At 40.1% G+C, this 411078-nt stretch overlaps 29 protein-coding genes, 1 long non-coding RNA gene and 8 other non-coding genes across 73 annotated transcripts; 17 read left to right on the top strand and 21 right to left on the bottom strand.

The window, feature by feature from the left end:
- Positions 1-213: 213 nt before the first annotated feature.
- Positions 214-168642, bottom strand: LOC6632064 (non-canonical poly(A) RNA polymerase protein Trf4-1). Of its 10 annotated transcripts, XM_032439642.2 has the most exons (11): positions 168365-168642; positions 141254-141360; positions 19574-19787; positions 18865-18959; positions 18677-18762; positions 18043-18612; positions 16104-17303; positions 15803-15997; positions 15575-15735; positions 10430-14981; positions 7683-7764 (listed from the first exon to the last, which is right to left on the bottom strand). In XM_032439642.2, the coding sequence occupies exons 2-10, from the start codon at positions 141338-141340 to the stop codon at positions 14635-14637; spliced, it is 2955 nt and encodes a 984-aa protein (XP_032295533.1). In that variant the 5' UTR covers positions 141341-141360; positions 168365-168642; the 3' UTR covers positions 7683-7764; positions 10430-14634. The 10 variants fall into 10 exon arrangements, with proteins under 10 accessions (XP_032296165.1, XP_032296164.1, XP_070065921.1 ...); XM_032439643.2 differs by lacking the exons at positions 141254-141360; positions 168365-168642 and adding an exon at positions 59375-59613; XM_002055583.4 differs by lacking the exons at positions 141254-141360; positions 168365-168642 and adding an exon at positions 35508-36983.
- LOC116652005 (uncharacterized) lies at positions 60058-172349 on the top strand. Of its 7 annotated transcripts, XR_004305013.2 has the most exons (10): positions 60058-60439; positions 71956-72030; positions 120556-120633; positions 135897-135940; positions 149279-149434; positions 149494-149660; positions 149879-149962; positions 161930-161988; positions 170348-170457; positions 172163-172349. It is a non-coding gene; the product is annotated as an uncharacterized lncRNA (long non-coding RNA). The 7 variants fall into 7 exon arrangements; XR_011416885.1 differs by having other exon boundaries at positions 71916-72030; positions 149279-149660; positions 172163-172347; XR_004305011.2 differs by having other exon boundaries at positions 149291-149660; positions 172163-172346.
- LOC116652004 (uncharacterized) lies at positions 102245-103520 on the top strand. Its single transcript, XM_032439644.2, has one exon. It carries the CDS (start codon positions 102322-102324, stop codon positions 103474-103476), a length of 1155 nt encoding a protein of 384 aa, XP_032295535.1. The 5' UTR covers positions 102245-102321; the 3' UTR covers positions 103477-103520.
- A 1183-nt stretch (positions 172350-173532) lies between the features above and the next one.
- wcy (WW domain-containing adapter protein with coiled-coil wacky) lies at positions 173533-184346 on the bottom strand. 5 transcript variants are annotated; one of them, XM_032439510.2, is made up of 14 exons: positions 183956-184346; positions 181113-181149; positions 178309-178657; positions 178017-178244; positions 177832-177906; positions 177693-177768; positions 176890-176975; positions 176724-176819; positions 176246-176661; positions 175889-176175; positions 175300-175823; positions 175065-175231; positions 174468-174595; positions 173533-174388 (listed from the first exon to the last, which is right to left on the bottom strand). In XM_032439510.2, exons 1-14 carry the CDS (start codon positions 183976-183978, stop codon positions 174310-174312), a joined length of 2571 nt encoding a protein of 856 aa, XP_032295401.1. In that variant the 5' UTR covers positions 183979-184346; the 3' UTR covers positions 173533-174309. The 5 variants fall into 5 exon arrangements, with proteins under 5 accessions (XP_032295401.1, XP_032295400.1, XP_002055623.3 ...); XM_032439509.2 differs by having other exon boundaries at positions 183182-184343; XM_002055587.4 differs by having other exon boundaries at positions 178315-178657; positions 183182-184339.
- Positions 184347-184605: 259 nt separating this feature from the next.
- Positions 184606-185731, top strand: LOC6632069 (uncharacterized). Its single transcript, XM_002055588.4, has 3 exons — positions 184606-184749; positions 184831-184890; positions 184945-185731. Exons 1-3 carry the CDS (start codon positions 184714-184716, stop codon positions 185455-185457), a joined length of 609 nt encoding a protein of 202 aa, XP_002055624.2. The 5' UTR covers positions 184606-184713; the 3' UTR covers positions 185458-185731.
- LOC6632103 (uncharacterized) lies at positions 185717-195850 on the bottom strand. Its single transcript, XM_032439511.2, has 6 exons — positions 193094-195850; positions 191674-192079; positions 191092-191618; positions 186517-186878; positions 186255-186444; positions 185717-186188 (listed from the first exon to the last, which is right to left on the bottom strand). Exons 1-6 carry the CDS (start codon positions 195510-195512, stop codon positions 186025-186027), a joined length of 4068 nt encoding a protein of 1355 aa, XP_032295402.1. The 5' UTR covers positions 195513-195850; the 3' UTR covers positions 185717-186024.
- LOC6632104 (uncharacterized) lies at positions 187748-190701 on the top strand. Its single transcript, XM_002055591.4, has 2 exons — positions 187748-189542; positions 190039-190701. Exons 1-2 carry the CDS (start codon positions 187831-187833, stop codon positions 190595-190597), a joined length of 2271 nt encoding a protein of 756 aa, XP_002055627.2. The 5' UTR covers positions 187748-187830; the 3' UTR covers positions 190598-190701.
- Positions 195851-202835: 6985 nt separating the features above from the next.
- On the top strand, positions 202836-209928 carry LOC6632105 (proton-coupled amino acid transporter 1). Its single transcript, XM_002055592.4, has 6 exons — positions 202836-202966; positions 206864-207039; positions 208146-208506; positions 208607-209058; positions 209355-209527; positions 209591-209928. Exons 1-6 carry the CDS (start codon positions 202955-202957, stop codon positions 209845-209847), a joined length of 1431 nt encoding a protein of 476 aa, XP_002055628.2. The 5' UTR covers positions 202836-202954; the 3' UTR covers positions 209848-209928.
- On the top strand, positions 202841-218308 carry LOC6632106 (proton-coupled amino acid transporter-like protein pathetic). Of its 4 annotated transcripts, none has more exons than XM_015171219.3 (5): positions 202841-202966; positions 215775-216302; positions 216957-217414; positions 217494-217669; positions 217745-218308. In XM_015171219.3, exons 1-5 carry the CDS (start codon positions 202955-202957, stop codon positions 217984-217986), a joined length of 1416 nt encoding a protein of 471 aa, XP_015026705.1. In that variant the 5' UTR covers positions 202841-202954; the 3' UTR covers positions 217987-218308. The 4 variants fall into 4 exon arrangements, with proteins under 4 accessions (XP_015026705.1, XP_015026707.1, XP_015026706.1 ...); XM_015171221.3 differs by lacking the exon at positions 202841-202966 and adding an exon at positions 214178-214322; XM_015171220.3 differs by lacking the exon at positions 202841-202966 and adding an exon at positions 214179-214376.
- Positions 218253-219307, bottom strand: Arpc3B (Actin-related protein 2/3 complex, subunit 3B). Its single transcript, XM_002055594.4, has 3 exons — positions 219154-219307; positions 218830-219003; positions 218253-218775 (listed from the first exon to the last, which is right to left on the bottom strand). Exons 1-3 carry the CDS (start codon positions 219157-219159, stop codon positions 218431-218433), a joined length of 525 nt encoding a protein of 174 aa, XP_002055630.1. The 5' UTR covers positions 219160-219307; the 3' UTR covers positions 218253-218430.
- Positions 219308-219420: 113 nt separating this feature from the next.
- LOC6632108 (uncharacterized) lies at positions 219421-220357 on the top strand. The gene is made up of 2 exons (XM_002055595.4): positions 219421-219811; positions 219880-220357. Exons 1-2 carry the CDS (start codon positions 219472-219474, stop codon positions 220257-220259), a joined length of 720 nt encoding a protein of 239 aa, XP_002055631.2. The 5' UTR covers positions 219421-219471; the 3' UTR covers positions 220260-220357.
- Positions 220358-220691: 334 nt separating this feature from the next.
- LOC6632109 (pleckstrin homology-like domain family B member 2) lies at positions 220692-249308 on the top strand. 3 transcript variants are annotated; one of them, XM_002055596.4, is made up of 10 exons: positions 220692-221211; positions 232403-232517; positions 233944-235727; positions 235785-235990; positions 237043-237755; positions 237818-237971; positions 240124-240283; positions 247639-248078; positions 248153-248285; positions 248356-249308. In XM_002055596.4, exons 2-10 carry the CDS (start codon positions 232403-232405, stop codon positions 248530-248532), a joined length of 3882 nt encoding a protein of 1293 aa, XP_002055632.2. In that variant the 5' UTR covers positions 220692-221211; the 3' UTR covers positions 248533-249308. The 3 variants fall into 3 exon arrangements, with proteins under 3 accessions (XP_002055632.2, XP_032295452.1, XP_032295453.1); XM_032439561.2 differs by lacking the exons at positions 220692-221211; positions 232403-232517; positions 233944-235727; ... (1 more) ...; positions 237043-237755; positions 237818-237971 and adding an exon at positions 239778-240034; XM_032439562.2 differs by lacking the exons at positions 220692-221211; positions 232403-232517; positions 233944-235727; ... (2 more) ...; positions 237818-237971; positions 240124-240283 and adding an exon at positions 246490-246772.
- Positions 249309-250207: 899 nt separating this feature from the next.
- On the bottom strand, positions 250208-256551 carry LOC26531301 (uncharacterized). 3 transcript variants are annotated; one of them, XM_002055597.4, is made up of 7 exons: positions 254769-254870; positions 254556-254711; positions 254278-254493; positions 253161-254208; positions 251954-253101; positions 251660-251892; positions 250208-251584 (listed from the first exon to the last, which is right to left on the bottom strand). In XM_002055597.4, the coding sequence occupies exons 3-7, from the start codon at positions 254400-254402 to the stop codon at positions 251274-251276; spliced, it is 2865 nt and encodes a 954-aa protein (XP_002055633.2). In that variant the 5' UTR covers positions 254403-254493; positions 254556-254711; positions 254769-254870; the 3' UTR covers positions 250208-251273. The 3 variants fall into 3 exon arrangements, 2 of the variants coding, with proteins under 2 accessions (XP_002055633.2, XP_015026794.1); XR_011416133.1 differs by lacking the exons at positions 250208-251584; positions 251660-251892; positions 251954-253101; positions 254769-254870 and adding exons at positions 255003-255070; positions 255702-256154; positions 256229-256493 and having other exon boundaries at positions 254067-254208; XM_015171308.3 differs by lacking the exons at positions 250208-251584; positions 251660-251892; positions 251954-253101; positions 253161-254208; positions 254769-254870 and adding exons at positions 255003-255070; positions 255702-256154; positions 256229-256551 and having other exon boundaries at positions 254320-254493; positions 254569-254711.
- Positions 256552-256687: 136 nt separating this feature from the next.
- On the bottom strand, positions 256688-260573 carry RpS5a (ribosomal protein S5a). The gene is made up of 5 exons (XM_002055598.4): positions 260427-260573; positions 259536-259935; positions 258042-258158; positions 257706-257804; positions 256688-256969 (listed from the first exon to the last, which is right to left on the bottom strand). The coding sequence occupies exons 2-5, from the start codon at positions 259932-259934 to the stop codon at positions 256901-256903; spliced, it is 684 nt and encodes a 227-aa protein (XP_002055634.1). The 5' UTR covers position 259935; positions 260427-260573; the 3' UTR covers positions 256688-256900.
- Positions 257049-257192, bottom strand: LOC6632074 (small nucleolar RNA psi28S-1192). Its single transcript, XR_049174.2, has one exon. It is a non-coding gene; the product is annotated as a small nucleolar RNA psi28S-1192 (small nucleolar RNA).
- LOC6632075 (small nucleolar RNA psi28S-1192) lies at positions 257223-257366 on the bottom strand. The gene has a single exon (XR_049175.2). It is a non-coding gene; the product is annotated as a small nucleolar RNA psi28S-1192 (small nucleolar RNA).
- Positions 257397-257540, bottom strand: LOC6632076 (small nucleolar RNA psi28S-1192). Its single transcript, XR_049176.2, has one exon. It is a non-coding gene; the product is annotated as a small nucleolar RNA psi28S-1192 (small nucleolar RNA).
- LOC6632078 (small nucleolar RNA psi28S-2876) lies at positions 257866-258006 on the bottom strand. The gene has a single exon (XR_049178.2). It is a non-coding gene; the product is annotated as a small nucleolar RNA psi28S-2876 (small nucleolar RNA).
- On the bottom strand, positions 258417-258571 carry LOC6632080 (small nucleolar RNA psi18S-1854). Its single transcript, XR_049180.2, has one exon. It is a non-coding gene; the product is annotated as a small nucleolar RNA psi18S-1854 (small nucleolar RNA).
- Positions 258764-258919, bottom strand: LOC6632082 (small nucleolar RNA psi18S-1854). The gene has a single exon (XR_049182.2). It is a non-coding gene; the product is annotated as a small nucleolar RNA psi18S-1854 (small nucleolar RNA).
- Positions 259997-260152, bottom strand: LOC6632086 (small nucleolar RNA psi18S-1854). Its single transcript, XR_049186.2, has one exon. It is a non-coding gene; the product is annotated as a small nucleolar RNA psi18S-1854 (small nucleolar RNA).
- A 426-nt stretch (positions 260574-260999) lies between the features above and the next one.
- On the top strand, positions 261000-263651 carry Gga (ADP-ribosylation factor-binding protein Gga). Its single transcript, XM_002055599.4, has 5 exons — positions 261000-261171; positions 261251-261411; positions 261519-262113; positions 262173-263158; positions 263226-263651. The coding sequence occupies exons 1-5, from the start codon at positions 261135-261137 to the stop codon at positions 263436-263438; spliced, it is 1992 nt and encodes a 663-aa protein (XP_002055635.1). The 5' UTR covers positions 261000-261134; the 3' UTR covers positions 263439-263651.
- A 194-nt stretch (positions 263652-263845) lies between these two features.
- On the bottom strand, positions 263846-265208 carry Lst8 (MTOR associated protein, LST8). Its single transcript, XM_002055600.4, has 2 exons — positions 264971-265208; positions 263846-264907 (listed from the first exon to the last, which is right to left on the bottom strand). Exons 1-2 carry the CDS (start codon positions 265085-265087, stop codon positions 264077-264079), a joined length of 948 nt encoding a protein of 315 aa, XP_002055636.1. The 5' UTR covers positions 265088-265208; the 3' UTR covers positions 263846-264076.
- A 1655-nt stretch (positions 265209-266863) lies between these two features.
- On the bottom strand, positions 266864-278447 carry spdi (split discs). Of its 2 annotated transcripts, none has more exons than XM_032439563.2 (10): positions 278421-278447; positions 271450-272266; positions 271242-271382; positions 270055-270231; positions 268706-269984; positions 268491-268636; positions 268314-268433; positions 267900-268242; positions 267542-267816; positions 266864-267460 (listed from the first exon to the last, which is right to left on the bottom strand). In XM_032439563.2, the coding sequence occupies exons 2-10, from the start codon at positions 271816-271818 to the stop codon at positions 267371-267373; spliced, it is 2940 nt and encodes a 979-aa protein (XP_032295454.1). In that variant the 5' UTR covers positions 271819-272266; positions 278421-278447; the 3' UTR covers positions 266864-267370. The 2 variants fall into 2 exon arrangements, with proteins under 2 accessions (XP_032295454.1, XP_002055638.3); XM_002055602.4 differs by lacking the exon at positions 278421-278447 and adding an exon at positions 274546-274728 and having other exon boundaries at positions 271450-272535.
- On the top strand, positions 275004-275801 carry LOC6632184 (uncharacterized). The gene is made up of 2 exons (XM_002055603.4): positions 275004-275389; positions 275456-275801. Exons 1-2 carry the CDS (start codon positions 275167-275169, stop codon positions 275539-275541), a joined length of 309 nt encoding a protein of 102 aa, XP_002055639.2. The 5' UTR covers positions 275004-275166; the 3' UTR covers positions 275542-275801.
- Positions 278448-279529: 1082 nt separating the features above from the next.
- On the bottom strand, positions 279530-280077 carry LOC6632185 (uncharacterized). Its single transcript, XM_002055604.4, has one exon. The coding sequence runs from the start codon at positions 279956-279958 to the stop codon at positions 279614-279616; it is 345 nt and encodes a 114-aa protein (XP_002055640.1). The 5' UTR covers positions 279959-280077; the 3' UTR covers positions 279530-279613.
- A 437-nt stretch (positions 280078-280514) lies between these two features.
- Positions 280515-281904, top strand: Vsp37A (Vacuolar protein sorting 37A). Of its 3 annotated transcripts, none has more exons than XM_015171222.3 (4): positions 280515-280670; positions 280755-281048; positions 281104-281255; positions 281319-281904. In XM_015171222.3, exons 2-4 carry the CDS (start codon positions 280799-280801, stop codon positions 281511-281513), a joined length of 597 nt encoding a protein of 198 aa, XP_015026708.1. In that variant the 5' UTR covers positions 280515-280670; positions 280755-280798; the 3' UTR covers positions 281514-281904. The 3 variants fall into 3 exon arrangements, with proteins under 3 accessions (XP_015026708.1, XP_032295455.1, XP_002055641.3); XM_032439564.2 differs by having other exon boundaries at positions 280535-280670; positions 280760-281048; XM_002055605.4 differs by having other exon boundaries at positions 280540-280670; positions 280777-281048.
- Positions 281905-282049: 145 nt separating this feature from the next.
- Phf7 (PHD finger protein 7) lies at positions 282050-284780 on the top strand. Its single transcript, XM_002055606.4, has 4 exons — positions 282050-282495; positions 282560-282661; positions 282951-283345; positions 283417-284780. The coding sequence occupies exons 1-4, from the start codon at positions 282397-282399 to the stop codon at positions 284360-284362; spliced, it is 1542 nt and encodes a 513-aa protein (XP_002055642.2). The 5' UTR covers positions 282050-282396; the 3' UTR covers positions 284363-284780.
- Positions 284781-285218: 438 nt separating this feature from the next.
- Rab35 (RAS oncogene family member Rab35) lies at positions 285219-288827 on the top strand. The gene is made up of 3 exons (XM_002055607.4): positions 285219-286244; positions 287295-287594; positions 287666-288827. The coding sequence occupies exons 1-3, from the start codon at positions 286193-286195 to the stop codon at positions 287917-287919; spliced, it is 606 nt and encodes a 201-aa protein (XP_002055643.1). The 5' UTR covers positions 285219-286192; the 3' UTR covers positions 287920-288827.
- Positions 288828-289823: 996 nt separating this feature from the next.
- aspr (asperous) lies at positions 289824-299087 on the bottom strand. Of its 4 annotated transcripts, none has more exons than XM_070207109.1 (6): positions 298958-299087; positions 295968-296037; positions 294757-294992; positions 294606-294687; positions 290320-290933; positions 289824-290252 (listed from the first exon to the last, which is right to left on the bottom strand). In XM_070207109.1, the coding sequence occupies exons 1-6, from the start codon at positions 298958-298960 to the stop codon at positions 290043-290045; spliced, it is 1215 nt and encodes a 404-aa protein (XP_070063210.1). In that variant the 5' UTR covers positions 298961-299087; the 3' UTR covers positions 289824-290042. The 4 variants fall into 4 exon arrangements, with proteins under 4 accessions (XP_070063210.1, XP_002055644.2, XP_032295778.1 ...); XM_002055608.4 differs by having other exon boundaries at positions 295857-296037; positions 298958-299058; XM_032439887.2 differs by lacking the exon at positions 298958-299087 and adding an exon at positions 298433-298468 and having other exon boundaries at positions 295857-296037.
- A 6228-nt stretch (positions 299088-305315) lies between these two features.
- Or19a (Odorant receptor 19a) lies at positions 305316-307654 on the top strand. The gene is made up of 3 exons (XM_002055609.2): positions 305316-306056; positions 306117-306477; positions 307390-307654. Exons 1-3 carry the CDS (start codon positions 305320-305322, stop codon positions 307441-307443), a joined length of 1152 nt encoding a protein of 383 aa, XP_002055645.1. The 5' UTR covers positions 305316-305319; the 3' UTR covers positions 307444-307654.
- Positions 307655-310167: 2513 nt separating this feature from the next.
- Positions 310168-316506, bottom strand: LOC6632191 (mediator of RNA polymerase II transcription subunit 15). The gene is made up of 5 exons (XM_070211051.1): positions 316185-316506; positions 314213-314405; positions 313291-313433; positions 312301-313234; positions 310168-311511 (listed from the first exon to the last, which is right to left on the bottom strand). The coding sequence occupies exons 1-5, from the start codon at positions 316197-316199 to the stop codon at positions 310709-310711; spliced, it is 2088 nt and encodes a 695-aa protein (XP_070067152.1). The 5' UTR covers positions 316200-316506; the 3' UTR covers positions 310168-310708.
- A 13459-nt stretch (positions 316507-329965) lies between these two features.
- LOC6632192 (eukaryotic translation initiation factor 4E1) lies at positions 329966-331921 on the top strand. The gene is made up of 3 exons (XM_002055611.4): positions 329966-330109; positions 330166-330998; positions 331059-331921. Exons 2-3 carry the CDS (start codon positions 330279-330281, stop codon positions 331308-331310), a joined length of 972 nt encoding a protein of 323 aa, XP_002055647.3. The 5' UTR covers positions 329966-330109; positions 330166-330278; the 3' UTR covers positions 331311-331921.
- Positions 331922-335205: 3284 nt separating this feature from the next.
- On the bottom strand, positions 335206-336027 carry LOC6631374 (uncharacterized). Its single transcript, XM_002055612.4, has one exon. It carries the CDS (start codon positions 335974-335976, stop codon positions 335590-335592), a length of 387 nt encoding a protein of 128 aa, XP_002055648.1. The 5' UTR covers positions 335977-336027; the 3' UTR covers positions 335206-335589.
- A 4098-nt stretch (positions 336028-340125) lies between these two features.
- LOC138911244 (uncharacterized) lies at positions 340126-345523 on the top strand. Of its 4 annotated transcripts, XM_070209159.1 has the most exons (3): positions 340126-341034; positions 341101-341654; positions 341732-345523. In XM_070209159.1, the coding sequence occupies exons 1-3, from the start codon at positions 340402-340404 to the stop codon at positions 341835-341837; spliced, it is 1293 nt and encodes a 430-aa protein (XP_070065260.1). In that variant the 5' UTR covers positions 340126-340401; the 3' UTR covers positions 341838-345523. The 4 variants fall into 4 exon arrangements, with proteins under 4 accessions (XP_070065260.1, XP_070065256.1, XP_070065257.1 ...); XM_070209155.1 differs by having other exon boundaries at positions 340126-341654; XM_070209156.1 differs by having other exon boundaries at positions 340126-341676; positions 341744-345523.
- A 5891-nt stretch (positions 345524-351414) lies between these two features.
- Positions 351415-352893, top strand: LOC138911145 (uncharacterized). The gene is made up of 2 exons (XM_070208603.1): positions 351415-351856; positions 352742-352893. Exons 1-2 carry the CDS (start codon positions 351415-351417, stop codon positions 352891-352893), a joined length of 594 nt encoding a protein of 197 aa, XP_070064704.1.
- A 4820-nt stretch (positions 352894-357713) lies between these two features.
- Positions 357714-357786, bottom strand: TRNAR-UCG (transfer RNA arginine (anticodon UCG)). The gene has a single exon. It is a non-coding gene; the product is annotated as a tRNA-Arg (tRNA).
- A 27128-nt stretch (positions 357787-384914) lies between these two features.
- LOC6631377 (fatty acid CoA ligase Acsl3-like) lies at positions 384915-388010 on the bottom strand. The gene is made up of 2 exons (XM_032440042.2): positions 387161-388010; positions 384915-386539 (listed from the first exon to the last, which is right to left on the bottom strand). Exons 1-2 carry the CDS (start codon positions 387945-387947, stop codon positions 385197-385199), a joined length of 2130 nt encoding a protein of 709 aa, XP_032295933.1. The 5' UTR covers positions 387948-388010; the 3' UTR covers positions 384915-385196.
- Between the last annotated feature and the right edge of the window lie 23068 nt (positions 388011-411078).

Here is a 411078-nt window from a genome sequence, read left to right as displayed (position 1 = left end):
ATGGGAGGGGCGCATAGAAGTTCTGGCCCATGGCGCAAGTTCAATGGGGTTTAGTGGTAAAGTTTTCGGGACTGCCGAAAAGAAACTAACCAAAAAAAAAAAATATACGTAAATTTATATAAATATACATGTATATATGTACACTAATAAATGGCAGGAATTGCATATGCATATAGTAAGTTTATGATAATGAATAATCGTACACCGTTGTGGTTTTAGTTTTTCTTGGTTTGTCGGTTTTTTTTTTTTTTTTGTTTTTTGTTTATCTTGTTTTGTCGTTTACTTTTTTTGTTTTGCTTTAAAACACATTACATTTGTTTATGCATTTCAAGTGCAATGTGTTTGTACAATTTTTGTGGATTTTTTTTCTCCCTTTTTGTTGAGGCGCAGAATTTTAAATATATTAATCATAATAGTACAGAAATCGTATTGGGATATTCAATAATAATAATAATGATAATAATAATAATAAAAACATTTGAGGCATTAATAAAAGAAAGCAGCTTATCGTTAGATCAAGAGCTTATCATGGAAATTACACAATGCTTAATGTTAAATTCAAACACGATTTGTTATTCCCTTCTTTTTTTTTTTTTGCATTAGTTTTTTGTTTTTTTTTTTTTTGTTTGTTGTTGTTTTGTTTCTTGTTTGCCGCGCAATTTCACTTAATAATATTAGCGTGATATTTGCGCGTGCATTCTGATGCTTTTACACTTCCTTTTTAAGAGTCGCTCGAATATATACACACAATATGCAGCGCTTAAGCTATAAGCATCATACTAAACTTACTTAATAAGATAATAGGTATCCATTGTTAAAAAAAAAAAAAAAAAAATAGAAGTATTAATTATAATAATTATAATGAAATAAAAACAAGAAAACCTAGTTGCCTTATAGCTATACAATTTTATACAAACTCTAGTATTCTTATTCAAATAATATTTCATATATGTACTTAATTTCGTACTTCACATTTCGCTTTACATAACTTAAATGACTAACTTTGTTTTTGCCTTAAACGCTGTTTATTTTGTTAATCAATTATTAACTATATATATTTATATAATTTTTTAAATTAGTTTTTTTTTTTCAGTTTTCTTTCATATTTATTTTAAAAACAAAATGAAATACCAACTAGCGCACAAGTAGGGCAAAGTGTAAGGTCTACTACTATATATTAGTATATATATATATATAAATATGTGTGTGTGTGTGTGTATTTAGGAAAGTTCATGTTTGTGTGGTAGTGTTGGAAGGCGCAAGCGAGACAGCATTACACGGATTATGCATCTATTGTGAATGGTTCAATGCATTTTTTTAATTATATGGTTTATCTTTTATATATATTTAGAGAGAGTACATACAAGTTATAGATACAGTTAATTTTGTGTGTGAGTGTGTGTGTGTGTGTATGCTTCTATATGCAAGATGGCAATTTTTTCTCTTATTTGTTATTTAAGGGATTTTTTTATTTTAATTTTTTTTTTTTTTTTTTGGTTTTTTTTTTGTTTTTGTTGGAGGGGGGAGAGGTTGTTGAGTATATAATTTGTTGTATTCATAAACGTTGAAATGCAAAATTGCTAATAAAAAAATATATATAAATATATACAAATACATACACGCCTACATTGCATATATGTATGTCAATACGCGGTCACATACGCACATGTGCATACATAAACAAATATTATGTACACATTACATCATGTGTATATGCATAAATGATTGAATGTGATCTTAAAATGTGGTACACAAAACTATCAGAAACACACAAGAAAAAAAAAAAAAAAAATTCTAAACGCACGCAGCTAATATAGATAATGCACATGACTATTGCCATCTCTTTCGCTATCTATCTTCTATCTCTTTCGCTCACAAAAACGCTGCTCTCTCTCTCTCTCTCTCTTTCTCTCTCTCACTGCATCTCATCATCACACGTTTCTCTCTCATATGGCTCACTGTTGCGCGCTCATTGAATTGATTTCTTGTTCTTCTTCTGCTCGCTCGCACGCTCTCTGTCCCGTTCACTTAACTGTTGGGTGGGTCAGTGGCCGCCATAGCGTCTCTGGTATTGGAATTGGGCCTGGATATCCTCAGCGATCTTCTGCAGTGGCCAGCTGGCCGGAAGCCGAGTCCGGGGATTCACCACCAGAGCCGCAGCGCGGTGAACGGGGGGACGAACTGCTTGAGCTGCCAACTGAGGATTCAGACGATATGGAAATGATTGAGGAGGATGAGTTGACGAGACGAGTGTCGCGCATTTGCTGCAAACGGCTGTTGCTGCTGCTGCTATGGCTGCTGCTGCTGTTGCCGCTATGCGCGCTCGTTGTTGCCGCTGCTGATGTGCAGGATGATGATACTGTGGGCGAACCTACCGCTTTTGATGCGCTCGACTGGAAGTGCCGCCGATGCTGTTGCTGCTGTTGCGGGTGTTGCTGATGATGGTGATGCGGCTGCGGCTGCTGTTGCTGCTGATGGTGATGGTGGTGATGATGATGATGCTGCTGCTGTTGTTGTTGCTGATGGTGATGATGATGATGCTGCTGGTAACCGCCACCAGCACTGTTTGTCCCACTATTGCTATTGCTGGTGGCCAAACGCAAATGCTGCGGCCGCTGCTGCTGTTGTTGTTGTTGTTGCTGCTGTTGCTGCTGGGCGTGATGGCCATTGTAGCTGCTCGGCTGGGTATTGGAAATGGTCTTGGTCAATTGCTGCTGCTGCTGTTGTTGCTGTTGCTGCTGCTGCAAGGGTGGTGGCACATAGAGCGGCTGACGGTAATACGAATTCGAGTGACTGCGCTGCCCCGCCTGCTGTTGGCCGTAGCTTCGCGTCGCTGTATTCCCGACGACGCCGCCGCCGCCGCCGCCGCCGCTGCTGCTACTGCTGCTGGCTTGGACGTGGCCGGTGGTTGTGTTGTAGATATGGCTGTTCAAGACTTGATCATCCAGTCCGTCCGCCGGGGCATCGCTGAGTTGCTCCATGTCTGGCTGTTGTAGTTGTGAAGAAGATATACATGTATGTTGGCTTGGCTGGGCCTGTGGCTTGGCTGGCATGCTGGCCGCAGTTGCTGCACCGGCGACGCCGCCGTTGGTGCGCAACAGTTGCGCACGCGGCGTGGCATTTGGTTTGGGAGCAATTGCGGCCAGCATGGCACAGCCGGCGGCCTGCTGCTGCTGCTGCTGGTGCTGCGGCTGCATGAGGCCGGCAGCCATTCATCATGTATCTATGCGTGTGGGTGTGTGCATTACCGACGAGCCCGACAACGAGCTGTTGCTGATGGCCACCATTATCGGCTTGGGTACAGTCACGGGCATCGCTGCCACATCCAGTCCATTTGGCGGCGATGAGGTGATGTCAATAACCTCGACAACCGGCTGGCCAACAGATGTTATAGACTCCCGTTCCCGGTCGCCAACCTCGCAGTCTTTACTGTCCTCAGAATCATCCGCCGATGAGGTGCTGCCCCGCCGATGACGCAGCGCCGTCAGATTCAGATTGCTAGCCAGCTGCGCCTGTGGCGGCAGCTGATGTTGCTGTTGCTGCTGTTGTTGTTGTGCAGCCGCTGCCGCCGCCGCTGCTGCTGCTGCTGCCGTATGATACGGCTGCGCCAGCGCGTGCGGCTGCAGCACCGTATGCGGATGATAAATCTGATGCACTACGGCACCGGAGGGCATGATCACATACTTGGCGGCCCCATTCGTGTAGGCGGGCAGTGGCGAGATTGGATCCACGGCGGTCAGATACTCAAAGTTCTCCCGTATCCATTCGCGGTAGTCAATAACGTCATCCGTTATGTGTATTATGCGCCCTATATATATTTATATACAGATAATCAAGAACAAAAATTGATATTAGAATCGTCCAGTTGCTTTATAAAAGCACATTTCAATCGTCAAACAAATAATGGTATGCAAATCTCTCTCTTCTTATGTTAAAAATCAATTTCAACTCAAAATGTAGTCGTCTAACTGGTTCATTTGGAACTGGACTGAGTAAACGACATGTCTATTGTCTGGATCGTGGAAGTAAATGAATACAGTTGCGATTCATCAGACTCAAATTGTAAGTATTGATGCTTTTAATTTAGATTTGTAATATTTCTTTATATTATTTCAGGTTTTCAATAACAACTTTTAAATAAAACTGACAATTAAAAATCGAAAGAATCAAAATATGTCTACTCCTCATCTTTTGATATTTCCATCAAAAACAAAAAAAAAACCGAATGCAAGTTCAAAGTTTATCTAATTCATTTCAAATGCCGATTCAAAGTTCTGGACAATTCTAATTTCTGTTAGCACTGCATTTACATTCAAAAATATGCAGTTCATTTTGAAATTTGCCTATGCTCAAACTTAACATAAAAGGCGAATCTAAATTATATATTAAATATATTAAAAGCTTATCTCTTCTAGAGTTCATATACATAAAGATTGAGATTAGCTGATCTCTAGATATATGTTGGATAAACAGGCGGGGTCAAGGTGGTAAAGTGCTTAGCTCTATTTGAATATACACTCACCTAATATGGATGTGACACGTGCATCGGTGCCCCAAAGATTGAGCGGACTGACCGCCTGGGTGAGCACGCGATAGGCGCATTGGAAGGCCTGCTTAACATGGAGGGCACCGTAGCTGCTGCGTCCGATATCGTTGCCGGGCGTTAGGGGATCCTCAATGCAGAGTAAGGATGGCCTGTGGCCATCGACCATGTCGCGCTGCAGCTCATCCTTGGGCATATAGCGGCCGCCATTCTTAATGGAAATGCCAATCTTCATATAGTTAAAACGACGACCGTACAGCTCAAAGAACTCGAGCAAGAGCACGCCCAGATTCGTCTTGTCGTGACAGATGCCGCGCGGATGCAGTTGCAGGAAACTGATGCACATGAGTATCAGTGAATACGATGAGATGCCGCCCGTGAACACCTCGTTGAGATCGCGCAGCAGTAGAAACTGCTTTAGCACCAGCACCAGCTTGCCCAGCACAGGATAATCGCGCTTAAACTGTTTGATCAGCTCCGCGGACTGTACGCCCGACTGCATGTTGAACGATATGTCGACCTTCACCTGCGTCTCGCGATCTGTCAGCTTGATGATCGGCACAGATGCCTTGTCCAGCACTCGGACCGTGCAGGCCTCCGCGATGTTTCGCGAAACAAGCTCAAATTCAAGGGTGCGCAACGGCAGCTTCTCCCACAGACCTGCAAAATGTTACAAAAAAAAGGGGGGAGCGAGAGAAGGGAAAAAGAGAACAAGCTTCATAAAATAGCTGCTGAAAATGTGTTCGACCATTCCAAGCGATAAAAACGAAAAGAACTTAATATTCAATAAACAATAAAAACCTTTTAAAAAAAAACTTTGAATTAATGTACGGACGGGCAAATCCAGTTTAAAAGCAGACTGTGATTTTCTATAAAATTAATATTGATAGTATAAACATAAGAGTTCGATTTAAGATCAATGAAAAACTTTGCTATACAATTGATTGTTCCTTGAGAATCTTTACAATGATACAATGATACAATAGAATCTGACTTGATGGTTGAGAAAACATTTGGAAACAACTTAGAAAGATGCGAATTTGACAAGCATTCAATTACAAATCAATATTTACTTTTGTAGCACAAAAATTTTGCTCTCTAATACTTTTGATTGCAACTAATATATACAAAGGTATAATTATATATGTTGAGAGTATCGTATGGCAATATCTTCTCGTGTTAATCTCGATTTGGAACGGTTTATATTCAAGCTTCAAACTTGATTGAATACAAAGCTAAACATTTATATTGCTTAGATTAGTGTATATATGTTGGGATTAATTGCAATACTCTGCCGGATAGCTCACCTAGTACCACTAGATCAATATCCGAGGTGGGTAAAAAGAGGCCGGTGCGAAAGGAACCAAATATCTCGACCACCGCCTGCGGCCATATGGAATGGACAACGGCCTCGATGCGCTTGACCACCTCGTTTCGAATGGCATGCTCGCAGGGCGTGGGCAGCACATACTGATAGAAGTGATCGATCTCCTCGTGCAAACCAATTATACCGTCACCGTACTGATAATCGCGCACTCGCCACGGACAGCCCTTATATTTGGCTATCATTTCGGCGTGCTTGTTCAGATTTAATGTGCTCGACTTGTTGTCCACGACGCGTTTCCTGCGCGATGGATTATAATAGGTGTTGGCGCGCTCGTGCAGCGGCACCTTGGACGCGGGATTGGCTACAAAAGTGGTGCTGTTGCTGTTGCTGCTGCTGTTGTTGCTGCTGCTGCTGCTGTTCGTGGTACTGCTACTCGTACTGGTACTGGTACTGGTACTGGTGGTACTGCTGGTGGTACCGGTGGTTGTGCTTGTGGTTGTTGTGGTAGTGCTTGTGGTGGTGTTCGTGGCGGTGGTGTTGGTGCTATCACCACCTGTCGGCGTCGTTGTGCTGTTTGAAGCAGCCACTGTTGCTGCTGTTGTTGCTGTTGTTGTTGGTGTTGTTGTTGTTGGTGTTGTTGTTGGTGTTGTAGTTGTTGTTGGTGTTGGCGCTGCTGCTGTTGCTGTTGTCGGTGTACCGTTAACTGAATTGTTAGTATTGGCGCTGGCGCTGGCGCTGATACTGCTACTGCTGCTGCTGCTTGCTGGCGAATTATTGTCGTTGTTCGATGTGGAATCGATAGACGTGTTGCTTGAGCTTTTGCCTCCGTTAATGTTGCTGCTGTTCCCGTGACGATCTGGCGTTTCGTTCAACTGCTGAAGAAGAATTTGTAATGAGTCGGGATCACGCAGGCTGATCGTAGGACCGTTGCTTATTATCCTAGATAAATTGTTTGTGGCCACCGCGTTGTTGTTATTGTTGCTGCTGTTGCCGGTGCTGCTGTTGCTGTTGCCGTTTCCGGTGCTACTGATGTTATTTCCGTTACTGTTGATGCTGCTGCCGCTGCTGCTGCTGTTGTTGTTGTTGTTGTTGTTATTATTATTATTGTTGTTTTGCTGTAGCTGTTGCTCAAGAAGTGCACCCATCTCCTGGGCATTCGTTTCCCAAATCTTTAACCATGTACGCAACGCTGGTCCCTCCTGTTCCTCCTGAAACCAGCCAACACACGGATCCATTCAAATGGGCGTTTTGTGTGCTGGGCAGCGAATACGCCTCCTGCTTTCTGCCTTCACTTCTCTGTCTCTGTCTCACTCCCTCTCACTCTCTCTCTCTCTCTCTCTCTGTCTATTATAGCGTGAAATGTAAGGACCTCTTACGTTTCTCACCCTCACTGTAATGTCACAGTCGTTGTATGCGGTCTATATGTATGTGTATGTATGTGTGTGTTTGTGTCTGTGTCTGTGTATGTATTTGTCTAGATGTGAGTGTTGATCAACCGACGCCGCCGCTGTTCCTGTTCCTGCCGTTGCTGCTGCTGGCGTTGTTGCTGTCGAGCGGCTGTGTTGAGCGGCGCGTAGTTAGTGCATATGCAACTGCAACTGCATTTGCCTGTGGCTCTGGCTCTGGCTCCAGCTCTTGCTCTGGCGCAGCATCGGCGTTTGTTGACAGCGGGGGGGTGCAATGCGGTGTTTTAGTTGTAGTTGTAGCTGTTGTTGTAGTTGTAGCAGTTGTGTTGCCTGTGGGCAGCTAAGCAAAGCTAGTCCGTCTAATCTCTGACGGTTTTCATAACAGTCCCAAATGTGCAACTACTCACTTTTTAGATACGCAACGCGGCAAACTTGTTTGCTTGGCAAGGCAAGGCTAGGCCGTGATATTCCGTCTCAAGCGGCTGCAACTGCAATAAAAAACGCACAATGATTAAAATAAAAACGCTCTTTGCAAACCACTTGCTTTCCTAAATTTGCAAAACATTTTTTGACCCGAGCTCAAGATTTTGCATTAATAAACAAGCTGACACGGCGTTGCCACTGCTTCCCAAAATTTATTCAACAATGACAATTGACGCATGTATGGCAACTCAAACGCTCTCTGGCTCTCTTTATGCGCATCAACGAACGAAACAGAAAAGAAAAAAATTAAATAAAATAAAAGAGAAGAGATCATGCATACGTCGTCTCGTGACGTCAGGAATGCGCGATCTCATTGTACCATGACAAACCACATATATATATATACACGCCCAATGATCGCATGTGTTATCAAAAGTGGATTTTACTAAATAGAAAGCGCAAACAATTGCATTGCAAATTATGCGCTATTTTTCTACAAATAGAAATTCATTGGCGCCGCCCTCGCAACTGCAGTCGCAGCTGCAAGATATGTACGTCGACGCCAAATGCAGCTGAAGCGTAGAGAGCAATACCGGCGGCGCCTTAGCTGTGCAAATATTCGTACATTTTTTTCAGAGCACAAATGTGCTTAGCAATAGCCGAAATCGGTAAGAAGCAGAGCCAAATGGGCCAAAGAAGACAATAAAATACAAATATACATACATATGCATATATGTATAATACATACATATGCATATACATATATATATGTATATGTTTTCGTTATCGCACTGGCAAGTGAGCAGTGCTCACGAGACTACCGCAAATCACTTCGTTTAATTTTGTGTGTGTGTGTGTGTGTGTGTGAGCGCGCAAGGGCGTACAGGTGGCTTATGGCGTGGGTGCCGGGAGCGCGGGCAATGCAAATAGCGCGCACATGTACATATATTGGAAAGAAAAAGAAACGGCAACGATGTCGATTATGCAAAAACTGTTAATTATGCGTATTTTAACCAATTTATTCACGCGCGCACACAAACACGCACTCACATGCAGTTGCATTATCAAGTTCAAACCTAGACGTGAAATTATAGCACACACGCACACACACACAGAATTATAAAAACGCACGCGACACTGTTATATTTACCAGACAAGATATCTTAGCTGCAGCAGCATTGATGTTTAATTAGACAAACACAAACATATGTATGTATTTACATACATACACATACATATATACGTATATATACATATATATATATATATATATATATATATATATATACAGAATTTGGCAAATTAACACTTTCGGCTTTTTGTGGTACGAGAGACAGAGAACACGATTTTCATTTCACAAGTATGTATTGTAAATGAAAAAAAAAAAAAGAAGAACGACAAAGTGTGCTCAGGCTGCTGCACTGTTAGCACAAATATTATACAATATTAATGTTTCGATTTGTTTAACTGCTCTCCGCTACAGACAATATTCACAGTTAAGAGCTACTGCTTTGCTCCAGCGTTGCCGCATGCAGGGATGTGTCTATCGTAAATATCGATAAGCATCATCATATGACATCGATTGTTGGTGAATTTCCAGCTGCAAATATAAGTTTGATTGAACTCGAAGCAGTGAACCACCTATCAACTATGAGAAATCACTTGGCAAAACTTTCATAAGTCTAATTCTGGCACAAATTATTACATAATATACACGGCCGATAGATCGGCTAGCGTTATGAAGATATAACTGATCACTGAATTCATTTCATTTGTAACAGAGTGAGTTTTTTTTTTGAAATGTAGACCCGGCAATTGCTCTCAGAAACTGAGAAAACGGCGCTGTTGTCAAATGTAGGTCGGCGTTGCCACCTGATTTTAAATCGTTATGCAGTACTGCGCAAAGGCGACAACGGACAAGCATGTAAACATTTAATTTATGCAACTGCTTGCAGTGTGATTAAAAAAAAAAGTTTTTTTCTAGAAATTACAATCGTCAGATTCACACTTCTCACAAAAATAGGGGTTTTTTTTCTCTTGGTTGTTGTATTAAGTTGTACGTTTATACCCCAAATCCCAATCAACAGACACCCACTAGCCCCCGCCCAAGAGTACAACTACTACTGCTACAACTACAGGCGCAAAATGTATCTTGCACGTACACACACACACAATGAGAGCGATACGCAATCGACGTCACACACACACACAAACATACATACATACATGCAGAGAGAATCTGATTTAGCTTCTTTCCTGCCTCCGATTTGCTTCTCGCGTAATTCCGTTGGAATTTTTCACACATTTTTTCTTTACCTTGACGAGTCTGTTCTCGTTGCGTTTGCGTTGTATTTCAAGTTTAGCAAATACACACACACGCCACTAATACACGCATACACATGCACATGTTCACTAAAACGAAGTTTCAATGCGATTATACTATTTTTTTTTTTTTGTCTTCTATTAAGTAAATGTTTGACTAAATTTGGTTAAAAACAAAAAAATAACCCGCCCCAAGATTCATTTGTCATCGTTAACGAGCGGTTCGGGTGATTGCTTATGCGCCGCTTGCAGCATTTGTGGCAATCCTTATAAGCACAATTAAGTGCTTTCATGCTTTGGGAACGACCGCTTGTCTGGTTGCTATGCCTTTTATGCACATATACAGACACGCACACAAATATGGACACATACACGCACGAATTTGTTCTTTCGAGAATAGCTTATTACCGTTTGCAAGTTGAATTGCTGATTTGTTTGCAAGTTGATTACAATCAATACGCTGTTGGCCCAGCGTCAATTGGAATTGGTTTATTTGCGTTTTTTTAAAGATAATTAAAAAAAAAAACGCTAGCGAAATTGCAATTTATCTACGAACACGCGACGGCTACGCAGTATTAGAGATGAACAAAATTCAATGGTATTACAGCCCTGTGCATATCGATGCCTACTATAATAGTAAGAACTATCGATACTATTAAAGAGATGATGGGTCGCAATGGTCGATAAGTAACGGACTATAATTTTCAAAATTTTGTACTAAATGTAGTCTCTATTTTTTGTTCATGTAGTCTATATTTTCATGTTGCGTTGATTCAAAAATGACACAAGCTTGTAATATCAAAGCCCCAAGTTAAAACTCCGTTTTTGTTTTGTTTATTTTGCATACACACAAAAATTTCATGTTTATTTATTGTTTCGATTTTCTTAATTTGTTAGCTGCTTGTTACTTTCGAGTTCTTCAATTGTTGGTACACTTAGCGTTTTCCAAAATACAATACGTAAGTACATACGGACATGCTACGATTTCAAAATTTTATTGTTACTTTAAATTGTTGTCTTGAAACCAAAGAACTTCGTTTGGTGTGTCATTGGAAATGACAACTTAAAATGTTTCTAGTTTGTTGTGTATTTTTTGGTCATTTATTTGGGATAGTTTTTTGTTGATGTTGTTGTTCTTGTTGTTGTTGTTTATTTTTTCGTTTTTTTACGCGGCAACTAATTTGCAGTAGTTTGTACCTTACGGAAATTAGTTGTTTTGTTTTTTATGTCTTTTTATATATTTTTTATTAGCTTCATTTTTGTTCCAGTTAACGTACATAAATAAGTAATACGGGCGCAATTACACACCCTTAATTAATTCATTATGTACTTAGACTTGTATGTATAAATAATTTGTGTATGAATGTTCGCATTTGACGTCGTTAGTTTTAGTTTTAGTTTAGTTTATGTACGCTTGTATATGTATACATACATAAATAGCTTTTTGTCTTAAACATTTATAAATATGTATTTCGGTTTTCTAAATTTTTGTTGTTGTTTTTTTTTCATTTTTTTTTTTTTTTTTTGGGGGGGGGGGGATTACGTTAAACATTCATTTAGAGCTGCGTACACTCAACAAATATTACATACATAGTTGTTTGGGCTTATAAGTTCCTATTTGTTATGCATTTAGCTTGGGTTTCAATAAATGTACTCTTCGAATCCGTCTGTTTTGTGTACAACATTTAAAGCTTGACTATTTCGTTTGTTTTTGTTTTTTTATGATAAATATTGGTAATAGTTTTTGAACCAGCCGCACAGTTACTCTACAATAAAATTTCGCCACTTTTAGGGGCGTATTGACGCAACATTTAACACCTATGTATGTATGTATGTATGTTCTTTTGTTTTGTTTTGTTTTTTTTTTAATTATATATATTTTTTTCATTTTTTTTTTATGGAATTCAATTTGTTGCCGCATTTACACATACACATATCGTAGTTAATTCAAGTTTATGGTAAAAAAATCTAAAAAAAAACGTTTCCCTCTCTGTGGGCATTTTTCTCTATACCGATCTCATATTTGGCTTAGGCCACAACAACATTTTCATTTAGTATAATATATATATTTTTTTTTTGAATAGAGGACATTAGATTGCATAGCTTATGTCCCGGCTGCGCTTAAAAGTGGTTCTGTTTGGCTGTATTCTAGTTTTTTTTTTTAAAACGCAATCTCTTGATTAAGCTACAACTCGTAATGCCCTGTACCAATAATTTGCCCAAATGGAATATTATCTATACTAACAAAAAAAAAACTGCTTATATTGATTATAGTCCATGACATGTACGGAAATTGTTATATTTTATGCATATTATAATTTCAAGTTTGGCTTAGCATAGGGCATCATATAGTCGTTCATATGCGACTATCACATTTATTCATGATCTTGGTTTGGTTTTTAATTTCTTTCGCTTTTCGATAGTTTTTCTTTTTATGTCTTTTAGGCGCATTTTAACATTTAGTAAGAAAGCATTTAAATTTTTGTATGGTTTCGCTTGGCTTGAACTACATTCAAATTGTTTCTAGCACACTTTTTAAAACATTTATATATATATATATCTTTTTCTGTCTTAAATACACTTGTAGAAGGTCTATTAACTTTGTCGGAAAATGGTTACTCCATGGAAAATAAATTTGTATTTAAAAAAAAAAAAAGTAAGAAGTTCTAGTCGGGAGCTCCCGACTAGGGGATACCCTGAACCCTCTTCTCCCAACATCAAGTGCATATATATATATATATATATTCTATTTTAGAAGCAACATATCATGTTTTGTGACTCTAGCTCTTATTATTTACCAAAATTGCCCAAAAAACAGGATATCGATATCGATTTTTATCGATTGCTTGGAAACGGAGTGAGTTATCGATTATCGGAAACAAACTCGATCTGCGCGGGAACTAGGAGCACCTACATCTCAAATTTCTGAGATCCTTGCGTTCATACATATGGACAGACGGACGGACGGACAGGCGGACAGACAGACAGACGGACATGGCTAGGTCGTCTCGGCTATTGATGCTGATCAAGAATATATATACTCTATGGGGTCGGAGATGCTTCCTTCTGCCTGTTACATACATTTGGTTTACCCATTTTTAATGGGTTCAGGGTATAAAAGTAGGGTTATTGTATCAACAACATTTTTGGTTTTTAATTCCAGCCTTTCAAGCCCAGCATATATCTTTTTCACTGTGCTTCATATTTGATCCACATCGGACTTTTATATTATATTATTTAGACAGAATGTATTGAAGAATTAGTATTTTCAAGATATTTCAACTCTGCAATTACAAGCTTCATTTTGCTCCTTGCACATCTGCAAAAGCTGTACGCCATAATTCTACAAGGGTATTCAATATTCGGCGTGCCGAAGTTAATTTTTCGTACTTGTTTTTGTTTTGTGTGTTTAAGTTGGACATAAATTAGGTGTGTTGTTTAAAATATTCATTATTAATATATACAAAAAATAACGTTCAGTCAAATATATATATATACACACATACACACATATCCATATATATATATATATATATATATATGTGTACCATCTTCGTCTATATTTTAGCATTGCTATTGATTTAAACCAATCTATAACACAGAACACATACATACATACACATACACATACACATACACATATAAATCAACAATTATGAGACATAAAACCATAAAACGGTATAATAGACACACAAACATATATATTGTATGTATTATGTACTAGCATGACTATCATTGTTTTTTTTTTTTGTTCATTTGTTTTTGTTTTTTACTGCTAGCTTGAAAATTTGGAATGCTTATCTATTCGGCATTTTTGTAATATTTCCCCTACGATATCCCAATATATATTCGCTACAGCCCCATGACAAGCAATGGCATCAAATTGTTTAAACAATTTCTAATCCGTTTTGGTTTGTTATCATGTAATACACAATAATGTGTTTATAATCAGTCGCATAAATGAATCACCTTGCTTTTGTTTTGCGTTATAAACTGGCCTATAAGAACGCTTCGCTATCGCAACATCTCAAGAAATTTCAACACACGCACACCCCAAAAACGTTGTCACACGCAAAAAAACTAAAAGGAAAATGCTAAAAGATACTGCAATAATACTAAAAATACGGACAAAATTACTAAACGTACTGACAAAAATACCAGAAAATAATTTAAAAAAAAAATACTAGCAAAACTTCGAACAAAATACAACAAAGAGCCAACTTTGTTCATATTGAGTTAAAAATAATCACGCATACATTTACAATCATACACGCGCACACACACACATACACACATACACAGACATACACACACATACACATACATGCACTCACTCACACATGCTAATGCTGAAGGATGCGAATCTTCTTGGCCAGCGTCGTTTCGGTCTGTTGGAGCTTTCGTTTGCTACTATAGTTGCAGAGCTTGCTGGAGACTTTGCTAAGTGTCATTGCCGATGAGGTCATGAGGTCAAGCGCCTGGAGGCTATTGTCCAGCTCATCCAGGGCTGAGAGCGCCGTTGTCTGGTTGTTGCGCTCGCCGGGATCCAGTTCGATGTCGATTAGCTGATTGGCTAGCGGATCCTCGTCATAAGGATCGTAGGGGGGTCTTAATTATTGCTTGAACACAAACAGACCCGTTGGGTCCCACTCGTTGTCGTCGACGGGGCCGAAGCATTCATCGAAATACCATTCCATTGTCTTGTACACATGACTGAGCGATCTGGCAATGGCATGATCCTCATCGGGATATACCTGATGACGGAATTTCACCTGCTGATCGACAAGTGCTCGCACCAGCATTAGTGTATGCTCCTGATGCACCAGCGTATCCGCCGTGCCATGCATCAACATCAGATTCCGTCCCTTTATATTGCCCGCCTTCATGGTGAGATCGGCCTCCTGCAAGGCGCGCAGATAGTCACCCTTTAATGGTATATAGCGCTCCGTGAAGAAGGAATCTGTCATGCAAATATATTAAATATTAGATACAGTGAATTTCATTTAATCGTATATAAAAAGATCTGTTCGAATACAACAAAACTGAAGTGACCTTTCGTAACGTAACAGAATTCCACCCGGAATGGTGAAAAATGCGCGAAAGTGTTTGCCTTCACATTAAAATGGATGCTAACTAACTTTTGAAATGTATAGAATGAATCATTGATGACGCCAATTTAAGGAAAATCCAAGTTTTATTTTTTCTTTTTTTAATTAGTTCTCAAAGTTGTAGAAACTATCAGGTATTATCCATTTGCAACTTGTGGAAGGAACTATGTCAACCACATTCTGCCATTAGAAATTTAATTATGCAGAGCTTCCTGAAGAGAGTGTGAGCCGTAAACTATATTTAACATCCGCTCATATAAGGCAGAAGGCGTGAAAGTGTGAAACTTTTAGGAGAATCTTTGAATCAGGGCTGAGCACCTAGATTGATCGGTTAGTCAAGCAGTCAGTCAGGACAAACAACTTGTATATTGCTCCAATTGAGATTTGATTAGCCTAGAATTGTACTTCCTTTTGTTCTATATATACTTTTACAGTGAACACTCACAGTGATAGCCAAAGCTGACAATGGGATTGATGGCGACGGCGCACTGGAGCACCTGTTGCGAGTCATCGATGAGCATCATGGCCGAGGCGTAGCCGCCGTAGCCCCAGCCAAAGGCGCAGATGCGCAGCGGATCTATGAACTTGAGGTTGTCGCGCAAATAGCTGAAATTGTGGGCAATACATTGGGATTGTGGCAATATAAAAAGTGCGGCAATTAGGCTTGACTTACGTGAGCACACCGAGCTGATCCTCGATCTCAACGGTGCCCAGCTTGCCATGTACCTGGGTGCGTAGCAGCTCGCCCTGGTAGCCGCTGCCGCGTCCATCGATTTGGGCAACAATAAAGCTGCGCTGACTGCACAGATACCAGTTCCAGTCGACATGGAATCGCTCCGTGACCAGCTGAGAGCCCGGCGAGGCGTCGCTGTGAAAATATATGTATATAAGGGTATACAAAGAGATTAAACCAGGGCGCCCGAGCATAATAAACCGGTAGCGGGTGCGAGCAGATTTTCTTTGGCGTTACTTACACATGGAGCACCAATGGAAAGGCAACCTCCTCCTCCTCGCGCATGCCGGGTGGCAAATAGAGCCGCACCTGGGCATGAAAGCCATGTCGTATCTCGACGCTGAAGGTGCGCGTCTGCGGTATGGCCAGCTGGGATAGACGATGGCGCAGCACATCGCCGGCATTGAGCACAAATATCTTCTCATTGCTGGACGTCTCCACCAGGTAAACGCTGGGCGCCTCCGGGCCCAAGCACTCCTGCACATAGTAGCTATAGTCGCGGCTGAACTGGACGCGATTGTATAAACAGTTCTTGGGTATGTCATAGATGCAGTCGTCCGGCTCCAGGCGGGCGACAATCTCCTCCCAGCGCTCACCACGCTGCCATTCGGCGGCATTGATGTTGCGAGCACGATGCAACCGATAGGTGGACTCGGTGTTGTCGCAGGTAAGGCATGTGGGCTGTGTCGATGTGATGTAGGTGCGATTCGTTTCGGTGACGTTTAGTTTAAGGCTGATCTTGTATAGGTGGCGTTCGCCGGGCCGCCTTTCAGGAGCAGCCATAAAGTAAACGATCTCGTGCCGCTCGTCCCAGCCGACAATTTCGGTCACCTCGAACCGACCCATTGTCAGTGGCACGGGCCGGCGGTCCAGCGACGAAATGAACACCACATGACGATAGTGGCCATGTTCGCCATCGCGTACAGGCAATCGCTTCAGCAGATAGCCGCCATTGGAGATCTCATAGGTGGTCTGTCCGTTGGTGACACTCGCCTGGCTCTCATTGCCACTGAACGCAGCCTCGCCCGCTGCCATCTCCTGCAGTTGCAGCTGCCGCAGCTGGCTGCCACGCAGCTGGGCAGCTAAGCGTGCCGAGAAGATCGGACGCTCCGCGGGCAATACCCAGCCATCGTTGATGGTCACCTCGGTGTGCACCACCTGGCAGTGGAAGTGCGGTGCACGGCATATAACTGTGGTCGCCTTCGTCTGGTCGCGACTGGTTACCGTTACGGACAGATCGATGGGCGATGCCCATGTTAGGCCGCCCACATAACTGTCATTGCCCAGCTCCACGGGCAGCTTGATCTGCGTGGGAAATATGTACTTGATCACCGACAGATTGACCACATTCACCGTCACGTTCGGATTGCGAGAGCCCGCCTTGGGATAACGTTGGCTCAGCACCGCCGGGTACTTAATATTGTCGCCCATCCATGTGTATCTGTCGCATAGAAGTGGTTATTACATGTCATATATGTAGATAGTTCTGGACTGAGAGCATGCAATATGATTTATGTAAAACATATATTTTATGCGAACAATAAGTTAAGGAGAATAAAGAGAAAATGTGTAATATACTTTCAAGGAATTAATTGACCGAGTGAGTGAATCCCTGAGCCGTATGTTCTATACGATAATTACATGCCACGTTTTGTGTGTTTAGCTCTTTTAATCTTTGATCTGTGCTAAAAATTATTTGATCGATATGGAAGTGGGAGCAAATCGAACGAAATGATAAGCATGATCTATGTTAGGTGTGAGTAAGGAATTTATATTGGAAATTTTGGAAAGACAGACATGGCTAGATCGACTCAGCTCATTTCCCTGATGAATAATATATATCATTTCTGGGCTCGAAATTTGCTTCTCTTTGTATCTTTTCGTATATTTTCAATAGTTTGGTTTTGCTTTCTTAACTTCCACAACGAGCATTCGACGTTAGCTCAGGATAAAGAACTTTTCTATTTGAGGTGCCACTTTTTCACATTGGCAGACACGAAAGCGATAGAAAAGCGATATTGCTAGTTATAGACATTAGAAGCTGAAAATTGTATCTAATATCTTGCGCCATCTATAATATTCCTTACCACTCTTGCAATTGTTAAATGATTTTCATGAACACTCACTTGTACTCAAAGCACTATTCACTTGTACTCACTACCATTCATGGCACTACTCACTTGTACTCATTGACTTCGCTGTCGTTGAAGCTGAGGAATGCGAGAAAGAGGCCGTCCGGCGAGAAGGAAATGCTACTCCGTAGGCTCTCCAGTTCCGGTACATTCTCGTACGTCCAATCGGGCACTCCATTATAGAAAACGCCCGCAGCGCCCGTTTGTGTGATGCGGCAGACAAGTTCACCCTGCACCTTGGGCTTGTAATAGATGTCATTGTGGTGGACAAAGGCGATGGCCTGGTTGAGTGAATATGGCGCCTTGGTGCCGCCATTCCCATTGCTCGGACCGCTCCCATTGGCAGAGCCATTGGCGTTGGTTGTAGGCGTCGGCTTGCCTGCACCGCCTGCTGCAGCTCCTGCCAGACTGTTCAGAATAATGCTGCCGTTGGGCAGCGGCGACATGGTGGATGTGGCTGGCGTTGCTGCTGTTGCTGCTGGAGGAGGCGGCGGTGGTGGTGGTGGTGGTGGATTAATGGGCGCCCAAACCACGTGCTGCAGACGCGGTGCTTCCGCAATATTCTCCGTTGGTCCCAGTGGAAATGTGTTGGCCGTTTGCACCTCGTAAACGTGGTGCCTGGCGAAAGAGAGTCGGATTTCATGAGCTGCCTCCACGAGCTGATGGCTTATGCAGTACGTACCTGGAGCCTTCGACATTACTATCCGATTGCAGCAATACGTACTTCTGATCCGGCGCTACCAGAAACGATTCGGCGTTCAGTTGGCGCTGTAAAGGGAAAGAGACAGAGAGAGAGAGAGATAGAGAGAAAGAGGGAGAGATAGTGACTGTTGAGACAGGTGCGCAGCTATAGATATATGAGGTACTCACAAACGTGGAGTTGGTCATAAGAATCCGCGTGGTATAATCCGTCATGTTAAGTATGGACAGACCGCCCGACGGATCGCGATAAACTAATTCGTGATCTGTAAGAACAAGAAACGGATTAACATATATGTACATCTGAATTATATATCGAGGAGCTGCAATTCGAATCAAAAGTGCAAAGGAATCCCTGAGAATATAGTCCACAAATAGTTCGCAGTCCAGTCAGGAATATCCGACTCGTTACCGACTCGTGCCGTTACGTTCTTTGAATATCTCATGCTTATTTCCTTATAATAACAACATTTTAAGGGTATAGTCATGTGTGTATATACCCAAAGTGCAACGCAGGGCTTAAGGTATCTGATCAGCAAAATATTCGGAATCTGTAATATTATACGGGAGTATAATATAATAATAATTTCTATTATTTATTATCTCCTGGTCATGTTAAAAAACTGTTTTTGAAGTATCGATAATTATCGATTTATTGAAATACGGAAGAGATTTCGATGAGAATAAAAAGTCTCTAGTGACAGACGGACATGGCTAGATCGATGTCAGTTCGACGTCTTGACTAAATAATAATAATAAATATATATATATATATATGTATACTCAGTAAGGTAGAAAATGCCTGCTTTTGAGTTTGATATGGAATGGATATGAATATTGCACATCTTTAATACTCTCTCGGTCTGCTTTAGAAACCCACCATTGCTCCAGGTGCCGTTGAATGGCTTCCATTGAAGGCTCTTGCTTAGTATGTCGCTGGGCAGCATTCGGCGTCCGCGAATTCGCAGTCCCTCATCCTCGGGCGATAGCAGAAATATAGAAAAGATGATCAAGCTGAAGACGGCGGCGATAACCAGCAGGGCTATAAAGATGCCACGCCAATTGCGACGCTCAGGCGATATGGCCACCAATTCCTGTAAAACCGATGAAAGATTTTATAAGTATGGTTTTATTTCTTGCAACTGTGAATACCCTATACTAATAATATCATTATTATCAGTATAGCATATAGTTGCAAGCTATCAACTCTACCATCATGTTTAGCACAAGCAACTAAGGCCTTTGGCTAAGACAAAACAACGCCTGGAATTCAAAAATAATTTTAGTCAAATTTATTTATTTTTTTCATTTTGGTTGCAATTTTTAACCTTTTCAAATTGTACCTTAATAGACATCATTATGATGAATACAGAACGTGTCTTTAAGTTTGACAAAAATATTCTGAACAAGGGAAATGCTCCTTTAGTTTTTTATTATATTTCTCATAATTCTATTGCTCGTCAATAAATCAACTAATTAACAAATTCAATATACTATACGATTAACTAAGACGCCTTTGAGTGCTATTTGAGCTGCGTGCTAATGGGTTATTGATGGAAAGTGGGCGTGGCTGTGGGTCTCAGTGGGTGTGTTCCGGCTGACATTTGCTGCGCCTTGTTCTAAGAAGTTCTTATGCAGAAATGTTTGTTTCTAATTATAACTTTGTTATTGGAATTCTATAATTAAGCAAATTGGAATATTGTTGTAGCAAAGTGTGTCGACTGGATGATATTCTATACCACATATTGAAGTATCGACAGTTTTTATACAAAACTCAAGAGGGATGGAGAGAGAAAAAAAGAATGCAGCCAAACGACTTTAAGGTCTTTTTATAGCTTTATATCCAACTTGTTTCTACGATTGCTCCAACAGAAGTCCTATGGAGTATCTAGTATCTAGTTTAGTCACGTCTAGAAAAACAAAAACAAAATGGTGCCATATCTACAAGAAAATTATTAACTTAACAACATAGTGATCCGATGTTAATAGGATCACGAAAAACAAAAACTGTTCGTTCCTATGTGGAAAGAAAGACGGAACTATGCAAAGTTTCGTGAGAATAACCTTAACTTTGACTAAGAGACTAGTTTGCGTCGAAACAGACGCGCGGATAGGTCAATATAGATTCGGCTGTTGAAACAGATCTATATATACATACTTATGTACACTTTATGGGGTCGGACATGCATATGCTTTAAACATTTCGTGAACCAATTGTAATACCCTCGAAAGGCATATGAAAATCGCATAGAAAGGCGATACATGTATAGGAATATGTTGAAACAAACATTATTGAGGCGTTTTTAATTGTGGGAATGATCTACCTAGCGGACAGATTATTGACACTCTAGTTCTAGACGTTGTTCGTGTCGTAAAGGAGCCTGAGTACTGTTTAAAGAGTATCTAATAGTCAAGAGCTGTAATGTTATTTGGAACTAGTAAATATTATTTCTCTGTCTCGAACTTCCTGTCACTTCCTGTTTGTCGTTGAAAATACTTTTGTAAGCGTCCTGTTGTTTGACTTTCATTTTTGATTGATTGCCGCGAGGCGGAATGTGGAAAATATTGATGATAAAGCTGCTTTGCCTTGTAGTTTTTATTTAACTTATTTGTATTTTTGTGTATTTTCTTTTTTCATTTTGATAACTGAAAATGGCTTGTTATGCTATTCGCTGGTTTAATGAATTTTACTCAGGATAAACTCTATTGATTTTCGCAACAACTAAGAGAACTGGGCAAACTGGCCAAAGGCAAAAATCATATAAAATTGCCAAACTGATTTTAAAAGGCGGGTCGGATGTACAAATCGCCGAAAAAAATATATAAACGGCTAAAGGCAGGCAATGACTGACAACGGCGGCAGCTTTTAGAGTGCGACTACAAAATGCAATTGGTTGTGTGTGATGGTGTGGGGAAGGGGTTTGCGGGGCGTGCCAAAGAAAAGTGGTTTGCGATGTGCAATTCCAGGGCAAAAGTCCTTGATGTGTTCTTAATTGACAGGCGAATGCCAACGAAATTAAGGTTAAAATTTGCACACATTCACACGCCCAGCAGCTGCAGCAGCAACAACAACGACACATAGGAGGACTCTAGAAGGGAGTGCCCGGGCAGCGGATACCCCGAACATAGCGCCAAGCTGTTGTAACAAATATTCGAAGTTCTTCTACCCTTAGCACTGTTCTATGTAAAGTGCAATCTTGAATGGCTTGGGTGCTAAGTATCCTGTCTTTACGAAATTTTAGGCTTAAATGTCGCACACAAATGTGCGAATATACAATGCTCTACATTGATTTGTCGGCTTTGGATTTCTACCTACTAAAATTGGATATATATATCCAGATCTTATAATCCTGGTGCTATGCCCAATAATTCACATTTTAATTCCGATAATTATCGATTTTTTGGAAATAATCAAGCTTTGTCCATTCAAACCTATTTCAATACCGATATTTATCGATTTTATGGAGATAGGAAAGCTTTGTCCTATAAAACCTTTTTCAATATCGATATGTATCGATTTCAAGAAAATCTTCAAGCTCGATAATTATCGATTTTGTGGTTAATCTTCGAGCACGATAATTATCGATTTTAAGAAATCATCGAATTATGCCCCATAAGCCTGATTTCAATATCGATAACTATCGGTTGCATGGAAATCTTCAAGTATTGCCCCAATAAAGCTTATTTTAATATCTAAAGTTATCGATTTTATGGCAACGTGAACAAATATCGGAAGAAAAATAACAAACTACTTCAAATTTGAAAACCCTAGCATTTGATCGAGTACATGTGACATACGTTAGCACTGAACCATGATACCCTTTTCAACCATTTGGAGTAAGCGGTATAAAAGCTACAACAACAACAACATAATTTCAATAAAACTATTTCAGAGCGCATTGCATGCGGTACAGAGGGAATGGCTTGTGTTTTTGAAAAGTTGCTCAACTCTGGCTTCAGCTCGGGGCCGGACAATTTACATGCATATTTAGAGCCCTTCCTGCCACTTGGACATTTTGCGACAGCCGGCGGTTGTGCCACGACCAAAAAGTTCACAACAATTTTTTTTTTTATTTGGCTCCGATGCCAAAATAACTGGTTGAAGAACATTTTCAACAACACTTTCTTTTTTTTTTTTTTGCTTATTTCCACTTGTTCATGTTTTGTTCTAAAATTGAATTAAAAATTTATATGCACTTGCATGTCCAACCTGTTTGAGTGGTTGGAGAGAGGGCAGTTGGGTCGAGGTGCGGGCTATGTGGGCGCCCCGGGATAATAGGATTTGTTTAGTGTACTGAAGTGTAGAGCGCCTAATTGAAATTATTTACTATAGTGTCTATCGCAGGGCTATTTGGCTTGCAGGGAATTCAATTCACAAATTGATGCCAAACAATTGTGAAAGCTTCAGGCTAGCAGATACCCTGTTTTAGTTAGTCGAGTCACAGTCCTGAGAGTGGGGCGATCAAGTTCAAAACCAGGTCCACTTGGTAAATCTCTTCCTTTTCTGCCAGACCTTCCCTCTTATCTATATTGCAAACGAATCGTCTTTCAATCCATCTGAAGTTTGCCAGTTAGTTCCTTTCAGACGATAACACAACTTTGATTTCATATTTTTTGGCTGAGTCATACGGCATAAATAGTATATCAGACTATAATACTTTGTGCTGCATGGCTACAACTCAGAATGGTGCACATTCTGCTTAAATATTCTGCTCTTCAAGTAGTTCTTCAGTATACAGTAAAGTTATATTTTTACTGCTGCCTTTACTCGTTGTTAAGCTTCAGTTTGACGCACACGAGCTGCTTGCCCCAAATAGGGTAGTAAATTTTGCGATTTCGTACTAAAAAAAATGTTTTTTAACACGTAAATACTTAAATTTTTTTAGTACTCACACAATCCTTAAAGCTTTTTACAAGCATGTTTTCCTTTGCCAGAACAAGTTTCATTTTTATTTACCCATTTCTGCTTTATATTGAATTTAGTTTAGTCCGAAGCGTCAGAGTGCCAACAAAATTGTGTTTAACAATTCATTAAAGGCCAAAAATAACAGTTTTATGAGAGAAATGTGTTTGAAAGAGCTGCAAATGCATGTCCTAGAGGCAGATACTGTATATTTTTATACACTTAGCCCATTGAAAATGGGTTAGAAGGGTATCATGGTTTTGTGCACATGTATGTGGCAGGCAGAAGGAACATATACTCCTGATCAGCATTAATAGTCGCGTCGAACTAGCCATGTTCATCTGTCCGTCCGTTCGTATATATCGATCTTTGAACCTGTAGGATAACTTGCCTGTAATCGATAACTTGGCCCGTTTTCAAGCAATCGATAAAAATGGTCATTTTGCTTTTTTGAAATAATATAAACAAATCAAGTATTTTCTATTTTACAGCTACCATTCCCCACACCTCACAACCATAGGGCGAGCTTCATTGGTATCTTGATAGAAGAAGTTTCAGGGTATTCCCTATTCGGGCTCGCCCGCCTAGAGCACTCGTACTTGCTGTTATTAATTTTATTAGTAGGGGTTGTACTAGTAGAAAACTGTTGACCTGCCTAATAAGCACTGTGTGCTATTTTGCTGCACTCACAGAATTCTATTTCCATATACTAGCCTGGTTTTTAAAACTAAAGCAGTGTTAAATGGGAAGATCAGTTCCGTCACAGGTATAAGAAAACTTCCTGGCTTAAAAAACAAATGTAATTTTTTCTACATACTTTTTATGCGTTCAGTTCAGATATTTTCTAGCAGCGTTATCATATTATTGAAGGATTCAGGTATCAGATAATACAGTAAATGCTTTTTAATTAAAACCGTCGACTCAGATACAATTCTTTAGCATTGCTTTAATTTTGACTGTAAAGTTGTCATTTTGTCAAGTCGTCCAGTATATTTGTCCGGTAATTTATTGCCATGAACATAAGCTAACCTGTAGTTGATGGCAAAAATTGTTCACAATGGCCTCTCTGTCAATGGTGAACCCAAGTATGGCTATCTAACCACGCGACTATCTCAACCAAGGTGCTTGGCACCTGGATAAATAACGTTAACAAAGCTCATGGAGCACTCGTTTGCCTTTGGATAAATATCGTATATCATGGTTACACGGAATTTTGCTGAATACGGAATTGCTCCTTGTGCCACTCAACCAGCTGTGGCCCTCATGCATCAAGCATGCATGTGTTTCTCTGAATTTGTAACGAGGACAGGTAAGCGGTCACAAAGGATTCTTATGCGTTACCCAGGCAGGCAACCGCACCGCACAGGAGCCGTGATTGCATTTTATGACTGTCTGTGGCTTTGCATGGTGCTGACCGCTTCTGGTCCATATATGGTATTTGACTTCATACCTTGTGGCTACACTGAGCGAAAGCCTGACATCAAATTCAAAATAAGAAACGAAAAATAGACAAACAGAATCGTAAATATAAAAAAAGAACTTTAAGCGTGAAGCTTTGCGAAATGCGATCACTATAAATACAATCAGATATTAAAAAAGAACATCGAGATATGAAAAAAGTTAAATGCAGCATCATAACATATTGAAAAAGTTAAAAGAAACTGTAGCAGGCACATGGTAAATTAACTGCAGGATAAATTGCCTAAAGACAATAAATGAATCACAATTTAAACCAATCTAAATATACCAGGTATATGGTTTTTTAGCTGTAAGTATAATGTTTTCTGTTAAGAGAATTAAGAATTAAGAGAAGGAAATTTAATAAAAATTGTAACACACATTCAGGCACATAGCAAATAATTCGTAAGCGAAATGATGGCTGTAAATATAGATGCAAATTTGATTATATATTAATAATAATAATAATAATGTGTATGAAGTACATCGTCAATTGGCAGCAGAGTGTATGTTGGCTGTTCAAAGATATAAAAAGAAGAAGTAAAATGCATATATAAATTGAGTAGGTAAATGGTTAAGAAAGTAGCTAGTATTCTGTTAAAAGATAAAAATCATTAGTTATCAATAGGTACAGGGTAAATTAAGCTTGCGGCAAATGATGGCTGTTAATAGATACAAAAAATATATAAATATTAAATATATATAATATTTAAGAAGTATACGGTAAATAATCTAGACGCTAAATTTTGGCGCTTAAATATAAATTACAAGAATTAGATGTTTATCAGGTAAATGGTAAATTATATGTTTGTTTAATTTTGTTTTGCTTAAGCTGTAAATCATTATCAGGTACAAGGCAAATTAACTTCGAGATAAATTATGGCTGTTGGTAGATAAAAAATTAATTAAATATTTAAAATTGTAATCCAGTGTAATAATATGTAAGACTTTGGCTGTTCAGAAATGAAAAATGCATTAAGAATTGTTCATATTTTTCAGGTACATGGTAAATTAACTCTAAGATAAATATTAGATAAAAAATGTATTTAAAATTGTAAATCTCTATCAAGTATATGGTAAATAAAATTTGGCACTAATTTCGACTATGAAAATGTAATCAACATATAAATATTGGCAGATCTCAGTATCTAAATAATGTTAGTCAACTTTCAGTGCATAAAGAAAGTGTATTTAAGGAGCATGTATATATATTTTCGCTGAACCGACAAAACATTTAATTTTTTGCTTCTTGTAAACTGCATTTCGCATTGAGTCTGTAAACTGCCAGCAAGCACTTACGGGTATTTTCTGTTTTAGTTTTATTTCAAAAGGGTTGGCCGAGGGGGGGGGGGGCGGTGTGGTGGATGGGCGTCTTGTGTCCTGAAGTGGACATTGTGTGCAGTGTTGGAAAGTGCACTCAACAATGTTGAGAGCTGAGCCCGCTGGCAAATATGTAATTATTGCAAATAGTTGAATACCAGGAATGCACACGAAGCAACGACTTTCAGCATCACCAGCGTCAGCTCAAAAATTGGTACATTAAGTGCAGGCTCTGGCCGACGGTTGTGTGTAGACAATGTTGCTGTTTTTATGGCAATTTTTTCTTATTTTTTTAATGTGCCATAATGCCAGACATACACACACACGCACACACACACACACACACACACACAGCGAGACACACGTACACAACAAAATCACATTTGATAGCAATTGAGAAACTTGCGCGCACAAATGTTGCATTTGTTCTTTAATTCTAAAGTCGTCGAGGGTTGAGCATTTAATTGGATTTTCCCTCCTTTCAGCGGGAACAATGCCTCTGACTGTGGCCGTGGCTGTGGCTGCTGCTAACTGTTGACTGCGAGTGTGCGATAAGTTTTTCCACAATTCAATTGTCCACACACGAGCTTATATTGTGCCCTGCCAGTTACAAAGGATGCTTCAGCTTAATTTAACCACAACTCGATTTCCCGTTGCCACAAAAATTCGCATAAAAAATAACAAATAAACAAATGCTCATTCGAGCAACTTAGTTTTTAAACCAATCCAATCAATTTCCGTTTGCGGAACGGATTTATTGTTATAAATTTGAAGTGAATGCTTTTCATTGACTTTCAACTTTCATAATTTTGCGGTAGCTAAAACGATTTCCAAGAAAATTGTCATGCCTGCCGTAGAGCTCAGGGGCTTATGTCGCATTAATGTATTGATTTTCTTTTCTTATTTCTCTGACGCCGAATAACCACATAATTCAATAAAAATGTATTCTCAATCAGGCGCAAAAATTGAGTTGTCAGTGCGTCTGTTTGTCTACATAAAGTAGATATTTGCACGGACCCTTTGCCTGGCTCATGGGCCATATGGACACAGCGAGCTTAGGCCCAAGCGCAAAACTAAAGACAAGACGAAGACCGAAGGTGCCATTTTTGGAAAGCCCCCATTTCTTATATTCTTTCAATATCATTGACAGATAAAAATATATATCTTAGTTCTTAAAGCTTATTTTAAGCCTAAAAGATTGAAATTTACTTCTGCGTTTTTGAACGCGAAACGCCCTTCTATGCGATTTTCATGATATTAAGTACTTTTATAGGATTTTCAAAATAATTTTACTATTAATAATTATAACATAGAGAACTGTTTTTCGTTTTAAGATGTTTCTCTCCCTTTTAAATCTTCAAAAATGTTTCCATGGAATCCCCGTATCCATGTATAAAAAACGATATAAATTGAAATCGAAATCGATATATTTTTTTGTTAACCATACAATTGATAAAGACAATTTGCCGCTGGGTGCGCAGCATCTCCTAGTCGGACACGCCCGATCTAACATGATGCTTAAATGTTTTTGCCTGCCATTTACAACATTTAATTAATTGATTGTCGATTTTGCGGAATGACCAGTTGAGAAAAACGAATCGTTAAATACAAATGACCAACGGGCTGTAGTTGCAGTTGAATTGTGAACATGCTGGAATGCTTTTACCATGCAATCGATGTAATAAAATGTAAAAGGAACTTCTTGCTTTCCAGCTCAATGGCAAATGCAAATGCCAGTGTGGTGGCAATCGATTTACAGCAACAAGCGTAACAAGAAGAAAAAGAGCACTGGCAATGCCATTAGTAAGGAGTTCAGAAAGAGCAGCAGTAGCACTAGCAGTAGCACTAGCTGCAGTGCCAGCAGCAGCGGCTGTGACAGTGGCAGCAACGACTGTTAGACGTGCATTTAATGAGCTGTAAACGCATTCACAAAGCTCTGCGCTTGGCACCTGGCCCAAAGCCTTGCCAACCAACAACAGCAGCTGCAGCAGTAAAAGCAATAACAACAGCAACAACATTAAGCTGCGCCAACTTCAACCGCAAATTGCCTTCATTACGTATATAAATTACGCTCTCTTTTAATACCCTAGCAGAGGCTGTTATGCCTTAGTTCATCTTATATGTAACGCACCTTCAACCTCATGGAGTATATATTTTATTGATCTGTAGCAACAGCCAATTCGATAGATCCATGTTTATCATTTGGTTTGCTCAGTTTGAAATCTATCGCCACGAAAAGCCCAGCTAAATTCTTCTTACAGGTCTGCAGAATTGTTTAAGCTGTTTCGACTTTATCCTATCGCTGCTGCAGCCAGAAACAGTTGGAATCGACATGTCTTTAAGGGTATTTAATCTTCGGCGTGCTGCAGATGGGCGTTCTTTATTGCTTCTTTTTTTTACTTTTTGGCCATGGCAATTGTCACACCTTTTTATGGCCCGAGTCGCATTAATGGCTAATGAAGGCAGCGGCGGCAGCAACTGTAGGAGCAGGAGCAGTCACAATGGTCATAATAAGTGGACAGCAACAACAATGCCAAACAATTCACAATTGCTGTCACTAAGCGCTGGCTCTTCAGTGTGTGCGTATATGTGAAAATTTATGATGTGTCCGCAGCAGCAAAAGTTTTTGGCCATGTTCTGCGTGTCTGCAACTCACAATTTTGTGTGCCTCGCCCCACCTGCCCGTGCTGCGATGGCCAAGCTATCCGTACAAATACAGATTCAGTTCAAGATACACACACACACGCACACACACACACACAGAAAGAGGCACACACACAGGGACAAGGACAGGCTCAGTCATAGCAATTAATTTCGTTTTATTTTCGGGGCCATAATTTCTGAGAATGGGCCAAGCCTCAGTCAATTGCCGCATTGCCATGCTACCTATCTATATAAATATATATATGTATGTATGTCTGTTGGTCTGTATGCATGTCTGCACACATATTTAATTGGAATTGCCGTCAAGTTTAATGAAATATTGTCAATTTGCTGGCAAAAACCATGTAACATCAAGCCCGTTGGCATCTCACAATTCAATGCACAGCACTTTGTACAATTTAATACAATTTGCAAAAGACAACCAAAAAAAAAAAAAAATAATAAATAAATAAAAACAATGAAAATATTTCTCATTATTGTTATGCATGTAAATATTTGAAAATATTTCATTTCGTCTAATTGATATCTCTGAATTATTTTTAGTCAGCCGTATTTATTTTGTTTATTGATTTACCAGAATTTGCTGCTTTCGTTTTACCCAAATTTCTATGTAATGTTTATTTTCACTAGCAAATTCATTTATTTGTGTATTTTTATCACACATTTGTTCAATATTTTTGTTATTTGCATTTCGACTAGGAAAGTGAATATTAGCCTCACCAAGTTACGCATCGATAATTGAATTATTTGTGTGTTCTTCATGTGAACATTTTAATCAAAAATCAAATTTCAGCAGAGCTTTACTAATTGCATTCATGTTAGAAGGCAAATATCTTGAAACCACGTAAATTTAACTCCAGGAATCTTACGGAATTTCTGACAATCGAATGGGAACTATAATTGTTGTATACCCTGAACCACTGAAGACGGGTATCATGGTTCTGTTCATATGTAAGTATCGGGCAGAAGGAAGCATCTTTGACCCCATAAAGTATATGTATTCTGGTCAGCATTAACATCCAAATTCATTTAGCCAATTCCGACTGTCCGTCCGTCCATTTGTCCGACGGTATATACTTTCTTTCATTTTATAGCTACCATTCAATGCAGGGTATCTTCTAGTTAGGCTCTCCTGTCGTGTCTTCAGCCCAACTTTTGATGCCAACTTTTTACCCAATATTGCTCGATTTGTGAAAAAGTGTGAAAAAAAGATCTTTGCAATGAAGTTTCAAGTCGAACAAGTCGGATGAGAAACAAAAATGTTGCATAACACACTTTTCCACCAATTTCCCACAGGTGCACGTGGAATTTTGGTCTTGGCGAGCAAAACATCAAGATAATAATAGGAATAGTAGTTCTGAACCCAATCAATAGAATCAGTCAGTAAGTTAATCAGTCAATCAGGACAGACAGTATGTACATACTACTACTCGATAAGATTAGCTTATTTGAAATCCTTTTTATACAATTCAATGGAATAATTTATATAACACAAATTCATCTTGAATACTTTCTCGAAAGGATTGGTTTTTTTTTTTTTTTTTTTTATTATTATTTGGCATGGGACTGAAAATGAATTGGATTGTGAACAAAATGCTTACAAGGGTTTCAATCCAAACTGTTTCAATATCGAAATCGAATATGGTCAGTTGGCGAGAACAAGCAAAAGGCTGGACGAGCCATAGAGCAAACAGATGACAAGGGTCAACCGCAAATGGCCCTCGAGCGGCTTTTGCAGGCAAATCATTTGCAATATTGATGAGCGGCCGGACGAATGGTACATAGATAGCGAGAGAGCGAGCAAGTGAGAGTGGCATTGAAATAGAGCTTGTGGTGCACGCACACAACTTATGTCATTATGATGAACTCAGCTGGCAAATCATTTATAACGCTGCGTTTGCCGCATCTGTGCACGACCTGCCCCAAGTGCTTGCCCCATGTGCGTGCCACGGCGTGGCAATTATTAATGAACGGCTGAAACTCAGCGATGTCGCCAACTCGCACCTCAACGCAACTGCCATTTGGCCCAGAGCATGGCCCCAATTAACGGCCAACAGCGCGAGAAAGTCAACTATCGCAGTTTGCAGTTTGGCCCTGTGTTTTTTTTTTTTATCGCCATCGCGTTTCATTTGCATTAGCAAATTTATCGCCCACACTTTATTTATTGAGCCACCGTTTTAGTCAACTGCCAAGCAAGTAAGCACCGTTTGCGCAATACTCTATTCGCCAAATAATTGGCATTTAAAAAGGTCGTATAGAGAGCTTTCGTTTCTCATCAATAACTTTTAAACGGTGAGCTAGGCAAATATCAATTTTTGCTAATTCCATTCGTCTGTAGTCTCAAATCTTAAACTTTAAACAGTGTAGTTTGTTTCCAATTATCGATAACTTGTCGCGTTTCTAAGCAATCGATAGAACGCGAATTCGCAATCCTGTTTTTTTTTTACATATAGCTTCTACAATATTCTAGACAGATCGATTTTATTACATTTTATATCATTTGGCATTGGTAGAAAAATGTGCAGGGTATCTCCTATTCTGGCACTCCCAACAAGAGCACGCTTACGTAATAAATAGGGTTACTTCTGTGTACTTTAAAGCAAACTCTTAAGATCCTTAAACATATATAATAGTATATTCTTTATCTAATCACTTTTAAAATATATATAATAGCTAATATCGAATAATTTTGACCGAAAACAATAAGAACATTTTTAAAGAAAGTGTATTCATGTACCAGGAACAACTTCTAAGAGATTAATATATTGTTTTTCATTTACAAATTGTCAAAATGTAGATGTCTTTTTATTGAATATGAAATCCAATAATAATAATTAACGTTTTTTACCATGCCTAAAAGTAATTGGAATAATGTTTCGCAGATCGAATACCATCTTTTTATTCGGATAAAATATTTTGAGAATTACTTTTTAACCGATTCACAGCTATTAAATGGTTTAAAGCCCTGCGTCAGTTGGGCAAAGCCACACAGAATGCATGCTCAATTTATTTGATTTTATTTTTTTTTTTTTAGAAATATGTTATCTCCGGTATTGTGGGCAGGCCGGATAAGGAAGGCGTGGCCATACCCCCATTTGCCATTAGCATTGAAAGTGCTCAAGGTCGATGTGATGGGCATCGTGCGGGGACTGTAACGTGGCTGACACAAATTGCGATTCAACGCATAATTATGATAATTAAAAGGAAATCAGTGCAGTGCTGGAAGTGTCCTGGGCTGCGCTTCCTGCGCTCAACAACTTTTCACAAAGTTTAATTTCAGCAAGTCAAAAATGAGTTTCCAACTGTTTTTCTTGTTTACCCTGGCACAGGGGGCATTACAATTTTGTCACGCAACATCTCCGACCCAAAGAAGTGTATTTATTCTTGATCCGTAGCAACAGTCGAGTTGAGGCATCCTCTCCTCTGTCTGTTTCGGCCGAATCGGACCACCATATCATGTATGGAATATATGATCATAAACCGACCTATATCATACCGCACTTATATTACATGGGACCCATTTCAAATGGGACTTATAGCACATGAGATCTATAACATATGGGACTTATAATAAGTGAGACCTTTATGAACTGTGAGACCCATATCATATGGTACCCCATAACAGGGTACCTATATCCTATGGGACCTATATTATATGGGAGCTATATCTCACGGGACCTATAGCACATGGAACCTATATCAAGTGGGAGTTATTTCACATGAAACCCATATTATAGAGGACCTTTAGCACACGGGATCTATTTTGATATAAGTTAATGTTCCGCAATACACTGTACTCAAGAGCATTTAAGTTTCGGATTGCCGTGGCTAGCGCTTCTTTCTGAATTTTTTTCCTTAAAATTTTGTTTCTGTGACAGATGATGACAGGCAGGCATGGGAGAGAGGATGGACGATTTTGTTGGTGGGTGGCCGAGCGAGGGAAGGGGGCGATTACAACGATGAGCGAAGGAAGCTGAAGCATTTCGCAATTACCTTTGCCTGACAAATTAAATTTAATTTTGAACATAAAAAAAGAATTATGAGACTCGTAAAACATTTTGGCAGGACTGCTCAATTATTTGCCGCTTGCTGAGTTGGCTCTATAAATTTTATTTGTATTTGTATTTGTATTTTATTTATTTATTTCTGCGTGCTTCAGCCAAACAACTTTTCAAAGGTAATAAAATGCGGGCGCTGCGAGTGGCTAGAGCTGAGGGGTATGCGAAGGGGTCTTATTTATGGCCCAAAGATTTGCAGCGAACTTTTGCGACCGTCTTCGCCATCGCCTCCGCCTTCGTCTCCGTCTTTGTCTCCCCCTCTCTTCAACTCTGGCAACGTGTCGAGGCGGACAGCCTGCTCTTGATAGCACGGCCCTGGGCTTCGGGCTGTCAGGGTATTCAAGCGTTTGGGCAATCGATATGGCAAATGTAGTTTATTTATGGCACGCTTATAATGAAATGCCAATCGAAAGTTGTTACGCCTTCAGCCAGTTTATAATTTGCATTTATAAACTTAAAATCTGTCCGCAATCTGTGCGCGCTAACCTAAGTTATACCCTTGACCAAACACAACACCAAAGGGTATGCCCCATGCAAGAATTAAGCGCGGACAACATTAAATGTTATAGTCCGATGATCTGATCTAACTAAAATTGTTTCGAGAAATGAAGTAGGTAACTTTTAATAAGAACTTTTTTTCATTAAGGTGCGTTTATTTATTGTCAAGTTCTGCGTAAAAACTGAGAAAAATATTTAAGTGGAAAAAAGCCAACGATAAATTATACAAAAATTGCACAAAGGCAAAGCCTTAATGTGCCCCTTTGTGATTTCGCAATCGATCTGGCGTTAACTTCACCGAATTTTATAGAAATTCTGGGTACAAAACCTACCCAAGATATTTAAGCTCGGACGACAACCTCGCGCGTTTCCGTTCAACATGAACTTCTGTGGCTTCTTAGGTGGCCAATTCAACTAATTGACTCCAAGTTGGTAATCATCTTGGCTTTGGCAGTTAATGCTATTTTCAACAATTCTCCAGAGATTCTTTTGCGTCAACTCAACAAAGGCACATGTTAAGTGTTGTATACCCGATTGGCGCAATCTGCGCTGCGTTTATTTATGAATTTTGCAAATGAGCTGCGACAACATAAAATGAGAAGCAACAAAACCCAAAGACAAAGGCAAAGGCAAACACATAATATATATATATATATATATATTTTCCTATTTGTAATTTTATGCGTAGCCATAGTCGAGTTATGGGGGCGGAGCAAGTGGCAAGTGGAAGGTAAGGGTTTCGAGCTCAAAGCTGGGCGAAAGTATGTTTCCTGTTTGGCAGATATTTTGGGGGCACTTGTTTATCTACGGCGCATAAAAGCAATTAAATGAGCCTAGAAAAAGGACTTCACTTAATCCTTTTGTGCGAGCCCCTAGTCAAGGCGTCGGCAACAAAGGATACGCCCAAAAGACACAAACATTTGCATACTTAATTAACTCGCCTTTAAAATTGTGGCATTTGCAGCCAAGCAACGCCGCCCAATATGCATTTCAGATACTCGAAAGGCCCTGATTGAGGTGTTTAAGGCTAGAAACCAGCGGAAATTATGTCTGGATAGGAGTACATATATTTGATATATATAAATATATCAATTCGTAGCTTAGTTGCTGCTCTGACACATTCAATAAATTGTAATAATAAAATTAATTCCAGTTTTTTTTAAATTAACATGCACTTAAACATTGCATTAATGGACTTTTAATTGGATTAGTTAAACTAATCGCATTTATCATTTCAAAGAGAGTTTTTTAAGACGAAAAACAAATAACAATGAACGGGTATCTGCGGCATGTCGAAGTTTAGATACGCTTTGCCTATACAAGCTTTATTTTCGAGCTATTGTTTCTATAGAAGAGGAATACTGAAGCCAAGCTTGTTGTGCATATATTGAAGTACATATTCGTTTTCGTTGTCGAAGAAGAATATTGTTGAATGCTCGTTTCTATGACAGCTTTATGTTATAGTCTTTCGATCCAGTTGCCTTCAGCATATGTACTGCCTGCAATAGAAAAATAGATCTATGCAAGGTTTTCTGACGAGAGACTAGACAGACGGACATGTCCAGGCAACCTCGACTGTTACTAATACTGTTCTATGATATTTCAGTCTAAAGAAGATCTGCGATGTTTTTTTTCAATGTCTTACACAGTTTACGACAAAGCGATAATAGCCTTTGCAAGGGTATTACAAAGAAAATCAAGTTTTGGCCAGCAAAATTTATGCAAATTGTGTGAAATGGCCAAATAAAAAAAAACACACACAACAGAAAAAGAACAAAGCGCACATTATGCAGCGCGTAATTATGTAATTACTACAAACAACAAAGTGCCACAAGCACAATGCCTTTGCCCCGTTCCCGTTCCCGTTCTCGTACCCGTCCCAGCCCACACTCATCCGCTCATCCTGGACTCACCTCATCCTTGGGCACCAGCGTCACCTTTTTAATGGTGGGTGCACTATTGTTAACCACAACTGTTTCGCGTTTTAGCGATGGCCGCTTAAGAGCCGAATGCGGCTTTTGTATTTCCACCATGATTGTTGCTGTTCTTGTTAATTATGTTGTTAATAAATGATGATGATGATGATGTTGCTGTTGTTGTTGTTGTTGTTGATAATGCCTGATTAGTTTGTAGCCGAAGTTGTTGCTGTCGCGGTTAGTTGCCAAGTCAAACGGCTCATTAATCACAAAATGGCGCATTACACACGCATTACGAACTGAAGAGAATGTGGGCAATTGGCTAGCTGGGCATGGCCTTGTGACCGGGCGTGTTGAGACGTGGCCCTAACTGAATTAGACGGGCCTTCTTTGGGCATTTAATGAGCTATTTATGCCGCGCATACGACGTGCATGCTTTCGCAATAAATTTTCCAATGAAATTTACATAATCGCACGCCGAAAAAACCGTCAAAAGCCAAACTCATGGGACTTGGACTCATGAATATGACAGCGACAATGACAGCGTAGAACATAATGATGCTGCTGCTAATGATGTTGCTGATGATGATGATGATGATGTTGGCTTTTGACTGGTTACTGATTCAATTTTGGCTGGCAACTTTGGTACTGTGTTTGCCGCAGATAAACGACTTAGTCAAAATGCCAAAAATTGAATTAGGCAGCGTATGTGGCAAGCTGCAAGGTATTAGCATAAACAGAGTAAAGAACCGGAGAGCCCACAGTTGGCAGCTGGTAAAACTTTTGCTGGCTCACACACACCCACACACAAGCACACACAGACACAGACACAGAGTTCAGTTTAAGCCCGACAAGCCATATGCAGCAGAAACTTGACGTATTACAATTTGCATATTGTTCGAGCCAAAGTTTTCTTCAATGGTGGGGCAGCTTGGGGGCAGGTTGAAGCATTTGCCAGTCGGTCAAGTTGTGCGGGATGGCACCGCTGTCGGTTGCTCACATTGGCGTGCATGCCACGGTCCCAACTCGCCGCCCACACATGGCCTATGCAAATGTTTGCCTCGCACAACAGTGCGTATGATTGATGTGCTCAAAGGGCTGTGCTGAAGTAGTTCTTGCGGCTGCTTGTTTGCATAGGTCGAATTCAATAGCAAGTAAACGAAAGAAAAAAAACCTGGTTCTGTTCAAATTGCTCAAGATCTAAGCAAGTGGCAGATTTCTAGTAGATGCCATGATGCTTTTGCCAATCATATTGAGGAGCTTAGCAGACATGCCTGAGAGCTGGCCAAAAAGAAAAAAAGGCACAAATTCTGGTGTGTTTATGGAAAGCCATTTGATTAATGGCAGCCATATACACATGTATATGTTATAAATTATTTGCCTCTGGGCATATTCCTCCATCTTCTTTTTTCTTTCTTGCTATTCATCTTATCTGCGATTTCATCAGCTTTTATGTAGCATACTTTTTTGGGCCATTGCTCAATTTGGTAAATAATCGAGTTTTTATTTGTTTCTTTGGTGTGTAAATTATTATTATTATTATTATTATTGTCAGCATGGCATGTAGTTACAGGCTATCAAACTAATTTTATCTTGCTTTGTTTTGCAGGTAATTCAACGTCAGATTCACAATTTGTACGTGCGGGAAACTGACGTTTAAAATTTGAAGCAACAAAACGTACAAAGACGGCTAATACCAGCTATTATAGCTAATAACTTACTGCTTTGACTTTTATATGTAACATTGCAAAAAATGTTTCTTCAATTACGAACAGAATTAACCAGCTTAATTTCCCTCCTAATTTGTATGTCCCTGCAGTGGGGAGTATTATGTATATGGATTGCCAAGGAATAAGCCTTCATTATATCAAATTTCAGCAATGACTTAAGCCATTTGAAATAATCCACTTTTATCGACTAAATTAGCTATTTATAAATGAGAATTTCAGTTGCTAAATCTTTGGTTTTGGCTAAGTTTTGGAAATTTGCAGCTATTTTGGGCATAAATTTATTTGAAAAGGACAGTTAGGATATTGCCAAAAAAAGAAACGTGGATGGAATATAAAATAAAAACGATTTTTATGCATAATTCAAATAGAACGTACAAGCTATCACTACATATTTGGACAAGACACAGGATACTGGGGAAATGAGAGCAAAATGATAGCATTTTCGTATATGACAAGACTGGATAAAGGGCCATAAAAAAAATGCAGCTGGCTGCAGTGCACTCTACTCTAATAATATGTATAATATATAAACAAAGGAAAAGGTAATCTACGAGGGTCGCTTGATAAGTTTGTGACTCAAACACAAGACAAATGACCCTGCTTGCAGTCTATAAACAGATTTTTCTGATATGTAAAACAGTTGCCTGAAAAATATGATTCTGCTGTGAAAGCCTATGGCATACATGGCTTTGGTATTCAGGGTATCTGTGTTAAATTTATACACGTGTGTGTGTGTGTAATACCTCAGCACATGTGTGCCTCAGCGCGAACAGTTTGCGATCGATGAGAACGCCAATGTGCATCTTGCAACTGCAACTAAGCAAGGGCTACACAAACGCATATCAATGCCTTGCCACATTGAATATGTATATATATATATATATATATATACACAGATACTTGCAAGAGCGGCAGCTGGCTGAGCAACAACAACAACAACAACAGCAAAGCACACATACATAAGTATATGCATGTGCATGGACAATGGCAGCTTGGCAGCCTGAAGCTGTGTGTAAACAAAAGCAGCGGCAAGTCCTTTGGCAGGATAAAAACAATTGCTTGAGCAGCTCTCGACAGTTGAGTTCGGGGCGCTGGCCATGGTAGCTGTTAGCTGGCTTCTCTGGGGCCAGCAGACAAGTAAAACAGTTGTCTTTTTGTGGCAAGGCTGGCGTTGTTTAGGTAGGATGCGTCTTATACACACACACACACACACACATATATATATATACACATGTATATTGGCAGGCAGCATCTAGAGCTGCATATCAAACAGCTGCTGCTGTTGACGTCGCACATTTGACACATTTTGTCGTTTGCTTGCTTGAAATTAAAAATGTTTTTATAGATTTATGCGAGCAAGTGCGCGCGTACACACACACACACACACACACACACACACAAACATACGCACACGCACACTCATGTGCCGCTGTTGTTATTAATTTGTTGCCTCTGGGCAACGCTTTTTGTTAAGTTCATTGTTTTTGTTTGAAAAGAAGGCGGCATAAATGGCGTAACTTTTAACACACACACACGCTAGCACACACAACCACAGACACACGCACACACACACACGCACACGCACACATGCAATAATAATAATAATAATAACAGTAACAGCAACAACAGCTGTTCAGCAACAACAACAACAACAACATCAACAACAACAACTTGACAGCAGCTTGCGACAGGAAAATGAGCATTTTCCTCAGTTTATTTTATATATTTTGTTTTTATTTCATTTAATTTTTTGTTAACATTTTGCCACCTTTCGTATTTCTGTGTTATTTTGTTTGTTTGTTTGTTTTTTATTTTGCTTGTGGGCTTGCGTTTTTTAATTCCCAAATGACTTTTTCGTAGAGTTTCGAGTTTTTCTTATGATGAAAGCATTTAAGGGAAATTTCTTGGCTAACTTTAACATTTTATATTTTTATTATTTTAATTTGTAATATTTGTTTATATTTTGTTGTTGTTCTTGTTTCGTTAAAAACTTTTGTGCGCTGCACATCCAAAATAACAACAGAAACAAAAAGGAATATAAAGAGAGAGAGAGTTGAGAGAGGAAAACGCAACGAACGCTTCCGTGCGGAAGTCAGGCGACGACTGAAAGTGAAACTGAATGAAACACACCGTTAACTGGAAATCTGCGTCTGCGTGTGTGTGAATTGGCTACTATGAGTATGTGTGTATATGTGTGCCTGTCCATGTGTGTGTGTGTGTGTGTGTGTGTGTATTTGTGTGTGTATGTGGGTCGTCACGCCGGGCGGACAGGCGGCTACGTCGGTTGCTGGCAAAGTAACTAGGGACGCTTTTTGGTTGGCGTCGTTGTTGTTATTGTTTACCTTTTGACACACATAAGCACACACAAGCACACACGCACACACAGATATACACACACGCTCACAGTCAAACCTTCAAATTTCGGCGCTCAGGCAATGCTGTAGTTGAGTGCAAAAGAGATAGCAACATATTCAAATGCAATCAGCTGATTAAAGTAAGCTCTCGAGCTTTGGCATAGCTTTTTGCTTAGCGCTTTAACGCTTGAGCTTACGTTGGGGAGGATTATGTTAAAAACTAAATGTTGTTTACGGTGAATCCCCATTTTAGTTTCTTTGATAATATCGCAATTAATTAATTTCATAATTCTATATTAAAGTATTTTCTGCTCAATTTAGCGCCCTTTTTATAGCAAAGTATATTCAAGCAAATGCTGCAAACAACAAAAAGTCTCGACTTAAGATTGGGTTCGTGAACCTGGTTATTCACATGTGAGAATTTGGATTCGAGCAATTTCTTTCAGTTCTTAATAGAACTATTTAATCTGCACAAAATACAACTCACTCATTTCCTGCTCAATTTAGCCACCTTCTTCTTTAATAATGCTGCAAGTCCAACTTATTTTTTCGGTGTTTCGGTTCAAAGAGAGAAGTTCTGAGAACTTTTGATTCTCTCTATTCGGCCAATTTCTTTCAGTTTTCAATAGAACTATTAAATCTGCACTCACACTTGCCTATTTTGTGTTCAATAAAGCCAATTTCAAAATATGTTTTAGGAGCAACATAAAGCCTCATCGTTTTATATACTTAATTTGTTATAGCAAAGCAGAGTTTTGAAAGTATCGTTAGCTTGATATTATAGGTTAAAGGTATTGCAAAGATATTTATGAAAGGAAAATAATCTTGAACTATATATTTGAAAAATTTTCGACTTTTCTTTATGCAGCTTATCCTTATATATTTCTGTTCGGCTTGTGGTTAGTAAAAATATTAGATTCTAAATTAAAAGCGTTTGTTGTTAATTTAGTGTTAAATTTTGTCATACCCTTTTCTTTTAACCTCAAGAACTTTATTTAGGTTTCATTTATTTTTGGTCTTAATTAATTTCTGCTCTGAGTTTCACTTGCAAAACAATTCGACAAAAAAAAAAACTTTTTTAAATATATATAATGCTGGCTTTCCATTTTTCAATATTTAAATATTTAGCTGCCTCGACTTGCGGGGTTTAATTAATTATAGCCTAAATTGAAAACAATTTTGCTTTAATATATTTCTCTAGCGATATATTTCAGTTGTAGCTCGACAAACATCTTCGAAAAGATTATATGAAAAAACCTTGAACCATATTTTAGATTACTTCAGAAGAAAAGTCTAATGGATTTTCTTGATATTAATTGGACTATTAGTCAAGGCTATTAAGCTGAAAGCGTTTGACTTTATATAAGACCATAAAAAGTGAACTAAATGAATCAAGTCGAACTGAATTTGAATTTGTAAGAAAAGTAAAGCTAACAAAGCGATTTCGCAAGCTTTTGCAAAATGGTTTCCTACTCGAATTACCCACTCGAAAAGCCCAACTGGGTTTAGGCTTTAGGCAAAGCTGAGAACACACTTAACTAAGAAAAGGTGACACTCGTTAAGCTTAAAGCTTTCGGGTCCAGCTGGGGTTTTGAAACAAACAACAAAAGCTTTTGGGGCGCCATTCTCTAAGGCGTTCAATGTGCGTTTTTAAGCGCTGGCATGTGCCACATGCAGCAACCGCAACTAGAAGGCGCAGGAATGTGGGACAGGAATTCGCAACCACACGAGCACCGCACATGACAGGCGAAACGCGTTGCGGCAGCCAAACGTGGCAAGTGCCAAGTTCCAAGTGGCGCCCAACCCATTTTCTCGCCCTCAATCGACTGTCAATTACAAATAAATTATGCTAGCCGCCCGATAACGACAGAAACAAGTAAGAGGTTCTAGTCGGGAGCTCCCGACTAGGGGATAAATAAATTATAAATTATGCTAGCCGCCCGATAACGACAGAAACAAGTAAGAGGTTCTAGTCGGGAGCTCCCGACTAGGGGATACCCTGAACCCTCTTCTCCCAACATCAAATGCATATATATATATATTCTATTTTAGAAGCTATATGTCAAGTTTGGTGACTCTAGCTCTTATTATTTACCAAAATTGCCCAAAAAACAGGATATCGGAAATAAACTCGATCTGCGCAGGCACTAGGAGTACCTACATCTAAAATTTTAGGTTCTGAGATCCTTGCGTTCATACATACGGACAGACGGACGGACACACAGACGGACATGGTTAGATCGACGCAGCTATTGATGCTGATCAGGAATATATATACTTTATGGGGTCGGAGATGCTTCCTTCTGCCTGTTACATACATTATACCTTATACCCATTTTTAATGGGTTCAGGGTATAAAAAGGAAGCGTATTTACATTTTGGCAGCAGGATTTCACTGGCTGCTGCCCTCAGCACTTACTCGTTTTCTGTTTTTCGCTCTTCAGGTAGGGTTGCTGCTGTTGTAGCTGTCATTGTCGCATCGGCGTTGAAATGTTTCAAAATGAATGCGAATTCAACACCTAGGCAACCAGCTGGGACAACAACACAATCTTCTTGGCCAACATTTCGTTTCATTTTCATTTTTTGTTTGTTTATATTCTACTCTAGCAAAGGGTATTCAAAATTTGTCACGCACTATATAATGCCGAGCGAAACATATTTTTTGATCCTCTAATGTATATATCTATATATTTTCTTGATTAGTGTCAACAGCCGAGACAGTTTAAGGATACCATAAGGCAACGTTTCACGGGTTAGTTCGAAGAATTTGTTTTCTTTATGGAAAATATTTTAGCTTATCTTGACAAAATTAAGCATTTGAGAGATTCACGATTCTCTTCACGAACATCGATCTACTATATTTACTATATAAACAGTCAGGTATTAATATTTGGTATACAAAACCTTTTAAGCCAAATGTCTGCAAGGGTATTCAAACTTCGGCGTGCCGAAGATGACGATTCTATTGCCGTTTTAGGTGCTTTTGGTTACGGCTCGCAGCGTGCGGTTGATTTACTATAATTGTAATCGACAGACGAAATAACAGAAGCCACAATACAAGTTGGGAAAAGGTACGGAATGAGAAATACCATCTGTAATTGTTGTAGCTGCTGCTGTTGGACACGTTCCAAATACGGGGTGCCTTTTTTTTATTGAAAGATATCTTTGAGCAGGTGGCAGGTGATATACAGTACTCAAGTTCTTCCGAATTGGTTAAAGTCAAAGGCGAACTCTAATGATTAGATAGATGTGAGAGTAGAGAGATAGCGAGGGAGAGAGAGAGAGAGAGAGAGAAAGAGAGAGAGAGAGAGAGAGAGAGAGAGAGAGAGAGAGAGAGAGAGAGAGAGAATCGAGAGAGAGAAAGAGGGAGATAGAGAGGGAGAGAGAAAAAAAATAAAAGCGGAGAGAGAGAGAGAGAGAGAGACGCGAGAAAGAGAGAAGAAGACAGGGGATGAGAGATATAGGGAGAAATCGCTGCAGCAGAGATCTCTAGAGGCGGGCGCGAGTCCTAGTCTCGACTAGCGCGCTCACGCATCTCGCTCCGCCTTTCGATCTTCGCTTCCTCGCGACTCTCGGCTCTCTCTCTATCGGGCCCTCTTCTTTCTATAGAAAAAGGAAAAACATATAGCTAGTGGTAACGTGAAGTTATCTTATGGATACATTCTATAAGACAAATGAATTGGACTTTGAGTCTCCATCAGCTTAAGACTGTCTTGTCTTTGTCAGAAGCCAAGGTCTGCAGCTAATTTCCTGATAATAAATATATAAATATAAATATAAACTTTATGGGCAGCAAGACGGTTTTTTTTTAAATTTCACTTTACAATTTTCTCTTATGAAGCAAAACTTAATCCAAATGAGTTTTCTAGGAAGACAATTAACCGAACCTTATCTTAATTTTTCTCAAAACGTGTTTGGTTGAAAACACTTAATGTAAGTCCAGAAGCAAAGCATAAATTGCTTAGGATATACCCCTGAACTGTATATGACAATATGAATATCCAGTATTACAAAAAGTATATCAATTAATAATATTAATTATTTGTTTAACAGAAGTAAAGATAAAGATATGACAGAGCAAAGGCAGGAATCATGGCTGTGAAAAGCTGTTTCACGAATCGTACCTAAAGTTAGCTAGTTCGAATCGAGCTAACGTATACACTTTTGCTGTGCAATAAGTACTATTACTTAAGACTTTCAAACGCAATCTCGATCAAACTTTTTAACATATCTAGCCGACCTATGTTCTGTTTGCAGACTGCGACTTAGTGCACCCTGTATAATAAATAGCCTTTGGCAGCTGGCAGGTGTCTCTGGGTGTTTATGGGGCTCAGCATCTAGATACATACACATACAGAGAAGATGACCCACTCGGAGCATGCTTATGCCTTAAATTCGTCTATCGATGCGAGTTTGTTTGTGTGTGTGTGTGCGTGAGTGTGTGTGTGTGTGTGTGTGTGTTGGTGTGTGTGTTCGCATCTGTTAGCTTCGGCATTGCATTGGATAGCGCTGACTGCTCAGTTTATTAAAAATGTATGCTATAAAAATTGCGTTTTCATATGCGAGAGATGTTCCTGCATATTTTCACGCTACGCAGCTTAAAGCGTTTCTCAGTGTGTTTGCGTGTGTTTATTTGTATTCGTGTGTGTGTGTGTGTGTGTGTGTGTGTGCATGTCCGTAAAGAGGAAAGGATATCAGCATGCAAGCGCACGCAGCAACAATATCAACAACAACAACGTCTAACGGCAAGCATATTATTCTTTTTGATACCCTGTTAACAACAACGACCGGGTATAATTAGCCCATTTAATGCATAAATGCAGGGCCATTTTTATAAACAACAAGATATATATCTAGTTCCAGCCGCAGAACAGTTACCACGCCCATTATTATGTATCTGGACTGGGCAAGAAAATGTTGATGAAAATCCTAACAAAAGAAAATTGTCGCTGATTCGACTCACGCTTTGAAGTCGCCCAGCGTACAGGGTATTTATGTGTCGTTCATTGCCAGCGTCATTCATTTTAATATGGCCTTTGTTGGTATTTTATTTTATTTGTGAGCCTTTATTTTAACCGGCTACATTTTTAAAACGGCCGCAGTCCGGTTTTGGGGCAACAATTTTAAGCACTGCTTAACATGCCACATAACACATGTAACTAACTAATGAGTGGGAACAAGGCTGCCACAAAAGCAAGCCAGGGAGCGGGAGAGAGAGAGGGAGGGTAAAAGAGTGAGAGCGCATCAATTTTTATGCATATTTGATGACCAATCGCGTGCCTACTGTTGTGCATATGTGTGTGTGTTTGTTGGAATGCGTGTGTATCTGTGTTTAAGTATCCCAGATTATATTATATACAGATACCGTGCCTTGCCTTGCCCGTGGCCCGGATAACATAAATTTTCTCAATCAAATTTACGGATGTTACGGATTGGACTTCCCAAATCGCTGAAACAGGTATTCCTTAAGTTCCTATATAGAGCTTTCAAAATAAGTTTGAAGCAAATCGGACAAAACTAAAAACTTAGCCCTACAAATTTTTTGAATCGCATTTCTCCGAGAATGCTTTAATTTTGCCAAAAATGTGAAACACGTCTTAAATGATTTTTTTTCATATAGATCCTTGAAAGTGAATTTGAGGGCAAAACGTCACCCACCAAATCTTTGACCCTCCATTCGCACCAAGGAGGAATACATTTTTGGAAAAGTGAGAAACAATTGAATGAAAACTGAATTTTAACAAATTTCTTTGAAAATGAGTTTGACGCCGATCGTATGGTAAGAAAAAAAGTTTCATACAAGCTTTCTTCGCGATTACGGGCTGGAATTTCTCGAAGCCCCATCTTTACGCACCACCTTCTTCACATAAGGTAACTAGAGTGAAAATGTTAGCTTCCGAGCTCTTACGGCTTGGGCTGTGCGTTGGTCACCAATCAGTCACTCAATAAGTCAGTCAGGACAAACAGTTTATAAGAGATAAATTTTTATATATTATAACTATATATAATATATTTTTTATCTAGAAGACGCGGGTCATTATGCAATGCCGTTCGATGCATTTGATAAATCTAATGGCACACACAGGTTTACCAAAGCTTTTACTTTCGTGCCAATAAAATTTAATTCCAGTTCCCGAAATGTATTTTGTAAAAAAAATGGCATTAAATACAAAAAAATGTTTCTTATTGTAAGCGCTCATAAAAGTTGCTGCCTCCTGCAGTTATCAGAGCTTGCTCAAAAAAAAAAAAACATAAATAAGACATAATATATTTTATGGGCAAGATCTTAGGAAATTTGAGTGCTCTGAAAAGGCACATCACCTAAAGGACACATCATGTGTGTGTGTGTGTGTGTGTGTGTGTGTGTGTGTGTGTGTGTGTGTATTTGCTCATATGCATACTTATACATTGTACAGTTGCAATAAGCGAATGCCACATTGAAAAATGCAAGTGGTCGGGTGAGGAGGACCCGCTAGCAGATACCCTGTACTTAACTACGGGCTGCTATAATCTGCATTCGCACTCGCTGCTTCTCTATTTAAGCTGCATCTGTGTTTCTTCTTCTCGTTAGCCCCACACTTTCCTCTAGATATCAACAAAAGGGAAGGGAAATACACATTCAAATCGTGTGTTTCTGACAGAGGTATATGCTCAACAAACTTGTTTTCAAAATCGATATTTATCGATATTCGCGAAATGTGGGTTAAGTCGATATAAACAAGACAAGTTCATGATGACACTCATACGTTTCTTATTCCTTCGACATATTGATTCCAAGTCTCGACAATCTATTCGTTCGATCATTGTCTTTAGAATTACAACATCAATAGAGCTCGCTTTTTTATGTATCAATGCATGAATCGCTTATTTCTATATCGCTTTGATCTACTATTAAGTATTTTTTACCATTTTAACAAAATAAATATGTTACATTTTATGCCGGTAGCTTTGGGAGTTACCAAGATCCACGTGCTTCACGTGAATCAATTTAGGGCTACGTCCCGATAAGGACTACAATTACATCGAAACAATAAAGCCTTTCAACCTCTGTTCACGGGGTACAGGGTATATAAAAACAAATTCTATGCAACAAAGTTAATTTATGTGTCAAGTCGACGTTTCTGCTCAACTTTAAGATGAGTGTTTTCTAAAAATGTGTAACATGAAAATACATGTGTCAATACATTTACACATACATCAACAAACATGTGTGTGTGTGTGTGTGTGTGTGTGTGTGTTAGTGCCTTGGCCGCTTTTCAGTTAAGCAAAAAGTTTTACCACCTGCGTTTTTCATTTACATGAGTAAGTTTCCACATTAAACGAAACAAAAATGAAAACGAAAATGAAAAGCAAAATTATGCCTTTGCCTTCCACAGTGGGCCTCACGTGCTAAATACATGTGCCTGTGCGCTGGAGGGTGGGGCATTATATGCACACTGGGTGTTAAAGTTTTTCTTGAAAAGAAAACGCCCTCAACTTTTGTAAGTATTTTTGCAAAATTGTGGAAATTTTCCCTTAGCATATTTCCATGCTGCCCGCTTCAATGATGTGCACGTGAAATATTATTTCAAAGTTCATTCGGTCAATCGGAATTTATGCACAACATTTAAATATTCATGAGCTAATAAAAAAAATATATATGCTGATATCTGCATATATATTGGTAAAATCAATTGCTTGAATATTTATATTGTAAATGACATTTTGGTTGCATTCACAACCCACAATAATCTGCGCCCGACGGCGATATACTCTGTTAAATCAATTCTAAAGATATTTTCTGATCTTCAGTGACTCTAAAAATATCTTCCTGCCAAATCTTAGGAGTTAGGCCTAGCCTTAATCCATGAAGACTCCCTTTGCTTAATATGCACATCTATTTCTTGTAGTAGCTTCAATTGCAGGCCACATGCACTATAAACCCCAAAACACTCGATTGCACATTGTGAATAGAGTATAAAAATGGTTTAAATTCAAATTGAATTTTAGTTTTTTTAATTTTAGTTTTGTATGGGAAAATTTAATTGAACACATCAATTTAATACACAATTAAATCATAAAACTCGGGACTAGCATGTAAAACATTACAAATTAACCTTTGCACTTGTTATTAGTTTATATTTATTTAGCGTATGCATATTGGCGACTAGAAGAAATAACCTCGCGTTGCCCGGTTCCAATTAAAATTAAAATTAAGTTGGTGTTTCTTTTAAACTTACAATATAAAAGTAATTAATATTATAATCAAATGCCCGATAATTTAAACTGTCACGGCTCACAATTTAAGACTCACGCGCCCATCACTGCACGGCTTAGCTTGAGTTAAAGACATCTTTTCTGCTCGCTTGGCAAATGCGATACCCAAAGTTAAATACATAAGCGGCAGTTGATTAGGCAAACCCCAAGCTGGCAGCTGGCTCATGGGCAACAACTGGCTGTTTATACAGCTAAGCATGCGTGTAGAGCCCGCGGCGGCCCGGGCATCACATCACAACGCAGTACCACAGGAGTGCCTCCACCCAAAGCCTTTCCGATTAACTTAACAGGTTTCCTTGGAACGAGCTTTGGCTTTGCTTTTTGACGATGTGGCACCTGGAGCGCAGATGGCGGCGCACTTGAATAATAAACGTCTATTATCAAGTGCCAGGTTGCGTAACGAGCCTAGACAGATTTATATATACGTATAGATTTTATATGTATTATATACATAATGTACGCATGTAAACGTGCATATATATGATTGACAGCGTCCGTTTTTTTTCGTCTTAGTTGCAACCTATTTGATTTACTTTTTTGCCCTTTGCTGTTTAATGTGAAATAATATTTTATGCCTTTTATAAGATTTTTTTATTAAATATTTTATTAATATAAGCAGTAGAATTATCATTAGCATTCGTATAAGCATTAGCGGACCATGAGCTTTTGCATTAGTATAAGCCTACAATTACTCTGTAGCAATATTAGTTACCATTAACATGAGCATTGGTATTAGCATTAGCTTCAGCATTAGTTTAATTTTTAGCATTAGCAGTAGCTGAAGTATTATTATGTTAACAGTTGATTTACAAAGGAATCAGCATTATCATTCGTACTAACATTACTATTTGCATAGGCACTAGCATTGGTATTAGCATTAGCCTTAGTATTGGCGTTAGCTTAAGCTTGACTTTTATCATTATCATCAGCATTATCTAAGCATAACCATTAGCATTATCATTAGCGTTGGCATTACCATTGGCATTTGCAATGTCATTAGCATTATCATTATCATTGGCATTATCGCTAGCATTAGTATGAGCACTAGCATAAGAATAAGCTTAATCATAGGCTACTGCTTAGCGTTAGCTTGATCATTAGCATTAGCATCGACATACATTTATTTTAAATTTTAATTTTTTTGATTCAACTGCATTAATAGAGGGACAAGTGAGACCAATAACCTCGTTTTTTTGTATAATAAGGATGCAATAAAATTGCACACAATACCAAAATGTTGAATAACATAATTTCATTTAAATATTAATTTATAAATGTAAAAGGTGCAGCATTAGCATTGGCATAATCTTTGGCATAAAAATAGGCACAGCCAGTAGCATTAGCCTTAGCCTTTGATATAACGCTGGCGTTTACATTAGCATAAGCTTTAGCCTTGCAATTGGATTAACATAAGCATAATCTTATGCATTAGCTTCAATATTAGCATTAGCATTAGAAATAGCAGAAGGAATTTTATTGGCTTTCTTCTTAAGCATCTCTGATGTCTTTTCCTTTCATACATTTGCAGTGAAACACGTGAACATTTTAAATGCCATTAGAAGTCTTATTGGTAGTACGCGAGGCGTGTTTAATAATGTATGTTATCATTAAAAGGGAATTTGAAATGTCGTGCGAATTGCCCACCAATCAACTATCTTTGTGTGCGTGCTTAAATGCGTGTGTATACGTTTAAGTGCTATTTGTTGGTAGCATTATCCAGCAACCTAATATGCTGGACAGTTTAATTAAGTTTTTGTAGCTTACATTTTCCCCCTTACTTTTACTATCTGCGCCTGGCGCTCTGCAACACATTTTTGACTGCGCTCTGTGCAAAACACATTTAAATTATTTAAAATGTACTTTTGTGTTCTCTGTCCAAAATTATTGTACATAGTTGGATTACAAAGATCAAAATGTTGCCTTTATTTCTTAGGCTGCCTTTTAAAAACAATAAGCCAACATTTTAGGAAGGAATTTCACATGAAATTTCTCACAAAATATGTGAAAACAGTTTTTGAATCAGTTTTCCGACGACAACTTGCGAAGCTTGTTCTGTAATTGATTTCATTTTGCTTTCAATAAACAGATTTGGGGAGGGGTATTACAAAAAATAATTCTAAAAATAGTTAGAAACATAAACGTATGGGATTACTATGAATTCAGTGTAATTCGCGCATAATACAGGCTATATTTTTGGGCCTTGTTTAAAAATACGAACTGTTTATATTTTGTATACTTTATTTGGCATAAAGTTTTTTTTGGTACTAAACTTTGTCCAAGTTAATGCTGGGTATTACAATATTTGTTTATTTATCCTTTTGAAGGGTATTGCTTGATTTTCAAACTTTTCGCCTGCTGTAGACTTTTTTCCAGGCATTTCAATTGAAATGCGATTGAAAGTTTTGCTCACCACACACTGCCACACACGCGTACAAACGTACACACACAATGGTTCTCAAGCACACGCATATTAATACTTGAGCTATACACACACATACCAACACATACAAATTCATAGACAAACATATATGCACATGAAATTCAATTAGAGTTTTCTGTTCTTTCACCAGCTCCTTTGCTTTTGCCGCATGTCGCTTGCCCCTGACTCCCTACATTTTTATTGCCACCATACTCCGCCCTCCCATATCTATCATACTCATCCTTGTTCTAGTGCCCATCCCTATGCTCACTTTGGACGTGGCTATTTGCTTTCGTTTGCCTCCTAAATGGATACTTTGTCCTTACAAATACTACACAAATGCTTTGGGGTGCGCGCACAGCGTGAAATTGTGCTAGGCAGCTAGAGACAGTCGCATGGAGTGCTTACCTGCACAGATACAGATACATATACAGATACAGATACAGATACATATATAGATACAGATACAGATACAAATACAGATACAGATACAAATACAGATACAGATACAGATACCGATACAGATACAGATACCGATACAGATACAGATACAGATACAGATACAGATACAGATACAGATACAGATACATATACAGATACAGATACAGATACAGATACAGATACAGATACAGATACATATACAGATACAAATACAGATACAGATACAGATACCGATACAGATACAGATACAGATACAGATACAGATAAAGATACAGATACAGATACAGATACAGATACAGATACAGATACAGATACAGATACAGATACAGATACAGATACAGATACAGATACAGATACAGATACAGATACAGATACAGATATAGATACAGATACAGATACAGATACAGATACAGATACAGATACAGATACAGATACAGATACAGATACAGATACAGATACAGATACAGATACAGATACAGATACAGATACAGATACAGATACAGATACAGATACAGATACAGATACAGATACAGATACAGATACAGATACAGATACAGATACAGATACAGATACAGATACAGATACAGATACAGATACAGATACAGATACAGATACAGATACAGATACAGATACAGATACAGATACAGATACAGATACAGATACAGATACAGATACAGATACAGATACAGATACAGATACAGATACAGATACAGATACAGATACAGATACAGATACAGATACAGATACAGATACAGATACAGACAGACAGTGGCTAATTAATCATGACTGGGCGTCATAAAAGTGAGCAACGTACTTCATTTTTTTGCTGACTAATCAATTCCAATTCCGCAAAACAAATGCCCTTTCATTTCGCCGAACAATTTACTGACAATGGGGAATCGAAAGATCTTTATTAAAATTGATTTGAGACGGAAAACCACATTTCCAACAAATCCACTTTCTTGGGTGGAAAATGGGGGACTAAGGTTGTATGGCTGTAAGTTTCGATTTCGTCCGATTGATTTCAAACTTATTTTCTTAGCTTTACATAGAAATTGTAAAATCGGTTAAGTGCATTTGCCACTATTTAACTATGTTAAAATGCCTATTAATCATTTCACATGGGCTGGAAATGGGTGGAAATGATGTTGGCGTTTAAATGAGCGAAGTTACTGAAAACAGCACTAGTCGGGCTTTACGGAAAAAGAATGCCTGACTCATAGATAGAGTGAATTTTAATTCGAAATGCATATTCACTGGCTATGTAATGCCAGGACCTGCGTGCTTTTAATCCAATAGATTAACAAGCTGAGTAGAAGCCTTGCGGTCGTAATGGCTGCAACTCTGTCCCAAGCTGCGAATACACCAAGCAGAGCGGCTCAACTTGGGTACTTGGACCCCATGACGGGCGTTGACAGGCACTCCAGGCACTCGACTGGAAGATGGCGCTGAGACATAGCAAGATGTGGCCTTGCATTGGTCATGGCCCAGCTATGAAATGGAGCGGGCATGGAAAGTGGGAATGTGGGCATGTGGACATGCACGACTGGGCCTCACGCTATGCTGTGTGTCCTTGCTGACAGTTGCACTAATTGCAAAACGCTGTTTGTTCGTCTGGCTTTGTGTCTCTGTCTCTGTCTCTGGCATACATTTCGGGCAATTTGCATATTTCGTTAAGCAGCCGCAGCCGACGAGACGGCAGGGTAAACTTTTGACATCAGCTCCGGCTGTTGTTTGTGTTGGTCCTGTGCTGTTTATTTATTGCGTCAAGTTGCATTTTTCTTCATTTGCAATTTAATTGTATTTAATTTTCATGCGGCATTAACATGCTCTTTCTTGGCATTTTCGACTGTTTTGTCCCACGTCCAAATAATATGTTAATGATTTGCCGTCATTTATTTATTCAGTATAGCATAGTTAATTAAGGGCGTTGTCCTGATTTCATTCAACTAATTGACAGTTTGATTAATTGATGCAGCAGGGCGTATACGCAACGTTTATTTGATTTGGCTTTGCCTCAGATCACGCGCTGACCTCTTATTTAAATATTCGCAATTAATTCGCATAATCAGGCGCAATTGTTTGCATTTATTCTGCTGAACAATTGATATTGCTGTTTAATGCGACTAATTAAATATGAGACTTTAAATTGTGTTATAATGAGTTTAAGATATTAACTACAGTTTATTCAGCTCAATAAACCACATAAATCGAATTAAAATGAATGCAAAATGTATTTATTTTTATATAATATTATTTATATGCAATAATTATTAATTATTTATCATTTATATGTCAAAGCTTAACAGCTCAATAAACCACATAAATCGAATTAAAATGAATGCAAAATGAATTTATTTTTATTTTAAATAATTCACATGTCAAAACTTACTACAACAACTATTTGAAGTGGCATTTTAATTTGTATAATTAATTGCAATTATTATTATGCAATTAAGCCATTCCAAAATTCCGCACGATAAATATGCATAATATGCTTTAATTATGGATAAAGTGTAAAATGTTTATTGCTTTTCCTTTTATGAGGCTACAATTCGCTGCGAACACAAAGAATTTCTTTGCTCGTTCTGCTTATTTTTGCAGATGTTGTTGCTCTTGACACAACATTTCGTCAACCAGTTTCACCTTAAATTTATTTACTATAAATACTCATAAGAATCCGCTTTGGTACATAGGAAACTTTAAGCTTTTAATAGGATTTGTTGTGTGTGTTAAAAACATTTGCGCAGCTTTTCAAAATTCAATCAACAAATTCCTCAAAGGAAACCATTCTGCGGACTTAAAACGCATTGCATTCGCAGTTGAGTTATTTTCACATCATGAATCGGAACCGAAGTATCAATTAATGAATCTGCCATAAAACTGAAGTTGGAATGCAGTTCTTCATATTCACATATCACGCATGCACTCAAATAGTATATTCAAACGAATACTCGATTTTATGAACGAGTGCATTTTTTCGCTCGGAACTGAAGTGAATTCTCTGTGGATTTGACTGAATTTTGCTTTGAGCTATGAATAACTGATTGAGTGCATGACTGTGTGTGTGCGTGTGTGTGTGTGTCTGTGTGTGTGTGTGTCTGTGTGTGTGCCATATATCAGTTAGCACTCGTTATGCCGTTAATCCTTTGAATTGATTTGTTGCGAAAAGCTTTCAGGCTGTCAGCTCTTCTGCTTTAATTGACAGCCAAATGGTATAAAACTAACGCATGTGCTGTGTGTATGTGTGTGTGTGTGTGCGTGCGAGCCTGTGTGTGTGCGTGTTTATGTGTTTAATTAATTTTTAATGACATGGCATTTAGGCATACTTAGTTTTCGTGCAAGGCTTATTGAATTGTCTCTCTGGATGTTAATTAGTTTCAACATTCGCGACACAGAGAAAGACCGCAAGTATGAAATGCAATTAATTTGCGACAGCTGCACAAAACAACAACAAAAACAGCAGCAGCAGAAACATTAACAATAACATGATTATCGTCAACAGCCGCAACAGTATCATAATTATTATGTTAGCTGGCGATTTGCCCTCTGCCCTATTGCGACCCATTTGCCAACCCCTTTGGAAAGCCAAACTCGTTGCGGTTTTTGTTAACACGCGGTTGAACTTAATTGCTGTACACAGGCTCACAAACACACACACACACACACACACACACACACACACACACACACACACAGAGGCGCACGCCCCAAACAGCATGCAATAAAATTTAATGAGCGAGAAAATTTTTATTGAAACGCTTTCTGCATTGCATAAATGAATAATAGAATTTAGCGAACGGAAACATAATGAAAGAATGGGCTAAAATGTGATGCCAGCCACGCCCTCTCCATCCAACCTCAACTAGGTCATTTTGTCATCATCATCATCATCATCATCATCATCATCATCATCATCATCATCACCATCACCCTCATCATTGGCACCACCATTGTACATCATATGACGCAGTTACCCACGAGATTTGCGATTCAACAAATGTGGCCCGTTGCGAAGTTTGTTTGCATAAACATTTCTGTGCTTTAACTGATTTAGTGGCCACTAAAAGCAGCTCTGACATCAGCCAAGGACACACGGCCCTGTCAAATGCTTGAATGGATACACGTGTGCGTCCCTAGCCACAGTGGAGCAAAATAACATACGAGCAAATGAAAAAACAATGTCAATTATATGTAAGAAATGTTTTTTTCTTTATGAAAAACTTAAATTAAAGTTATAAAAAAAATAAGTGCTAGAAAACCTTATTCTAAGTCTAACATAGAAAGTAAACATAAGTAGATTGGATACATAACTCGACTCGAGAATTGCAAACGCCTTGCTTTTCCGAAATTTTTAATATTAATATAAATATTATTAATATCATTATTATATTTGTATTTATATCATTATCTTTATCATTATCATTATCATTACTTTTATTATGTGCATTTTGTGACACTGTGCGGCGCCGTCAGTGTGACAAAAACAAGAACTCAGAACTGGCATCTCATGCCGCCGGTAATTGCATTTGGCCAGAGAAGTGTCAACATTGCGCATACGCCACATGGTTGCAGTAAGTTCAGCGTGATTTATTGCCACTGTAGATGTTGTTGTTGTTGTTGTTGTTGCTCTTCCTGTTGATGTTGTTTTTATTGCGATCAGATTGAAATAGTGCCTAGTGCTATTTTGTGTGAGAGCTTCTGCTTATTAGCTGTTTGTTTGACTCATTAGGCGATTCCTTTCATGAAAATAACCAAAAGTAGTCAAACAAAGCTCGAGGCGTTGCTTTCGATTCTCATGATGTCAGCAGGAACTGCTTAAGCCGTGCCTTCGCTCTGGCTGTGCGTGTGCCCAAAAACTATGCAAACTCAGTCCGGCACGTGATGCAAACACCTGCGCACACCTGTGTCTATGTACCTATATATAGCCACGTTAAGCCTTGACTTAAGTGTTGTCCTAGAAGGTGTGTCGCGTTCAGCGCATGGCAACATTTTAAGCGCGTAGCAAAGGTTTCCTTTGACTATAAACTATAGAAATAACTGAGTTTGCTTCAAGCATAAACTCTATTTGGGAAGGATATTTCCTGGATATGCAGGTCACTTGAGAATTGCGTTAATCGATGGACTTAACTCTTAAATTGAAAACGCGAAGAAGTTATAAAAAATTAAGCATTCTTGCTTTTGATTGGAAAGCTTTTATATCTTGTTAACATTAAGCCATGTTCTTTAATCAACTACATATAACTAAATATAAGTTTATTTCTTTTTATAAGCAGAAAATTCAAATTTCAACTTAATAACAATAAAAAGAGATTCTAAAATTCTAAAATTCGAAAAATTCTTTACCAGTTTAACAGCACAAATCGTATTTGCTTAACCAAAGATTTTATGCCGTTTCTAAGCCGTTTATGAGCCTGGCTTAAATTTGGATTCAGTTCGTGCCACACAAACTCATCGGAAGCCCATCTGAACCGGAACTAAACCGTTTTGTAGCTTGTTAAGCCTACGTTAAAACAGTTGGAATCATTTTAGGATTTTTTTTTTTTTTTATAATTTACTGGTGCATGAATAAGTATATTATGTGTGTATTTGGGCACGAGCTGCTATGATTTGCGTGCTGGGAATTATTTTGTCTTGTGTTAAATTTATCAAATGCCAGCTGAAGGATTCGACTGACCTCACTCGGAAGTGCGGAGCATGCTTGACCGTTGCGTGGCATGCGAGGAGTTGCATGTCCTGTGCCTGTGTTTCTATTTCGGTTTTTGGCTATTGAACTGTTGGCTTTGGCATGCCCAACCTGCCACACGCCTGCAACAACAATTTGCTGCACAATTTTTGTGAAGCAGCCTTTATGATCATTTTTATGACAGCTTAAAAAACTGGTTAAAGCTCAAAAAAATCTTAGCAGTACCTGCTGCAAATTGCTTGCCGCAGCCGTTTCTGCGAAATATTAAGGCGTTGTCACGTTTCAACATGTTTCACAACCTCTCTACCAGCACGTGTAATGCTCGCTCTATCCCTCTCTCTCTCTCTCTCTCTCTCTCTCTCTCTCTCCCTCTCTTGATGCCAGCTCTCCACTTGCCTCCCTCCCTCTCTTTTACTTTGATTGCTCAGATATTGTTTTTTTTTTTTTTAACTTTGGAAGGGTATTTTAATTATGTCGTAAGATGCGTAACGCATCGATAACGACTACTACGATCCCCATTATATATATGTATATATATATCTGTACTATATACTGTGTCCATTGGATATAAATGTCATAAATTAATAATAAATTAAGTGCTTTTATGAGCCAAATTTGGCATTTTATTCCTCACATATCAGGCAACATCTTATCAATATCGGACTGCTATATTTAAGAATCGGTGGAAAAGTAAGTAGTGACACCCTTTTTTTGGTTTCAGAGAACATTCGGACGAAACTTATAAAAAAAGAAGTTTTATTAATTACATTGCTGGTAATTCGTTTTAAATCGGCCGATAATAAACCATATATAATAAAACTTATAAGCTATATGTATGTCGGCAAGAGTATTTAATATTCTGGGCACCGACAATAGCCCTTTTTCAGTTTTTTCTTTCAGTGTGGACGCACTCAATGCTTGCCACAACAACAACAGCTGCGTTCTGGGGTAAGCGGCAAGTTTGCCAATTGTACGCAACACTCCGCTTCCCGCAATTGCCGGGGCATAAATTGGCCTCGTCCGTAGCGGAAACTGGCACGTTTTGAAAATATGCGAGCAGAGAAAGCCTCCAGTTATGCACCGAAGCCGGAATTTGTGCTACAAAGGACATTTTCGCTGCATTTTGCAAAGCGCAGGAACTTCTATAGAATATGCGAAAGCGTAGCGAACTTGAACCAAGGTGCGGGGCAACCGGTGTTGCACAGTGGAGAGCAAGTATGGACAAATGGCATGTGAAATGAGCAGCATAGTCCGCCCGGGCAAGGTGGGCCGATGTTGACTGGGGAGCAGGGGAGTTCTCAAGCCAGATATCCCCCAAAGTATGCCATAAAGTATGCCACTTTATGAGACCGGTCCAGGCCATACAAACGAGTGCATGGAAATAAAATTAAAGCTAGGCGCACAAACGAATAGAACAGAAAATGCTCGAATTAAGGCAGTTACTACGTCACAAAATGAAAGCAACAAACTTTTAGAGAATGCGAGCGAGGCAACGCAACAGTAAAGGAAACTTCATAAATGTGCCATCAGGCGAAACAATAAATTAGGGCGAATGTGGACAGTCGAGAAGTGCTTGGCCTATGCAAAAGAATAGAACGCTTAAAGCAAAAACAAAACGAAAATATACACAAAATGCGCAGACAAAGGGCAAAACAGATTAAAAACCAAAGGAAAACATAGCAAAGCGGAATATACACACAATATATTTAAGAGAGAAATTCTGCAAGTAAAAAGAAAGCAATGCAAAAAGACCTGGCATATAAATAATAGAAAAAGTAATGAATAAATTAAGAAAAAAATAGTATAGGTAATAGTGCCCGACTAAGAAATACCCAGCGTACATAAAAATAATACACAAGCACAAGCATGTGGCTGCACTGAATGCAGGCTGCTTCTTTTCTGCTACAAAACAAACTCACATTTTCATCATTTTTAATGGGTACAGAGTATAACAAAAACTGTTAGCTAAATTGCAGACCGAGAGAGAGAATGCACTCTCTCAGCTACATATCTCCAGATGTACATATATATTTTACAGTTAAATATGTTCTCGTTAGCCTGTTATACACATGCACATAAGCATACATACACGTACATTTGCTTAGGGAAAAAAGATTGACATTGAGCATATACATATATGTACATACATACATACGTACATATTTTATAATGCACGAAGCATCTCATTATTTGTGGGCGTAAGGGCAGCTAAATTTGCACACTCACACGCACAGAGCCACATTTACATATGTATACACACACATATATATTACTTATAGAGTCGTCTGGCACTGATTTTATGCGCGCCGCATGGATGCCGATTATGATTTTTATGATCAAGTGTCTCGCTGGGGGGTGTGTCACTCATTAATCGAAGCCCTCACATATGCCTGACGCCTCACTGTCGCTCGATGACCCTGCCGGAATATAGGCCATGCTAACTTTGTGATTTGGGCCGTCTACGTGGCATCATCATTTGCACATTCAGTTTATTATAATAAATTTATGCGACTCTTACACAAAATGGCCATGCAAATTGACTGCTCTTTCAGGGCGATCTATATTTACATAAACATCTACATATATTATATTTTACGATATGTACACAACTGCATTTGAGTTGAGTGCGTGCTAATGGCAATCGTCAATCCCTAATGGGAGGTTCGTTAACTGAATACGAAATGCGCTTGTAAATGTGAATCAATAGGGATTCTAAGCCGCAAAGTTTATATTTTTACGACCAAACTTCATATTATGAATAACAATACGTATACATATGAAAAAAATGTTAAGAAGTATATATAACTATTTAACTATTTTAATAATTGACCAGAAATATATGTATACATATTTGTATAAATTGAAGTTTCCTTCATTGTGTGTTTCATCTTTCGCATGAAATTTATAATACCCTATGCAAGTCTTTGCAATAGTAGACAAATATCAAACTGTTAAAATACAGTTATCATATTACTCACTCTCTATTTGTAAAGTGGCGCCAAAAAGAAATAGCAAAAATTAAACTGCTATGCACTTTGCCGGTTGGTAAATAAATCTTCAGCAAGGGAGATCGGTTCGCAGACTAATTTATTTGGCACTTTGCAAGCACTAATCGATTTGAACCAATAACATAATTAAATTAATTTTGTTTGAAAGCAATTTAATGCACACGCGCACAAAAGCCCGCCGATCAAGGAAACTGCCAGAAAAGACTAAACAGCCTCATTACGCGCACAGCTGCGCTAAGCTGGCATTTGCACTAATACATATGCACAAGCATGAAACTTTTGCGCTCACACCATTTGCTCTCTTTCGGCTCTCTGGTGAGGCTGCAAATTGCAGTTCAAGGCAACAACGATAGTGATGTGTCAACAGTGGACGAATTAATTACCTTTTATGCACACAACACCCATAATGTCCACTTTTTGGCTGTTGACACATCACTAGCGTTGACGCGCTGCTGCTGTCGCCTGCAGGCTGCAGCTAGACCAGAGAGCGATGGTTATTCGTACATGTACATACATACATATGTCTATTTGATCTTGCTACTTTGTTGCAGATGGTGTGAGCGCACCAGTTGTAGTTGTGTATGTATGTGTATGAGTGCAAATGCCGGCTGAGCGTCGATGCCAGCATAATGAGTTTAGTCTGTGCTCGCCAGTTTCCTTGATCGGTTGTGTTTTTTTCGCGCGTGTGCATTAAATTGAATTTAAGGAAAATGTTATTAATTATTGTTATATTTTATATTGTTATTGTGTAAATCGTGCCAAGTACGTGTGCCACCTGATATCCGCCCTTAAGGATTTGTTTAACAATCTTTTAACTACCTAAGCGCTTAGTTTTTGGCGCAAAGCTTTTATTTTTTGGCGCACATATGAAGAAAGAAAAGAAGAGGGAGAAAAATAGTGAGAAATAGAAAACAGTTAGATTTGTTGCCTCCCCTTTGAATTTAATTGTTATAATTATGTGATGAAATGTGTAACTTGAAATAGTAGATTTGATCTGGACGACGCGTTTCGACCTAACCACCATAGGAATAATCGGTAGAGTATATTTGATTTATTTTTTTAGAAATATAAGAAAGCGATCTACTTATTTTCCCAAGAGTGTTTCATCTCTAGCGTGCCATTTATGTTATACCCTTGCAGAGGGTATTATAATTTTGTCGCGAAACGTGTAACTCATAGAAGGAGACATCTTCGACCCCATAAAGTATATATATTCTTGATCAGCATCAACAGCCGAATCGATATAGCCATGTCCGTCTGTCCGTCTGTCTGTTTCTATGCGAACAAGTCTCTCAGTTTTAAATTTATTTTTATACAAATTTGCAGAAGTTCCTCTTTCTGCTGCAAAAACCAGCTGTCAAAACCAGCTGGATCGAACCACTATATCATATGGTTGCCATAAGAGCGATCGGTCGAAAAGTAGATTCTTGTATGAAAACATTTTGTTTTTCAAGATATCTTGACCGATCTCGACATTTATTAGTTTTGCTATGCTCCTCATTAATATGCAAACTCCTCTTAAGATCGGACCACTATATAGCTGCCATAGGAACGAGCGGTCGAAACAACTCGGCTGTCACTATTTTCTTAGATACGGGCAAGGCACTTTGAGCATTATGAAAAGGTTGGGTCTGCAAGGGTATTAGATCTTCGGCCTGCTGAAGGTTTCGGTTTCGCCAATTTGGGCTACTTAATTGCTTCAATGTTTGGTTCATGGTAAAATACAAATTCGAATTCCGGTATTTAACAGGCTTCCAGGACTTATTGTCAGGGATGTTAGATTCATATTATGTTGTCACAATAAAAATGATGTACGCCTGGTTAGCAGCTAGTCATATGCCTAAATAAAGACGGCGACTGGTATTCGCAGACGGGCAGATAAACGGTCAGACAGAGAAGTAAGCTTGAAGATGGATTATCTCACATTTTGACATGTGGACAGCTTAATCAATTCGGCTGCCAACAAAGTGATAACGGGACGGAATACGCCCTCGATATGGTCACGCACGCGACACGCGACCGCCATAGGAAAGCAATCAACAGCAGCAGGCCACAGGAGAGCGGACGCTGGACACACCAGCTGTCCGGACGTGAAGCAGTCAAAGTGCCAACGAGCTGGACGGGATACATGAAAAGCTTAAGTCTGGTGTCCAAGATGCTGTTGATGAAGTGTGTTCAGGGGGAGTCTGTGGCGTGGGGAATCTGTGCTGTGGGGAATCTGTCAAATTTTTATGGAAATGTCCATAATAAATTGCTTTGTCGGTTTGTTCCGCAAACGTGTGGCGAATTTGTATACAAATATTTGTCCGCACATGCAAATACTTCTATATATGTATGCTTACATATATGCATACATATATATATACATATATATATATATATATGTATATGTATGTATGTTTGTATTTTTGTTGTGGCACGTGCTGCCCATTTAGCAGTGGGAGGAGGAGGTGGAGCTGTGGTTAGCGTCAATTGGTTGTATTAAGCGGACGAGTAATTGAAAAATGCAGCCATGCATAATACAAATAATTAGCAGTGCTCGAGACGCAAGTGCTCGACTATCGGATACCGTGTATGCAGCAGAAATCGTTATTTTCTCTGTACATGCATGCAGGTATAGGTATCAACAAATATTAATAAATGAGCTAGTTTTGCATATGATATAGGGGATTATACATTTCAGTTTTCGAGATTATCAAATACTTTAAAGAAATGGAAAGTTTCCTTCTGCATGTTACATGTATTTGCACAACTCCAACATGCCCCTTTCCAGCTCATTTTATATTATTACAGGGTATAAATATAAGTGGTTGCAATTAAATATGGTCGAATACTCCACCGTAAAATGTATCCCGAATGTTCTTGCCTCTCACATGCTCTTCAAAAACTGACAAACTTTGCTTATACAAAACATATTAAAGTTAGTTAAGCTTTGGCTACTTTAAAGGCGATTGTTAGTCAAAGTTGTTTTTGTTAGTTGGACTCATCAAGAGAGGACTGCTTAAATGCTAACATCAATCGAAAAGTTCCATAGGAATTGGATAGAATATGAGGTAGCAGGGTTGGAAGTAGCAGAAACTGTGGTCAAACTTAGTCAAAAAGCCGGCCTACTAAGTTGTTTACTAAATTCAATTGCTGGATTGGCAATTGTGAGATTAAATGCTAACTTAAGGCTTGCCGAATATGATTACTTTCAACTGAAATGGAAGTGTATTCAAGTTCGATTTACAAGGGATTATGCGAGTAAATGCAGGACTTGGCGAAATTGCAGTGAAAGTGACCAGTTTGTTTGGTTGGGCTTTTGTGGGTCGGTCTGTGGCCTGAACTGAACGATGCGAATGAATGTGGCAAATTCACGCTTGTGTGATTTTTAAAGTGCAATTAAATGTGAGAACGTAGCGTTCGAATCAGCTGGCTCAGCCGCCACCACGCCCACGCCGTTGCCAGTCACGGGCATCTACTTTGCCAAACAAAATCAATCACTCTTCCAGCAGCAGCAGCAGCAGCAGCAGCAGCTGCCAAATACAAAATGCTTTGTCATTTATACCGCTAACCGTTTGTTAGCCATGGCAATGCCAACCAATGGGAACGCACCCAACGTCTGTCTCACCGCGCCTGATGGCCATTGGATCAATCAAATGCCGGCACGCTCGAGCGATTGTTGAAAAATTGTCGGACATGTTCAATAATGTTTATCAAATGCCATCTCCTTATGCGAGGCGTGACGTTGGCCCAGCCTTTGTTTGCCCCCTGCTGCTGTTGACTCTGCCCCTGCCGCTTGTTATACTCACAGCATATTTTGTAGCATACATTTGGGCGCGGATGCTGTGCGATTGCGGTGTGCCGTGATTTGGCATTGATTTGGGGCAGAGCCAAACGAAAGATAACAAGCGAATACACAACAACACCAACAAATGATTGATCCAGTCGCCTCAACTAGGAGATACCCTGTAGCCAGGTGCCGGCTGTACCCATTCCGCCAGCAACAGACCAAAGAAAGTGCATTTGGTGCTTGCAGTAAAATCTGAAAACCTAAAACTTTTGAGGCCTTAATAAGGCAGCCAGATATGTGCTCATACCAAACATATGACTATAGCTTTAAAAACGAGTGTTTTTCAATTCTAATAAGTATTTGGATACGTAACAAAAACCCCTCTGTTCCTTATCTTTATATACTTTAAGAAGATATGCATATCAAATGTGTTGAATATATTTCTCATATAATCCGTGAGTCATGCTTAAAAACATATTTTAAGATTTTTATCGGTATTACGAAAATGTGGATGAGATTTTTAAATATATAGTATAAATTTATGCTGCGTATTAGATGTAAGAATAAAATATCTTAAAGTTTACGTCTTCAGGTCTTATAGTTTCCGACTTGATTAACTCCATTTGAGTTCTCATAAAGACTTTATAACCTTTTCAAGAGTGGAAGGCGCCTCTTTTGGACTGCCAAACACATTTTCCCAGAGAAGCCATTGTGAAGGGTATAAAAATTGACAGAAGCATAAGCTGCCACACCGTGTGGCATGCAGCAGATGTAGAGGCAGAAGCCAAATCAAGCGCCAAAGTGCATTTGTAATGGCTTTGACTCAAGAACAAAAAAAAAGAAGAGAAGACGAAGATAAAAGCAACCGAGAAAACTGAAAGTGTTTTGATTTATGTTAACGATTTATTTTTATTCGGCTTAAAATTGCTGACGTTGGCGAAAAGTTTTAGCTTTCTTTGCTGAAAAGCAGCAAAGTTTTAAGTCAGCTGTTTGGATAAATTGTTAATGGCTTGGTAAATTGCTAAATTGTATAAAAAGTGTCTGTCATTGGCATTTGTGTAAAAGCCACTCTTCTCTACTTGCTCATCTTATGTCTCTCAATGGGGCTTGCTCACAGGCTTTCAGGTAACAAAACGAACAAAATCAGTTTATTTAGTATACTAATAATGGAGGGCTCCATGGTCAGTTGATTACCCCAGACGACAGACGACGAAACTAAAAGTTGACGCTGTTTAAGTATTAATAAAAATGTCCTTTGCATAGTTAGTTGGTGGAAAACGGAACGTAAATGGGAAATAGAAATTTATTAAATATATAATCATGCTTATTATTATTAGCATCCGCTGTCCCAGTCCGCTGCAAGTTTTGTTCAGTTTCCGATCGCTTACGGTTTGGGCTGTAAGTGAATCAGTGAATCAATCAGTCGGTCAATCGGTCTGTCGGTCTGTCAGTTGCCCTGTCAGTCAGTCAATCAATAGATCCGCCAGTTAGTCAGTTAGTTAGTCAGTCGGATTCATTAAGATTTGAGTGAAAACAAAGTCTCATTTTATTCCACTAATTTTCCACAGTTGCGGGTGAAAATTTTCTGTCTAAGCGTGTAAAAAAACTAAAGAATTCAGTTTTATATTTCTTTCGGTTTGGGCAGTTCGTTAATTATCAATCAGTTAATCAGGCAGTTTTCTATATGGAAATCTTTAAACAATATGTCTATAAGACTTGTCAAATGTGTCTTCTCTGAAAGGCTCATAGTTAATTGCGATATCGAATGATATAATTGAGGCACACGCAAGGAAATAGTGTGTTAAGTGCAAATCGAATTCAAATAAATTAAATGGATTACAGCTATGATGTGCAATTGAAATTGAGTATGTAATTAAAACAAGTTACATGTGAGTGGCAATAGTCAATGCTCAATTATCTCTGCGCATGTGATTCTCGTGAATCCAGCACAAATGATATGGAAGTTCGCTTCAATTGTGTCGCTTGGGCAATTTCTAATATATGGCAATAATTGAATGAAAATATTGTGAATAAAACGCATGAAATGCCTCGCCTGGAATCTGAGCAACGTTCTGAATTTGATTCGATTTAAACCAACTCGTGGCTGGGCTGGCTAACTGACGCCTGGTTGGCGCCACTTGGGTCAACTGCCACTTGACTTTGGCGCCCGTCCGAATGCCGCTCTAGGGGCCAGTTGGGGTCGGTTGGGCTGGGTGGTCTGCCGGGCAACGATGGTTGGCAGGTGGCTGAGTTTCTTACGACATAAGCTCCCTCCGTGGCCCACCATTCGATTCGAGCGACGTCTCTGTTTGCATTTGTGCTGTGAAGCGCACTTCATTGCGTTTGCTTTCTTGATAAGAGCGGTTGAAGTGTTTGCCAAAGGCACGTCTTCAAATGCAATGAGATGGGCTCCCCTACACCAGCTCAGTCAACGGCTTAGCTCAAATATTGACTTGCATTGCAATTGACTTACCAACCGACTGACTGACTGGCTGACTGACTGACTGATAGAGAGACAGACTCACTGACTGGAATTGACATTAAAACCAATTTCTCATATCGATGCGCTACATTAAATATGCATGCAACGCTTTTTGCTCTGCCACAAAAATACTTGCCACCAATTCGAGTGCCGACTCATTTTGCGCCACGATTGCTATTCAGTTGGCAACGCTTTCAATTAACTTGGCTTCAATTATTTCAATTGCACAGCATTAGTTGATGAGTGTGTGTAAAGTGTAAACCGACATTTAATAGCGCCCGCGTTCACATTTGGCTCTCAAATTAGGTTTTAATCGTCACAAAGTGGTTGAAAATTACATTCCCATTTACAAATCAAGACACATCATGTATAATAACGGATTATCGCATTAAAACGCGACACTCGCTGACACTCAATTAAACGAGGGATCAGTGTTGCGTTTGCTATGAAACTACATTTTAATTAATAACATGTTAAATTAAAAAAATTCTGAAGTTTTCAAGTTATAGTTATGTTCGACTAAATCGAATAAAAATGTTCTTAAAGTTAAACTGTCTTGCTGGTTCAATGTGCAGCTAAAACTTGCTTACAGCAAAAAGCCTCAGTTAAGTGCTTCCATTTCAGGTGCTCAGCGCATCAAGTGGAATAAGGCTTTCACTAACCAACACACAAACACGTACACACGCACGAACACACACACGTGCACGCACACGTACACACACACGTTTGCAACCAGAATGCCACAGCACACACAAGCATGTGGCGTATGCGTGTTAATGTTTGCTTCTGGTTGCACCTGTTATGCATGAAATTTCTCTAAACTTGCTTAACTCAACTGAAATTAATGGGCTTGCCAAGTTGCTAATAAGTTCAACTTTTTAGGAGCTTGTCGCAGGTAGCTGTGAACAGTGCTCTTCAAAAATGTACGAGATTATTTATACTATTTGTATGGGATATATGACTACCCAACTACCCTGCTTAAACTTTCAGCTATGCTGAAAGCAGCATGCAAATTGTGGAAAACTGTTTGACCCTATTTCAGATGAACTAACACGAGTTTAATAAAGTATAGTTTAAAGGTTTTTGCAATGCTCGCTAACTTTTCAGATCTGAAAAATAAGAACAAACACCTTGAATCAGCTCAGGGATACATTCCACAATCACGTGCCCATGAAGCAAAGTGAATAAATTGAATAAATTGCAAGGATTGCTGAAGCGAGCCAAAGGTCGCAAGTTCCAGCAGTTGCCATGGAATAGCACGGGGGGCTGTAATTAGATTCAGCATTATCTACCCATAAAGGGAGGCAGAGCCAATGGATAAAGTGTTGGAAATGTTAAAACGAAAGCACAAAAATGAACTAGCTGCAGATGACAAGTGGGTACGATGAAATGGGAATAAAATATATAAATTGGAATAAAAAGAGTGTTCATTCACTAGACTATGGAAATGAACTAGCTGCCGATGACAAGTGGGAATGAAATGAGTAATAAAATGGACTGCACAAATTAACTAGCTTTAGTTGATCGATATTCATAGCTAGAAAGTGAAAGACTGCCCGACTGGATGATACACTGTATCTCAATTCCGGAGGACACAAGGATAGTGTCATAAACTTGATTTATGCAAAGTATATACAAAAAACTGCATATCATTTTTGTTGTATCTAGTTCGGATAGTCAGAATATGCCTTAAAAAAAAGAAAGTCAAGAGTCCCCAATTGGAAGATCTACTGTATCTCAATGCCAGAGGAAACGCGGGAATCTATCCACGAAGTATAATTATCCTGATCTATGTAGAGTATACAAGAGCCTACATTATATATTTGCTTATATCAATATATCTTGACGAAACTAAGCCCAAATCTGCTTCTTATATGTATGCAAAATCTTATCAACATCGGGTCACAATATCATATAGCTGCTATAGGAACGATTGGTCAAAAAGTAGTTTCTTACTTGACAGAAAATTCAGTTTTCAAAGATATTTTCATCAAACTCAGCTCTTACGAGCTTCACTATCACTCACATATCTGCAAAAGGGAAATGTACCTAAGGGTATTAGATCTTTAACTGCTAAAAAGATCTACATATATCGAATTGCTCTCAGTAAAAATGTAAATCAATTGCAATTGGTTAATCGTAATTGTTAGCCTTAGTCAGATCATTTTTAAAGTCTCGAAAATCTTCTCAATATATTTGTTAAAGGCTTTTCTCTTACAAAAAACTTTCAAAGCAAATTGCATGAAGAAAACTATCAATTACTTTATACACAAGGGCACAATTCCTCCCGATGCCCCAATGCGAATTTGTCGTTTGGTTGAAAAGACAAAATTGCACTCAACTAACATGCATGTTAAATGAATTGCAATTGTTGTCAATTTCAATTAGACGGCAACTTCACACTGATTCAATAAATTTTACGAACTTGGCTGGCATGCCACATGCAACAAACTGTTGTGTACAAAATGCCAAACTAGCATGTACATATATCAATCATCCCATATGTAAGCCTCTTTGTGTGTGTGATTGGGGGTGTGTGTGTGTGTGTGTGTCTTTGGGTGTGTGTTTTTATGTGTGACTTGCAAGCTGCTAGCTATCTCAAGATTACAGTGTGAAACGAGAAGCTGTCAGCCTAACGAAGCATCACATGACAGAACATGCAGACGCACTCACACACACACACACACACACACACACATACTTACGCCCACACATACTTACACACACACACATACTTACACACACACACATACTTACACACACACATACTTACACACACACATACTTACACACACACATGCTTACACACACACACATACTTACACACACACACAAACACACACAGACACACACACACACTCAGTCAAACATACACACATGCACATACAGTAAGTTGCAGGTTGAACAATTTGAGAGCTCAGAAAATCTGTGAAAATCTGTTGGCACTTTAACGCATTTTACTCTTTGGCCTGCATTTGGCAATTTGCTCGTTGCCCACGTGCGGAACGTGAGCACGTGAGCACAAGAGCGACAGCAACGGCAACAGCGATGGCAGTTTGCTGTTAGCACATAAATCATGCATCAATCATTCATCATCAATCACGGGACAGACAGCAAAGTCGGCAATAGTACTTGCCATCGGATAGCATAGAACCTACTTGGTAGCCAGTTGCAAAGCTCGTTACTAGATATTTACGAGTAATTTGAATGCCTGCATGTCACGGGCTGAGGGCAGATCCTAATCCTACGGCATCAGCATGGGCTTATGTGCGTATATGTAACACGAGGCCGAGTCATGTGCCTGTATGCTATTCCAGGCGAAAGTGTTGCAGAGCTCTTGATGAGCCACAGCCTGATGCCATAAATTATGCAGACACGCCACGCTGACATCATATGGCTACCAGAATTGAGGCGCTTCTTCCTGCGTCGTGGCATTCTGACATGTTCTCCTGCCACCCAAGGACGCCGAATTTCAAACTCCATTCTATGCGCTCTTACATCAGCAGCAGCATTCCCCAATATTGTGCAGGCGAAAAAATGCGTTGTGCAACTGCTAAGTGCATAATAAAATTTTATTATTTTTCAGCTTAAAGCGGAAATGAATGTCGTGCATTAAATGTGCAACACACTCGCACACACACACACACACGCTCACAGCTGGAGCTTACACACTTGGCTGCAATGGCGAATTTGTGCAGCAGCATAAGAGTCATACACGTAAACGCAATAGAGATGGCACTAACTGCGATAACCGAAAACCCTTTGTTATGTTGATATTAGTGGATTTTTTTTTTTTTCATTTTTGAAGTACTTTCACACTAATATCCTGTTCAGATTAAGGTTAGGGTATCGATAAATAATAGTCATAAAGGTATTTGGTTGGGTGCTCGATTAATGATAATTATAAAACTTAAATATTATTGTAATTTCAAACTTAAACCGGTTCGGCATTGGTCAAATAAACTAATAATAAACAACCATAATTAAATATTTTCTAGTAGTTCCCTAGAGCCCGAGACCCTTTAGAGTATGTACATACAAATGTGTATATATTCTTGAATAGTATCGACAGCATGTCTGTCTGTCCGAATGTCTTTTCTTGCCGGTGCATAAAGAACAAAAATTTTGTTATCCAGAATAGTTTCATCAAGCTTGGCATTTACGATTTTCAGCATGAATTTAATATAAGTATAAGCTAAATCCTATCAACAGACTACTTTTTATAGGAAGAATTGATCAAATAATGACTTGTAGTATGAATAACTTTTCTGTTATTCAATATAACTTCATGTAATCCATCTCCAACGAGTTTCAATGTTATCCTAAAATATCTGCAAAACTGTATCAAAGTGGGCTTCTTTGTCATGGGACAGAAGTAAAGCTTTAATACAAATCACTTCTCATAAGTATTTATTCTTCGATTTTTTCTTTTTATACCCTGAACCCATTCAAAATAGGTAACAAGGGTATTATGTATTTGTGCAAATGTTTGTAAGTGGCAGAAGGAAGGATCTCCAAAACCATAATGTATATATATTCTTGATCAGCATCAATTGCCGAGAACCTATAAGAGCTAAAGGCATCCAGTGCCTGCGCAGATCGAGTTTGTTTCCGATATTCGATACCTTTCCCCATTTCTTAGTAATCGATACAAATCGATATCGACATCCTGTTTTTTGAGCAAATTGGGTAAATATTAAGAGCTAGACTCACCAAACATGATATCTTGCTTCTAAAATATTATATATATATCAAGTATCTCTTTTTTTTTTTTTGAGAATACTCAAATATTTCATAGTACAATAAGATATACTGTCGCGATGCTTCGAATTCAATCAACAATTACAATTGCGATTGTTTTTGTGATGCTATTTTAATTCGTTTTTATTTATTTTTTTTCAATAAGACTTAATTATCGCGCGTTGCGCGAACTGCATTTGGTGTTGGAATAACAGACCTCAAGGTATTTCCTAGTTGGTTATTTATCTTTATTCTTTTATTCGTGACACGATCAAACGCTCATCTCTGAAACAAGAGATCACGCGTGCACACGTGTAAACACACACTCAAACAGACACACACATCCACACACTCAAACATATATGAGTTGAGCTGCTGTTGCTCTTGCTGTTTTTTCAACAATTCTGCAGTTTGCCCCAAGTAAATGGCAGCAAATTGCATTTTAATCACATTGTTGTCATGGTGTGCGGCATTCGGGACATGCAGCCATCAGGCAAGACCGTTAGATGTTATAGTTATCAAGACATCCATTTAGCTCGTGACGCAACCCATACTTAAGGGTCGCTTCAATTGCAGCTGAGAATTGCTTGATGCTCTTACTGAAGGGTTTCGGATAACAGAGTCTTGTTTTGTGGCTTCATCAGCCATCGGTTGTCCTCTTCAAATGTCATCATTGTCGACCAACAATTGAGCCTTGAGTGGACTATCTGAGGAGCAGTAGTGCTAGATGATTATGTGTGGATTGACACACAAAACAATTGAATTAATCTCTCCCACAATTTGTCTATGCAAGTTACGCACACTTCCTGACTTGCAGTATGTTTGAGTATTTAAGTGCTTTAGTTTCTTAAGTGTTTAACAAAGTAAAGTGTGCAAGATTCCTTTGAGTCTGCAGCAAGCTTGAAACACATTTGCTGACTGGTATTATTTATATACTGGATATGTAATTGATTTCTTGGCTTTTGTACAGGCTCAAACTGATTTTGAGTTTTTATTTTAATGTCCAAATGATAAACGTCCTTCCATGTGATTCTGATCGATTTTAGTTATCAATTGGCTTTTTTCTTTATCACTTGCTCTTTCCTTGAGTCAATAGCGTTTCCCCTTCCAGCAAAATCAGCAAGGAATACTTATTTGCGTGAAAATCGCATAGAAAGGCGATAACCGATAAAAGATATAAAGGACTTGCGTCCTTCCCTTAAGGTTAGTTTTTATGAAGGCCATATGAAGGATAGTCGATATGTATGTACTTATGCATGTATGCACGTGCGTATGTACATATGTTTGTATGTATGTATGGATGAATGTGCACATGTGTATTTATGATTGTGTATATAATATTGCATGAATGTGTGCAAGCGTAGATTCTCGTATACCAAATGCAAATCATTTTTAATAACACCCTTCTACTCGATTCTCATGAATTCAAGGAAGGCTTGCATATTTTGTTTTTATTTTCTTTCTTCAGTCTGCTGCACTTTTATCTCACTTCTTGTTATTACTTTCTCGTTATACAGCTTTTAAACTAAACGCTGTTTATTTCTCTTGTTCTTTAAGCGTTGGAAATAAATAAGACTGTCATTACCTACTCCTTGTTATGGATCCCAATAAAATAATCAAGCGGATTTTTGGGTAAGTACCAATTAACATGTATATTGAGAATTGACATATATATATACGGCTAATTCACATCTGATCTGAGATTATCTGCTTGCACACATATTAACTGCATTTATGTATGTTTGAACGTCTGTGTGTATCTCATAGCTATATCATTTTCTATTGGCTGTATATACATAAGTGGGTTTTCGAACTGTTTTAGCGCGGGCAGATTTGTTCGCTGTCGGGATTAAAAAAGACAGAAATCCAGATACGTGCACACACACACGCAACCACACACAGACAATACACAAACACACACAGACAATACACACACACAGTCTCACCAGCCCACAATGCATGACAGGGAAAATGCAGATTAGTTTCTGCTTCTTGCATAGCCCATGCAATGGAGCACGTTGCGCATACGAGGCGTTATACGCAGCTCGCTTTGACATTTTAATTAATAACCGAGGCATGTGCAAACATGTGTGAGCATTTCGGTGTTTTTTTGTGTTCTCTTTGTGTGTGTGTGTGTGGGTGTATCTGTGTGTAAGGTTAGCTGAATATGCAAAATTTTGAAAGGCCGTCGAGGGGCTGCTGCTGCACTGAAAAATTACAATAAATATGTTGCAGTGGACTACAGTCATGGCCAGTTCGTGAATAACAAGCACTCACAGCTGCCCGCCATCCCCTTCTCCTCGTAAGACACCGTCAGCTGCTTTCCGAATGCTGTTTCTTGTATTATTTTTGAAAAAAAAAGGGAAAATGTGTAACCAGAAAGTTGGCCGCAGCTTTTTTTTATGTACCCTTACAGAGGGTACTATAATTTTGACAATAATTGTGTAACGAACGGGAGACGAAATCCTCGAAGCTATTATGTATATACATATATTCTTGATCAATATATCACTATAGGAAGAATCGACAGCAAATTGATATCTTGGTCAATCTCAGCACACACATATTCGACTCTTATTCCATATGGTACCCAGTGGAATAATCGTTCGGAAATAGAACTTTTTAAAATTGTTTATAAGCCATATGCTTGCAAGGGTATTCAATCTTCGGCTAGCTGTTTTTGCTCTCTATTTCCTTTTTTTTTTTTGACTTTTATATATTTTTTGTATTTTTTGTATAGTTGCTGGATCTTGGCGTTTTGACTGGCCTTTCGGGCCCGGAGGTAGGAGCTGCACGCTGCTAAAGCGGATTTTATTTTGGCGCTGGCTTTTATATAAGCCACCAGGCCATGTCCCTGTTGGCCCAACGGCTGCTGGCCATGCATTTGGCGTTAAAGCTGCGGCTCGTGGAACAGGGGCTTGGGGTCTGCTTGCTGGTTACGTGTGCGGGGCCAGAGATTAGCTAAGCAGAATTGACGGCCATAGAGTGTGCCTCCATGTGTGTGTGTGACTCCCCGCCTCCCTCTCTCTCTCTCTCTCTCTCTCTCTCTCTCTCGCTGTGTTTGGCGGATTGACAGTTGTGTTAAGGGCCGGCCAGGACAGACCACTAAGTGTGGGAGATCGCTTTGCCGGCTGCTGTACATGGAATTAGCCTCGTTAATAAAACGCCGGCCAAAGTGGCATTTGGGGACTTTTATGGTCGCGCTGTCTTGGCCAACACCAAAAAGTTTGGCTCGTTAAAATAAATTTCGCTCTGTTGTTAGTGTCCCATCCCCCTTGGCCCCGTTGGTTCTGTTCAGGTCCTGCCGCCCGCCCCGTTTTCACTTTCGTTTCGCATTTCGCGCTTTTTGAGTTGCGCGAAATTTACGCGCTTTTCCGCTTTTATAGCGCTTTTGGGAGCGCCCCCATTGTTTCTCGGCTTTTCCGTTTGACTTCCGTTTCCTAGCACGCTATCCTTGTGCTCTATTGTAGTCCTTGATATACTCTTCTGAAGGGTACCATAGTTAGTCACATAACTCTGCGGCTTTTATATAGGGTATTGATCAGCATGATAAAACCTTAATTAAGTTTGAGTTTGACGGTCACTGAAGGGAAACAGGACACGCAGGATCCAACTATAGATTCAAAATTGTCTTTTTTTTAAGTGTGATTTAAGTAATCTTTCCATCTTTTTGCTCTCGCTTAATTATATTTTATGGGTCTATAGGAAGAATTGACTGAAGACATCTTGTCTGTGTCTGCAAGAGTATTTGAGTTTCGGTCTGCTAAATGCTTTATTTTTCCAGTTGCAGCTGAATTACTGCCACTGAGTTACCGTAAGTTACCGAGCTGTTGACCAAGTGGGCCGCTGCTCGCAATTAAATGCCAGCCAAGTCCTCTCGGGCGAAACAATGCAGCTGATTGAGTTGCACTTGCGTTCAAAGTTTTAGCAATATTTTCGATCTGGCATCTTCGTGCAACATGACAACAGCAACTTTCACGGGCTGCCAAGCCAATCAGCAGCTACACAGCGCCAGCTGCTGCAGCAGCACGCTCTCCTGGGGGCCATGCTTTAGTCCGTTTCAGTAGTTTTCCCACACGCAACGCCCGGAGACAGTGGGGGCTGTTTGGAGGGTGGACTGACTTGCAAAACTTATAAATTGTTTTTATTATCAGGCGGCATTCCTTAGCTGCTCTTCTCGCTTGCTGGGAGCATAGTTTGTTCGGCATCTGTTAGCAGTCGCGCCATGTTTTACGATATTTTTTTTTTTTTTTTTGTCGATTTTACGTGCATATAAATGGTGGGCGGGAATTCCTTTACTTAACACATTGGCACGCCCATTAAAAATAGCTGCATGCCAGATTGCGTAAGTCGAAGGGGTATGTGTTTTGCACGCAAATTAGGTAAAAAATATAAACGAAATTTGTTTAATACTTAAATGCGAAATTCATACCTTAAATTTTATAAGATAACAAATAAAATATTTAAACATTTCCTCTGAGATTTCCATCTACAACATGCCAAACAATCAGTCAATGGATTACTCGAAACTTTTATACTCTCTCTCTTTCTCTCTCTCTCTCTCTGGAGCTTGGCAAAGCCATTGTTATGCTACGACGGCATCTGATATGAAGCTTTCCTTTCAGTTGCTCGGACTGCTGGCAACTGCTGACATTATTTAAAAAAAAAAATCCTTTTTTTTTCCTCAGCTGAACACAAAAACCGCATTTACTTTACATTTGCTCTATAAATATGTGACAGTTATTTAATGGCAATGTAATCCATCTTAATTTAAGTTGGTATACCGTTATGGATAATACGCCGAGCGGCTCGTGCTCAATGTGGTTTATTATTATTTTGTATGTGCATATATTAAACAAAAAAAACAAGGTATAAACACTGACGAGATATTAGATAGCATATTATCAATATCAATATCCGTCTTTCAAAGCTTTAGCTTGTTGAGAATTAATAATAGGTTAGATTTTATACAATTTTTATGATATTCATATTCCGAAAATTCGGAAAAATTAAAAGAAGTTTTCTCTTCCAACTTTTCCATACCACATGGCATATGTGATATTATTCCTCGACTTTATGTGAATGCTTATGCGATTTCATGCTAAAATGGACCAAATAATTTAATTATAGAAATATTTGTTTATCCAAAAAGAAACACAATTTTGCATTAATTTGTATTCACCGCAATATTTCGGCTGCGCATCGCCAACCGTCTACAGGGTATTAGAACCAAGAGACAAATAAATATTAATATTATAACAAATTAAATGAAACAATTAATTAGATATTAAAGATGCAACATTTTACATATCTGCGCTTCTTCACACGGAGATTGAAACTTAGCTATTTAACAAATGTCAGTTCCAAGAGCGCAATTTTCTGTGTCTGTTTTGTAGTTAAGTCGTTTTTTGTTTGGTGTGCTTATTATGTTATTTGTTGCATTTCCCATGTCGGTTGTTCCGGTCCCGGTTGTTGTAGTATTGTCCTTCCTGTACTATTGTTGTTGCTTCAAAGTTCGGTGTGTGGTTGCTCTTCATACAGTTGCTTAATAGTGCCGTTCTTTTGTATATTATTTAGATGTCCTTATTTGAAGTCTGATTTGTGTTAGGTTATTCTCGATTTAAGATTTGATTTTATTGTGCTGATGTACACGGTATTGCAAATATTGTTGTTGTCCCCATTATATAGAATTGTTGAAGAATTTTTGTAAAGTATTCGTAGGTTTGTGTGCTAATTTTATTTCCTGTTTGTTAGACCAGTCATAGCTCGTGAGGCATTTCGCAAATCGTGGTACATATGTTGAAGATTTGTATATTTTCATTGGTTCTGTAGACTTTTGTGTTGAGATTTGTTGTATTATTAGTAATGTATTAATTACATTCTGATCCAGAGTTTTTAATTTCGTGGCCAACTCTCTTGTAGTATACTTCTCGGGTGATAAGAGTTCAAATAAGGTATTCGTACAGAAGCTACGATAATAGTAGTTCTGATAATTGTGGCAAATATTTTGAAGATTTGAATATTTTTGTTGGTTCTGTAGGCTTTTGTGTGCGGATCTGTCGTTTTCGTTCTGCGTATCCAATTCTTTTGTAGTATATTGTGGTTCGATACGTTGTGCTGTATTTATTATCGTACTTCTGTGATGATTAGAGTTAAAGTCAGTTATTCGTCCAGAGGTTTCTTATCCCACTTAATTTTGAGTGAATCCTCAAGTCCTTAAATACTGGGCTGTCCGGTGATCCCATTGGCATTCCTGTGAATTGTCTTCGTATTACCTGCAAAGAATTGTTTCGATAGCACACCAAACGACTAAACTACAAAACAGACACTGAAAATCGCGCTCACTTGTACAGACATTTATTGAATGGCCAGCAAGTTTCAATCTCCACGTCAAGAAGCGAAGACGTGTAAGTATTGTATCTTAAATATTTAATTAATTGCTTGATTTAATTTATTTTAAGGTTAATTATTTTTTGTCTCTTTGTGTAAGTGCCCTGAGGCAAGTTGCCGACGCGCAGCTGAAACATATCTGTGAAATACAAATTAAAGCAATTGTGTTCTTTTTGGTTTGAATAAGACCCCAGACCTCGAGCCAGCTTAACAAATATTTATAACATGGAAAGGTCGCCAAAACCAGCACTTAATGTAATTTAATTTTATGGCTGTTCTAGAAACAAACGTAAAAATAATAAGATGCGAGAAAAGTGCCAAAAATGGCCAAGTTTCTGCTAAAGTTTTATGCAATCCGTGCACTACACAGACGTCAGGTACTACTCGAATATAACGACTTCTTGGCATTATAATCGTCTTGTTTGCTAAGGATGTGTTAGGCCTTTAAGCATTGCTTTGGGCAGCTTAAGCATGGCCTAATACTTGTGGCTGCCACAGGGGCGCCTAAATGTAAGCAGCGTATATTTGTATGCCCTGAAGTGCTTGACATACTCATGTATATGTCAGTGCCAGTTGCCACATGACATGAATAAGTGTAAAACACACAAACACACAGACAGGCTGGCAGGCAGGCAGGCAGGCAAAGAGCGAAGGTCAATTGTAGACCAGTTTATTTTGCCGAGGCATTCGCTTAGTTTTTGTTTCAAATTTTGAGCTGCTACAGGCGAATAAATTCAAATTAAAATGATATAAATTACAAAAATGCGCTTTGCATACGCGCGGGAGCTGCGGTAGGCCATGAGGAGGATTCATGGCAGCTAAGCAAGGGGGAATGGATGTCGGAGGGAATGTCAAAAGCCAACGTTAGTCACGTACAACAATCGTGGGCATTTCTGCATCTTTTGTTTCAAACATAAATCGTGAGCCAGTCCAGGCGACAACAATGTTTGTTCAACCACATTGCCACCCGCCCAGTCCCCACAATGTCAACCCACCTGCCACGCCCACTGCTAGCACTGAGTGCCACAATTGCCGCACTGTGTCTTAAGCTGTGTGTTTGTGTCTTGACTGCGGTATCGCGTGTTTTACAATAAATTCAACGGCCCGCCAGCATTTTACATTAATTTTGCATTTCGGTTGCCTTTTCTCTTGCCACGCTGATAAGCGGCAGTGCGACAGCCAAATCAGCGAGAAAGTGACATAGAGATATCGAGGGAGAATGTGACAGAGAGTGAGAGAGAGAGTGAGAGAGACAAAAACTGATGACAGATGGCGAAAACTGCGCGAATGACAAACAGACGGACTGTCAACTGGGCTGACAGCCTAGTTCCATTTGCATCAACTCGCCAGGGAGCTGTGCTCAGCTCGTGCCTAGAAAAAAATATGAGGGAAAATGGAATTCAAGCGACAGGCGGTAAGAAAAATTATGATTCGTTTCCACTGGCCACATTTCAATACCCATTTTTATTTTTTTGGTATTATTGTTAACAATATTAAGCTCGTTGCAAGTTCGTTCGAATTGAAACCTCGAATATAAACTCTCTTCTGCTACACCTAAAAATATCTTCCACAGAGCTAAGAGCTAAACCAACCAAATTTGGCGAGTATACAGCTAATTACCTTCCCGAAAAATCAAGCCAAATTATACTCTATTTTCGAATTTCAAGAAACTTAAACTGCGAACAGAGTATTGCGCAGCCGCTTAGACCCGACTACAACATTCCTAGTTGCTATTATTATTGCGGCTATTTTTTTTTTTTTTGGCATTTTCCTCCTTTACAAATTGTGCACAATCAAAGGCCCGGTACTTGAATTGAATGTTAATGTAATACGATTGAAAAGAAGAGGGAACCCAGGCTGGCAGGGGCTGGTTTCAACTTCTTTAAGTGGCAGAAGTTTGGAGTGCAGCAAATTGGAAATGCTGCCCGGTTAACACTGAAGTATTAATAATTGAAATTGGCCTAGAATTGAATTGGATTTGTTTTTAAAACCTACGACAAACCAAGCGGAATCGAACAGTGAATCCTAAATAAAGACAACGACTGGAAGAAAAATAACCGAATAGAGCTGTAAATGGATATGCAAATATTGATAAAGTACCATCAGAATAAGGACAAAAAGATTCAATAGCGAAAGAGATAGAGAGAGAGAGAGGAAGACAAAGGGCGGGTGAGTGAGAGATAAATAAATGCAAAGAAATATAAATTAAATATTTGAAAGAACGCATTAGAGAAATTTAGAGGAACACAAAATTGATTAAAATTAATATATATAGATAATTCTTCACGGGAGCTAGAACCCCAAATGTTTTTTCAATTTGCCGGCGATATGCTTTTTCATATTAACATGAACATTGACATGATATGTCTCGAATACAATAATTTTATTAAAATTTTATAGCAATCAAATATGAAAGAAAAATAATAAGAGTTTAAGTTGGGTTAGGTTAAGCATAGGATGTGTAAAAGTTAGGTTAGGTTAACTTTAGGATGCATTAAAGTAAGATTAGGTTAATCTCAGGCCCTAAGATCCATAAAAGTGAGGTTAGGCTAAGTTTGGGATGCATAGAGTAATTTAAACTCATATTTGCTGCAATCGCTATTTGAATTTCTTAATCTAATGGCAAGGCTATTTACCCTACCAATTTCTTTTCAGAAATTTGAGCTTCGCTCAAAGTTTTTTGAACAAATTCCTGTAAATAGTTGCATATATTCAATTCGTAAGCCCAGCCTTAACTGCTTATGAAAATCTTTTGCTATTCAACCGACAAAATTGCAAATTTAATTCAATTAGTTCTCTTCCATTTTTTCCCATTTTTCGTTAGGACCCAGAAAAAAAGACATTTATGAGGTTGGCAAATATTTAGTGGCACATTGTAAGTATCTGCCCCAAAGGCCGTTTCGTGGCTTTAACAGAAAAAAAAACATGGCAGGGAAGCACAAAAACAGAGACAGAGAGCACGTAAAGGGAAATTTAACATGTGTTTGGTGTGCGGGCCGCTGGGTGCGCAGGGCCAGCTGGAAGGTGGGGTGAGAGAAACTTGGACGTATCTTGACGAGCTCATCTCGTGCCTTTTAAGTGCTCACTGGCCTGCTGGAGATGGTCGACGAGCCCGTGCCGAAGTGTCTTACCACATCCGCCCACATTCTCCTTCTTCCATCCATATGAGCGTTTGGCATTTCTTGTATAATGTCCTGTTCCGTTTGCTTTCTTTTCTCTTATTCTTTACATTATGTACTTTTTGCTCGTTGTACATTTTCGGTGATTTAACAAAATTGATGGCTCGGTTTTGGCATGACTCGGCGCCTCGGACCCGTGACATGGCAAAGCAGCGAGCCAAGCCGTACGACAAGGTTGGCGACAAAATAGAACCCCAAGCAGACAGCTCTATTCAGAATTCACATCGATGCTCAGATTTGTGACCTGAATGCAAGGAAAGGATTACGCCCAAAAAAGCCATGAAATATATGCACGCGCCATTTGGAAACATCAAGATCTATGTATTTGCCGGACAAACAGAGAGACAGACAGAGCGAGACAAGTACCATAAATAATAGCCAGATTTTGTCGAGTGAAAGCTGCCATCTTTTATGGTACGTGCCGAAATAACATTTATTGCTCATGCACATTGGGCATAGGTAAATCTATCAATCCGAATGAATTTGATATACGGCACCTATTGCCTCTGTGCACCTTAACCATATTTCGCTGAATTAATCAAAAGACATCGATTTTCTTACACAAGTCGAGCAGAAGCGAATTAGCGAGTAAACGACTAAACAAGCGAAAGAAACAAACGAGTAACAACACGGTTAATTTATACGTTACAACGTAGCAGACTGAAGAGACGAGCACGGCAATATTAACGAAAAAGGAAAACAACGACAACGTGTTTTGAGTTCGTGCTAGTTCAAAGTATAGAGCTGGGTTCTTCAAATAATAATGAAAATTTAATGTTTTAACAAGTATGTAACGTAGCGTGAAAAAAGAAAAGACCACAAAAACCACGTTTCAAGGAGTAACTTTCTGGACAAGATAAATAGACGAACATGAAAATATCAAATGTGGTTGTAGTATAGTATAGAGTATAGAGTATAGAGTATAGAGTATAGAGTATAGAGTATAGAGTAGAGTATAGAGTATAGAGTATAGCGTATAGAGTATAGAGTATAGAGTATAGAGTATAGAGTCTAGGTATAGAGTATCGAGTATAGAGTATCGAGGTAGTAGAGTATAGAGTATAGCGTCTCTCGAGTCGCTAGAGTCTCGCGTCTCGAGTCTAAGCGTATCGACGTCTAGCGTCTCGAGTATAGACGTACTCGCGTCCTCGCGTCTCGCGTCTCGCGTTCTCGCGTCTAGCGTCTCGCGTCTCGCGTCTCGCGTCTCGCGTCTCGCGTCTAGCGTCTCGCGTCTCGCGTCTCGCGTCTCGCGTCTCGCGTCTAGCGTCTCGCGTCTAGCGAGTCTGCGTCCGAGTCGCGTCTCGCGTCTCGCGTATAGCGTCTCGCGTCTCGCGTCTCGCGTCTAGCGTCGCGCGTCTCGCGTCTCGCGTCGAGCGTCTCAGCGTCTCGCGCTCCGTCCGCGTCTCGCGTCTCGCGTCTCGCGTCTCGCGTCTCGCGTCTCGCGTCTCGCGTCTCGCGTCCGCGTCTCGCGTCTCGCGTCTCGCGTCTCGCGTCTCGCGTCTCGCGTCGCGTCTCGCGTCTCGCGTCGCGTCTCGCGTCGCGCGTCTCGCGTCTCGCGTCCTCGCGTCTCGCGGCTCGCGTCTCGCGTCTCGCGTCTCGCGTCTCGCGTCTCGCGTCGCGTCTCGCGTCGCGTCTCGCGTCTCGCGTCTCCCGTCGCGTCTCGCGTCTCGCGTCTCGCGTCTCGCGTCTCGCGTACGCGTCTCGCGCGTCTCGCGTCTCGCGTCTCGCGTCTCGCGTCTCGCGGTCGCGCGTCGCGTCATCGCGTCTCGTCTCGCGCGTCTCGCGTCCGTCTCGCGTCTCGCGTCTCGCGTCTCGCGTCTCGCGTCTCGCGTCTCGCGTCTCGCGCTCGCGTCTCGCGTCTCGCGTCCGTCGCGCTCGCGCGTCTCGCGTCTCGCGTCTCGCGTCCGCGTCGCGCGTCTCGCGTCTCGCGTCTCGCGTCTCGCGTCGCGCTCTCGCGTCCGCGTCTCGCGTCTCGCGTCATCGCGCTCGCGTCTCGCGTCTCGCGTCGCGCTCTCGCGTCTCGCGTCTCGCGTCTCGTCTCGCGTCTCGCGTCTCGCGTCTCGCGTCTCGCGTCTCGCGTCTCGCGTCTCGCGTCTCGCGTCTCGCGTCTCGCGTCTCGCTCTCGCGTCTCGCGTCTCGCGTCTCGCGTCCGCGTCTCGCGTCCGCGTCTCGCGTCTCGCGTCTCGCGTCTCGCGTCTCGCGTCTCGCGTCTCGCGTCTCGCGTCTCGCGTCTCGCGTCCTCGCGTCTCGCGTCTCGCGTCTCGCGTCTCGCGTCTCGTCGCGTCTCGCGTCTCGCGTCTCGCGTCTCGCGTCTCGCGTCTCGCGTACTCGCGTCTCGCGTCTCGCGTCTCGCGCGCGTCTCGCGTCTCGCGTCTCGCGTCGCGCGTCTCGCGTCGCGTCTCGCGTCTCGCGTCTCGCGTCTCGCGTCTCGCGTCTCGCGTCGCGTCTCGCGTCTCCGTCTCGCGTCTCGCGTCTCGCGTCTGCGTCTCGCGTCTCGCGTCTCGCGTCTCGCGTCTCGCGTCTCGCGTCTCGCGTCTCGTGTCTCGCGTCTCGCGTCTCGCGTCTCGCGTCTCGCGTCGCGTCTCGCGTCTCGCGTCTCGCGTCTCGCGTCTGCGTCTCGCGTCTCGCGTCCGCGTCTCGCGTCTCGTCTCGCGTCTCGCGTCTCGCGTCTCGCGTCTCGCGTCTCGCGTCTCGCGTCTCGCGTCTCGCGTCTCGCGTCTCGCGTCTCGCGTCTCGCGTCTCGCGTCTCGCGTCTCGCGTCTCGCGTCTCGCGTCTCGCGTCTCGCGTCGCGTCTCGCTCTCGCGCGTCTCGCGTCTCGCGTCTCGCGTCTCGCGTCCTCGCGTCTCGCGTCTCGCGTCTCGCGTCTCGCGTCTCGCGTCTCGCGTCTCGCGTCTCGCGTCTCGCGTCTCGCGTCTCGCGTCTCGCGTCTCGCGTCTCGCGTCCGCGTCTCGCTCGCGTCTCGCGTCTCGCGTCTCGCGTCTCGCGTCTCGCGTCTCGCGTCTCGCGTCTCGCGTCTACGCGTCTCAGCGTCTCGCGTCTCGCGTCTCGCGTCTCGCGTCGCGTCTCGCGTCTCGCGTCTCGCGTCTCGCGTCTCGCGTCTCGCTCGCGCGTCTCGCGTCTCGCGTCTCGCGTCTCGCGTCTCGCGTCTCGCGTCTCGCGTCTCGCGTCTCGCGTCTCGCGTCTCGCGTCTCGCGTCTCGCGTCTCGCGTCTCGCGTCGCGTCTCGCGTCTCGCGTCTCGCGTCCTCGCGTCTCGCTCTCGCGTCTCGCGTCTCGCGTCTCGCGTCTCGCTCGCGTCTAGCGTCTCGCGTCTCGCTCTCGCGTCTCGCGTCTCGCGTCTCGCGTCTCGCGTCTCGCGTCTCTCGCGTCGCGCTCGCGTCTCGCGTCTCGCGTCTCGCGTCTCGCGTCTCGCGTCTCGCGTCTCGCGTCCGCGTCTCGCGTCTCGCGTCTCCGTCCTCGCGTCCCGCGTCTCGCGCCTCCGGGTCTCTGGTCTCTGGTCTCTGCCTCCCGCCCCCGGCCTCCTTCCCCTCCTCTGCCCTTTCGCCCCTGGTCCTGTGGCGCGTCCCCCCCCGCCTCGCGTCCCCGCCCCCGGCGCCCTGCCTTTTGATTTTGTGCGAGCTCATAGTATTGACAAGGGACTTTAGCTGGGACTAATAAGGAAAATTAAAATGTTGTAACTACTTAGAAACGTAGCGAGCAATATTATGAGACGAGTAACAACACGGAAATATTACCGAAACAGTTCAACGGGAACAAAATCAGTAAGTTTTTAATATTCCTGGACAGGAACTTTAAATGCAACTCTGATCCTGATACCTTCAACTGTCATCGGTTAAAAGGCTACAGTAAAATTTTGAGCAAGCTCCTGCGAATGAAACAAGTTGTAAATATACTGTTGATCTGAACTACGAGATTATTCGATTGAGCTACGCCCGTTTCTTCGTATATTAGTTCGTCTAGATGTACGTATCTGGATGGTATAAAAGGAAGTTTGCACTCGATTACAATAGTTTCTTGCTATTCTCTTCTCGAAATCTAGATGTTCTTGATGTTGTAAATATCAAGTAGTCTTCAATAGAAATTTATGTAGATTGCCAACGCGGAGAGAGTACTGAGAAGTTGTTAGTGCACAAGAATCTTGACTCAGCTACAGTTTTCATTATTTTGCTGCCGTCTTTTGGTTTTCCGTCGAATTTTTCCACTCGTGAAGTTTTCTTGAGATGCAGCCTGCTTGTGTATATGCTCCATTTACCAATCAATACCATGCTAGTATCACAGTTTATGTCCCTCTTCGTGCGCAAGCAGCTGAGCCCTATAGAGTACCTAAAATGTTGAAAGCCTTCGAAATGCCAACTTAAAGTATCTTTAACTTTTGTCTGCTACTTATCCAACCACTAAGCTCTCTGGCATGCACTGCAAATAAAAATGTGATTGCGCATAAGCAATTCAGAGGAAGAGACAAGGACGTATCCAAAGTGAGCAGCTAAACTCGAGTGGTAATTAAAACCCGCCAACATTGCGGTTGCCAACCAATTGCAATTGAAATGAGCAACAGGACAACGCCCGGGCTTAGGATCAGGACGAGGCTCCAGGTCAGGCGCTACGCTTTTAGCCGCTTTCATTGCACGCAGAATGATGGGCGCAAAAGCCGGTCTGAGCTTACATTGCATAATTAATGTCAACTGCTAGCCAACGAAATCCTTTCACTCTTCCACGGCTTCCCATCAGCCGTTCTTGACCTAACTCAAGGTGTATGCCATATGTTACTGCCAATTAATGCTGGAGTTTTGACTGCCCTTCAATCCTAACCTATTGCGAGCGATTCAAAGAAATGCTGTACGTTCGTTCCTGAGATTCAATTGGCTTTGGCATTTGACTTTTGCTGCCGTTGCCCTGGCTGCTAGCGGCAACGGGTATATACGCTATAAAATTTGAAGAGGATTTTGAAATAAATTTTTATTATTAATGCTGTTTTTGGCGACCTTTACATTTTTATTAAATATTTAGTGTGCTTTCATGTTTATTTCACCGAAATATTTCGGCTGCGCGAGAGACAACAAAAAAATAACATTAGAACAAATTAAATGAAACAATTAATTAGATATTCAAGATGCAACATTTTACATATCTGCGCTTCTTCACACGGAGATTGAAACTTAGCTATTCAACAAATGTCAGTTCCAAGAGCGCAATTTTCTGTGTCTGTTTTGTAGTTAAGTCGTTTTTTGTTTGGTGTGCTTATTATGTTATTTGTTGCATTTCCCATGTCGGTTGTCCCGGTCCCGGTTGTTGTAGTTCTTCCTGTAGTATTATTGTTGCTTCAAAGTTCGGTGTGTGGTTGCTCTTCATACAGTTGCTTATTAGTGCTGTTCTTTTGTATATTATTTAGATGTCCTTATTTGAAGTCCGATTTGTGTTGGGTTATTCTCGATTTTAGATTTGATTTTATTGTGCTGATGTACACGGTATTGCAAATATTGTTGTTGTCCCAAATATATGGAATTGTTGAAGAATTTTTGTAAAGTATTCGTAGGTTTGTGTGCTAATTTTATTTCCTGTTTGTTAGAGCAGTCTCAGTGCGTGAGGCATTTCGCAAATCGTGGAACATATTTTGAAGATTTGTATATTTTCATTGGTTCTGTAGACTTTTGTGTTGAGATTTGTTGTATTATTAGTAATGTATTAATTACATTCTGATCCATAGTTTTTAATTTCGTGGTCAACTCTCTTGTAGTATACTTCTCGGGTGATAAGAGTTCAAATAAGGTATTCGTACAGAAGCTACGATTTGTTGTTTTTTAAATAATGTTTTAATTTCGTTCTGCGTATCCAATTCTTTTGTAGTATATTGTGGTTCGATACGTTGTGCTGTATTTATTATCGTACTTCTCTGATGATTACAGTTAAAGTCAGTTATTCGTCCAGAGGTTTCTTATCCACTTAATTTTAAGTGAATCCTCAAGTCCTTGAATACTGGGCTGTCCGGTGATTCCATTGGCATTCCTGTGAATTGTCTTCGTATTACCTGCAAAGAATTGTTTCGATAGCACACCAAACGACTAAACTACAAAACAGACACTGAAAATCGCGCTCACTTGTACAGACATTTATTGAATGGCCAGCAAGTTTCAATCTCCACGTCAAGAAGCGAAGACGTGTAAGTATTGTATCTTAAATATTTAATTAATTGCTTAATTTAATTTATTTTAAGGTTAATTATTTGTTGTATTTTGGCATTTGTGCCCCGAAGTTGGTTGCTGAGGTGCAGCCGAATTATATCGGAAGAAATATATTAAAACACAATTGTTTTACTTCTTGGCATTGTGATTTAAATAATACTCAAGGAAAATTTAAATCAAGTAGATGCACAAGACAAACTGCTGTAAATATTATTAATTCAGATTGTCACACGAATTCTTTTAGTCCAACATCTTTCGTTGCTTGAACTTCTTTTTATTACTCGCGCATACATTAAATTTCAAAGCAAACATTATAGAAAAACATTTAATTAAAAGGCCTAAGCGAGGGTTACGCTTTGGACACGCAGATTTATAGGCCAAATCCAACGTCAATGAGTGAGAGAGAGAGAGAGACATAGTGAGAGAGAGAGAGAGAAAGAGAGAGAGATAGAGAGAGAGAAAGAGAGAGAGAGAGTTGGGAATGGGTTGTCACAGTTTTGGGCCACGCACTACGTGGCGTATGATCAACGTGAAAGTAAAAATCGGTGTCATGTTAATGACCGATTAGCACTGCGTGTGTATCCGCCCGAGGAAAGTGTGCTTAAGAGCCAGTTACCTGTGGCGTGGACTGATGACCTGTCAGCCACGTATTTAAATCGCCGCACGTTTGCATTTCTATAAAAAATGGTGTCGACGAAACTACGAAAACTAAGTCGTTTAATAGAGTTGGGCTATGAAAACCCTTCAAAACTTCTGGTAGCATTTTGAAGGCTGCAAAACTGAATTGTATGCGGAATTTTAATTTTTCACTTCTAATAAATCGAAACGAAAATTATGATTATGTCGATAAAGAACAGTTGAATCAAACATTTAAAAATTATTATTTTTTAAGAGATTAAAATTATGTCGTTAGAAACTTAAGTTTCGTTACTTTAACTAGACAACATTTTGACTGGTTCCCTGAGCTTTGAAAAAAAAATCTCACAATAACAATTGGAACCGGAACCAAAGTATGTACTGAACCACTTCATTTTCTGTTTCTACATAAAATATAATGTCGGGTAGCTAAAACAGATACATTTTTAAATCAGAACAGGAAACAACAACTGAAGTAGCCAACTATTTTATTTTTAGTTGGTGCTATTTAGCTGGAGCACTCCCCACTATTGCATGCTGGTCATTTGTACTGGGCCAGAAACAGAAATATAACCGGAAACACGCCCCACCATTTCGTGCTTGTCATTCCTTCGCTATATGTATGCTTTATACCATATATGGTTAAATAGGTTTTTGTTTCTGTTTGGAGCGTAAAACAAATTAAATTTCGGCACGCAAAATTTTGCTGAAATGCGTCAATGCCAGCCGAGCTGGACGTTGGCCGATTCAACAAGGGGCGTGGTAGCGATTAAGTCAATGCCACTTCGTATCACAAATGAAATTTCACGTTTGCCAGCAGCGACCCCATTGCGCGCGCCTATTTGTGTGCGCATGTGTGTGTGCGCATACCTGGAAATTGGATTTCGCTTTATGCAAATTTATGCGCACAGATTGAGTGACATTAATGGATGATGAAGTCGACAGCAACACCGTCAACGTCGCTGCCGGCGCCGTCAGCCAATATCAAATGTTGAGGAATCGTCATAGCCCCCAACCACCAGTCAGCGGGAGGGGGGAGGACACGACCACAAACCTCACATAAAACTCATGCATTCAAGCAACTTGGCTGCATTGAAAAATTAAACAAATTGCACACAAAGGACACAAAGCCAGCGACGTAATTGGAAGTCGTAGAAAGGATGTGGGGTTGGGGCTCATTTGGGCCTTGGTCTGAAGGTGGGCTGCGGGTGTGAGATTGGAAGCCCAGCATCGGCATTGAGTCGTTTTGTTGACAAGCTCACTAACTTTTGCTTTTGCCACTTGCCGCAAGCCCCTTGCCCAGCGCCTGTTCATTAGGGCCCGCTTGTGTTTTTTTTTTTCATTTTTTTTTATAGCCATTTAAAACATTTATGGCCAACCATTTGAATGGCAGGTGAGACGGCCACGACCTTGCTCATTAAGTTGTTGTGCTCCTTTGCTCCGACTGCCAGGTGGGCACACCTTGCTGAGTATGTGTGCGTGAGTATGTTTGAGTTTGTTGCCATTTTTAAAGCCTCTTTGAGGGTATAATAAGTTTGTCACGAAACATGTAACATGGAAAGAGAGATATCTCCGAATACTATTAAGTATATATATAAGTTCTTAATCAGCATCGATAGATATTGTTTTATAGTCATGTTTCGCTGTTCGTTTGTCTGCCTGTCTGTCTCTTTGTTGCAAGCTGCACATATGTCAGACTTGGCCGTAGCGGGCCATTATATAAACAGGTATATAAACAATTTTTTCGTTCTTCAACATATCTAGGCCAAACTTGGCATTTACAAGTCTTATCAAGGCTCTTAAATAGGCTCTCAGGGGTATTCAGCAAGGGTATTTCACATTCGGTGCTTTATCGTTTATTCTTCATAATTGTCTGTCGCCTTTTGCCTGTTGGCTGCGGGCTGCTTTTGGGCAATTTAATGCGCGCTTTTACAATTTTTTACAATAACAATTTTCGGCAATTGTTGTTGTTGTTGTTTTTGAACAAATTCTTGCATTTATTTACTTTAAGTTTGGTTTTTTATTTGCTTTGTTGTTGTTGTTGCTGTTGCTGTTTGAAATTTAATTAATACACGCATTTGTTGTTGCTCGTTGGGCGCAAACTCTCATTAGGCCCTTTGCCTTGGGCAATGAATTTTTCATGGCCCCTCGTTGAATTGTTTGAAAAGTGCTCAAAAACACAATTTGCCTAAAAGAAGGCAGCATCACTTTTTTTCCAGTTTAGTTTTAATTTTTGTTGTCAAGTAGTTTAATATGCCTAACTTGTTTAATCAATTTTGTCTTCCGGCTTATCCCCACTAATGCCTCAGAGCAATTATATAATATAATTTAAATTTCTCTGAAGCGCTCTGGATAAAAGCGTGGAATAAATTTAAGTTGGAAACAGTTTGGCATAAAACAATTTTTAAGAAGTGCATGAATAGACCTTAAGTTTCCATTTCTTGGTAAACATAGAGCCGATGACAAAGACGAGCACACTGTATTCAATTTTTGAGTAAATATAAGACAAAGAAATGGAATCTTCTTTGGGACTCACACTTTACTAGATTGCCCACGAGCATTTCGACTGGCAGCGAGAAAACCACATTTGGACTTATTGAATTGCTTCTCCCTTTGATTTTCACTTTTAAATTTCTCGACTCATTTAATGCCCTGCTTACGCTCTTTTCCCACAGCTTATCGCTTGTTAACGCATTTAGTGCTTTAATTTTTCTTCTATTTTGACAAAATTAATTTTGAAAATCGCTTTAGCTGCTCCTGCTCCTCGCATGTCTTTTAAATTAGTTCTTGCTCAACTTCTCACATTACTTCTAGGTTCTTGCTTTATATTTGCTTAAGCACCTCTAATATCACAAGACATTGCACTTCCTTTATAAATACTTAAGGAATCGCTTCTCACTTATTGCTCTGTTTCAAGGGCTTTTTCTCGCTTTGCTTCTCGTTTCGCTTGCTTATCGCTGTGCTTCCCCTTGGCTTAAGTTTGTTTCCCCTTGGCTTAAGTTTGTTAATTCCTTTAACTTCTTGGCTTATACACGTCTATGCATTGCTTATCGCTCTGCTTCTCCCTACGAATTCCGCTTTAGTTTCTCGCCTTGCTTACTCATTGCTTTGCTTCTCCCTTCGGGTTTTCGGCTTTTTTGGCTTTCCCCTGAACCCATTTAAGATGGCTAAAGGGGTAATAATGTTTTTATGCAAATGTATGTAACAAGCGGAAGGAAGCATCTCCAACCCCATAAAGTATATATATTCTTGATCAGCATCACTAGACGAGTCGATTTAGCCATGTCCGTCTGTCTGTCTGTCTGTATGGGGTTAGTGGACCGATATTGAAGGGCATGTTGCGTATTTCGTAAATCATTAGTCAAGTCGACTGGAAGGCACAATGTGCCTCACAGATAATTATTAAGTGGCTTGCTCGTGGTGACCCTGGTTGATTGTCCGAGGCTGATTCGAACAATCAACTAATTTGAATGCCGAAAAATATTAAGACGACCCATTCTTAGGCCGGTGGAGGCTAAACTGGGTAGTATACATCTACGGCAGTCGACCAAAACTGTAAGTAAATTTGGTACCACGGGTAGCCAGGAGCCCACGGAACTTGTTCCGTCCTGACTTTTTGGTTGCGGCACTTTGGGGAGTATCGCGGTGCCTGTAGCTTATACCCAAATCGCGGGTAGAGCTTTGTTCGTCGTGGAGTTGCGTTTTAACCAAAACATAGCTTTTAGACCGGCCTCACCTCCCACCAATGAGGGAATGTATTGCTTCCGCCTGGCATTCATTCAATTGGTACCGAAGGGACACTGTTCGAGCAGGGACAGTGTCCTGGAGGGGCGATAGTCCGACGCATTGTTTCGGCTCGTTGTATTTTGAATACCGTGGGATTAAGCCAACCTGGCAGATGCTCACGTAAAACACACTGACTTCTGTCTATCCGTATCTATGAACTCATATCAGAATCTAAAAGAGCTAGAGACTGTGCAGATCGAGTTTGTTTCTGATAATCGATAAATTACTCCGTTTCCACGCAATCGATAAAAATCGATATCGACATCCCGTTTTTTGAGCAAATTGGGTAAATATGAGCAGTAAGAGCTATGTTGCTTCTAGAATATTATATGCATATATCAAGTATCTTTCATTTTATACCTATCGCCACCTCCTCGCTACCACCCCAGAGCTATACATCAAGTTAATAACCCAACTTTTATTGCCCACCAATTTAAGCCACAGTTTTAGTGTAATTGACTTTTTGAGAATACACAAATATTTTGCGGTACAATAAGATATATTGTAGAAAATTTCATTAAGATCGGTTAAGACAAAACTAAAGTTATATATAATAGTGCAATTGGATGGGGCAGCTAGCGAAAACTTAAAGAATTTTTGTGTATGTGTACACACACAAATTCATGCGCGTCTGCTTTGAATTTTATGAACAGCATTGCAATTGCGATTGTTTCCTATGCTGCTATTTTAATTAAATTTTTCTCAATAATACTTAGTTGTTTGTGTGGCTGTTGAATAGAGGCATAGGAAGTGGTGCGGTGTGTCGCGAGTTCGAGCTGGTGCGGCTGTTGAGTAGACTCGTCAGCAAGTAATGCGGTCACTTGTGTGTTCGAACCCTGCCAAGGATTACTTTTTTATATTTTCTTTATTAATTCAAACAAGCGTGTTGCGCGAACTGCGTTTGGTATTGGAATAAGAGGGTTCTGGGTATTCCCTAGTCGGGAGCTTTCGAATAGAACCTTTTACTTGTTTTATTTTTCGTAGTGTTTATCGATCTGATTTAGGGGCTTCTTCACTCGCTGCTGCTCGTTTCGCTTACTTATCGCTGTTCTTCTCCCTTTGCCTTGAGTTTTTATTTCCTTAACCTGCTCTGTTGCTGGCTTCCTTTTTCGCTTATCCCCTTGCTACTCAGTTTATTTTCGTCATGGATTCTCGCTCTGCTTTACGCGCTGCTTCTCGCATTGCTGCTCGCTTCGCTTATTTAACGCTGAGCTTCTCCCTTTGGATTAAGTTCCTTACTTCCTTTCACCACTCTGTTCAGCTTCACGATTTTCACTGGAATCCTGCTAAGATTGTGTGGTCGTGTCGTACTATTTTTTTGTTACTTAGCAACTAATCAAATTGGTTCATTTTAATTTGTGTCCGTCATTTAGTAGCCCCTGCACGTTCCATCTGCCAACAAATTCAATTACAAATAGCGACACTCTCTGGCTGTGTCTTAGCTCCCGACTGTGCCACAGTTCACCCTCCCCCGGCCGGTCCCCACAATAAAAGGCCCATAAAAATGTTCAGTTGGAAAAAAGCATGTAACTGGACGCTCCTCTTCAAAGTTATTCAGCGGGAATAAAGAATAAAACACATATACATTGAAAATTTTGGAAGCGTGCTCTTAAAATTTAATATAATTACCTCCATTTGGGAGCCCTTCTTGCCCATGGAACCGCCACCCGTGTGGCCGCCGCTCTGTGCGGCATTCATCGTTGTATTTTGCGCTTAATCTGTTGCTCTTTGCCGCCTCGGCCGCCTCGGAAGCGGGATGGGAGTGTGGTAGAATGGGTCTCGGCCTCGCCCTCGGCGCCTGCCCTTATTAACAGCTCTACACAGACTCGACTATTGCCAATTATTGCTGTTGTTCTTGTTATTTGTTGTTGTTGGTTGTTGTTGGTTGTTGTTGTTGCAACAGCGGCTGAGTCACAAATTATGGCCAACACGCGGACCGGCCAATAAATCCTAGCGGTCTTCGTGTGGCTGCTGCTGCTGCTCCATTTGCCGTTGCGCAGTCTGTGCTGGCCTTCTATTGAAATTTATGTGCTGTTCAATGATAACCGGAGTCTTTGTGTTGTTTTTGTTTTTATAACTTTATGCTTTTATTTATTTTTGTTGTATTTGTTGTAGTCAAGGCTATGCCGAACCAGCTTAAAGCCAAAATACCAATTTTTTATTTACCATCAAGCGAACCTTAAACTGAAAAAGTTGCATTAAGCTAAGCCGAACCTAAACCAGAACCGAACCAGTTTTTATTTCCAAAAAGCTGTGCACTGAACACTTATTTTTTGTTTTCGTAACTCTCAAAACAACTTATTAAATAATAAAAAAAATATACAAATATTCTATATATAAATAATTAAATTTTTCTATAGAATAGTGAAAATATATAGTCAGGCAGTTTTCCGAGTTAGGTTTGCAGATTTGGTTGACGTTTTATTTATTATCAAGTTAGTTGTATAGTGTATTATATTATATGTATATACACATGCCTTTTTTTGCTGGTTTGAATAGTTGTAGGCAGGACGGCGGACTAGGCAGGGCGAGGGACATTAACCTTTATGTTGTCACTTTGACACGCGCCTGAATTCAATTTGCAATGGCGGACTCGATGCTTTAATATGATACTATCGCCAAGCTGGGGACTTGGAGCTGTCCAGAGCATTGACACTTGAGCATGATCTGGCCAAACAATGGGTAACGGCCATGGGAATGGGTGAGTTTCAGCTTCAGTGACAGATGACAAGTTGGATGACAGGCGGGAAGCGAGCACAAACTGACAGCGACAGAAACTGAAGTTAAAACTTAAATAAGCCAACAAAAACAACAACAACAACAACACCAACAGCTGCAACAACAATAAGAAGTAGAAGAAGAGGAACAATAACATTCTCTGTTACAAATAATGTAACCATACACGAGCACTTGAAGCGCTGCTGGCCCCTCCCCCCACCCCCCGCTGCCACCCCAGGAGTGGGGGGTATCAAAGATGAAAGATGGCAACGCAAAGTCGCGTAGGGCAGTGGTTGGGTTCGGTTGAGTTGGACGGGGATGGGTTGGGTTGGGTTTTTGTGTGGCAATTCTTCATCGTGGCAGCTTAGTGGTTTAATTGTTATCCTGCTCAGTTGTTCTACAAAAGTCTTTTGTCTTTTATTTGTTGGCGATGAAACTTTAAAGGAAACAGCTATGCCCAAGTTTTTTAATCGCTATAAAGCTACGGTACGTTTTAAAGTGTATGAAAGAGGAACATTAGAAACATTAAAAACCTCGGTTCACAGCTAACGGAAACCTGACCTTAAGATGAACTGCGAACGAATAAAAAAAAGCATTTGCCTGGCTTTGAATCATTTACTAGCGTTTGGTTAGAATAAAGGCAGTAAATATAAATTGCATCTCAATTATACGTATGTTGTCTGGTAGTCAGGTAAATCAAGCCAAAAGTGTTTTATGGCAAAAGAAAACAACACAGACTGATCTTAATGCGAGTGCTAGACTAAGACATGCCCTGTACTGTACTGTACATACCAGTACGTTGCAGTTGAGTGCAAGCGATACTCTATGGGCAATACTCCATTCAGAGATTGTTAGGCGAAAAGTCTTCTTAATTTATATATTCTTTTACACCTTCTACACAGAGCATAAAAAAACAGACATGTAGGGATTTACGAAGCGCTTTCAAACCGAGAAAATATAAAATGCAACTATTTTTAATGGTCATAGGGTATTAAAACCTACCGGCATGTCTGGGAAATCATTTTATAAACTGCGCTGGTAAAATGTAATTAAATAAAGATGTCAACTGTGCAGTTGAAAGGACTCAAGCTGCGCATAAGCAAATGTAAACTGCTCTAATTTAATTCTCTGAAAATGCTGCGAGCTGGAAGCCGTAAGAATTATCCGGTGTCGCCCGTGTTAAATAAATAATGTGCAAAATGCAATTGTTAGCGAAATTGTTTGTGCAATTCGCGCCAGCTTTAGACATTTTGTTCATGCTTTAATTTAGCATTATGGCCTGTTTCTTTGTGAATAATAAGTAGCATATGAAATAATGCTGCATTTGAATCGGCGACTTCCCACTTGTTAGTTAAGCCACACAGCACAAGACTCTCGCAAATCTGATTCATATGGCTACGTCTTTGTCTTCTTACAAGCTTTGTCCCCAGTTGTCCACAGAAGATGCCAAAAACTCGCCTTAGGTCTCACTTTCGAGCGAAAAGAGAGTTTCTATATTTAAGTTTGCCTTGATCACCACCTGTCAGTCTGACAGGACAAATTCTTTGAAGGTAATAAAGAATCAAAAATGCGACAGGATTAATTTTGCATTTGCTATTTCACCTCGGTTTGGGCTAATTTAAGATTTCTGTGCTAATGTCATGTGAGAGGACCTCAAATATTAATAAATCCTACTTGTGGGCTGTATCTGGGTGTAAAGCTGTGTGTACGTGAGTTTGTGTGCTAGTGTGTGCGAGTCTATGGCAGTGTCTTGCATAGAAATATGTGCTTAGCACAATAAAAGGATAAACGCATTTGCACGTATTTCAAGTTGTTTTGAAATTGAGTTTTTAATAAGGATAAGCAGGAAAAGGCGAGCAAGACGGAAACACAGATGGAAACTGAGATAGAGAGATATAGATATAGAAAGGAAAAGAGAGAGTGAGAGAGAAAGAAATAGAGGGAGATGGAGAGAGAGAGAGAGAGCGAGCGAGATAGAGGAGGAAACAGAGTGTGAGTGCATTGGGGACATTGGGGCCCAGGCAAAACGAAATATGATGAAGGCAATTTATTGGGGCTGATTCAAGCCTTTGATAAGCACAACAACAACTACAACAACAACAACATAAAAAACAACAAGGACTAAAACTCCTAGCAGGACACGCAGGCACATGTGAGTGCCAACGGCTGGCTGTGGGTCCGGTTGCGGGTCAGAGACTGACCATCTCAAAGAGCCTAATATACGCTCTGATTTAAGTTGTGTTAATGCCCTCGTCGAGGGTATTATCACTTTGTAATGAATTGTGTAATGCATAGAAAGAGATATCTACGGCTCCAGTATATATAATCTTGGTCAATTGAAATTGTGAACTCGATCAGAAATTAGATTCTTATGTGAAGTACATTTTTGTTTATTGAGATATCTTAACCAAACTTGACATTTATCAATTGCACTAAGCTTCTCATATACAGGCCATATCTTAAGGACATCTAGCTATCAATCGAAGTTTTTGTAAGGACAAATACCATACTTAACAATCAAATCTCATTTAACTGAAAAACCGTAAGCTTATGCTAGGATATTTAGTCTTCGAGCATACCCTTTCTACTCATTGCTGCTCAAGTTGCTTTTGTTAGCTGCCAATTTGACTAAAAGTTTGCACAGAGATTTAATACGCTTTTGGTCAAGGTACAGATACAGAGATAGAGATAGAGAAAACTGGAAATGGGTTGGCTCTTAAGCATATTGGGACTGGGAATCGAATGGAACTGCGAACGTTTTGTTTTTATGCGTTTGCTACGTGATTTAATTAGTTTGCCTCGTTGGCAATTAGAGGCGCCTGCCAAAGGCATTTGTCTATGGCTAATTACCAGACATTATTAACATATTGCAGCCTCGGGCATTGGACCAAAGCTTTACCAAATACGTGGAGACTCGCCAACGCCGAACACACGTACACACACCCCTTAAAACCAAAACCAAGAAGAAGCAAAAAAAAAAAAAGAAACCGAGACGATAAGCGCAACATCAACGCTGTCTGCTATTTACTGTGATAATATGCCAGGACAAAGACAGGGACAAAGACAAAACCAAGACCCAAGAGACAAGCTCCTAAATCGACTGGCAGCTACCCAATGTAAGGCTAAAACAGTCTGATTAACTTTTAAAGGAAGAGGTTTCGAAGCGAACCGGTTCAAATTTAGAATTTGAAATTAATTTTTTGTCACAAATTGAATCTTCAACCAAACAAGTTGTCCAAAACACAAACGAAGACAGCTCGAATTGCACAAAAACCTGCTTTCAATACTATAAAAACGAGGAACGAGGCAGAATTTTGGTTCGAACCGTGAACCCAAGCAGTGACTTTTTATAAAATATTTTTAAGTTACGCTCTGTTTAATTTGTTTGAGAAGGGAAAAGTCTCTGATAAGTTGGATGAATCATTTTGGGATTATTATGGGCGAATTCTTTGGTCTTAGCTGGACTGGGATATACCCGCTTGCAGCTCAGCTGCTGGGCATACGAAATGCCGCAGCACGCAAAACAAAGAGAATTTTCTACAAACAAAAAATAAGTCACAGATTTGAAACTCTGGTAAGACAATCCCAAATAAATAAGGTAAGAAATCAGCATGCAGACAGCGAACTGCGTGCTTTTTTTGGTGAGGGCTGTTGAGTGAGTGCGGGGCAATTGTTGCGGATGGGGTAGGTTTCGTTTTAGTGGCAGGCAGCAAATAAAAAAACTTGAGAAAAGCATGCAGCTTGTTGGGGGAACCAGCAGCAGCAGCTGCTAGATTCGGGAATCTGGATGTGCCCAGGGGCGGATTTGTTGGCGCTGGCAATCAGCAGACCAAGCCAAAAAACCAAATGCAAAGATTTGCCTGGATTTGCTGCAGGAAACAAAACAAAAAAAAAAAGCAACAACAACAACAACAACAACAAAAGAATCAAGAAAAGCCACTAGCAAGAGCAATTTGCAACATTTATTTAAACAATCTAAGGCAACGGGCAACAAAGGAAACCAATTTTGATTGAGGCATTCTACGGGCACAAATGGATCAGATGGCGATTCAATTTTGATTGCACAGCAGATATCAGACTCCATCTGAACTTAGCTTGATTGGGCTAAGTTCCTGAGCTGAGTAAAGCCTGTTTTAACCATTTACCAAAGTTTATTGGTCTTTGCGGCAACGGCTCGTATACTTAATACAATTTGTTGTGCATCGAAAAAAAACAAAAAAATACATTGCCAGCTCTTGTTTGCAGCGTGTATATACATATATTAAGTTGAATTTTATATAAAGAAACTTTTGGGACAACTGAAACAAATGAAAATGGGTTTAATTATGTTTTCTGATTGGATTTTATATGTTTCAAATCTTTTATATATTTTTTAATTTTGTTTTTATATATATACGCCATAAAAGCGTGTATTGAAAGTGATTTTTATTTTATATTATAGTATTATAAAATTTAAATGTATTTTTATTTATTAAATTTTTAGAAATGTTTTTTTTTTATTCATATCAAATAAGAATCACTTTGAACGTAATTCTTATTTGATATAAAGTTATAATATTCAAATTAATTTTTATTTTTGTATTTTTTTAATTTATTTTTCTGTATTTATTCACATTGATTTTTATTTTATACCAAAGAAGAAAATAATTCAAATAAATACTTTTTTTTGTATATTTTATATTTATTATTTTTATATATTGTATATTTTATATATTTTTTATCATTATCATTTACGAAAAAAAAACCAATTATTTAAGAATTTCAAAAAAGAAAATGTAGCCTATTTACAATGTAAATATAACGATTTGCCTGCCTATGCATGGCATTTATTTATTACTTTGGGTATAATTTTAACCACTTCGATGTTTGTTTAATTTTAATTAAATTTTGTTTTATTGTGTGATTCTAGCAATTGTGATTCAAGCATTTATTTTTATTTACTTATTGACTTTTGTTAAGCCAACAATTCATTTAAGTATGCACTCGTGTTTGTATATTGCTGCTGTCACTTGTATATTGCACAAAAATTAAGCCAAAAAAAAAAAAAAAAAAAACAAACAATTACGCGCTTAAAGTAAACACACGCACCCATCCACTCAATAAGAGGGCGCATTGAATTAATTGCAATTTGCATAGCCCGCAAAATTCAAACGGCCAGCGATCTGCTGCTGTTGCTGCTACTGCCCGATTCGCGTGGCATGTTGAGTCGCGCGCGTGTATCTGAGAAAGCCGCGTGTTTATCTGTGCGTCTGTGCTGCGAGACTGCGAGACTGCGACTGCAGCTGTTGGCGTTGTCAGCAGAACTGAGAGACCGCCTAGCCGGACGAACGCACATGTGGACGAGGCTGATGGCACGGCCAACGTCTGGTTATCACACAGCATGCGGCAGGCTCTTGTGACAGCTTTCGCAACATCTGCATGGCAGCTTTTTGGTGTGTTGCTTATTGGATTGTGGCATGCAAGCTCTGTGTGCCGCGTCACGTGGCATGCCGCGCGGAAGGCGACGAGCAAAACAAAACGGCTCAAAACTCAAACAAAGACGCAGTAGTCGAACTTTATTTTTGGCCCTTTTACGTATGTGTCACGTGGCAAGCCGTAAGCGGCATGTGACTCGCGGCACGCGGCTATGTACGTGCCACACGCCACACGTCACACGCCACATGTCACATGTTGGGCGGGATCTTGAGTTCACGTTGCGACGCATTAGCCTTGGGTTAAATGCGCTGTTGATCAAGCACTCGCATTGCGCATACGCCGCGTTTGCCGCTGGCACTGATTGGCTGGCATTTGTTGCTTGGCCAACAGAGCCACGCCCCGTACCCTGTTGAAACGGAAAATTGTATGCAAAGTGGCGAAACCTTTTATGCCAAAAACCCTTTGAAGCCAACGTACACAGCAACAGCAATCATGAATGCAAATATACCAGCGTATAAATATGAATGCGCGGCCACAGGGCTAGCCAGGCCTAAGGGCTGTGTCTGTGTGTGTGCGTGTGTGTGTGGGTGTGTGCCACTCAACATTTTCAGTCATGCTTGATAAGCAGTTTTTCCAGTAGCTTGTCGCTGCGTTAACACTTTTCCAAGTCAATTGAAAACAATTTTAGCAAAAAGTACAGCTTAAAAGTTTTTCGCAACTTTGTCAGCGACAAAGTTTTAACGAAGTACAAAACTGACAATTGGCAACAGCAACAGGCAGCGATAAAAATAATTTGTTGTCCAGTTTGAATAAAATTCAAATGGCTTGGCGTTTTTTGAGAGAATACTGAGGAAGGGTAGGTGGCGTGTGTGTCGCGAACTGTCGCAGTTGGGCTGGTCTGCAGTGCAACAGGGCGTATGCTTAATGCGACGCACTTAACAAAACTTATGATTTATGTGGTCCAAAGGATGCAAAGCCAATAATATTCTTGTTGCTGTTGCTGTTGTTAGTTGTATTTTATTTTATTGCGACAAAAGCCGTTAAAAGCTGTTTTGTGGATTGCATTTGTAAGCTCGCAAGCTTAAGCCAGCATTTGGTGTGATACTTTGAGTACCCTGAGCTTGCAAGGACCAAAGCTTGCGGCTTGAAGAGCTTAAAGCTGTTTGGGTTGTGGGGCATAATAAGTTGCCGTCAAAGCTGGCGATTGTTTGCCGTTAGAAAATCAAAGAGCAAACTTTTGCCGATCGCCAAACTGTGCTATCAAAAACAGTTAATAGGTAATTAGATAAACTCAATTGTTAATTATTTAAATATCAAGATAATTTTAAGATATATAAACCTATATCTTATTGTGTTACCAAATCGAATAGGGCGAGTCGGCCTCACCCAGCCATGGGCCCTTTGTGGTGTCTACTGGTGTATGAGGCGACAGAGAAGGAATGGAGGAGGGTGTCTACTGTACGAGAGATTGCCTGTCCCCAAGTCAAAAATGATTGAAAAACTACTGTCTACAATTTGAAGAAAAAACATATGCCACAGGCAAAGCCTGCTAACAAATTATGCTTTAACATAAGCAGTCTATATTAAAGGTCCTGATGTTGGCTTTGAATGGCTGCAGGGGCTGCACAAGTGATGCTGATTGAGAATATTTTATGTTAAATATGCGGACCAGGTATACAAAGAAAACATGACATTGGCTTACAGAGGTTTTTGTTGTTATCCTTTTTTTTTTTTTTAATTTATTGTTGATGCTGTGGTCTGGCATCCGCTTGCATTTTTACGGAGGCACTTTGTTGCTGGTCTGGCGGCTGCTTCATTTGGCGGCCCCTCGCTGCTCGATTCTGCAGTCGACGTCAAGCAAAAAGATGTTAAAAATTTCAGTTATTACGATATATTTACATTTTTCTATTTTTTTTTTTTTACCAGCCTGCACAATTCCCTAAAGGTGCAACAGGGAAATGAATTCAAGCGTAAGCCAAGGCGTGGGCGTCATTGCGTTTGAGGGCCGTGTGGTTATGCTATGGCTTTTGCGTCTGTGTGTGGACTGAGTGCGGTTCGTGGTTATCTGGGGCACGGGGGATTGTTGGCTGTTGCCGTTCTGCGTCTAACGAATTCATCAACAGCACAAAAGATGAAGAAAAATGGCAAACTAAGGCCAAGATGCCCAAGTTACAGCAATAGCAAACGCAACACCAACACCAGCACTCACACACGCCCACACACAGACACACACACTCAAATAAGCAGAGGGAAGTTGCTCGTTGCGGGCGTCCACAAGCGGATGCGGATGCGGATGCTGTGGGCGGGTCGGATGTGTTGACAGCCACACGGCGATGCCATCTCCTCCGTTGGACTTATGGCAAATGCATTTGTTGTGTGCAACAAGCTGTCATTTGTGCTGTGGCTGTCACACAACCCCACTCCCACCCCCAACCCCACCCCAGCCACCCGCCTGCCAACACCAACCGCAGATCTCCGTTGCTAGGCAACATATCTGCCCTTAACTCTTTACCCTGCGCTTCGTCTACTTCAAGTTTCATTCAACGGTCTCGAGTCGGATAATTTGATGAAATATCATTTGGTAATTGCTTGGCCACGAGTCCCATTGCAATTTACAATTTGTATCCAGCTGGGAAATTAAAATGATTACAATGGATAATGCCTGCGTTTCGAGCAACAATTTTTTTTTTTTGAGAAATCTTATAAAGTTACTAACTAAAATGCAAACAACTCTATTATAAAATGCTGAAATATTTAAAGAATGTGCTTAAAGCAATGCGTCAAGTGCACATTTCGGATTAGGGAACCCTCCCATCTGCTGGGCTTAATATGTGGGAACCTAAATGTGTTGAGGCTAAGGAGTTTTCGTAAGGCGTTAGTTTGAAATATCTTGAATGTCTTAGATATTTTGTTGCTAGTTTTAGGAAGACCTCTAATCTTTAAGGTTTAAGAAATACTTGTAAATTGCGTGGACAAGGGAATGCCACTTCCATGTTAAGCTCTGAGGCGTAACCCCTGGATTATAAGACAACAAATGTTGTCTGTGATTTCTTGTATACCATACTATATACATATATATTAACGCGAAGCTGGGCACTTGGTAGTTCAAATCGTTCGGATAACATTCCAAGAAGTTGTCATCAACAGTTTTTCTCTCATTTCCCGCCTTTATCCATTACTTTTACTCTATGAAAATGATCAACGATTAACGAATGACGAGATAAATTTGGAAAGTTAAATAGTTTCCGGCTCAATTTTTGCATCTACGTTGGATTTCTTCTTTGATGTAATCAGTTTATGACCGTTTGCATGAAAATTGAGTTATCTACCATATGTATGTATTTCACATATGCAAAGCGTATTCTTTTGTAATTGAGAATATTTCTCACTTTTATTATCATTTATATTAAAGTCCAAAACTGAGCTGTGCACAGTTAATGAATACGCTTTGTTTTTGGTGCCCTTTTACACGAGGATAGCTTTTATTAGGGAAATGTGCATCTAGTAGTCTACCCAACAGGCTTCAATAACAGCACAACTGTGTGTGCTGTGCATAATAATTGTGTATTAGAGCTGAACGCATCTGAGGAGGCAGTCGAAAAAGTAAAATAAAAGAATTCCATGAAAATGCAATCGCTGACTGCGTTGCTAAGCATTTGCCTTTGGCTAACATTTAGCTCGGGACTGGGCGAGGACAATGCGCTGGCTCAGGAACCCAATTATGTGCCCAACTCCTGTATGGTGCCAGATATGGGGCTAAGCGCCTTTAGATATCCAGGCCCCCAGAAGCAGCTCGAACTCAAATTGGAATTCCAGCCCCAAAACCCGCAACTGTTGCAAAGCAGCCTCGGAAATACTGAACGCTTGTCTGAATATGGGAGCAATCCGTCCCTTTGCTCGGCAGAGACTGACAGGCATGTGAGCTACCAGAAGTCAACGCCGACTGACGCAACGGTCAACGAGGATGATTATGATGATAATGATGATGCGTCCGATGAAGACATTATTAACAATGATGTTGACGATAATGGTGGAAAGAAGTTTACAGCGCGTGTTAAATGCCTTCTGCGCACGCTTTACGAGAATACCAGATTATTGTCAGATGATCTCAAGGCTCTGGAATCGGGCCTCTTGGCAGGCAAGTCATCTGCATCATCCAAGAATCTTTACCAAGGCAAAAAAAAATGTTTGAAATCGAGCGGCATAAAAGAACGTACGATAAAACTAGACAATGCAAAGGCCCAAGAGGATAACTACTTGAACGTGGTCGATACCGATGAGGATGGCATTGATAGAGATAAGTCCAAATCAAAGGGTATGCCGAACTTAAGCGACAGTTCCAGCGAGCAAAAGGCGAAGTTAAAAGGCGAAGCTGAAACCAAAAAAGAGTTAAGCTTATTGCAGCAACAGCCGGACCTGAACGAGGCGCCTTTCAGCTATGTGCAACTGCCATTTGTGTTGCCTTCGACTCGCATTATTGTGCCTCCGCTGCTGCAGTTGCTTAGCCGCCGCTCCGTTTTACCCTGGTCAATCAGGGGACCCAATTTGATTCAGAGTCGTCGCTATCTGCACGCCCTAAACGAGCTGCGTCTGGCCCGGGCGGTACAGGCAGCCACTGCGGCTCGTTTCCGGCAACAGCAAAATAACGTTGAGCTACAGCAACACGTTGAGGAATTCAAGGAAAATCTCAGACGTCTAGTCTCAAATCGAGCTGCCATAGAACGGCGTGTATCGGGCTTACTCTCGGGGATAACTCATGACGTAGTCGCAGCATGAAATTGTGTTTCAGTTTTAAATATAACATAATATAGTGAAATTAATTCGAGAATTCAGGTTTGATTTATGAGTTTCACATGAACGTGCGATTGGCTTTAAGCGCGTTGGAATCTTTGCAAGGCACTTTATCCGCCTTGTAACTTTTTATATTAATATTTTAATAACATAGAAATCAATAAACACTTAACATTTAACTTGAACATTTCTCAGCAATTAATAATGTCGCGTGAGGTTAATTTTAAGCGATGTGCTAAAGCACACTTAAACTTATCCTTATGGGATATGCCCAGTCGGGTACTAGCTTAGTAAAACCTATTGATTAGTATTCTGAAGAAGACTGAACCGAGCCGGCTTAAGCCCCAAATAGCAAGCTTTTATTTACCGTGCAGCTAGTCTTAATCCAAATGAGTTGGATGAATTTCTATCTCATAGATGTGGCAAGCCTTTCTAAAGACCAAGTTGGGCAGCTATTTGGAACCTTGAAACGAACCAACTAAAATTTTTGTTAGATTTGCCGCCTTGATGCCAACTAAGCATCTCATTAGAATTTTAAAGAATTTGAGACGACTTTTTCGCATAATATTTCACTTAAATGTGCCTAACCTGAAATGCCACCTACTGCTATTTAATTTGTAATTCACAGTAGGCTTCATGTTCCAGGCAACTGTTAAGACAGTTGCTTCACTTGGATTTCAGTTCAGTCTTGAGAGCTACACAAAGTAACATCGGCATCATGAATAATAAGAATGTTTTCCTGGCATTTATGTTCTTTGCGCTATTTGGTAGCAGTTTGGCCAAGAGCTATGCCTTGGATACGGAGGCCAAACATGCTTTCGACACTTCGGCGGTGGGAAAACGCGGCTTCTACAATTACGATGAAGATGAAAGCCAGCACACCGTGGAGAGGCAGAGCCAGTCGGATTATCTTGACCAAGACAAGGAAATAAGGAACGATAAGGAGAAGAGAACCGGCTGGCTGGACTTTGCCGCTGCCGATGATGCTCTATTGGCTGCCAATGATATGCAGCGACAACGCAAACATCAGAAACCAATGGCACACATAACCGCCCTCAAGCTGGACAAGGATGAACAGGACGAAGAGGTTGGCGATGGTGATGCTTACGCGGATGCTGATGCCGATGCTGCTGCTGGCAAAGCAGATGCCGACGCCGACAGCGATGCCAATGATTATCCGCAGGTTGAGCACTCGCACAGTCCGCTGCACAAGAAGCTGAAGATGCGCGGATTTGTTAAGCTTAAGAACCGGCAACGGCGTAAGCAGCGGCGGCACCAAAACAACAAGGACGAACTGAAGGACCAAGACTTTGGCATGGAACAGAGCGGCGAGGATGATGATCAGCCGCAGTAGGGCCATGAAAATTTCACTCCATTTCATTTGAAATTCACGAAACTTAGTTCCCATCACATCGATTCTTATATTTTATGTTAGACCACGCAACTCAATAAACAACATTTTACAACGCTGCTGGTCAATACAAAGCTTACCATTTGTACATTTTCGATGCATCTTTATCGACGGTAAACCTTGTAAAAGCTAAGCAACTAACTGCCTAACGATTCGCTTTGTATGTCTGGTTTTTCAAGTGCTAGCATTCTGGCTTGTCCTTGCTGTGGCTATAATATGAAAGATACTTGATCTGCTTATACTATTCTAGAAACTACATGTAAAATTGGGTGACTCTCAAAACTAAAGGGATAGCTCAAAAATATTGGTGTCATCATTCAAATAATTGAATTCCGTTGCAATGTGGAGTTGATTCGCGGCTGATTCGCCCAAGAATATAATCCTTCCATATTAACATAAAAAACCTTTGATATTATATAATATATATATATCTGAAAGTATCATCCTCTGCGACTAAATTGTTTGTAGTGCTCTCCCACTTATTTCCCTATTATCATATTATAAAACTATTTAATGTTTACATTGGTATAAAAGCGTGCTGGATTCTTGCAATGCGACACGATCCGAAAACACGAAAAGAGCATCTGCGATATTCCTTAATACATTTTACATGAGTATATTCTTATGTTGTGTACTTATTAAAATTCAATTACTCAGTTTGTGCCTTCTGCTAAACACGAACACGCACGAAATTAATATCGTAAGCACACACACGCACATGTTAAGTACTGGGAACTCGTGTCGTCACAAAATGCAACACGCGCTCTGGCTCAAAATTTTCAACACACTCACACACACATCTTATATTGAAATACTGTGCACGCAAATAGTCCATGGGGCCATGGGCAAATGCATTTACTGGAGGAATCTTTCAATCTCCTGAACTGTCGGTTAGTCAATCAGCTGGACGCATTTATTCCGACAGTCGCGACAAATTGGCAAACGTGAATGTTGTCAGGCGTTGCTGACAAATGGTTGCGGCGACTGCAGGAAAACTATTCTATTTCAATTGCCAACTCGTGAGTGCATTTCGGCGTGTGTGTGTGTGTGTCTGTGTGTGTGCAAGAGAACAATGGGAAAGGATTGAAGGCGGCGGCGATTGCGAATTTTGAAGCCTTTCCATTGTCACAAATGCGCATGTGTGTGGGTGCGAGTATGTGGTTAGCTGTGTGGTTGTGCGTGTGTGTGTGGATGTGTGTGTGTGTGTGTGTGGGCGGCCATGTTTGCCAGCATGCCGTTTGAGCTCTTTGGAAATCGCTCAAAGCCATTTTCAAATTGTTTTCGCAATCACAACAAAATCGATTTGTAAATATTCGCTATTAACTTAAGCTCGACATCACACCCATACACATGCACACATACGATGGCCACGCCCACTTAACACAAGCAGACACACATATGACATACAAGAGTGTACTTATCGCTCTTTTGTCTACTCTGAGATCCTTAGCCAGCCTTGCCCCGCCCAGTTTTGTCATGCCCTGCACTTTATGAGCTCTGCTCGCATCTTGGGCGAGGCGATTACAAACGAATTTCATGGCCTACTTCAAGGCGAGAGAACATGTCGACATTTTGTCTGGCTTACGCTTGGGATATAGGGATTTATATATAAATATATATATATATATATATATAAATGTATACATATATGTATATATATATATATTTGCTGATAAGCGCAATTTGAAAATCGATTTGTAAACGCAAATGTTTCTCTTACAGCCTCGCTAAGCCATCATCGCCCTTTTGCCCCCGCCCAGCTTGCAATTCGATTTCCAGTTCCAGCTCAGGCACTTATTGTTTTTATGTCGCAGGATTTCCGTTTAGCCGCGACAATTGTTTACTGTTGTCCTTTTGCTTGGCACGCATTCTCGGCGAAATACTAAGCATGACTAAACACAAGTCCCAAAATCAGCAATCGTTTCTGCATATTTGTTTCGCACACACGAATCTGCAGACATATTTTAATGATGGCACAGCAAATGTCTGTGAGTTTCCATCATTATGTAGCAAATACACAAAATAAATAAATTGGCTCTCGAGTTTTTAGTAATATAATATAAAAATATCATGTACTCTTCCCTTACTCTCGAACAATATTAAAAATATCACGTACCATCCCCTACTCCTTTAAATACACTTTCTTTTCTTTTTTGTTTCTGAAAATGTTGTATACTATAATTTTTATTATTATTGTGCAGCTTTTTTAAAGCTATCATGCCCATTAGAAAACTTGCTTATCGTATTGGCTTGTTCTATGTGAATATATATATACATATATATATATATATATATATATATAGCTTTCTAACGGACCTACTGGAAGAATCGTGTCTTTGTCTGGTGATAAAAAAAGGTTTTGCGGGTCAATACATAATAACTTATGTTCCTATGAATCATGTAAATGAAGCAATCAATTTATAAATGTATCAATTAATCAGTCAATCAAGCTATCAATCAATCAATCAATCAAAAAATATTTCCATATTATATCACTCGTATATATACTTATACAAATATATACTTATTATTTAGAAAAAGCATTGCTGACCTGAATCTGAGAACTATAAGGAATTTGCACTTGATTTTTTCCAGGGCTGCAAACCGAAAATAATTAGTCGCTGGTTCAGTTTACAGTTCGAACCAAGCAATCAAAGCCAAGGCCTTTTGGTTCAGTTCGTGAACCTGATTTTGCGCAATGCAGAAGCCACCTTTTGATTCCAAGCTAAAACATAACTAAAGAATAAAGAATGAATCGGGTTTCGAGCAGGCTTTTTGTTACGCAGCAGATGCTCGGGTCATTCTAAAGAAATGCTTGGAAATTACGGATTTTAAGTTGGTACGGTTCAACATTATTTGCAGGCTTGTTTTATTTTAATATAAATATCAAGTCTGAGCAACACTTCAAAAGACGCCTATATTTGTTTATATAATTATGCGCAGTTTCTTTCTTATATTTTTTTTGTTGGCACTGTAAATTAAATACGAAAGAAAATCAGCCATCATGACGGCTTTATTAAAATTGAAAACATGCGGTACGTGCGGCTGTTTGATAATGAAAAATATTTTGCATAGCTCTGCGCAACATGACGTATACTTGATGTTCGGCCGCTGTGCCACTGATGTGCTCTTTAGTTCTGGTTTTGCCAGCTTATGGGGCAGCATAAATATCTTTAAAGTGCGCCGCGCTACCTGAGTTATGAGTAGAAAATATAATGGACCTTAACTAACCTTGCCAGTTTTGCAGTTTGCACTTGAGCTGCGGTCCCCAGTCGCGTTTCTTTGGGTCTACAGTTGTGTGTGTTTGTGTTTGTGTTTGTGTATGGATATTTTTGTCAGTTTACTAGCAAGGTCGAGCCTGGTGCGCTGTGAACTTGAACTTTTGTCAGGCCAAGACTAAAGGCGGCAGCAGCTGCTGCGGCTTTAATTATGGCAGACAGCACCTGACGCCAACCTTTTGGGCCAAAGAGCTGCTGCTGCACCCACGCGCAATTAGAGGCAAAGCGAAGCGGCAAGCGACAAGTGGCAAGAGGCAGAGCAGCAAAAATTCTTTACACGCTAGGCGCATAAATTGTCATGCAAAGAAATTTGTGCATACTTTGAGGCGGCTGGCACGCATAATTCTATTCCATTTTGTGCTATTTACTTAAGAGGCGTAAAAGTTTTTATATGAATTATGCGCCTGGGCCGCCGCGTCATACCCACCGACAATAACATAACGCCACGTCGCCGCAGCACTTGGCCCACACCCCCATTCCCATTCATATAGTCGCAGACATAATCATATTCATGACAAAATAATGGCATCGTTAGATGCGACAGTTCAGCTCTGACGCTAGCTTTGGCCCAGTGGCTGGTCCAGGTCCTGGCCAAGACGCAGGTAACCATGAGAGACGTCACTTTTGCCGCCGGCCGTCCATTAGCGATGCCAGCACAACAGACTTTTGTCTTACATCCAGCCACTTGGCCTCATCTATCCAGTGCCTATCATTTGCGCTTTGAACTTCATACACTCACTGAGCTGCGCAACGGGGGCAACCGCATTAATCATAACAGCTGGGATGAGATTTTGCCCGTTTGCCTGTGCGTTGTCCTCCAGTCAAACACTGGCAATATGCAGTAGCTGATGAGCTCAGATTGGCTAAGTTAGATTGAACGCATATACCAGATACATATCTATTTCAATATATGTTTATGACTGACAAGACTGCAAAGTCAAGCCGTCTTTTCGACTGTTCAAGCCAGACCAAAGTAGGTTCGGCTCGCGAATCTAGTTTTCCACATCTGTGAAGTTAGGTTCTTGATGAAACTCTTATCAATTTGCTTTAGATTTATTTACTTTTATATTATTATATTTGTCTTTTGTGTTTAAATTTGTCTTCTGTTTTTTAAGCTTTTTAAAATCTTAAAGTATTGCAATTATTTTTCGAGTGCACACGCGGACAGGTATGAAATTATTTTTGATCCGAAAAGCTTGTTAATTATTGTTTAATTTTAATAATTCGACGTGTTGCCACACCCAATACGAGAACTAAAACGTAAAACAATCAAATGTCACTTACCGAATGCTGCAGCATATTAAGTATTTGTGTACAGTTAGTATTTATATTATTTTAGATATTGTGTTTTTTTGTTTTTTATAGACACAGATACACACAAGTACATAAAGTATATTATATGGAATTGGTTGAATGTATATTGAATGCATGAGTTGTTGTTGTTTGTCGTTCATATCGTGTGTGAGTGTGTGTGTGTGTGTGTATGTATGTGTGTGTGTTGGTGTGTGTGTGACAGTGTGGGGGGAGTAGAAGAGAAAAAGAATAATTTATTTTAAAATGATTGCATATTCAACTTTTGATTGCTGCGCAGCAGCGCTTCAATCACAATAAACATATGTATGAATATTATTTATATGTGTGTGTGTTTGTATGCGAGTGTGTGTGTGTGTGTGTGTGTTAGCAAGCCAAGCATGAGAAAGTGAAGCAGATAGAAAAATACATTAATAAATATATATACACAACTAGGCCTTATCGTAGCTACATATAGACAAACATTTACCACTTACCTGAGCCACAAAAAAAGGCGTAGCGTTAAGAAACGAGCAAAAAATCCAATAAAGCCCAAAGCAACTGACAGACACAGCGATGGTTGGATGGCGGCCACGGGTGGGGGGGCTAGAGCGCCAGCAGGCATTGGCAACACTGGCAAACTGTTAAACGCTGACATCTATTGATTTTGACAATAAATATATATGCGAGAGCCGCAATCGCTAGCCAAAAAAGGGTTCGAAAAAAACGCAAAACTTTATTTGATTGTTTGGCACCCGCAACCCTTCTAAAAGAAATAGCAGAAAACAACTAAAAGCGCTACGGTCGGGAGTGTCCGACTATCCAGATGCCCTAGCAACAGCGCTGAGCTGACATTGCAATTCTTCCCTTTGCCGCACACTATGTGTGGGAAATACGTGCTTGGTTAACTAAGGTATTTACAGATCATGTTTACAAAATGTTTAGGATTTATGGCTGGTATTGGAGGAAGGTATCATCAAACAGGATCTTACTTAATCTGGGTACACTATTCGAAAACATCTACATAACATGTTTACAGTCTTTAGCTCTAATAATTTTCGAGTTGTTTTTTTTTTAATTTTATGATTAATCGATTCGTGCATCGATTTTCTTTTTAAATATTATAAAAATTACAAACGAGAGAGAAAAAATTATAATCTTTTTTTTGCATAAGGTAAAGGAATAGTCTACAATCTTCGAACTTGAAGGCTCTAGTTTTTGTACTTTGTACCAAGAACGAAGTCTTTACCTTTTGCAGTTCTTCAAATCGAAGCATACAAATCTCTTTAAAGTTTCCCCAATCGAAGGACAGGCAGACGGACATACAGCTGGATCGGCACAGCACATCGTCCCGATTAAGAATACATATGCTTTATGAAGTCGAAGCTGCTTGCTTCTGCCTGTTACATACATTTACACAAAAATATGATTCCCTTTTTATTCATTCTCAATGGGTTCAGGGTATAAAATAATATATATGACTCTTGGGTAGCTGTGTAACTGGGCTGCCATTGTCGCAATCAGCTTTAACTGCTCTGCCATATTGTTAGATATTTTACATGCTAGTCAATGAGTGTGCGTGTTTGTGTGTTAGTTTGTTAGTGTGCTAGAGGCCTGCGGCTGCCTGTTGCCACAACCAAATGTCACGTTTCGTTTTTATTTCAATTTGCAATGTGAGAGCGCACAACAAATCTGATTTTGAACTCAATCAAGCTTTGCCGCTTTTGGCAAACGGTTACGCCATATTGTGCAGGTTCATCATGTATGTCCGTCTGTTTGTCAGTGTGTATGTGGGTGTATATGTGTGTGTGTGTGTGTGTGTGTGTGTGTGTGTGTGTGTGTGTGTGGGTGTGTGTGTGTGTGTGTGTGTACAGTGACTATGGCAACAACGTGGCCAGCATTTAATTCGATTAACGTGAACAACACTCCAGTCGACTGTTGGCCAACCTCTCCCCCTCTATCTGGGTCCCTCACAACATCCTGGCCATAGACATTCGCATCCACATTCGCATCGTCAACGTTCTGGTCAGCTCATCATTTATGCGGCAGTTGTTGCAAGTGTGCCAATTGTTGTCCGGCTTGGCTCTGGGCTTCGTTTTCAGCTTACAGCTATCGCATGGCAGATCTGTGCATTGGCTGCTAAGGCAATCAATTTGCCAAATTGCATAAGTCAACCAATCTGTAACACCCGTTTGCCACGCCCATATGCAGCAAAGCAAAGCAGCCGGGCACTCTTATAACAGATTTTAAATAGCTTCACAAAATTTCTGCGATACACAAATGGGCTTAGCGTGAAGAACTTGTCGATGCGCAAGATTATAAAATTTCGATTACCTTTATGGCATGCACTAAAGAAAAAACGCACACATTCCTCAGCTCACACGCACGCAAACCGGCACACACATTCATAAGAAAAATTTTCCATATGAGACGAAAATCATAGAAGCAGAAGAGAAACTTTCAACACATACGGCATACATACTCTTCCATGCAAGGGCGACTTTCCGAGACGAGCATTAAAAAGATGTAGTATGCAATGTGAATTTATCAATAGTAAAATGCACGAAATATGATTTATATTACGTAATAAATTATGTAATTAATGCATTAAAAATTTGTATAAAGAAAATATTTGTGAGGAATTTCACATTACAAATGATACATATATATTTATATACATATTTTATTATTTTTTTCTTTGATTTGATAAATATACAATACAGGCAAATCGGAAGCTGAAGCTTGAACTGCGCAGTTACCTTGCCGGATGTTGTGGAATGTAGCTTCCGACAGAAAAAAAGCCTTTTCAAGCATAGAATGTAGGAGAAGAAAAAAATAACACACATTCTTTTTACTGTGTTCGAAGGCCAAAACATCAGCAGGACATGCAACTGTCCGGGCTTGTGTAAAAAACAATTACGAAACACTAGACAAAAATACCTTTTTATATGCCAACTGTGACTGTTCTGTCATTCCATACTTGCAACTATTTCAATGTGAAAGGGAATGCAACAAATGCCGCTTTAAAAACTATTTATGTTTTATATAACATTTATTTACTTTCTTTTTTAAATTATGAACATAACTTTACCAGCCATGGTCAAATTTTAAATTTATTTTTATTAACTTGAAGCTGACGTCTTAAATGTTATTTTTACATGAAGCTTTTGAGAATGAAATGAACGATGAATAGCAAAAGGTTGCAATTAAACATTTTCTGGCTATATTTAAACTGCTTTAAAAAGCTTAAACATGTATTTATTATATTTAATATTGGGCAGTGAAATTTAGCTAAGAGCCGATAAGCCCAAGGAGGATTTTTGCAAAACAAAAATAAGTCTCAAATTCCAGGAAACTGTAAAAATGGGTTGGAAACTGACTGACGGTGAAACAAAAAGTAGTGTTTCAAATTTTCCACTCCTTCTGGTGGAATTGCCAAAGATATCTCTTAAAAATGTACGTATTTAACGGTGCGTTTATCATTAATCTGGCAGTCAGTCAGTCAGTCAATCAGTCAGTCAATCAAGCAATTTCTAAGCTCGTCTTTAAAATATGTTTGATTCAATTGATTAAAAAAAATGTTTGTAGTTAATATATTTTTAATATTAGTTATCGTAATTGTCTTGATAAAATATGAAGCATAAATGTAAAAAAAACCACAAGCTCTTTCAACTACATATTTAAAGCATGTGTGTTATTTTCGAGCATATTTATATTAATTTTATGCATTGTGATACAAAAGTTATGCTAACAGATTTCATGCAGCTTAATTATAATACTTATCTGTTGAGCGAATTTGCATATATATTCAATATTATATCGAAAGCAAACCAGCTGATGACGGTGTATAGATCTCCATGTTAAAAATAAAAGAAAAAAAAACAAGTAAGAGTGCTCTAGTCGGGAGTCCCAGACTTGAGGATTCCCGGAATCTGAATCAATCAACACCAAATGGAGCTCCTGCTTGCAAGGAGGAAGGTGAAAGGTACTTAATCTGTATATACTATTCCAAAAGCTAAATGTCAATTGGTGTCTCTGGGTCATAAAACCTAAGACACTTGCACTAAGAACAGGAATTAGATATCGATTTATATCGATTGCTTAGAAACGGGACATGTTGTCGATTATCGTAAACAGACTCGTTTTCTGCACTAGATTGATCTACATTTACGTCTCCATGTCTCTAGGCTAGCCTATAAGTTTATATATACGAATGGACGGACGGACGGACGGACAGAGAGACGGACTTGGCTCGATCGATGTATATACTTTTTAGAGTGGAAGATGCTTTCTTCTGCCAGACACATATAATTGCACAAAACCAATATACCCTTTTAACTCATTTTCAATGGGTGCAGGGTATTATAAAAATGAAGAAAAAACTATGAAATAAAATCCGTGAGTGTTGCCCTGACTTGGCGAAGGAACCCAGCTGGTATAAAACCGCTTAGCGGGCGAGAGGAAGACTTGATGTGGCGGCATTTGAGTGGAACATGGTCTGAAAGGCTGCAGAGGCAGCTGTTGCAAGTGCAGCGACTTTGTCGAAATTCTATTTTCATTTTTATGGTGCATAATCAAATGGTTGCACTTGGCACATTAATGAGCTTGTTTCACATGTTCTCCCGCTATCCCTCCCTCTCTCTATCCCTGTCTGTTATCGACGCCATTTAGATGGTCCTTGGGAGAGAAATAAAAATAAAAAATGAATATAACAACGTAATAAAAATATAAAATGAATAATTTGCATAAAAATAACAAAAACTATAGAAATATAAAAAAAAAAGTGGCTGTGCGCATGTGACCCCTAAAGTACTTTCAATGGTTTTTCTTATGTTGCTTGGCTTACATTTATTTCATATAGTTATATACAAATATATTTTTGTTGTGGAATTTAATTAAAATTCGAGCACCTTATTATTAGCCGGCACTTACCTGCACACGTTTTAATACTGCAATTTACTGTGCTGTAATTTATCGCATTTTGTGGCTGGCAGTCACAGAAACTAGTTTAACGAGAAACTCGGTTACAGCAGAAAGTTGCGCAATTGTTGTTGCCTCTACTTACTGTGCAGGGCAGGGCGGTGCAGGGCAATGCAGGGCATGACGAATGCCTTTTCTAATTAACACGGCTAGGCGCCAGATTAATATATCCAGCTACCATGTGAATGAATGTCTGAAGCGACCATACAAGCAATATAGTGTATAGCCAAACAAGTGAAGTACGAAGTACTCTTATGCAACAAGAAATCTTAAAATACTCAGTAAATCTTGCCATCTATAAGCATGAGAAGTATTTATGCTGCTTTAAATTAAGGTTGCCAGACCTGGGGATATACTGTGCAGAAGTAATACTTATTTGTCTTGAAACTTACGTCAGTTGCGGCCCTTGAAAATTAATTCCCAACCAAATGCATTTTGGCCCTATGTCTTATCTAATATAATAATATACTGAAAGTCGAGGCACTGGAGTAGACAGTCATAAAGTGGAAAACTTCTAATCTATTTGTCTATTGTTCGATCTTCTACAAACCATATTTGGTATCTAAGGAACTTTAACTAATAACTCTTTAAAAGAAAAACCCTATGAACAAGACCATCATAAAGTGAACTATATCTGGTCCGTGCCTAATGTCAAATTTGGTATCTCTATACTGAACGTCGGGTCCTACCTCTAAAGAACCCCTTATCAAGCCACTGGAGAAGACAACCTTAAAGTGAACTACTTCTGATCTGTTTGTCTTCTGTACGCGCAAATCTCTAGATGTTATAATATACTGAATATACTGAATATCCGTAAAGTGAAATACTTCCCATTTATCTGTCTACTGTAGATAAAAATTGGGAATCAAATTGGGAATCATTAGCTCTTACAATCTTTGAGATATGCCAACAAAAAATGCCTGAACTGCAATATGTTTTTATGGATTTCATCAAAGAGAACGATAAACACGTTCTGTTAAATCATTTCCAATTCAAATACTGCTTTCAATTAAAATTTGCGCACAAGAAAAAGCTATTGCCATCGAAACGCTGAACAGCAAATCACTTCAAGCACATATTTTATAAATTTCTTTAGTTATTTTCTGGCAAATATAAATTGAAATAAACGTTAATAACAGTAAGGAATATAAGCCAGCGAAAAACAAGGCTGCAAAACGCATGTGAACCGAACCAATTGAATTTTTTTTTCATATGATGATAGTTAAGGCGTGCTTTTGGTAGGGCGAACAATTATAAATTAAAAACCGAATTGTTTCATTTAAATGTCATAAGCTAATGAATCAGCCTTGCTTCATGTATGAACCAGGCTAACAAAACATAGCCTATGGCAGTAAGCTGGTTCAAACTGTGAACTGTGGTAAAAACTAAAAACTTATTCACAAAACAAATGCTAAAAGCCATGTGCTGGCTTAAAGTGTGAACTTATCAAACGAGTTTTATTTGCAGCCCTGGTAAAAACTAAAAACATATTCACAGACTAAAAGGATTAAAGCAATGAGCTATATCAAAGCATGAACGTAACCAGCGAATATTTAGTTTGCAGCCCTGGTAAAAATTTGAATTTATTTATAGAAAAATCATTAGTTTTTGAGCAATTGTGCCTATATGATATAATGGTCTGACCCGGCGAAAAGTTAAGTTTCCATAGACACACACACACACTGCTTATACATACACATATGCTTCAATGTATGAAATATGTAAGTCTACATCAATGTTAAAACCAAAGAAATAATATACTTTTCATGCCATAGAAATTGCTGCTTGGTGGTCCACATTAATGAGCTGATTAAAAGGCCACCTTCAATAAATGTGCGTTAAGTTGATGCTGTAATCCTTATGTGGAAATCTTGTTAGTTGTACTTAAACGTACTCGTTACCTTTTGCTCATTGACGTCATCTACGTAGTTGTGAAGGCTCAAGACCATTTTACGTTTTGAATGCAATTAGCGAGATTTTCAGCTAAGTAGATATAATTATGATTCAAGAAATTTTCACTTTGAAGCAATAAGAACAAAAAAAGAAATAGAAAACTTGTTTTATGAATTGTCGCAAAGGCGACGAGAACGAAACGCAAGCGAGGTTTGAAGGCAACTAAATTGAAGTACGATGATTGATTAATATATATATATAATATATATATACCTTACATTCAGTAGTGAGCGTGTCTCCCTGTGCGGATATTGAAGGGTTGAATACGTAAATAGCTGACAATTCATTAGTGACTACGATACTTACGCTGAGCGAAGATGTTGTGAGGGCAACGCGAAAGGCAATTGAATAAAAGTAGAATCATATAAACATATATCATATAGCATAAGTATATGTATATATGTATACATAATCCAGCTAGTCAAGAGCTAACTATAAATAGTATGCCTGCTGCGGTAAGCGTTGAAGTACAAGTTGCAACTACTTGCTGTTAATGCTAAGAACGACTAAAATTTTGACAGAACGAAAATAGTGGAAGTTGAAAATTGTATGGAAATGGCAAATAACAAATGCCGAGCAGCTACTGCAGCTGGTATTTGCCAGAGAAAAATACTAGACTAAAGTGTGAAATGGATGAGAAAATGCGACAGAGTACAACTGAAGGAAGTTGAACAAGTTGGTGGAGGAGGATAAACGAAAGCCAAGTCAAATATTTGTATAGCTAATATGCACGCCAAAGAAAGTTGTGCGCATTTTTTTTTTCTATATTAGAAATAAATATATGTATAAAGTAGATATGTACTTATGCAACAAATGTATATAAGTAATATATATATATATATATATTTTGATCTAGACGTCACGCACTTTGCTACTTAGTTAAGTTTAGTTGTGAAATATAAAAATAATGTATTTGTATTTGTTATTGTTATTATTGCTATGTGTATATGCATGTGTGTGTGTATGTGTGTGTTTGTTTATTTCAATTTAGCCGGTTGTTTTTCTCGTACTCACCCCGATACGTCCTAGCAGCAGGGCGTCCATTTCGCCGCCATTTTGCGCCACCGGCACAGTGGTTATCACGGATATGGTCGGCTCCTGTTGGGCGCTCAAATCGACCGACATTTTGATAAAGCCGCTTTATGTGTATATTTTTTCAAATATATATGTATATATATATATATTTTTTTTTATAACTGGAACTCCTTATTATTGTTGTGAAACGCACGTATTATTATTGTACTCGTTGTATTGGCAATAGTTACTATTATTATTATTATTAATAATATTACATTTTTATGTAGTTTAGTTTAAGTTTTATTTCATTTGGCGCTCAGTCGCAAAACTTGGTTACTGAAAAGCTGCAAATACAATTGAAATTCCGCAAATGCCATGCAAATTCCGTCATTGATACACATTCAGTTTGACCCGAACTCCCCTTACGACTGCCCAGTTTCGCTTATAGATTCGTGAGCTGGCAAGAATTTTAATTGATTTACTAATTGATGTCAAACAAAGCAACAGCCACTAGTTATACTCCTTAATTGGCCCAAGTGCTCGTCCTCCACAGCGTTGGCAATAAAACAAATCAAGTTAGCAGCAGGTTGCAAGACGCAGACAGGCTATCATATTACTCGACCGTGAGACACACTTTCAACACTTTAAACATGTTTTGCTTATATGAACATATAAATTAAACAATTTCATGTTTAATATCTAATTGCCTTTATTCTGATAAACAGTATATATATATATATATAGTGTGAGTGAGACATCTACACTCAAATACAATTTGATAGTTGGACAGACGTCTTTAGACGTCTTTAGTTTGAGGCAAACCATTCTTAAAAGATGAATGTTCAGTACGTGTTTTAGTTCGGTTTCATGTTATGCATCTGGCTTGGTTCAAGCTTTGAGTCGTAGTTAAAAGTAAATTAAAATCAAAATCCATTTACAGCCTTGTCTCTAAATAGCGGATTTAGTTAAAAACTAAAAGCCTAACTATAATAAATAGCACAGGCTACTATGATATTCAGCATAAGCTAAGATAATTGTTAGTGTATATATCTAAAAGCCTGAATCTAGATTCTGGAATCTCCTTTGTATATATCCATTGTTGTAAGTGCTCTCTATGAAATGCATATCAATCTTCGAATATTAGGTTTTCCATGGTTAGGTTAAGAGGCTTCAAGTTCAGACGTCATTTGCTTCGGAAAGGAACCAGAGTTGTCTGTTCTGTCCTTTTCCAATGTATATATATCATCTAACAAATACTCTAATTGTGCATATACAATAATGCTTAAATATTCAAATTTTAGACATTAAGTACTGAACGCCTTTTGCTGAAGCTCAAATACATTTATCCCTTTTGCGGCCAGATATAGTCTAAAGCTGCCGTCGGGCCTTAAATGCTGTTGGCATTCCGATAAGCCGCACGCTAATTAAAGTTGCCATCTGGATAAGTTATGCATATGTATTGCCCTCGGAGAGCAACTGTCTGCCACGCTTGTCAATAAACACCGGAAGACATATGACAGCTGACAGAGCGCTGAGGGTTGAATGTGTTTCAGGCTGTTGTTGTTGCTGTTGCTGTTGTTGCTGTTGCTGTGACGTTCAACGTTCAACGTGCTGGGAGGTGCGGCCATACGCGTGGCTCAAACACGCGGGCGCTGTCGCTGACATATTGAAATTTTCATTTCCTAAGCAAAAACTTGTGACGCTTGTTGCTATTGTTGGCGGTACGAGGACATGGCATGCCATGCCCTGCCCGACGTTGTCTTGCCATGCCACACGCGTCGTATGCGCAATTTGTAAGCGCTGAAATTGGCATTAACGGCATTACATGCGCTTTACGAGCAGCCAGACTAATGGGGGTCGGGGTATGGACCAACATGCCACAAAAACGTGGCACGCTCCTCGCCAGGTGACTGCGAGAAACCAGCCAAATTGTCTTTACGCAATCATATGTTATATATATAACATGTCTGTTGAAGCAGAAATATTTCCAAGGGTCACATGCAATTCCGCGTGCCATCCAAGCTGACAGCGTCATAAAACCCACATAATATATAAATATCTCTTTTTTTATCATTATATAAAGCCTTATGGAACTGACATTTGAAGAAAAACTGCAGGGTGCCAAAATGCATGAATTGCTGCCAAATGGACCATGTGCTTAGCCAGAGAAAATTGTTAAAAATAATTTGCTATTTGTTCACGCTTATTGAGTTTGACTTAGTCAACAGTTGAATACTTGTTCGCAAAGTGAAAGAAGTATCTTATTTTGGCCCCGCTTCACGCCCGTCTGTCTATATAAAGTATATAGTGTATATATCCGATACATCGCGTAAAGTCTAAAGTTTATATGGGCATCGGATGTAGCAAATCGATGAAATCTATAAATTTATTAATTTCTGCTCAATCGAAGTTAGAAACTTTCTTTTTGCTGGTATATTTGAAAAATTTATTTTATTTTACATTTTACAGCTCAAATTTGCAATTAATTTCTTCTTATTTCTTTAATCAAAATACTTGCAATTTGGGTTATTTACTCATTTTCTGATCAAATATTTTAAGCCGTTTAACTCATAAAATAATCTATAAATTTTATTTAACTGGCTTTCAATTTTGACAGCTACAAAATTCAATTTGAGCGAAATAACAATATGAAATTTTAAATTTCAAATTCTTTCCCAAACGTAAATGTAGCTCAAAACTAAGATGGAGATTCAAATTAATTTTCCTAGATCTGACAATTTATTTGATACGTGTTTCGCACTTTTTACAAAATCCATCCGAACCTTGCTAGAAAAAGCGATTTATTTAAACATCACCCACCACCACGAAAATCAGCAAAACAATTTGATCGATTTTGGCTCTTAATTTGATGTGCTTCAAACTCATTTTCAAATATTCAAATGAAAAAGAACTTGAGACGTGGAATTCAAGAAATTACGCCTTGAATTGATATGATTTGGAGGGCTGAATATGGGTGAAAAATGTTCGACTAAGAAGCAAGAAGGTCGGCTAATGCCAGCTAGTATATATATATATATATATATATTTTATATATGCATAAATGTTTTTTTTTTGCTATCAAATTGGAATTCATTCAAAATGAATTTTAAGCTCTAATCAAATAATCTTTTTCAGTCACATGTTCTGCAAAATTGTCTATTGAAATGGAAATATTTTCACGTCGGTCAATTGAAATGAATATTTGTTGTCAAGGTAAGATTTATATGATAAATTAATACGCTTTTGATTGAGTACATATTAATACATTAATAATACATTAAATATTAATGTATTTGCAATTTGCAGTCTTGATTTTCTTTTAATTGACTATTCAATGCGAAAATTGTTTTTATATTAAGCGCGTAAGCAAGCATGCGCTGAAGATTAAATACCCTTGTCGACATTTCCATTTTTGCTGATAGGAATCGTATAGGAATCGAGTAGGAATAGTGCAGCCCAAAAATGCTGAGTCTGCTGACAATCGTCCAATTGCAGCTATATGATATAGTGTCCCGATGTTGATTAGATTTTACATATACATGAGGATCATAATGAAACTAATAAGACCCGAGCTTTTCCGAGTTTACCTTAATATAAAAAATGGTTTTGATATCAGAGCCAACATTTCGACCGATCGTTCCAATGGCAGCTATATTATATACTGGTCTGATATTAATAACATATTAGATGCATTTAGGGGGTATGGTTACCGAGTTTGGTCAAGATATCCTGATAAAGAAACAGCTCTTCGAACAATCGTTCCTATGGCAGATATATATGTACTGCCTCCATAAGAAAGACGAACTTTTAAAACTGAGTGACCCGTTCGCATAGAAATCGACAGACGGACATGGCTCTATCAACTCGGCTGTTGATGCGAATCTAGAATATATATACTCTATGGCATTGCAGATGTCTCCATCCATATTCGCTACATATTTCATGACAAGATATAACAATGTATAATATAAAATAATATTATATAGTAAAATTAATCGTTAACGGAAATTTGTTTCAATTCAGTTAAATCGGGTTAAACGAATCAAACCTTTTGCAATAATGTCATGACAAATTCTGGCCGCAGATAATCATGTGCATGTGTGTGCGTGAGTGTGTGTGCGTGCTTTGAAGACCCAATAAATATAAAAGTTTGGCCATCAAACTGAACTAACCGAAGTTTACGAGCTGCCAAATAAATGAAGATGAAAGTCATTCGTTTCTGGTGTCGTAAAGTGCATAAAATTCAGTAAAAGTTGACTAAAAGCAAAAAAAAAAACACACAAAAATATTGCCGTGACTTTCAATGAGGTTGTTGCTGATGTTGACAAGCCCAGCCCCCACCCTAACCCCGAGGGGGTGCTCAGTTCGCTCGCTGTGAAAACTGTTAGTACGAATATATTTTATTTAAAGTCAGGTGTTGTTGCTGCTGCTGTTGTCAGATGATTGACATAATTGCCAGCGGCTGTCTGCAGCGAATTGTCCACCAAACAGAAATAGAAATTGAATGATTGCGGTCAAGTGCTGCGCTGCGCTGTGCTGCTGGCATCCTTAGCGTGGTCGCACTGTGGCAGCAGCGATGTCGTCAGCACTCAGGGGGGAGGCGTGCCTAAGCGCCCTTCGACGACATCGGCGCTAATGCAAGGCGACACATGTCAACTTTAGACACATATGCAACTATATAGATATATATATATCGCCCACGCCCACGCCCACGCCCATGCCCATGCCCACTTTAAGGGCGTGCTAATTTGTCTTAAATTTGCATTTTAATACGCAATATTCATATCGCTTGCCATGTATGTGTGTGTGTGTTATGTGTGTTTTGTGTGTTATGTGTGTTATGTGTATTATGCATAATACCCGTTTCAGCATAAATATGCAAATCAGCGGCCGCAAAACGCCAACAATGCGTTGCATAATTATGCAACTCGTATAAGTTGGCCTCCGTTTTACACATGTTGCGACCTTCCTTCCAGTTGCAACTCCAGCTACACGCTTGCCTCTGCCATTTGCAGCATTTCAGTTGCCCAGTAAAATGAATGTGTGCAGGGCATATTCGGGTTGAGAAATTAACGCATATAAGCTTTGAGTCGATTAAACATTTTAACATTTAATAGCTTATCAGATGTGTATTAAATGTATCCTTATGATTTAGGAGCTAACAATGAATTTTTCAAATCAATTTGAACCCATTTTTCCACTTTTCGTTATAAAAATCTGAATATCAAGATTCGTTTTTATAAAAGGCAACTTATATGGTTCCTGCTTGTTGATTTGTCTATTGGCTTTTAATTGGTGCAAAGCTATTCGGTTGAGATTTAAAAAAGTTATTGCATATTTAGTTAGCCAAGCTACAAAATATGACAGAGATATAATTTTAGGAATTACAAAAAAAAATGGCCAAGGAAAATTTTAAATACTGTTTAAATACTGTAGCATAGTGTGAACAATATTCGAATATTAAAAGGGCTATTATAATTTGAGGAAATATATATTTTTTGGGAGCTATGTACTATGTGTAAATTTGCTTTAAGATTCTCAAAAAACCATATGTTTCCTCAAATATACAGACAACTTTTGACATATATTAAGTAAGTGATATTTATATTTAGGAAATGATATTTTGTAATATATACGTAGGTATATTGAGTATTTTATCGTCCTTTAGGATTTTGCAAAACTTCAACAATTACAAAAAACGAATATTATTTATAGTTAGCCTAGGGCTTTTTATAGGCCACTGCTGAGCTATGGGGAAAGTAATATCTTATGATATATAAGTTTGTATGGCATGCTATAATGCCATAAGATTACCCAAAACTCTTACAAAATCAAAAGACAGCTACTTTATAATGATAGCCTAGGGTTTTTCATAGTCACCCGCTGAGCTGTGGCCGTTTAATATTCAACTGTTTTCTCGATTTTTTTTTTTCTGTTACCAGCTGCTGGGCAAAAAGTTTTGTGGCATGCTAAAATGGCAGCCAAATGGCTGTGCAGCCAGAGTCAGCACGGAAATTATGCATGAGCGCCCCGCTGCCCAGTTTACAAGTGCTACGACACACCTACATGTCCAAGCATACGACGCCACCCCCCCGCCGCCACACTCCTTTTGCCAATTTACCGCGCTGCACCTCTTGCAGTTGACATTAAACCGCTAGCCTGCAATCGAAGCACTTTTAACTGTCAGAATGACAGGCATGGCGTACATCTGGCAGCGCTGCCGTCGCAACAATCGGCGTTGCCACATCAAAAAGTAACCAAAATGCAAATAGTTGACATGGACTTGAGGTTCCCGGCCGGGCAGATACAAAAGGAAGCAAAAAAAAACATTAGCTACCAGTTGTTGGACAGGCAGCCGCAGCTGTAACGAGTACGGCCGGTTGTTGTCATTGTTGTTGTTGTTGCTGGCCTTTGTTGCCCACCGGCTTTGTCTCTAAAATGGCCGTACATCATTTCCGCTTTGCGCTGCTTTCCTTTGCTTCAAATTTTACGGCCTCGCATTTGAACATTTGGACACACGCACACAAAATCAACGCTGCGCGAAGCCAACGGCAAATCATGGCACGCTCCGTTAGTTCCTAACGCACCCTCTGTACTCTCCTCCGACTGCACCAACCCCACGCCAATCCGTTGATGAAGAGGCCCCTTTTGCGAGCGAAAATCAAGGCCAATGGGCACGCCCACATTAAGTCGCTGCGCTAAAGCGACATTTTTCACTTTGTTTTTCTAATTAAATTGCAATGAGCAACAATAGTGACAACAACAAATACGACAACATCAACAACAACAACAATAAAAATAGCGACAACTGAAAGAGCGAGAAGCTTTCTAAGTGCCAAAGTTGTCGAATATTCTCCGAGTCTTTGGCCACAGCTCATAATTACGAGCACTTTTCCAATTTTGGGACACATTCATACGCCCCGTAAGCACACAATAGACTGGTGGGGTGGGGCGGTTAAGTGGGGCGTGGCCATGCATTGATTGAAATTTAATATGGCTGTACTTTTGTGCTGCGCGCAGCGCGGTATACAAATTAACAACTTTTTTATTGACAATATTCCATGGCCGTCAAAATTGTTGCAAAGTATTCGGCCATATTTAACACTGCCTGCAAAAAGTTTGCGCACAAGGCAAATTAAATTCAAGAAAATCTAAGAAACTAGAATAATTGTCGAAATGTGCTTAACATTTGATAAGTAAATAGAACAGACTGTTAATTAATATGCATTTCAAGAGTTGGATATTGTCTTATAGAGCCGGATTGCAGCCATAAATTATGAGTATAAGTAGGACCTTTTTTATTAGAACATTGTCACGAATAACGCTAAGCATACTGGAAGACATCTCGTAATCCACATATGTATTCTTGATCAGTAACAGCAAACGGCTCGATATAGCCTCGTACATTTTCCTATGTGCCTTACAAATGCACAAACATTTGCAATACCTGACCAATTTATCATAAAGCTCTTTGGAAAGAAGGGAACATGAATTTTTGTTTAGATAACTCTTCTGTTTTCGATATATCTTCACTCAACAATTGGCAGTTAAAAGCTTTACTTTCTTCCTTACAAATTTGCAATATCTAACTAATCTCTGCATATAAATCTGTTTGTCCTGACTGAGTGACTGACTGATTGATTACCCCTTGGTGGAAATGAAAAATCATTTGAGAAGTGTTTCACATTTTTCGCAGAAACAAAGCATCCTTGGTAAAAAGTGCTTTTCTACGATTATTTTGGTACGGTTGTAAGTTTTGTTTGATTTGCTTCGAACTTATGTTCGGAGCTCTCCACAAGAACTTAATAAATATGTGTTTCGGCGATTTGGAAATGGGTATTTAGCCAAAAATGTTAGTATGCATTTTTTTTTGTTTTCCATCCGATCGTTCTCAAACTCATTTTCAAAAAAATTTGTTCAAATTCATATTGGGCGTGCTTCGCATTTTTTTTTTTTTTTTGAAAATCCATTCCTCCTCGATATTTATCAGCTTGCACACGACTCATTCATAGATGCGCATACTGTTAGCTACGAGTGTTGTTAAATACACACAAATTGCTCTTGAATTAAGTTTAGACGCAGATTTTAAACTGGCTGAATGTCAGAGCGAGCGCAATTTGGGATTTATTGTAATGCACCTGAATGGGAAAGTGAACAGTCAGCACGAGTTGCTGCTGTAGGGAAGGTCGGGCTGAAGTCTGTAACAAGGGCGAACATTTGTTTTCAGTTAATTAAAATGCACTTTTGAGTTATTCATATTTATTTGCGTCCGGCTGCCATATGAGTGTGTGTGTGTGTGTGTGTGTTTGTGCAACATTAATTGCCGCGCTGACCTTCATGACAGCCAGGCATACTCACCCCACAGCCATATGCTCATCCCGCCCATCCCAGCAAAAAGGATACAGTAACTTACAGGCGACCTTCTCCAAAGAAGCTGGCAACAAAGCCAAGTCCTTGCTGCCAGAGTGGCTGCGACTGCTACTATTGCAGCTGGAAAGTTGCCCTTGTCATTGCCCTTGCCCGACCGGCTGGCTGGCTGGCTGGCTGGCTGGCCTGGTTACCTGCAGCTGCAGGCCATTGGGATTTATGCGGTACAACAAAAGTGCTGCAATTTGTTGATGAGCCTGGGGCCAGTCAAACAAAACGGCAACTGGCCACAAATACATCTCCACTCATTTCCGACAGCCAACTCGCCACCTAGCCCAGCTGCTGCTCATGCTCAAGCTCAAGGCAAGACTCAGTCTCTGATTTTGAATCAGATTCGAATCTCGGGCTCAGTTCGGCAATTGTTTGAACATCTCGTGCAAATTTGTTGAGCCAACAAAACCCAAAAAATGTTCACATTTTGATCAAAGACAGCAGCTGTTGAGACCACCACCCCCCCCCCCCCCCCCCCACACACACACACACACAAACACAGCCCCGAGCTAAAAAACAAAAGTAAGCGGAATCGTTATGCTCCGACTTAGCTATACGGCGTCGTTTGGGGCCATCTCCAGTCGGAAACATTTTCGGAACTAAATTTAATGCACTCGTTGCCTTATGCTTCAAATTGGATTTTGGATTTTGTAGACTTGTGTGCTTGCTTGAGGCAATTGTAGAACAAGAATTTTACTTAGCCTGTCCTTTCCAGTTCATAAGGTACATTATAGAGTATTACAATTTTTGTTTGTCACAAAATTCTGCTATTTCTAAAGAAAAGGTTGAGAAAGAATATGAAGCATTTAAATGTAAAAAAAATGCTTATGCAACAAAAGTGAATTTTATCGAAATAAATTAAATGAAATCGGATATTAAAGATTATGCTTTGATATAGCAATGAAGCATAAATAAATAAAGCTTGGGAAATGAAATATACAGCAAAGCCCTTAAATGATGGTGTGGGTTTCTTGTTATTAAAGTTAGCACACATTCATTACTCGATTTTAATAAACAAATATTACGAATGTGATTCGAGCTGCAGTTGAATGTGTGTGGGAGTCAGATGAACTTCAAACGGCTTTGCCTCGAGGGGGTCATCGGACCGAGTTGAAAGACACAGAGAGCTGCACACCCAGTCACATATAGATACGTATATATATGTATATATTGAGATATATATGTGTATTTTTTTTTTTTTTTGTGAAACAAAATTGATGAGTGACTGTGCCGCTAGCATCGTCATCGTCATCATCTATCTCTGTGCAAACGCCTCTCTCACTCTCTTTCTTTCTCTCTCAGTCTCTGTCTCTTTCTCTCTGTCAGTCTCTTTTATTGTGTCTCTATCGGGCAAATCACTTAAGCGCACTTAATTATTTGCACAAGTTTCGTCCCCGTTCGCTGAGGCTTCGCCTCGTCCATACCAACTCGCTGGCTCAGCACGTTTCACTTGCGTTACATTTCAATCGAAGCGAAGCCGAACGGCGCATAACGGAGCGTATGAGTGATATGACACGTAATCAATAAATAACGCCAAGCGGCAACTGGCAACTGGCAACTGGCAACTGGCAGCTGGTAAGAGGTAGCTAACCCGCTGAGCATAGTGAGGCAGCCAGTACTTAGTACCCATTAGGCCGTCTACGTGCTCCAATTCGAGTTTCAGTTTCAACTCGAAGGACCTATCTGCCAGCCCCTGCCTCAACTTTGGATATTTTATGCATAATTACTTTTTCAGCCATCACAGCCCCGGGGACTGTTTGCCTACTTGAAGGAGAATGCCTCAAATGTCGTTGATTCGTGTCGGCTTTCAGCTACAGCTTTAGATGCTGCTTTGATTTGGGTTGCCACGGGGCGTATGATTAATATGCGTGAATTAAGTCAAATCGAATCAATCAAGGCAAATGTCGCTGACAGACAGACAGACAGATAGACAGACAGACATTGGACAAGCAAATACGTTTAATCGTTGCGTCCTCGCCGCGTACAGTGAGGCCTGACTGTGCACAAACTTAGCCCAACTCCTAATAGAAATTGGCCAAAGAACATTGGGTCATAATCTGCATGGCAAATGGCTAAATATTGCCTTGCTCTAAAGCCTTTCAAATTGTCCAAAGACGCAATGCTGTAAAGTGTCAACTTCCGGTCTAGGCTAATGCATGTGAAGGGTCAATGGACAACGACAACAACAACAACAAATACAGCAATGACAACATAAACAACAAGCATCAGCATCAGGATATAGCACACAATGTGTCACATACTAAACTTTTATTACACTCGCACACTCGCGCACTCACACACACAAACACACGCACATACGCACTAATGCAATGACATTTTTATTACTGGCCAAAACGCAGGCGAGGCCTTTTTACTGCCCCAGCCGTAGCAGTTGCCATTCCCAGTAGCCCACTACACAATACACAATACACGCACACACGCCCACGCACACACACACACACATACATATTGCGTATGTCCAAGTAGTCGCCGCGTCCAGCAAATGGTGTCAATTTTTATCATGTGCTCTGACCGTGAACCTAGACATGCCGCCAAAACGTACCACCCATTTACACCGAAGCCCCCACACACGCCCACTTGCCAGTCAGTCCACTGCGAATATCAAATGACAATGCACAACGGGGCATATCAATGCACTCATCCCGTTTGTACGTGTGTACACAATTGAAATAAGTTAAGAGTTTTTATATTTAATTCTTAATTTTGTGCTATCCAAATGCAAATATATCGCAAACAATTTGGATTATTATTTTAAAAAAAATTAGGCGACTGACTAATTGACAGACTGATTGGCTGACTGAATGACTGTGTGACTGATTGAATGACTGATCAACTGATTGATTGACAAACTAATTAACTGATTAATGAAATGATTTATTGACTGACTGAATAACTTACTGATTGAGAGACTGCTTGACCATCCGCATAGAAAAATTGTTGCAGGTGGATTAATGATATACAAAATTGCTTAAAAGTTATTTAAACAAATAAATAATAAATAAAATATATTAAATGCGTATGAGCGCTAAGCTCCAACTCCTTAAATACCTGCATAATATCAAAATGTAAAAAATATATTACCTAGTTTACTGCAGTATTTGTTGAAAAAGAGTATAAACTGTTCGCTGTGATACTGTTTTTTTTTGTGCTTGATATATATATTTTTTTTACTTATTCGGCTTAGTTGGCGTTTATTTGATTTATGACCGGGGTCACTAAGATTTTAGCGCAAGCCCCGATCCTGTATTACCAATCTCAGTAGCTCTCGCAGTGGTTTGAGGACTTATTGGCTGAGGGACGGTTGAGGCTGGAAAGGGGAACGTGGAACGGAGAGCGGGAGGGGTGTTGTGTGTTGATGAAGCCGCTTAATTAAAATCGACGCTAAAGCCGCCGACTAAGCTTGGCCAATTTGCTGACAATAAAATGGAACAAAAAAATGGAGCTGGTCTTGGGCGACTCGGGCAAGGCTCGCCTTGGATCAATAAGGCTCTTACACGAATTTGTTCGGGTCCAAATTGAAATATTCAACGCGAAAATACTAATAATTGCACTTATTTGCTCAAAAAACCGGCGTAACAACAATCTATGAATTTCAAATTTTAACATTGGCGGATGCTGGTAACCGAAAGGGGGGGGGAGGGGGGCGGTGGCAATGGAGGACCATGCTTTACACTTGTACACCATTTAGGCAGACACGGATGCAAGTATACCAGAAATTTGGTTGCCACGCCGACTACGGCCCCGTACGCCCGAACCACGTTCAGTTGCCTGGGCTTGGCTGACGCTCATTCTTAATTTGAATATTTTAATATTAATGAAAAATGTTTGGGGCAAAGTTTCTTTGGCTGTTGCTACCAATTTGCGGCTTTTGCTAATGAAAATTAAATGAAATTGCTTAAAGAGCGGGCCGTGCGTTTAGCATAAATTATTGGGTGACACCGCCCACACACACACACACGTTCCCCATTCCCCCCCCCTCTCTCTCTCCCCACACACCCACCCAATCATCTCTACAAGAAATAAAAACCAAAAAAAGGAAGAAGCTCTGCACACATAATTAAGCAACTTATGACAAAGGGGTAAAGTTGAAAACATATAGAAAGCTTCGCTCAAGACATTGAAAGCCAAGGTAGCTGCCACAGGGGTTGAGGGGGGGTGCGGGACGCAGGCCTTCGGTCTCAATTCCCAAGTTTTTGCGGCCGCTTCTGATGACCAGTTGAAATTGAGCTGGGCCTGGGTTAAGACCTGAATGCGATATGCGTTGCATAAATCAGTTCCAGCTGCTCACCTGACAGCTGTCTGCCGCACATACCCATACACACACATACACACAGACACATATCACAAACACCTACCCGCTGGCGATTTGTCGATTTGCATTTCTTGGCTCCTTAGCTCCTCTTGGTATCGACCCGCATAATTGCTTGTTATTCATGAATTGGCCAAATGATTCATGATAAGCTTGTCAAAGCGAAATGTGCATATTTCAAAACTGTAGCCCCATACAAAATTACATACATATTGTTCATGTTCATATACACAAGCTATCCAGCTTAACAAAGCCAACCGTAAACACACACGCACACATACACAAGCATATCCCAGAGCTCTGTCCAAAGCATAAAAGATTTATCAGTTAATTTAAATAGCCTTTTTTTTAAAAAGTACTAGTGAATACCCTGATGATAAAAGCTATTAAATTAAGCTGAAGAGTAAAAGTATAATTCAGTTTTTATACCTTTGTTAATACAAAGGTTAATACAAATTATAATTAATTATTTCGTGAAATGTGTGACGCATAGAAGGACACATCTCAAACCCCATTAAGTATATATATTCTTGATCAATATCAACAGCCAAGTCAATATATCCGCCATGTCCGTCTGTATGTTTCTATGCGAACTAGTCTCTCGGTTTTAAAGCTATATGTATGAAACTTTGCGGAAGTGCTTCTTTCTGTTGCACACAGTGCATATGTTGGAGCCAGCTGGATCTGACCACTATATCATATAGCTGCCATAGGAACGATCGGTCGAAATCTAAGGTGTTGTATGGAAAACTATTTTATTTTTCAAAATATCTTGACCAAACTCGGCATTTATTAGTTTTGCTATTCTCCCCATATACATACATGCAATTTCTTTTAAAATCGGACCACTATATCATATAGCTGCCATAGGAACGATCGGTCGAGATCTAAGGTGTTGTATGGAAAACTTTTTTTTTTTTTCAAGATATATTAACCATACTCAGCATTAACTATTTTCCCTGTGATTCTAAGATACGATGAGCATTATGAAAAGATTGGGTCTGCAAGGGTATAAGATCTTCGTCCTGCCGGAATATAAGAAAATAAGGAAAATAAGGACTTGCTCATGAAAATTGCATAGAAAGGCGATATTGATGATTATGTTAGAAACAGTAGAGTACGAATACGATCAAGAATATGAGATCGGGACCGAATGTAATATGAAATGAGAGAAAGATCATATCATAAATATCAAATTATATATTTAGCCCAAGTTCTTAGTTTTTGAGATATGCGCGTTTATTTGACGGACGCACAGACATGGCTTTAAGCACCTGCTTAACCACCTTCTTAAATTTCATTTGCAAATTGACAACCCTTTTTACCATTTAATAGGCAGACATTATAAGCAAGAAACCATTCAAGCGTAATAAGCCAATTCCTCGAATTTTAACTTTTTTATAGTTGTTCAGTCAGCTTTTGGTTTAAGGAAACATTTTCCAATTAGTTGCATATTATCGAGGAAAGAGCCACCATTTAAAACTGCTGTCCAGATGGGGCAGCGTGTGGGCCCATAAGTTATTCATGAAGCTGTTGGCTCTGATGTCAGCCAATTTGATGACAAACGCATCCTGAAAAGCCCTTCAGGCCATCAGCATACGTACATATCGATAACGTGTCCGTATACACTTGCTATATATAGAGCTATAATGTTGTTATTGCGCTTAATGCTGTTGTTCTCATACCCTGTTTTGTGGGTAAAAATGAGTTTTTTGTATTTAACACACAGAAGAAAGCAGCGACGATCCCATAAAGTTTGAATGCTCGGACAATATCGATAAATATCGGTCAAGGAAAGATAATTTTTGATGAATATTTCGGAAATAGGATAAGCTAGATATATCATACTGGGTATGTTGGCTCTGATATAGTTTATATAGTATAAAGTATATAGGGTACATATTGTATAGTATACATATAGTATAAGGTTTATATATAAATAGTATAAAGTATTTAGATAAAGAACATAGTTATTATAAGTGTAGAAAGTGAAGAGGCGGCTGCGCTGCACGCTGTGGCGTGCTTGATTGTGTGTGTGATTTTGCTTATGTATAGAAGCATGTGCGAATGCTGTTCAATAGAGGGTATCTTCTGGTTCGGCAGTCGCACCTGGAGCAGTTCTGTTGCTGCCATCGCGTTAATCATACGCAACGTTGCGCAGAATCTGACAACCGTTGCAATTAATTGAGAAACGTAACCAGAACCGGGCACGGCTCAAGTCTGCCCTGTGTGCCGCAGACGTAGACGTAGAAGCCACTTCATCAGTCACTGGCTGAGCGTTAATTCGATTACTTTGCCGACAAGAACCTGGCTTAAATATCAAACAAAGGCGTCAAGTGGAAAATCAATGCAGGAGATTAACAATTACAATTCGGTCAACAAGTGCGGCACAGCTAGCAAGGGGGCGACGCCGATGGGAACGACGGAGGGGTGGCAAAGAGAGAGTGAGAGCAAAGCACTCTACAAAGACGACACAAAGGCGTTGTCCATAACGTTTTAATGTGTTGGCCTAAACAATGTGTGTTTGCGGCATGTGTGTACATGGGTGTGTGTGTGTGTGTGGTGTTGCTTAGATTTATTTCAAGTGGATTTCTGCCACTCAATTGCAAAGCAGTCAAAGCAGCAAAGAAATTGTGCAATACAAGGACAAGATGGGCCCGAATGTTATCGATAGTCATTGTTTGCGGCACACACACTCACACAAACGCACTTACCCACACACACGCACGCTTGCTTAGCACATCAACACCATCATATCGTTGGGGGGCCCCAAAAGTTTTGTGCGCTACTTTTTATTGATGGCGAATATTACGCCAACTAAGCAAATTAAATTGTTTACATTGGCTAAGGGCAACGTCGCAGGGCAGCTGCTGAGCGGCCACAATCGTCCATCCAAGGTGGTCCGACAGTTCGTTTGGTCCGCACTGGCCAGACAACAATGGACCGGAGCAGACAATGTGTTTCGTACTGCTTTGCCACACTGGAGACAAATAGATGACCACAACTTTTCATATGCACTGAATGTGGCCAGCTCAGCGGTCGGTTCGGTGTGCTTGAAGATGACAATACCAACAGGGGTTCGAACTTAAATGAAAAAGTACAGTGAGCACTGTCTAAGGTGTAATGCTTACGTTCAAATATTGAAAGTTGCATATAAACGAAATGTTTATATAGCTGCAAGCTCAACAAACATATCCTGTGACAAGGTTAGTTACAGTTAGAAGCAAAGCCGCTGCTTGAGAAGCTGATTTTAAGCACAAAAAAAACACATCATTCATACAAAATCTAACAATTTTAAATATATCAATTATATTAAATATTTAAATATTATAAGAAAAGAAAACTTTTTAATTACAGCCATTAAATATTGCAATAATATTTTCAAGCATTAAACAAAATATATGAAAATATTTATTTTTCAACTAATCAGGCTGAGGTTCTGTTCGATAAAGCAAATATTGCATTGTCGGCCCTAAGCCGATATATATATATATATATAGCAATATATAAAATTACATATTCGTTATATTCAAACTAACTTTCCTTTTAGCAAAAGTACTAATATATATTATTTTTTTAAATTTAATCTGAAACAAAAAAAGTCTGAATCTCTGTGAAGCATGAACATGATCATATTTTGCACTGCGAATAATCTGAACCAATCAGTTTTGAGAGAGAGAGAGAGAGTTTTTTAGGTTCCAAGGCTCAAACCTCCTTCGTGGATCAAACATAACTGACTGAATGATATGTAATGGAATAATGTAATCTTTAACGTTTAACTAAGTTTTTGAACATTATTTAAAAAAAGGCCTTTTACAATTTTCTTCCATTAAAAATCTGCTAATTGGCAAAAAATGCAGATTATTTATTTTCCATAAAAAAAGGTACTAAAAAGATATTAAATTGTACCCTTATTTCTTTCTAGCGTAAACTTCCATATCTCAGTTTCAGTTGATCTGAAATTTCAATACAGTTGTTCAATTTTTTATGGCTACTCACTTGATATTGCTCGAATTTCAGGCTGAGCTGGCAAACAGCCAAGTTAACCAAATCTGTGTGTGTGTGTGTGTGCTAGAAGTGTTGCATGCAGTTAATTGAAATTGTGCGAATCCTGCTGCGCACACGGCTAGATGGTTGTATCAAAGTGTTAACATGCAGTACTGTACTTTGGGTCCCTCAGCCGAAAAGTATGCTACAAAATGCTGCTGCAAATGTTTTATTGCCTGTGAAAAGTTGTGAGCGAGCTGCTTGTGTGCTTGTGTGTGCCTGTGTGTGGCTGTGTGTGTATTGGGCGTTGGCCTGCTCTAGCATATGGCGACGCGCTTCACATGAGTGTGGGTTTGGGTGTGTGTATTTGGCTGCGTGTATTCTTTGTGTTATGTTTTGTTATTAAGTATGACATTGTTCTCTTTTGGCTGCTGTCAACTGCTCGAAGCATTTAAATTAACATGAATATTCCTAGGGCTAGTGACAAGTCTTAACTGCATTAAAACTGAGCTGCCATAAGTGGCTTACATAATTACATAAACACACACAGAAGGACAGGCACACACAACACACACACTCTCATCATGTTGGGCGTTCGTCGTTGACCGTTTATTTTTAGGCGAGAAAACAACAACAACAACAAGAACAACAACACAAACAGGGGCCAACGAGTGGACTATCTTTTAGTTAGGCAAACACTATAATGCACTGGTGTGTGTGTGTGTGTATCTGTGTGGGTGTGCGTGTGTGTAACTTGGGCTAGCCCAATTTGCAACTTTAACTCGATATGCGGTTGTGCGCAACCAGGCAGAAGCCTTAGGTGAATCGTCTACATTTCATATTTTTTGGGCTACTTACAACATACCAGCGACTATGTGTGTGCGTTTATGTGAGCATGTGTGTGTTTGTGTTTTCTGTTTATTTGAACATGCCTGTGTATGTGTGTGCTTGTCAACTCAAAGGCAAACAAATCAACAAAAGTTTCATAGAATCCTGCAAATTGGCTAACGCTTCGGCTTTTAATAAACAGGCTTAAACTGCTTTTGCAAATTTCCTAGTGGAATATCAAAGTTTGGTGTGATCAGAAGCGAAACTCATAAAAAGCCAAATGTAATATGATAATCAGGCTGAGTGCCCGAAAATAGCGACAATAGCAACACCCGCCATACAAACTCACACACACACACACTCCAGTCAGTGACCCGCAACAACAACAGCCCAGCTGCCCTACCTAACCTAATGTGCGGCAGGGTGCCCATTGGGGCAGTCGGGTTGCAACCATTTAAAACAATTTCTTTTGATTCTTGTTCTTTGTATTTTTGCGGCGCTCGAGCTATTTGCTTAAGTACTTATGTCCAATTTAACTTGGTCGAATTGTTAAAAGGGCAATAGTTAGGGCGAGGCGCAATCATGCTGCCAACGGCAACAGGATGACTCTATTAACTTGCCCTCGCACTCGCAGCTCCAATACAACCATAACGCGTATTTAGTGAAAGTCGATTACACACTTTTGAGATACTCTCTACCTAATGCCTTACTATGCGATTCTCAAGAATTTAGGTAAGGCATAGATGTTTTCGTAGCTCGCTTACGAATGGTGTGTTAAGAAAATGTGCTGGCAAGATAGCAAACTTTATCTCTACTTTGAGAATCTTTTTCCTTAACACTGTCGCCCTCTTTCTGATTTCTATCCTTCGCCTGATCTAACCCGCTCTCTTTTTCTTTTCTTTTCTTCTTTTAGTGATGATGGAACGGAAATAGAAGTGAATGTGCATGTGAAGTAAGGTAAGTCCTATTTATACGAATTACCTTATAAATATATATTTACTTCTGTTAAGGCAATGCAGATCTAGGCACGGGTTAACACACCTAGCAAATGTTCCATTTAAAGGTTGCAACTCACCACGCTTGGTTTGTTGAAATGGTTGCGAATTGGCATTAAACAGAAATTGAAATTCCATTTTGTTGACTATGAATCGTTCCTTGAAGGAAACTCAAACTAATCTCGGCTAAGAAATCCAATTTTTTTTTATTTTTCTGAAGCAATTTCCCAAAAAGGCTCATTCATTGTCAAATAGATTTACATTTAGTGCTCAAATAACAAAAATAAATACGTGTTGAGAAACTCTGCAAGACTTAACGCTGCTTCCAGTGTTGGCGGCGTTAAGTGTTGAAAGGTATTTAAAAACAAACAAATGCAGCCCTAGATTGAATACTTTCTTTTTGCGTCTAACAAATAAAAAAAATAACTATTACGAAATATATTAATCGAGAAAATGCAGACTAGAGTATAAACTTTTAATCCATTTAATTTGTTGTTTAATGTTGTCCTAACGCTAATCTTGGCGGTAAGCGGAGACCCTTCCCTTCACACTTACAAGTCAGTGCGATAGTGTGTCGAACCGGCATCAGATTGACGGCGAGCACGCAATTTTTTAGTTTTTATTGCTGCGCACTCTGCTCAGCCTGGGAATGACGATCTGGGCGTTGTTTGGCTTTGTAATGCTTATTTTCGAAAGCGCTTCTGGTGTGACGTGCGTAAGTGTTGGATAATATTACAATTTGTATCCTTGAAGAGGATGCTATTATCAGGATACAGCCACCTCTGTCCGTCTGCTTGTCCGACATGTTTCAAAGATCTCTCTTTCTTTTGCTGGCAATACATGTGCCAGAGTCGGTCAAATCGGATGAGTATATCATATAGCTGCCTTAGAAAGGATCAGTCGAATTGTAAGTTTCTTAACAAAAAGATGTTTTGTTTTTAAAAATATCTTGACGAAAGTTGGCATATTGGACTTACACTCTACTCCTGACAAGGGACTACGCAAGTATAGGGCCGACGAGGAGCACTTTATTCTAGACATGGCGTATTTTAAGAAAACTTAAAGCAATGGGCGATTATTTAAAATAATTAGGAGTACACCTAGAGCAACACACAAGTCGAAGAAAAAGCTATTAAGCTATCCTGAATGCAGCAGAGGCTCAAAGAAGTCAAATGCAGACTTGGCCAATCCCATTTCTATGGTCAATTCAATTGGGTTTTAGGTCCAGTTGCTATACCCACTTGTCGCCTACTCGAGTCGCTGCGGCAGCACAAGAGGCACGCTGGCTTCCATTTGCCACCCAAGGCGAGGCAGCGGTCAACTAAACAACTTGGCCGCATTCAAAGCCGCTGCTGCTGCAAATTGGCAGTTGGTCTGTTTCGCATTCATGAGATAGACACACACCCCAACCACGGCGCTGCCCCTGTTCGCATACCTCCTTCCACGCAGCGCGGCATTTTAGTTGCCTTCGGGGCAAAGTCTTGATTGCCTTTGGTTTGCTTCGACGCATCTTCATTTCTATCTCTATATTTGTGGTTGCATGCAACAAGCTGCAAATGCTTGACCTTAACGGTTCATGGTCAATGTCAATGCGCAGTTTGCGGCGCTGCTCTTTGGACATGCTTAATAATCAATTTTATTAAGTCAACAATATGAACAAGCAGACACTTATAACATTTTAATATTGTTTATTTATAAATACTCAACTAAAAGTCCTGCACCGATCAACACTTATTTATGTTTTAACTGGTTTCTATTTTTATATCTTAAATTTGAGGAAAGTTAACGAAAGAAAGAGAACTACAAGAAGTAATTCGGCTGCCGTTAAATAAACTAATTGCAAACTTAACAAAACTAGCAAATAAAATGCTTTAAATCAATTGTGTCGACCCCCAAGCGCATTCAACTTTAATTGCAGTTCGCGTGCAGCGCCGAAATGTATGCAACATATTTTTTGTAATATGTTTGCAACTTTCACTTCAATGTATTATTTGCATCATTTAAAAACACATCATAATACTTGCAATTGTTTTAAGATGACAGCAATTTGACAGCTGGCATCAACGGAATTACTAGAAGTTCTTATAATAATATATATATATATGTGTGTGTATGAAACTGTCATATTTTTAAGATGAGCATTTTTATGTCATATGTATTTATGTGTGGATGTGTGTGCGTGTGCGTGTGCGTGGGTGCCTGCTTGTCACTGACAAATGAGAAATTAAAAACGCTTCTTGGCTAGAAATTGTACGCATTAAAAATGTCATTACATGGATTTCCGTTTCCGGTCACAGATTTTAACGGCTCGTCATTGTCGCCCCATTGTTGCCCGTTGCCCGTTGCCCAATGCCGCGACAATGTAAACAATAAATGATAATCACACTAGCACAGCAGCACACAGACGCACACGCACGCACACACTAGCTGGCACATTTTGATATTTATGTATTCCGTTTATATGCAGAAAAGTGGCATTGTGTGCTTCTTATTGTTTTTGTGCCTGTGCCTTGATCCGTGCATGTGTGCGTGCGTGTGTTTGTCTGTGTGTTGGGCGATGCAATACAAAACAGCAACGTATTTATTGTGTGTTGAGCAAATGATTTAGTGGCCTGCGCACCTGATAAGCAGCTTGCAACACTCCGCTGATAACAGATACCGTTTTACGCGCCAAACAAAATGCCGGCATACTCACATACATACACACATGCAAACACAGACGCACACTCACACGCACACTGACACTTGAGCGAACAAAGGAAATGACCGTCGATTTTAACGAAATTTTTTATAAGTAGCCCACATTAAAAAAAAAGAAGAAAAAACAAATAAAATATGAAAGCGCAAATCTTTTAAATAAATTTGCATTTCGCTTGCCTGCTTTGAGCGCTCGACTGGCAGCTGGCTGTATAACAATATTAACAACAATAGAAAACAACAAAAAAAAGAACTAGTAGAAAAAATGTAGATCCGTTGCAACTGTTGTTTTACTGTTACAATTTGATTTGAAGCGTATAACGTATAACAAGCGAATAACACAGCAAGAACTTAAAGCGTTTAACGGTAAAAGCGTCGTGCGTCGCGTTAACCGAATATCTTTTGCATGTCAACACGCGCCAAAATGTTGCCAGCGACTGACGACGACGACGACGTTGGCCACTGATGAACACCGTAACAGAATGCGCACCCACGTCCTGCCATGGACCAGGGCGGCACTAGCGGTCGAGGGGTGTGTCAATTCATTGAGAAAAGCAGAAAAGCTGGCGAGCAGAGCGCCGAGGGACGAACACAACAAAAATCAGATGGTTCTCATTGGCATTATTCGCCTCAAGTTCTCGCAGCGCAGCTGACTGATGCTGTGCCCCGCCATATTGCAGCGCCAGCTTTTAAAAGCTTTCGGTTAGCTTTAAAGCTCACGCCGCACGCCAACAACTGCGCCTGTGCACCGTCTGCAGAGCGGCGCCAACAGCGGCAAAGTTTAAAAACACCTGTTGCATGCGTGCATGTTTTTGCTAGGGTATCACAAGTAAGGTATCACAAGTATGAGTTTTAATTAAGACATTTTAAATATACAGAGTACTCGTTTCACCTACCTGTGCACATGACAAGTACCGATACCTGACTCCATTTCCGTTAATCGACAAAGTGTTGCCTGCTTTCATGACTCTCAGCTGGCTGTTGTCTGCACAAAAGCTCAATTTGTTGCAGAGCTTTCTGTTGATAACCCAGCGAGCATTATTTTGCATTCAACAAAGTGTGCTTTTGATTCAAGTGCAGATTAATTTCGCAGCCAAGCTGAGCTCATTTTTATTAATATATATAAGAATTACTTTAATCATATTGGAGCACAAAATTATAGTATTTTTCTATAAGAGACAGCGACGGCACACGTATTTGTCTTTATTCCCTGAACCCATTAAAAGTGGGTATGAGGATATATTGTATTTTTGCAAAATCCAAATGTATGTAACAGGCAGAAGGAAGCATCTCCGACCCCATAAAGTATATATATTCTTGATCAGCACCAATAGCCGAGTCGATCTAGCCATGTCCGTCCGTCTGTCTGTCCGTCTGTCCGTATGTATGAACGCAAGGACCTGAGAACCTATAAGAGCTAGAGACTTGAAATTTTAGATGTAGGTGCTCCTAGTGCCCGCGTAGATCGAGTTTATTTCCGATAATCGATAACTTACCCCGTTTCCAAGCAATCGATAAAAATCGATATCGATATCCTGTTTTTTGGGCAATTTTGGTAAATAATAAGAGCTAGAGTCACCAAACTTGACATATAGCTTCTAAAATAGAATAGATATATGCATTTGATGTTGGAAGAAGAGGGTTCAGGGTATCTCCTAGTCGGGAGCTCCCGACTAGAACCTCTGACTTGTTTTATATAAGATTTCTTGGGACTCTTCCAAAACTATTTCGACATAATGTCTCACTAGATAAGTTGCTTCAACATATGTTAATAGAGCATTTCCTAACTATGCTCTTGCCAAATAATATTCGCATTTTAGTTCAAAATGAAAATATATCCTCCAGTTAGCAACATATTTTTAACTTCATGCCCTTGTTAAATAATATTCGTGATATATGACAAGTTCCCATATTCGAAAAATCAACAAATTCTTCATGACACTCTTAGCACATGAGACCGTTACGAAACAAAGTCTCGGTGGATGCGATCTTTCAGATTATATAAATATATATCCTCCAGTTAGCAGCATATTTCTAACTTGATGCTCTTATCAAAAATTTGTAATTTCTTTTGTGGTTTGCGTACGCAGCTGCCAGTTGTGTGGACGTGTGTACGTGTGTGTGTGTGAGTGTTTTACTTGCAAATTTTAATTAATCATACGTCGTGTGTGCCGTCAAATATATATTTAAAGATGCTGCAGTATATTACTTTGCTTGTCCAACAAAGCTTTCAATTAATTAACTCAGCTGACATATTTTAGCTGCAGCCTCTCCCGCAGTCGTTACTCATACGACCCCCTCCCCCCTCCCCCTCTCCCTGTCCCGCAACCCGTTTAGTCGGCTGCTTCAACTGCTACAAAAGACTACGATCAACATTCAATTTGTAAGCAAAACATTGTAAAGGAAGCAAAACTTGCAAGTTTAATTAATCTGCTGGAACTAACTAAAGTTTGTTATTGTTAGTTGTTGAATTTGTGTTGTAAGCAATTGTTGCTACTATTGGGCGCATATTTGTAGGTAGGGGCATAGAAATTGTTGCTGCCACATGTGGCACAAGTCGATTGTTTATGGCACTTACCTCAATGGTTATGTGATGGCTGCGTGAGCGAAAGTTGTCATCGTTGCTGCGTAGGTTCTTTGAATCAATTTGCACATTGGTCTGCATTGTGAGGGATTCGTCTTGGCCTGTAGGATAAGATCAAGCAATATGAGCCTATTAGACAAGTGTGTCACAATTAAATGCGTGCACACCGAGACAAAGAAAGAGAGGGAGGGAATGATAGCGTGAGCGTATTGAACGAAAATTATTTTTATGAGAATTTGTGAAATGCCAAGCGGCATAAGCGAAATATTCTCATACGACTGTCATCACATCGTGCACATCAAGTGCAGCTGAACGTTGATTGGGGCATAACGCTCAATGGTGCGTGTCCTTGATAACTAAACATGACCGGAGCCAAGCACCTAACCCCGTACAGTCCGTACAACCCCAAATGCTGTCATAAATCTAAGCGGCAGCAGAGTGGAGCCTGCCGCACCAAGCAATAGAACGCATATGGAAGTTGGCATTTGCCACCGCAAGGCTTACAACCCATCGACTTCTGCTGCCTTTTAATTTAAAGCCAAGTCAAGCAAAGCCAAATGGCAGCCCCAAGTCAAAGTGTCAGGCCAACTGGCCAAGTAAATGATGCTTAAATAACAACAACAAAAGGCAAGCTAAAGCGCTTCATTTGCCAATGCATGACTGGCAGATACCCTTTTTTCTGTATTTTAATAAAACAAAATTATAAGACTACTTGTTATAGTATATAATATGAAAATCGCATAGAAATGCGTATTTAAGGGAGAGAGTGAGAGAGAGAGAAAGAAGAGAGAGAAAACTGTTACTTAAAAGAGGAACAACGCTCGTTTTCGCATACAATTTGTAGAAAAGGATGGAGGGTGTGAAGAAGCGAGGGAAGATAAGGAGTCAAAACAAATGAGAGAGTAAGCTTTTTGATCTACTAAAAAATGTATAAAATGAAAAAAAAAAAATATTATAAAGCTTTATCTGGAGAACATGAAAATCGCATAGCAAGGCGCTTTCGAACCTATTTCATTTGAGCATCAGGGATAAGGTTACAATTGACCTAATCTCTAATCAACTCACAAATTCCGTATTAACATAAACTCTGAAAAAATCAAACTATAAGGCTTAAGCCGGCGATATGAAAATCGCATAGAAAGGCGCTTTAAAAACTATTTAATTTGAGCAGCAGCAAACAAGTTACAATTACCCTATTAGCAAAACAACCCACCGATTCTCTACTTTTTTTTATTTTGTAATTAACTTTTTAATTTCCTTGCAAATACGAATTTCATTGCTTGAATATTTAAATATATTTGCTGTTAACTATTTTGTATTCCGCTTTTGTTATATGGTTTATATTACGTCATATACTGCTGCCTGTTTAAAGAGCTGCTCGTAATACCCTGCAAAAAAAAAAATAAAGAACAAAAATATGAAGACAACAAAATATAAAAAGGAAACGCCAAATTATGTGAGAAATTTACTGCTGGTGCTGTTGTAGCCGCTGCTGCTGCTGCTTCTGGGAGCATAAAAAATAAAATAAAATTAAATATATATATGCCTGTTATGTATATGAATATATATGTTCATAACTGTGTGCGTATGTGTGTGTGTGTGCTTGTGTATTGTCGCTGCTGCCTGCTGGCTGCCTTGAAGCTTTTGCACATCTTGAAAAAAAGAATGTACTGCTAATAATGTATGGCAAAAACCTATACAAAAATATAAAGAGATAAACAGAGGGAAAGAGTAAGAGAGAGAGAGAGAGAGATACTTCCATTAATTTGGTCATACTGTGATTGGCAATAAAGCAGTTAACATGGCAAATGCCTTGTGACTATTTGTATCGCGTATACGAATCGTGGGCCGCGCTCAAGCAACTGCCAGCTATAATTTACAGTCACATTTCGTTTACCACTGCAGCATGCCCTATGCGGCGCCTCGGCAACAATTTCAAATTTAATTTGCGCCTCTTTATTTATTCACAAGCAACAAAGTACAGCTAAGAAAGTGGGCCCCAGCCAGCGTTGCAACAAGGCAGCCTCGACTATGCAGCCACAGCTGCTCGCGGCACTGCGAGCTGTTGGTCCTGGCTGCCTGAATGCCTGAATGCCTGCCTGGCTGCCTGGTTGCACTTTGTCCAAACGGCGCATGCATCCTATTGCAAATACCGCGCGGCATCCGTCATTCCACTTCAGCGGCAAGTGACAGGCGTTGTTGTCGCCAGTGTCCTTTGCCAGGCTGCAGGGCGCTCCAACTTGGTGGCGGCTCAATTTAACTCGAGTCCCCGGCGCACTCTAGTACTCTTCGGTTGCTGGATCGTCAGCGGTTTAGGAGTTGGTTCCGGAACCACTCTGGGCAGCCCGCAGCTGGTTGTCAAACTGCATGTGGCAGACAACTGCTGACGAGCTGCTCGGGATTGAAAAGAACACTACCAAGATGAAAGCACGTAAAGGCACTCGAATATTGTGTGCTCGACTAGAATATACCCTACTTTCTTCAGCTCTGCAATATACACCATATTAAAATATCAGAATCTATATGAACCTACATTCACATAGATTCACATATATTCAATTCGAATAGTTACTCGGCTTTATCGATTACCCTATCCATAATATCGAATGTGTATACAACAATTATTATCATCGATATCTATATACTACTTATATACATATTTTATAGTAGGATTTTAATATATTATTGAATTCATTATTCAAAGCAATAGTTTAGATTTTATTATACTTAGTTCTAGCTATACTTAGTATCGATTTCGCCATTTTTCGGCAATCGCAAAAAATGTAATAACCCAAGGATCAAAGCCTTCAACTGCCATTCGTGTAAATGTCGAATGTTCTCTTCTTGCAACTAACTTAAAGTTAAAAGATTCTACATATTATCGCTGTGTGTTAGTGCCGTGAATAGCTGACGACTAGTGGATCATTGCGCACATTTATTAGACATTAATAATAACAAATTTCTTGAATTAGTTTAACAAATGTATGAATTTTGACTGGCTGACTAACTTATGTGCATTCGAATGGCATTCGACTCGGCTTTCATATATGCATGTGAAACATTCATTGCACGCAGTTGACCTGCTCCCGGAATCGTGCATCGTGCTGCATGCTCCATTCATTTTTTTGCCATTTATGTCGTTCATCCATCAATAGGCAATTGTTTGCCCTGCCGACAAACAGAGAAAAAAAACCTCAAGCCGATTGCATATTTCTGGGCTTGTCCTGCGGCCGCTCGTTTGTGGCCAGTTTCCTCTGCGTGGCAACGTTTGCATAAGTAATTAGTTAATTTGAATGTCGAATGCAAAACGGCTTCGATGGCCCCAAATGCGTGCAGGGTATGCACAATTTGTGCCCTTACTCTTTCATTTATTTTTATACCCTGAAGCCATTTAAAATGAGTATAAGGGTATATTGTATTTGTGCAAAATCCAAATGTATGTAACAGGCAGAAGGAAGTATGTCCGACCCCATAGAGTATATATACTCTTGATCAGCATCAATAGCCGAGTCGATCTAGCCATGTCCGTCTGTCTGTCCGTCCGTCCGTCCGTCCGTATGTATGAACGCAAGGATCTCAGAACCTATAAGAGCTAGAGAAATTTTAGATGTAGGGGCTCCTAGTGGCAGCGCAGATCGAGTTTGTTTCCGATAATCGATAACTTACCCCGTTTCCAAGCAATCGATTAAAATCAATATCGATATCGATATCGTGTTTTTTGGGCAGTTTTGGTAAATAATAAGAGCTAGAGTCACCAAACTTGACATATAGCTTCTAAAATAGAATAGATATATGCATTTGATGTTTGAAGAACAGGGTTCAGGGTATCCCCTAGTCAGGGGCTCCCGACTAGAACCGCTTACTTGTTTTCAGTTGGTTTTTTTTTTCTTTACCTATTTTTGGTTATGTTTTTCGTATTTCGCCTTAAGTTCTGCCATTTTCCTGACAATATCCCCCTGTGTATATGTGGTGGGCGTGGCAGAAGGCACTTCACTAAACTAAACTCGTCTGGTTGCGGCTTTGCCTTTGATTTTCCATCGAGCCACAACTGAAATGCCGGTTGTCCATGACGGAGCCTAAGGACCTACGCAATTCCTGTTGTCATTTAAGCCAAGTGTCTATCATCCCCAGCATTTGCATGGGTGCGTGTGTGTGTGCCGAGCATGTGTATATGAATACAGGGAGAAAGAGAGAGAAGGACTCGAGCCCAGGGAGATGAACAACAATTGCTAACCAGTGCCTGGCTGTGTCTTTAGTTACCGTAGCTGGCGACAAGAGATTCCAAATAATTATTTCAAATGAGTTTAAAGCATTTGGGTTTGCCTATAATTTAGGATTACAACAAAAATTAAATTGTATTTCTGTATATTTCGCATTCAGTGACTGACATTAGGAAAACATTGCATAAAAATTGAGCACATGTAAGTTTTAGTTCGCTCAAGATACTACCACAAATCTTGTTAATTGTCTAACAGTGTGCACCCTTGAAAATGGGCAACAAGGGCATGATAAGAGTGCGCAAATTTATGTAACAGACAAAAGGATATATATTTATTTTAGCTATGCACATCTACTTTCGTTTAAACTAACATGATTTCGATTTTGATTTGGGTTTAAGCCAAGCCTTGAGCAAGATTATTTGGATCGAGTATAGCCATAGTTTAAAACTACCTTGTTCAAAAATAAATCTAACCTTTAGGCATTGGTTTGAGCAGTAGACCAAGCCACCAAGCATATATGTTGGAATCACAGCAAAAGTATTTTACTGTAGTGACTATAGAGACTGAATATCTTTCAGTCTTGCTCACTTTTCCCCTCAATACTCCCCGTTATCAAAGCTTTTTTTTTGTTCCTCTTTCACCCGCTAAACTAAATCACTTGAATTTGTGAAAATCGCATAGAAAGGCGATAAGTGAAAGCAACTCAATATGCAATATGCGGCCTAGCCTTGCTTAGAGAGCAATTCCCAGTCGCGTAATCTTTGAGATTTCCAACGAATTCCCCTAAAGACTCACAAGTCAGATTTTCGTTGACATCTGTCAATGATGGAGCCACATTTCGCACCACGAATCGGTCTGCTTTCTATTGCTGACTATTGTGACTGATTTGGTTACAGTTTTCCACTTTCCTTTGAGTGTCGTTGAGTGTTTTTGCTTACATTGTGTAGTTAATAAGCAGAAGCAGTAGCAGTTGATGCTTATAAGCATACACATCTCAGCTGTCATGCCCCCCATACACATACACACTTACACACGCACACGTGCACACTCACAGGCACACACATGCGCGCTTGCACGCACACAGCGACAGAGTTATCATTGTCAGCGAGAAATGACTTTGTATTTCATTATTTATATTTATTTGTTATTATTGTTGCTGCTGTTGCTGTTAGTACAATAAAGCAGCGCAACGCCAGCGCAACGGAAATCTTAGCATACTTAAGTGGGCGCCAGCCAAGGATACGCACTTCTGGAACCACGATAGAGCCAGAGGGTGTGATAGGGGCCGGGCAGCGAAGGGCAGCGAGGGGCTGCGAGGGACTGGTGCTGGGCTAGTGTGCATCATGTGCGGCCGCTGCACTGAGACAAACGGAACGCTGCCAAGTTTTGCTGCTGCTGCTGCTGCGCTCGACTAGCTGGCAACTTGGCATAGACAATGGGATTTGTGCTCAAGTGCTGCTTTAGTAACAACAGCAACAACAACTGCAACAGCAACAACAACCACAAGTTAAGTTTCCGGCTTGGCAGCCACACCCGCGATAGTAGAAATAAATGAAATGAAATAAATACGCGTTAAAGCGCAAAGGGGAAAGCAAATTGTAAGGGCTGAAGCAGGGGACTTCTGCACTTTTGCTCGGCATTGGCGCACGTTCTTAAGGATTCAAGAGTCAACCCGACTGCTTGTTGTTATTGCCGCTGTTGATTGACAAATGAAGCGAACGCCTGAAGGTGGCACACGATTTACAATGAATGGAACAAAACTTCAGCATTCAATACTCAACACTCAGCTCGAATAAATGTGTTAATCAGTTTTAATAGTCAGGCTCGAGGCGTCTGCAGCTAACGCTGACAAATCGAATATGTTGAGATCAAGCTGCATTTAAACAAAAGAAAATAGTTGGCTTTGAGCAAAAAAAAAAAAGGAAAAAGTTGGCTTATAAACATAAACCTTTAAGTCCAAGGAACTTTGGCGCCATTTATCTACCCATCAATAGCTTCTAAATATTTGAAAATATATGCGACGTATATCTACCAAAAGCATGAGAGTAAAAATTTACAGAACCAGGCTCACAAACTGAACCTAAAGCCAGAGAGTTGCTTGTGCCGTGAACAGAACCCCAAACATTTTCTTTGAATCAAATGCTTTATGGAAAAGCATTTGTTAACAAGCCAGAAGCTCAGCTCAAAGTTTGAGTCGAGGGTATGTGCCAGTCGTTTCGAACTTATAATATGTGTTTTTTTTTTCTTCGTCACTTTCAATTTGCGTGCGTTGCGAGCAAAGTCAACAATGTAGGAAAAATAATTGAAATCGCAGTGGCAGTAACACCAGCAGTAGCTGCCACCAACAGGTATAAGCAGTCGGCAGCACCCAACTGCCATAAATTGGGACCCACATGTGCAGCCGCAAAGGGCCACAAGTACATCATAATTTTTATAATAATAATAATAATAAAATAATATCGTAAGCCAAATACACTTAAAGATTGAACAATGCCCTATAACACATGAATACCCGCAACGAGTATTCTAAAGAGCTCGTCAACACAATGGGCCAAGCACCTGTTTGATTGCCATGCCAAAGTCGATGCCGTTGGCATGCCAAGATTTTCAGCTGGGTCGCGCAGCTGAAATGAGGAAAACCAACTGCCTCGCCTTGATATTGTTTTTAGTTTTTGTGTTGTTACATTTTATATACATATAAATATGTTGTTTTTTTTTAATTTTTGTATTTTTCTTGCTGCCTTTTTTAAGCCCTTCTCTGAAGTTGCAGCTTCCACTTTGCGACCTTTGCTCACTTGGTGTCGCCTTTTTTTTACTCGTGCTTCATTATGTATTTACACTTTGGCCTTTAGCCACGCCCACTGCTGCTGTTGTTGCTGCGCATCTCATTAACATTTGGCATTAGCATTGGGCAACCTTTTGGGTCCACAGTTTGCATATTTATTTAATTTTTTTTTTTGACCCAGCAATTGCACAGCTGCGGTTTTCATTTTTCAGCTGGAAACATGGGACAATCCCAAGGATTAAACTAAAAACACGCAGTTTTTTAAATGTTTTCAATTTGAGGGGCGTGATTTTTTCGAGTTTCAAAATTAATAATTAACTGGGAAGCAATATTTTATGAGGATTCTAAGCGCATAGGGTTCAATCGAATGCCTCGCCTGAGAGTTCGATTTCTTAACCTGCTATTATTTGTTCAAATTTATTTTAATTTCTACATCAATTTATTATAAATATTGGCTGAGTATTCAAATTAAGTAAAAAAATCAGGAAAAAAATGACAAATATTCATGATTTATTTATATGCTTGATTGTATGTATTTGTGTGCATATGAACATATGTAAGCATGTATGTTTGAATGTATGTATGAAGGTATGTATATATGCATGTATGCATGCATGTATGTATGTATGAACACTTGTATGTATGTGTAAACGTATGTGTTTATATGTATATATGTATGTATTGATATCTGCATATATTAATATTAATATTAGTTGTGCCAATGCATAGATATGTTTGTATATATGTTAATGCATATACATATATACGTGCATGTGTATATGTAGTTTTGATAAATATTTATGTATGTTCGTATAAATGTATGTAGGTATATAAAAATGTATGTATGTTCGCATGTATGCATGTGTATATGCATGTAAATATGTATATATTATGTAAATATGTTTATATATGTAAATATATGTATACATATATTTTGTTTACTTAAATGCAAAATTAAAAAAAAATGACATATTCCTAACTAATCCCCTTCTACTCGATTCTCATAAATGCAAGTAAACCCCATAGATTCACTTCAAGGCTTCAGCTAAGAAGGCGTCGGCGCCTTTAACTAAAGAGGAGACGGTGGCTTGAACAGTGGAGGCGACGGCTTCAACTATGGAGGAGATGGCAGCTTGAGCGAAGGAGGTGGCATCGGTCTTAACATTGAAGGTAACTGCGGCTTGCGCAAAGAAGCAGGCGGCCTAATGGACACGGAGTCTTTAAATTAGTGGCAGATTGGACATTGGAGGAATTGGTGGCTTCAACTAAAGAGGAGACGGCAAATTGTCAGTCTTAAACGATGAAGAGGAGGTGTATTCAACTATTGAGGAAGCAGTGGCCATGGCCTTAGTGAAGGCAGTGGCATGAATTTCAAATGTGGCAATTAAAAAAATTGGTACGTATTAAAAGCATAACATAATATATATCGTATATGTATGCATGTTGGCTTGTATGTTTTTCAATTAATGCATATATTTAAACATCAGTGTATGTTGAGCCAAGCCCAAAATGAACAAAAACCATATTTATAAATATTGCTCTGATACACAATACTCACTTACTCAAGGCTTAGATGCATTTCTAAACTATTAAACCTTATATCTACTTTTATAGTTTTTCAGGAATGTGTTTATATTAAAGTTCGTTTCCTGCCTACTGATAGATTCAGATTAGATAATCGTGCGCGTGAATTAACAGGTAAGTAAGTTATTACAAATATATATTTATATATCAATAGAAACATCAATCAATGAATATTTTACATATATGAACAGGTCGAACAAAGATGTTGAAATTATTTATAGCTTTGTATTTTTAAAACCTAAGATAAAGGTGCATATTCTAAATACAATCTAACTCAAATATCGCACCCCCAAAGTTCAAACAGCTACATTATATAACTTATTAAAAATATGTCCCCTTTGATGCAGAAATAGTGACCTATCCGACAGCTGATGGGTCAATCCATTAAAAAATAAAAATAAATAAAAGAAAGGGGAAGGGACTCTAAGGAAAGGTGCTTTGCATTTGTATAACTTCTACCAACTTATAGATACCCGTCAACCTGCATATTAGCACATTCTTGCTTGCGTGTATATAAATGCACGCACACACGTCCATTCAGAAATGTGTGTGTAGCGAAAATCACGTAACAAACTTTTGTTCAAAGGTTATTCAAAAATTTGTCGCTCATGAAATTGTTTGACATTCGACACACGCAGAAACCCAAACAAAAAGTTTGTAATGGAATGCGCACGACAACGACAGAGGAAAGTGGGGGTAAAGTGGTTGGCAAAAGGTTGCAAAAGGTTGCAAAAGGACCGTGCACTTGGACGTAGGTGGAAATGACTGCAAATAGAGTAACTAATTTTGGCAACGATCTGCGTTAGCTGACTCTGCAGACGAAGCTATTGCCAGTGAAGGGTCAGAGCCATGTAATGGCATCCGCAGAACTATATTGTAAGCCAACCCGCCATTCACCCGCAAGCGCTCGTCAAGCTTGCACATAACATTGCATACAAACCATGTTAATTTAATTGCCTGCACTTGCAATCTTCATATTTTGCATATTTCGGGAACGCGACTTGACATGCCAAAATAGTGTCCCAACTTTATGCTGCTTTGTCTGTGTGTGTGTGTGTGTCTCTTTGCTGTGTCAGTTGTTTGACATGCCATTAAAGTAAATATAGACGAGCCCACAAGTTGTAGCTACGGCCGCATTGCATCAACATACGCATCAGTATGGCCTTCCCACGCACCACGGCCCACGGTCCATGGCGCACAAGTCCAAAGCACTCAGCTTAATTCCATTTGGCGGCAGCCAAAAGTCGCAACTGTCTCAACTGTTGCACTTGACATTTGGACCTCGATGCCGGCAAATCACAATTCCAAACTCAAAACTTTCAACTTGCAACTCGCATCTCGCTGATTATTGAAGCCAATCTACAAAATATGCAAATGTTAGCACAGTTTCGATTTGCCACAGCGAAAATCAAAAGCCAAAATGCAAAGTGCAAATTGTAAACAACGTCAGGCAACCGCCATTGCAATCGCAATCACAATGTGCCCCACTATGGCGCCCGGCTGCCATCAACCAAGCATTGGCTAATTTTTGGCATTGTGCTGCCCGCACTTGCAGCTACCATATACAATCTAGTATATTGGCATTAGCCGTTTTGAAATCTGTAAAGCAGTCATTATTTTTTGTTAGCTGACATGAGGATAAATTTACCAAGAGGACACAATTTAAGTGGAGGTTCGATGACAAATATAACGCACAATTCTACAAGGCAGTCAGTATTTATTTTTAATCTCGTAGCATTACCAAGAGATTCAACTTTTGTTGAAAGGTTCGATGACAAATATAATGCACAAATCTGTAAAGCAATTGTTGTCAAGTACATGGCAGCTGACATGGGGATAAGTTTACCAAGAGGATAAATCTTTGGTTTCGAGAAGGTTCAAATGCAACAAATTGAATACATAATTTTTTAAAGCAGTCAGTATTTATTGTTAAGTCAATGGCAGCTAATATGAGGCATAACTTACCAAGTTTCGAAAATTTCATTTAGTTTGGGGCATCATGTATTCAAATATTCATTATATCTCAATGAGGCCTTATTTCAAGAACTAATTAAAACATATATTAATTTATGAAACAAATACATTTAATTATTGTTCAATTATATTAATACAAAACTTAAAGTATTCATTAGTGAATCATGTTCTGTGATTAACTTTTGCAAAAGTCTTAGTCAGCTGAATGGCATCATTCAATCACTTAGCTCCTTTAGAAATCCTGCTTCCAGTTTCGAGGGTATTCATTATTCGGCTTAGCTCGGATAACTGTTATTTTTTTTTGTATTTTTCGTTTGGAGTGTGAAATGCATTTGGTGCGGTTTGCAATCCCATGCTGAGGCATTCCATTCTTTTAAAATGCTCGCAATAATTTATGTTTTAATGGAATTGCTTTATTTTGGAAGCATTTGCATAATTGAGGAACCGAAATGACCGAACAACCGTCAGTTCAACGAGCAAATTTCAAATAATTGGCTCAACCATGCTTTTGCCTTAACTTTTTTTTGTCTCCCCTGCATGAACAATTGAAAGTCACATAAATCTGCACACACACACACACACACACACACACACACACACACACACAAACGCAAACACGGACAATTATAGATTGGCCAACGTAAAAGTTTAAATATTATTGCGGTGCACACAAAATGCAAATCCGTAACAAAATTCAATTCCATATCCACAGAGCAGGACAATTAACCCCGCCCAGCCGCGCACGCTGACAAACTTTGCAGGATGCGAGTTCAAATGACAAGAAATTTATATACGTATGTACGTATATATAGTAGTATATTTAAATCCTGACTAACGGTTGTGCTTGGGTCGTAATTTAAATACTTTCTGTTAAATTCAGCAACTGCGAGACATTGAAACTGGATGAAGTCATGAAAAGAATAATGGATGTACAACTCACTAAACGAATTCCTACAAAATTCTTTATCGTAAATTCCCTAATTCAATTAGTATGACGCAAGAAAAAGCAGTTGAATTAAAGTAGCACGAAATGGAGATGACTTTTTAAATTATGCTTAAAGCAGATTTGTGCCCAAAGTAGAAAATATCCATGCTACACGGCACCGCTTTTTAAGCAATGTGAATATATGCTTTATAAGTGCGAATATATAGTCTGGTATAGTTAGTGTACAGGGTATCGCTCATTCGGACACACTCAGCTGAGACCACAGTTTCTTGATCCTCTTTTGTTCAGTATATATGTTACACACAAGGCACAAATATTAGCTTTAACCTATTTGAAATTTAAGAAGAAAGGAGAATCTATTGAAGGGCTGCAAGCTTAAACTTTGCTTATTTGAGCATATAGTAAGTATATAAAATATAATTTTTGTATTATCCCTCCAACCTTGAAACATACCAAGAAGTTCCCCTTTTTTCTAATATATATATGCCCATTTTTACATTATACCCTTTATTAATATACATTTTCAAAGCGTATAATACCACTATCCATTGATAATTCGAATGCTTTGGCATAGTGAAACTACAGAGCTTTAAGAGAAACTACAGATTAATCTCGTTATATCCTGTGACTTCGTTGTATATAAAGCAGCAAATTTAATAAATACATTTGACTTGCAAAGTAGTCAAGGATACGATTGACGAATCCTGGTTGATCAAGTTGATGAGCTGCTTGCTTTTTGCCATCTCTTAAACAAATGGCCTGCAGTGGGGCATTTAAATATGCAACGCATTTAACATAAATAATGTGGAATGCAGCTTAACGTGCCTTTCGCATCAAAATCTCATTAAAATTTCAGTGTTCAATGATGAAAATAAAATGTTGAATAGCGATGAAGATGGAGATGGAATTGGAGATGGAATTGGTGCCAAGGGGGAGGTGGACAACAAACAGTCAATATCCCGCATAATCAATCATTTGTATTGCATTCATGAGAGTGTGCGTGTGTGTGCGACTGGGTGTGAGTGAGTGTCATTTGTTAAGCTTTTCACCTACAAGGATAACAAGGGGCATTTACAATGTGACTTTTTGACACTTTGCTATTGCCATTGATTAATGCCAAAACGTTTGCCAATTTCGTTGTTGCTCTTGTTGCTGTTAATGTTTAACCTATTGTTGCATAACAAATCAAACAGTTGACAGCTGACAGTCAATTGTCAGTCAACTGCAACTCTGGCAAATTAGCCGCACGGCAAACAATCCCCGACACACGCACACACACACACACACTCAAAAGGCAAGCGTAGTTTTTTTTTTTAATTATAGTAAGTAATAATAACAATGGAATAAAAATAAATTTATTGCCAATGGCACTTAACAGGCGGACAAATTAATATATCCTCTCTGCAATCTCTTAGCAATTATTCCGTTTAATTAATTGCAAAATGTTTGCTTATAATTGCCACAGAAATGACTATTAATTTATTATCTCCGCACACTCAAAACTTTGATTCAGATTTCATTTTTGCAGTGGCACAAAGCAGCCACTTGATGAAAATCATGTTACTTGTGATATATATATAGAATTTAATACAGCTTCTTCTTCCAAATTAAATAAATTGACTATTTTCAAATGGGTCAATCTGTTTTACGTTTACACTTTTTATGCACGCACAGTCGCCAAGTTTCTGCTTGAATCAGTTGCAAATTAAAAACGCGCACTTTCCAAGTGTGAGCATTTTTGCCGAAACCTGGAACGTGTAGCTAACTTTCCTGATGGGATTGCTCCGCCTGCAAACATGCGCAAAACTTTTCAATTGGAGGACTGGTTCGTATCCGTAATGAGCGCTGCACAGTCTCAACTATGAACTGCTAAACGAAAGCCAACAATGTAACCAACTCATTTACATATTTGGTAAGTGAATTGCTTTTGTTACAATGTTCACAAAATATTTACGAGTCCTTGTCGAGCCGTTCTCAATCGTGCGCCCATAAAACAAGTTGGCACTGAATAAAAAGTGTGTGTGCACACTTTCAAATGCATTTATGAAAATTATTTTTGTGTGAATTTACCTGTTTACACTTTGTATACACTTCCTGCTCCAGACAAACTCCAAACAAAATGAAGTCACTTTACAGTCTAGTAGCTAGTTCTATGAAATATTTCAATGTATTTAATATAACTTCTCTGTCAAGTTCTTTCTTACTCTATTTCTCACTTATTGCTTCAGCCCTTTAAAACACCTTTCTATGCGAATTTCATAAGTTCAACTAACGGAAGAAATTTCTGTATTGTGTTTGTATTTTGTAAACGTTTCACAATGTTTTCCTCAATGCTGAAAGCTAGTTTCCAACTGTTTTAATCTCACTCTAACTTAGTTTGTAGTAAGTTTTAGTTATTTTGTAAATAACTTTACAGTGTTTGAGAAAATTTGCAAAGCTTGCAGATTTAATTTAAGCCGGAGGATAGTTTTTAAAATTTTTGTCAGCATTTACTCAATGCTTATTCAATGATTTTACATCTTACGAAAAATCACGATAACTTTAAGGCCCCACATCACGATTTTGTCACTCTTTTTGCTAAACTTAAGCATAGTAAGAAAAACAACAACAACAACAACAACAACAAATGTAAAAGTTCGTCCTTGAGCGTAATTATCTACTACGCACATGCATACACTCTTACATAGGCATAGCCATGGACCAAAAAAGAATATACTTACAAAGCGTCGAGAAAAATTCTACTAAAGCTTGCTTAAATACAAGATACCCTAAGCATATATTTGAAACAGCTTTATAAATTTATATATATATATGTTAAAGTTTTCTTATCATCATTTGCTTAGAAACGATCACTATTGAATTTTATCTATAGATAATATAAATGCCTAGAACCAAAACAAAACAATGTTTATTAGCTTGAAACAAAAGTGGTTTTTATGGTTGCATACTAGTTAAAACGAGGTGTAAAACAATATGACAATTAAAATATAAAGGAAAGCAGCAATAAAGCCTAAAACATACATTTATATTAAACATATATATATCTAAAATATTTATAGTTTTGGCATTGAGAATGATTAATGTAAGCCGACTTGCTTAAAGGGTATAAGAACAAATTCTATAGCAAACGCTTTGGGACCGACAAGCACTTAGTTAGGCTCAGAGTGTTTCATTGTTTCCACCACTTTCTTACGCCTATATGTGTGTGCTGTTGTGTGTGTTTGCGTGTGTATCTGTGTGTATATGAGTCGGTGCCTTAATCGCTTGGAATTTATGTTAGTTGAAAAATCATACTCAGCTCGTAAGGAAAGCTGTTAAAGCTCTAAGCTGGACCAAAGAAAAACAACAGCTTGGTCTGACTTCCCGGCCTTAATCGCCAGTCATTAGCACCTCAAAAGTGAAACCTGCAAAATGGCAGCGCGTTAGCAGCAAAACCAACAACAACAAAAATAACAACAACAGCGAAAGCGACAAGAGAAGCATCAGCAGCAGCAATTGCAGGACAAAAGACTTGAAAATGTTGTTTTTTAATTGCGTCCCAACAACAAAAACAGCCAACAACAACAACAACAGCCAACAAAATGTCGACACCGACAAAAACGAAAAACAAAAACAAAATGCGAAAATAGGAACTAGAAAGAACGGCTATAATCGGCACGCCGAAAATTAGATACTCTGCAGACAAATGGCTTAGCAAGCTGTATGATATATATATTGATTCGATTTGATTGATTGATTCGATTGAAAAGGGCTTTAGGAATTTGTATGAACAATAATGAGGCGCGTCAATGCTGTGTCTTTGTTTCTACTGATCTTTCATATAACAGCCATATGATATATATATAAATATCGGATCGGAATTTCGACAAATTGAAATTGAATGGGCGACGGACCTATGCATAATTTCGCTTATACTGAGCCGTAGATGGATTTTGACTCTACTGTGATACTCAACTCGCGGCTCTATGACTTGAACATATCGTGACAACATTCTAATAACCTCGTCAAGTGTATAACAAAAAATGCTGATAGAGTCATGACAAAGAGGCAGCAAAAACTTGATGTTAAAATCACAGCGTAATTGCTAGGCACTGCGGGCGGTTCGGTCCATGGAACTCTTAAGACGCTGGTCGCTGGTCGACTCCTCCAACAATTTTATTTTTTAATTATAGTTGTTATATTACTCTTATTATTATTGGTATTATTTTTATTATTTCTTCTTGTCGTTGTTGTTATGACTATTTTCAATTTTCATATTGTTGTGCTTATTCTTCTTATGAATTTAATTAATAATATTTTTATTATTATTATTAATTATATTATTATTGGGATAATTTTTCATTAAATCTAGTTTTAATGAAAAAGCGCCACAAGGAATACACTTTTTGAATGTAAATTATTTGCGCGCATCATATTTCCAGTTATTAAAAACCTTCCCTCATAAATTTTTACCCATGGGCACTTCATAAATTACATACACAAGGAAAAAATACTCTGTAATCCTAACATATGTGCGCAAAGTGTTATTAAAAATCATAACACTATGTATACAAAAAAAAAAAAAAAACCTCACAAATATTTATTTAACAACTTGGCGTAGAAAGCAGAAAGTAAAGTTCTAACTAGCTACAGTTTCTTAAAGTTAAATAACTCTGTCTATAAATAAGCGAGTATTTTGTTATTTGCTATGTGATGAGACTTTAAAAACAAAACTTGCTCAATTAATTTAGTTAGAGAACAAATAACAACGACAAGAACAACAACCTGAACTGTTGATGATGATGAACAGCGCAGCAGTTGAAATATGCTGTGCATTTCTGCGCCAACATTTCCTCTTGTACCGGCTAAACACACACACACACAGACGCGCACACACACACACACACGCACACACACATATGTAGACACGCTGGCGTTGTCATCATTTGTAGAGAATCCGATTTGCTTGAGTGCCAGACCACAACAACTGGAGCAAAGAGACAACAATATACGCTTACATACAAGTACATGAAACACAATTTGAGTGGTTAGGTGCCCTTTGTTGTTGTTGTTTTTGTTGTTGTTGTTGATGTGTCTCGTCTGACCATTCAATTTAATATACGCTTCAAAACACGCGCTTAACTTTTTCTCTAGACAACCCATAACCCTCTCTATATTAGTCGAGAGTTGAGACGTGCTTTGCATTTGTTAGTTTGGGCGCCAACTAGTTGCCAGAATAGCTGCAACTACATCCACATATATGCTTGCTGATGTCCACGCACATAAACAACAACAACAGCAAGAACAAAAACAACAGCCATGCAAGAAAATAAGCTAAGTTTGGCCAAGTGAAGTATACGCAGGGTTGGACAAGGCCTCGAAATTGAAAGCACCAGCGGCAAAAATTTAATGACAATTGAAGCGCTGCCAAAAGATAAACCCACATGACATTTGACAAGGGCTTAAGGCAACGCAGATGCTGCCTCTGCTGCTGCTGCTTTTGTTTATGTGTGTTAGCATTGTGGGCGTGGCCGCGCCCTTTGGTGACCATAAAAACCAAGATGAATTTTATTGGGTACAATCGAGAGGCGCCCAACTTTATTGGCACATCATTTGTGCGCCATAGATGACCAGAGTAATCGTCTTGGATATCCTCAGCGGCAGATGCTCTTCCACCTCGTCCCTGCCACGTCACGCCCTCCCCCGCCCCCTGCCACACACACACACACACACACATACACAAGAGGTTCTAAGCAATAAAAGCATCAACAACATTGCGTGCTATAAAGTTGCAATCAAGCCATCAGCAATCCGACAACGCAGCGGAAACTATCGCAAACGGAAACGGAAATGCACACCCACACAGATACGTACACGCACACACACACGCATATATATATGCACAACGACTTACCAAATGGCTCACAAACAGGCAACATTTTTAACAGATAAACAAAAGCTGCACAAACGCTGAGAGATAGGCCTTAAACTAAATCGAAACGCAAATCAAAGTTCAATTCAAAAGCTCGCGACTGAATAATACCCTGTAAGCAGATGCAGGCGAGTGCTCATGTCGAAATTGCGCGACTGGAAAATACTCTGCAAACAGATTTGAGCTGCTGCAACATTAATTCGCACTTCCTTCAGTACATTCAGCACACTTCATAAGTATATATAAAATGTTAAATATTTTTAAAATGTGATAGCTACTCCGATACATAAGGTCTCTATCTTTAATATGTTGCGCGATATGCCACAAAAACCAAGGCTTTATATAGATAATTTTGAATGATGTTACTCTAGTTTCCTTTTTGGCAAATTTGTTCCTCTAGCTCCTATAGTATCTAAAAGAACGAACACAACTAACTCAGCAAAGATATTAATGCTGAACAAGGATATATACACTTAAAGAGTACGAAGTTGCAATTTCCTCTTTCTTACATTCGCACTGGGTGAGTTCCAGCACATAATGCACAAATTACAGAAGTAACTGGCAAACCGGATGCGCCCACAAGTTGGCAACAATTTTCGTTTTGGGGCTGCCAGTGCTCAAGTGTGAGCTGAGAGCTATTAGCAGAAGATCATCACACTACACAAGAGCTCAAGTCAAGAGTGCTCAGCTGGCAGATACCCGCTTGTAAACTGGGATGCAGCAAATGCGTTATTTAACAGCAAGTTGCAGAAAAATAATCGAGCGAAGGCAAACCGTTTAATTTATTTACCGAAAGTCCTGAATTTCTTTTTCTAAGAAAATTCAAATTCAAAATGATTTTTTTCCCCAATAATATTGCTATATATTTGTGGCTATATTTAAGCTCAATATGATAAAAAATTTGCTGTTTTATTTACTCAAATATTGTTAATTAATGATTTTCTCGCCTAGTTAGTTTTGTGTAAAGGACTGCAATAAGATTTGTATCATTTGATAAATGGATATTATAGAGAAATCAAATTTTAATGCAGTCATTAAAACGGTAAATCGATATATACATTTATGTATTAACAATAATATGACTTCGGCGGATATAACAATTTTTTTTCCATTAAGACCATTCAGACCCATTACTTTCTTCCGTTCCCGTTACAAATCGGAAAGAAAGTTTAGCTCATTTTCTATCCATGCCTACAATATATTTGGATGCTCCAGAAAAGCTTAAATTTTAGGTGTATTTTCTCAACTCATATTAAGAAAATAAACTTGTATTTTTATTTTTTTGATTTTCTACTCTCGAGTTGATGGATAAACAGCAAATTCGGATTGTTTGTTAGTCGGGAACATAGAAATCGAATTGAAATTGAGTGCAAAGCTGCTTAATGTCTGCAAACATTGCTTTTACATCTGCATGTGTGGCATATAAAATTACTGCAAGGTGGCAGCACGGTAATTCAATTTCAATTTACAAAGCAGATAAAGTGCTCTGCAATTTTTGCCAAGCAGATCTGGTTACGCTGAACATGAGCAAACGAAATTAAGTGCAACAGCATGTTAAATGCTGTCGAGCATCTAAAGAGATGCATGAATAACTAATTAAATCCGAGCTCAATTTGTATGTGTATCAAAAAAATACTAAATATATATCAATGTTTATGCTTTATAAAGAACTAACAATATTTACTTTACCCTCGAGTCAGCCAATATGATACAGGCTTTTAATTTTTTCAAATTATTCAAAATTGGACATGTCCCTTTGGCGCATTAAAAGCACTTGGCACAAAGCAGTTAATGATGCAGCAATAAAAAGCGTTGCCTACTTTTTTGGGAGTTGCTCTGGGACTATGCCATTAAAAAGCGTCTGCCTGCTAAAGCGGGCGTAGGGGCAGGCTGCAGAGCTGGTGAAGTTGTGAGTGTCGCATTTTGACGCCAAAATAAACAAGAGCCAGGCCCAGAAACAAAAATACAAATACAAAAAAAAAAAAGCATGCAGCGCAAATCTCGAAAGGCTTAGCTAATGACAATTTAAGGATTTTGTGATTTCGGTTATTTACATAAATTTGCCCTTAAACGCTCCCGTGAATAGCAAATACTTCTGCTGTGGGCGTGGCATAAAAGGGTAAAAAGTGCTTTCAAAGCTTCAGAATCTGTGCAAGTAGCTAACTTTATTAAATCTTATGCAAAAACTTGGCATAGACATAAACAAAAGAGTTGCCAACAGTGTCAACCTTTTGCATACCCTGTGACATCTATTTAAGCAGGGTATATTGTAATTATAAGTGCGATATTTATTGTTAGAAACTTATTTTAAATATATTTAATTATTTAGGCAAACTTAATCATTCAGCGCTTGGAACTTCAAAGCATCTGACATTTAAGGTAACATCTATCTTCAAAATGTTTTGTTATTAAAACAATCTAAAAGTATTTAAAATACTTTACACAATCGAATTGCCACACTGAAACATTTAAAAATTAAAGCAATGTTTCAGGCAACACAAAAAAAAAGATGGAACTTAAAAAGGATCTCACGCACACGCGCTTGTCGAGTTGTTCACTTCGTGTGTGTGTGTGCGTGTGTGTGTGTGTGTGTGTATGAAACCATAAACCTAAATGCCATTTCCACAAATTTAACACACTCTCACATACATTTAAGCACGCATATACACACGCGCTTATGCGCTGGAATAACAAAAAAAGAAAAGAAGCAAAATAAATGCTAACACCTTGGTGACATATGCCAACTCGCACGACAATCACACACGACCCAGCCAACATAGAGCAGCTACCCAATACCCTGGCTGCCCGCCGATGCCCTCGAACGATATTTGCGATACGCTAAGCGCTGTGTACACAATGGGAAAAAGACACAACGCGATGCTGAGGGGTCGAGTGAATGGGGGGAGGGAATTGAGTCCTGGAGGCGCAAAGATAATCAAAGTGTGTTTACAAAACAACCACAAATGCAAATTATCTAAACGAAGCGCAGGCCCCTTCTAGTATTGATCCTGATAAAGTTAAATACGAAAAACTTCATTTAATTTAATTAGTTTTAATATCAGCAGCTCTTAAGAGTTTGCTGACTGGCATTTCAGCTTAAGGTATGCATTTTATAATAACTTAGCTACAGGCAAAACAGCTGCCAATGCCATTTCTAAAATGGGTTAGAATATATGAAAAACCATAGTAATATGCAAAGAGTATTTTAATAATTCAATTACAAGAAAATTTATGTTTCTTATCCTTACAGATTGTCAAGCTACGAAATGTGCTGCAACTTAACATATGTATTGTATAATATCACAAAAGGTAGGTTTAGCAAGTAAAATGTATTTAACAATGATTTAAATAACAACTGGTTACTCGCACAAGTATATTTCAACTCAACTTAAGAGCTAGTTGAGTTCTAGTGGAGCTTCTAGTGGAGTTAATAGTTTATTTTACTTAGACTGCAAGCCGCATCATTAACAATGACTAGAGAGAACTGTGAAGTATCGTGAGCTATGAATTAGTATGATATAAAGATAGTTTCATGCATGCGATAAATGCTTTTATGGAGCTCGCAAGTAAGAGAGCTTGAGTCGTGAGTGCCTGACTAGAGGATACCCTTAACCTTCTTCAAGCAGCATCACATGCAGCTCGTGCTAGTAGGGAGATGAAGGATACTTGAGATGTATTCACTTTTCCAAAAGCTACATGTTCTAGCCAAGAGATATACTTAATAAACAGGATTTCCTCAACGATTTTTTATTGATTTCTTGGAAACGAGGCAAGTTATCGATTAACGATTAACAAACTCGTACTGCGCGGACTATAGGAGGCCCTTCATTCAAAACTTCACGCCTCTAGCTCTTATAGGTTCTAAAATCGACAAGTTCCTACTTACGAAATGACAGATGATCAGACAGACGAACGGACGCGCAGACGGACAAATGGACGGACGGACAGACATACGGACATGACTAGATCGACTTAGCTATTAATGCTGACCAATAATATTTATACTATATACATACATTCATAAATTTGCACGAAACGAATATACCCTATTTACCGATTTTCAATGGGTTCAGGGTATAAAAAAAGAAAACACGTTGTACGTTTGAAAAACAGAAGTCGCAGTTGTCAAGTCTTGGCGGGCACACAAAATAGTAGAGTGATATGCTTATATTTGACAAATTAGATATTAAGATAGAAAAATGTCGAATACGTTGAACAAAATGCATTGAGAATGCCAACGCTGTAGTCAAATCATATTAAAGAGCTTTGCGATCAGTTCTTTTTGTTTCCCCTTCTTGTTAATTAATTTATGCACTTGAGATTTATTCAGCAATGGTTATAAAAACCGTACTAAATTAAGTGTAATACTTAAGTAGCTGTAGGCCGAATTGGCAAAACGCAATCTGTTGCCTACCAACAATTCGCTATGGCAATACACTTACCACGCACTTACGCACACTCATACATATATAAATATATATATATATATATTTACATAAAGACACACACACACAGATGAAAGCCAAATCAGAATCAACTGTTTACGATTTCATGGCCATGTTACCAATTTTATTCATTTTTTTTTTAGCCCATTTTGTTGCTGTTGTTTTTGTTTTATGCTGTTTTTGCTTGTCGCCTTTGAGTTGGCCAAAAAGCTGGAATAAACCCTCATAAAACACACGGCAAACGGCTTGCGCATAGTTCAGAATGTGGCATGAAAGTGGGATTGGGAGTGGGGGTGGGGCTGGTAGTGGGAATGGGAATGGGTACTCCGAACGAAGCAGTGAATAGAACCAAATCCGATGTCGTCCAGCATTATTGCTGACGTTGTTTGAAGTTGATTTTTGTTTTCTTTTTTTTTCTGTATATTATAGATATATATATATATATATATATATATATATATATATATATATAGATGTATACTTATATATGTTATTATTACTAATAGCCTGATATACAGAGTCTTGTTCATATTTTGGGGCCAACTAAAAATGCAATTTGTAGGAATGTCACGCGGCTCGCATGAAATTGAAATGTTGGAATGTAGAAAAACTAAGCACTAAGACCGAAAGCCGAAGACGCTTTAATGTAAATCAGGCAAAGATTTAGCAACAAACAGCATTAGGCAAGAGTCATGAAACAACAACAACAGTAATAATAACAGCGACAAAGGGGCGTGACCCCAACAACCCAATGGATGCGTCCGAGAGGAAATAAAAATGTAAATGTAACCAGAGGCCGTTGCCTAAACCTCAAATGAAATTATAACAGCAAGTGCGTGAGCGTGTGTACGGGATGTATACTTGTATATATGTATGTGTGTCTCTCTCTCTGTGTATGTGTGTGTGTGTGTGTGTGTGTGTGTGTGTGTGTGTGTGTGTTTGCTTGTAGAATGGTTAGCAGGCGGTGTCAACAACAAGAACTTTGGGCGCCGTCCAACCCGAGGATGATATAAAATGTTGGGCACTATGCAAAAACATTGACCTGTTGTTGGGTATTGTACCGCACCCGCCCACCTACGTGCCCCTTAACAACATAATATATATAGAGTGAAATAGGCTAAGTAAAATGCGAGTGCTAGGTAATAAAAATTGAGTGCAGTTGCCGAAACATTTGAAAATCCTGTTGAAAATGTTTGCCAGGCACGGCAGTTAAAGGCCGCCTTGAAGCTGAACCGCACGCCCCGCCCCGCCCCCACCCTTTATGCAAACACCCTCGAAGCCGCAATGTTGCCAAATGGTCAAGTCATAAAACAACAAATCTAAAACAAGCGCGAGTCGCAAATGAAAATGAAATACATTCACATAATTTGAATGCCAGAAAACAAAAAATAAATACAACAGAAAAATACATGGAAAAAGCGCACAAGGTCAACACTGAAAACCAAACACAAAACAAGTACAAGTGCGCGAGTAGGGAGTGCACGACTAAAAGATATCCCGTGACCAGCGCTGAGCAGACGACACACTTGAACTCCCGTCTAGACAAACATAGATGCATAAGCTGCTCTTCTATCTTAACCTTAGTCCAAAACAATGTCTAATGCATTCTTGAATAACTTCGATATATGTAGTTCAATATTTATAAAATTTATCGATGAAAAAGAAAATTAATGAGGAATCGAAATTCTGTGTATATTTTTATACTAAACGAGATTCTTTATATTTGATGTCGTCTTTAGTTGTGATCTCCGAATAATGCTTAAAAAACCTTGTTCCATATTAACTTTTTATATTACGAACATCGAAATAGATTTAGAAAATAGAGATCAACTTATTATGCTGGAACTTTCGTGATGGTTCACAATAGATTAACTAAGCTTTATATACCTATATACTTAATGGGAGGTGCCTTCTTCTGCCTGTTTCATGCGCTTCCACAAAACCATAATACGCCAATTGGCGCTTTATCAATTGGTACAGGGTATAGAAAGAGCAGCAATAGCTTGTTTCAACTAAGTAGAAATTGTTTCAAGGACCTGTCAGCCTTTCAATCTTGGCCCCTTCAGATATACCAAGAAGAAGCGAAACTGATAAAGTATTCAAATGTTGGGACCCTAACGATCAGACGCAAATATATACCCATAAGAAATGGGTATGAGGGTATATTGTATTTGTGCAAAATCCAAGTGTATGTAACAGGCAGAAGGACGCATCTTCGACCCCATAAAGTATATATATTCTTGATCAGCATCAATAATCGAGTCGACCTAGCCATGTCCGTCTGTGTGTCCGTCCGTCTGTCCGTCTGTATGAACTCAAGGATCTCAGAACCTGAATCTTACTTGAATCTTACAACTGATGCATTTTTCTGTTTCTGTTTCGATTTCAAGCGCGTTTTTGCCAGTACAAATTGGACTTGATTTATTTATTCGCTTAGCTTCTTTTTAAAATTGAATATGAATACAATAACTGAGAACAGGTATTATGCAGCAACACTCATTTAAAAATAAAAACAAGTAAGAGGTTCTAGTCGGGAGCTCCCGACTAGGGGATACCCTGAACACTCTTCCAACATCAAATGGATATATATTAATTCTATTTTAGAAGCAACCAATCATGTTTCGTAACTCTAGCTCTTATTATTTACCAAAATTGCCAAAAAAAAAAACAGGATATCGATTTTTATCGATTGCTTGAAAATGGAGTAAGATATCGATTGTCGGAAACAAACTCGATCCGCGCAGGCACTATGAGCACCTACATCTAAAATTTTAGGTCCTGAGATCCTTGCGTTCATGGTTAGATCGACTCGGCTATTGATGCTGATCAAGAATATATATACTTTATGGGGTCGGACATACTTCCTTCTGCATGTTACATATATTTGGATTTTGCACATATACAATATACCCTTATACTCATTTTAAATGGGTTCAGGGTATACATAATACATAAATTATATTTAAAAATGTTTTTTTCGAAAAACTAAATTATATTATAGAAAATACTGCAGCTCAGTTCTGGCGATGTGCTTGCTTGTGAGCATTTCGGATGAATTCCAACATGTTTTCAGCGCGCTCTTAAAGCAAACTGCCAGTCTCCGGAGTCCAGTTGGGGTGGGCGAACCCCACCCGGATCTAGCTATGCACACAGTGGGTAACTCTGTCCGGGTCTTGGTGGCGTCAAATTTATGGCTGTTGGCATTGGGCAATGCAAATTGTCAACATTGGCAAACGTCAAATGCTTTTGGCTTTTGGCGCGCGCCAATTTTAAGTACCAGCAATTTTGACAGCGCCAGAAATGCATAAAGCGCTCAGCTCAAAGGCCACAGGCAAAAAACAAAAAAAAAAACAACAACAAAAAAAAAAAAAAAAACAAACCAAAAGCTGCCAGAACAGGACACAAATCATACGACATTTGGAGTGGAAAACACACTTCAGTGTTTGAACATGCAGCCTGTTTATTTTCTATTTTGCTCCTGTTCCATTAATAATTAGATATTAGCTCTTAAAAAGGCGCACGTAAATCAATTTCAACGGAAAATGGACAACACCACGCCCACCATGAACATCACTCTGATGGAAACTGTGACTCTGGCATGCTCTATACCCTTGTTTAAGGTATTATAGTTTTGCGACGAAATGTATGAAACCTAGAAGCAAATCTTAGCCGACCTTATAAAGTGTACATTTATTCTGGATGGGCATCAACAGCCGAGTTGCTTCAGCCATGTGCCCCTTTAGAAAATATTCTGATGGAGGCTGTGACTCTGGCAAGCTCTATACTGATTATACCCTTGTAGAAGGTATTATAGTTTTGCCTGTCTGTCTGTTTCCATGCAAGCTTGTCCCTCAGCTGGGGCCTAAGCTAATGTCGGGAAAGTTGAATATATATTAAAAACTTAGCAATTAAAAATGTCATGATGCTGTTTACTTATGAAAAGGCCAAATCTTAGCTTAGCACCAGTCTAACAATAAGTTTTTATATAGATTAAGCCATCTTGACCTGACACTTATGAGAGCTTTTCTGTACACCCGACATATCTAGAAAAATAACTTATCAAATCGGACTTCTACAGCATATAGCTCATATGGGATCAATTGATTCCTTCCAAGCCATATGTTTGCTAGGGTATTTAATCTTCGGTGTTTTTGTTTAATTCGCGCACTGCAATTGCCAAATATTTGAACAAACTTTTAACTTGTTATTTGCCTTATATACCACACAAATATACTTATTTTTTATTGTCTTTTTGCGGCGCCTAGTAACAAGGGCAAATATTTTTATTGTTGGTTTTGATTTCTAGCTTTATCTGCTCTTGACGGTTCATAAATTGCAAATGCAACTAAAATGCAACAAATAAATTGCAAAATTTACCCGAAAGTAACTATAATATAAACAAGTTAGATGGTTTCTATCAAGTGTAGCCTGCCACGCAATACACTAGCTTGACTTTCGGGATGTCTCTGAAGTTGCAAAAATTGTCGAACTGTGACTTTAGAAAATATACACCTAATAGATATTTCCAAAATGTTAGGCTTCAGCTTAAAAAGCCGGCGAACGGATAAGAACGTGTGCACTACACAAATCCAATAAACTCCTTTTCGTATTGTAAACAGGGTATTCAAATTATCATATAGACTACGTTTCCGACAGCTTAAATGCTTTGAGGTTTATTTTGAATTTTCTCTAAAAACTTTTCCTAAACTTAAAACTTAATAACTATTTTCATGTGATTTTGACGATTTAAATACTCTTTTAGAAAACTGCAATTCGGCTGACAACCTGTTCAAACTTTGCTGTAATCCTAACTTCCAATTCTTTGGACTCATCATGAAAAGCATTCAAATGTTTCGTATTCTGTTTCAATTAAAATTCGACTTTAGGCTTTTAGTTTATGATATAGGTTTTAAAATGAGTTAAAGAATCTAGAATCTCTAAGGGTAGACTTCAGGCTTTTATTTCGGGCTCTCATATGTGAATTTGATAATTGGAATACGATTTCTTAAGCCAAGAGCGCGAAGAATCATTATTATAGACCTTAAAATTTACAAGCTGAAAACTTTATGCGACTTTTAAACATAATTTGCTTAAAAATTGTTAATAGTGTCCCAGTTTTCAGACTGAGTTTCAGACTTGGACAAACTAAAAGGAAAGGCACTTAAATGAAAGGGCCTTGCTTCGTAGCGGGCTTTATGTTTTTTAATTAATCTTTTGAAGAGCTGCCGGGAACTACTTACCGTTATTTGCTTTTATTTGCAAAGATGCTTTTTTTTTGTAGTTTTTGTAAATTAGCGAAACGCTTGACTTCTGCCTTAACTAAAATAACTTTTCTTCTGATTCGACGCTCTACGCCTTACACTGGAAACAAACACAGACACACACTCAAAATAAATAATACAAAGCACAACAAAAACGGACTAATTTTCAAACAGTTTCTCTGCTGGACCGTTACAATAATTTTTGAAAACTCGCGTAGTTTGATGTCGTTCTGCTGTTCTTGGTTTTGCTATGCTCCGTGCTACTGCGCTGCCATCAGCCAGACGCAAGCGAACGCTGGCGTTGTCGATGCTGAACTGCTACTTGTTGGCATTCGCTGTCCTCTGACAGCCCGCAGATGCCAAATGCTCAGCCAAAGCAGCGGGTAACGGTTCGGTTAGGCATGATGCGGTGCGGTGCGTTGCGACGGGGGGCAGGAGCGGCGCGACATACTGGCATAAACACATCGTCGGCTCCTAGTGTGATGTCCTCGTGGGTGTTCATTCGCTGTTCCTTCTCGCATTCATTGGGTTAGCAGCGAATTCGCCTGCTCTGCATATTGTCTGCTGGGTTAAATGCCGCTACTTTGCAGCGAAAGCTCAGCGGCTTTTCTCGCTCTCATTCTCTCTGTCTGCCACATTCAGCCGGCAAATGCAGAGCTTTCTGCAGACGTTTGGCGCTAACTTTAAATTGAATCACGCAAAAGCTTTGTCAACCTCATGTTTCGTGTCTGAGTGTGTGTGTGTGTGTGCCTTTGTGAGTAATGACAGTTAAGTGTCTGTTTTTAAAAATCGTTGCATACTTTTGTGCGCCAGTTAGAGCGACCATTCCTTTTATTGTTAATATCAATAACAATACATACAAACTCACACACACATAGAACTCTTTAAGCTAGTCAATTAGTTGACCTTAAATATTAGTAAATCTGTCAATCATGCAGGTGCATAGCTCAGCCTGGCATAATTTTATTTTTCAGAAAATTATGTAATTAGTATTTATTTATATACATATATTTGTGTTTTTCTGACCAATTAACTTAACAGCTCAAACCATAAGACTAAGGAAACTGAATTTATCACCTGTAAGGAAAATGAGGGTCAACGAATGTATGAGGGAAAGTTCAAATGTTGTTTAAATTTTTAAAATTACAAGTTAGCCCAGGTTAGGCTGCGAAATACCCGCGAAGTGTGTTCTTATAAGCATAATGAACGCTGAACACACTTCATTTAGTATATCCTTCTAAGGAATATTCTAGTTATGCCAGTAAATGCCTAAAGTATAGAAGGACACCGTTTCAAACCCTGCCACAAAAACTATTGGTCATTCTCGCGACCAAACATCTAAATTTACTTTTTAAACTATTCTGCTTATACATGAGGCAAAGTTTATTAAGATCACACTCTAATTTTTTGACTCTATAAGAAGAATGGCAAAAAATTCTGTTTTCTTACATACTTTAATGAAACTCAACATTTTCGAGCTTCACTATTCTAACATACACATTCGCCCAACCAGTAGGCGACTGTCTAAAAGGGTATTCAACCTTCGGAGTACCGATGATACCCTTTCATTCTATTTTGTTGTACACGTACTTAATTATATGTGGATATATAAAAGTTTTAATCAATGTTTGTCTGTACATGTATGTGTGTGCATGTAAGCATGTTTGAATGTCTATATGCATGAAAGAATGTATGAATGTAAGCATGTTTACATGTATGCATGTAAGCATGTATGCTTGTAAGCATGTCTGCATGTGTATATGCGTGTATATATGCATGTAAGCATCTATACATATATACATACATGTTTGAAACAAAACGTATTATTAACTATGACTTGCGACTATGCGATTCTCATGAATTTTAGTACATCCCGTATGTGAGTTCTCATGCATTGATTATAAGTGCTGTGTTTTGTTTAATTGTGTATTTGTTCTAATGTATATTTTTTTATCTTTTCAGATTAAAGAATTAAGTTTCCAAAAATACACGAAAAAGGAACAATTATAAATTTTACTCGTATCCGTATTTATTGAAGAAATATAAATTGGTCAAGTTCCTTCAATAAAAAGGTATAAGTATATAAGTATAACAATATATAAGAGTAAGATATATAATTAATAAAATAAGCGAGCTCCTGTGTCTGATCCTTCGATCACACCATAATTCTGGATTCTTGGATGACTCCATATTTATCAAATGCAGTTCGTTGCATTCGTGTGATCCTAATGCACCAAGTCCTTTGAAAATCTGAATTATTATTGCCATTTTTCTGAAAAGGACATTGTGGATCCTTGCGTACGGTTTCAAAAATTTCTTATGGACAAGGGCTACCAACTGGCCAAAGGACATTTAAATCGTCCTTGGAATTTCAGAGATATTAAGGATTTCGTGTCCTGGATTCTTAGAGGACCCCATACTTTTTAATTGCAGATCGATGCAGTTGATCCTTGCGCTCCTAACGCACCAAGTCCTTTAAAAATCTGCAAGGATATGGCCGAGTTATGGTCATTTTTCTTAAAAGGACATTCGTTTTTTAGCCATATCTCGGCCGCATCCTTGCGGATCTTGGAAAAGAACATCTCTTTGAACTCGCAGGAAGCAGGACTATTGATTGGCATTCAAGCATTTCCAGGATTCGACCAAAAATTTCTCCGAAAATTTTCCTAGGGGGTTAGTCGCAAAAATTGCCAAAAGTCCACAAAATCCGGGCTAACTTGGCCATTTTAAGGGCTATCGAGATGTCCTTTGGTCAACAGAATGTCCTTGCGACCCCAATTCAGAATATACAATAAAAAGGACGAAAGTCCTTTAAACAGCTGAGAAATTGTGTGAATTTTGCATATAGAAAATTGCCTGTAACTCGGCCGCATCCTTGAGGATCCTTTCGAGTCATGTGTCAAAAACTTCTTATGGACAGGGGCTACCAACTGGCCAAAGGACATCCAAATCGCCCTTGTAGTTCCAAAGATATTAAGGATTTTGTGTTTTTGGCCTAATTTCCCTTGCGGCTGGCGACACGAAATTTACAAGTCCTGGATTCTTAGATGACCCCATATTTTTTAAATGCAGATCGATGCAGTTGGTCCTTGCGATCCTAACGCACCGAGTCCTTTGAAAATCTGCAAGGATATGGCCGAGTTATGGTCATTTTTCTTAAAAGGACATTCGTTTTTTAGCCATATCTCGGCCGCATCCTTGCGGATCTTGGAAAAGAACACCTCTTTGAACTCGCAGGAAGCAGGACTATTGATTGGCATTCAAGCATTTCCAGGATTCGACCAAAAATTTCTCCGAAAATTTTCCTAGGGGGTTAGTCGCAAAAATTGCCAAAAGTCCACATAATCCGGGCTAACTCGGCCATTTTAAGGACTATCGGGATGTCCTTTGGCCAACAGAATGTCCTTGCGACCCCAATTCAGAATATACAATAAAAAGGACGAAAGTCCTTTAAACAGCTGAGAAAGTGTGTGAATTTTGCATATAGAAAATTGCCTGTAACTCGGCCGCATCCTTGCGGATCCTTTCGAGTCATGTGTCAAAAACATCTTATGGACAGGGGCTACCAACTGCCCAAAGGACATCCAAATCGCCCTTGTAGTTCCAAAGATGTTAAGGATTTTGTGTTTTTGGCTTAATTTCCCTTGCGGCTGGCGACACGAAATTTACAAGTCCTGGATTCTTAGATGACCCCATACTTTTTAAATGCAGATCGATGCAGTTGTTCCTTGCGATCCTAACGCACCGAGTCCTTTGAAAATCTTTTACCATTTTTAGCCCTTTGAACTCGCAAAAAACAGGACTATCGATTAATATTCAAGGATTTCCAAGATTCGATGCAGCCCAATAAAAAAAAGCTTTTAATCATAAAAGTTTTTTATATTTTTCGGTTTCGACGCTTAGCTAAATAATATAAATTTTTTATTTTTACCTTCTGTTTGTATTTAAATATATTTATATATACCATTGTATTTAATTATATGTATATCTACAGTAGTTATTATTATTATTATTTATATTGTTAAACTTTTTGCTTTGTTTTCTATACTTTGTTTTGTTTGTTTTTAATTTTTTTGTTTTTCGTATTCCACTTTTACGTTTAGACAAGTTAAATTTAAAAACTCAAATTACACTAATATACGCGTGCAGTGTTGGGTGTTCTTTCTCTTCTTCAGCTTGCTTAAATAAGACAAATTACTTTTATATATTTATATATATTAATATATATATATATATATATATATATATATATATGAATATATACATATATATATATATATATATATATATATATATAATATATATACATATATATATATATATATATATTGTTTTAATATAGATTAATTTATACTTTAATTAAAAAAAAAATTGTAAAAATAATGCATTAAAAAAACAAGTGTATGCAAATTCAATTTCAAGAAAAAAATAAATACATTTTCGCATAAGAACTAGGAAGCTAGAAATGAAGCCTGTTCGGCCAGGCGCTTATGTGTGTGTGTATACCTGTGAGGATGTGTGTGTTCAGTTTTTATGGATATTAATATTGTGAAGTCTGTAATGTATTGTTTCTATACAGAAGAATATATTACCTAAAGAACCGATATTAAGTAAAGAACAAAAAAAAAAAAAAACACTCGCAATGCAATGCAAACCTTATTGCTTCATAGACAGAAACCAGACAAAAATTGATTTTTGGTATTGGACAAAATGACAGCTTCAAAGTTGAACAAATTTTGCGCACACAAAAATACTTTGAAACTGTCAAGAGTGAATACCCCCAACGGATTTATCTGCGGCTACTAATGAAGGCTAGTTGTGTGGACTTCTCTCTCAACCGACGCTCGCTCTCTCGCTCTCAGTGTACACTACTTCTATCTCTGTCTCTCTTTCAGAATGCATAGTTGCTCTCTCTTTCTCATCCATTTCTGCACGCCTTGGTTTTGTTTTGTTTGGTTTTTGTTTTCCTCTGGTTCTGCGTGCAGAAGGGTATTTAACGAGTCTGCCACACACACTGTTTGTTGTTGTAAATATACAGTTTCATATACTCTATATATATATGTATATATATGTATATATATTGTATATAGTTAAATTAGCATTTTATTGCAGTTGAGTATACTAGGTTGACTTGGTTTTGTTTACTAATGTTTTGTTTTTACCTTGTTTACTGTTTGTTGTTGGTGTTTTGTTTTCTTTGTTTCCTTTTTTTTTTGTATATTACTTCGATTCGATACGAGGAGGCTTCTTTCTTATTGCTTCTTGGATTGGTTTCGTTTTGGGCTTTGTTTTTTTTTTTTTTGTCCGTAGTCTCTGTTTGTTTTCAATTAGTTTTGCTATATTGTTTCGATTGTTATTGGTGTTTTTGTTTGTTTGTTTGTTGTATTTAGATAACGGCAACATAAGCTCAACATTGCCGCCGGCGCTTCATGCTTATTTAAGTTATAAATTACGCGTTGCTAATTATTAATTATGTTTTAGTTTCATGTGTTCTTCTCTTCATCATCATGTTGTTGGTTTGTTTGTTGTTTGTTGTTTTTGTTTGTTTGTTGTTTGTTTCCGTTTTCGTTTCCGTTTTGTTGTCGCTGCAGCAGCTCCATTGTTGATGTTACCTGGTCGGCGACCAATATTTGTTCAGCACCTGTTGCCTGCCACTAGCACAGACGCCAACAGTGTCACCAGGGAGTATGCCCGCCGCCAACAAAGAAGGATGCACGTGTTAATTGCCCTGCTCCACCCTGCTCAAATTGCGATGCATCATCATTGGGAACTGCATCGGATGAGCGAAACAGATGAGATAAGCCACTCATCTGCATGGGTTTAGTGGGGCATTGCTTTCATCATCATCAGCTGCGCCAAAATGTGCTCTTTTTGAGCCTGACAGACAGCTTGCGATGCACGCGCAGCCTAAATTGCTCCTGATCCTAAGTATCGTCCGACATGAACGCGTTCTGAGTCTTCGACTCCTCAATTCGGCGAATTTGCTGGCGCAGATACATGATTCTGTTTTGTATTGTAATGAATGATAGCAATAAATTAGCTACAAATTGTACACACCACAAATATATTTTAGCACACTTACTTTTGTTCCTGCAGCGTGGCATTGATCTCCGTGCTCCGCACTAAACTGCGCGCACATTTCAGTTCAGCGCATATCCGTGTGCAGGTGATGTCCCCAAACAGATGCGTGTCCTCGCAGCATTTCTGCGCCTGCAAGAGTACCAAATTTGAGTTCATAAACAAAATCTCGAGATTTTGGGGCAGAGGGAACCTCAAGCAATATTCCTGCCTAAACTAACTAGGTGAATACTTAATATGCAGCTTTAAATCAAATAAAAATTAATATACATTTAACATTTTCTCATTAATGAATGATATGATTGCAACTCTTTGATTGTTCTCTTATTTCCTAAGCCCTTTTTTATAATCACATTTTTGGAGTTCTTGCAAATGTTTTTCAGTTGGTTTAAAAAAAAGTGAATATTGGTATAAAAAAAGTCAGACCAATGGAGTGCGCTTTATTCGGAAATTTCGAACTAAGCTCAGCTGTGGAAGATGTGACCCAAAGGTATGCGGTACGTTTGTAAAGCTCGTGTTCTATATTAGAGGAACCTCATAATAAATACCGCTCCCATTTTTAACTGATGTTCTATTTGCCCGCCCAGTGCCCTTTACTCACCTGGCGCTCCAATACTTCCGCCTGCCAGTTGGTCACGTGCGCAATTAAATCAGCGCGAAAGTACTTGGCTAGCTTGGGTGATATTTCCGGGCCACGCAGATTGGCCGCCTGCACTGAGGCCACACAGCTCTGCAGCGTGCTTAGCGTGGCCGAACCAGTGCCATCGACTGTGAATACAAAGAAGTAAAACATATTAACATTAACCATAGGGATTTTGTCAATAATGTGCACTTACGTTTGCGCTGCTGTTGGGCTTGCTGTGCCGCCTGCTGTTGCGTCACTTGGGCCGCGGCCAGAGCTGCTGCGGCAGCGGCTGCTGCGGCAGCCACCTGTTGGTGTTGTTCTAAAGCTGAGCCACTTAAATCTAATTCTTGTGTTGGCGTTGGCGGCCCCTCGCCAAGCGCCACTGCACTGCCGCACAGACTGTTGCTACCCATGGAGGTGATGACGCTGATGCCGCTGACAGTGCCCAGGCCGGGTACGTTGCAGCTGTTGCTGTTGCTGCTGTTAGCGATGGCATTACTATTGCCGATCGCATTTGTCGCCGGTGAGGAGGACACCACGCCAACGCCAACGGCAAGCCCATCTGCCACCGTCTTGAGGCCGAACGGCGCATTGCAGGTGTAGGCGTTACTGGCGTTAACATTGTTCGTGTGACTCACGATCGTTGGTATGGGACTCTTTGTATAGCTCAGCGATGGCGACAGACTATGATGGGCATGCGGCATGCACATTGGTGAGTTGAGTTGGTTGCTGTCCCTGCACATGAATAAATGGATTGGTTAGTATAAACCCATAAGGAACTTTGTGTAGAGCTAACTCACCTTAAGCTGTTTAAGGAGCTGGCAGTCACATTGTGGAGCGAGTTGTAGGCATGATTTACGACATCGGCTGCTGAGCCACTGCCTGCGCCCGTTAGGCCCCCACCGCTGCCGATGCTGCCGAGAAGCAAATGATGATGCGGCGTATCAATGCCGCCAAGGACTAAATGTAGCTTCTGTCGCATCATCAGCGTCGCCTGATCCTTACCAGCGCTGAGCAATTTGCCAGGTGGCCCGGGCGCATTCGAGTTCAGATGATTCTCCTGATTCGCCAGCGTCGGCACAGTAGTCTGCAAATGGAAAACACACACAATTAATAAATCAGAAGATGCTCGAATAGCATTTTGTTTTGTTACTTACGCTGGACGTTGAGCCAATGTGGCCGACAACTGAGTTTCTAAGGCTGCTGTTGCTGCTGTTGGCAATGGTGGACGGCACCGAGGCCAATCCGCTGGTAGGCAGCATTGTAGCGCCGCTCACCGGTCCACCACCACCGCCGCCCCCACCAGTGCCGCCCACTCCGACGGAACCGTAATGCGCCCCCATGGGAGTAACCACTGCGCTGGGATTTGGATGAGAGGCCAGTCGTGGCAGAGCATTGCCCAATGCGCCCGCCATTACGCCCTGTGGCATCAGAGACGACTGTTCGCTAGACTGCATGCCACCTCCCACGCTGCCGCCATGTGTGGTGGGTGTGCCGCTTAACGAATAACTGGCCTCCGAGGTGGGCGTTGAGTCGCCGCTGATGTCCATATCAGCATTATCGTTATGTCGACCTGCATAAGAATTATGTGAGTATGGTAGATCAACTGTTAGACGTGCTGCAGATGCTACTTACCATCCAAACGCCTTCGATGGCTGGGCGGACCGCCATCGTTGTCATAATTCCATCTCAGTCGTGAATTGTCGCGCGAAGAATTGGAATGTTTGTATGCTGTGAATGGAGAAGCGTGTCAATTGTTATCATTCTTATTGTTGAATTCTGCAGACCGTTAGAAACTTACTCGATCTTGAGAAGCGATCATCGCGATCTCGGTCCCGATCCTTATCGCGATAGTCCTTCTCACGATGCTGATCACGCGGCAAGTTTCTAAAGTGCATTGAACAAAATGTTAGCAGAGATTCTGTATATGTGTGTGCATGACCCTTGAATAAGTTCAGGAATAACAATTAAGAGCGACTAACGCAGGCACGTCGCAGACTAAAAACCCTTGTATTACAATGATTTATGGTTTTGCAGATATGTGAGACAAATAGTAAAGCCTGGAATTACTAAGTTAGCTGAAGATCTAATCAATCAACAAGAACTTAGATTTCGATCGGTTATTTCTATGATATATGGATAGTGGTCCGATCCTACATATGAACTGCCAGCAACAAGAGACGGAGCTAGGCAAACCAAGACTATATATACTTTATGCTGTCTTCATTAAAACATTATGGAGGAGACCAAGGAGCTAAATATATATAGTTACGTCTAGCTGACTATTCAATACAAATAAGTGTTTAAGTCCCAAAACTATCTTGATAACAACGTAGCCTAAATTTGTCACGAACGGAATTGAATTGGACCTGCCTTAGAAAATATTTGTCGAAAACAGTTTTTCTATAAATGCAAATTGAATACAAATTTGTTGGTTACGCGAACATAATTATGATCCCTACGAAGCTAATCAATATCGACTAAGAATTAAAATTCGATGTGGCTAGGTCTAGAAATATGTCAAGCGAAAGAGTACTTAATTTACGAGTCGCAGGAGATAGTTGCTCTACTTTCAATATTCTGGGATTGACTGGGATTTTATACCTTTCTCTATCTACCCATTCCTTAGGCTTCTCCCACTGGGAGACTTCAGTTTTGCAGTTGTAGTAATACATTTTGCCTGTGAATAAACAAGTTTGTTAGCAAAATAAAATTCTGATTTAAGGCCAACTGAGGCACTTACCAGACGAGCTGACATGCTCGCTCCAGTCGCCATAGCGCGCCACACGCTCGCCGCGATCACTGCGCTCGCGTTTGTCTGGGGAAGAGTAGATAGACGTGAGCACAGTTTGGATAATGATTGAATTATATAAGGAGCTTTTGCGACTACACACACACACACACACACACACACACACACATACACACCTGCATATTTGTCCTTCTTGTACATGTCCCGATCGCGATCGGCGCCCCTGTCACGCTTATCACGCAAGTCGCGCTCACGCTCACGATCCCGATCGTCGGAGCCGGAGCGCTTGTCGTTTTCGCGCGATGAGCAAAGCTTAGCGCCGCCGCCACCACGACGATCCCTGTCGTGATTCGTGCGATACGATGACTCCGAATCACGATCATTGCCGCGCCGATCACGTTTATCTGAAATGGGAAAAGGTATTTGTGTAAGTATTGGGAGTACAAATGTGATAATTGTTGGTATTACAGCTACCGGAATATTTGTCCTTTTTGTAGATATCGCGATCCCGATCGCGCATCTTTTGTATGAAGCTGTAGCGCTCGTTGCTACCACCACCGCCGCCCCCGCCGCCGCCGCCTCCACCGCTGCGATGATCGGTGCGTTCGCGCAGATCATGCGAGCGCGATGATGGCGAATCTATGTCCGGTGATTGTGAGCGATAGCTGTTGCCATTATTCAATGGGCCGCCACCACCGCTGCCGCCTCCTCCACCGCCTCCGCCGGCACCAGCACCGCCAGGCGAAATGTCGCGATCGCGATAGTTGGAGGAACGATCGCGTTCATAGTCGCGCTTTGAACTGCTGTACTTTGAGCTCTGTCGAAGAAGATATTTGTAGGGTTTTAGGAATTGCATTAATATAAAACGAACACACACAATTTACAGATGATTATTGTTGTTCTTGTTGTTGTTTATGTTGATTCGTTATTTATAAACATTATTGTTATTATTATTAACATGTTATTGTTACCAATGTTTGAGGGGCGAGAGTGGGGCGGGGGGACGGAACGGGCTGGTCGGTCATTAGTAAAAACTAAAGCTACGAAATATAAACAAAAAGTAAATCTACAATGATATGTTTTGCTATAAAATGTTTCTTGCCAATAGTTGTTCTTGTCTTTTTCTTAATGTTGCTCTATTTTTGTAGTTGTTGTTGTTCTTTTCGGACTGTGCAGTTCCAGATTTAAATTTTGAATTTTCAAATTTTTGGTTTGCTGTGCGTGTGTGCGTGTGTGAGTGTTTATGTTTGCTGTTTGTGATTTGAGAGAGGGTTGGGAGCTTGTGGGCGACACGAAACGAACACAAAACGAACATAAAACACGAAAGCAATCAAAACGTAAAGTGAAGTTTCTTTTTGTTTATGTTTTTGCTTTTGTTTTGTTTCTTGAGCACGTTGCAGATTGTTGTTCTATGTGCGTGTGTGTGCGTGTGTATGCATGTTGATTCTTTTTTTTATTTATTTTTTTTTTTTTTTTTTGTCAATGTTATTGTTGTTGCTCAATTTGACTCATTTGCTTTTGTTTTATTTATTTAGTTTATGCAGTGGCTGCCGCTTTTTAAATGCAATTTTCCTTTTACTTTATCAGTTTTCTCTAATGTTTTTTTTTTGCCTGTTTTTCGTTTTTGTTTCTTTCTGCTTCTTGATTGTTGCTGCTGGAACTACTTACATCAACGCGACAAATTCCGACGGCTGCCGCGGCTGTGGCTGCTGCTGCTGCTGCAATTTTAATGCTGTGGCTGCTGCTGCAGATGATGTTGTTGTTGTTGTTATTGTTGTTGTTGCTGCTGTTGTTAATGTTGCTGCTGCTGTTGGTCAGCATTGACAAATCAACGGCCATGTTGCTTCTGCTGCTGCTGCTGCTGCTGCCGCTCGTCATAGATGGCGTTGGCGTCGGCGTCGTGCTGGTCCTGCCGCGTGGCCGCGCCTTCCTCAGCTGCCGCCTCGTCGTTGTTGCTGTTGTTGTCGCCGGCTGCTGCAGCAGCAACACTTCAATATTGCTGAGGCACTGCAGTCTGAACGCGATGTATGTCTGCGAGTGTGTGTGTGTCTGTGTGTGTGTGTGTGTCTAGTTAGAATATCCTTTGCTTTATATCCTTTTCTCTCTCTCTTTTTGTTGTTTTATTTATTTTTTTTTTTTTTTTGAATTGTTGATGCTTTTTATGGCTTAGGCACGTTTGTGTTGTTGTTGTTGTTGTTGTTCGTTTGCGAGTTTTATGTTAAATTTGATTATTAAGGCTACGTTCGATTATGCGCAGTGTTGTTTTTGTTGTTGTTGTTGTTGTTGTTGTTGTTGTTGCTTTCTTTTGCTTAATTAATAGTTAAGTTAATTGTTTATTGCTTTTGCTTTTTGGTCTTGCAATTGAATTTCGTTGAGGAAACTCCGTTTATTAAAAACTTTGCATTTAAATTTCATTAATATTTAGAAATAATAAAATTGTTTGATATTCCTATAGCGATCTATTAAATATATATTCGTTTATATAAGAATATTATGTTTCGTTTACGATTTGAACGCGTTTTGTGTATATTTTAGAATTGCTTTTTCGATTCATTTCAAACGGTTTCTCGATTTCTTTCTAGTTTTAAGTTGTTCGATTTTTGGCTTAAGTTGTGCGATTTAGAATTGCTTTGAGTTGTGGATCTCCAGTGTTTATGTAGCTTTATCCAAGTGTTACTCTAATTACGTGTACATTAGTTAGATCAGTTCGTTTGATTCGCTGCAATGCCGCGTGCCCAAAATGCGGAGTGGGTTGGAGAGGGTAACAAATGAAAGTTGCGTCAGTACTACATACAGACCAGACAGATACAGATACAGATACAGATGCATATATACATATACCTATATGTATGTACATATGTGTATATGTCTAAGAGCATGTCAAATTAATGGAGGCAGCACACACACAAGCACACCTTATATATATATATATATATATATATATATATATATGTATGCACACATACACACACTAATTAACTGGATGAAGAATGGAACAATGCACACAATTATGGATCTAGGGATATATGGATCTATGGATTTGCACGCTTCTATAATACAAATTGACTATGGCATTAAACAAAAAAGCGTATGGACTCTACATTTGATATATACACTCATATATATACATATATGTATATATTTATATATGTATATATATAACAGAAAACGAGGATATTAGTAATAAAAGTTTTGGTGCGTCTGAGTAGAGGGGGATTTTGAGGGGGGGGAGGGCTCTAGTCTATAGACTGCCGTCGACGGTCAAGGCTCACCTGGTAGGATGTGTGACTGGTATGCTTCTCAAAGTACCTGCAAATCAAAAAGGAAACACAAAATTTAATAAACATGTCTAAAAGGAGGACGTTAAATACACGCAAAGGCGTTTAGTTAGTGCAAGTTACTTATTGCTGTATTATTAGTACATATTAAAATTAGACTACCATATATATATATATATATATATACTTAAATGACAAATGCAGAATGATGAAAGAAATGGCCAACAAATAAATAATAATCATGCAACTGAAAAGCAACAAGTAATGAAATCAACTAGTAGATATTTATTTGGTCTCGTTGTTAATGTAGTTTTGTTTGTTTTTTCGTGTTTCGTGTTTGTGTTTTGTCTGTTTCTCAGTTAACAATTGGTTATATATAGAGTTAGGAAATGATATTATGGATGGGGCTCAAGTTTCATGCGTTTAAATGGTATCGGCTGCTCATCATCATCGTTATCAATATTATTGTTATTCTCTTCATAAACTTCATCGGAAAACATATATTCGACCCCCCCATTGTCCTCATCCGCATTCTGTTCATCGTCTTCGGATAGATCATAGCATGGAAATGCCTCGGTGTGTGCTATTTTGCTGGATATCAACTTATTGTTGCTATCGTAAACACACTTGCAGACCGTATAAACAACCGTAAATGAGGGCTTAACCATTCGAATGGAACCAGGTGGTTCAATATTCCCCCCCTGTGACGAAGAATCGTTGTCATCCATTATGATGGGCTCTGGGTTCCGTAAGGCGAGTGCTGGATTCAATTGGGCAACTTCATCGGCCAGATCAATCGTAAGTGTGCACTTTTCCAGCTCATCCCCGATATTATCATAATCGCCCTCGGGCACCAGATCATAGATCCTATTATTGCACAGAAGCGCCAACTGTTGTGGAATATTCTCGTCAACAGCTGGACCAGGCTGCTGGGCGACATCGTTACTCGGCTCGCTTAGGGTTTCGCTCCAATTGGAGCCGCGGCCCGAATCCGCCTCGGACTCAGAATCATTCCAACCATCATTCATATCCATTTTTCAGTTGTTATGGCTCTAATAGAAATGGAGAAATTCACAAATATTGCGTGTGTGCCGCTTTTTGCTAATCCAAGTGATATATTTTTCAAATATTTACCCACAAACAAAAACAAAATAAATATCTCAATATTGTGTGGTATGACTTGATTTTCCGTTGAAAGGCTACTGATTGGTTAGTCGGTTTCTTAGCCCAGAGGTTAACAACACATGCAGTGCGAGAATTTTAACATATAAGTATATATGTATATATGTATACAAAATTAAAAAAAAAAAAAAAAAAAACAACAACAACAACAACAAAAAGACGTCAAATGAATTCTAATGCAGAAGAGTTCAGGTCCTTTACGGGTCTCGCCTCCAATCAAATAGAATCGAGGCTGGACCGTTTTTCTTTTTGTAGTGCCGAAATGCAAGCGGTAAATGACAGAGATGACAGAGAGAGCGCCATACAGCTGAGCAATTGAGAACGTGCGAGCGAGAGGCCAATAAGGTGTGGTGAATAACTTGACGTAGACGGCACACGAAAGACACAGCGAACGAACAAACGAACGTTTGGAGAATGAGCCAAAGCACGCTAAACGAGAGCAACGCAATGGAACAAAAACTAGCAATCTAAATATTACAAGATGACAATATGCAACAAACATTAATGTTTTTCTTTCACTAAATCAGATGGTCAAATCACATATGTTTAATGCATACAGATACACATGCATACATACGCGTGTTTTTATTAGCGCCTGTTCACTATCACGATTTGCGGGGCGGGGACATACATGCAAATGTGTGGGGTATAGTATGCGTGTGCTTGTGTGTGTGAGTGTGTGTCTGTGCAGCAAGCAGCAGCACGGAACGTGCGTACATATATGTATATGTAAACAAAAGTTGGCGTTTAAGTCTTTAGGGTTTTTCTACGTAGATATTGCATATAGATTTCATTTAACTACGGTGTAAGCAACTACTCGTTTATATATTTACATGCTAAGTTAGATATTGAGCGAAATGTTAATGGAAATTGTAATTTACCCATCGTTCATACGCTGCGGTTTTCTAGCATGCATTACCATCAATGCAAAGTTTTCGCCAATACGCTTCTCTTGTTATTGTTGTTGTTGATGTTTCTATTCAGTTCGGGGCTCCTGGCCGACGACGACGACGACGACGACAGCAACGATGTCAGGAGTCGGCAGTGGCATCAACTTGTGGACCCGCGCTGTTCCCTTTTGCTATCTTCAAGATAATGGCGGCAGCGCTACGTTGCCTGGCCGCCGGGCCTTTTTCCCTGTATATGCCTCACTTCTTCCGTTCCTGTGGCTCCTGCTCCACACGGCGGATGGCGCGGGTGTGTAGATGTGTGTGTGTGTGTTGTGGCGCTGCTGTTGCGTGTTTCACTGTATTTGCGGGCGTGCTTGTCTATATGTGTGTTGTGTGAGTGCGCGTGTGTGTGTCTGAATATGGGCTCTATCGCGGTCGCAGCAGTCGTCGGCAAGTGCCGTTTGCCGTTCGATGTTGCCTTCCTAAAAACACGGAAATGTGTTTGCAAACATCAGCATCTGGCCATAGCAAGATTCCCAATCAAATTTTCATGCCCACTCTGCGCTTGATTACGTTTCTTGGAAGCTGATCTGCGTTTCACGCCTTCAAAAGCGCTCGCGGCTTGCACTTTTTCACTGGAGAGTGTCTGTGTGTGTGCGTGCGTGTATGTCGGAGTATGTATGTATGTTAGTGTTGGTTGGTTGGTCGTCGTCGCTTCTTTGAATTTTTTGGCTATTTGCTGTTCAGTTTGGCTGTTTATCTTACCGCAATATATTTGCCGCGTGCATTCACTTTCTTGTTAATGCAGCTAGCATGCGATACTTTGAATTATTAATCAAAAATATTAAAATTCGCCCAACTGCTGCGTTTGCTTTTGGCCTCTATACTTGATGATTTTTTCAATTCTTCCACATTACGCTTTGTGCGCTCTTTCGTTCGTCGGCACGGCACGGCTGTGTTGAGTTTACAGCGTTAGTCCATATATTTATCTCGCTCTGTGTCTATTGTATATTTATCTCAGTCACTCCAATTGCCAGTGGCTATGCTCAACTACCGGCCGTTTACAGCACTAATATTGCGGTGTGGTGAAAGTCCAACTCTGTTATACTCGAAATGGCAACGTTATTACTCAATTGAACTTTTAACTCAATAATTTGCTCGGATGTTACATTAAGGCAAAGTCTCTAACATTGTTATGTAAACGCACTGTAAACTTTGTAAGCAAAAACCTTTGAAATATAATAATGATAGAAACATCAAATTGTACTTACACAGCTCGGAATTTTAATTAGAACGGCAGCAAAGAGAGGCTCAATTTTTTCATTCTATTTATTTTCCCGGATGTACGAGCCAATAAAAATATTGCCCATTTTAAAGTACCGCTTAAAGCATCGAGACTGAATTAATATATTTCACCAAAGTATCGATAAGTATCGAGTTTGGGTCTATCGCGTATCGATTCACTATCAGCATCTCTGGTGTGTAGAATTGGGCTAAAGTCAGATATTAAAGCGCCCAATTAAATGCCGGCAGATATGCCCCACATTTCAGAGAACGATGTGAGTACACAGCCTAGTGGAATATTTTTAAAAACATATCAGTGGGTATTCTTGAACATTTATAAATATTAATGCTTGCAGCTTATAAGAAATCACATTTTCCTAGCGCCTAACGGCGAATACAGGCGGCATTTGGTTAAGGTAAGTCCCGTTGGACACTCCGCTTCCCAACTTATCAATCATTTTTGCTTTTAGCTGTGCGAGCTATGCGTGGAGCATGAAAAGAAGGTGCTTCTGATGACCCAAAACCAAATGAGTTTGCCCGGCACATTGAAAAAGCCGCGATCGCTAGTTCATATGGAACGCTGGATGAGCATTGCACTCAAGGACATTGAAAGCGCACCGCGCCGCATTATCGAGCTATACGATTGCCAACCGCGTCCTGATCTCATTATATTCGATATGCATTCGATTGTCGCCGAACTAATTGGCCGCCCAGTGCTACAGCAGTGCTCCAGGAAGACACTGGTACGTCACGTAGCCAAGTGTGCCGCTGCCTTTTGCAATTACCTGGAAATGGTGCATGTGTCCAAACAGAAGCACAATCGAAACGCTGTAGACGCCATCGTTATCATGCCCACCGAAACATATCCATTGACACCGGCGCAATTCAAGCTGCTCATCGGACTTTACTTTAGCGGCAATGAGCTATACACGAATTTTTCCGCTCTCTCGGAACGCATACGCCTCTCCCAGGGCCTGCATTGAGAGATTATGTATATAGGTGTAAATAGTGCCTTTATATATAATTAAATAATGTTTAATTGTTAAATAATGGCCCCAGTTCCTGCCTTTGAAGTGTTCCAAGTTTCTCCCTGATAAAGGATCTTTACCTAATATATCAAGATTAGAGCAAACCGTTGGATGATAATTATATATAAGTATATATTTGTAGAGGCAATATATAATTCACTCTAATGTTATTCACGCAATTAAAATTTAAGTGTTGAAATAATTAAAAGCGGCATTTAAGTTAGATAAATATCAACTTTTTTTTTTTATTGTTTACGTTAATGATAAAATAAGTTATATGCACTAAGTTTGTTTATAAATATTAAGACTAAAAATATCCAAAAATATTTATATAAAAAAAAAAAGAAAAAAAAAATTACTACCAAGTATTAAATGTATCGTATTGAGTTATATAGCGTTGGTTTCGTCCTTAATTGTAAGAGCAGAAGTGCGAACCTGATCGCTGATGAAAAAAAAAAAGGAACTAACATTTGAGTTTTGCTGTGCACTTGCATTCCCACGTCCTGCCTTCTACCAACTGGCTCAGATGTAGTCCAGCATGCCGCTTACTATCTCAAAGGCGTCCCGCGCTGTTGTCTCAATGGCGCCGCTGGGCAACAGATAGCCATGTACACCGTTATCCGCCAGCTGGAACGTAAAGCTGAACGGTATGCCAATCTCATAGGCGGCAAAGGCATCAGAACAGCCTACGGAAGGACAATGGGCATGAGTAGCATTGAGATCAAACTTTGAGTGCATCTCTGACTACATACCCGAACGCTGCTCAATCAAATCATTGGCCGAGTCAACCTTGTAGCGCGCCTTGCTGCTCTTTTTGCGCAGCACATCGGTGCCCACCATGGCCACGTCCAGAAAGTCATCCATGCGCTCCGAATTGAAGGTGGAATTGGCCTTCACCGGATACGACAACACCTGTCCATAGGCCTGCAGTGATATATACAGCTGCAAAAGCAATGCACAAAATTGGATAAGCGTCAGATTAAGCGATTCGGATTTGGCTGCACACCCACGCACCTTGATCTGGGTGCGATAGTCCATCAGAAAGTCGGACACAGCTTTTGTTTCAGGCTCAGAAAAGGGCGACGGACCGGCATAAAATTCATTGCATGGCGCCTTGGAGCTACCCCGCTTGCCCCACTGATACAGCCAGTTGCGGTCCAAATCCACCCCATAACAGATCTTATCGCCATGACGCTTCTGCTGTAGCCACGTCATCGCCGAATCGAGCAGTCCAGCTGGTTGCTTAGCCACATGCTGGGAACGTGACTTCTTCCAGAAGCGATCGTAATCATGACTATACACGTACCCATCCGGATTGAGCACTGGCATTATGTACCAGGTGGTGTTCCTTACAAACTCGTGCTCCTCATCGGACTCTGAAAAAAACACGAAAACATAAGAAATAAAGTGTAAATTCAATAACTAAGGAGTTTGTCAATTCCCATTACCATGCCTGACATCATAGAGAACAACAACCCCTTTGCATCATTATACTATAAGTTGAGATATTTTCTTATATTATTCTTTCGAAATTTTTTAGATAGTTACACAACGTATATATAACCATTTTTATATATAACTACGATATGAACTTTTTGAACTTGGATAGTATAAAGGAAAGAAATTCAGAAAATGCTTAAAACATATTTTGTTAAAAGTCGTTTGAAAGATTGTAGAGATTTATTGAGCTATCGATAAGCCAATAAACGACAAAAATCGATAAATATCGATTTCCAACTCAGACATGATACAGATTAGACATATTATTAAAACTTGAGATTTCGAATTTTGAGATAATTATGAAGTTTGTATGTTGCTGATAACGGCCACAAAATCGATAAAAATCGATTTACAACCCATTTGTAATAATTAACATTCAGATATCGCCGTATATTATTAAAGCCAAACAAATCGAAGCTTAAGAAAATTATCAGTTTTTTTCAGGATGCGAAGAACCTTCCTTAAGTCGATAAAAATTCGATTTCGAAATGGATCACTTCGTAACTAAAAACCTAAGACACAGGAAACATTACCTTCTTACGATTTTTATGTATTGATTTATGTTTAGTGGATAGAATATATATTCTGGAATTTTCTTATATACCCAGCATTCCTCCAATTATACTCATAAAAGATTGGAATTATTTTAGGTTGATAATTTTTAGAAATTCAGAGAATTCATGAGAATTTTTGCCCCATCTAAGTGGGTATGTCAGTCGGATTTGATGGCCCCTGACTTCAGTTTCTATCCAAAATCTGTCAGTGCTAGTCTATAGTCAAAATTTTGTAAAAATTATTCACGTGTGAAATCCCGGCAAGCGTAGCGCAATGTCTGGACCACCGGGCCCGGCGTCACGGCCGCCTACAGAGCCTCCCTGCCCATGCACGAAGTGCAAGGAGCAGGCTCGAGCACAGCACGCCCAGAATCAAGCGCCCGGAATGCAAAATGGTCGACCATCGGGCATGAGCGCTAGGCCGATGCCATATTCAACTCAAGGCGGCCCTTACCAAGGATCGAGTCCGAGACCAGGACAGAGAATGGGTCCTCAATGTCTGTGTGGTATTGGAATGGGTCCGGGAATGGGGCAAGGCATGGGTCCAAGGATGGGACCAGGAATGCAGCCAGGAAGGGGCTCAATGCGAGGCCCAGGAATGGGACCACGAATGGATTCGCGAAGAGGCTCAGGGATAGGCTCAGGGAGAGGCTCAGGAATGGGACAAGGAATGGGTCCAGAAAATTGGCAAGGAATGGATCCGCGAAGAGGCTCAGGGATAGGCTCAGGGAGAGGCTCAGGAATGGGACAAGGAATGAGTCCAGAAAATTGGCAAGGAATGGAACCAGGAATGGGTGCAGATAATTGGCAAGGAATGGATCCAGGAACGGGTGCAGATAACTGGCAAGGAATGGATCCAGGAATGGGTGCAGAAAATTTCCAAGGAATGGATGGAGAAATGGGTCCGGATAATTGGCAAGGAATGGATCCAGGAATGGGTTCAGATGATTGGCAAGGAATGGATCCAGGAATGGGTGCAGAAAATTGGCAAGGAATGGATCCAGGAATGGACCCAAGAATGGGCTCAGATAATTGGCAAGGAATGGATCCAGGTATGGGCCCTGACAATTGGCAAGGAATGGATGGAGAAATGGGTCCAGAATATGGGCAAGGAATGGATCCAGGAATGGGCACCGAAAATTGGCAAGGGATGGAGCCAGGAATGGAAACAGACTATTGGCAAGGAAATGAGCCAGAAATGGGTCCAGACAATTGGCCAGAAACAGATCCAGGAATAGGTCCAGAAAATTGGCAGGGAATGGAGCCAGGAATGGAAACAGACTATTGGCAAGGAATGGATCCAGGAATGGGGCCAGGAATTGGATCTGGCAGGGGATCAGGAGTGGGGTCTGGCAGGGGATTAGGAATAGGTTCTGGCAGGGGATCAGGAATGAGTCAACCAAATTGGCAAGGAATGGTGGGACCAGAAGGTGCACAGGATTATGGGTATGGGGCCGGGCCGGGTATGGATATGGGCTATGACCAGTATCAACCGGGATCCAGTAGAGGCAGCGAGATGTGTCGATGCGTTGGCTCCGAAGCCAACCCAGCACAGGGAGGAAAACCAACTGGCGCTGTGGCATTCGGTGTTATGACCTTCGGACGCAAATCTAGCTTAAATGAGAATGTGCCCAGACATGATGATGCTCATTTACCAAGGAATGCTTGCAGCGTGGACTATGGCCAATATGGTATCAGTGGACCCGTTGCCGAAGGCTCAATGCGTGGACGCGACACGCTCGGCCTGCCGATCCACCTGCAAGGTAACATGGGCCTCCTGAACGCCGTCAATCGCAGCACCTGCAGCGATCATTTGGCCTGCGACGAGCTATGCGGCATCAATACCGACTGCTTTGCAGGCTGCAAGAAGTATTGGGGCAGTCGTGCCGGCAGCAGCAATCAGGTATCCGGCGGCGTTCGCATTTGCAACAACGAGTTCATCAATGCGATCGCCACGTTTCTCATGGAGGTGTTGGCCATATTAGTGTAAGTGTAATTTCTCAGTTTTTATGCCCCCAACTCATCCGTCTGTCTGTCCGCCTATCCGCCTTGCTGTCTGTTTACAGTCAGACAGATTACACAATCTGTTTTGGATGAATATACGCAAGGTGAGCTACAAAATCGATAACTATCGATTTTTACAATTGGCTTTTTAAGCTTTTTAAGACCCGATCTGTATCGGATAACTTTATCTCGTTTATCATAGGCAAGTCGAGCTAAGCGACCTGCCATCTTTGTAATATCGATAAATATCGATTTTTGCAATCGGATTTTAAGCATAGCTTGAAAATTACAAGAGTTAGATACATTTAACTTGAAATGCAGGTATACCCTGATAATTGATGAATAGATTATCGATAGCTTGCTCCGTTTCGATGAAATCGATTTAAATCGATTTATTTGTCTAGAAACTAGAATATTTGTAAGAGCAACTCGGTTTAAGGGTATCTGCTAGCCTCCTAATTTGTTGTTTACTTGACAGCTTTTTTGCCATTTGCACTTTCACGTTTTGGATAACGCTGGGCTACTATATAGTCCAGCTGATAGTGGATCTGAAGAACGCCGATCGGAATGTGCATGTGGCCGTGGGCACTGTGTTCGGCCTGCTGGTCCTTGCCTTTGCCATAACACTGGCCACGCACAGCGGTGGACCCTGCTACAATCGTGCCCACGCCATCAGCAGGAGCATCACGGCGACGGCCTCCAGCAGTATAGCCAGCTGCCAGAAGTGCAACCAGGCGGTGGTGGCCAGCGCCAAAAGGGTCTGCGCCAGCAAATGCAAAGTGAGTGGCAAACCGAAGCCAATGCCAAAGGCGAAGGCGAAGGCGAAGTCGTACTCGTCGCCATCAAGCTCGGTGGCCAAGGTCAAGCCCCAGCACAAGTCCGCCGCCAGCAGGTCCAGAGTTAAATACACGGATTGCCAGGGCCGCAAGATCTTTGATAGGTCGCGTCGCAACGCCGTCCTGACCGAAATGAAGCAGCCGCCCACGTGGCTCCTCTGGCTACGCGACAGCGTCAACAGTATTTTTTGTCGAGGATAAATAGTTACGTACCGGATCAACAATTCGCTCGCACAAAATTCAACGTTTGACATTCTGATATTAACTAGAAACCGTATAATTAAACTAATTACCATAGTCTAAAATAGTCTATAAACTTGAGCTCGATTCTTTGGACGGTTGCTCAACTCATATAACTACAAGTAGGGTTACGCTTGGGTAATACAGTGAAAATTCGTTTAACGAACACGCCCACCAGACGAACACCCCTTGAGCATTGGCTTTCCAATGACCAGGCTAAATCAGCTTAGACCCAATTCCCAATATTAACTGACGCTCGCTGTCCGCCCAAGCGAGTTTTTACTGTAGCTGCAGACTTCATTTTAACTTGGATGGACCTTCGGCTACAGCCAGACCCCAGATTTGGACCGAATGCCTATTTTTGAGCTGCCTGAATAGCATTTAATCGTAAAATAATGCTTCGGTTCGATTGTCACCGGGATTGGCTTGCGGCTGATCTTGATTGAAGTACTTACTGTTTGTGCGCATAAGTCGCAGCAGCTCGCTGATCATCCATGTGGCCGAAGCGGGTCCAATCCAGGCCAGACCCTGGGCGCCAGCCTCTATGAACACGGCATTGGCACGCCCGGAGCGACGCTTGTGCTTGAGCCGCTTATGGCTGGCGGCAGCAGCGGCGCTGGCCGCGGCGGCCATCTGCTTGGACTCGATCTTGACGACGATCAGCGGTCGACCCTCGAAGGAGCGTCCGATGTGTATCAGCTCGACGAGCTGCGTGTGCCGCATGCGCATCGCTTCCAGATAGCGAAGTATGTCGTCGTATTCGTGGTACTTGTTCCAGGTCAGGGGCGGCGGCGTCGGCGGCTGTTTGGTGGGTCGTCTAGTTGCCGCGGGTGTCGTGTACAGATAATCATCCTTGTTGCGCTCATAGGCAATGGCCTTGCCCACATCGAAGATGAGCACCTCGTGCGCAATGCCCTCAAAGTTGAGCGTGCCCTGAAAGTCGACCAGCATCTTGGGCGGCACCAGCACATCGGTGAGGCCCCTGCAAGTGTATGGATCGAATGGATTGGGCATTGGATTTGGCCATGTGAACATACCTAAGACTGGGCCCCTTTAGCCACTGCAGCTTGTTGCCGTCATCGCTCATCTTGAACTCCTCCAAGGCGCGCACCTGTGGCTCATCCTGCGGCTTCAGTCGCCAGATCTGATACTTGTCATAGCTGATGCGTCGCGGCAGCTCCGGCTTGGCGCTCGTCGTGCTGCTCACACCTGTCACCAGCGCCTCCTGCAGCGGCTTTTTGGTGGTGCCAGCGACACCCCCGCCGGTCGCATTCACTATATGATGCGCCAATATGCCAATCCAGTTTTGCGGATTGCGCAACGGTTCTACAATGGTCAATATGGGCACCTGGGGCGTCGGCATGGTTGTTGTCGTTGTGGTCGTCGTTGTTGTTGCTTTGCGGCGACGCTTGGACGTGCCATCAAACCAGCCGGCGAACCACTCTGCAAGAGCAGCAAATGGGATGGGCAGATTAAAAGAGAGCGGCGGCGAGTGCTCATAGGCCAAGAGGGTCAAACTAGTTAAGTGCTCAGGCTGTGCAGAAAGCGTGAATCTAACGCATGGAGCGAAGACAGCAGAAGCTTCTGGTGCCGCCGTTAGATCTGGGAGCGGGTCAGTGTGCCGTCTGCCGCAACGCATCAGACGGAGCAACAATATTTCTACTTGAATACGAGGGTAGTTCGAACAGTTCCAGGGAACCGCAACAAGCTCAATTGCGATCAGGGATACAAAGAATTGTCGGTTTACGGATCTGGTTCTTGAAACTGTTTATCCAAAAGTTATCTTCAGACATTGGAAGGATATCAAATTTATTGGATTTTTGTCAGAGTCAGTTCTGGCGGAGATCTAAGATGCGGATCTTTTGTATTATTTATTGCAACACACCTCGCCCGTTAATTTCTTCAGTTTTACCATAATGTTACCATAATGTATATATATTTTCTAGATCTGTCCGACAAGCCAAGTCAATGTGAGTCAATGTGAATTTAAATTGATAAATCTCGATTTAAAGAAAAAACTGCTCAAGCTAAACTTGTAGCTCAATTTTTATTTTCCTCGATATCTCTAGACATTTCCATAAAATCGATAAATATCGATTTTGAAACAAAGTTTTTTTTTTTAAGGTTAGCTCGAAAATTGATTTTATTTTATGTATTATTAATTATTAATTAGGGAACAATTCCCTTATACTATACATAGTACATCCCTGGGAAAATACCTGATTTTTGAGCGTATTCCCTTGCCCTTTGACTTGGAAATTTCATAAACAACGGAGAACAACCCAACCCTTAGTTAGGGGCTAGGGGAAGAAGAAGCACAGCCTGAGTGGGCTCGAATGTACGTGAGCTGATTACAGGGTATCTCTCGTCCAGAACATTCTGTGAATGATCTTCAGCTTCAGTTGCCGCGCTTGCGTTAGTTCGTTTATTATGGAAAGGGGACCACACGATACTCACTGTCATAGTCAGTCTCCTCGCTGGACGCCTCCGTTGTTGTCTTGCCAAATCCGAACCAGGACTCCAGCCAGCCGGCTGGCTCTGCGGGCGTTGGGGCGGGCGTTGGCAGAGGCAGCGGCGCCGCGGGCATGGCTGTGGTGCTGCCAATCTTTTTGGTGCGACGGCGCAGGCCAAACCAAGAGCCAAACCAGCTGCCGAGCGAGCCACCGTCATCGTCCTCCTCATCCTCATCCTCATCCGCGTAGCTGTCGTCGGACAGCGAGTTGTGGCTGTGGGCGCTGTGATAGAGCGTGTAGCTGGGATATTTGGGCTTCGTTGTGGCCGGGGACACATTTTCGTCCTCGTCCGCTTGGCCCGTGATGCCGTCAAAGATGCGCGACATTGCCACCTGCACCGGATAGAATATCATGCGAAAAAAGCTGCCAATGCCTGAATCTGTTATCGAATCCGAGTCCGCATCCAAATCGTTCTCCACATCCTCATCATCAACATCGTCGTCATCATAGTAATCATCGGAACTGGGACCGGGCGGACGGCGTCTGATGCGCTTTTTGCTCATGCTGTTTTTATTGCTCGATAGCTTCTCCTCGCTTGTCTCCGACTGCAGCTGCTCCTCCTCGAAGGCCAGCTCTGTAGCTGGCTCAGTGGTGCTGGTAGGAGTGGTGGTGGTGGTGGTGGTGCTGCTGCTGGTGGTGCTTTTTATAATGCTTGGCAGCTCTTCCTCCATTGCACCGAAATCGGCGCCTTCCTCCGCCGAGCTGCTGTTTTGTTCCTGCGTCGGCTTCTCGCTGCTGCTGCTGCTGCTGTGTTTATTGATTGCAATATGCTCGTTGGCCTCTTGCTCGTAGTAGGAGTCATCCGTGTCCTCGTAATCATCGCCAGTCAACAGCTCAAATATATCAAGAATCCCCTCAGCGCTGTGCTTTCTGCCCTCCCGCTCGGCACGCTCCTCGCTTCCATTGTGCCGTGCATGCAGCAGGTGGACGGCGTGTGGTACACGGTAGCCGCTGCCTCCAGTCGCGGGATTGGCTGGCAACGAGGGCGTATCGGGTCGTTTGCGGCTGTTACCGCTGGTACTTGGTCGACGCCGACCGTTGCTGCTGCCGCTGGGCCGGGGCCGGGGCCGACCACTGCTAACGGGTCGGGCGCCCGCCGATGTGCTGGGCAAGGCATCCACTGAGCGGCGCCTCAAGCGATGGGGTAGCTCAATGTAGCCGCTGGAGATGGCGATGGGCTGGTCGCTGAAGATGGTGTCGCTGCTGCTGGCGGCTGCCAGTGCGGCTGTGGGCAGTGGCATGTGCGGCTTCTCCAGCTGTGTGGCCGGAGGTGCGGCTATTGATCCTGGCCTGCTGGTCGTGCGCTTGCCCAGTACAATCTGTGGCCCTGTTGTGGTTGTCGTCGTCAACTTGTGTCCCGGTCGATGTTTTTGCGTTTTCTTCTTCTTTTTCCGCTTATTCCGCTTAGGCTTTTGGGTATTGCCGGTTGTGGGGCGGGGCCGGGGCCGAGGACGAGGCCGAGGCTTGGTTGTGGTCGTGGTTGTGGGCAACTTGAGCAGCTGATCGCTAATGCTGCTCGTCGTGCCGGTGGCCACCATTATGGGAGGCGGCCTAGGCGGCAGCTTGTTGTTGCCGGCGGCTGTGTTTAGGGAGCTTGAAACTGTCGACTTTTTGGGGGGCTTCTGCAGGCGTATGATCTGCGGACGCGCTGTGCCCAGAGCAGGCGGCTTAAGGCTGGGCGTGGACAACACTGACTGGGATTGGGACTGGGATGGGGACGGGGACTGGGCGGCGCACTGTTTCTCGTAGCGCTGACGCAGCGCCAGCAAATCGGCATCATACTGCGCCTTGGTCACATAGATGTCAATGGCATCTGTGTCGCTGCCATTGCCGGTCCACGTCTGCGACTTGGTGTTCCGACCCACTTCGCTAATGGCATACACAATGCCCGTGGCGGGATTGGTGAAGAAGATGGGAAAATTGCTGCCGCCGCTGCTGGTGCTGCTGGTGCTGCTGCTGTTGTTGTTTCCAGATGTTGCTGCTGCTCCCGCTGCTGGTACATCGCTAATCTCTATCAGTTCGCTCTGGACATGCTGCTCTGGCTGTGGCTCGAGTGGTGCGACCGACTCATAGACATACGGCTGCTGTGCCTGCTGCTCCTGATCGTCGCTGAACAGCTGAAAGTCCAATACGGATTTGGGTGGTGCCTGCTCCGGATAGGTGTAGCGGGGCACATAGTTCTCGCGGCGCCGCTCATTGGCCAGCAAATCGCGCGTCCAGGTGCGCGTCTCCCGCAGCAGACTGTCAAACTCCTCGGCGCTGGGATGATAGCCAAAGTCATAGGCCGCACACGACAGACCCGACAGACTGGCCAGCAGCAGGCGCAGCATTAGCAGCTTTACGACTATGTGGAAGGCAGGCATTTTATATATAAATGTGGCCGGCAAACGGCAACGGGAACGGGAACGGGTGCAACTGACGGCGACGGCGGTGGCAACCGGCAAACCAGCAATTCAGCTAACGAACAAGCGAGTGGCAACTGGATTTGTTGTCCACAAATTCTTGGAATAAACGCGTACGCGACCGTTTGGCTGCGAGTCTCGTGTATAAATGAAACAACGACCCAGCAGAGACCCAAAACACAAGCGGATCCAGCACCACCACCACCACCGCCGAACCGCCGACCCGCTGCCACAGCAATGCGCCACTTGCAGGAGAAACTCAAATCCCCCCCACAGCCGATATGAGAGTTTCGACTGCTTGACTTTTGCCCGTAACGTTTGAGTGAAGATGTCGCTCACGGTGTATACTAAGTATATTCGGTCGCCGGCTTCCCTCTACCGCCCCACGCATCCAATGTTCTGGGCACCTTGTCAACGTTGTGGCTGTCGTTTAGTAGCCCCGCGTCGAATCATCGAAGCATTGCAAATTGGCGATCTAATCACAGATGAGAATCAACGATCCCACTGTACAGTGGTGCAAAAGTTATGGCATGTATGGTTATGCCCGACTCGACAAAAAAATCAAAAAGCATCCCATTATTTATTTTATTATTCATGTGAATTATTTTTATTTATCAGCAGGCTTTTGGTTATGCTTGTTCCAAAATTCCGGAGCAAAAGTATAAAAAAATCTTTCTCATATTCTATTTAGATGTCGATTTTTCGAAAGCGAACTAAAGGTTGAATCGCTAGATACGTATTCCACCGTAATATATTTTTAGATATGTGTCTATATAAGTATATACTTATATAATGCAAAGTACTTAGAACTTAGAAGCGTATGTAATCAAAAAGTTTTTAATCTTATATTTGGCAAGCTATTCATGCATAAATTGGGGCGTTGCCTGACATAGGACAGTCATTTCCTGTTTTTACAATTACAACTCAATTAATTGCATAAAATTCGTTGGATGTGCTCACGTATTAAATAGTATGATCAATATAATAAGTGCTAAAGTGCAAATTTATGATAACTGGTGAGGTAATCACTTTACTTGAAAGCAAACGAAATGCAACGACACATTCGACAGTTAGGCGTAGCCACCTTAACTAGTCACAAGTCTTCAGACGCAGCCAACTTAGCTTGTTCAGTATATTTGAAGGCGCAGCCAACTTAACAAGCTCCGTAAAGAGTTAAAGGGTTTGATAATGAAACTTTGTACATATTTTTTGTATTATTTTATTATATGATAATGAAACTGAAGAATTAATTGATGTGTTAAAATTCAGAGCAAATGTGAGTTGTACGGGATAAACTTGGAAACCTTTATAGAGTTCTTTTCTCGTTGTATTTATTTATTTTTTGCTGAAGTCATAGAGCAGGTGTCTTCGAATTCAAAAAGTGTATACAGTCTTCAACAAAAAACTCTCCTATTTTTTCTATATTTAGTCAGTCTCGTGAATACATAATGTTTAAGGGCCCTGTCAATTGGAACAGATACTTTGATAAGCTTTAACTAAGCTCACCCAATCTTAATTTGTTTTCCACAAACATGAACTCTGACATGGACTGGTGCTTGTGGTTTTCGTACCACTGTGCAATGAGTTGTTCGTCTTCTATTAAATGCGCATGCGCAACGGGCAGTTACAGATTTGCTTGGCTTGCACTTTCTGCTTGGTGCTTGGCGAGTTCTACTTTTCGGATTCATACGCATCCCAGAAACTGGACTCGATCTGTGTCTGCAGTAAATGCGGCCAAGGTGTTTGAAGTGACAGTTTAGGCTTGCGAGCTGACCCCAAATGGACGGAGCACAGGATACGGCCAGCCATGTCCAGAGACTGGTTGGACTTGTCCATGTCCAGCGCCGGTCGCATCGTCCGCCCAGTTGGATGCAGTTTATGCGATCTCCAGTCCACAACAAACAGAGCCAGACACGCAAGGCGGATTAATTCAATCTCTGACATCTTAATGGAGCACTGACTTCTTTTCGTATACATATTTACCAAATCAAGATCTTTCACTTTCTACACATTCATTCTACTGTTGAAATTGCCGCCCTCGGCGTTGGCCTTTGACTTTCGCCGTTGAACCAGACCCCCCCCTCCCCCCTTCCACCATCCACCCTTCTGCTTCTATTCGTTCCTTGGCCTTACTTTAGAAAACGCCGCCAAAGAAGTTGCTGTCACCAGAAAGCAACAACTAAAAAACAACAGTAAATAAATAGTATGACAACTATAACAATATGTAGCAACAAGTTTATGCACTATATTTTATTTACTCGAGCGTCACTAAAAAACGTTTAAGTCAACGGCAATCCCCAGCACACATGCTTAGAGATGGACGCGTCGGGAGATTCGTTTTTCAAACACGCGAATCACAAATTTTAGGCACGATCATTTTAGGCACTAGAAAGAAAGTTGATTTATTTTTTTTAGCTTTTTTGCGTAAGACTTTATTTATTGTATTGTTTACTTTTATTAAATTATGCATAATACATATTCAGATTTTTGAATAACTTGCATTTATACTGAAAGAATGGAATGGAATATATTATTTTCTTAAAAAACTCCAGGCTTTAAATGAAAGCTCAAGAATTTCTTTGTACGATATATATTATACATATATATACTTAACTTTTCTTTCTATCCTCACAATTTGCCAATTTTTTTTTAACTCAAACTTTGAATAGCCTATTTTTAATAAGAATTTAATTATTTTTATTATATTAATATTCATATAAACTTCGTAATTACAATAAACTTTTTGGGATGCCGTTAATGTATGCTTAATTCAATTATTTAAATATATTTCTTATAGAAAATAAATAATAAAAAATAAGAATAATTCAATTTGTACAATTCCTCTCAGACTGGAGTCTGCTTATTCTTAAGCCTCGTGCTCGTGTCACGCGAACATTTCTAAAAGAGAACGAAAGCCGAAGCCAAAGTCTGAAAAAGCAGTGTGAAATGGATAGTAAGTAGATATGTAGTTAGCGTAGCGTACATACACATGTATGTGTGTGTGTGTGAGCAGCAGTTAATAATAATAATACAAGTTAAAACATATATATATATATATAGTATATCATACATAGTAATGTTTATAGACAATAGCGAAAAGCAACACATTTTAATTGCATGTTTTCTTTTTAGGCCCCAAACAGAAGGAGACCATGTTGCCAACAGTCGTAATTACATATGTACAATCATATGTACACATATATTAAATATTTAAAATATATAACTATAATATATAAATATATGTATATAAGGTTACACAAATAATTCTCATGTTTATCAGCCAAGAGCAAAATGTGCGCACGAGCACCACTTGAAATTCGGTTCAGTCAATATTAACTGCACTTTTTTTTATATACGAGAATATACATACATACATACATATGTATGCATGCATGTATGTATGTACGTATTTATGTATGTGTGTACTTTCGTAATAATAAAATACAAGCAGACACTACTTGAAAAGTGTGTCTCCTCCATAGCAAGTGAAATTATTCCTCTTCCAATTCCGCATATTGTATACCCTGCACCCAGAAAAATGTTCAAAAGGGTATTATTAGTTATACATATTGAAGGCCACTAGCTCTCAATAGTTTAAAATATTCATACTTATATACATATTTCTTGAGCTGTAGCATCTAGGTCAGTTCATATACATAACTTTTACAATATGCTTCACTTAGCATATATCACTTGCAGCCTGTTACAGGGTATTTCATAGTCACATTCTGTAGACGAAAGAACTGGTCCGCTTTAGTGTATTTCTTCATATGTTATTTGGAAGAGTGGCGGTTACGTCAATTTCACTTTTCACTCGAAAGAATAAAACATTAATTAACCAGTGCTAAAGTTTACCAAAAGCATAACGATCTGTAAATACCCTGCACACAAAATGTGTGATATGCATGTTGTATAAAGATTATAATTAAATACATAAATACATAATAATGCTTCACTTTTTGTATGTACGTTCGTATGTGTGTCTGCATATTTGTATGAATACATGCATGAATGTACATATGTACATATGTATACATGCATGTATGTATGTATACATGCATGTATGTATGCATACATGCATGCATGTATGTATGTATGCGTGTTCTGTTATACATACTCAACGCTGGACAAATCAACCAGCTCCTGCGCTTTAAAGTTAAACATAACGTGTTAGGAAATAACGCTTTACTCCTCGATTCTCATAATTTGAAGTAGGCTTGCAGGTGTTCATGCATTTATCATAAGTGTTGTGTTAACAAGTGCTAGTGACAATTTAGTCTTATAAGTCTTATATTATGTTTTTATATGCATGTTTGTATGCATGATGCATCTATGTATGCATGTATGTATGCATGTATGTATATTTAAATGTGTAAGTGTATATGCATGTATTCATGTATGTTTGTGGATGCATATATATGCTTTCTTATAAGTACGTCTGTATGTATGTGTATATGTATGTATGCATATATATTCTTTTATGCCAACTACGGACTTCTCGCTGTGCTGCCAGTTTAAGTAAAACATATATTAAATATCGCTCTACTCCTCAATTCTCATAAATTCAAGCAAGGTTTTCATGGACTTGTTATAAGTTTTGCGTTAACAAGTGCCAGTGACAATCTTATAAGTTATATATTTTTATGTTTATGTGTATGTATGTGTTTATGATATATACATATATGTGTATACGTTGTATATTCAAATGCAAATGCAAATGTGTATGTGTATGCATGTTTATTTTATGTTTGTATATGTATGTAGGTAAATGAGCATGTGTAACACACTTGTATTTTTACGTATATTTGTATGTATGTACGTACATAAGTTTGTTTGCTAATATGTATGTAAGTATAAAGGTATGTAGACATGCATGTATATTGTGTATATGTACACACATGTGTATATATGCATGTACATGTGTGTATGTATGTATGTAGATAGGATCGTTCTGGCGTCATTTTAATAAACTTATTTTTTCTATGTATTTATGTTTGCATGTATGCATATGCACATGTGCTTTTTCAGTTAATTTCCCTCTCTCCATCTCTCTCTCTTTTCTTTTGTTATACTAACCTGCTCTCATTCTCTTTTGCTATTTCAGTAATGTTCCTACATAAAGGACTGTCTCCTCATGCAACTCCTGTTTTTATTAGATGGAAATGAAATAATCGTTCGAAATTTCGGGCAAGTGCATACACACTTTTAAATGCATGTACATGTTTATATATATGTAAATTTGATTGTAAGTTAAGGCAATACAGAGCTGTGGTTGTTTTTGTCCTATAAAATGATCGAAAGTCTTGAAAAGAGATCGCTTAAGCTATACTCATCGCCAATTCTCAAGCCAAGGTCAGGTAGAGTGGTACGTCAATGGGTAGTCCTCCAGCAGAGCTGCGCGGGGCGGGGTGGGGCTGTGGGCGAAGCTACCGCAATTTGTCTGTTCACATTCAATTAAACTGTAAACTGTGTGTATAGGAGACGGCAATCTCATATGCCATTGTCAGATACTACAACAACACATTGTATGCGGTTGTTGTTGTAGTTGTAGTTCTGTGTGTGTCGGCAAACAGCCATGGAATGGGCAATTCTTCAAAAGGCGGGCGGCGTTTGTATTAAGAATAAAACGAAAATAAAATATATAAATGAAACGGTTTATTAAAAGGTTCACATAACGTTGACGCAACGAATTGCGAATACCCTGGCAACAGCAGGGGGACACATGCTCAAGAATTCGGAAAGAAAAGTAACTTGGCTTTTTGTTATTGTATGTCAAGTGCTTTCAGTCATTCGATCATTTGTCTTCAACGTGAATACTTGAGAGTGTGTTTGAAGTGCTGCCAATTTGTGCTGTTGTTTTGCTTGTTTACTTACCAAAACTATATTACTGTCAAATACCCTGTAACAAAATACAAAAATCGAGTAAATACAAGAAATGAAGCCAAATTGTTGATTATACGAATGGTTCAATTTTTTAGAGGTTCTTGCATTTTTTTTTAAATAACTCAGATTCCTGGAAGTCCCTTAGTTGTTTATTTTACAACAACTAACAATACATATTTGTAATATGATATATGGCAAATGTAATTAATTCTATATTTAGGCGTGTTTAAAAATGGAACAAAAGTATGTAAAAAGTTTTCAAAAATATGAACAAATCAGTCAGGTTGTCACATTAAGGCAAAAAAAGGGGAATTTATCTAAAAATTAACATAAATTAATAATAATAACATTAATAATAATATCATAATATATTTTCATAAATTTATCAAAGCTAATATTATTTTAAATTTGGTTTAATAACGTATTCGAATGTTGAAAGCTTCGTCTTTATATCGACTTTAAGATTGTTGCAGCTGGCGCTGATACCCTACATGGCGACAAATTGCTGTAGATGTACATATACCCGCAATGTTGTCTAGGGCAATTGCGACCGCAACAACCGTTTCCCCCAGCTGATGCCCTGCCTGAGTGACAACCTGTTGGACAGGCGCTCAATTGGCCGCTCGACACGAAGATGCCCAAGCGCTGGGTTGGCGGCTGTTGCGGGGTGTGGGTGTACAAAAAAACCAAAAAAAAAAAAAATATATATATATATAAAATACACACACACATACACACGTTTATATGTGTATATATGTATATATAGAAAATAAAACCGGTTGGACATTAGAACCGAATCCGTTGGGCGCAACGCAATGTAAAATGCTTTCCACGACGTCACACATATTTTTGTAATGAGCCACGGAGGCGGCAGATGCTGGCCAGGGTCGTTTGGCCAGAAGTGGAGAGTGTAGCAGGGAGGAAGGTGAGGCAGCGGGGGGGGGGGGGGGGAGCGGGTAGGTAGGCAAACGAGAGGCAACAGCAGCAGCGGCAGCAGCACAAAGTGTCAAATGCCGAAGGCAGGCAACGGCAACAGCAACAGCAACAGCAACAGCAGCGACAGCGCAGTCAGCGTCAGCAGCGGCGTCAGCGCCAATGAGAGACGGCAGCGGCTACGGCCCGGCCCGGCCCGTCAGTCTTGATGATTTCGTGAAGCGATTAACACACGCTACGTTCTGAGCCATTAGTCCGGATCGCAACCGTTAAGGCAAATGCATCCGTATCCGTACGGCAGGAGCAACGACAACAACAACGACAACAACAATAACAACGATACATGACACACATTAGCAAAATTGGGCTAAAGAAGAAGCAGCTGCATAGCATCAGAACAACAACGAACAACAAGCCGAAAGCAAGCGGCAATAAAAATAAATCATTAAAAAACCCGCCAAAGAATTTGCCAAATTACGCGTCCATTTATTTGCCAGATCGTCTCGTGCATTGACCGAGTTCTCTCAGCAACAACAACAACAACAACAACAACAACAGTAATAACAACAACAACAGCAGCTGCCAAAATGGATGCAGAGGTGTGTAGAGTGTGTGTTTATAAGAAGTAGAATGCATATGTGTTCCCGTCCGTGCTTAGTATGTCAACTAAAGAACAAATTAAAAAGTGTGTGCTAAAAAGAGGATGTTTTAGAGCAAACGTCAAAAACTGAACTAAGCTCTAGCAAGTTTGTGTGCCCATTTATTATTCAATTTTTTGTTGTTTTATTATTTTTTTTGTTTTATTGTTGTTTCTCGCACGTTAATTATTATCTGAGTACGCCGCAAAACCAGTTACACTTGCCGCTCTCAGATAGATATATGTAAATAAAAAAGAAGCACAAATTAACTTCGTTTTCATTTTCCAAATGCAAATTCAAGTCAAAGTCAGCAACAACAACAACAACAACAACAAATAATAACAACAAATAATAACAACAACATTTAGCAGTACTCACCGCGACGCAGCGGCTGCACTTGACAGCAGAGGCGGCCCAAAGGGGGGGTGGGTCTATTGGGGCTCAGATACCTTGTAGCGACACAAACTAAAGATACTCTTTAGGACATATATGTAGATATTTTCCATTATTATTACAGCTCGCATAGAGGACATAAAAAAGCTTACTTTCCAAATGGCACTGCCTTATATGGCCTGCCTGTAAGAGATTGCCACCGTCATATACTATAGGCCGGCTATTCGAGCCCGGAGCCTTGGAAATGTACATATACATTCGAAAATCCCAAAATAATGATTTGATTTCATACAAATATACTATAGTATGGTATTGTATTTGAGTACCTCATGTATTTATATTTTGTATATACATATGTTCAGAATACTTTCTTACTCAAATTGTTCATAATAATAATTAACTGAATATTATTTTGGTAAGAGCCAAGTTATAAGCAAAAGTCGTAAATGTATTCTGATTGATGTTATTTAACTTCAGTTTCCGACCAAAAACGTATTCTATTTCCATATATATAAAACAAAAGTTAAGAGCTAACTAAAGTCTTGGCATTAACATGTTCGCTACCTTTTTAAGACTTTTAAGCACATGCTTTCCACTCGAACAAAATTGAATTGCATTTTCTTATCTTCTTTCTGAACAACTTATCATTTGTAACAAGAGGTTTTTTCAAGCTAAGCTGAGTGCTGCCCATTTTGGAGTCCAAATTGGCAGCACTCTCTACTGTTGCTGTTACATTTTAACAAGCGAGATAAGCAACTGTCTGTCATTCAGACTGCACGATAAATGAATTGTTGAGCGCAAATACAGTTAAGATAAAAATATTAATTTTATAGCTTGTTCAATTAGTCTCTTTCATTCACAATCTGTGTTGTTGTGTACGCAATTTTGTTGTCAGATTCCCGACAAACAGTTACTAATAATATTTGCCAAGCAGATAGCAGAGCTCCCCCTGCACAAATCCATGCCCATGGATATGCCCATTGCAGAGGCAGGCATTGGACCCAGCATAGGCCAGTGGAAAAACTTGCCGAGCATGGAAAATTTCCACGCAAAGACATTGAATTGTCTTGATTCCAGGCGGCTGCCAACTCGTGATTAACAAATATAAGTACTACAGCATTTATGACTTGGTCGAGGTACCGAGCCAACAATTATAGTGTATCTACTGCATAATAGTGTGCAGAGAAGTGCGTGGGTGAATTATACGTAAGATTGCCTGCTATGGCGCTTATCACGGCGTACTTTTCCTTAGCATATTTAGACCCAACAGACGTTTCATGGCAACTGACGTCAGGCTTCCTGTTAGGCTCTCAAAGAAAACAACAATAACAATAGTATAACAACAATTGATGCCGTGAGTTTTTGAGTGCTTTTGAGTAGCTGCCGATAAGCGTCATGAATTTGCTGACTGGATTTACTCAAGGTGGCTCGTAAAGCCAAGAGACCCAGTTTTCAATTATTTGTTAGTTACCTAGCACCCAATTGCACCCCACCCCCTTCGCCCTTGCTGCCTCTTCCAGGTGCGCAATCTCTGGGCCCACTTGAGCGTATCATTCACATTATCGGCGCCAAGATCCTCAGCGCCCGCCCCAGCTCAACTTACTTGAGCCTCAATTGTGTACGACACGTTGTGGCTAATCTTTGAGTATGACATTTAATTTATAATAATTCACTTATAATTTTATATATTTATCAATGATTTTCATTTATTTATTGTTCCTGGCCTGACTTGAACAATTTATGGACGCATCTTAAAATGCGCTTACACAATATTTACAATTTCCGCTGCCGCAGCAGTTGTCCTGTTTTAATAATTATAATGCCATATCATCCAAAAATTGAGCATAAATATATGAATTGCCAAAGTTTTTGGTAGACTCTTGGCCAATTATTAAATCTAATCAGCTGCAGTTAATAGGTATATACTTTATTTATTAAACATTTCTATGAAATCAACAAATAAGCTTTCAAGTTTATTACTCTGATCTTATCTTATTTTGTTGTATTTACCCATCATAAACATTTACTTTGAATAGTTTATAATTTAAATGATTAAACACGTGCTCATATATATCTAGAGTGTAGCCAAACTTCTGTTGTCAAAGTGCTGCCACAATTTGTCGCATAACTGGCAGCACTTTAAAATACCGTCAGTTAATAAATTGTGTTTAATTCTTGAGTTGAGAAAAGCTCTCGCTAAACAATTAACTTATAAAATTCATGATATAAACGTGTGATATATTTAAATACCGAGTCATTAGTTTTTCGCTGAGAAGCACCTGTTTGATTTTGCGAATAGTTTCACAGGGGTCTCATTGTTGTTTTATTTCATTTAAAACAACTTCAAAGTTGTAACTCGCACATTTTGATGCAGCTGTGCAACTAATGGCTAACTAATCGGTATATATATGTATATATAGGTATATATATAAAATAGATGACCATCGCAAATCGGCACGATAAGCAATGGAAACTTAATATGAGTACGCCTTTGTTTTGGGACTTTCTTTCTCTCTCTCTCTCTCTCCCCCTCTCCCTCTCCGGGTTTTATGATCAGGCAAAAGCCTCAATGAAATCGAATGCATTAATATTTAGGGTTTGGCAATCATAAAGTCTGACAAATTCTCGTAAATCCATTTCTTATCATTTATAATGCCATTTGTTGCGATTAGCGAAACAAATATTTCACTCATGGCAAGCTTCACTGTGACACAAGTTGTGTTTATTGAGTGAAAACTGCTGCAACCAGGTGATTCCCCCGTGCTGTGATTTATATGCAGCACTTAATGGAATTAATTGCCCAAGTTTTCACGCACTCGACCATAACAAACTGGAATTAATCATTCGGTTCTACTCATGATCCGAATCGCAATTGTTGTTAGATAATGCTTAAGCCAAATACAGATAAATGCATAGATAAAGTTACAATTTGCTTGCAATATGAAATTCATTTGATTAGAAAATTATTGAAATGAATTAGAAGCTTTTGTATTACATATACAAAACATTTTCTAACAAACAAACCCAACGATAACTTATTTATATATTTTTTATTTAATTTTTTTATGGTTTCAATTGAATTAACAAAATTCTTAAAATTTAATAAGAGGTTCTTTTAATAGGGCTAAAAATGCACATGATCTAATACTATTTAATGAACTATTGAATAATATAAATTAAGATTTACTAATATTAACAGCGTATCCTTATGTTTAAGCTCTAATTAACTTGTTATTTAACTGAAAGTCTGATCTTATCATATGCTTATGTTATGTACATAAATATTTGTGCCGTGAGCTGCTTTATGGGAGGGCCCCAAGCCGGAATTGTTTACCAAAAGTCGGGCAATTGAAGCTCATCAACTGCGCGTTTGTGCCATTCAATTGAACGAATGCCCAACTTAATCAACAGCGATTTAAAGCACAGCTTTTATCTTTCTTTTAAAATTCCGCGCTGCAACAAAAGGCCTCCAACAGACCCCAGGCCAGAGCTGCATCTGTGCCAAGCACTGCGCAACCAAACCAGTGCTCCAATTATCCAAAGATGACAACGACCGAATCAGAAGAGACAACTGTCCAGGCAGCGGGCGCAACAGCAATTGCAGCCCCAAAGGCGGAGGGGGATTACCATCCGCCCACAAGGTATGGCTACATGGAAACCACAGCCAGACTAACACAAAAAAAAACACCCCAATATCCGACTCCAAACTAACAAAATCCCGGATATATCGCATGAGGCTTGATTAAACAACTTAACATTATGTGAACTAACTAACAAGCCATAACTCATCCAAATCAAAACTATTTAATCTATTAAGAAAATGCTTGGCACAACAATTGCTCCAGATTTAAGGCTTACGGCAATCAAAAGCAAAGCCCACTACAAAAACCCACTAAAAACCCACTAAAAACCAACTAAAAACCAACTAAAAACCCACTAAAAACCAACTAAAAATGCCACTAAAAACTCAACTGAATTCGATGCTCTCGGTAAGCCCAATTTAAATATTCTGAATAGTCAGCTCTATTTAATGAACGGCAAGTTGGAAGGGACTGACTGCTGGGATTTTCCGTACCTCCGACCTAGCTTGACGTCCATCCGCTTGAAGAGGCCTTAAGCTGATCTGTTTAGGTCAACCTTAGCAACCCTCGGCTAACTATAATCAGGGCGAAATATAAATATTGCCGCTGGTTCGATTCGCTTTTCGAACTAACTCACTATCACTCGCTATTGTTGCACATCCTTGAACCAACGACTCGGTTCAAACCCTTCTTTGACCTATGTATATTCATAAGGTTGTTGTCAAACAATTGCATTACAATTATCAACTGCCCGTTGTACTGAGATTTGTATATACTTTGCTATAGAAGATGCTGGCTAGTTTTGAGTTCTAACCAAAATTTTATGGTTCTTATGGGCATCTCCCTTTCCCAACTAGTTGGCTCGGCTTTCGGTTCAGTTGATTATTATAAAACCAGTTGGGCTTAAGGTACGCTTGATTCTTTACTAATTCCGCGTGTGAACCGGTTCGTGTCAAACCCGTTTTTGAAGCTTTGTTAATAACGCTATCAACTAACCTTGAAAACCCGATTCGTGCTCCATTTAACTATAGCTCCAAGTGCGAAGTGTAAACCCCGACTAACCGTGCTCCAAACCACATCCTTCCCGCCTCTTGTTTTGAGAACCGATCCGATAAACGTGCACGTTATCGATATCGCATTTTGCATGACTCTATCCCAAAATGCAGCTACCTGGAGACAATTGTGCATCTGTTCAAGGGCAACATTGGACCAGGACTATTTGCCATGGGCGATGCCTTCAAGAACGGTGGACTAATTGTCGGGCCGCTGCTGACGATCGTCATCGCGGTGATCAGCATCCACTGTCAGCACGTGCTCATCGCCTGCTCCCGGAAGATGCGCGATCTGCGCGGCGACGCAATCTGTGCGGACTATGCGGCGACTGTGGAGCAGTGCTTCGAGAATGGGCCCATCAAATTGCGCGGCTGGTCGCGCACCATGGGCCACCTGGTGGACATATTCATCTGTGTCACCCAGCTGGGCTTCTGCTGCATCTACTTTGTGTTCATCAGCACCAACGTGAAGCAGGTGAGTGCGGCCAGGTGGATGTTGACCGGCTACAGCTGATGACAAAAACGCTTACTTCACACACACACACACACACACACACACGCACACCGCATCGAAGATCCTGCAAGCGTATGGCATTGACATGGATGTGCATCTGGTGATGCTGCTGGCCCTGGCACCGGTGCTGCTCAGCTCGCTGATAACGAATCTCAAATGGCTGACGCCGGTATCGCTATTCGCGAATGTCTGCATGATACTGGGACTGGCCATAACGCTGTACTATGCTCTGAAGGATGGCCTGCCGGAGGTGAGGGAACGCGCCTACTGGACGAATGGCTCCCAGCTGGCGCTCTTCTTCGGCACCGCCATCTTTGCCTTCGAGGGCATCGCCCTGGTGATGCCGCTGAAGAACGCCATGCGTAAGCCGCACCAGTTTGAGAGCACGCTGGGCGTGCTCAATGTCGGCATGTTCCTTGTCTCCGTCATGTTCATGTTCGCCGGCTCTGTCGGCTACATGAAATGGGGCGACCACGTTGGCGGCAGTCTAACGCTCAATCTTGGCGATACCATGTGAGCATGCAAACGTCTAATTTCCAAAGCTGAAGATTGGCGTGTCGCTCACGAGGCACTCACGCGTGACTCACGGAGGGAACAGGCAGTTGCAGTTGCGGTTCACGATTCGAACCAGCTAGCTGGCTCAATTCGTAAACTTGTTTCATTCAGGATGCGGTTTATTGTGAAAATTCAATTGGCGTGCCTCGTGTCACGCGCCCATCTTCAAGCAGTTTTTGGGCGCCACGCTTAAACCCTACCATTTACTTTCCCCACACACACACACTCTCTCACTGACACGCACACACTCGCAGCCTGGCGCAGGCGGTCAAGCTGATGGTCTCCATGGGCGTCCTGCTCGGCTATCCACTGCAGTTCTTTGTCGCTGTCCAGATCATGTGGCCCAGCGCCAAGCAGATGTGCGGCCTGGAAGGCCGTGCCCTCAACGGGGAGCTCATCTTCCGCAGCCTGCTGGTGCTCGTGACGCGTAAGTAGACATGGACAGAGAGCATGGATTGGCTTAAGTACAGTGCATACATACACCATTTAGTGGCCATTGCGGAACTGGTGCCCGCCTTGAGTCTGTTCATCTCGCTAATTGGCGCGCTCTGCTCCACGGCATTGGCCCTGGTCTTTCCGCCTGTCATCGAGCTGATTGCGCGCAGCGAGCCGAACAAGGGGCCAGGCATTTGGATTTGCCTCAAGAATCTCATCATTCTCGTTCTGGCGCTGTTGGGCTTCTTCACCGGCTCCTACGAGAGCCTCAAGGAGATTGTCAAGCACTTTGGCGAGGAGGAGCAGCACTAGCTCTTCGCTCCGGGCGACTAGCACGTTCTCAAGCATCTGGCTCAAATAGCCATAACCTATATATATATATATATATATATATATATATATATATATATATATATATATATATATATATATGTATATATATGTATTTATATTACATAGCTATGATGTACGACAATTACTTATGATCCATGTGCCGCGAAATAGTTTTTAATGCCCATTTGTCATGATGAGCGATGTTTTTTTTTTTTTTATATATTTTCTACGTGTAAATAAATTACGGGACGCTGTTTTGCCGTCAACCCGCAAAGTCACAAAAAGTTTTGTTTATTTTTTGTGATCAATGATTAGCACACAAATGATCAGCTTTGTATTTGAGTAAAAAGTCGTTTTGAAAATCGTTTTTTGAAAAAAAAATAAAACAAAACGTTTTCAGTCGCTCAACTCGTAAAATGCGCTGCAAGGCAACAGATCGAAACACTATATCATATACTACTATATCATTTGAAAAACTTTGGCGCAACCTGATCGTGCATTCAAAATAGCTGATTCAATTCAAGTTAATCCAAACCAAACTTCAGTATTACGAACTTTACGATGCTCTTCACAAACTATATCTATATATACATATAAATCGTGCAGCATCATAAGGAACAATCGGTATGGGTAACCCAGCTAGGCAAATGTCTTTAAGCACTTCGTGTTTTAATGAGTTTTCACTTTTCATCACATTCGCTTTTGAGCTTGTGAATAATTTCCATTGCAGAGATCTTTCTCGAGCCGCAAACACATCCAAACTAACCAACTGTGGCAATGGTACATTTTACAAGATACCAAAAAAATTTTCCATAGTTTTTTCAATGCATATAAAATAGTTTGTTTTTGCTTTTTAAGTGGCGCATAAACAAGTTTTTCAATGGAATTTTCCAGGCCTTTGACGGATTAAAAGTGTTTGCATTTGAAATTTAATAAGCGTGTCCAAAGATCGACCATATAAATATTAATTCGATTCAGTTAAAAGCCGAACTTCGAAATATATAAAATGTATTTTTGCTACAATTTATCAAAATATTAAAAATTAATTTTGAACTTGCAATACTCTAGAATGCACTATCTATTGCAATTAAATCATTTCATCAAACGGGCATATGGGAAACAGATAAATAACAATTGGCACGCTCCGGAAATTCCATGCCTTATACTCATACCTGTTCAAGAATACACGCACACACACACACACACACACACGAGTCTCAATGAAAATTGAAATTAATCTTATCCGAACGAAACTAAATCAATCTAATCGAAACCGTTTCGACATTGCCCGACCAACGGCCTTCAAATCGTCCACCGAAATCAATTTCTACATGCAAAGAAGTTATGTGAATTGAATCGACAGTTAAAACAACACGAGTCTCGTGCTCGTGCTAACACACGAAATATCTTCGGGCGACAAACAACACGAGTCTCGTGCTCGTGCTAACACACGAAATATCTTCGGGCGACAACAGAACGAGCCGAAACCAACGAGACTCAACGAGGGCTAATTGGCAAAGAAACGAGTATGAACAATTCCACGCGTAGCTGTGGAAAATGGGCGGTAAATCCAGCGGCCTGAGTGGAAAAGCTTAGATAAAGCTCAATCGGTTTATAAAGAAATGAACGCGCGTTTCAAAAAGACAAAAAAAAATAACGAACGGAAAATATGTGTGAAAGCATATGAAAGGTGATTTAGTCAATGCGAAAATTCACGCCGCGTGGTGAAAATTGAGGTCGAAGTAAAGAACGAAGAGCTTGAACTTGCGCTTGCGGAAAATGTGTGAAAAAGTGATTTCGCTTATATTATTATTTTTGAAATATTTATAAATATTAAATATATATATTTATGTATATGTAGATGAGTACATATTTTAGCAGAAATCATATCGTAACTTTTGAAAATTCTCAACGGCACGAGCTCATCTCTGATGGTGAATATGGATGCTTCCGTTTAAGCATTTGGTTGTTGGCTTATATAATCCAATTGTTCAATTCCGTAAACATCGATCGTTCGATCGTTCGAACTTAACATTGATTGTTTATCAATATGCGCCATATTCGTAGAAAGTCCAAATTGACCAGAAAAGCGCAGTCATGAGTTTCATGCAATTCATTTAACTGGCGCTACACAAAAGAAAAACAACAACAACAACAGCCAATTTAATGCCGTACATTTCCATGCGTTCCAAGTGCTCGGCCCCAGTTGCAGGTGTAACGAACACCGCAGCTCGATCACGAACTTGTTGCGCCTTTCGAATTCATGTTGTGCCATCGAACGGCCAAGAATTTTGAATATTGTCATGTCGCATAACGCATATACGAGACGCGTATCGTACTTGTGCTTCATCGTTCGATCGGCACGTGCATAAATTGCTCATACGCCGCATTGTGCCGCACATCCTTGAACCTGAGACGTGCACTTGTCGTGAGTTCCATATCAATTTCCAATTGGACTATGGCTATGCAATGCCGATACACTTACCCTTCCAGTTCCATGCCCTGGCACTCATTTTTGATACCCCCTCAATACGTGCAAAACGAGCATATTTGTTTGTGTGGAAGACTCGGTCGAACTTCAGGAAATGAATAAGCAACAAAAGTCTTAAAACTAGCAAATCGATCAAATCTATATCTTTGAGTGTGCTCGGCTGGCAACTGATGAACTCCCTTAAAGATCTGTATGTATACATACGGGTATCTCGCAGTCGATAATACCCGACTGGAATATGCTAAACAGGATGCTGCTCGGACTCATGATATTGTTGCTGTATTTCAGAAATACTTTTTATACTACTTTATATAATAGCTCTTAGAAACTGTGACTTTCGCCTAACTTATTTGTTGTTCACCTGCTAAGGACCCATAAATAGACTTCAAGACCATCTGACAAAAGCTGACTAATTTAACGAGTCTCGCATTAGATAGAACTGCACGGAGAAAGATACTATATTTTGTTGCTCGAAACCGGAAAAGTGGAAAACAAACCAATGTAAATAAATGGCAGATCGTGTTGTGTGAAGCGCAATAGAACTCATTGTGTTATTTCATTAATTTGATTAAATTTCATCAAAATCAAAGCCATTAGGAATATATTTCCCACTCGGGACTAGGGACTGGGACTTTTATTTAAGATCCGTTCTGTCAGGCAGTGGAAATTAAGTGGAATATAGATCTGCGAATTGGCCAATAGCCAGACGAATCGCTTGACTATATATAGTAGAAATTTGAAGCGATCGAGATGTTCCATATGCCCAGATCTTGACTCAGATCGCCAATTAAAAGTCTTGTTTGTCTTTAAGCACTTTACTGGACATTGAGCTTAAAACAAAGTTGTTTGGCTTAGACTAATTTTACTTTTTTTTTTATTTATTTTTTATTTCTTTATTTATTTGTTTATTTTATTTTTTACAAAACATTTTTTTTTCAATTTCCTTATTTTATTTATTTATTATTGGAACATAAAATATTTCTTATTTTAATTGTTTTATTAATATTATTTATTTTATTTTTTTTAATTATATGATGTCATGTTATTTATTTTTAATATTTATTTATTTAATTTCTTAATGTTCGGCAGACCGAATATAAAATAAATAAATATTGGACCAGCCAATAAAATAATTAATAAATAAATAAAAACATCTTGTTGCTGATAAAATTAACTGAACAATTTTTGTGGAATTAAGCCTCTTCCCAAAAATACATCGGTAATTTAAACACAATTGTATTTATAGCCAAGTACATTTTAGAAATATTCCCCAGTGCGTGCCGTTTAAAAAGTTTACATACAGCATTGAACAATAACGGATAATAATAACGCCTTTCTTTTATGCACGCACGTGCGAATTTGGCAAAGAAACTGTTAAGCTTTTTGTATTACTATTTAAGTGCATGTAATATTGTTGCGAAAAAAAAAAACTGATTTTAACAGCTTTGCAAACTGATAAAACGTTTTTAAAAACAGTACAAACAGAGTTTTAAACAATCAAAAACTAAAATTTGCAAATTGCATTTAAGAAGAATGCAACAACAGCAAAATGTACTGAGATAACAGAACTGTCGCTCAACAGAGTTCTGAGTGAGCGAGAGAGCGAGAGGGAGAGAGACGAACGCCGTCAAATGCAAGGTATGAATGCAAAAAGCCGTTGACCATTATTGCTTATGAGCGCACACACACACACACGCACAGACACTATCACAAGCACACACACACACACACACACAGACGCGCGCAGAGCAACTGCCGCAGTCGCAGCTCGCCTTGCTCGTGTATTTCACACGCGGCTCTTGGCCATTTCGAATATTTTGAATTGAGTCTGGTTTGAGTTCTTGACGCGTCAACACGCTCCTGAAAAGGTGGAAAACAAAAAACACACAGCGCACGCGCCAACGTTCCGGAACATTTTCCGAAAACTGATTAAAAAAAAAAAAAAACAATTCACATATAAAAAGTGAGAACAAAACACAGTTGCATTCTCTTCTTTCTTTTTTTTTTGCAATAAAAGGTGCGCATTGATTGGCAATGTTGTTACTAATAATGTGTAATATTCTGATTTGCAATTATGATTCGTGCTCTGATCGCTTATCTTTGTGCATAGCGCATGTTAATGCGGCCCACGCACACAGATATCGACTATCTAGCCAACTACACCTGCTCCTTAACACTAGACATAACATAACATAAAATAATAATAAAATATGCACGGGTACATTTTGTACATAAAATAGTTGCTGAACTCTTCAAACAATGAACGGCGTTCAAATATTAATTGAAAATATTTCAACATTCGTTTAAATACGTATTCAATCGATTCACCTGTGCCGTAAATGTGTGTGAAATACGTATTTCTTATTGTGAAATTCTCACAGCTTTAATTGCTTGACTTGTCGCGAATCCAAATGCGGAAATCAAAACAATAATAATAATAAGAACGTGCAAAATGCGCGTATTTTTCTTTTTTGTTTGTTGTTTAATTATATTTTTGTAATGGTTTTTATTTTTTGCATGCTTTTGTCAGTTCCGGGCATTAAATTCGACATTAGGATATTTAAAAACAAAAAACAAAAGCGACTGGGCATGCACCAAGTCGATTGTTTTTTGCGCAAAGTGATCAGTTACGCGCATTTGTTATAAAAACCATTAGATATCTTAGATCAATTAGATTCCAATCAGAATCAGGGCTGCAAAGCTCTAGTTCGTTTTATGTGGTTTATGGCTCGAACTAGCGGCTTTAACTTGATCTCTAACCTTCGACCTCTGACCTCTGACAGACCACATGATTCTGTTCGGGTTTCGGAACGATCTTCTGGTGGTGAACTCGTTTGGTTCAACAAATAAAATAAATAGCTTTGAATTTCTGTTTCGAACTGGTTCAGTTCACAATCGGATTCTCGAAGATTTAAATGCATTGGTTATAAACCCATTGATTTTCGCATTAGCAATCAAATAGTTCTACTTCCAAGCTAAGTTGACATAAAACAAAACAACTATTAATATACAATAAAATAAATATACGTAAATATCTCTGTAGGAGAATGCAATCAATTGAACCAGCCGGCTTTCTAGGGTTAATAGCAGTGCATTCCGTTATCGAATTGTGTTCTGTTCGAGATCAATTTCCTACGCCTTCTTCTCGCTCTCCGCGCCCCACACTCGAACGCTTATCCTCTAATCTAGAAAACCGTTAAGTATGCTTTTGGTTGTGCTTTTGCTTTCGCTTTCGCATTGCTTGACTTTCTCACTCTTTTCGCTTTCGTCGTTTAACTGTTTAACGCGCTTGTGCATTTGTGTGCGAGGCATGACGAACAGAGTTCACGGCGTTCGGCACTTAAATATATTGTATTATTAATAAAAAAAAAATAAACAATTGTAAATAGAGATTAATCACACACAACACTTGCAGAAGCTAGAGAGCAATCACGAAAAGGCCATCGAAGCTGGCGCCATGGGCAGAACATTGGAAATAACAAAGCCGGAGGCACAGCAACAGCAGCAGGCGCCGCCGGAGCACACTGCAAAGCATGCGGACAAGGATGTGGAGAGCACGGTGAAGCGGCGACATGCGACCAGCAATCTGGAGGCAGCCACACATCTGTTCAAGGGCAGCGTCGGCGCTGGCCTCTTTGCCATGGGCGATTGCTTCAAGAATGGCGGCCTGGTGGGCTCCACACTGATGCTGCCCATAATTGCGATCATGTGCGTGCACTGCGAACGGCTGCTCATACGCGGCTCCCTGTTGGCCGTCTCCAAGACGCCGGGCGCCACCTTTTACGATTACCCGGAGACGGTTGAGAAGTGCTTCGAGTACGGGCCACGACCTTTGCGCTGCATGTCGCGCGCCATGAAGCTCATCGTCGAGATGTTTCTCTGTGTTACGCAATTCGGTTTCTGTGCCATTTACTTTGTGTTCATCACGGAAAATCTCTACCAGGTGAGCGCAAAAAAACAAAAACGAAGTTTCTTGTTGAAACTTATTTATAGTTATATATGTATATACCCTACTTGTGGCAAGAGTGGTTCATTAAATTACAGGGTATCGCCACAAACTATCAACTTAACTCTTGTAGACATATAACCCGACTGATTCGATTCTCGATCTTTTCTATTTAATGTTGTTCATTTTAAGAGATATCAACTAAATTTTAGATATAGACACATTCATGCAACCGTTACTCAGTTACACAACAGTTACTCAACAGTTGTTAAGCTTAAGACAACCTTACAACATTTGCTAGATATACTCAAGTACAGCAATTCCGTTATGCTCCAATTTTGTGAGGTTATGTGTTCCGATAGAAAAACGTAAGACAATTTCTGAATTTCTGATTTAAAAAAAAGTAATAAAAACAGTAATTAGTTCGGTTTCAAATATCGATCAGCTCGTTAATAATAAATGATTATTGTGATATGTTTATATATGTATGTATTTTGTTGTTTAATAATTCAAATTTCTGCGCTCATTTGCAACACTATAAAAGGAGCCAGTGTCATGCGCGCACTTTTAAGCAGTTAAACATTGAGCGTTTTCCAACACTAGTGTTTTTTTTAAAACAAACCTAATTGCATATATTTCATCTTGTCTCAGGTGCTGCAACAGAACGGCATAGACATCAGCATGAGCATGGTTATGCTGATTACACTGCTGCCGGCAATGATACCTTCCCTGATGACAAACCTTAAGTATATATCGCCGGTATCGCTGCTGGCCAACTTTGCGCTGTTATTTGGCCTGATTGCCACACTGACGATCGCCTTCTCGGACGGTCCGATGCCATCAGTTGCGGAACGGCATTATTTTACGAGCGGCAGCCAGCTGGCGCTGTTCTTTGGCACCGCACTCTTCTCATACGAGGGCATTGCCCTGATCCTGCCGCTACGCAATTCGATGCGCGAACCCGACAATTTCAGCAGCCGTTTCGGTGTGCTCAACGTAACGATGCTGTTCATCACGGCGCTGTTCATTTTCACGGGATTCGTTAGCTATGTGCGCTGGGGCGAGGATGTTGCCGGCAGCATTACGCTCAATCTGAATGTCGAGGATGTGTGAGTACAGGCGAAAGAATCAATAACATACCACGTTGAGCATTAAATCATATACATATATTCATATTATTTCGTGCAGCATGTCGCAGGTCGTTAAGATGGTCGCCGCCTTGGGCGTCTTCTTTGGCTATCCCATACAGTTCTTCGTGATGATGAAAATATTGTGGCCGCCCGTTAAGCGTGCCAATGGCTGTGCCCAAAAGTATCCGATTACCATGCAGGTGGCCCTGCGTTTCGTCATGATCATGATGACATGTAAGTTGTAAATATCTCTCTCAGTGTAAATATCTAAAATTAAATCCATATTGCTCTGTCTCTGGTCACTTGCAGTTTGCGTCGCCCTGGTGGTGCCTCAATTGAATCTATTTATCTCACTGATCGGTGCATTATGCTCCACCTCGCTGGCATTTGTTATACCTGTGATCATTGATTTTGTGACACGCACCCAGGTGCCCAAGGGCCTCGGCACCTGGATCTATTTCAAGAATATCGCCATTCTAACAATCGCCCTGCTGGGCATTGTCACGGGCACATATCAGAGCATTGTAGAGATTATTAGAGAGTTTAACTAGTAGTAGTAGTAGTAGTAGTAGTAGTAGGGCTTAATGGGCCCGAGTGCTTGCCAAGTATTTTGTAAATATGCTGTAAACGTGTGAAATACCTTATAACGTTTCATTGTCCTTCTATGCTAAGTCTTATATATATATATAGTATTTTTTTTTTTTTTTTGTTTGTGCTATTATATGTTATTAATTTTAAGTTGTGCCTGCCGTGCCTGTTTATATGTGGCCCGATTGATTTAATCGTCAACTGTTAATTGGCTTTCAAAGAAACGAAACTAGATAAAACAAAAATATATTTTAATAAATGATAATAATACATTGTCTTTTATAAGTTTGATTTTAAACTTGGCGCCATACATGTGAATACTTTGGGCATTTATCAACACTGCCGCAGGGCTGCAACAACGCTTGAACAGTCTTAAAATTGATTTAACAGTCGATTTTAGGAATGTTCTACTGGCCGGGACCCGAAAGGCTCTTCTCCATAAACCTCTTTCTCGCAAAACATATCCACCATTTGTTTGGCTTATCATCTGTCGTATCGAAGACCTTCTCAAGCACTCGATAGCCGGTTTCCTGGCGCAACTGCAGCAAATACTCACGCATCAGATCGGCATTATCTGGCTTGCTATAGACCGAATTGAGTGGAAAGCCCGCATCGCCTGGTATATCAAACTTCGCTATGGCCATGGCATAGAGCTCCTGCTGCCCTTGCTCCTTGCTCGTGCAACGAGCCAGCTTTTTCAGGCATTCGGTAATGTAGAGCGTTATATAGATAAGCACACGATCCACTTCCGACTGCAATACAAGAATTCATTATTTAACATTATTGAACATGTTGTGCAGCCCTACCTTGACTTCATATGTGCGAAAGAAAACGTTTGCTTTGAAATAATATAGTGACTCATCAATAATATCGTTATCAGCGTTAACACTGGGCGCTGGCCCTCGTACTTTGGTGCGCAACGGCAAAATGGCCATGTTTCCCACCTGCCGTTGGAACTCTTCTATTTCCGAATGATAGGCCTAGAAAATTATAAGCATAAGCAAGAATTAAACATTTCAAGTTCAAATAATTGTTCAATGGCGCTAGAAATATGTAGTATAGGTTCCAGTATTACTCATCGATCATTTATTCATATGTTTTGTGAAAATGCGATAAGTCAAGCTACTTACTGGCATTTTGAGAGGATGGTAATCAACTGTGTGCCAACATTAAAACCGACGGAATTCAATTGTTTTCTTTTTATCAACTGCACTTTTTTTTATGCGCGAAATACTTCAGCCCTGCGTTATCGAAAAGTAGTTATCGAAATTTTAAAGTTTGACGTAAGACGCTATGGTCAACAAGTGCGAGAAGTTTGTCGAATATGTTAAGCCAAATGTTATTTTACAGTACGCGAGCACGTTCAGTGTGGAGCAAATGATGCTTCGATATTTTCGTATTAAAAGTATACGGTCACACATGAAGCGCACGTTTTGCACTAAAAACAAATGAAGAAAAAACTAAAAACAAAATCCGCAACGCTGCCCGTTGATGTGGAAAGTGATGACGAAATGCTGCCCAAATCAACGGAGCTAAATGGCAGCACAGATAAAAGCATTGAGGCAGTCGCCGTTCCCAGCGCAGATGACAATGATGACGACGACGATGAAATGGATTTGGCCAACTTCAAAGCCGGCGCTAAGGCAATCGTCCAGCCAAAGAAACGCAAAAAGGGCATTATTTATATATCGAACATACCAAAGCACATGAATGTTACGCGTCTGCGTGAAATTCTGGGTGAATTTGGCAAAATCGGACGGGTCTACTTGCAGCCGGAAAAGCAGCCGGGTGAGTAGTAATTGGCGCCCCTCCAGCGCTCGCTTATGCCAATTATTTTCCTTCTTCTTCTGCTTTAGGTGGCGACAAAAAGGCCAAGAAAAATAAACGCAAACGCTACAATATTCATTTTACCGAAGGCTGGGTGGAGTTCGAGTCGAAGCGTGTGGCCAAGCAGATCGTGCCGCTGCTTAATAACAAGCAAATCTCGACGCGCAAAAAGTCACAGTTCTTCGACTCGCTGTGGAGCATGAAATATTTGCCGCGCTTCAAGTGGGTCCACCTGACGGAGCGCATGAATTACGAGCAGGCGGTGCATAAGCAGCGTCTGCAGACGGAGGTGTCGCAGGCGCGCAAGGAGACGACCTTCTTCCAGAACAATCTGGACAAGAGCGAACACATAAAGAAGCTGGCAAAGAGGGCGAAAAAGTTGGCTAACGGCGGCGAGCAGGAGGCGTAGTAGCAGCAGTTTAATTATACCTGTTTTTTTTTTTTATATTATTATATAGAAATAAATATAAGTCGGCGCTAACGGCGCTGTTGATTTACATGAGAAAATCCTCGCGGTGCTCATTTATGCGTTCACTGAGTTGCTTTTTGCGTTTGTGACTCGAAATTTTGCGCATACGTACTGTTAGTTTTACGTTGCGCGAGTTGTGTTTGTTAACAAAGCTCCGTTTATTTTAGACTTGCTATTGCTAAAAAAAAAGTTAAGTGGAAAAATATATTTAAAAATTAACCCTGAGAATTATGCTAAAATCGCTGCATACTTACATCTAAACGGTTTCCATACTCTTCTTTTAGAACTGTTAACCAACTGTTGCGCTCACAGAGAGCCTGTTAACTTAACAGTCGCTTTTTGGATTCAGTCACATAAAACTCATTGAGCGGACTGGCGCGACGGCGTCTGCGTGCGTTTACAATTTATTATTTTTTTACAATTTGTTTTTGTTGTGCATTGAAGCCTTGTTTTGATTAAAACGAGTCGAAAAGTGTTGAATTAAGTGTCCGTAAATGCAATACACAAGCGTTGCAATTGATAAATTTAATTCGGTATTGTTGTTATTGCGGTTTCCAGAGTAAAGTAAACCCGTTTACCAACACGCACAGTGTTTGGAATTGCTTGCATTTGACTTTGCTCTTGCTTTTGCTTGCTGTTGCGCGCGGCTTTTAGATGCAAATTTCATACACACTATGTAGAAAGTTAATGCAAGAATAAAGAACTAAATTATATTCAATGCATTCCTCCTTGCCGCGCTGTACAACAACAACAACGACAACACCAACCACCACCACCACAACCACTATAGCCAAACTACGACGCCAACGCTGGCAAACACAACAACCACTACAGTTAGTAAACTGTAGCAACAGTTGGGGCGGCAAACAGAAATAAGTGAACAGCATTAAAGGTATGTACATATATGTGCACGCAAATGCACTTATAATGCGCACATCTATACATACATACACATCTATACATACATATGTACATACTCCAAGCTCCGCTTTATAAGACCAGCCAATGAGATTTGCGCCCACTACAATAAATGTAACGGTATTGAAAGCTGCGTCGCTGCCTGCAGGCCGCCGCGGCCATCCAAAAGCCCAACGCCCTTGACAGCTGTGCGCTGCGACGTCAGCAGAAACTCAATTGTGAAATGCAGCAAGAGAAAAGAAAAGGCAAAGGCATCCCAATCAAATGGAATTTAGCCGGTTTCCATAAAAGCAGACAAACTGCCAGACGACGACGACGGTGGCGGCGGCAGCGGCAGCGGCTGCGGCTGCGGTACACAATTCTCAAGTGAGAGCGTCTCGCTGCAGGAGTTATTGCAGACGCCGGCAGAGGCCGCAGCAGCAGCAGCGGCAGCGACGCGATGCCTCGCAAGTTTGTTTTGGGTTGGGTTTCTGCTTTTGTTGTGACTTTCGCAGCGCAAGAAAGTACCGCTAAGCTGGTATCCTCTGGGTCCAGTAGGGTGGGCTTAAAATGCACAGCGAGCTTTTATAACAGTTTTACAGTTTATATTTAATTTCAACTCGAATCTTGAATCCACTTGGGTTCCACATTCCATGCGAATGAGACAACAACAACGCAAAAATACACCCATTAAATTATGCAAATCTTAAAAAATTGGCGGGCAGGCAATGCCATTAAAAAAAAAAAGAACATTCAAATTGAATAACAAGCAAAACACAACAACAATATTAACAACAACAACAACAACAAAAAAAAAAGAAATAATATTAACAGATACATTTCTTATTATTTGCTTGAGAACTTGTTCTTTTGTTTGACATTTTGTGGCTTTTTTCACCTCTTTTTTTTTTTATTTTTGTTGTATCTTTTCGTAGCAGTGTAAAAAGTGACTCGAACGTGCGCTGGCTTAAAACGTTGAGTAATTCAGAAAGGCAGAAACGGGCACTGAATACCTTTTGGGCGGGCATTTGACTTTTGGCATACCCTTTGCCATGTTGTTGCCTCTGTATACACTTTTATTTTGTGGCAAATTCTAAAATCTTGATTCCTCTAAAATGCTTCTTTTTGTACTTCTATTTCGTCTCTTTATTCCTCTCCTTCTCATGAACTATTTCATATTGCTTAAATAAGAAAAAGAATTGGTTGAAAATACCAACAAAAAAAAATGTACCAACAATCTGCAAGGGTATTTAAAGTTCGGATATACCGAAGATAACAACTCACTCCTGTTGTTCTATTGCCCATTTTTGATGCGAGGTTCGTGCATTTGTGTGTTTCACATACATAACTAAATACATATTATGTATAAATGTATTAAATTAGCATTTTTTCTGTTGTATCAAATGATTTGATTGCGCAAAGGCTACTCGAGCAGAGAAATTGGTTCAAACTGTGACTGTCATAATTACGCAGACAGCGACACTTGCAAGCTAAATATTTATGTGCACAACAACGTTTTTAGTGTAGCGCCACAACTCAACACTGTCCAACATCATCATCATCATCATGCTCATCAGCAGCATCATCATAATTATCATCATCGTCATCGTCACCGTCATCGTCATCCGCTTGCCATTAGCCAGCTCGTATAAACATCAACGGTGCAAGTCAAAGTCGAACTATTGCCAAAAACATGTGTGTGACAGGCAGGCAAATGCAGTTTGTGTGTCACAGCAAACAGCAGAGCAAAGGAACAAACGGTACCCAGCTAGAGATGGGCGCGTGTGCAGCAGCACGAAAAATAGCCCAACAATATAGAGCCACCCTTGGTAACCCACAAAATGGGTTAACTCCACAACGGAGAAAATATATTCTCTTGTTTTTCTCTCTTTTATTAGCAAATTGATTGATACTGTGCTTGAGCATCTTAACCTAGCTTTACAGTAATGTATTGAACATGCCTAACATTACAAGTTAAGTTTTAAATTTTTTATCCAAATACCCGGTTTGGCAGTTCGATGGCGCGGATTCTGCGTAGACTGCGTCGCTTTCTTCTTCAAAGTCTGAATCTGAATATCGCAGCTTATCTCAAACCGTTCTCGAACTATCGCCTCATCTCTAAAAAATATTCATATATGTAACTGAGTTCTGCGGCCCATCCCTGGACCTAACACACATACAAACAGTGAGCGCTAAAAGTTTACCGCTTTGCATCATGTGCACGCTGACACAGTTTTTGGCTGCCCTTGCCAATTATTTATGTATGTATATGGAAATACACTTGCATACATGAGTATATATGCTCAGTTATAGTATTTCAATTGGCAGTGCTTAAGACTTTGAGTACAAAAAGTCACTTAATGCTAATTGGATGATTCTACAACACTGGCAACTTTGTTGTTTGACTAAGCTTTGCCAACACACACACACACACACACAACAATACTTGTTGTTTATTCTAGGTTCACCTACCTATTTTAAAGTTAATTAATCATGTTTAATTACACAAGTAATTAATCAGTAAATTATTGTTATTAATATTGCAAGTTGGGCGTGTCTTGTGTTATTTATAAGTTAAGTTTTTCCGGGCATTCATCAATTTTGATGAACAACTTTTTTCTATGAATTTATTCTTATAGTCTGAGCTATCAGTTTCAATTAAAAAACCTGTGAAAAACAAGCCAATTTCTTGAATACGGTTTTCGCAGAAAATCTTTTTTGAGCATTTCGTTTTGTTTCCTTTTGGTTCTGCTTTCAAATACCATAGAATTTTCGAATAACCCTATAGGGTTATCATCTGGAAATCTGTGTATTCGGGATGCGATATATTAGAATTGTGAAATATAAATTTTGCATATGATAATTTTGTATGGGATTTTGTAGATACGAATCAACTCTGAAGGTTAAACATACATAAAAGGAACATCATGAACATAAATATTTGCATAAAATATTTAAATCTGACTTTCCAGGCCTTTCTGGTGTCCCTTTTCCTACATCATTCAGTCTCTCTCTCTCTCTTTTATTATCTTCAACCCGCTGCCACACTGAACAAATCTTGATTTTATGAGAAGCGCATAGAAAGGCGATACGTGTAGCTTGTGGCTCTGCATTGGGTATCTGCGAGTCAAGCTACATACATATCTATCTTTCTTGCGTTGCCCACGTTGAATACGCAATTTAACTGCAAATCGAGTACTTTTTCAGCGTCCCTTTGCTGCCATTCAAAATTGAATGGATGGATGTGCATCAAGTGCTCATGTTGCATGCTGGTCGTTAATGCGAACTGACATGCCTCAGAATTGGCTCGACAGACGTCAACGCCAGCACTTTTATTGTTAACTCATTCTGCGAATACGAATCCTCTGTCGAGAACCGCGAGATTGCACAAAGAGATTGTGGCACATCAAATTACAGTGAAACAAGTAAAGATGTTGCGCTTTCGTTATTATGGACGAATGTCGAATACTCTGTCATCTGCTAGTTCCCTTCAAACTGTGACAATTGAGAGAATATATGTAGATATTCAAATGTGACAGACGCAAAGAAAGGAAACTTCCAGAAATTTCTAATTTGTAATTGTCCAACATATACACTCATTTTTTGACAGTAGAGTATCATAACAATGGGATGACACATACATACATACACACATATGTGTGTTACATGCATATGTATATTATATTCATATGTAAATACGAGCCGAGCTTTTGAACTGTGGCTGCTTAAAGTGCAGTTAGAAAGCGGCGCTTTTGAAAAACGAAGCTGCCAATTGGCAGGTCACACGGCGTTGCCAGCCAAACTCAAATGAAATTCCTTTAATGTTCTCGTTTTATATACATGTGTGTGCGTGTGCGTGTGTGTGTGTGTGTGCGGCTGTTGTCTGTATGAGTTGTATTTTTCTTTTATGTGTTTTTCCATTTCACACTTCTTTTTATGCGCTGCACGTTTTGTGCTGCTGCTGTTGCTGTTGCTGTTGTTGCAGCTGTGCGCATTTCTGCCTGCCGGCTGCATAGTTTTTCCATTGAGGGGGAAAACTTTTCGACAGCAGCCACCAACAACAACAACACATTGCCAATATACTGTGTTGAAGGCGGCCATAACGGTTTCAGTGCGTTCATTGGCACCAACTATTCAGCAAAAGCACCAGCCACAGGCCTTGGACATTTGCATCCGAGAAAACGCTCGAAACCGGACGCACTTTGTCACCCACCGTCACATTGATCTTTAATGGCGCATCGCGACGTGTGAGTGCGTGATGCATGACATGCACACACACACACACACATGCACATAGTACATACATACATGCATGCATGCATATGTATGTTAACGATGGGAATTCTAGTTCATTTTGAATAAGTTTAGTGGTTCATATTGTTAGTTCTCTTCAGATTTACTCTTTTCCGTTTAGTCGTCGTTTTCTTAATTTACTTAATATGCACACAAATGTCTTTATTAAAAAACTGACTTATGTAGCTTCACATATACTAAAGCTTAAAGTATCAATATCATATTTTGTTCAACAACTAAACAAACAAAATGTTTCATTTTAATGAGCCGTTTAATTGAACTTGTTCCAATAACATTTCAAATGTGGCAACACCTTTTTCCTGTCTGTTTCCATTTCAAATGGCACAATTTGAAATGAAGAAGCGACAAAAAAGTTCTTACCATGCCGTAAACGCATGTTGTTCACAACGAAAAATTCAAGCATTAACATATGCATATGTACATACATACATATGTATGTGTGTATTAATAAATTGATGTATACGACTAACGGCCAAATAGGGCACATCCGTTTTCCGGTCGCTGTCATCGTGTGCAAAATAACGGCAAGCAACAATAACATCGGCCCTTATTTATGGAAAGGCCAAATTGTTGTCGAACGAATGAGTTCAAGAACCTCACGCACACGCCGTGGGGGTTGTTCAGAGTTGTTGTTGTTGTTGTTGTTGTTGGAGCGGCAGACGCAGCCTTCGTTTGTGTTGCGTTTTAATTAAAAACGCAGTCGCAGCTGCAATCGAAGCCAATTGAATCAATAGACTTCACTTAACATTCGCAATTGAATTGTCTTCTTCTGCGCACCTACATACGCTTGCAAAAAGCCAAACAGTGCTGCCAGCCTGCGCAAAATCCAACTAGACGGCAGACAAGTGCGCACAATGCGGCGTGCGCGCGCGTATTGTTCTTGTTGCTCATTTTTTTTTATTTGTATAGCATTGCCTGCCAACGCGCACGCACGCAAGCGTTTTGTAGTTTCCATTGTGATTACATGTGTATGCATTTACATACATATGAATTATATGAATATGTGTAAGTACAAACATACACAGAGTTGTTCAGTTATGTATTTGCATATTTATGCGCGCCTGTTTTGTTGCCAGTTCATTAATGAAGTCATCCAGTTAAATCAAGTTTTGCCCCACGCTGGCAGAGTGCCGTTCGTATGTGACGATTGTTAAAATCCAAGTGCCTTTGCAGTAGTAGTAGTTGTTGTTGTTGTTGTTGTTTTTGTTATTTGTAATTGTTGTTGTCTTTCTTGTTGTTTTCCCCGTTGATGACATCAGCAGCCAACGCTTAACGTTTGCATTTCGCATTTTGCACTATTTTTGTTTTGTTGCATTTCCAATTCCAGTGCAAGAGAGTGAGAGTAGGGGACTGGAAGTGGAGTGGGCATATGCGTAAATGATGCCCTATTGTTATTGCTGTCAAATGGTAAACAGTTACTTCAATTGAACTCAATTTGAGCTACGCGAACTGTCGTCATTTCGAGAATCGTTAAGAATACGTGAGTGTGTGTGTGTGTGTGTGTGTGTGTGTGCAACTGTGTGTTAATTAGATTTTCGACATCTCGAGAGGGTCTTGAGTGGCAGCGCTCTGATTGTTGCTGCTCAGCATATTTTTGTTAATTCTTCGAGCCATAAGCATAATTAACAAGCCACTTAACAAACAAGCATGCACACACACTAACACACACACACACATTGTATGTACGTTGCCAGGCTGGCATTTAAACAGCATCAGCTTTTTTGTCAGTTTCAAGTGGCGCCCCCACAGTTAACCGTTAGGTGACAATCTGTGTGGTTGGAGTTAATGCGTTAATATCCACACATATACATGCATACATATTTGCTGCTGTGTGTTTGTGTGCATGTCACATAAACCCTTTGACAACGGCAATAATAAATGCAGCAGCTCGTTAAATTTAACACGTTGCCCACACGCACACACACACGCACACAAATTTGGATTGCATTTTTGTATGCAGCTCGAACGGATGTGTGTGTGTGTGTGTGTGTGTGTGTGTGTGTGTGTGTGTGTGTATGCATGTATGCATATTATTTCGAACTTTTTCCTTGTTGCGTATTGCACGCACGTACGAAAAGGGGGGAGATTGCAATATAAATTAAACACCCTCCGTGTACAGGCGTCAGCGTCGATGCCGGCGCCACTGCTGCGCCTGCTCTGCTGCTGCGCTGCGCCTGCTCTGCTGCTGCGCTGCGCCTGCTCTGCTGCTGCTGCCGGAGTGACCTTCACAGTCCATAAAGAAGAAAAAATAAAAACGCACGCGATTTTATTAAGATTTGTCGTCGACCCCAGCGACCTCAAATGAAATAAAAGTATACAAAAAAAAAAAAAAAAAAACCAAAAAAATAAATATTTTTTTAAAAATTCGTTTTTGGCTACGCTCTGCATGCTTTTAATTCAAATTGCGCAGTCTGTGTAGGTAAATGTTTATTTTTATTAACATACATACATAATTATAAAAACATTGTACACATCGTGTACTTTTCGTAATTGTGTCCGCCATGTGTCACATACACACATACATACATACATACATGCATAGTATTTGTGTGGCCAATGTGTACAAAAACTAGTTTGAATGTCTGGCCCAAAATGCCATCCACATGCTGGCTGGCAGCCCGCCCAAGGCAAGCCCCAGATTGGCTCTAAAGCTCACACTCTCTCCCTTACGCTCCTACGCACGCGATGCGAAATGAGTGCGAAATGAGTGAAACAACAGATAGATGTGGCGAATTCTCTAGCCTAGAAGCTGCTGCAATTTCCAGGCACAGCTTCCAATGAAATGCACAAAGCAAATCAATAGCATAATCCTTATCTGGAAGTGGAGGCGTTGAAGTGAATGTGAAAGCTTCGAGGTGACAGAGACAGTGAAATTTGGCAAACAGCTTTTGCTTTAATTTCGAACTGAATGAACTCAGAATTGGTGTAAGGTCCACTTGGGAAGCCCACGCCGCCGAGCCGATCCACTCCAAATCTTTGACATACTTTTTTGCAACCCATGCCTGAATTTATTGACCACTCGAAATAGAAAAACCGCTTCTTTGGTTCCACATATCTGCTGCTGCTGCTGCTGCTGCTTCCTGCCCACATTGTTGGGTTAAGTCAAGGCAAATATATTTCGTCTTAACAGGCAAATTCAATTAGCGAACGTTTCAAGCTCGTACCGCCCCGCCCCGCACCGCCCCGCGTGCTTGGAAATGAAAGCCAAAAACAAAGTCAATTGATTTGACAGCCAAAAACAGCATTTGCCAATTGAAAATAAGAGTATTGACAGTTGGTGCGCTAATGCACAGACTCGTCCCATTTGTCTATGTATGTATGTATTTTCATGTATGTGTTAGTGTGTGTGTGTGTGTGTGTGTGTGCTAGTGTTTGCCTTCCCGGTCGCCTGCTCATTCCAGGCTCCCTCTCTTTAGCTCGCTCTCTCTCTCTCTCTCTCTCTCTCTTTCTGTCACCCGCACTATCATATTATTGAAACGGTGTTTTTACTTTCAAGTTGGATACACAACTGTGTTTGCGCTCTATAAATAAAGACAACTAAAAATGGCAATGTATGGGTTTGGTGTATTCATTTTTCCTGTAATGTTTACGACCTGCCATTGGGCGAATGTGTGTGTGTGTGTGAGAGGCAAAAAGAGAGGAAACTGCGGCTGCAGCGAAAGCAAACAATTTATCAGCTCTGCGGGATGTGTTGGAAATGGGTGGCCAACGGTTTATTGGAACTCTCTATTGATGGGTTGCAAAGGCTGTGCCGTGGCCAGGGGGGGGCAAGGGCAAAAATGATACGTTAATTGCGTTGACGGTTTTGTCCCATTATTGTTTGTTTGGCTTCGCGGGTTCCCATCTCGTCCGACACTTTGATGAAGTGTGGTTAAGTGGTTTTTATTTGCTTTTTCTTTATCAAAGCTGACGCCAAGAAATTTCGAGAGCTCATTATACTAACACCCCCCTCCCGCAACCCCAACGGAATCTGCAAACTGTTTCAATTGTGACTCAATTAGCAGGTAAACAACTTGGCCTAACTTAACTGTAATTATAAATATGGCAAAAAAGAAGAATGTACAGTTATATTTAATAAACGTCAACTGATTTGATTAAACGTGTCCATTTCCAGGACAAAAAGAGTAAGGGTATCCAAATTGGGAATCGCACATCCTAATGGGCCGATCTACTGTGTGCTATAATATATATATATATATATATATATGTATATGGCCTGATCTGAAACGTCTAAAGCATTGCTCAATGGATGCATGTTGCCTTTGTTGGGCATCTCAATATTTTCGTTGCTTTTATCTTAACTCAACAAAGCTAAATTGAAAAAGATACATTGCAGTCGGGTGCGCATAACAGCGCAATACCCTGTAAATACAGCCGAAGTCAGTCTTCTTACCGACTCTAAAACTGTTAAGGCCCAAGCAGTTACTCTCAAACTGTTAACGGGTGGGCGTGGCTGCCAGCTTGAGAGTTGGTCCTTACGCTGTGCCAGTTCCTCAACCTGCAAAGCGCATATACTCACTTTTCACTTTTCAAACAGTGTGAAAAGAGGCCTATACAAAGGCACAGCAATTGCTGGAATCTATTTGCACACATGTGCTCTTGTTGTTGTTGTTGTTGTTGTTGCTGCTCTTGTTGTTGTTGTTGTAATTGCAGTTGTCTGACTCATTTGGCTTTTGTTGCTGTTGATTTCTTTGATTATTTATTACACATCTTGGCACTTTTAATGTCTGCCTCACTGCTGCTAGACCAGCCCGGCCCCACCCCCACCCCGCCCGCTGGCTTATGACGATGACGACGCCAAAGATGACGTGCGATGCGCGGCAGCAAAACAAAGACAAAGAAAACATGTGAAAGAACGGCACACCGACGATTGAATACCCTTGTCGACATATAGCTAACGGCTTAGCAAATATGTGAGAAGCATAATTGCTCACAAAAACAGAAAAGATTTGATAAAAAAAAAAATTTTAATCGAATTTTCCCATAGCGATATATCGCTATATATATAGTAGTTCGATGTTAAGGACGTAATTGTCTGGTCAGAATGAAAAACATCTAAGTTTTTCATGCAAAAATTCAATTTAGGACCGAATGTTCCTATGACAGCCTTCTGATATACATATGTAGTTATCGGAGCCGGCTAATCTCGGACAAAGCAAAGCTCAGTTACAAACTCAATGACAAAATTGTAATACCGTCTTTAAGGGTATTAAAACGAAGGCAACTGCAAAGCGGGCGATAAAAATGCATTTCGTAATGTTTGCTGTAATGGGCAATGCATATGGGGGATATGATATATATGAATGATGCAGTTGTCCAGCTATCAAGCCGGGCGGCAGTCTAGACACAAATGGAAAGTGCAAAATGGAAGAATCACGCGACTTGAATAATGGAACCCAAGCTTTCGTTAGCTGACTGAATATTGGGCTTGGGGGTAACAGAGAAATGTTACCAAGCGGTTAAGATCGCATGGTGGGTGCGGGGTGGGGGAGGGGGGTGGTTGGCAATTCAGGGCGCACTTTAGATCGCATGCAAACCACTTGCGTACATACGCATATTGAAACCAGGTGGCAACCCACACAATGCGATCCACATGCGTTCCACTAAGTACATAGGTTATTACATAATCATATTGTGCAGAGCTTAACGAAATGAATGCACATACTCTACACACATACATATGTGTTTATGTACATGAATGGAGACTGACCGATGTTGCGCCGGTGTGTCGCACACACGCACACACAGATACGCACTTGTAAGTGTAATTATAACAAACAGCGCCTGCTGATAATGATAATGTGGGGACAGCAACAACAACAATGACAGCACATTGTGGCAACTGAAAATGATGCGTGTCCAATGAAAACTTTATCAGCATAAAGTGGCGCGCAGCGTGGTGCTCCCATTTCTTTGGTTAGTTATCCATTCGGCTGGCCCACATACCACACACACACACACATACACACAAACACACACAGTAATGATGATGAGGATGACGATGACGATGTAGCTTAATCGCATTCCCATTGCTTTGCCGTTGTTGCCTCATCTCTGTAGCTCTCTGTCTCTCTCTGTCTCTCTCTCTCTCTCTCTCTCTCTCTTTCGCTCCCTCCTCCTCCTCCTGTATGCTCTCGGCCACTTTTGGTGTTTATGACCCAATTTGGCCATTGGAACGTTTCGTAAACGGCCCACCGCTGCCATTTCCGCGCCCAAAAATAAAAGTGAAAACTTAAATGCGTGTGTCGCTCGATTACTTTCCGTGCCTCCGACTTGTGTGAGTGTGTGTATGTTTGTGTTATCAAACGCGGCATTCTTCATTTATTTGCCCAATGTCGTTGATTGATTAGCTTTCCAATTGATTTCCTATGAGCCGATATGCCGATCTGGCAACACCGCTGGCGCAACAGCAGCGTCTCAACGTACAGCTGCCGAAGCGTGCGCGCGCGCGCGCGCCCTCACACACGAGCCTGCCGGCGCGCGCGTCTCCCAACACCGTTTATGTGCGCTGGCAGAGAACGTCCAAATGCGTCGTTGAGTGTGCATATGTATGCGTGTGTGTGCGTCCTGTTCAGTAAAAAGGAAACAAAACAAAGCAAAAGCAATCTAGAGCAGCTGCACCCGCTGCGCATGCGTGTTTGTGTTTGTATTGTTGTATTTGTATTTGCATTGGTGCGTGTGTGTTTGTGTGCACATACATGCATGCATGCATACATATGTACATGTATTTGTATTTGTCATGCCGTGTCGCCTGTAGGCATCTCAGTTGACAATTTCACGCCCTGCCAAATGCACGCGACGCATCATCTTCCTGCTTTTCGCTTATCCACTCGTATTCGTACTTATCGCCCGCACTCTTCCTTCGCTTGCAGATGTCATTGACGAAAAAGGATCCGTCGCTGCGTGTTGCTGCCTCAGATCCCCATTTGGTTAGCCTGGGCGGCGGCCGCCTCAGCACCGCTGTCACCATCCACTACATACATATTGGTGAGTATACACACACACACACACATACATGCATACCTACATAAACCCCTTCGCGCCCAGCTGCCCCCTTGCCCAGCAAGGTCAGCTGTAAGCCGATAAGCAGAAGTCAAGAGACAGAAACTCAAAAAACTGTACATAGAAAACAATTCTTCAATACGCAAACGAAACGCGCGAAAGCGACGCACAAAATAAAAACAAGAAGACAAGTTTTCGGTTCTCTTATTGCTAGCTGCGATAAGATGCGCACAGTGTGACTCAAAGAAATCCTAAAAAAAAAGAAAAAAAAACTCGAAAGCTTTTAGGATCTTAAGTGTTTGGCTAAATACCATCATAAAGATAGTGCCCTTTTAGATAGTTATGCATATGATATGAAAGCCACATAATCATATCGCTTCTAGACTTGCAAGTTCAAAAATATTGATAATAATTGAGCTAGTTTAACAAAAAAAAAAGTCGATGGATAACAAACATTTCATGGTTTTCTTAACACGCCAGATACTTCTTCTAAGTATTCGAAAAATGTAAGAAAGCTAACAAAGAGCTTTTGGTCTTGCAAGCCTGGAGCCTTAATCAAAAGTCATAAAATTGCAGCTGGTTAAATACAAATACCCAAAAACAACACTCCAAATATAACAATTTAAAATTGGAATTGGAATTGGCTCAAAGCGTTAGCAAAGCTTTTCCAAGGCCAGTGATTGAATATATATATTATATAATACAAAAGCTCACATGTCTTTCCGTTAGCATTCAAAAACAGAATAGTGTATTTATAATTTGTCGGGCGGAAATGAGAACCTATAAAAAAAAATTGTTGAAAAGTACAAAAATATATGATGTGTCACATGGAAAATGTTGTTAGTCGCAAACTTCTGCCCCAAACTGTAGGTATTATTTTATTATAGGAATTTATTATTCATATTTAACAACATACATACATACATACATACATATGTGTTCCTTATTCACGGTGTAAGCAGACACTTAAAATTTGCATTGCATTTGGTGTTTTTTGCTGGCAAACAAATTGAATGTTTACCAGTGTGCGTAATCTTTGGCCCGAACAACGGTAACATGCCTTGACGAGGACGCCGTGTGTGTTTGTTGCTCCGCGCGAGCTGAGATAAGAGCGCCCGTGTCAGCTCAGCTCGGTTCGCCTGCTTAGCCTGTTGCTGCTCTGCTCTAGCTAGGCGAGTCACTCGCAGGCCGAGCTCGCGTGCGTGTGCGTGTGAGTGAGAGCGACGGGACAACGGGTAAACGAGAGACGAGAGACGGGAGACGGGTGACGAGTGACGACGTTAATAACAGTTATAGTTTACAGTTACAGCTTACAGTTGCATTTGCAGTTACGTTCACAAGTCGAGCTACAATTACAGTTATGGAATTTGTGTAATTTGTATTAAAATATAAAGATTTGCTTGATTGACAGGTGACACAACAATTGGATCGGCGCCCAGCTGCAGCATCTCGCTTAACGGCAGCGGAGTCCGACCGCTGCACTGCACCATATACAGAAGCGAGGGCAACGAGGTGACTTTGGTGCCCGAGCCGGAGGCGCGGCTGCTTATCGACGGCGCCCCACTCGAAGAGGTGGAGGAGGCGAAGTTGACACAGGGTGCCATGATAACCATTGGCAATTCGAACTATCTTCGCTTCAATAATCCCGACGAGGCGCAAATGATGCGCTCAGCGATGGGCTCCAATGAGCGCATCTCCATGCCACAAATCGATTTCACGCAATCCGGACGACCCAGCGACAGTCAAACGCTGGAGCTGGAAAGCTTCTACGAGAGCATCATAAATCCAATCAAGAGCAGCAGCAACAATCGGGACGGTGGTCACAACATGGATCTGCATGGTGTGGTACAGTGTCCCAAGGTGTTTAGCTCCGATCTGGTCACGGTCAATATGCCTGCACGCGATGTGCTGGGCCAGAAATATGCGAGCTTTGCCCGCAACCTGGCCGAGAATCATCGCGGCGAAAAGCAGCTCAACAATCAGTATGCCAAAACATTAACCAGCAGTGGCGCCAACGGAATTGGCCACAATTCTGGCTACTGCAATATACCCAGCAATGCGGCTGTCTACAAGCAGCAGCAGCAGCAGCTCCCGCAGCAGCAACAGCAACAGCAGCAGCAGCAGCAGCAACAGTTGGCGCAGCCTGTAGAGCTGTTGGGAAAGGTGAACAATGATCGGTATGATCGTTATCCCAAGCCGGGCACCTATACCGCCGGCGGCCTACAAATATTTACCATGAACTGCATCAATACGGAGCTCAATAGCGGCGCCGAGCTGGAGGACATGCTCAAGATTTGCACGGAGTATGCGGATCGGCAGCAACAGCAGCAGCAACAGCAGCAGCAGCACAACAACAGCAACAATACTAACAACAACAACAACAACAACAATAGCAACCATACGCTGCACAATGCCAGCGCCGGCAGCATCACCTCCTCGCCAATTGTCCAGAATCGGATCAAGACAAACGGTTCGCTGCCGCGGGACAAGAAGTCGCCGTTCCAGCAGCACGCGGGCAGCAGCAGCAATCTGGCGCTGGTTAGCAGCTCATCGGGCTATGAGAATGTGCGCCTGCTGGGCCCCAATCGAGTCGAGATCAATGGCCAGCTGCATGTGTCCGTGTCCACAGCAGCATCGACATCGACATTATCGTCCACGACATTGTCGTCATCAGCTGCTGCTGGCAGCGCCAGCCATGAGAATCTGCCCGGCAGCACGGCGAAGTATGTGCCGCAGAGTCCGCGCACCAAAATACGCACCAATTGCATGTCGCCCAAGAAGGATGCCTCCTTTAGCAGCGCCTTTGCCTTGGCCAGCTCGACACCGACGCCGCCAACGGCTGTGGTTAAGCCCCCGCTGGCGCCCAAGCCGCCGGCGCCCAATCAGCAGCGCGACTATGAGCAGCTATTCAAGTCCTTTGAGCGCAAGCAGCAGCTCGAACAGCTGGAGCAACAGCAGCAGCAGCCAACTGGCCGCCAACTGACGCCCGCCAAGCGCTCCAATAAGAACATCAACAATCTGACGCTCAATCTGAATGAATCCGGCAGCAGTCAATCGCCCAAACCCAGTCGCAAGCCAGCGCCGGCGCCGCGCAGCATCAATGTGGAGCAGCGGCAGCGGCGCGAGCTGCAGCAGCGCCGCAAGCAGCTCAAGCAGGAGCTGGAGGAGCTGCCAGCCCCGACGCACAGTCACGAGGTATTTGCCATTCCTTAACCAATCAATCTTTGACTAAACCCAGTTTTAATTTTACAGCTGGAACCGAGCGTACAATCCGCGACAACAACGGCGGCATCCGCAACGCGGCCGACGGCTACAGCGACTCCGCGGCAGCAGCTGCTGGCACTCCAGAATCGCATCCATCGCCTGGAGGCGCAGCGCAATGCGACGCGCGTGATGGAGGAGAATCAACAGGCCAAGCTGAAGCAGTCCATTGAAATGAAACAGGATCAACTGAATAAGTGAGCATGCGCACCCGCAACTGGCCGAGTCCATGTGGTCCTTGTGCTCGTCTGTCTGTCGCCATGCAAAATAGTCGCTCAGTTTAGTATGAAAATTCCTGCCAGGATATTTATCTGCAAGGGTATTTAGTTATCGGCCTGTCAAAGATAGATCTTCTTTCCGGTTTACTCCAAGCTTTCAAGCTCTTCTTATATACTTATCGATTTTACAAAGCCCTTAAGTCAAACGCAATTTCTTCAGCTCTAATAGCTAACTATAGTTAATCTGTGAGTCCTTAGCTAGATCTACTAGCCTGTTGATGAGCCTGATATGTATTCCATATCCCATATATCAGATATCGCAAATATAACTCAGGTAAAAGTCGATTATCCATTAATATGTTCAAATGCCGGAAAAATCCGACAAATATGCAAATCAAGTCGAATATTACCAGCTCTATAAAGCTAGATAATAATTGTAAAACTTTTATACAGTGTGATCGACGTGAAGATACCCTTTAACAGGCGCAGCTGATGTTTTGTGCTTTAGTATTTGGGTTTTTTAGAATGTCAGAGATTGGGGTTCCATAAAAAAAATAATTAGAAAAACTATTTTAAATCAGCTCCAGCGATGGGAGAGGAATGTATTACACTCTGAACAAGCTAACACCTGTTGGAGCATTTAAGTATGCCCATTTGTGTACGCCTTTTTAATAGGTATAGGGTATATAAATCGGAGATAAGTGCACTGTGGCTGGCAGTTGGGTTTAAGTAGTTTGGCTGGGCCCTCATTTGAATAGGCAATTACGTTTGTCTAGTATTGAAAGGGGCTGGAACTGAAAATCGGTTCCGTCCAGGTGAAAAATTTGCCGGCTTAGGTTTGTGGGCGCATTCGACTAGTACACTAGTCACCAAACTTCAGTTTAATCGGATTGAGTTTCTCAAATTGGAAATTCAGTTTTCAAGTGCTTCTGTTTTGTTCAGTTCGTTCAGTTCGTTTTTGTTGCCGTGCCGGAAGTGAATCATAATCGGAAAACGGAAGAAAACTCAACGTTTGCATTTTTGTTTTGCAGACTGCGCGCCATGCTAAAGCAAAAGCCGAACAATGCCTGCCTAAAGGAGGAGCTGGAGCATGTGTGCGAGTCTCTGGATAGCGATCGCAAGACCTTCGAGGATCTGGAGTTTCAGTACTTTGAGGAGGAGTCGGAGCATCATGCATGCCACGAGGAACTGAAACGTCAGGAGCAGCGCCTAATGCTGGAAACGGAGCTGGCATCGCTGCGCATCCAGCTGGGTCCCGATGAGCACTCAGCCGAGGAGCCAACATCGCCCACAAGCGGACGCGCAACGCCCGCTTCGAACGGCGGCGGCAGCAATCTGGTGAATGGCGTCATGTCACAGTCGCTGTTCGGCTCCGCTGAGCTGCTCTGCCCGAAGCGGCACAATCAGGAGGATCTGATGTCCAGGAGCGTTAACGAGAACATGTTCCACAACAACAAGATCGAGCTGCCGCATGGAGCACAGGTGACAAGCACACCGAAGCGAGCACCCTTGCAGATTTACGATGCCGGCAGCTGCGAGCAGATTAGCTTCAATTTATCGCTGCGCAGCGACAGATTCGAAGTGAATCCGCTGGAGCGACGTGTGCCCTCGCAGGATGACATCGATCGCAGCTGTAAAGTGGCCAACGATGCGCCCATCTCGACCAGCCAAGGAGCCAGCACCAAAATCTTTGACAGCATCAAGGAAATCGAACGCAATCGCAAGCTGCTGCTGGCCCAGCAAGGTAAGCGCAATCTTTGCCATTGCAACCCCATGCTAATCTATGCCAATTGCCAACCGCAACAGGTCATCAGGTCATCGAGCACGAGCGCCAAAAGATGTACGATCTGAAGAAGAAGAGCCACGACGAGGCACGCACCCAATATTTGCTCTCCACCCAGCAGACAACAGAGACAACGATTGAAGCGCCGCCAACCCAACACGCTCCAGTGAACGCCAAGTGAGTGTGCCACCACATTCTGCCCCACATTCTGCCCTCTAACCAATCCGACTACCATCTCGCCCGCTCTCTAATTGAATCAACGGCTCGGCTTGAATGCAGCCGAGGAAGAGCTCCAAAACGTTTGGGTTCAAGTTGCCTAACCCCCACGATGGCGCATTCTTTCATTCGTTCCACATGCTTGACCATATCGTTGGCGCTCTTAATTAATTGTGCAGCTGACAATAGATCTGATGCACCACCCTTACACTCTCCAACAAAGCACTAGATACGGTAAAAGTTGGCATAGCTTTCACTTTGATCGCCTTATAAACCCATATACATGGCTTACTTATCATTTCCATATATGATTTATTTGCCATATCTTATCAAGTTTCTAGTACTATTTTAGTTGCAAGCAATCATTATTGATCTGTCTTTTTAATTAATTAAAATCAAATATTTAGCCATTTGTCTATCAAAGAGCTCTTCATTCATTCAAATGCATTCATAGGAAACGGGTGAATGAACTGCGTGCTATCAGGACAGATTATCTAGCTAGAACTTTAAAAAAAAATATTTAAAACGTACAGCAAGTGCCTGGTAAACTTTGACAGTCAGTGGTCAAGTAAACGATAAACGAAAGATAAGTATTTTCTGAAAATATTTCTAGTTGGGTTGAGGTATGGAAAAACAAGCCCAAAAGATAATTGGTTAAAGCTTACAAAAAAAAAAACAATTGGTTAGTTCCAGAGGGGTTTTATTATTTACTTTCTTATTTAAGTGTTGAACAAAAATAAATCACTTTTAGAAGCACTTAAAATATGGTTAAAAACAAAGAAAACCTATATTTTATCTTCGGGCTTATTTCGTGAAACTCAAATTCCGTAAACCCAGACTTTTTTTCGTTTAGAAATAGACAACTTTTTTTTTTAACCAAACCGATAAAATGTGAACCGGATTGAACCGGTTCAGCTTGCAGCATTGCTTAAAAATAGCAATTCTAGTTTTTGTAAGTTCTCATTTTCGAACGATCAAAATATAATTTCAATTTGTTTCATATTAACAAATGTTAAAAATCCGTGCAGATTTCTTACATCTTTACTCAAGTATTATACAGATATTTTCTAAATGTGCTTGCATAATTGTGTTGTGCAGTGTAAATGCCTTTTGGGTGGCGTGCACACTCAACCCGTTGACTCTATAATTAATCAAATTATTTGCTAATAGCAAAACAATGCGGTGACTGCGACGACGACGACGACGGCGACGGCGACCGCGACTGCGGCGTCTAATTGTGAGTAGATTGAAAATGAAACCGGTTTTCGATTTTCAAATTGTTAGATAAACATTCAAACAGAGAGCAGAAGAGCTACACATACATACATATATGTGCATACATACAGTAAGACAACAAGGCAAATACTGTGCGTGTTGATTAGTGTGGTTTTTGGTTTACTCATTGGCGACACACGACACCCGTTACTTACCCAAACCGAAATCGAAATTGAAATCGAATTCGAGTTCGAGTTCGAGTTCGATGCCGCATTCGCTCGCATTGCCGACTTTGACTTTAGCTATTTCGAAGATTGGGCGATCGGTCGGTCAGTTAGTTAGTCAAACGACGACGGCGACGACGACGACCTCACCTGAAAAAGCAAGCAAGCGTGCTGCAATTACAAACGCTGCTGGCATCGCTGCTGGCGTCGCTGCGGGCGTCGCTGCCTGTGCTGATAAGCTTATCAGCTGCTTGCCAGTGTCTGCGTGTGTTTGCATCAGTCGCGCTCTCTTGCTCGCTCTCGCTGCTTGTGTGTCTGTGTGCGGGAGAGAGCGCCCTGTTATTTGCCAACTGACAGCCAACTCGCATTTTATGCATTGTGTCCGCCTCATCCATTGCCGCACTCGGTTCCAATTCCGATTCCGCATCTGATTCCGATTCGCAGCGCCTGTCGCTTAGTCAGTCAAACAGAGCGCGCCGCAGCAGTCGCCGTCGCTGTCGCAGTCGCTGTCGCAGTCGCAGTCGCAGTTCCGCAGGCTGCATTAGTCATCGCGATGGATAAGCTAAATACGCTGATTCCATGTTGGTACGCAGCAGCCGCCGCCGCACAGCTGATAAAACGATCTCAATGTGATAAATGTGACTAACTTTGGCCTTTAATTCATGTCCTTGCAGCGGCGGCAAAGATGCCAAACTATTTGAGAAAACCGAATTGCAGAAGCTCAACGATGAGACAGCACAACAAAAGACACAGCACGATAAGGAGAACAGTGCGTCAGGTGACGGCAGCGGCAGTCCGAAAACAACAACAGCAGCAGCCAACACAAGCCAACAGGTGAGTAGCTAAAAGTTAACCTAGGCCAAACGCCAAACGAAAGTCTACAATTTTATGTCTTCCGCTGGCAGATTTCTCTGCTCCCACTCCCACTTCCCCTCCCCGTCCCCTGCTCATCTTGCGAATGCATTGAAGGTCATTCAATTTATGCGCCCACACGCCACATTTGTAATTTCAAACAATCGCCACACGTTTTGTAAATAAACAATTTGAAATCTGCCCAAATACAATTTGGGATCCACAAGATTTACAAGCCCACATCATCAGATCGAACATTCATCGATTTCCAGATTACAAATCTGACCTGAACCCTCCTCCTCCTCCTCCAGCCATGTGTTAAATGTTAGACAAACACAAATTGCCGTGGTCATCATTTGCGTATACCCTAGACAGAGCCGAGTGCAATGCGGCGTATTTATTGCTAAAATACCACGTTACTTGAGCACAAAGTAAACAGAGCGTGTAAACAAATGCAATATCCTGTTGCTTGCAATGATATCTCAGAAAATCGCCTACAATAGAACTGCATTGGGATATATACGAATAAGTCCATGTTTTAGAGCCAGCTAATTATATTTTATCTGTGCACTGGGTAGCTTGTTTGATACCCTGGAATATGTATATATTTGCAAATGGAAGTACATAAAAATATTGAGTTAGCATATTATTTTTGGGTCGAGCAATCGAATTAGGTACACTGAAATCGCATATTAGAAACCTGTTGTTCAAGCGGCGATAAGAACAGCAAATATACGCATGTCAACAGTAAAAACTGTTAAGAATTAACGCTAACAGACTTTAGAAAGATAGTGCTTAATTGGGCAGTACCAAAGCAGGTCTATAAATAATAAGATAAAGGTTACTTACCTTTCGCTCCCAACACAATTTAAATGTCTAATGCAAAAAAAAGATCGAAGATCGTCCGACGCCAGGGCTGCAAACCGAAAAGAAAAACATTCGCTGATTCGGTTCACGGTTCGAACCAACTCTCTGCCCTTAAGTTTGGTTCATTAGTCAAATAGTTCTTAAGTTCTAAGAAACTATTTTAATTTTTAGTTTAAAATTTCCCGTTTTACTGAAAATATTGCAATCCTTAAATGTTTTTATAAATAAAATGCGGGCTGAATTTGATATCCAGCTCAACTTGATATTAATCACATTTGGTTAAATAAATGTCATGCTTGGTATCAAAGTTATTTGTACTTTAGTACCGAGTCTCCCATTTGTTCTTTTTGACAAATTGTTGAGTTTGACGTTCGTTTCTGATTTGCATATAAAGTTATAAATGAATATTTTAGGAACGAATCGGTTTGCAGCCCTGGTATTGACATTTTTAACATGTTTTTAAAAGTATTTTCAATTATTTTCTCTTTCATCTTTAAATTATTAGCAAAACGACACAGCTCCACGCAGAGATATGACGTTCCAGAACGACATAGCTCCGCGCGGAGATATGACGTTCCAAAACGACACAGCTCCGCGCGGAGATATGACGTTTTAAAACGACACAGCTCCACGCGGAGATATGACGTTCCAAAACGACATAGCTCCGCGCAGAGATATGACATTCCAAAACGACATAGCTCCACGCGGAGATATGACGTTCCAAAACGACATAGCTCCACGAGGAGATATGACGTTCCAAAACGACATAGCTCCGCGCGGAGATATGACGTTCCAAAACGACATAGCTCCGCGCGGAGATATGACGTTCCAAAACGACATAGCTCCGCGCGGAGATATGACGTTCCAAAACGACATAGCTCCGCGCGGAGATATGACGTTCCAAAACGACACAGCTACACGCGGAGATATGAATTCCAAAACGACATAGCTCCACGAGGAGATATGACGTTCCAAAACGACATAGCTCCGCGCGGAGATATGACGTTCCAAAACGACACAGCTCCGCGCGGAGATATGACGTTCCAAAACGACACAGCTCCACGCGGAGATATGACGTTCCAAAACGACATAGCTCCGCGCGGAGATATGACATTCCAAAACGACATAGCTCCGCGCGGAGATATGACGTTCCAAAACGACACAGCTCCACGCGGAGATATGACGTTCCAGAACGACAAAGCTCCGCGCGGAGATATGACGTTCCAAAACGACATAGCTCCGCGCGGAGATATGACGTTCCAAAACGACACAGCTCCGCGCGGAGATATGACGTTCCAAAACGACACAGCTCCGCGCGGAGATATGACGTTCCAAAACGACACAGCTCCGCGCGGAGATATGACGTTCCAAAACGACATAGCTCCGCGCGGAGATATGACGTTCCAAAACGACATAGCTCCGCGCGGAGATATGACGTTCCAAAACGACATAGCTCCGCGCGGAGATATGACGTTCCAAAACGACACAGCTCCGCGCGGAGATATGACGTTCCAAAACGACATAGCTCCGCGCGGAGATATGACGTTCCAAAACGACACAACTCCACGAGGAGATATGACGTTCCAAAACGACACAACTCCACGAGGAGATATGACATTCCAAAACGACATAGCTCCGCGCGGAGATATGACGTTCCAAAACGACACAGCTCCGCGCGGAGATATGACGTTCCAAAACGACACAGCTCCACGCGGAGATATGACGTTCCAAAACGACATAGCTCCGCGCGGAGATATGACGTTCCAAAACGACACAGCTCCGCGCGGAGATATGACGTTCCAAAACGACACAGCTCCACGCGGAGATATGACGTTCCAAAACGACATAGCTCCGCGCGGAGATATGACATTCCAAAACGACATAGCTCCGCGCGGAGATATGACGTTCCAAAACGACACAGCTCCGCGCGGAGATATGACGTTCCAAAACGACACAGCTCCACGCGGAGATATGACGTTCCAAAACGACATAGCTCCGCGCGGAGATATGACGTTCCAAAACGACACAGCTCCGCGCGGAGATATGACGTTCCAAAACGACACAGCTCCACGCGGAGATATGACGTTCCAAAACGACATAGCTCCGCGCGGAGATATGACATTCCAAAACGACATAGCTCCGTGCGGAGATAGGACGTTCCGAAATTGTAATTTCAAACAATCGCCACACGTTTTGTAAATAAACAATTTGAAATCTGCCCAAATACAATTTGGGATCCACAAGATTTACAAGCCCACATCATCAGATCGAACATTCATCGATTTCCAGATTACAAATCTGACCTGAACCCTCCTCCTCCTCCTCCAGCCATGTGTTAAATGTTAGACAAACACAAATTGCCGTGGTCATCATTTGCGTATACCCTAGACAGAGCCGAGTGCAATGCGGCGTATTTATTGCTAAAATACCACGTTACTTGAGCACAAAGTAAACAGAGCGTGTAAACAAATGCAATATCCTGTTGCTTGCAATGATATCTCAGAAAATCGCCTACAATAGAACTGCATTGGGATATATACGAATAAGTCCATGTTTTAGAGCCAGCTAATTATATTTTATCTGTGCACTGGGTAGCTTGTTTGATACCCTGGAATATGTATATATTTGCAAATGGAAGTACATAAAAATATTGAGTTAGCATATTATTTTTGGGTCGAGCAATCGAATTAGGTACACTGAAATCGCATATTAGAAACCTGTTGTTCAAGCGGCGATAAGAACAGCAAATATACGCATGTCAACAGTAAAAACTGTTAAGAATTAACGCTAACAGACTTTAGAAAGATAGTGCTTAATTGGGCAGTACCAAAGCAGGTCTATAAATAATAAGATAAAGGTTACTTACCTTTCGCTCCCAACACAATTTAAATGTCTAATGCAAAAAAAAGATCGAAGATCGTCCGACGCCAGGGCTGCAAACCGAAAAGAAAAACATTCGGTTCACAATTAGAACCAACTCTCTGCTCTTAAGTTTGGTTCATTAGTCAAATAGTTCTTAAGTTCTAAGAAACTATTTTAATTTTTTGTTTAAAATTTCCCGTTTTACTGAAAATATTGCAATCCTTAAATGTTTTTATAAATAAAATGCGGGCTGAATTTGATATCCAGCTCAACTTGATATTAATCACATTTGGTTAAATAAATGTCATGCTTGGTATCAAAGTTATTTGTACTTTAGTACCGAGTCTCCCGTTTGTTCTTTTTGACAAATTGTTGAGTTTGACGTTCGTTTCTGATTTGCATATAAAGTTATAAATGTATATTTTAGGAACGAATCGGTTTGCAGCCCTGGTATTGACATTTTTAACATGTTTTTTAAAGTATTTTCAATTATTTTCTCTTTCATCTTTAAATTTATTAGCATTAGCTATTTAAAATGGTGTTTTATGCAATTAAAACAAATATCATCCAAAATCCAACCTTAAGATCAGGTGTAATGCATTGTTAACAGTATTTTCTGACTTTTTATCTAACCTCAAACTCAATTCTCAAATATTGATAAGAATACTATTATAGACTGAATTTGAAAATGAACAAATGGCCGGGGCAAAGCTGTAAAATATCAGATACTAAAGTTAATATGTTTATGCTTTTTCTTTTTTATTTTTAAACAAATTCCATCTTAACGGCTATATACAAATACTAGCAGGAATTGCCCGGCTTTGCTCGATAATGTTTTTTGGAGACACGTATTCATTAATTTTTCCTCTAGAGCTTTGCATTGTTTGTAATTTTTCCGACTTATCCGATCAATCAGTCCGTCTGTTGAGGCAAGTATAAACGAGAGGATATTCAGTTGTACATGTGTTCATTGGAGCTTGTCAGGGCACATGTATGTAATAAAGGCTATATAGGCAGCTGCTTAGCTAATTAGGTGTTATATTTTAGCATAATCATTGTCTATTAATATCATTATTGTTTTATTAGTCATATAATCGATTAAATTAGAATATCATCATTAAAATGAGATTACTATTATTATTATTGTTATTACTAAGTATTATTATGAATATTTACATGTGTTATAAGGCTAGTTGTATTCCATATTTTTATTATTGTTATTCCTGTTATTATCTTATTACTATTATTAGTAATGTTGGCATAATAACATATTGCTGGCATATTGGTAAATTGATATTTATTTCTCTTGCATATCAGTTTTATTTTCCCGGGCATTATTGGTTTTATTATGATTACTTTTTCGATTTTATATCATTATTCGTAATAATAGTATTTCATCATTATTATTCTCATTGTTCTTGCTACTATTTAATAATATAAATATATAATAGTTGCTTTTTTAAATTATTATATTAATTATTATTATTATTATTATTATTGTTATGCTAATATAATAATTATTCTTATTGTTTTTATAATTATTATTATTGTTGTTATTATTATTATTATTATTATTATTATTATAATTATTATTATTATTATTATTATTATTATTATTATTATTATTATTATTATTGTTACATCGCCTGGGCCTTCTACTTTGTTGATCGAGTAATATAACAACATTTTAGACACACCCCATCAGCATGTTACGGAGCTTCAGTCTTTGTTATATTATTAATTAAAATAGTTGTTCCAACTTATGTTTACATTGGATGAATATGCCTTCGAGGTAATCAATTTTCGCTGAGCAGACAAAAGTATTTGATTTGGTTTGGTGACTGTTTCCTTCGTCTCTGGACCATGTCAAGGCACTTAAGGATCTCTCTCTCCCTCTCTCTCTCGCTCTCTCTATCTCTCTCTCTCTCTCGCTCTCTCTTGCTCTGTCTCTCTCTCTCTCATTACGATTGACTGCACCGCGGCATCGGCAATCGATCGTCAGCTCGTTAGTCACGAGTTTTATTCAGTTATTCAGCGTCTCGACAATTTGTTGGCCATTTTCATATATTTTTGTTTTTACCAATGTTTATTTTAAAAACAAACGCCCCCGCCCTCCGCCGCATCCTGCCCCATCGTGCTCTGTTCTATGGACTACACTTATTAATAAGTTTATAATAATATTTCTTTATATATTCGCCGAAGACGCCAGCTGATGATATTCTGCTGGGGTCGTCAGTTTGTGTCCGCTGCTCGTTATGCGCACTTCTCACTTCTTCTCCTTGTTGTTGTTGTTGTTGTTGTTGTTGTTGTTTACCTTGGTGGCAAATTTTGTTTACAAGTTCTAGTACCATCATCAGCAGCAGCAACAGCAGCTTCTTCGATCTTCGTTGAGCGCCAATAGACCCATAAATTGTGTGCGCCTCATTACGATTATTATATTTGGCCGAATCTGTGAATCTCGTATCCCGATACGCTGCCGCTGCTGGACAATGTTCGTGTGCGCCTCGTTTCGTTTTTGGCCAAAGACCCGCAATCGTTGCTAATTCCGCATTGTTTTTTTTTATTCCGCATTCACAATCGGATTCGCACGGTCGACTTTTAAAGAGCGCGTTCGAATTCCCAACAGCTTCAAGCCAAACAAGGCAGTCAGCTTAGCCCGGGATCATGTCTGTCTGGATGACCTATGTGCAGCATCGTCGCATGGATGCAAATGCACGACAGCGCACAGAACTCTATTATCTCGTGAGTGTGTGTGTGTGTGTGTGTGCGGAATTGCTTTCACTTGTCAATTGCTAAAAATGTGTAAAAACCAATTTTAGATCAATTTACATATGACAAAGAAATCGATCATTATTGTGCTTAACATTTAACGAGTTATAAAGCAAATCCGTTGGAAATTGAACACACTGATTCCATATACAAGCTTTTCACTCATATTCCACACATATTGATGGAAGCCCATTTGAATGCTCACTGAACGTTCGCAAATATACAAATATTTACATGTACTAAATGTGTTTTTTTTTTTTTTTGTGTTTGTGTTTACATTTTAAAGTTCCCCAAGTGTCAAGATGTATATTTATTGAGCTATATCACAAAGCTCATAGAGCTTTAAATATTTAGGTCGTATGGAAAACTTGTGTGTTTTAGGGTATCCCTAAGCAAACCAGCTAAGTAACGAATCGGGCTACTATATATCGTATGACTTCTAACAGAACAAACTACGGACATAAAGCTTTGCTCCAAAAGCCAGATATCTGCAAGAGTATTACAAATTCAGCGACACAAAACGGCGTGTGGCAGCCCTACAATTGAGTTGCTAGTCAAAACGATGTGGCAACTCTGCAACTCAGCAAATTTAACATGATGTTAAAGTGCTTGTTAACCCGCCGTAGCCATTGTGGGGTTAAACGCATTGGCCAGCGGCCAACGGCCAGCGACCAGCGGAATGCGCAGCTTTGTCCCTGGCATAGAAAAGATCTTTTGGCTTTTGCGCGGCTATTTATAGAGTTGGACAACCCGCTAACCCACTTGCAACAGCTCTCTTTTGGCGCTCCAAAGCACTTGTGACACGCTCTCTAATTGGGCTTGTGTTTGTTTATCCACAGCAACGGCATTCACAGCCGGAACTGGAGCATCATGGACTTGTCGCGGGGACGACGGCGCGCAGTCCACGTCCGCTCTCCGAGGCCAACAATTGCGAGGCCGCCATTGAGGCGCCCAAGTTTTCGAATGGTGATGCCGCGTCTGAGAACAAGCGCGCCAGCAGCCATAGCAACTCACAGGACACCGCCTCGGCGGGCAGCGGCAGCGGCAGCGCTGGCAGCAGCAGCGGTGGCGGCGGCGCCGGCGGCAACGGCAGCAGCAGCAGCGCCAGCGCCAGCACCAGCGGCGAAAGGAAGCGCGCCCTGCCCAAGCATCAGCGACCGCTGACACGTTACCTGCCCATCTTCTCGCCGGATCTGAATCTGCGGCATCACATCGAGACCGCCGGCCATCAGATCGATCTCTGTCCGCATGTGTTTGTCGATGCGCACAGCTGTCGCGGGTGAGCAACAATCTGATGCTGATTATATGCAAAATATATCACAAATATATCAAATATAATGAAACCCATTTCAGTTACCTGCACAAATTGGGCGCCACATTTCATGCCTGGTCGAGGCGCTGGTTTGTCCTGGATCGTCAGCGCAGCGCTCTCATCTACTACTCGGATAAGTCGGAGCGCAAGCCACGTGGTGGCGCCTACTTTGCCGTGAGTACAACAAAATAAACATGACTAAGGCTATCTATTAAATTTTAAAACTTGTCTACTCCATATGCAGACCATAGACGAGGTGTATTTGGATCATTTGAATGCCTCCAAGAGCGGTCGGCCCCATTGTACCTTCATTGTGAAGACCAAGAAGCGTAGCTATAATCTGCAGGCTGCCTCGGATGCAGCGGCACGCATTTGGATTGATGCCATCATAACCGGCGCCCAAGGAAATTTGGACTATTAAAAAACACCTTTGGCGCCCAACACAACACACACACACACACACATTGAAATGGTTTTAGCTCAACTTAAAATGTAAACTTTTGTAGATATGTAAGAAGGGAGCTCATATATAGTCGTTAGCTAGGTTACATAAATCCTGTATGTATCCAAAACAAAACATGAGAAACAAACAAGGGTATAAAAATACCAAGAAACTAAGCAACCAATTTTGGCAACTAACGAAATCCGAGATTTCAGTACTGGACCAAAGTGAAGAATGTATTTTTTATGCTTTTAATTTTGTCATAATTTAGAAAAATAAGCATTATTTTTATATACATACAAACGCATATATCATACAGATATATATATATATATATATACACATACACAGACACATATATATTTGACAGACAAGCCCAACGCAAATAACGCAACCATTTCATGAACTACAATTTTATTTTTATAACTATTAACCAAATGAACCTATGACTATATGTAACTATATTGAAGTTTTGATGTGAAATTTAAATTTATGATACAATATATATTTGTATTTGTATATTTTGATAAAAGTGCGGGTTGACAGTTGAACGTTAAACTGGTCGGACTCTTTCCCCCCCACACTCTGTATTACCGTAAAAACAAACCTAATTCAACAATTTGTGCTCAGGCAACTGAATAAAATGATAATCAAAAACTATTAACATAATTAAATACAAATGAAAAAATAATAACAATTAAGCAAACTGTAAGTCGCTACGGCAAATAGCAAATAAAGAATTGTTTTTAAATCGATGATAATGATTTTATGAGACAGATCAATATAAAGATATTATTAATATCAAGCCACAAATATGACTTAATTAGAAAAAAAAGCATCTTGTCAACATAACTAGCATTTTAGGACATGCTGGTCATTAGCGACATCACAAAATCTTTATTTAAAAAGTATCAGGGCGATTTGAATGTCCTTTGGCCGGCGGAAAGCTGGTTGTTTGACACAGCACTCGCCGGAATTCGCAAGGATAAGGTCGGCTTTTGACATATTTTCTGCTACAGAAATGTCTTTTGTCTTGACCAAAAGAATTATCGTCCTTTTTACTACTGTTATCCGAAGGACATCAAAATAGTCCTTGCCAAACTATAGCCGAATATTTTATGAAATTATAAGTAAGGAGAATGACCATAACTCAGCCATATCCTTGCAGATTTTCAAAGGATTTGGTGCGTTAGGATCGCAAGGACCAACTGCATCGATCTGCATTTAAACAATATGGGGTCATCTAAGAATCCAGGACTTTGTAAATTTTGTGTCGCCAGCCGCAAGGGAAATTAGGCCAAAAACACAAAATCCTTAATATCTTTGGAACTGCAAGGACGATTTGGATGTCCTTTGGCCAGTTGGTAGCCCCTGTCCATAAGAAGTTTTTGACACATGACTCGAAAGGATCCGCAAGGATACGGCCGAGTTACAGGCAATTTTCTATGTGCAAAATTCACACTATTTCTCAGCTGTTTAAAGGACTTTCGTCCTTTTTGTTGTATATTCTGAATTAGGGTCGCAAGGACATTCTGTTGGCCAAAGGACATCCCGATAGTCCTTAAAATGGCCGAGTTAGCCCGGATTTTGTGGACTTTTGGCAATTTTTGCGACTAACCCCCTAGGAAAATTTTCGGAGAAATTTTTGGTCGAATCCTGGAAATGCTTGAATGCCAATCAATAGTCCTGCTTCCTGCGAGTTCAAAGAGGTGTTCTTTTCCAAGATCCGCAAGGATGCGGCCGAGATATGGCTAAAAAACGAATGTCCTTTTAAGAAAAATGACCATAACTCGGCCATATCCTTGCAGATTTTCAAAGGACTCGGTGCGTTAGCAGCGCAAGGACCAACTGCATCGATCTGCATTTAAAAAATATGGGGTCCTCTAAGAATCCAGGACACAAAATCCTTAATATCTCTGAAATTCCAAGGACGATTTAAATGTCCTTTGGCCAGTTGGTAGCCCTTGTCCATAAGACATTTTTGAAACCGTACGCAAGGATCCACAATGTCCTTTTCAGAAAAATGGCAATAATAATTCAGATTTTCAAAGGACTTGGTGCGTTAGATGAAATTTTTGGTCGAATCCTGGAAATGCTTGAATGCCAATCAATAGTCCTGCTTCCCGCGAGTTCAAAGATGTGTTTTTTTTCCAAGATCCGCAAGGATACGGCCGAGATATGGCAATAAAACGGGCATATCCTTGCTGATTTTCAAGGGAATGGGTCAGGTAGAATCGTTAGGATCATTAACATCGATTGACATTAAACGATATGTGGGTTGTCAGAGGACAACGTCTAAGAAATTGAAAAGCAATATTCTCTAACCAACTAACTCGCATGGACTTAATAAGTTAACATGGTTACATAGCTATTTTATAAACTAACAAAGATATATGGTTTAAGTTTATTTCTAGATAGACATACATTAAAAAAATATACTCAATATGTATGCATATTCAATATGCCTGTAACGAACTGGTGATAAATACTGGTATTTCCGAAAATTCTGTTTAGATAATATGAGGTAAACTATATACTAACCTAACTTCTAGTTAATAACAAATATTTATAAAATGCTGCACAGATACTTCCAAATACTTTGTTTCTAAAACAGTATAAGTATGGTATAGATATATTATCAATTTCGCAATTTATGTCAAATTAGTTTGGTATTCAAATAATCTGTGCAGCATTCAATTCAACAATTACTTTTGGCATGTTTAGAAACTTTCAATACGTTGGCGCTTAGGATGTCTGCTATCGACGTCCACATTGTCCTCATAGCGATCCAAATATTGATATAGCCAGCGCGCAAACTCGTTCATGTAGGGATCAATTCGGGAGATAACATTGAAACTGGCAACAGCTGGCGGCGGATAACTGCCAGCACCAAAGATGCTACGCACAAAATGCTCACAATGGAATATGGCAACGGTTACATCCGCTTCGAGTACATCCAGGCGCATAGCCAGCTTAGCAATCGATTCCGCAAACTGTTTAAGCACAATATAAGTTTTGCTGCTAAATGCGGCTGCAAGCGAAACAGAGACAGATATAGATATAGAGAGAATGCCATGAATTGAAATGAAATGAAAGATTGGCTTACTGGGCTGCTCGATGCGCGAGACAACATAGTATTTTTGGAGCAGTTGTTGGGCCTCCTCGGTAAAGGCCACCTGGCGATGTTGGAGCAACTCAAGCATTGTTCGTGTATCGTCTAAGGGAATATTAAATGCATCCTGCGTTGTGTCCTGCTCATCTCTACGGTACTGGCGCAGCACAAAGTCCCACATAGTTTCATTCACGTGCTGATCCATGTACACGGGCAGGCCAAAGATGCTTGAATATAAATATATAAATAGTAAGTATATAAGTAACTATTTGGGAGAAAGCAACTCACGGACAAAGCTTGGCAAAGGCAGTTGTCTGATTGGCCGCATTCTCCGGCTGCCAGTATGTCCAAATGGCAGTTTCAAGCGGCTGCGCACTCTGCAGCTGTGGCACCGGCACGCTGCCATTCTCAATGCATTTCTCTAGCTCCTCAGTTTGATCGCGCGACAGGCGATTCCAGTCGCCGGCAAAGTAGACGCCCTGCTGAGCCAGCAGCAATGGGCTGGCTACCACCCAATTGTAACGCGATGGCAGCGCTGTTTGCGTCGGTTGCTGACCACCCTCGTGGGGACCAATGAAACGGGATGCCAATTGCCCGACGTTGTGCAGCAGCCGATTAGCCACACAGCTGTCGGCGCATATGACGCACAACGAAATGGGTGCACGCAGATCGTCCAGCTCAATGCTGACCAGGCTGCTCAACAGCGCCATCTTAAGATACACATAGCACTCCATGGGCACACATTCTTGGCTCAGCTGCGCACTCAGTGCATAGACAAAGGCATAGTCCGAGTATTTGGAGCATATCAGACGATACAACTTCTTGATGCTCGGTGGCATAAAATTCAAATCGACATCGAAATTGCGGCGTTGTGGACTGTCACGGCCTACAAAGATTATGTGACGTGGGAAATCTTTGTTCCTGCGATGCGGCATGTTGGGGTTCTCTTGATCCACATCAGATACCTCGCTCAAGTTTTCTAACTCTTCCACGTCGAGGAACAGCAGCGCTTCAGTTTCCTGCGTTGGCGGATCCATATTCAGTAAGGGCGGACTTCGCAAAAAGTCAACCGTCGCGTCTGTTTGGGTTGGGCTGTCAGAGGGGCCGAATATTGTTGACAGGCTGCTGTTGCCTGTGCCGATACCCGTGCTGGGGAGGCTGGCGAGCCGAAAAACCGACTGGCTGGCATTGTTGTTATTGTTCTGCAGCGGCAGCTGCCTGGCGGCTGTGGCAGCCGCTGCAGTCCTTGCCGCGACCGCAGCCGTTGGTGCTCCACTCGAATCCGTATAGCTGGGTGATATATTAAATGTGGCTTGCGATCCCTGGCCATTGTCAGTTGATTGCGAATGCGGCAGCCCATCAGAGGGCAACGACACCAGCTCAAAGAGCGCATGGGGCTTGAGTGTGCGGTGGAATCGCTGACGACGGCGACGTTCCTGCGGGGCATGTGGAGGAATGTGTAATATAATCATTTTATCGCTCATATCCCACTTACGCTTATCATATTTCTAGGCTCTCTTGCAAGCGCTGACCCCTGCATGGGACGAAACTCGTTGGCATTCCAATTCAGCGTGCTATGTGCCGCGATGTTGTCCAGCTGCAATTGGGATTGCGTTAGCGGCGCATTGGCAGCCAGGGCCTGCTGCAGCTCCAGCACAAAGGAAGCATCATCATCATCACGACCGCCGTGCACTGAGCTGGGCGGCTGCATCATCAGCTCGTCGGGAAGTTGCGACGGCAAGCCCGGATGCTCTCTGCGTGCATTTATATGCGGCGCTTGCTCGCGTTGCACGCGTCGATCATTGCGTCGCCAATGATGTTGCGGTGCCTGTGTGCCGTCAGTTTCATGGACAACACGCTCATTGACTGGTGCGGCAGTCCTTGCAGCTTCGCCAGATACGGAGCGAATTTGGGGTGCGGTGCGCATGGCGCCATCCACCGGCAGGGACATGGTCATGTTCGGGCATGTGACCGGGCAATGCGGCACGCTTTGGGCAAACGGAATCTGTTGTGCGTGTCCGCTTGGTTGGTTGCCGCTGATCGCAGGCGGCGGCATCATCTTGCTGCCAGCAGCACATGGTGGAGCCTGCTGTTGATGCATTCCTTGGGACTGTTGCTGTTGCGGAGCAGCAGCAGCAGGTGCGCTGACACTAGTCTCATATTGCGACGCACCGAACTGGGACAATTGTGTTGATAATTGCTGCGATTGGGCAATCGGCTGCTGCTGCACAGTTTTGAGCCATTTATTCACCACTTGTTGCTTTTCAAGGGAATTGCTGGATGTTGACTGACGCACGTAATGGCCAATACGCTGACCAACTGGCTGAGCTGCTGGCGGAGCAACAGCAGCTCGAGCGGCCTTTGGCTTCTTGCGTACGGCGCCGACAGCGGGAAAATCCTCATCGGTCGGAGTAAAGGAAACGATATTGTTGTTTACATTCTGTGTGCTGGGCAACCTGCCCCAGACGCGTTCTCCACTAACAGATGCTGCGGCTGAAGCTGTGGTAGTGTTAGTAGAACTTATTACGGGGCTGACGTTTGTCCTGCAAGTAATAGAAAGCATGAATACACCAATATCATTTTCAAACAGTCTGCACGAATTGTATGCTTACGCCGCAGACTGGCTGCTTATGGATTGTGCTGGTTTCGGCTGATCCCCATCGGCGCGCAAGAAATCAATGAGCTGCACAGGCTGTCGGCGATTGCGTGAGGCCTTTAAGCTTTTCTTAGATGGCATGCTTCAAACTGATAGCTGCTAGCTGTGCCGCAATAATAGCCAGTTATCACGTAATTGGCGCCCAGCTTCAAATCACCGTCGTATGTATGGGCTGGCAGATACAAAGAGAGGCTGCATTACTCTGTTCTCTAGATGTCTTCTTATTGCAATTACCACGCAAACGCACCAGAATTGGCCGATAAATGCAGTCCACTGATCTCGGGTTCTGCGCACACTCGGCCGGCAATACGGCGATCAAACGATAATTCTCTGTTACACGCAGCTTTTGGTATTCACTCATGGGACGCGAGCAGTTGGGACACAATGGCGCTGGACAATCAGGCAGTGAATTATGAAAATATATATATATATAATTTACGGATTTACGGAATAAAGCTTGAGATGAATTCAAATGTGAAGCGGTCGGAAACTGAATTGAGCAGCAAACGTTTCGGACGGCTTACATTTAATGAAACGACCACTTGGATGGGGTCTAGGACACTGGGCGTGTACTAGTATGTGTATCTGTATTAGTGGGCTACGCATGTCTACTCTCTGAAGCTTTCAGATCGCCAGCGCGTCCCTGTGTGGTATTAATGAAATGCATTCAAATAGACATACCATCCGTGGAGCTGGTTTGAATCGCATTCCGCAGGCAACCGCCTGCACAGTACCAAATCGATTGCAGTCTGGACGGTGTGTGCGAAAGATACATACAAAAGAAAACAAACAAATTTCAACAATTAACATTCATTGCAGATACATATATGAGACAGATATCAAATATTTAACCAACTATTGCTGCCCGTCCCATGGGAACGGTATGAAATTGTGGTCCGATTCGGCCTACGTTTGCAGCAACCCGAAACCTACTTCCATTCAAGCTCTCTCATTCAAGGGTTAACCTTGAAACTCGTAGCAGATTACTGGATCTGTCTGCGGCAGCTCTCGGCACCCACAATAGACTTCTTCCTTCTTCCTATTTCCAAAGCGAATCTGAAAGTCTCAGGCATTCTAGTAAGTAGCTGTAACAAGCTTAGGTGCTTATTGATCTCTTGCTAACCTATGTATGAAACTAGATGTTTGATAAGAAACCACTTGAGACTGAGTTTAGGCTCTGCTCGAAGACAGACGAAACAATTACGCACATTCTGTGTGAATGTTCAGCCATTACTTGAGTTAGATGAAGGCTTCTAGGCAAAGGGTTTGTTTGCCAAGCTCAGATCATGGAGAACAAGGTTTGCCACACGTAATAGATCGACCCGATCATAGTTTCCCATCTCTCTCTATCTCACGCTCTCCCTCTTCTTGCATACTCACACTAATGTCTCCGGCGGCGTATAAGCGGACAAGAAGCCATTCACCAGCGCCAGGCCCAAACGGTACAGATACTGCGTTGGATTGTACAGTAGATTCTGCTGTAGCGGCAGATCCACAAGACGCCAATGCGTATGCAGCTGGGCGATATCAATCGCTTTGATTCCGTTGTCGTTGGCGTTTGCTTTTAGCAAATCGCGCACCTGCCCGTAGACGGAGTACTTGACCGCCTCGGCGAACTGCAGAGGCTCCTCGACGACCAGGTGCAGCAATTGCGGTGCGTGCTCCACCAGCTCAACGTAGTTAAAGTCCAGGCGCAGACGCAGGGGCGCCAGCGCCTCCTCCGGTTTGCGCGTGCGCCTGTAGTTGCGCAGAAAGTTCTCGACGGTCCCTTCAATCAATTTCACTAGTTGCGTCGCCCGGCAAAATTTCTCAATTAACTTTTGTTCGTGGAATCTGCGTACAGTACGTATTTTGTATTTTGTATTCGCGTTTACTTCTTATCCATGCTGTAATTTTGCAATACTTACTGGCTGTGGCGCTCAAGCGAATGTTCCTCGAATGCAGTGCTAGTACTCGAATTTGTGCTAAGTCCTTGCGTTTGTATAACTGTATTCACATTAAACATTTTACCCAAGCAAGTGCCTGAGGCAAGTCATATAGGTATATTTGCTGAACGAAACGCAAAAATTCAAATTGGACTTATTTCTGCAAAATGACAGAAAAATGTGGCAGCATTGGCACGCAGTTCAGCGCTGCCACTTCACAGGGTTGTACAGAACGATTTTAAATCTGATCGCAATCGTTATCGAAATCTATGCAAATTCGATTTCGCCAATTGTTTACCAAAGCACAATTTTGAAGATCGGCGAACGTAAAAAACGGCTTCGTTTCAGCTCGTGACGTATGTGTTCGTACGTACAAAATTATAAAATTTATTTCTAGTAATAAACTCTATAGCTATTAAAAAAAAAGCATTGTGTCCTATATTATTTTTTACACATTTTATTTGCTGAACAATTCATGTGTATTTTTAGCTCCTGGCCACATCCTATTCTCACCTGTTCATTCAATGCCCGCTTAAAATTGATCAAAACGCTGCCGTTTACATACAAATTTACACCACACGTAAAGTATCAAATTTTAATCGAACATTAAACAAACGGTATTTGTTATTTGCATATGTGTGTGGTTGCTGCTTCTTAACGGTTAGACTTGGCAACACGCTCCAATTCGTCTTTCTTCTTGATGGCGTACGAGTTGGATGAACCCTGCAAACGAAGCAACAGATAAAACAGATGTGAGTTTATTCATTGTTGAAAACATAATTTGTTCATGCTTAGACTTATTAATTGTTCTTCTACGTTTCTCGTGTGCATTGAGCTGAGTGTTGCCACAAGCACAAGGATAATAAAAGACATACATTGCTCGTGTCCAAAAGCGAGTCTGCAACAATATCCAAGTGACATGATGCAGAATTAGACTGGACCTACTAGATAACATATAAATATAAATATGCTTATTGATTGTTCTTCTACGTTTCTCGTGTGCATTGAGCTGAGTGTTGCCACAAGCACAAGGATAATAAAAGACAAACATTGCTCTTGTCCAAAAGCGAGTCTGCAACAATATCCAAGTGACATGATGCAGAATTAGACTGGACCTACTAGATAACATATAAATATAAATATGCTTATTGATTGTTCTTCTACGTTTCTCGTGTGCATTGAGCTGAGTGTTGCCACAAGCACAAGGATAATAAAAGACATACATTGCTCTTGTCCAAAAGCGAGTCTGCAACAATATCCAAGTGACATGATGCAGAATTAGACTGGACATACTAGATAATATATATATAAATATGCTAATGTTAGAAAAAATCAAATGTAACGAATGCCACTCCTAATCTCGTCTGCAAGCGAGGCGTCGCATTTTGGCCACACGTTGCGTGGCATTAGAGTAGAGATACGCATACACTACAGTGGGTCTCTACGTTTGATGACTTACCTTGGCGGCATTGATGAGCTCATCGGCCAAACACTCGGCAATGGTCTTGATGTTCCTGAAAGCAGCCTCGCGGGCACCGGTGCACAGCAGCCAGATGGCCTGCAAGTAAAAAGTTATTAAACAATTAAATAATCGCAATTCGAAAGAGTATTTTAGAGCATGTGATGTCTCTTCAGTTCATACGCCAAATGTCGGCTAATTACACATTGTGACGCTACGGATAGATAGATGTTTATTATAGCCAAGCGTTATAAGAACGCAGTCGCGGTTCGAACTGCGTGCCATCGTTGCTGGCCAAATGGAGATTACGACTACGAACAGCTATAAAAGACCAACCTGGTTGACACGACGCAAGGGTGACACATCCACAGCCTGACGACGCACGGTACCGGCGCGACCAATACGCGTGGAGTCCTCACGTGGTCCCGAGTTGATGATGGCGCTCACCAAGATCTGCAAGACAAACGATACGAATATATTCAATAAGTTGCACAATTTAAAATGAAATCTGTTGCAATACCAATTTAACCAAGATGTAGTTTTAAGTTCCAAGAGAGCAAAAAGAGAGTAATATCTTTAGGCACTAGGATATTAAAACCTCATATTTATTATAAGTCCATTTCAAATATATGCTCAAATCAGCATATAAGCTGCTTGGCATTGAGTTGGACTACAATTGGGATACAAATGATTTTCTTCTTACAAATAATTGAGCTTCTGCTGTTGATTTTGACTTTATTAAGGTTTGCATCTTCGAGCCAATGCCCTTAAGAGGAATAGTTAATCATGGGCTTTTATGTAGTCCAATTGAATACCACGCCAGCGTGTAAATCACTGATGCGGTTTTAGTTTTGGACATAAATCGAGTGTTCAAAAAGAGCATAGCGTAATGTGGTTTTAAGTTCCAAGAGAGCGGGAAGAGAATGAGATCTTCAGGCACTAGGATATTAAAACCCTATATTTATTATGAGTCCAATTGAAATGTATGCTTAGCTCAGCATGGAAAACAAGCTGGCTGGCATTGAGGTGGACTAAGATTGGTACACAAATATTGCTCTGCAAAGATGCTGTTGATTTTTGACTTTATTAAGGTTTGCATCTACGAGCCAATGCCCTTAAGAGGATAAGTTAACCATGGATTTCGATGTAGTCCAGTTGAATACCACGCCAGCGTGCGAAGCACTGATGTGGTTTTAGTTTTGGACATAAATCGAGTGTTCAAAAAGAGCATACCGTAATGTGGTTTTAAGTTCCAAGAGAGCGGGAAGAGAATGAGATCTTCAGGCACTAGGATATTAAAACCTCAATTAGTTTGAGTCCAATAAAAATAAGCTGCTCAGCACAGTATTAAATATTTGCTGTTTGGCATTGAGGTGGACTAGATGTAGCTGTTTGGTTAAGCTACGCGTGTCCGGGCTATTCGATTTTATGGTTGTCGTTTTAAGTTCCAAGAGAGCAAGAAGAGAACGAAATCTTCAGGCACTAGGATATTAAAACAATATTTTTATAAGTCCGTTTTAATGAATGCTCAGCACAGCACAAGAAATAAGCTGCCTGGCATTGAGGTGGACTACAGTTGTGGCTTTGATTTGCCTGAGAACGGGCCACTAGAATATAAAAACTAACTAAATAACTGGAGTTGAATTGCGGTTGTAGTTTCAAGTTCCAAGAGAGTAGGAAGAGTAGTGCTTCGAACACTAGGATATTGAAACAGAAGTTTTCTCTGCGTGCACATTCTACCTGTTGTCCGTGTGGCTTGTTTTTAGCACGGGCACAGTTTAGCATGGCACGGTGACAAAGACAACGACATGTCGAGTACTTGGTGCTTACCTGCAGTGGGTTCTCGCCAGTTAGCAAGTGGATGATCTCAAAAGAGTGCTTGACAATGCGGCAGGCCATCAGCTTCTTGCCGTTGTTGCGGCCCTTCATCATCAGGGAGCAGGTCAGACGCTCCACGATGGGGCACTGGGCCTTGCGGAAACGCTTGGCGGCATAGCGACCAGCCGAATGGGGCAGGTAGCGTGCGAACTTCTCTTTCACGGAGATGTAATCCTGCAGCGAGATATCGTTGACAGTAACATCATCGCAAGACCAGCGACCGAACAGTTTGATCTCTGGCAGCTCGGTGGTGGCGACCACATTTGTGTCGAGCACAGCTTCGGCAACCTCCGTTTCCAATGGCGCCGGCTCCTCGAAGTTCTCGACAATGTTTTCAGCTACTTCGGCCATGCTGCAATGTAAGCAAAGGCAATTTATTTTAACCGCCAATTTAGGTATTTATTGTTACTTATGTGTATTTGTTGTTGATTTTTGACTTTATTAAGGTTAATATCTTCAAGCCGATACCCTTAAGAGGAATAGTAAATCATGGCGTATAATATAGTCCATTTGAATACCACAACAACGTTTCGTTCACTGCTGCGGTTTTAGTTATGGACGTAAAAAAAAATTAGAAAAATTTCGTGCATTTAAATGTTAACACGTGTGGACTGAGCAGAAAGGGCTCATAACACATACACAGGCACGCACACAAACAAAAAAAAAAAAAACGGGCACCGTATATAACCTCATTGTGCGTGGCTTAATGAAACCAGCAAGTTTTGGACATTTGCACAATGCATTTCACGAAGCTTTCGATAGCAGCAGACAGCCGCTTCGCTTAAAAATCATTTGCTTATGCTTTTATGTTAAAACACTTTCAATTTAACAAAATAATCTTACATTTTTCACGGAAGAAATCGGTACACGATGTATGCGCAAAGGCGTACGCCTGAAAAAGAACATGTTGCGGCAGTGTGCGTCAATGCCACAAAAATTGGTTTCCGGCCAAATCACAGGGTTGTATTTTACTTACAGGGCTGCAATGAACTTCCAAAATACGAGACAATCGAATATGAAATTTCTTAAAAAATATGCAGCGGTAGGTGAATTATTGTTATTATTCGAACTAAAAACAAGATTTGGTTTTATGATGCAATTTTTTTTTATAGCACTATTGTTGATCGAATACCTTAACTGTTGTTGACTTTATAACATAACTGATTTCGATATATACTATCTGCCCGGCTTTCTTACAAATGCAGTTGAATAGGTATAATAAAAATACCGCCTACTGGGCTGTGTTCAATGGATTGCCAATAATGTTAATAGTAATTAATATAAATAATAAATCAAAAGAGCTATCCTAAATTCGTTTGAATGTCAGTGTTATGCCTATCCATGCATCAGTAATTTATTGCAATATTAACTGCAAACTAAAAAACCAAAAACAGACTTTTGTTATCGATAAATGGATAGACTAATGCACAGCTCTAAGAATAATAGCAAGAACAACAATATGATTGTTGTTTAAAATCGCCGGAAAACGTACGTTCCTTAATTTTCCACTGGTATCTAAAATTCATCCATTTAACAGCATTTAATGTAAAGATGACAACCGACGAGAGTATAATGACAGAAATGCTGGGTGAGTTTCACTACGTGAGATTTCAGCTGTTTCGGATTTTTCATTAGTTGTAAATACCCCTTTTGCACCACTTACGCAGATCGTGCAACGAATCCAACAAAGGAACGAGTCGACGAACTAGGCGTCCAAATGTTTTGCATTGTGGTACGCAGCAACAGCCAATTGGTGCACAAGGCGCAGGAGATGATTGTTACCAAAGTTCGTTCGACCAATGTGAACGAAGCGATACGAGCAATTGCGGTATGTGTGACACACAACACACACACACGCACACACACGCACACACACACACACGTGCAAAGACATTTTAGGCATTTAATTATTGTTTGTCATAACTGTTGTTGCAGTTGCTGGAGGAATGCATGACGCAATGCGGCGACGTCTTCCAGGATGAGGCAGCCAAGTTCCGTTTTCTCAACGAGCTGATACGATTGGTGTCAAAGAAATATGATGGTGCCATAACTCCGCTTATGGTGAAGCAGCGCATAATGGAATGCCTGCTGCTGTGGACCACCGAATTTCCGCAGCGCCAAAAGATACGGGATGCCTACGAGATGCTGCGCAAAGAGGGCGACATCGATCACAGCCAAACAGCCGCTGCGCTGGCGAAGCGGGAGAGCGTGCTCAATACCATGGACGAGGCCATGTTCGCCAAACTAATTAAAAGTCAGGACCCGGAGAACTTTAAGCGCGCCAATCTATTGCTCCAATATCGCATGGCCCAGGAGGCGCGACGCAATGATTTGCTTGCCCAGCATCGCCTCGTACTGCTGGAGGTACAGGAGACCATGCAGCTGCTCAACCAAATGCTGGACAGCTATAATCCCAGCGATGATGATGTCAATGAGACCATACACGAGCTCTACAAGAGCTGCAAGAAGCATAAGCCCATTTTTCAGCATCTGCCCGAGCTGTTGGGCGACTCCGATGCTCAGCTAATTGGTTAGTTCCACTCCCCATCAAGATGTTATATATTTATAAGTTACCCATGTTCTTCGCAGAAAAGACGCTGGATACAAATGGCGCTCTGGTGGCAGTTATGGCGCGCTATAAGCAACTTGTGCCCTCGCCTAAAAAAGGCACTACACCAGCTATCCAATCCATGGCCGCAGCTGCAGCAACGTCACCATCAAAGTCAGCTGTTGCCAGCGGCTCCAACAATGCGGCACTGCTCAATGATCTGCTCGGGGATTTGCTGCTTGGCGATGGCGAAGCCCGGGCCACGCCAACCAATGCATCCAATAGCTCAAAGCCCAATACTTTGACGGATCTAAGCGACATCTTTAGCAGCGCTCTGACTGAGAGCAAAGACAAGCAACAGCAAAACGCGGCGCCTTATCAGCATGCCGGCAGCGGTGAGCTGCTGGAGCCACAGGTGCTCAGCCTATTGGAAAACGAAAGCAACGGCGCTGCCGGTGATGGCCTGGCCAATGGCAGTGCCGCTGATGATAATATCAAGAAGCCCAGCGTTGCACGCAAAATGCCCGAAATTGATATGCTAAGTGAGGAACTGTTCCAGCAGATACTGCCAGCACAGGAGCGTATGGGCAGCTTTAAGCGCGATCCCGAGAAATTGACGCTCAACGATTTGGCTCGCGAACGCATGCAAGTGAAGCCCGCAAAGCAATCAGCTGCAGACTCATTTGATGATGTGCCGTTGTTGAGCGCTACGCCAGGACAATCGGTGCCGGTGCCTGTGCCGGTGCAGGTGCAGATAACGCAGCCTGCGAAGGAGGAGGAGAAGATTGTGGTGGCACCTCCAGCTGCCACAAAAGAAATCAAGCATCTTAGCGAGATCAGCATCGATCTGGATAGTATTCAGGCCACCGGCGAAGAGCGTGTTATGCTGGACGATGACGATATGCTTCTATGCCTAAACTTTACAGATGAGCGGCCCAGTCGCAATGTGTCAGTTATTGTGATATCGGCCCAAAATAAAAGCCGCCAGCCAGTCAAAGACTTCCAGTTCGAGGCAAGCGTTAAAAAGGTGGGTTGTTCATCCATCGCTTTGGCAGCTTAACGAATCCATGTCTCATTCCATTCTCTGCTCGCAGCCCTGCAAGGTGCGCCTTTTGCCACCCACGAGCAACGCAATGCCGGCGCACAAGCCGTTCCGGCCAGCACCGCCTATTAATCAAGTGATGCTGCTGCTGAATCCTACAGGCAAGCCGGTGGATGTTACATGCATTGTGGGCTACAGGCTGGGCGATGATCCAGATCCCATCAAAGAGTCAATTGTAGCGAAGGGCATTGACTATGTGGACTAAAATCGTCGCGAATGTCAATTGAATTTGATTTTTATTCTTTGTATCATCTTGTTTTCTTTTGTGAAACAAAAGACGGGCCAGTCACTATTAATTTCTTTGTAGCACTGGATTATTGAGCTCCTTCCAAATTATTATTATTATTATTGTGTATTTGTGTGTACTTATATTGAATGTATGCCTATAAGGATTTTTATTAAATTGCATTCCCTTATACATATATATTTCTAAATATATATATGCATATATATATATATATATATTAGCAGTATATTTTATAAAAAATGTATGAAAAATGTCGCTACAAAAGCAAAAGCGCATTTTCAGAGGTAGAACTCAACTCAGTTCAGTATTTCTCCCAAATCCATGTTGCCTGGGACCCGACTGCCTCCAAAAAATTGCCAAGCGTGTGCTTCAGTATCCCAACTGTTATATTTTCATAATCCACACGAGCTGATAGAAATTCTTATCGTATTTCGGTCGAGTTATTGACAAGGGCATTTGGAATTTGGTTAGCCTGAAGCTTATTAAGATGGGATCTGCTTCAGGCCTATCAGCCAGAGTGGATAATGCAAATGACTTTTCTTTTTTTCGTTACCTATTTGTCTAAGTTTACAGCTAGAGCTAAGGCTATGCTTACGTTAGTCGGCTACAATCTCGTCCTTGAAGGACAGAGCCGTAATTGCCTTTGTATGGCCCGTGTAGTCGCGCACGCAGTTTTTGGTGTGCAACTTCCAAAGGCGTGCAATGCCATCGGATGAGGCTGTGAACAGCCATTTGGAATCGGCGCTGAATGCAGCATCCCAGACCCAGTAATTTTTAATAGAGAGCTCACGCCACTTGGTAAAGTCCTCCGTTTTCCAAATGCAGGCAGTGCCATCGCCCGAGGTGGTTACCAGTAGACGCGAGTCGGGACTAAACTTGCAACGTAGTATGGAACGACTATGGGCCTGGATTTTCTTTTTGGGACTCATTGTGCTCAGATGCTGGCTGGGACTGCTGCTCAATTGCCAAATGTAGCAATTGCCCTTGTTGTTGGCCGCAGCCATGTAGTGACCATCTGGAGAAATGGCCACATCTTGTATGGATGCATCCACCTCGGGCACAAGCTGCTCGTGCACTTCCGACTTAACGTCCCAGAGATAAACGCCGCCATTTTGCGAGCCCATCGCAATTTCCACTTGATTCGGATGCAGGCAGGCAGCATTCACCGGCGCCTGACAATCGAATACACGTGAACAGTGTGGCGGAGCTGACATCATGTCCCAGATGCGCACACGATGATCCTCGCCGGCTGTGAACATCCAATTGCCATCCTCCTGAAAACCCAGCCGTGTCACATTCTTTTGTACACCATCAAAGTTAATGACCGGCGCCGTGCAATTGGACTCCAAATCATACAGTCGTATGCACTGATATCCGCATGCGGCTAATCGAGTTTTGTCCGGCGTGCGGTCCAACGCATTAACTTGCTATTTACAATATAAATCAATTACACACAAATAATGCATTCACTCAGTCTCAGCTTCACTTACCGATGTCTCAACAAAGCGCATGGTTTTGATGCAGTTGCCGGTGTGCGCCTGCCACACTTTGATGGTGTGGTCATATCCACCAGTGGCCAGTATTAGCTGGTCTTCCGTCGTTTCCATTGCAGCACTCTTTAGTTGTTATTGGTTGTTTAATTTGATCATTGCTACTGCCGTGCTTAAAAGTTTATTAAAGAATTTGGATATTCTTACTAGAACTGCAGACTATCGATGGAACTTATCGAAGATAACAGTTGAAATTATTACAGAACTACTCCTCACTTGAGTAATGACTCCTCAATGTTGCTAGCTTTTAATAATATTTCGTTGGGTGCGGAAATGCTGTTAGTATTTCGTTAAGTACTCTCGTTAAATTATGGAGAGGCGCAAAAATTTGTGTCAGTGATAAAAACTAAAACTAAACTAAAAACAAAAAAAAAAATCTAAAAACTAACTCTATCATTTTAAAACTTTATTACAAGTCAAAAAAGTTTAATATATCAGTTAATGTCATTACTTGACGGCAGTTTACATATGTATGTACATAGATACATAAATAATTAAATACATCAAAACAATTTCCGTTGGGAAATGTTTTAAATTTAGAAAAAATACATTACCAGAAAATATTAAGCTATTGCTTAAACAGCCATTAAATTACATACATGTGTACATAAATGTATGTATGTACATGTGCACGTGCAATAAGCCCTGCCATATTAAGACTAAGATTTTTGAATATACAACATACATATGTATACATACACATGTATGTATGTATGTAAATCTGTATGCCATGTTCAGCATATTCGCAAAGAGCGGCAAATAATCGGACGATACAGCGATGCAAAGGCGATTCTGTCGAAAAAATGAACGGTTCTTCGAAACGAAAAAGCACGATACTAACTCAACATCGCGCAGCTGCAACCTAACGGCAGTTGTTGGAATCAAAACTTGTAAGCGGAGAAATTATGAACCAATGGCAGGCGAGAACAAACTCTGCTACCATCAGCTGTGGCAGCGCTGTCAGGCAGTCGGGTAGCAAAGGCATATACATACATACATACATACATATGTATGTATTTTGCCGGTGGAATTCTACAGAGCGAGGAGGTAAAGACAAATCGCAAAGAACTTTCTGCTGCGCACAAGATCTTGAACCGATATGAGTAATCAAATGAGCCAAGAAGCGGAAAACGTGAATTCAGCGCAGCCGACATCCCCACCAGATTTTCGTAAAGATTTGTCGAAGCACACCGATCAAACGCCATCTGGCGTCGGGGGGCCATTGTTAGAGTCGCACCAGAAGACTTCCTCCTCCATGCCGGTAACTCCAACTGGGGTGACAGCCTCGACAGTCCACCCGGCCAATGGGGCCGCCAAAAGCGCAGCTCAAGATAAGTGGATCCTTGCTCCATCCGAATGGACACTCCACGTGCTGGACAGGCGACTTCCACGCGAGGTCCTGGAAACTATACAGGCCCACATTCCGTACAGCGGGCGGCGACACAGATTCATAACGGAGGCCGAAGGACGGCACTTCTCCATTACTATTAACTATTGGAAGCATGTTATCGCTAAGATTCATACGCCGAAATATATGAGAGAACTATAGAAAACAAGCGATAAGCGATTATATTAACTAAATACGTATATATATAATCGTTTTAACGATGGTTTTTTTTTAAACTGAAGATCGAAACAAGCACTTTTCAGTTGGGTGCAACTGGCTGTGAGATACCCAGTAATACCCAGTAATCCCAGTCACCGAGGATGTGATTGGTAACCCTTAAACAGCAACACTAACACAGTGGCTCTCAAACTGCGAGGGGAATATATGTACATATGTATTCTGTGGGGGGCGAAAAAAAAATGTAATTCATTTCACGAAGAAAAAAGTTAATTTAAATAATTACAGTTTAATGTTCGCAGAGTTTAAAATAAGTTTCTTGTTTTATAATAAATATACTAAAGCTAATCGGCCATTCGATTTCTCTAGGTTTCCTATGCTCGTATATATATGTATGTGTATATGTATGTGTATGCGTATGCGTATGTATATAAAATAAACTCTGAAATCGGCGATTTGACAATAATTATTAAAACTTTGCCTCAACTGCAGCGCAAACGTATAAACCTGACAATACATAATAATAACTACATATTATGAGTAAACAAAAAGTTGCACGAAAAAAAAAGGGTTAAAAAAAATAAAATATAAGCATAGTGTGGTTAAGAATCAGATTTGTTTAGGCTAGAATTCGCGACAAAATAATTGCTGGGCCTGGGCGCCAAATGCGTGGATACTTGTGGTAAATAAATAGTTGCCCCAAATTGCGTAAGAGTGAGAAAATACATATACAAAAGGTGTGTGGACATCCGCTCCAGATTCAGTTCGATGTCGCCTTACGTCTCGAAGTACTTGTAGATAGCAGTTACATAGGACATGACCTGCGTCCAGTCAGGTCGCTCAATTTGACACATGTCATTGATGTTCTGCGCGATGATAAATTAAAATTAAATTAAGATCGATTAATTAGAAAATTTATGGCTAACGACAGAACCGAGTGGACCCACCAGAGTGGTGCCAATGCCCACCGACTCCGCGGCGGCAAAGGCTAGCGAAAAGTTGCGCCGCTTGTTGGTCGGACTGAGTGTGTCGTATGGTATGCGATCCGGCAGATAGGAATGTAGTATGGCGCAGAATGCGAGCCCATCGTTCCACGATGAGCTGAAGTTCGTGATGTCGATGTTGCGATAGCCAACGGTTTTATTTTGGCACCACTTGAGCAGCGCATTTCGCTTAGAGCCACCGTTTTTGGCCAGCATATTGAGCGGATCCTTGCGCTCACCTGCAAGAGGTCATAAATATTACATTAATAATAAATTGAATAAACTATCCATGGATATGGGCCAGCTGCATGCCACTACCTACCGCTGATAGAGGATTTTGAGACGTTGCCAAAACTAAGGCTGCTCACGAGCGCGCTGGTGGGCGTCTGCACTGGCGTTGTCAGACTGGGCGGCTGCTGTTGCAAGCTGCTGGGTGTGTTTGGTGTGGAGGGTTGCGAAGATGATGTCGCACTTGTCATTGACTGTTGCGACAATTGCTGCTGCAGTTGCGGCGGCGGCGGCGGCTGCTGCTGCTGCTGCTGCTGCTGTTGCTGCTGTGTTGCTTTGGTAGTGTTAGCTGCTGTGGATGTTGCAGCTGCTGCTGTTGCTGCTGCTGCATTAACATTCACATGTAGATTGCTGCTCTGCAGCACGGGCAAGCGCAGCTGTACGGATGAAGAAAATAAAAAGTGTTATTTAATTGAGAGCACACGTTATGGCATTTACAAATACTTACACTGTCGTGCCAGTCGCTGGTTACGGGCAGTATAATGGGCGTGTTGCCAGTTTCGGGCGTGCCGCTATTCAAGCTGGACGTTGAGCTATAATGCGATTCGGTCTCATCCGACTTACCCTGCTGTAGTATGGAACGCAAGAGATTAGTTGGCGCAGTTTGTGAAAGACTTTGACTCACCTGTTTGTTGTTCTCGATGCTCTCGATCAGCGTTTTAACAGAGAGTCGAGAATCCTGACGACTAAAGCTGAGTTTACTGCGCCGTGAGGCCATCTCCTGCTGCACACTGGACAGCACCGATTGCTGCGTCTCCGTCTGCTGCATTTCTGTAAGGAAGTGCGAGAGTAGGTTAATCGCATTTCCCAGCAAAACAGTTATTTGATTTGGTTACTTACGCTGCTTGGTTAACTTCTCCAGCTGCTGTTCGAGTAGCCGGATCTTTTCCTTTTGCGTCTTGTTATCGAGCACCAGCTGCTCGCGTGCGCTGAGCGCCTCAGTCTTGAAATCGTTGGCAACACGCACTGTCATTAGAAGATCCGCCTGAAATTGTTGCCATTCGTCAGCGTCGCGTTTGCGCAGCTGTGTCTCCTTTTCTAGGCGGGATTCGCTATCGCTAAGCTGCAGCTGCACATCGCCCAAATGTCGCTGCGTTTCGCTCAGCAGCTCCTGGAGCTGTGCCTTGTCCTCCTGATGGCATTTGCACTGCACCTGCAGCTCGGCGACACGCTCCTCCAGTGTCTGGCAATCGCCGGCCAGTTTATCCTTTTCGCACTGCAGCTGCTCCAGCCGATACTCGAGATGTGAGACAGCGCACTTGGCATTATTTTTGGCTACCTTGCATTCCTCGCTGAGACCGGCCACTTGCTCGCGCAATCGACGCAACTCCGCCTGGCTGCGCGACCACTGATCCTGTAGCTCGGCCAGGCGCTCCTCAAGCGTATCTTTCTCCCGGCGTGCTGCATCGAGCACATCGCTAAGATCAGTCTTATCCCCACGCGCCAGATCCGCTTCCAGCTCTTCGATCTTGGAGCGCGCATTTTCCAACAACGTGCTCAGCCTGCTTATCTCAATTGCACGCTGTGAGATCTCCTCTTTAGCTAACGAGAGCTGCGCTTCGCTCTGCTTGCGTTCCGCATTGGCCGCATCCAGCTGTGAATCAAGGAGCGCGTTGCGCTCACGCTGTCGCTGCTGCTCCAGCTGCACGGCGTCGCGCGATTGTCGCAGCTCGGCCAGCTCCGCGTTCAGCTCCTCCTGCTTGAGCAGCAAAGTCTCGCGTTCCTCCTGCGACGTCTGTATTAGATCAAGGAGCTTCTTCTCTCGCTCCGAGGTGGACACCTCGGCCGCCTGCTTTGTGTCGCGCAAGAGGAGCTCCTGCAATGTGTTGATCTGTGTCCGCGACTCATTAAGCATTTCCGTCTGACGGCACAGCGACTGAAAGAGCACATCTTTCTCCTCGGCGAGACGTTCGTTCTCCGTTTGCGTATCGGTCAGCTGTGTCTGCAGATCGGCCAGCTCCTGCAGCGTCGCCTGTAGCTCCTCATTAGTGGAGTAGTGCGTCTCCTCCATCTGTATGATCTTATCCTGCAGGCACGCTACTGAAATCTCACTTGACGACGAGTGCTTGTCCCAGTCCGGCGTGAGGCATGGCGTACCATCATGCGCCGTTTCGTTTATCTACGGATTTCAGTTATTATGAGTTATTATGAGATGTGGGCTATATGATTAAAGGTATATAAATACTCACATTGGGCAGTGCTATGGAGGCGGGTGCTGAGCTATGCAAGCGCTGCGAGTCTTGTATGATCTGGTGCTTTTCTGCGTCCGACAATGGCGAGTTAACAACGTCCCGCAAACGATTGCGCAAAGATTCATTTTCATATTTCAAGTTGCCAATTTCCATTTGTGTTTTCTCTTGTTGATTCTGTAAGCAGAGAGCGAGTGGCAGGTGAGCGTATTGTATATTTTTATAATGCCGCAAAAAAAAATAATTATAATAATAATAATAATACTGAGTGCTAATTATATGTGTCAACAGTTTTCCGGCGAATGAAAACTGAATGAAATGCAGTAAAACCCTTCTATAATAGTCCATTCAACAAGTCGACGTTTGAACGAACCCAGAATAAATATATGCGGAGTCCTTAAGCAAACCAGTTGCTGTTTCTTCTGTTTGTTTCTGCAAATAACCAAGTTTTGCGTAAGACTCAGTTCCAAAGCTAACTCGGGTCCCCACCATTCGATTAATCTAACCAATTTTGAGTAGACAGCAAATTAAGACTAATACAAATAATGCCTGGGTTAATGCATGTGGAAAACAAACTTCAAGGCAGATTTTGTTTAGTTGCTTTTAAGATATTAAATCAACTGAAACTCTGAGTGCATACTTTTAGCATTGACTGTGCAACAATTTCTCAATTAAAGGAGCGCAGAGCATATAGGAACATATTGAATATCAATAAATTGGTTAAAGTAACGAAGCGCAACGACGTCAGTTTTAGATCAAAACGAACACTAATAACAATTACAATAGCAATGACAGCAGCAACAACAACAAAAACAACGACAACGAGAAAAGAAAAAACAAGGCAATAGTTAGACAACAGTTGACAGCCTTTGTGGTTAGTTGACGAACCGACACGCTGTCTGGGTGACTACAGTGAAAGCTCATATATGAGTACCTGTCCTGCTCAGCGAGATGAACAACTACAGTAATACAGAAAGATATGCATTCTATTATAATTTTCCAAATATCTAGAAATAACTATCAGACTGTCAGACTGGACGCTAAAATATCGAATTTCATTCTTTAGAGATCAAAATTGGCTGAGAAAAACACTCAAATTGTTTCAAGCTAATTGGCTTTAAGCGAGCCGTCCGTCTGTCGAGCGTTTACTGTAGTTTTTTCTTCTGCTTTTCTTTTTGCTGTTTTACCTGCATCTTGAGCAAATCACCCCTCAGTTTGGTCACCTCGCTTTGGTATGGCAGCAGCTCTGTGATGCGCATCTCCAGCTGCAGTTGCTCGCGTCCAAGTCGTTCCAGCTGTTTGTGCAGCTCCTGCATTTTATTGTTAGCCTGGAAGTGTTGTTAATATTCGATTAGTTCAATATGTTAAAATATGTTGCTGCTTAGCGTAACGTACCTCTAACAGTTGTTGTTGCTGTTGCTCGTTGTTGATGAGTTGTTGCTGCTGCTGCTGCTGCTGTTGTTGTTGTTGTTGATGATGCTGCTGCTGATAGCTGCTAGCGGCAACGGCTGCAACGGCAACAGCTGCTGCTGCGGCTGGAAAAGCGTTCGTTGCTGCGCTGCTGTTGCTGCTGCCGTTGCCTGCAGCATTTGTTGTTGTTGCTGCTGCTGCTAATTGCTGGTAGAAATCAGCAGCGGCTGCGGCAGCAACGCCGCCATCTTGCAATGCGGCCAATGCGCCGTTGCTGCTGTTGTTATTATTATTGCTGTGACCGCTGTTGCTGTTATTGGTTGTTGGTGTTGGGACAGCAGCAATGGACGTCATCAGTTGATGCTGCTGCTGCTGCTGCTGCTCAAGTTGTTGTTGCTGTTGTGGCTGCTGTGGCAATTGCTTTGGCTGCTTTTGTCCTTTAAACTTTGATTTCTTTTGCGGCAGCGTATTGCTCAGCTGCTGTTGCGGCTGGCGTCGCTGCTGCTGCAATTGCTGCTGTTGTTGTGTTGTCAGCAGCAGCGCAGCCTCGTCACCCACATCGACGCCGCGTTCGTATGTTGCGTCGTGATTTGAATAAAATGTTGTTGTTGTCGCTGCTGACGCAGAGTTATTTAGTGATTGTTGCTGCTGTTGCTGTTGTTGTTGTTGCTGCTGCTGCTGCTCATGCGCTGTGTTAAGGGATGTGCTGGACTGTGATTTCTGTCGATTGTTGTTGGAATGCTGCTGCTGTTGCTTGTGCGATGAGTTATTGGAGGAGGCAGAACTCGAGGTTCCTTGTCCTCTGCGGAATAATGATTTTAATTTAATCATTTTGTGGAATTGTTGGCTACGTTGTTGTGTTTGTGTTTCTTGTTGGTAGTTTGCAAAACGTTAATCATTAACTTTCAACTTTGATTGAATTTGTTATTGTTGTTGTTGTTTGTGTGTGTGTGTTTTTTTTTTTTTTTTTTTTTTTTAATTATTTATTTATCGTTGCTCTTCAAGATATATTGGCAACGTCGTCGGTTTTCGTTTAATCGTTCTTAAAATTAATCGTTATCGCTGTTTATGCTGTTATCACACATTTAAGTCAGTTTTAACACTCTGCTCATTTTATTTAGATATGTGGGTATGTTTCTATGCTGATGCCAGTTAATGTGCAAGAGAAGAAAGTACAATTTCTGCAGGCCATTTTCGCAGTTAATGCAATGCAAGTGAAGGCGATTGAGTGGCAAAACCAAACGATGAATGAAAGTTCAAAGCAGATGCTAATAAAACAGCGCGCAACTGTTGCATGCCAACTAAAAACAATAACTCGTTTGTGTTGTTGCTGCTGCCGTGGTTATTGTTGTTGACTCTGACAATCGCATGCATTGTTGTTATTGCTGAGCCTCGCTCTCAGCGTGTGTAAGTGGGGGAGACGCCAAGAATGTAAGATTAGCCGTGTGACAGAGCGAGAGAATAACAGCGCACTGTAATGTTAACTAACAGCGGGCATGTCAGAAGCATTAAGATAAAAACAAACAACAAAAAATCACGGCCACATCATTAATATGCAATTAATAATAATTCGCAATCGAAATGCAAAGCACAAATGCGACTCAAACTGCAAACTTTGACGTCTAGTTAAATGTCGAACGTACATACATATATATGTATGTATATGCCTGTATATGCAATGCATGCTTGTGTCAGTTTGTTTGTGTATTTGCTCATATGGTTCGCTTTTCATTGTCATCAATGTCGCCAGCGTGTTGATTACTCATGTAGCGAATTGAGAACTTAAAATGTGCAATAAGATTGGGAAGTACTACTCACACTACTCTCATATATACAAACGAACGATACGTACATACATAAGCATCATAAAAACTGCCTCTAGCCCGTTTATGGCCGGCCGGCCAAATATTCAAGATATTGTGAACTGAGGTTGTGCTGGGAGATGCAACAAATTTTGCTCACTCGCCGAAAATGACGTATCAAACTGATCATTTAAAAAGATCACTCAAAAATATGAACGCCAAAAAAAAAAAAAAAATAGGCGGCAAAATAAATTATTAAAAATGTTACAATTAATTGATAAGCTTAATCAATTGATAGCCCTAGTCTTATATTTGTGCAGCCCTAGATGCAAACAACTGTGACGTCAAAAATATCGCAATTTTTGGCTTCACATCTTCCCATCTCAACTGAATCTTCTGCGGCGGCCCACACGACGTACACGCAAATGTTGTGTTTATTTTGCTCAAAGGCTTTCGTCTTTTGACGACACTGCGACATTTAAATTGAAACACAAACATAAAAAAATGACATCATGCACGCAAAATCTGATTTTTGTTGGACTGTCGCAATTTCGTTAATTACAGGCAAACAACATGCGAGTTAAATCAGGTGCGTGGGTCATTATACAGCTATGTATGTACATTTATAGCAATAATTATACATGTGTATGCCTTAATACAGACATGACTGGACAGTGGTGTGAGTGGTTTAAGTTTATCTATTGTTTGCACTGCGATAAGTGACATTGCCATTAGATAATTACAAATTACCGCCCAAGAAATGGGAACTGAGCTCGTGAACTTATTTCGCGTTTCAATGCTAATTAATATAAGAATTAAATATGCATACCACGCGCGCACATTTAGCACGAATTTTGCAACACTGCACATGTTGCAGCAGGAGAGCGAGTGTGTCATACAAGCAGGATGTAAGCATACGTGTGTGCGTGCATCTTAAATCAAATTACAAATGAAACTGTTGCTGCGGCAGCAACACCAACAACAACACATTGTCGTTGTGTCTGAGAAGACGAGAGTAAATTAAAAAAAAAAGGAACAGCAACACTTGATGAATGTCATGCGTGTAATTCATACTGAAGAATAACAACAAGCAGCAGAGCCGCTTGAGCCGTTGCGACCGCTTAACAATGAATTCAACACACACACACACACACACACACACGCTTACAAAGAGACATACATGGCGACACGTACACACGCTCCGGATTTCGATATGTTTACTCACACACATGCGCCATTAATTGTTTGCAACAAATAACTGTAAAAGGTTTTTGTATACCTTCTTTTTGCACACACATACACATAAATCATACTGAGCAGAGTGCTAGTCATGTAAATAAGTTAGAACGTATTTACAGGGGGGGGAAAACAAACAAAAATAAAAGACAAGAGAATAAAAACAGCGCGCACGGAAAAAAGAGCTAAGAAACTGACAACAAACGCGAACGCGACGCGACGCGCGTTTTCTGACCGAGTCAACTGCAAGCAGTGTGACCGTAGTTTGCAAACGCAAAATGTTTGCTTCGGCGCGCGCGCCTGTTAATAACAGTGCAATGTTATGTATTTAGATAACAGCGCATGCGTGGCGTGTCGTCCAATACTGTTGTGCAAACGCCCTTTACAACACTTACACAACGCGCGCGATAAGCAAAATTATTAAAAAATCTAATTGTTAACAAGCAGGCTTACCATTTGACTTCGACGTTTTTTGGCCGACCAATGCCTATTACATTTTAAATTATAGGCAAAACCAAAACAGTTCGGCTGTTCAACTATTTCGTATTATTTTTTTTGTTGTCCCATTTTAATAAAACTGTGCAAACAAAATTTTTGGTGCACAGTAAACGTGTATTTTTTTGGTGTGCTGTGGCAAGAGAATTCCTCGATTTGGATCTACATTATGTCGTTCTTGAAGAATATGTTAAACGGCAACCTTAAGCGGAGCCCCGTGTCAGATGACAAGACTAAAGATAAAGACGTTGACATGCAACCAACAGATCTATTCGAGGGTGGACACAAGTTGACGGCGCTGGAGAACATTGGATCTTCCCTGACAACACTGTGGAGTAGTTGCGGATTAAACGTAATATCCAGTAGAGAAAACATCGAATCTCAGGCTGAGCGTAAGTACTACGGCAGGGTTTCGATCCCACAAAAAGATCACAATTAATCGTCAGCTAACTTTATAGAAAATAGTAAGTCGAACAATACTTCCAATGAAATTGCAAAGGCGAACAATGAAGACACAACCCTGGCTTCAACTTGTAAGTCGTAACCCGTAGCTACACGTCTAACTGCTCTCTCTAAAGCACGGACCCATTCAATTAATATTGGAATCCGGATCGAATCGTTCTTGATTCAATAACACGAAATCATCTTGCGTATCAATAACACCAAATCCACTAAATGCCACATTCTCATCAAAGCAAATTAAACAAATAACTGTCACAAATGACAAATGAAAACTAAATTTAAAAAATCAACAAAAAGGTATACAAATAAAAAAATGCATAAATAAATGATTACTTATATTGACTAATACGTTTTCCTTACACCTGCGAGGCTATAATAATATTCGATAGAGAAGTGTATATATATATATCTATATCTATATCTATCTCTCCAGATATATCTATATTTTTGGCTACCTAAGCTTACCCTTGAAAGGTGGAAAATCTTGGATCCCAAATTAAACCATTTTTTTTTTTTATACTGAAAATATTTCATTTGTAAAGTTTTGCAAATTTGCACCTACCAAATATGCTTAGATGACTGGGACCATAGCTTATAATTGTAGAATACTCTTAATAATAGTAGCAAATCGGAAATTAAGAAAATGTTCAATTAATAAGCATATTAGAAATAAACTATTGTATGTGCATGTTTTGCTATATGTGTCCACCAACTTCTTCAATATATCTATACTGTGCTAATATGAAATCCAACATAAAATCATTTTGAAAAAGCTGCTTGCCAGTTTTCTGATGGATGTTAGTGTCGCCTCTGGGTATGTCAGCAATGGACAAAAGGCGTCAACTACTGAACTGTACAGAATGAGAAACATTGCCGTGGACGATAGCAGAATGGGGGACGGCACATTTCTGTATCGATTTCACATGGTCGGGTTACCCATGAAAGCGTTTCCCAGCCGCTGAATGATGTGGCCCATGGGCCAATCAACTGAGAAGCCGGCCATTGGCTTAATGCCATCATTGATGACAGTTGAGTTTCATTTTCTTTATATATATTTCTGTTTCTTTTGTATTCTTTGGCAGTTGGCAGACAGATACCTTAGATAACTCGGCTTCCCATCTGATGTCTTCTTTTTTTTAACAACGTCTTTGGCCCCTGCCCCGAGACCAAATTCTATAGATGCGATTGCTTCTAGCGTGTCGTGGGCTTATCGAGCGGACGGACAACAGCAAAAAGAGACGTTTGGGGCCTACCGGAACCGCAAAAGCCACAAACCGCGTCGGCTTTGTGCGTTATTTTTGCAGTTTTACGTTTACGTTTTTATTTTTATTTTTTTTCTCTTAAATGGTTTTTTATTGTTTAGGTTTCGGTTTTTGGCCAGCCGGTCCGAAGACTCGTCGGGGTCTATGACCATCGGCAAACAAACGTCACTTATCGCTGCTCACAGGCGTCGCGGTGTTAGCCCCGTCCCCCGCCCACCGCAGTGGGTGACCAGCCCCCATCCCCACCCCATGATCGCTGGGCGGCACTAACGGATCGCATTACGCCTAGCTTTGGCAGCGGCACCTGAGAAAGACAGTGGGCAGTTAACTAGTCAGACAGTCGGCTGACCAGCGAGCATGACATAAGTATATTAAAAAAAAAAAAAAAAAAAAGCAACTAGAAATGTTTCTGTTGAGCATGCTCGGCTGCTAGATACCCTGCAGACAAGTTTTCAGTACAAAATGTTAAGAAAGTAAATCAACGGATTCGTCAACGATTATTTTAATGCTCTAATACAATATATTATATAAACCACTCCACGATTAAATTAATAAGAGGCATGCATTTTCACCATTTAAACAGGGTATTAGGAATCACTAACATTCACTCGTGTTTGTTCGTTTGTCTGTCGGTTTCGCCTCGATGTGAGTGTTACGCTTTGGTGCGCCCCCGTTGCCCTACAATTGGGGGTGTAGGAGAAGGATGGCCGGTTATGGATCTAAAAAGCTGCTTAATATTCAATTGATTGAAGCCAATTACGGTCTCTCAACGATGAATAATAACTAAAAGATTTTCTTTTTTTTTTTTGTAGCATTTAGCTATAAACCATCTACCATAAAACTGTGCTTAAGTGGCGCTCAGATCTGGGGCAGATCTATTGGATAATTAATAAAAACGATTAAGCGGTCAAAAGTTCTTACTGATCATTTTCGATCAATTGATGTAACGATAACTCATGAAGGTATTCATTTTTGGATAAAATGCGTATAGAGAAACATAAAAAATCGATATAATCGTTGTTTGATCGATAAATATTTCGTTAAATATTATGTGAGTGTCAGTAAACGGCGAGGTAGGGTATCGCCTATTCGTTGTCACCAAACACTCTTTCGAGTCTATCCCCCCCCACCATTACGATTCCCATTCCAGTTTTCATGCTCGAAATATGCTTTGTTGACATGTGTGTTTATGTTTGGGTGTTTATCGCGCGCTTTGTTCGCATTTCTACCATATGCTAAACATTTCGCGGCGCTTGTATAATGCTCTTTTATTATTCGATTGTTAAAACATATTATAATACGTTTTCCTTTCGTTTCTCGAGAAAGAAAGAAAAAAAACATACACAATAAATTATTAACAAATGGTTTCATTTTTACTTCAGCTATGTAGGTAAAAATAGAAACTAACGTTTTTTGTTGTTTTTCTTTTGGCTTTTGGCGTTTGTCGTTTGTCGTGTTGCTGTTGCTGTTGCATTTCTAAACTCATTTCTGTTAATATTTATGCACAAATTGTTAATGATTTACGTTTTGCTGTTGTTGTTGTTGTTTGGCATAGAATTGGAAAGTGAACTATACAAAATTTCACTCGAATTATATAATTAATGCGTTTTTAATGATCTTTTAAGTCAATTTCGCCAGCCAGAGATGGGTAAAGAGAAATAAAGATAGCTACAAATTGTCATAATTGTTCAACACTTACCCGCAAGAGATGCAATGTTGGAGGCAGCTGCAATCAACAGTAATAATCAATCAACGGTACACACAATACACATATATGTTCACATATATAAACGTTTATATGTGTGTGTTTGCAGCATATGCACTTTGACTTTGCTTTTGTAATTGCTAACAAACTTAAATGCCGTTAGACGACCACGTTGTTTAAGACACACTCTTTCTCTCCCTCTCTCTCTCTCTTTCTGTCTTCTGCAACTGCACTATAAAACAAATAAATAAAAAATGGAGCACATAAATAACTCATGTACTATGTGCATACACATCTATACCATATACATAAGAATTTGTATATATTTAAAGAACAAAAAAAAAACACATTTATGTTTTATACACAGCTGCTGCAGCAACCACAGGCATCGACTGCGACGTCGGCAGCGGTGCGCACGTTAATTGCATTAGAAATTCGTATGCGTGTCGGGAATGAAGCCTTGCAAGAGATCAAATTAAAACAAAAAAAAAAAAAATTAAATTCAACTAATTAGCAATCATTTGCGGCTTGAGCTTGTTTTAAGCATTTCTTTGGCACAAAAATTCCAATTAGACAAGAGCAGTGCAAATGCCATTTGTTATTGTTGTTTGTCTGCTAGTCCCGTTATTTCTCATACACACACACACACACACAACACTGTCATAGCACAAAGAAACAGATAGAGAGAGGTTGAGAGGCAGACTCTGTGACCTCGTCTTCATCTCGGACTGCACTGCACGCTTGATAGCCAATTAATATTCATTAAATAGATTTCGATGATATTGTTGCTGTTGTTCTGTTTTATTTATAGACGAAATGCAACGCGACATACAAATAGATCAGTATTGACAACAACAACGGTAAAGCCCTAAATGTATACTGTTAGAAACACATACGGACGCGTTCCTAATTGATTTTTGCCAATATTGTTGTTGCTATTATTGTTATTATTATTGCAGATGCCTTTGCTGCTCGTGTGTTAGCAGCCTTAGCTTTGATTGTTTGTGTTTGCTGCAGCGGCGTCTGTTTCTGTTTGCCTTAGCTACCAATGTGACCGTTCTTCGTTGTCGGTAAAATACCAAGACGTGGCTCGAAATACCATATAGACTAGTTTTGTTAAATTTATTTTGCAACAAAAAAAAAACACATTACATTAGATAAATTACCAACTAAATTATCAAACATGCTCAGTCCTTCACCCGCTCTACGGTGTTTGAGTCGAAGGGTACCTCTTCCACTTTAGAAAATCCTGATAGACGTATAATTTTTCCGGAGCCTTCAACTCTAATATGCTTGGCAAATTGCTGTGCCGGTGACAGGGCCAGATCCTCCTCCGATTTGTAGCCATAGTGTTTCGCCCAGTCGTTGCGACCGGTGAAGACCATGTAGCACACTAAGCCAAACGCTTGCCATGCCAGTATTGCATAGCCAATGCTTAAGCGACGCTTCCATAGATCGGCACGATGCTCTGGTATCGGATTTGTGTGGCGACGTACGAAACGCCGAAGCCACTTCATTTCAAACAATGCCATTGCCTAGGTTTTTATGTTGCCTATTATGTAAATATTTCCGATCTCGAGTTTAGCAGCGCGATATTCTGAATTGTAAAATAATGAAAAACAGCTGATTGCTAATAGAGATGAGAAACACTGTGGTTGGCAGAGTTACCAATGCCAGGGAGGACAGTGTGGCTGTATTAAATTAATCTAAGCAAATTTGTTAGCCTTTACATATGTATGGCTATAGCTCTGGGCGAAGTATCTAGACTGTTCGATTTTTTTTATTCGTTAATGTTTTCTTAAAACAACAGTTGAACATTTGATATACTATTTCAATTTGCGGTTGTACTGGGCCCAAACACAGCTGTAGTTTGCCGCCATTTGTCCAGGGTATTCAACATGCTTGAAGTATTGGCCCTACCTGTTCGTCACTGGGTCTTGCCCATCAAAAATTGCCTATTAACCACAATGTATATTGTGATAAATCGATGTGCCTCTATCTACATATGGTTTAAAAAAAATATCTATAAAATAAAACAAGAGTTTGAAATATCCATTTGTTGGCCAATTGGTTGGTATTTAATTTGTAGCAAAGTGGCAACTCTGTCAAACAAACGGTGCTTCATAGAATGCAATGTTGTTTTTGTTATAACATAATATTACAAAAAAAGAAGAACTCCAGTTTTAATTTCATTTTTGAAAGTGATAATTTTATGCAGATACATTCAGTTCTAGCAAGCAATAGGTGAGTACATTCATTATACAATTTTCTATATACAAATGTGGTGAAGTAGGCTTTAATGATATTTTAATATTGTTGAACCCTTAGTATAGAAAGGAAACTCTTTTAGCGATTTGCTGCCAGACTGCAAGATGCCTACTGCGCAGCAGACGCCTCAGCAGCAGCAGCAGCAGCAACTGACCAACGAGGAGAGCAATGGCGTCAATGAACCAAAAGTTGAGGACGATAATATGCCAAATTTGTCAACACTATCGCTAGATGAACTGAAGCAGCTTGATCGAGATCCCGAGTTCTTTGATGATTTTATTGAGGAAATGTCTGTGGTGCAGCATTTGAATGAGGAGCTGGATTCCATGATGAATCAAGTAGAGAACATATCGCGTAAATATGCTCCGATATCTTGCACAGTTTGACTCTAAAGCTACTCTATATACAGGTGAAAACGAAAGCAAGGGCACACATCTAGTTGAACTAAAGCGACGGCTCAGCGACGACTACACGGCGCTTAAAACGCTCGGTGAAAAATGTGATCTATTGAACAAGAAATACTTGAAGAAATCGGAGGAATATGCACCACAGCACATTCGAGTAAAATGTCCTACAATTTTAAACGTTATTGATAATCATTCTAATAAGAAGTTTTTCATACAGGAACTTTTGCAAATAGCCGCCTCAAATGCGGATGCCGACTGTGATCGTCATGTGGAGCATTTCCTGAATGGTAAAATCGATGTGCAGACCTTTCTCAATACGTATCAGAGCTCAAAGAAGATAAGCGCTGAGCGAAAAGCCAAGGAAGAACGGCTAGGCACCCAGCTAACCGCATTGGAACGTGCAGGCATATAGGTAGATGATGATGCACCTGCTATTGCACATCTACTTAAGCCCAACTCGTTATTGTGTTTTACTGTTTTGTTCATTACAAAGCCGCAATATATAGAGATTAAGCAAATAGCAACGTATTGTAGAACTTGCTCGCTCGAGAAAAGTGTAAAATCTAGTTATATTTATATATATATATGCATCATTATTGATAGCAGTTAAGTCGATAGGGCAATCAAATTATGGTTCTTAGTTATATTTTACTATGGAATTTGTGTAATAATTAACTTTGTATTGTAATTGTCGCTTGTGGTGCGACTGTCCAAATAATTTATTACCCAACAGAATGTATGTGCATGTACTAAGGAATTATAAAAGTGTATGACCGAAATATATTTACAAAGATTTACGTTAATGCGTCCGTGCAAATTACATTTTAGAATTTTAACCAAAGCAACTCGTGTGAATAAAGGCATATATGTACATATGTTTAGTCCCAGCTGACGTGTTAACTTGTAATTTATTGTATTACAAATTTTCACTAGAATCATATGTAGGTACAATTTTTTTTCGCTAAATTTAAGTTCGTCGGCTGTTGTCGGAATCTAAACTCGCATATTTACGTTTGCATTAGTTTTCCACAAACTGCCGCCAATTGCCATCGCTAAGCTGTTGGTTTTTTTTTTTTTTTTAGTTAGTAACACTGCAGCTAAAATATCGATTGGATATGTATCGATATAAAATAAAACGAAAGTTAACTAACACTTGACCATTGAAACAGTGCTAATAGACGTCAGCATTTGCGTTCCCGCCAATATATGTTTACATTCGCAGAATAACTTCATTTGTGCGGCCATCATTGCGAACGTTATAAGTTATAACAAATCGGATAAATTTCATATTAAGTATGGGGAAGTGCACTCTTTGTCGCTCGAGCACAGATGACGAACTGCGCCTTGGCAAGTTTCATAGCCGTGGCAAAATTGATGTGCACGAAAATTGTCTGGTATGTAAAAACAATGGTGCTCAAAACAAAACACATTATTTACGAACACAATCAATCGCTATAGTATTTGAGCTCCAATCTGGTGCAACGGGGCAATGGGAGCAATGACATTCTGAATTTTACTGTAAAGGATATTCAAGCCGAATCGGAACGCACCAAATGTTTGGTAAGTTTTATGCAGCTGTTATTAATTGCAAGCCGCCATTCTGCCTTATACAGGGTGGCTCAGCTACCTGCTCAACCTTTTTTTTTTCATATACCCTTGCAGTGTGTGTATTTAAAGGACACAAGCAATACATATATATATATATATATTTATATACTTACATACCTTCATGCTGAGTGCGTATAAATCTTTCCAGCTAGAACTAGTAGATGCGCACCTTTTGCCTTTTACTATACCATGGCAACAAATTTAAAATGTTATATATCGTTTTTTGTTTTATAAATTTCAGTTTTGTTGCTACTGCCATAAGGCGGGCGCCAACATTGGCTGCTGCAAGCCCGGTTGCCGCAAAGCGTTCCACACGCCTTGTGGGCTAAATAACGGCTCACAGAATCAATATGTTGGCACGTACAAATCGTTCTGCAATATACACATTGAATCCTACACAGAACGTCCCAAAGCGAGGGAGAGATGTGTGATATGCTTTGAGCTGCTGGTGAAGCCGGGTAATACGTTTAGCTGCACCAAATATATGCACGGCAAGTGCTGCAACAACGGCTGGTACCACAAGGACTGTCTGCAGCATTATGCCAACTCGGCTGGTTATTTTTTCAAGTGCCCGTTGTGCAACGATACCGAAAGATTCCGTTCAGTTGCATACTGGGGCATTACGGTGCCGGATCGGTAAGTTGTTGTGATTAAGTTCTGAGCTCTTGTTGAAAGGCCGAGGTTTGATTTGGTTCCTTTTGCAACAGTGATGCCTCTTGGGAGGAGAATGATGCGTTCGCCGATCAGCTTGTTGTCCCGACCCAGTGCACCGCACAAAATTGCATTAGAGCCGGTGGACGCGAAGGCAGCACACTGACAATGTTCTACTGCGTGCTGTGCGGTTCGAATCCGATGCATACGGAATGCACGAATCTTAATAATGAAACCTATCGATGCAATGATTGCAGTGTGGTTCCGTATAATCCGTCCATGTATGAAACTGATGAATCCGATGTCGATGTCAAGGACGACGATGAAGATGATGATAATGATGATGATGATTTGGATCCACTTGAAATTTTTGCTTCGATGGGAACTGCAGCCGTAGGAGGTACAACGACTTGCCAATTAAATCGTGCTCTGCCGCAGAGCAGCAATATCAAGTATACAATAGCTGATTCCGACTCTGAATCAGATTTTGACTGGAATAATTTTCCATCCCGCTCATCACGCTGCACAAACGAGAAGGAGAATGTGACCAGGGCAAACGCAATAATACCAACAACAACACGACCCAACACAAATCGGACACTGCGCAACACTGCACCACTGCGCACGCGTAACCGTCAAACATTGCCCAGTGATGATGGGCACCATAACGGGGCTCAACGGACTCGTTCAAGTCTCTACGCTGAGTCCCGACACAACAAAGACGCTGAGCCCTTGGGTTGCCGTACTCGTTCGCGCTCAAGGCAAAATATTGCCAGATTGTCAGCAGATGAAGTGGAGTTGGGCGACAAGTTTAATGGGGAACCAATTGCACAACGCACCCGCAACTCGCCATGCGCAATCCAAAGGGATACACCGACATTGATCTCGTGCCGGCGATCGCGCAGACGCAGCATCGCGGGGCAGAACCTGAACCGTGGACTCCATTCGCCATTCGATATATCATGTGTGGCGAATCGGACACGCGCTCGTTCCCGCAAGTAATGACTGAATGGGTACTATATCCATAAGATTATTGTAAATAATTTAATTTAACCGTATCATCTTTGTACATAGCTTTTGCTTAAGTGTGTTAATTTGAGTTACTTATGTCTAATTTTTAATTAAGTTAGTTGAGAGAAAAGAATAAGGTAAAGAAATATTTTTTTTTTTTCATTTTAATAAGTGTTGTTAGTTCTCTATTACACATACTATCAAACTAAAGAATTTTGTATTTTTATTTGTGTAAGCTCAAGAACAATGTTCCAATGCATTCCTAGTATTTGTTTTTTATTAATTAGATAGAGAAAAAGAGATAAATGCGTCTCGCTCTTTTTCATAGCAGACAGAAAAGTACACTTGAAGTGCGTGTGGAACATTCAAGAAAATATATATATTAATAAATAACTATATATACATACAATTTTGATTTGATAACTAAATACTGCTTGTTTTAGTGTGCTAATGCTAATTAACTTTTAAGAACAAACATTGAAATAAATAAGTGATGCTAGGAAACAGTGGGAACGTGGCATAATCGGTATTACAAATGCTCTTATCCTAGTCGATGTTATAGAGATGTAATCTGGATACTTCGATATCAACAACGCTGATAAGTGTTGCTTAGTTTTAAGAGGTATTGGATATTTAAAGATAATTTATGCTACAATCATGGCACATAAATATATTAGTTGCTCTTTTTATATAATGTATTGTATTCAGTAAATAATAATTGAAATTTTGGAATCAAACTGTTATCGATGATAAAGTCAGTGCTGTGAAGTGTCGCACATATTTGTATATCGTTGGCAGCATCGATACATCGATGTATTTTTTATATCCGTACTCCATTCCATATATATACGTGCGTTAGTAATAGTTTACTCATAAAATGCATATAATTTAAGAATATGAATTTAATTAAGTTATTGAAGCCAGTCAGCAGAGCAGGTGCAAAATAAACCAAATATAATTTAAACACAAGAGTGCATATATATATGTGTGTGGAATTTTAACTTACAACGTCTAATAATAAAAGGCATAATTCGCTGGCATTGTGTGCAAGAAAGAGATAGGGCAAAAGAAAGAAGTTACTAATTTATTGTGCGTATGCGTTGTGTTTGCTGTCAGAGTGACATTAATAGCTTTGTTATATTTTTAAATACGCATAGCAAATAGTAGCCAAAATATAAACGTATCAACATTATCGAAAGTTCAACTACGCTTCCGACACACCAGCAGCAGAAGAAACAGCAACAACAATAACAACAAGTCGGCCTCTGTCTGACATTTCATGCTTTGCGGCCCCTATCCAAATTGCTGATAAATACATGCAAAAGCAACACCAACATCAGAGCAGCAGCAGCAGCAGCGTCAAGTGCTTTAACGCCGGGAATTAAATAACAAGTAACAAACTATAAACTCTTCGTACAACAACAGTAATAACAATAGCGAGCTTATCACACACACACACACACACGCACACACACATCCGCAGCAGCAGCAGCCAGAAGAACAACAGTTTATCATATTTGAGCAACCGGCAGCAGCAGCAGCAGCCACCATCAACGCTGTGAGTGCGAGCGAGAGGCAGAGGCACACGCAAGTGTATATGTGTGTGGGTGTGTCTGTCTGTGTGTGTGTGGGAGCAAGGCACAGGCACGGCAAAAAAACACCAACAACAACAACAAAAGGCAGCAAGCAGTAGCCGGAGCAGCAGTAGCAGCAGAATATTTTCACAAATTTTTGCATTGTTCAACTGGACGGCAGCGTCAGCGCCGCTGCCAGCGTTAACCTCAACGCCGATTAACTGTAAATTACAACAGCAGCTCCAAAATGGCACGCCACTTTGATCATATGTTCAAGTTGCTTATAATTGGCGACAGCGGTAAGTGCAACTGCAAATATTTCCATACACACACGTACATACTAACACATGTATGCATGTATTTTGTACATACAACATGCTTGCATTTTTCATGCATCTTTTACACCTGCCCAGCAGTAAAGCAACGTTATAAATAGCAACAAACCAAATAAAAAAAAAGAACACATACACACAGAAAACAGGGTAAAAACCTGCGCGGCTTTTGCTCAATCCCAATTTGTGCATTTGCCTGGCCCACGGTTTTTTTGGCTTGTGTTTTTGACCGATTTCTTTGTTTGGGTTTTGTGTTTGCGTTTTATCTGCGTCCAATCAGCTGTTTTGTCTCTTTCTCTGTCTGTTGGCGCAATCTGTAATGTAAAACAAATTATAAATCTGTTAGCAGTTGCTGCTTCCTAACCCCCATTTTTGTTACACGTTTCATTAATTTGGCATTAGCGTGCTCTTTCTCTCGCACTATGCACGCTTATAGCTTATCGATATACAATTAAGCTTAATCAATATATATATATATATATATATATATATATATGTATTTATGTTGTGCATGAATATGAATTTTCAATTTTTGGCATCTTGTATTAAAAAGTGTTGCCAGATCTTGAAATAATTGACTTTTACTGTTACATAAGGGGACTTCAAACTCGAAATTCGAGTATCGAGTACATTTGCACTTATAGGTAAATACAAAATTTGTTGATCATTTTATTCTTAAATTGCATTTGCCACAAAAGTGTCGGTTAATGCGAACTCATAAACAGCTCGAAATGCAATCGAGTTGTTGCCTCCGCTCAGTTTTAAGGGCGTTTTGAGCAACTGCAATTGTAATTAGAGAACTGCCAGCTACCAAATGATTTGTTGTCGCTGTTTGTTGTTGCATAAACAGAAAGTTTCAACGATTGTTACACGCTTGCACTTACAAAACAAAAATAAAAAAAAAAAAAAATAAATCCACTCACACAATTACTACATAATTGCATGAAACTGATTTGTACACAATTTCCAATTTCCAATTTCTTCAATCTATTAAACTCTGTTCGTGCATTGTTGCAGGTGTGGGCAAATCTTCGCTCCTCATACGATTTTCAGATGACACATTCTCGGGCAGTTATATAACGACAATTGGAGTGGATTTTAAAATACGCACCGTTGTGATCGACGGATTGCGGGTAAAGCTGCAGATCTGGGATACGGCTGGACAGGAGCGCTTTCGCACCATTACCAGCACCTACTACCGCGGCACACACGGCGTGATCATTGTCTACGATGTCACGAATGGCGACTCCTTTGCGAATGTGCGCCGCTGGCTGGAGGAGATACAGAACAATTGCGATGTGGTCAACAAAGTATTAGGTGACTAGTTGGGATTATATAATCTAAACATTTGTATATTCTAACTTTGTTCATTTTAATTGCTTTTCCAGTGGGCAATAAAAATGATGATCCGGATCGCAAGGTGGTCATAACAGAGGATGCGCAACGCTTTGCGCGGCAAATGGATATTGAGCTGTTTGAGACATCCGCCAAAGACAACCTCAATGTGGAGGATATGTTTCTGTCCATAACGCGACAGGTGCTGAATCATAAGCTGCGCACCGCCTCCGATGAACAGCAAAAGGATCGCATCCAAGTAAAGCAAAGCAAGAACAAGGGGAAAACCAACAAATGTTGCAGTTGAAAGCGAAGTCGTGGCAGCAGCAATAGGATGTGGATGAAGATACGTTGTGGGGGCGCGTAGTACAGGTTCATAAGGCAAACACTCAAACATATACACACAGAAACTTATACACAGATAGACAAACATATGTAGCTTACACACACATACACATGCACAAGACAAATTTTTTGTTTTTTTTTTTTTTTGTTTAATGCCTCAGAGCCGTTAAAAGATGTGTAAAGCGCAATTAAATGTATTTAGCAATTTATATACATATTATACACATACATATATATATGTATATATATATATGTATATACATATAAATATATATATATATATATATATGTTAATGTATATATATATATTTATATATATAGTATAGTGGTGTATATATATATATTTATATATATAGTAAACAAAAAACAAATTGCATATTTATACAAGAATATATTTATATTTAAAAACGGAAACAAAACAAAGAAAATTGTATTTACAATAATAACGAGAAATCAAACAATAATTGCGAATACGCAGCCGACAAATTGAGAACAAATGTATCTGGTTTTTATCATTTACCTATCGCTGGCATTCGCCATGGAACGTTTTTACACGCAGACTAACATATATCAACTCAATATTGTATAAAATTAAAACATATTTTTACATAGTTGCGACTATTTTTCTACAGTTCAGTTAGGTGATCTTTGTGGCAACTACATCGATATAGAATTAACTCCACAAACAGTTTCAGAAACCCGAGAAGCCAACTACTTTTGCTATTTGACGCCCATGTAACACATTTCACTACCCATTTAGTTGAATAATTAACATTTATTATTAATTTTATTTTCGTGACTCTGTAAATTAATTTGCAATTGTTTTCGAAACGCCAATTAGATATGATACTGATATTACGTAATATTGTATATGAGCGTATTTTATATTTTTATATAGACCTATAAATCAAAGTCGTATAAATATTTGTTGTGTTTCAACACCAAATATAATTATTTAATGGACAGACTTTTAGAAAGTGCGGTAAATCCATAGTCAGTTATATATATATATGTTGACTATGGATATTTATAAATATTCATGCATACATATTAAAAATATACAGAAAGATTGATATGAACGTTATCAAATAAAGTAACTAATTCAATTTTAAAGAACTTTCAAAATTTATTACTAAATTGGCTAACGCTTTTTCACACACACACACACACACATATATATATATATATAAATATACACATATATATTATATATATATCTATAATATATATGTATATATATGTATCTTCAAATTCGATTTGTAAATTAAGAAACTAATTTGGCCTGTAGAAATTTATAGAATTTTAGCTTGGCTAAGTTTTGATCAGAAATCGTAAACTCATTTTGTTTATTCAGCTATTCAGTTTATCGATGTCTGTGATCGATAACAAGCGTATCAGTTTTAAATATATTTGAATGCAATGCTTAGCTGCATTGACGATTGGCAATACCCGGTGGAGTATATACGGGATTGCCACTATCAAGGTGCAAGGTGTTCGAAAATGTAGTCAACCCTCCAATTACTAAGACTAAGCTACATCTGACTATTATATCATAAAAAATGGGTTTTCGTTGAAGATATCTTAAAGAACAACAATTTTTCTAAATGAAAACTCATTTTGCAACGTAAATTCCAAGTCAAGCTCTCTTGAAAACCGCAATTTTTATCATTCAATAACCTAATGCTCGAACTTTGTATATGGTCTATATTAAGACATTTCTATATCGCTACCGATCTAAAATATACATGTACATATATCTGATCGGATCTACGTGTTCTATGCATTTCATGACTAAATTATAATACTCTCGGCAAGGTTATATATATACGTATATACGCTTTGTGCCTGTAAAAAAGATAATTTTTTTTTTTTTTTTTTTTTGGTTTTATAATACATAATTATGTAGCTCTTTTTATTGTAATGTAAGCCGAAGTTTGTCAGTGAATTAGGTGCATTAATTGAAGTATTTGTTGTTTTGATCTTTCATTATTTCGATTGGAAGCTGAGTTGAGCTTGAGCCGTGAGTTGAAGTGTTGGCAGGCAGTGCGGCGTTTGCTATCCACCCACGGAGAGATGGGCCAGCGCTCAGTGGTATTTGGCCACTGGGAAGAGGCGTGTCTGGCGGCAGGAGACAAGCGCATCACCCGACTGGCCATGTGGACAACGGCAGACGGCGAGATGTGCCTTGGCCTCGCAGCTGGCGCCAGTGGCGCATTTGCCAATGCACGGATCGACGCACTGATAGTTGATGCAGGCCCTGTGGTCCGGGCACTCGTTGTTGCTCAGGCACTCACCCTAAAATGCAGAGAATATGCGTGTATAACTATCTGTGCCGGTGGACAGTTCTTGAGCTCTGACTTACGCGTGAGCAGTGGGAGAGCGGATTGCCAGTGTGGCCCGGCAGGCAATTGCAGACGGGTCGCTCGCGTCCGGTATTATCGTGGCCGGGCACACAGATGGCATTGGTGCCGCACGGATTCGGCTCGCACAGATCCTCCTTGGTGAAGGGGCGACAGCGCACGAACGGATCGCCGGTCATGTCGCGTGGGCAGCTACAGACGGGTGTCAGGCCGCGCAGATTACAATCGGCACCAACGCCGCAGGCGCCATCGCATGTATTCTTGCAGATGCCATAGAAGCAGGCCGGTCTGCCCGCCGGGCAATCCGAATCACCATAACATTCCGGCCGGCATTCAGTGTACGGACTGCCAATATAGCCTTTGGGGCACTCACACAACGCCCTATGATTGGACACCGACTTGCAGTTGGCCCCGATGCCGCACTGTCCGCAGGATGGCACACACTTGTAGTTGCTGCACATATCCCGACCGCCGCAGTCGCCGTCGTGCTCGCACTCGTGCCGACAGCCGCTCAGCGGATTGCCCAGAAAGCCGTGCAGGCAGGAACAGGTGGGCACTCCATTAATAATCTCGCATTTGGTGTTAATGCCGCACGGGCTCGGATGGCACTGTTCCTCTGTGAATGTGTGAAGGTTAAAGGTAAGAGCTCACGTTTTTGATAGTTAATATATAGAGTATTGAGAGTACATATATGTTCTATATGTGGACATATAATCCTAACATTTCTAAAAAGCTATAAAACCTTGCATTTCAAGACTACTTCACCGCATCGGAGAAACAATCTCGACTAACTTCGGTGCTTAGAAGTCGAATCCTTATGAAATTTATGTAAATCGATTATAGTATCTACCAAAATATTATCTCTCATTAAGGCGGAATATTATATAAGCCTTGGACTTTTCCATGAGATCTGTCTGTCTGTAAATGTCCTGCTACCAAATCGATAATAATTAATATTAAGTGTACGACGATTTGTTCATTGTATTTGATCATTTATGCAAATATTCAAGGGAAATAGTAGGTGGAAAATAGGTGGAAAACTAAAGAGAATCTTTAAAGAGTACCTGATGTCTGGCAATCATTCGGAAATACTCACTGAAATTTATAAATAAACATAAACGTTAAAAAAAGTAAAAGAAATAAATATAAACTCTAAATTTTTTTTGTGCACGTAAGTGTATTTAATATGCGGATATCTTTCGCTCCCTCTCTCCCTCTCTGTTTCTCACTCTCTCTCTTTCTCTCTCGTTTTTCGTAATAAAGTGAAAAATCGATTATATATTCTATAGTTTAATTAAAAACTGCAAATTGCCTGCGACTTTTATGGGAAATATTTCAATTGAACACATTTTCCATATTTTTTTTCTTCTACTTATAATTTGTTTTTGCTTAACTTTGTCGGCGGCAACTAAATATTCTAAAATTTCTAATTTGCATGAAAATTTATTTGAATGCTGATTTATATGCATTTACAATTAGCATTTAGCTCAAGCCCATAAATTGAGGGCATGTGCAGGCAGTTGCCCACACATGATACCCTATATGAGGACACATGAGACGCCTACTTGAATTTGTATACTATGCATACATATATATGCACATTATATTACGTAAATGTGTATAGAGATTGGCCGATGGTCAGTTTCGGAGCTGTGAATAGTTTGGTTAGCGGCCAAAAGTCGGGCACATTTGAGTTATACCAAATTCATGCATTGGCAGTTGGGGTAGGGACCCGGGTTAGGGATTCGGAGTAGGGGCCCTGGGTAGGGGGCTGTGGGCTTTGGGATACGCGTGCGTATCAAATTGAGCAAATCTATAAATAAATATAAGCATTTAGCTCTTAGTTGACTTTCTTGGCCATTGCAGCGATTATGGCACAACTTTTGTCATGGAAACAAATACCAATTTGGAAACTTGCCTCCATTATAATCATCATCAATGAAAGAAATACAGCGAAATACAAGGAACTCCAACTGGCTGGGCATAGGGCGAATAAAAAAGCAAATTATAAGTAAAAATTATGCGCATAAATGAGCTTTGACTACTTATGTATTTGAACTGGCCCAGGAGCAGTTCGAGCGAGCTACTGCGGCTCTGACTGGCCAATGCCGATTTATTCAGGGCCATTTCAAGTGGACCTTCCGCCCCACCTTCAATTCACCCAATTATTTGCGCTTTGTTACTGTGCTCAAGTGCGTGTGAGGATAAGTATGAGCGACTGTGCGACCGTGCGACTGAATGCGGCGCGGGTACCCTTAAGGGGTCAATGCCGGGTCCCGGCGACCTGCACATGAATTACATGACCCTGCATAAATCACAAAATAACCAAACAACAACGAAAACAACGAGCCGCTTATTAAAGATACGCTAATGTATACCCTATGCCAAAATTATCATATTTATTATTAGAAATATTATGAGCATCAGATCCGCAAAACCCGAAATAAGTATTCGTCGCTGCGGTTCGCGGCTTGTACCAAGTCCCTGCCTCTTGTTTTGGTTCGGTTTGTGAATCTGGTTTGCCATGTGCACGAAACCAGGCTTGGAATATGTGTGCTTTGTCTAAGTTTTAATGGAATATTTGAATTTCTAATTTCTTATTGCCCGTTCTACTGAAAATATTGCAGTTCGTAAATATTTTCACACAGAAGTTGCGGGCTAAATTCGTTTTCCACCCAAAATTTTTATCTTGCAGAATTCTTAGATAAGTTAAATGTTTGGGCACCACATTTTTTAAATATTTTTTTTTTCTAGACACAGTTTAATTTTAAGCAAAATATGGATTACTTTGTGTTTATCTAGTGAGAACTGATATATTGTCTATGTTATTTTTAGGCTGAATTCAGCTAATAGATATTTGATGGCATCTGAGACATCTTCAATAAGAAAGGCAAAAATGTTTACTTTAAGATTTAATTCATGGTTGGCAGCCTCCCAATAGTATTATACTCTTTATTTAAGCCAATCCAGCATCATTTGGAAGTTTTTATTAAGATTTGTTTTGCATTAATTTCATAGCAAAAGCGCATAACAAATCTTAGAACTAGCTTCCCAAGTATCTCGTATAAGCTGCACGATTTTAATGCATCCTTAAGATACTTTCTGCCGAGATACGACTGCATTTAACGTTTATTTAAGCGGTTAGCTATACTAACGTTGTATAGTTAACTTTTAAGATACCCTGTAAATAGTTTCCAGACTGTATCTTTGGCTGTTTCTAGACTTCCTTGCGACAATGCAGCTTAAATATCGCAAATATATAAAACTGATCTAAAAACTATGGCCTGTCAAGGGTATATCTGTTGTATATATAAACATAAATACTTGTTTATATGCGCGTAATCGGGTAACGACTCGACTTGAGTCGACTTCTGGTTTGCTACGATTTCGCCTTCGCCCTCGCCTACTTGGCCCGTCCTTGATCTTGACAATTGCAAAACAAAATACCAGCTAATTACCATAATATTACAAAGAGCAAGTGCGATTTGTATTGGGCGTACAACGTTGTTGTTGTTGTTGTTATTGTTGTTGTTTTAGTTGTATTGTGTTGTATATTATGCAAGCAACCTACATTCGAAAATGTATACTGCGACCCAGCCCGAATAAGGCGATATTTGGTCAAAACCAGTTAATTGACTTTAAAACAATCAATAAAAGAAAAAACAACAACAATAACAACCGCAACAACAATAACAAGAGCGACAATAACAACAACAACAAATCTCACAAATATAATATGATATACAATAAATGAAATATTTATAAAGGGCATGTCCGTAAATCAATGGTTCAGTAATTACTTTATTGACTTTTATTCAATAAAAACGGACTATAAACTCTACTCAAAAATAATCGTACTCTTCAATCTGAACCCTGAAGATGAAGGCTGCGGTTTTCATTCTTTTGAAAAATTCGAAAAAATGCTGGTAATTAAGAATCAATTCTATTTCGAATTTAAATAACAATAGTAGATAAATGTTAAATTCATTGAAAACGGAAAAATCAACTACAATATTCAAGATATTTAACGAGAACATAGCAAAAGTCTATGAAATTTGTAATATATGTATTTTATGGTTGAAAACATTGAAGTATTGAAAAATACAGATTTCCACGCATTTTCCACGTGACATGGTGGATTTGCCCAAGACCTACAAATCGCGCTTTCTATGAATATGCACATTTTTGAAAAAAAAAACAAAAGTTTCTGGCTGATTTAATGCCAAGGAAAGCAATAGACATGGCAATTGTTTTTTTTTTTTTTCACTGCCATTGGCGCAATTCTTACCTGGATCGTTTAGATGGCAGGCCGTGTAGGGATCTCCATTGTGGCCAGCTGGGCAGCTGCAGACGGCCACATGATTTCTGGCCTGCAAAATCCGTGTGCGGTTTAAACATGAGAAATGGCAAATAAGCGTGAGCACTAAAGAAAAACTCACATCACAGTTGGAGCCAATACCGCAGGCGCCGACACATGGGTTAACGCAGCGATTATCCTTGCACTGGAGGTCGCCCCGACAGTCGACGTTGTCCAAGCACTCGCCACGATTGCAATGCGTAAGCGGATTACCGCTGTAGCCGGGCGGGCAGGAGCAGACCGGACGGCCGCCGGCAGCCTCCTGACACACGGCATTGACGCCGCACGGATTTCCACTGCAGCCGTAAGTCTGGGCAGCTAAAGGAACCCACAACACACACAAGCGGCGGGTGGACGGGCGGTAGGAAAAAGGTGTGGAACATTGCGTATAGGTGTTTCGTGCATTGGTGATATGGTAATTTATACTATGCTATTATTTATGTACATTATAGACTGTTTATAAAATAGGTCAGTGTGTGGGTGTGTGGTTGTGTGCTGGTTGTGTGTGTTGTTAATGATGCTTTGTGCTACACGTGGAAATAAGTAAGTGCTACAGTTAGCCCAAGTCGTGCTCTCTATTATGTGTACATATAATTCTAGCTGCTGTTAACCGATTTTGCCCGGTCGCAAAGTTTCTTGCTTCATTGTCATTCCAAACAATTTTTGCCCTTGGAAAAATTGTAATTGGTTACCGTCACTTGTTGCAGTGGATTTTATGAAATCGATGGATTTTGCTCAACATTGACATTCGAACTTGATAAAGTTGCAATCAACAGTCTGTCTGTTGCATCTATTCATTATTTTATAGTTTAGATCTTTTGAAGCTTGAAGCGGATCTAAAGAAACGGAAACTTTTGCCCTAATAGGACTAATGCCCTTCACTATCCACCGGGACGCGTGGATTTTTGCGGAAACTGTGAAAAACGACATTAACGCCAATCTGGATGGTAAGCAAAAAGGTTTCACTAAACTGTTTCCATCAATTTTCTCCTGTTGCGGGTGAATTTATCTGAGTCTGCATTTATATCTCAATCAGTCAGTCAGTCAATCAGTTAGGATAAACAGTTCTTATATGTATATATAGATAGACACATGGCTAATACACATAGGTGGGTCAGTAGATTGGTGGGTGCTGCGGCTGTTAGCGAAGACATAACATGTTGAGGAGAGCTTTGTAAATACCACGAGTGTAGACCGGATCTTGATAGATCACGCGCTGCAGGGAACGCCCATCGCCATAAGTGTAATACGTACGATATGAGCAGTTGACACAACGTTTCTCTAGTTTTTTACCTATGGTACTCTGGCAGCCCAGGGCCAGTAGTATCAATGCCACGCCCAGTAGCTGCTGCGGCTGTGGAAGCTGGAAGAGAATAGAGAGAGAGAGAGAGAGAGAGGAAGGGAAGAGTATTAAGATTTTGGATTGATATTGTAATTGCTCGGCTCTTATTACTTGTACGCAAGTACAAATAGAAGTACCCGAGAGTATCTGACTAGAAGATACTCTCTTTAAAGGTCAAAGATTGCGGATAAACGAGTTCGACCAATAAGAAAAACAAACTTATTCCTCTTTAATGTTCTTCTATAATAAAAATCTTAAGATTTTATCTTTATAATACTAAACATCTTCTAGTCGAGAGTGCTTGGTCTTAAAAATATATATATATTAGATCTCTAACTAAGCATATGTGATTTATAGGCTTAAGTAAGGTGGGATCTGCATGTTTCCGATACAACAAGTTATTATTAACTCATAAGAACCCGACTGTAGAGTCAACGCTGAAAAACATTTTTACATCATTTTTCAAAAATTAGTCATAATTTTTTTTGTAAGCTCATAACAAGAGTCCATTGATTTAAAATCGAGTTTAATAACATAAAACGAAAATCATGGAGTTGCTTTAATAATTTATGAAGGTGTGACACTATGCGTCATGGGATTCACTAGAACCAAGAGCATAAATAAAAACCAAAAACAAAAATATAAATATAAATAAAATGAAAACAAGAAAAAACGACTATCTTCGTCACGACGAAGTCTTAATACCCTTAATTTGAATTACGAAAGATATTTCCGATAGTATGATATGACAGGGCTTTATAAATGTTTGGTCAAAATGTAGCTATGTCATATACTTAGTAGAAAATAAAAGATTTGATACCCCTGTTGACAAACGGCTTTGACGTGCCTCGAAATTGTTTGGAAATCCGATTTGAAGACGCCTATAAGAGTTTGGTCAAAATGAGCTTTACGATCTAGTATTCCGCGTTTTCTAAGTGAAAATGTAATTTTAAACTGAAAATTCCTATAACAGGCTATATGATATAGTAGTCTGATCCGTTGGATTTGGACATGTGCAGCCGGCACCAGAAAGAAGGACTTAACATGATTTTAGCCTTGAGATTGACAGACGGACTTGACTATATAGACTCCGTTATTGAAGCTGATGGAGTATACATATATACATGCAAATTTATTTTTGTAGATGTCTCCTACTGTGTGTTACACATTTCGTGATAATGTTATAATACTCTACAAGCTACAAGTGTATAAAAATAAATATATATGTATAGAAAATAGAATATAGGAAAAAAAACGACGTCATCTTTGACAGCACGACTTGAGCATGACTATGTCTGGCCAGGGCATAAATGCGATTTAGTTGGGCTACTTAATTAGAATGTTGCGATTGGTCGACTCTGGTCAGCAGCTGCTACCAGTTTTGGTAGTGCTCTGATGGCTTTATTACTCTCTGGCCTATATAGAAATGTCAGCGAGATAAATTCGACAGGCTGCCGATCATTGTTTGCGCATGACACATCAAGTAAAAACTTGTCGTTGCCGCTTCTTAGTGAGTTCAATTTCAGCTTAAATATGAATCAAGAACTCAGCCAGATTATGCAAATTGGCAGCTGCTTGACTGAATTGCTTTTGGCCCGAATAGGCAATATATAATTTAGTCGCACAGCAGCTGCTGCAAGGTCAAAACCAAACGAGTGGGTGGCCTAAAATTACGAAAGATTTGCGAAATGTTCCCAAAATAAAAATATTTGAATTAACCATACGTTGTATGAGTAAGATCAAATGTGGTACAGACTATAGAATTGGCCAAGACAACACTTGGCTGGGCTGTGAGCCCGGATCCTCGCCGTGCCCAATTGCCCAAATGCCTGAGTTCACATGGATAATGCGTCTACTTAATTATTTATTTGAGCTACGTGTAGCTAATTAATCTCAGCATTTTCAACTGACTTTGATTGATCTGCATAGATTGTAACTGATCTCATTTTTAGGAATTTTTTGCTAGTCAACTCTGCGGTGTCATTTTTGAAGTGTAGCTCGTCAACTTCTTAATGTATGTGACACGCTGCAATGAAACCGTTTATTTAGAGCCCTTTATTATGGGCTAAACTGATCTGACGTAGTTCATTAGCTGAAACTTTCTTAATAACCCGCTTAAAGTGGGTGTGCCTAGCTATGATACTAGCAGAAAGTAAATATTAGATGCTTTTCAGAACAATTTGATATATTTGATATAAATCAACGACTGAGTCGATTGAGCTGCACTATATATACATATATATATCTGATTTATATATATATATAGCTGTTCGTTTTATAAGTAAACCAAATTCGTTTCTGATATTCAATAGTTCTTTTAGTTTTTGTCTATTTAATTTTTACCCCTGTCTTTAGCTTTGGGGACTATATTTTCAAAGACTTTGAGGACTATGCAAATCGCTTTTGGTATACGTACTGTTCTCTTTTCTCTTTTCATTCCCTAAAATTGCTTTCGAATAAATATATTATGCCCTATTATCGGATCAGATCGTATCGGCCTTATAGAGCAGACAGATTTCATTCGATGTTCCCGATTGATTTGATATCGCAGATATTTATTCGTCTAATTTGTTTGCAATATACATATATTTCTTTTTAATTTTTGATCAGTTCCTATTTGGTGAGTATCTGATTTATTGGGCAGCCACGAATTGCCGGAAGCAAACACTTCAAATAATACTCAAGCTGAGGGATTTTCCAGTGACGCCGACGCTTCGACTTTGACTACTTCTCGAGTGTTTCTTAGTTTATTTGAATATTTTGCTCACGTCGCGTAGTTAATGCATTTTTTATGTCTTGTCTTTGTGTGTAATTTAACAAACAAAACAAACAAAAAAAAAAAAAAAACAAATATAAAAGAAAAAGAAGAAGAACAACAACAGCTTCAGAACTGCGAAGAGTTTTGTTTACATCGAACCGTTGCTCACTCAACGACACTCACCATTTTTAAGTTACACTTGTTAAGAACAACAAAAGAAATTATATATCTATATATATATATATATATAGTTATTTTATTTGTTTATAAGTAGTTTTTGTTAAATTAAATTTATATGCCACTCGAAGCGCTCGATTTGAACTGAAGCGCCTTCTATACGGACTTGGGCTATTTATAAGTCTGTCCAAGCCAGGCAACCGCCTGTGTCTCAGCCTTAGTCTCTGTCTCATTCTCAGTCTCATTTTCTGTCTCTGTCTCATTCTCCAAAAAGGTCGCATAGCTGAGAACAGCTGAGAATTGAGACAACGCAACGTTGGCGTCATCAGCCATCAGCGTCAGTCTCCGAACTCAGTTTTGAATACCCTTCACCCATTCGATATGCTTAAATAGGGTATCATATTTTTGTAACGGGCAAGAGGAAGCATCCTTGACTCTACAGAGGAGCCAAGTCAAGCTGGACATGTCCGTTTGTGCCTCTTTGTCTATCTGTGCGATAAGAGAATCAAGCATAACTCCAAAATTTACAGAAATTTAGATTCTGGTATACTATATAAAGAAAGGTATATGAATAAAATAGGTATGTTACAGCTAGTCCATATTTTTTTAATACAGATCGGACTACAAATACCAAAGTAAGCTAGAATGTTTGTATGGAATGTTTTTCAGGGTATCTCCCAGTCGTACACTTCCGACCAGAACACTATTGTTTTTTTAGACCCAGTTGACTTGACAAACTTGGTGCTGTGTTTGTCAGTCGGAACTGCTTTTTGCTGTCGTTCTGTTTGATTTCAGCTGAAAGTCACATTTGCTGTTACTTTTGCGATACATTCAGTCATTCATTCATTCACCCATCCATTCATTCATACTCGTCGAAGCGCCCAGCTCGGCCATTGGGTTATTAATAAGCGCGTACTTGACAACTTTGACTTTGGTTAGGAGGTTCTCATATGCGTGGGCGTCACTGTTTAATATTATTAATTTTATTGTTTGTGCGCTAAAAACTGGCTTTGTGCCATCCAACGCCTAATAAGACTAACTGCCGAGAGCCCCTGCTCGCTGAGTGCAAAACATTTTATAATTACATTTTGTTTGTTGGGATTTATAAAAAAAAAACCCATCCCATTTATTTAACCATTCTTTGGGCTAACTGGTCATAAATAGTCCAACCGTAGCTCAAGCTGCACGATTCTTATTTTCATCAATAAACAACTCAACATTCTGTTGTCGCTAATGCTGGCCTAGTTAATACCCTGTAGCTGGGATTTTATTTTTTTGTAGTTTTTGCAGAAAATATAAAAAGCTAATGAGGATTGAATATGTAGCTAAGACTAAGATTGTAAGCTGACAAAAAAAATGGTTGGTGGCTCAGATAACCGCCCAGCCTTCAGGAAGAAGCCATATTTTATTCAAGCCTTGTTTTTCATATATTTTAAAAAATTAAATAAAAAATGCAAGCCAAGTTATAAATGCGTGCCCATTTTATTGAAAGTGCGTATGTCATTTAGGCTAAGTCTTGTATTAAAAACAGGCCGATTTGTGAAGAAGAATATGTCTCTGTTCGGGCTTTGGTTCAGTTGTTTTGTTGGTCAACTGGTATTGTTAAGATAGTCTAAAATAGGTTACAATTTCGAGCTGGAACCGCTTCGTCTCAAAAACCCGTCTGCAGCCGGGTTCAAGGTATCAGTTAGCGTCCACACCTAAGTTGTTACTTAATGCCGAAATTCTCTAATATGTAAGTTTAGTTAGATGAAATGAGACAATCTTCGCATAGGTTTAATCCAGGTATATTCCGCCAGTACCCCAACTTCATGGCGATCGCCTTTATTACCTTTATTAAGAGTTTCATACCCTGCCAACATGTTTATATAGCTAAAGAGTAAACAAATGGCGCATATAATTGATGTCTAGAAGAGATGTTTCTCTTAAAAATTGCCATATAGTTGGCTCATTTAATCAAGTTATTGGCGATTCATAATTTAATTTTGTGCTTAACCGTGCTACAAGAATAGTTAAGACATTTCTTAGATTGTTTGGCTGCGTATTTAGATGCGCATTATTAATTACACAGCTCTCAAATATGGTCAAGTGTATACCAGGGCATTATCATATGCTAATACCTACATACGAGCAATTTGTATCTGATGAAGGCGTTTGTTTTTCTTTACGAGCACCAATTCCGGGGCTTGTAAACAACATTTCAGATACGATTCGAAACTCTATATCAGATACATATAAAATGCTAATTGCATTTAAATACAATTTTATTCATTCATCCATTAAATATATATATATATACGTATATATACAGATCTGTATTTTTTTCTATTAATTTGGGTTTTAATTTAAGCATGGCCGGAAATCTAGGGGAAAAAAATGTGCTTGTAAAATAGTTTTGTTCATTTTCATTATATTTAATTTCCGTCGGCCCAAAAGACAACATTTGCTTGCTTAATTTTTTTTTCATATATAACAACAAAAATAATGCCTAAAAAAAGACAACAAATGTCGCGAGTGAATTTTTTTAAATATTCCGTTGCCATGTCGCTTTTTTGTTAACATTTTTTTACGACTCTTTTTTTTTTTTTGGCTAACAATTCTGGTTAAAATGTCAACGAACAAAAGTGAACAAAAAAATATTATTTAAATTAATATGTGGAAAAAACGCGCCTCAATAATTTTTAGTGCTATTTCAAATAAATCTATAAAAATGAATAGAAATTTTGCTATAATCTTGCGCTTTGCAGTTACAATTAAAAAATTTTACCTTGAACTTGGCATCATATATACATAATATATACATACATAAGTACTTATATGCAATATATATAATATAATAATTTATATATGCAACATCGAAGCGTTGTCATTCATTAATTCACAATGATATTAAATTCCAAATGGAAAGCGAACTTTACGATGTCTTTTTTCTTGATTTCGAATTTGGCCTTTTTAACAAATTGAGCGAATCGATATTTATCGATAACATGGCACAAATACTGTAGCAAGTAAATTAAAAAGCTTTTACTTCTTATTCAATTTCCTATAAATGCATAAATATGGAGTTGAAATTGAATGCACAATGTCTTGCGTGACTCTAAGCAATCATGAGTGAGCAAGTGTACTAATCGATATGCTTGATATCGATAAATTTATCGCACAAAACTTGTGAGTGAATGCATTCGAATTGTTATTTCTAACTTCGTAGAATAAGATTCTAATGTATTTGCTATGTTGAGTTATATTCAAATAATTTTATGCATATTGTTATAAAAGACTTTTTTTGAAAATTATATTTTATCGATACTTTTAAGGCGAACTGCAGCAATATATTTAAAATTAACTTATAATAGAGAATGTCATATTATGATAATTGACTTCGGTCGGCTCGCGTTCGCCTTGATGATTTATTCTGTCCATTTTGAAAGGAAGTCACCTGTACTTAATAAAATTGGCCTGCTTATAATTGGCAGCGCCCATCTGTTTGAAATTCAGGCAATTTGAAAGTGGATCACGCTTAGGCCAATTGGCAATCCAATTGGACTTGTCGAAATGCCATTTGCTATGTTTCACAAGTATTTTCGATTTCAAATAATTGACCTGCAATTGACATTATTCATTCAAGAATTGAGACCAGTGTCAGCTGGTTTTGGGCCAACCGGCATTTTGTGTCCTTGCCCACTGTCAACGTCAATTTGCCGCCTGGTAGTCATTTAATTATGCGTCTTGTGTAAAATCTTGCGGCTTACGCAGCTCATTTGTCAAATGCCCAAGGTCGCGACAGATTGCTGGGCGGCCAAACCTGGAACCTGGTTACCTCTGGCTTTTCGGGGACCCGAGGGCCTGGCCTGTTCATAATTTATGCGGCCCAAATCAATCATATTCAATCATGAAGCTGTGTGGTGTGCCTGACGGATGGCTAAGCCCATGCTAGACTCAAGCCGAAACCGGATTTTCCATTGACAAATGTTATGTAATCAATTTGGCATTATTAATTTGAATACACGCCGCGCTTGACACCTGTGCACAGCAACCTCAGGGCACAGTGCCAACAGTCTATGGCCCCACAATATCATCCCAAATGCAGAGGCCGCCCACAATTCAATTGCTTTCACATAGTTTTGCACACTCACCAAATAAAGCGCTACGAATTTGGTCAACCAACTGGTTTGGCCAGTGAAATGCGCTTTTAATTGAATTCAAACTGATTTTATTTGCATTCGGCATATATATATTTATATATACATATATGTGTTTCTATTTGTGTTTGCCAGCGGCTTAATCAACCAGTTCACAAATCTATTATTATTTGTTTATCACCAAGTTGTATCTTTTTAATTGCTTTTAATCGAATTTTTATATTTACAAAATACATAAAATACGATAAAATAGTTGGGTTTTCTCTGTTTTTGATCCTGATCCAAATCCGTTCTTTATTTTATTTTGTTGGCCAACTTTAAATCTTAAATGAATTAAAGGGAAATAATTCTTTGTATGCGTATTTATTATTATTTTTTCGTTGCGGTATAAGATCAAATGAAAAGCAGAGAGCTACCCATAGAAGCTTTACATTCAACCTAACAGCCTGTTAAGCAGGCGAATAAGAAGAAGACTTAAATATGACCTACCCAACAGACTAAGTCGATCGATGTCTTTAGTGTCAGCATGCAGATCCCCCAATCAAACTAGAACGTAGACTAGATAAAAAACATAAGCATAACCAACACACATAAACAACAAACTGTACATCTAAACTAAACTACTTTAAACCATAATTCACCTGATCCTCGCTCTGATAAAGGTTGCTAGATATGCTGGAAAGCATAACAGAAATTCTTAAAAAAAAATATATAAAAACAAGTAACAGGTTCTAGTCGGGAGCTCCCGACTAGGGGATACCCTGAACCCTCTTCTTCCAACATCAAATGCATATATATATTCTATTTTAGAAGCAACATATCATCTTTCGTGACTCTAGCTCTTATTATTTATCAAAATTGCCCAAAAAACTGGATATCGATATCGATTTTTATCGATTGCTTTGAAACAGAGTAAGTTATCGATTATCGGAAACAAACGCGATCTGCGCAGACACTAGGGGCACCTACATCTAAAATTTCAAGTCTATAGCTCTTATATGTTCTGAGATCCTTGCGTTCATACATACGGACGGACAGACGGACGGACATGGCTAGATCGACTCGGCTATTGATGCTGATTAAGAATGTATATACATTATGCGGTCGGAGATGCTTCCTTCTGCCTGTTACATATATTTGGATTTTGCACAAATACAATATACCCTTATACCCATTTTTAATGGGTTCAGGGTATAAAAATCGATTGGGAATAACGCTCTCCTATGAAAACAAATGCTGAGTAACATATCTTCAATATATATTTATAAGATATATCTTCATCTGCAATTAGCTTTATTATACTTTTAAAACATTTTTCATTTCAAAGCGATTGGAACTTTAAGTTTTCCGCCAATTTCCCACTGTTGCTGGTATGATTTCCCAAATCGCTGAAACAGGTATTCCTTAAGTTCCTAAATAGAGCTTTGAAAATAAGTTTGAAGCAAATCGAACAAAACTTACAACTTGGCCGAAAAAATCTTTAAATTGCATTTCTATCGAAAGTGTTTGGATTCTGCGAAAAGTATGATACACGTCTCAATTGATTTTTCATATAGATCTTTGAAAATGAATTTGAGCGCGAAATGTCACCCACCAAATCTTTAAATCCCACTTCCATCAAGAAGAAATATATTTTTGGAAAAGTGTGAAACGCCTCTCAAATAATTGTAAACAAAAATCTTTGAAATTGAGTTCGACGCCGATCGAAAGGTAAAGCAAAAAAGTTTTTTAGCGTTGTTTCTATACCTGCGGGTAGAATTTCTCTAACGTTGATAATCAATTAGTCAGTTAGTCGGTAAGTCAGGAAAAATAGTTTTATATATATAGGGTAGAAAATGTTATATATTTCGTGACACAACTAAACTATCCTCTGTCAGGGTATAAAAATGTTGAATTGAACATTTCGGACACTCGAATGGGGAATTACAAAAGGTGGTAAAATTTGTATTCCATTATAATTGACTTCAAGTCTAAATAATTTAGTAGGGTACAGAAGCTCGATTATGGGCAATTTGTTAGTCAAAGAAAATCCCTGAAATAGATGTAGCTGTAGTTTATGTGTGGCCGTTGTTAATGGATTGCATTAACTAGTCGCCGGCGGGGTGTGAGAGATGGGCGAAATGTCGCCGGCTAATTTGATGGCAATTTGCATAAATCACCAGTCGTCAGTCGGATCGCTATAAAAAGGAGCTGGCAAGCGCTGAACAGCCAAAAGTGCCCACATACAAGATGTTGCTGTTAGATGTGGACTCGACGCGGGCGTTTACTTATCAGTGGATTGTTTGGCGCCTGTTTGGCCTACATCCGGCGACGGGCAATTCGTTTTGGGCACGGCATTATACGGCATATAGCATTGCCTTTAATGTGATCGCTAATATTTGCATACCATTGTCGTTCTATGTGGGGTGTCTGATGAGCCGGACACTGACCGAGTTCTGTGAGAGTTTTTATGTGGCCGCCGTTATCATTGTGGAGCAGCTGAAGCTGGCCAATGTGCTGCGGGTGCGTGGACATTTGATGAATCTACATGCTATATTGCGCCAGCTGGATAAACGCCTGCAGTCGGACGAGGAGCGGAGAATTATTGAATATAAGGTCGAACAGTCACGGAAAATATTCCAATGGGTAATGCGACTATTTTTGATGGCCATAGCAAGCGCTGCTTGCCTTGTACCCTTTGCGCCCGATCAGCAATTACCCTTCCCCGCCTGGATACCGTGGGACTGGCAGCGTTCCCGACATATCTATCTGACAACAATATGCCTGCAGAATATTGGCGTATTCATATTGGCGGTCATAGCCCTCAATAATGATACCTATCCGGTGGCCTATCTCATCGTGGTCGCTGGACATTGCAAGGCGCTGGCCCTGCGCATCGCCAAGCTGGGCCATACTAGTGATGTGACCCAGTCCCAGACTAATGCCCAGATGATTGCGTGTATCGAGGATCACAAGACAATATTGCAGTACGTATGTACTATATACCGCGTACGACTTGTGTGTCTTACCTGCTTAGTTTCTAACAGATTGGTGAATACCATGGAGAACTCCGTCTCGTTCGCCTGTTTCATTCAGTTCGTCTGTACGGCTACCTCGCTTTGCTCGCTTTCCTTTTTCGCATTCTACGTGGAGATGAGCCTGTTAAAGATGTTGCATCTGTTCTTTATGCTGCTGGCCATCATTATCGAAACGTTCATCGTTTGCTATGCCTCCGAGCAGGTCACCCACGAGGGCGAACAGATGGCCCATGCGATCTACGCCTGCAATTGGATCAATCAGTCTGTCCAGTTCCGTCGCAACCTATTGCTAATGCTAATGCGCTCCCAGCGGCCCATTGGCATTGTGGCGGTCAAGACATTGCCTGTGCGTATGAGAACCCTGGTAGCGGTAAGTACCGACTACTCAACATTTAGTTTCCATAGCCATCCTATATAATAGAGAGAACGCTTGCAATTGCTGAGCTTGATGAAGATTTGTTGCAAAATCGGTCAATTTCGGCCAATTCCTTGTTAGAGCTCGTAAGGTCCAGGTTTGGCCAAGATTTCTTGATAAACAAAATATGTTGGAACTTTAGTTTCGACCGTTCTTTCCTATGTCAGCCATATTATATCGCATATATACATATATAGTTATCTCAGCCTTTCTTTCCTAAGGCAGCTATTAGATATAGAGGTACGATCAGGTCCATTCCGACATATGTGCTTCCTGCTACAGATATAGATTTTTTTAATACTGAGGGACGGGCAGAGGGGCAGACCTTAAAGGCTTGTATATGCCTGCTTCTATGCGTTACACACTTCTGGACGAAATTGAATAAACCCTCTATAATTTTATACAAATGAATGCATTTTAGAAATTAGACGCTGATGAGATATATTTCGCTTACGTGGCTTTTCAATTGTCTGACTTAATAGTCAATGTCGCCAAATTTAAATTGTCATTAAAGTTATTTTTTCAATTAACAATTTCTTAATGGGTTTTAAGAGCAGCTTAGAATATTTTTTCAAGCAGATTTTACAATTTAGTAACTCGTAATGTTTCCAAATCAACAGAAAAAAATGTTTGATAACCGATTTTTACAGCTTTAGTAAACGTTGTATAGAACTTTGCAAAAAATCAAATTTTCCACAATTAAAAAAAGGAAATTTAATATAATATTTTGAACTGTTTTTGGATACTTTAAAGAACACCGAACTTAATCCAAAACTTAATGTACAGTGAACTGATTCAATTAATATGCGTGCCTGATGTTTCAGATATACGCTCGCTAAATGTTGTTGAATCTGGCTTTCTTTGCAGGTTATCAAAGGCGCTTACACCATGTTCAGCCTGCTAAATGAAGTCAACTCGTAGAGTTAAATGGCAATTGTATGAAGCCTGCAAAATGCCTGCAATCGAATTAAATAGGCTTGTTAAAATACACGCTCACGCACACGCACGCACATATATGCGCTCAGTGAGGCTTTTCATTATTAAAAATGCGAGTAGAAAGTCGCCGACTTGGAGATACTCGTCTTGTATGTTCCTATGCACATTATCTATATTTATCGTACACTTGAAATAAAATCGCAACGTGATGTTCTCAGCTTTTTTATTCTGTGAGATACGTATGTGAACGATCGAATACTGGAAATCAATAGGTATCGATTTTGAGTAAACTAGAACAGTTTTCGACAAAAATAAATGAATAGCCGGCAGACAAGACATGCAAACATCGCCGCAGCCTGTAGGCCCGATCCGCAGTCCATATACTTATTTTCCAAAATTGTTTTCCTCTTGCCTGTTACATATCTCAACAGAAATCTACATATGCCCTACTTGTTAATTTTGAATGGGCGCAGGGTGCAATAAAAATATGGCGAATCCGTCCGAGCGAATGGTTGCCAATATGGCCGCCGACTGGCAGCGTTCCGTATCCGTGGCTATGGCGAGTGCGTGCGTGCCGCCATTTTAATTTTCAGCTGCAGCCGGAAATGCGCATTTTATGCAAGTGTCACCCAATGGCGTCCAGCGGAAGTTGTTTATCTTATGCAGTTGCCGCTATCGTAGCCATCGCCTCTCTCCCGCCGCTTCGCTACGCGTCGCTAAAAATACCCTTGCAGCGGGTATTATGATTATGATTATATCACGAAATGTCAGCGCGGTCAGCATGTACATTTATATAGTAGTATATTTCATTCGACTCGATTCAGGGCTGTTCGTCTGTCTGTCTTTATACTCTGTACTTAAATACAAACTTATGTACAGAAAGTTCACATACATACTTAGTACACATCGGATGATTATGTGTCAAAATGTCAACACAAATCTTATGCTTGTTTTGCAAAATATACCGGATTATTAAAATTGTTTTGTTTATATCTGATATGTTCTTACACCCTGCTCCTCAATGTAGTATATTGGATGTCGCCATGAATGTGCCACAAAAAGTGCTCAAGCTCTTTTTTTCTATCTCGTCTAAACTATAACTAAATTAACTAAAATAGATATGTGCCAAGCTGTCGTTAAAATTTAGCTGTGCGTAATAGTCTTATTCTATTGTCAACATTTCTTACATTTTTTTCTAATAAGTAAAACGGCCTGTAGGTCGTACTATTTGGCTTTTGGAAGGAAAACTTTGCATTCCTCAGGTAAATCTATTCAAACCGATCAGCTGCATGTTACCGATAACGGACACTTGCCAATGGAACCGCAAAATGTGAGGAATGTAAATGTTACATTTTTTGAGCACAGTGGAAACAGGCCATTAATTAAATAAATAAAAAATAATCGAATAAAATGATTGTTCAGAGAACTTAAGAATCCTTTGATAGATTTCAATTGTTATCGGCTTCAAAACGCAACCGAATTAATGCTCATGTCAGCAAGGGTATTTTAAGTTCGGAAAGCCAAAGATAACTATCGTTTATCCTTCTTACTTTTTTTTTTTTGTGTTTTGCGCGCATGTCAACGGATTTGCGGGTCTGTGACTTTTATGAGCCTCCCGAGTGACACTGAAGCGGCGCATAGGGCCAGGGACTTGCGAGGCGCTTATTACATAATCCGGCAGCTCATTATTAAATGAATTTACAGGATATTAAAAAAAAAAAAGAGAGCGCGAAAGCTTTGTCAAAAACACCAACATGCCGCATGCCTCACGCCGCACGCCACACGCTACATGCCACCTGCTTTAGTTCTTAATAGACGTTCATTAAATGCGAGAGTTTTAATTGAAGCCGCCGCCGCTGCGGTTGACATCCCGCTTATGACGAAATCAGAGCTTATGCATTCAGCTTAATCAGATTTTCACAAATGTTTTCAATTAAATGACAACACGCTTAACAAGCCCAGTTAACCATGGCCGGAGCGATACACTGGCCAAAGCCCGCATAAGTCGGTTAACGAATGTGCGATTTACGTGCGATTTACGATTTGTCATTGCCCAATGCATTATCATTGTAATTAAAATTATTTAAACGGTTTTAAAACATCGAACGAATATCCTTAAGCTGATTAAACTTAAGCGAGAAAGTAGGGCTACATAAGATACCCATTTAGACATATGTCTGCGAAGTGCTCTGGTACTAAAGTTTTATTTTCGACTGGTTGTTCCTATAGAAGCCAATTAAGTGTATGATAGGGAGTTCTAGTTAGTTTACAGAAGGATTTGAATATGGGTGCATATATGTGTGCATATTACTTTGCTGCTGGTCATAAGAAGCATAGTAGAGAGCTTTAAGACGATTCTGATAACAAAGTGCAAAGTTGCATCCTGTCTAAGAGACTTGCTTTGATAGACGGATAGACAGTTGTTGAAACTGATCAAGAATATATATATTTGACGGAATCGAAGACGTTTACACATTTCGTGACATAATTAGCATACCCTCTTTGCAAATCAATAAATAAATTGTTTTCTAACATTTTTTGAAAATTCACCCACACTGTCGAAATATGGGTGGAAAACAGATAACAGCTTATCCAGCTCGTAGAGCTGATCTAATGGGAATGTGTGATTGGAATTCGAAGCAATTTATGTTGCAGGTGGGCAAAAAAAAAACTAAAAAATTTGTAATTTATTAAATAAAACAACAAGTGTCGTAGATAAATATGTGAGTTTCTAGCACAGTATATATTTTAAATTTCAATTATTTACACAAAAACCACCGCGACAATTGGCAAAACGAATGGTAATAATAAAGTTGAAACAAATATTAAGTTAATTAACCGTGGTGAATCATACGCTGTACAGCACCAAAATTTAACACACTCTAAAAAAAAAAGTGTAATAATAACAAAGAGCATAAAAAAGAGTGTAAAAAACATTTTTAATGTTTATGCGGCTGAAATATGATGCAAAATAATTAGCTGTGTGGCAACAACAAGTAAAAGCAGCAACAATAGCAACTGCAAAGCTCAAACCGTGTTTATAGAAATATGGAAAAATAACACACACACACACACATACATCCACACACACACACACACACAGGCATGCGCACATTACATACATGTCATGCACACATACACACAAAAACAAAATGGCCGGAAGCAAAATGTTGCTGCCGTGCACTTGATAGCTGCTGCTGTCGCTGCTGCTGCTGTTGCTGCTGCTGCTGGCTGTCGTCTGCATCAGCGCTTAGGGATATTTCACAATATTCGCGGCGGCTGTTGCCTGCTTGACCCCCACACCGCTCGGGCTTTTGTCACCTGTCAGCCTTCCACTTGTTGCGGTTGTTGCAGACGCCAGTCGCTGCTGTTGCTGCTGTTTAGTGCTCACTGCTGCTGCAGTTGCTGCTGATGCCGGATGATGCAAGTGCGTGCCATAGTGCACGGCGCCCGGATGGCTGAAGTATGGTATTACGGCTGGACTTTGGGAGTGCTGTTGCTCCTCGGCATAGCTGGACAGCGGCCCGGGATGGCTCTGATAGAATTGCTGTTGCTGTGGGTGCTGGTGTTGTTGTTGGTGTTGCAACGCCGGCTGGTAGGTATGGTAATGGTGTATTGGCTGTGGTTGTTGCTGTCCCAATGCGTTCGCTGCTGTCAATCGGACAACATGAATTGGTGGCGTTGATTCATGTGCTAGATTGTAAGCCGCCTTTGGGTTATTATTGCTAAAACGTGGCAATATTGCAAATTGATGTTGCTGCTGAGGATGTTGCTGTTCGGCTGGTGCCTGCACATAAATTGGATTGTAGTGGACGAGGGGCAATGCCTGATGTTGCTGTTGCTGCTGCTGCTGCTGCTGCTGCTGTTCGTGTGTAGCTGCCGTGGGCAACACCAATGTTGTTGTTGCTGCTGTTGTTGCTGGTGCCGAAGCGGAAGGAGCTCCTGCTGTTGGCACGGTCGCATATTTGTGCTGTTGCTCTGCCTGCTTGAGCCCCAGTCGCAATAGTCGCGCCTGATGTTGCTGCTGCTGTTGTTGCTGGTGTAGCGGATATGCTGCAAAATAGAAGTAAATGTAATCCAGTCATATTAACGTTGTCATCAGAGCATCAACACTCGTCGGACCCTCATTGCCAATGGCACAGTGAACGCCAGCGTTGCCACACTGCATGAAATGCACACTAATTGCCAGATCCACTCTCCGGTACAGTTGTGCTTACAGCCCGCAGCGAGGTTATGTTAAGCACATCAGCAACATGTGTGTGTTCAGTTTTCGACTTTGTGGTATAGCAGTCAATTTGACAGTGAAAACAAGCACAGTGGTTGGACTGGAGGTTGCAATTTATGAACTGTTGCCGTTGTGTGTTTTTATGCATGTTGTTAACATCTTTCTACACAACTATTCTAATAAAAAGCTGGCAACAAACTGTAAAGTCAACTAAAGTGAAATATTTGAAATGAATAAAGAACGCATCATTATTTATAAGAATTTTAAAAATAAGTTATTGTCCCTAAATCTTGAAAGCTTAAGAAAGCAAACGGCCAACATTTATGATATTACATTATATAAAAACTTAATTTATAGTTGTCCGTTCTATTGAAAATATTTTCAAATATTTTCAAATCGAAATTCAGGGCTTTTTTAAAATTGGCATCTAACAATTATGGTTATATAAATCCATTTGGATGAACAAGTCTTTCCCAAAGGATTTAGAGGCGATTTAGGCTTTCGGTTCAGTTCTATTTTGACAAAATGGCTTGGTTTAAGTATTGATTCATTCCGCTCTCCTATGACCCCTTCTCGAAGTGAGCATTTAAAATCATGATTAGATATTATTTACATACCGTATAAAGTGGTTTGCTGGCCTACTGGCTGCTCAGCATAGATCGTTGGCGTCTGCTGATAAACACGCTGCAGATGAAGCTGCGGTTGCGGCTGCAGCTTTGGGTGCGTCTGATATATGATCGGCTGATAGACAGAAGCGGGCGTTGGAGCTGCCTTAGGATAGACAGTTTGATGGTGTTGTTGATGTTGATGCTGTTGTTGCTGTTGTTGCTGCTGTTGTTGTTGCTGCTGTTGCTGCAGTTGCTGTGCGGCAGCGAGCAACACATTGGCGGGAATCTGTAAATAGTGCTGGCCATAGGTGGCCACTGGAGTGGGCACAGCTGACGGTGCGCCGACTAAGTCCGACTGATAGTACGGCCTGTACATGCCCTGATGATCCCGAGCCAGCGGACCGAACACCTGCATAAGGGGATGACTAGCTGCGGCGGCAGCTGTTGCTGGTACTGCTGTTGTTGTGCTGGTGGTGCTGCTGCTGGTGGTGCTGCTGGCGGCGGTGCTGGGCGGCGCTGGCAGCAGGCCGGCGCTCAGTTGCTGCTGCAGCTGCCGCATATACGAAAGCGGTATGGCAATAATATATTGCACACGCTGCCCGGGCAGCGGCACCTGCTGCTGCGGTGCAGCTACTGTTGCTGCTAATTGATATTGCTGCGGACCAGCGCGTTCATAAAGGCTCGGCTCCGGCTCCATGTAGCTGTAAATGGAGTTCGTTGCGGGTGACTTGGCTGCCGGTCGCTGATAGAGCTCCACTTGCGGTGGCACTGCGAATCTGAATCGATGCGGAGGCAGCTGCTGCTGCTGTTGCTGTGGCTGTGGCTGCTGCTGTAAAAATTGCAGTGGCCCGGGCAGCCCAACCAGTGCAGAGGCATGCTTCTGTTCCACAGCGGTTGGCGGCACATATCGAATGCTGCCGCTTTCCGGTTTATCGTAGTAGCTCTGCAAAATTGAAGTTAATTCAATTCTGTTGCGCTGCTGCGGCTTTTACTGCATACCTGAGGTGGTGCATCGGCTGCCGTATAACGCACCGTGGTGGGCCCAAAGATGGAACCACTATCTGCGGCCTCGTAGTATGCTGCGGATGGGTAAATGGGTCGGAAGGGCGTTTCTTTGGCTGGTTTGCTTATATAACCCGAAGCTGCAGGTATAAAAACGTGAAACGAGTTTTAATTAAGTTATATTTTAATAATAAATTGAAATTAATTAAAATCAATATATATATAACTTAATTTCATTAAGCTATATATTAATAATAAATTGAAATTAATTAAAATATTACATGTTACTTAAATACGATTTATGATCCCAACAATGTAGATGTTTATTATTATTATTATTTTAGCTTAAGTGCTAAATCTAAAGACTTTTCATATACCCTGCACCAATTGTAAAGGGTATAAAGGTATCTACTATACTTTCACTATTCTGAAAAGCATTTGGAAAAATATTTATAAAATATTTTCAACGACTTCTGACGACAATTCAAGCAAAAGAAATGCTTTCAGCTGCATTTTGAAATGAATGTTTCATTATGAATAATAAATTGAAATAGAAATTTAGAACGAAAAGATCAAATCAATTAAACTCTCGAAAAAGTGTTATTAAAAACTCGGCTACATACATATGTATTTGAGTTTTCTGCCAATAAAGTAACTAAATCACAAATTAATTTATAAATATTTGTTTAAAAACTTAAAAAAAAAACGTTATAGTTATTTGAAAAGGACTCTGTTTTTCAATTTGATCTAATATGATTTTTGAGGCAGAGTTAAAGCAAATCGAATTGTATATTTGATAACCAAGTATTCAAATCGTTTCATTTGAACTTAATTTCTAAAATCTAAGCAAATATGTGCAAGCATTAAAGCATTAAGGACTAGGGCTTGTCTTTTATAGAGGCTATAGGTGAATCGTTACCTGTTTGGTCCGAGGAATCACGTTTCTCGGTTTTGCTCTTTGGCTCCTCGACGCTGGGTGTTAGTTTTGTGGTAAGGACTGCTTCGGCGGCTGCTTGGGCATCCGTTGGCTTGGTTTCCAGCTCTGCGGCAATGCCAGCGACAATGCAGCATATGAGCAACGCTGCAAGCAGGGCGTGGCAAAAATACAGAGACTGCGATAGAGAGAGAGAGAGAGAGGGAGGGAGGGAGGGAGGGAGAGAGAACGGGTGAGTCGTATGTTGGCTTTAATATTGTATTTTAATTTGCATATTTTATCATTTTATTATTTATTTAGCATCATTTGCGCATCATGCAAAATGTCAGTTTTAATATTTATTTTTAATGTACTAAAATTGTTGTACATTTTATGACGAATGTTGCATGCTGCATATTATTGTGTTGCATACATTAGTTGCACTATAATTTCAGCATAATTTAATTAAATTGATTTATAAATGCAATTATTAATTTAATTGCGACAGCGCACACGATTAAGCAAACTGTTGTTTTTACAGTTGTTGCTGCAAGTTGCAAGTTGCAAGTTGCAATTACAATCATAATTGCACTGTACAACATAATTAAAAACTATTAATTATGCTGCTGCAGACAAACGCTGGGCTCTGTGCCACGTGCAACGAACCTGATCACAGTTCGAAATGTTTTAGCTACAACAAAGCGCAGTTATAGTTGTAATTGGTTGCCAACACAGTTTCAAGTTTGTGTTGCATGCCCCGAGGCAGATGTGCTTTATGGCCAATCTTCGGGTCTGCAAATGGCACTGGATGCAGAAATCGTTGCCAGACTGAAAGACAATGGCTAGCAACATTCAATTGGAATAACGAAATGCGGAAATTTAATTAGCCAAAACAATTCATTGCCAAAAGGAATGAGCAGCAGCTGCCAAGGCTATTAATTGAAACCCAAGCTACGCCAGCTCCACGTTGCATGCTTCGCAAGCACACAGCTTAGCTGAGCTTATAGGGTATTAGAGTATCGTCTTGGAGGAGACAACTGCGACTCCATACAGTATATATACATATTCGCCATGATCAGCATCAAGAGCCTAGTCGATATAACTAAATGTGTAAGGCCAGCACACTCGACTTGATTAAAAATATATATTTTGTATGCAAACTAAGGTCGCTCAGCTTTAAAATTGATACTTTCTTTTTGTTTGGGTATATTTAGAAAGTATTATTGATGTTTTAGTTGTAACGTATACAGTTAAAAGCTGGCATAGTAGTCAGCTAATGGCTGACACATCGTACACTAGCCTGGAACTCGAGGCCCAAATGCCTTGAGTCTGTTGGACAACTAATTAGTCCTGGACTGCATCTCGAGTTGCTGCTTAATACAACATATTGCCGATGACTAAGCTTCGAATTTCTATTTTATATGCTATACCATTGTTTATTCCAATAATCGCTCAACGAGAAGGAACTCCAATTAAACGCAGCAATTGACAACTATGCTCCTAACTTATTAGTGAGATCTTAGCACCAACCGACTTCTACATCGCATTACATTTAAAGAATCTGAGAATTAGTATGTATGCTCCGCATTAAGATTGAACACGAATTTGTTACTTTGTGGCGAAAAAACAAAAAAAATGGTTAAAAAGCTATTAATAAATTCAATTTAATATGCTGAGCGGCATTATGTTATATTATTCATCATGCGCCACAAGAGCTGCATTCATTTTATTTGCATTTTCAGTTAATTTACATCTATTAAATTTGTTATTTATTTTTTATTTTATTTGGCTAATTAGTTAAAAGCCACCTGCTGCAAAATGGCATCATTAAATTTATGCAGATTGCCATAAAAACAACTAGCTGCATTTATGAACTTGAGCACAAGTTAATCAAAGCGCATTTATTTATGTTAAAAATTATAAATTTCGCAGATTTTTTTTTTTTTGTTTGTTTTTGTTACAGTTATAATGTATTCACCTTTATGAGCGACATTTTTCGTTTTGTACTCGCTTTTTTTCTTTGATAGTTTTTACTTTATTTGATAAAAAAAAAAAAGTTGCAGTATTTATGCATATATTCACGCTGAATTAAAACAGAACAGAACTTAAAAAAAATACAAACATTGTCTTGCTTTACGTTAGTTGATTCAATTTTATATTGTTTGCGGTACGAGCTGTAATTAATTAAACATTACGTATACGCGGCGTGTGCGTTGAAAGACGAGCCGTTTGCCGTTTGCAGTTTGCTGTTTGCTGTTTGCTGTTTGGCTGCGCGTGTTAGCTAACAAAGTGAGAGTGAAATTGGCAGCGCGTTGGCATTGCAATTTATAGGCTGGCAGCATTCGAGCCACATGCAACTTGCAACTTGCAACATGGGTGCAAGCACCTGGCCAGCAGCAACGTTTATTCAGCTGTTGTTTTTCTTTGCGTTTTGCTGCTGCTGCAACCGCTCCAACTGCTGCCATATAGAGCATAATCATGACCATTATCGTTTGATTATCATTAGCGGCCTTGGCCATTGTCAGCGACACTGTCATTGCTTTGTTGCCACATGAAGTGCAACAGCAATTGCAACCAATTAGCAGTTGTGCTGGCAGGCGGCTCTTTGAGTTTTCTTGTTTTTCACTTTGCTGCCGCAAAATGCAAATTCTACTTAACAACAACAACAACAACAACAACAACAACAACAACATGAAGTCGCTTGGCTTAGCTGGCTTTGGTCAGCGCGAAGCTCTGTTGTTGCCCGCCAGCTGCATGCAGTTTACTTTGCACCCACCACCCACTTTGCTTATTGCTGTCTGCTGCAGGCTTTGCTGTTGTCATTCTTTGTACCCTTGTGCAACAGCTTCCGTGTCGTGGCTCTGTTCCTGCCGCTTACTGCTGCTCCTCGGCTCGCCGCACCCCTTTCCTTTTGCCCCGGGCTCCAGCTACAATGCTTTCGCCATTAACGTCTGTTTCTAGTTTATGAGCTTGTGCTTCATATTTGCATTGGAATTTATTGCGTTCCCTAGCTTATATTTATTAATCTCTCTCTGCATCTGCATAGCTCAGCCGTATACATGCGCCAAGCATTTAAACTTTAATTAGCTTCGTTCTGGGTGCTTGCTGTTAATGTTCACAAAAGCTAAACGAAAATGCAAGTAAATTCAGTTAGTAAGCATCAAGAACTAGCGTTATGTCAGCGAATTCTCCATGGGAAATGACAACTCTTGGAAAAACCAGCTAACTGACCGCGAATGACACGTGATCACTTATAACTTGTAACTGAAGCGATTGCAGTTAAAGTGACCATGGAGGACATGTGTACTTACTTTGTATTTTATCTTACCCAGGAAATTGAAGACCATTGGGAACTGCACTGACAGCCAACTAAACGACCATGGTGCACAGACAAGAGTATATGGAATTGAAGTGGTTGCTGCTCGAGTGGCTTTCAATTCGAAGTAGTGCAACGAGAGTATCCAGCGGTAAGTGACCGACTGAATTTTTCTAGTTTTTCGGGAGTGGGTCAATCAAAGAGCTATACTCTGAGGGACAACTAACTAGGCATCAAAGTGTATTTGGTTAAATCAAATGGGCGAGCTTTGGGCAATTATCGTGATAAGTTTCCGTTTCATGGGGGGAATGAAAGATAATTGCTTTACAAATTTATTTTCAAATATATATGTCTGCAGCTTTTCCAAAAATGATTGTTCGCAATTGATATAAACATATTGGCAGCGTCTATTTAAAAGGTGACCCGTCCAGGAGAGTCATTATTGTTTCAACAAATATTAGAGTTCTGTCCGCCTCAAAGCAATGTCCATTAGAAGAGTTTTCACTGTATTTTAAAATAGCAGAAAGTCGAAAGAGTAAGAGAATCGTATTCGTTAATCAGCTGCCGACTGGACAACTCTTACTTTTGTTGACTTTCACTTTCAGCATATCGGACTGTTATTATACAAGAGGCATTGCAAATTTTACATTCATTTGGTATTTGGCACTATAAAAACTGCTAGGCACATTCAACACCCACAGCGACGACAACTTTATGAGCGTTCCTAATAAAATTAAGTGGCTTTCAGTAAAACTTAGCTGTGACTCCTGCAGCTCGAATGCGGCAACAGCCAAATGATGTCCACAAATGCCCATGTTACATCAAATGAAAGGCACCAATTTGCGGACGAGTCACATAAAGTGTGTCAGTTGCTGCATGTTGAATGCTTCTGCCGAGCTGCCGCCATATAGGGAGAATCTGCTGCTGGGGCCAGCACCGGTGTAAAACAGTTATAATTAGCAGTGCAAACGTTGACTAAAAAATAACAAAAGCCTTTTACAGCAGCTGTGGTTCGTCCTGCGCCTGTTTATGAGGTACATGGCACAGATTAAGGTGCTTCTCACATACAGAACAAGGATTAAAAAGTGCTGCCACAGCACAACACAGCAATCGGCTTGTTCCTTCCTCTCCCTCTCTCTCTCACTCTGCCTTTCTATCATTGTCTATGTCTTTCTCTAGCTGAGCTACTCACATCCTGCACGTTGTTCGTCCTGTAATTGTTCTTGTTTGTGCTTACAATTGTCAACCCGCGCGCCTTTTGTTGCTCCGGCTTAGTGTTGGGCAGCTCTACGGCGGATACAAGTAAATTGAGTATGAGTGCACACTCTGAATACATGTAAAGTATTCGTCAACTCTCCATGTTTGACAGGTGGCAAGAAGAAGATGCCACATCGAATATTAAAGACATCTTCAGCTTGCTTTTTTGACTGATGCTTTGAATTTTGCGATATTGTGATCAATCAAATGGCTGGTTAGTTGTGCTAAAAACAGACTAACTTTAGACTGAAGCGAACTTTATATATAAAAAACGTTATTATTAATATTATTGTAAAGTTTTCTTTTTTCTTGTCATGAAAAGTTAACTTTTAACGAGAATTTCGATTTTCGACAAATAAAAAAATGTATTCAGCTCCACGAATCGAGCCATTTAGTAAAGGTATTGGCTCAAACCTTGCACCGAACCATCCAAAATTGTCTATTGGCTTTGACTCGAATTGTACTAAATTTTTGATAAACTTTATTTCTACTTATACTTAAATGTTGGGGGCATATTTAACCAAGTTATAAGCAAGATTTAAAGAATTATTCAATTATATGTTAGATTGTTCCTATTGCAGCTCTATGATATTGTGTTAGGCTTTGGGTTGGCTTTGACAAGTATATGCAGTGAAAGAAAGCATCAAGAGCACATTTAACCAATCGGGAGATCTGATTAAAATAGACAGTCGCAACTTTGTGTGTTCTTGAAGACTTGCTTCATGCAATGCTCCCTCTGCAGTAGAATACACATTATTTGGTTTACCCAATCGAACCTTTATGTAAAACGACTTTTAACGAATCGGAATAGAAGTTCTGTTTGGTAAAAACAGTTAAAAAAATAGTTCATACTCTCATACATACGGCTGAAAGATCTTGAAGCTCAAGGGATAGGTATTTAAGGGCAGCTGATCCTGGCCTTAAATATAAAGTGAAAAATATTAGCGCTTTACCGATTTGCACTTTATGCAAATTACAGTTGAAGTAATTTAAACAAGTTTCTTAAAATTAAATGTAAATAAGCCCTTTTATAGAGCTGTGACTGTGTTCTCTGCAAAAAGTAGCTTAAATGGAGGAAGTTGCCTAATTTAAATGCCACATCGAATTGATACAAATTAGCAGCCAATTGCATAAAATCGCAATACACTTTTGGGCCAATAAGGCTGCATGAGTCACAAGCTGAATATCAAAATGAAGCTAATAAAAGATTTGTTGCTCGAATTTATGGCAAACGTTTTCCAAAATTAAAATTATTAAAAAACTGGTCAGAATATGATATCACAAATCGAACAACACTGAAAGGTCGATTTGCCAGCCCCAAAAAATGAGATACGATTTGTTTGATGAGCGAAAATTGGAAATTAGTCAGATTTACTAATGTGACAACTGTGAAATTGGCAATATCGAAATTCCTATGAAATGTGCGTAGTTATATAGAGAGGAGGCCGCAATTGCGAAAATCAAATTGTGCAAGTGTTTGGCTTGTCATTAAATTTGATGTCATTTCATAATCATAAAATGGTATTTCATGATGAATAGTCGGGTTTTTATATTTTTGCCAACTACTGTTGGCCAGTTAGCTGGCCATATTGCGTATGCGGCCAAAAAAGGCGGCCACTCGGCTGACTGGCTGGCTGGCTGGTTCGCCGGCCGGCTGTCTGTCTGTCTGTTTGCCTGGCAACTAACTAATTAGCTCGCCCAATCTAGCTATGTATTAAGAGTTGACTCCATCAACATGTCAGGAAACGGAGTGCGTGTATCCAAAAGGAAAGCGAAATGAAAAGCCTTATGCAATCGCTGTGCGAGTGGGCAGACGAAACTAAATCAGCGCAACAGCTGCTTCAGCGCCAACATCATATATCCAGCTGAAGCTGTTGCATTGAAGCTGGCGCTTGCTCAAAAACAAGTTTTGATGCCAAAAGGAAGCAAGCCGTTTATTGCCACGGAAACGCGCCTTTGAGTGCTGCCAGTTGTCTGTTGTTGCATCAATGGGTGTAACAGCATCAAAATAGTTGCCCGGCCAACCGGCTCCAGGCTGGCTTAAGCGTAGCTGCTTGCAAGTGAACTGGTTTAAATGGCTTTGACTATGCGGTCAAATCGCATCCACTGTTGGCCTTCTTCTTTAAGCAGTCTCGGCCGCATACACACTACGCATGCTCTACTACAAAGGAAATACAAAATGTACCACAAATTAAAACAATTCCAAGTTTTCAAAGCACATTAGAGCTTAATGTGAAGCTTTTGAGCTTTAAGATTTTGCCAACAAATATTTAATACTCCTTTAATCCTTCACTCCACCTTTGCCAAATAATTTGAAAGCAAATTTAAGTTTGATAAAAGGCTTTTAAAGTGTTTATTATTTAACTTAGAAATTAATTTTAAGTTAAAATTGAAAATGTGTCTCTGACAGTGAAATAGAAAAAGAAAGAAATGTAAACATTTTAAGAAATTTTAACCCAATTAATGTTTATTATTATTATTCATAGCTCATGCTCATGTCGAATACATTCATATGTGTTTATATTTGGCTTGCCACATATTGGAATAGCGCGAATCGTTAATGCATTTCGGTAAATTTTTCACTACTCTTTGTGTTTATTGCTTTAGCATTGCGCGTTTTACTCCTTAGATTGCTTTTTTCAGTTTCTTCAAATGAAAAACAAGATTTCCACTTTACAAAGCAACTGTGGAGGCTGACTTCCTTTTAATGCTGAACGTTGACAAAATGTGGCCAGTGGTGGGACGAAAAGTGGATATTGGATAAGACCTGGGTGAGTTTAAATATGAACTATCAAATATTTTATTTTTCTGGTATGCACGCACTTGTAGGTACTAATACGATATACACACTGTTCAAAATGTCGAAGATTAAGGATTAAAAGCTAGAAATATTTTTTTTTATTATTAGAAGTTAGCATTTCTGATCAGTCTCTAAGCTTAAAGCTGTATATTGGACTCACTTTTGAATTGAACTATTTTTTTTCATACTTCGCATAAGACCTCATTACCTATCCGTACATATCCGCAGGCCGTGATTTAAGCCCTCAAAACTTTGTTGCTTGGTTGTCTCAATGCAAGGTCTTACTTGAAATGTATTTACATATTTGTTTTGAATGAATTCCCCTCTTTGATTTGTCACTTTCTGCCTACGCCACTGTCGCTGAGTCAGGTTGTCAACAAAGCAAACTTAAGCCAAACCAAGCCAAAAACTGAACCCAACGGCCGCAGCCACCACGTTGACGAACCGAACCAGATACGGATTGAGATTCAGATTTTGTGCCCCGCTGTCGGGGCTCCCCAAACAGTTAAAAGCAAAATTATTCATTACGATTTCAGCGCTAGCGAGAAAAAGAAAAACAGTTTACAAAAAAAATATATATGTATATGTATATATAAAAAAAAGTGATATAAAACCCGCACACGCGGACGTGGATAAAGAAAAAGTTTTCCATGAAAATGCTTCAAATGCTCATTTGTATCTGTTGTTGTTGTTGTTGTTGCTGCCGAATGTGTGCGCAATTGAAGCGCTTGGGTGTTGGGGCGTTTTAGGCACGCTGGGCGTGGCATGGCACCTACCCGCAGTTTGGATGCTGCTGCCGCGCCGCCTGCCAACAATTGACTTTGAATAAGTTTCACATTGAAATTATGCCAATTTGTTGCTGCTGTTGCTGCTGCTTAAGCTGCGACACTGGCGCAGATAATTTGCGGCGATGTTGTAATTTTTCTGGTTAAAGTTTTGCCAGTAAACAACTTGAGGCGTTGTTGCAATTGAAACAGCCGCTGCGCCCGCTGGCGCTACGGACCGGCCCAGGCGGCACGGGCGGGCTATTGATGCGAGACAGGACGTGGCTGTTAGGCAGCCACTTCAGTTTATTGTTATTGTAATTTATTTCGTACTTTTTGCTTAGCGCCTTATGCACTTGCCACGCCCCCAGCCGTCAGCCCTCACACACACACACAAATTGATCGCCTGCCAGCGTTACAGCTCGCCACTTGTTGCCCCGCCGAAACTTGTGGCCCGGTTGCCCAGTCCAGAAAAAAACAACGTTTTTATTTTTTAAATTTTAATCAAAAAAGTTTGTCGTTTATATTTATTTTTTTTTGCGGGCAGCAAAACGCGTTTAATTGGACAAGGGAATAAACATAGCACCGCTTAACCTGCTATAAATAAATCCAACTTAGAATGCTTCAGACAAAAGTGCTTGATTATGACTCGTACCCAACTTTAAATAACTGCAAATAAAGAAAGAGATAGATGGATAGAGAGAGGGAGAAATAGGGAGAGAGAGAGAGAGAGATAGAGATAGATACATAAAGTAATTATAGAAAGAAGAGACAGTGATCAAAAAATAAAGAGAAACAGGCAAATGCCAATATTTGCATTTCGCATGCGGATCGCTCTTCTATGCGATTCTCATGTAAGAGCTGTATCAACGTTGTCTTAATAATTTTGTAAATACTTTTGATATAACCTGTTTCTTTTTCCTTAATTTTCCTATTTTCATATACTTTTTCTTTATTTTGTTGAATTGTTTCCTGTTTACGTAAACAGGGTATTCTTCCTTAGCTGTTTTATCATTTAAGTATTTTATAATTTAACTTGATAACCTTTCGCTTTTGATTCGTTAACCAAAACTTATTCATTTGTGAAAACAAAATTTGCCTTCAGACATAAAATATTTTCATTGGATTAGATTTATCGTGAACGAATTTAAGATACTTTTCGGCACCTCATACTATGCAACAATTCCCCAGCAAGAACAACATGAAATGGGTTAACATTTAATAAATTGTCGGCGGGTTGCTTAAGGTTCAAAAGCAACTCCCCTGCCTTGAAGTTCGGCTTGAGAATTTGGTTTTCCACAACCATGACCTCAGGCTTTAGTTCAAACCTAGTTTTGTCACATAGTCTTAAATATTTTGTGTAACTATTAAATGGTTTAGTTGGTAATTGCCCGTTCTACTGAAAATATTGCAATTCGTAAATATTTACTGAAATTGCGGGCTAAATTTGACGTCCAACCAAAATTGGCATTGGCTGGATAAATCCAATGTTTATGGCCCAGAGTTAATTAAAAGCGTTTGATTTTTGAGAATATTGTAGCTTAGTTCTCTTGTTTCTTGGCAAACTCGTTGAGTTAAGGGTCCCGCCTTGAACCGGTTCGATTTCAAACCGTTTTGCATCATTGAACGTGACAATTCCATGCCGAGTCCCTGGCCAAAATGAAATCGCTGCCCAATGTACACAAAACACATACCAAATGCCAAGCGTACAAAAAGACGGCCGTCATAAACACAGTCGAACTGGCCGGGCAGAGGAACTACGCGAATTGCCCAGTCAAATGAAAAACTATTTAAATGCAATTGCTGACCAAGCGTCGATTTGTTCACTGAATATTCGAATGCGCAGTATAAATATTTGGTGAGGAGTCACAAGTGCGATACACACCCGACCATGCACTCGCCCATGCCCTCACCCAGTACCACAACAAAATTTCAGCTCGGAATTTAGCAAGCTGTCGCCCGGTTGGAGATAGTATATGCCCTGATATCTCGGCGGTGAATGCGGCATTTGGTTTGGGGCGGAGAGCAACTCACAATGGGCGCATGATTGGGAAGTTAGTTTAGGTCATTATGTACATTTTGCGACTGCTATGGTTGCAACAATGAGGCGAGCGTTTAACTGAAAATGGTGGCACTCAAACTATCAAAAATGAATAAATAATCGCACAAAAAGCCAAAACCATTGGCATTGCACCACAATAGCTGCAGAAGGAACCGATAAGGTCGACAACTGCGCTTTTGCATTCTATTTTTGCATTGATGAAAGTGAAATACTTTGGACTTTTTTTTAAATAGTGTGTTCAGGCCTCATTTTTATTTTTAAATATATATAGAGTGACATTTAAAATATTAAATCAAGAAGTCAAATATACTGGAATATAACTTATTTGTTTTTCCACTTTCGGGGAATGTAGGCGAAAAAATGCATAGAATGAAATATTCTGATTTATATAGAATCTGGACACAACATAAAAGATCTCAATTAAGATATATAAGGCATACAAAAAAACTAATTAGTTGCCTTTAGCTCTTATAATCTACGAGCTACGCTTAGGACTGAGCAGTTTATTTTCAGATTCTTATAGATTTAGAGAATATGGGAAGAGTTCTCGATTTGAAGTCAGCTAATTGCATTTCAAATTTACAGTTCAATCGAAACATTAAAGTATATAAAGCACTCGAAAAGTAATTGTTACCGAAACCCAGAGGGAAGCTCCTTAATGCGAGCTGCCTGTCATTTGCATGGGGATATTTTGCACATTGATATTCATATCCCATCATAAATATATTAATATGTGGAAAATGTTAATGTGAGAAATCGTTGATTAACAGCACACACTACGTTAAATGTGGGAATGTGTGTGCACACACTTGAGCTCGAAGGGAATAAGGGAACAAGCACGCACAGGATGACCCACAAGCAGCTGGCAGGGATCGAGAATTCGCTTTTGGCCAAATGCAAAGCTCATTTGTGAAATGAATTTTTATCTGCGCCAGGCACCGCGTCTCATCAGCATGAAAAACGCCGCTGGCATTGGGCTATGGAAAACCGTATAAAGCCACATATAGCTGCCAGTCGGCCACGCCTCCTTCTTCTCGTGCTCCGCCAGACTGCTCTAGCTCATACCAACCAATTCCCGGTGCCCATTCCCCGGTTCCAACAGCCTGGACGCAGTCAAGTGTGCAACACTTTGGGCGCTTCGCCAACTCGAATACTTTGTATTTATTTACTTTTTTTTCGCCTTACCCACACCCTGTACAACCAGAAGAATTGTAAAGGGTGTTCTCAATTTGTTTTGTTTTGGATTCAGTTGCTTTATATGATGTGAGCAAATGTTGGCAGATTGTGATAGATTAAGGATCTCCATTTTTTTTTTGTTTTATTCGCATTGTTTTATTGATGTCAAATTAAAATTTTCATGCAACATATAGAGTGCCAGCAGGTTGCAGGGCATCTGCTAGTTGATCAAACCCAACCAAAGCCTATACTATTGAGTTTTTCTAGCACGAATCCCAGCTGCCAGAGAGCCGAGCTGAGTCGTGTGGAGTGTAGTCAAGTTGAGTCACTCATTCAGTCAGTTAACGCTTCCTGCCCCAGCAATTATATCACTTCCCATCGGCGGCAACTGTGGAACTGAAGACGGGCCGGGACGGCTTGGGCCGCTGCGTTTCAGTCGTGCGTGCAAAATTTAAGCTAATTTGCAGATATTTGTTGCTATTTCTTTTTTTTTTAATATATTATATTTATTTATTTTGTGCAGCCGCCTTGTTTTGCTAAATGCATGTTGGTTTTGCTGTTTATTCGCTTTCTTGGCTTTGTTTTAATTTTCGTTTTTCATATAATTGGAAATACTTTTGAATGCCACTAACATAATGTAATTAAATAGCTATTACCGCCTTAAATGCCACAAAATGCGGCAGCGGAAGCCATAAATCCAATATCAAATTGTTGCAATGCTCTGGATCATCTTTCCGTTGTAACCGCAAACATATGTGTGCGATCTATGCTAAAATGTTCATAATCATTTTGCATTGTAACCATATCGAGATCAAAATATTTCCTTATACAAATTAATTGGAATTATTGCATAGATTTTTTTTTTATTTAACAAAAATTAATTATGCTTACATTAAGTGGCGAAATCTTTTGTGTTACTATAAACTACAACTTAACATGTTGCAATCAACTTAATGTTAGCTGCATCTTTTTAGTTAGAGCTACAGATACAATAAGTTCTTTAAAAGTACAAAAGGTTTAGGCAAAATATTTCCTGAAGGTAGCGTGCTAAAAGCGTGCTATTTCCCTAGATTTCTCTCTCTTATATCTTAACTTAGTTTTATTAATATGCATTTAGCTAAGCTTTATATAAAGTTTGGCATAACTTTTATCGTTCTTACCGTTCCTTATATACAAGCAGCTTGTCTGTAAAGCAAAAGTTGCCACTGACAGTAGGATTGTATTAAAGTATCATAATTATTATATTGTTATAGTTGTAAGCACTATCGTGGCAACATTAATTTGTGGTCAAAGATTTATAGCCTTGACAGCACTTTGATGCGTTTTCGTAAATCTTATCTTAGATGTTTGCACCTTTTGGGTAACGGGCTGTTCCCACGATTTATTTGCGCCGAAACATTTAATTAGTTACATTTCAAGTGAATTGAAATAAACGTTTTATGCCCAACGCCAGGGCCCAGAATTAATTCTCCCCTTGCTCATGCTAAGGAGGGTGACTTTTGAGCAAACTCAAGCCATCTCCCTGCTCATTTCAGGTGAACAGCACAAATAAACAGACTGTTATTATTTAGGTGCTCGGTTGCGTATCCTGCTGAAGCCCATCACTCATACCACATGTTGGCCAAGATGCTGCTGCGCTGTCAAACTTATAAGCACAAGCACACGCACACACAAACACACACACGCACACATACACACACACACACACGCGCAAGTATCATTTAGAGCAAATTAGCTGAAATAATTGTATGCTAACTGCTTCCTACTCGTATTTCTACAGAGAGCCAAACAATTAGTGCTGTTTGTACTTACGAACGACGGGAATGTAGCTAAATTAAAGACAAGTCCTTCCCTTTCATAAAGCTATAATTATAACAACAATAACGCAATAGAAGAGTTAAATTCCAAACATTTACTGCTTTGCAGAGAGGAATGCTTTTGTACTAACAAAAATGTTCAGTGGTTCGGTGGTCTTAACATTTGGTTCGTGAAGCAGCTTTCTTACATATTTAAATGCAGTTTTTGGTTCGTCAATTTTTGTTTTTTTTTAAATTCTCATTTTTATTGTAAATTACAATTATTTGAAGTAATTTTATTAACGAAAGTTCTTTAATTTTTAGTTGCGCTTAACTTAGGCAGATCTAGGTTCGGTTCATGGTGCATAAAAACTGCAATTTAGTGCTTAAGGAAATACATTTCTCATCAAGCTAATCGGGCTTAATCGCTTCATACTATTTAAGGAAAGCGATATGGTTCTGCTCGGCTTCAAATTTTCAGCATTGTGAGGGTACAATCTAGGGATCTAGCTTGTCCTGATCGCCAGCATATTTCTATTTCTATACACACCTTGTGGGAATACCAAAAACTCTCACTCTTTATATATATATATATCTTTCCAACTGTGTACAGTCGAGGGGCGTTCAGTTGGCAGGTGTGTAGCCAACAGTTGCAGGTACTAAAGCCTAAACGATAAGTGAAAAGGTAGCTGCCCAATGGATGGCTCGGGGAACTCTGGTAGTGGATAACGATTTATGTAAAGTTGCCAATTTAATTTCCTGCGGCCCCCACCAACAAATGCAGCACGCATTTCGGCAGCAAACGGCAAAATTGTACGTATATTTCTCTCAAGCTCAAATGATGGCACTAAAAACATACGTACGTACTGCTAACTGGCCAGGACAGAAGTAGAGTGAAGTGAAGAGAGGCTAGGGGGTGGCAGGAGCTGGTTAGAGAGCACTCGAAATGAACTAACGTAAATGAAATTTCAGTGGAAAATTTACGAACGCATTAAATTTGCAAACCAAATAGCAGGCGCAAAGTGCAAACCTTTCGGGCACAGGAAGTCAAAGTTCGAACAACAACAACAAGGACAATAACAGGACAATGTCTTTCTGGCAAGAGAGCGAGCAAGGCAAAAGCAAAGTTAATGGCAGCACGTAGCCAACACCCGACACGGACACGGACACGGACATGGACATGGACATGGACACGGACACGGACACGGACACGGCGGATACGGACAACGACTCCAAAATGTACGACAACATTCGCCTGGTCTACAGTTTGTGCTCCAGCCGCTTGCCCAACTCCATGCACTGGGCCAGAACTTTCGCTTTTAATAATACACACTTTTCTATTTGATGCCGCTTTTTACATTTTTAATGAAATTATTTTCAACAATTTATAATTGCCACGGGCAGTCAACTGGCTTCGGCATAGCTGCCCTACGCTGCGTTTAGTTAAATGCACCCCGGGGAGAGTTTTGGGCCCAACAAATTTATATGAATTATACGATATGTATTTCGTGTGTCTGACTAACATTTACATGCCGATCCCCTATCCCCGATCCCCTATAATTTTACCAAATTTGCTTAAGACTTTTCCTCCTGCTGTCCCCTTCTTTGCCCTCCGCCGCCGCGCGCCTCCCATGGGCTTGTTGTGCTCAGCAATGGGCTTTAAGTAAGGCGCAATTTTTAACTACAAATTAAACACAAGAGTGCGTATTTATTGGAAAAATAATTTTAATTAGTTAAGCAACTATTTCTTTATTCTCAAAATTTCCAAAACCTGTACAGTTTTTTCCTTTGAATCGAAATACTAGACTTACTTGATCGGACGGTAAGCCATACATACTATGTATGTATGTATGTATGCATGTATGCATGTATGCATGTATGCATGTATGCATGTATGCATGTATGCATGTATGTATATATGTATATATGTATTTATGTATGTATGTATGTATGTACGTACGTATATATGTATGTATGTATGTATGTATGTATGTATGTATGTATCTATGTATGTATGTATGTGTTCTCCACACATGCGGGTAGAATTTCCCGAAGCCCCGTCTTCATGCCATAAGGTAATTACATTGAAAATTTATCCTTACGGTATGGGCTATGCTTTCATCAACAATCATTCAGTCAGTCAGGACAAACAGTTTTATATATAGAGAAAAATTACTTTATTTATATATACATAATTAGTTTTTATTTATATATATTTATTTTCACTTATATATAGTATATAGCTTATAAGGTTGGAAATGCATTCCAAATATAAGCGGGCGGCACATATCCAAATTTTGTTATATCCCTAATTTGCGGTTGAATGAGTTACAGGGGATGCAGGGACCAATGAATGAAAATTTATAAGTTTTACCAAGCTTAACACATTTTATAAAAGTTCTTTGAAATGAAAACAGCTTTCCTTAAGGCCTGGAGAAATAATACTACTTCTAATACAGACAAAACGAGCCGGTCCTTGTCACAAGTTTATCGTCTGCATTTATTGGTGTAATCGGAGGTGCCGCGCACATTATCGATAAGTCGTTTTATGCGAAGCTTCAAAAAGGAAATAATAAGTAAAGTAAACGCCCAGAATGCTTTCTGTGTAGGCCATAAACAAACATCATTTTCATTTCGGGATTTGTAGCGCCGATTTTCAGTTGACTTTTACAGCTCCAAAAAGTTATTTCGTTTACAAATTAAACATATATTTTAATTGTGAACGTACAAATGTAAAAAACCGTGCACCATTTTCCAGATAACAAATTTGAATACGTTCTGCCTGCAGATTCCACAGCTATCATTTGTCGAGAGCTCTCCAGCACTAGCTGGATATACAGAAGCAAGAAAATAGGAATCCTAAAGATAATAAGTACTGCGTGCAAAGCGAGCGTTCGCAAAATGAAGAACTTTGCTGATCCGAAGTCCATTTTTAAAAGCAGCGCTGTGGCTGCCGCCAGCGACGAACAGGTGGATGCCAGTGCAGATATGGAAACTACAGGAGCTCCAGAACAATGCCAGGAACCAGCTGAAGCAGAAGCTCTAGCACCAGCTACAACTGCGGCTCCCACACGAGCTCCATCTCCAATCCCAACTTCAACTCCAGCTTCATCTCCAGCTGCAGCTGCAACTGCGGCTCCTACTCCAGCACCAACTCCAATACCAACTCCAGTTTCCACTCCAGCTTCATCGCCAGCTCCAGCTATAGCTGTGGCCACTGAAATTGCGATTGAAGAAGAGGAAGCCACTGCCAAGCCAGAGGAGTGCCAGACATCCATCGATCCGATGCTAGATGATGATGCAATTGCCAAGCGCAATGATAAATTGCTGAAGCATCCATTGCAAAATGTCTGGACTCTCTGGTATTTGGAGAACGATCGCACCAAGTCCTGGGAGGATATGCAGAACGAGATCACGAGCTTTGACACTGTCGAGGACTTCTGGAGTCTATACAATCACATCAAGCCGCCATCCGAGATCAAGCTGGGCAGCGATTATTCACTATTCAAGAAGGACATACGCCCCATGTGGGAGGATGCTGCCAATAACAATGGCGGTCGCTGGGTGATCACGCTCAATAAGATATTAAAAGACGATCTGGACAAGTTGTGGCTTGATGTGGTAAGAGAAACATTCAGACAATTCCGAGCTTCACACAATAGCCATTATCCATTTAACCAGCTGCTATGTTTGATTGGCGAAGTTTTTGATCATTTGGACCAGATTTGTGGCGCTGTTGTCAACATACGCGGCAAGAGCAACAAAATATCCATTTGGACATCCAATGGCAACAATCAGGAGGCCATATTGGAGATTGGCCACAAGCTGCGCGATGCACTACGTCTGGGTCCCCAGAATGTGCTGCAATATCAACTGCATAAGGACACAATGGTCAAGCAGGGCTCCAATGTTAAGTCGACCTACACTCTATAAATAATCGTTGATCCAAGCACCCCACAAAATTACGAACCAGTTTAGCCAGTTTTGCGTTGCCATATATATATATATATATATATATATATATATATTTATATATATGTATGTAGATCTTTCTTTTTGTTTGTTTGTAAGCGACCTTTTGAGTGTAGTATTGTATAAGCATAAGTAAACATAGGCTCGGAAGTAAGGTATCTGGACTCGCGAACGTATCTGTGTGGGAATATCGCAGTTGGTAACGATACTTTTACCTCCGGCAAATGTACCAAATCATTCAATTATTGTATCGTAACTCTCATATCCTTTTTCCAAAATTTCTATTTTAAAGGATTTTTTTTTTTAATTTTCTCACAGTATCAAAATTGAAAGGTACTTTTAAAATTGTTTCATGTTAAAATAATCCAAAGTTAAGTTTTGTGTCAGTATGTGTTTGTTATTTTTTTTGATAACAAAAATAGTTTTGATAAGGTTACCCTTACCGAAGTCGTGTAATACGTAGGCAAGGTAGGAGTCAAATACACAAGTTTGTAAACGCACTTTTTTGAAAATCTTAAAAAATGTATCTTATATCCATTAATAAATGATAAACCAACTGAGTATAAAATATAGACTTTTCTTTTGTTTTTTTGTGGTTAGGGCTTAGGTATAATTTTTTTTTAGGGTATATATTAAATACTTATATACATATGAAATAATTTACTTATATTTAAAATTAATTTAAAATCTTGATTAGCTCTATAATTCAATAAAATACAATAGTTATACTATAAAGAGTGTTAAGTAGATAGAGAGTAGGATAATGAGATAGTGATGAGAAATCATAGCGATGGGGGAAAATGCATAGCCTGCCTGGCAAGCCTGCTCCCAGCTGGGAATGGTTAGTGAGCTCCTGAAGGTAACCTGAAAGCAGCTATTTTATTAGTGGTAATTTGGTGAGAACAGCGTGATATGTTACAAACTATAGTAATTTTAGCATAACATGCGAAAACAATTTTGCATCGAGCGGAGATATTGTGTATTTTGAGGTAAATGAGCATTTCTTATTTAATATATGTATACATATAAATTTAAAGATTATTTGTTCAATATTTCTAGTTGGCAACAATTCCCTTTTGCCATTTCCTTCACAATTTAACAGGCGGTGGGAGTGCAGGGCTGTCAGCCCTCGAAAAAAGTGTGGCAGTGTTAACATTGCGGTAAAGATAACGAACTCGTGTTTGCTGTCCACTGCCACTTATTGTTTTTGTTTTTGTTGTTTTGTTGTCGCTGTTGTTGTTGTTGTTGTTGTTGTTGTTGACAACGGCTGTGAAAGTGCTGTTACGGCTGCTGCTGCGACCCTTGTCAAAGTGAGAGACGCGTCGCATTATTGAGCTAAATCAGTTGAACGGCCACACAAAAATAAACTGCACAAATGTTGGGCAAACATAGCTAAAAACAAGAAAAATCGACTTTCATCAGCAAGCCGTACTTTAAATACTCTATTTTAGAATGTGGCCAAGAAATGCTTGCATATGCAAGCGAGGCATATGATATACTTAGCTGTCCGTTTTGATACGGTTGCGAAGTAAGGCTCTTCATTGCGAGGCTTGGTCGAGTTATCTTGGAAGACAGATAAGTGTTCTATGCTAAGACTTGATATTTCTATCTATTCTATACATAGACTTTTTTATATAGTAGTTCAATCTTGATTCGAGTTTGCTAACAATTCGAAGAAACTAACAAATATCGAGTCTGGAGGATAACTTATAACTTATGTACGTATAAATGACATACATTTTTGGTAGCTCTATGATTAAGGGCTCCAATCTAGCCCAATCCGATATACATATATATACAAATGTTACCAATCGGCAATTACCGTCTGACAAGTTCTATGCTTGTCTATCGTATATACTTACATATATATTTGTTCGATATTAATTATCCAACGATATCATTTATACAAAGAGTTGATACGAATTCGAATTGAGAAGCTTTATCATTCAAAGCATAACAGCTTTATAGGGGTTCATCAAGTGTAGAGTATGCATACATATTACGCACATGCCATTTGGCGTTTGCCATTTGCCATCATTTGGTTCACATCCATGTCACACTCGGAGCTCAGCTAGAATATATAATGTTTGGGCATATTTCTGGCATTTCTCGTAGCTCATTAAATATAAATGGCACACAATCAGATCAATCAAACGGGCTAATAATGTTACCATACACGTCGCTCCTTGTTTATGTCAGCCGATGATAATTATTTATTGGTTGCCTTTTTAATTGATACCAGCTACTGACTGACTAGGGACTGACAGAGATCACAGTAGCAGTTGCGCGTTTTCCGCTTTCCTGCAGATTTCCCTTTCATCCCTATTTATGGCAAAAGTTCTGACCTATCTAAGTTCGTGACAACATATATTATTTATTCTAATATTGAAATGAATTGGTAAAAAAAAGCAGAAAAATTAAAATTTGATAGTTTCACAGCTTCAGCTTCAACCTTGCAGGTTCAATATTGCCACAAAACTCTCGATAACACTATCGAAGCAAACGATGATCTATTATTTGTATTAAATAACAATATCTAACGGTAATTAACAAAATGTTATGCTCGGAAATATTAAATCAAATAATAATTACATCTTAAAGTTGAATTCGCGAAATGCCTAGAGAACCCTAGATAGAGATTATTATTGGTGGTTTTGCAGCACTCGTCTCTAGTTAGTTTAAATCGTTTATCAAACATTTAGTATATAGATATGTTACAAATGTATTCAAAGATTAAACTATTGCTTAAGCCCATGCTGTGTAACTTAACAGTTTGACTAAAGCAGAAAAGATCAGTTACAACAAACCAGAAACTGGTATATATCCTGTACTTATGACAACGAATGCATGAACATAATTATAATTTGAGTCATATGTATTACAAACAAATGACGTCTGGTGCATACTTTTAGCAGCACTGTAACTGTCCCAAAGAAACTGATGCTAACAAACAAAGAAATATGCAACAGAAAATACAATTTTTGTTTTTGTTTTAATGCTCACAATTTGCACAAAGAAGCTTTTGAAAATGGCGCGCTGAAATGCAGCCACTTAGTTCATGAATATGCATATTGTGTGCTTACTGTGTACAACAAGAACATCACAACAACAACAACAACAATATCGCACACCCACAAACAGAAATGCGTATGTGTGTGTGTGCTATTAGTAGCTGTCACTCGTTACATGTGTGCACATTCAGAAATGTCCCCCATTTACTGTCCGTCGTCTCGCTGCCCATGTGGGCCCCCCTCGTCATATACTGGGCGTGTATTTTTGCCACTGCTTACTATTAAATTAGCATATGAAAGAGATGCAAACACATTCGCACACACTTCAGACACACACACACACACACACACACACAGAGTCGTACATACATATGCATGCGTGTGGATCTGGACATTTGGGCAAAACTTACAAAATGTGCGGATTTTATTTTTTTCCGCACTTACATATGCACATATCAAAGCATGTTGCCACGCCCACCGATGTAATGGTTGGCACATTTTTGAATCTCTTGCATTTGAACCAATTTCAAACATAATATAGGTCCATGGCACTAAAGCGCAGTCTACGATATTGTGTTCAACCACTTTGGAGGCTTGGTTGAACCAATCTTAAGCTAATCTATTTGTAAACTATTTCAATTGTCATCATTTCACATCACTCATATGTAGATAAAGATTGGCATCGTTTTTGTATGATTTTCAATCAACTATTTTAAACAGCTTTTGAACTAGTTTTAAGTTATGTATGTTCACTGTACCTAACTAAAAACCCAAGCTTTTAGTTTTCAGGGCTGCATAAATAAGAAACATTTGAGGTGGTTCGGTTCACGGTTCGAACCCACATTCATGAGCTTAGGTTTTGGTTCTGGTGCAAACCTGGATTTATTGTATATCTTTAATGAAAATCTTTACGTACAAAAAATGGTTTGAAACTTTTTAATTACGCACACGAAAGTGAAGTTCATCTGCATGAACTCAAGCTCAAATGCGTTGCAAATTAAATAAGCACATCTTGAATATCGAAATTCTAAAGGCATAAATCAATTATGGTCAAGTGAAAGTGCAAACAAAGATAAGTGTGAGTAACAAGTGCAGAAGCCAAGTGCAAACAGAGATAAGTGTGATTAATTAGAAGTTAGTGAAACAAATCTTATAATTATGTAAGTACAAAGTTTTGGGCTGAAATTGCAGCTGTGGCCGGTGGCTGGTGGCTGGTGGCTGGTGGCGCCTTAAGAGATGCAGTGGCAGCTTTCGCGCCAGCATTGGCCAATCCAGTGCTCGAGCTTCTTGCAGTACTGATGACACTTGGGATAGTGTGGATGATAGCGTGACTGCTCCTGGCACAGGGCTCGATCCATGGCAATTGCCCGCGACTTGATGGAAACAATGCCCAGCGGCTTCATTGTGGTTGTGGCATCCGACACAAACTTTTCCGGCAGCTCGGATTCATCCGACACATCGTTGTCAAAGTTATCTGCATCCAATTCCGTACTCGGCACCGGCTCCGGTGCTGCACTGGCTTCGCGTCGCTGCTGCAAACGCCACGCCTGGCCACCGCTTGGCCAGACGCAGAGGGAAAGGCCCAGGCACAGCATCAGGATTGGCAATAGTTTCATTTTGGCAGAGCACCAATGTATTTGCACGTCTTTGATGTTGGGTATGTGGAACGCGACTGCCTCGCGGCATAAGCTAAGCTAAAATTTGCATCATTATCAGCGTCTCAATGCGTAGTTTCACATTTCTAATGTTGCGGCTTATCAGCCGCTTCAAGGTTAGAGGTCAGCGCTAATCATGAATGCTCGACTTTAGCTGAGAGTTTGCTTCAATTTACATAGTTCTTAAAAGCGGAGCATATGTAAATCGTCATTATGATTGAATGCAAGATAATTATAGCTGAAGTGTGTGTGTGTGTGTGTATGTGTGTATGTGTGCTTGTGGGTTGTATATGAGTATATAGGTCACTCCACGCATGACGTCACAGCTGACAATGCAAGGCTAGATGCTGCTGGGCTTGCCTGGCCTGGATATAAATGTAGCCCGCTGTGTAAGTCCTTTTTGGGCGTCATATTTCATAGCCTTATCGCTGCTGAGCTGCTGCTTTTTTCCACTCTATCTGTCCTCCATGGTCACTTTATTAAAAAAAAAAAACACACACACACGCACATTTTAAAGCTTGTCGAGTTGTACGACAGTCTAATTTGTATACCCTTTAGGTGTAGTGTAATATCATTATAATTATTTTATTTTTATTTTATGGAAACAACGATTTGTTTCGGGTTTTGGGCAAAATGAACGGCGCCTGCGTACAGTATATTCCAAGCTTCTTTAGCCTAAGGCTTACGCAGATTAAATTCTAGCTACGGGCTCAGCTTCTTTTATATACAAAATTTATATGAAGATGAAAGAAAATTCAACATTTAAATAAAATAATTTGAACCGGATAATGATGGGAATATTGAAAATTATATATATATTTATAATTGTATATCTATGGTATGGTATGGTATGGCTTTAGTTTTAATTTAGTTATAATTTTATAAGAACCAACCAAATTGGGTCATGAGAATCATATAAATAATATATTATGGATGCTGTCTAGCCGCCATAAAAGAAACATTGCCAAATTAGTCTGCAAGGGTATTAAATCTTTGGCGTTATGAGAAGTTTTTTATATATACGCAAGTTAGACACACACATACATACATACATACTTATATGTATATATTTGTATATGTTTTTGCGTAAACGCATCAATTATGTTTACACATAAGCAAAACCAACAACAACAACAACAACAACAACAACAAGAGCAGCAGCAACTAGAAGAAGAAAGCCCATCAAAAATTGTTGAGCTGGTAATTTATGCGGAAATTTGTATTTTTATGCGCGCGAATGCTCAGAGGCCTGCCTGTACAGTAAGTAAAATTGATGGGCGACGGACAGGCAGTTAAAGAAGCATCAAATTGTACAGCCAAAGGCTGCCAAAATCATTGTGGGCTAATTTAAGGCATACACACACACACAGGAAAGAGAGAGACAGAGAAAGATAGAGTGAGAGAGAGAGAGGGAGAGCCAGACACATACAGAGAAAACGCATAAAAGTCCATTTGCTTTAAAATGCAAAAACAATAACAATAATCATAATAATAATAATAATATACAATAACAATAACAGCAACGGAACAGCACTCAAATGTATGTACGACTTTGTACATTACGTCCACAAAGAGCAGCTGCCAAAATAACTTTTAGAATGTTTGCCAATTGCCTCGCTACTCCACCCCCCCCCCCCCCCCACCACCTTAAATAACTGCTTTTTGGAAGTTACATTCGCCCTTTTCGCCATCAGGACAGGCAGCGCTGCCTTCTTGGGGAAGTCAATGTATTATGCAACATAAAGTGGCGGCGATTTTCTTGCCTCATCATCAATCGAGCACCTCCATTAGTGGCCGATTTGAAACTGCGCTTCCCATTATTTATGGTCCGCCTAGGGCAGTTACGATTCTTCACATTTCACGTCATAAAAATCCAGTTGTAAACAACATTTTTATTTGATGAAACACCCCCCACACCCCCTCCATATTGCATATTAATGTGGCAAATATCACAGTCGCAGAATTACATGCGTACGAAGCGTGTGCATATGGAAAAGTATGTAGAAGAGTTTGTTTTGCTTGAAGGTATGTTATGTGCTGTGGCATATTGGTATTATATATTATTACAAGCTGGTACAAACCGCCTTTGCTCTATACAATATATTATGGCTAACAGTTTTATATACATTTGCCAAAGCAAAATTTGTGGAAACGAGTCGGAAGAAACATACAAAAAGCTGTAAGGCCAATGCTCCCAGCAATATTTTGCAGCTATATTCAAAAAAATTGTTGTATATTTCTATAATTAATAAGAAATATGTCGATAAAATACCTAAAAATAAAAATATTTTTTTTAACTCAAGAAAATATTAAGTTATTTTTCAGAAATATCATTCTCTTAATATGGAAAATGTGGCTATAAGATAAGGCGATAAACCATTTAGTTAACAATCAAAAAAACTCTTCCACTAGTCTTCCACCTATTTTCCGCACAATATGCTTAAAATAAACCAAGCGATCGTAGAACTAATGCTGTAAGCTTAACATTGTTTAGTCATCTTATATTTATATATATATTTTCTATAAAATATTCCCTTAACTGCACTTTACAATGAATATGGGGATGGACTCAAAGGGATGCCAAATCAGCCGTACTTATAATATTACATACATATACTATACAGACTTAGATTTCGTTTTATTCTTTGAAGGAACTGCAGAGCTTTTCTTTAATATGACTTAAGTCTTGTGTTCAAGATTAAATTGATCAATTGCTATAGATTTTGTATTTTGTCCACTTTCAATTGCTTGGCAAAAGCGCAAGCCATTCAGAAGAGTGCTTGGGGCGTCAAAAACAAAATGATTTGGTAAACCACTAAATCGCACCGGGCTAGAGACAAAGTGTAGTCTATATCTTTAAATTTGAGAAAAAAAGACGCTGTTACAAGAGACAGTCAGCTAAGCGATTTAATTCCGTTAACGTTAATGAAGCGGAATAATCGTTCAAAATAAACAAAGCGCAACAACAAACAAATAAGAATGTTGCAGTCGGGTGCTACCGACTGCACAATGCCCTAGACTCGAACTTAGAAGAGGTCTTCAATTTGGTGGCTTTATGTGGCAAGACGGGCGGGCTCGCTTTCAATTTGTGAACTGAGTATGGGCACATAGTGTGCATTGCCAAATGGTAGATACACTGTAAACGATTTTTGTGTGATCTTGAAATTGAATATGAATACGATATTAATATGGATAAGAAAGCAATCTAATGTGTGCAGCTTATGATAAACTCAAATGCCATTTGTCTGTAAGCCTCAGATAATCAGGCTGTTTAATACGTGTGTACACATGGAATATGGAATATATAGTGTATGTTTCATGTGTTTACTTTTTGAGATTGATAATAACTTCAAGTTAACATTGTCATAAGCTGTTGTGAATACAGAATGAAGCATACTTCAAGGTAGATGTCAAAATACCCAAGAAAATAAAATATCATATAGAGTATTTAAAGCCTTAAATTGAAAAAATAAGTTAAAATACCCTAGAAGTAAATTACTTTATAGATTGTGCTTTCAACATAAGCCTCAAAGTAAAAGTTAAAATACCCTAGAAGGGTATACAAACAGCTGGAGTAAGCTTCAAGGAAATGTGAAATATTCATTCGGCTCGTTGATGACCTCGACTGATGGCCAGGAAAAGATATTGTCAGTGGAACAACTTTAATGTTATTTTGTTTGTTTCTTGTTTCATTTTTGCTTTAATTAAAAAAGTTTCCTTTTGGAGTTCGTGAACTCTTAGTTTTCCGTGGAGACTCGCCTCCAATGTATATTTGTTTTTATAATACACAATGATACAGATGTGCATATATAATAACAAGCGCTACATATATTGATTTGCTGCCTTGGCTGTTGTCGGGTAACGAAAATATTTTGAAACATTTTCATAACTTAAATATTATGCTCATGTGCACAAAGGCAACACAGTGTCCTTTCCCTCCCCCTGATTGTCCCGATGTCGGGCTCTTTTGGTTCGTTCGGCTTCCCTTCAGATAAAAGAAATATGTTAATCAAAAGCAAAAGCAATACCCAGACAGTCTCTGGCAGTTCTTCGTCCTCGGTCTCGGCGTCTTGCTACTTGGAAACTCTTCTCTGTTGTTGATAATGTTGTAATAGGATAAGAGCATCATTGGTAACCCTAGCCAGGGTATTATAGTGTCACTATCTATGTTAATTATAACAGTACGATAAGTAAATATCGATAAAGAAAAGCGGCTGCAGAGAAGAAGTGGAAGGCAGTCTCTCTACAGTACTAGCAGTAAGAAGACGTGTGGTTAAAAATAAAAAGGCAACCCGAACATAAGTTAAATCAACGAAGAAAATCATACTATTACAATATCAGAAGTGGGATTGACTCAGAAAAAAAAAAAAAAAAAAACACAACAAAATGGAAAATATAAATATAAATGACGTGTCAATAGCGACATTGAAAAGTTGGTTGGCATTACTAAATTTGCCAACAGAGGGTACCAAAACTGAGCTGATGGCGAGATTAAATAAGGTACCAGTGGATATCCGAGACGATGCTGCAAAGGAACTTGAAGTTCAACGTAACAAGGAACAGACAATTGAGGCTCAAAATGAGTTGCAAAACATAATGCAACAACAGCGTGACGAAATAGCAAATGGCGCCGAGATGCTGAAATTGATGCGTCTCGAAATTGAAGCGTCTCGAAAATTCCTAGAAGAATTTCAAGTAACGGTGAACCGCAACTCGCACATCGGCGGGAGCGACGGGGGAGAGCAAGAAAGTGAAGTCGGCGATTTATTGCAGCTAGAGGATGGTCACACTGAAGAAAGACCACGGTCGACGGATGGCAACGCTGGTGCAGCTGATTACACTGGAACGGATGGCAACGCTGGTGCAGCTGATCACGCTGGTGCAGCGGGCAACGCTGGGGCAGCTGGAAGGATCGACGAAAGTGGCAACGCTGTCGGAGGCAACTTAAATAATTGCATCCAAACTGGAGCGATGATGTTAGCCAAGGAAATTTTATTAGAATTTACTGGAGAAAGTGAGGTGCGTAAATGGGTAATGCAATTCTTCAATGTGGCCAAGATCTACAGACTAAATGATATGCAACAGCACTTGCTTTGTATAAGCAAATTGAAAGGCGGTGCTTTGAAGTGGTTGCATGCAGACCCTATGCGCATCATTGCTCCGATTGACGAGATGCTAAATCAATTGGTTTTGGCCTTCGGGGGAGGATTTTCGAAGTCGGAACTACGACAGAAGTTCGAGGATCGGGTTTGGAAACCAGATGAGGTGTTCGCCACATATTTTAGCGAAAAAAGCATATTGGCACAGGACATCAACATTGATGTAGAGGAGTTAATGGAGGGTATTATTCGAGGCATACCTTGCGAAAACTTGCGCACTCAAGCTAGTATGCATTGCTTTACCAATCCGGCTCAAATTTTACGTGCGTTTGCAGCTATAAAGTTGCCAATTAAACGGGTACGAAACCATGTAGTGAAACAAACTGCACAGGAAGCACAGGCGGACAAACAACAACGTTGCTACAATTGCAATGTTAAGGGCCATTGGGCCAAAGATTGTTTAAAGCCCAAACGGGAGGCAGGATCTTGCTATGCGTGCGGCTCAAAGGATCATTTAATAGCAGGATGTCCAAATAAAAAGTATGATATGGAAAACAAATATGTAAGATACTTAAGAATTCATTTTAGTAACTCATTTAACAAATCAATAATTGCAGAATGCCTTATAGACTCTGGCAGCCCTATTTCATTTTTAAAGGAAAAGTTTGTGCCATTAAAAGTAAAGCGTATGCCAGATGCAAATTCGTATGTAGGTTTAAATGAAAGTAAATTGAAAAATTTTGGAAAAATTTTATGTTTTATGAAGAAAAAGTTAATAAATGTTTATTTTAATGTTATAATTGTGGCAAATGAGTCTATGAGGTATGACGCTGTGCTTGGTAGAGATTTTATGGATTCTTTTGGTTTAAATATTGATTTAAGAACATTAAAAATTGTGAACGGGCATAAAGTTGATCACCAGAATAATGGTAAAAATGATATCATAGCTACAAGCTACAAAGAAAAACAAAAAAAAGTGGACGATGAAGATATCAAACACGAGCAAAATGAAACTATATTGTTAAATGATAAAATCGTTAATAAGGAAATAGTCAGTAATGAAACTGGTAGTGATGAATTAGTTAGTGAGAAAATTGTTAGTCCGGAAACGCTTGGTGATAAAGTTGGTAGTGATGAGATAGTTAGAAATAAAATAATTAGTGGTGAAATAGTTAGAAATGAAGTGATTGGGATCGAAACTGTTAGTGATGAGATAGTTAGTTATGGAGAGCTTAAGCTCGAACCTGATAGTGAAGAAGTTGTTAGTGATGAAATTATCTATAATCAAACCGGGATTGAAAAAGTGATTATAGAAGATATAGGAAACAGTGCAGTTAAAATTAATAATCATGTTAATGAAGCGCCAGTGAATAGCGAAATCATGGGAGTGTTAGAAGAGAATTTTGAGAAGGATATCTTAACAATAAGTTGGGAAGATTCTAACAAAAGAGAAAATATATATATTTTAAGTGAAGATATTGATTACAGCACAAAGTGTGAATTTGAAAATTTATTTGAAAATACTTATGTAAAAGCGAAAAGGCCAAATCAGCCAAAATTAAGACATGAGTTAAGCATAAGATTAGAAAACGACAAAGTATTTAATTGTACACCTAGGCGGTTATCTTATATGGAAAAAGAAAAGTTGCAAGAATTATTAGACGACTATTTAAAAGATGGAATCATTAGGCCAAGTTGTTCAGAGTATGCATCACCTATAGTACTAGTGAAGAAAAAAACTGGAGACATGAGGTTATGTATTGATTTTAGAAGACTGAACAAAATTATATGTAGAGACAACTACCCGCTACCATTGATCGACGATTTATTAGACAGACTATGCGGAAAAACAGTATTTTCAAAGTTGGATCTAAAAAACGGGTATTTTCATGTTTTTGTTAATGAGCAATCTATTAAATACACTTCATTTGTTACCCCTTTAGGACAATATGAATTTCTTAGGATGCCCATGGGTTTAAAAACTGCGCCACATGTATTTCAAAGATTTGTTAATAACATATTTTGTGATATGATAAAAGATAATAAGGTAATTGTTTACATGGATGATATTATGATAGCAAGTACAAACATAAAGGAACACATGGAGACCTTAAAGGAAGTGTTTATAAGACTGGTGCAAAACAAATTAGAGTTGAAATTAGATAAGTGTGAATTTTTTAAAAGCAGCGTTAAATATTTAGGATTTGTGGTGGATAGTAAAGGCGTTAGGGCTGATGAAAAAGGGTTAGAAGCGGTTAAATCCTTTCCAATACCAAACAAAATTCAGGGAGTACAAAGTTTCCTAGGGTTATGCTCCTACTTCAGGAGGTTCATTTTAAACTTTTCTATATTAGCTAAACCCTTATATGATTTATTGAAAAAAGATAAGAAATTCAAGTTTGGAGAAGAGGAGTTTAAGTGTTTTAATATGTTAAAAGATAAATTGTTAGAGGCGCCAGTACTATCAATATATAATTACAAAGAAGAAATAGAACTACATTGTGATGCCAGCGCAGTGGGATTTGGGGCTGTTTTATTTCAAAAAAAAGAAGATAGGAAATTACACCCGATTTTTTATTTTTCTAAAAGAACAACCGAAGTAGAGTCTAAATATCATAGTTTTGAGTTAGAAACGCTAGCCATCATTTACGCATTACGCAGATTTCGTATATATCTGCAGGGAAAACGATTTAAAATAATGACAGATTGCAACTCTTTAACTTTAACGCTTAACAAAATAGATTTAAATCCGAGAATTGCTAGATGGGCGTTAGAACTACAAAATTACGATTTTGAGTTAGTGCATAGATCGGGCAAGCAAATGCAACATGTGGATGCGTTAAGCAGATGTTATGAGGACATTTTAGTTATTGAATCCAATAGTTTTGAGGACAATTTAGTTATTTGCCAAAGCAAAGATGACAAACTGGTAGATATTAGAAAGATGTTAGAAAAAGAAGAGCACAAGCTATTCGAAATGAGAAATGGGGTCATTTACAGAAAAACAAATGATGGCAGATTAGTTTTTTATGTACCAAAGGATATGGAAGAACATGTACTTTACAAATATCATGATGAGTTGGGACATGCTGGGAGAGATAAGATGATCGATGCCATTGGAAAGAGTTACTGGTTCCCATATATTAAGGAAAAAGCAATAAAGCATATAGGGAATTGTTTAAAATGCATTGCCTTCGCCCCCAAGACGGGTAAGAGTGAAGGACTATTACATAGCATACCGAAAGGAAACAAACCGTGGGAGATGATCCATATAGACCATTATGGACCAATTAATGCAGGAAGGGCTAATAAATATATATTGGCGGTGGTTGACGGATTTTCAAAATTTGTTAGACTATATACAGCAAAGACAACAAGTACGAAAGAAGCGATTAAGGCATTAAAAGATTATTTCAGAGCGTATAGTAGACCTAAGTTCATTGTATCGGACAGAGGGAGTTGTTTTACTGCAAAAGAGTTTGATGAATTTTTAAAAAATGAGGGAGTAACGCATATTAAAATAGCAACGGGTTGTCCGCAAGCAAATGGTCAGGTGGAAAGGTTGAATAGAGACTTGGGTCCGATGATGGCAAAAATGGCGGAGCCAGAAAATGGTTTACATTGGGATGTTATTATAGAAAATGTTGAATATGCAATAAACAACACACAACACAAAAGCATAAAGAAATTTCCAAGCGAAATGTTATTCGGATTACAACAGAAAGGAAAAGTTGTTGATGAATTAAAAGAAAAATTAGAAGAGTTTACACAGGTGAACACGTGTGATAAAAGAAATTTAGAAAATATAAGAAAGAGTGGAGAAATATATCAAAAAGAAGCTCAAATCAGAAATGAAGAGCGGATTAATAAAAAGAAGAAAGTATCAGTAGAATATAAAATAGGTGACTATGTCATGGTAAAAAATTTTGATAGCACACCAGGAGTTTCAAAAAAGTTAATACCAAGATATAAAGGGCCTTATAGTATAGAAAAGATTTTAAAAAATGATAGATACTTGTTAAAGGATGTAGAAGGCTTTCAATTATCTCGCAACCCGTACGTTGGTATCTGGAATAGCCAAAACTTTAAGCATTGGATGCGAAAATAGGCAATAAGCATTAGTTATAAAGATAGATACACATATAAAAGACAGAGATCGGGAGCTCTCTTTGTCAGGATGGCCGAGTTGTAATAGGATAAGAGCATCATTGGTAACCCTAGCCAGGGTATTATAGTGTCACTATCTATGTTAATTATAACAGTACGATAAGTAAATATCGATAAAGAAAAGCGGCTGCAGAGAAGAAGTGGAAGGCAGTCTCTCTACAGTACTAGCAGTAAGAAGACGTGTGGTTAAAAATAAAAAGGCAACCCGAACATAAGTTAAATCAACGAAGAAAATCATACTATTACAATGTTTTCACTTTGAATTTGAATTCGGGGATTCGCGCAATGGCAAGCCAAAGAAAATAATTTCATTATATACGTATGTTGATTTAATTAAATTTTTAAAATACAAATGTGTTTACGAACATGTACGTACTTATACGCAAATACATCTTCGCTGGTTGGTAACTTCCAAGAAAATGCAAAAAGAGGGAAAGAACACAAGGAAGATAAATAAATAAATCTAGAAAAGCATGGGAATTATATTAACATATGACTGAAGGCGAATCTCAACGTTCCGCAGCTATCATAACACACAAATAGAAGAAATAACTACAATGACAATGTCGTAAGTATTCGAACTAAAACTACCCTGTAATCAAGTGTTAAATTTTTATCTTTTTTTAAGTTGTTAAGAACATTTTCAGGCACATGTGGATGATATCTGTTCACATATAGTTAATATTTTTTTTGTTTATAGTGTATCTTGTGCTGGCAAACTTTAGTACAGCAAAAGTATAGATCGTTGGTCACACTGACACTAGAAAATTTCAAGCGATTCCAACGAGTCTTCCCTCCCCATTTACTCACTGCTTTGGGGCGGCAGAAAGCAATAATAAAAAGCAATAAAATGAACGCAAACCTTGTCAAGCTGATTATATTGCAAGTCAAATATAAAACTGATGACTATAAAGTAATAAAACTGGAAATGGCAAATCCCAGTCCATAAGAAGCCACCAGCCACTGCTTAAAAATGCAATTTGATGAGCCACTCACTCGAGATATGTAGGCGCCAAGTACAAATACAAGCTGACATACAAACGCACACTTACATCCAAGTACATTCAGCTACAAAGTATGCTGTAGAGCTGACTTTGTAGGTTGTAGTTAAGAGAATAATCAAAACATCTATCAAGTAGTTGTTAGCTAATGCATTCATTTCGTTGACAATTAATACAAATGTGAAAATCTAAAGCCAGAGCAGTATGTGACCAAATGGTCAGACGAGTCTGAACCAGCAGAAATCATTTAAGGCGTCAGGCTGGAGCTTACTGCATCTGGAGCGACTATGTTGGGGAGAATATGATTCCCCTCAAGTGGAAGTTCAAGGACATGCCGTGTGGAAGTGAATTCAATTCCAAAGCACGCAAAAACTGGACTGATAATCCCTATAATTTCTAGAGCCGCTAAAATGTTAAACCCTAACAATCAAAATCGTAAACATTTGGATATTTAATATTGTTTATATGAGTCTAATCCTTTTACCGTGCCTTACACTGCCCGCCTGTAGACTTCTACCGCCCAAAAGGCGCTGTTAGAAGGAACAAAAGTTGAATTTAATAGTTTTTATACATTTTCCACGCTGGTGAGCGCAGTTTTTCATAAACCCGTCTAGCTGCTAATTATTGTCAGGAAAAGAAATTGTAGGCGGCAGCTTGAACTTTCCAGAACTGGAAATAGGCGTTGAAAAAAAAAAACAATACAAAGGAATATGCGTAAAAAAGTTTTAATTGCCTGTTGCTACTACAGGGCCGGATTTCTCAGAATATCACAAAACGTTCTAAGATGAAGAAACTGCAGTACTTTTCAATTGTCGCATCCTTTTTTTTTACCAACTAACGAGAGTAATCCTTCTCGGCGACCGCTCGATGCGCAGGAAATGGCAAATGGAAACATGTGCATGTGTGTGTGCGTGTGTGTGTTGAAATGCTGATGGCTTGAAAAATGCACGACTTTGGCCATGCAATTAAAATGGACAACAACAGCGCACTCGGTGATGGCCATAACGTATCCGACGCGTTGACAGCCCATTGATGTGGGTCCATCTTCTTGACGTCGTCGTCGTCTTCGTTGTCGTTGCTGTCCTTTCCATTTGAGCTGTCGAGCTCGGTAAATGTCATCTGGCTGGCAACGCATTTGCCAGTCTTTCTCTCTCTCTTTCTCTCTTTCCCTCTCTGTCTCTGTCTCTCTTTGTGTTAGCAATTAAAAAGCTAAATACAAATGGATTCCAATACAAATTGTTAAATTAAAACAATGTCAGTCAGAATTGATGTCTCAAATTCCAAAAATGTTTATTTGAAAAGTTGGAAAGTTCAAGGCACCTTATTTTTTATACCCTCAACCCACTGATAGTGCATGAAAGGGGTGTAATGTTTTTGTGCGCATGTATGTAACAGACATAAGAATCCATCTCGCATATCCATGTATATACATATATGTTGACCTATTCTTAATTGTTGAGTCCATGTAGCCATGTCTGTTCGTGATTTATTCTAGTTGCCGATACCCTGTTTATTTCCAAAATAGCGATAAAAGTCTATTTTGAGACTTGCATTGTAAGCATAACTCAAAAACTATAAGAAGCATTATTGAATTTGGTTTGTTGGCTGTCGTATCGTATATAGAGATTATTTTCAGATAACTTCCAACAGAAGATACCTTCGAGAAATCACAAAACGCGCAAGTTGAATATTTTAATACTTATTTTTTCACTAAAAATTCACTGTAAGAAATGCAAAATTTTCAAAAAGAATATATATAATTTGTAGTAGAAGATAAGCTCAAAGGCAGGTTTGCTTACGTTTAAGCTCAGCCGGAAAATTTGAAATTGAATGCAAATCGGGAATTGAATAAGCTGGGGGCCAATTATCACAACATTAAATTGAGTTGAACACACAACGCCCATATACACTTACACGCGCGCACACACACACACACACACACAAGCTGAGTGGGCAATGCAGGCAGCCAGCATAATATTTTGTTATCCTTGTGCTTGTCGGGGCATAGGGCAGAGGGCACAAAAGACAATCACGAACAAAACAATTTGATAATTAATCGTTTTAACCTCTTGTCTCAGCTAGTTATGTGTATGGGGCAGCGTAATCACGTCATATCAATTATATCGGATAGTTGTGTGTGTGCGACCGGAACCGGAAACGGCAAAAATGATTGTTCCAAATGCCGCTTCTGTTGTTGTTGTTATTATTGTTCTTCTTGATGATGACATTGGCTGGCAAAAACCATTTGCAGATAATATACGCCTTGCTGCTAGGATGTGAACCTTTCCGACATCACGGCGGACTAACCGCGATGTCTGTTAAACAGGCGTAAATATAATAAATAAGCCTCCCACATTGTGTCCCATATCTGTCTCATTAATAATGAGATAACTGACTGCTCGCCCACAAAAAACTTTGCTACTATTATTATGTTGCAAGCATTCGGCGTATTCTTGGCAAATTTCAAAAGAAATCATCGACTTTTCGTTGATTCGATTTTAATAACTTTTTGCTCTGGTATAATTAATTGCATCTGATTTAATTAACATAAGGCTTTTTTGCTCAAATAACAACAATAAGTTCTCATATGTTTCTCTGTAACAGGCTTTTTTTTAACTTCCTTGCTTACAACATCCCTGATTCTAGATTTTGGTTTAAGCCGTAAAATATTTAAGTTTTTTTTCTAAATGAAACATTTCAGTTTATGTTTTATATTTGCGCGTTCTGCGTTCTAAGGAAAATATATCCAGTCTTAAATATTTTTACATAGAAGCTGCCCGAGATTAAAATTAACTTTATTTATATTTAAATTCTGGTTTGGTTGAAGGTTCGATTCATATTATTGACGATACATATTTGAGAGTCTTATTCATGAAAATACTCACAGCAAACATCTATAATCTATTGCAACTAATTGAACAACAAAATTTCAAAAAACCAGGTTGAAATCAATTGGTGTTACCGATCGACTTTGAGGTTTTACCATCTTGAAACAGTTGTCAACAAAATGAGTTACACTCGAATTTTCATACATACATACATTACGATTATGACGACTTTGTGGTTTGTCATTGTGGTTGGAAAAAGTCTATGGTCTGTGGACTGACTGACTGTGGTGTTTGGCATCAGCATCTGGGACTGCCAGAAAGACTTGTGATTTGGGCCAACATTGTCAAACAATAACATGACTTTACAATTAATTTGGCCTTACAATATGATAACAGTTCAAGACCGACAATCAAATGGGGCATCAGTCCGAGCAGCTGCTGCAAACGGAGACAGGAGACAGGCGACAGGCGACATGTGGCAGGCGAAACGAGCCCAAGACGCGTATCCGGCTTGTAAGCCCAAGCCGCATGCTCATGTAAATGTGAATGTATATGTGAATGTAAATGTAAATGATATTTTTAAGAGCCAGCGCCAGACCTAGGTCTGTGTCTTTGTCTTTGTCTTTGTCTGTGGCAGTGTCTGCGTCTGGGCCTGGCCCATACGGTTGGTCGAATCTGAAAATTTACAGCTGCCGAGCCAAGCGGGCAATGGCATTGACTTCCTGACGCTAACTGGGTGGCAATGGAGTTGCCAGAGTTGCTGTCAACTCAGAGAGCCACATCAGACGATGGGGATATTAACGGGACTGGCACTCAAGAGCCGTTGTCCTTGCTGTTAGATCAACAGCTTACACACGCACACACAGACGCGCTGTAATCTAATCAAATGACAATATACTTGTACGCTTTCTGCTATCGTTGGGCATTAGCCCAGCCCAACTGCCGCTGACAAGGCTCACACATGCTGCATTAGAATGTTGTGTCTCTTTCGTATTTGCTATTGCCATCTCTGTTTATTGTTTGCTGCTGTCACGCAGTGTCTAAGCTCCAATTTAAATGTCATTTATTTTAAATGTAATAACTATTTCAGCATGCACTTAGTCAGTCAGTCAGTCAGTCATTTGGTCGGGCTGTCGCTTCTCGTGTGCCTGATTGCAAAAATGATTGCATGTAATCTCTCATACGACACATTGGCCATCATCATAATGCAGCCCGCCGAGTGTTTTTGTGTTTGCATTACAGATTTGTTACGCCCGGCCTGTTGTTATGGATTTCAAAATACAATCAATCATTGCTCAGTGTGTTGTCCTCTGTCTATTTCTCTGTGCTGAAATAATCCTCGATTTAGCCTCATTTGCCTCACATTCTCTTTTAAATGCACAGTGTAATCCCTACACTAAGTGTTAACTTGTGCTTGTTTTCTTCACTTTAAATGATAAAAAACTAATCATCACATTCCGCTTGGCTTTCAATTTTAGTTGACAAAATAATGTTCCACTTTTGCGACATTTCTACCGTACGATACATGGTTATGGTCTTATTTGTCTTTGCGACATATTCTTTACCCAATACTGAAATTTTGTTTATGGTGAATATAAATGTTTTTACTTTTTTTTTTTAACAAATGACATAGCAATTTGCAGAGTAGTGAAGCTTGTAAATGTAAAAAGTCTTCCATACAAGAGCCAAGCTGTAATGTATAGTTATCCGATCCGGCCAGTTACGACATATGTACTGCCTGCAATAGAAATACGAACCTACCCAAAGTTTCAAGACGATAACTTTCAGATTGAGAAACAGCCATGTTAGATTTATAATTTTTGATTTTTTGTTTAATTTAATTGATAAAATTCATAACGCAGAGCAAAAAGTGTTTCCAGTTCAGTTCGCCAAGCACTTTCCTGTAGAGTAAGCGGTTCAAAAATACATCATATGTATATCTTACTCCGATAGTTTTTGTGACAACGCTGTTTGTATGGGATGACCAGTCTATATGTTGTTTGGTTGGTGACATTACATACATATATACAATCACATACATGTACGTTTCTTTGAACGTATCTAGTCAAAGATTCATAGAATTTAAGCGAACAACTGCCAGCTCTGAGCGAAGCTCTCTTGAAATCCGGGTCAGTCCGGTTCGATCCCTTCGATCAGTAGAATCGCACAGTAAGTTTCTCCATTCATTATTTTATTTGTAAGTATTATGAGACAATATTAAATGATAAAATAATAAAATAATCAGGCCTCACAATTACTCTTAAATTTGGTTGCAACTTGTAACGTGAATAACATTTCAGGAAAATGGCAATTCAACTTTTTTCCACTGCAACTGATCTGCCCTGGCAGTTGACCGATCTTAAGATGGTGCACGTGTGCGCCTTTGATGGCAAAGAGTTTTATACTCCAAAAACGCTTGGATATTATCGTCAACCGAATGACGATGATTTTCCCATGGATTTAAACAAGGGCTTTGACAAATTTATCCAATATTCGCTCAGCTTTTATTCGGAACTTCGTTGCCTGAATTACATCATGCAGCTGCCGGAGCCGAAGCGCCAATTGGGGCAACTAGATTTTTGCACCAATCGCGGATCGCTGCTTAGAATAATGAGCTCCAAGCAATTGAAACTGGTGGCGATCAAATTTAGGGGCTGCATTTACCTAAACGCTGAAGCGGTACCGGATAATGACATCAAAAAACAGTACACATATTTATTCAAGTTGCGTCAATACCTGATTGTCGGTAAGTTGGATGCATACTTCTCGATTTTTACATTAAATATAAAAATGGTCAAAATGGAATACATATATCCAAGTTCTTGAGTTGTGTCGCGTTGTGAACCCTTCCATCCGTCTTTCTGTGTTTATGCTAGCAAAATCATGTCTTCGACTCTGTAACATGTTAATGTTTATTCATGTTTATCACATGACTTCTTCTTCGTACTATAATACTTATATGCTATATTTCTACGCCTAAATGAGTATTTGATTTGACATTGATATCTGTTATTGAAAATGGTTAAAAATGCGTTATTCTCTTTTATGCCAATGTATATAACAGGTAGAAGGAAGAATCTTCGTTCCCATTAAGTATATATGTATATTCTTGATTAGCATCAATAGTCAAGTCGATCTAGTCATGTCCGTCTGCCTAGAGCAAGAGACTTGAACTTTGGTGTGTGGGTCCTCCTAGTTTCCGCTCAGTACGAGTTTCCGATTATCGATAAGTAATAAAAACAACAATTTACATTAAAATCCTGTTATTTGAGCAAATTTGCTAAACAATAAGAACAAGAGCCACCAAACGTGACATGTATCTTCTAGAATAGTATATGTATATATAATAAGTATCTTTCATTTTATAGCTATCATCAACTCCTTGCTACTACCTCATAGCTATGAATCAATTTAATAAACCAACTTGCGTTGCACACCAATTTGAGTCACAATTTTAATGCATTTGAGAATACACAAATGTTCTATAGCGAGCTCGAACCCTACCGAGTGGACATTTTTTTTTTAAATTTATTTTTATTACTACTAATGCAAACGACCGAGTGCGAGCTGCAATTAGTGTTGGAACTACACCCTCTTACTTGTTATTATTTAATTAATACCGAACATACAGATCAACTTGGCGATATGCCTAATACCGATAGACCAGTGGATCAGAACAAGCAAAGCTATGGAACTTTTACTGCAAAGTTGGGAAAGTTTAGGCTGTTGTACACATCGGAAATCCATGGACTCGAAAATACCGAGCCGCTGGGCAACTTGTAAGCATTGACATTGACACCCAGCTAATAACCAATATTTTATATGTATGAATATAAATGCATAAATATATTAGGAATGATCTGGAAGTGTTAAAGCACTGCCGTTTGACATCCATGCGAGTTTACCCAATGCATGTGGATTGGCGTCGAAATTATCGTATGAAACGATGGTTACTTTCCGCCCATATGGTAGGTATAGACCAGATAAAATTAGCTGCCTGCAATTACAAGGGCTTGGTTACCGAGCCCATTGTTACCGAGAATTTGGCCAACCTTATTAAGGTGAGCGTATGGCCCATTTATGTTGCTTCCTAATCTCTGAAGTTGTGTCCCGTTTAGGAGCAGTCCTGGTGCCTATCTGAATGTATGCAGACGCTTCACCTATTCCTCAGCGAGATTAGCCAGGTTACGGCAAACACGGACTGTCCATATACCAATTTTATTTTCAACGTACAAGACAATAATGTCCACTATGAATGTGAGGTTGGAAAAAACAGCTTTCTTAGCAAGGAATATATTGATTTTGTTTTGCGATTATAAATATTATTTCTTATAACTGAACTTAATACGTTGTTTTTTGTCCCCTAAAAGCTCTTGGATTAATAAAACAATTTTATGTTCTCAATTCATTTTGGCCCAAACTAAAGGCTGGTTAAATCATAAGTCAGCCAACTGCCAAGTGCCACCTGCTGTTGAGCCCAAAAGGGCTGCAACAAATCAATGTCTCACAGACCTTTGCCAACTTCTTGGCAAGCTCAGCAAATAATGTAAGTGTAAGTAAATATAAATTGTTATAGCAATTTAGCAATGTGCGAAAAATGAAAGATGCGTCGACAATTTAGATATTGAGGCATTGGTTCATTGAAGCAGCTACAGAAACTCTCAAAATGTATTTGGATGCATTTAGACTTTAATATTCTAACACAATCTTAATCGAATTACTAAATTTTCCGTTCTCCAATTCGATATGTGGCAAAAACGGGCAATTACAAAACTGTCAACTCGTCAATAAGATTTCGATACAATAAGGTTCAGAAAGCAGGAGTAAAGCTAAACAAATGATAACTTTGAACTAAATAAAAAAAAACGTGAAACTTCGATAGTCATTAAACAAAACAGCCCCAATGCTCGACAAGGGGACACCCAGTGCCCATCTTCCTAGATGTATGCTATACCAGATTTCTAGCTTGAATAAGCCTAAGGTATACATCGATTTGTATCGATCTTGTAAGAGGCCCTTTGATGATTTAGAACACACGTGCGCTCTCAGAGAATTTCATTTTATAAGGATTATAAAGTTTAGTAACCCAAAAGTAAGTTGTTTTGTTATTTATTGCACTATTATATTTGTCTACAAGTTGAAATATGTATCTTATAATATGACTTATAGATACATGCTATATAATTAAGATGTCGCCGGTTGCTGCGCCTTGCATTTTCCACTGTTTCAAAGGCTTTGCTTGAGATTGGATAAACAATGTAATTGCAATGTCATATCAAGCATATGTAGAGAACTGCACCAGCCAAATTCGAGCACTGGCAACTTATTTATCTAAAGCTATCATGCGCATTAAGGATTATCTTAATTACTAATTAAAATTGTTCGATTCACTTCATGCGGCCAGTAAGCAGAAAATTCAGGCTACAACAGTTGAGAAATGATATAATGCTTACTTAAAGGCGAATGCATTGTTCTTGAATTTCCATAGCCCAGGCTGTCATCAATAGGATGACAAGCGAGAGACGTTAAAATTGAATATATGTATGTAGGTTCCTTCTGGGAAGCATGTTAATGTGCCTGCACTCGAATTGTGTATAGGCGAGTCAAACACGTATCCATACGAGCATGCATGTGTGCGTCGGAGCATGAGAATGGCTATTGAGTAGGGGCAGAGGAGCTGGCAGCATCTCGATTCTAGCTCTGGCCTGTGATTAAAATGATATTTTCAGACAATGTCAAACAGCGTGTGACTAATGGGTCTGGTCTATGGGTTGTCCGAAATGTCTGTTATTACTTGATAAATCTTGTCGGTCACACATTTAGAAGACCAACACTCTCTCACACACACACACGCGCGCACATTTATAATGGTCTGTTTGTGTGTGTACACAGGGCAATCGTGTGTTTGTTTTATGCAAATCCCCCACATTCGAGCCTAATGACAAATGGGTCAAAAATTTGAGGCTAATGACACAAATATGCTTGTGCTATATGCTATAAATTTTATGCATAAATAAACTCGTATAAGGTTAGAAGCATATACTCAAAAAAAAAAAAAAAAAATATATATATATATATATATATATATATATAAAAAGAAACCGGAAAAAGGAGAAGAGAAATGCAAAGAGCACGGGCTTGGCAAACAAGCAAACTATGATTGAAGACTTTCAGGCAACGACCTTTGCGGGCTGTTTCGGCTCCGCACATTAATCAATGGCCAAATAAACATAAGATTAACTTAAATGGCCATAAGGGCGCTTTAACATTATAATGGATTTGGTGAAAGGCGAGCGCAGGCGACTAACTCTAACAGCTTTCCAGTTGGGAGGGCCTTTGGTTGCAATGCCTGGGTATGATAATATGAAACATACATACAAAAATGCACATATTTCGTACTCAATTGTCTTTAAAATAGAAAACCTGAACCGCAAACTACGCAGAGAGAAAAAAATCAAGAATTTAAAGACCAAAACTACTTGCATCAGTCAAATTTTGGTCTTTAAATAATATCAATTTTATCTTTGAACCAAATTTTCTGATCATATTTCAAGTATACTTAAACTTGGTAGGAGATTAGTTTATACTTGAAGCATATACTCATGTACATATGTACATATATAAATACACATGGGCTACGTGCAATCAAAACAAGCCTTTATTAGGTAAGAAGACTTTATGTACATACATATGTATGGATGTATGTATGTAACTTTAAGGCTTTGCATTGTACATTTGTACATTGAAATACATATATAGCTGTTGATCAATGAAAAATATACATACCCGTATGTATGTATGTATATTTCAGTCAAATATGTCTGCTTTAATTACACATTACACATTTCATGGCGAAATTACTTTTACAAGAATAAGATAAACACGGACAAAGTAATACCTACATATACATACATAGATGTATGTACATTCATGTATGTGCTTATTCCTAGAAAAGCATGAAAATCGACGCCGGTCTACTTGTATAAGCATACGCACACCGTTGCATCCATACATAAACGCATACATATATATTTTTGGAAACGAATAGGCGTTGCGACGGCGTCGCCCTATCTGTGTATGTATGCGTATACAAATAAACATACACAATGTATGTGTGTGCAGATATTTAAAAAAAATGCATATACATACATTAATGCCTGCGTACTTATGTATGTAGTATCTATGTAAATAAATAAATGGCGATTCGCATTCGTTTCCGCGTACATATTTACATTTGTACTGGTAGAACTACAAAAACATTGAGAATTGAAAATTTGAAAACGTGCTGATTCTCAAACTTTTTTTTGGTCTCTTCATCCTTGCAGCTGCCGATAAAGACGCAGTATTCTAGATTCAAGAATTTTAAAACTTGAATCAGCATTTATTCTTATTGATCTTTAAGAGCTTAAATTTTGTACAAGTACTACTTGAAATACGTTTTTTTTGTACTTGATTCAAGGAATTTTTTACTTATTTTAAGACCTTTTAGAGCGTGTATGAAAAAAACTAAGAACAACACTTAATCCAAGAAGTTGTATCTCGATTCGGGCTCGAAACCTTACAATCTTGAAACTTGAGCGGACATTAATTAAATTTGTTTGGTTTTAATTTTGCGATACTTTTCGTAACGTACTAAGCGATACTCTTTCCTTGAGATAAAGCTCTGCTAAATAATAATAATTATAATAAAAGTAATAGCAATAATAATTAATTTCGACCTTTTAATTCAATTGAAATATTTCATTTCTGTTACATTTGCCATATACATACAGATCGAACTCCAATTCCTGCTGGACAAGTTAATAAAAAGCCAAATAAATACGAAATCTGTTAAACTGAAACTTCAACATAATCTCATGGCACGTACAGTATGTGATGTATTATTTACATTAGTTGTCCAATTCAAATACAATAACTGCAATACAATGAAGCAGATGTTGTTGGCCAAGGCTGGTACGTTGGTTAGTTCTTTGCTAGCTAGTCTTTATATTTGTATTTGTGTTTGTATTTGTGTTTGTATTTGTGTTTGTGTTTGTATTTTTGTTAGTTGTGGGTCGGACAGACGGACAATGCTGAAAGTTTACATGTGTGTATCCCATAAGAAAATCATGGCTGGCGACAATAAAAAAACACCCATACGTGCACACACTCATGCCTACACACACACACACACACACACACACATAGAGTTATGGAGCTAAACTAAGGCAAACGTAGCAAGGCACAACCCAAATACGAGTGCATATGTGGGTAAGGGAAGGGTGACAAAAAAAGCGCAGAGACCTAAACAAATATGCAGGAAGCGTGACAGCGGCAATGGATCCAAGAACATTGAGCTTGAAAGCTGGACCCAAAGCTGTTGCTGAAACCGCGGAACAGGAACTACCACTATTTGTCTTGATTACGTCCATCATTATCGAGCCTTTGCTCAGTTTCGAATAACACTCAACGCATTTCGAAAACAATTTTGATTTGGGCTGTCTTCGAATCGCTAAAATCTGATTTTCTTAATGCCAGGATATTCATTAATGCACAGATTGCTTATAGAAAAGTGTTTTCTTATTGAAAAATGAACGGTAAAAAAAAAAAACAAAATAGAAAGCCGACCGTGACGGGATTCGAACCCGCAACCTCCGGATTCGAAGTCCGACGCCCTATCCATTAGGCTACACAGCCTTGTTGAATCCGTGAGAACAAGTTGACATTTTGAATTTTATCGAAATCGAATCGATTAATACTGAAGTAAGCCAGCGTTACCTTTTATATTGAAAACCGGGTTAATTGGGTATATAAATTCATGTACTTTTAAGTTAGATATTAGGTTAACTAAATTCAAAAAATATTATCCAAGAAAATACTTCTTGCTCATGAGTATTGGCAGTTGCCATGCATTTTCATTTAGCTGAGCGCTTTTTGGCCACTCAGCATTTTCTGCTAGACATGGAATTGCCCAATATTGTCGAAATGCCTTGAGACTGCGACAGAGCGTCATAAAGAGGCCCTTCAGCTTTGTGTAGTACTTCTGATGCTCTCAATTGCTGAGGTGGCAAAACGACTTAAGTTGTTGGCATTATGAAAAACACTTGACAGCCCGTCCGTTGAGTTTGTTCCGAGTCCTAGTCCCATTCCCAGTCCAAGTCAGTGTCTGTGTCCGAGTCCTAAGTCAACAACTAGGGGGGCATTCTTCAACACCTTCCGTACGGACAGCAACATGGCACACCTTTTGCGGTAATAAGCTGCAATTTTATTATAACAATTTCCGTCAGGCCGTGTGGGTTAGGGCAGCAGCGTTGGGTCTGTGCGCGACCATTTCAGATAAATGCAAAATAAAAAAAATGCATAAACAAAGGAACTCATTAAAATTTTTTGGCAAGCCCGAAGAAAAATAAGTGTCATAAATACTGTCCACGAAATTCTGCTCTTTGGGGCTGCTACTTTCAATGAAATTCTTAGACAGACACAGCCACACTTGAGGCTCAATATTAATTTCCAGTAAATTGTGGTGCTCGGTTCGTATGCGTCCACGATTTTGTTGGTCTACTGTACGCTTCATCTTTGTCAACTGTCATTGGGACGGCATGTAGCACACATTACTCATACGCCGCAGGTGCCCAAATATTTGCTTGGATATCGCTAATGCGCAGCCGTACACTATCGTTGTTGTAACCGCAAACAGGCAGTGTATCCGAAAGATACTTTCGCAGCACATCAAATTAGCGTTCTAACAAACTGGCCCCGAATATTTGCCCAACACTTTTGGGACGCCGGGCGCACACACACACACACACACACACGCGCACACACAGCTAGTCTAGACCATACACTTACACGCACACACACACACACCCTCGTATGCGTCCGCCAGGTGGGTTTTAGTTGAGTTTCTCTTGCAATTTATTCGCCGGCAAAGCAAACGCAGCTCAGCCAAAAGGCAAACAAATACAAATCCTATTTGAATTGTAACCATTTTGCTGAGTGGGGTAAATAGCATATGGGGCTTAGTAGGTTCGTAAGTGTAGACAACAGCTTGGAATGAGACTTTGTTATTTTATTTATTTTGATTTTTTTTGCTTGATCAGCTAACTGCGTGCCTCAATACGCTGCATTGGCGCTGAGCAAATATTAATCTGCAGACATTGACGGCGATTGCCCCACTTGCTGAAACCTGAAATATCTGTGTGGTTGCACGTGTGGCAGGCTTGTGGCTTTGCATTCGCATTGCCCATGCAGCCAAATCAATTGCAGTTCACAGGCAAATTAAAATGAATTTTGAAATGAGAATCACGTGCCGCCGCTGCTGGCTTCGCGACCCTTTGCATCATCTCGTTGCACTCACTCCAGATTTGAGCTGCACTTGCGGCATCAGCAGCTTTTTGTTTGCATTCGATTCGCCTTGCCAAACATAGGATTCCGTGCATAAAGTGCATGACTCAATCCATACTCGAATTATTCAAGTATCTGCTCACGGTTATGTTCAGATAGAATAGAGGGCATCAGCGAGCATCCCAATTAACATCAACTATTTACTATATGGCAGTGATAAGATACTTTCATATGTTCCTTATAGGAACATATATTTGCCTCATCTAATTATATTTATAAATATATAAATATATGCGTATCTATTAGATACTTTGGGAACCTATATTTGTTTAATTTTCCAACTATTAGGACATGCGTATCTATAAGACACTTTAGATCATATCCCATATTTAAATTCATATTTATACCGATTTTGTTCCTTCGAAATCACATTATGCTTAGATACATAATTGAGTTGCAAGACGCAGGCTTAATTTAATCGAATGAGACAGGACATTGGATTAACTGCAACAATGTCCGACTAATAGATACAGCGTTCAGCATAAATATTAATAAACGTTTAAAGCGACAGCGAAGGGAGTAGCAATAAAAATGATAATACCGAAAAAAAAAACGAAAATTATGTCTCCTTTTTTGAGGAATATTTATCATCATCACGCCCTAGCAAAAGGGCAACAAACAAAAGCGCGGAAAACAACCTGACGAAATATGTAACAATAATAATAACATGAGGGCTCTAGTTGAAAATTCCAGACAGGAAGATGCCCTGTAAGCAACTCATGCATAGATGCAAAGTCAATAAATATAGATAAAAAAGGGGGCAGACATTAAAAAAAGATGGAATAGGTTTTACCAGAGTATATATATTTAAAAGAGAGTATTTAATCAATTGACCAGACACAGCTTATTGTCTGCTTGTTACATATACTTGCTCGGAACTAGTATGCCCTTTCTTGGTCACTTTTAATTGGTGCAGGGTGTAAAATTGAAAGCCGAATAAAAACAACAACAGTGCAAACAAATCAAATGACAGCTGATAAATTGTGCTGTTGCACACGGGAGCCAATTGACAATAATAATATAGAGCAAGTTGAGTTTTTGATTGAACTCGATTCAATTGAATTAAAGAAGTTTTTAAATAATAAACACTCCTCATAACGCCTTAGTTTGTAATTTTGTCAATATAAAGTACTCCCATCCTGTCGGTGATGTGATTAGAAACCATTTCTGCTCGAAGGCTTTCAGCTTGTATTTTTTTCTATTATAATCTATTTATTAGTTAGAGTCGTACTCAAATTGTGGAGCATTTACAAGTAAATTAAATTAATATTGATTACGTTTGAGGTATTCTCTGGGAATGCTTGCAACTGCAAATTCAAGCATTGCCTAATGAACTACTCATAAGCAATGTGGAACTACGATTTAATACATATACATATATATAGAGATTTAGCCTTGCGAGGCAATTTTAAAACTGTTTGTATTCAACTGAATATAATATCATTAATAGCTATTAAACTACCTAAAATAGGCTCCTACCAAATATCTTATTAAGGCCAAGATTATTTCGTGCAGACTTGTGGTTAAACCGACTCGAAGACCTTGCTGTATATAATGGGTGCAATTTAATGAAACTTGCGGGTAGGCAAAATAATACTGTAATACATTAGTAATATAATTTTTTATTATTTATATATTAGTATAAATCAAACATAATATATTAATAATAAGGTAAAGATAAAAGTTTTTTCCATATAAGTATAATTATTCTTTTTGTGCATTAATTTACCTTGCATAGTTTTTCAAAGAAAATGGCCTTTGAGTGCGGAATATATATAATCTTTCAGTTTAGTCGCCAATTACCAAATATGCTTAGATAAAGCCAATGGTTGGAGCCCAGGTTGTAAGTGCTTTGGTGCTAGGTATCTCTCAAAAGTATTATATTCTTGTATTTATTAGTTAATATATTTTTATAATTTCTTTTGGCTATTGTTTTGGCAATTGCATTGGCACTCCGGTTTCCTTGTGCTCTTATTATGAAATTGCAAAAATGCATTGTGACAATTGGAAGAATATATTTTAGATAGATCCAATGTGCTTTTTTATACTTTACTTTTTTTTGCTTTCTGCTTTTCGCCTAACTTCATGTAGCTTAAGTTCGCCAAATGGTTATTTAATTTGTTTGGATACACCTGGTTTCTTGTGGCTTTTAAAGATGTTTTCGTTGTCGAATCTTTAGTTGTTGTTTTAGGTGCATGTAACATACTTTGCGGCGCCGAAAGGTTGCCTACTTGCCTACTGCTAAACGTGTGGTTACACCTGGGTGCGTGTGTAGGCTGTGCCTTGGCGGTCGCTTAATACAAATGGTTGTCGATTTAATATTTAACGAAAAACCGCGAAAGCTGCCACCAAAAGTGGCAAACTAATTAAAATTGAGATTTTCAAGTGCGTCACCACTTTTTGTATATACTTCAAATGCACATAAGCAGCCTTAATATCTAGTTTGCGAGAAATCCAGCTAAAAGCGAAGCTCATTAGCTTTGAAAGGGATTATATTTGCATTCACAGTTTTCCGAGAAGCCAATTAAGGATTTAATATACAAAAGCAGTGGCTTTATTGTATATTCAGCTCCAGTTCCGGGAAGCGAATGTAGCTTCCATCTAATGACATGATGCTTAGTTGTGCTATTTTTACGCGTCCTTTATATTATCTGAAATTACTTTGCATTTGCTTTTTTTTTTTTTTTTTTGCATTTTATATTCATGCGTCATTTCTATCAACAAATTGCAAGCAGCTGCACACATGTTACATGAGGATTTTCTATTAGAAAAAATAAGATGTCTGCAAAAATAAAAACATACTGCATGGCCTGCTAGGGTATTACCAATTCAACCATGCCCAGTCGATAACTATATTGCAGTTAATATAGTCTTTATTAAGGGTTATAAATGCATTTGCAATTAAGCTGAAGCATTCGCAATTTAAAATTTAATTTGTATTCATCTGAGCAATTTCATATATTTATTTGTTCATTATTTTTGGTAATAAATTGCGTTATACATATATGCATATATATTTTCGGCCACGATGGTCAAAAGCTTGGAGCCTAACTGCAAAATGGATACCATGTCTCCAGGGAGAGGAAGAGTTGAGGCAATTTAGGAGAGCGGACCAGGGGCACACACAATGAATGAGTTAGATAGAGATAGACAAAGATATGTGGCAGCTGCCTCATTGTGCTTGACATAGACTGTCGAGAGCCGCTGTCCAAAGCTCGCTTGTAATCCCAAAGGGTGTCATAATTTTATATACTGGCGCCGCTGCTGTCACCATCGGCTTCCGTGGCCAACTGCTGCTGCTGCTCCAGCGGCTGCTGCCGCTGCATCAAAGGGCAAACAGCGTGCCCAAATGAAAAAGGGGTAGCTGTAGGGAGGGGAGTAGGGGGGCGGCAGCTCGGGGCAGGCAAAAACCGAATGGGATTGGAACTGCAAATGGGAATGGGAATGGCATCCGGAAGCGGGTGGAGCAAAGGCAACGAACATACAAAGTATTGTTGAGATGTTAAGAGCTCGACGTAGATTTTGTCGTCGTCCTCTGTAGTTGACATAATTATATTGTAAAATATCGTTGCACATTCCAACTCTTTCTCTCTCTCTCCCTCTCTCTGTATGTGTGTGTGTGTGTAATGATATACGATGTGTGCGTCAGAGCAGCCTCTTTGTCGCTCCAGCGCCCGTTCTCTGGGTTCAATTTTTTAATGCTGAGATTTATGATGCGTTGCACGCTAGCATATGCGCCTGTGTGATTGTGTGTGTGTGTGTGTGTGTGTGTGTGTGTGTGTGTGTGTGTGTGTGTGAATGTGTGGGAGCGGTTCAGTGACGTCATCAAATGATTTTTGATTTACTAAATCAACGGTTGGGCACGCTGTGTACTTTCATATCGATCCTTGCATTTCACTCATATTCAATGCGTCACACATAATGGAAACACTTTAAGTGAAATTGCAGTCTCGTACTTTGAAATTGATTTTATTTCCCAGCAGGTTTCGCTTATCATCGTAGTTTTCCTAAACGTTTTCCTTCTTCCCTTGGGCGTTCAGAGGCTGTGATAGGAATACGTTGCGACTGGCAGTCAGAAAAAAATTTTGGTATAACACATAAGAATCCGTATCGCCTAGAAGACAGTCATATACTTATTAGGGGAATAACGTATTGTCCGCAAAGAAATATCCTGCCATGTAAGTTATCGCTGCAGTATCTTCCTGACAGAGTAGATTGAAAACGTGATAATATTTACAAAGCCTGATGATACATATATGCCAATTAGGATCTCCAATGTTTTTGTGAAATGGCTAGCTTATAGTTTTTATAGGATAATATATCTATATTTTAAAAATTAATGTGACAAGAAACAGCTGTCTGTCTTTTGAGACAAGCCCCATTCGCGTGCGCTGTTAAGTACATGACTGCCATTGAACATTAAATAATTAATTTTAAAAAGCGGAAATGCAAATTGCATCCTGTGATAACTAATCGATTATAATCGAGCAACACTTAAGGGCACAAGTATGCGTTTTGCTTTTACAGATGTAGTTAATTATGCATAGCATCTATTCTATGGCCCATTACGATTCAGCTCGCAGCAACTAGTTGGGAGTTTAAACAGCATGCTAAGCGCAGAGCTTTCCACTTAATGAAATACAATAATCGGTAATGGGATTTTAGCCGGAGGCTGCAATTTGCCAACTAAATTCCAAAGCTTGGAGTTTGCTCATTTCTTTTGTTCTCGGACTTCAGATGAGTGCGTTTCCAGGATGTTCGGGTAGTTGCCGCGGGCACTACTAGCCAAAATTTTTCATCCATTGCTAAAAACAACAACAAGACGTGGCATTGAAAATTTATTATGGGGGGAGTGTGTGCCGTTCAAGCGTGTGTGTGTGCATTTTCATTTCGGGCTGTGGATAATAGAAAAACCAAGCAGACAGACGCAGACACGTGTGCATGTTGGGGAAATCGCTCGTCTGTGTTCTTATCTTTTATTTGCTGGGCATAAATTAACACGCCTGCAGGGATAATTGCTTTGGCATGGACACAAAGCTCACTCTAGGACCTATACCATAAGGATATGCGCAACGTGTCGACAACTAATTATTTATACTACATTTTAAATAAGCCAACCCACATTTCCATGCCCCAAACCCGAGCAGGAGTATATGACAGGGTCACATTAGCATTTGCGCCGGATTTCGGGCGATGTCTATAAGCTTGTCCCTAATGTCGAACTTTATGAGCTGCTCTGAACAGCCTCTGACCCCGGGTCAAAAGCAATATTGGGCAGCCCACTGTAGCGCACTTTGCGGAAGGCGAAAAATATGTGGGCAGGGAAATTGCGTGCACCTCAAAACAAAGTGGGTATGTTTCAAATATACATATATATTTTATATTTATTTTTAATATGAATATTATTTTTATTTTTTTATTGACACTAATATAATTAAAATCATCAAAATTATAATAAGTATTAAAAGAAAGCAAGACGTTAAGGCCAAGTCAACCAGACCTGACGCCTTGAGTAAGACATATCTGGACATATCTTGCAGCCGTAGGTGGACAATCTGCCTTTTAATGACGGCAAGAAAGGATCTAGAGAAGTTTGAGTCTTTCGAATGCTTCTTAAAAAGAGGATTGCTCGAGTTTATAGCAAAGGCAATAAATGGCAATCGATAGAGTTGCTGTGTTGGGGCTAAAAACCCCATTCCTGGTTAGTTGGCTGTAGACAAGCTCTCACTTGAAGTAGACTTCGCAGTCAGTTTCCTCTTCTGGAATTGAGATCAGCTTCTACTGACCTTCTCGTTAGTCCCCTGCCCTGCCCTGCCGTGCCCCAAATTCACAGCAGGGTGTGTGGTTTCCTGCAACTAAACTCAATCTGAAACAGTGTGGAATTCTCGTGTGTGTACCATGTACTTGTCAACAGAAATTGTTTACGCTTTCTATTTTTTCTTGCACTTTCATCTCCCCAAAGAGCTTTCCCACATCTGAGAAGTGGAAACCGAGCACATCTCGTTTGTGGACTTGGTCATTGGGTAGCTATTAAAAAAGTTATCTTGAATGTTATTTACTTGGAAAATTAAAATGAATACAATTGAACTTGCAATAGCATTTGCGGTATTCACTTGTATTGCAAATAAAACTTTTGAAAAAGGATTAAATTGACACTACAACAATTTCAGTCTCTAACAAGGCATTTGGTTTTCTTGGTAACGTGTTGCTCTGCGTAACTAAAATGGAACCTAATACGCTTTTGTTTTAAGTTCCACATTAGAATCAATTTCAGAGAAATTCGTAAAGCATATTTTAGGAATTGTGCAAACGCTTTCTGGTGAATTGCGAACAAATCGAAATGACAAAATTATTATTTATTAAATCAAATATGATTGAATCTTGTGCTTTTGAATCGAATGTGCGGCGCTCTACGCCTTACATAGTGTAATTATACCCTTGGCCTATGGCTAAAAAGGGTATAATGGCTCTGTACAACTGTATGTAATGGGCAGAAGAAAGCGTCGTCGATTCCATAAAGTATATACATATTATTGCTCCCCATCTATCTATGTCCGTCTGTCTGTCCGTCTGTTTGTTCTTCTGTCAGACCCGTATTTTTTAGTCGGCGATAACTTGCCCCGTTTCCATAAAATCGTTAAAAAATCCTATTCCTTATTTCAAAATAAATTTATAAAATAATATGTTTTGACACTGGCTTAGTCTCTTATTTTTTTAAGAATTTCTGGTCATGATAACAATAAGATTTCTGGGCTCGCAGTGTTTCGGTTCATACTGGCTTAAGGTCTTGCTTCATTTAATACAAATCTGATCGGTTACATAAGGAGTTCTTACAGCAGTAATTTCCTGCGGGAGATAAATGCAATCTTACTAATTGAATCGTTTATCCTTCTTTCCTTCTAAAGCACACATTAACAGTTTAACAGTACTCTAATATGTAAAGCGGCAAGGCATTCAATAGGCCATAAAAACTTAGGTAAGTGCATGTTGGGCATATCCTACACCATAATAAAGGTATATATATGTATGTATGCATTAATAGCGTGCAGTCGCGAAAATGTTAGACTTAAGTGTTGATTATGTTGCAATGTGGCTGTTGTTGTAGTTGTCACCAGATTCGAATAGCTCTGGCAACCCGAAGCTTTAACCCTTGGCACGCATTTCACTTTTGTTTTGCGGCGCTTGCTTAAACCCGTTGCCCGCCGCACAGCCTTGGCTTGCCACTTGCCACCCAACGTGGTGCGGCATGGCGTTGGCGACGGCAATGTCAGAATGTCACGTAAACGAACACTGCAACAAGGAAAAACAACCAGCAATATAGTTAGCAGAGCGACAAGCAAAATTGTTGGCCAAACCGAAAAACCGTAAATAAATATTTAAACTATTTGTGACTTTATTAACTTTGTTCAAGTGGCGCAATTTATTGCATACAAGAATAAAAAATAAAAAAATAACAAACGATAAAAGAGTTGAGAGCAAAAAATGCAGCAACAGAGCAACTTTTGTGCATGCTAGTTGAAAAAAATTCAGAAAAAAGAAATCATCTTCGAGATATCGCAGATTTAATACCCTCTCAGACATACACATAAAGTTAAAGCAGTTTTAGCTTTATTAAGAAAATTCTATGTCTTTAGAGTTCAGCTTAGACGTCAGGAGCACGAAAAGTGGGTTGAGTTCTGAGCCTGGTCAGGATATCTTAAATAAAGTAAGGAGTTATTGAACAAGAACTCAATTAAACAGAATTTAAGGTTAAAATATTTCAGCTGACCTCAACACATATTTTCCCAAGGGACTTTTCAGACTGAGAAACTAATCAATTAAGCTGTTTATTTATTTTATATATACTTAGTAAATCAGTGACCTAACATAATCACAGCATCCACAGCCAGGGTATGCAAAAATTATTTTGAGCCTGCACCCAGAAAGTATGCGGCATGCTACGAGAGTTTGCGGGCAGCGGCAGACGTCTCCAGATGAGAGAGTATGTTGCTATTGGTGTTGTTATTGTTGTCTTTGGCTGTGCTTGTTAGTTTACTGGCCCCTTGAACGCAAGCATTGCGCTTGCCGCTTGCCGCATGCCGCATGCCGCATACTGAATGCCGCATGCCAATGGATGCATTTAATTAAGTTGCCGCGCCGGGGCGCCATGCGACTTTTAATAAGTCACACCCTGCACATGCACATGTAGTGGGCAGAGTATATTATGTAGTGTGTGCTTATAGGCGGTGTTTATAATACAAAAATGTGTATGTGGTCCTGGTTGTGTACACATTCATTTAGCGCTCTAATTGGCTGACCAGAGCCGAAACAATTTCCTTGGGGACGGAACATCGTTGGCGGCTTGCCGTCAACTGTTCGCATATCGTATGACGGTCTCCATTTCGCAGTCAAGTATTCGCAATGTGCATATGGAGCACTCTTGTGCTGATAAGCATCAACACTCGCCCGAGTACACACTTGAGATATGAATATATCCGGAGGGATTTCGAACATAATGGAAAATGTGATCAACTTCAAGGAGCGCTTGAATTGGAGAAGGAGGTGCTTTGAGCAGGACTAGCTTACATCCAAGGCAGCTGCCCAAAAAACGAAACAAAGGTCACAAGCTCGAATCCCGCACAGTTTAGAGCTAGACTAGGTAGTAAAGGCATTAAGAATTGGCCTACTTATACCACCGTTCTATGCGACTCTCAAATTAGCTAATTGACAACTGTCTTTTAATGAAATGCATTCTACGCCCTTTCTCTCTTTCTTTCTTTCTTTCTCTCTCTCTCTCTCTCTCTCTCTCTCTCTCTCTCTTTCACATAACACACTCTCGTATGGTATACCTCTTTCTCTCCACCTGCTTATACCACCGCTCTATGCGATTTACATAAATTTAAGATACTCCTATAGCTTAGTTATGTTTTATTTGGTTTATGTTAAGATAATACTATACTAGTATGACTTATTTAAAATTTAATATATATATATATTACCTCGCACTTTCGGTGAATTTCTTTTTCAGATATGGAGAGATACATCTTGTTAGTTGCGTTGCCAACTCTTGATAATAATCGACACTCGCACTAACTTACTATCCGTCCATATTAGATTAGCTTTTGATCGTTTCGTGCTCCTTGGGCCTAATAAAGTCAAACTTGAAGGTCCATTTTGGCCTCTCCCCCATTGGAATAACAAGCGCAACAAGTGTGGGCATATGCATATACACACGAACACACACATGTAAACCCATCAGCAGCACATATGCTACATGGGGTTTAGGAGGTGTCGCTTTTACTTATGCCCCGCAGCGGCTTGCTGTGAGCCGAACTGTGGGTGGTAGCTATAGCGCCAGGGCTAAGCCAATGGCAATGGCAATGGCAACGGCAATGCGAAAGTAAAAGTGAAAGTCATCACTTTTATTTCATACAATTTTTATTAGGCAACCATATTTCATTCACTTAGGCGGGTCGCCAAAGCGCTGTCTGTCAGCGATGCGGAGTGAGGCTGCATCTGGAGATCCATGCCAGGCAGCCGCAGTTGTAGTCCCAGTGCCGACTGCCTGCATCCAGTGCTTGGCTGGCATCTTCCATTCGCTCTATTTGCTTTTACGACACGCTAGGGCCAGCGCTAAAACCCGAGCAACAATGCCATTAAACTTGTAGACGTTGCCCCCCAGTTGCCATACCTACCCGCCCCTCACCGCACACTCTCTGGAAAAAAAGTGTCGCAATTGTTACATAAATTATTCACATGTTGCGAGTCGGTGCCATTCGGGCACGAATCCGTTTCCGCTGCGAGCCGGTGTAGAAAGTTTCAGCTAAAGAGTTACCCCCCGCCTAGCTCCTATGATATCTCGAGTGTGTGTCTGTGTGGATGTGTGTGTTTCTGCTCGTTTTCGTGTGCTGCTGTTACATATTTCATGAAAAATGTCAAGTCCCTCTGTTAGTTTTGTGCTTATTTTTTTGCACAGTTAAACGAGCCTTCAAAATGCGTTCTTTATTTTAAGCACGCTGTAGCAAAATGTTGAATTCATTGAACTAAAAAACCTTCAAGAACAATTAGTTCTATATATTTGCTACCTAAATTGAATTGGCCACGTTCGCAATTATCTCCAACTACAAATTTGACATTCAATAAGACAGCATTAAACCAGGTTGAAAGCAGGGATGGAAAGCCAAGCAGCTCCTTTTTTTGAGGTTCAATCTTCAATTAATCATAAATAAAATAAGTTATATTTGGTAAATATTTTTCATGCTTGCTTTGTTTGAAATTCTTGTTCATTATATTTTTTTCATCATTTCTCTCATTCTAAATATTCGAATGGTATTTGTCTAACTAATCGGATTTCTACTTCCAAACATCAATTAGCAGCAATTTTTAGCTAATTGCAGGTTCATTTATATTTAATTTTAGTGTATTTTAAATTCAAGTACGATTTAAGCAATTATCAAGTTTTTCTGGACAACAAACAAACAAACGAACTGGCCGCATAAATTAGTTGACCCAAAGGCCGAATGCAAAAAGCGGTAAGGAAAAACTTTTTGGTTGCATTTCGCTTTGCTGTGGTTGCTTTGGCTTTCACTTCTGTGGTAAGCTCTTGTTTTTGTCGTTGTTGGCGTTTCTGTTGTTGTTGCTGGGGACCACTGCAGTTGCAGCAACCACAAAAACAATAACAACAATAAATTATTCATATTCCTTGGGCGAGTGTCAGGGCGAGCGGCACAGGTGCGCGCATTGTTGGGGCCATAATGGGTGAAAAAGTATAAGTAAAGAAGAAAAAAAAAAAACAAAACCTGCAACAATTTCATATAAACTTATGGATAAACACCATACGAGCAAATATCTGTATAGGTGTGCAACCCATTTTTGCACTGGACTTAAGGTTCGGTGAGCTAAGAAAAACAAGTAAGAGGTTCTAGGCGGGATCTCCCGATTAGGGAATACCCTGAACAAGGACAAATTAAAAATAAAAAAGTTCCCTTGGCTGGGTTCAACTTGCAACTGACAGCATAACTGTCTGCCTCCTTTACTCAACAGCCCCACCAGCAATAAAAAAATAATGTTTTTGGTAGGGCTCGAGCCTGCGACAGACCGCACCACTTGCCACCGCCTCTTCTCAACAGCCACACCAATAATTGAGAAATATTGAGAAAAAAAAGCGAATTAAATGGCAGCACAGAAAATAATCACAATTGCAATGCTGTTGATAGAATTCAAAGCCGACGCGCATGAATGTGTGTGTGTTCATGCATACAGAAATTCTTTGAATTTGCTCTTGCTGTTGCTAACACGTATCTTAACCGATCTTAATAAAATTTTCTACAGTATATCTTATTGTACCATAGAATATTTGAGTATTATTAACAAGTCAATTGCAATAAAATTGATCTGCGCAGGCACTAGGAGCACCTACAGGTAACTTTAATTCTCTAATTCTTTATGTTTTAATATCCTTGCGATCATACGAACGTACAGACAGACTGACGGTCAGACGGTCATGGCTAGATGCTGATCAAAAATATATGTATATACTTTATGGGGTCGGAGATGCTTACTTCTGCCTGTTACATACATTTGCACAAAAATACATCATACACATTTTCAATATTTTCAGGGTATAAAAAGAATGAGAGATAAGTAAAAGTCAACATACTTAAGAAAGAAAAAAAAAATACTTAAGAAAGAAATGAAGACAAATTTGTTAAAAATTTATAGTTTATTTTTCCCCCTTTTGATCTTTTCAAAAATATATTTCCTGTTTTTGCAGCTGTAGACCAGTTTTTAAAATAATTCCCCTTACTGCGAGCAAACAAAAAAAAATATTGACTGTTGCCTTGCTATGCGATTCTCATGAATACATAATGATTTGATTTCATATATCTTATAGTTTCTTTTTCTCTCTCGCTCCGTAATATTATTCAAATGCTCGGTCCTGATCTTACCCTTACCCTTGTGTTCTTGTGTTCTTTATAGGGTCGAAGGAATAAAGGATTGTCTTTCTCAAAATAACAGATGATGAGATACTAAAATTATCTTACGTACACATGTTAACTTTTGGGTAAGTTATATTTATTTACATAATTAAAAAAAGGAACATCTGTCAAATTAAATTCTTTGGAATATTTTCATTTGAGTTGTACAATTTAAATAAATAAGAGTTAAGTAGCTTATCCTATGGTTGGCCCAAAAATTAATGAAATGAAGTCCTGCCTGTGTTGTAAAGTGACAAATGTGAGGGCAAAAGCCTTCAGTGCTGTCGCCTGGAAAGTCAAGGCCTTAGTTAAACCCACGATAGCGATAACCGCACGTGCTCCGGCCTCCATTCACCGCCCCGCCCCCCGATTCGCTAAGCCAGGCCAGGCTGGGCCGCGCCTGGTCACGCCACGCCTCAATCAAATGCTAAGTTGCCACAATAAATGTAGGAAAAGACAGAAATATGGCAAACGTGGTGAAACTTTATTGCTGGCTTGGCTGCCGATGACTTCTGGCAGCTGGCGGCAACTCGTTGGCAGCCAAAATCTGGCCCCAATTGCCGCCAAGCAGCGTCAGCTAATGCACGGGGGCCAAGATGTTGATGCGTTACTTGGCCACGGCCTTGAGGCCCCGCCCACCTGGCAAACAAGTTGCTACATACATGCGATTTATTTTTGATTGATATTTGCGTAACTGTCAACCTCGGTGATTGATTGAAGGCTGGCTCTACCTCTGAGCAGCGAGCACCGAGCACCGAGCACCGAGCACCGAACTCCGCGCACCACGCACCCCACACCTTTTCCTGTCTTGCCACTTTTGCTTTGTCGGCACAACGTTTGTGCACTTTTTTGAGGCAGTGGCAAAGTCGAGGCTAAGGCAACGCGTCTTCCCCTTCACCTGCCCCTCAGCCTACAAAGGCCGTTTTGAAAAATGTGTAATACGGAATAAATAAGTGGCCTGAGTGTGTGTGTGTGTGTGTGTGTGTGTGAGAGGGAGAGAGTGCGTGTGCTTAACAGACGATTTGCATTTTGTTTTTGGAAATAGGCCGATGACTTTTGTGCTTTGTTTCCTCTCGGGAGTCGTGGAGAACATGTGTACATAGGTATATGCGAAAGGAGGTAAAAGGATGTTGCCAGCTGTCTAACATCAGTTTAGAATATGCTAGAGTACTAATTTCACAACATATTTAAGGTTGTAACAGAGTATGCAAAAGAGTTGCCAATAAACCAGACTTTAAGTCGATCTCGATCTGATCAAGCGGGTGTAACTATTGCAATGTAAACTCCTTACATTTGTGATTTCGTTTCCTCGAATATAAATTTTCTTCCTATCTTCTTTTTCGTCTGCTGATAAATATTTTGTATTGCACCATATGTTGCTCTATTATTGCCCCCTCTATTCCTATTGGTCATTCCATGTTTATCTAATAAGTATATTATAAAATGTTATTTTTATTTTTTAAGGAAAAGTTCCAATTCAAGCCTTTTATATTGCTATTATTGCATATACATTACTTATTTGTATTTTAAACTCATGCAATTAGCCCATTCCATTCGCTAATATTCCGAAGTATTTCGCATTTATCAGAAAGCAGCGCAGAATTAAAGTAGGGGAAAAAGACGGATATGCTCGTATAAATGATTGCCGTCTTTAAGGCCTTAAGCTCCTTGGACATCGCAGCTAAGCAACTCTCCACAGCAACTGCTGGGACTCAGGCAGGGTAAGACGCAGTGAGACGCGTATCGAACATCAGTTGGCGACTATATAGATGACATGTACTATAAAGACAAAAAAAAAAAAAAAAAAAAAAAACAACAAAAAAACATGAGTGGAGAGGAAAACGGGAAGTAAGACAAGTTAATTACTGATGCAATAATTATTTGGCTGGCGACTCCTGGGCATGCCTGAAGCATTCCCCAATCCCCATTGCCGGGCTCTATAAATTCGTTGTCGTTAGCCGCCTGCGGCTTCCTCTCGATGTCCTTGCGATTTATCTTTTTAAGCCAAAAACATTATTTTCTTTATCGTTGGCATTGCCGGCAAATCTGCACAATTAACACACTTTATGTGGCCCAGCGGCCAGGGGGCGGAGAAAAGGGATGGGCGCGGCGATTCTAGCATAGACCCGAAAAGTGAGCAAATAGCAAATTTTCGGCCCAGCCAAATCTCAGCGGCTCACAGGCGCTGGGACAATGCGACAGCTGATGAAGAAGTCAATGCCATGGATAATTATGCTGATGAACTTGACGAGCAACATGCTAGAGGGCCCTGGCACTGGGATAGGGGCCAAGGATTGGGAGCTAGTAGCTTCGAAATGCCCAGGCACTGGCTGGACCCAGTGACGCATTGCCTCATTAACGCAAAGCCCACGCGCTTATTTTTCTGTGCTGTCCTGCCTGGGCAGGGGTCTGGCTTAGCCTCTGGCTCAGGCACTTGCTCTGAGCTTTGGACTGCTCCTGGTCGTGGGCGAGGGCGTGGGTACAATTGGCACGCATGTCCCCTGAAACCAAAAAGTGTCTTTTTAATTTGAACGCATCATTTTTCAGGGGACTTCACTTCGCAGTGGGCCTCATCAAAGGCCACGTGAACTGAACCTATTAAGCCGCTTTCATTTTTAATTGTGCGGACGTTGCTTTTGTCCGTCTTCTATCTGCCTGTCACAAATAACATTTTGTAAAAATCGTTTGGCTGCCAGCATAAATTGCGCTGTTCCTGTGTCCCAAACCAATCCTCTGCCACCCCTCCTCGCCCCCCCACGACAAGTGCAATCAATCACGCAAATTTTAATTAAAAATTTGTTTTCTGCTTTTTTTTTATTTTTATATTGGATTCTGATCAGGCTTTACTCTGAAACATTTTTGTTAAGCGAACATTTTTATTAATATGTTTCAAACTTGGAATTTTTGAATTTCCCGATTATATATTAAAAGACATGCACATATGTTGATTAGTAATATTTTCATTCTGCTAGGTATGAGTATTGCAATTCGAATCAAATGGTTAAGCAATGAAGCACATTGAAAACGTCATATTATGGTAAAAAAGATGAACTCAGTTTTGTAGCTGGAATGCACAGATCCTATGGATGTCTACAGATATGTCCTTATACTATATAGGCAGTTAGCATGCTCTTGTCCACAGATAATACTCTTCTTTCTGAGCGCATTTTTAATGTTACTTTATCAGATCTTATTAGTTTTCAAATTCATTCATATTCAAATTAATTTACTTTCAAATTTATTTATTACAATACATTTGTACATGTTATATTATATTCTTATATAAGTACGCGGTTGGGCACAGGTTGATTTTATGCGTCTTAAGGCTATCTTACCGATAGGTAAATAATATATTATTAATAAATGAAAAACATTTTATCTTCAAGGCAGTATATTAAATGCATATATATATTCAATTTATATACATACCATATATATTCAATTGTCAGTGAATTGTATTTCTTATGGCGGTCTTGGCAGGCGTCAGTTTGTCAGATGTTGCTCAAACAGCGAAACAATTTTCGCTCAATTCAAATTTTGTACTTAATTTGACAGTTGCGACATTTAATTGTTGACAGTTTCAGGGAACTGCTTGCTTGCTGGTTGGTATAAGTAAATATATGTATGTGTGCATTGGGTCTGAGGGGGGGATGCTGACTGGCCGACTGACTGGCAATAAATTGCAACAGGCGCTGCTAAGTGTGCTGCGATTGTTGCCATGCCACAACGAAGCACTTCTAGCATGCACATAAATCATAAAAATGATGTGTGTGTGTGCGTGTGTGTGCTACAAATGCATGTTTGGGCCATGGCCATCAGTCAAAGATGTTTAAGTGTTTCTCTATAGCGCATAGATACAACGTGCGTGTGCATTTGTGCGTGTGTGTGTGTGTGCGCTTGTGTGTGTCAGGCAGTTTGCCCAGGAGTATGTAACCTGTTATTGCACTGACTAAGCTACACACGCACTCAGGCACACACAGGCAAACGCGCGCAGCCACTCACAGACAGTCACTTGAAGCCAGCCAAGAGACCCAAAGGAATTTTCGAGTGCCATTTACATCTATGAGTGCAGCAGCTCTGCGCCCCGGCGTTCACGTGTGTGTGTGTGTGTGTGTGTGTGTTTGTGTGTGTGTGTACTTGCTCTATTGCTTTGTGCCTGGCCAGCACATTTATCACACATTGTGCTGCCATTTACGCAACTTGCCGTTTACCAGTATTACAATGACATTTGCTGTGCTGCAGTGCCATATCTACCACATTGCCTCAACCATCCCAGTCCCCGCTTCCCGCTTATCATTTCGTACAACCCTTGCGATCCGCCTGATAGCCGATATAAATACACTGGTAGACAGCACGATAAATGTGCTCCATCTGGCAACCTTCGTCCGCAGTCATAACTAACTGCAATGCTCGTATATTCAAAGGGTTGCCACACCTTATGCTACAACGCAATGTTAAAGTTTTTTGTTCTCATGTTAGTGTCAGTTGTAACTGACTGGCAAATTGTAAAAACTGATAGATCTGTCATCGCGCGATGCAATACGTACTTTGCCGAATCGTTAGACTCGCGTACAAGAGTTGCCATCTTGAATACAAATAACAAAATATATAACTTTACGTAAGGATGTTAAAAAGATTTAAAAGAATTATTGCAGCGCAACCAACTTAAAAAACAGTTGCACCTTTGCCATTTTCTTGCAGTGTAGATTTACCGTTACACTTAGTCGCAACACACAAATTCCACAAATGCACTTGCACACACACACACACACACACACACTCACACATACACACATACGCCCTAAATGAGGTAAGCTTCGAGCCAGGATTCATTTCTTGAGACCCGCCTAAAATGTTGCCAGTTCTGGAAAACATCTTAAGCTGCATGGAGACTGCAGGCAGTTGAGGTCGTTCAATGGTTCTATCAGTTGATGCGGCCTACTTAACACCAGTGTTGCACACACACACTCACACACCCAGACACAGGCACACCAGTGGCGACATCTTGCGGAGAGAACTGCCAACTGGCAATCGCTATGGGTTTTGTTTTTGCCTTTTGGGTGTTATTTTATTATCGCGTAGTGCTGCCTGCCAAAAATATTCGACTGAGGTCTGCTTACTTGAGCGGGGAGGGGAGGCCAGCATAGGGTTGTGGCAGCACTCGACGGCTAAGCAGCCGTCGCCATAGACAACATCATTATTGTCACACTTAACTGCGCCATTTTGAAGTGCAGCTGCAGCTTGTCGACTTGTTCAAGTGCCGAATGCAAAATGCCAACGGCGACCAGCCATGGACGTAGATATAGTTTCACAATGGAATACGGGACTGGGGGTGCTCGGTCTTACAACTTAAGTTTCCATTCGGTTGGCGGCTCTAAAACAGATGCGGGCACGCCTGGTCCGCAACCAGCGCGGGCTGTAAATGACTTAAGTGTCTGGCATTTATCTAGACTGAAACATGTTTCAGGCCAGGCCTCGGCTCGTCTGCAGCAGAAGCGTTGACATTGTCCTTGCCGACACACCTGTTAAGGATAGAGGGATGGTGGTGGTGGGAGGGGAGGGAGAGATAGGAATCGGGGAAGAGATTTGCTTTGGTGGGTTAGCACATCAAAGTTTTTGTGCAAAAGTTTTTACATCAAATTCATTTGGTCGCTTTTGTGGTATAAGTGAATCCCAATTGAATGCCAAATGACTTTTAAACTTTGCAGCAAAAATAAAAACAACAACAAAGGAAAAATTATATATATATATATGTATATGTGTATCTATAATATGAAAACAAGTGAAAAACGTTGCAGTTGGAATTACCCAGCTGGGCAATGCCCTGTGCAGCCTTTAAACATTGCTTTGCTTTATATATCCTTTTGAATTTTAATGAAACAATTAATTGATTTTTTATAAAAATTGCCCGTTCTACTGAAAATATTGCATGCCGTTAATATTTTCAAATTGAAATTATGGGCTAGATTAGATTCTACCAGAAATGGTACCATAAATTTCTTGTTTGGGTACCAGGATTTGTATATATTTTACTGTTCATTCATTTGTCGGGTAATCATTAATGATGCGTTAGCAAAAACTAGTAAATATATTGAAATAAATTGGATCTATTATTGCCTATTGAATATTCTAGCTAAGCTTTTTATACCTTGGCTCTCACGTTACTTTATTTTACAACTGTGACTAGAACTCTAGAGTATCATATTTTCTGCGTGATATTTAATAATGCCCTCAACTTTAGCACTGCGAGAGATATAGATCTTTGAGATTTCCGTGACGCACGAATATACGAACATAAATGCGTGTGCGACATTAAAATCATATTTTACTCAACCAATATGCCTTGCTTCAGCTTGTGTACAGAGTGTAAATATGTGTCCAAATTTAAATTCTATGGAAATTGCACAATTCTTTGGTGCTTTATTTTCGTGCCATAGATATTTTGCTGAGCCGCTTATTGTGAGAGGTTTCTTGTTTCTTCTTGTGGCTTTTAAATATCTTTGCCAGCTGGCTGACTGTGAATTTAAATTCCAAATGAATGAACCGACTTTTTCGAAACTCACTCGCAGATGTCGTCGGCCAGGTTTCGCTTTTGGCCAAGATACGATTGCAGAAAAGTTGCCAATAAGAATGAAACTTTAGTTGTTCTGAGCTAGTGAGCTGCCCTCTGCCCTCTGCCCGCTGCCCGCTGCCCGTGGCCCAGCGACCCAGTTCTTAACAGTGCTTAATGTTTTGGCACACAATTTAAAGTATGTCCTTTGCGCTACTTACACGTCTGGGTCTGGGTCTGGGTCTGGGTCCCTGGCCGGGCGACAAGTGTGCGACAAGGCGCTTGGGCAAGATTTATTTAGCTTTTGCCTGGCCCGGCCTCATTAATGTGGTTGTTGCTATTTAGCTTTTGTTGTTGTTGTTGCTGTTGCTGTTGGCACAGCCTGCCATTTTCCAAATAATTACACATTTACATTTTCATAGACAATTTCGACGCAATCATGAAATCAACTTCATTTCACTTCTACTACTCGTAAATAAAGTCAACACGGGCTCTGAGACGCGCGTAGTGCTGGCTCAGTGCGATGTGCGGCAACAGAAGCGGAAACGGAAGTCAATGCTGGGGTTCTGCATTGGTCTGCTTCTGGAGTTGGACTCGCACTCCGTATCCATGTGAATGTCGCTGTCAATGCGGCCGGCTGTGTGAGGGCACGAGTATTTTCGGCAGCGAGCCATTGTGGCTGCTTTATCTGGGCAGCGTTTGCCGTTGATGTTGATGGCTATCTTTAAAAAGCCATAAATCATTCGCCGCATGGAGACTGTGCGTGTATGTGTCCTCCTCTTTTGCTACCTCTCTCCCTCTCTCTTCCTTTGTGTGCATTGGACATTTGGTCTAGGCTCTCATCCGGTCGCTGTAATTAATCATGGGCCAAGGCGCTGACTTAATTTTTCTTTTATTTCGTCTACCCATTAAAATTGGGTGTATTGGGTGTATTGACTGTGTCCGAATGCACTTATAAAAGAAAAGAAACCATTGAGCTGAATCAGTTTAGCGCGTTAATAACGTAACTTTACGATAAAGCTGAATACTGGGTCGACATCATGTTCCATTTCCTTAATATCAATGAGTATCGATTTGAAAATAATTCAAGAATAGCTCTAAGACTAACTAGGTACTCTTCTTGTATACACTTATTAAAAATACTTCTCATTTTTTATATATATAATGAAAAAGAGTTACGCAAATTCGTCATGATACTTACCGGGTACAGATCATCTCCTCGACGCGTACCCTCGACGAAAGCACATTTGCTATTGTGTGTTTTTGCATATTGCTGGTTTTTCGTCTTATTTTTACTTAGGTAGTTCTTTCTTGTACAATTCGAAGTTGTTTTAATTCCTGTGAACTTGTTACGTATACGCAACCTAAAACAAATTAATCAATCTATATATTTTATATATTTATATTTTTATTTTTCTTAAGTGCATTTATTGCTGCAGACCGACGGCAATGTGAGATATTGTTATTCAACAAGGCAATAAGCAAAAGGGTTTTTATTAGTTTTTGCATTTGACTTGATAATTGTGCAATGCCTGCAAATTGCGGCCAAATGAAGAAGCAGCTGAAGGAGCTGTCGAAATTCATTCAAATTTCAAGCTTAATTAAATTCCTTTGGCCAGGACCGAAAACCGCAAAATGTTATTGCAATTGCAACTGAAGGACATGTGGGCGCACCCAAGTGACTGACTGGCGACCGCAAGTGCTAGTCATGTGGATTTGGTGTTGAGTGCGACTGAAGAGGCGACGTAATTGAAAATTTAGCGACACACACACACACACACACGCACACACACTCGGGCAACGCCCATTACATGCATAAGCAATTAATTATTTAAAGCCTAATAATCAGACGGTGTATGTGCTGCTGCCACACAAAACACATGCGATTACAATTAAAACTTACAAGGCGTCGAAACGGACGCATACGCACACACGCACACACGCACACACATACACGCAAGCTATTGAAGCTGTGTGGCACGCCCATTGCCGAAATGCGCAACTAGCCACGGCTGTTGCTGTTGTTATTGTTGCAAGTTTATGAGCCGCACCGCCCGTTACATTCGTCATGCGGCCATTTTGTGTTCAGTTGCCGAACAACAACTAAGAAGCAGGCTCACAGCGTGCCCAGGGAGGTGGTTGGAATGGAGGGGGGGTGTGGGTGGCAGGCAGCAACATTTCTGCTTATTGTTATGAGCGACCAAGCGACCAATTATGTTGCACGCACACACACACACACACACACACACACGCTCGCATACAGTGTCGACACAGCGGGGCAGGGTTGAGAAGCTTGCGCTGGCGATTCACCGAAGATTTGAAGCGAATGGCAATAATTTCCAAACGGCGCCCCATTTAATGTCTACAAACAATTAGAACTTATTTTTTGTTTTTGCCTTTTTTTTTTGCTATTCAGTTGCGGTTTCTGCAGGTTCCCCACCGCCTACCCCCCGCCCAGGCGCTGTTTGCTAACGCCGCTTTAATTTAACAACCCGGACCACCAGGCAGCACCAGGCAGCGCCCGCCCCACACACTCCCCCTCCCAGCTGGGGCACTCGCTTGGCAGGCGCCTCGCTCATTTGCGCCATGTCCGCCAGCAGCCTCATTAGTCCTGCCAGCTCCTGCGTTCAAAGTTGCCAAGTTGCCCGTTGTGCAGGCAAAAGCAATTCAAAACAACCATTTTTTTTTTGCTTCTTCTTTTTTGTTAGGGCTTCCCTGTTTTTTTTTTCCGCTTGTTTTTTTTTTTTTTTTTTTTTTTTTTGAATTTATGCTTGTGTTTGTTTGTTGTTCTTGCTGCTTGTTGCGCTGCGCTGCTCAGTGGGCAGTTTTGGTTATTGCCCTAGCCCTTAAATAGTATATGGGCAGTACGAAAGTTTGCCATACACTTGCCACAAACAAATAAGCTCTTAAATGCCACAAGAATTCATGTAGCGACTGAGCAATGTCAAACTTCTATTACTTGCATGACTTCCTAAATGGATCGTATGCTATATGCAATGATGCCGCTCCTTGATGATTCTTCACCAGTATTTAAGCAAATTTGAAAATAAGTTAAAGAAATAAATACATTTTGTAGTTATATTAGATATTAAATATATTTTAATGTAACAGAAAATTAGATTTTTAATGCAGCATTATCCAGCCAGAGCCCGATAATCTCTTATATTATTTATTTATAAGCTAGATCTTGTATTAAGTGGGACTTCCTAAGAGGGTCATACGAATTTTGACTCATGGAATTGATCACATTTATACATATTCTAATAATACATTTGTAAAGCCAATTAAAAGCTTTTAATTGCAAAATGAACTTTTGTCTTGGTGTTTGTTTAAGTCTAGAAAATGTGTATTATTTTTTCACATATATATTACAAGTTAATAGCGATGTCATTTTGAGGATAGTCAATTTAAGTTTTCCGAAAGTTTAATGAATTTCAAACAAGTTCAGAATTCATATGCTTTAAAATTGTATAAAAACTAATGGAATCAATGGAGTCAAGTGTAGCTCATGTGCCAGCAACTGGCAACGAGCGACGAGCGACAGCAAAAGCCACCGCAACAGCGACCGTAATACCCTTGACACTCCGAGACTAACCTGGCCAAGCTGCACACACACACACAGACACACACAGTCTCACACATTTATGAGGTGTAGGTATGAGGCGAGCAAATACGTGATAAAAATTATGCTACATACAACTTGTGAGCAATAAATCTTCGATTTATTACAAAATAATTAAAATTAATGAGTAAAAATTGAAAATACGCACGTGTCGCCTCTGTATAATTATGTGTGTGTGGGTGTGTGTGTAATATACAAAAATTAAAACCATAAACTTGGACAATTGGTAAGCGCCATAAATTGCAAGTCTCTCGTGTGGCATGTATCTGGTCTGCTGCGGCAACCGCATGGCTTTCATAGAGGGTTGCTCTGGCGATAACGTGGGATGGGGATCGGGGAGTGGGGTTGGGTAGTTCGGGAGTGAGTGTTGAAGTGTCTACTATGTCTACTATGCAAAGGCAAAAGGCGCGCTGCTTGTTGTAATTGCTAGAAATATATGCGTGTTATATGAACGCGTTTCCGTTTCCGGCGGCAGCAGCAAACTGGCTGGCAAAATGGCGCTTCGCACGTGCGATGCACGGGGCCAACATGCGAGTATTTACCGTTATGCTAGCTTTTTAATTGCAAAAGTACGAGCACTATACGGGGACTGTGGAGGGACTGCCAAACCTCCCGAGGTTTCCCATATTTGCTTTTTCCGTGTGCGTCTTTGATTGCGTGTGTGTGTGCAGGCGTTTGTTGCGGTTATGCTGAGCTAATGATGCCTGCATATTTGATCATCATGAGCTGCATGTTCTTTTTGTATTTCAACGTCATGTACAATATATTAGTACACGGCAGGCCGGGCAGATATTTTTTTTTTATTAACTAGCATGCATATGTAAGGGACATGCCAAAAGCCAGAGTGTTAGCGACCGTGCAGGGGCCACAAATCTATCGTTATATATAGGACTGGCGGGTATACCCCGTCCTTGCCCGTGGCACTTCTAAAATAATTATTTCAAAGATCTTTGAAAATTGTTTTGATACCCATCGGGCGGTAAACAAAAACATTCATACAATCGTTTTCCCTCAATTTACCAATGTTGAAACATGTATTTACTAAGTTCTTATATAGAGCTTTTAAAATAAGTTTGAAGCAAAACTTCGCCCAAAAAACTTTGCCAGTCTGAACTATAAATAGACATAATTGCAAATTTTTATTTAAAAAAATTCTCTTTCTACATTTGCATAGTATTGTATTTTTAAATGGAAACATTTTCTCTCCATTCTTTATTTGTTAGTTTCGTCTTGTTGAAGTATTTTAAACCTTCGATGTGTGATGTCTAGTGTTTGCTGCAACTATCGGAATCGGTTGAATCGATAGTTGTGTACAGTCACAAAATGCAGTTTAATGCAAATATCTTCGCATTTATAACCCAGTTTAGACCTTGCTGCAGGGTATACCCTAGTTCAGTCTATTTAGCAGCTTCATTAATTTAATTTATTCACGATTTTAATTCAATTGATTTTGCTGACAACTGCAGCAGTTGCAGTCACAGTAAAAATGCATAGCCTTTTCTGCTGTATTCATTTCAGCAATTGATTGCTGGAAATCGGAGATAAATTTGTTCCACAAAACGCACAGTTAATTTGTTTTCCATTAAATTTAATTTGGATTGAACATCAGAGGGGAATATTATCATTACACGCATTACACTTGGGGCTGCAATTGGAATCTTTGTTGGGGGCACCGCATAAGATATTGGAGCTAAGAATTTGCAGCCCTGGTCGTGCGATGAAAACACTCCAAATCTAGATTAAAGTACTCGTATAGCATCGTACTCGTATCGCTTTCATTCCTAGTTGTACTTTTTGCATTTGGACAGGTGAGAGCTGCTGCACATGTGCATTTTCTATCAAGACAATTGAAGCAAGACAGAAGGAAGATTGGATACTTGAGGAAATAATAATAAATATTGACTCTCCTTGCAGATATATCTAATTTGTTATAAGCCGAACGCATGCTCTAGGGCCGAAAGTGAGGTTAGGTACATTTTAAAGAGCAGACATGTACATTTACGGAACCAAAGTCGAAAAAAGCCCCGACGATCCGCACACATATACTGTCACTGTGAGGCTAAAACGTTCCAGGACAAGTACCTTGAAGTACAATGTTAAAGTAAAGTGCTCCCTTGAGAACGTTCCAAAATGCGACAAGAAGCAAACCTATGTTGTCAACATAAAAATTTCATTGGATCATTTTGTCAAGAAATCGGAAAATGAACAGCGTGCAATAGATCAACAGTGAATACATTTTCAACTGCGGACTGTCTCGACCAGATCAAGCGCTAGCTCGCATTCATACGAGCTCGGACACAGTCACAGCAAATCGTCTAATCCATATTCGAGTAAATATACTTATATGGTTTTATTGTCTTAAAATCATGGAAAAGTAAAGGCCCAGTGCAACTGTCATGTTTAATTTCTAATCAAGGCGAGGTTAAGTGGCCCGATGAGAAGACTTTTAAAGTAGAATCAAATCTAGAGCTAAGCTCTAAGCTGCCTTCAACAGCGACTGCCAACACTTAGCAATAAGTTTAACAATGCGAAATTCGCAAATCTCTAGCAACAGTCGAGACTCTTCAGCTTAAGTGCTGATGCGAAACGAGAGGAATCCTTAATTTGGCTCTGCAGACGAGGGAATGTAACTTTTTCACGAAATGTGCATCGCGTTGAAGAATGTCTTTTTCATACATTAGCATATATATAGTTGTCTGTTTTTGTGCAAACTTGCCTAGGTTTTAGGGTAAAAATTTCTTTACGAAATTTATATAAAAGATATCTCCGACCCCATAAAGATGTATTCCTGACTATTCTCAATAGCTAAGTCGATATAGCTGCAAGTACCTCAGTTTAAAGGCTATAGTCACAAGACCTTTCTTATGATCGTTTTACTGTCAGAAGCGGTCGGATCGGACCCCTATATCATTAATATGTTCTTTTAAAAATGAAGTTATAGTAGGAAACACGATTTTCGAGATATGTGCTTATCAAGCTTTACATTTACGAGCTTTGCTATGCTGCCCACATATCAACAAAAACTTTCCCAATTTCTGCCTATTATATCATATATACTTATATATGAACTATCAGCCGATAGTCGATAGTAAGCTACGTTTTACGACTGTAATGTCATATAGAAGTCTCGGGATATTATATGGTGATTTCTTATACATATATGATATATGTATACAATATTATGAGCTCAGCTACTAACACGGCAGGGATACCATATAAGATTGCATAAATAGTATGGCCCAGCCAACTGCTGATCTCTCTGAAAGACTGACGTGAAGAATGGTAATTAATTAAACATGTATTGTGTGTGTGCGTGTGTGTGTATGTATTCGTATTTAAAGGTGGATTATACAATAAAATTAACAAAATTAAAGCTTGTTATATACATAAACTAAACTTGAAATGAGAGCAACTAAAATGAATTTCTAAATACTGAAAACTTTCTCTTTGCAGACTATTGTATGTGTTTAAGTGTGTATGTGCATATTAAAATGTAAATGTATCTGTGAGTGTGTGTGCGTGTGCGTGTGTTTTCTGCTACAACAATTTAATTTTAGGTCAGCACATGGTGCATTCATGAGGCATACATTCTATTGATATCCTTTTGGTATTTATCCTGGATATTCTTGCGCTTCAGCTTAAAGGCGGCCGTAACCAGACCCATGTCTGGGGACCAGACCTCATTGCAGAGGGTAACTGCCACGGGTACCTCGTACTTTTGTAGCTTGCATTTGCGGGCATGCTCGCCGATTTCCTTGAGCATGGCATCTATCATTTTAGGCGAGGAGCACAGCTCGTTGAAGGATTTGTTTGAGAGCCCAATTCGTGCGGCCAGCTGTGCAAGCTGGCTCTGATTGGGCACAATGAGGGCGACGGTGAATTGTTTTGTGGAATCCCCATAGACACAAATGTTCTCAATGACCCCGCAGGTCTTGAGCTCCGTTTCGATCTTGCCCAAGGAGACATACTCGCCGGCCTGCAGCTTGACCAGATCCTTTTTGCGATCAATAATCTTGAGGACGCCATCGGGATGGATTTCGCCAATGTCGCCAGTCTTGAACCAGCGTTGTCCCTCCTCCTCAAAAAAGTCCTCGCCAGCCTTGCTGGGCAGTTTATAATAGCCCTGGGAGACGCATTCGCCACCGATGAGAACCTCGCCCTGCGGATGGGGCTTATTGGTGACACGATAGTTGCCCTCCTCCCAGTTAACCAGCCGTATGTCGCAAATGGTCAGCGGTCCGCCAGTGCGTCCATAGCTCATATCAAAATTATCCATCACAGTGGCCGCGGATGTGGTCTCGGTCAGGCCATAACCCTGGATCAAATGCACACAGAGGCATGTCTTGATCTGTTCGTGTGTGTCGGCCGAGAGTGGAGCGCCGCCGGACATAATGAGGCGCACCTTGCCACCCATCAGTTGGGCCACTTTCTTGAAGAACAGCTTGTCAATTAGCGGCGTTTGAAAGCCACGTCGTATCCACTTGACCTTGTAATGGTAGACCAGCTGGAACAGCGCCTTCTTGATCGGCGAACTCAAGTTGATTTTGTCGTTGATGCCCTTCGAGACGCGATCCAATATTAGTGGCACCGAGGTCATGCATGTGGGCTTCAGCACGGAAGCATCACCCAGGCAGCCGCGCTTGATCTTGCTGCTTGAGTCAATCAGTGTTAGCGGCGTCGAGTAGCCAATCGAGATGCCAGTCATTAGGCAAACACTCTCCGCCAGCAGCTCGAATACGTGCGCCAAGGGCAAGAACCCGATCAGCACATCCTCCGGATATATGTTCACCATATCGCAAAAGCCCTTCATGGTCGCGATGCAGTTTTTGTGCGATAATATTACGCCCTTCGGGGTGCCAGTTGAGCCAGACGTGTACATAATTATGGCAATGTCATCTGCCTTGGGTGGGACGCTCTCTGTAGAGGAAAGAATTCAGAATTTATCTGTTTTTTTGACAAGACTGTTTATAACGCATCTCTCTGCTTATACCCTTGCAGAAATTTAAAGAAGCAGGGAATCGGTCGAGTCCCGCCAATGTATCAAAAATAATTATGCTGCCAACACATTCCTATCAAGATCGAACTACTTTATAAAATAGCACCAATAGAAATAATTTACATGATCAGAATTTTGTATACCCTGCGTATCTGTATCTGTATATATTTCTATGTAGAATTATTCATCCTTTGCTCCACCCATTTTATTAATAAGTATACTTCCTAATCTTTTACCTACATAATACCTATTTTATTTGTTATCTCATGTGATTAACTCAATCTATATACTTTTCGTTACTTTCTTATGATACCTATATATATGTATATAATACATATATTTTTAAATTTGTCTTTACTTGGTTTTTCTATGTCTTTGTTCTTTTATCTACATAATACCTACTTTATTTGTATAGTCATGGGGTTAAGTCAATTTATATATTTTTGGTTGCATACTTTCACATTTCTATTTCTTAACTATTAAGCGTTACAGCTAATCTATATGTGATCCGCACAGTTTGATATTTGCCATTTTAAACCTACCGCATTTGAGGACACTGCCATTTTTGATGACGCTGGAGAAGGGCATTATCTTGACACTTCCATGTTCCTTAAGATCGGCTATGTCGGTCTTGTGCAGCTGGTCCTCCATGTAGATAATTGTGTTGACATTGGGGCATTTGTTGAGCAGCGTCCTGAACTTGGGCAGCAGGTCGTGGGAGGTGATGACAGTGGTCACTTCCGTTTCCGTGATGCAGTGGGCGATGCCATCGTCGCCCAGCGTGGCGTAGACGGTGACAATGGGCATAGACTGCTTGAAGCAGCCCTGGGCGGCGATCATCCACTCCTCGCGCGTCTCGGCAAAGATGACAATATTTTGGTGTGGCGACTGGCCCAGTGCCCGCAGGCCACGTCCGAAACTGGCCGCCAGGCGCTCGGCTTCGATGAAGCTTTTCCATTTGTATTCGCCCAAGTTGTATTTCTTGAAGATGCGTCCGTTTGGCTGCGGCTCGTCCTCCTCGCTTAGTATCTGGCGCGTGCCCAGACAGCGCTTGCTCTGATACGTTTTGGCCACGTAAGTGAAGACCTTCTCCAGCGTGTCAATGTTCTCCTGGAGCATCTTCACATGCACAGACCGTGGCGGCTCCGTTGTCCGATATGTTAGCTCAGTCTTCTCATTCTTAATGATCCTTGCCTTTATGCGCTTCGCTTCCTGTCCACGCTTCCACGGCGCCTGCAATACAAAATATACCGGAAGTGTTACAATGTCGATGATAAATATAAGCGCCTTGATGGCGACCACGGCGCACGGCACCCAGTATTTCAACATAATTTCATATTTTTTTTTGTTTCTGACAGTTGTATATGATTCAACCTCGTGACCAGTTAACTTTGTTGCCAGTCTGCTCTATCGATACTTTGTTTACCTAGCAACTCCGTCAGCTAAAACAAAACAAGCCTGAAACTTTCAACCGCGGGGTAAACAATTCTCTTTTACCACTCATTTCCATACATTGTTTGCAAACTTTGAGATTCACACCACATAAAAAACCAACGACCAACGAAATGTAAACAAAAGTCAATCAGCTGTTCACCTTATTTCCTATCGATAACCAATAAGCACTTTTTCGAACAGAGCTTTGCAGATTGGCGCATTTTTACAAAGCCTCCCATTCTCGAGAGGAAAAATAGAAAAAAGCGGAAAACACTTTCTTAGTTTGCTTAGACTCTTATCAGCGAATTTAAGATATTTTTCATGCTCTACAAGAATTTATATCCCATAATCAAATCAAAATTATGAGTGCAATGAGTTCTTTTGTTTGTTAGTTTTTTATTTTTGCGAAAAATCAAAAGGAATATACTTCAATATTTGGTTCCTTTTGATGGGAGCTATAGAGTTTTAGAGAGACGCCTAAATACGTAAACAGGAAAAGTCAAGCTTACCTAAAAAAAAAATTAAATTTAAAATATATTTTGAGCTGTGTATTCATCTTCATCCTTAACTTGAAAAACCTTTTTTGCTGTCAGTAAATAATATTTTTCTTCCCCGAAATAAGGAAAGAAATCTGGAAAAGAAAGAAATCCGTGTAATTTCAAATTCCTATTAACTTTTGTTATGTTTTGCAAGCAGAATAAAAATTTGAGTTAATACAAACGGCATGCGATTAACTAACAAATGATGTTCAATTTTACGTTCTAAACAAATAAACATATATTTAAAATACGGCTGGCAGCTTTGCCTGGCTGCTGCTACTTCCTTAGGCTTCCCCGCGGCCCCTGCATCGTCGTCGAGAACGAATTATGTGACGTTCCGTAAAAGAAAAGAAACTTTCAAGCAACTCCCATAAGTATGCAATACATTTTGCTGTCTCCAGTATAGTTGCCATTGCTTTAAAGCAGCAAAATAATGAAATGGCGTCCAGTACAATACACCCACATACACAAGGACACACACATGCACGCACGCACACGCTCACAGCATCCCAGTATGTTTCGCTTACGTTTTGTGTTATAAACAAATTCACACATTTCGAAATTCGAATTTCGAACAGGAGCCGAATCTCTTCCGAGTCGCACTCGCACTCGCCCTCTCTCTCTCTCTCTCTCACTCTCACTCTCTTTCTCTATCTCTCTCACTCTCTCACTTTCTCTTTATGCTTAAAAGAAGCAAGGCCTTCGCTTTCTCTTTGCGTTGGCTTTTCTCTTTTTAAATGCAATTACTAGGTTGTGGCGCAAGAGGAGGGCCAGGAAATTGGTTGGCAACGAACTGAAGGGAACTTTGTTGACAAGCCAAAAACACGCACACAAAGCGATTGCGAGCGAGAGAGCCAGTGAGTATGTGTGTGAGAGAGAGACAGCGAGAGGGAGAGAGAGAGAGAGAGAGAGAGAGAGGGTAAGCGAGGCGGCAAGGCGACACGACGGGAACATACCGCATGCTAATCAAATTTCACATTAGCGATTGGCTTTCTTTTCATATATATTTGCCATTCGCCAGCAAGGCGCTTTATCGACTACATTCGGCTGATCTCACTTCCGGCAATTGGCAAGTGCAATTATAGATGCGGGACTGACATAGCGTCTTGGCCAGTGCCAATTTACGACGCCGCGACGACTTAATTGCAACAAATAAATCATAGAAAGCATCAATAGAATATGGGGCAACAGCCAAAAACAGCGCTTATTGACGTCAAGTTACCCTATCATATTTTTCCTAAGCACACACATTTTTAGCACAAAAATTCTTGAAACATTTCACAGAATAGTTTTTATGCGTATGATTTAAAGAAAGAAAAGGTTTAAATATTCATAGTATTCAAGTAGTAAATGGTATTCTGGTTAACCAATATTATTTTTTATATGACAACATTTAAATTTGTTGCAACAATTATTCCCATTTTTCTACTAAGCTGTGTTGGTTTCTTCTTCTTGACCTCTAAGTTTCTTGAGACTATTAAAATCAAGGCGTACGGAAAGTGTGAAATAAAGTTGAAAACGAGCCATTGAAAATTGGACTGTTCATTTGTTCTGGTTTTTCGAAAAATGATAAGGATTATTATTTATTTAGATATCGATACTGTATAACCTGACAATTTTGTTGATTGGTTTCATAAACAGTATCGAAAGAAACGATAGTTATTATAGCCTTTTATAACTTGTTATTGAAAATTGTACCTAATTTCTTACACGCATTTTAATTTTCACTTTGGTGTTGTGTAGAGAAATGGGCATACAAAGAAATATACATATATGCTTAATTTCAAAGCACGCTTAAGCATATTCTTTATCTACATCTACATCGGTTGACTAATACTTATATATAATGCGAGTAAATGAGTTTGTGTCCGAAAGGGTATCTGATATGCGGCACGCCGTTGCTAGTTGCGCATTCTTATTGTTTTTATTGTTGTGGTTGCGTTCGTGAGTAAAATGTGAAAAATATTGGTTGGCATCGTTGACCATAGTGGACACACACTGAATGCTGGGGAGCTGTGCGCGTGGGCGGTGAATGGCGGGGGCTTCAGTTGCGTTTCGCACATAAATGTCAAGTGCGCGTGTTGCTCATGTGAAGCTCGCGCTCTCACACATGACCACGTACGCAACACGCACGCAAGTTAAGTAGCTTTGCACACATACACACACACACACACGCACACTCGCACATACACAGACACACGAATGAGCACACAGGAGAAACATTCCTCGATGATGAATGCGCATAAAGTCGCCATAAATAAAATTTCTCGGCCCCAGACATTTCCGTCTTGTTTGTTATTGTTATTGCTGTTGCTGTTGCATGGGCCTTGAACTATGCCGGAAAGAAAAATCACACGCTGCAAAAGTTTAAATGACTTAATTCGCTTGAATTTGCAGCGCCCCTCATATTGGGCGTGGCCAGCCAGCCAGCCTGCCTGCCAGCCTAGCCTGGCGAATGGCTGTGCCTCAATTTGTCGCCTTTTGTCTATTGATTTTTGCTGTTTATTTTCTCTCATTTGCTTTGACCTTTTCATAATTGTTTTTTATTGTTTTTATTTTATTTTTTATAGACTATTCACTTTCCGTTTTTTTTTTTTTTATGATTGTTGTGTTCGTTTTTGTTTGTTTTTTAAGGTGCGAATTGATGAGGGACATCTGTCGAGCACTTGGTGTGCGTGTCTGTGCGGTTGACACGGAAGTGCGCTTCACTGTCACCATTTTAAGTTATGGCTGCTCTGGCACGAATCTTGTGGTTTTTTCATCCGCTGACAGCACACATCGAATAAGTTTAAAATGAGATCAAACAGCTGAAAAGTTGTAGAAGTAACGTCAAAGTTTTTAACACGGGACCGAATGCCCGGCCGCTGATGAAGGGAGCTAAGTATAATTCAAGCTGATGGCCAGTTGATAAAAATACATTTCATAATATTAAGAATCTGTTAGCTGAATATACTCTTAATGGAACCCGAAACTCTATAACTGCCTAAGCAAGTATTACACCTAAAAAGTTGTCTCGTCGCAAAACTAATCTGATAAGCATCTAACAAAGCAAAGCTAGTTGGGATCAGAGCATTATTAGCATCGCGGTTTCGCTGCATTCGCTGTATTTGAGATGAAAGAAAACACCATTTTTCGGGCGTCTTCAAGATATTTTTTATATTTTTTTGCTTTTTTGAAAATAAAATAAATGCCTCGACAATTTCCGGAAGCGTTGAGCCAACGCAAAAAATGCAGCCAAGCCCGTGGTGAAGTCAATAAGCACACAGAGATGGCGGCGACAGAGGCGTGGCCAGCTCCAACTTATGCAAATATGCGCGAATAGGCGAATATGTAGGGCACATGCAGACGGCATAACAAAATAACAGAATCAGCATCGGAATCAGAATCACAAACCAAATACAGCCGCAATAACAACAACAGCGACAACAACAGCAAATCAACAATTGGAAGCATTTGAACAATGTCTGGCCACGTTCTGAATGTCGACAATCAACTCAATTTGAGGTGAAAGGTGGCAGTCACATGCAAAATTGAAGCAAATCCCCGACTCCTACTTGACGTGGGCGCGTACCCGTTTCACCGCTTTACTCTCGCCGGCCCCTGCACGACTACTTGTGGGGGGCGCATCGGCTTGCACGTGCCAACAGTAGCCAACAAGCGGTGATTTTGTATTTCGAATTTGATGCCACCAATTCAGATATGGCAGCAAGACCATCATAACTTCTCAACCGGAGCAACATATACGAGCACAAATTACGAGCCTGGTTGAGCATTTGGTAGTTGGCAGTTCGCAGTTCGATCTTCTCTCCGGCTCGCTACTCCCCCTTCAGGCGAGGCTGTGTGCTGCCTTTTGTATATGCTATGTGTATTTGCCTATTTGCATAAACATCAGCCAACAACAGTCTGAAGACAGACAGCGCAGCAAGACTCTCAACTTGTGTTGAAAGATGCCAGACGGGCTTCTGTGCACATGTTGGGATAATAATACAGATACACATAAAAAATACATATAAATAAAGATATAGCGAAATGTACAGAAAAATATGCAGATATAGATCAAGAAATGTATAGATATGCATTTACGAATTCAGGTGAATGGTCGGATATAAATACACCGATACATAACTAGGCACAGGTAAGCGCACAAATACAGGTACTTCTGCAGATGCAGATTATCTTACCAATTCTTGTCCAATACAGATATAATGTAATTTACTATACTATATACTATATCTACACTATAATAGATACTTGTATATGTACATTTTTGACCACTCGCAGATACACTTTCGGATTCGATTACATACGAGCTTAATACCCCCGCAGATTTATAAATCAAGTTAATAACCCAACTTATATTGCTCACCAATTTAATCCACAATTTTAATACATTTGACTTTTTAAGAATACACAAATTTTCTATGATACAATCAGATATACTGTGGAAAATTGCATTTAGAGCGGTTCAGAAACACAAGTTACATGTTTTGAATGCGCACATGTGAACAGCAATTAGCGCAAATTCCAAGCATTTCTGTAAACATGAGCTCACACATTCATGCGCGATGGTTTTGAATTCTATCAACAGCACTGCAATGGCGATTGTTTTCTGTGCTGCTATTTCAATTCGTTTTTTTCTCATAATGACTTAATGACTGGTGTGGCTATTGAATAGAGGCATTGGCAAGTGGTGCGGGCTGTTGCGGGTTCGAGCCCCACCGGGGAAACTATTTCTTTTTTGGCTGGTGTGGCTGTTGAGTAGAGTCGACAGCCAGTAATGCGGCCAGTTGAAACAGCGCATTGCCGATCTGTATTTGTTGTTTGAAAAAAAGGTTTAGGGTATTCCCTAGTCGGAAGCTCCCGACTAGTACCGAATGAGTACTCGGACATGTAACTTTGGAGGCGGGCAGCAGCCGAATATTATGGACCAGGGCATACGGGTTGGCTGTTTTTCTATCCAAATAACCAAAAAGTTTTTGGGCTCTCGAAAAAGAACTTGTTTTTCTCTGACGAATGGAGATAGCCTCGATAATTAATGCACAAAATTCGATAACACAATTAGATTGATGTTGAGATGGAGATAAAACGGCGGAAAATCCGCCGGAGCTGTAGCTTGAAAAAAACGTGAGCGTGCGGCGAAACGAAACATGAATTCAAATTGATATGAAGCCGAGAATGAAATGCGTTGTCCTTGTCGACTGTGTCCGTCCGACTTTCGGTGTTCCCTTGTTTCTTTTTTCTTTCTTTTTCTGCATGCTTTTCACTCGTTTTGTCAGTAGAGAAATCACAACCGGACAGCAGCACCTGAGCAAACAACAGGAGGGGCAGCAGTACCTGAAACTGAAGCAAAAGCTGTACCAGGTGGCTGGGCTTGCTGTCCATAAGCCGGCATAGGTGGCAAGCGGCAGGCAGCAGAAAGGAGGCAGGAGACAGCAGACATCAGGCGGGAGCCAACGGTGGCACGGTGGCAGGTGCGGCACGTGTGTCCTGCTAGTCTTGAATGCGAATGCCTCGCCACTTGAGCTCATTTTCATGCAATGCAGCGCCTGCTTTTAGCCATTTCAGTAGTAGGCAGAACGTTTTTTTTCTTCTAATGGATGGCAGCTGCGGCCGGTTATAGAATGCAAATCAGATTTGTTTGCGTTTTGTTACTCATACCTTTTATGGGCTAACCCCAAGCACTTGAAAGTGAGCGAGAAGACGAGAGAGAAAGTGTTGCAACTTTATTGTTTTAAATAACCGTCTACTTTTCACCTAATCGTTTCTTACTAGTCCGAAGATATGTTTATCATTGGCGAAGCACACAAGACAGATCTGTTGTTGCTTAAGTACAGCTTGTATTCCATTTATTCTTTAATATCCAGATTCCAAAGTGTCCAATTTTACAAAGTTAACTAAAGTAAAACAGCGATTATTATTGGATATTGTTAGAGTTTTTATTTGAAACTTGTTAATCTTTAATAAATAAAAGTAAAGCCTTACATAGATTTGTACAAATTAGTGTAAAATCTATTAAAATCCAAAAAATTAAATTCCACATATTTCCGCCCATTATCCACCTGTAAACTTTTAACTATGCTTGGCGCTTGTCTAAAGCATCGGGTGAAGAACATACCGCTTACAATTTTAAGGTCGATAGCAAATTCCGGTGATGATAGAATCGGGAGGTGTTTGAATCTACAGACAAGCTGTTTATTTATAGTGCTTATATCTTATCTTTTATTGACTTTTATATTTATGTATAAAATAATTAGAAACCCGATATTCGAATCGCCATTGTTTGGCTTGCAGTTAGCTGCGATGTTTCAACAAGTGAAAAGAAAAGATTACAAATTCATATAATGCGGTATTTAAGTGTGATGTGAACGGTGAATCTCTGACGGATTTGGCTTTTTAAATAACCCCTAACTTGAGCTAGACTTGACTTCGTTGCCTGCTGCGTGATTAATTGATGAAGCATCTGCAGGCGAGGATGCTGCTCATTAGCGACTGCTGCCAAGCGGCTACACAGGATTGAGCGCATGAGTGAATGAATGAGTGAGTGAGTGAATAATGTTTGCCATTTCACTGATGTAAGTGCGAATACAGTCTCTCTCTCTCTCTCGCTCTCGCTTTCTCTCTCTGTGTGCGTGTAAGCTACCAAGTCAAAGTCGAAGCAGACTTGATCGAAGCTACAAACCTCATGAAAACCTCAAAATGCAATTTTACAAGTATCGTTGTGGAACAGCTAGAGCAACGCCCAGAACCACACGACGAAACCCACAGCATACACACATACACACATACACACACACACGCATGAATAGATAGATGGATTTATTGAATGACTGGGTTGCCCAAACCCTAGCGGAAGGATCGGCGGCGTGTGGCGCTGGGAAGCAAATAAAATGCACATAACACGCCTCATCAACTATAAGCAACGAATGACAGCAGCGTAACAAAATAGCTTGCAGCCACTGCCACGCCCACCACACTCGTTACTTACACTGGCTGTGCATGTATGTGCCTGTGTGTGTGTGTGTGTGTGTGTGTGTGTGTGTGTGTGTGTGTGGGCCTTTCAACATCTTGCAAGTCGTTTGCTCGCTAGGAGGACACGCATGATGAGTGACTTAGTGAAAACAATTTCAAGCAGGCAGGTGCAAAAGCTAAAGCTTTACACACACACACACAAACGTACACACACACACACACACACACACACACGTACACACACAGATGAGCATGTTAGCTTTGCAGCTAGTTCCAATTGCAGTTTCTATTTCAATTGGGGACACAGACTCAGACCCAGACCCCGGCACAGGTCTGGACACGGATACAGACGGATACGGACTCTTGCATTTCCATGCATAGTAGAAAAGGATAAATTTTTTAAGCATTTTGCATTTGAAAGCAACGTGTCAGCATATGCTTGGCAAACAGCACTCCGTCACCCGTTGCCCCCTCAGCTTCCCCTGCGTCATGCTCGTGGCGAGCACCCCCGCTCATCCCAGCCATTCCATCCAGTGGATGCGCCTCTGTGTAAAGCTGCGCGAGCGCTTTGCCTTTTGTAAATATTTATGGAAAGATTGTTGTATGATTTATGACAATGATAATCTCGCATGCACAATGACGTGTAAGAAATATGAGTTGATATATTCTAAACAAATATTTAATTCGCATTGCCAGCAACAAGGACATTTCTCTAATGTCGCACAAGCAGTAGGCGAGGCACAAACCGCCTGTTCGCCTCTCAGATACATTTGCGACGCTGCGGGTTGGGGCGATAGGTGTCCCCCACTTTGGAATTTATGCACACGCATGTGTCTGCAAGTGTATGTGAAAAGTCGCAGGTAATTACGGACTTAAGGTTGAATTTAATGTTTAAATTGGATTGAACTAATGTTCTCAGTCTTCTCCTCCTAATAAATAACAAGCCGAAATGACAAATAGTTCCTGCTTTTGCCTTTTCAGTAAGGCTTTCTTTAAAGTTGGCTAAGTACTGTTATACCTGTTTAACAAGACCGTCGACATATTGTCCGATTTGAGAATCGCATAAACTTTCAATACAAGCATAGGTTAACATAGATTTTTGGGCGCGTTAACATGATCTTAGAAACCCTTCGATGTTTCCGAATGCTTAAGTAAGGGATCCGAGGAATCTGGATATCGCCAATGTTATTGACACAGCTTACCACTTGGCCATAAAGAATAAGAAATATTCTGTCAAAGAAATCCCCATACTCTACAACTGTCAGACATTTTCCGTTTCCGGTCAGGAGGTTATTCCCTGAGCACTTGGTAGGATCGCGCCCCATTTGCACTGAAATTCTAGAAAGTAAATATTTTTGTTTAGTCTTTGTTCGAAATGCTGACGCTTTTATAGTTACACACAAGATGTGGCCTAACGAAGTAGATCCATAACTACGGACAATCATTTTTGGTTGCACTCGGTTTACAATGCCGTACACAGAGGCTGCGGCGAGGAGTTTGGAGGCGTGGCAAATGTAGCTGGCAAATTGACTTGTGATGGCCGCATGGCTGGCAACAAAGAGCGAACTCTTATTTAACCCAGATAACCAAACGTCATACAAACGCCAAATCCGTAAATAGATCCTGTGCGTCCTGTGTCCACTTTTCAAACAAGCCAAACGAGCGCCAATCAGTTGAATTTTCCCTTTCATTTTTTTCCTCTTTTTTTTTGTGTAACCCCCCATAATCGATAAATGATTTTGTTTAGCTTTGTGCGCTGATATCTATTGTTCAAGCACGCAGGCACACATGGACCGCACCCGGGGCAGCTTATGCAATGGTGAGAGTAGCGGAAGGTTGATCAAGGGGTGGGTTGGGAGGGGCTGTTGGTAGTATGTAAAATAGCCATAGGCTAGTTGTTAGGACAACTGAAGGCTGATGCAAACGCAAAACGAAACTTAATCCCAAACCCCATCGAACGGATGCTTCATGACATAACAAAAAGGATTTGGACTTAAGTAGCTTACATGTAAACAGCACACATACATACACACACACAGAGAGAGAGAGAGAGAGAGAGAGAGAGAGAGAAAGAGACACACACGCGCACACAATGCAGGAGTGTTGCATACTTTTATGCAGATTATGAACATGGTTGGTATAGTTACGGGTTACGAGAAGTCTTCTGTCAAGGTAGCGGCGTTTATCTTGTTGCAGCTGACGCCCTGAGCACGCCCGAGCCGCCCACCCCAAAGACCGCTGCAGCCACCTCAGATTTACATATGCTACAATGTCTGGTCTCAAAGATGTCTCAAGTAAACGGAAATCCCAAATCCCAAGACCCAAGCACCGAGCACCGAGCACCGAGCACCAATTCCAAGTCAAGCCCCGTCCAAGTGCCCCATTTGGATTCAACAAAGTCGCGCCTGCGCCGGCAGTGGCAGGACCAGCTCGACCACAATGAAATGCCGAGGATAAAGGATTCTGCAGCGGCAAAAGCCAATGCCAGATAGTGGCAAATATGCTAAATGCACGCTGTCTGGCTGCCTGACAGTCGCTCGACTTCCGTTCGGGACCGCCTTCGCCTCCCTCCTCATTTTTCCTTCCGCTGCTCGTGTTTTGTTCTCTGTTTTTCTGCATGTAAATGAGCGTCATATTTTCTTTTGGCATTTTCATGGCAGTTTTCCTCTTTTATTTCACTTGCGTCTTCGCATCCCATGCAAAACTTTACACTTTGTGCTGCCTCTGTTACCGCACCCTCTGCCCCCTTGACAGCTGCTAGTTGTTAAATCAACTGCTTTGCATCAAAATATCAATGCATATTTCCTTTTTTCATTTCTTCCTCCTTTTTTTTTTGGCATAGGCATAAATTACCAGAGATGAGATTTACGAGTGCCAATCGAACAGCAGGCAATCGGGGGCGGGTCGGCGACGGAAACAGGTTGATATGTTGATTTGTCAGCTGCCGTTACACCCAAGTCCCAGACTGGTTATGCGCAATCGAATCAGATAGCAAAGCGGGCAAATAAGTGAAAAAGTCAATGCAGAAAAGGTTAGGTTACACATCACGATTCTTGCTTGAGGATGAATAACTAACTGAAGCTTCAGTTTAGAAAGTGTTGTGATCTAACTAGGGGGATAGACATTTAATCTTCAGAATAAAAAATTCTATTGGACTTGGAAGCATTGTTTTACTTGACTCGGGAGCTCTACAAAATAGAGTGGGAGAAAAATGTTTGCTTTGTAGAACCGATTTGCTATATTGAATCCATAGACTTGACTCTTAGAAATCTGACATTATTTAACCAAGGTATTCCGAAAAATTATCCAAAACTTGTTGTCTTATGATCGATCCTATATTTCTGTTAAAATTGATTTGTTCGAAGTGCATATCCTTTAAAAATCGCACTTATTTACCGTCGTTTAAAGAGATTAATATTCTTAATGTATATAAGTAGCTTAGAAAAATATATTACTCTATATTTTGAGAGGCTCGTTCGAAAAATAGGCCCATTTATTGAACAGTAAGCTTAACATTAGAACTAAAATTGTTTGCGACAGAAGCTTTAATGTGTTCTTAAACTTGATTTAACAGATTAAAGCTGAATTGGTGTTCATTTATAAGTACGTTAAAGGCAGCTGCCAGAAATGCCATAAAACTGGCGTTATCCTTGTGTGTAAATCATAACGTGGCGCACCACCAAAATGAGCTTAGTTGCGTGCACATTTAACGCATAATTTATAGGGAAACGCATGGAATCTTTAATTAAAAATTGAAAAATAAACGCCAGAGCGCACACCACGAATCAGATGCACACGCGCGCACACATGCACGCGCACACAGACGCACACACAGACGCACACATCGATAGACTCTCACGGATACCGCACGCAGATATGCGCTGCGCAAATCACAGCCACTGCAGATAATTGCAAATAACGCATACGCTGCGTGTGCCGGCGAAGAGTTTTCATTTTCATTTATTTGTAGCTGCATACTTGGCTTAATTTATTTATATTTGCCTTATCTTCTCTTATTTGCAACCATAAAGCAACTCGTCGCGCTGCGTCCAAAACAAATTGCAACAAAATTGTGAAAAATCAAATGTACTTAAAGCTATTTATATTATTTTCGCTGCCAGCAATTGCTGTCGCAGCATAGCAGGAACCGGGCGTTGCCTAGACTTGGCTGGGGTGTATCGGTGGAGGGGTGGAGTGGTGGGGAGGAGGGGCAGGTGGAGGTGGAGGGGCTTGGGTGCAGTAGCTCCTGGCCATGTTTTCTGGCAGCAATCTTCCTGCCAAGGCTGTAGTCTTTGCTATCATCAGCCAAGTTGATGACTTCATACACAGCTGCATTTTGTTGTTGTTTGCATTTGTCACATGACATGATGTGTGTGTGCTTGTGTGTGTGTGACTGCATGTCTGTCCTCCTCTCTCGCTTCTTTCTCTGCGTGCGTGTGTGTGTGTGTGTGTACGCTTAAGTGCATCTTGCACTTTGACTGGGACTCTGTCTCTCCAGCTGTCTGCCTGTCTGCCTCATTCTTGGCATGCCTCGGCGGACTAATAGCTTGATAAACTACATTTCGCGCTTTCATTATGAATGATGCTAGCCACTTTCTTTTCTCTCTTCCCCTCCCCCTCCTCCTCCCCCTCCTTCTCTCACTCTTTCTCTTTACCGCGCACTCGCTCTTCCTTGCGGTGACAAAACACAAATTTAACGATCATAAGTGCAACATGTTTTTGGTGCTTTAGCATAACACGACTTTTTACTCATGCACGAGCGCAAATACATTAATATTATGCATGTGCATGCACAGATTTCCGGCGAGATGCGTTCAACAATAAAGTATAAGGCTAAGATCGGCCAATTCCACATTGTCAACATAGCATATTGTATTTGCTTAACACGATTTTCTGTTATTCCTAACAAATTTGTTTGATATTTTTTCAGTTGTTTTTACATAATTTTCAATTATTGAGCTAAGAAATTAATTTGTAGTTTTTGATAAAAGAGTTGATTGTGTTTCCTTTAGAAATCGGCTTAAAATTGTCAGCTAGATTATGGATGTGATGTTGTTGCAGCCGCAGGACTTAAAAGTCAAAATTCAAAGTCACATAAAATAATAATCTGCATAGTAATAGAAATTATATTTCTATAAAATATTTAATATATAATAAGTATAGATTGGAATCGTGTCTTTAGCACTTAGGGAGCATTCATACTAAAACCCATCGACTGACAGACTGAAGGAAAAACGAACATTCAAAGGCAAAGCTGATATATAGAAATATATATAAAAGTATGTATACAGATATATACTTTAGATGAAGCCTTATTTCGCTTTTCACATGTACTTAACTTTGTATATAATATTTATAATCTTTTTCTAGTAGTTAAGGTACAGTTTGAACAATCCCCGAAAATTCTGGGAATCGCAAACAATCGATTTACCCTCGATTTGTTTGCTGTGTCTATGTGTGTGTTTGTGTGTGTGTGTGTGCGTGTGTGTGCGTGTGCCACGCCCGAAAGCCGTTCAATTGCTCGTTTGCCGTGGAATTTTGCTTTTACCTTTTGTTTTTTATTTTAATTTTTTTTTCCGATTTTCGCTGGCATATTTTTTTTTTTTTGCATTACTCTGAGTGGTGCGGCAGAACCTGACAGGATAACGGGCTCGGCGCACGGCGCACGGCGCTCGGCACACGGAATACGGCACACGGCAGATAAGTACTCGTATGATGAAATACAAATTAAATTTCCACGCACAAAAATCAGATATGAAATGTAAAACGTACCGTGAGACATGTGTGGAAGGAGCGTGGGAGAGGTGGGTGGAACAGGAGTTGGCAGCCAGGAGCACATGCGTTGCCCGCGAACATTGGCATATTTTCCAACACTCAACGTTAACGCTCATGTCCCCTGCCCCTGTCTGTTGTTCCTGGCATTTTCATGACGCCATGACGAAGACGCTTCATCAACGGTGCGTTTCCTTTTAGCAGCTGTTGCCGTCATATCCTGTAAGTGACTGACACCTGAAGGGTATACGCGGTCGGACCTTGAAAATAATTGAAGCAGAAAACATGTCTCTTTCTGGAATCTTTGAATTAAATTTAAAAATATTGCGTCATATTTTTAAAAACATTATTTATAATTATTTTATGCCAAACCAGCTCAATAGTTGTCGCTTCTTTTGGGTAGCGCAGCAATCGGAGGCAAATTTAAACGATGCTCTGCCACCCGCTGTCGTAGCCATGCACACGTTTTGCAATATGACAAAGGGACTGTGCACCCCGGACCCCGGACCACGAAACAAATCGGCACAGCGCCTGCCCCGGACACCGCTCCCGCCGTGCCACACCTGACACTATCATTGTGTAAATGCGTAAAAAGGCGTATAATTTGCATGAGATTTGATTTCGTGCCGTCATCGAAAGAGTAGCGGAAAAGGTTCTTATAAGAAGGGGCACAAGCACTAAGTGTTGCTTTCAGTGTGCGTGAGTGCGTGTGGAAGGATGGATAGATGGTGGGAGGGAGGGAGAGAGGGAGAGAGGTTGGTTGTTTGGAGTGGAGCTTAGTAACTATGCTTGAAATAGAAGCTAAGTAGCTAAGAATGCATTTCTTGCAGCTAAGACTTGAGCTAAGATGCCTCCAATTAAATTCGCATAAGCACTCAAATTCTCATACCAATTAGGTTGAAGTACTTTAGAGCAGAGTCTTGGCAGAGGGTGCCGCGAAAGCGGATTACTGTTGTATATTTTTATCTGTTGGTAATTTGTCTAGTACTTATCATACAAGTTTGTTTTTAGTACTTAAACTATAAATAGAAATGCATATTGCATTTTTTCGCAGATTAATTCGAGTTATCAGAGATTTAATAGATATATACTATACATAATATTATACATGCACCATATGATTTCAATCTGATCTCTGCTTAGAGCACGGTTAAAGATTGGAAGGTTTTTCCAGCAGTTGTTCGATTATTTGGTTATTCACAACTTTGTTTTTGTTCGAACCTTTTGCGTACCAATTTACCTATTTTAAATGAAATCTAGTTTATTTACTTTACATATAAATGCTTGCATGCTTACATGCTTACATGCTTTGTATTGTATTGCATGCTTGTATACAAATGTGAAATGTTGCAATAATATTTTTCAAAGTTTTTAATTACAGTCTGTTTTGGGGGGCTACTGAACCAGTTTGTGGTCGACCCATAGCAAAATGAAAATTGTAATTCTGGTTTGGTGCCGACAAGAAGATTAAAATGGTATCGGGCCAATTTTAATTAGCATTCGATAAAGCAAATCTTGCAAACGCATCGCAACTGCATTGGGTTCGTGTGAAAATGTTCGACATTGACAGCGAGAATGGAGGATTGATTGGGCTACGGTTGCCATTTGGCCAAGCTCTGAGCCACCTTTTGTGCTTGGCTGCGCGGCATTGATAGCCATTCATGGATATATTCGGTAATTTAGTCTCTGAGTGGATTCTGGTGATCTGTATGCAGCACCGGTTTGTATCTTAATTTGTATTTACGCGCATTTCATGCACGTGCAAAACGCGAACACACACACACACACACACACACACAACAAAACAAAACAAACACAGAGCTCACAAACAGTCCACAGTTCGTGCCTGGCTTTGGCTGTGGACCTGGCTCACCGTGTCTGTGGCTGCTGCTGCTTGCAATTGACAGCTACAGATACAATGTTGCACATAGATACAAGCGTGTATTGCAAATGTATTTCCATCCAATGCGACCACTATTGTTGTTCTTGTTGCTGTTGCTGCTGCTGCTGCTGTGCAGTATATATAAAAACAATAAGCAAAACGCCAGAAGCAGCAGCAGTCGATGGTGTGGCAAAGGCAAACAAATACAACAATAAATATTAATAAATTTCACATGATCATAAAAATGAATTTGTGAATCCCTCTCGCACACTCGCGCGCACACACACACACACACAGAGACACACGCAATACAAATACTAACACACACACAAACACATTACATTATATGGCTTAACCATAACAAGGCAATCGCATTATTAGGCAGCACTGAGCACAAATACGACAGCCACAGTCACAGCCCTCAGCCACCCAGTCCCAACCTCCAACCCCCAGCCCCAAGCCTCTGTGCCCACTTTGCCTGCCTGGTGTTAGGCAGTGGGTGTGGCTGGCAGGTGGGCTGTTGGTTTTGAGGATATTTGGCTTTTTTTCCTTGAAAGGTGCCGTTGTCTTTAAGCACCAACAGCTGTGAGGTGTTTCATCTTCAACTGCACACATCTACGCACACGCACACTCGCACACACTCACACGTTTGGCTGTAATATAAACATATGCAATAAGGTTATCTTATTACCAGCGCCAAGAATAGGTGCCTGGGACAGAAACAGACGCTGCGGCTCATGAGGTGTGTCGTAGCAAGGGGCCCGGGGTTTGGGGATTATTGGTGTTGAAGCAGCATTTGACAGCCCCAAGTTAGGGCGTCAGTGGCGGAAGCGGGGGTAGGCAAAATGCGCTCGCAGTAAATCGAAGCAGATAATTCTGCCTTTCCCGCCTCACGTCAATGGATTGCTGGCAATTTGTGTTATCGCATAGCATGCGATGACTTGAAAACGTTTGAAGAAATATAAAAAAAAAAACCTACCTGACTTAAGTTTCCATACTTCAAAAGCTGGCACATAATAAAATAACAATTTTTAATTCGAAAAAAGTTTCAGCTAAAAATTGATTCACCGAATTAGTTAAGCGACTAATAAAAAACACATTTTTAATCATGAGTTGAAAGAGATTAGCATGCAAACTTGCCAACACGCTTGCCATATTACTTATTTGTTTCTTCAACAAATTAAAAAAACAAATACAAATGTTACTTTAGCCCCTTTGAGCTTCAATGAGAACCATTAAATTTAAAATTGTAGAATATTATTGGTCTTTCGTTTATGAGTGGTACATTATTTTTGCCACTATTTACATCCCTCTAAATCGGTAGCTTTAAAATGCCTCTTGCAAGGGAGAATCTAGAGAAATCAAGATAAAATGATTTGGCTTAATTTGTATGTTATTTATTTTATTCAGCTTTAAAGCATGTTTCAATACTATAAAAAGAATCAACATCTGTGCACGCATCATACATCAGAATAATAATTATTTTAATTATATTTATTCTATGCCATGTATGCCATGTATGTGAATAATACTGACAATAGTTCTAAAGCTTTAGACTCCCTAATATGAAACATCTTATTAAACTATCTATTTCTAAAACAGGAAAGCTGCTGGCTGGACCTGCTAGTTGGCTCCACCTCTTGATAGTTGCAGTGCGCATCAGGAATGAATGCTCAAACTGCCAAGCACGTCATATGTATGATAATATGGAAGAATCTGTGTGCTTGAGTGATCTGTCAATTTGCAGGTAAACGAATTATCGCAGCATTTGGCACTATGCAAGTACTTCAATCGCCCCAACTCGTATTCCGCCTTTCCGGCAACAGCAAGTGTCTGTTTAATGACCTGCCCAGGGCAATGCCGTTGCCGTTGTCGATGCCGATGCCGATGGTAATATTTACGCATGCCATGTACCACCTTTCATATGTTGCGGGGCGTGTTTATTATATACGGTAATTCGAAGGTGAACCGGGCAGCAGAGGTGGAACGCAGCAAGCAAAAAGTAAACCAATGCCGAGGGTCTTCTAGCGTGTCCGCATGTAGGAAAAACAAAAAAAAAAAGTAAAATAAAATAAAAATAAAATGAGAGAAAAAATGGACCAATCGATAAGAATGTAATTTGCCATAATTCACTGAAATTTGCTGGGGATATTGGCTTCTCTTCTCTTTTTTTTTTTGTGAGCATACATATGCACATAAGCATGTATGTGTGTGTGTAAAAATGCACGAAAACCATTTGTCCGCGTGGGTGTGCGCATGTGTGTGTGTGTGTGTGTGTGTGTGTGTGTGTGTGTGTGTGTGTGTGTGTGTGTGTGTGTGTGTGTGTGTGGTGGGCCTAACAAAAAGAAAATTATTAATGGCAAAGGGCAGTTGGTATTAAAATTACACCTACTAGAGCAGAGACCCACACATACATACGACACTAATTTACGCATTATATGCGTGTGTGTACATATATTTCTGTTTGTGTGTGTGTGTGTGGTTGTACTATGATGGAACTCTGTGGAGCCCCTCTCGCTCCCGTATGCATTAAATTGACATTCATATTACTTATTTATGCATGGGAAATTAATTTTGATATGTTGATTTCTTGCATGAGCAAATCCAGCAAGCCGCAGACACGCACACACACACGCATACACACACACACACACACATACATAAACACATAAATATATACATATATATATATATATATATAAATAAGTATGAATGATAGCCGAATGCGCAATATACTAACATAGCAATTGCATAATGTTCAATTATAGCGCACGTGCATCGGCAAACATTATTCACAGTCCTCTTAATTGCGCAAGCGCAATTGATGCGATTAAATACTTAGCTATATTTTCTATACCAACTAAACTCACCAAGAAGATGATCAGTTGCAGGGATAATTTGGAAGTTATGGTTGCCAAATAGTTAAAATATAAAGCCTGTTTGCTCCATAGCCATATATCTGTTATGATGTTTTGGAGAGGGATTTATTGTGCCAGAGCACAAGATACGAACATTAAATGAATGAGTTTTTTAATTGGTTTTGGTAAGATCAGAAAAGGTTATCTCAACCATGAAATATTTGTAATCTATATATACTATCCATGAACCTACTTTACTAAATGTGGTGATTTTGAGTATTATAATCGATTTTTTAAAAATCGATACTTTGTTAATGGGAGGAAATATAGAAAATAAGTAAAAGTCCTGCATATTCATATTGAAAATGCAGCTCTATTTAATATTCCCGAGCACACGTTTCGACCTATTTTCAAGGAGGCAAACCAATGTGGAATAAAGACTCGGGCGTCAAAGCGCTTACAACTATTCATAAATTTAATGTTTGCAAGAAGCCTTTGAACGAAGAGGCTACCCATTTGGGCTATTTCAATCAGTGGCTTTGTCCTTAATTTATGCCATAGCCATTTGCTAACACGTGAAGTGTGCTTGTCCCACGTGAGTGCCTTCGATGGCCCAAGCCCTGAATGGTTCGTATGCATAAATTGTTAGCTGGCTCCCATTATAAGCAACGCCATAGGGATCGGGATCGATCCGCGGGCAATGGACGCTGTCCACCTCAAGTGCGGCCCATCAGAGGTTGCGGGCTCTAATGGTTCAAACGGCAGGCTTTTGGCTTTCTAGTGCGCTTCCGTCCCGCTAATTCATTATGCGTACTTCCTGTCATCCGGTTCTGGCCCTGCGCATTACGAGTACACACCGCAGCATAACGCACCGAAACATTTTCACCATTCACATTGTCCCACAGTCGTTGGCTCAGAAGACCTTTTCATTGTTTTTAATCACCTTTCCTTTGCCCACCTCCCAAATAGCCTGAGGTCGCTCTTTGATTGGCGCAATAGTGATTATGTATGCATGTACTATACATAAAATAATAGTTATCAACGTTTCATATCCTTGGGCCTTTAAATTTGCATTCCTCATTAAAGAATCCATCGATTGCAAAGAGTTCGCCCAAAAGTTTCCGATTGCCTGTGGGTGGGCACTGTGGGCACAGTTTATTTTTAGGACATCGGGCGGCAGCTGGGCATAAGGGCTGCTAGACAAAAGCCTGTCGCTGACTGATACCTGTTACCTCTTAACTGATTTATGAGCGCCCGAAAATATATGATGCTGGCAAGAGGAGCAACTGACTAAATCGGTTAAGAGCTTAACACAGTCCACGTTGGGCGCGATTTTGGCAGTTGCGAATTCCGTGTTGTGGCATCAGCTTGTGTGACTCTGCCCCAAGTTGAACTCGTTAGAAAACTTTGCTGTAACTGCCTGCGAATGAACAAAGCAATTGTCCCAACAGGGCCACTGCTGGCCCAAGCTAATCATTTTAGAACGTACTACTTCCACAGTTGCCCACAGGCATGTGCTTACGGTGTTGAGTTAGCTGCTGTTAGACCATCAAAAGGGGGCATAAAGAAATATATTTTATAGTCAAAGATGCTTTGCGACACAGTGGCTATAAAATGTGTAGACAGCCAGCTATTCCATTTATTCACCCATTGCAAGCCTGCAGCTTAATTCCAGATAGATGGATATGCTATTGTACAGCAGAAGCAGCAACATTTAAGTTTTGTATAACTTTTAAAAAGCAATTTGATATGAGCGTGTTTTGAGGCAGGGTATTCCACATGCGAGTAACTTGTCTCACTCGGCTTTTCTATTAGTTTATTTTGCCAAATTCCAGACTCGTGTTAGTTCATTGGATAATCCTTCCCCTCCTGTTACCCCTCCTGTTTCTGCTCCGCTTCCTGATGCTTTTCTCATCAGCAGCTACAGCAGTTTCAATGCAAAAACACACTCCAAAGTTTGTCTGCTCAAAATTTGATAAATTTTGTATTTGTTTTGTATATTTCGTGTGGCAAACGTTACCAGTTGCCAATTGCCAGTTGCCAGTTGCCAGTCGGCGGTTGTTTTTGTTCTTGTTTCGGTTGCTCGTCGCACAATTAAGCGATAAGCATGCTAAATACACAATGCACCCCGTTACAGTCCTGGGAATGGATCCCATAATAGAAATGCCACAAAAATGTACCAAAGATAGGCGTAAAACTCCCTCCACTGGGAAGTCAACGACAGCAATACGATAGAGACTCCGGGGCAGGCATTTGGCTCATCTCGGAGCTCGGAGCTTAGAGATGTAGATATCTACTTGAAAACTCATTAGTTGGAATTATAATTAGACAATTATTAGGTTTTTAATTTGTTGTTCTTGTTGTTACGAGTGTGTGAGTTTTATAATCATCGTTATTTCTATTATAATAATTATTATCATTTGCATAGAGCAGCAGTCTGCAGTTATTCCTCTTTAAATTGCCCATACGTACAGTTGGCCGCAACAATGCTAATGGCAGATTGATTGATTGATTGACAATGCATGAATAAGAGTTTTAGGAACTGCAACAATTACCAATAATCAATTAAGTACAACAAGCTTACTTTTTATTTATTATTATTGATATATGTGTACATTTGAAAAATGTTTGTTCTGGCTGACTGATTGACTGACTGATTGATTGATCAGAACACATCCTTTGATATTATGAAGCGCGATTGTTTAGAATAATTTTAAAAGTACGTGAATATATATTTGCAATGTATGTTATACAACAAACTAGAAGATCAGCATCAATAAATAGTTTTTAAATACTAAGGGAACAATACACATTTATATCTTTATAAGTTTTTTGTTGGAATTTTTACTTTTGTGGAATATTTCCTTAAATACAATTTCCCAGCTGTATATAGGTCCTTAAGCATTTACGGAGTTAATCGATGTTGGACTGAAATTTGAAAGCGTTGCTAGGGAAAAACGGTTTGGGTTAACCGAGTGTTGGCTTTTGTCGTCGGCGCGAGCAGGAGTACAGTGTGTGGGTATTATTTCAATATTATGAATAAAATGTAAGTGCCCCAATGTGTGTGCGCTGAAGTGCTGGCAGCTCTCGACTCTCACGTATCACGTAGCAATGCCACCAAATAGGCGACCGCAGACTGAAGCTCAAACAAAAGGCGACGCCGACGAAAATAATTCCCAAGCACAGCAAGACGAGGTGTGTGTATAGGTGTGTATGGCTGTGTGTGTGTGTTGGGTAATAATCTTATCTTTAACTCGGCAGAAACAGAAGCCGTTGCCTGTGACCAGCGACTGTAAAATCAGCAACTGCGACTGCGACAGCGGCTGCTGTTTCCATTGTACGGTAAATGTGCGTACCACAATCAAAGTGTGAGTGTGTCTCTGTGTGTGTGTGTGTGTGTGGGTGTGGCAGAGCACTGCCATTTCCATATGGCGTCATATTGCTGGCTGTCATGACGGCGGCTGCTGCTGCCGTTGGTTTCATACAATTGAAATTTGTAATTATTCAAATCGGATTTAAATACAGACACACACACACACACACACACACACACACACACATTTGCACGCTGAGCAGACAGAGGCCTTTGCGCGCCTGACAGACTTTAGTTTTGAGCCAGCGCACAAAGCAAAAGCGTCGCCGGCAGCTATAAAATAAAATAATCAAAATTATAGGCTGCCAAGAGGCGCACAGGAGCAACAGTGTTTAGTGGGCGTGGCAGCGGATAGGCTGGGGTAAACAAACAGGTGCATGCTGTAGCCAGACGAAGCGCTAAGAGCTGCTCTTTGCTGCTGTCATTTCCTGTGTGTGAGCCTGTGTGTGTGTGTCAACGTCAAATTGGATGAAAATTAATTCATTTTGAAGCGTTAAGATTCTTTACACGCTAATGAGTTAAAGTGTACACAAACGAACAAACGCACACACACACGTAAACACCCTGCTTTGAGCTGGCAGCATCTGGTTTTATGACCTGCCTCTGGCCGCATTTGCCTTGCGGTTACCAGCTGGGCGTGGCACTGCGAATAGGCGGACAACAATCCTCAGCTTCAGCCGCGACTTAACCGAAAGCCAACCAAAAACCAGTTGGGCCCTGGAAACCGCAACAAAATAAATCTGAAGAACAAAATTATGAAGCGCTACTGTCACATGAGAAAACTCGGCATGAACCTGGGCTCAAGGATGTGGAAAACTAGGTTCACGAACCGCACCTTAAGGCAGGGAGTTTTTCTGAGCTATGAGTCGAAGCAGAACATTTTATTACTCTTGTTTTTGTTGCCTTGATATATATGCACATATATAATTTGTACTCGTCGACAAACAGAGCTGATTTAGATATCAATATTTTTACCTTCGAAAAAAAGCGACTTGCGGAAAGTATTTGTATAGTCTACTCAAAACCAAATTCGACAGGTCGATCTCCGGCCACAGATCAATCTAGATTGGGAGCGAATGCCGTGCTGTGCCTTGTCCATAGCACTTGCCTATCAATATGTGGCCATCTGTACGGTGGCCGGCTGTAAGTGCCGCTTGGGGGTAGGGTCAAGGGGCGAGACCAGTCTACTGCCAAATTACTTTAACTTGATTCATTTTGCAATTGGTTTTCCATGCGGCGCTCGTTTTGGTCTTACCCTTTTTCTTTTACACACACACATATATTTTGGGTCGATGTGTGCGTGTTGCAAGGAGCTGCGCTTGTGCCACAGCCTGGCAGCGACAGGTAGAGGTGGGCTGAGGCGATGCTAAAGATACTTGGACAAGGCCTTGGCGTTGCGTTTTTCGTCGCTGGCTATGAAACAGATAAATTGCAAAAGTTTTTCCAAATATTTTCACAAGACACTGCCGAGCGAGAATTCAGGACTCAGGACGCAGGATACAAGACGCAGGAGGCACGACTCCCCAGACCCAGACCCAGACTCAGGACAAGGACAACGACGCACAAAAACGGTTGCCGGGACGCAGATTGGGTATTGAGAAACGTGGTTTCAGTCTATGGGCTTGCCACACAC

The sequence above is a fragment of the Drosophila virilis genome, chromosome X, assembly GCF_030788295.1.
Source record: "Drosophila virilis strain 15010-1051.87 chromosome X, Dvir_AGI_RSII-ME, whole genome shotgun sequence".
Lineage (NCBI taxonomy): Eukaryota > Metazoa > Arthropoda > Insecta > Diptera > Drosophilidae > Drosophila > Drosophila virilis.
Note: the sequence above shows the minus strand (reverse complement) of the source record. Positions and strands in the feature narration are given on the sequence as shown.

Bases quoted from the DNA above. Each gene is read 5' to 3' on its own strand.
- LOC6632064 (XM_032440271.2), bottom strand. From the start codon at position 7,105: ATGGATCCGTGTGTTGGCTGGTTTCAGGAGGAACAGGAGGGACCAGCG. The intron at 5,204-5,850 runs GTGAGCTATCCG...AACATTTTGCAG, and splicing joins TATTGATCTAGTGGTACTAG to GTCTGTGGGAGAAGCTGCCG. The intron at 3,809-4,522 runs GTGAGTGTATAT...AAATATATATAG, and splicing joins ACGTGTCACATCCATATTAG to GGCGCATAATACACATAACG.
- LOC116652004 (XM_032439644.2), top strand. From the start codon at position 102,322: ATGAAAATGCAATCGCTGACTGCGTTGCTAAGCATTTGCCTTTGGCTA.
- wcy (XM_032439507.2), bottom strand. From the start codon at position 179,718: ATGACGAGCGGCAGCAGCAGCAGCAGCAGCAGAAGCAACATGGCCGTT. The intron at 176,976-177,692 runs GTATAAAATCCC...AATGCACTTTAG, and splicing joins GAATGGGTAGATAGAGAAAG to AAACTTGCCGCGTGATCAGC. The intron at 174,596-175,064 runs GTGAGTAAAGGG...GTACTCTTGCAG, and splicing joins CGGAAGTATTGGAGCGCCAG to GCGCAGAAATGCTGCGAGGA.
- LOC6632069 (XM_002055588.4), top strand. From the start codon at position 184,714: ATGCCGGCAGATATGCCCCACATTTCAGAGAACGAT. The intron at 184,750-184,830 runs GTGAGTACACAG...TAATGCTTGCAG, and splicing joins CCCACATTTCAGAGAACGAT to CTTATAAGAAATCACATTTT. The intron at 184,891-184,944 runs GTAAGTCCCGTT...TTTTGCTTTTAG, and splicing joins ACAGGCGGCATTTGGTTAAG to CTGTGCGAGCTATGCGTGGA.
- LOC6632104 (XM_002055591.4), top strand. From the start codon at position 187,831: ATGTCTGGACCACCGGGCCCGGCGTCACGGCCGCCTACAGAGCCTCCC. The intron at 189,543-190,038 runs GTAAGTGTAATT...TTTACTTGACAG, and splicing joins GAGGTGTTGGCCATATTAGT to CTTTTTTGCCATTTGCACTT.
- LOC6632103 (XM_032439511.2), bottom strand. From the start codon at position 195,512: ATGCCTGCCTTCCACATAGTCGTAAAGCTGCTAATGCTGCGCCTGCTG. The intron at 186,879-191,091 runs GTAAGTACTTCA...TGTTTTTTTCAG, and splicing joins GCGACTTATGCGCACAAACA to AGTCCGATGAGGAGCACGAG. The intron at 186,445-186,516 runs GTGCGTGGGTGT...TTGCTTTTGCAG, and splicing joins ACTATCGCACCCAGATCAAG to CTGTATATATCACTGCAGGC.
- LOC6632105 (XM_002055592.4), top strand. The intron at 207,040-208,145 runs GTATGGCTACAT...CCCAAAATGCAG, and splicing joins GATTACCATCCGCCCACAAG to CTACCTGGAGACAATTGTGC. The intron at 209,059-209,354 runs GTGAGCATGCAA...ACACACTCGCAG, and splicing joins CTCAATCTTGGCGATACCAT to CCTGGCGCAGGCGGTCAAGC.
- LOC6632106 (XM_015171219.3), top strand. The intron at 216,303-216,956 runs GTGAGCGCAAAA...ATCTTGTCTCAG, and splicing joins TCACGGAAAATCTCTACCAG to GTGCTGCAACAGAACGGCAT. The intron at 217,670-217,744 runs GTAAGTTGTAAA...GGTCACTTGCAG, and splicing joins CGTCATGATCATGATGACAT to TTTGCGTCGCCCTGGTGGTG.
- Arpc3B (XM_002055594.4), bottom strand. The intron at 218,776-218,829 runs GTAGGGCTGCAC...CTTGTATTGCAG, and splicing joins TTCGCACATATGAAGTCAAG to TCGGAAGTGGATCGTGTGCT.
- LOC6632108 (XM_002055595.4), top strand. From the start codon at position 219,472: ATGAAGAAAAAACTAAAAACAAAATCCGCAACGCTGCCCGTTGATGTG. The intron at 219,812-219,879 runs GTGAGTAGTAAT...CTTCTGCTTTAG, and splicing joins GCAGCCGGAAAAGCAGCCGG to GTGGCGACAAAAAGGCCAAG.
- LOC6632109 (XM_002055596.4), top strand. From the start codon at position 232,403: ATGTCATTGACGAAAAAGGATCCGTCGCTGCGTGTTGCTGCCTCAGAT. The intron at 235,728-235,784 runs GTATTTGCCATT...TTAATTTTACAG, and splicing joins CCCCGACGCACAGTCACGAG to CTGGAACCGAGCGTACAATC. The intron at 235,991-237,042 runs GTGAGCATGCGC...TTTGTTTTGCAG, and splicing joins AAACAGGATCAACTGAATAA to ACTGCGCGCCATGCTAAAGC.
- LOC26531301 (XM_002055597.4), bottom strand. From the start codon at position 254,402: ATGCCATCTAAGAAAAGCTTAAAGGCCTCACGCAATCGCCGACAGCCT. The intron at 253,102-253,160 runs GTAAGTGGGATA...CATGCCCCGCAG, and splicing joins AGCCTAGAAATATGATAAGC to GAACGTCGCCGTCGTCAGCG. The intron at 251,893-251,953 runs GTGAGTTGCTTT...TTTATATTCAAG, and splicing joins GCCTTTGCCAAGCTTTGTCC to CATCTTTGGCCTGCCCGTGT.
- RpS5a (XM_002055598.4), bottom strand. From the start codon at position 259,934: ATGGCCGAAGTAGCTGAAAACATTGTCGAGAACTTCGAGGAGCCGGCG. The intron at 258,159-259,535 runs GTAAGCACCAAG...TTTGTCTTGCAG, and splicing joins CTGGCGAGAACCCACTGCAG to ATCTTGGTGAGCGCCATCAT. The intron at 257,805-258,041 runs GTTGGTCTTTTA...TTTTACTTGCAG, and splicing joins CCTTGCGTCGTGTCAACCAG to GCCATCTGGCTGCTGTGCAC.
- Gga (XM_002055599.4), top strand. From the start codon at position 261,135: ATGACAACCGACGAGAGTATAATGACAGAAATGCTGG. The intron at 261,172-261,250 runs GTGAGTTTCACT...CCACTTACGCAG, and splicing joins TATAATGACAGAAATGCTGG to ATCGTGCAACGAATCCAACA. The intron at 261,412-261,518 runs GTATGTGTGACA...CTGTTGTTGCAG, and splicing joins AAGCGATACGAGCAATTGCG to TTGCTGGAGGAATGCATGAC.
- Lst8 (XM_002055600.4), bottom strand. From the start codon at position 265,087: ATGGAAACGACGGAAGACCAGCTAATACTGGCCACTGGTGGATATGAC. The intron at 264,908-264,970 runs GTAAGTGAAGCT...TATTGTAAATAG, and splicing joins TGCGCTTTGTTGAGACATCG to CAAGTTAATGCGTTGGACCG.
- spdi (XM_002055602.4), bottom strand. From the start codon at position 272,295: ATGATTAAATTAAAATCATTATTCCGCAGAGGACAAGGAACCTCGAGT. The intron at 270,232-271,241 runs GTAAAACAGCAA...CTCTGCTTACAG, and splicing joins GTGATTTGCTCAAGATGCAG to AATCAACAAGAGAAAACACA. The intron at 267,817-267,899 runs GTAGGTAGTGGC...GACCTCTTGCAG, and splicing joins CTCAAAATCCTCTATCAGCG to GTGAGCGCAAGGATCCGCTC.
- LOC6632184 (XM_002055603.4), top strand. From the start codon at position 275,167: ATGTCGTTCTTGAAGAATATGTTAAACGGCAACCTTAAGCGGAGCCCC. The intron at 275,390-275,455 runs GTAAGTACTACG...CTAACTTTATAG, and splicing joins CATCGAATCTCAGGCTGAGC to AAAATAGTAAGTCGAACAAT.
- LOC6632185 (XM_002055604.4), bottom strand. From the start codon at position 279,958: ATGGCATTGTTTGAAATGAAGTGGCTTCGGCGTTTCGTACGTCGCCAC.
- Vsp37A (XM_002055605.4), top strand. From the start codon at position 280,555: ATGCAATGTTGTTTTTGTTATAACATAATATTACAAAAAAAGAAGAAC. The intron at 281,049-281,103 runs GTAAATATGCTC...CTCTATATACAG, and splicing joins TCAAGTAGAGAACATATCGC to GTGAAAACGAAAGCAAGGGC. The intron at 281,256-281,318 runs GTAAAATGTCCT...TTTTTCATACAG, and splicing joins ATGCACCACAGCACATTCGA to GAACTTTTGCAAATAGCCGC.
- Phf7 (XM_002055606.4), top strand. From the start codon at position 282,397: ATGGGGAAGTGCACTCTTTGTCGCTCGAGCACAGATGACGAACTGCGC. The intron at 282,662-282,950 runs GTAAGTTTTATG...TATAAATTTCAG, and splicing joins CGGAACGCACCAAATGTTTG to TTTTGTTGCTACTGCCATAA. The intron at 283,346-283,416 runs GTAAGTTGTTGT...CTTTTGCAACAG, and splicing joins GGCATTACGGTGCCGGATCG to TGATGCCTCTTGGGAGGAGA.
- Rab35 (XM_002055607.4), top strand. From the start codon at position 286,193: ATGGCACGCCACTTTGATCATATGTTCAAGTTGCTTATAATTGGCGAC. The intron at 286,245-287,294 runs GTAAGTGCAACT...GCATTGTTGCAG, and splicing joins GCTTATAATTGGCGACAGCG to GTGTGGGCAAATCTTCGCTC. The intron at 287,595-287,665 runs GTGACTAGTTGG...TTGCTTTTCCAG, and splicing joins TGTGGTCAACAAAGTATTAG to TGGGCAATAAAAATGATGAT.
- aspr (XM_032439887.2), bottom strand. From the start codon at position 298,453: ATGAAAAGAGAAAAGAGAACA. The intron at 294,993-295,856 runs GTATTTACAAAG...GGGTTCCTTTAG, and splicing joins AGATCCGGTCTACACTCGTG to CTGCCCAGACTTACGGCTGC. The intron at 290,253-290,319 runs GTAAGTCAGAGC...TCTGCATTTTAG, and splicing joins CGCTCTCCCACTGCTCACGC to GGTGAGTGCCTGAGCAACAA.
- Or19a (XM_002055609.2), top strand. From the start codon at position 305,320: ATGTTGCTGTTAGATGTGGACTCGACGCGGGCGTTTACTTATCAGTGG. The intron at 306,057-306,116 runs GTACGTATGTAC...AGTTTCTAACAG, and splicing joins GATCACAAGACAATATTGCA to ATTGGTGAATACCATGGAGA. The intron at 306,478-307,389 runs GTAAGTACCGAC...CTTTCTTTGCAG, and splicing joins GTATGAGAACCCTGGTAGCG to GTTATCAAAGGCGCTTACAC.
- LOC6632191 (XM_070211051.1), bottom strand. The intron at 313,434-314,212 runs GTAACGATTCAC...TTATACCTGCAG, and splicing joins TGATTCCTCGGACCAAACAG to CTTCGGGTTATATAAGCAAA. The intron at 311,512-312,300 runs GTATGTAAATAA...TCTATTTTGCAG, and splicing joins CCAGCAAACCACTTTATACG to CATATCCGCTACACCAGCAA.
- LOC6632192 (XM_002055611.4), top strand. From the start codon at position 330,279: ATGAAGAACTTTGCTGATCCGAAGTCCATTTTTAAAAGCAGCGCTGTG. The intron at 330,999-331,058 runs GTAAGAGAAACA...CCATTTAACCAG, and splicing joins ACAAGTTGTGGCTTGATGTG to CTGCTATGTTTGATTGGCGA.
- LOC6631374 (XM_002055612.4), bottom strand. From the start codon at position 335,976: ATGAAACTATTGCCAATCCTGATGCTGTGCCTGGGCCTTTCCCTCTGC.
- LOC138911244 (XM_070209155.1), top strand. From the start codon at position 340,402: ATGGAAAATATAAATATAAATGACGTGTCAATAGCGACATTGAAAAGT. The intron at 341,655-341,731 runs GTATGATATGGA...CAATAATTGCAG, and splicing joins GCAGGATGTCCAAATAAAAA to AATGCCTTATAGACTCTGGC.
- LOC138911145 (XM_070208603.1), top strand. From the start codon at position 351,415: ATGGCAATTCAACTTTTTTCCACTGCAACTGATCTGCCCTGGCAGTTG. The intron at 351,857-352,741 runs GTAAGTTGGATG...CCGAACATACAG, and splicing joins GCGTCAATACCTGATTGTCG to ATCAACTTGGCGATATGCCT.
- LOC6631377 (XM_032440042.2), bottom strand. From the start codon at position 387,947: ATGTTGAAATACTGGGTGCCGTGCGCCGTGGTCGCCATCAAGGCGCTT. The intron at 386,540-387,160 runs GTAGGTTTAAAA...TTTCCTCTACAG, and splicing joins TGGCAGTGTCCTCAAATGCG to AGAGCGTCCCACCCAAGGCA.